The 576,716-nt window shown below is 41.9% G+C and overlaps 7 protein-coding genes, 1 long non-coding RNA gene and 2 pseudogenes across 24 annotated transcripts; 4 read left to right on the plus strand and 6 right to left on the minus strand.

Annotated features, from left to right (window-relative positions):
- The first annotated feature begins 10,271 nt into the window (after positions 1–10,271).
- C17H4orf45 (chromosome 17 C4orf45 homolog) lies at positions 10,272–143,745 on the plus strand. The gene is given in 5 exon segments (NM_001077088.2): positions 10,272–10,454; positions 61,269–61,501; positions 83,977–84,035; positions 127,274–127,463; positions 143,581–143,745. Coding segments are annotated over 5 exon segments (594 nt in total). The 5' UTR covers positions 10,272–10,390; the 3' UTR covers positions 143,629–143,745.
- Positions 136,125–262,914, minus strand: FNIP2 (folliculin interacting protein 2). Of its 10 annotated transcripts, XM_059876283.1 has the most exons (19): positions 262,682–262,758; positions 239,043–239,200; positions 201,460–201,586; positions 197,278–197,397; positions 195,022–195,122; positions 193,974–194,045; positions 191,338–191,438; positions 191,084–191,173; positions 189,090–189,161; positions 175,965–176,094; positions 169,556–169,757; positions 169,196–169,284; positions 166,397–166,543; positions 166,112–166,281; positions 160,348–161,545; positions 159,488–159,644; positions 145,492–145,692; positions 141,506–141,621; positions 136,125–139,826 (listed from the first exon to the last, which is right to left on the minus strand). In XM_059876283.1, the coding sequence occupies exons 3-19, from the start codon at positions 201,478–201,480 to the stop codon at positions 139,748–139,750; spliced, it is 3,066 nt and encodes a 1,021-aa protein (XP_059732266.1). In that variant the 5' UTR covers positions 201,481–201,586; positions 239,043–239,200; positions 262,682–262,758; the 3' UTR covers positions 136,125–139,747. The 10 variants fall into 10 exon arrangements, with proteins under 10 accessions (XP_059732266.1, XP_024833374.1, XP_005217686.2 ...); XM_024977606.2 differs by lacking the exon at positions 239,043–239,200 and having other exon boundaries at positions 262,682–262,914; XM_005217629.5 differs by lacking the exons at positions 239,043–239,200; positions 262,682–262,758 and adding an exon at positions 224,528–224,824.
- Positions 197,408–201,451, minus strand: LOC132342599 (uncharacterized). Its single transcript, XM_059876284.1, has one exon. The coding sequence runs from the start codon at positions 200,840–200,842 to the stop codon at positions 199,862–199,864; it is 981 nt and encodes a 326-aa protein (XP_059732267.1). The 5' UTR covers positions 200,843–201,451; the 3' UTR covers positions 197,408–199,861.
- A 475-nt stretch (positions 262,915–263,389) lies between the features above and the next one.
- On the plus strand, positions 263,390–268,756 carry LOC101904878 (uncharacterized). 2 transcript variants are annotated; one of them, XR_003030015.2, is made up of 4 exons: positions 263,390–263,640; positions 264,303–264,414; positions 264,986–266,072; positions 266,646–268,756. It is a non-coding gene; the product is annotated as an uncharacterized lncRNA (long non-coding RNA). The 2 variants fall into 2 exon arrangements; XR_812305.4 differs by having other exon boundaries at positions 264,986–268,756.
- A 24,469-nt stretch (positions 268,757–293,225) lies between these two features.
- LOC112442092 (mitochondrial carrier homolog 1-like) lies at positions 293,226–294,334 on the minus strand (annotated as a pseudogene).
- Positions 294,335–306,441: 12,107 nt separating this feature from the next.
- PPID (peptidylprolyl isomerase D) lies at positions 306,442–319,361 on the plus strand. The gene is given in 10 exon segments (NM_174153.3): positions 306,442–306,601; positions 308,482–308,622; positions 310,910–311,016; positions 312,962–313,150; positions 313,952–314,074; positions 314,573–314,679; positions 316,351–316,492; positions 318,041–318,127; positions 318,228–318,270; positions 318,981–319,361. Coding segments are annotated over 10 exon segments (1,113 nt in total). The 5' UTR covers positions 306,442–306,516; the 3' UTR covers positions 319,070–319,361.
- Positions 319,362–319,693: 332 nt separating this feature from the next.
- ETFDH (electron transfer flavoprotein dehydrogenase) lies at positions 319,694–364,067 on the minus strand. 2 transcript variants are annotated; one of them, XM_010813805.4, is made up of 13 exons: positions 363,555–363,908; positions 342,505–342,645; positions 341,523–341,752; positions 339,889–339,970; positions 339,332–339,450; positions 337,137–337,214; positions 330,299–330,445; positions 328,460–328,600; positions 327,149–327,292; positions 324,452–324,620; positions 322,083–322,265; positions 321,599–321,820; positions 319,694–320,063 (listed from the first exon to the last, which is right to left on the minus strand). In XM_010813805.4, exons 1-13 carry the CDS (start codon positions 363,556–363,558, stop codon positions 319,900–319,902), a joined length of 1,824 nt encoding a protein of 607 aa, XP_010812107.1. In that variant the 5' UTR covers positions 363,559–363,908; the 3' UTR covers positions 319,694–319,899.
- Positions 364,068–364,111: 44 nt separating this feature from the next.
- Positions 364,112–368,243, plus strand: C17H4orf46 (chromosome 17 C4orf46 homolog). 2 transcript variants are annotated; one of them, XM_059876174.1, is made up of 2 exons: positions 364,112–364,498; positions 366,015–368,243. In XM_059876174.1, the coding sequence occupies exons 1-2, from the start codon at positions 364,213–364,215 to the stop codon at positions 366,113–366,115; spliced, it is 387 nt and encodes a 128-aa protein (XP_059732157.1). In that variant the 5' UTR covers positions 364,112–364,212; the 3' UTR covers positions 366,116–368,243.
- A 6,496-nt stretch (positions 368,244–374,739) lies between these two features.
- RXFP1 (relaxin family peptide receptor 1) lies at positions 374,740–502,468 on the minus strand. 5 transcript variants are annotated; one of them, XM_002694415.6, is made up of 18 exons: positions 502,082–502,467; positions 467,563–467,700; positions 440,446–440,547; positions 436,219–436,324; positions 429,624–429,695; positions 426,703–426,774; positions 421,768–421,839; positions 421,608–421,679; positions 420,502–420,576; positions 406,396–406,467; positions 405,257–405,328; positions 397,217–397,288; positions 393,535–393,606; positions 392,424–392,495; positions 390,372–390,601; positions 388,330–388,740; positions 386,933–387,151; positions 374,740–375,525 (listed from the first exon to the last, which is right to left on the minus strand). In XM_002694415.6, exons 1-18 carry the CDS (start codon positions 502,128–502,130, stop codon positions 375,224–375,226), a joined length of 2,280 nt encoding a protein of 759 aa, XP_002694461.2. In that variant the 5' UTR covers positions 502,131–502,467; the 3' UTR covers positions 374,740–375,223. The 5 variants fall into 5 exon arrangements, with proteins under 5 accessions (XP_002694461.2, XP_010812111.2, XP_005217690.2 ...); XM_010813809.4 differs by lacking the exon at positions 397,217–397,288 and having other exon boundaries at positions 502,082–502,468; XM_005217633.5 differs by lacking the exon at positions 421,608–421,679.
- Positions 410,760–413,564, minus strand: LOC107133287 (ribosomal oxygenase 2-like; annotated as a pseudogene).
- Positions 502,469–576,716: the final 74,248 nt, after the last annotated feature.

The following is a 576,716-nucleotide window of genomic DNA, read 5'->3' on the forward strand; positions in this document are numbered from 1 at the left end:
GATCTTCCCGACCCAGGAATTGAACCGGCAACTCTTAGTTCTGCATTGGCAGGCAGGTTCTTTACCACTAGCGCCATCTGGGAAGCTCCATGTGCTATGAAAAAACCATAGCTTTGACTATATGGACTTTTGTTGGCAAAGTGATGTCTCTGCTTTTTAATACACTGTCTAGGTTTGTTATGGCTTTTCTTCCAAGGAGCAAGCATCTTTTAATTTCATGGTTGCAGTCACCACCCTCAGTGATTTTGGAGCCCAAGAAAATAAAGTCTGTTACTGTTTCCATTGTTTCCCCATCTATTTGCCATGAAGCCATGGGACCGGATGCCATGACCTTTGTTTTTTGAATGTCAAGTTTTAAGCCAGGTTTTTCACTCTCTTCTTTCATCTTCATCAAGAGGCTCTTTAGTTCTTCTTTGCTTTCTGCTATTAGGCTGGTGTCATCTGAATATCTGACATTATTGATATTTCTCCTGGCAATCTTGATTACAGCTTGTGCTTCATCCAGCCTGGCATTTCACTTGATGTACTCTGCATGTAAGTTAAATAAGCAGGGTGACATTATACAGCCTCAGTGTACTCCTTTCAGTTTAATAAAAAGATTAAGTGAAAGATTCTAAGAAAATATATAAGGAGAAAAGTTATTTTCCCATTTAAACCTAAATGGGGTTTGCTAAAAAAATGAAAATTTTCAAAGCAGTGTAGTTTTTTCTTAAGACTAGACCGAATATTTTTACTATAAACCAGTGTATAATCCATTTCAAAAGAAAGATAATAGCTATTTTATTATTTTAAAAAACTTTTATTGAACTGTAGTTGATTTATACAGTGTTTCAAGTTTAATATTGCAAAGTAATTCAGTTATAAATGTATAATAAATATTCTTTTTCATATTCTTTTTCATTATGGATTATTACAGGATATTAAATATCATTGTCTGTGCTATATAGTAGGTCCTTTTTGTTTATCTGTTTTATATGTAGTCATGTGTATTTGTTAACCCCAAATTCCCAAAGTATTCCTCCTCATTGCTTTCCCCTTTGGTAAATGTAAGTTTGTTTTCTATGTCTGTGGGTCTGTTTTTGCTGTGTAAATAAGTTCCCTTTTATCAATTTTTTAGATTCCACATATAGGTAATATCATATGATATTTGTCTTTCCCTGACTTACTTCACTTAGTGCGAAAATCTCTAGGTTGATCCATGTTGCTGCATTATTTCATTCTTTTCAATGACTGAGTGATATGCTGTTTTTAGGTTTTTTTTGTAATTATAAGACCCTTTTTGCAGATCCATATATTTGAAGGCTCTATGTCATGATTTGCCAAATGATTGGCAAATGCCGAGGAGCTACATCTTCTCTTCCAGTATCAAAGGTCAGACATTGAAATCAATCCTGGGCTGTAGTGCTTAGTCTCAGGAAACTAGATGAAAATGAGACCCTGCACTTCAGACATTTATCCTAAGGAGGAATTTAAGAAGAACTCATAGAAGGCACACATATCATTCTAAATGACATTTAATTGCTTTTCTCCCCCTTAACTATAAATATTTATACTCCATGGCAAATATACATTTGCTCAGAAAGGTAAGACGGGTTGGTTCCTGGCTGTTCTCTGGGGGAAACTTCACTCTCTGCTATTCCTCTGTCATTATTCAATGTTTCCAAAGGAAGCTGGGAGAGTCTCAGGAAAATAGCTTGAAGTGTGTCTGACTGACTGGATGTGGGGTAGGAAAAAAGTTGCTGGGTGGAGGGAAGTGCTGATGGGAGAATTTCCCACAGGTAGATGTATCCAGGCAGGAGGAAGACTTCATCCAGACCAGAGATGAAGCGTGGTGCGATTCACCGGATCCAATGAAAGCCCGGGGTATTTCCAGATCACCAGTGCCTCCCCTGATCTACCCAGTCCGTAGTGTGCTCTTTGAATAATCAGAAGAGGAATTCCCTGATCGCCCAGCGGTTAGGACTCAGTGCTTTCACTGCTGAGGGCCTGGGTTCAATCCCTGGTCAAGGGACTAGGATTCCACCAGCATGACAAAAAAAAATCAGAAGAGCTTTCATCCCAGATTGTGTTGCCGATTGGGGTCCAAGAATGTCTGTTGGCAGCCTTCCAAGGGAGCATCTTGTAGAGGAAGGAATTTTCTCCTTCTTGCTGCGTCAGAACCTGCGTCTGAGTGGCGGTACAGCGAGTGCCTCAGGAGGCTAAGGTTGCTGGGGAGCAGAAATGAGCAGAACTTCACTTTGGGGGAGACCATTGTGGAGAGGCATACTTACCTACACAAAGATGAGTCTGCGCGATAGCCACAGTAAAACTTAAAGCCTCTAGGAACACAGAGGAGGAAGTATGGGCATTTGAGGATCTCAGGAAATTGGTGCTGGTGGAAGGGAAAGAGGAGACATTTGGAAGGGGATTGATTTTCTCAAAGACAAAGGTGGGGGGAGTTCCCAGGTGATCCAATGGCTAAGACTTCAGGCTCCCATTGCATGGGGCCTGGGTTCGATCCCTGATGGGGAAACTAGATCCCATATGCTACAACTAAAAGAATTCACATGCTGCAACTAAGACCCAATGCAGCCAAATATATATATATATATATTTTTTTTTTTCTTTCTTTCTTTTTTTAAAGGCAAAAGTGGAAGAGTATTAGCCAGGATCATTTAGGATGGAATGTTACTATCACAGGTTGAGAAGTTGTAATCACACGTAGAGAGAATTGTGTCTACTTATGGGAGATTTTCACTTGTATTCAAAGTTACCATATTCATAGTTTTGAGAAATGTTTGTGTTTTTTATTAGAAATTCTTATATTGTGCTCTTTAAAAATTATTTTATTGAAGTATAGTTGATTTACAATGTTGTGTTAATTTCTGCTGTACAGCAAAGTGATTCAGTGATACCTATATATACATTCTTTTCCTTATTCTTTTCCAGTATGGTTTCTATCACAGGAGACAAATATGTTTATTGAAGATCAAAATTAGTTTTCATTTATTTGACTCAGAAGTAATTAACCAGATTTGGGACTCCACATTCTCTGTTAGGTACGGTGAGACCAGACTTTGATAGCAAACTTTCTGGAATTCGCCAACCTCACTAATAAATCAGGGATAAACATTTTGTGTCATAGAATTGTTGTGAAGCCAATAGTATCTGGCACATTTAGAAGTGTCTAGTGATATTTGTTTATTGCTCACTAAAAAGCCTTCACCAGGAAATTCATCTAGTGACAGAAGGAAGACCACATGAACGTTAGAGCAGAACTCCAGGGGCTTTTGAAGTCCACTGCACCACGCGTGAGAAAACGAGATGACGGATTCTTGTACAAGACCGAGCAGGGAGAAGGGCACCCTGCACGCGGGGCCAGGAGGGTGAGTTTGTCCTAGTTCTGCTGCCAGCTCCCCTGAGCCTTGGGTTGGCACTCAGCTGACCCCTCCCATGATCAGATCGCTCCAGTGGAAGCCAAGGGGCTCTGTCTCAGGAGTAACCAAGGCCCCGTTTCACAATAACAATTCTCACATTTGTCAGACATCACCATATGGCTGCTAAAGCACTGGTTTAATTATTTATTGTTTCTTAATGTAGACGATAACAGTTAGGTGATAGCAATTCTAATGTTTTGTGGTTTTAATTTTGTTAAACAATGTTTTTATAGAAAAAGCATGTGTGCTAGAATCCCTAATTGTATTAACCACACCATGGGAAGTTGGGTTGATTGGAGGGGCAGGAAATAGAATTGCTGGTGCCAACTTACCCAAATTCTAACTGCAAGAAAAGGAGGAAGAATACAGACCCTTTCATGAACTGGCCAAAAAACCCAAATATAAAAAGAAAGGTTATAGTGGTCACACTTTATTGTTCTATTTACTTATTTTCCTTATTTATTTATTTTATTGAAGTATAGTTAATTTACAATGTTGTGTTAGTTTCAAGTAAACAGCAAAGTGATTCAGTTATGCATATATATATATATATTATTTTTCAGAATTTCTTCCATTATAGGTTATTACATGATACTAAGTAGAGTTCCCTGTGCTATATAGTAGGTCCTTTCTGCTTACCTATTTTATATATAATACTGTGTATATGTTAATCCTAAACTCTGAATTTTGGGCTTCCCTGGTGGCTTAATGGTAAAGAATCTGACAGCTAAAACAGGAGACACAGGTTGGATCCCTGGACTGGGAAGGTCCCCTGGAGAAGGAAATGGCAACCCCAGTATTTCTCCCTTCTAAGTACTAACCAGGCCCAACCCTGCTTAGCTTTCAAGATCAAATGAGATTGGGTGCGTTCAGCGTGGTATGGCTATAGACCCACTCCAGTATTTCCTGCCTGGGAAATCCCATGGACAGAGGAGCCTGATGAGCTACAGTCCATGGGGTCACAAAAGAGTCAGATACAACATAGCAACTGAACAACAACAACAAAACTCCTCATTTATCTCCCCCCGCAGCCCCTGCTATCCCCTTCGGTTTGTTTTCTTTGTCTATAATTCTATTTCTGCTTTGTAAATAAGTTCATTTGTATCATGTTTTAAGATTCCACATATAAGTGATATCATATGATATTTGTCTTTCTCTGTCTGATTTATTTCACCTCATATGATAATCTCAGTGTCCATGATGGTCACACTTTAAATGTATACTCATCACGTGTATTTCTAAGGGAAGACTGGGGAGAGACCAAAGTAAGGGGGAGCTGATGAGACTAATATTGCAGTGAATATTTACTGCACATATACTAGGCATTCGGTGCCAGAACAAGCATTTTATGTACATTACACCCTTTGCCCTACAGCGGGCACAATTATTCTCATTTTACAGAAAATCAGCTTGCCAATGACACATGGAAGATTGCTGGCATTTGAGGCCAGGTGTGTGACTCCTTTGTGTGAGTTTCCCAGATTGTTGCCTAAAAACGGGAATATAAGGAAAGGACCTAAAAATATTTGGCACTTAATGGTATAAAGAAAGATTCACTCGTGCAAGGGTGGCAAAGCTCCCCAGTTTGCAAAGTGTACTTAGTAATAGGGTATTTCGACATTACTATGTAATTTTAGCAAATTCTGACCTATATTCACCTGGAGGGAAGTTCCATTGCTGTATTATGCGAATTTCTAGTTTGTGTCACTTTCTGTCATTAAATGTACAGCCTGATGCCTTGCCAAATGCTGGACCAGGCGTTCTTGCAGGGCTCAGCACTGGCGTTCGCAGCTGTACCATGAAACAGTTTTCAACTCTCAAGTAGCTGTTATATTAGCAAAGTAAGACAATAGCCAACATTTCATTTGTGCCGAGCAGTAAACCCTGAGCGTCATCAGGGGAGGCTGCTGCTGATTAATAAACAATAGGGATTTTCTCTAATAGAAGTGCATCTGGTAGCTGTGGGAAACCGTCTTTAATCCCCTGTAATGAGTTTAGAGGCTGTCAGAACATTTGATGACAATGTGGGCTTCATTTCAGCTGCTCAGTTAGCCTGTCGTGTCCACACTGAGTTAACACCATTGCTCTACTTATTGGCCTTGGTTTTCTCTCTGTCTCTTGTTTTCTCTATTTTATTTTGTGGTCCTACTACTCACCGTCACTGAGGCTGGAGAGCCCAGGTCCTCCCGACTCCTTACAACCTTGACTCAGCACATTTCCCGAATGCATCCCTTCTCTGCCCACTCTGTCACTTCTGCCTTAGCCTCACCTGCACTTGCCTGGACCACTTCCAGCCCTGCCTCCTGCTCCCAAAAGCTCAGTCTCCACCCAGCCTAGCAACTTCTGTTTAAACCCAAGACTGAGCAGTCTCTGTCCATATGAACCTTCGGGGAACCCTGCTGCGTACAAACTCGAGTCTCCACTCTGGGCAGGCCTGCCAGAGCCCCTGCAGCCTCCTTACCCGTTACCCTCTGTGCCCTGCACAGTTCTGTGGGCTGTGTCTCCTCTCTGGGCCATTTGCTCAAACTGTCTTCTTTGTCCAGAACTCCCTCTCTGCCCACCCCATCCCCAAGCCTCCTTTCCTTGCTTGGATCCTCATCTTTGTTTGAGACAGTTCAGATGTGAGCCTCACCCTCTGTCCCAGGAATGGCAGGTGACGCTCCCCTTTATCCCTGTGTCTCTGGGAACAAACTAGGGATTCAATGTATCCTGTGACCAGTGTTCTTCTTCCCTGTGATTCTGTGAGTATCTGTCGGCATGTCTACTGTCCTTCTTTGGAATGTTAGATCATTCTTATACACGTAGAAAAAGCCCAATGCCTGATAGTAAAAATTACACAAGAGCTATGACCAGAAGGGTTTTAGAAAACCATGCAAATAGCTCCTAAACATAGGAAAAGATGTTCGGACTTGCTGATAAAATAGGAATGTCAATTACTATGTGACCATTTTTTATCTGTCATAAATCCAGAAGTTTGATAAAACACCCTGTGGGTAGTGTGTGGAAACAGGAATTCTTGAACATTGCTGGTTGGAAAACAAAATGTTTCAGCCCTTAAGAGGGGAGAAATTTGGCAATGCCAAGCTAACTTATATATGCTTTTACCCTCTGGTCTGGGAATCACACTTCCAGGAATCTACCCCAAAGGTGTACTGCTAAATATGTAACAAAATGTTTGCACAAACTCATACTTTATGATGGAGAAGGAAATGGCAACCCACTCCAGTATTCTTGTCTGGAAAATCCCATGGACAGAGGAGCCTGGTGGGCTACAGTTAATGGGGTTGCAAAGAATCAGACACAACTGAGCAACTGGGCACATACTTTATAACACATTTTATAAGAGCAAGAGATTGGAAATACCCCAGATAACCATTAATAGAGGTCTAGTTGAATAAAGGGAAGGTGGAAAAACATGTGTTTGGTTTGCTACTCTTTTTCTAAGAAAAGGGAGGATATGATTATAAATCTGTTTTTTCTTTTAGTTTTTATAAGTTTTCCTTTAAGGAAAAAAAGGTAACAAGATGTAGATGGCAAGCTAGACTTCTCTAGCTTGACTTCTCTAAATATCCTTTATTTTAGGGATTTTGTCTTGGAACCATGTAAATATTTCATTTAATTATTAAATTTTTTACTAATTGTTTTCTTTGTTTTTAAACTGAAGTAGATTTACAATATTGTGTTAGTTTCTGATGTACAGCAAAGTGACTCAATCACTAACAAAATACAACAAATGAACCAAAATAAGTATTGAGTTGGTGAAATAGTCTCCCAGAGAAAAACTAATTCTCTCCTCTGTTTTTCTTTCCCTCCAGCTTTTTGCCATCAGCATTGCTGACCTTAAGCCCACAACAGACTGTAAAGTTTGTAACAGTCTCTAAGGCAAAGTGGAAGCCTGAATTTCCAGGGTAGGTTAACCGGAGGTCATTGGACAAAAGTGTATTTTACTAAAGAATTACTTTTCCTCATTCAGGTTCCTCCTTCCCTTCTCTCTCACCATCACAAAAACCCAAAACCATGGTGAGAAACCTGAATGGGTGGGCTCCTGTCTTCCCCTGCTGCTGCTGCTGCTAAGTCACTTCAGTCATGTTCGACTCTGTGAGACCCCATAGACGGCAGCCCACCAGGCTCCCCCGTCCCTGGGATTCTCCAGGCAAGAACACTGGAGTGGGTTGCCATTTCCTTCTCCAATGCATGAAAGTGAAAAGTGAAAGTGAAGTCGCTCAGTCGCGTCTGACTCTTTGTGACCCCGTGGACTGCAGCCTACCAGGCTCCTCCATCCATGGGATTTTCCAGGCAAGAGTACTGGAGTGGGGTGCCATCGCCTTCTCCTAGGAGATTTCAAACTTGACTGTCTTGGAAAGTGGTAGCTCCAAGGACACAAATAGGGAATTTTCAGAGAAAAGCTTTCAGCTGGTGTTAGAGAGCCCTTGATTATAGTAACAAGAACTGGCTAACCTCAAGAAGAGTCGAAAAGCCTCTGTGACTGCAGCAATTAAGAGTGCCATGCTGAACAGATCAGACTAGTAGCAAAAAAGAGTGACGTGACTTGCCTGTGCTGAAGAAAAAGAATAGCTTCTGGTTAAAGCGTTGAGTGGTTAAAATGAGAAGTCCTCTGTATAACCCACTTGTGCATGTGCATCTGCTACTGAGACCAAGATGTTCCTGCTCACTGCACAACAGGCCAGTGAATCTAGAGTCAAGGTGCTGGAGCAGGGAATAGTGATTTTATTCAGGAAGCCAGTAGATGGAGAAGATGGTGGGCTCATGTCCCAAAGAACCATCTTGGCTGAGCTAGAATTCAGCTACTTTTATACTAAAGGAGAGAGGTTGTGACTGGTTGTTGCAAACTGGTTGGTGCTAGAATCCTTTGTTCTTGCAATTATCCAGGTAGGTCGGGCCACAATGTTCCTATAAACCTCCAACAAGACAAATGTTATTCTCTGTCCTGCAACTTTTAATCTATATAAATGGAAGAATGTTATACCTTTAAAGATCAGAACCTTGAGAATGGGCTATATTTTAGGCAAGAGGCAACATTCTTTCACAAAGGTCAGAGCCAGCAAGACAGTACAGGCAACAGAGCACAAGGGTTAGAGCTAAAGGAACAATCCAATATGGAGTCGGGTCTGTTCTTTTCTGTTACACATCTGTGTGGTCTGGTCATGCTCTGGTCATGCTCTTTGGAAGCTGGTGGTGGGCAAGATGGTTATTTGAGATCTATACCTGTGGACAGAAAGAAGCTGAAGCAGGATTGGGCAGAGGAAGAAGCTGAACTGTGGTAAGGGCTCAACAAAGCCTTGGCTCAACAGATGAAAAATGGTCCCATGACAGGTGGAAACATATGACTTTATCTCCTCACCTCACTGAGTCTTCTGACCATGCTGCCCAGGGAGGGCTTGACCTCTGACAGAGACCAGCTCCCCGCAACTACAGCAGCCCCTTTAAAACATTTATTTATGTTTTGTTTTCAGCTGTGCTGGGTCTTCACTGCTGTGCAGGCTTTTCTCTAGTTGTGGTGTGTGGGCTTCTCATTACACTGACTTCAATAGTTGTAGCACAGGGGCCCAGTAGTTGCAGCAGCTCCTGGGCTATAGAGCACTGGCTCAACAGCTGTGGCACGTGAGCTTAACCGCTGTGCAGCATGTGGGATCTTCCTAGATTAGGGATCGAACCCGTGTCTCCTACATTGGCAGGCAGATTCTTTACCACTTGAGCCACCAGGGAAGCCCTAAAGCATACACTTGATGAGAGACCTGGGGGCACATCCCTTTGCTAGCCTGCTAGCAACCCTGTCTATAGTTAACATAGAGTGTTCTTAGTGTAATTTCTCTCAACAAACAAAAGGCATTACATTTTAAGTAAAGAATACATGCTGTATATTTAAGATTGAATTCAAAATTTCCATTAGAGTTTATATTCCATGGATTATCAAATGGTCAATATTATATTTCCAGGAAGGCTGGAATTAGCTGTTAATTTATTCATCCCACAAACATTTCTTAAGTATCTATTGTATAGTAGTCTCTGGAAATTGAAATATGAATAAAGATGCTTTTTCCCCTGAACTGGGAGTTGGATTCTAGTAGGAAGCAGAGAAAATAGACAAATGAAACAAAGTGGAAGGAATTTAACAGGTAGGTATAAAAAAAGATGCCATAGAAGTTAAAGGGGCATGAAAGAGCCAGTGGTCAGCTGTGTCGGCAGACCTCCTCCTGGGAGAGGAGACGTGGGCTCCACCTCTCAGAGGACAAAAAATTTCCCAGAGGAATGTTACAGGAAGTACAAATGAATGGGTAAAGGCTCAGAAGAACGAAAGAGCATCTCACATGATGGGAACCACAAATAGACTATGTGACTGAGGCACAGATTATGTTTAAGGAAGTACTGAAATGTGGGGGAAATACATAAGCAATTATCATATTCATTCATACTATGTTTAAGGAAGTACTGAAATGGGGGGAAATACATAAGCAATTATCTTATTCATTTATTAATACAATTTTTATTTGTATTTTATCTAGCCAGGTTTCCTCAAAAGCTTTTAACCACGAGTTTGTGATTCTTTGGTTTGGTTTTGTGATAACACCCTTCTGCACAACATTTTTTGCGGCTATGTTGAAAGATGGTGATGATTGAGTCTGCCAGGTCATGGGTGCCGTAAGGCTGCTCTATTTCTAGTACCCTAACACGTCTATTCTTGACTTGATGTTGACAGATAAGGGAAAGAGATGATTGGGCACCATTCCTGGGGATGCTGCGGCTGTGTCTGTCTGTTCCTGGAGGCTGGAATACTGAACAGTGTTAGAAGGAACACTCTGCCTTCCTGTCATAATGAGTCCTTAGCAACCACCTAGTTCAGGTCACAGACAGGGAAAGGAGAGACAGCAGAGTCTTTGGCTCTTTCTGGTACAGATACATTGGTCTGAGGAAGTTGGGAAAGGAAATTCAGTAGCACAGCTACAACCTTGGCTATGGCGTGTGTGACATTTCGAGAACCAATATCAGCCACAGTGGGAAAGCGGATGGTGTTCACAGGTAAAGGGCTTTTCTGTATCTTTCACAAGGAGACTGAAGCTTCCTTAATTGCTCACCTATGTGATACTCAAATGACAATGGACTTGAGAATGAAAGAACCATGCACACTTATTCTACACGATTCTGCTGCTTTTATTATGCACTCGGCCTAGGCTGAGTTGCCTTGAGAAGATTTGTGATGTCCTGTTCTCACTAATTTAGGAATTTTTTTCATATCATACAGTTTATGTTTTTTGTAACTGGGGCTGCTTTGATGTTAATACAAATTATAGTAGTGATCATATTTTCATTATTACTGATTTAAGTTTCTTATATTTTTAGAAACTTGACATATTTGATTGATAAAAATTTGAGCAAGATGTAAGCTTAGTAAAATGTTGGCTGGCATTTTGTTCCTTCAACTTGCTTTAAATGATTTGGATGGTATGTCTGTGTGGAATTATGTATATGTATAATGGAATCACTTTGCTGTGTACCTCAAACTAATGAAACATTGTAAATAAACTATACTTCAGTTTTTTAAAGGTAGTTAAATAGAATATGACTAATTGTGATTTCTGCAAGAAATGTCACATTTTATCTTATTTCCTTTATGTTTTAAAATCACAAGCCTATTTTTAAGCATATCCCTTGCTTATCTGTAAATTCTCACTGCAATCATGAGAAGCTTGGCTCCCATTCTTTGCCACCCATTTATTTAACTGTTTAATTCCCACCAGGTCTCCCACATTGCAGGCAGATTCTTTACCTTCTAAGCCAGGAGGGAAGCCCAAATATGAGTATACAAGTATCAGAAATGCTAACCAGTACTTCAGGAGAAGAAACTTTGTCAGCTAGAGTACAATGCTTCCTTATCTTCCTTTTGCCTTTGGGCTTAGGGCTCTGCTCATTTCCAAAGTTGCTTAAGGTCAAAGTTACCAAAAGTCAGCTCCTTTCACCCACTGCCTCCAGTGAGACTGGTTTATATATTTGTAACACAGTTATTCTCCTGTCACTGTCTGAATTCTATTCTAAAATCCCCCAGACTCTTAAGTGATTTTTAAAATTTGTGTACACCAAGGTTTGCTCTCTGTGCTCTAAGTCTTCAGGTTTTGACCACTTCGTAAGGTCACATACCCACCATGACAGTACTTTTCAACCCTTTAAATGTCCCTGTGCTTCACCTACACATCCCCCCTCTTCCCTCATTGAGTTCCTGGCAACCACTGATCCTTTTTCTCTCTCTAAAGTTTTGCCTTTTCATGGATATCATAGAGCTGGAATCATACAGTGGGTAGCCTTTTCAGATTGGCTTCATTAACTTGTCAATGTGCATTGAAATTTCCTCCATGTCTTTTCATGGCTGGAGTGTTCACTTATTTTTATCGCTGAATAGCCTTCCATTGTAGGGTTGTATTACAATTTGTTTACCTAATCATCTTGGCAATTCTGAGAAAAAAAAAAAAAAACTTCTATGAGACTTTTGCATGGATATGTTTTCAGATCAATTTGGTACATACTCAGCAATGTGATTGCTGGATCATATGGTAAGACTCTGTTTAGCTTTGTAAGAAACTGCCAAGTTGAAATAAGTCAGAAAGAGAAAAACAAATATTGTATCTTAATGCATATGAGTGGAATCTAGAAAGATGGTACAGATGAGCTGTTTGCAGGGAAGGAATAGAGATGCACACATAGAGGACAGATGTGTAGACACAGGGCAGGAAGTGGAGAGTGAGACGAACTGGGAGAGAAGGGTTGACATATATACACTACCATGTGTAAAGAAAATAACTAGTGGGAAGCTGCCGTATAGCACAGGGAGCTTAGCTCTGTGCTCTGCAATGACCTAGATGGGTGGGGTGGGTGTGAGTGAGAGGGAGGGTTAAGAGGGAGGGGATATATGTATACATATACCTGAGTCTGTTGTTCCATGTCCAGTTCTAACTGTTGCTTCCTGACCCGCATACAAATTTCTCAAGAGGCTGGTTCCAAATAGGAAAAGGAGTTCGTCAAGGCTGTATATCGTCACCCTGTTTATTTAACTTATATGCAGAGTACATCATGAGAAACCCTGGACTGGAAGAAACACAAGCTGGAATCAAGATTGCTGGGAGAAATATCAATAACCTCAGATATGCAGATGACACCACCCTTATGGCAGAAAGTGAAGAGGAACTCAAAAGCCTCTTGATGAAAGTGAAAGTGGAGAGTGAAAAAGTTGGCTTAAAGCTCAACATTCAGAAAACAAAGATCATGGCATCTGGTCCCACCACTTCATGGGAAATAGATGGGGAAACAGTGGAAACAGTGTCAGACTTTATTTTTGGGGGCTCCAAAATCACTACAGATGGTGACTGCAGCCATGAAATTAAAAGACGCTTACTCCTTGGAAGGAAAGTTATAACCAACCTAGATAGCATATTCAAAAGCAGAGACATCAGTTTGCCAACAAAGGTTCGTCTAGTCAAGGCTATGGTTTTTCCAGTGGTCATGTATGGATGTGAGAGTTGGACTGTGAAGAAGGCTGAGCACCGAAGAACTGATGCTTTTGAACTGTGGTGTTGGAGAAGACTCTTGAGAGTCCCTTGGTCTGCAAGGAGATCCAACCAGTCCATTCTGAAGGAGATCAGCCCTGGGATTTCTTTGGAAGGAATGATGCTAAAGCTGAAACTCCAGTACTTTGGCCACCTCATGTGAAGAGTTGACTCATTGGAAAAGACTCTGATGCTGGGAGGGACTGGGGGCAGGAGGAGAAGGGGATGACAGAGGATGAGATGGCTGGATGGCATCACTGACTCGATGGACGTGAGTCTGGGTGAACTCTGGGAGTTGGTGATGGACAGGGAGGCCTGGCGTGCTGTGATTCATGGGGTTGCAAAGAGTCGGACACGACTGAGCGACTGATCTGATCTGATCTGATAGCTGAGTCACTTGGTGGTACAGCAGAAACCAACACAACATTGTAAAGCAACTATACTCCAACAACAACAAAAGATCAGAAAGGAAACTGCCAAAGCTGTACCGTTTTGCCATCTCGCTTGCAGTTCAGTGAGAGTCCTTGTTACTTTGCACCCATGTCAGCATTTGGTGGTCTTTCTGTTCTCACCTTTAGCCATTCTTACCAGATGTAGTTATGTCTCATTGCTGTTTGAGTTCATAATTCCGTAATGACCAATGATCATATACTTATTTGCCATCTGAATATTTTCTTTGATGTGATGTCAGTTCATAATGTTTGCCTATTATAAAATAATTGTTTATTTTCTTATTGTTGAGTTTTAACAGTTCTGCATGTATTTTAGAGACAAGTCTTTTATCAGATAAATGTTCTGCAAATATTTCCTCCTGGTTTGTGGCTTGTCTTTTCATTTTCTTAACATAGTCTTTGATAGAGCAGAGCACAAGTTTTAGTTTTAATAAACAACTTTAGTATTTAGTTTAATAAGCCACTTTAATATTTAACATTTATCAATTTTAATAATCGATTTTTCTTTCATTATGCTTTTGATATTGTATCTAAAAATCCATCACCAAATCCGGAGTCTCCTAGATTTTTGCCCTTGTTTTCTTCTAAAATTTTTTCCTATTTTGTGTTTTCGTTTGTCTATCATTCATTTCACGGTGATTTTCGTGTCTTTTAAACTTTTCATTTCCATCAGCCAATTGATTTCCTTTTCTCCTTAAACCATCCTGGGTTGGCTTTTCTGTCACTTGCAACCATGAAAGAGTTTTAATGATCCTTAAAATTTCTTATAATCTGTGTCAGTGTCTACTTGGTTTCGTGTGTTTACATAGCTCAAATTCTTATCACTTTTGATAGGCTTCAGATTTTACATTATGTTGATGCGTAATAATTCACTTCATGTTCTCCTATATTTTATATTTAAATTCCAAATTTCCTCTATTACAGTTAAAGCTGCATGAATACTTTTGGGTGTTTCTCCTTCTCTGTTATTTTCTCATGATATATTTACAGGGAGTGGAATTAGGTGGTGAAAGATACAAACTTATTGAGGCCAGAGACTTCCAAGGATTGTCTAAAAGACTGTGAACAATATATTTGTATTTAAAGTCTGCAAATAGTTTTAAAAATCACTGTTGTTTATTTTTTATAATAGGGAGTTATATATCAATCTTTTTGACTCTAACATTAAAAATTTTTTGTTATGAATATTTTAGAACATATCCCACTTACCTGTCACTCATGTTCAACAATTTATCAAAAACTTCCCACATTTGATCACATAGTTTTTTTCTTTTTCATTTGCTAAAATATTTTAAAGTGAATTTCAGATATTCAGATATTTTATTATATCCTACATATTTCACAAGCATGCATTCTAAGTTGCTCAGTCGTGTCTGACTCTTTGAGACCCCATGGACAGGCTTCTCTGTCTATGGGATTTTCCAGGCAAGAATACTGGAGTGAGTAGCCATTTCCTTCTCCAGGGGATCTTCCCGACCCAGGGATAGAACCTGAGTCTCCTATCTCTCCTGCATTGGCAGGGGGATTCTTTACCGCTAAGCCACATGGGAAGCCCCACGTATTTCACTGTGCATCAGCACCCTGCCCCCTACCAAATGAACATATTCTTACATAGCCACATTGTCATTATCACATCTAGCAAAATATAAAACTATCCTCTGACAACAGGTAATGACTAGTCCATGGTAATATTTCCCTCATTGCCTCTAAAATGCATTTTTACAGCTGATTGCAAAAATATGGATCCGAATTAGGTCCACACCTAATTGCATTTGGTTGTGTTCTCTCCTTTGATGTCCTATAAGCTGGTACAGGTGGAAGTAGTGACAGACTTTCTCTTCTTGGGCTTCAAAATCACTGTGGATGGTGACTGCAGCCATGAAATTAGAAGATGGTTGCTTTTTGGAAGAAAGGCTATGACAAACCTAGGTAGCATATTGAAAAGCAAAGACAGGTCCATATAGTCAAAGCTATGGTCTTTCCAGTAGTCTTGTATGGATGTGAGAGTTGAACCATAAATAAGGCTGAACGCTGAAGAATTGATATTTTCAAACTGTGATGCTGGATAAGAGTTTTGAGAGTCCCTTGGATAGCAAGCAGATCAAACCAGTCAATCCTAAGGGAAATCAACCCTGAACACTCACTCATTGGAAGGACTGATGCTGAAGCTGAAGCTCCGGTACTTTGGCCACCTAATTTGAAGAGCCCGTTCATTGGAAAAGACCCTGATGCTGGGAAAGATTGAAGGCAAAAGGAGAAGAGGGCAGCCAAGGATGAGATGGTTTGATGGCATCACCGATTCAATGGACATGAACTTGGGTGAACTCTGGGAGAAGGTGAAGGACAGAGAGGCCTGGGTGTGCTGCAATTCATGGGGTCGCAGAGTCAGACACGACTTGGCAACTGAACAACAGCAACAATAAGCTGGTACAGTCTTCTTTCTTTTCTTGTTACAGAGACTGGGTTGGTCATCCAGCAGAAATACCCAACATTCTGAATTTGCCTGGTGTCATGTCATTTAATGTGTTCCTCTGTCCTCTTGTGTTTTCCAAAATTGGAATCTGGCTCTTGAGGTCCAACTCTTTGGGCAAGATTGTTTCTTGAATACTGCTGTGGTCAACATATGGTATGCAGATCAGATGTTACAATTTCAGTTTCTCCTAGACCCATCACTTAGGACCTAAGTTGTTGGGACTTAGTTCTCTTCTTTCTGAATTTGGAACTGATCTCAATGAGAAGCTCATGTTCTTGTAAAGATATTGGTGTAAGTGGGTATGAACTCTGGTTAGGCAAATAAAAAGTTGATGTGCTGCATACTTTACATCAAATATTGTATAATTGCAATAAAAACATGGAAAATATTTTGTCACTATTAATAATGAAAAAGCAATCAAATATCATGAGAAATCATTTAAAAATTTATGCTGAATGCTGATATGTGAGGAAAAACTAAGTGGATTATCAGAGGATGAGAAAATAGCTGAGAAGTTTTGCAGAAATTTTGAGGATGATTTCAGAGCGCTTTTAAGAGTTTTATAGAGTTTTTACTAAAGCCTAGTTTAATTTTGGGGCTTCCCTAGTGGCTCAGATGGTAAAGAATCTGCCTGTAATGCAGGTGACCCAGGTTTGATCCCTGGGTCGCAAAGATCACATGAAGAAGGGAGTGAATTTCCTGAACAGAGGAGCACTGCGGGCTACATTCCATGGGGGTGGCAAAGAGTCAGACACAACTACACGACTAACACTTCCACTTTCAATTTAATTTTAAAATCAAATTTTCCCTTTTAGCTGTAACACTCTTCATTCTTATTAATAGCTATAATTGTTTTAATTTCAATCTCATCTCTAGTGAGACTCCATTATTCTGTGAGATGATTCATGTGTATTTACTTAGTGTACTGCCACTAACGAACTAATTTGCTGATTCATTACATTTTATTTTTCTGCCCAATTTTAATGTTTTTCCCTTTAAAAATATTTTTGATTCTAAATTTTTATCATATATATTTGAAATTGAATGTAACAAATAGAAATTGAATCCTTACTGAATACTGAAAAGTTGGCCATGAGCTTCGGAGGATACAAAAATGAACATGAATAAGATATTTTTTTGGTCTTTTAGATACGTATAATCTGTTGTTCTTGTTAGAACATCATGGGTTGTCCCATTTTCCTATTTAATCTAAATATTCACCACAGATGTCCTGGGATTGTAGTGTGACATAAAAAGGAGACAGAAACCCAATTCCAAAGGCCTTGAGGAATCAAATAGAAGAGGTGGGGATGGAGGACCATTACCTCATGGGATGCTTCACAAACTACTCCCTGTGCTTTTTTAAGTTTTGTTTCCTACTCCTTTCTTTTGACTGGCATAATTAGAGAATAAATTGTCTCCTATATGATGGATGGATCTTAGATTTTATTTATTCTACAACTAATAAAGGGATAAAGATTCTTGTGGGAAAAAGTGTCAGTAGGTCCAACTTTTGAAACTTTTTTAAAAAGGTGAAAGTGAAAGTGAAGTCGCTCAGTCATGTCCGACTCTTTGCGACCCCATGGACTGTACCAGGCTCCTCCCTCCATGGGATTCTCCAGGCAAGAATACTGGAGTGGGTTGCCATTAACATATCCTTGAGTAAATATATTCACCTAGTGTCCAGCTAGATAACATTTTACAAAGTGAACACACCAATGCACTTACTTTTTAGATTAAAAACATGAATATTTTTGCCATCCTAAAATGTTCCTTTATAGCATTTCTCAACCAATTCCCTCAAAGTCAAACATCGTTTTTATGTTTAGAATCCATATGTTTTTGATAAATGTGAGTTTAATTTGATGTGGGGTACTTTTCTTGTCTGTATATTTGAAACATTTTATTTGCCGGCTTATTCTTTCATGTAAGTTTTATTATCAATTTGCTAAGTTTTATTACACAGTGAAGAGATTTTATAGATGGTGTTATTTTGGCATTAAAATGGCCTTACTATGAAAACTAATATCATAAACAAAATTCTGAAGTGATTTTAAAGTATCTTAGAGCATGGTTATGTATTTTTACATCTGTTTGCAAACAAATGATACTATCTGTTTACCCAATTCCAGGTCCCGTGCTGCTTTTAAGTTATAAAATTACATTTTAAAAGGTACATTTTTTATTAAGATTTTTAAAATAAATTTCTACTTGGTCCAAATTGAGAGACTGATGGAATAATTCCTATGGAATATTAAATTAAAAAGGCCCCATAAAAGAGAATCTAATTTAACCTATCATTTTTCAGATGAGAACACTGAGGTTCAGAGAGCTGAGTGCCCTGCTCAAGGTCACATAGTCTTGATCAGAAGGATGACAGCCTAGGCCTGCTTCTTGTTTGTATGATGAATTATGTACGTTATACCCAGGCAGGTGTGTGCATGCTCAGTTGTGTCTGATTCTTTGCATGGAAAGAATCATGGACTGTAGCCCACCAGGCTCCTCCATTCGTGGAATTTCCCAGGCAAGAATACTGGCTTGGGTTGCCATTCCCTTCTCCAAGGGATTTTCCTGACCCAAGGGTCCAACCCATGTCTCTTGCATCTCCTGTACTGGCAGATGGATTCTTTACCACTGAGCCACCCGGGAAACCCAAGTTATATCCAGATTACTAAGTAAATATATTAATGTATTTATTCAGCCATCAGAGATCTACTAGAAAATCTGTACATGTAAACCAGGAATATTGCAGAATTCCACCATGGGACTTTTGTTAGAAATATATTAGAATTGGAAATACTCTCTAGGAAATGGCCAAAAAACATTATGATGAATGAAGCTATAAGTAGTGAAAGAAGTACATAACTGTATGTGATTTTGAAAAGCTCGCTCCATTAGCCTGGGTTTCAGACCCATTTATTCATCTCGCTTTTTGCCCTGTGAAACTGTCACACTCATAGTTATGTCTCAAATGCAGTTGTTTTAAAAATAGAAAATGACTTCATACAAAACTGCCAGTGGTTTCCTATTAGAAGAAAGAACCAAACAGTCCTCCTGGAAATTCAACTTAAGTCTCATCATTGTAATTCAGGAAGCAAACATGTCACCTTGTAAAAAACTAATTCATGATAAAGCTTACACATTTTAATGGGCCTGACACATTTTGTTGGCTAATCTGCATTTTATTCTGTAATTGTAGCATGTGATGTGCCTGAATCAAAATTTATCTACAAGTGACGGCAGTTTCAAATAAATCCTACCTTAAATAATTGGCCCGGTGAATCATCACCAATGTGACTTCCAGAAAAAAAAAATCAGTTGCTGGCATCACTCTGAAAAACATCTAAACCAAGCCCTTAGAAGAAGACTTCAAAGGACAAGCTTTGTCTCATACTCTAGTTTTCTGCTTTGTTTTTTAGACAATATACAACTTTATGGTATCAACTAAAGGAGAAGAGCTGATTTGCTTTTCTGGGCTTTGACTTAATTTTCCAAGGTTGATAATCTCTTCAGTCAGTTCAGTCGCTCAGTCGTGTCCGACTCTTTGCGACCCCATGAATCGCAGCACACCAGGCCTCCCTGTCCATCACCAACTCCCAGAGTTCACTCAGACCCACGTCCATCGAGTCAGTGATGCCATCCAGCCATCTCATCCTCTGTCGTCCCCTTTTCCTCCTGCCCTCAATCCCTCCCAGCATCAGAGCCTTTTCCAATGAGTCAACTCTTTGCATGAGGTGGCCAAAGTACTGGAGTTTCAACTTTAGCATCATTCCCTCCAAAGAAATCCCAGGGCTGATGGACTGGTTGGATCTTCTGGCAGTCCAGGGGACTCTCAAGAGTCTTCTCCAATACCACAGTTCAAAAGCATCAATTCTTCGATACTCTCTTAGGTTACATTAATATCACTACCTTAAATGATGGAGAAATGTGCTCAGGATTAAGTGAAAAATGTCTTGTGTTTTGGAGACAGGGTTTGAAAAAAGTAACCATTTTGTCAAAGGTTAGCAGATGGTTCACTGTGCCACCTGCTAGGAAATCAATGTGAGGAGCTCGATTCAAGAAGCAGAGCTATCAATGGAGCTGCCATGTCCTAGCTCCTTCTAACCTTTTTTCTTTCATTCTTTTTATTGGAGTACAATTGATTTTGAGTGGTGTGTTAGTTTCAGTTGTACAGCCAAGTGATTGAGTTACACATACATATACATCCCTTTTCAGATTCTTTTCTCATATGGGTTATTACAGAAAATTGAGTATAGTCCCTGAGCCATACAGTAGGTCATTATTGGTTATCTATTTTACATACGTTGCTGTTTAGTCACTAAGCTGTGTCTGACTCTTTTACAGCCCCATGGACTGTAGCCTGCCAGGCTCCTCTGTCCATGGGATTCCCCGGGAAAGAACACTGGAATAGGTTCCCATTTCCTTCTCCTGGGTATTTTCTCAACCCAGGGATCAAACCCATGTCTCCTGCGTTGGCAGGTGGATTCTTTACCACTGAGCCACCAGGGAAGCCTATTTTGTATATAGGCATGTATATATGTTAATCCTAAGCTCCTAATTTATCCCTTCCCCTGCTCCTCTCACCTTTGGTAACCGTGTTTGCTTTCCACATCGGTGAGTCTGTTTTGTAAATAACGTCATTTGTATAATTATTTTTAGATTTCACATATAAGTGATATCATATAATTTGCCTTTGACTTGCTTCACTTAGTACAGTAATCTCTGGATCCATCCATGTTGCTGCAAATGGCATTACTTCATTCTTCTTATGGCAGAGTAGTTGCTGCTGCTGCTAAGTCGCTTCAGTCGTGTCGGACTGTGTGACCCCATAGACATCAGCCCACCAGGCTCTCCTTCCCCTGCGATTCTCCAGGCAAGAACACTGGAGTGGGTTGCCATTTCCTTCTCCAATTCATGAAAGTGAAAAAGTGAAAGTGAAGTCGCTTAGTCGTGTCTGACTCTTCACTACCCCATGGACTGCAACCTACCAGGCTCCTCCATCTATGGGATTTTCCACGCAAGAGTGGGGTGCCATTGTCTTCTCCGGTGGCAGAGTAGTATTTCATTGTAAATATGTACCGCGTCTTCTTTGTCTATTCCTCTATTGATGAACATTTAGGATGTTTCCGTGTCTTGGCTATTGTCAATAGTGCTGCAATGAGCATTGGGGTGTAACTAATTTTTACATTTTTACATTTTTAGAGGTTCCATTTTTTCCAGACATATTCCCAGGAGTGGTACTGCTGGATCATGTGGTAGCTCTATTTTTAGGTTTTTAAGGAAACTCCATCCTGTTCTCCATAGTGGCTTTACCGATTTACATTCCCTCCAACAGTATAGGAGGGTGCCCTTCTCTCCACACCCTCGTCAGCTTTTATTGTTTGTAGCTATTTTGCTGATGGCCATAGATTTGATTTGCATTTCTCTAATAATTAGTGATGTTGAGCATCTATTCATATGCTTGTTGGCCATCTGTGTATCTTCTTTAGAGAAATGTCTTTTTAGGTTTTCTGTCCATTCTTTGATTGAGTTCTTATTTTATTTTTTGATGTAGAACTATGTGAACAGTTTGTATACTGTTGGTTGCATCATTTGCAAATTCCCTCTCACCATCCTTACATTGTCTTTTCTTCTTAACCCTTCTGCTCACGGTCTTCTCATCTGTAATTTGAGGCTAGTAGTAACTATTTCAGGTCAGGAAGTCCCCTGGAGAAGGGATAGGCTACCCACTCCAGTATTCTTGGGCTTCTCTGGTGGCTCAGACAGTAAAGAATCTGCCTGCAATGTGGGAAACCTGAGTTCTATCCCTGGGTTAGGAAGATCCCCTGGAGGAGGGCATGGCAACCCACTCCACTATTCTTGCCTAGAGAATTCTCATGGACAGAGGAGCCTGGTGGGCTACAGTCCATGGGGTCGCACAGAGTCCGACACAACTGAGCGACTAAACACAGCACAGTATCTATTTCATGAATATTCTATGATGACTTAATGAAATGAGAATGCCTGATATAATAAGAATTCAATAACTTTTTGGACTTAAAAAATATTGTATGTTATTTATCTTCTTCAGAAGATCTTGGAGAGGACTCAAAAATCATCTTACAATCCTATTTTTTATACTAAATCAGCCAAGTACACATTATTTCCTGAAGTCTTAAGCTATAATTGAATTTTTAATGAGCACAGAGAGAAAAAAAATCTAAGACTATCTAAGCCCACAGTTTTTAAACTTCAGTGTGCATGTGAATCACCTGGGAAGTCTTGTTAAAATGCAGATTCCAATTCCAGGCTTGAGAGCCTGCATTTTTACTAAGCTCTCAGAAGACACCCAAGCTGCTGGTCAAGAGACCACACCTTGAGCAGCGAGGACCTGAACTCTTCTGGCCCCTCTAGTCACTGTTGTGACCTTGGACTAGGTATTTATCTCTCTCTGCCTCATTTACATCATCTCTAAAACAGCAATATTAGTATCTACTTCATAGGGCTGCTAGGAGTTTTAATGCACACAGGAGTCAATGCCACAGGAGTCAATGCACACAGAGTACTTAGACCATTGTCCGTATAATCTATTATCACAGATTACTAGTGAGATAAACTAGTCAACTGCTGGCTAAAGGCCCAGAACAGGAAGTTATTTGTGATGCTAATACTTAGAGCTCACACACATATACATTTTTAAACTGCTAACTATTGGCTTTTTGTATCTTCCTATAAACCTGATCTAAATAATACCAAGGAAAGCAAGTTACATTACAACAGTGTTGTGGCAGAATGGCAGGTTTTTAAAAAAATTAATTAGTTAATTAATTTTACTGAAGCATTATTGATTTACAATGTTGCATAATGTAGAATAGCAGATTTTGGAATTCTTCCTTAAGCCGCATGAATTCCCGCGATCTTGGTTAGGAAAACGACCCGTCATTTTGTGGTCAGGAAGGATGGAAAGGTCGCCTTGGGGGCTCTGGGTGTAAAGTCTTTCTCTTTGTCTCCCTTGAGTCGTGCTTCCCTCCCCTTTATCCCCTCTCCTGCAGAAGCCTGCTGTGGCAGATGCTAGGGAATTGTGCTTCTCAGCAGGTGATAAGGGGTGATGTGCCTGCTATGTTACTAGCCCCAGTTGCTAGCAGGTATTTCAGAAAAGGTGGAACCTTTCACAGCTGCTACTAAAAGGCTGTTTTGACTACAGGTATCATGTTTTTTTAGTCACTCATTTATCTAACTTATTTATATTTGGTTGCACTGGGTCTTCATTGCTTTGCTCAGGCTTTCTCCGTGTGCGGCAAGCCGGGGCTACTCTTGTTGGCGGTGCTCGGGCTTCTCATTGCAGTGGCCCCTCTTGTGGAGTACAGGCTGTAGGTGCGTGGGCTTAGTTGCTCCAGGGCATGTGGAATCTTCCCGGACCAGGGATCAAATCCATATCCCCTCCATTGGCAGGCGGATTCTTATCCACTGTGCCACCAGGATAAGACACCTTACCCACAGGTGTCATCTTTAACAAAATTACACCCCAGGGAAGAGTCCCAGACAAGTAGAAGATTACCCACTCCTTTAAGAATAATGGTGCTTCTGGAGAAGGAAATGGCAAACCACTCCAGTATTCTTGCCCGGAGAATCCCCACAGACAGCAGAACCTGGCTGGCAAAGAGTCAGACACGACTGAGCGACTTCACTTTCACTTTAAGAATAGCAGCGGTCTGAAAGTGACCTCGAAACACTTACAGTGGTCAAATCATTTCTCTGAGGCAGCACTTTCTAAAATAAGGAAATAATTTCTGGAAGCTACAGAATTGCAGGCGAGGCAGTCATTTGAGAGGAGGAAGTTCTGTATCCGGGGTTGAACTGCAAAGACCTAGCAAGGAGCTCCAGCACCCCATTTCCAAGCCGGGGCTGAGCAGGACTGACTTTCCCTGATGAGGACTTAAGAGCCTGAGGAAAGCTTCTGGAGGAGGAAAGGCGAGCTCGGGTTTATTTCCAAGCCTCATTCTTATTGTTCAAGGGACCTGCCTGGGAATGGAGGTGGGGGGACCAGAGGCAGAGCCAGGAACCCCAAGTGGGTCAGATGAGTGCAGCACCTCCTAGGTTTACTAGACAACGATGAACACTCACCGGCACACAACTGGGGGAGGATGGGGGCCCCTGAGGAACAGGGAGACTTGGTGACCCTGGAAATGGGAGCCACATCCACTTTCCACGAGCAATACTGAGACCTCCCTGCCGGAGACTCTGAACTAACCAGTTCCAAAGTTAGGGCACTTATTCTTGTAATGTAATGTGCAGAAGAATTTGCGAATGTAGAAAGCCCCAAATTCTGGGTTAGTTTTTCTGGGGGTTGGAACCTGCACTCAAACAAGCACATGGAGAGACTGTGACACAGGGGGTCACGTGGCACTCTGTGGGACACACATAGCCCCTCAGGCAGCAGCAACTATTGCTTCTGCCCCTGGAAGGTCACAGTTCCTCCAAGGCTGGAGATCTAACTGGCCTCTAGTCAGAACGGAAGTCTCAGCTCAAAATCACTGGTTTTTGACTTTTTTAAATGAAAAAATTTGTTTTACCCCAATGTTTGTTGCAGTGACTCAAAGGTAAAGAATCTGCCTGCAATGCAGGAGATACGGTTTCCATCTCTGGGTGGGGAAGATCCCTTGGAGAAGGATAAGGCAACCCACTCCAGTATTCTTGCCTGAAGAAATGCCATAAACAGAGGAGCCTGGTGGGCTACAGGCCATGGGGTCATGAAAGAGTCAGACATGACTTATCAAGTAAAAACAGCAATGTTCACTGCAGCACTATGGAAGCAACCTAGATGTTCCGTGTCCATCAATAGAGGAATGAATGAAGGAGTTGTGGTACATATATACAGTGGAATATTAGTCATAAAAAAGAATGAATTTGAGTCAGTGGTAGTGAGGTAGATGAAACTAAAACCTGTTATACAGAGTGAAATAGGTCAGAAAGAGAAAAACAAATATTGTATATTAACGCACATATATATGGAATCTAGAAAAATAGTACTGATGAACCTATTTGTAGGGCAGGAATAAAGATGCAGACATGTGAACACAGGGGGAAAGAAACGGGGTGAATTGAGACAGTAGCATTGACATATATACACTGTCATGTGTAAAATAGCTAGCTAGTGGGAAGCCGCTGTATAGCACAGCGAGCTCAGTTTGGTGCTCTGTGATGACCTAGAAGGGTGGGACTGGGGGAGTGGGAGCAATAGTCAAGAGGGAGGGGATGTATGTATACATAGAGCTGATTCATGTTGCTGTGCAGCAGAAATCACCAGAACATTGTAAGACAATTATCCTCTAATTGTGAATTTAAAAAATTATCGTTGATTTGCAATGTTGTGTTAGTTTCAGGTGTACAGTAAAGTGAATCAGTTATACATATGCATGCATGCTAAGTTGCTTCAGTTTTGTCCAACTCTTTGAGACCGCATGGACTGTAGCCCACCAGACTCCTCTGTCCATGAGATTCTCCAGGCAAGAATACCAGAATGGGTTGTCATGTCCTCCTCCAGAGGATCTTCCCAACCCAGGGATCGAATCCGAGTCTCTTGTACTGGAAGGAGGATTCTTTACCACTAAGTCCTTGGGAAGCTCCAGTTATATGTATCTATGTATTTACTCTCACATGCATGTTTTTTAAATGTAAAGATTTGTAAGTGTAATTTAAAGGCTCAATTTTTTTAAAGATGGGAACATTTATATAGTTCAAATTAGTGTGTGTTATTTCATTCTGTAAATGATGATATAGAATGAAATATATTTTTCAGCCCAATGGATTCTGGCCATGATAACAGGATAATTAGAAATCTAAGTAGTCAAAACATGCAAACAAAGCTATCTGATGTTAAGATTAGTGAATAAATGCCAATGGCAATCAGGTCAGATAAATTCTTTTTTTATAGCAAGGAAACAATACCACCCACATCTCTTTCTTTTACAGATTTCCAGACTCTTTCAAACTTCAATTCACAAGCTAAGTAGCCACCTTCTTTTCACAATGTGGAAGCAGAACAAAGTAAACATGCTAGTCACGTGGGCTAAGTAAAGATGTTTAAAAGCACACGCCTTTGATTTGACAATCCTCGAAACTGACAGGGGGATTCCATGTGCAGCCACTTAGGACACGGGTCCCACCACTGGACCACACTCCCTCCGGGGACCTCCTACAGGGCGAGTGGGTGCCTGGATGCACATCGCTCACACACACGCTTTCACAGTGGAAATGACCCAAGGACTGTTAGATCCTCTTGTTTGCAGGGATTAAAAAATAAGATTTTCAGTTCCAGGTCACAGGGATTTTTTTTCCCTCAATTCCAATGTCTTAGACTTCCTTGAGGGGCTTCCCAGATGGTGCCAATGGTAAAGAATCATGCCAGTGCAGAAGACCTAAGAGATGCGGGTTTGATCCCTGAGTCTGGAAGATCCCCTGAAGGAGGGCCTGGCAACCCACTCCAGTATTCTTGTCTGTAGAATCCCAGTGACAGAGAAGCCTAGTAGGCTACCTCCATAGTCTCAGAGTCGGATGTGACTGAAGCGACTTAGCACGCATGCACAGACTTTCTTGAAATGACCCCCCCTTCCCCCGCCCAAGTTATAGCTTATCATTGACCTTGGAATATACGAAAAGACTGAATGAGAACTTGCAGTAAATCCCCAACCCTGTCATAGGGGAAGTATTGTGGAAAGACCATCTGATGGTATGGATTTCTGACATGAGGACTATAAAATAGGACGTTATTTACAGTATGCTATATATTGGTCAAGAATCCCATCAATCATTGTTAAATGAACAGTTCCCACTGCTCCCCAACTAGAGGGCTTGGAGGAAGCAGCTTGTCCACAATCAATGCAGGAGATTGAAATCCTCTGCCTCTGTGATTTAGGGTTTGAGCACCTTAATTTGGCTTTCTTCAACTTAAGTCACACACCCTTAGAGGATGGCTTTGGAAGATTTAGCCATGATTTTAAGCTGGACTATCTCTCAAAAATGATCTCCAGATTTAGGTGGGAATTTGTCTAGTCATTTTTGTCTGATGATATAACAAACAAAACCTATAGCTATAAACACTCACTTCATCACTGGGAATCACCTAAAAAAAAAAAAAAAAAGCAGGGTGTCTTAGCTAAAATGTTTGGGAATTGAAACAGACATTTGAGGCTGAGATTGTGCCCAAAGGCTGAGATTGTACAAAAAATTAGGACCATGTGTTTAAGTAGACAGTTCAGAGTTTGCAGAAAGTGGGATAGAGTAGGTGAAAGACAAATGGAAAGGAAAAGACCCCCACCCACCTGGCACAAAGGCAGAGGTCTAAGCTAGAGAATATCTATTTTCTCACATCTTGACCAGAGGCAATTGAGAAGATAAAAGTGATTTGAATATAAGGCGGCTCCAAACTTCTCCCATGATGGTTTTTCTTGCTGTCTGCTCATCCTAAGGCATCACAAACAGTGGGGCCTTCTATCAACTCCCACCTTCATCTAGTGACTGCTATATCGTACCCTCCCCATCTCCCTCATCTTCTTCTCTTCTGTAGTTACGAAGAGATAGAGGAAGAATGAAGAACAAAACAAAAGCTGCACAGAGATCATCACAAACCTCTGGCCCTGAGCTGCTGCCCCACCCTGGCCAGCCTCCTCAACCCCAACATTTACTTGTAGATGTGGATAGAATTCATTATCTGAATTTTGCACAAAGCAGGGTGGTGAATTGCTGGTGCTGTCAGGGCACCAAGCAAGAGTTCCTTCCTGTGTAGGCCATTACTGCCTTCCTCCCTGGCACTCAGGAAGATGAACAGGACCAGGCTCTGCCACAGAGTTCACTGGGTAGACGCACACCTCTGCTCTGAGGACATCTCGCTCAGTTCCAGACATGTGTGTTCACCGGCCTCTGCCTCTGTCTCATCTGGGGCTGCTGTTTCTCTTAACTAGAGACCACGTGTTTTCTATGTCCGTGGTCCTATTTCTGTTTTGTTAACAAGTTCAGCTGAATCTTTTTTTTTCAGATCCCACATATAAGTGGTATCATAAGATTTGTCTCTGTCTGACTTCATTTAGTATGAAAATCTCAGGTCCATGCAAATGATATTTCATTCCTTATGACTAATATTCCATTATATATATATATATATATATGTATGTATGTACATATAGGCTTCCTTGATAGCTCAATTGGTAAAGAATATGCCTGAGACCTCGGTTTGATTCCTGGGTCAGGAAGATCCACTGGAGAAGGGAAAGGCTACCCACTCCAGTATTCTGGTCTGGAAAATTCCATGGACTATATAGTCCATGGGGTCAAAAAGAGTGGGACACGACTGAGCAAATTTCACTTCATATATATGTATACCATATTTTCTTCATAGGGAACATGGGGAGAGGGATAAATTAGGAGGTTGGGATTAACATGTACACATGACTATATATAAATTGGATAACCAAGAAGGACCTACTATTTAGCACAGGGACCTATACTCAATAGTTTATAATCTATTAGGGAAAAGAACCTATAAAAGAATGTATGTATGTATCTGAATCACTATGTTGTACAACTGAAACTAACATGATACTGTAAATCAACTGTACTTCAATAAAAAAGTAATAATTTTTAAAAAAGTTATTTATGAAAATATAGGAAAAGAGAATTGTTAGACATGACACCAAAAGCACAACCCATGAGAGAAAACACTACTGTGTTGGACTTTGGAAATTTAAAAACTTTTGCACTGCAAAGATACCGTTGAGAGAAAAACATAAAATAAAATAGACCACTTGTACCAGATCATCTAATTAGTTCATCATAAATACAAGCAGAAGATCCTGAGTCTATCCTAAATTGTTTCCAGTAACCCAAGGTGGCCTCAAATTTTACAAAAGGGGCAAGAACATTCTGGGGTATCACGCTTGCTTGTTGTTCTTGTTCAATCACTCAGTTGTGTCCGACACTTTGTGACCCAATGGACTGCAGCACACCAGGCTTCCCTGTCCTTCACCATCTCCCAGAGCATGCTCAAACTCATGTTCATTGAGTTGGTGATACCATCCAACCATCTCGTCCTCTGTCATCCCCTTCTCCTCCCACCTTCAATCTTTCCCAGCATCAGTCTTTTCCAATGAGTTGGCTCTTTGCATCAGGTGGCAAAAACATTGGAGCTTCAGCTTCAGCATCAGTCCTTCCAATGAATATTCAAGATTGATTCCTTTTAGGATTGACTGGTTTGATCTCCTTGCTGTCCAAGGGACTCTCAAGAGTCTTCCCCAGCACTACAGTTCAAAAGCATCAATTCTTTGGTGCTCAGCTTATGGTCCAACTCTCACATCCATACATACCTACTAGAAAAACCAGAGACACTTCTTAGAGGCAAAAAGTAATAATGAGATCTTTTTTTACCATTTTGTATTTTGGGCTTTTTTTCCCCTTGCTCTCAATGATCAGTTGTCCATGTATTTGACCAGTCTCTATCAGCAATAGGAATGTCCTACCTAACATTAGGTTTGGGTGAGTAAGGTCTTCCTTAGTGGCTCAGATGGTAAAGAATCTGCCTGCAGTACAGGAGACCTGGGTTCAATCACTGGGTTGGGAAGATCCCCTGGAGAAGGAAATGGCAACCCACTCCAGTATTCTGGCTTGGAGAATTCCATGGACAGAGGAGCCTGGGGGCCTACAGTCCACGGGGTCACAAACAGTCACACATGACTGAGGGGCTAACACTTTCACACTTTCAAGTCGTAAAGTGCAAACAAGGACAGCATAATCCATTAGCTATTCTGAACTTGCCACAACCTAAACAAGCTGGGTTTGTGCCTTGTCACTTAGGGAAACTGGAACTACATTTTCCAGAACCTCCTTCTCCAAAGTTTTAATCAGGAAGCTGTTTGGTGTGAGATCAGAAGCTGGAAGAAAAGCCGTCGACAATATGTCTGGGCCACCAGGTGCTTCTGTGGCCACTGACCTTGGCTCACCTTCCATGTCTCCTTCATTCTCACTGACTCCTGGGCCAGGTGGTGTTTAGCCTCCAATCTGGGGTTCAGCTGATCTTTGTGGGTTCCAGTTTATTCTGCAACAGGAAAGCCCACTTTAAGTGGAGAGGTGCATCCCTAAAACGCACCTGGAGGCAGTAGCCAGCGTCCTGGATTTTCACAACTAACTCCTGTGCTCACCCCACGCTCGTTCCATCTCGCCTCCCTGTGTCTTACTGCCCCAAGACTCTATGTTCGCCATTTTCAAATCCACATTGACTTGACCACTTCCTCTGATCTACTGCTTGTCTTCCAGCATTTGAGTCACTTTTCTGACCATGCATGGTGTCTGTATTACAGGCAGAGTCTTTCCTGTGGAGCTGGGGGACCAGGACTCCTGGGACTCACCTTCTTTATGGTTCTGGCTTCAGAGGATAAGGAGACAGGACATGGCCTTAGCACCAAGGGCAGCCTAATGTAGAGCACGGTTTCAAAAACATTTCTGGAAGGAAGACGAGAAGGTACTGATGAACTGACAAGTCCTTGAGAAGTATACAGTCTGGCATTTTCCTTTATTACATTATTCCTGCACTAACTTACTCATTGGACCAATTGTTCTGCTATCTAGAGAGTCAATCTGCATGCCTTTGAAACCCCTAACTGGGGTCAATAATTATCTCAGTATAAAAGGACAAGGCAGAGGGAACACATCAGTTACTTCTCTGTGCTTGATTTTTTTAAAAAAAAGTACTTATTTGACTGCATTGGTCTTAGTTGCAGCGTGCAGGATCTTCATTGTGGCACACAGACTCTCTAGTTGTGGCGTGGGGACCCCAGAACATATGGGATCTGAGTTTCCTGACCAGGGTTTGAACCCATGTCCCCTATATTACAAGGCAGATTCTTAACCACTGGACCACCAGGGAAATCCTGTCTGTGCTCGCTTTGCCAGGAGTAGATGTATGTTTGTGGGAAGCATAGAAGTCCTCTGAGGTGTCACCTATCTCTTTCTTACCCAAAATGTCTCTACCTCTCCTTTCTCTATGGTTTCTGTGGTCACTAATCGAACATCGCTGAGACCAGCATCAGAAAGAGATTTCAGACAAAGAGTTTCTACCTGCTCCCTTCAGTCTACATTCTGCTCACCCAACACCTCAAACCTTTCCAGGGAGGTGGTTATGTCTGTTCATGCTCCTTTGGAGGGGAGAGATTTGCTTTTTAGTGGAAATGGAAAATTAAGGTACTGTATATGCATTGCGGGCAGCCACAGGAGGGAATCATACAAGTTCAAAGGCAATGCATTTATCCTTCTCTTTTTACCAGTCGCCCAGCTGCTGCTCACCCAGCATCTCCTTGTGGGGGTGGGGGGTAATTTCTCTTGTAAAAATGAGAAATTGAGACCCCAGCAGGATTCCCCACTCTAGCATTTTTAACTGACAAGCAAGCATGAAGTAGCTAGGTTGCAACTACAAGGGGTTACCAGAGAAAAGGTGGGAAAATGAGACAGAAAAGATGACAATCTAGAAAGTCTCCCTAACAAAAAAGGAAAAGGAAAAAAGAAGCAATAGCAGAATGAATCTCCTTCCCTCTCATGTTAACTAGAAAATTGGAAACTAGAAAAAGACCTGTCATTTTTAAATTATTGCATTTTCCCCAAAAGTAATTAATATGAAAAAGTATTCATAGTCATGCAAAGGCACTGTTATTTTGTAATTTGAATGCTGCAGTAGTTCAGTTCAGTTCAGTCGCTCAGTCGTGTCTGACTCTCTGCGACCCCATGAATCACAGCATGCCAGGCCTCCCTATCCATCACCATCTCCCAGAGGTCACCCAAACTCACGTCCATCTAGTCGGTGATGCCATCCAGCCATCTCATCCTCTGTTGTCCCCTTGTTCTCCTGCCCCCAATCCCTCCCAGCATCAGAGTCTTTTCCAATGAGTCAACTCTTCGCATGAGGTGGCCAAAGTATTGGAGTTTCAGCTTTAGCATCACTCCTTCCAAAGAACACCCGGGGCTGATCTCCTTTAGAATGGACTGGTTGGATCTCCTTGCAGTCCAAGGGACTCTCAAGAGTCTTCTCCAACACCACAGTTCAAAAGCATCAATTCTTGGGTGCTCAGCTTTCTTCACAATCCAACTCTCACATCCATACATGACCATTGGAAAAACCATAGCTGTAGTAAGTGGTTTAAATAGAGGGCAGCTAACTGGTCCACCTCATGCGAAGAGTTGACTCATTGGAAAAGACTCTGATGCTGGGAGGGATTGGGGGCAGGAGGAGAAGGGGACGACAGAGGATGAGACGACTGGATGGCATCACTGACTCAATGGACGTGAGTCTGAGTCAGCTCCGGGAGTTGGTGATGGACAGGGAGGCCTGGCGTGCTGCGATTCATGGGGTCGCAAAGAGTCGGAGATGACTGAGCGACTGGACTGAACTGAACTGAACTGGTCCCTGGTTATTGATTTGATTTCTCATCTGCTGTAAGGACTAGCCAGCATTGGCAGAGGGTGGAAAATTCCGAGGTGGTTCTCTATGAACCTATTCATGTCGTAGTGGTCTGGTTAATGGAGAAAGTTGGCAGTGATGCTGGGAATCTGTTTTTCATTCCATTTCTCCCACACAGGTCACAGGAACATTGAATGGATTCCCATCCCTACATTTCATCATGTATTTGATTGTACATTAATTTTTTAATATTTTGGCCATGCAGCACAGCATGTGGGATCTTAATTCCCCGACCAGGTATTGATCCTGTGCCCCCTGCATTGTAAGCGTGGAGTCTTAATCACACCGAGGAAGTCCCATACTTATATTTTAAAGTTACAAATTCTAATTTTTCAGACTTGTGTGTTGACTTCATCAACCTGTCCAAATTCTGCTCAAGACCCACATTTCCCCTGACAGAAGCTGCACTCCTTCTCAGGTGGGACTCAAACACAGCCGCATCTCAGATGGGGATTTAAACCCACAAACCCTGATTTAGGAGGGGATTTGAATCCACTTTCTTTTGATTGAAACCATTTGCCTAGTGTCAGGACTTTTGTCCTGATGAAAGCTCAGGTTCTTTGGCCTTGATGCACAAATAATTCATCTTGAGGCAAAGCAATAGGCAAAGAGTGAGTTTATTAGCACAGGATGCTTGTGAGAGATACAAGCAGGCAGGCAAAGGAGCGCAGCCCTGAGAACACAGAGGGCTACACTTTTATAATCAAGGAAAAAGTGGGAGTGGAGAGGACCACTTTCGTCCTCATTTTTTGGTAAACGTCAAGGCTTACATCATTAGTTTCTCCTTTGACCCTATACTGTCCAATGGGGATCTTCATGGCACTATTTAAATCATATGTATATTAGCAGAAGAGTGGTAACATATAATAAAACGTGGTAATTCATCTTAGGTTTCAGTATAATGTCCCCTTTCACTTAGTTTCTTTCCCCTTTGACCTGTATTCCTATCTTGGCTACATGCAGAAATGCTACTCTTCAAGGACAATTAACTCTAACTTCCTGTAACAAGATTCAGAACCCGAATCCATTGTCTTGTGTTTCAACTATCAGGCTTTGTGGCCTGATTGTTCCTGGTGCTTGGATGCACCTTCCTTCAGGGTAGAGTAGATTGTTGCTAGGTTACTGGGTTCTTTCCTTGAGTGGTCATTAGGTTAACAGTCTCCTTAAATTCCCTTAAAATTCCCTTTCTGTCTTTAATCTCCTAGTGGAAGGTCTACACTAATTATCCTGCTCTCTCCCTGTCATGACTACTTCTCACTGCTCCTGCCCATCTCTGAATTTTCCCCTCACTGCAGGGCAGCGTCACCCAGCTTCACGCTGTTTCCTCAGTGGCTACCACTCCTTGCTTAGATTATCAGCTCTCTGAGGGCTAGACCAAATCTTAGCCTTTTCCTTAGCCTCGTTGGACAACATAACACTGCACATGTAGTAAGTAGTCACTATAATTTTTAAACATTAATCAGTCTAATCACATAAAGTGCTAGGTTTTAATCTTTTGTCAACATCATAATATATATTATTCACATTTATATATAAATTACAATGCAAAACATTACAAAAAGCTGAATTTCTTTGTTCCAACTCTTTTCTTTCTAATAGATTATTTTTCTTCCCTCTATCTAGCAAAACTTGGAAATTTTGTACTACAGTATCTGCAAAGACTTTAAGACAGATACCCAGAAGCCATACCAGTATTTCTGGCTTTGACTTTATTAAAGGGACTAAGTAGTACTGAAATCTCATTTCTTTGTTGTTGTTTGTTTTTTATTTTAATTTATTTTTAATTGGATGATAATTGCTTTACATTATTGGTTTCTGCCATATATCAACTCATTTCTAAATGCCTTGCTACGCTTGAAAAAGATTCTTTCTAAATGGAAAATTTTCAGCTGTATTTTAAAAACTGCATTATTCCAATAAGAATATGATACTATTTCAAGATGTGCTGATCTGGAATCCATACTTGAGCTGGTTTGCATGAGACATTGGATTTCTCCCTTCCTTCAGTAAGGGAATTCTTCCTGTAACCTGCATTTCACACGTTTATTCATTCAGTTCACAAATACCTACTGTATCTCAGAAAACAGACATTCTCTGCATTTGTATATTGGTTGAGGAAGGGAAAGCGACCAAGGGCAAAACAAGTCTGGGACTTTCCAATTTTGCTAGAGTCAGCTCACATAAAAAAATATTGTTAAATTATTTACATTCTTGTAGAGCTTTGGAAGTCCCCAAAATGATTTTCCTATAATTCAGCAAATAGATAATTTTACTACTGTCCCTCTGATGCAGACACATAAGAAAAATTAAGTCGCAATTCATACTAAAAATTTAGTAGGTTCTGTGGCGAGGTTGACATAGCCATCCTCTACATTTGAAAGGACAATGTAGAAACCAGTGTAAACAAATAATTAGATCATTGGTTGTTGGACTGAAGGCACATCATGGCAACATAGTAAGTGTACTTGTTTCAGTGTGTTTCAGGACAAACAGACTCACCAAGAGTAAGTGCCATTTAGTGTCACATGCTAAAGCATGAATGTTTAAGAGTACTCTTCTCATTTTTTATTTAAAAAATGGTGGTAAAATGAACATACGTAAAATGGTACACTTAAAAATATTTAAAAACATGAAATGGTAAATACCTTAAAGTGTACAGTTCTGCAGCATTAAGTACATTTACATGGTTGTGCAATCATCACCCAGTTTCCCCCAGTCAGTCTCTCCCATCAGGAAGCTTCTATAAGCCTCTTATCCTTATCCATCAAAGGGCAGACAGAATGAAAACCACAATCATAGAAAACTAACCAGTCTAATCACATGGATCACAGCCTTGTCTAACTCAAAAAAACTATGAGCCATGTAGGGCTACCCAAGACAGCCGGGTCATGATGGAGAGTTCTGACAAAATGTGGTCCACTGGAGAAGGGAATGCAAACCATTTCAGTATTCTTGCCTTTGAGAAGCCCATGGACAGTATGAAAAAGCAATAAGACAGGACACTGAAAGATGAACTCCCCAGGTCAGTAGGTGCCCAATATGCTATTGGGGAAAAGTGGAGAAATAACTCCAGAAAGAAGGAAGAGATGGAGCCAAAGGGATAACAATTCCCGGTTGTAGATGTGACTGGTGATGGAAGCAAGGTCTGATGCTGTAAAGAGCAATATTGCATAGGAACCTGAAATGTTAGGTTCATGAATTAAGGTAAATTAGAAGTGGTCAAACAGGAGATGGCAAGAGTGAATGTCTACATTCTAGGAATCAGCAAACTAAAATGGACTGAAACAGGCGAATTTAACTCAGATGACCATTATATCTACTACCGTGGACAAGAATCCCTTAGAAGAAATGGAGTAGCCATCATAGTCAACAAAAGAGTCCAAAATGCAGTACTTGGGTGCAATCTCAAAAATGACAGAATGATCTCTGTTCGTTTCCAAGGCAAACCATTCAATACCACAGTAATCCAAGTCTATGCCCCAACCAGTAATGCTGAAGAAGCTGAAATTGAATGGTTCTATAAAGACCTACAAGACCCTCTAGAACTAACACCCAAAAAAGATATCCTTTTCATCATAGGGGAATGGAATGTAAAAGTAGGAAGTCAAGAGATACCTGGCGTAACACACAAATTTGGCCTTGCAGTACAAAATGAAGTAGGGCAAAGGCTAACAGAGTTTTCCAAAAGAATGTACTGGTCATAGTAACACCTTCTTCACCAACAATACAAGAGAAGACTCTACACATGGACATCACCAGATGGTTGATATCAAAATCAGACTGATTATATTCTTTGCAGCTAAAGATGGAGAGGCTCTATACAGTCAACAAAAACAAGACCAGGAGCTGACTGTGGCTCTGATCATGAACTCCTTATTGCCAAATTCAGACTTAAATTGAAGAAAGAAGGGAAAACCACTAGACCATTCAGGTATGACCTAAATCAAATCCCTTACGATTATACAGTGGAAGTGAGAAATAGAATCAAGGGATTAGATCTGATAGACAGAGTGCCTGATGAACTATGGACAGAGATTTGTGACATTGTATAGGAGGGCAGGGATCAAGACCATCCCCGAGAAAAAGAAATGCAAAAAAGCAAAATGGTTGTCTGAGGAAGCTTTACAAAAAGCTGAGAAAAGAAGAGAAGCTAAAGGCAGAGGAGAAAAGGAAAGATATACCCATTTGAATGCAGAGTTCCAAAAATAGCAAGGAGAGAGAAGAAAGCCTTCCTCAGTGATCACTGCAAAGAAATAGAGGAAAACAATAGAACGGGAAAGACTAGAGATCTCTTCAAGAAAATTAGAAATACCAAGGGAACATTGCATGCAAAGATGGACTCAATAAAGGCCAGAAATGGTATGGACCTAACAGAAGCAGAAGATATTAAGAAGAGGTGGCAAGAATACACAAAAGAACTGTACAAAAAAGATCTTCATGACCCAGAAAACCACGATGGTGTAATCACTCATCTAGAGCCAGACATTCTGAAATGTGAAGTCAAGTGGGCCTTAGGAAGCATCACCATGAACAAAGCTAGCAGAGGTGGTGGAATTCCAGTTGAGCTATTTCAAATCCTGAAAGATGATGCTGTGAAAGTGCTGCACTCAATATGCCAGCAAATTTGGAAAACTCAGCAGTGGCCCCAGGACTGGAAAATGTCAATTTTCATTCCAATCCCAAAGAAAGGCAATGCCAAAGAAAGTTAAAACTACTGCACAATTGCACGTCTGACATGCTAGCAAAGTAATGCTCGAAATTCTCCGAGCGAAGTTTCAACAGTACATGAACTGTGAACTTCCAGATGTTCAAGCTGGATTTAGAAAAGGCTGAGGAACCAGAGATCAAATTGCCAACATCCATTGGATCATCAAAAAAGCAAGAGAGTTCCAGAAAAACATCTACTCCTGCTTTATTGACTACTCCAAAGCCTTTGACTGTGTGGATCACAAGAAACTGTGGAGAATTCTTAAAGAGATGGGAATACTGACTACCTTATCTGCCTCCTGAGAACTCTATATGCAGGTCAAGAAGCAACAGTTAGAACTGGACATGGGAGGATGGACTGGTTCCAAATTGGGAAAAGAGTACGTCAAAGCTGTATATTCAGTTCAGTTCAGTTCAGTCGCTCAGTCGTGTCCAACTCTTTGTGACCCCATGAACTGCAGCACGCCAGGCCTCCCTGTCCATCACCAACTCCGGCGTCCACCCAAACCCATGTCCACTGTGTCAGTGATGCCATCCAACCATCTCGTCCTCTGTAGTCCCCTTCTCCTCCTGCCTTCAATCTTTCCCAGCATCAGGGTGTTTTCAAATGTGTCAGCTCTCTGCATCAGTTAGCCAAAGTATTGGAGTTTCAGCTTCAACATCAGTCCCTCTGATGAACACCCAGGACTGATCTCCTTTAGGATAGACTGGTTGGATGTCCTTGCAGTCCAAAGGACTCTCAAGAGTCTTCTCCAACACCACAGTTCAAAAGCATCAATTCTTCATTGCTCAGCTCTCTTTATAGTACAACTCTCACAACCAAACATGACTACTGGAAAAACCATATATTATCACCCTTCTTATTTAACTTCTATGCAGAGTACATCATGCAAAATGCTGGGCTGGATGAAGCACAATCTGGAATCAAGATTGCTGGGAGAAATATCAATAACTTCAGAAATGCAGATGACCCCACCCTTATGGTAGAAGCGAAGAGGAAGTAAAGAGCCTCTTGCTTAAAGCTCAACATTCAGAAAACGAAGATCATGGCATCTGGTCCCACCACTTCATCAGAAATAGATGGAGAAACAGTGGAAACAGTGTCAGACTTTATTTTTCTGGGCTCCAAAATCACTGCAGATGGTGACTGCAGCCATGAAATTAAAAGATGCTTACTCCTTGGAAGGAAAGTTATGACCAACCTAGATAGCATATTCAAAAGCAGAGATATTACTTTGCCAAAAAAGGTTCGTCTAGTCAAGGCTATGGTTTTTCCAGTGGTCATGTATGGATGTGAGAGTTGGACTGTGAAGAAGGCTGAGCGCCGAAATTGATGCTTTTGAACTGTGGTGTTGGAGAAGACTCTTGAGAGTCCCTTGGACTGCAAGGAGATCCAACCAGTCCATTCTGAAGGAGATCAGCCCTGGGATTTCTTTGGAAGGAATGATGCTAAAGCTGAAACTCCAGTACTTTGGCCACCTCATGCGAAGAGTTGACTCATTGGAAAAGACTGTGATGCTGGGAGGGATTGGGGGAAGGAGGAGAAGGGGAGGACAGAGGATGAGATGGCTGGATGGCATCACTGACTCGATGGACGTGAGTCTCAGTGAACTCCGAGAGCTGGTGATGGACAGGGAGGCCTGGCGTGCTGCAATTCATGGGGTCGCAAAGAGTAGGACATGACTGAGGGACTGATCTGATCTGATCTGATGAAAGTGAAAGAAGAGAGTGAAAAAGCTGGCTTAAAATTAAACATTCAAAAAACGAAGATCATGGAAGCTGGTCCCATCACTTCATGGCAAATAGAAGGGCAAATAGTGGAAACTGTGACAGACTTTATTTTCTTGGGCTCCAAAATCATTCCTGACGGCTTCTGTCAGAATTCCCCCCTTTAAAAAGGCCGAATAATAATCTATTGTGTGGGGTCATCATCCTCTGAACTGTTCCCCCCAAAATTCATGTATTGAATCCTCAAGTTCTAATGTGGACTTCTTTAGAGATAGGTTCTTCGTGAAGGTAACTAAGGTTAAATGAGGTAGTAAGGTGCGACCCCGATCCCAGAGAACTGGTGTCCTTATAAGAAGAGGGACACCAGAGCGCTGTCTCTGTGTGCAGAGGAACGATTGCAGGAAGACACAGAGAGAAGGGGACTTGCAGAACCAAGGAGGGAGGGCTCACCAGAGACTGACCCTGAACGCACCTTGACCTTGGACTTCCAGCCTCCAGAGCTGTGAGAAAATACATTCTGTTGTTTAAGCCACCTAGCCTGTGGTACTTTGTTATGGCAGCCCTGGAAGTCTAAAGGATACGTATATATCACATTTTGTCGAGCCAGCCAGCCATTGATGGACACTTAAGCTGCTTCACCTTTTGGCTGTTGTAAATAACGCTGCTCTGAACACGGGTGTACAAACACCTGTTATAGTGCCTGCTTTCACTTCCAGTATACACCCAGAAGTGGAAATGCTGGATCACATGGTCATTCTGTACTAAATTTTTTGAAGACTCATCACACTTACCTACAGCAACTTCACCATTTTACATTCCCACCAGCACTGCCCGGCGTTCCAGTTTCTCTATCTCTTATTTTAAAAACATATAAGTTTGATATTTTGGTTCCTGGGAAGAACGTGTAGTCCTACAGTAATAACTGTAGTCCTGGGACCCCCGACCCCTTGTTCAAATATGTCAGTTAATTTGCTTTCCTGAAAGCAGTAATGTACCAGTGCATAGTACTGCTTTTGAAGGTGGGGTTCAAAATAAACAGGAACTTTGGTGCCATTTTGCATCAGCATTGCTTCACCAAAAACTATTGTAAAATTCTGAGGTGCTTGATTAGCTTGGGTCACTCATGTTAAAAGTGAAAAAAAGTCACACACACACACACACACACACACACCTCTTACCCAGTAGTGGCCTCACCTGTGTCAACAGAAGCCTATTTTCTGCCTTTCTTCTCCAGGTGGCCCAAAGGTAGCAGATCATATGTTATCTGGGGCTTTCCTAGTGGTCCCGTGGTTAGGACTCTGCACTTTCACTGCAGGGGGTGCAGGTTCGATCCCTGGTTTGGGAACTAAGATCCTACATGCCTCCCTTTGTGCCCCGCCCCCATCTCGAAACCATTCCCTGAGCTGAATGCTGATATTTGTGATCCTGATATTATCTGCTTTCAGATTCACGTTTCACAGAGTCATGTAGCTCATACATAGAGTTCAGGAATATATTTCTTCGTATAACCTGTAAACTCTATTAATACTCTCTGCTAAGTAGGACAACTTTATGAAATCTGTCTTTATAATTATTTTCACTTTTCATAGATTTAAGGAGCCACTGGAGGAATAATTTTCACAAACATAAAAATAATTACCTCAAAAAATTGCTAAAAAGCAAAAATTTTTTATCATGGTTTCCCAGTGTAGTATTATTCATTAAATACTTCAATGAATCTGGGATCATGTTTAAAGCTTTTAATTATTCTCTACTGTTCTTAGACTGTCTCCTTCTGCACATATCAAAGAATGGGGATATATATTTCAAATAACTCTGCGAGATTCTAAATATTCCCTAGGAATTATTTACAGTGACTGCAGTATTTTTATTTCTCAGGCTACTTCAGCTGAAACACGCTGGAGTAAAAATGGCGAGTGAGCGTCAATATTTAACTGGCGCTTCACTTGGACATTTTATTCTAGTTTCAAGCTTTGATGTTTAATAATTGATTGAGGGAGGGGGCAGAGGTTAGCTCATTCTACTCAATGGTTTTCTGAGTGATTTGAACAGAGGAAAAGCACACTGTTTAGTTTGCAGAAGAAATCAACCTAGGAGAAAGAGAGTGAAAATTAGATGATAATTTAGGTTGTAAATGACAATATTTTCAAATTAGAACTGAAACCAACAAGATTATAATTTAACAGAAAGAAATATGAACCTTATACTTATGGCTAAAAATTTAGTAACGTAAGAAAAGATATATCATGGTGTGGTATATCATGATGTGGTTGGCTGATGCAGAGTTTGTAGCTGGCTATAAACTCAGGTTGAGCCCAGAGGTGAGCCTCCTTGCTGACAAAGCTGGTTAATCCAGGGTGTCTGTTCAACAGTCAAGGGGGCCACACGGTAGCAGCAGTTGTGAGGAACACCATGTTTCTCTAAAATTTTTATTTTAGATTGGGGTATCCCCCATTCACAATGCTGTGATACTTGCATGTGGACAGAAGGGGGACTCAGCCATACATATCCATGTATCCATTCTCCCCTCCCATCCAGGCTGCCACATAACGCCAAGCAGAGTTCCATGTGCTATACAGTAGCTCCTTGTTGGTTACCCATTTAAATATAGCTCTGTGCACACGACCATCCCAAACTCTCTATCTATCCCTTCCCCCATCCCTCCCAGCAACCATAAGTTTGCTCTAAGCCTGTGAATCTGTTTCTGTTCTGTAAGCTCATCTGTATGGTTTCTTTTTAGATTCCACATATGAGGGATGTCATATGGTATTTCTCCTTCTCTGTCGGACTTACTTGACTCCGTATGGCCATCTCTGGGTCCACACATGTTGCTGCAAATGGCACTGTTTCATTCTTTTTATTACTGAGTAATATCCCATTGTATATACGTGTCACATCTTCTTTATCCATTCCTCTGTTGATGAACATTTAGATTGCTTCCATGTCTTGACTGTTGTAAACAGTGTTGTGTGTTTGTGCTTAGTCTCTCAGTCATGTCCGACTCTTTGTGACCCCATGGACTGTAGCCAGGCTCCTCTGTCCATGGAGATTCTCCAGGCAAGAATACTGGAGTGGGTTGCTGTTCCCTTCTCCTGACCCAGGGATCGAACCCAGGTCTCCTGCATTGCAAACAGATTCTTTACTGTATGAGCTACAGGGAAGTTCCTATGAGCAGCATGTTTTAAGGCAGATGTTGATGATAGGATGGGGAGGCACCAGGACCACATCACACAAAGAAAACTGTAAGGAACTGGGGAGCCCAACTTGCAAAATAACTTAGTCTGAGCCTTTCTCCATGTCTGACAGGTGGTCCCCCAAGAGGGGGATTAGTAACTAAGATTCAGAATTCAGACCATATTACAGGAAGGCATATTTCAGTTCAACATAAGAAAGAATAATTTGACCTGTCCAAAAATGGAATGTGCTTCTGTGCTGGGAATATTTTGGCAGTTGGATGGACACCAGCCTTGGGGGGAGCCCTAAACTAAGGGTATGAGGTTAAACCTGCTGACCAATCCCAGACCCTAAACACTGGAAATGTGTATGTCTCTGCCAATACTGTGGGTGCAATAACTGGCTTTGGGACTGTATTAATGTGATGGCCAAAACCTACTGGCAACCCAAGTAGATTAATATATCACTAATGCAACAGGGCGTCTGTTTATTTTACATAGGAATGTTGCCCTGGTCTCTGAAGCAGAAGCCACAACCAGTAACTCTTCATGACCCGTTCTCAGAGGCTCTGAACAGCAGCTGAAATGTGGATTCTCCTGCATTGAAGGCAGATTCTTTACTGTCTGAGCCACCAGAGTAGCTATTTTGTTCTTCAGGGGATCTTCCCGACCCAGGCATTGAACCCAGGTCTCCTGCATTGCAGGCAGATTCTTTAACCAGGTCTTCCCAGGTGGCAATACTGGTAAAGCATGACCCTGCCAATGCAAGAGAGAGACATAAGAGACACGGGTTTGATCCCTGGGTCAGGAAGATCCCCTAGAGGAGGGCATGGCAACCCATTCCAGTATTCTTGTCTGGGAAATCCCATGGATAGGGGAGCCTTGATGGCTACAGTCCATGGGGTCTCAGACACGACTGAAGTGACTTAGCATACACACATGATGGCTCTAACTTCAAAACCTTCTGTCTTTAAGGTTCTTTTGTGTCTGTGTGATCCCAATGACTACAGATCCTGAGGATTTCTGCTTGTCACCACCTAGATTGGCTGTCCTGCTCGCTGCTTCATTTGAAGCCATCATGTGACCTAACATGAGTATTATGCAGAGTGAAAGCGTAGATGCTCTTGAGCTGTCAGCATGTATAACACATCCTGTCTGGAGTGTGATCTCATTTTAAAAGGGATCTGACTGTGAGCAATTAGCTGCAGAAACCTGGGGCGCAGGTTTCAGGGATGACTAACAAGTCACACAGTATTTGCAGGGACGGGGTGTGGTCACACAGCCAAGCCACCAGCTCTTCCCCTGCATAAACACGGTTGCTCACTGCAGTTTCGTTTTGGTCACCTGAATAGACCCTTCCAGACCACTTCTGTCTGACTCTTCAGCCAGTTATGTGCCCTGAAGACCTCGCCCTCTCTAATAAACAAACATTGCAACAATTTCCCCACTCATCATGAGCCACGTTTATAATGACCCACCAGCTTAAGTACCATAGAATTTCACAGGTTTCCAAATTCCACACCAACACCGTTCAATAGGAATCATACGCAGCCCACATATATAATTCAAAATGTCTTAGGAACCAGGTTTTTTTTTTTTTTTTTACTGGAGTGTAGTAGTTGATTTACGATGTTATGCTAGCTTCGGGTGTTCAGCAAAGTGACTCAGTTATACACACACAGTTATATATTCTTTCTCAGATTCTTTTCCCTTATAGGTTATTACAAGATATTATAGTTTCCCCTCGAAGCCACAGTCTAAAAGTTAACTCAGGTGAAATCACTTTAATAATGTATTTTATTAATCCAATATATCCATATGGTTATCATTTTAATATGAAATCAATATCAAAAGTTACAAATAGAAAATTTTACATTCTTTCTTTTGTACTAAGTCCTTGAAATCTGGGATGAGAATTTAACTCACAGCATCTCTCAGTTTGGACTGGACCCTTAACAAGTTCCCAAAACCACGAGCATGGTTACCATTTTGGAAAGTGCAGAGTCAAACTTGTTAAAGTTCAGATGCATATTTTCTTAGAACATCCAAAGATACAAGCATTCAGTTGATGTGTTTTAAACTAAGTTTCTGCAAAGAAGTATCAAAACACTTTTGGCCTGTGACTTCTCTGTGAGGTCAACTTTTATAATTAGGATGAAAAATAATTAATTATGGTGAAGAACATCTAGACACTTGCTGTGTATAAATAAAAGTGATTAAACTTATTACTGTGGTGATATACTACAAAAATAGAACAACTATACAGGCTACCAGAATTTCAACTATGATCAGGTAGGGTCTACCTAGACTAGGAATCTAGGAATTCATAGTGTGGCTCCTATATTATTTTTAATGTTTAGTGAAGAAAACATAACACATATAGAGTAGGCTCATAGCTCCCTGTCCTTCTTCACAAAGGACTGAAAGATTCACTTCAATTCAGTTGCTCAGTCGTGTCCGACTCTTTGCGACCCCATGGACAGCAGCACACCAGGCCTCCCTGTCCATCACCAACTCCCGGAGTTTACTCAAACTCATGTCCATTGAGTTGGTGATGCCATCCAACCATCTCATCCTCTGTCGTCCCCTTTTCCTCCTGCCCTCAATCCCCCCCAGCATCAGGGTCTTTTCAAATGAGTCAGCTCTTCGCATGAGGTGGCCAAAGTATTAGAGTTTCAGCTTCAACATCAGTCCTTCCAATGAACACCCAGGACTGATCTCCTTTAGGATGGACTGGTTGGATCTCCTTGCAGTCCAAGGGACTCTCAAGAGTCTTCTCCAACACCACAGTTCAAAAGCATCAATTCTTCAGCACTCAGCTTTCTTTACAGTCCAACTCTTACATCCATGTATGACTACTGGAAAAACCATAGCCTTGACTAGACGGACCTTTGTTGACAAAGTAATGTCTCTGCTTTTTAATATGCTGTCTAGATTGGTCATAACTTTCTTTCCAAGGAGTAAGCCTCTTTTAATTTCATGGCTACAGTCACCGTCTGCAGTGATTTTGGAGCAAGATGATAGCTTTTAAACAGGGTCCAATTTGAATCTCATTCCCCTTTAGAGAGGAATATTTTTCTGTTCACCTTGACAGTGGGAGGAAGATTTTAAGGTCTTCTTTGTGGAAGAAGAGTATTTCTTTTTAGAGAAAGGTTAAATCTGATGTTCATCTGTTTGGCACCATGATACTTCCTGTGTAATATCATTAAACACTTCTCACTATAACAGTTCAGGGCATTGCATTCAGTTATCTCAGGCCTAATCTTGTTTATTAGCATTAATAGAGAAGATACAGGGATGGCAAAAAGTGATGGAAATAGCAGAAATAGTTAGAATGAAGATAATATGGTAATAGCTGCTGCCAGGCATGTGCTATGTGCCAGGTTCATGTATAGACACAGCTTACCTACACACCATAGCTCCCAATTCTTACGACAACTGCATGAGGTTGTCAGATGTGGTTTCATTTTTCAGATAAGAAACAACCTGAGAAGCAGTCTTTGAGAAGGTTACAAACTTAGTCTGCAATAGAATTCAGATAAAGTATGGTCCGTTTTCTCTGCTGCACACCAGAAACCACCCAATAAAACAAAATAAATGAAAAAGTAAATGGTTTGCTGTAAACCAATTGCAAGCCTCAAGACATATTGAATGAAAGGGCAGAGTGTAAATTATATGATATAAACTTGGTGGGGAGAAATAAAGCATTTCATCACTTCCCTGTACAACAAAGAAGAGGGAACAGTTGAAGGGGCAGTGACAACAATGGTGTCCCGAGACAATCATAAATACAGTCCACGGAAAATGAAATTTCAGAGAAGCAGGGAAAACTGAAGAATAGGAAGGACTGAATGTGTAGGTGATAGGTATGATTAAGAGACCAAAGCAGAGGGAAAAAAGTAATTCAGGTGACCATTATATCAGTGGCTTTCAAACTTTCCTGACTACAGCCCGGAGTAAAAAATATATTTTACACAGGGACCCAGTTAACTAATGCTCTGTGTGTGTGTGTGTGTATACAGGTGCAAAGGGAGTTCACTGGACAAAGGATAGTCTTATTTATTTTTTTTTATTTCAAATATGTTTTTAAAATTTTTGTCTTATATTGAATAATAGTTGATTTACAATGTGTTAGCTTCAAGTGTACAACAAAGTGATTCAGTTATACATATATACATGTATCTATTCTATTTCAAATTCTTTCCCCATTGAAGTTATTACAAAATATTGAATATAGTTCCCTGTGCTATACAGTAGGTCCTTGCTGGCTATCTGTTTTATATATAGTAGTATGTACACGTAAATCTCAAACTCTCAGTTTATCCCTCCCCTCTCTTTTCCCTTTGGTAGTCATGAATTTGTTTTTTATGTCTGGGAGACTATTTCTGTTCTATAAATAAGTTCATTTGTATCATTTTTTAGATTCTGCATCTAAGTGATATCATATGATGTTTGTCTTTGTCTGACTTGAGAAGGGACAGTCTTTTAAACAAGTGTTGCTACAACAATTGAATAGCCACACACACAAAAGTTGAACTTCAATGCATGTCTCTCATCATATACATTTTTTTTTTGACCATGCAACTTGTGGGATCCTAGTTCCCTGACCAGGGATCAAACCTGGGCCCCCCTTCAGTGGAAGTGCAGAGTTCTAATTGCTGGACTGCCAAAGAATTCCTGACATGTACAAAAAATGACTTGAAATGGATCATAAATCTAAATGAAAAACCCCAAACTATAAAACCTCTAAAGAAAACATAAGAGAAAACCTTTGTGACCTTGGGTTAGGTAAATAACTTTTTAGACTCAACATCTTAAAGATGATCCATAAGAGTTAATTTATAAATTGGTCTTTATCAAAGTTATAACTTCTATTCTCCATAAGACACTGTTAGGAGGATAAAAATAGAATGACAGACTAGAAGAAAATATTTACAAAATACATATTAATAAAGGACTTGTGTCCAGAAATAACTCTCAAAACTCTCCATAAGGAAACAACACACACACACACAAAAGGGCAAAAGACTTGGACCCTTTATCAGAGAAGACCTACAGATGGCAAATCAGCACAAAATGCTCAATATTATTAGTTGTTAGAGAAGCCAGACCAAAATTGCAATGAGATAGCATCACCCACTTATTCGAAGGGCAAAAAATTAGGACAGACTCTACCGTGTTTTGGTGTGGATGCTGAGAACACTGCAGTGTTCAATAGAAAACTGCTGGTGAGACTATAAAATAGATGACCACTTTGGGGATCAATTTGACAGTGTTTTAGGTTAATACACCTACCGTATGACCCAACCATTCCACTCTCAGGTTTTACCGAAGAGAAATGAAAGCCTATGTCCACAGAACGGTCTGTACACAGATGCTCACAGCAGCTTTATTTATAACAGCCCCAAACTGAAAACAACCCCACAGTCCATCACCAGGAAAATGAATACACTAAGTGTTGCATAGTCATAGAAGATACTGTTTATCGATAAAAAGGGATAACCTATTGGTATGTGAGTGATCTCAAAATAATTATGCTTAGTGTCAGTAGCCAGACAAAAGAGAGTGCAGCTATATGATGCCATTTAGGTAAACTTGTAGAAAATGCAATTAATTTATAGTAACTGAATGCAGATATGTGGTTGCCTTGGTATGGGAAAGGGTAGGGAGTGAGAAAAAGAGAGGATTTATAAAGTGGCATGAGGAAATTTGGAGGTGATGGGATATGATTTTTATTTTTATTGTGATGATGGTTCATGGGTAGGGTTGCCAGATTTACCAAGTGAAAATACAAGGCACCCAACTAAATTTGAATTTTAGATAAAGAATATTTTTTAGTATAATTATGTATCATACAATGTCTGGAATATAGTTATGCAAAAAATTACTTATTGTTTATCTGAGATTCAAATTTAACTGGATGTTCTGTATTTATCTGACCCCCAGTTCATGTATGTACACATTTGTGGAGGGTGGAATGGAAGGAGGAGAGGGAGGGGAGGGAGGGAAGGGATATATGTATACATACAGCTGAATCACTTCATTGTATAGCAGAAGCTAACACAACATTGTAAAGCAATTATCCTCCAATTATAAAATAAATTTTAAAACCTTAGGATGCAGTTTATTGTATGTCAGTTACACTTCAATAAAGTTGCTAAAAACAAGAAACTGGATTAACCAAGGAGGATGTGATGACTTTCCCAGGTCCTCCCAGCATCGGCAGCCACACCAGGACCAAAGTCCTAATGCCATTTTCCCTAGTTCAAAGGCTCTTCTTGCTCTTCCAAGCTGATTCAAGAAGAAATGTTTGCTCACAAGGAGGGAAAAATAGACCCCCAAAGAATGGACATTCAGAAATGGACTGACCAGAAACTTTAAATTAGTTTATAATGTATAATCTCTGCTCTCATGTGTGAAGTCTAATATTTCACCTGTTTGCAAACCCATTTATTTGTTTTTACTTAAAACAATCGTTTTATCACGTTCACAGATTACACATTCTTTGGGTCAGAAATTGGGAAAGAGCACAGCAGGGTGGCTGGTCTCTGCGTGATATCTAGGGTCTCACCTAGGAGGATTCAGTCTATGGGCAAGAATCCTCTTGAGGCATCATCATTCACAGGTCAATGGCTGACGTTCATTGTCTACTTAGACCTCTTCTGGGGCCGTCAGACCGAGGCTGCCCCTGGTCTCCCTGTGTGGCCTGGACTTCCTCACAACATGGCAGCCTTGAACTTCTTAAATGGGGACCAGGGCTCCAGAGGTGAGTGTCTCAAGAGGCAAGAAGTGGTAGATGCCAGTTCTAAGGGCTGGACTCAGAGATGAGAGCAGGATCACTTTTGCCATATGCTACAAACTCATTTTAAAAGCAAAATGCCTCAGTATTGTGAATTTGTTCTTGAAATAAACAAGGACTTGTTTCATTTCAATCCCCTTGACTAGTACCTAGGAACATAAGCAGTCCCCTGCCTGGCTGAGGAGAGAAGTGTAAAGGTGTAATAAAAGGATACAGGGAGCCTGGTAGTCCAGTGGTTAAGACTCCATGCTAGCATTGCAGGGGGGATGGGTTTGATCCCTGGTTGGGCGGGGCCAAAAAAGGATTTTTAAAAAAACATATCAAATGGGTAAACAACAAGTTCCTACTGTATAGCACAGGGAACTGTATTCAATATCCTGGGATAAAAGAAAATGGAAAAGAATATGAAAAAGAATGTACATATATATAAATGAGTCACTCTGCTGTACAGCAGAAATTAACACATTGTAAATCAACTCTGATAAAAAATGAATTTAAAAAGATACAAAAATGTAGAGAGTACCAATCTGTTGATTACTGCTTACCTGCTTTCTATAATCAAACATTTCTCAATAATCCCAATAGGGGGCTCACAAGTTTTTCTTGCAACCTACTTTTGGTCATTTTAAAGCCATTCTTATTCATTTATTTGGCCATGCAATATGGGCCATGTGGGATCTTAGTTTCCCAACGAGGGATCGAATCCATGCCCCCTGCAGTGGAGGCACTGGAAGTACTGAGTTTTAATCACTGGATTGCCAGGCCAGTCCCTTAAAGTTATCTTTACGCATTTATTATATAATTCACAAGGTGGAGAAATATCACTTTCTAGTCTAAATTGCCCTGGTCTAAACTGGAGTCACTTATGGCCATCTAGAAATAAACAACCCTTTCCTGGTGTCCTGTTTATCTGGGGGATAGAGAAAGAATGGCCATATTTCATTGAGGCTAAAAAGTGTTAATTTCATAAATTGCATTCTAATTCCTCTGTAATTTTGGAGTACTTTGCTATCAATGCCTACATTTAAAGTGGTAAGTTTCTTTTCTTTTCTCTTTTGGAAGCAAACCTGGTATTAAGTCAATGGTATGTTTTACAACCCGTAGCAGCTGTTTCTACCCAGCCCTGTGTTAGTTAAGCTCTTCTCTCTGGATTAGGCAGTAATTACCATCATTACTCAGAGCATGAACAGAGAGCAATGTGTATCTGCTCAGCTCTTCCAGGGGTGGGTAAACCAGTGCCATTCTTACTCATGTTATTATTTCCAGTCTATCTATATCGTTTATCATCCCACCTACTTTTCTGTTTTTATCTGCACTGGCAGGTTAACTACATTTATATCTCCTGACTGGTCACTTATGCAATTCTTAATAATATCAACAATCAGAGTCAGAAATGAGATGGGGCCAAATTAACACCAGGAAAGTAGAATAAAGCAATGCTCTCTTCTGGGACCTTTTGTACAAATAAAAAGTAACCTCTTTTGGGCTTTGTGGCTAAGACTCTGAGCTCCCAGTGAAGGGGGCGGCCTGGGTTCAATCCCTGGTCAGGGAACTAGATCCTACATGCTGTAATTAAAGATCCAGAATGCTGCAAGGAAGATTGAAGATCCCGCATGCTGCAACTAAGACCCAACTCAGCCAAATAAATAAATATTTTATTTTTTTGAAAATTAACCTTTTTGATGTAAAAGTCATTTCAATAAAATGTTTATTTTTGCAGCAATGTAACCAACTATTTGATTCTAGCAAATAGAGAAGCTTTCTGGTTTACCATGCATGGAGAAAGTGTCAGATAAAAGACATATATGACAAAAGTGTCAGATAAAAGACACATAAAGACCCCTCCAGATCAGGGGTCTTCAACTGTGCCCTGTGGACCAAATCTGGTTCAACCCCTGGTTTAACTACAGCTGAAAATGGTTTGACTTCCTAAGTGGTTGAAAAAATTCAAAGAAGAATACTTTGTAACGTGAAATTATGTAACATTGCAAGTTTAGTGTTCATAAGTCAAGTTTCATTGGAATACAGACACACTTTCATCTACATACTGTCTATGGTTTGTGCTGCAAAGTCAGGGCTGAGATGCTGTGACAGACATGGCAAGGCCCCAGAGCCTGAACCATTTCCTTTCCAGCCTCTCCTAGGACAGTTTGCCCACCTCTGCTCTAGCTTGGAAGGTCTGAGAGGAACACCGCCCTCTCTCCCTTGCACTGTGTGAAAATGAGTTCATCTGGGGCCCCTGGCTTGCCTATTCTTTTCTATTTCATGTAAAGTCATCTCTTCAAGCATGAGAGCATAAACACTAAATGAATTATAATTCATGTGATCAAGAACCAGATATTAAAGTAGCCACTTCAAATAATGCTATGTGTTATAAAAGTAGATTTAAGGACTTCCCTCGTGGTCCAGTGGTTAAGAGTCCACCTGCCAATGCAGGGGACACGGGTTCTGTCTCTGGCCTGGGAAGTTGCCACATGCCTAGGGGCAGCTAAGCCCATACTCCAAACTGCTGGACCTGTGCTCTAGAGCCTGAGAACCACAGCTGGAGAAGCCACCACAGTGAGAAGCCTGCTCACCGCACCTGGAGAGTAGCCCCTACTTGCAGCAACTAGAGAAAGCCCACTTGCAGCAAATAAATAAAATTGTAAAAAGTGGATTGCAAAGCAATAAAAAAAAATTTTGCATTGGGTGTGTATTTTCCTTTTTTTCCTGTGACAAGTTTCCCAAAGCTCCGTAGCAGACAGGTCAGAGGGCTCACACACTCTTCCTTTCCAGGGAGCCGCCGTCTTGTTTAGTCGCATACTTTGGCCTCATATGACTCGGAGTAAAACCCTGATTCATCCATGCCAGTCACTGAAATCCAGTCCTCTTGCGAGGGCTTGGTTTTAGGAAGAGATAAATGACTCAATTCCCACCAATAAAATGAGAGAATAATTCACCTGAGTTTTCAAGGAAGAGCTTCTCCACTGATGAAACACCCCCCCCCCCCACCTTGGGTAATATGGTACCTGCATATGATACCTGCAGCTGTGACAGCTTCCCTGGAGCCTCAAGGGGAGCTTGCCTAAAGGCAGCCTGGTTCCCTGGGGATTGCAGAGCACAGATCTAGGTAAAGCCTGTTCTTCTGAAAACAGTCCTGGGCTACAGCATTAAGCAAGTCTGGATTCTTTAAACCTCAGAAGATCTTACTATATGACACAATAATTTCCCTTATTATTTAATTCATTTGCAATGAATTTCCTGTTACTTGCAGTGCAGTTTTCCGGTGGGTCTTTAAAATTAGTTCTAAATACGTATGTCTTGTTAATATCTTTTCTCATGGGAACATCTTGAGCCTGTCTTCATGAATGGCAAAGAGTTCCTTATCATAAATCGACCATTTTGTGCACATTTATACAAGAAAATTCCAAGTCAAAACCAAACAAAATGAAACCTATTTATTGTCTACTTAGATTTTCTCTTCACACAAGATAAACGTGGAGAATCATCTGGTTGCAGTTTTGTCAAGATGAGTGTGTCTGTTTTATTTTCTTTAAGTGAAAGCCCCGAGATGTTTACAGAAGTTTTGCTCTTACCTTCTTTCTGTGCTCACCAGGAAAAACACAGAATTATATACTTTTAGATTACATCAGCAAGTTCATGATAAAGTAGCTATTCTTTAACAAACATTACCAAGCTTTTGCTTAGTGCACCGCACCGCCTAGAATGCTGTGGAAGTTTCAAAGCAAATAGAAGACAGTTGGAGTCTCTAAGGGAACTAACTTGGGGCCACTTGATGAGCAGAGAGATAGGAAGTTCCTAAAACAGCTGAGAAGCCTGAGCTCACACATGAAACATGGATCAAGCTGTACTTTACAGTTTCAGGGAATAATAAAATCTGTCCTGAGAGCAGGCAATGCTTTCTGAATGAGAACGTGATCTCTTTAGACTGTATGCTATCCCAGTCCATTCAGGACTATTCTCCCATCTATTGATCACGCCCCTGGGGATACTGGGTCTCCTTCCCTTGTGTACATCTGATTATGATTCCTTCTTTACATATCTAGTTGTAGATGATCTTTTCTGCTTGTCTTCTGAATTTTTGCATCAACAGTTGGTCTTTAAATAGTTGTAAGTTTGGTGTGCCCATGGAAGGAGGTAAGCTCTGAGTCTTCCCCACTAAGCTCCCCCGTCCCTGGGATTCTCCAGGCAAGGACACTGGAGTGGGTTGCCATTTCCTTCTCCAGTGCATGAAAGTGAAAAGTAAAAGTGAAGTCGCTCAGTCGTGTCCGACTCTTAGCGACCCCATGGACTGCAGCCCACCAGGCTCCTCCATCCATGGGATTTTCCAGGCAAGAGTACTGGAGTGGGGTGCCATTGCCTTCTCCCATCTTCCAAATACATATTGACAAATTGAGTCTTTCAGTTCACTCAGTGTTTAGATCTATCGAATAATTGCATGAATTTGATTGAAATATGGTTTTAAAATGTTCTAGTCCATGAGTCCATCCTGTGCTAATAGTTGGAAATGGAGAATCCTGTGTACATTAGTAGTTACAACAATTAATCTCTATTATTGTCTCTTCTCCTTTCCCCATGTGCCTGTGTGTGACAGGTGTCCCTTAGAGTTTAGTATTTCGCATCTTGCCGTCTGACCTCTGTCTTGGTGTGATTCCCCCAAGTCCTGCTGTTCTTCATGGTGCATTTGCAATGGCCTGTTTATGCCTATATTGTCAACATATTTTCAAATATGTGTATTAAAACAGTTCCATGTTCCACTCAGTACCTTTTGACTTATTTCCTTGGTGTGTTTCATTTTGGTCACTGAGGTGGAGAATTAGCCTCATAAAGCCATATTATGGGATAAAGTGATATTCCTGTGAGCATCCACCCTTCTCTGTGCCTCCAGCTATTCAGAATAAGTGTTGGGAAAAGCAATTCTTTCTCTGACCTCACCCTAAACTGTTGTATCATGAAGTCCAGGGTCCAAGGGAGTTCTGAAAATTAGAGAATCCCTTGCTTTTCCCTCAGTATGACTTTATATACTTGCCATCCTATGCTGGAATTCTTTTTTTTTAATATGATTTATTTATTTTTGATTGTGGGCTGGGCCATCATTGCTTTGTGTGGGCTTTCTCTCGTTTCGGAGAGTGGGGGCTACTCTTTAGTTGCAGTGCACGGGTTTCTCACTGCGCTGGCTTCTCTTGTGGAGCACAAGCTCTGGGTTGTGCGAGCTTCAGTAGTTGTGCTGGGTGAGCTCAGTAGTTGCAGTTCCCGGGCTTGAGGGCACAGGCTCAGAAGTTGGGGTGCCCGGGCTTAGTTGCTTCGCGGCATGTGGGATCTTCCCAGACCAGGGATCAAACCTGTGTTTCTTGCATTAGCAGGCAGATTCTTTACCATTGAGCCACCAGGGAAGCCCTTTGATGGAATTCTTTAATTCCTTTATTCAATAAACAATTCTCTTCAGCATTCAACACATGTTTCTTGAAGACCTACATGTTCCAAGCACTGTGTTGGTCATTAAGACTTTTATAGAGATTACATGCATTTAATAAATAAATAAATATATGCATATAAAAATAAAATAAATAAATAATAAATAAATATTATATGCATGAGAAAGAGGACATTTGTCATTTGCCACTTGGTGGGTATTATGCTTAGTGAAATAAGTCAGAGAACGAAAAATGCTATATAATATCACTTATATGTAGAATCTAAAAAAGTACACACTTGAAGAGTAAAATTGTGGTTACCAGGGGCTGGGAATTGGTGCAATAAAACGGATATTGTTTAAAGAGAAAAACTCTAAAAAAAGAGGTACAAACTCAAAGAATAGCAAATAACCCTAGAGATCTAATGTACAGCATAGTGAATATGGACAACAATATGGTATTATCAAAATTGCTAACAGACTGGTTTTAATTAGTTTAGTCCAGCCACTAAAAGGAAATGATAGATGTGCTGATTATCACTACAGTGGTGATCATATTAGAATATATAAATGTATCAACTCAACATGTTGTACACCTTAAATGTATACAGGATTTATGTCAAATCTATTTCAATTAATAAGTTTTTAAGTATTTACAAAGATAAATAAAAACCTTTACCCTTTAGGAGCTTACAAATAGAGTAGATCCAATTAATACAGTATTAAAAAGATGAAATCAAAAGAAACTACTGTGAAGGCAGCATGCTGAGTGTCTAATTTGGACTTGGCAGGATTAGAGATGTTTTCCAGAAAAGGCAGCACTCACAGTAAGCCTTAAAAGATGAGTTCTGATCATGAGAAAAGGTGAAGGACAGTAAGACTCCAGTTTACGAAGACACTAGTCAGCCATCCTAAGAAATCTGGATGAAAAAAGATATAGGCCCCGGAGAAAACCATTTCATGTTTGTTAGGAGACATGAGAGCTGAGACTAGTTAGAAGGTTATAAGCCAGATGAGAGATGCTGAAGGATGGTTAATATCACCTGCCTCTCAGTGAGAAGAGAAGCTCCTTAAAGCAGGTCTTGGCTTTGTTCGCTGCTCTTTGCATAACCCTGGGAACAGTGCCTGGCATATAGTTCAATAATTATTTGTTGAATGAATGAATGCATAAGTCAGTGACAGAACAAGTGAATAAAGGAGTTACTTCATTAATTAACAGAAACACTGCAAGTGCAGGAGAGAAATCAGAAAGAAACACCTGCCTCAGGATGGAACTTTCTTTCTCTGCTGACACATGCCACAGCCAGGGCCTTTTCAGGTTGGCAGCAGGTGACACTTGGTGGAAAGCCATCAGATTTTCTGATCTGGGCTCTTTCCATCCTCCATGGCACCTGCTTCCTTCCTGTCCCTCATCTTCAGAGATTGATAGACTATGGCTTCTGGGTCAAATTTGTCCTGCCACCTGCGAGCAAAGAATGTTCTTTATTTTTTCAAATGGTTGGGGCGGGGTGGGGGGGCAATGGGGAAGCAAAAGAAGAATAACAGCTTGTAAGATGTGAAAATTACATGAACTTAAAATCGCAATGTCTATAAATAAAATTTTATTGGAACCCAGCCATGCCTGTTTGTTTACATGGTGTCCATGGAGTTGAGACAGAGGCTGTATGCCCCAAACACAAAGTGAAAAATATTTCCTCTCTGGCCCTTTGTGGGAAAAGTTTGTCAACCCCTGAACTAGAAGAGCTCTCAGGAAAGGCTTTGAAGTTTATTCACAATAAGAAATAAATTATTAGTGAAAGTTCCTAAAATATCCTTTAAAAATATAACAGGTAAGACAAAGCATCAAATTAAAATGAGAAACGAACAAACAAGAAAGAGGAAGAGACATAAATAGTCATGTTGATGTATATTATGTGTCAGATCATCAGATAAGCACTTCTTTCAATAAAATTATCTCCTCTCCCTCCAACAAGGCCGTCACACAGGCATCACTGTTCTTTTTTTTAATCATTTTTAAAAATTAAAATGAATTTTTAATGCTGTTACTTCATGTGTACAAGATAATGATTCATATATATATATATATATATATATATATATATTATTTTCAGGTTCTTTTCCATTATAGGTTATTGAAAGATATTGAACATAGTTCCCTGTGCTATACATTAGGTCTCTGTTGATTATCTATTTTATATATAGTGGTGTCTATATGTCAATCCCAAACTCAATTTATCCCTCCTCTCCCTTTTTTCCTTTGGTAACCATGTTTTTTTTTTCTTCTGTGTCTGTGAGTCTATTTCTGTTTTGTAAATAAATTCATTTGTATCATTTTTAAATTGGATGACAACTATAAGTAATATCATATGATATTTGTCTTTGCTTTCTTCAGTTAGTATGATAATTTTAAACTGGATGACAACTAAAGGTAATATCATATGATATTTGTCTTTGTCTACTTTCTTCAGTTAGTATGATAATCTCTTGGTTTATTCATGTTGTTGCAAATGGCAGTTTCATTCCTTTTAATGGCTGAGTAGTATTCCATTGTATATTTGTACCACATCTTTTTTTCCATTCATCTGTCAATGGACATCTAGTTTTCCTTGTCCTGGCTATTGTAAACACTGGAGTGTGTGTATTTTTTCTCATTTTATAGATGAGTCTAAATTCAGAGGCTGAATAACATTCCCTGAGTCACAAAGCCAGCATAAGACAAAGTCAGGATTTGACCCTACAGTAGTTTAGCTTGTAAACTACATCCTCAACTGTAACTTTAGAATTTCAGACACTAACGAGCAGGTCATGTTGGGCATGTACAGGGGAGAAAGGATCTACCCTCTGCCCTTGAGATCATAGTTTCTCCAGGGCAGGAAGATGAAGAAATAAGAACCCAAGAAGTTGGCCCAGGTGTGAAAGGAAGTACATTTCCCTCCCACATCATGATGTGAGCCTCTGGGCAGAGGATCAATGCTGGGCAGCTCTGTTCAAACATTACAGCTGCAGGTCATCCACTGGAGCTGGTCTTCAGGTGTGAACGAGACCTCCAAAACAGATGGGCACATGACGATTTTATTAATCCAGGAGCTGACAACTTCATGATTGGCAAATGAGGGGTGGAGTTTTGGGGAGAGAATGAATGATCCAAAAAAACTTCCCATAGGATGATAAAAAAATAGGAACTCCCTAAGGGGTATAGCAACAGTAGTAGAACAGACATCTTAGTTGTTAAAAGAAAAATAAAGAGACTGTGGATTGGACAGGAATTGGGAGTTTGGCTTTTAGGCAGGGAAGTGGATCCAGCAGAGAGTCTTGGCTCTGGAGGATGAGGGTCAGAATAATGAGCCACACAAAGCCAGCCACCTATGGAGCTGCCCATCAGGGTAACCCCATGTCTGCATTGCTGGCTGGGCAGTCACGGTGGATCTTTTGATTATGTGAGCACTGGGCTGGCCCCAGGGGATGGCTGTGAATCTGGCCCATGGAGGATGGTGGTACCAGCTGGCTCTGCTGTGAAGGTGGCTGCCTGTGTCAGCTCCACAGCCTGGGAGAATTGTCCCAGAAGTTCCTGTACCACGCACACTGTATCACGCTATTTCCAAAGCACACAGGAGATGGGTGGGGGTGGGGTGGTGGGGGTCAGGAAAGTCCAATGGCTCGATTGAAAAGCCAAAGAGAAGCTTGATTCTCTGGGGAGCCCCTCTCCCCACGCTTGACTTGCAAAGCACATGCACTTTCCACGATTCTGTCTAAAATGAAGTGTTTAGACTCAGCTGTCAAGAAAGTGTTCTTTTAAAAAATGTATTGCGGTCCACTGAGTGAGGAGGAGTAACTACAGATAGACATCTGCTCTCACATTGGCAGTGGCGTGAGGGGACGACAAAATTTCAGCAGCAACTGAAACATTACAAAGAGGATCATTATTTCCCCAGCGCTGCTGGTACCTGCAGGACGTGTACAGGTGACCCAGTGGAAAATAAGATACACATTTAAATCAGTTTGGTAAAAGCTGGGTTACATAATTGCAAACAGGTTCATTTAGTGCAGAACTTTCTCAGAACTTTTAAAATGCTTTTTGGAGGCTGGGAATTTCTCAAAGGCAAATGGACATTGTCCCAAATGTACCTGATGGTGGAGCACCCCCGCCCCCACCCAGGCATTGTCATATCACTCATGGGAGCAGCATTAGGGGAACATTTGGGAAAACACCGGTCTACCCTAGTGGCTCAGATGATAAAGAATCCGCCTACAATGCAGGAGACCCGGGTTAGATCTCTGGGTCCAGAAGATCCCCTGGAGAAGGAAATGGCAACCCATTCCAGTGTTCTTGCCTGGGAAATCCCAGGGACAAAGGAGCCTGGTAGGCTACAGGCCATGAGGTTGCAAGTGGTCAGACACTCAGTTCAATTCAGCATAGTTCAGTCGCTCAGTCGTGTCCGACTCTTTGAGACCCTATGAATTGCAGCACGCCAGGCCTCCCTGTCTATCACCAACTCCCGGAGTTCACTCAGACTCACATCCATCGAGTCGGTGATGCCATCCAGCCATCTCATCCTCTGTCGTCCCCTTTTCCTCCTGCCCCCAATCCCTCCCAGCATCAGAGTCTTTTCCAATGAGTCAACTCTTCGCATGAGGTGGCCAAAGTACTGGAGTTTCAGCTTTAGCATCATTCCTTCCGGAGAAATCCCAGGGCCGATCTCCTTTAGAATGGATTGACTGGATCTCCTTGCAGTCCAAGGGACTCTCAAGAGTCTTCTCCAACACCACAGTTCAAAACTACTGAGTAACTAACACTTTCACTTTCATGCTTGGGAAAACACCAGCCTAAGCATACCCTGAAACTTCAGCAAGACTAAAACAGTCACAATTTCATCCTGTTTGGAGGAGATTGCAAATTGTGTTTATGGCAGGAGCTTTGTAAGTGAGCCCTCAGCACTGGTTAACTTGGGAGAGAAAACAGTTTTTAATGCTCGGTCACCCTATACAGAGTCCTTTTGCCTGAGTGAGAACATGCAGTCATAATGGATTCATCACAGGAAACGAGCCAGTCGACACACAGGCATCCCAGGGGGCACAGTGATTAGGAAGCTAGGGAATCATCTGCCCGGGTCTTGTGTCTGGAGAGCCATTTCTCATGTTTGCTTTTTTTAAATTTTTTAAATTAATTCAGTTCAGTTCAGTCGCTCAGTCGTGTCCGACTCTTTGCGACCCCATGGACTGCAGCAGGCCAGGCTTCCCTGTCCATCACCAACTCCCAGAGCCTACTCAAACTCATGTCCATTGCATCAGTGATGCCATCCACCCGTCTCATCCTCTGTCATCCCCTTCTCCTCCCACCTTCAATCTTTGCCAGCATCAAGGTATTTATTTTGATGTATTTTGACTGCACTGGGTCTTCATTGCTGAGCATGGGCTTTCTCTAGTTGAGGTGAGTGGGGACGCTCATTGCAGTGGTTTCTCTTGCTGCGGTTTACGGGCTCAGTAGTTGTGATGCACTGGCTTAGTTGTTCAATGTTATGTGGGATCTTCCTGGACCAGGGATCAAACCCACATCCCCTGCATTGGCAGGCAGATTCTTATGTGCCCCTAGGGAAGTCCCGCTTCTCTCATTTCAGTTTCCTTGGAAAGCTTGGAGGATTTTTCTAGGCACAGATTTGTTACCATACTGACCTCTCCATCAGAGCACTTAGTCAAACTCCCGACTACTTGTACTCTCTGAAAACCCTCAGCTCAATGACCCAAGACAAAACCAGAGGGGCCCTGGGGCCAGAAGGCACCAAGTGACACCATGACCATAGCAAAACCTGTGTCTCCAAAGTCTGGGCTTCCCTTGAGTAAGAGGAGTGATGCTCTTTTTTGTGTCTCCAATCTGCCCAGACAGTGCTTCAGCCACTTTGCTTCTGGGTCTTCTGAGACACTTCCTTGGCCATAGTTCATTGTCTGTTCTGATCAGACCCTTCCTGGCTTCACTTTACACATTTACATCATCAACTTTCAACACCAGTTGTATGTAAGTGATCTTTTTCCAGATCTCCTCTTACGTTTGCTTGTTTTGCCCACTTCCACAATTCATTGATTCCTTTTTGTTCATTGTCTTTCATTTAAAATACCAATATTTATTTAATGCCCCTGCCTTTGGGCCTCTTAATTTGACAATTTTCTCCATTTTCCTATGGCTTCTAATACATTTGGGGAATTTTCTAATCCTCATTTCAGGATTTTATCTCTCTAGATAAAACATTCTAATGTCTAAAGACCTACATCCTTAAAATGTGGTATACGTGAGAAGTTTTAGTGTATAGAATGTGTCAGCTATTCACAACAGCCAAGACATGGAAACAGACAGTGGAATATTACTCAGCCACAAAAAATGAAATAATTCCATTTGCAACATGGGTGGATCTAGAGATTATCATACTAAGTGAAGTAAAGTCAGAGAATGACAAATATTATATATAATGGCTTATATATGGAATAAAAAATGATACAAATGACATCATCTATGAGACAGAAACAAACTCGCAGACTTAGAGAACAGACCTATTGTTGCCAGGCTGGACTTGGAGCAGGGAAGCATGGATTGGGGGTTTGGGATTAGCAGACAAACTATTTTATGTATAGGATGGATAAACACCAAGGTCATGCTGTGTAGAAAAAAATAACACAATACTGTGAATCAACTATTTCAATAAAATAAAATAAAACATGTTTGTATTAAATTGGTTATAAAGAAAGCCGTGTAGTGGGGTGATTAATAGCCCAGTCTGTGAGATAGCCTGTCAAGGAGTGAAGGGCTTGTTAGCTATGACTCTGGACAAGTAACTAATCTTTCTGGGCCTCGTTTTCTCCAATTATAAACTGGGGAAAATAATACCCCATACTTCATTTGGTTATTATAAGGAGCAACTGAATTAACATATCTAAAAAGCTTATGGCAGCACCTAGAACATAGTGCACGCAATCATTACTGAATGCACAAAATCATTAGCTAGAATTATCTCCACCTTTTAGAATAACCAAAGCATCTCAGAATAAAGTGCGGAGGTTTTCAGGGTTTTTTTTCTTTCTGTTTTAAGGCCCAGCTTATGTAAAGGATCACCTCCCTCAAGTCGCTCAGCACACTGCCTACATAGGAGAAAAGCGTCCTGCATTAGAGAAAACTGGAGATCTCAGATATTTATGGAGGCCTGCCTCGAACAGAAGCTTGCCAGCTAAATATAAACCTGAGTATGTTGGTGAAATTGGCTGGGGAATACCAGAGTATGATTTTATCAACAAAACAAGGCTTCAGACTGGCTTTCACATCAAGGTATTGCTTTTAAATTTATGCTCCTCCTCAAACATTGTTTGCTTTTTTATTTCTCCCAATGAATAGTTTATTTTTTCCAGACTAATTTTACAACTAATTTATTATTACAATTAATTGAAGCAGATAACAATACAGTCAAAACCAAGTAAGCCGAAAAAGTTTTAAGTCCCTCACTGTGATTTCTAGCCTTGGGTATAATGTCATAAGGACTGTTACTAGTAAAATGCTCCATCATGTATTGAAAAATCTGTATGTCAGACTTTCAAAAAAAGACTTGCTTTCAAATAAACACCTGGAACCATCAAAAAACAAAAGCAAAAAAAACTCTAAGTGGCAGCTCTTTGGTATCCATAATATTAAATATGTCTCCAAGACTTCTTCACATTAAACTTTTTCACATCAAATGTATTGATCTACGAATCGGAAAAAAATCATTATATTTGTAGGGCTTCTGTTTCATCATCAGTACAGTAAATGATAACAGCTTTCACTTGCCCTCCCTACCATTTTCTGATTTAAATGCTTTCTGAGTTTGCTTCCATAAGAAACCTTGTGTCCTGGACTTGTCCTTGAGAAGCAATGAGATTGGAGTTTGTGCAGAAAAATGACTGTGTGGATAAAAGTACTTGGCTGCCATCACCCTCTTTAAGTCCCTTGAACACATGAGAGGAGGGGTGTGAAGAGAAGGAAGCCGGAGGGAATCCAAAAGCATTTGCACTTGGCTTTGGCATGCATCCAGATTCCCGTCTATTCGGTGACATTCACACACATTCCCCCGCTCTTGAGCGGCTCGGTGAGTGGGTGGTGGTAAAGCAGCAGTCTGTGCTGGACGTCATCCACAAACCTAGAAACCAGCCCCAGAGATTCAAAACCCGGATCGTGCCTCTAAGTCAGGCCATCTAGGGCGGGTAGCGGGAGGGCTCTGAAAAAGCCTGCCTTACCTCCCTTCAGTGATGTGGATGCAGGCATGAGCACAGCCAGTCTCCTCTGAAACAGAGAGCACAGGTTATTTTAGAAGCAAAATCTGAGGATTCAGACTTTTTTCCAGGCAGGTCTTTCCCTGGAAATTGAATATGTATCAATGATGCAGCAACAAATTGAATATGTATCAATTGCCTTAATTCCTGAGGTAGTTAGTGCCATCTTATGTGCATGCGTGCTCAGTCGTGTCCGACCCTACGACCCCATGAACTGTGGCCCTCCAGGCTTCTCTGTGCATAGAATTATCCAGGCAAGAATACTGGATTGGGTTGCCATTTCCTCTTCCAGGGGATCTTCCCAATCCAGGGATCAAACCTGCATCTCCTGCTTTGGCAGGCAGATTCTTTACCACTGAGCGACCTGGGAAGCCCACAGTGTTATACAGAATGGTTAACAAAGTTAAAGCCTTTTTCTGGACCAACCTTCCTCAGTACCTGAGAGCAGCTGGGAGACAGCGTGGGTTTGGGGTCAGACAGCGTGGGTTCCACTCCTGCCTGAGGTCAGGTTCAGCTCTGTGATCCTGGGCTCTGAGTTCACCTCCCTGGGTCTTTGAGCCTCCTCTGCTCCATGGTGGTGTTTAGGTGTCCACTTCCTGAGACCACTTGAATTCCTACCCCACCCTGCCACCTCCTAGCTGTGAGAGATCTTGGGCCAGTTCCTCAAGAGGGGTCAGACAGCGTGGGTTCCACTCCTGCCTGAGGTCAGGTTCAGCTCTGTGATCCTGGGCTCTGAGTTCACCTCCCTGGGTCTTTGAGCCTCCTCTGCTCCATGGTGGTGTTTAGGTGTCCACTTTGGGGTCAGACAGCGTGGGTTCCACTCCTGCCTGAGGTCAGGTTCAGCTCTGTGATCCTGGGCTCTGAGTTCACCTCCCTGGGTCTTTGAGCCTCCTCTGCTCCATGGTGGTGTTTAGGTGTCCACTTCCTGAGACCACTTGAATTCCTACCCCACCCTGCCACCTCCTAGCTGTGAGAGATCTTGGGCCAGTTCCTTAAGAGTGCTGTGTCTCTTCATTATGAACCTGAGCATTTGCCTTACTGGGCTGTCATGAAGAAATATCTGCCAACTGCTGGGCACAGTATCTGCCACACAGCAAGCTCTAGGTCTGGAATGCTTCTTAACTTCCCAACATAATGTTTTCCTACTTACATATTAAACCCCAAAAATGAAAACACTTTTAGCTTAAGTTAGGAATACAAGGGAATTTCCTAATCTGATATGGATTATCTATAAAAAAGGAGATTACAATAGAGATACTTGATAAAACAGTGAAAGCATTTCTCTTTAAGACCAAGAACAAGACATGGATGCCCCAAATCCTGATTTTTTCATTTAGCTTTGTCCTGGAGGTCTTAACCATGGCAGTAAGGAAAAAAAAAAAAAAAGTATAAAATGTGTAAAGATTGAAATAGAAGAAGTAAAACTATCATTATTTGCTAACATGTTTGTCTACCTAGAATACCTCAAAGTATACGCGAATTTGGTAGTCAGATTAGATTAGATCAGTCGCTCAGTCGTGTCCGACTCTTTGCGACCCCATGAATCGCAACACGCCAGGCCTCCCTGTCCATCACCAACTCCCGGAGTTCACTCAGATTCACGTCCATCGAGTCAGTGATGCCATCCAGCTATCTCATCCTCTGTCGTCCCCTTCTCCTCCTGCCCCCAATACCTCCCAGCATCAGAGTCTTTTCCAATGAGTCAACTCTTCGCATCATGTGGCCAAAGTACTGGAGTTTCAGCTTTAGCATCATTCCTTCCTAAGAAATCCCAGGGCTGATCTCCTCCAGAATGGACTGGTTGGATCTCCTTGCAGTCCAAGGGACTCTCAAGAGTCTTCTCCAACACCACAGTTCAAAAGCATCAATTCTTCGGTGCTCATCCTTCTTCACAGTCCAACTCTCACATCCATACACGACCACTGGAAAAACCATAGCCTTGACTAGATGGACCTTTGTTGGCAAAGTAATGTCTCTGCTTTTGAATATGCTATCTAGGTTGGTCATAACTTTCCTTCCAAGGAGTAAGCGTCTTTTAATTTCATGGCTGCAGTCACCATCTGTAGTGATTGGAGCCCAGTCACTACATCTGGAGCCCAGAAAAATAAAGTTTGACGCTGTTTCCACTGTTTCCCCATCTATTTCCCATGAAGTGGTGGGACCGGATGCCATGATCTTCGTTTTCTGAATGTTGAGCTTTAAGCCAAATTTTTCACTCTCCACTTTCACTTTCATCAAGAGGCTTTTTAGTTCCTCTTCACTTTCTGCCATAAGGGTGGTGTCATCTGCATATCTGAGGTTATTGATATTTCTCCCGGCAATCTTGATTCCAGCTTGTGTTTCTTCCAGTCCAGCATTTCTCATGATGTACTCTGCATATAAGTTAAATAAACAGGGTGACGATATACAGCCTTGACGAACTCCTTTTCCTATTTGGAACCAGTCTGTTGTTCCATGTCCAGTTCTAACTGTTGCTTCCTGACCTGCATACAAATTTCTCAAGAGGCAGGTCAGGTGGTCTGGTATTCCTATCTCTTTCAGAATTTTCCACAGTTTATTGTGATCCACACAGTCAAAGGCTTTGGCATAGTCAATAAAGCAGAAATAGATGTTTTTCTAGAACTCTCTTGCTTTTTCCGTGATCCAGCGGATGTTGGCAATTTGATCTCTGGTTCCTCTGCCTTTTCTAAAACCAGCTTGAACATCAGGAAGTTCACGGTTCACATATTGCTGAAGCCGGGCTTGGAGAATTTTGAGCATTACTTTACCAGCGTGTGTGATGAGTGCAATTGTGTGGTAGTTTGAGCATTCTTTGGCATTGCCTTTCTTTGGGATTGGAATGAAAACTGACCTTTTCCAGTCCTGTGGCCACTGCTGAGTTTTCCAAATTTGCTGGCATATTGAGTGCAGCACTTTTACAGCATCATCTTTCAGGATGTGGAATAGCTCAACTGGAATTTTATCACCTCCACTAGCTTTGTTCGTAGTGATGCTTTCTAAGGCCCACTTGACTTCATATTCCAGGATGTCTGCCTCTAGGTCAGTGATCACACCATCGTGATTATCTGGGTCGTGAAGATCTTTTTTGTACTGTTCTTCCGTGTATTCTTGCCATCTTTTCTTAATATCTTCTGCTTCTGTTAGGTCCATACCATTTCTGTCCTTTATCGAGCTCATCTTTGCATGAAATGTTCCTTTGGTATCTCTGATTTTCTTGAAGAGATCCCTAGTCTTTCCCATTCTGTTGTTTTCCTCTATTTCTTTGCATTGATCGCTGAAGAAGGCTTTCTTATCTCTTCTTGCTATTCTTTGGAACTCTGCATTCAGATGTTTATATCTTTCCTTTTCTCCTTTGCTTTTCGCTTCTCTTCTTTTCACAGCTATTTGTAAGGCCTCCCCAGACAGCCATTTTGCTTTTTTGCATTTCTTTTCTATGGGAATGGTCTTGATCCCTGTCTCCTGTACAGTGTCACGAACCTCATTCCATAGTTCATCAGGCACTCTATCTATCAAATCTAGGCCCTTAAATCTATTTCTCACTTCCACTGTAGGTCATACCTGAATGGTCTAGTGGTTTTCCCTACTTTCTTCAATTTAAGTCTGAATTTGGCAATAAGGAGTTCATGATCTGAGCCACAGTCAGCTCCTGGTCTTGTTTTTCCTGACTATATAGAGCTTCTCCATCTTTGGCTGCAAAGAATATAATCAATCTGATTTCGGTGTTGACCATCTGGTGATGTCCATGTATAGAGTCTTCTCTTGTGTTGTTGGAAGAGGGTATTTGTTATGACCAGTGCATTTTCTTGGCAAAACTCTATTAGTCTTTGCCCTGCTTCATTCCATATTCCAAGGCCAAATCTGCCTGTTACTCCAGGTGTTTCTTGACTTCCTACTTTTGCATTCCAGTCCCCTATAATGAAAAGGACATCTTTTTTGGGTGTTAGTTCTAAAAGGTCTTGTAGGTCTTCATAGAACCGTTCAACTTCAGCTTCTTCAGCGTTACTGGTTGGGGCATAGACTTGGATTACTGTGATATTGAATGGTTTGCCTTGGAAACGAACAGAGATCATTCTGTCGTTTTTGAGATTGCATCCAAGTACTGCATTTTGGACTCTTTTGTTGACCATGATGGCTACTCCATTTCTTCTGAGGGATTCCTGCCCGCAGTAGTATATAATGATTATCTGAGTTAAAGTCACCCATTCCAGTCCATTTCAGTTTGCTGATTCCTAGAACGTCGACATTCACTCTTGCCATCTCTTGTTTGACCACTTCCACATTGCCTTGATTCATGGACCTGACATTCCAGGTTCCTATGCAATATTGCTCTTTACAGCATCGGACCTTGCTTCTATCACCAGTCACATCCACAGCTGGGTATTGTTTTTGCTTTGGCTCCATCCCTTCATTCTTTCTGGAGTTATTTCTCCACTGATCTCCAGTAGCATATTGGGCACCTACTGACCTTGGGGAGTTGCTCTTTCAGTATCCTATCATTTTGCCTTTTCATACTGTTCATGGGGTTCTCAAGGCAAGAATACTGAAGTGGTTTGCCATTCCCTTCTCCAGTGGACCACATTCTGTCAAATCTCTCCACCATGACCCGCCCGTCTTGGGTTGCCCCATGGGCATGGCTTAGTTTCATTGAGTTAAACGATAAGGCTGTGGTCCTAGTGTGATTAGATTGACTAGTTTTCTGTGAGTATGGTTTCAGTGTGTCTGCCCTCTGATGCCCTCTTGCAACACCTACTGTCTTACTTGGGTTTCTCTTACCTTGGGCGTGGGGTATCTCTTCACGGCTGCTCCAGCAAAGCGCAGCCATTGCTCCTTACCTTGGACGAGGGGTATCTCCTCGCCGTCACCCTTCCTGACCTTCAACGTGGGATGGCTCCTCTAGGCCCTCCTGTGCCCCGAAGCCACGGCTCCTTGGACGTGGGGTTGGTCCTCCCGGCCACCGCCCCTGGCCTCGGGGGGTTGCTCCTCCCTGCCACCGCCCTTGGCCTCGGGCTTAGGGGCATGGGGTATCTCCTCCCGGCTGTCGCCCCTGACCTCGGACGTGGGGTAACTCCTCTCGTCGCCGCCCCTGACCTCGGACGCTGGGTATCTCCTCTCGGCCGCCCCCCCTGACCTCGGACACGGGGTAGCTCCTCTTGGCCGCCGCCCTTTGGGTATGGGGTCCTCCCGGCTTCTGCCCCTGACCTCGGATGTGGGGTAGCTCCTCTCGGCCATTCTTTGGCGCGCCCGTCGCAGCTGCCTGCGCTTTGGCGTGCCCGTCACAGCCGCCTGCGCACGGGACACAAAATCCAGGTGTAAAAATCAATTTTATTTTTCTGTACCAGAAACAAACAGAAAATGCAGCAAAACAGGATACTACTTACAATATCATCAGCAAATATAAAGTATGTAGGAATAGATCCTAAAAAAAGATGTTCTGGTACAACCTTGTAAATCAACTATACGTCAATAAAAAGAAAGGTGTTCTGTACATGGAGAAAAATGATAAAACTATTGAAACAGGATGTAAATAAGTGGAGAGATATATCGTGTTTGTGAACTGAAAGATTCAATATCATAAAGACTGAATCATAAAAATTCTATATCATAAATTTATCAGATTGATAAAAATAATTTCCATGTAATTACAATAAAAATCTCAACTTTTTTTCTGGAAAAAAAAAAAAAAGACTCTCAGGTATCATTCTTGTTCTGTTGTGAGTTATAAAGGACACAAGGAACACACTCAGCACAGTGCCCGGCAAGAGGTTAACACCCCGATGTCAGTAGTGAGGACTGTGGTTTTGTATTTAATGTCACCCAGTGCCAGTACTCTTGCCTGGAAAAATCCCATGGATGGAGGAGCCTGGTGGGCTGCAGTCCATGGGGTCGCTAAGAGTCAGGCACGCCTGAGTGACTTCACTTTCACTTTTCACTTTCATGCATTGGAGAAGGAAATGGCGACCCACTCCAGTGTTCTTGCCTGGAGAATCCCAGTGACAGAAGAGCCTAGTGGGTTGCTGTCTATGGGGTCGCACAAAGTTGGACATGACTGAAGTGACTTAGCAGCAGCAGCAGCAGTGCCAGTGACACAGAAAGAGGGCTCAGGTTCCTAAATTGCACCCTGTTCCACTCAGGCAATGAAGACGAAGATCAGAAGCTTGGTTCAATATCAAAAGTGATCGCTAGTGAGAAGAGAATGCACCAAGAGCAAGGCAGCTGATTTGAAGAGAGTCCAGAACTTGGGTGGCCTTGTGGTTTTTCTCAGGTGATGCCCAGCTTTTGTGCACAGCCCTCGAGTTGTCTCTGTCTTGAGTGCGTGGGGCTGTGAATCCAAGATCCACGTCAGGCACGACTTAGCCTTCCAGGAAGGGATTTATTCCGTTTCTTTGGATGGAATGTCACAGACGGTTCTAATTCTCAGCCCTACATGGTTGTGTGCTTCTCATAAAATGGTGGGACTGCGTGTAAACCAGACAGAGCTCTCCCCACCCAGGGCTCACGTGGAAGCTGGCCTTGTTTGGCACAGGCTGTGACAGCTTGTCCTGTGCCCCAGCATTTGACAGTAAATGTTTTCAAAGATGTATCTGTCTTAAGTTTGATTTTTTTTATTTATTTTTTTTGGGGCTGTACTCTGTGGCATGTGGGATCTATTTCCCTGATAAAGGATCGAACCCATAACCCCTGCATTGGAAGCATGGAGTCTTAACCACTGGACCACCAGGGTTAAAGGATTCCTTGGACTTAAAACTTTATCATGAGAACAAAAGGATGCACTGAGAATGACTGTACATACTGTACTCTTGCCTAGAGAATCCCATGGATGGAGGAGCCTGGTAGGCTGCAGTCCATGGGGTCGTGAAGAGTAGGACATGACTGAGCAACTTCACTTTCGTGCATTGGAGAAGGAAATGGCAACCCACTCCAGTGTTCTTGCCTGGAGAATCCCAGGGATGGGGGAGCCTGGTGGGCTGCCGTCTATAGGGTCACACAGAGTCAGACACGACTGAAGCAACTTCACAGCAGCAACAGCACAGGTCAAGAACCACATATGATTTACCTACCAGTTAAGGCCTAGGATTTGTCACCAAGTTTATTCATTCCCCCTCAACCCCCTGCCCAACCCCACACCCAGGGCCTGGCTCCATTCCCCGCTTCCCCTACATCCAGGACAGCCCCAGATTCGGACTCCTTATCCTCGTAAGTCTCTAGGCAGCCTCTTCCGATCAATGAGAAGAAAGTGCCATTTGAGCTGATACACACACACTCATCCTCTATGCCTAGAAACGAGTTCCTGCTGCTGCTGCTGCTGCTGCTAAGTCACTTCAATCGTGTCTGACTCTGTGTGAGCCCATAGACGGCAGCCCACCAGGCTCCCCAGTCCCTGGGATTCTCCAGGTAGGAACACTGGAGTGGGTTGCCATTTTCTTCTCCAATGCATGAAAGTGAAAAGTGAAAAATGAAAGTGAAGTCACTCAGTTGTGTCCGACTCCTAGCAACCCCATGGACTGCAGACCACCAGGCCCCTCTGTCCATAGGATTTTCCAGGCAAGAGTACTGGAGTGGGTTGCCATTGCCTTCTCCGGAGAAATGAGTCCCTAATCACAAGGAAATATGAGTGCCTGTGCCGTGAATTCATGTCTCCTCACCTAAGAGCTGAACCATTCCTTCGCGCGATGTAACACAGGGCAGCGTCTCCATCCATGCCCTGTTTCCTCTCTGGCTGCGTGTCCTTGGTGGTCTTCGATCCCATCCCCAACCCTCTGCATCTGTAAGAGTCCCACTAAGGTGGCACTTTGTTTCTGATTGCAGAGACTCTTCAGCAGCTCCCACTGAAGTAGCTCAGAACCTGGATTTTAATCACAAACTTTCATCTAGTGGGTTTTTATAGCCTGAACAGCTGCTCTTCCTAATTCACTGCTCCAGGTTCCTGTAAGACCGGCTGCTAAGAAAGCTCGGGCACCTGCAGTAGACTTGGTGACATGCCTGGGGCAGCTGCCTCTTTGGAGGCACTGGAAAGGGGTTGTAGGTCATCTGGATTTAGGTAGAAAGATGACTTCCAGGTTGAGTGACACCTGAAATATTTCCCCACATTTTCAGAGGTCAGTAAAAATCACATCAGGTCTCTCTTCTGGGTCTTCATGTATTTAGCTATTTCCTACTCTGGTAGCGGGCCACAATCCAATGATACATGTGTAATAAACCAGTGAAGATCACTGCTTTTGTTATTTTCATAGATTTAAGAGCAGTACATTTTTGTTTTTTTAATGGATCTGGTCTCTGCCAAACTGTATGTGTTGTTTATACAACAATATATGGAGACCAGGACTTCCCTGGTAGTCCAGTGGTCAAGAATCTGCGTTCCAATTCCAGGAGATGCAGGTTCAATCCCTGGTTGGGGAACTAAGATTCCACCTGCCTTGGTGCAACTGAACACTTGCAGCACAACTAGAGAGAAGCCTATGCACCACAACAGAGATCCAGAGCAGCCAAAAATAAATAAACAAGTAAATACATAAATATTTTAAAAAATATATGGAGACTATTGAAATCTTTGGTTTCAAACTGAGGAGCTTCTTTAAGTGGTTCATAGGTGGGCATGTATCCCACCCACGGGCTTTCATTAATCCAGGTCTTGTCATGTCTGTTTTCTGCTCCTGCATCTGACCTCATGGCTAGATAATTTAAGACACTTGGCTTTCCCACAGAAACAATGTGATACTGGACTTGAGGACTGACTCTTCTTAGGTATAATCCCAATGACCATATTAAATCAATTAGTCATAACAGATATTACAGCCAATATATCATACAGTATCACACCTTGAATGATGTGTAGAAGGTAATAAAGAGAACCATGGGGATGCATCAGTAATATATGTATATGGGATACAGTGTGATATAATAAAGACAATTTTTTTGAGGCTTTGAAACTTCTGCCTCCTGTTTGACACAAGTTCCTGATTGAACTCAGAGGGCTTCTCTGAGTTTGATGGACATGGGAACAGACTTCTTGATAGCTGTTCAATAAATTGATCCAAGGTTGGTTTCTTTATGAAACGTTTTTCTCACCATGAATTTATTTAGAGATTCCATTCTAAAGAAGATCAGCCCTGGGTGTTCTTTGGAAGGATTGATGCTAAAGCAGAAACTCCAGTACTTTGGCCACCTGATGCGAAGAGTTGACTCATTGGAAAAGACTCTGATGCTGGGAGGGATTGGGGGCAGGAGGAGAAGGGGACGACAGAGGATGAGGTGGCCGGATGTCATCCACTGACTCGATGGACGTGAGTTTGAGTGAACTCTGGGAGATGGAGATGGACGGGATGCCTGGCATGCTGCAACTCATGGGGTTGCAAAGAGTCAGACAAGACTGAGTGACTGAACTGAACTGAACTGAACTGAAACACAAAAGAGCTGTAAACTGCGGAAAATTCTGAAAGAGATGGGAATACCAGACCACCTGACCTGCCTCTTGAGAAATTTGCATGCTGTCAGGAAGCAACAGTTAGAACTGGACATGGAACAACAGACTGGTTCCAAATAGGAAAAAGAGTACATCAAGGCTGTATACTGTCACCCTGCTTATTTAACTTCTATGCAGAGTACATCATGAGAAATGCTGGGCTGGAAGAATCACAAGCTGGAATCAAGATTGCTGGGAGAAATATCAATAACCTCAGATATGCAGATGACATCACCCTTATGGCAGAAAGTGAAGAAGAACTAAAAAGCCTCTTGATGAAAGTGAAGGAGGAGAGTGAAAAAGTTGGCTTAAAACTCAACATTCAGAAAACGAAGATCATGGCATCTGGTCCCATCACTTCATGGGAAATAGATGGGGAAAGAGTGGAAACAGTGTCGGACTTTATTTTTTGGGCTCCAAAATCACTGCAGATGGTGATTGCAGCCATGAAATTAAAATTACTCCTTGGAAGAAAAGTTATGACCAACCTAGATAGCATATTCAAAAGCAACAACATTACTTTGCCAACAAAGGTCCATCTAGTCAAGGCTATGGTTTTTCCAGTGGTCATGTATGGATGTGAGAGTTGGACTCTGAAGAAGGCTGAGCGCTGAAGAATTGATGCTTTTGAACTGTGCTGTTGGAGAAGACTCTTGAGAGTCCCTTGGACTGCAAGGAGATCCAACCAGTCCATTCTGAAGGAGATCAGCCCTGGGATTTCTTTGGAAGGAATGATGCTGAAGCTGAAACTCCAGTACTTTGGCCACCTCATGGGAAGAGTTGACTCATTGGAAAAGACTCTGATGCTGGGAGGGATTGTGGGCAGGAGGAGAAGGGGACGACAGAGGATGAGATGGCTGGATGGCATCACTGACTCGATGGATGTGAGTCTGAGTGAACTCCGGGAGTTGGTGATGGACAGGGAGGCCTGGTGTGCTGCCATTCATGGGGTCGCAAAGAGTCAGACACGATTGAGCAACTGAACTGAACTGAAGTGTTGTACCCACTGTGGAGAACAGTATGGAGTTTCCTCAAAAAACTGAAAACAAACTCAGCAACCCCACTCCTGTGCATACATCCAGGCAAAAACATAATTCAAATAGATCCATGCACCCCAGTGTTCATTGTGGGACTGCTTACAATAGCCAAGACATGGAAACAACGGAAATGTTCAACAGATGGATGGATAAAGAAGATGTGGTACATACATACAATAGATTATTACTCAGCCATAAGAAGGAACGAAGTAGTGCCACTTACAATAACATGGAAGGACCTAGAGATTGTCAGACTAAGTGAAGTAAGCCAGATGGAGAAAGAAATTTATCATATGATATCGATTCTCTAGTTGTACTGCATGGGTTTAGTTGCACTGAGCATGTGGGATCTTAGTTCCCCAATAAGGAACTGAACCTGCAATTGGAAGGTGGATTCTTAACCACTGGACTACCAGGGAAGTCCTGGTCTCCATATTTTTGTATAAACAGCACATATAATTTGGCTGACCAGATCCATTAAAAAAAAACCAAAAAACAGTGGAATCTAAAGTATGACAGGAATTGACTTATTTATGAAACAGAAACAGACTCATAGACATACAAAGCAAATTTATGGTCACTAAAGGGAGAGGGGATGGAGGGAGGGATAAATTAGGAGTCTGGGATTAATAGAGACACAAGAATGCTCAAACTACTGCACAATTGCACTCATCTCACACGCTAGTAAAGTAATGCTCAAAATTCTTCAAGCCAGGCTTCAGCAATATGTGAACCGTGAACGTCCAGATGTTCAAGCTGGTTTTAGAAAAGGCAGAGGAACCAGAGATCAAATTGCCAACATCCGCTGGATCATGGAAAAAGCAAGAGAGTTCCAGAGAAACATCTATTTCTGCTTTATTGACTATGCCAAAGCCTTTGACTGTGTGGATCACAACAAACTGTGGAAAATTCTGAAAGACATGGGAATACCAGACCACCTGACCTGCCTCTTGAGAAACCTATATGCAGGACAGGAAGCAACAGTTAGAATTGGACATGGAACAACAGACTGGTTCCAAATAGGAAAAGGAGTAGGTCAAGGCTGTATATTGTCACCCTGCTTATTTAACTTCTATGCAGAGTACATCATGAGAAACGCTGGACTGGAAGAAGCACAAGCTGGAATCAAGATTGCCGGGAGAAATATCAATAACCTCAGATATGCAGATGACATCACCCTTATGGCAGAAAGTGAAGAGGAACTAAAAAGCCTCTTGATGAAAGTGAAAGTGGAGACTGAAAAATTTGGCTTAAAGCTCAACATTCAGAAAACTAAGATCATGGCATCTGGTCCCATCACTTCATGGCAAATAGATGGGGAAACAGTGGAAACAGTGTCAAACTTTATTTTTGGGGGCTCCAAAATCACTACAGATGGTGACTGCAGCCATGAAATTAAAAGACGCTTACTCCTTGGAAGGAAAGTTATGACCAACCTAGATAGCATATTCAAAAGCAGAGACATTACTTTGTCAACAAAGGTTCGTCTAGTCAAGGCTATGGTTTTTCCAGTGGTCATGTATGGATGTGAGAGTTGGACAGTGAAGAAGGCTGAGCGCTGAAGAATTGATGCTTTTGAACTGTGGTGTTGGAGAAGACTCTTGAGAGTCCCTTGGACCACAAGGAGATCCACCAAGGACTGAGATCCTAAAGGAGATCAGTCCTGGGTGTTCTTTGGAAGGAATGATGCTAAAGCTTAAACTCCAGTACTTTGGCCACCTGATATGAAGAGTTGACTCATTGGAAAAGACTCTGATGCTGGGAGGGATTGAGGGCAGGAGCAGAAGGGGACAACAGAGGATGAGATAGCTGGATGGCATCACTGACTCGATGGACATGAGTTTGAGTGAACTCCGTGAGTTGGTGATGGACAGGGAGGCCTGGCGTGCTGCAATTCATGGGGTCGCAAAAAGTCAGACACGACTGAGTGACTGAAATGAACTGAACTACATATAAAATAGATGATCAACAATAACTTACTGTATAGCACAGGAAACTATATTCAATATTCTATCATAAGCCATAAGAATAAAGCCAAAAGAATATGAACATATATATATATATATATATATATATATATATATATATAAGTGAATCACTTTGCTTTGTAGCAGAAACTAACACAACATTGTAAATAAACTGTACTCCAGTAAAATAGATGAAAAAAAAACGAACTCCTCTTGACTATTTACTGTTTGAGGAAGGTACTATGATTCTTTTCCCTTACAGAGCAGGGAATGGAGGTATTGGCAGCTGAGGCCCCTTGCTGAAGCTGCACAGGGGATCAATGATGGAACCAGGATCCCAGCCTAGGCTGTGGGTTCAGGGACTTAGTGGGAGTCCAGCATGTGAGAGGGGAAATGGAGTCAGAACATGGGGCTGTAGCCACAGTGGGAGGCACCTAGCTGGGTGAGCACTTTTCCACGAGGCAGGGTCTGGCCAGGTCAGTCCCAGCTGTTTTGTCTCATAAGCACCTGCCCTTTCTTCCCAGGGCCTCAAGTGTCTACTGGCACCCCATTCTGCATCATTTGCACACAAGATGCTTCATTCATAATACCGAAATGAGTCATCAGTAGTAGATATAACCCACTTATTTGCTATAATAAGAAAGAGCTCATTAATAGTTATTTTCTGTGTTGTTTGTTCCTTTATTAAATCTTGAAAACTTTTTATTGGAGTATAGTAGATTTACAATAGTGTGTTAGTTTGAGGTGTACAGCAGTGATTCGGTTATACATACAGAAGTACATATATCTATTTTCCCAAATTCTTTTTCATTGTATGTTAATACAAAATATTGGGTATAGGTTCCTGTGCTGTACAGTAATTCCTTGTTGCATAATTGATATAAAATGATATTTGTCTTTCTGTGTCTGACTTCACTCAGTACGATAATCTCTAGGCCCATCCACGTTGCTCTAACTGGTATTGTTTGATCCTTTTGAACGGATGAGTAACATTCCATCACATATATATGTACCACAACTTCTTTATCCATTCCTCGGTTGATAGACATTTAGGTGGCCTCCATGTCTTGACTGTTGCAAATAGTGTTGCAATGAACACTGGAGTCCCTGCATCTTTTCAAATTGTGGTGCTCTCCAGATATATGCCCAGAAGTGGGACTGCAGGATAAAATGGTAACTCTATTTTTAATTGTATTATCTTCAAGTTTCTATGTAAAAAGTTCTATACAGTGTTTCAAAACATATCATTAAATATTATCTTTGGAAATTTGGAAAAAAAGAGAAGTGAGATTCCTCCCAAACTTCCCTCCAGCCACACCCTGTGCATTCTTCCAAATCCCACCCCCACACAACAGTGTCCTGGAAATTTTTCAAATTAACGAGAAATAGAGAAGTATTGTTGGTATGGAGTTGATCAGTATGTAGACTCACACAGACACACACATTTCAGAAGTTCTGGGTGTTTTTCACCACAAATTTCTCATTTATGTTTGGGTTCATTTAGGTGAATCACAGTCTCATTCAAATTCCTAAGATCTCACACTCATGTTGTTAGCAACACAGAAGACTTTTAAAAGATAACAAAGCTTCCTTTTTCAACCAAGTTATAAAAGCTAAATAGAAAATAGCTTTTCTAAAATTAGGTGTGCTGTGGAATGGCTGCTGTTTCTTTCCCAGATGGGTGTGTGTGTGTAGTTCTCACGAGTTATTTGAGTCCTAACAGTCTGTTGTTTAATATAAAAATAATTACATTAGCACCTTTCATCCTTAAGTGCTGTATAAAGTAGTGGCTTTCTTGATACCACAGGAAGCGGCTAGTTTGGGAAGGCCACATAGTGACCATCTGTGAGCAAGGAGAAACCTTGGCTACAAAGCCCAAATAGCCCTCCATTTTTGGGAAATAGTATATTGAATTGGCCAGAAAGTTCGCTTGGGTTTTCCACATGATATTATGGAAAAATCTAAACTAACTTTTTGGTTAGCCCCATATTAACATTAACTTCCTAATACACAGGTGTTAATATTTCCCTATTTCATAAAACTTGGCTTTCTATTGTTGCTATTGTTCGGTCGCTAAGTTGTGTCTGACTCTTTGCAACCCCATGGATTGTAGCCCACGAGGCTCCCCTGTCCGTGGGATTTCTCAGCAAGAATACTGGATTGGGTTGCCATGTCCTCCTCCCGGGGATCCTCCTGACCCAGGAATCGAACCTGTGTCTCCTGAATTGCAGGCAGATTCTTTGCCACTGAGCCACCAGGGAAGTCATGGCTTTCTATATTATTCCTCAAATAGATTGAAGGAATTACTTGTATCTGAACTCTCAGAAAATAAATTTTAAGTTCAATGCTTCCTTCCTGGAACAGACCATGAAAACAAAAAGCAAGATAGGTATCACTGACGTGCACTCTGTGCTGCGTCCAAAGTGGTTCTGTGGACAAGAGGTTGGTACCTGGGGCACCACCTCTCCATGTGTCACCAGGCTCCCTAGCCCCAGGTAACTGGCTTCCCAGTCAGTGTGGGCTTCCTCCTTCTGGCTGTGACTTTATGGATGATTTTTGGTGAATTGGAAAAAAACAGACATCCTGATCCTCACATCTTTTGTTAGGATGTGGAAATGTGAAAACAAAAGAAAGGATGGAAAGAAAGAGAAGGAGGGGGGAAGGAAGGAAATAAACTCAAAGCAATTTAGAGCCTAGTGAGTGATTTTATTTCTAATTAAGGAAGGCTAAAAATGCGCCATGGTGGTTACCAACTTCTGTAGGGCTTAACACACACATTGAGAATGTTTTTCAATGAAAATATAACCTTTTAAAAAATATATTGCACTTCTTAAAATTAGTATTAAGCATACTCCATAGGTTTTCAACAAATATTCTTTGATGATGCTAACAAGATACAAAGCTAAGAAAAATGTATAAATTAGAATGAGTTCTAGTAAACTTGACATTTAACTCCACAATCAGGCTTCTTTAAATATACTGTCAAGAATTCAGAAACCTGGGCTTGATCTAATATCCCAGGCACAGGTGGCTAAAATACCAGGACATATGTTTTCTGAATCTGGCATTTATCCTGGCTTTTTGAGATGTTTGGAAGAAATTCTAATATCATTATAAATTTAGGACTATAGTTTTCCCTATTATTCATATATAACACTTCTGAAGTATGCCAGCTGTGTTGACGAAAGTGCCTAGAATGCATAGCAATCTGGATCTAGCTATTCTCTTCCCAGGACTCAGGAAATCTTAATTGAGCAAATTGAAAACAACCCATTCAATAGAGAGGCCCCTGGTATGTGGTCCCACTGTCTCTGGACACAAAGAAAATGGCACTGAAAATAAGCGCTTGGGGCCCATATGGGCTCTTGCAGTTGGGGAGGAGTTCGTAGGAAGTTTCTCTGTGTTGTCATCATTGTTGAAGTTTTTAGTGTGACTATTGGTCTGCATAGTGCCAGCCACATCTCAAATGGCTGTGAGTAACTTGAGGTGTGAGATCTGTCTTACTTGACTTTCTATTGACAGCATCCACAGCCTTCTTCCTAGTACTTAGCACAGCCTAGCAGATCATGAAAAAATGATAGGAGATGGAGACTGAAATCTCGTTCTTTTTTCATGCAGAGTCTTTGATAACAAACCAAGTTGCAGAAGGAGGTGGGGGACGGGGGTTGTGGAATGAGCTTTTAAGTGTGCATGAACTTGAGAATTATTCTCCTTCTCGGTTATTCAGTAGTGATTCAAGGACTACTTAGCTTTTATTTATTTTTTCTTTTGCTGAAACTTGGTTATACTCTTATGTTCACAATGCCTGTGCTACCACCCCTAGTGCAATTCTGTACTGTAAAGCTAATTGGACAATTAACTTGGGAGGAACACACTTCCTAACCTTTGAATTAATAACAGTGCCAACACATTAGAAAACTCCGAGGGTGAGGGCAGTCACCAACCAGGCACTTAATTATATTTCAGGAACTGTGGCCTGGGCACAAGCAGAGACTTGGGAACCTCCTGTGTAGCTTTCCTGTAGCTTGAATATTTGAGTCCACTCATATTTCAGACTCTGGTAGGGCCCATCCGCCAACTATGGGTAAAAGACTGGTTGCAGAATGATTGGGTACTCATCACAAATCCTAACAATTCCCGACAGAATAAGTTCTAGTGTTGCTAGAAGTCCTCACGTATCTTGAATTATCGCCTGGATAAGGAAAACATTAATCTCCCTGGAGAAGTACAGAAAAAAAAAACAATAGAAATGTGCCTTCTCTCTAAGGATAAATAAGGCAGCATTTATAATGCTTTTCATGACAAATCTACATGTGTGGTCTTAATGAAAAACTGAATATGGAAAAAGAGCCAGTTGAAGAATTTTTTATTTTTCCCCTATTTACATGCTAATCTGCCCTCTATTCTTTATAATGTTTCAGTTTTCCCATTGATAAAATGAGCATTGCATTAGTTTTCTGTTGAGCATAATCTATTGCCACTAAATTAGAAACTGAAGCTCTGGTACTTTGGCCACCTGATGTGAAGAGCTGACTCATGCTGGGAAAGACTGAGGGCAGGGGAAGAAGAGGATAGTAGAGGATGATATGGTTGGATGGCATCACTGACTCAGTGGACATGAATTTGAGCAAACTCCAGGAGATAATGAAGGACAGGGAAGTCTGGGTGCTGCAGTAAACAAGAACATCTTAAAGCAACACCATTTATTTGCTCACAGAAGCAAATCATAGATTAGAAGTAGATTAGAAGTCAGGGAAGTCTAGGCTTGATTCTCTTCTCAGAACTCACTAGGCTGAGTTTCAAAGTGTCAGGTGTGACAAAGATCAAATCTGAGGTCTGGGGTCTCTTCCAAGTGCATGTCTTTGTGGCAGATCTCAGTTCCTTGTGGCTATAGGACTGAGGGCCTATTTCTCTGCAGCTGTCAGGCAGGGAACAGTCTCAACATCAAGAAGCTGCCCACATCCCTTTGTCGATGGTCCCTTCTATCTTTAAAGCCAGCAACAGACACCCTCCCTCATGTCCAAATCCCTCTCACATTTCAAATCCCTTTTACCCAGAGGAGCCCAGGTCCTTTAAAGAGCTTGAGTGATGAAGTTAGGGCCACCAAGGAGAAACTTCCTTTCTTAAAGTCAGTTGATTTGGAATCCTAACTACACCTGAAAAATCCCTTCACAGCAGTACCTAGGTTAGTATTTGGCTGAATATCTGGAAGAAGGTGTATATATAAGGACATCTTGGAAGTCTTTAGAATTCTGTCTTCCACGGGGAAAATAATGTTATATAATATTATTATAATCTTAGAGTATTGTCAAATGGATTAGTGAGATAAATGTGTAAAGCACTTAGCATAGTATCTAGTACAATAAGTCTAAAGAAGTGGGATCTAGTATTCTTAATGCCTCACTATACTATGTTTTCATAACTACATGAATTTTAAAATTATATTATGATAAACACTTAAGAAATGTAATGGAATATGTTTCTCATTAGTTGGATACTCTACAGAAAACACGTACTATGGTCAGAGTCAAGGAACACAGGAAACTTTATGTTTAGTCTGTTTGTTAAAATTTGATAAACTAATTCAAATTATTTAAAAACAGTGCAATAAAAAAAGGGGAGATGGGGATATAATTCATATTGGTACTCAGCTCAAGCCTCCATATCCTTTGGCATAAAATGAAGTATGGGCGTCTGCATTGTTGTTCACTTCTTGCTTTTTAGTAAAAAAAAAAAATGCACCACAGAATCCATGCCTTAAACACTGACATTTTTCAGGGAGATCTGTTTTGTTTCTACTCCTGCTCTGAATGTAAAATGAATGCTTCAAATGCTCTATCCACACAAAGGCTTGATGCCCCCTTTCTCCCTTCAATAGTTCCAGTTGAGAATAGGCAGCATTATGCAATTTGGTGACCGGGCACCAACAATGAGAATGCTTCTCCCTGGCTATGGGAAGAAAAGCAGCTAAGGGGTTAACAGTAATATTTTGCAAATGGAGGCAAGTGAAGAAAAAATTACATTAGCATAAGAAAAGGTAGGCTTAGGGGATTTTCCACTTCACTGTTTGGTATAAGAGCTCCATGTTACCAAGGAGGAGGATGGCAAGAGAAATCCTAATGTTTATGCTGTTCTTGAAATGCATGGCCATTGTACTCATTGGCTATATTAGGAAAAACATCCTGAGTTAAGCCTGGCAAGAAAGTAAGAGGATTCCTCAGTTAATATCGCTTCTAGAGGAGAGGTGGTTTGTGATTAAAAGTAAAAATATTAAGCAATGATTTTCATTATTAACTAGAATGGACCCCGATGTCTGTAATTAATTTCACTTAAATTTAATAGCTCATTTGAGAAATTGTGCCTAATTCACAGTATCTAAATGTAATTAGCAGATATTTCTTTTTCCTTAATACCTAGACTTATTTAAAGATTGCTTAATAGGGAATATCCAATTTCAAGTTATAATTATTTTTGCTAGTTGAAAGCATGCAAAATAACTGCAAAGATTCTTACTGATCTCCTTAGCATAGAACATGTACTACTCAGTTGTCACCTGTTTCTATGAAGGTGCTGAATTTGTTATTGAATCAGTCTTTGCTTCACTTTTATGAATAACTGATCAGTAAAAAAAAAAATTTTTTTTATTCTAAATTTCATTAGATTTAATAACAAAGTGAGCACAACTGTCCAAATAAATCATGATGAATCTCATTAATTAAGACAGAGAAAGGTCAGCTTATTTTAGGTAAATTTCTATGACATTATGTGCTGATAACTATAGGAAAAATGGGGTAGGGTTAGAGGCTAATGAATGCATTGTGTGTTCCTAAGGAAAATCTTTCCAGATTAAACCGGTGAAACTTTGGGTTATTAAAAATGAGAACAAAGATCAAAGATTATCCCAGTCCTGGGAAATTTGCCCATAAACTGATGATAAAATTATTTGTAAGTCAGTTGATAAGATTGATATTCAGGGAATAGGTGTCAGAAATCAGTTGAGACTCAGGAGTTTGGGGGAGAATGGATACATGTGTATTTATGGCTGAGTGCCTTTGCTATCCACCTGTAACTATCACAACATTATTAATTGGCTGTACCTCAATATAAAATAAAAAGTAAAAAAAAATCAGTTGAAAAAGATTTTACTATTACAGACAGATGGTTGTTATTTAGTCGCTAAGTAGTCATGTCTGACTCTTTGCAACCCCATGGACTGTAGCCTGCCAGGCTCCTCTGTCCATGGGATTTTCCAGGCAACAATACTGGGGTGGATTGCCATTTCCTTCTCCAGGGCATCTTTCCAACCTGGTATCAAACCCACGTCTCCTGCATTGACAAGAGGATTCTTTATCACTGAGCCACCAGCGAAGTCCTAAACACAGATTATCACTTTTCAAACTTTTGGAATAGTGGCTTAGCCTTTCATTTAAATCTTGTTTATTTTATCCCTTCTTTTGTTTATTATTTTACACATGGACATTAAAGATCTAGAAGTGATCAAGTTTTCAGATCTTCATCACTGAGAAATGACTTAAATAGATCTGCTTTCCCAACACAACCCTTGATCAGGAAAGGCATTATAAACCAAAGCTTGAGGAAAAGGGAAGAAAACAGGGGAGATAGAAAAGGGTACCAGGTGATTTATCTAAGGTTAACATTATGATATGATTTTGCTACATTTCCCCCTTTTTGTCTTTTTTATTGATGTATTTGAGGTTGATTTACAGTGTTGTGTTAGTTTCTGGTGTGCAGCAAAGTGGTTCAGACAGACAGATAGATGATAGATTCTCTTTCAGATTATCTTCCATTATAGGTTATTACAAGGTATTGAGTATAGGTCCCTGTGCTATACAGTAGGTCCTTGTCAGTTATCTATTTATATAAAGTAGTTTGTATCTGTTAATCCCAAGCTCCTAATTTTTTCCTCCACTCTTCCATTTCCTTTGGTAACCATGAGTTTTTTCCTATGTCTGTGAGTCTGTTCCTGTTTTGTAAATAAGTTCATTTGTATAATTTTTTTGGATTGCACATGTGATATCAAATGACATTTGTCTTTGATTTATTACACTCAATGTGATAATCTCTAAGTCCATTTATGTTGCTACAAATGGCAGTATTTCATTCTTTTTATGGCTGAGTAATAGCTCATTGTACATATGTCCCACATCTTTAACCATTCATCTGTTGATGAACTTTAAGATGCTCCATAACTTGTCTATTGTGAATTATGCTGTAATGAACATTGGCGTGCACATATCTTTTCAAATTATAATTTTCTTCAGATATCTGCCCAGGAGTCAGGTTGCTGGATCATATGGTAGTTGTATTTTTAGGTTTTTAAGGAACCTCCGTACTGTTTTCCATAGCAGCTGCACCACTTCACATTCCAAACAACACTATAGGAAGATACCTTTTTTCTACTTCTCCAGCATTTACTATTTGTAGACTTTTTGATGATGACAATTCTGACCAGTGTGAGGTGATACCTCATTGTAGTTTGGATTTGCATTTCTCTAATAATTAGTGCTGTTGAGCATCTTTCCACATGAGGGTAAGGTGATGTGAAAAAAGCTAAGCTGAGACAAAATGATGTCATGTTATAGTTGCTGGGGGGAAGGGATTGTTAGGGAATTGGGATGGCTATGTACACAGTGCAATATTTAAGATTGGTAACCAACAAGGACCCACTATGAAAAACAAAAAATAAATGGTAAGTCCTGGTTTTGAGTGCCTGCTCATGTAGATATAGAATCATGAGATGTTTAGAGATTGCAGATGACACTCTTCTGCAGACCCAACAGCTGTCCTTTTATAGAGAGGGTAGGGAAAGCACAGAGGGTCAGATTTATTTTACTTCTTGTATTTTTTCTTCTCAGTTCAAGAATCAAAAGACGATGTTTCCTCAACTGAATTTAGCGTTTCTTGTTTAATTGCTCCACCTGACCTCCTCTTTGACTAGGAACCCAGACTCTCAGACATGTTCATGCAGAGTGACCTTGGAATCAGGGGACATTGATTTTCTTCTTTTTTACAGTATGAAGAGTTCAGTCAAGCAGCTATTGACAAACTAAGCCACAGATACCAGAGCCCATGGTAAGTATATTTACATCAATTAATTAATCTTTCCTCCTGAATTAGTGACAGAGTTAATTTCTTTTTATTGGAGTAATTTGCTTTACAATGTTGTGTTAGTTTCTTCTGTACAGCAAAGTGAATCAGCTATATGTTTACCTATATCCCCTCTTTTTTGGATTTCCTTCCCATTTAGGTCACTACAGAGAATTGAGTTAGAGGTCCCTGTGCAATACAATAGGGACTCATTATCTTATTATATACCTCATTATCTATTTTATACCTGCATTGTTCTTCAATTACTCAGCTACATGTTTACCTATACCCCCTCTTTTTTGGATTTCCTTCCCATTTAGGTCACTACAGAGAATTGAGTAGAGGTCTCTGTGCAATATAATAGGGACTCATTATCTTATTATATTTCATTTTCTATTTTATACCTGCATTGTTCTTCAATTACTCAGTCGTGTCTGACTCTTTGCAACCCCATGGACTTCAGCACACCAGGCTTCCCTGACCTTCACCATCTCCTGGAGCTTGCTCAAACTCATGTCCATTGAATCGGTAATGCAATCCAACCATCTCATCCTCTGTCATCCCCTTCTTCTCCTGCCTTCAATCTTTCCCAGCAGCAGGGTCTTTTCTAATGAGTCAGCTCTTCACATCAGGTGGCCAAGTATTGAAGCTTGAGCTTCAGCATCTGTCCTTCCAATGAATATTCAGGATTGATTTCCTTTGTACCTACATGTATGTGTGCTAAGTCACTTCAGCACAGTGGTGTATATATGTCAGCTCCAATCTCCAAATTCTTTCCATTCACCCTTTCCCCCTTTGATGTTCATATGTTTGATCTTCAAGTCTGTGCCTCCATTTCTGCTTTGCAAATAAGATAATCTATACTACTTTTCTAGATTCCACATATATGCATTAATATACGATATTTGCTTTTCTCTTTCTGACTTACTTCACTCAATAACAGAGTTAATTTTTCTTAATTTTTTTATGTCCTATAGGTTTATTTGTACATTTGTGAATTTTTACTCCTAATAAGCACAGAAAATCTTCACTATCTACTCGGTCAGTTCAGTAGCTCAGTCGTGTTCGACTTTGTGACCCCGTGGACTGCAGCATGCCAGGCCTCCCTGTCCATCACCAACTCCCGGAGATTACTCAAACTCATGTCCATTGAGTCGGTGATGCCATCCAACCATCTCATCCTCTGTCGTCCCCTTCTTCTCCCGCCTTCACTCTTTCCCAGCATCAGGGTCTTTTCAAATGAGTCAGCTCTTTGCATCAGGTGGCCAAAGTATTTGGAGCTTCAGCTTCAAGGTCAGTCCTTCCAATGGATATTCAGGACTGATTTCCTTTAGGATTGATTGGTTGGATCTCATTGCAGTCCAAGGGTCTCTCAAGAGTCTTCTCCAACACCACAGTTAAAAAGCATCAATTCTTCAGCACTCAGCTTTCTTTATAGTCCAACTCTCACATCCACACGTAACTACTGGAAAAAACATAGCTTTGACTAGATGGACTTTTGTTGACAAAGTAATGTCTCTGCTTTTTAATATGCTGTCTGGGTTGGTCACAGCTTTTCTTCCAGGGAGCAAGTGTCTTTTAATTTCATGGCTGCAGTCACCATTTGTAGTGATTTTGGAGCCCCCCAAAATATAGTCTGTCATTGTTTCCACTGTTTCCCCATCTATTTGCCAGCTGCCATGATCTTAGCTTTCTGAATGTTGAGTTTTAAGCCAACTTTTCCACTCTCCTCTTTCACTTTCATCAAGAGGCTCTTTAGTTCTTTGCTTTCTGCCATAATGGTGTTGTTATCTGCATATTTGAGGTTATTGATATTTCTCCCAGCAATCTTGATTCCAGCTTGTGCTTTCTCCAGCCCAGCTTTTCTCATGATGTGCTCTGCATATAAGTTAAATAAGCAGGGTGACAATATACAGCCTTGACGTACTCCTTTCCCAATGTGGAACCAGTTTGTTGTTCCATGTCCAGTTCTGTTGCTTCCTGACCTGCATATAGGTTTCTCAAGAGGCAGGTGAGGTGGTCTGGTACTCCCATCTCTTTAAGAATTTTCCAGTTTGTTGTGATCCACACAGTCAAAGGCTTTGGCGTAGTCAATAAAGCAGAAATAGATGTTTTTCTGAAATTCTCTTGCTTTTTCGATGATCCAGTGGATGTTGGCAATTTGATCTCTGGTTCCTCTGCCTTTTTAAAATCCAGCTTGAACATCTGGAAGTTCACAGTGCATGTACTGTTGAAGCCTCACTCAGAGAATTTTGAGCATTACTTTGCTAGCATGTGAGATGAGTGCAATTGTGCGGTAGTTTGAACATTCTTTGGCATTGCCTTTTTTGGGGATTGGAATGAAAACTGACCTTTTCCAGTTCTGTGGCCACTGCTGAGTTTTCCAAATTTGCTGGCATATTGAGTGCAGCACTTTCACAGCATCATCTTTTAGGATTTGAAATAGCTCAATTGGAATTTCATCACCTCCAATAGCTTTGTTCATAGTGATGCTTCCTAAGCCCACTTGACTTCACATTCCAGGATGTCTGGCTCTAGGTGAATGATCACACCATTGTGATTATCTGGGTTGTGAAGATCTTTTTTGTATAGTTCTTCTGTGTATTCTTGCCACCTCTTCTTAATATTTTCTGCTTCTGTTAGGTCCATACCATTTCTGTCCTTTATTGAGCCCATCTTTGCGTGAAATGTTCCCTTTGTATCTCTAATTTTCTTGAAGACACCTCTAGTCTTTCCCAGTCTTTTGTTTTCCTCTATTTCTTTGCTCTGATCACCGAGGAAGGCTTTCTTATCTCTCCTTGCTATTCTTTGAAACTCTGCATTCAAATGGGTGTATCTTTCCCTTTTTCCTTTTCCTTTCACTTTCTTTTCACAGCTATTTGTAAGGCCTCCTCAGACAACCATTTTGCCTTTTTGCATTTCTTTTTCTTGGGGATGATCATGATCTTTGTCTCCTGTACAGTCACAAACCTCCGTCCATACTTCTTCAGGCACTCTGTCTATCAGATCTAATCCCTTGAATCTATTTCTCACTTCCATTGTTAATAGTAAGGGATTTCATTAAGGGGAGGAGTGGGGCAGTGCAAGTGAGATGAGAGCACAGTGCAGGAAAAGGGAACCAGCCTGTTAAGAACAGCAGCTGGATGTTGGAGGGTGGGGCCTTTAACTATATAAATGGTTGTTTTCAATGAAAGAACAAAAACATAACTTTTTTTGGTTAAAAGCCCCTCATTTCAGGCTGTTGGCCTAGAAACCATCATAATGCATCATGTTAGTTAATCAATGTAATCCTATTAAAGTCACACAATGGCTTGAACTGACACTCTCTTGAGTGACTTCACTTTCACTTTAAGGCAGTGGTAACCAAAATGAAACCTGTATGTTCAGTTACAGGCAAAGAGCAAAACCTAGGCTTGTCATCTATTGGAACATATAATTCAGATTTCTAAGGGAAAAGAGATCAGTCAGCATTGCTCTTACAGGAGTACAGATTCAATAATGTCTTTGTTTTCCTTAGATTTTTGGAGGTCAGGGTTTCTGCACTTTTGGGACACTAAGCACAACCTCTGCTTAAAAACCTCCTGGCCTCACTCTCAGGCTTGGCAGAGGCTCTGAAAGAGGATGACTCTACAAGGTCCAGGTGTGCCCACCTGATTACATTCTCTCAGCTGTGCCAAGAGCCATCTCCTTCCTGGGCAAGGTTTGTGTTTAGCCTCCCCAACCGTTCGCATGTTCTGTCATCAGTCAACTGCAGTCACTCAATAAATCCAGCATCTCTTGTATTCAAAGCACTGCTAGACTCTGCAGCCATGGTGCTGAACAAGCCTAAGAACTAAGAGAAGTCACTGGGGACTTCCCTGGTGATACAGTGGATAGGAATCCACCTGCCAATGCAGGGGACACAGGTTCAATCCCCATGGGATTGAAGATTCCACATGCTGTGAGCAACTAAGCACATGAACCTACTGAGGCCTTGTGCAGAAATTACTGAAGCCCATGTCCCTCGAGCCTATGCTCTGAATAAGCGAAGGTGCCACAGTGAGAAGCCCATGCATTGGCAACTAGAGAGTACCCCCGTTCACCTCAACTAGAGAAAGCCTGTGTGCAGCAACATAGACCTAGCTCAACCAAAAAAATAAAAATAAATGAATAAATACATTTTAAGAAAGAGAATTCATTGAAAGATTTAAAATAGGGAACAATGTGATCCAATTAAAAAAAAATCACTCTGGAATATTGAAGTGCTGCATGGAGAAAAAAATTGAAAAGTGACAAGACAGTTGAAGCAAGCTCAGCCAGGAAACAATTTCGTTTCAACAAGTCGCTCTTGAGTTTTCAGTGCGCTCTGTAAACAATCCAAAATCAGTCGTGATGATGAGAGTTGTGAGAAGGAAAGGATTTGAGCTCAGCTTTCAAAGGAACGTAGGCTTTAAATAAATGAGAAGAAGAGATGATGTTTGCTGTGACAATGGGGAGTAAGAATGTATTCAGAGATCGGACGAAAGAGATTTTAGCATTATCTTAATTTTACAGGAGAAGAAATTGAACTTCGGATGCTAAGTAAGGTACACAAACCCGGGTTACAGAGCTAATATCTAGGTCCTAGTTGACTGATTCCACAGATCTGGGTTGGGATCTGGGCTTGAATCTTTTCAGAAGGCTCTTCAAGCGATTCTGATGATCATTCAGGGCTGAGAATGACTTGTGAGGACTGAAAGAAGAAAGGGATGAGCCTGGGGGCATCCACACCAGGAAAAGGTGAGTGAGCATCATGGAAGAAGGAAAGAGCCTCAGAGGCAGGGACCTGAGGACAATGGGAGGCTGTAAAAGGCAGGGAAGAACTCAAGGAGGAGGGTTTATACAAGGAAATGGAAATCCAAGAAAACAATAACAGACAAATATTTGGAACTTATCAATGGTCTCAGAAAAAGCATTGGAGGAAGAGAAGAATGAGTTGAGGGCATATAAGCGGCATTGAAGAATTTTTGTCGGCTGACGTAATAGAGCCAAGAGACTGCTCTGATTCTGAGACCAGAAGTCCAGTCAAGGACAATGACAGGATTTCCTCCATTCTGGGGTATACTTTGAAAATCTAACTCCTTGAAATCAGGATGTGTTTTATGGTAGTTATTTATGGTAGATGGTAGTGACTCTCTTTCTGCCCCCAAGTTCATCTGTTATTGAATCAATGGTGTGCTATCCAATTTATTGCATCTAAAATTGTCATTGTTATTTGAATGAAGCTCCCCTAGCAGTTCTGACCTTGAGGGTAGGTAGGGGAGATCCAAGATTCTGAGCCTCATTTTCAAGTGTAAATACTAGAGACCTGGGTTCGATCCCTCAGTTGGGAAGATCCCCTGGAGAAGGGAAAAGCTACCCACTCCAGTATTCTGGCATGGAGAATTCCAAGGACTGTATAGTCCATAGGGTCACAAGGAATCGGACACTACTGAGTGACTTTAACTACTACTACTAAAGACAGGTAAAAACATACTTCAGCAAACTTGAGATGAAGGTCTGCCATGTGACAAGTTCTCAAAATTTAAAAAGTAATAAGCAGGGTCCTTGCCCAAGTCACTCACAGACTTTCAGGACAGATAGATATAAAAAGATTTCAATACAACATCCACTGATGGAGAATGACCACAATAACGGGGTGTGGGTTGACTTTATTCTTTTCCCTTCTGAATTAAAGGAAACATTCTTTTGTTTTAAATACATAAGTTTCTCTAGACATGAGGTCTGATGATTAACTCATTTTTATGTGGTCTCTTCTCACAGCTGGGTGCTTTCCAATATAAACGAACAGTATGTCTAATTTCAATAAGAAGAATAAAAAGCACAGATAGGAAGTGGGAGAACAGTTTGCAGTCAAATTAAGAGTCAGTTTATAAGAGAATGCACTGCAAATAGTGAATCAGTGGGAATTTCTGTTTTGAGAAGTGAAATCTGTTAAAGTTACACGTTACTGAAAATTGTAGAGCATAGCAGCATCCTGCTTTCTTTCCCTTACCTATAACATAGAGTTTGACATATCAGTTCAGTTCAGTTCAGTTCAGTCTCTGACTCTTTGCGGCCCCATGAATTGCAGCACACCAGGCCTCCCTGTCCATCATCAACTCCTGGAGTTCACTCAGACTCACATCCATAGAGTCGGTGATGCTATCCAGTCATCTCATCCTCTGTCGTCCCCTTCTCCTCCTGCCCCCAATCCCTCCCAGCATCAGAGTCTTTTCCAATGAGTCAACTCTTCGCATGAGGTGGCCAAAGTACTGGAGTTTCAGCTTTAGCATCATTCCTTCCAAAGAAATCCCAGGGCTGATCTCCTTCAGAATGGACTGGTTGGATCTCCTTGCAGTCCAAGGGACTCTCAAGAGTCTTCATATATAATAAGAGTTTGACATATAGGGGCACTCAATACTTGGTGAATCAGATATAAAAGACAAAATCCCTATTCTTAGTGTACTCAGAATGGCACAGATTGGTACAGCTCAAGCCAGAAAAACTGGAGGACTTTGGTCATGAGGACTTCCTGAGTGAGATGAAATTTAAGCTGGGTTTAGAAGGAGAACATTAGGAAAATCTCTGGTTGCCTCCCTGGGTAAACTTGTTATCCATGCACATGAAAGGCTTGCTGAGATTATGAAATCAACAGACTCGTTCACAGGCAAACTTCCTTCCAGAAAGGCACTGCCAACATGACTATGCCCTAATGTCACTATGAAGTTGCCTCTTTGCCATTTATTTGCCAATGTATCATTTGTCTTAGGACTAATGTCTTAAGGACTGGTTCACAGTCCTGTGGATAGCCACTGTCAGTAGATGGCAGGGTTGCGGGTGTGGGTGTCAAGGATGCTGCAGATTCTAAAGTGAGGGTGACCAGACTAGGTGTCAGTCAAGAAGAGAGGAGCAACATGACTTTTAAAAAGTCAAAATTAACTACAACATCCCCTAACTTTTCATTTATTTGAGGGTCACAGCTCTTTTCAGTGTGTTGGCTCTCCTGTGTCTGCCTTCTTATAATCAAAGGATTTGTTTGTCAGTTCCCATTCTCAGGAGGTGCACAACATGGCAAGTGGAAAGAGTGCTGAAATGAAAATCAAGAAAGGCTGGTTTTACCAGGCTTTTTCCTGGTGAAGGAATTTATCCTTCTCCAGGAAAAAAATGAAGGAGGTTTAGCTAGAAAGGAGTACAAAAGTGTTTGCAATGATGCAAAGTCAGAAATAGCTTGCTAAGTCACTACAGTCTTGTCAGACTCTGTGCGACCCCCTAGACAGCAGCCCACCAGGCTTCCCCATCCCTGGGATTCTCCAGGCAAGAACACTGGAGTGGGTTGCCATTTCCTTCTCCAATGTATGAAAGTGAAAAGTGAAAGTGAAGTCACTCAGTCGTGTCCGACTCTGTGCAACCCCATGGACTGCCGCCTACCAGGCTCCTCCGTCCGTGGGATTTTCCAGGCAAGAGTACTGGAGTGGGGTGCCGTTGCCTTCTCTGAGAAATAGCCTAATATCCCCCAGATAAGGGATTGTGAGAAGTGGTGAAGTGGAATCTATAGTGATTAAGAGACGTAGTATATATATACAATGGAATATTACTCAGCCATAAAAAAATGAAACAATCCCATTGCAGCAACATGGATGGACCTAGAGAGTGTCATACTGAGTGAAATAAGCCATAGAAGGACAAAGAGCATATGACACCACTTATATGTGGAATCTAGAAAAATGATACAAATGAACTGATAAACAAGGCAGAAATAGACTCACAGACATAGAAAATAAACTTATGATTACCAAAGTGGGTAAGGGGAATAAATTAGGAGTTTGGGATTAATGCACACATGCTACTATATATAAAATGGATAAACAACAAGAACCTTCTCTATAGCATAGGGAATTTCACTGAATATTTTGTAGCAACTTATAAGGGAAATTAATATAAGAAGAATATATATACTCATATATATACACACACACACACACACACACACACACATGTGTTTTTATGTATGTATATATATATTGGAGAAGGCAATGGCACCCCACTCCAGTACTCTTGCTTGGAAAATCCCATGGACAGAGGAGTCTGGTGGGCTGCAGTCCATCCGGTCGCTAAGAGTTGGACACGACTGAGCAACTTCACTTTTACTTTTCACTCTCATGCTTTAGAGAAGAAAATGGCAACCCACTCCAGTGTTCTTGCCTGGAGAATCCCAGGGACAGAAAAGCCTGGTAGGCTGCCATCTCTGGGGTCGCACAGAGTCAGACACGACTGAAGCGACTTAGCAGCAGCAGTATATATATATATATATATATATATATATATATATACATACATAAAACTGTGCTGTACTGCTGAAACTAACATGATACTGTAAATCAACTACACCTCAATAATAAATAAATAAAATATTTTTAAAAACAAATAAATATTGTTCATAGAGGGGAAAGGGGAGATTCTGAAGACACTTTCCACATTCAAGTCCCCATTTTAACATCTGGAAGCTGTGACTCCTGTGACAAGTTATTTAAACTCTTTATCCCTCAGATTTCCAATCTGTAAAATGATTATAACAGAGTCTACTCTTCTGGAGTAGATATTTTATACAGATGTGTTGTTACACATACAGCACTTTGAACAGCACTTGGTATATATAGTAAATGCTCAGTAAACAGTGTGACCATATGTTTTATTACCTAAAATAGGACATTTTTGAAAGTAAAACAGGAAGCTAATGGAATTAGGTCACCTGGACAACAGACTAACCTGTAGGTATCCTGAGCAAATCAGTCCACTCTGTTAATAAACATTCCCAAATTAGTTAAATAAATGAAATGCATTGAAATAAATAAATTTAAATAAATCTGTTAAAATTCTTATTACACTGTTAGGAAAAACAATCAGTATAGAGATTCAGTATGGGAGAGAAATTTCACACTGTAGAGTTAATCTTACAAAAGTGGAACAGAAATTCAAAGAGACAGAAAAGAAGAAAAGAAAAAATAAGAAAGAAAGAAAGAAATTAAAAATAAATTAGTCTAGTGTTTAATAGACCTCAGAAGGGATCAGAGATAACAGAAGAAAGAAAATCAATAATGTAAGAAAATTTCTCAGAAGGGAATAACATGAATTTCCAGATTGAAAAGCTCTATCAAAGAAAAATGACAACAACTGTATTAAGACATGTCACTGTGAAACTTCACTTCTGGGATGAAGACAATTGCCAAGCCTTCCAGAGGGAGACTGGGACATGTACAAAGGATCCAGAATCAATAAGGCATCACACTTCTTGCCAGGGATCCTAGGCTCTGAAAGACACTGGTCAATGACTGCTCTGTCTACTAGAAAGTGACTGTCAACCTGGAATTCTATACCCTGCTCAACTATCAAGTGGGGAGGTAGAAAAGAGACATTTTTATGCATGTATGTATTCCTCAAATGCATTGTTTCCTGAGAAGCAACTGGAGAATATCATTTAGCAAGATAATAAGGGAAAGTCCAGGAAAAAGAAAGGAATATGATCAAAGAAACAAGAGACCCAACAAAGGTGGTAGGCAAAGAGGATGCTCAAAATGGTAAAAGAGAAGACCAGGAAAGTGGACATGCAGGAGCCCAGAGGAGGAGCAGGGCAAGTGGGGGCCCCCCCAGGGGGCACTTACTTTATACAAATATTGAGTGAAGTCCTGAAGAAGCAAATGAGCTGAAAGTGGCTGATTTTGGAGAAGACAATGCTTGGACAGGGAGCAGAGAGAGATGGGAGTATTGTTAATTATAAACATTTTAGTACTACTTATTTATTACTGGTTTTTCCTGTGGTCATGTATGGATGTAAGAGTTGGACTGTGAAGAAGGCTGAGCGCCGAAGAATTGATGCTTTTGAACTGTGGTATTGGAGAAGACTCTTGAGAGTCCCTTGGACTGCAAGGAGATCCAACCAGTCCATTCTGAAGGAGATCAGCCCTGGGATTTCTTTAGAAGGAATGATGCTAAAGCTGAAACTCCAGTACTTTGGCCACCTCATGCGAAGAGTTGACTCATTGGAAAAGACTCTGATGCTGGGAGGGATTGGGGGCAGGAGGAGAAGGGGACGACAGAGGATGAGATGGCTGGATGGCATCACCGACTCTATGGATGTGAGTCTGAGTGAACTCCGGGAGTTCGTGATGGACAGGGAGGCCTGGCATGCTGCGATTCATGGGGTCACAAAGAGTCGGACATGACTGAGTGACTGAACTGAACTGAATAACTGATTACAATATTATGTAAGTTGAAGGTGTACAATGTAGTGATTTTTAAAAATAATTAATTAGGCTGTGTTCATTCTTAGTTGCAGTATGCAGGATCTTTCATTGCAGCTCAAAGACTTTTCTAATTGTAACTTGCAGGCTCTAGGGCATGCAGGTTCAGTAGTTGTGACGGGGGGTCTTAGTTGCCCTGAAGCATGTGGGATCTTAGTTCCCCAACCAGGGATCAAACCTGCATCTGCTGAATTGAAAGGTAGATTCTTAACCAGTGGACAACCAGGGAAGTCCCACAATACTGTGATTCACTTTAGTACAATTTATCTGTATTATGTATATGTACCTAAATGATCACATTCAAATGGAAAAAAATTAGGTTCACATTATGTGCAGTGTACAAGCATATTATTTGATAAAAATGAAAATTAATTATAAAATGAGAGAAATAGAAACTCAGTTGAGTTTTAGTAGCTAGGGTTCCTAAGTTGAAAAAATTTCTAAAAGTAAGACTTTCAGTACTAAAGAAATATGCACTGACCTGAATAAACAGGGCTTTCTGTTTATTCAGAAAGGTAGAAGGTGTGCCTGTATTTGGCATGAATTAAGGGGTGTGTAGAAAATTGCCTGTTTTCTTTCATAATGAAATACTGCCAAAGCCAGTTGTTAAACTAGCACAGACTTAATGACAGCCACTATTTAAAAATATATTGGTACATAAATACTTGCTTTTCTCTTGGAGTTGTTTTCCTCAAAACATCCGTAAATCTTGACAACTTTCCATTTTTAAGGCTGTTGGTGACTGGCACTTTGGAGGGATTCCCGTGAGCATTAAGAAGCAAAGTGCTGCAATTTAAAAAATTTTTGTTTTATTGAAGTATAATTAACTTACAATGTTGTGTTAATTTCTACTGTACAGCAAAGTGACTCAGTTATATACAAATATATATAATATTTATATATTCTTCTCCATTCTGGTTTATCACAAAATATTGAATATTGCTCCCTGTGCTATACAATAGGCCTTGTTGTTTATCTATCCTTTTAAAAATTACATTTATTTGGCCCTGCCAGGTCTTAGTTCCAGCACCCAGGATCCTTGATCTTGATTGCAGCATGTGGAATATTCAGTTGCAGCATGCAAACTCTGAGTTGTGGCTTGTGGGACCTAGTACCCTGGTGCTGCTGCTGCTGCTGCTAAGTCGCTTCAGTCGTGTCCGACTCTGTGCGACTCCATAGACGGCAGCCCATCAGGCTCCTCTGTCTCTGGGATTCTCCAAGCAAGAATACTAGAGTGGGTTGCCATTTCCTTCTCCAATGCATGAAAATGAAAAGTGAAAGTGAAGTTGCTCAGTCATGTCTGACTCTTAGCGACCCCATGGACTGCAGCCTACCAAGCTCCTCCATCCATGGGATTTTCCAGGCAAGAGTACTGGAGTGGGTTGCCATTGCCTTCTCCCCTAGTACCCTGACCAGGGGTCAAACCCAGGCCCTCTGCACTGGAAGCTGGAGTCTTAGCCCCTGGACCGCCAGAGAAGTCCCCTATCCATTCCTTATATAATAGTTTGTATCTGCTAATCCAAATCTAACCCTTCCCCACCCGTTTTCCCACAAGTCTGTTCTCTATGTCTGTGAGTCTGTTTCTGTTTTGTAAGTACGTTCATCTGTATTATATATTCAATTCTATGTATAAATAATATCATATGGTATTTGTCATTCTCTGTCTGGCTTACTTCACTTAGTATGATCATCTCTAGGTTTATCCATGTTGCTGCAGGTGGCATTATTTCATTCTTTTTAATAGCTAAGTAATATTTCATTGTATTCTTTTGAGATTACCTGCACTCATTCTTATTTTTGTTACCTAAAAAATGCCTATGTACTTCTTCCTCTGGACCCGCCCACCCCCAGCCTCCTCCCCTGAGATTTCTCTCCAGCAAGTTGGTGCAGGGGGAGGCCTGTCAGGAAGCTCCAGTGCAGTAGAAACAGCTCAGAGCTCCCATGCTGGTCACCGTTGTGGGGCCACACAGATGGTAGAGGCCCATTTATTCATTCAGTAAATATCCAGCTGCTGACCTCATGCCAGGCACTGGAGGTTCAGGAGTGAACAAGGTAGACATCATTCCTGCCTTCCTTATATTCTATCAGGAAAGACAGGACAGACACAGCCTAATGTAAGGCCAATCATTTCATTGTAGGACCTGTTGTAAGGGAGAAGAACAGGCTGCATATAAATGTTTCTTGTTGGATGAGAGGTTATTATTCATCCTGGGATGGAGCACTTAGAGCAGAAGAATATGATACAGCTGTGTTGGAAGAAGAGACAGTGCTGTTATTCTTAAGAAGAAAACTTGCTGGGCAATCACTATGTCCAGGTGGAGAAAATTCAGTTCGTGTCAGAAGAGGACCCTTCACTGCAAATTACTCTCTGTGGAACTTCTGAAAGACACTGAAGTCCAAAGTGTGTGCAGAAGAGGCACTTCTGAGTTGCTGGCCTGTTTTCTTCCCTTTCTCAGCATTACATACATCAGAACAGTGGCTCTTAGGGCTTGTTTCAGGAGACCAGTGTCACTGAAAGAGCGGCTGCTGATACTAAAGTAATAACTTATGGTGTTGAAATCCAAGCATGGCCTGCAATCCAGTGCAGATGTTAGGCAAAGACAAAGAAAGTTGATGTGCTGAAAAGAATACAGAAAAAAAAGGGGCAAGGTTTGTTAGTGTTTTAATTGTTTCATTTTTCTATGATCGATTCAAGATGTTTTTTAACTTTTTATTCTATATGGGGATATAGCCAATTAACAGTGTTGTGACATTTTAGGTGAACAACAAAGGTACTCAGTCATACATATACATGTATCCATTCTCCGCCCAGTTCCTCTCCTATCACGGCTGCCACATAACATTGAGCAGAGTTCCACATGCTGTATAGTAGGTCCTTGTTGGTTATCCATTTAAAATATAGCAGAGTGTATATGTCCATCTCGAACTCCCTAACTATCCCTTCCCTCATCCCTCCCCCTGGCAAATATGCTCCAACTGTGGTCATTTCAAACATTCTGTTATTACTGTGTTCATGGAGAGAAAGGAACTTCAGTCCTTGTCCTCTTTGAAGAAAGAATTTGACAAAGAGCCCAAGACTGCAAAGTAGGTCCAGCATTTATTAGAAGTACAGTACATGTGGGAGAGCACAGGGGTGAATTCTCAGAGTGAGGAGCACTATATAGGGGTAGCTTAGGTTGTTAACTCATTGTTAACAACCAGGGGGTTTTTGCAGAAACTAATGCCTGTGGCTGGCGATTTTTCCTTTTCACTAACACTTTATGGGTTACTACATTCAATAGTTACACCTGACACACCTGTAAAGTCTTCTAACTTTCATGAAATGTTGCCTTCAACCCACGCTGTGTAGAAGCAAAGGTGCCTCCTCTAGCGGCGTGTGTTTAATGTTCACTTTCAGTATCACAATCAATCACCAAAGTCTTTTGTCTTTTTGTTTGCCTAATATTCACATCGTATGAATCAGAACTATATTCTGAAGAACTATCACTTCTGAGACATTGTGTTGCTCGGACAATCAGAGAAAGTACCTGCATAAAATTCACTGAAAAAATTCTTCACTCAAAATTTCACCATGCATTATTTTTAAAAACTTGACATTTATAATATACACAAAGCTGGAACAAAAACCTATCCGCAAAATGTGAATGATAACAACAATCACGTGCATGCATGTGTGCTCAGTCATGTCCGACTCTTTGAGACCCCATGGACTGTAGACCACCAGGCTCCTCTGTCCATGGGAGTTTTCAGGCAAGAATACTGCAGTGGGTTGCCATTTCCTCCTCCAGGGAATCTTCCTGACCCAGGAATTGAACCCATGTCTCTTGTGTCTCCTGTGTTGGCAGATGAATTCTTACTGGTGTTGTATAATGAAACACCATATATACACGTATATAAGTTGTATAATGAAACTTTGATCAATTTTAAACCCTAATGACTTCACATGCTGCTGTTAACTGTATCACTATCTAAAAAATGTATTGATACATCTCAGGTAAATAATGTGTGATTATGGGGTTAGTCTTCTGGGGTTTCCTCCCCTACAATCATGTCACCTGTAATTCCTTATCTGGGCTTCTGCCAGTCGCCATTTTGAATCTTTTGCTGCAGTATCCAAGTGAAACCCACAGGGGTCAAAACCACAATGCTCTTTTAGCAGCTGAGAAGTTGGGTAGATGGCTCACAGAAAGACTTCAGATCTCATTGTTCTACCAGCTTTTCCACCTTCCCCCAAAGCCCCCCAATAAAATGGTTTGATTCTCCACTCCCAAAAAAATTCACAATGCTAATGATATGGTTACTAGAGGACAACTTGAGGCCTCCTTTGCACATGTGTTAGGCTGGGAAATCCTTTCCATCCCCTCATTCCAAAAATGAGGGGGCTGTGGTAGGCAGCTTTGTCTTTCATCCAATCAGGAGGTGTCATTCCCATTGGTAGTTTATCTCAAAGAATCGGAATGAAACCTACGGATTAACCAGAGGCCCCTCTACCTCTTACTTCATTAAGCAGTATCTGTAGAAGTGATTTGTGACTGCCGAGTTATCTCAGTCGTGTCCTACTCTTTGTGACCCTATTGACTGTAGCCCGCCAGGCTTCTCTGTCCATGGGATTCTCCAAGAGAGAATACTGGACTGTGTTGCCATGCCCTCCTTCAGGGGATCTTCCCGACCCACGGATGGAACCCGAGTCTCTTTTGTCTCCTGCATTGACAGTCAGATTCTTTACCACTAGTGCCACTTGGGAAGCCCTAGAAGTGATTTACAAAAGACCAGTACTATCACTTAGGGGACTTCCCTGGTGGTCCAGTGGCTAAGACTCCATGCTCCCAATGCAGGGCCCCAGGTTGGATCCCTGGTCAGGGATCTAGATTCCACATGCCACAACTAAAGAGTTTGCATGCTGCAACTAAAAATCCATCATGTGGCAATGAAGATCCTGCATGTTTCAACTAAGATCCAGTGCAGCCAAATAAATAAGTTAATTTAAAACATGTCATTAATATCATTTCCGTCTACATGACCAGATGAATAAATACCCAGTCCATTTTACATGCACCATTTACCATCCTCTGTGCTTTTCACTATCTTTCACTTGTTCTTTGAAACCTGCTCATAATTTTCAGGTTTTCTGATGCTTACAGAGTTGGGCAAAATTCCTCCATCTTGTGAACATAGATGCTCTCAGACCTCAGTTTCAAGGGCAAAAGGGGAAATGGTAACATTGAACTCATAGGGTTGTCTTGAGGATGGTGTGTGAGTGTATAAGGAACCAGCATGCATCTGATACACAGGAGAATGGCTTCCTTCCCCGTTTTGTGAAAGTATCAAGATAACTGTAGGATGAGGCACTTTCTTAAATATTTCTATTCATTTTTACCGCTATCACATCCAAGTAGATTAGTTTCAATCTTACTCTTTTCCATAAAATTTTGTCTAAGGGCACTGAACTCTTTGGAGATACATTATTTGCTTTCTGCTTTAAAAAACACAAAGTTACTAAAAGTTTTTCCTTTAAAACATTTTTTGCCTTCTATCTTCCCGATAGTAGTCAAATCACTTTAAACAATATGAGTTTGGAAAGACATCAGCTTTTGGTGGTTTTGAATTTATCATCTGGTGCATCATTTCTCATCAGTGTTATCAAGTTCCATGATTGAAGTGTTTCCCCAAACATTCAGTGATAGGGCAGAAAGGTGTACTGCTCAGAGGGGATATTTGAAGACTAGGAAATAAAAATCCAAGGGTCCCTGTAGCTAAGATGTTTTGAAGTTAATAGTCAGAAGGAAAGGTTTTGTTCAGCATTCTATTTGCATTTTTCTTGAAATTCACTTTATCCCAAATTAAATGGTCCCATTGATATTTGAAGAAGAAGAAATACCATTTTCTGACCACTTTGGTTGATAGCCTTTAATTGGACCACATGTTTACTGAATCAGTAAATCAATAAATCATTTTGGAGCACTGTCCTTTCTGTCAAGCAGCTTCTAGTGTAGAGGGGAAAATAGACACATCACTAATTTTAACACACAGCCAGATACATGATACAGCCATGCTGGGTATTGTGCGTTTAACAGGAGTGAGGAGAAGAGGTGGATGGGGCAGGGGGAGATGTTCTGCAGAGGAGTCTGAAAAGGTGAGATTAGATAATATAGGATGAGCAGGGATGCAAGGAAGCAGTGTTTCATCAAGAAGAGCAGGCATCAGTACAAACGCCTGGCTTCAGCTGGTGCAGTGAGTGTTGCAGAGCTGCCAGATCTCAACATCCAGGGACACGTGAGACCAGAGGAGTTAGGAGTCAGATCAGGACCAGTTCACTCTTGCATCTGACCTTTAGAGCATCCCCAAAAAGGGATTTACATTTTACCCATCCATCCTTTTACACAATGCCCAGAGTGACTAAGTAAGGTTTACGTTTCGAGTAGTGGGTGGGCATAGGGGGAATCAGCGGAGACAGGGGGACAGCCAGGCATCTATGAGAGAAGGATGGTGATCTAGGGGAACAAGAGGGCAAGACGGACAAGGGAAACAGGTTCCAGGATTATCACAGAGTGTAGATTTGGCAGGACTTAGGTATCGGATGTGGGGGATAAAGATAATGATGGAAGCAGTGGCAGTTTTCAATTTCCCGTTTGTGTGAATAATTGGATGGTTAGTGGACTTACTGAGACCACTGCTATATTTAGCTTCCAAAATGCTATCATGAGATGGAACTTCACACGTCCAGATGAACTACCTTGGAGCATACGACCACACATTTGGCAAAAAACCGTTCTTTTCTAGCCTCTGCAGCAAAATAGAAAGATGGCAGAGTTTAAACAGAATAGAGCCGTTGTTTTCTGTCTAGCAGCCTAAAGGCTAACTCATTAAAATTCAAAGAAGAATTACATGGTGGGCGGCGGAACAAATGTTTTCTTCCCTGAGCAGAACTAAGGGACAGTTTCTCTGAGAATCTAAGTCGCTCTTTGCAGCTGTTTGGTAAGACATGATTCAGGCGTCACCTCCTCCTCGAAACCCGCCACGACATAAACCAGCCCTTTCTCTGGCTTAGACACATATGGTGACAAGAAAAACAGGAAAGCGGTGCTGGTGTCACACTTGGCTTGACTTTGAAAACACGTGCATCTCTTACCTTCAAGGTGCGTGCATGCGTGCTAAGTACTTCAGTCACTTTAGTCATGTCACTTTGCGACCCCATGGACCTGCCAGACTCTTCTGTCCATGGGATTCTCCAGGCAAGAAAACTGGAGTGGATTGCCATTTCCTACTTCATGACCCAGGGATCAAACCCACGTCTCTTGGGTCTCTTGCATTGGCAGGTGGGTCCTTTACCACTGGCACCACCTGGAAATCCCCTATCTACAAGGTATATACCTTATTATCTTCAGTTCAGTCCAGTTCAGTCGCTCAGTCGTGTCTGACTCTTTTCGACCCCGTGAATTGCAGCTCGCCAGGCCTCCCTGTCCATCACTAACTCCCGGAGTTAAATCAGACTCACGTCCATCGAGTCAGTGATGCCATCTAGCCATCTCATCCTCTGTCGTCCCCTTCTCCTCCTGCCCCCAATCCCTCCCAGCATCAGAGTCTTTTCTAATGAGTCAACTCTTCACATGAGGTGGCCAAAGTATTGGAGTTTCAGCTTCAGCATCATTCCTTCCAAAGAACACCCAGGACTGATCTCCTTCAGAATGGACTGGTTGGATCTCCTTGCAGTCCAAGGGACTCTCAAGAGTCTTCTCCAACACCACAGTTCAAAAGCATCAATTCTTTGGCGCTCAGCCTTCTTCACAGTCCAACTTTCACATCCATACATGACCACAGGAAAAACCATAGCCTTGACTAGATAGACCTTTGTTGGCAAAGTAATGTCTCTGCTTTTTAATATGTTCAGTTAATTAATATATAAAATGGAAAAAAAAAACTAAATATGTATCCAGTTGATAGTTTAACCCATAAAGAAGAAATACTCCCAGGGGTTCTTTTATTTTAATTTTTAATTTTACTTTATTTATTTTTGGCTGTACTGGATCTTTGTCACTGTGCGTGGGCTTTCTCTAGTTGTGGCAAGCAGGGGCTGCTCTCTAGTTTCCGTGCAAGGGCTTCTCACTGACGTGAATTCTCCTGTCTCAGAGCAAGGGCTCTAGGTGTACAGGCTTCAGCAGTTGCAGCACTTGGGCTCAGTAGCTGGAATGCATGGCCTTAGCTGTTCCACTGCATGTGGAATCTTCCCAGACCAGGGATCAAACCCTGCCCACGTTGGCAGGCAGATTCTTAATCACTGGACCACCAAGGAAGTCCTTCCTGGGGATTTTAAAACATGGTTATTTGAGTAGAAATCTAAGAACAAAATGAACTGCAAAAAGCTTGGCGGGAGTGTTAGCTGTGTGACCCTGGCTTTGTTGTGGATGTGTCGTGGGTAAAAGTGAGTGGGCAATAAAGCGGGGTTCTCAGTCAGTTGTTCCTGGTATGGTTGAGACCAGGATTCATGGAGTGGGAAAGAGGAAATGAGGATATTAAGATAAAACAAACCCTGAATTTGACTGGAAGGTGTATTTGTACACGTATGTATGATTGTGTGTGTTTGTACATGTATTCTTTCATAATTGCACTCACTATGAAGGCCTGAACGTGGGAACCAGCCGGTAGTAGTGAGCTCCCCTGGTGCTCAGTTTCTACTATTCAAACCCTAAGTGGTAGAAACCACCAAAAGGAACGGGAACTTCTTGGATCTGGAGAAGGAAATGGAAAACATGAGCCTGGTACCTCATGCTGCACCAGACAAGGAAGTGCTCCAGGCCTCCTGCAGTCCTGTCTACGAACTTAGGGCCAAGCGCTGAGCCAGGCTGGGACCTGGGACCCTGTGCTGCAGGGCTGGCGCCTGGACACACCTCTCCTCAAGGTACAATACACAGAGGAACTGTATGGGACTAAAATAACAGTGTGCATGTGCATTTGTGGCAAATTCTGGACCCAAAGATACAAAGACAAAGGGATCCAACTGCCATTTCTGAGGAGCCAGGAGCAAAAACTGGGTTTCTGGAGCAAAAGCAGGGTACTGTGCATGCCCCTTGCACATAATGCCACTTAAGGGGTGGGTAAACCACTTAAGCCACACTTCCACCTCGTCCCCTGGACAGACCCCTACTCTCACGCCACATAAGGAAAGAGCTTGATACCCCACCCCCCACCCACACACTGTGAGCCAGCAAGGGAACCTGTTACTTGTTCTCGCTCCCTGCTGCTGCACTAAAAGCCTCAATAAAGCCTTGCCTGAATTTCTCTAATCAATTTCTATTGATTGGGGAAGGCCAAGATCCCTGGTCTGTATTAGCTTGAAGAGCCTCCCTTGGCCAAAAATACAACAGTTTGAGGGAAAGGTAATAACCACAGTGGATTACTATCCATTACACTATCATACACACAGATGTGAACATCCATGAGTTCAACGTGTCACTGAGAAAACCACAACAAACTGATCACACTGGAGGATTTCAGTGAAGCAACCTATTATTTTGAAAATGAGTAAATAGAATCAAATATTAATTCTGCCTTTACAATAAAATTGCAAACCAAAGAGAAGATGAAGCAACTTTAAAAAACACAAAGGAATCTAGCTAATATATAAAGAAGGAACTCCAGAATTAGGATATATCACCACTTTGCAAACTCAAATTAGTGAATCTAGGCATTGATCATCAGTGGCTGCCAAAGCCACAAAAAGATAAACAACCTGATTTTATGTACCTCTTGAAGGAAGGATATCACATGGAAAGTTGTTATGGGTTGAATTGCTCACCCCTAAAATTCCCATGTTGGAGTCCTAACCCCCAGTACCTCAGAATGTGACTGTATTTGAAGAGAGAGATGTCAAAGAGGTAATTAAATTAAAATGAAGTCATTAGGTTAGCCCCTGATCCAGTCTGACTGGTGTCTCTGTAAGAAGGAGATTTGAACACAGACACACGCAGAGGAAAGATTATGGGAAGATACAGGGAGAAGACGGCCATCTACATACCAAGAAGAGCAGTCTTGGGAGAAACCAGCCCTGCTGACCCCTGGTCTTGGACATCCAGCCTTACGATGGTGAACAGCATATTTCTGCTGTTCAGCCACCCATCCGCAGCATGGGGTGATGGCAGCTCTAACAAATCAATGCATTGGTCTTGCCCCTCAAACCCAGCCTTAGATCAAGCCTCTAAATCCAACCAACAATGGATGGGAAATAAGATGACAGCAGAAAATGTTAAATGACCATATAAAGATGTCAGGTGTAGGAAATTTCATAGGACAAATGGAAACATTTTTATAGAAACAAAATGTGTTTCTTCAACCAATAGTGAGGAGAAGGACAAGGAGGAGGAGGTAGAGGAGAAAAGGGATGAAAGAGAACCTATGAATTAAAGAAAATATACAGGACTTCAGCAACTGCAGGTGTGAAACTTATTTGGATTCTGTTTCTATAACAAACAGGCTGTTAAAACATTATAACATTGAGGAGACAACCAGAATTTTCAATGCTGAACATTTGGTGAAATTACTAAGACCTTAGGAGAAATAATGGCATTGTGATTATGTCAAGAAAAAGTTTTTACGTCTTTCAGAGTTGCTGTCTTGGTGGCGGGGTGAAGTAATAGGAAGAATTGAGGTTTAATAAAATTAGCTATAAATTGATGAGTGTTTGAAGGTGGTGATGGGTACTTGGGAATCTTTAAACTATTTTGTCTAATTGTGTGTATCCTTAAGTTCCAAAGTAACTAAAGTGAAATTGTATCTAATTTATCTTTAGTTAATGAAGGTCAGGCTTCACCATCTGGATGTATAAACTTGTCCAAAACAAATTGAATCAATACTGTTATAGCCTCCCAACCAGCCTTCCCCAGGAAGGCTGCCAAGCAGCCGAAGTACATGTTGCTGCCTTTTCTTCCCCTTGTGGTTTTCTGATCCTGACACAAACAAGCATCACCCGGGAAGTACCAGCTTGGAGAGATGCCTTGCGCTGCTGAAACAGGCAGGACTTCCTGGGTGTCCTACAGAAAATCGCCCATATCTGCAGCAACATCAGGGATTCTGTCCAGCATTCCTCACAGGTGATCCTAGAACGGTCTAACACACTGCTTTGCTGAAAGGTTTTGGACAGCTGCCTCTGAGGCTGTGGGCACGAGTGATAGTCACTTTATATAAATTATTTAAAATACTGAACAAAAATGAATAAACACCTCTGTGTAGTCCCCGTCATGGACAAACTCTTGGCAACAAGAACGTTGTGGAGTGTGTTGTTCGGCACAGGAAGACAACATGCTTGATTTTTATTGCGTGGCCCGTGTTCCTGGAAACCCAGCTGGCACCCACACGGGCAGCCAGCCACGTGCTGGTGACATCACTGTGGCAAAGACAGTATTTTTCACATTCTGGAGCTTGGAGAAGACAATCTGGCAAAATAATGAAAAAGCGTTTGTCCACTTAGGGTCATGAGAGACCTCTCTTGTTCCAATTAGTTCTTTACTCCAGCCAAGTGGTAGAATATTTAATAAGCCTTTGGGGTAAAGTACTTGTGTTTCCTATGGAATAAAAGCAGTAAGTCAAACCAAAATAACCAGAATTTGAGGTTGGAAGCATATGGTGGTGTATAATTTTACAGAACTGCATAAGCCTTACATGCTCTCTTTCCTGAAGAGGGCCCAAAAGAGTGGATTTTTTTTTTTTTTCCTACCTAAAAGAAAACAAATATTCTTATATTTAGTTATCTCGTTCTGTCTTTTAAAAATAGCATTCAAGCAATGTTCCTATGTCTGAAATTGTTACACTGGCAATCTGGGGACACGCCTCTTGTGTTCTCCCCAACACTTCTTTGGGAACTAATTTCATTTTCATCCTTGAGACAGTATGTTTCATGCTAATGTGAATTTCACAGTCTTGTTTATAAATGTAAATAATCCTAGCTACTTTGCAAAATAATTTGTGCCCGTAGATATACAGACCTCCTTTCAATAAACTTGGTTTCGACTTGTTTCTTTTTTACCTTTTTCTTTTACATTGGAATATAGTTAGTTAATGATGTTGTGCTGGTTTCGGGTGTATGCCAAAGTGATTGAGTTATGAATGCACGCTAAGTCACTTCACTCATGTCAGACTCTTGGTGACCCTGTGGACTGTAGCCCCTCAACCCTCCTCTGTACATGAAATCCTCCAGGGAAGAATACTGAAGTGGGTTTCCATGCCCTCCTCCAGGGGATCTTCTCAACCCAGGGATCAAACCCACATCTCTCATGTCTCCTGTATTGGCAGGCAGTTTCTTTACCACCAACACCACCTCGGAAGGCCTCAGTTATGCATATACATACATCTGTTCTTTTTAAAATTCTTTTCCCATTTAGGTTGTTATGTAATATCAAACAGCATTCCCTGTGCTATACAGTAGGTGGATTATTAATGATGTAAAATTGATTGTAGTCATTTTTTCTATTTTGCTAAGGAGAGAACTACTAAGCAAGAACAAAACCAATGCTTTATTCAGCACTTTTTACAATAGTTAGTACATGGAAGCAACCTAGATGTCCATCAACAGATGGATGGATACAGACATTGTGATACAAATATACAGTGCAATATTACTGAACTATTAAAAAAAAACTGATTCGAGTCAGTCCTAATGAGGTGGATGAACCTAGAGCCTATTACACAAAGTAAAGTAAGTCAGAAAGAGAAACACAAACATTGCGTATTAATTCACGTGTATGGCATCTGGAAAGATGGTACTAATGAACCCATTTGCAGGGCAGAATGGAGATCCAGATGCAAGAGAGCAGCCTTGTGGAGGCAGTGGGGGAAGGAGAGGGTGGGGCCAATTGAGAGAATAGCATGGAAACATGTACACTACTGCATGTAAAATAGGTAGCAAGTGGGAATCTTCTGTGAGACACAGGGCACTCAACCCTGTGTGCTCTGTGACAACCTAAAGGGGTGGGGTGGGGTGGGACGGGGTGAGAGATGGGAAGGGGGGGATTTGGGAGGGAGGGGACATGTGTATACCTGTGGCTTATTCATGTTGATGTATGGCAGAGGCCAAGATGATGCTGTAAAGCAATTATCCTCCAATTAAAACATAATAATCAAAAAAAGAATAAAGGATTCAAACAGGCTAAAAATATATCTTCTGCATTTCATCATGCATGAATATTAACACTAGACATTTATTGTAATCAAATAACCTCTTAGTAGCCATTGACAGGTACAGTGGTAAATTAGCAACTGTGTGTTCCTGCACTGATGTTTGGCCCTGTGATGTGCATCCACCTTGCATAGACTGTTAGCCTCTGTGTGGGACACTGCTGTACACATACTAGTGTCTGTTCAAGAGGCTTGGGCTCAGACTCTTGTCTCAAGACAGGACCAATCGTGCAGGTGGCATTTGCATCTGGAAGGCTGTCTGTCCCCTCACATCGTCCTGATCACTCAGTTACATTTAACCTTGGACTTTTAATGTAAACTGATTAAATTGCTACTCATCGGTAGAAGCTTGATTTTCCCAGCATCTTGAAGGCAGAACATTAAATGAGTAAACTTGGCACATGTCTTCTAGACAAGTCTTTTTAAGCAGCTCTGGGTATGAATTACTAAGAATTTGCTTTTTAAATAAGTCTCTCTTTCCACCCAACAAGAATCTCCTGGGCAACAACCAACCTAGGATAAATTCCATTTGCATTAAAAATTTTCTCTATTAAGAATTGCTAAGTATAGCCATGCACTCTCTTTGTTTGTCCAAATATGAAACATCAAGATAATTTCATGTTTTTCAATCATCTCCATGACAGCTGTTGATCCAGTTCAAGTAAGTGTTACCCCAGAGGATTAAGACGGCTTTTTCTGAAAGCAAGCCACAACATCTTCATGTATGATTCTCTAGGGCCTCACATACGATTCTCTAGGACTTCATGTGTGATTCTATTGGACTTCATGTATGATTCCATAGGGCAGAGAGACAAGGAAGGTCAGGGGGTAAAAAATAAGTTCTGACAGCTAACTGACAACACAGCTAACACTGAGCTGCAGCCCCCAATCTCCCAAGGTCTGCCTCTGTGGTATCACCCCTTCAAGATAAGTTCTCTTGGCAAGATTCAGGGGACTTCTGCTCTATATGACCTCTCCCAACTGTAGGCTCTGCAAGACGTTGTTGTCTGTCTCCAAAGTCATACGATATATGTGGCCCCCTTGGTTGGGAGCAACACTCCATCAATGCAGAAGGCCAGTTTAGAAGAGAAAAACACAATTTTAAACATCTTTAAAGCCCTAATTGTAATTCCTTGGCAGATTCTGACTTTGTGCTGTGCTATGCTTAGTTGCTCAGTTGTGTCTGACTCGTTGCGACCCCATGGACTGTAGCCCACCAGACTCCTCTGTCCATGGGATTCTCCAGGCAAGGATACTGGAGTGAGTTGCCATTCGCTTCTCCAGAGGATCTTCCCCACCCAGGGATCAAACCTGGATCTTCCACATTGCAGGCAGATTCTTTACCATCTGAGCCATCAGGGCCATTTGAGATCTTTAAAACACTGGGGTCTTGTTTTCCTGCAAATGTCCTATAGAAGGGCTGTTCTCCAAGAAAGAAGAGATCCTGCTGAATGCTTTCAAAATGTTTCTCAAAAATTTCCATGTGCCACCAATGGCTTTTGAGTACTTCCAGAAATGGAAAGGTGCAGAAATCAATGATCCTGCAAGAAAGCACACAATTAAGCAAACTAGCTTGCTGGGAGAACAGGTAGTCATGTTTTTAAGCCACTGTACATATACAGTCCAGGCCTCTACATGGGCTAAAAATGCACAGAGCTACATCACTTTACGATGCTACAAGGAGATGTTAAGCCCAACAGGGAAGTTTCCACATCTTTCTCTATTAAAATTCAAGTGAATAACTGTCTCCCGGGTATATATGAGGCAACCAGACTGACTCACCAGGACTTAAACAGCCATTTATTTCCTTAACTTTGGAATGGAAAAGATCATCATTTTACCACTTATTAGAACTATTTTTATTCAACCAGAGGGAACACAGAAGATGTCCAAACAGTAGAAAAAGCTGTGCTCCTGGACAAGACTGATGCCCAGTGGTCAGTCTCCAGAAGAACCAGCTGCTTTGATCAATTTAAGTCAACATATTAATTCAAGCTGGTTATTTGGCAAACAGACTGAGAGTTCATTGAATTGTTGGATCATGAATCAAAGTGACTGCCTGGGAGTCTCCTGTGGGCTCAGCTCAGACAAAAGGGCGGGAACCCAGGAGCCTAAGCAGAGCACCGCCCTCACAGGGCCCCTCTTCAGCCACCCAGAGTGTTTATTCTGGCACAAGTGTCAACATGAAAGTTCAGTTTGTCCCATTGGTTCTAGACAGTTATATAAGCAAGTCTTAGGCAGTCAATTTTTAACCCAGTGCTGGAATCTGTTTTATCTTATTGACCCATTTCTCTGCTTTCCAGCCTGCTAGGAAAATTTTGATCATTCCTTATATAACCAACAGTTTTTAAGAAGAATGTAGACATCTTTTATTATTAAAAAACTTACATACTCACAGTTTTTTAAAGTCATAATAACACAAGAGCCTGTGAACTTGAATCCCACCCTCCATCCCATGCAGTCACAGGCTTCCTGGCTGGAGGTGGTGATAGAACATCTTTTGGTACCTTGATCAGCTCAGTTCAGTTCAGTCGCTCAGTCATGTCTGACTCTCTGCAACCCCCATGGACTGTAACATGCCAGGCTTCCCTGCCCATCACCAACTGCCAGAGCTTGCTCAAACTCATGTCCATTGAGTCAGTGATGCCATCCAACCATCTTATCCTCTGTCGTCCCCTTCTCCTTCTGCCATCAATCTTCCCAGGATCAGGGTCTTTTCAAATGAGTCAGCTCTTCACATCAGGTGCCCAAAGTATTGGAGCTTCAGCTTCAATATCAGTCCTTCCAATGAACACCCAGGACTGATTTCCTTTAGGATGGACTGGTTGGATTTCCTTGCAGTCCAAGGAACTCTCGAGAGTCTTCTCCAACACCACAGTTTAAAAGCATCAATTCTCCGATGCTCAGCTTTCTTTATAGTCCAACTCTCACATCCATACATGACTACCGGAAAAACCATAACTTTGATTAGAAAGACCTTTGTTGGCAAAGTAATGTCTCTGCTTTTTAATATGCTGTCTAGGTGGGTCATAGCTTTTCTTCCAAGGAGCAATTGTCTTTTAATTTCATGGCTGCAGCCACCATCTACAGCAATTTTGGAGCCCAAGAAAATAAGTCTGCCACAGATTCCATTGTTTCCTCATCTAACTGTCATCAAGTGGTGGGACCAGAGGCCATGATCTTCGTACTTTGAATGTTGAGTTTAAAGCCAGGTTTTTCACTCTCCTCTTACACTTTCATCAAGAGGCTCTTTAGGTCTTCTTCACTTTCTGTCTTTAGAGTGGTGTCATCTGCATATCTGAGGTTACTGATATTTCTCCCAGCAATCTGGATTTCAGCTTGTGCTTCATCCAGTCCAGAATTTTGCATTATGTACTCTGCATAGAAGTTAAATAAGCAGGGTGACAGTATACAGCCTTGACGAACTCCTTTCTCAATTTGGAACCAGTCCTTTGTTCCATGTCTGGTTCTAACTGTTACTTCTTGACTTGCGTACAGATTTCTCAAGAGGCAGGTCAGGTGGTCTGGTATTCCCATCTCTTTGATAATTTTCCACAGTTTGTGGTGGTACATACACTCAAATGCTTTCAGTTCAGTTCAGTTGCTCAATCGTGTCCGACTCTTGGTGACGCCATGAACTGCAGCACGTCAGGCCTCCCTGTCCATCACAAACTCCCGGAGTTCACCCAAACCCATGTCCATCGAGTCGGTGATGCCATCCAACCATCTCATCCTCTGTCGTCCCCTTCTCTCCCGCCCTCAATCTTTCCCATCATCAGGGTCTTTTCAAATGAGTCAGCTTTTCGCATCAGGTGCCCAAAGTACTGGAGTTTCAGCTTCAACATCAGTCCTTCCAATGAACACCCAGGACTGATCTCCTTTAGGATGGACTGGTTGGATCTCCTTGCAGTCCAAGGGACTCTCAAGAGTCTTCTCCAACACCACAGTTCAAAAGCATCAATTCTTTGGTGCTCAGCTTTCTTTATAGTCCAACTCTCATATCCATACATGACTACTGGAAAAACCATAGCCTTGACTAGATGGACCTTTGTTGGCAAAGTAACATCTCTGCTTTTTAATATACTTTCTAGGTTGGTCATAACTTTCCTTCCAAGGAGTAAGCGTCTTTTAATTTCATGGCTGCAATCACCATCTGCAGCAATTTTAGAGCCCCCCAAAATAAAGTCTGTCACTGTTTTCGCTGTTTCCCCATCTATTTGCCATGAAGTGATGGGACTGGGTGCCATCATCTTAGTTTTCTGAATGTTGAGCTTTAAGCTAACTTTTTCACTCTCCTCTTTCACTTTTACCAAGAGGCTCTTTCTGTCTTCTTCACTTTCTGCCATAAGGATGGTATCATCTGCATATCTGATGTTATTGATATTTCTCCCAGCAATCTTGATTCCAGCTTGTGCTTCTTCCAGCCCAGCGTTTCTCATGATGTACTCTGCATAGAAGTTAAATAAGCAGGGTGACAATATACAGCCTTGACCTACTCCTTTTCCTATTTGGAACCAGTCTGTTGTTCCATGTCCAGTTCTAACTGTTGCTTCCTGACCTGCATACAGGTTTCTCAAGAGGCAGGTCAGGTGGTCTGGTATTCCCATCTCTTTCAGAATTTTCCACAGTTGTAGTGATCCACACAGTTAAACAGGCTTTGGCATAATCAATAAAGCAGAAATAGATGTTTTTCTGGAACTCTCTTGCTTTTTCGATGATCCAATGGATGTTTGCTATTTGATCTCTGGTTCCTCTGCCTTTTTTAAATCCAGCTTGAACATCTGGAAGTTCGCAGCTCATGTACTATTGAAGCCTCGCTTGGAGAGTTTTGAGTATTATTTTACTAGCGTGTGAGGTGGGTACAATTGTGCAGTAGTTTGAGCATTCTTTGGCATTGCTGTTCTTTGGGATTGGAATGAAAACTGACCTTTTCCATTCCTGTGGCCACTGCTGAGTTTTCCAAATTTGCTGCATATTTCCAAATTTCCATATTTCCAAAGTTTTCCAAATTTGCATATTGAGTGCAGCATTTTCACAGCATCATCTTTTAGGATTTGAAATAGTTCAACTGGAATTCCATCACCTCCACTGGCTTTGTTCGTAGTGATACTTCCTAAGGCCCACTTGACTTCACATTCCAGGATGTCTGGCTCTAGGTCAGTGATCACACCATCATGATTATCTGGGTCGTGAAGATCTTTTTTGTACAGTTCTTCTGTGTATTCTTGCCACCTCTTCTTAATATTTTCTGCTTCTGTTAGGTCCATACCATTTCTGTCCTTTATTGAGCCCATCTTTGCATGAAATGTTCCCTTGGTATCTCTAATTTTCTTGAAGAGATCTCTGAAAGTGAAGTAGCTCAGTCATGTCCGACTCTTTGTGACCCCATGGACTGTAGCCTGCCAGGCTCCTCCCTCCATGGGATTCTCCAGGCCAGAGTACTGGAGTGGGTTGCCATTTCCTTTCTCCAGGGGATCTCCCCGACCCAGGGATTGAACCCATGTTTCCCGAATTGCAGGCAGACGCTTTAACCTCTGAGCCACCAGGAATGACCTAGTCTTTCCCATTTTATTGTTTTCCTTTATTTCTTTGCACTGATCACTTAGGAAGATTTTTTTTTAAATGTCTCCTTGCTATTCTTTTGAACTCTGAATTCCAATGGATCTATCTTTCCTTTTCTCCTTTGCCTTTTGCTTCTCTTCTTTTGTCAACTATCTGGAAGGCCTCCTCAGACAACCATTTGGCCTTTTTAACCTTGATAGCAGCAAGCAAACTGGACTGGAAACAGATTCTATGCCAGAAACTCTGCTAGATGCTGAAGACACAAAAAGTGGGACAGGGTTCCTTCCCTTCAGGAAGTCAAATAGGCATGAACAGTGTTGAAGGTCAGATAGCAAATCAGGAATGCTCCATAGGAGAGGTAGCACAGCTGCTTGGTTTTTTAAGGCTGGGTGGGGAATCAACAGGCTTCCCCGATGACTCAGCAATAAAGAATCCGATTGCAATGGCGGAGTCCCAGGAGATGCAGATTCAATCCCTGGGTTGGATGATCCCCTGGAAGAGGGAATGGAATCTTGCTGTGGTAAGCCCATGGACTTAGAAGTTTGGCGGGCTACAGTCCATGGGGCCTCAAAGAGTCGAACATAACTGAAACGACTTAGCATACACACGTGGGTAATCAACAGGAGAGCATGGAGGTGGAGCCAGGGAAGGAGTTCTAGCCAGAAGGAATTACATAAACAAAGGCTGGGAGGGGCGAATCTTCCTGGTGTGCCCAGGGATGAGAGCTTGTCTCATGTGGCTAGAGCATGGGACATTGGTTTGGGGTGAGGTGAGAGGTGAGTTGCAGTACAGGGACCATTGGTGCAGTATTTTGAATTCCAGATGAAAGATTTTGTGCTTAATTCTGTAGATGACAATGTGTTGTTTTAAATGTTTAAGTAAGGAAGTGATATAATTAGGCCTCTGTGTTAGAAAGAATACAGATATGTAATAGCTGTAGAAAACTGTTTGCTGAGTGGGTGGAGCAGAGGAGAGAGCCCAAAGGAAGGAAGACAGGTTAAGTAAACTTGGAATAATCACAATGATGGGAGCCTGAGTGAGATATGAGGATGGTGAGACAGTTTAGAGAAAGACTCTGTGAGGCTTGGCAACCAAGTAAATGTGGGTGGATGGGGGCGATGTGAAAGTCCTAGGCAATTCTGATGCACCTTATTTGGGTGGCTGTGGGTATGATTATGTCACTGACTGAAAAAGGGAATGCAGGAAGGAGAGGGTATTTGGGGGAAGAGAGACAACAGAGAGATGCGAAGATGAGAAGCAGCATCCTATAACAATAATATAAAAGGACAACATTTTATTGAATTTACTATTGATTTTTTGTAAGTATTAACTCACTTCATCCTTGTAAAGAGTAGATATTATAATGTTATATCCATTTTACAGATGAGGTAATTCTCTAAGTTTAGAATCAGAAAACTCTGAGCTCAAATCCCAGCTGTACTGTTTTTTAACTGTTTGATCTTGAATAAATACTTAGTCTAACCTCACATGTAAAAGGCAAGAAATGATATTTATCACTGTAGTATAACAAAGATGAGAGAGAGGTAATACATTTCAAATAACTAGTAAAGTACCTGGAACCTCATATGTCTCAATACATGGATAAATTATCATTTTTATAATGAGATTCCTGGTACCATGTTCAGTGAGAAGTTGGGAATTTGTACTTAGATTTTTAGAGCTGAAGGTAAATAATGTACACGTCAGTATATTGATGTTGGTTGGCTGCTGCTGCTGCTGCGTCGCTTCAGTCGTGTCGGACTCTGTACGACCCCATAGACGGCAGCCCAACAGGCTCCTCTGTCCCTGGGATTCTCCAGGCAAGAATACTGGAGTGGGTTGCCATTTCCTTCTCTAGTGCATGAAAGTGAAAAGTGAAAGTGAAGTCGCTCAGTCGTATCCGACTCTGCAGCCTACCAGGCTCCTCCATCCATGGGATTTTCCAGGCAAGAGTACTGGAGTGGGGTGCCATTGCCTTCTCCGATGTTGGTTGGCTCATCTGATATAAAGGCTATTTCCTAGTTTGGAGTTTGGTGGTCATGTACTGGGAAGATGAGAACCAGAATGGAATCCTCGTGAATACCAGTGATAAAGGAGCAAAAAGAATGAAAGACTTTTCCAGAAGAAAGGGAGATGAAGTAATATGAGAAGTAAGAGGAGAGGCATAAAGAGAAGAGCTTTGAAAGCCCAGTAGGAAGTCAGGAGGACAGTGTCACAAATGCTTCTGGGAAGATAGCAGAATCACAGGAGGCTGCTGTCAACTAGGGTCAGAACCATCATGAAGAAATAGCAGAAACACAAAACAGACTGCAGTGTTTGGAGTGGGGGCAAATGAAGAAGTGGAAACAGAAGGCACAGACAATTTTTCCTGAAATAGTGAGCCTCCATTTCATTTTAAAATAATTCAGTTTGGAAAGCACTTCAGGAATGGTGCAGTAAGGACCTCCAAAAATATATTTCCTCCATGAAAGAAAAGTGGTGGCAAAAAATCATCAAAATCGCCTTTTTAAAAACTTTGGAAATGAATAAACGAATAGCTCATGGAACATATATTTAAGAAAAATGGTTAAATCTTAAAAAGAAACATGATTGTTGTGGCATTTTAAGTTTTAATTGATTGCTCTATTACCATTCTCTCTTTCCAGCTTCAAGGTATCCTTGATAAAAACCAGTAGCCTCACAACCCTGTGAAAACTATCAGACAACCAGTCATTGGAGGGGAAACAAAAGTTTGGAGCTCCTTGAAGAGTTTCTTACTCAGAGAAATGTTATATAAAATCTTTTTTTTTTTTTTTTGAAACTGGCTGGTTCAAATCCCAACTCCAGCTCTTTATTTTTTTAATTTTTATACGATTTTTAAAGGTTGCTTTCCACTTACAGTTATTACAAAATATTGGCTGTATTCCTTATATTGTACGGTGTATCCTTGAGCCTATCTTACATCCCACTCCCTTGCCTCTATATTGTCCCCCGCCACTGGTAACCACTCATTTTTCCTACATATCTGTAAATCTGCTTCTTTTGTGATACTCACATTTGTCATATTTTTTAGATTCCGCATATACCTGATATCAGACAGTATCTGTCTTTCTGTCTGACTTATTTCACTTAATATAAGGCCCTCCAAGGCCATCCATGTTGGTGCAAATGGCAAAACTTTGTTCTTTTTTAATAGATGCGTAATATTTCATCGTGTATATATGTACATATATACATATACACCACTTCTTTATCCAATCATCTGTCAGTGTACACTTAGATTGCTTCTGTATCTTAGCAGTTGTAAACAATACTGCAATGAACATTGAGGTGTGTGTATGTTTTTTAATTGGTATTTTTTTTTTCAGATATATACCCAGAAATATATGATAGTTTTATTTTTAGTTTTTTGAGAAATCTCCATACTGTTTTCCACAGTAGCTTCACTAGTTTAAATTCCTACCAACAGTGTACCAGCTTCCCTTTTCTCCATGTCCTCTCCAGTATTTGTTATTTCTGTTCGTTTTAATGATGGCCATTCTGACAGATATGAGGTGATATCTCACTGTGGTTTTGATTTGCATATTCCTGAGGATTAGCAACACTGAGCGTCTTTTCATGTGCCTTTTGGCCATCAGTATTTCTTCAGGTCTTCTGCCCACTTTTAAATCTGGTTCTCTGGTTTTTTGACAGTGCTGAGTTCTATGAGCTATTTATATGTGTTGGCTATTAATCTCTTATTGGTCATATCACTTGCAAATATTTTCTCCCATTCAGCAGATTGTCTTTTTGTTTTGTTTTATGATCTGTCTTGAAATTCCCTGAAAATACTCCATTCTCAGGACTTGTCATTATTTGGCCTGACTCTGTGTGAACAGCTCTATCTCACAGGCACTCACAGGCACTCATCCAAGGCAATAATCATTTAATGTCACAGCTGCCTGAGGCAGGGAGGAGGGCAACACCAATTGGGGCAAATAAGAAGCTGATCAAAAATCTTTAAGGGAGAAACTGGGAAATGAGATGTCGCTAGGGGATTTCAAAAATCTGTGACATATTCCTAGAAATCTAGAAGGCAATGCACACGCCCAGGAAAGACACCAGTATGTCCTAATTTCTCACCTTTGGCTGACTTTGAAGCTCCATGAGGCAGGAAATGAAGACTAGGGCAGAGTTGTAAACTGCCTTCTATGGCAGTGAAGATGTGCCCACACACATATAAAGGCCAGAAAACACACTGATTTGAGGCACTGAAGGAAATTTCTTTCTAATCTTTCACTGACCGCTAAGCTAACCAAGCAGAAAATTCAGGAGGCACACGTGACACCTCTAAAAAGTAGTCTAGGAAAGTCACTAAACAACAGCAATGTCACCACCACTACCGCCAAAAGACAAACAAACAGAACAAACGAAAAACCAAGCAGCAACAGCAAGCCCTGGAGAAAGGGAGGAAATCTCATTTCCAGAATTAGCACACTGTACCATTTCAAATGACAAATTTTCAACAAATAATGAGACAAGCAAGGAACAGGAAACTATGGCTAAAACTCAGGGAGGGAAGCAGTCAGTAGAAACTGTGTTCAAGGAAGCACAGATATAAGTGTAATTAAGTCAACTATTACAAATATGTTCAAAATACTAAGGGAAAGTGTTTCAGTAGGTGGGTTAGGTATGGCAGAGGATAGAATAGAACGTGGGTGTGACTGAGGTTAACATGCAGGTGAGTGCTAACCAGGGAAGAGACCAGTGCATGACTCAAGGTCACTAAGAACAGACAGGGCTTTCCAGGGGGTGCTAGTGGTAAAGAACTTCCTTGTCAATGCAGGAGACATAGAGAGGCAGGTTTGATTCCTGGGTTGGGAAGATTTGGGAAGATCCCCTGGAGGAGGAAATGGCAACCCACTCTAGTATTCTTGCCTAGAGAATCCCACGGACGGAGGAGTCTGGCAGGCTATGGTCCATAGGTTCCCAAAGAGTCAGACAAGACTGAAGTGACTTAGCACAGCTAACAAGAGCAGACAACAGCATCCAGGCTCAAATGGTACCTTGTTTACCTCAAGAGGAGACAGTACACAAATATTCATCTCCTTGCATTATAACAGACCTCTATAGCTGGTGGGTCCACTCAGCAGCTGCCATGGCCAGTGTGCTGCTTTTACCTCACTTTGAGCTATAGACGAAGGACACCAACTCTTACTCCCTAGAGTTTGAAATACACAAAGTTGGGGATATACCTGACACATGCATAGCCAAGCAATTCTGAGAAAGTTTCACATGCTCAAGATTAAGGCAACAGGTAGTACTGACTGTGCTCTGAACTCTTTGCATCCAGTATGACTTGTGAGCTTGCCAGCATGTCCTGTACTGAGCACAAGGAATTTGTTGGGAATGCAAAGGAAGTGTTGGACTGAACTTGGACCCTACCCTCACAGAAACCATGTTCAAAAATTTAAAGGAAATCATGAGAACAAGGTCTTGCCAATGAGAGAATATCAATAAAGAGATAGAAACTGTACATATAAAAAATAGAAATTCTGGAATTGAAAAGTACAATAACTAAAATTTTAAAATTCCTTATGGGAGCTTAATAGCAGATCTGAGCTGTCAGAAAAGAATTGATAAGCTTGAATATAGGTCATCTGGGTTTCTATGATCTGAGAGAAATAAAGAAAAAAAGAATTTAAACAAATGAACAAGGAAGAGAGTTCTGAGACTGTATCAACATAGCATAATGAGAATCCCAGAAGGATAGGAGAAAGAAAGGAAGGGGCAGAAAGAGTATTTGAAGAAATTCATGGCCAGAAGCTTCCCAGATTTGATAAAAAAACAATAATTAACATATTTAAGAAGCTCAACAAACTTCAAGTAATATAAACACAAAGACCAGGCAAAGACAAAGAGAATCTTGAAAGTAGCAGGAGAAAAACGAGCCATTGTATACGCAGATCTTCGAGATTAACAGTTAAATTCTCAGCATAAATAATGGAGCCAGAAGGCAGTGGAATGATATATTCAATGTGCTGAAGGAAAAAAAAAACTTTGCCAAAAATTCTATACTCAGAAAAACTATCCTTCAAACACGAAGGAGAAACTAAGGCACTCCTGACAAACAAAAACTGAGAGATTTTTGTTACTAGCAGATCTGCCCTACACCAAATGCTAGAGAGAGTCTTTCAGATTGAAATGAAAGGACAATAAACAGCACCTGAAATCCATAAAAGAATGAACAAGCAATGGTAACGATTAACTACATAGGTAAGTTTAAAAGCGTTAGTGCATTTTGCCTTTTAATTTTTTTCTATATGATTTAAAAGACAACTGCATAGAACAATAATTATACAATTTTGTTGATGGGCTTATAATTTAGAAAGATGCAAATTTTAGGATAATAGTACAAACAAGGAAGAAGAGCACGGAGCTATGTTGAAACAAAGTTCTTGTATATGACTGAAATTAGGTTGGAATTAATTGAAACTTATTTTAAATTAAGATATTAATTAAATCCCCATGCCAACCACTAAAAAATACTCCTCAGAAACATACAATAAAGGCATAACAAGGGAATTAAAATAGCATTCTAGAAAATAAGCATTCACCTCAAAAGAAGGCAGTAATGGAGAAATAGATAAACGAAAACAACATTAGGCATATAGAAAACAAATAACAAAATAACATAGAAATCCTACTTTATCAGTAATTACAGTGAGTGTAAATGGGCTAACCACTCCAATCAAAAGGTAGAGATTGGCAAACAAATGATCCAAACATATACTATATATCCAAGTATAAAAAGAAGCACTTTAGATGCAAAAATGCATCTAAATCAAAAGTTAAAAAAATGGAAAAAAGGTGCATCATGCAAATAGTAAACAAAGAGAGTTGGAATTGCTATTCTAATATTAGACAAAGTAGACTTTAAGACAAAAATTGTTACAAGAGACAAAGAAGGACATTTTATAATGATGAAAGGGTCTTAATGTCTTCCATGACATAAAAACTATAAACAAATATGCATCTACAAGAGAGCCAAAAAAAGAAAAAAAAGAGGAAAAACTGACAGAAAAAAAGGGAAAAGTAGGCAATTCAACAATAATAGCTGGAGAATTCAGTATATCATTATCTATAATGAATAGAACACTAGACAAAAGATCAACAAGGAATTAGAAGATTTGAAAAACACTAGACTTAACAGAAATCTATAGAATATGCCATCTCATGACAACAGAAAACACATTGTTTTCAAGAGCACATAAATTTTCTCTAGGATATAACATGCTGCACCATAAAATGAGCCTCAGTAATTCAAGAGGAGTGAAATCATACAAAATATGCCTTTTGACAATAATGGAACTAAATTTTAAATCAATAAAAAGGGAAATTTAAGAAATTCAGTTGTATGTAGACATTAAACACAAACTTAACCTGCAAGTCAGAAAAAAATCACAAAGGAGTTTGAAAATGCTTTGAGATGAAAACAAATGCACAATATTTGAAAACTTATGGGATACAGATAGAGCGGTGCTCAGGGGGAAACTTACAGTTGTAAATAACCATATTTAAAGAAGAAAAATCTAAAGAATCAAATTTTAAATTTCAAAACTCTAGAAAATGAAATGTAAACTAAACTTAAAGCAAGTAGATTCTGAAAAAATAATAATATACAGGGCAGAAATAAATGAAATTGAAAATAGAAAAATAATAGATAAAAATCAATAAAACAAAAATTGGTTCTCTGAACATATAACATAGTTGGCAAATATTTAGTGAGACTAAAAATACAAGATTCAAACTATAAATGAAGTAAATCAGACAGAGAAGAATAAGTACTATATGAGTAGAAACAGACTCACGGATAAAGAAAGTAAACTTATGGATACCAAAGAGAAAGGGCAGGAGGAAGGGTAAATTAGAAGTATGGATTAACAGATACACATCACCACATATAAAATAGATAAGCAACAAGGATTTACTGTGTAGCACAGGGCACTGTGTCCAATGTCTTGTAATAACTATAATGAGAAAGAATCTGTACAACCAAAGCTAACACAATATTGTAAACCAACCATAGTTAAATTTTAAAAAAGGAAATACAAGATTCAAATTGCCAAAATCAGAGACATTACTGCTGATCTTACAGAAATAAAAAGGATTACTATAAATAATGGTAAGCTAACAAATTAGGTAAGTGAGATAAAATGGACAAATCCTAGAAACACACAAATTACTAAAACTGAAGAGCAAATAGAAAATCTGAATAATTATATAACAAGTAAAGAGATTGAATTATAATAAAAAAACTTTTCTGCAAGAAAGAGACTAAGTCTACATAGCTACACTGGTGAATTCTAGAAAACATTTATAGAAGAATTAATATCAATCTTTCAAAAATTCTTCCAAATAGAAGAGGAGGAATGTTTCCTTATTTACTCATTACCCTGACAGTAAATGAGGCAAACTAGAGACCAGACTCTGTTATGAATATAAATGCAAAAATCCTTAACAGAATACCAGCAAACAAAATTATATCCAGCAACATATAAAAAGGTTTATACATTATGACTAACTGGCATTTGTCCCAGGAATGCAAGATTGGCTCAACATATGAAAATCAGTGTAATATACTATATCTATAGAACGAGGGGTAAAAACTACATGATCATCTCAATGGAAGCAGAAAGGCATTTGACTAAAAAGCCAACACTATTTCATGATGAAAACACTCAACAAATTAAGAACAGAAGTAAACAGTCTTAATTTGACAAAGGTCATCTACAAAAACCTCACCACTAACATTTTTAATAGTGAAAGGCTACATGCTTTTTCTTTATGATGAGGAAGAAGACTAAGATATCTGCTCACATTGTGTCTATTCAACATTATAGGAGAGATTCTAGCCAGGGCACTTAGGTAAGGAAAAGGAATTAAAAACACCTAGATTAGAAGTGATTATGTAGATTACATAATCTCATATATGGACAATTCTAAGGAATCTGCATAAAATCTATTCAGTGTTAGTCATTCAGTTGTGTCCAACTTTTTGTGACCACGTGGACTGTAGCCACTAGGTTCCCTGTCCATGGAATTCCCCAGGTAAGAATACTGGAGTGGGTTGCCATTTCCTTCTCCAGGGGATTTTACTGTCACAGGGATCAAACCCAGGTCTCCTGCATTGCAGGCAGATTATCTACTGTCTGAGCCTCCAGGGAAGCCCTAAAATCTGTTAGAACTAAAAAACGAGTTCAGTAAAATTACAGGATAAAATGTCAATATACAAAAATCAATTGTATTTTTATATACTAGCAATGAATAATCTAGAATGAAATTAAGAACAATTGCATTCACAATAGCATCAAAATAATAAAATACTTAGGAATAATTTTTTTACAGTTATTTTATTGTTTATTTTTCTTTCAATTATATTTACTTTTATTTTATTTTTTGGGGGGGTGCAACAGACATTTATTTATTATTTTAATATTGGAAGTATGCACTTATCTTACAACTAGAAGTTTACACATTTTGACTGCCTTCATCCAGTTTCTCTTTCCCCTGTGCCCTGAATCTGGTAATCATAAATATGAACTCTTTTTACCTTTGAATTTGGTGAGTTTTGTTTTTTACTTTTTTGAGATTCCACAAACAAGTGAGATCATACAGTATTTGTCTCTGTCTGACTTACATCACTTAGTATACTGCCCTTAAGCTTCATCCATCTTGTCACAAGTGGTAGGATTTCCTTGTTTTTTTTTCTTTTAAATGACTGAGTAATATGTATTATTATGAATATTCATTGGAAGGACTGATGCTGAAGCTGAAACTCCAATACTTTGGCCACCTGATATGAAGAACGGACTCGTTGGAAAAGATCCTGATGCTGGGAAAGACTGAAGGCGGGAGGAGAATGAGATGGTTGGACGGCATCACCGACTCAATGGACATGAGTTTGAGTAGTCTCCAGTGGTTAGTGATGGACAGGGAGGCCTGGTGTGCTGTAGTCCATGGGATCGCAAAGAGTTGGACGTGACTGAGCGACTGAACTGAACTGAATATGCGTAATATATGTGTATACCACAACGTCTTTATCCATTTATCCGTTGACAGACATTTGGGTTGTTTCCTTGGCTATTATAAATAATGCTGCTGTAAACATTGGGGTGCAAGCATCTTTTCAATTTAGTGTTTTTGTTCCCTTTAGATATACTCCCAGAAGTGGAATTGGCAGAGCTTATGGCAGGTCTGTTTTTAATTATTTTGAGGATCCTCTATACTTGTTTCCATAGTGGCTACACCAATTCACATTCCTGCCAACACTGTTCAAGAGTTCCCTTTGCTCTGCATCCTCACCAGCATTCGTTATTTCTTGTCTTTTTGATGATCGCCATTTTGATAGGTGTGAGGTGATATCTTACTGTAGTTTTAATTTGCATTTCCTTAATGATTAGTGATGTTGAACATCTTCTCAAGTGTGTGTTGACCATTCATGTATCTCTAAAGGAGAAAATGGGAAAATGTCTATTCAGATCCTTTGCCCATTTAAAAATTGGCGAATTTTTTTATTTTGCTATTGAGTTTTTTATGTATTTTGGATATTAGCCCTTTATCAGATATCTGGTTTGCAAATATTTTTCCCCATTACATAAGTTGTGTTTTCACTTCATTGATGGTTTCTTTTGCAGTACAAAAGATCTTAATTTGATGTAGTCCTACTTGTTTATTTTTTATTTTGTTGCTTATGCTAATTTCCTCTAATTTTGATGATTATATTGAAGTTATATAGAATGTCTTTGTTTGCAGGAATTACACATGTAAGTATTGAGTTGGCCAGAAAGCTTTTTTGCAATTTTTCATAACATCTCATGACCATAAACTGAAGGAACTTTTTGGCCAACCAATAGTTGGGAATAATGGGTATTATGTCAATAATGTACTTTCAAATTATTTAGGAAAGGAAGCCTTTGTAGTGTGTCTCCATCCTTCTATAAGCTTGAATTTATTTAAAAAGAAAAAGACCTGAGCCTTAGGGATCTACTTAACATAATCAATAGAATGTTACACTAAGAATTTTGCATTATTTGGGGATAGTTGTGTGTGTCTGTGTGTGTGTGTGTGTGTCTGTGTGTGTGTGTGTGAGTGTTTGCTGCCATTGTGCATTTGTAACTAACACCAAATCATTACTGATGGCCTGACATTCATACTTCAAACCTTTCTGGAGCCAAAACTTCTGCTCTTTCTCAGCTCTTGACTTTCGTGGCTCATTTGTAAGTTCCATTATAGTGTGTGTAAATTTCCATAGTTGATGTGGCAATGGTATGTATAAGATCTCTAGAGTCTTTGACTTACAATTAATTTTTAATTTTCTATTGTTCCTGGTAATGTGAGATTCAGGGCCATAGGACGGTCTGAATTTAAAACAGATTATAAAATATTTTAGCACTTGAATGAAGACTAAGGATATGCAAGGATTTTTCTTTTCTAAGCTCTTCTGTGTCATTCCTTCTGTAACATATTATTTTTAGGGAAATGTGGCACATTTGCATGAAATGGGTTTCCTAGGAATCATGAATCAAGCTAGTGGAAACAGTAAACAGAGCTTGTTCCATACATTCTAACCAGCAGCTCTCTTTCCCTTTACGCTTTCCTGAAATTGTCCCTAGCAACTACTTTGTAGTCGTGAATAAGAAAACTCAGACACAGGAGGGCGCAGGACCCATGCCTGCACACCTGCCCTGGTGGGAGGGAAGCAGCTACAGAAGGGTCAGGCCTTAAAGTAACTCAGCTCTGATCCCCTCCCTGCTCATCCATCACACATCCCCTGAGCCAGCCATATTTCAGGAGGGTAATGGGCCTGGGAGGCAGTGATGAAGGAGGCACTTCTGGGTTCTTTAAGGAGCCCCGAAATGGGAGGAGGAGAACCTGCTGCCCTAGCAATTTATTAATAAGTATATTCTACCAGCTTCCATCAGATAAGTCAAATACAATGTGCTACCAAAGGAGGAAAACAGTTAAAAAAAAAAAAACAAAAAACTAAGATCATGGCATCTGGTCCCAGTGCTTCACAGCAAATAGATGGGGCAAAAGTGGAAACAGTGACAGATTTTACTTTTTTGGGCTACAAAATCACTGCAGATGGTGACTGAAGCCGCAAAATTAAAAGACACTTGCTCCTTGAAAGAAAAGCTATGACAAACGTAGACAGCATATTAAAAATCAGAGACATTACTTTGCCAACAAAGTTCTGTCAAAGTTTTTCCAGTAGTCATGTATAGATGTGAGAGTTGGACCATAAAAAAGGCTGAGGGCCAAAGAACTGATGCTTTTGAAGTGTGGTGCTGGAGAAGACTCCTGAGAGTCGCTTGGTCAGCAAGAAGATCAAACCAGTCAATCCTAAAGGAAATTCACCCTGAATATTTATTGGAAGGACTGATGCTGAAGCTGAAGCTCCAACACTTTGGCCACCCGATGCAAGGAGCTGACTCATTAGAAAAGACCCTGATCCTGGGAAATATTGAAGGCGTGAGGAGAAGGGGATGACAGAGGACGAGATGGTTGAATGGCATCATTGACTCAATGAAAATGAGTTTAGTCTGAACAAGCTCTGGGAGTTGGTGATGGACAGGGAGGCCTGGCATGCTACAGTCCATGGGGTCACAAACTGTCCGACATAACTTAGTGACTGAACAACAACAAGTGGTGAAGGAAGTCTTCAGAGAAGAGGTGTTGTCAAGGAGTAGCTGCCATTTGTCTCTGAAGGAGAGGGTGGTCACAGGGAGAACGAAAAGTGGGGGACAAGGCCAGAGGTCTGGAGGTGGGTCCTCACCTGGGCTGGTGAAGGTGGGGGCGTCTGGGAGCACAGGGGTCTCAGAGCGGAGAAAACGGCCAATGGGAGGGGCCTGGGGGCCCCGAGGGCAGAGCATTAAAAGAAGAAACAGACAGTGACCGCTTTCCTTTGCGTGCTGGACTCAGAGAGTGGACCTCCGTCCTACTAGTAATGGGGTGTCTGGGGGCAGGCTTGCAAGAGGGTGACAGGGTCTCTATGGTTGTGGAGAGGAAGGAGGGGTCTGGTGGGCCCGAACTGCCCACTCCCCCTCCACTCAGCTTCGCTCAGTGCTGCCTCTCCTCCTGTCCCCAGCTCCCACAAGTTCTAGAACCCACCTGTCTTTAGTTGTCTTCAAGTTACTTCCCCAGTGTTGGACTTGCAAGGAGTGAGGGTCGCACAGATCTGCCCCGACCCTTGACCCAAGGAACTGAGGAAGCCGGAAGACTCAGGGTCTAGGAAAGGAGATTTGTAGTGGCCAAGAGGCCCTGGGCGCCTGGTGGGAGGGGTTTGGGGGTAAGAAGTCCCAACTTTCTTCCAAATGAGAGTGTTAGTTGCTCAGTCATGTCGGACTCTTTGCAACCCCATAGACTTTAGCCCTCCAGGGTCCTCTATCCATGGAATTCTCCAGGCAAGAGCATTGGAGTGGGTTGACATTTCCTTCTCCAGGGCATCTTCCCAATGAGGGATTGAATCTAGGTCTCCTGCATTGGCAGCCTGGTCCTTTACCATTTGAGCTCCAGTCATGGTTTTATTGCCTGGCACATGGTGGGTAATGAAGACACCAGCCAAAGAAACTCCAAATGGGCCGTCCTTCTCCGACAGAGCAAGGCAGCCCTGCCGATAGGTCCTTATCCTATGATCCTCTTGTCTTTGCCCCTAGACGTGGCCCTTTACTGGAAAGCAGTCCTCAGATAATATTCTAGTTTAGGGGCATTGGATCAGGAAAGGAGAATGAAGCCAGGATCTTTGTTGTGGCACATTGTCCAAAGCCAGAGTCTGCCATCACCAAGCTGGCATTTCCCTGAGTTCCCAAGGTCTCAGACCCGGCTTGCATGTCCAGCAGGAGAACTCAAGGCCTGGGTTCACCCCCAGCTTCCCAGCATCTGGCCTGTTCGGCTTGGGAGGATGCCAGGAGCAGTCGTGATACCCAGGCAAAGTGATCAACAACCTTCCTAGATAAGTGTCCACCGGGGAAGGTAGTTCCCTGGGGGAGTGGAGGGGCAGAGTCTTGAAACTTCTCAGGATGCCATCTCAGAGTTTGAGGGCCTTAGCTTTTCAAGCTCTGTGGCTAGAAATCACCACCATCACAACAGAAGCAGATGAGTCTCAAGCATCTGAAAACTGGTAGCCTTATTTCTAACATCCTTCCAGTGTGAGGACCAACCAATCTGTTCCTGTTTCAGGCAACCCAATCCTTCTATTATGGATGCGGAAGGAAGCTCCAGTCGTGGTTTTATTGCCTGGCACATGGGGGATTATGAAGACACCAGCCAAAGAAACTCCAAACGGGCCGTCCTCCTCCGACAGAGCAAGGCAGCCCTGCCGATAGGGTCCAGACCACCGAAGCTGCCGAAGCTACCGAAAAAGGAGGAGGTATGGATCATTATGGAGAGGGAAATGGCAACCCACTCCGCTACTCTTGCCTGGAGAATTCCATGGATAGAGGAGCCTGGTGGGCTGTAGTCCACAGGATCGCAAAGAGTTGGACACAACTGTGAGACTAACTTTCACTTTTCACTTTCACGGATCATTAGCTTTTCTGAGTCATCCTGGAAAAGCCTGAGCTGTTTTAACATATGACTTAGAGAGTGCAGTTTATAGTAATGGGCTTCCCTGGTGGCTCAAATGGTAATCTGCCTGCCAGTGCAGGAGACCTGGGTTCAATTTCTGGCTTGAGAAGATCCTCTGGAGAAGGGAATGGCCTCCCACTCCAGTATTCTTCCCTGGAGAATCCCATGGACAGAGGAGCCTGGCTGGCTACAGTCCATGGGGTTGCAAAGAGTCAGACATGACTGAGTGACTAACACTTTCACTTTCTTTTTTATTTTTCATTTAGTAGTAATACTACAAATAATCGATTTTATCACTCTTTTCAACCTATCAAAATGTTTTGTAATTCATATTGGATTTCCACAGTGATGTCTATATAGGTGAGTATTATTCCAATTTTACACAGGAGGTGTGTGGCTTAGTCCTTAGAACCATTTATATATTGTATAGTTTAACCTAGAGAGCATAGCCATATACTTGGTTTCCAAAACCTGAGAAAACTCTCAGTTTGTGAAATGGGGTAAAATCTATAACCAATCCTTAAAACCCCACAGACTGATCAACAGAGTAAGGATATCCCAGTTCAAATTCAAGGTTTTCTCCCCATTACTGTCTGAATGTTGAACAAGTTGCATGATTTCCCAAAGCGGGTTTTTTCATTCCTAAAATGGGGATGTTTTTATCTGTCCTGAATATTTTGTAGAGTTACCATGAGAGTCAAGTGGAGAGTGTGTAAGCATATATTCAAATGAACAACTGTTTCCTGAGGTCCTTCTGCATAATCCACAGCAAATCCTCTCTGTAGTCATCCAGCATTTCAATATTGAGTGTGACAAGAAGCTTCCCTGGTATACAACGAGCACAGTAGCTCAGATACTCTGCGACTCCTGTTCTCTACTAGGAGAGAGGCTCCTTGCCACTGCCCTAGAATATTGCTTTCCCTCTGGCGCCAGAGATCAGTTCATCAGGAGTTGTCTGTGTGACAATTAATTATATATCCATCTGAAACGCTCTGTGAGGAACCGAGGGAAGTCCTCAGTAGGTCCTGACCCAGGGATGCTCTGAATTGAAGAAGGGAGCATTTGGCTGCTGACATTCCTATGTGGTCTCATTTTTGAGCTGGGTCCAAGTGAGATTTATTGCAATGTGTGTGAAGAAGGCTTTAATTCATTATTTTCTACCAGTGAATCAATTTTGTGTAGAACTAGCATGATCATGGAATGATCCCAAATGCATCCTACTAAATCCCACTGAGATGCTTTTATGCATTAAAAAAAAATCTGTTGAAAGACTGACTTTGGAATGATTTCAAACTTACAGAAGAGGTGCAAGAACAGTACAAAGTGAACTGATACACTCCTCACCCAGAATCATTGGTTGGTAATTTTATTTGTTCCAATGCTTTCTTTCTACACACACATACTTTTGTTTTCACTGAACCATTTGAAGGTAAGTTGCAGACATGGTTTTGCTTTACCTCTGAAGATTTCAGGGTGCGTTTCCTAAGAATGAGGGGGTTCTCGCATGTAACCATGGTACAATGATAAGGTATAGCAAATTTAGCACTGATACAGTGTTACCTAATCTGCAGTTCATAAGCAAATTTTATTAGTTGACCCAACGCTGCTCTTTGTCATGTTCCCTGACGCAATGTTTGATTCAGGATTAGCTCTTATGTTTAGTTCTCAAGCCTCACAGTCTCCTTAAGTTAGGGACAGCTCCTCAGCCTTGGTCTTTCATGACACTGATGTTCTTGAAGGATTCAGGCCAGTTCTGTGGAATTCCTCTTAATTCAGGTATACCTGGTATATTCTTGGGTGATGTTTCAGGCAGGAATCCCGAGGTGAGCGTTCATGTCATCTGCAGGGTATCACATCACAGAGTACTTGACTCATCCTTGGTGATGGAAACTGATCACTTGGTTAAACCTCTTCCCTTCCAGAGATAAACAAAATATTACATCATTCAAAATAGTCTTTTTTATCAGCCATGCTTTTTTGTAAATTCCAGAGATACCTTAGAAACTTTTTCCCCAAGGCCTTTTTTTGGATGATCCCCCAGGGTTCTTGAGGGTGATACTTCGGTAAGTACTCAAGCCCTCTCCCCACTTGACATAAATTCTCTTCAGGGAAAATAAGTTGGAGCAAATTATAAATTCAAGCTTACAAAGTAAGCCTCACACCAGCCACCTGTGCGTGGCTCCTATTGCCATACTCACCTGAGACGCAGCCCATTTGCCATCCATATGTTGTGAGAACCAGGACTATGCACTGGGAGCAGCCTTGGAAAAACAAAACTTTGTCAATAGTACCGGGAGACTCGGAGGACATTTTAAACACAAAGACCTATACACAATATCACAATGCTTTCTTATCAAGATAGATAGCTGAAAATGGGGACATTTTATATTCATGTTCTAAAGTTTGGATTTATGCCTATAAACGCAAGTACAGAGATTAATTTCTAAATGTTTCTAAAAGTGCAATTTATGATATTTAACAATATGTACCATTCTTGTATATAATACCCAAAATGCTGTACAAATACTTTTGGAAATCAGTTCCACAAAATTCTGAACTATCTCTTCCATGCTATGCTGTGCTAAGTTGCTTCAGTTACTGGAGCAACCAGCTGGTTGCTGCCCGCAAAGTCGGGGGTGGGAATCGGTGATCAGTGGTGAGGCCAGAGCGGGGGTGGCAGGTGCTGAGGGGCTTGGATTTTCCTGTACCAACTTTCTTTTTTAAATTAATTTTTATTGGAGTATTGTTGCTTTACAATGTTGTTAGTTTCTGCTGTACAGCAAAGTGAATCAGTCATAGGTATACCTATACCCCCTCTTTTTTGGATGCCCTTCCCATTTAGGTCACCACAGAGCACTGAGTAGAGTTCCCTGAGCTATAGCGTAGGTTCTCGTTAGCTATCTATTTTATACATAGTATCAGTAAGTCAATCCCAATCACCCAATTTATCCTACTCCCTCTTTCCCTCTGGGTATCTGTAAGTTTGTTCTCTACGTCTGTATCTCTATTTCTGCTTTGTAAATAAGTTCATCCGTGCCATTTTCCTAGATTCCACATATAAGCAATATTACATATTTGTTTTTCTCTTCCTGACGTATCTACTCTGTATAACAATCTCTAGGTCCAGCCACATCTCTGCAAATGGCACTGTTTCATTCATTTTTATGGCTGAGTAAAATTCCATTTTATATATGTACCACGTCTTCTTTATCCATTCCTCTATTGAGGGACATTTAGGTTGCTCTCATATCCTGGCTATTGTAAATAGTGCTGCTATAAACATTGGGGTGCATGTATCTTTTTAAATTGTGTTTTTTTCTGGATATATGCCCAGGAGCGGGATTGCTGGATCATACAGTAATTCTATTTTTAGTATTTTAAGGTACCTCCATTCTATTCTCGATAGTGGTTGCACTGATTTAATTTCCCACCAACAGTTTAGGAGGGTTCCTTTTTCTCCACATCCCCTCCAGCATTTATTGTTTATAGAATTTTTTTGATGATGGTCATTCTGATCAGTGTGAGGGGATACCTCCTTGTAGTTTTGATTTGCATTTCTCTAAAAACAGAAGGGACAGGGTTACGCTTTCATTTTGGGGTGGTTATTTAGATGTCAGCCTGGAAGAGGTCTGCTGAGAGGGAGGTGCATTTGGAGGGCATTTTGGTAACCCAGTAGAGAAATCAGGAGGGATTAAAAGAAGGCAAAGGGAAAGGAGAAAAGGCGATGCATTGGGACCCAAAGAAAATAAGTTCAGCAGCTCTGGTTACCGACTGGACGTGGGGAAAGATCTCAGTGAACTATGAGAGAAGGCAGTGGAGGCCAACCGACCCCAGACGTTGTGAGATGAAGGGTGGAGGCAGGGGGCAGTAAGGAGAGAGTAGGAAGCAAAGATGTGAATGCCAAGGAAGCCTCTCTAGAAAATGCTCAGTTATCAAGGAAGGAGAAATTGAGGATGAAGAAGGCAGACAGGGGGCCTAGGAGAAGGCTCAGTAGACTGAGAACTTGTGGGTCAGGATCGGGCTGATGACTGATGGCTGGAGGTTGCAAGAACACAGTGGGCAAGGCTCAGTGTGGGGATTAATCCCCACTCTCACACCACAAATGGGGTGATACCTCCTCCCCTGCCATCTCAGAGGCTGCCCTAACTTGGGCTCTGCCTGTTCTCCAGCACCCACTTTGCAGCACATATTGAGTCTATGTGAATTGCCTCTCAACCCTCCAGGGGAAACTGTGAAGTCTGTACTGTTCACTATGTTAAAGATCTTTGACTCAAAGCATCCTATAACCCGGTGTGAGGATATTCTGATTCCCAGCTGCACTGTTGGGTCCTCATGTATGTCATTGGGCCAATATCTTAAGTAGCTGTATTAGGGGTTCTCCAGAGAAAAAGAACCAATAGGATGGATGGATAAAGGGACAAATGGATGGATGGATAAAGAGAGAGACAGACAGATAGCTTTCTTTTAAGGAATTGGCTCACATGGTTGTGAAGGCTGGCAAATCCCATATCTACATGTAAGCCAGGAGGCAGGAGACTCAGGCGATTGTGTGAAGGTTGCTGGAAGGCAGAATTCCCTCTTCCTCCGGGGATCTCGGTCTGTTTTCTCTGAAGTCCTCCCACTGGCCAGATGAGCCTCCCCTCACGTTTTGGAGGATTACCCGCTTTACTCAAAGCCGATTCATCTCAGTGTTGCTCTCATGAAATGCCTTCACAGTAACATCACACTGGTGTGACACCGGATATCTGGGTTGTTGTTGTTATTGTTCAGTTGCCGAGTCGTGTCCAACTCTTTGCGACCCCATGGACTGCAGCACGCCAGGCCTCCCTGTCCCTCAGTATCTCCCAGAGTTTACCCAAGTTCATGTTCATTGGATCAGTGACGCTGTCCAGCCATTTCATCCTCTGAAGCCTTCCTCTCCTCCAGCCCTCAATTTTTCCCAGAATCAGGGACTTTTCCAATGAGTCGTCTGTTCACATCAGATGACCAAAATACTGGAGCTTCAATTTCAGCATCAGTCCTTTCAGTGAATATTCAGGGCTGATCTCCCTTAAGATTGACTGGTGTGATATCCTTGTTGTCCAAGGACTTTCAGGAGTCTTCTCCAGCACCACACTTCGAAGGCATCAGTTCTTAGGCACTTGGCCTTCTTTATGGTCCAACTCTCACAACCTCACATAACCACTGGGAAGACCATAGCCCTGACTATATGGACCTTTGTTGGCAGATTAGTATCTCTGCTTTTCAACACACTATCTAAATTTGTCATCGCTTTCCTGTCAAGAAGCAATCATTTTCTGATTTCACGGCTGCAGTCACCATCCGCAGTGATTTTAGAGCCCCAAAGAAGAAATCTATCACTACTTCCACCTTTTCCCCTTCTATTTGCCATGAAGTAATGGGGCCAGATGCCATGATCTTAGTCTTTTTTAATGTTTAGTCTTAAGCTGGCTCTTTCACTCTCCTTTACTTTCATCAAGAGGCTCTTTAGTTCCTCTTTGCTTTCTGCCATTAAAGTGGTATCATCTGTGTATCTGAGGTTGTTGATGTTTCTCCTGCCTATCTTGATTGTGGCTTGTAACTCACCGAACCCGGCATTTCTCATGGTGTGCTCAGCATATAGGTTAAACAAACAGGGTGACAGCAAACAGCCCTGTCATACTCCTTTCTCGATCTTGAGCCAATCAGTTGTTCCCTACAGGGTTCTTAACTGTTGCTTCTTGACCCGCATATAGGTTTCTCAGGAGACAGGTAAGATGGTCTGGCAATTCCCATCTCTCTAAAAGCTTTTTGCAGTTTGTCATGATCCATACAGTCAAAGGCTTTAGTCGATGAAACAGAGATGCTTTTTCTGAAATTCCCTTGCTTTCTCTATAATCCAGTGAATGTTGGCAATTTGATCTCTAGTTCCTTCTCCTTTTCTAAACCCAGCTTGTACATCTGGAAATTTTTGGTTTGCATAAAGCTGAAGCTTAAAACTCAACATTCAGAAAATGAAGATCATGGCATTCCAGTCCCATCACTTAATGGCAAATAGATGGGGAAACAATAGAAACAGTGAGACTTTATTTTGAGGGGTTTCAAAATCACTGCAGATGGTGACTGCAGCCATGAAATTAAAAGACACTTGCTCCTTGGAAGAAAAGTTATGACCAACCTAGACAGCATATTAAAAAGCAGAGACATTACTTTGCCAACAAAGGTCCATCTAGTCAAGGCTATGGTTTTTCCAGTAGTTATGTATGGATGTGAGAGTTGGACTAAAGGGAAAGCTGAGCACCAAAGAATCAATGCTTTTAAACTGTGGTGTTGGAGAAGACTCTTGAGAGACCCTTGGACTGCAAGGAGATCCAACCAGTCCATCCTAAAGGAAATCAGTTCTTGAATATTCATTGGAAGGACTGATGCTGAAGCTGAAACTCCAATCCTTTGGCCACCTGATGCAAAGTGGGAGGAGAAGGGGACAACAGAGGGTGAGATGGTTGGATGGCATCACCAATGCGATGGACATGAGTTTGAGTAGGCTCCAGGAGTTGGTCATGGACAGGGAAGCCTGGTGTGCTGCAGTCCATGGGGTCACAGAGTTGGACATGACTGAGCGACTGAACTGACAAGTAGGCAAGATTTTAAGCATGACCTTGGTTGCACGGCAGATGAGTGCAATTGTCTGATGGTGAGGACATTCTTTAGTACTACCCTTCTTGGGAGTTGGGATGAGGATTGACCTTTTCCAGTGGCCACTCCTGGGTCTTCCAGATTTATGACGTAACGCATGCAAAACTCAGATATGTGGGTACTGTGACCTAATCAAGGGGACATACAAGATTAACAATCACAGTACCCACCTCATCCAGGTGTGAGGATTCAACGAGGTGATATATATCACATATCCGATAGAACCAAGAAGGAGTGTGTTGTATATGTGTGTGTGTAAGTGCTTCATCAATGGCATGATTTTAAAGGCAACAAGAAAAACACTTAAAATTTTCATTTAATCCAAAAAGGAGTTAGCAGTACCAAATATTACCTCCTTCCTGTAGTCTTAAAAAAGTTGGATTAAAACTCAATATTCAAAAAAATAAGATTGTGACATCTCGTCCCATCACTTCATGGCAAATAGATGGGGAAACAATGGAAACTGTGACAGACTTTATTGTTTTTGGGCTCCAAAATCACTGCAGATGGTGACTGCAGCCATGATATTAAAAGCTGAGCACCAAAGAATTGATGCTTTTGAACTATGGTGTTGGAGAAGACTCTTGAGAGTCCCTTGGACTGCAAGATCAAACCAGTTAATCCTAAAGGAAATCAGTCCTGAATATTCATTGGAAGACTGATGCTGAAGCTGAAGCTCCAATACTTTGGTCACCTGATGCAAAGAACTGACTCATTTGAAAAGACCCTGATGCTGAGAAAGATTGAAGATATGAGAAGGGGACAACAGAGGATGAGATGGTTGGTTGGCATCACCATCTCGATGGACATGAGTTTGAGTAAATTCTGAGAATTGGTGATGGACAGGGAAGCCTGGTGTGCTGCAGTTAGTCTATGGGGTCGCAAAGAATCAGACATGACTGAGGACTGAACTGTAGTCTTAAAATGACATGATTCAATGTGGTCTTATATTGCTACAAAAGTTACACTTAACAGCATGCTCTTGAGGCTGTATGCATCAGTGATAGATTTCATAGTAAATATTTTGTAATGCCCTTTATTTTCCTAAAATAAAATGCATAATTTTCATCAACAGAATAACTTACACCTGTAATTTATGACAAACCACTATAATGTCCTAGTGGCACTATTTTACAACTTATATTAATATATATTTTAATACATAAATACTGGGGCACTAGTGGTTTAGAAAATATAATCAACAAAGCAGACACTTGCTTCCGAATGGAATCTCCGTGAAGGCAGCAGCTCTAAGCAGAGACGATCAGAAGATTGTGTTGATGACAAACTCCATGATTAACACAGCTACTGGTAATATGGTTTTCCAAATATATGTCAGTTCTTATTAACATCCTAAACTTTACAAAGTAAAATCTTGCCTCAGTTTATACAACAGTGGCATTCCTGGAAAATTAGGTATATATTAAGATCACGAGAGAAGTATGTTGTGCATTTATGTAAAGCAGAATTAAATTCTCAGCTTCAATCATTATAAACAGGTTTTCACCCATATGAATGGCAGCAGGATATTTAAGTCACACAGGAGGTGGGATAGCTCCTTATTCTGTTGTGTCCAGCACGTGACGAGATTTTCTCTATCCCTGGGAGATTTGCTCTGCTCCCTCCCACTCTGTGCCCGGAGCCCTCTCCCATCACATGCTCACCAAACACCCCTGCTGAGAGTCACTAACATTTAGAGTGGGCTTGTTTCAGCATGAATTACTGGAAATGAGATGTCTAAGTCTGAATAACAGACAAATCACAGGCAGTACCAAGAAAATGTTCAAGATAAATTCAAAAGGTTTATTGCACCAGATGCCACAGAAAAATGGATCAAAGTAATATGTGAACAAGTTTTAAGAAAAAAGACTTCCATACATTGATACTGATATCTATTTAACTGATCAAAAACAAAGTCCTATCAATTTGTTGTAATGGAACTTCAATGATAACAAATCAACCCTGGAATTTTCTCCTTTTAAAACACCACTTAAATTTAAGCATATTGCAGTCTTGCTTCCAAGATTTATGGTTCACCAAATATGGACTTTTAAAAATTAACATTCAGAGGGGGCTGCTTGATTTAGGCAAATATTATATTATTAAAGGTTCCTGCCCCCAAAGCACAATAGGAAACAAATGGTTCACATTTACCAAGAAGCTCAAGACTTTTTCAATTTATTGGTGAAAGTATGCATGAACAAAATACTTTCAAAAGCACATGTAAGTGGAAAAATTCAGATATTTAAAAGAACTGTAGGGTCACTTTATATTCTTTATTTTTATGTACAACCAACTCCAGTGAGGAACCTAAAAAGCTACAGACTGAATTTTATAAAATCTCAGGACCTAATTAGAAGAGCCAAAACAAGAGTTTAGTATCATTTAGCAGGTGGGGATTTTCCTCCCTCGAAAAAAGTTAACTTTGAAAAATATGATAAGTTTAAAAAGTTGCAATGTGTAAACGGCAGTTTCATGGGATGTGAAAAGTTTATCGTTACTTTCATTAAAAAACAGCACACTTCAGAAAAATGGATTGGAGCCTGTACAAAAAGCTATTTAACACTGATAAAAATAAAATACTTTGGAATTATGCACAAGTATGGAAGCTACATTTTAAGTTTTCATTGTCATGTTTAAACGTACACAAGTATCTTTACATTCGTATCACTCATCAATCTACGAAAAATTAAGCCTCGACATGCTGGAGGAAGGCCCGCACGGCAACGCTGGCGCACACCCGCTCCGTCTGCCTCCCATTCGCCTGGACAAGCAAGATGCTACAAGAGGTACACTCAACAGGTAAGACGTCAAAGTTGAAGAAACCCTAAAGGTGGAATCCTGTCAACTGAGGTAGTTTTCTCTATTTGTACATTTTTTTTTAAAATTTTGCTTTCTTCTTGAGGTGGGCCTGGGCGAGGGCGGGTCCCTTCCTTACCTCTGTGGCTGAGACAGAACCCGGCCCCGGGGTGGTGTCTGGCGTGTCTCCACCCAGTTCCATGAGATTCTTTTTCCACTTTTGGGAAGAGGTTGAGTTTATGAGAGAACAGGTGGATGTTCTTGAGAGGAGGAGGGTTTACAGAAGAGCAGCAACATTCCTGGTCTGTGGTGCAGGCGGCAGCCGTGAGGGGCGGGCTGCCTGATGTCCTGAGGGGTCTCCCTCGTCACCTCCTTCTAGGGGAGGGGGGCATGCAGAGGCCAAGCTAGTTTTCTTGGCTCCCAGGGGCTGGGCCACATCTTTTCTGCATGAAGCTTAGAATTGACCATTTAAAGCTCAGCTTCCCTGGGCTGGGTCTAATGCTCCACAGGCCGCTACCTGCACTGATTTTGCATCTAGTTATTGTCTGTAAACCCTGGAGGGTGGCAGGGGAGGGAAAGTGTCCAGAACAGGCCCGTGAGAAGGGGGTCAGAGACTGGGGGATGCTCAAAGCTGGTGCAGTGGGGACGCTGTGACCTCGCTCAGCACGTGCATCACACATAAGGGACTCAGATGGGGAGAGGGCGGCCATGGGCCAGGCCCGCGACAACCACCATGGTGTCATGGAACCAGGGACTCTAAATATACCCGTCTCATCTCAGACGTCAGGCAAAAGGAAAACAGAAAACATAGATAAAATGGACATCACTTTTATGAGAGAAAGACATAAAATACAAATTAAAGATTTTTAGTCTCAAGATCCTCTGCGCTTCACATCCTTAAAAAAAGAGAGAGGAGGGGTACTTCCCCGATGGTCCAGTGGTTGGGACTCTGAGCTTTCACTGCCAAGGGCCCAGATTCAATCTCTAGTTGGGAAACTAAGATCCTACAAGCCGAGTAGAGCAGCCAAGAGAAAAACAGCAACAACAACAACACGTGATTTATTAAAAAGAGAGGGGAAGGCCGAGGCTGTGACCTAGCCCTAAGAACCAGTCCTAAGAAAGAACACACCTGTTTTTTTCCATTGGTCCGGCTGTTCTGCTCTTTCCAACAAGCAACTCACATTTGTCAAAGAATACAGACAGAGACGTATGTAACTTGGGGTTTGGGATTAGGATTTTATCGCATAGCAAATCTGAAGACAGAGGATTCTAACTCCTGAAAGGGAAGTCGCTTCATATTCTTAGGTGCAAAAGGTACACGGAAAGGACTGGGTCAAGTTTTGAAGGAGAAGGAGATCAGAGCCTGGTTATAGTGAAAGTCCTCAAGGTCTGCGGGTCGCGACAGGTGTGCTGTTGACAGGGTTACCCCTGCTTTTTACACCACCAATTTACTAGTCTTTTCCTTTACCCTGGATGTCAGGACATCACCTGCCTTACAATCAGTCAACTAAAATTCGTATCAACAGAAAACTCAGCGTTTTTAAAAAGCAAACTACGCTCATACATAAGCAATGCTGCCTTGCGGCAGGTTTTATACTACAGGGCAGTCAATTTCTGGGAAGGTGTTTTGAAAAGGATGTAGGGTTTGGAAGGCACAGAGATGATAGAGTGAAAACTGAGCTCCTAGATGGACTGTTTAGAAATGGTCAAACTGATTCATAAGTCATCCTGAACTGTTGCAAATTTCACTTCCCACCTGGACAGCTGTGCCTTTTAAAGTATAAATAGTCATCTGTATTAACTGTTACAGGAAGAAGGTGGCTTCAGCTGGAGGGATTTAGCCACAGAAATGCTCTCGAGCTTACAGAAGTAACTTTGGTAAACGGCCCCTTTGACAAGGCTGCTGAGAGCTCTGAAGCCTCAGGATGAAGCGAGTGGGGTCGGACTGTGCCCTCCGCTGCTGTGCACTGTATGTGGATGGGACGAGGATGCTACATTGATTCTCGGGTTTATTGCACCAACAGTCCATCCCTAACCTACCCGTGGCTGCATCTCAAACAAGGGAAACTGGGGGAAGGCTGGAAGCAGTGGGTCCCTGGAGCTCTGCTCCCCACAGCCAGTCCCCTCGTGCTCTCTGCCAGAGGGTGACACCAAAGCCACTGGCGCGGAGGCGGTACCCGCGGGCCCCACTACACCGCGTCCCTGGTGTCCAAGTCCCCGTGCTGACTGCCTTCTCAGGACAGTGGGATCGCTTCCTCCAGCTTGGGGAGCTCACGCCTGCACTCTGAGATGTTCTAGCAGCGATGATGCCTGTGTCGCTCAGGCCTGCTCTCAGGTCCCTGGTCACCGCTGTGCCCTCAGCGCCCACGCTGACCGGAGGGTGATGGAGGCCTGACTGCTCATGACAACATAGACACCTGGTATCAGTAAACTTACGGCTTCCAGCCAGCACCCCGGGAAGCGATGCCCCCAACACAGCACAGCGCGGGGAGGACCGCGTCCGTCCACCCTGCTGGCGCCTCGTGGTCGCAGGGAGCTGCCTTCCTTCCTCCTTGGGCTGAGAATCCGATTTTCTTCAAGGAGGAGCATTAAGCTAATGTCCTGAGCATTAGCTTACAAGAGTATCTGGGCGACGTAAGGAGAGTGAGTGCTCGCAATGGCCGTCAGCAGAGGCAGGTCGTTAGACTCGATCCTGAACGTGGAGAGAGGGGAGGTAGTTACATTAAGGTGGCAGGATTTATAGGAGCGTCCCACTGCCAGATCCCAGACCTGCCCGGTGGGCAACCAGAACAGAGTGAAAGAGGCAGGGAGATGGTGAGCCTGTTCCTGAGACCCGCCCTGCTGGGGTCCCGGAGCCTTTGATGGTGCAGTGGCAGCTATGTACATGGGACCAGGGCCTGTATCCCTGCAGGGCCTCTGCACAACACCTCCTCCAGTCAGCACTCCAGGACTATACCCCGAGTCTGCACCAGCTTCAAGTAAGTCTCTGGAAACCCAAGATGGTGACAGTGTTTTCAAAACCCCTGGGCTTTCTTCAATGGCTCACACAACCGAGACCCCTACCCAGCACGCACTCAACACTCAGACACCGAAGCCACCTCCTAAGAATGGAGGTAGAGTCAGTGAGGGTGGGGAGCACAGGCAGGGGGCTGCTGGGTGTCCTGGGAAAGCTAGGATGGTCTCAGTCCTTGAAACACGTTCTAACGTCCCTTGTTTCCAAAATCTAAAAACTAAAAATAGAACTTAAGGTGGCAGCTGGTATGAGCTTGTGGCATCTTCCCTGCCTTCTGCAGTGACATTCAGGGTGACAGCAAGTTCCCAGCACTGCAGTGCTGCTGGCCTGAGAGCAGGAGGGCAGTGAGGAAGGGCTGGAAGGGGCCCAATAAGGCACTGTGGGGCCTGAAGCAAGAAGGCAAATCCACCTTCAGGGTGGATCCTTCAGGGGTGGGTGCTGATGGTGGGCATCCATCAGTCAGGGGCCAGGCAAGCGCCCTAGAAATAAGAGCTGCACATACCACATCAGAAACCAGATGAGGCAGGACTACTGTGAGGCTGGTGAAGAGATCTAAGCAAAAACTGCAAAAATAAATGCCTCAGAAGGGGAGAATATTTTTAAAGTGAAGAACATAAAAAAAAAAAGAAAAGTATGGCAGGAAATGCTGAGAGTGGAATAATACAGTAAGTCATATCCTGGGTCTGATATGAGAAGTCCAGCAAGAAAGCAAAGGCCTGAGCCTTGAAATAATACAACTTTGACTGGCAGGCCTAATAGAGAATTTTGGGACTGATGTTTTATACACGGTATTTTCTTGCCCCAAACTGGGGGGGATTGTCATCACAGGAAAACAGGGGACAAGGCCCTATTGAGACGATGTCGTTTTGTTACTTCTCTGTGGAAAAATTGAGCAGAGAGTAAAACTCAAGTCAGAATTTCTTCCCCCCAGAGAAATTAGGGCAAACAGTCTCTGGAAGATGATGCAGGACACGGATGACATGCACACCTCCTCTTCTGATGGGCTCACAGGAAAAGGGAGGAGAGTCCGGCCACCTGGGACACGCAGGTGGGCCCCAAGTCCAGGAGGGCTGCCTTCCTCACCTCCCCCAGAAACGGCAAGAAGCGCACAGCTGCTGTCCGACAGCCCGTGACTCCCACATCCTAGTGAAATGCCTCGACATGGGCATCTGGAGGATTACGTGCTCCACTTTCAAGGATAAAATAACTCCGGGGGGAAGGCTGACCCTGGACCTCCAGCTGAAAGGTTGGAGAGTCTGTTTCTAGGTGTGAAACTCTGGTGTCCCCGGGGAGCGGCAGGGGCTGGACGGGTCAGTGGGTACAGCCCGGGGGCAACGGTGGTTCTCCATAGCACTCACCCCAGCACGACGCTTAGTTCTTTCACGTGCACACGCGTGTGTCCACGAAGATACTCGGACAGCATTTTGCTCTTCAGGTACATCTCCTGCAGTCTGTCCTCCAGGTGCATGACGCACTGCAAAGCCAACCACACTCACGGTGAGCTGGGGACTCAGATCTCTGCCAGTGATTCAAGAGCTGGAATTCCCTCCATCCTTTCAAGTACACAACTGTGATCTCACCTCTGTAAAATATACTTAAGGGGTTGCAAGCCAGTGCAAACCCTACCATTCGGAGGAATAAGTTTTGTCATCAACAGGGACTTACCGTATACTACAGAGAACTCTACCCAGTACTCTGTAATAACCTATATGGGCAAAGAGTCTGCCTGATATCGCAGGAGACACAAGAGACTCAGCTTTGGTCCCTGGGTCAGGAAGATCTCCTGGAGTGGGAAATGGCACTCCACTTCAGTATTCCAGTTTTCCACTTGCCTGGAAAATTGCATGGACAGAGGAGCCTGGCAGAGTATAGTCCATGGGGCCTCAAAGAGTTGGGCATGACTTAGCACATGTATATGTATAACTGAATGACTTTGCTGCACACCTCAAACTAACACTACATTATAAATCAACTATATTCTAATATAAATTAAAAAATATTAAAGAACAGGTTTTTGTAAAACAAGTCAGTTTACTTTTTCCAATGACTGTTAGGAGCTTCATATATATCTTCTAGTCTTTTTAAAAAAGCTTTTGTTTTACATAGTTGAAATCATTCTATAAGTACAATTATTCTCTGCTTTCAAAAAACTTTCTAATAATCCCTTCCCCATGTTATTAAAAATTCTTTACCAATGCCTTTTTATAAAAAGCATCTCTGTTGTTGTTTTCTATACCTCAGATTATTTTGTTACAATTCATTCCCAGAAGAATGACTGGAACAAGGTTATTCTGAACTTTTCTTGTCTCTCAAGAGTGTACTTTAACTAGGTCTCTAATAACAATAGAGACAGGCAATTATTTTCAGGACATCTCTACCCTTGGAACTGTGTCCAACTTCGTGTTTTAGAGAACAGCAACCATCTGTGCTTTGCACCAGAGGCAAATGCTTCTGCGTTTGGCAGGCAGTCATCAGGCACCTCAGTAAGTCACCTGATGGCTCTGGCAAGGGTCCATCTGACGTGATTCTCTTCTAGACCATTTACGCCTGCTGTCTTCAAGGTAAAAAGATTAACAGATGCACTTGACAATGTTGATCTTGACCATCTGGGCTGATCAGTGATGTAGACAAAGTATGCATTCGAGATGCAATCTTTTCCATCGGCTTAAAACCTTAAGTGCATTGTGTTGTGTGGATGAAACACAACTGGTAAGTGAGTAAGAGTAATAATGAAAGCAAGGAGGAGTTCACCAGCTCTCATGGAAATGTTCCCCCAAGGAAGTGGGGTTCACTGGGGGGAGGCTCTCCTGCTCAGTTTCAGTTCCCTATGGAGTAAATACAAAGTTTTAATAAGAGCATTATAAAATATTAAAAGGAACATCTACAGTATGTTGAATCCTTTATGGTTTAAAATAGTGAATTTACAGCATTTTCATAGTCCCCAGGAAAACTATGTATTGCAGTATGGAAATAAAGAGAATGTTGGTTCATGTGAAATGTCCATGAAACTTGAAATCCAAGCATTTAGAATTTTTTTTTTTTTTACAAAGCTTGATTATGAAATTGAACTATTTGGGGATCTGCTCCTTCCTTTCTGAGATGGATTTCTTCAATTTTAACTTCTGAAATTTTAAATAGCTACTTTCTCTTTCCATATTCAAAGCACCAACAGAAAATTAATTGTATATTTCATTCAAGTGAATTTTAAGGAGAATTTTAAACTGCAGATGAAATTTTCTTTGATCTTGATTTTGTGGTTAAATGTAACATGTCTAAATTAAGTAAAAAAGAACTGTGGTAATTTACTGCTGGGATAACTTAAGATGTCAACTGTAGTGAGAGATATGGATTACAGAATAAAATATAAAAGTAAATATAAAATATAAAATAGTAAAAAAACTGTATAATCAAATACATCTCTCTCTTCTTACAGAAAAGCAAGTTTCGGCCTCTACATCAACATGATGCACGTTGCTACTAGAAGGAAAAGCTGCCTGCAAGTGCAGAACAAGGGTCATGCTGTAAGAAGCCACAGGTGCCTCCTGGGTCACCACTGGGACAGGGGTCCTGCCATTTAAAGCCCAAATAAAGGTTTCAGTGAATAGGTGGTGTCCTTCTTCACAGCCGTGAGCACTGTTTCACATAAGTAGTTATTCTTAACAATTATACCAACAGAAGCTGTCTTATGAGTGTGTATAACATCCAGTGTTACTCCAAGTGCTTTAGGTGAACTGTGCTCGGCTGCTTCAGTCATGTCCAACTCTTTGCAACCCCAAGCACTGTAACCCGCCAGGCTCCTCTGTACATGGGATTCTCCAGGCAAGAATACTGGAGTAGGTTGCCATGCCCTCCTCCATGGGATCTTCCTGACACAGGTATTGAACCTGGGTCTCCTGCATTGCAGGCAGTTCCTTTGCCGCTGACCCAGCGGGGAAGTCCCAGAGAATTAGCCCCAGTAATTCACTTAGCCCCAGCTAAGTCAATTAGCTTACTTAATTCCCATAACAGACAGGACAGTTTCTGCTGTTCCCCAGCTTTGACAAGGTACATGGTTAGGAAGCAGAGGAGCCTGGTCTGAATCCAGGCCACTGAAAGCCCACTGACTGTCCACTACTGTCCACTGGCTGCAAGGAGCCTCATCTCACCCTGGGCTTGGCCAGGTACAAAGCACACCTCAGCGAGGCTCTCACGTGCTTGCTGCAAAGGTACCAGTTCACAAAGGAAAAAGCTGAGGTGCCCAAGGAACCAAATAGGCAAAGCCAGATGTGATCCCCGTGATGTCCCTGTGATGCCACACTGCCACCTCAATGTTTCAAAGCCCCCCTCCAAGGACACAGGATTCCTGGCTTTCCAAGGGGTATGGTGCATCTGTAGGTCTGGTCACAAGAACTCAGGGGAATAACCCTTCCTGAGCAATCAGGCAGCTGACCGTAATCCAGCCACCTACTTGCTTGTTACTAGCTCTGCATCTTTTGTGGAGGCCGGAGGCTGGCAAGGAGATGGAGGCTGGCAGGGAGATGCTAGCTGTTTGGTGCGGGGCTGAGTGCAGACAGGGGAGGGAGGGGGAGCTGAGAATGCAGGTGAGCTCATCTCAGGTGCGACCCTCCCAGCTCCTGGAGTTCTTCCCCTCCTGGTACACGTCTTCCTGCTCTGGAAACCTGGCTCCCTCCCTCCTTAAGTGTGGTTTCTCTTCATCTCTCTACATATGTGTGCGTACACACACACACACACACACACACACACACACGAATTTGTTGTGCATATTATTCCAGAGACTCAGGGAGAACTGTTGATCATTTTCTAGGAGTTCAGGGGGTCTGTCTGCTGTCTGTATTTAATATAATGTTATCAAAGTGATTGCAAAATCCCATTCAAAAAGGAACAACTGATACCTCTACAGCTATGGTGAGTCAACATTTTAAGTATTGACACATACAATATCCTACTTTATCCATAACAACTCTGGGAGGATTGTCCCTGAGCAGATGGAACGACAGTCCCTTCGGAAAGTCGGCTGATTTGGCACCAAACTGATGACGGAAAATCCAATAAGTTTCCCCAAGGAGGGTATTTTAAATTTCCCTGTGTGCTTGACCACTGCCTTCACATTATACCTACTTCTTCATGTAACTTGTTCAAAGAGATGATGTCTCTGTTTCCAGAAGGACTATTGTTACTGAATCCAGCCCATGTGCTGGTTTTGTATCACATGCTCTGTTTCCACTGATGCTAACATCCAATTATACTAAAATCAATACACAGGAACTTGTGACTTTATAACCACAATACCATGGGAAGTGTTTTTATAGTTCATTTCTCTAATGACTGGAGAACACAAACTTACAAAGTCGGCAGGGAGGTGAAGCCTGTAGAGCTGCAGGATGGACTGCAGTAAGCTGGACACCTGACTTGACACCAGGACCTCCTGGCCGAGTTTCATGCCATCCACCGCCTTCCTCTGACTCGTGGCCACCTGGACGCTCCACTTGTCTGTGTCTGCAATGATGCATACGGCCTCGGCGATGGGCTCGTCCAGCACGGGATGCTGCAGGGCAGACACAGGGGGTCAACTCCTCGCCATGCTTCCAGGTGTCTAAAATAGATGGCGGGTGGGAAGCTGCTGTACAGCACAGGGAGCTATAGAGCTCTGTGATGATCTACAGTGGCAGTAGGGAGGCTCAAGAGGGAGGGGGATACATGTATGCCAATGATTGATTCGGCATTGTTGTATGGCAAAAACCAACACAGCATTGTACATCAATTTTTTTCCAATTGAAAAATAAAAAGAAAGTGATGGTGGGAGCCCCAGGAGCCCAGGGCTCCACAGGGACTCAAGAGTGCTGTCACAATGCCATTTAAACATTAACTTGATAAAACTGCAGTCCAACATTATTTTATTCCTATACTCAGAAGGGACCCATAAACATCATCAAGTGCTCACAGGTAAACAAAAAGGCCTGCAATCTTGCTCCAAACCAGGACATGAAAGTCCACTTCCTTCTGGAAGGCTGCACTCTCCTTTATTTTGTGTGTGGTTTGTGGGATCCTAGTTCCCTGAACTGGGATCAAACCTGTGCCCTTGCTGTGGAAGCGTAGAGTCTTAACCACTGGACTGCCAGGGAAGCCTCTGCTCACTCCCTTTACAATGGAGACTGTCAGAATACGGTGCAGGAGTCTACTGTCATTTTTCCCATCACGAGGTTTGGAAGGGTGACTTAATATTCCCCGAAAAGTATAGCTTTATTCAAGAAGTGATATTTACGCAGGAACCATGTGCTACATACATAAATCACCTCCAACAGCCACCTAGACAGACGGGACCAGGGAGCTGTGTTATTGAGACTAGGCCAAAAGGTACAAGTGTGGCCACTGATGAACGTACTTAAGACTTAACACTAGGGCTTCCCTGATGGTCCAGTGGTTAATAATCTGCCTTCCAATGCAGCGGACGCTGGATCGATCCCTAGTCTGGGAAGATCCTGTATGCCATGGGGCAACTGAGTCAGGTGCCACAACTATTAACTCCCCCACCCTGGAGACTGTGCCCACAACATGAGAAGCCACCGCAGTGAGATGCTCGCCTGCCACGGTTAGAGAGCAGCCCCACTCACTGCAAGCAGAGGAAGCCCACACACGTGGAGGACCCAGCACAGCCAAAATAAACAGATAAACAAATAAATGAAAGTTTTTTTTTAAAAAAAGACAGCACTATTATTGGGGAGGCTATTGATGGAAACTCAAGATGTTTGCTGCCATACTCTACATTTAACAGGTGATCTGGTTCCTTCGTTTTGAGGCTTTTTTGATTCAATCTCTGTATTCTTTCTTACAGATCGGGAAGAAGTGACTGATGGGCTGAATGAGAACTTTGTTGGGAGCAACATTTATTCCTGTCCCATATCCAGGAGGGCAACCTTCATGGTTTACAATATTTCCCCATTGAAAAGAACAGCAAATCAGGCAAAATCTAGTGGCCCACATTTATTCAAGTGTATGTTTAAATAATCTTAAACATGAAGAACAAAGAATGTGACAGAACAGATCCTTGAATTAATGGAGCCCAGTTTCCCAAGGACGGCTCTCATTTCTTAGACTTTTTAACCGAAGAGTTGAAATGCCCACACACACATAATGACCACAAATTCCCACTCTCACCCACAGGGTCTTGTGACGCCTCACTCCTACCCTTGTACACACTCTCCAGAACAGAAAGTACAGACATGGCTGCCACAAGTTCCTTCTACAAGTTCCGGCAAGTTCTTGCTCAATCCCTGTGTCACGATCCACAGCAAGAGGACAATGACTTGGTCCTTATGATCAAAGCAAATGAAAATTTGGAAATTTAAAAGATTTGCATTTGGAGTTCAAGTTCCTTCAATGCTTTGCCTTTATCAGAAATTCACAGTGTGCTGGGTATTTCCCAGAAAAGATCTGTATGAATCTATAGACGAAGACCTTTCCTTCACGGGACTTCCATTATGAAAGTGTATGTGCTGTGTGTGTATATGAGGTATATGTACTTAGTCACTCAGTTGTGTGTGACTCTTTTGTGACCCCATGGACTCTAGCCTGCCAGGCTCCTCTGTCCATGGGATTCTCCAGGCAAGAACACTGGAGTGGGTTGCCATTTCCTACTCTAGGGGATCTTCCTGACTCAAGGATCAAACCCATGTCTCCTGCATCTCCTGCACTGGCAGGCAGATTCTTTACCACTGTGCCACCTGGGAAGCCCCTTAAAAAAAAAAAAAAAAAAATATATATATATATATATATATATATATAAAATCATTAAAGTCCATATGCCCATGTACACACAGTGAGAGGAAGGCATGCCAATCTCCTCTCCCTGGATTTCAGTCACCTTCCTCTATCAAGGTGCGGGAACAGGATCCAAGCCAGGTCACTCAAGGGCTCCTTCTCCGAGACCTCCCTGTGAGTAGGGGGCCAGGAGGCTGGGACAGTTGGTATAAAAGTCTAGCTTTAGTTGGATGAACTATTTGTAGTGGATAATTTGGGCCCTAGTTTCCAACTCACTCAGTTTCCTAAGTAGCTTCCCACCCCTCGTGGCAGGGAAGGGAGCAGTGTATTGATCCAAGGAAAGCAGACAGACTGCAGATTACGCGGTACCACGCACACCACCGACAACCGCACAGAGCTCCACCTCCAGAAGTGAGCCACCGGCAGGAGGGCGGCGAGGCTCACTGGGGACGTGATGGATAGAAGGCTGTCTGGGTACCAGTGACCCCAGGAGGCTGCAGACCTGGGGGTGGAAACAGCAGAGGAGCAACAGAGGAGACGGCACAATTACGTGAGAGAAAATGTGAGCACGAGCCGTTTCTAAATCACCACTGGAAACCTGGGGACAGACTAAAGAGAGCTGCGTCCGAAGGTTGGGACAATGCACAGGGAGCCCAGAGCCCACTCCCTGAAGGAGGGGCTGACTCCTCTCTCCTGGACTCTCAGCCCCAAGTGCAGGACCAGCTCCTTGAGAAAGGACAGACTTCAGACAGACCAGGTCGAGCCCAGCAGTCACAGGGAAGGCAAGCACCCGTGATCCCATGCACAGCACTGAGTGTCACGTGTGTGGGATCCAGGGAAGAAGAACCACGGAATGCTGTCAGGACAGCACCTTAAAGAAAGAAGTGTACAGGGAACGATATTCAATAACCTGTGACAAACCAGAATGGAAAAGAACATGAGAAAGAATACACATATGTATGACTGAGTCACTTTATTATACAGCAGAAATGAACACAGCACTGTAAATCAACTGTACTTCAATAAAATTTTAAAAAAGAATTATACATTCTCAGACTACTACATATTTAACATGTAATTTCCTAAATGGGCTTCCCTGCTGGCTCAGATGGTAAAGAATCTACCTGCAATGCAGGAGATCCAGGTTCAATCCCTAATTCAGGAAGATCCCCGGGTCAGGAAGTTCTCCTGGAGAGGTGAACGGCTACCCACTCCAGCATTCTTGCCTGGAAAATGCCACGGACAGTAGAGTCTGGTGAGCCACAGTCCATGGGGGTCACAAAAAGTCAGGTGTCACCGAGCAATTAACACTTTGACTTTCCCTAAATACATCCACAGGTCACCATAACTGTCTCCATCTAACTATGCCATTTAGTAGTTATTCATTTATTGAAGACCAAATACTTTTTTTTAAAGGAAGATGGAAATAGAAGGAAATGTAAATATTCAAGAAAAAGAATACTGGAGAGAGAGAAAAAAATGTCATCTGCAACCATTTCAAGTTATCATCTAAGGACCACCAGGGCAACTGACAGCCCAGTCCTGATCTGGTCCAAACTTCTCTAAGGTCAGAGCATTGAAGCACATGTTCTGATGATTCTGGAGATTTCTGACATGTATCTTTCCAAAGGAAACACAGCCCACTAAAGAGTAACGTTTATGGGCAGTAATGGGCAGTGTAAATGTTTTACGGTTTGGTTTATTAGTTGGTCACTAAGCTTGTAGAATTTAAAGAACTCTGAGATCCAGAAGACCCGCCTGGATAATCACAGGAACTCTCACCCACACACGCCTCTGCCCTGCCTGGTATTCAACAGAAAACTCCTCTTCGCAATGGCTCTACTTATGGCATATGTAGAACCACCATAAACGAAGGGAAAACTGAATTACATGACACTTCTTTATTACTTTTACTTATGAGCCGTAACTTATTAAATATAGAAGTAACTAATAGTAAAATCTGTCAGGCAGGTTTCTTTAGTTTTATCAGGCCCGCATACAACCCAAGGTACACATAAATACACTTACCAGTAACGAATGCACGGAGCATGCTTTTGAGAAATTAAGCACTTTGACAAACGTTGTAAACCATTAGACTGAATGGTTCAAACACCTCCCATGAGCCTGACCTCTCGAACTCCCTCCCTCAGGTCCGGATATTTCATCAAGGAGCCGAGACTCTGAAGCCAGGCAGGGTTGGGCCTGACTGTCACTTCATTACTTACTGGCTGTGGGGCCTTAGCGACCCCATTCTCTGGGGCTTCCATCTCTACATCTGCAGAGTGTGTTGCTGTTCAGTCACTAAGTTGTGTCTGACTCTTTGCTACCACATGGATTGTAGCCCAGAAGGCTCCTCTGTCCATGGGATTTCCCAGGAAGAATACTGGAGCAGGTTGCCGTTTCCTTCTCCAGGGGATCTTCATGACCCAGGAATCAAACTTGTATCTCTTGCATTAGCAGGAGGATTATTTACGGATGAACCACCATGCAGTGTGTGACGGTACTTAATTCAGGGTTTCTGTGACAAAATGTGCATGAGACTCGTAGTGTAGTGCCCCCAATCATCAGGTGCATCCCCTTGCTTCCCTACATCCTACATCACCCTCTCATGTAACCACATCTCCAAACCCTCTCTGACTCAGAAACCTACCCTAGCATGGGCCCCTCCCCCAATGCTTATGGGTCAAACTGTCTCTGCATCCCTGCAGCTTCCCTCCGGCTCACCTCCACCTGCACACATTCCCCTCCAGGCTTTCTCAGGAGAACCTCCTTCTCCAGGCAGAGAGGAAGCCCGTCTCTCACTCAGGCTGGGGCGCTCCCTTCTAAACATTCCAGTTCTTCAGGGGCCTGGCCTGGCCCCATCTCCCCTCTGCCCCACAATGAGACTCCCCACGTCCACTGTCTGGCATGGAATCACACTGTCCTAACTCTCTCTTGATTGCACATCTGTTTGTCTACTCAGTGATTCCGTAAATAACTCAAGGAGAGAAATTACATTTTCTTCCGTAGTCTCAGAAATGAACATAACAAAATGCAAGGCATGAGCTAAATACCTAATACATGCTGGCTCTGTTGAACACTTCTCTATTCAGATTTCTTTATTTCTAGATTGGATCCAGTTCTTATTAAGTCATCCACACAACTATTAACATATTTCTTTTCCATGTACAGCTATTTATACCACTAACATTTTATGTAGTGACCTCTTTATTAAAATTTTTTTTTTGAAAAATAGTTGATTTACAGTGCTGTGTTAGTTTCAAATGTAAAGTGATTCAGTTATACATATATACGAAAACATATCTTTTTTTTTTTTTTTTAACATATTCTCCCATTACAGATTATTGCAAGATATTGACTCTGGTTCCCTGTGTTATACAGTATAGCTCCTTGTTCCGTATCTATTTTATCTATATGCAGTAGTGTGTATATTTTAATCCTCAACTCCTAATCTATCCCTTCCCCCTCTGCCCTTTGGTAACCACAAGTTTATTTTCTATGTCTGTGAGTCTGTTTCTGTTTTGTAAATAAGTTCATTTGTATCATTTTTTGTATTTCACATATAATCAATACCACATATTTGTCTTTTTCTGTCTGACTTGCTTCATTTAGTATGATAATCCCTGGGTCCATCCATGCTACTGCAAATGACATTATTTTATTCTTTCATGGCAGAGTAGTATTCCATTGCCTATTTATGCACCACATCTTCTTTATCTATCAATGGACATTGAGGTTGCTTCCGTGTCTTGGCTATTGTGAAAGTGCTGCAATGAACATTAAGGTACATGTATCCTTTTGGACCATGTTTTTCTCTGGACATATGCCCAAGAATGGGATTATGGGGTCATATGGTAGTTCTATTTTTAGTTTTTTAAGGAGCCTCCATACTGTTCTCCACAGTGGCTGTATCAGTCTACATTCCCACCTACAGTGTAAGAGGTTCCCTTTTCTCCACACCATCTTCAGCATTTATTGTTTATACATTTTTGAAGATGGCCATTCTAACTGGTGTAAGGTGACACATCATTGTAGTTTTGACTTTCATTTCTCTAATAATTAGTGATGCTAAGCATCCATAGTTCTTCAGGCCCTCTCTACCAGATCTAATCCCTTGAATTTATTTATCACCTTCACTGTAAAATCATAAAGGATTTGATTTAGGTCATATCTGAATGACCTAGTGGTTTTCCCTACTTTCTCCAATTTAAGCATGAATTATACAATAAGGAGCTCATGATCTGAGCCACAGTCAGCTCCAGGTCTTGTTTTTGCTGACTGTACACAGCTTCACCATCTTCAGCTGTAAAGAATATAATCAATCTGATTTCAGTTTTGACCATCTGGTAATGTCCATGTGTACAATCATCTCTTGGATTGCTGGAAAAGGGTGTTTGCTATGACCAGTGTGTTCTCTTGACAAGACTCTGTCAGTCTTTGTCCTTACAACATTTCAATAGGCCTTGGGTTAGTCACAGAGAAAAAGCAGATAATCAATGCTCTGAGGCTCACATTCTCAGCATCTGCTCTTGGTTAAATGTCGTCAGATCCTGTTTTTATTCTCCTATCTCTCTAGGGGCCAAGGCCCACCTACATAACCACAACCCCTCACATCTTTGGCACTGAGGATTTAAGTAAGTCCACCCACTTCTGGATGGCTGAGGGCACATAGAAGGATGCAGATACATGTGGCTGCCTGACCAGTTTTTTTCTCTTTTTAAGCCTTCAGTCTGGGGCCTCCCTGGTAGCTAGGACTTTGCCTTCCAATCCAGGGGCGGGGAGGGGGTGCCCATGGTGGGGTCGTGGGGGTTCAATCTTAGTTGGGGAGCTAAGATACCACATGCCTTGCAGGCAAAAAATGAAAACATAAATCAAAAGTAACACTGTAACAAATTCAATAAATACCTTAAAAATGGCCCATACCCCCCCAAAAACAACAATCCACCTTTAGTCTCACATTCATGCAGAGAACAGAATCCTATCACCACTCACCATTCTCAAACACCTCTTCCAGTCTATAATATCATCTGGAATACCGAAAGCTAAATGCTCGGCACCCAGGCTTTCCCGCCGGCAGTTTACAGTGACAGACAGAAGCTCCTATGGCAGTCAAGCTGGCTCTGCCTGCAGTTAGTCTGCAGCCCCTGGGGGAGGTCCTTGTGCCCTGCCTGGAGCCCCCATTCCAGCTCTGCTTATCCTCACTGCAGATGTCACCTCCTCCAGGAAGCCATCCATGCCTTCTTTGCCTCCCATCCTGACAGTGGCCTCTATTTTCACTGTTTATGTCTTTAGTCACATGCTGGATTTCGGTTTCCTGAAGGACAGAGCCATCCTCTCTGGCCAGTGACAAGCTTCCTTTTTCTTTGATGACCTGAAGCTCAGCATGGATGTGTTCCTGTCAGTGGGCTCATCTAATCTGAAAGATAGCAGCCATTCTTCCTTCAAATACTGTTTCTCTGTCCTGCCTCCTGTATACACCATAAAACCGTCTCGCTCAAGCCACCACGTCTCTTACTGGCTCTTTTCACATTTTTTTCATGTCCTTTTGTCTCAGAGTTACAGTCACAGGGGCAGGTCTGTATCTCGTCACTGTTTCACAAACTCTAATCCCTTCTGGCTGCATTTAATCTGTTCTGCTCATTAGACTACCCCCCTGAGTTTTAATTTCCATGACTGCATTTTTCCATTTTAGCAGCTCCCTTTAGTTCTTTTACGAATCTAAATAGCTGGGTATCATATCAGACCATCTTTTTAAGGGTTTCAATTCCTTCCTTTTATCACTATCACCATTTTAAACGTAGTTACTCAGCAGCTACTCTGGGCTGTGGGAGGAGGGCTAACGCCCCTGCCCATTCAGCTTAAGCCCCCTCGTCCTGACCGCAAGACCATCATGTTGCTGTTGTTCTGTTTTATGTGCTGTATGTGTCTCTTGGAAACAGGCGCCATGTCGTCTCTAAAGGCTTCTAGAGTTGTGATAAAGTAGAGAAGCAGAGAGAATCAACCATTCTGGACCTTGGGCACTGCTGAGGGGTCCTGGGAGGCAGGGGCTCGGGGAAGCCTCAGCCTTGAGCATACAGGGCACAGCTTCAGGGATGCCTTAAACTTTAGGCCAGTCACTTGCTGAGGAAGCAAACAGTTTAAAGTCGAGGAGAGATGCTCGAGGTCAAAAGGGATCATCAGAACAAAGTTATGGGAGGATGTGCATGATGCTAAGACAAAATGTAAGAAGGCTGGTAGCTTTTTCTGCAGAGAATGGCTTAGATGTCCAGATACTTTGCACAGTCCAAATACTTTGATGAAAAAACTGGGGAAAACATCAAAATTAGCCACGTGTCTAATATTTACAAAATGCAAGAGAAATGATGCCTTTGAGAGCTTTTTATTCTCTTTTAGGTAAAGAAAAAGAACACAAAGGGCTTCAGGCATCACATCTAAGCACAGCAGTCTTCGTCTTTATATCTTAAATGCTGCTGCTAAGTCATTTCAGTCATGTCCGACTCTGTGTGACCCCGTAGACAGCAGCCTGCCAGACTCTGCCGTCCCTGGGATTCTCCAGGCAAGAACACTGGAGTGGGTTGCCATTTCCTTCTCCAATGCATGAGAGTAAAAAGTGAAAATGAAGTCGCTCAGTCGTGTCTGACTCTTCGCGACCCCATGGACTGCAGCCCACCAGGCTCCTCCGTCCATGGGACTTTCCAAGCAAGAGTACTGGAGTGGGGTGCCATTGCCTTCTCCGAAATGCAGAGTCTATCTCTTTTCTCTGCTTTAGGAGGGTCACAGTCTAGAGCACAGGGTCCCCTGAAGGAACACACTCTTCTCTAACCAGTGCAGGGGACCACACTGTGTTGCTTGTCCCTGGACTGGGTGCTGGACTGGCAGGACTGAAGCCCCCTTCCTGCTTGGGCACTGCAAGCCTGGCAGGAGAAGACGCTGCAGGCTGAAGCACGTGGCATGTGCAAAGGGACTGGAATGGTTTCAGAGAAGGGGCAACGTCAGGATGAGGTCTGCAAATGGCACAGAAATTGGTTCCATGGTGCCTGAAACAGAGGGAACACAGCAATCGGCCAGGAGGTGGGAGAGAGGAGGGGAGTTAAAGGCTGGTTGACAGTGTGACCACGTGTGTGCGTGTGTGAAGGACATACGAGGGGCGATCCCAGCCAAGGAGACTAGAATTCACTCTCTAAAGAAATGGGTCCCTATGAGGGCAGAAGAGTGACCAATCAAATCCCTATTTGAGAAGGAGCCCTCCATGGCTATGTATAAAGTGGCTGCATCCAGATAATGGCTGCAGGTGGAGGGGCGCTGAGGAGGGGAGGGGGTCACCAAGATTTCAGACTGGAGTTGGCGATACCCAGATACCAGTAGTTTTTTCAAGTATTTTTAAAAATCACCATGTGCAGTAAGAAATACGTTTGAACGTCATAACCCAGTGTGCATACTTATACATGTGCATTTATACAGACACGTGTGTACATGTACACACACACACACACACCCCTCAACAGTGAGTTGGCGCTGAAGGTCCATGGCCCCACCATGCTCACCACCCTACCCAGGAAAGGAGGCAACCAGAGCTGTTCTGTCTCAAACAGCGGATGTGTTCTGCATGGCTGTTTTCTCTACAACACCATTGACTGAAGGTGGCTGCTGATCCGGGCCACCTCAGTGTTGTATTTGTTACTAAGGCAATGCTTTATCGGTCCCTGTGACTCATGGCTCTTTCTTAACCTCCTTGGCTGATGGTGTGGCATGGGCTCCGTTAGGTATTCAAGGCTCACAGCACAGCCAAGCCATTAGCAAAGCTCCTTATCTGCACTACTGATTTCTGGAGTCAACCTGTTGCTACTCTTAAAGAGGTTGCCATATCCAACTTTTCCTCGTTTTAGAGAGTGTTCTGAAGATGCCTGAAGCCCTAGCGTAGAGTTTTTCTTAAAAGAAACAACATGTGATGCTAATTTTGGTCTCGATGACCTGACCCTGCAGAGCTTTAAGTGGCTTGGCCTGCTCCTTGGACCGTCATGGCAGAGGGAACTCAGCAGCCGTTAACACTGAATGAATGGGTACTGCTTCTGTTCAAGAGCCAGAGCGTGAGCATCCTGGAAAACTAATTTACAAAGCATGTTCATGGTGTCATTTTAACAGCTACTGTTTAATGGGTGTTCAGTAATGTGCGGGGCACTGTGCTCAACAACAGACACGCATCATCTCATGGTCTTCAATCAGACCTACAAGTGCTATCATTTTCTAGAACATGAAAAAGATGCTTGGAAGATGAGAGAAACCTGCCCAAGGCCACACAGCTACAAGGAGTAAGCCATGAGTCAAACGCAGGTACGGCTGCCTTTAGAAGCTGCATTCTTAACTGCTGGGTTACATTTTTTCTATTCCTCTAAATATGTTTCTCTGAGGCCTAGCAAAGCCAACAGATTTACCTGATGACCATCGAACAAGCAGTAACACCACAGCGTAGGGTCAAGTCAGCCTCCTCCACCACCTCCATTCCCTGCAACTTCATAGCTGTCCCGGCCCAGTACCCAGAACCCATGGGTCAGCAGTCCCCACAGGTGGACAAGACACAGGTGAAAAGAAGGAGAGAGAAAAAGCTCCTTGAGAGACATGGGTGCAGAGTGAAGCTGGCTCTCCCACTTCACCCTTCAAAGTCAAAAGGAAAACAGAAGAAAGAATTCACGTTTAGATGCGGCAGGAAAAACATGAAACTAAGTATGACCTCAGCCTAACTCAAGGCAGCTGTATAATCTACGCATTAGGAGGCAGAGAAACAGTTCAAACGCTGGAACAGAGGTAGGAGGTGGATTAAATAAGAACACATGTTAAAATGTTTAAAGGCCATTAGAATCTTACCATGTGGAAGCCGGTAACAAAAATGGACATGAATGAAATAAAGTTAACACTTCTTTCTTTCGTAAGAGTCTAGGATAAGGAAATGCACAAAAAGAAATTCTTAGTACTGGGAGCTCCAGACGCAGTACCTCAGTGAGAGAAGAAACTCCACAACCCAGTCCATTGAGGTTACAGAAGTGCGTATTTACATAAGACAGATTTCAAAATCCTGTCACGCGCAGGCCTCAAAAACGGATCAATAATGTAAATCAACTTCTCTTAAAAAGTTAAAAATCCTTCTCTGTAAACAACTATGAATCTCAAAGCTGGATGAAGTGTGGCATGAATACTAGGAATTATTAAAATTCAAAAACCAGGTTCTTGAAAGTAAATTATGAGAGAGCAATTTATCCCGAGCTCTTCCTCCTCAACAAGCCAGTATTTCAGTCCTAACTTGGCTCCTGTTCTTGGATCTTTGCTTTTTTCTCTGGCAACACACTCAAGAATTTAAATAATTACTAGGCTTTGTGGAGCAGTCATTCAATATAATGTTCCGCCTCCTAAACCTCCTAATTTATTTTCCAACAAATATTTGTCAATGGCAGTTGAAAGTAGCCTGTTTTTATTTAAACACTGCCATGGAGCAGGATCCCAGTCTGAGAAGTTTAAATGGAACACTTACTTCAAAAGCAAAATTCATTACGATGAATGTCCCAAGTGAAATTAGAACTCCACTAATGCTGATTGGATACATTCTTCTGAAGATATTTTTATGACCCTTGCAATTCCCTATTAACACCCACGCGGGCTGCATGGGAGATGTTCCCACCACTCGACACAATGTAGGTTATTAGACTTAATAACTTTCCATCTCTCACACTGACTGCATAGTCTGCAGAGAGGAGAACAGCTGCAGTGTGAAAATACTACCTTTGAAAAGAAGAGAAAACGGGACGTGACAGGTCTTTAAGAGCACAAGCAGAGGAAACATGGTTTTGTTTCTTTAAATGTAAGAATTATAGCCCTAGATGGTCACCATGGAAACCCAATACACAAAACATCTGAATGTGTCAGCCTATGGAAAATGTACAAAATGTCATGAATGGTTCTGCAGATAATAAGTTGAGGGAGGACAATCAGTCTGTAGATGAGTCCTCACAGTGGTGGTCAGCAGGTCTGGGGCATTCAGATGATAACTTGCTGGAGGATGGGTGGGTGAGAATGGCCCTGTGGGTTTACATGTGATCTCCTGGCACACCTGTCAGAGCAGAACCCAGGCTCCATGGAAGAAGGGTCCAGTGAGCAGCACCAGTGTTCTTACAGATCAAACCGACACGGGCGAATGAAAAACCCCTCAGTGCTGCATACATGATTATAAACACATGGTGCTGCAAAAGGAGGGCCTTACGCTCCTGGTGGCCACTAAAGTACGGCCAGTGGCTCAGATGACCTAGAAAGAGCGCTGCCCAAGGAGGGCATCTCCTTTCTCCGAGGTCACTGACATGCGGGCTTCTGAGACGACAGGCAAGGACAATGCTCCTGAGGACTATGCAGACAGAGAACGACAGAACTGCCTCCTTCCAGGGCTGGCCTGGAGCAGGTGGTGGCCAAGCACAAAGCAGGGTGGGTCAGGAACCTGGTGCCAGTCCTTGCACGGGGCGGGCCCCCAGCCTCAGGTCCCTCCCCAAACCTCCTCCTTCCCTGTTCAGGGGGGTGAGTGCAGCTGCTTCACCATCAAACTTTTCTTCCCATTTTACACAAATACCTCCAGCCTGCTTGGCCTGTGCCTGATGGAAGTCTGGTCTTCACAGAGGAGAGGCTCAAGGCCAAAGACTGCATGCACTGCCTTCTGTTCTACCTCTTGAAAAGTACTTGCTGGGCGAAGAGAAAGTAACCAGCTAAATTCCAATTTTCCTGATGCAAAGAGGACTCTTCCTACTGCCCAAGATAAAATATGCTTCCAATACAAAACAGCTATTTTTTTGCACGTCTGCCCAATAGCGGCTCAGTTAAAAACAGGTCTGTCAGACTGACATGGTTTCCGCCACTGCTTAGTTCCTGTCACGCTGCAGATAGTGGAGAAGCGCTAAGAGGCAGCCACGAGGCAATTTTCCATAAGATGTGTTAATCTTTATACAGTCATCCTCAAACAGCCATCAAAGTGAACTTAATGACAAATCAGTTAAAATAGATTACTTTTAGGAACTTGTAAGGATCAGCCAAAAAGCAAAACGCATGTGACATCTCTTTGGTTCTTCCTGGGATGCATATAATTGTCACCATCTGTGCTGACTGTTCTGTCTGCCCGGCCTGCCCCACCTGCCTCCAGATTCACCCTGTGCCCTTCCCTGTCCTGTGCAGAGGTGAGCTCTGCAGACCGCAGGCCTGGATCTGCATCAGCTATGACCTCCTCACTCTGAGGCTTCTAGCTGGGCTTAGCCCAAAGGAGGCCCTGTAGGAGCTCAGCGGCTGGAGGAGTGAGAGGTCGGGGGTTCCCCCACCCCATCGTGCTCCGACAACCAGGCAGACCCTCTTCTTTTCCCCACTGCTGTGTCCTGTGGTGCTCACAGCCTCCAGCTCCGCACGTCCCCAGATGCCTCAGCAGCCTCACTGGTTCCCGTAACCCTGGCAGCATCTGTAGCAACAATCCCATGACTATACCTGTGACTGCCCACGTCGCCTGGCTGCCCCTCCTTCACCCCCTGGTCAGCAGCCTGAAACTCCCAGCTGGGATCACTCACCTGGACCGTGTGAACCAGGTCGGCTGCTAGGCACTGCTTCAGCTTCTCGTCGCTGCTGGTCCCGTGAAGCACCAAGTCTGGCATGTACGTGGGGCAGTACCCTGCCAGGAGGGAGCGGCCGAAGTTTCTCACATTGGGGTTGCTGATGCTCTGAGACCTAAAACAAGACCAGCCATCAGCACACACAATGCACACATGCTCCCTTTTTGCACTGCAGTGGGAACAAAGCCCCAGGGACCCAGGTGAGAGAAACAGATCCAGGGACGGCCACATAAGGAGTCCTCTGGGAAGCAGGTCACTGGCGCGGGAAGGGAAGGGAGCTAAAGGGAAAAGGAAATTTCCTAAAGAGGAAGAGCAGGAAAAATCAGATATTCTGGTGGCTGGTTGTGAGTCTGTTCTTGTGCCTCACAGACCTCATCCTCCAGGCACTGGGTCGGGAGAGAAGAAAAACTCCATGTGTGTGTGTGGGGTGCGGGGCGCGGGGGGGAGGGGGGCGGTGTCATTGGCAAAGTCTGGATCCAGGAACTCACACACCTGCATAGGGGGTGCCAGGACAGAGAAGGGACAAACCTCTAGTTACTGCTTTACAGACCAGGTCATCTGCTGATGCTGCCTTAGGAAGAGGTGCTGTTTCCCGACCACCTGAAGCTGTCCTATCAGACAGGCAGGGGAAAAGCTGCTTGGGGGTGTAACCCACCACCACATCCACCCTCTGCCCTCCAAGGCTGGGTGTCCATGGCCACAGATCTTCCTTGAGGATGGCGAGAGATGACATGCCTTGCTCCCCACCACCACCGCATCCCTCAGTGGCCGGAGAGGCAGCATCTGACCCGGTTCACTCTACCTTCCGCCGGCCTTACCTGGGCAGCGGCAGCTCCACCTCCAGTGACCCTTCGCTCTGGTCATGGTCCGCATCAGGATCACTTCCAGGACCCAGGTCCGGCGAGGCTGCTGCACATGTGTCGTCATCACTGTCTCCGAGGGCACTGTCTGAGCTCTCGTTCCGGGGGAGGCCACCTTCCACCCTGAAGCCGGCATCGCCACTGGGCACAGGAGTGGTGCACCCGCTCGTCACGAGCGCGTCTGCGTCCTTGCCCCTTTGACCCCCCGGCCTTGCTGGTGCACCTGCAGGGCTGGCAGGTGCGCATGGGGTGGCAGGTGCGCCCAGAGCCCCAGCAACCTCCACGGCAGCCTCGGTCCTGACATCTCTGCCCACCCCAGATACCCCAGGGGACCGGGAGCACATCAGAGTGCACTGGTCCTGGCCCTCCTGGGCTGGGTCAGCAGCCGCCCCAGGCCCGGCCAGGGGTCCCTGTGCCGGCTCTGGCTCCGCACACCTGCAGGCCTGTAGCCGCTCCTCCATTGCTTTGGTGCGACTTTCAAAGTCCGACTCCGGAGACACGGAGCTCCCAATGTGGAAGGTGACCTTTTCCCAGGGCGGCCTGTCCCGGAGACGTCCATCAGGGCATGGCCTGGCTGCCGACCGGTCTGGCAGCCTTTTGGGCATCTCCCCTCCTGGCTCCGCCCCGATGGCTGGAGGGCTCATCTTCAGCCCGGCGCCTACACCTGCACCGCTGGGGAGCCTCGCAGAGCCGCCTCGAGGGGGCTCCTTACTCTCCTCTTCCCCGCATGATACGCCCTGAGGTCTCCACGCGCCGTGGGCTGTCAGGCTCTTCTCCAGAGCCCCGCCTCCTTCTCCATCAAGTTGGGGACACAGGTCTCTGGGGTCAGCATCTACCGGGACCCCAGCCAACCCCTCGGCTGTGGTCACGGGCAGGGTGGGCGGCAGGAGGGCAGGCTCACTCCTCACCGTGACCACCACGTACTCAGACTCCTCCACCTCCCCCCTCTCCAGGGCGGTGGTGATGCTGCTCCCGTGCAGTATCTGCTCGCCTTGCGCGGGGCCCCCACTCCACATCAGCTGGTTCTCCTGCAACTCTGAGCACCGCACGAAGTAGGTCAGCACGTACAGTATGCGCTGCACCAAATCCTTCTGCTTCCCCAGCACCACCGTGCGCGTCAGCCGCACTGGAGAGCCGATAGCTCCGTAAAGGTCGCCTAGAGGCCAAGTGGACACAAAGACACAGTCACCTGGGTGAGCGCTTCAAGGCTGTGTCAGCCTGAACAGGAGAAACACGGATGCCGTGTTCCCAGACCAGACTCACTGCACACACCCGAGGCACACACACAGGAGTCATTAACTCCTAGAATGACCATCTTTTCGTTTCCCTCTAGGGTGGAAAGTCTGCCTGGGAAGGCCGGTCAGGAGCAGCCCTGCTCTGGGTGCTCATGGGCAGTGTGGTGTATGCTGGGTGCAGTGCAGGGATATGCTGGGTACAGCACCAGTGTGTACACTGGGTTCAGTGCAGGTGTGTGCAAGGCGCAGCATGGGAGTGTGCTGGGTGCAGTGCCGGCGTATGTTGGGTGCAGCATGGGTGTGTACTGTGGGTGTAGCACCAGCGTGTACACTGGGTCCAGGGCTGCGTGCAGTGCCATGCACACAGCCCCCGTTTGCGGGCTGGGTCTCACCATGCAGGTCAGTGGGCCAGCTGGCTCCCTTCTCCCCAGGGACGGCTAAAGCCAGAGCCCTTATTTGTGACCAAACCAAATCATTTATTTTGGAAACTAGAATGATGAGATCTTTTCTAGAAGAATCCGAGGACAATAAGCCTTGGGGTTACATCCAAATTCTGGGATCTCTGAGCAGAAGTGCAGTGAATCAATTCAAAATACTTAATGAAATGGTTTGCTCAATACACAGGAGCATCAAGTGGAATCAATTTGATTAACAAGAAAAAAAATCACTTGGGCATGAATAATGAATCTGATTTTTTACTCTTGGGTCATATGCAAATTCTACTGGAGAAAAACGTGCCATAAGTTATATCCTGACATGCTGATTAAAAACTGGCTAAAGGTAGAAGAAAGGCAAACCTTTGAGAACCAGCAGCACAGGCTTCTCATCACAGGTATCTGTCCAGTGCCTGACTATTAAAATTACTGCATTTCATAAAATCTGAGTACTACCCTTGGTAAGGTGTATCTCTGGTACTTTGATAATAATATTGACAATTACAACAAAAAGCCAACACTTCCTGACTGCAGGCACAGTGCTGAGTGTTTCACGTAGATTTATCTCCCTTACATCTCTGCAGGAGCAACCCTGAATCAGAAACCACTTTGGGAATAATCAGAATGCTGGTATAAATCAAAATGTGGAACGACCCTAAGTAAAGGAGAGGAGACACATGGTGACAGCTACAGGTAAGAACTCAGGAATCTGGACTCCATCTAGAGGGCGAGGGGGGAGACAATTCTTGTGAAGTTGCTCAGTCGTGTCCGACTCTTTGCGACCCCATGGACTGTAGCCTACCAGGCTCCTCTGTCCGTGGGATTTTCCAGGCAAGAGTACTGGAGTGGGGTGCCATAAGGTTAAGACTGAGCAGAAAGTGATAGGACCCATCAGAGGTGGGTCCTCTCTTCTTGAGAGGATTCCCAGAATTAGACTCCGAGAACAGGTAACGGGCAAGGCAGAAGTGTAGCCACACGATCCCCTCTATAAAAGGACTAAGTTACAAACTAGTAGAACTTTACCTCGGAAGCTTTGCACCTGACTGAGAAACCATGCAAGAATTGAAAATAACTTAGAACTGTAGCTGCTCTCCGGACAAGCACTTTTGTTTGAGAAAACTTTCTTGATTAAGAGCATGTTACTGCTACTTCCTGTGATCACGTCTGCTGTGGCTGGGGAGTGTCACGGCCGTGTCAGGGATTCACACGACACTACTGTTAACTCGGCCCCAGTATTCATCAAGAAGATGAGCGGGAACACGGGCGGAGCTAGGTGGCAGTAGGGCCCGTCCCGGCAAACTCTCAAACGGGCCTTGAAATCATTCAAGACAGACCTTCTCTTTGACTGAGGAACTGTGATTACAAGTGCATTAGCACCAGGCATATTCCTGGGCATTTATATGTTCCTGTTTGCTGTGACTTGGTGAATGTTTAATAATAAAAATAATAATAACAATCATTGGAAATAAGTGTCTCCCTGTCAAAATATTACAGTCCTCAGTGTTCTGTAATACTGGAAACCCAACCATCACTTAACCCTTGGCTTCATAAAGCTCTCCCCTGTGACTGTACCCCAGGCTGCACCCCGTCCTCAGTGTGTCCACAGCAGGCCCTGCTGGATTGTTGGGATGCTGGGGGGTACTTCTGAGAACATATGCTCTCCTTTGAAAGAGGATTTTGGGCCCAGAGGAAGGGACTCTGCCTAGTTATACCAAACACATGGAACTGATATCAATTAGTTAAACTTCACATGGCAAGCACAGCTAAGTAGAAATATACTTTTCTAGTTAAATGTATACCGCTCAATTCATGTTCCTTTAAAATAGGTGACTGGGCACCAAGAAACACCATGTTTTCTAAACATCTGGCCCCCTTCTGTCACTGCTGAATAAGTTTTTCTTCAAGCCTGTTGTCCACAACCAGAACGGCAGTGCCTGGCCCTCCCTGGGAAGAACCCAACGACCCAGGAGTTGGGCTCCCGGCTCCTTCCTCTGTGCTGATGGGCTGTAGCAAACCCCTTCAGGACACCCGTAAATCCTTCAGTTAACTCATCTGCACCTAGGATCCCCCTAATGTGGGAAACACACCCTCCTTCCTCCTCACACACTTCGTGACCCAGGGCACAGAGAAAGACAGCTTTATTATCTGTAATATAGTGAGGATGCAGCAACAGATTGAGAATGAGACTCTAATTAATTAGTATGTGCAGAAAGCACCTGAAATAGAGTGTGGCTCACAGTGACAGCTTTCATTTCATTACTATTAGAATATGCTCTTTCCCAAGCCTGCTGTGCCTGTCCCCTGTCTGCAATTCTTTTCTGGAAAATGCTGCTCTTCTAACTGTGCACCGAAGAACTGACGCTTTTGAGCTGTGGTGCTAGAGAAGACTTGAGAGTCCTTTAGACTGCAAAGAGATCAAAGCAGTCCATCCTAAAGGAAATCAACCCTGACTATTCATTGGAAGGACTGATGCTGAAGCTGAAGCTCCAATACTTTGGCCACCTGATGCAAAGAGCCAGCTCACTAGAAAAGACTCTGATGCTGAGAAAGATTGAGGGCAAGAGAAGGGGATGACAGAGGATGAGATGGTTGGATGGCATCACCGATTCAACTGACGTGAATCAGCAAACTCCAGGAGATAGTGAAGGACAGGGGAAGTCTGGTGTGCAGTCCATGGGGTCACAAAGAGTCAGACATGACTTAGTGACTGAACAACAAGTGTGTCTTCCTTGAAAACCCCCTCTACTCACTCCTCTATCTCCTGGGGCCCCTGCTATGTTAACAGCTGCAGCAGCAGAATGGACAATAAGGCCACTTACAGATAAGCAGTGGAGTTCCCACAGCAGCCGTGAGTCATAACATCCCATAGCACAGACGGAGAAGTAGAGGCACGGAGGTTAGGCTGCTTGCCCAGGAGGCAGGGTTTTAGTCCAGCCGTCTGGCCCTGGCCCTCACCCTCCACACTGCACACTCTCTCTCTCTGGGCTGGCTTCTGCCCACCCCACCAAAGGAGTGCTCAGGACATTCTCAATATAACCTGCCTCCTCCACAGGCAGCAGGAGTCCCAAGAGTGAGCTGCCTGGCATCCCAGCCCTGGGTCCAGCCGACGGACGGGGTCGTGGGACAGAGCAGGTATGCAACCCTGACTGGTCACTGCAGGCTCTGCTGGTGAGAGGCTCTGGCACCCACCTCTCCCACCCTGAGCCCTGGTCTCACAAGCCCATGCTCCGCCAGCCACCACGTGGCATGCCAGGTCCCTGTGCCAGGCCTGAGCGCGAAGCTCAGAGAAGTAGCCCAGGGGGCGGTGGACAGAAAGACAAGGTCTCTGCCCTCAGCTCAAACTTAAAAGGTAATGGAATCACAGCGTGTGCTTACTTTCTTTTTTCTGACTTTCCTCCTATCCAGTCCACCCTCTCTAGGGCAGTGGGCCTCAACCAGGGGGTGTCCTGCCCACTATGGGACACTCAGCAATGTCTGGTGACATTTTTCACCATCACAACTTTGGAAGAGGAGTTTTCACTGGCAGCTGGTGAACAGAGGCCAGTGATGCTGCTAAACATCCGACCAGGGATTTCTCTGGTGGTCCAGTGGCTAAAACTCTGTGCTCCCAATGCAGGGGGCCTGGGTTCCATCTCTGGTTAGGGAACTAGATTCCACACACTACAACTAAGACCTGGCACAGCCAAATAAATATTACCAAAAAAAAAAAAAAAAGTCTGACCAGGCACGGACAGCCCCTCTCCCCACAACCAACAAAAAATTTTCTGGTCCAAGTGTCAGTGGTGCCAACATTAAGGAAGCCCACCAGAGGAGGAGCCGTGGCTGCCATGTGGGAGGACCCAGAGGGCCTGCATGGCTTTGAAGACCAGAATGAGGCTCTGGTGGGGTGAGGGTCCTGCTTTACAGGAAGAATCTGTGGGCCAGTCTCCTGTTCCCTGCCAGCCCAGTGACACCTGGGAATCACTGGGTAGGATGGCTAATATCAACCGAAAACGTTGCTGTTTCTTCAGTTCCACCCCACGCGGCCTCTGAATGGTCACATCAGGTACTGACCGAGCTGTGCCCAGAGAGGATTGTATGGGTGTGTCTTGGCCAGCATGTTGACCAGCTGAGAGGTGCGTTTCTCGGAGAAGGCTTTGATGGGTGGGTGATCAACGGGCATGACAGTGGGTACCCAGGCCAGGTGGTAGGTTAGGACTGCAGTCAGCAGGGCAGCAAAAAACCTTGGAGAAACGGGAGAAAACATAACCAAGTGAGTCAACGCAGGAAGAGGCAGTCACCCACAGCACGTACACGGGCGAGGAACTGCCGTGCAAGGCCCCAGTGGGCCGTCCTTACTGGTTCTTGTTGATCTGCTCTATCAGGAGTGTAAACTCCTTGAGGAAGCGCTGGCACAGCTGGGTCCTCTCCAGGGTGCTGGACATCATGGCCAGCCATACGGGCTCGGCGATCCTGGGCACGGAGTACAGGCTCCAGATCGTCCCTCTACAGAAAAGAAGGGGAGCAGGGAACTGTCACAGGTCGTCCCTCTACAGAAGAGAAGGGGAGCAGGGAACTGTTACAGGTGTCGTGGTGGATGACCTTTGCATAAAGGAACCCAGAAGAAAACAGTCATCTGGATCTATGGAGCCCCTAAGGCATTCAAAGCAGAATATAACACAGGGGTCAGGTGCAGGGCAGGAATAGAGACACAGACAAAGAGAACTGACTTGTGGACACAGTGTGGGAAGGAGATTGGGGGTGAACTGGGAAAGTAGCACTGTCATATATACATTACCGTCTGTAAAACAGACAGCTAGTGGGAAGCTGCTGTATAGCACAGGGAGCTCAGCTCGGGGCTCTGCGATGACCTAGAGGGGTGGGATTGGGGTGCGGGAGGGGAGCTCAAGAAGGAGGGGACATATACGCATACTAATGGCTGAATCACGCTGTTGTACAGCTGAAACTAACACAACTTTGTAAGGCAATTATACTCCAATAATAAAATGTTTTAAACAGAAAACTACAAATAAAGTAATATGAAACAGGGGTTGGTAAACAAGGACACAATGTACAGGTCAAATCTGACCTTTATTATAAATAAGGCTTTATTGGCACACGGCCATGTGCATCATTTCCCTATTATCTTTCGGTACATTTGCACAACGGAAGAGCTGAGCAGCTGCAGCAGAGACCCCTTTTCAGGAAACGTATACTGAACACTGATGTAAGATATCCTTTAAGATGCCTTGTGTCAGAATCTAGGGCAATTTTTACAGGAAAAAAATATAAGGAAGAAAAATCAAATATGTTAGACTGAAAATGTGACCAGAGGCAACTCAACTGTCCCAATTTCTCGTCAGCACCTTCCTTCTCTGAACCAAAGCACTTTATTCACTTCACATGAAAAAGCTACATAAATGTCTCTTCTTCACTATATTATTTACTAGATTGTTACACGGACTAACAGAATCAAATTCTTAGGACAGTATGCTGTTAGGAAACTGATTAGTCTAGTCATATCGTTTTACAGATTAAGAAACCGAGGTGTAGCGGGGCTAGGTTCCTCGCAGCAGACATACACTCCAATGAGGACGCCTGGTGCCGTGGGCTCTGCTCCAGCCCATGTGGCTCACAGGGGTCTTTCCAGGGAGCACACTGACTTAGCCTAGGCTTCCATTCCCCACTGAGAAACTGGCTTTAAGAAGCACTGCAACAGCCCTGCTCAGCCTGTTGACCATGAATCCCACGTGCCCCCCAGAGCAGACCACCTTTCTGCCTCTGAGGTTAGGACACATCCCCTCTCCCTGGTGAATATACACGAGGCATATTCTGACCTCAGTTTGGGGTCATGTGCATCAAGGAGCTGGGACACACAGGATCCTGCCTTGGCACAAAGCAGAGCATCTCTGAGCAGGCAGGAGGGACAAGTTACAGCCACATGGACCTGGGGTTCACTTACTGAAACCAAGGCCTCCAAGCACTAACACACCATACTGTCATCGTTTCTGAGCAGCGGTTTGCTAAAGTAAGAACAAGACCCATACATCCACAGTGAGGCCTCTGATCCTGCACTTTAAGATCTGGACCTCTCGTTAAACAAGTGTGCAGACGCTCTAGCACAAGCCAGCCTGGAGTCTGCCACAGCAGCCCCAGGGCGCCTACACTGCAGGAGGTTCACTAGTCACCACACTGCCACCGAAATACACAGCTGCACATATTCCTTAAACATCTGACTTAGTCTGAGCAACCCCAGATAATGAGTCATGTGTTACTGGAGTACTTTACACATAACTCAGGGCTCAGCAAAGACTGGATGGAGACTTTGCTTCAAGCAGCATCTGAGTTCACCAGCCTTTACCTTAATCATCACAAAAACCTTCTAATGTTCTAAGAATTGTAAACATTTTTGTTATGCAGCTAGAGAGGAACAGTTAGATTCATTCATTAGCTCGTGACTGTTTCAGAGGGGACTTCCACTCCCCGCCCAAGAAGCGGGCTCTAAGGAGTGCTGCAACAACCCTGCTCAGCCTGGTGATCGTGAATCCCACCTGCCCTCAGAGCAGACCACCTTTCTGCCTGACACAAGGGGCAGGACCTCTAGAAAACTGGTCTCCAGGATACAAAGGTCATCAATCAGGAACTCAGAGTAAAGATACACTAGGGTGACCATGTGATTTATGTCCCGAGGAGGACCCTCACAGGGAGGACACCAGGTGTGCACAGGACGGTCCTGACAAACTGGAGTGTGATGTCCCTGACACACACTCTCCCCACCTGCGCTCTGGAAGAACACCTGGGCTTCAAGTTTCTGCATCTGTAAAATGGGCCAAGAGTGCTTACTCTGAGGGTTTTTGTGAGATGACACAAGACATATGAACATCAATTTTCTCCATTCATTCTGGTAGAGACAATCAGATCAAAGACTGTCCTTCAGGCAGTCATGAGGATAACTTGGTGCTGGTGACTTAAACTTTTTGCTCCTTTGGGCCTTAGCTTCCAAGGAAGGGGCGGCTAAAATAACCAATAACTGCCAGCCCCCTAGTTGGAATTTGCCCCCAACTCTGAATTCCGAGTCATGGTCTCCACGTATGTGGAGGTTCAAGGTTGCTGCTCCACAATGTCCCTTGCTGGGTTTGCCAAATGTTGTCAACTTACCTGAACTCCCCCAGAGCTTCCATTAGACGGCTGACATAGAACTGGACACGGAGACTCGACTCTGCTATCTTCCTGCAGGAAATCATGGCCTTCGGTGGAGAGAAAAGAAGCCACTTTATGCTGAGATGACACTCCTTCACAATCATCTACCAGGCTTTATTCATGAGACAAGGTTACAGCCCACATGGGAGGCAGTAATTCCCTTTCCCAAAGCAGTGAGCACCTGCTGACTGGCATCAGTGTGCCTATGGATCTGTCTACCACTGCTGCCGCCAATCCACGTGCCCCGGGAAAGCGATCCAGTAGAGAGAGCCCGCCGCCCTTACAGCCCTGTGGGGCCACGTACTGTACTTTCAGTACCTTTTCAATGGCACTCTTCAGCCTGTTCATGTGAGATTCAAACAGGGGGAAATGAGAAAAAAAGAAGTCCTGGAAATTCCTCTGTGCCTCTTCCTTCTCGCACAGTGAAAAGATGATGCTTATGGCAATCTTCTTCCTCCGGACTATGGCCGGGTTGGAACTGCAGGTTTCTTCGGCCAAGCTGAACGTCTCATCCATTGACCTGGAAGGAGAAGGGGTTTGAGGGGTCGCCCTGCCGTCAGTGGACCACAGTGAAAATGAGCCATGAAGCCAGGGTGACACCCTGACAGCCTACCAGGGCATGTGGTCCTCACTCAGAGCACATCCCCTGCTAAGCCGTCCTCCTCCATAAGATTCTATTGTGAAAATGAAAACCTCTACTTGATACTCAGTGTTATCCTAACATGAAAAGAAACTTCAGTGAGAACTGAAAGTAATTTTAAGTGCCCTCTTATTAGACACTTAGTCCTTTTCCCTTGAACTGTGTTACATCAGACTGGTGGTATTTTGGAAGGGGTGTGAAACATCTGTTGGCTCAAAACACAGGCTCTCAGTTTTAGCTAATAGATGCCAGTAGATAAGACTCTCTGAAAGGGAAGGTCTGCTGCAGTCCACTGTGTGACCAGGACATCGCGTTTGGACATTTACTAGCAGCCAAGGCTTGCCTTCCCAAGGTTACTAAAACTATTAGATGAAGTTACTCCTCTAAATGCTGAGACTAAGCCACGTGACCTTGAACATTCTCCGGGAAACCCTCCAAGAAGAAAGAGCCCCCTCTTTTCTACTATAGTCAGCACCTGGACCAACTTAACGTTCTGTGCAAAGACTCTGCTTCTAGGATGAGAGAAGCACGAAGCCAACAAACTGAATACATATTCAATTTGTTGTAAGTGATGAACCTCACAAATACAGCCAATCCAGGTCTCTCCTTTATTCTGAAAAACCAGCATATGACCATGTAGCTGCTAACAGCAAGAGTGAAAGATTTTTAAAATTATTTTGTTTTTTTTTTTTCTATTAAAAAAAAAACACCAAAGCAAAGGATGTGCATTCATGCTGAGTTGCTTCAGTTATGTACAACTCTTTGCGAAGCTATGGACTGTAGCCCACCAGGCTCCTCTGTCCATGGGATTCTCCAGGTGAGAATACTGCAGTGGGTAGCCATGCGCTGCTCCAGGGGATCTTCCTGCTCCAGGGGATCTTCCTGACCCAGGGATAGAACCCACATCTATGTCTCCTGCACTGGCAGGCGGGTTCTTTACCACTAGCGCCACCTTTAGGAAGTCCCGAAGCAAGTGACATCACACTGCAAATGAAAGAGCCTAGCATGGCACAAGGTAGGTTTTGCAGTAAATCTTTCTCATTGACCCTAGTGTTCAGCTTCGTCTGTTGCTAAGCACAGGAGGACGCTGCCTCCTTCACGTCCCTTACTACAAACTACACCCCGATGGCCACATCTGCTGGCAGAACTCAAGGCAGGCAGCCTCATTCCCGGTCTTTAACTTGTTATTTAGTGCTCTACTCACAGGAGATTTCGAACATACCCACATTTTAAAAACATACACACATCAGAAGTTTTATGGTCAAGAAAGCTATCTCTTTTAAAATGAGATAAAAAAGGAAAGGAGACAGGCATCGTGTTCAGACCTCAGAGGACCATGTCACTGATGTGGCTGATATATCAGTAAAAGACTTCACTCACAGACACGCCAGGGGAAGGACACGGTCTCCCAGTGCTCTTGTAAATGTTAGGCATTGAAATAAACCAGCAACTGCTTTCTCTGAGAAACCCCTAGATCCTAATTATTTGCTTGGCAGAAAGAAACTGTTGAGGCGCTCTTACGATTTTACTTAATTTCATACAATGCTCCCTCTTTTTTCCCACAGTACCTGTCCAATAACTTTGATTCTCTGCACCAGTTTATTTGTATTCTGTAGAGGAAATTCTGAGCTTATGTTACACCAGTCCTTTCTTGCAACCCTTTCTTCTTTGTCATCTCCTACTTCCCTCCTTTTTGCAAAAGTAAGAATGCCTACATCAGTCTGCATGTCTTGGTCAATGTGGTCTCTAATAATCAAATTGCAGTGACCATCGAGCTCTCTTCAGATGTCTGAGTCAGCTCTAGTTCCACCCTGAAAACAGTAACCAACTCCAGTCAGCACAGCAGACGGTGCCACCTGCTGAATTTCTGAGAATCACCCGCAGCTCTAACAGCGTGTTGGCTCTCACTTGCTCCCCTGAACTCTAAAGCAGCTGAGTTTCCTTCAGTCTGTAGTAGTCTTGGATTGGCCATGCAAACGGGAATAAATCAGGCCATGTGGTATTTACAAATATACTTTTTTTAAGCTTGGGATCATTTTTTTTTAATTGGAGGAAAATTGCTTTACAATGTTGTGTTGGTTTCTGCCATACGACAACTCGAATCAGTCATAATGATATACATATCCCCTCCCTCTTGAGACTCCCTCCCTCTTTATCCCAGCCCTGTAGGTAAGCACAGAGCGCAAGGCTAAGCTCCCTGCGTCACATTACACAGCAGCTCTCCACTAGCTATTTCACACGTGCTGCTTTCCCAGCTTGTCCTACCCGCTCCTTCCCCTACTACACTCACAAGTCTGTTCTCTGCCTCTGCATCTCCATTTCTTCCCTATAAACAGGTTCATCAGTACTATTTTTCTAGATTCCATATGTACGCATTAATATATGATATTTATGATATTTGTTTTTCTCTTTCTGACTTGCTTCACTCTGTATAACAGGCTCTTGGTTCATCCACCTCACTACAACTAACTCACATTCCTTTCTTTTTATGGCTGAGTATTACTGTAAATATGCTTTTAAGATCAACCTACATGACAGCATGCTTCAAAGTGTTTTTCAACATTTAACTATGCACACAAATACTTTACCATAGCTTTACCGTCAGGGCACTAGGTGAGATACACAGTCCATTTTGCAAACATGGAAACTGAGGCAGAGTAACTGACTTGCTTCAGAACAGAAAGGTTTTCAGTGACCACGCTGCAATTAGAGCCCAGGGCTTCTGTCTGCTGGCCCTGGCTCACTGCTTGGACACTGGGAATGCCCAGGGCTCTGGCCCCACGTCTGATCCATCTGCTGGGGTCACCCAGCTGAAGCACTGAGGGGAGGGGTGGGGAGCAATCACACAGCTGACAGGCCTTCAAGTCAAGGGAAGGCCAAGCTACACACTGAATTTTTCTTATTAAAGAAACCAAATAGAACTTTGTTGACACTTATGAACAGCATTTACATACGTTATGAATACTTCAAGAACCTAAATGAAGCCAAAACTCTACTATTTAAGTACATCTCAGTGACCCGTAGCTGATCTCAGGACTGCTTAGTCTAATTGCTTACGTCATCTGAACTTACACTGAATCTGTGGATTACACTGGAATATATGAAATCACCATTTCTATAGGTCAAAGAACATCTCATCAGCAACTCTGGTTACTCGTTTTATAATTCAAGTCAGCAGCCTTTCTGGCACATTACAGCTGCTTCTTCAGGGTTTCAACAGCCCCACTAAGCAGGGAAATCTCTGCAGCCTCTCTCCCACACCCCTCTGGCAGCACCTCTGCATCAGCTGGTAAACTGCCCCCGACTCCGCCTGCCCTGTCTCCAGGCACCAAAGCTCCCCGGGTGGGATGGCAGGGCCCCGAGGTGTGGGTGTCCACGAGCAACCAACACTATGGACTGTGAAGATCCTCCCTGGCCACCCTGAACTCTCTCTGGAATGAAGTCTTTGCTGTGACTTTTCCCTCAGAGCAGAAGCAATCACATCTCTGGCATCCACTGTTCTCTGGTCCAGAGTCAGAGACTAATCCCCACTCCCACAAGGGTGCTGCCACAACGGAGATGGGCGACACCCCTGTAACTGAAGGATCTTCACAGGCAGTGATAGGTGCTGAGTCCCTGCAGCCCTTCCATCCTGGGTGTCAGACAGGACAAGCCCAGGGCCAGCCCAGGCTGTGCCCCCTCGCAGGGCTGCTCTCAGAAGAAGCTTGAGGTAATATTCAGTGGGTACGATCTTGATCCCTAACTGGGTCACCTTTAACTTGTGCTCTCTAAGTGAAGTCTGATGGGGTGATGATGCATGCACACGGGCACGCACACAGATGCCAGGCAGCTGAGCACACGGGGAACTTGGACGCTGGGCAGTCAGCCTGGGGGCAGGCACATACCCACACGCCAGAACCCAGGTGCCACGAGGCCCCAGGTGGCAAGGCTGGGACCTGGGCCAGCAGATCCCAGGTGGTGGCAGCAGAGGTCACGGCTGTGGGAGACGGAAAGGGCTTGGGCGAGACATAGTGGAGGCAGCTTGTCTGTCTATCATCAGAGCCCGCCCTTGTGGGGTCTACAAAAATACTCAGCTCTTTGTCTTGAGCCCCAGCGCAGTAAATTATCACAAAGAAGAGCCTACAGTGGACAATGCAGTAAAGTATTAATACATCAGGGAGTTACTAGAGTTCTTCAAAGAGTTTTTAATCTCTCATTTTGAAAACTGCAGCAACACTGCCAAGCAAATACAAGCACAGAAATAGAAATCAAGTGTAGAGCTTGTTTCACTGGATAGAAAATACCCATTACTTTCTAGATGAAGCTTTAGATGATGAAATTATTAATAAGGAAGCCTATTTGAAAATTAATTTTCCATATAATTGACAACATAGTATAGAATGCATAAACAGGCATTCTGAATTACATGCAATGCACAAAGACACTTCTAATTTCTTGTAAGATCTCCATAAGTTGCAGGAATTGGCAGAGGAAACATTAAAATAATCTTGTATAAATTTACATTTAAAACTGAATTCAGACATACAAAATGGATATGTGTGAAGAATAACATCTTTAGCAAAACTTCTCCATAAGAATAATCTTATCTAGACATACTAAAATTTATATTTTTAAAGTTTATTAAAAGTTTATCTCAATGTTGTTATGATCTATACAATTCCAGTAACTGTTACAATAAACAAAATGAGCTTTCCCAAAATAAAAAAATTATCAAAAATTATCTGCCATCTTGGCATTTGAAAGGAGCAGCTAACACCGCTTTCAATTATGCCAACTGACATACAAATTCTGATGACCTAAACAAATGAATCTGCAGAAAAGTGAGCCAGAAAAATCTTATGAGTCAAGATATCATATGAAGTATTACTACTGATTATATAAAATGACTGCATCCAAACTTTTTTTTGCAATTTATAAGTTTATGTTAATAGTCATGGATCACTATTATTCCTATTATATTTTGAAAGTAAAATATTTTTAATATATTTATTTATTTGGCTGTGCTGAGACTTAGTTGCAGCATGTAGGATCTAGTTCCCTGACCAGGGATTGAACCCAGGTCCCTTGCATTGGGAGTGAGCAATCTTAACTGCTGAACCATCAGGAAAGTCCTGAAAGTAAAATACTTTTAATGGAAAAGCCTTACACTCATTTTATAGGTTGTTCTCAAAATGCCTGGAGCATAATTTTTTAAAAAGAAACATTAACACGTGATGTTAATTTTGGGAGAAGAGGGTGCCGGCAGCCTGACGCCCTCTACATGTCTCAGCCCCCCATCTCTGGTTCTTTCAGGACCACTTCCATGAAGGTTCCCCAAGCCCCAGGACCTCCAGAATGCTGCCTCTCTCTCCCAAGCTCCAAACACTTTACCCTCTCTAAGCATTTATCTTCTTTATACCATTATTTACCTGTGCGATTTCACGAACTTCTGAAATGCAGTTGTGCAGCTGACTCTTCACTCCCTCACAAACCCTATATATGCTACTCACAACTCAACTTACTAAGTCAACCGACTGTCGTCTGGATTTTATAGGGACAACCATCTTCATTCCCTTTTAAGTTGTGGGTTTTATGAAGAAGAGATTGGAAGCTATTGATGTAACATCATCATAAGTCAAAAATGTACATTTTGCAATGTAACTAAACTTTAGATCTGAAACCAACTGAAATAAAGGCAAAGGATATCTTGGTACCATCTCTATTCATAATCAAACTCATGACTGTTTAACAATTTAAGTTTTACCCCCCAAAAAAAAAGTGTATGTTACCATTCTTGGGTTCATATATTTTCAAAGACCATACTATGTCACCATAAGCCAAGATTTATTCCAGCCTTCTCACTTACACAAGCTACTCCTGGAGGGGAGCCAGTACAAACAGAGAATGTACTCACTTTAAATCAACACAGATCTACCCAGATATTCCCAGTGTCTTTCCTGGACCCTCAACTTGTAAACTTCCAGGCTGAGCCGAAGCTGAGTGGAAAGCTTCCACACCTTCCCAGGGATGGCAGGTGAACGCGGTGTCTGCGGGCACCCCCTAGCTGCCCACCTGGGTGCCCCTTGCAGCAAGGGGGACCCAGCTTACCTCCTGGGGATGATGCCATTTTCCAAGCTTGTGGTCTGGCTCCGAAGCCAGCGGCGCTGGTAGCTGCTGGACGAGGAAGTGGAGGAGCTTGGAGACGGGAACGGTGTGATCAGAAGGCTGCTCAGGGAGGCTGCAAGAAGAAGACTGGAAAGTGAGAGTTGAACTCAAGGAGCCTGCATGAACCTACACAAAAAGCACAAGCCCAGGATCCTAACTGTTGTGGTTCTACAGGCCACACCCAGCAGGGGGAGACCTCCCTAGGACTTCTGTACTGTGAGAAAATATCCCATAAAAGGGGAAACAAGTCAAAAGGAACAGGGGCCACAGACAGAGCCTTGCATCCATGACCAGACCTCACTTACAAATGCAAACAATTATTACTCATCCACTCAGAGTGCACACTGAAGATTTCTGATACAGTGTTCCACAGAACTATTGCTATTGCTGCCGGGTAACCAATGCCCTAAACAGCGTTGACTCACACACATTAACCTCTTTTGACTGCTTCTTCACTCTATTTAGAGGTGAAATCCAGGCAGAAAGGTAGTTCCTCCACACAGCATTGCCTCTCCTGCACCCCCAGCCCTAAATGCATAGCATTTGCCCCCAGGCCCGGCCCACTGCCACTCCCTTGCTGTGAAAGAGGAATATGTGCATGTGGGGTTGGAATGCTGGAGGAGGCAGACTTTTTCTCCTTTTACCTCCCCAAGTTACTGGGTCAGGTAGAGAAGGGGATGGAATGTGACAGGCAGCCAGTCGACGTTTTCAGACACAGGTACTGACTTCACTAAGCGCAGTATACTATGCTCGTGGACACCACTGGAAGGCAGCTTCTCCACGTGAGCAATCATGTTTTTATTTCTACTTTCACAGGCAGATGGAAATACGCTGAGTCCCCAGCGTGAGTTCTGAAATCCTGCAAGGGTTGCCTGGCTGCCCGGCAAGCATCTGCAATGTGCCAAGCGCTGTGCAGCGCGTGGTGGCCCTGCATGGAGCTGACGGCTGCAAGACCAGAGAACCCCCAGCCACAAGGGTGCGAAGCTAACAATCTAGGCTTCCTTGTCCACAGCAGAGGTGCTGTAAGCATCCATGAGACGCTCTTCTTCTGATCCAGTCCGCATGCACAGGGAAGGTAGAGCTTATTCATCTGTGGATCCCTTGTATCCAGGATGTGCCTGGGACACAACGGACAATTAACACAGGTTTGCTGAACGTATGGCACCTCTGCACTGAAGTGCTGCCAGGTGAGGCTGGCCTGGTTTCAGCCTTGAGGCTGGACTTACACCTCCAAATTCAAATCCCCATTTCAAGTATCAGTGAGTAGGTAATTCTGTTGAGAATTTTGAAGGGAGATAGAGTTCTTCCTCAAAGTAAGAGAATACTACTTAATGAAAAAAATCCTAATTAGACATGTCTGCTCCACTCCCAAGTTCTTAAAATCCCCTATAAGATCCAGAAGATCCTCGTTCCCTATTTCCAAATCTCAGGGTGCCTGGTCTTATGCTGAGCACATCATCTTCTTGGCAGGTGGAGGACACCATTGAGATGCAGCACTCGCATTATAAATACTTGTCCCTACCCTGTCACAAAAGCAGGATGGGATGAGCTAAGGACACTGTCTTCTGGAAGTCATGCTCATGCTGTGTGCTCAGTTGTGTTGACTCTCTGTGACCCCATGGACTGTAGCCCATCAGGCTCCTCTGTCCACGGGATTCTCCAGGCAAGAACACTGGAGTGGGTTGCTATGCCCTCCTCCATGGATGTTCCTGACCCAAGAATCAAACCCAAGTCTCCTGCGTCTCCTGCATTAGCAGGCAGGTTCTTTACGACTGTACCACCTGGGAAACCCTCTGGAAGTCCTACAGCTGCAAGATTCTTCTGCTCAGTAGAGGAGGAGTAAGACCCAGGCCCTCCTTCAAATCCCAGCTCTGTGGCTCACTGTCTGGGACACGTGGGTGGTTCACTTAACCTGTCAGCTTTCTCATCCATAAAACAGGAGCAGTAAAGGAGCACACCTCAGTATGTTTCGTGAGAGCTGCAACCTGCTAGTGGGTTATAAATTATTTAGCAGATCAAAACCGGTATTTTAAAAGAGAAGTATGAATGGAAATAGAGGGCAGTGTTAACACTAATTTATGACACTTTTGTTTGTCATATATAAAGATGCTTGTTACTGGATCATGATGTGAAATGCATTAGTGTGGGTGGCAGACAAAAGAAAGCTTTAAAAACCACTGACCTATTTCACACAGTTCCTGTGAGGATTAAACAAATCAATACATGTAAAACACTCAGCCAGTGCCCATACAGTAAATGTTACCTACTCACTCTCTGACAATTCTTAGAAAAGGTGGGCCAGGTAAGACATTTCAGAGTACTACTAAAAGGTCATTACTTCTGAATAGTTAATTGTGAAACGAACTGAGAACTTGTAATAGAGACATGAAAAAGAAAAGCAAAAAATTAAAATAAAAAAACCAAGGAGGATGTTCCCTTTATCCGTACTATAGAATGCGGAATAATAATTGTGATAAAAACATAAGCTAAAGGCTGGCTGAGCGTTCTCCAACATTTCCTGAAAAATATTCTGGGGGCTTCCCTGGTGGCCCAGTGGCTAAGACTCTGTGTTCCCAATGCAGAGGGCCCAGATTCAATCCCTGGTCAGGGAACTAGATTCTACAGGCCACAACTAAGAGTTCACATGCTGCAACTCATGATTCCATGTGCCACAACTTAAAAAAAAAAAATCTCGAGTGCCACAATTACCAACACAGCCAAATAAATAAAATAAGTATTTTAAAAATGCATTCTGATATCACATAGGAGGACTTTTATGCAAAAGTACTGTAGTGTATGTAGTCAATCATGCGTGCATGCTGCATTGTTTCAGTCATATCCGACTCTGTGCGACCCCATGGACTGCAGCCCACCAGGCTCCTCTGTCCATGGGATTCTCCAGGCAAGAATACTGGAGTGAGTTGCCATGCCCTCCTCCAGGGGATCTTTCCAACCCAGGGATCAAACCTGCATCTCCTGGGTCTCCTGCATCGGCAGGCGGAGTCTTTACCACTAATGCCACCTGGGAAGCCCGTAGTCAATCATACGTTTTAGCAAATGATACAGCGACAACTCTCAGACACAAGAACAGGCCTCATTTTACCTTGTAGCCTATTGCCATTTTCATGAGAAAAGGATGGATTCAATCCCCATTTAGTACGTGTGGCTATGGGCTGGGCCATGGTCTACAAGGGAGTGCAGCCTGGATGCTGCTGAGGCGCTTGTCCCCATCCCCAGGGCAGAGTGGGCTTCCCCGGCTAGTTCACTCACTTCACTGTGGGCCTGGCATCTCCAGGACACCAAAGAGCTTCTGCACAGGAGTTCCATAGGATATGTCCCAGCCCACACCATGCTTCCTGTCAGCTCCACAAGTTGGTGCCTCGGTTGTAAAACGTGCGACTTTCAGTTAAATTATTCACAGCCTCAGCTTCAGCTTTAAAAGTGCTATGTCTGACACTTCTTAGTATTTTTAGTATCGCTCTTCTTTTTAGAATACTTTTATAATTAGCACAAATGCTAATGCACACAGACTGCAAAGATTTTTGGAGTTTTGCACATGAATAAGAAAACAATTTATGCTTGCATCCCCACCCCCCTGACAGAGGAGGGCTCTTAAATAAGTGTCTATGTATTCCTACAGAAATTAGCGATAAGAAAAAAGAATACATCTATAGGCTTAAAAATGTCAACTGCTGGCTCTTCTTGACCTGTTTTGTTCAAGATAAGGATTCAGCTTTATCTGGAAATACGTCTGCTATTTGGAGAGCTTACTGTATTGATGATCTGACAAAATCTGGATTCAAAGTGACAACACCCTGAAACTCTTAATTCCATTTGCTCAACTTTGACTGAGCACCTACTAAGTTCCTGGCACTACCTGGGCCTGAGGCAGAAAGTTACAGCACAGAAAGTTCTTAACAAGCTCTGTCCTTAACAAGCCTGCATGCATGGAGTAAATAAACAAGATGATAACAGAGAGTGCTAAGTTCACATGATTTTCTTTACGAAACCAGGACAAAGGTTTATTCTCCAGTCAGTGGTCCAAGAACACCCTTGTGAAAATGGTACATCTCAACTAAACCTAAAACCCAGCAAGAGCCAGTCATGGAAAGGGCGTTATCAGATGTTCCCCAGGAAAATGACTAGATCATCTGAGTGTGTCTCTTTTAAAAATCTGTATGTACTCCTCCTCGTATATATGGGGAGCATGTTCCCCCCACCATTCAAGGATCCACTGAACATCTCCTATATGTCAGGCAGGATTCAGGCTACTGGGGATGGAGCAGTCAGCGTGACTCAGTAGCTGGGTCTCTGCCCTAGGGGAGCTTACTCTTCATGGGAAAAGCAGCAGCAAGCAAAAATCCCCAAGGAATTACAAAACACAACCAGAATGTGGTGAGTCCACAGGGGCAAACTCAACATTGGAAAAGGAAATGCAAACTCAAACACTCAGAAGCTGCTACGATTCCTCCAATGGGAAGAACTGTGAGTTTGGCTGGTTGATGCTGCTGCAAAATGGAGTCATGTGCTCTCCAACCTGACAGCACACCTGGGACAGTGCAGAGGCAGGACTGCAGCAAACATCTGGGTCTAGAGTGCAGGTTTGGACTTGCCAGATAGCCCTCACTGGCAGGAGACACCTGGGCGGAGGAACCCGCAGAAGCCCCAAGTCCTCCATCTCTTGCACAGCTTGGACAGAACAGATGAGGTGTCTTTGTTTATGGACACACTCGTGCCAAAACTCAGTTCAGTTCAGTTGCTCAGTCGTGTCCAACTCTTTGCGACCCCATGAACCGTAGCACGCCAGGCCTCCCTGTCTATCACCAACTCCCGGAGTCCACCCAAACCCATGTCCATTGAGTCGGTGATGCCATCCAACCATCTCATCCTCTGTCATCCCCTTCTCCTCCTGCCCTCAATCTTTCCCCACATCAGGGACTTTTCCAATGAGTCAGCTCTTCGCATCAGGTGGCCAAAGTGTTGGAGTTTCAGCTTCAGCATCAGTCCTTCCAATAAATATTCAGGGCTACTTTCCTTTTAGATTGACTGCTTTGGTCTTCTTGCAGTCCAAGGGAGTCTTGGACTTTTCTCCAAAACCACAGTTCAAAAGCATCAATTCTTGGGCGCTCAGCTTTCTTTATGGTCCAACTCTCACATCCATACATGACCACTGGAAAAACCATAGCTTTGAGTAGACGGCAAAGTAATGTCTCTGCTTTTTAATATGCTGTCTAGGTTAGTCATAACTTTCCTTCCAAGGAGTAAGCGTCTTTTAATTTCATGCCTGCAATCACCATCTGCAGTGATTTTGGAGACTGGAAAAATAAAGTCAGCCACTGTTTCCACTGTTTCCCCATCTATTTGCCATGAAGTGATGGGACCGGATGCCATGATCTTCGTTTTCTGAATGTTGAGTTTTAAGCCTTTTTCATTCTCCTCTTTCACTTTCATCAAGAGGCTCTTTAGTTCTTCTTTACTTTCTGCTATAAGGGTGGGGTCATCTGCATATCTGAGGTTATTGATATTTCTCCCGGCAATCTTGAATTCAGCTTGTGCTTCTTCCAGTCCAGCGTTTCTCATGATGTACTCTGCATAGAAGTTAAATAAGCAGGGTGACAATATACAGCCTTGACGTACTCCTTTTCCTATTTGGAACCAGTCTGTTGTTCCATGTCCAGTTCTAACTGTTGCTTCCTGACCTGCATACAGATTTCTCAAGAGGCAGGTCAGGTGGTCTGGTATTCCCATCTCTTTCAGAATTTTCCACAGTTTATTGTGATCCACACAGTCAAAGGCTTTGGCATAGTCAATAAAGCAGAAATAGATGTTTTTCTGGAACTCTCCTGCTTTTTCAATGGTCCAGTGGATGCTGGCAATTTGATCTCTTGTTTCTCTGCCTTTTCTAAAACCAGCTTGAACATCTGGAAGTTCACGGTTCACATATTGCTGAAGCCTGGCTTGGAGAATTTTGAGCACTACTTTACTAGCGTGTGAGATGAGTGCAAGTGTGCGATAGTTTGAGCATTCTTTGGCATTGCCTTTCTTTGGGATCGCAATGAAAACTGACCTTTTCCAGTCCTACAACAGGCTAATGTGACCAGACCTCTATTTTCTCTTCAAGCTCAGCTTGCAGACTCTCCCCTCACTGCGTCCAGCCTCCCTCTGTTCCCAGTACATAGCAGTCTTTATGCTGCCCACACACAAACTTGCAAAGCCTGTTCCCAACCCTGGGCTCTGCCCCAGCAGCCCCCAAAGTCTAACATGTTCTCTGCTCTGGTCTTCACCAAGCAAGTTAGCAAGGTGCTTGAGTCAACTGAGACTTCAGCTTCCAGTAGAGGCATTCCTTGAGCAAGCACTCTGGTGGTGACTGAAGCCTGCCTACATTTTATTGTCTTTCTCTGTGTCTTCTCTATTGAATATAAACTACATGTCTACTTGATTACTGATCTCTCCTCACATCCAACAAAAACGTCTGGTGCATAAGATTCTCAAGAAAAGTTGCTTCATGATGTCTGTCTCAATCAACAAGCACAGCAGACCCAAAACATTAGAAAAAAAATTTCTAGAGAGTTCAAAACCTGAATTTGTTAAAAAGCTTCCTATGGTCAAAACTGTATAGAGAGCATAAGGATTTTCTCCCCACCTCTTCATTTTAAGTCTTTTTTATGTTTGACAGGGAAGCCTAGTGGCTCAGATGGTAAAGAATCTGCCTGCAACGTAGCAGATGCAGGTTCGATTCCTGGGTCAGGCAGATCCCCTGGAGAAAGGAATGGCAATCCACTCCAGTATTTTTGCCTGGAGAAACCCATGGACAGAGGAGCCTGGTAGGCTATAGCCCATGGGGTCAAAAAGAGTCAGACACGACTTAGTGACTAACACTTTCACTTTGATGGTGGAAGTGATGATGGTGGTGGTGGTAATGGTGATGGTGGTGGAGGTGATGGTGGTGATGATGGCAGCGGTGGTGGTGGTGATGGTGGCAGCGGCGGTGGTGGTGATGATGGTGGTGGTGGCGGTGATGATGGTGGTGATGTTGGAGGTGGTGATGGTGGTGACGGTGATGGTAGCAGTGTGGCTCTGAGCCTGAACCCTTTCTCTCAGTTTGATACAGAGGGTACTACAACTAAAACAGTACACGACAACAGCTTTTGTTGACTGTAACACTAACAGTACTTCTCTTAAGAGTTTCTGCTTATTAAACACTTGAAAAATATAAAGTTCTTTAAAGTTCAGCAGTTGTGTTTCTAATCACAGAAGAGTTGAAGTACTTAAAAGGTCAATTATTGTCTGATAGGAAGACGTCTTTTTTAATAAACCAAACAAGTTAATTGGCAAATCAAATTCTGATTAAAACACATTTAGCTCCCAAACCATAGAATTACTTTAAGACTACATACAGTCCTCAAAAGCACCACAGATAACTTTTCAGTTTTAATAAAATTTCTTTAAAACCCCCTGAATGAAAAGACAATGTTCTTCTCATCAAGATTTCAAAACATACCAATTTTTAAAAACAGACTTCAGGGGACTTCCCTAGTGGTCCAGAGGTTCACTGCAGGGAACATGGATGCCATCCCTGGTCAGGGATCTAAATTCCCACACGCCATACAGTGTGGCCGAAAAAAGAAAGAAAAAGAAAAGAAAAACAGACTGCATTTTTAGAGCAGTTTCAGGTTCACCACAAAACGGGAGTGGCAGGTGCAGAGTATGCACAGGTGCTCACATGCACAGCCTTCCCCAAGAGCAGCATCCCCACCAGAGGGCATGTCTGCTGTGACTGACCACCCAGAGTCCAGAGCTTCACGGGGGTTCACTCCTGGGTACATATCCCACGCTGTCTGGACAGATCATGACACGCGCCCACCACTACAGCACCACACAGCATAGGTTCACTGTCCTCCCCCCATCTACCCCCACCTAAGCCCTGACAACCACCATCTCTTTCCTGTCTCCATCGCTTTGTCATTTCCACGATGTCACACGGTGATTCTTACAATAGCACACCATCACATCAGCCTTTCGTGACTGCCTTCTTTCACTTAGTCATGAGCTTTTAAGTTTGCTGCTGTCCTTTCTTGGCTTCATAGCTAATTTCTCTTTAGCATGAAAAATATTCGACCAAAAATACCTTACATTTTAATCCCTCATCTAGGATATAAATTCTAGCCTAGCCCTGGTGACCTACTCACTCTCTACATTTATACGCCAAGTTATGTAACTTACCCATGTCTTTGTAGCCATAGTCTGAACTCTAAGAACGAATCTACAAAGGATTTGTAGAGGTTGGTCCTTTGTTCTTCCACACAAATAAAAGTGATTTTGCCCAACTTCACAAGGGATTTTAATTGAAATTACACTGACTTTACATATTTATTTGTGGAACTCGATCTCTCTCTCCAGATAATATATATGCATTCCTCTAACAACGATTTTAAAATTTCTCCTTGACAGTAGCACATATCTTTTCTCAGAAATATTCTTAGATCTCTTGTAGTTTTGCCTGCAGTGTGCATTACTTGTTGATTCTAATTTTTCTTAAACAGGTATAGATGAATACAAGTCTAGAAAGGAAAGAGGTAATGTGAAAGAACTGACAGATTTGTGAAGAGAAACATCTATTCTGGGAGCACACCAAGGGTCTGGCCTGAAATATGAGAAGCACAAAGAACTGAGGAAGCTGAGCTCCGCCCCAGCTGCAGAATAGACAGTCGAGCCCGAATCAGCGCTATCCTTCCAAGCCCTCCTCTTAAGCTCAACTGTGCCTAGATGGCCCAACTGTGGAAACCAGCAGAATGAGTGAGTTCTTTAACAACAGGGGACCCTCCCGGAGGTGAAACCCAGATGGCGCTTTGCGCTCCCAGGGCACACTGCGCACAACGAGTGTGTGGTTCGTGTGCAGACCCGCTCCTCCTGTGACATCGGCCTGCAGGGGGTGCACAGACTCCTGGTGACCTTCCGCCGGGGAACTGTACCTAGTCCTCTCAGACCCCTCATTCCAGATCAGGTTCCTCTCTATAGAGGATGATTTAAAAAGAAAAAAAAAAAAAAGAGGCCTCTTTTCTTCAGGTGTGGTGTGTGATGTTCAGAGTTTGGGGCAGCCTATAGAAAGCCAGTTCATCATGAGGATGAGCCAGTGTCAGCTGTGATCTCGGAGCTTCTGCTGCCTGTGCAGCTGCAGATATTCCCCACGTTCCCAAGGTGTTGGCCTTGGGAACCTTAGACATGAGTGGACATCAAGGTCAGAGAAGCTGCACACAAGCACTGCACTCTAGTGTAAAAAGGCGTTTCCCAAGGAGGGCAGGTTAAGCTCTCAGACGTCGGTGTGTGTGGACTGCAATGAATCCGTCACCTAAATGCAGGGCAGGCAGGGAAGCTGGGTGTCTCGCTGTCTGCGGATAAGCCAGGTGGGGAGGGTGGGATGGTCCCCATGCTCATGGATAATGGGTAACAGAGAAACCAGCACCGACTCACACGTTTAACTGAACACAGGCACAGGTACCACAGACAGCAGTATGTACAGAGCCACGGATATACACGGAACACAAAGCAACATAGATCAAAGATCCTGAGTGCCGCAACTAACTGCCGGCACAGCCAAAAAAAAATTTTTTTTTAAATGACATTTAAAAAGAAAAAAAAGACATTTTACCTCTGTTTTATTTCTTCCTAAAACCCAGAACCCCAGGCTAGTCACGTGAGAAACATCAAACAAATTCTAACAACTGGCATTCTATGCAATACCTGACTGCTAGTTCTTGAAACCATCAAGGTCACCAAAACAAAGTCTGAGAAACTCCCAGAGGAGAGTGGAGCCAAGCGGACACGACAACTGTTAATAAACACGCCATCTTATTAACCAAGATGTTACTAACAGGGAGGCTTGTGCAAGGTACACAGATGCTCCCTACTATCATCTCAACTGCTCTGCAAATCTACAACTGTTCTAAAAAATAAAAATCTATTAAAAAATATTTTCCCCATCTCTCAACCAGTAAGACAGGAAGTTACAAATTATAGGAAAAAGAGAATAAACAATGTCATTAATTTTTTACGTCTTCTCTTGCTGATTCAAGTCAAACTCTGGGAGTCCCTGCTCTGCTTCAGGATGAGCACTTGGTCCCACACAGCATGGGTGGTGAGGAGCAGAGGCCTGGGGAGCACAAGAGGCCTCAGTGGAGGGAGACCTGCCCCGGGAGCACCCAATGACTTTGAAGCGGCTCCCAGGAGGAAGGGAAGCAGAAGGCCCATCGGGGCCCCATGCAGCCCCACGTCTGCCATCCCTGCAACAGGACGCTGGGAGCCTCAAAGGAGAGGTGCCTCGTTCACGAGCTGAGCCACCAGGGAAGTCAGAGTTCACATTTGCACCAGATTCACATCTGCCTCCTCCTCCCGAGAAAACACCCAGATGCGGCTGCTATGGACCTTTCACTTCAATGCACACTCAGCCTCTCAACGTTCCTGCTTCTCGGAGGCCAAAAAAGACTCATCTAAGGCGTGATTTAGAGTCAGAGAACTACCAAACCTATGGGGATTCTGATGTGCACAACGTGAACCTTCATACCAAACACACGATAAACCGAGAAGCTACCCAGGAACACCCAAACTTCCGCCTAAGGTGCCAACTTTCTGTTGGCACCAGCTCCCCCCAGTCTCTCTAGTCTTTTCTGGAACAAGAAGGAGCAGAAACAGACACATAAGAGAAAGTTACAGTGGGAACCTTGTGATCTCAGGGCTCAGAGTGGGAACCTTGTGATCTCAGGGCTCAGAGTGGGACTCGGTCAAATACTAGTCATCTTTGGATAAAGAGTGTTCACTACACAAAGGTGTGCATGCAAACGTGTTAAGTCACTTCAGTTGTGTCCGACTCTTTGCAACACTATGGACTGCCCACGCTTCTCTGTCCATGGGGTTCTCCAGGCAAGAATACTAGAGCGGGTTGCCATGCCCTCCTCCAGGGAATCTTCCTGATCCAGGGATCGAACCCGTGTCGCTGACATCTCCTGCACTGGCAGGTGGGTTCTTTACCACTAGTGCCACCTGGGTGTTCACCACATAAAGACAAACACACCAAATTCTATGAGCTGCTAAGGCAGCAACTGGTTTGGAGCATGGCCTTGCTTCTACTGTGGTTCCTGCTTCTTTATTCCTGGAGACTTGACCAAGACAGAGCCAGCCCCAGCCAAGCCTGACTGGAGAGGCTCCAGGGGCTGGGCTCTGGGACACTAAGACCATCACACCGCACACTCTCAGCCTCCAGTGGCTGATGGATGGGTGTGACTCAAAGGCCCTCCTGCAGCGTGGATGCTGACCACACCCCGTACAGATGGAGATCATCCCAAGCACCACGGAACACAAAGTCAGATGATCCTCTTACCACGCCATAAGCGGCATATCCCAGGTTTTACATTTGTGTAAAAACTGCTACAAATGAAAACAACACAGGTCCAACTAATGGCACTTACACCTCTGACCAAGTTTACCTAAGACGGGATCAGGAAACCCAAAGTCAATCAACTCACTGAAACCAATCATACACAGAATGTTGTGTACTTTTCATCACGTGACATATATTAACCAAACAGGTGGACTCTGTCACAAACTCCATTTCACTTAACAACTTGGGAGCAGAGCTATATGCCGAGCAGGGTGAAGGGCTAGGTACCACATGGAAGGGACTGGAGGGAAACAGAAATGACTTAAGGCAGCAAGCCCAGCCCAGGCTCAGCACAATGAGGTGAGGGCCAACCGGCTGCAGTAGGTGCCCCAAGCCTGCAGCAGGCACAGCCCACACACCCCCGAACCCTCCAATTCCACATCATTCGCTCACCACCCTTCTTTCACTGCAATGAATCTATCTCTGATCTGAACCACAAATCAAAGTCAAAAGCAGAATCAGGTATAAGAGCAGAAACCAAGAGATCTTAAAAGCAGTCTTGAGAAAGTTTAAGGCTTTGAGACAGGCTGCGACCCAGGACCCTTTGCTGTAGTGTGTGGGCCTGGACAAATGTCTCAGCAGATACCAAGAAACTAGAAGGGACTAAAAATAACTGCATGCATGTGCAGCTGGGGCAAGTTAAAGACACAAAAAAACCAAAGACTCTAACTACAACTTCTGAAGATCCAGGAACAAAAGCAGAGTGTTGGGAGTAAAAGCAGGGTACTGTGCATGCCCTCTGCACACACCACCACCTAGGGGTGGGCCGACCACCTACGCCACCCCTCCAGCCTGATCCCTGGACGCACTCCTACGCGCACCCCGTGTAAGGAACCAGCTCAGCTCACTCCCCTCTCCTCTCCGGGGGCAAGCTGCTGCTGCTGCTGCTGCTGCTAAGTTGCTTCAGTCGTGTCGGACTCTGTGCGACCCCATAGACGGCAGCTCACCAGGCTCCCCTGTCCCTGGGATTCTCCAGGCAAGAACACTGGAGTGGGTTGCCATTTCCTTCTCCAATGCAAGAAAGTGAAAAGTGAAAGTGAAGTCACTCAGTTATGTCTGACTCCTAGCAACCCCATGGACTGCAGCCTACCAGGCTCCTCTGTCCATGGGATTTTCCTGGCAAAAGTACTGAAGTGGGGTGCCATTGCCTTCTCCGCCGGGAGCAAGCTAGGGCACCTGTTACTTGTTCTCGCTACCCCTGCTGCAGTGGGGGCCCAATAAAGCCTTGTTTGAATTCTGTGTCTGGTCTCTTGTCAATTTCTACTGATTAAGGAGGCCAAACACTCTGGTCAGTAACAGCCTGACATCATAAGAAAAGGCACAGAAGATAAAATCTAGAGCAGTATGTCTCCAGGACAGAAGGAGTGAATGGGTCAGCAGGCAGCCCTGCCACGCTCATGGTCAGAGTGACACCCACGGACACTGTCCCTCCCCTGATCTGACCCTCAGCACTCAGCAAGCAAGGACCACTGGCTCAAGGAGGCATCTCTCTTTTTAGAGGGACACTTCTCAGTGCGCGTTCACTGCCAGGGCTCATCCTGGTGCACATCATGCCTGGACACTACCCCTGAAGGCCCAGAGCTCAGAGTGCTCACCCCAAGGGCGATGCCAAACAAGAGGAGACATGCACGTACCTGACCGGGCGATGCCGCTGTCCCTGTCTTCGTTCTGTCCTCTGCTCGGCATATCAACCGGGGTGCTGTGTGCTGTGGGAGGCAAGGAAACCTGGTCAGTGGACTGTTCAAATCAACTGCACTCATTTTTATGATGGCTAGTGAGGACCAGCGTAAGTGTACATAGAGAGGAACGAGAAAGCAGAATTCAGTGCAGCAAAGACAGAGATGGGGGAGGAAGAGGAGAGGGGTGAGGAAGAGATGGGGGAGGGGACAGTAGGGGGGAGGGGGGCGGTAGAAGAAAGGGTGAGGAAGGGGTGGGATGAGGAAGAGGGGGGGAAGAGCAGAGAGGAGGTGGGGGGCGGGGGGAGCAGGAGAAAAGAAGGGGAGGTGGAGGGAAGGAGAGGGGGCAGAAAAGAGAGGGGAGGAGAGTGGGGGGGAGAAAAGAGGGGAGAGGAGCAGGGCAGGTGGGGGAGGCAGGATCAGGTGCCTGTCCTACGGCAGCACAGACACTTATCCCATACTCACCTCTAACTGAATCATAAACTACGTGGGCACTTGATACAATGAACTGCATCCTGCAGTGGATACTTTGAGGCATTTTCCTCATTAGTAGATTTTAAATAGTATTTAAGTATTTTCAATATATTAGAATGTACTTCAAAATATTAAGAAATTTCAAAATGCTTTATAATCAGTTTTAGTAACAACTATAGGCCACCTAGAGAACTACGTGAAAACCATTTCATAAATTTGAAAAATGTTTCTGTTTTATAACCCATTCTCTTGGTAGATAGAAAACACGTATTTATTTTCAACAATTTTTTCTCCACCTCTTTTCCATATATACCGAGATTCAGAATTATTGTAGACTTGCTTAGAAAACACTCTATTTTATACATAGTATCAGCAGTAAAATAGATAACTAATGAGAACCTATGTATACACAAGGAACTCTACTCAGTGCTCTGTGGTGACCTAAATGGGAAGGGAATCCAGAAAAGAGGTGATACATGTATACGTCAAGCTGTTTCACTTCGCTGTACAGTAGAAACTAGCACTACACTGTAAGACAACAAAACTCCAAAAAAAACTAACAAAAAAAGAAAACACTCTATCAAGGATTACAGACTTCTAGGAAAGCTTCAGATCAGTCTTAACTATTTCCTTATTGAGCTAGAAGGTAGCTGACATGTGGCTACAGTTAGCTTTATAGTGCACAAGGTTGCCCTGCCTGAGTGTTATATTTGCCAGCTATTTTGTGAAGCATGTTTATTTTTGCAATTTTAAGGAGAGTGTATAAACAAACATGTTATCCTCATTTTGAAGTAGGTAGGAGAGTGTCTGTCAGTTAACTAGGGGGCCTAGCATATTTTAGGCTACAAAGAAAAATGGAATGAAGCATACCATTTGCCATAAACACAACCTTTCAAGTTAGCAGTGAAGACTTCCACACTTGTTAATCATGCCAGCCTACACAGATAGCAGACAGCCTCAGCTAGAAGACCAGGCTCTGCTCAGAGTGTACCTCCCAGAGAGATGCAGACAATTACACCTGTAAAGAAGCTGGAAAATGCACTTGAGCTCTCTCTCTTGCCACAGAGACAGAGAGAAAATGAGTGAGGTTGGTCTTCCATGCTGTTGTTAGAGTGACTTTTGAAAAGACTGTGCAGCTAAGGATGCAGGTGAAAAATGGACTGAAGATGCCACAGTAAAGAGAGACAGTTCACAGCAGCAGAAGAGGCTGAAGAAGATCAGAAGATATTATCCTCTTAGAAATACGAAGGGCTCATTTTGGATCAAAATCAGCTTACGCTGGGGTATTACAGAGACTTTACAATAGGGGTTCACGGGTGGAAGTTTCAGAACATGGGGAACTTGGCAGCATTTGGAACTAATTATCTCAAGAGCCCCTTGGATTTCTAGAGAGGTGCCAAACAGGATTTGTTTCCAAGAACCTGCCCAGGATTTATTAGTGTGTGCGGGTCACACCGTGCGCAGCATTCCACACAAACCTGCAAAGAAAGAGGCGCTGCGGCTGAGCCGGAGAGGTCCTCCCTCGGCCGCCCCTGGGGGCAGCTTGCCGCCGCATCCCTGCAGCGCACCTGCGGCGGAGACGACACGGGGGCGGACAAGGCACACACAGAATAAACACAGATTAAAGATACTGCCAGAACAAAACAACACCGCAAACTCAAAGAAAGCAAAACGCACACCCGCAGCGGGGGGGCGCCCAGAAAGCAAGACCCAACTACGCGGCGGAGTTTACCTAGGTTACTTCCGGTCCGACAGGGACCCAGGTTATTCTGATTTGTGTTCAGTTTCCCCAGGTTAGGATCTTGGTTGATGTATTCGAAGCTGTCTTGCAAGCTAAGTCCAGAAGGGGATGGAAGGGAGAGAAACATCAAGAGATGAATACAGCTGTTTGCTAACAGACTCTCAGGTACAAGACAATCCACCAGTTGGTCAGATTTTTCTTTATAAATTAATAAAGTCTCGCATCTACTGGAGGGAATTAATCTTCAGGGGAATTTGTTGGAAGACAAGAAAGGTTCTGGGAGGTAGTTAAACCTTTAAAACTAAATGACACATTCCAAACATTTACAATCCAAATATACAATTTCACATTATATAAGGGGGAATAAGAAACTCTAAAATCTTGTTTTGGTGACTAAGACCAAGGCTAATGCTACTTATTTCAAGGGTAATTTTACATAAACCTTCAAAATGAAATTCATTTTAACTCTTAGTTAACATCCATGAGAAATTTGGCAACCTTTTTCAGGAGGACCATATAACGGAAATTATGATTTTTATAGGAGTCTGATTGCACAACTTCTAAAAAGTTAGAATTACTCATAAATAAACATGTGAGAGGGCTTCCCTGGTGGCTCAGATGGTAAAGAATCTGTCTGCAATGAAGAAAACCCAGGTTCTATCCCTGGGTTGGGAAGATACCCTGGAGAAGGGAATGGCAACCCACTCCAGTATTCCTGCCTGGAGAATTCTATGGACAGATGAGCCTAATGGGCTACAGTCTTTGGGATCACAAAGACTCAGATATGACTGAGTGACTAACACAACAACATACGTGTGAGAGAAGCAGATTTTAATAATTTATTGTATTTACTAAGAAGTGAAATAAAAAAGATTTTGAGGATAATATAGCATAATGAGGCAAAAATCATTTTTACTTAAATCTAAGCTCAATATTTTATTGAGGGAGTTAGTATAATAAATGCTCAGGTAGTAGCAAAGATCTGAAAAAGAATATCTCACCAAAAAAGAAACATTAATTCCTATGCTTGCTCCTACTGCTGCTAAGTCACTTCAGTCGTGCGACTGAAGTGCGACTCTGTGCGACCCCACAGACGGCAGCCCACCAGGTTCCCCTGTCCCTGGGATTCTCCAGGCAAGAACACTGGACTGGATTGCCATTTCCTTCTCCAATGCATGAAAGTGAAAAGTGAAAGTGAAGTCGCTCAGTCATGTCCGACTCTTAGTGACCTCATGGACTGCAGCCTACTAGGCTCCTCTGTCCATGGGATTTTCCGGGCAAGAGTACTGGAGTGAGGTGCCATTGCCTTCTCTGATTCCTACGCTTAAGTCCTGACAATCCAGTCTTAAAATACTCAAAAATATAAATTCTTTACTGGGCTGAAAAGTAAGCAGACTTACTCAAAGGCACCCAAATTTGCAGAGAAACATACTTTTAATTTCCAAAGACCGTAAAAAAAAATACAGCCTTTATCTGACCCTGAAGAATACCCCTTTAATTTATAACAAACATTTCTTTCAAACTTACCCAAGTATAACAAATGTTTTGTTATTTCATTCAAAAATAGAATTATATAAGATATTTCTGCTTGGAAAATTCAAAATACATGAACAAATGTGCCAAGGTAAGAGTTAAGTTAGACACTGAAATATTCTTAGTCTACATAGAAGAGCAAAATTAAGAGTTGGCGGAGGAACTCAGGAGCAAAAATCAAAACACTGCCTGACCTGAGCCCCCACCAACTGCAGAGGTGGCACAGATGGCTGAGACAGTGAGCACAGACAACCTCTCCTGCCGTTCAGGGGCCTCTCAGCCTGGCAAACTCACCCTGTGCCTCATTTCTTTAACAGACAAGGCTTTAAGATTTTTTTTAACGTGGGCCATTTTTAAAGTCTTTATTGAATTTGTTACAACACTGCTTTTGTACAACGTTTTTGGTTTTTTGGCTATGAGGCATGCGGGGTCCCAGCTCGCTGCTGACCAGGGATTGAACCTGCACGCCCTGCATTGGAAGGCAAAATCTTAACTACTGGACCACCAGGGAAAAGTCCTGATAAGACTTTAAGATAAAATAATACTGGGGATAAAATAACACTGGCCACTCATTACTGCAGTCCCTCCTTTTTTCCCCTTCACATTTCATTTTACAGGAAATGAAAACTTGGTGTCTGGCAGTAGGAACAGAGCGTAACAGGTAGAGACCCCAAATATATGTACAGACAGATCTGTCTTCATGGCCAACTGTTAAGGTCCAGGGCCTTTTCACACTCACTGTGTACTGGACAACGGCCACCTTGAAAACCCTGTGTTAATGGGGACTCGTCCTGCTTCACATCTCAAAAAGGGTCACAAGGAGTGACTCGATCCAGGAACAGCCACTTGGAACAATGGGGGGTGGAGGGGGGGACAGCCCAGAAACAGCCACTTGGAACAGTGGGGGGTGGGGGACACCCCAGAAACAGCCATTTGGAACAATGGGGGGTGGGGGGCACACCCCAGAAACAGCGACTTGCAACAGCAGGAGTGGGGGCATACCGCAGAAACAGCCACTTAGAACAGTGGAGGGTGGGGGCACACCCCAAAACAGCCACTTGGAACACTGGGGTGGGGGGACACCCCACACTTACTTGTTTGTACTCCCACAGAAACTGCCCATCCTGGCAGAGAAGACTTTACTAACCATCAGCTGTGGAGGAGAACTGGAGGAAAAGACAAAAGAACAGAGCAGGAAGAGATGCTTTTTTGTTTGCTTGCTTTTATTTCTACTTTTTCTGAAGCTCTTATTCATTTCTATATTTTATTTGACAAAGAATGAGACATGTATTTTTCAAATCACTGTATCAGTGGGGTGCCTAGATTTTTTTTTTTCTAATTTTATCATTTTAAAATCCCAAGGATGTTAAAACCCTAGAAGAGAGACATGGAGACATTTCTGGGGGCCACTTTCCTTGGGAGCAAGTATTTCAGATGAACAAACTTCGCTTAGCAGGAATCTTTCAAAGTAGAAGTTTGTTTTCTCTCAGGTTACATTTTTCATCTGTCACATGGCACAGGATGAACAGACAGAAGGTTAGACATGCAGAATGGGGAAAGGCTTTCTTTCATAAATCATATAGCTTGTGCCTCAAGCAAGCTAAATTCTGTTCTGACATGCAGACAATGGACATATTCTTTAATGGAGTCGCATTTTGTTTTTTGCAGAAGTTTTTATTCTAGACACCATTCCCTGGAAACAGAAATAAACTTGCCATTCATTCAATGATTTTTTAAAAAATAAGAAAAAAATATGTACCTCAGTAAAAGGAAAAAGTCATGACTAAAATTTTAATCTGAAAATGGAAAATTTATGAGATTTTGAAAAACTTAAAATATTTGAATAATTCTGATAGAAAGTGTTGCTGCTACTAACCTAGCAGATAGAAGACTTTGGTATGCATTTTTCACTTACAGTACTTAGTTAAAGCTTAGGATTTTGTTCTGCTAAGCTGATTCAAGGTAAGAGTTATGTAGGAAAAGTCTATTTTAACTGTTAAAGATGCATAAAAAATATCAAGTGCTAACAACATCAGATAACAGTCTATTGTTTAACTATGTAAGTTTTTTTTAAGCACGTTTGAATTAGGAGTCAGCATCCCCATGCTATGTTTCACACGTGGTGGCGGTGCCAGAACTCACCGTATGTAGTGAATCTTCAGGGTAGAGCCTTGGTAGCTCATGGCGACCGAGCCGAACATCATCTCCCCGAGCATGTTGACATCAGAGGCGGGCCGCGTGTACTATCAGACATGAAAGGAACCACCACAGCGTCATGCACAGTGTGACCGAGAATAACGCTCAGCTTGTTGGTAATTAGACCTGTTTCTCAAAGCAGCATCTGATAGCTTTACAACCTTAGTGACTGTAAAAATGGTGACTGCCTACTTTTTTCCCCCAAATAATCATTAATGTTCATGATTTCTTCTTTACACATGATATCCTCACACAGGACCCAAGCATTTTACTGAAGCTCATTTTTAATCTTTTTTATGAGAAGCAAAGGTTTTCCTCATCTCCATTTACAAAGGCTAAGAAGAAAGACTAGGTGATGGAAGAGACAGGGTGACTGCTCTCTTGGTACTAAGAATATATTCTGGGAAGAAACAGTCCAGGATTATCCAACCAAAATTAACACTGCTGAACAAAACGCCCCTTGGGGCAGGTGAGGTCCAAAAGATGATAAGACAGTCTGATCCCCCTAAAGTTTTACAAAAATATTTTTAAAATATCTGAACCCTTACCTCTGACCAGTCTTTTGCATCCCTTTTGCCAGCACAGAGGGCTGCCTCTCCCCACAACTATTCACACCACTCTAATGATGGCCTCGTCTTCTGTGAAATCCAGTGGCCACTTCCCAGTTTGCTTTATTAAATGTCTCACAGTATCTGATGTGCTAATTGCTCTTCTTCTTAAATCTCTGCTTTCCCGACTCATCCCCTGGACAGAACTGTTGCTTAGAGAGCCCTCCTATCGCTGCCCACGTCCACAACCACTGCTGTGATTCTGGTTCTTCCCGACACGTGGGAAGCCCCACACCTTCATCTCTGGACCCTGACTTGCCTGGGGCTCTGGAAGCCAGCAGCCAAATGCCTTCACTCACATGGCACAAAATCTGTATATTGTGAAATATGATGGTATGTGAGTGGGTGCATTTGAATAGAGGATGCTTAGCTCCGACTGTAAATGCTGGTGACACACGATAAGGAAGATGGATGAGTGTCAACCAAACCAGAAGCACCCACGTGGCCTGACCAAAACCAAACCACCACCTCCCGTGACTCAGGCCACCAGCCAGATCTTGGCTGCTTTGCTTTCTACTCAAGCAAAAACGTGGCATCACCCTTAACGCTCCCTTCTTTTAACTCAAAATCCACACACATACACATATATATTCACACACAGAAAGACACATACATACACCTACTTACACGTATTTGCAGAGAAGGAAAGAGAAACAGCAATCAATCCATCTAATTTAATAGGCTCCCTTCTTAATACATGCAGACAGAACTGACAGGCTTTCACGCTCTTCATTAATAACTTCGACCCACCACCATTTCTTAATCTGCTTTCTCTTGAAGCTCAAGGTCCACGTGCGAATTGTGATTCTCAACTCACTGCTAATTCACTCTGCGCCGTTGTAACCACACTGCTCTGAGACCTGGGATTCTGTCAAATATGGGTGGACACGACCATCCTGGCCGTGAAGAGAACAACGTTCTATACGCCTGTGGTTGCTGGTACCTTCCCTGGGTTTGCTGTTCTAGCAACATGGTAGAAAAACTCACATGACTAGAAAAATAAAAATAAAAACTGATATATCCTCCACAAGTAGTACCCTTCTGCAAGTCATATTTATGAAACAACTTCCCTTATGCCTGGTTGGCCAATATTCTGCAATAACCCTTATCCTCTGCTCACACACACACACACAGACAACATAAAAATGCTACCAGTCCTCTATTCTTCACACTCAACTTAGGTCTTGCCTTTCCATCTGCTCCTATAAGAAGCTTTCTTCCTTCTACTGGCAAGAGCTATTTTCTCAGGATGTCTGCCCGCATCCTGAGACTCCTCAGAACTCTTGACAAAACTGGAAAATACATGCATTAGCCAGTTCTGACAACCGAGCAAGCAAAACAGGAGGGATCGCCTCCTTTGTAATATTTCTTCTTCGTTTGGTCTGTGTTACACTGGATCCCCACCGCTCCACTTTTCTCTAGTTTTTATGGAGAGATAAAAGCCAAAGCACTGACCTAAAATACCTGAGACACATTTTTGGATCTTCAGTCTCCTACTGCAGGAGCGGGCGCCTCCAGCACCATGATCCCCGTGGGGAAATGACAGTAAGTGACTTCAGCCCTAGGGCTATTGCGTTCACAGGGGCGGCTTTACCTGGTACTTGGGAAGCTGCTCCTTGGCGTGTGGCAAAGATCCCCCTGAAGGGCCATGAGCAGCAGGGCCGCCTCCTGAGCAGCTTTTGGCTGGCACTTTCGCAGGGAGGTCCTCCGTTCTCTGAGTGAAGAGGGAGAGGCAGGGTGAACACACCAGCACCAAGTGTACCAGGCTCCCCACACACGCTCGCTGGGGAGCCCTTCCTTAAACCACTCTGCAACCAAAGAGTAGCCCCTACTTGACGCAACTAGAGAAAAGCCTGCATAGCATCGAAAACCCAGCACAGCCAAAAATATAATAAATAAAATTATTTTTAAAAATCCATTCTTTGTTTTATTATTATCATTTTTTTTTTGGAGGTATGGTGCAGCTTCAGGGATCTGAGTTCCCCAACCAAAGACTGAATCCGGGCCCTGGCCATGAAAGTGCTGAGTCTTAACCACTGGACCACCAGGGGGTTTCCCAAGAATATTCTCTTTAAATAACGCAGCTGTTATTGAAGTTTCAATTTATACTTGAAAATCATCGATGAGACCTGACCTCTGTTTTGATTATTAGAGGATTTTGGAGTACTTTGTAGAGTCATAGATTAGAATACCGATGAGCATACAGCCCTTGATTCAAATTTAAATTTTCACCAGGCAAAAGGAATTAGGAAGGCAGAAGGATTCATTTGGAAAGTCCAGGCATGTGCTTTCATGACACACCCTTCTGCACTGCTTCAGAGAAAGTCACGAGGTCGGGCTTGTGAAAGATGAAGACAGAGCACTGAACAGAGGCCCCTATGATCACCCAACATGTGACACAACATGGCCTCCAGAGGTCAGGGCTCGCGGGGCACGAGCTACACACATTTCCTACATGGAGTCCAGGGCTGCTTTCTGTGACAGTGACACAGAGGAATAAAGATACACCTGTCCTAATGTTTCCCATCCTCCTGTGCCAAGACACACTCCCCGCCAGCAGACGCAGCCTGTCCCCTCTGTGATGCGCGGTTTCTATCCTCAGTCTTATTTGCTTTTTGTGTGCAGCTTTGCTTGGACAACCATGAATGCAACTGCAGCTTATCTAATCTGCAATGTGACAGTCACACTGGTGGTCGAATGCAAATGCCTGCAGTCATGTGCCTGCTGCCAACTGCTGACGCTTGGTGCCTGTCGGTGGGGAGGGGGAGGGGGGGGAGAGGCTGAAGATGGGGAGGGACGGAAGGGGAACAGGAAGCATGTGTCCCCAGTGGTCATGGGCAGGGATGGAGGCCCAGGATGTGGAGTCATCCCTGAGCAAATGCACACCCTCAGTGGTCTCTTCGGGTCTGCCCGCTGCTTCATGCTGCTGAAGCCAGGAACATGGCCCTGCAGCGACACATGACCCACACCTGTCCCACACCACCAGGCCCTCTGGCCAAGCCATCCGCGGGTGGTGACAGCACCCAGTCTAGTGAGCAGAGCCCAGACTGCACTTGTTCGGTAGGCTCAGACAGTTTCCAAGCCTACCCGGGCCCAGCTGCCTCTGTAATTATTAATAAACGAGCACTTTCCGGGACACTTCTATTGTACACCCCAGGGTCATCACTGCCCCTACAGACATGATTCTGGTTCCTTTTTCCAACCAGTGAGAATTTTTTCCCTCTACCTGTTACCACCATCAAGAGCCCAGGTGACAGAATGTGGATGTGCAAATATACCATCTGTGCAATACCTTCAGGGAAATAGGAAATTATGTGGGAAATCAGGGGGAAACCGCCTGCTGTTCACCAAACAAAGGGCCAAATACCAGCTCACCTGAACTTAGGTACGAATCTACCATGAAAGCCTCAGGGAATATCTGAGAGACTTCTCATCCCCCAGTCCCCCGCTTACCTAACAAGCCTGACAACTACTGTAATGATTAGCTACCTGGCCGACTTCCACGTGAGAGCACCATGGGATCTGCCCAGCTAAACTGCCTTTAACTAAACACTTCCTTCCTGTAGAAATGACCTTATGAGAAGCAGGAAGAGATCTCAGCCCTGAAGAGACGTGGACTGTGACATAAACTATGCAGTTACTTAGCTGCACATTCTCTAAAGTGCCAGGATTCAGTCAATACAGGTGGCAGGTTACTGAACATGAACAGAAGGAACAGAAAAGGGTTTAGTTTGTAGACACCTGAGTAACTGCTGAAAGGCGACCAGTCAGAAGCACACTGGACAGCCATCCTGAAGCCTCACAGGGAGGACCAGACTCTGCTCCCACCAGACACATTGCTCTACCTTTCCCATTCTGGTTCCAAGGGATCAAGGGCCACTCTGTCCTCATTTTTACCACCCCCAGAGGCCCCACGCCTCATCCCCCCACAGCACCACCTCCACCATTACCACCAACCTCACCATCAGCATTACCAGCACCATCTCCCCCAGGACCACCATCTACATCCTCATCACCCTCACCACTACCACCACCATCTCCACGACCAACCCCACCATCATATTACCACCACCATCCCCGCCAGGACAACCATCTCCAGCATCACCATCTCCACCATCTCCACCAGTACCACCACCACTACCATCATGATCACCATCTCCACCACCATCACTCCATCATTACCACATCTTCACCATCACCACCACCAGCACCACTACCACCACCATCACCTCCAGTACCACCACCATCATGATCACCACCACCATCACCATCTCCACCACTATCACCTCCAGCACCACCACCACCACCATCACTATCATCATCACCTCCACCATCACCACCACCAGCACAATGACCATCACCTCCAGCACCACCACCACCACCATTTCCACCATCACCACCACCAGCACAATGACCATCACCTCCAGCACCACCACCACCATCATCACCATTTCCACCAGCACCACCACCATCACGATCACCACCACCAGCACCACTACCACCACCATCACCTTCAGCACCACCACCACCACCATCACCTCCAGCACCACCACCACCACCATCACTATCATCATCATTTCCACCATCACCACCACCAGCACAATGACCATCACCTCCAGCACCACCACCACCACCATCACCATCTCCACCATCACCACCACCAGCACAATGACCATCACCTCCAGCACCACCACCACCATCATCACCATTTCCACCAGCACCACCACCATCACGATCACCACCACCAGCACCACTACCACCACCATCACCTTCAGCGCCACCACCACCACCATCACCATCTCCACCACCATCACCTCCAGCACCACCACCACCACCATCACTATCATCATCATCTCCACCATCACCACCACCAGCACAATGACCATCACCTCCAGCACCACCACCACCATCACCATCTCCACCATCACCACCACCAGCACAATGACCATCACCTCCAGCACCACCACCACCATCATCACCATTTCCACCAGCACCACCACCATCACAATCACCACCACCAGCACCACTACCACCACCAGCACCTTCAGCTCCACCACCATCATGATCACCACCACCATCACCTCCAGCACCACCACCATCATCATCACTATCATCATCACCTCCACCATCACCACCACCAGCACCATCTCCACCACCATCACTCCATCATTATCACATCACCACCATCACCATCTCCACCATCATCATCTCTATCATCATTACCATCTCCACCATCACCACCACCATCACCATCATCACCTCCATCACCACTCTGCCCTCCACTAAAAAAAGAAAATAAGTAAACTTCCTGGGTCAAGCAGGCTTGAGACATAGGCCCTTTTGCTAGTACCCTGAAACCCTGTGGTGAGGAAAGCTCTCCACTTCTGTTTACCCCAGTGCTATGTAACACCTCTCACTATCTATGGTAAATACCAGACCTTCTCTTCAGGCAAATGCTTCATGAATTTTAGAGTTCTTAGTTTTCTCATTATACAGCACATATTTGACATCAAAAACCTATTGGATTGTGACTCACTAGCAAATTCACTTCTGGTAACATCTATAGTAGCTGCTGAGCATCTGCATGATGACTGGCTAACAGTCTTACCTGTGTGTATGAATAAGTACTCAACTGGGGTGGTCAAGGAACCTCTGCCCCTGTTTCCTCTGAATCACCAATGAAGCTGTATGACAGCCCAGACAGCAGATGCTGCACTGACCAGAGAGATGGTTAAAGCACAGATGTAAAAGAGGAAAGCAAAACCACATTTCCTACCTGAGCTGCCATCTCCTCCATTTTGTGAACAGCTTTAGAATCAAACAAGACTTGTCTGCCTCTCCTTTCACAGTCCTGGTAAACGATCAGGCGAATCTCATTCAGGTCCAGCTCTGAACATGACCAACTGTGGATTAACAAGAGAGAAAGGAGTAATGTTAGCAGCAACACTCAGGCTGGTCACAGGAAGACGAGTCTCCCAGCCGGCACACATGCGCATATGGAAGACACCAGCATGTGAGATCGCGCAGACGGGGGCACACAGCCCTGGCTGCAGACTCTGACAGCCAGTGCCCGTGATCAAGGCTGGGAGCGCTGCTGAGATAATAGATCATTGGAGAGAAAAATTCTCCTTCCAAAGCAACTCTGGGAACTTCCCTGGTGGTGCAGTGGATAAGAATCTGCCTGCCAGTGCAGGAGACACAGGTTCAATCTCTAGTCCGGGGAGATTCCACATGCCTTAAGAGCAACTAAGCCCGTGCACCACAACTACTGAGCCTACTGAGCCTCAGTGCTGCAACTCCTGAAGCCCGAACGCCCTAGAGTCCATGCACTGGAACAAGAAGCCACTGCAACAAGAGACCTGTGCACCGCAACCAGATCCAGCACGATCAAAAATAAATAAATAAATAAATTTTTAAAAAGCAAACTCTGCTCAAAGACGGCAGGCAGGAGTGGCACAGGTGTGTGGAGACAGCTGACCCGGATGCCTGGGTTCCGGGGGGCAGCACGGCCGAGGCTGGAGGGCCTGGAGTGTCCCCACCTCTGCACCATCGGACGGGAATCTGGAAGCAGTCAGGAGAGCCCTCGCTCCTCCTCTCCTAGCCACCCAGTCTCAGGCCAGTCGGAGAGGAAAAACATCGCCTGGAACTTATTCTTTTCTTCTACTATGGCTGGTTCTAACATGGAAGTTTGGAAAACCAAGTGCATCGCTGCACAGAAGCTGAATTGCTGACAATGACAATCAGCCATAAAGGGAGCGTGTTTTTTCCTAAGCAAACCAAAAGCCACCGAGACAAAACGGCTCCAAACACAGGTTCATTCTTCAGCCACAAGTGAAATCAGAACTCGAAGACTAAGAAAGGGCTGCACTGCTTTGGGCTCTTCAGTTACAAGTCTGTTAATCCATTTGTTCAACACAGATCTGGGCAACTGTGGTCACTGTGCTCCAAGCTAGAGGTTGAGCATCTGGTTAACTAAGCAGGCTTGATCGCTGCCCTCAGGGTGGATATGGTTCAGTGAGGAATACTGGGCGAGTTGTCATCTATAAATGTGTAACTACAGATTGTCCAAGTGCAAGAAAGAAAAGGATGTGATAAGACTCATATTTTCAGGTTTAAGCAGTGGGGGAGGGCAGGGAAGTCCCTAGGATTTAAGGAAGACAGAGCTGGAGAGGCAGGTGGGAGACAGCAGGCCAGCTCATCTCTGAGGACAGCGAGTGGCCAAGGCCAACAGGTCCATAAACTCAGTCTACACTTTCGAGAGGTTGGTCCACGACTAGAGGGGAAGCCGGGCTAGGCCAGAGTAAAACTAAAGGAAGGAAGGCCAAGTAGAATTTATTCTAAGAGTTCAGGGCCTTCAAATGAAGGCTAGTGTGATGGCAACTGAGGCAGGGGGAAGGGGGGACAGATGCTGGCGGGAGGTACATCCAGAGGCAGAACCGACACGGTTCCGTGTGGACGGAGGCCAGCGGGGTGCCAGCTGCTGACAGCACTGACGTAAGAGGGCGGGGCACAGATGGAGAATTAGAGCACTGATGGACAGACAGAGTACACTGTAAAACTAAGAGATGGGATGGCAGAGCCAAGTCAGACACACATGGTTTCAGATTCAAACTCTCTGAGATCCCATTTCTCCATCAGCATGAGAGTATTAACACCAAGCTCACAAAGTTGAAACAGGGATTACGTGAAAGTGTTTCACACAGAGGCCGACACAGCTAAGTGCTCCAGAACAGCGGTAATTTCCTGAAGAACTGTTGATGTCACAACGTTTTAAGGACATCACTACAGTGTCTAGTCCCCAACCACAAACTGCACATCACTGGTCCTTTTCTTTTCAGGCCCTGGTAATAATGAACACGTGCTTTTCAGGGAGCAGATTTGTTGTCATAAATTGTAGCCCCCAAAGCATCAAGTTCTGGTTGCACCTTCTCAACAACCCAAGCTCTACGCAGCCAGGCCCAGCATTGATCCTTCTAGTTTTCATACAACATGGCGAGTTTGTTTCAGAGATCTTTTATCTCCCACTTTCAATCCAGGCCTGGCTGGTCAGACACATTCCCTGACCCCCACCTGGGCTGCGCAGCTGGGACCTGTTTTTTGCCATCACGAGCTGAGAGCCGACCTGAGGACAGGGACACAGGAGGAAGAAGAGGGGAGTCATCAGCCAGCCATTCCTGGGGAGCACAGCTCCTGGAGCCAGTTCTCTGTCACCCCAGCTCAACAACTCCCAATGCCTGTAACTCAAACCACAACATTTTACACAAAATCATTGTTAAAAACATCCTCTGCAATTACTAAAAATACAGCACACAGGCTGAAGTCATTAAAAGTGAAAACTGACAAAGATCTAATTATCTTGTATTTTCTTGTTCGATCCATTTTGCCCCAAGAACGATATTTTGCCAAGACAGCATTATCATTTACAGAGCAACTTGTAAATTATCATTACAGAGCAACTTGTTCAGCCCTTATTTTTGAGAGGTAACACTGACTCAAATATCAATCAAACTGAGGACAGCCCCTCTGGAAGAACTAAAATTTCATAAAGACCCTTGTGGCTCAGCTGGTAAAGAATCCACGTGCAATGCAGGAGACCAGGGTTTGATCCTTGGGTTGGGAAGATCCCCTGGAGAAGGCAAAGGCTACCCACTCCAGTATTCTGGGCTGGAGAATTCCATGGACTGTATAGTCATAAAGAGTTGGACAAGACTGAGCAACTTTCACTTTCACTATCAGTTCAGTTCAGTTGCTCAGTCGTGTCCGACTCCTTGCGACCCCATGAATCGCAGCACGCCAGGCCTCCCTGTCCATCACCATCTCCCAGAGTTCACTCAAACTCATGACCATTGAGTTGGTGATGCCATCCACCCATCTCATCCTCTGTCCTCCCCTTTTCCTCCTGCCCCCAATCCCTCCCAGCATAAGAGTCTTTTCCAATGAGTCAACTCTTCGCATCAGGTGGCCAAAGTACTGAGTTTCAGCTTTAGCATCATTCCTTCCAAAGAAATCCCAGGGCTGATCTCCTTTAGAATGGACTGGTTGGATCTTCTTGCAGTCCAAGGGACTCTCAAGAGTCTTCTCCAACACCACAGTTCAAAAGCATCAATTCTTCGGCGCTCGTCTTTCTTCACAGTCCAACTCTCGCATCCATACATGACCACTGGAAAAACCACAGCCTTACTATGGTTTTGACTAAGCAATGTCTCTGCTTTTGAATATGCTATCTAGGTTGGTCATAACTTTTCTTCCAAGGAGTAGATCAGATCAGATCAGATCAGTCGCTCAGTCGTGTCCGACTCTTTGCGACCCCATGAATCGCAGCATGCCAGGCCTCCCTGTCCATCACCAACTCCCGGAGTTCACTGAGACTAACGTCCATTGAGTCGGTGATGCCATCCAGCCATCTCATCCTCTGTTGTCCCCTTTTCCTCCTGCCCCCAATCCCTCCCAGCATCAGAGTCTTTTCCAATGAGTCAACTCTTCCCATGAGGTGGCCAAAGTATTGGAGTTTCAGCTTTAGCATCAGTCCTTCCAAAGAACACCCAGGGCTGATCTCCTTTAGAATGGACTGGTTGGATCTCCTTGCAGTCCAAGGGACTCTCAAGAGTCTTCTCCAACACCACAGTTCAAAAGCATCAATTCTTCGGCGCTCAGCCTTCTTCACAGTCCAACTCTCACATCCATGCATGACCACAGGAAAAACCATAGCCTTGACTAGATGGACCTTTGTTGGCAAAGTAATGTCTCTGCTTTTGAATATGCTATCTAGGTTGGTCATAATTTTCCTTCCAAGGAATAAGCGTCTTTTATTTTCATGGCTGCAGTCACCATCTGCAGTGATTTTGGAGCCCAGAAAAATAAAGTCTGACACTGTTTACACTGTTTCCCCATCTATTTCCCATGAAGTGGTGGGACCGGATGCCATGATCTTCGTTTTCTGAATGTTGAGCTTTAAGCCAACTTTTTCACTCTCCACTTTCACTTTCATCAAGAGGCTTTTGAGTTCCTCTTCACTTTCTGCCATAAGGGTGGTGTCATCTGCATATCTGAGGTTATTGATATTTCTCCCGGCAATCTTGATTCCAGCTTGTGCTTCTTCCAGTCCAGCGTTTCTCATGATGTACTCTGCATACAAGTTAAAGGAAAGATCTAAAACTACCTGAGAAAACCACTTTTCAGGAACTGGAGAGGGGCCCCAACCGGCACATCAGTGTTTCCAGGAGTCAAGCCAGCAGGGACCAGGGTTGGAGGTGTCTGGTTTGGTGCAGCAATTTGTCCCCTGGGATCCACAGCTTGGACGCCTGATTCCTCCCTTGCACGTTTACAGGGACAAGGCTGGAGGTGGGCTCAGTATGTCCAATGGAACCTCAGTCTATGAGAGAAGGACACTTCGGAAATGCTCTTCCTCTGACTCTCACACGAAGAAACAAAGATCACCAAAGAAAAGTTCACAGGCAGAGTTGACAGAGCCGTCTTGTGAGCTCAGAATGTGGATGTTTTAAGACTCAGGTATATGGGGACTTCCCTGGGGGTGCACGAATCTGCCTGCCAATGCAGGAGACACTGATTTGATCCATGGTCTGGGAAGATCCCACATGCCTTGGAGCAATCAAGCCCATGTACCATGACTATTAAGCCTGTGATCTAGAGCCCAGGAGTCACAACTACTGAGCACGCGTGCCTAGAGCCTGTGCTCTGCAACAAGACAAGCGACTCCATTGAGAAGCCCATGAAACACAATGAAGAGTAGCCCCCCCTTGTTGCAACTAGTGAAAGCTCAAACAGCAACAAGACCCAGGACAGCCAAAAATAAATAAGTGAAATTATTTTTTAAAAAAAGAGTCAGGTATGATAGGGAACTTTAAATGGTTCAAAAAAAGGGAAAAAGAAACTACACAAAACCAACAAAGCCCACCATGACGATAACAAAGGCTGGCAAACTCTGTCCATCCGCCCAGGAGCTCTGAGCACTGGGTGCTGGCTTGACCAGGTGCTATGAGAGACATCAGGAAGAGAAATCAACAAGATCAGTGCCCACCTCAAAACACAATCTGAAGAGGGAAGGTCAACGTACAAACCAATCAGCAAATGCTGCTTTCACAGGAATATAGACAAACATCCCTAGAAGGAAGGAGAGGTTGAGTTCGCCTAGTAGGGGTGAGAAGTGGGTCCAAGTCACAGATGACATGATACCTGGGACATGGGTTACCCTTCCGGAAAGACCGAGCTCCCACCTAGTTTGGTCACTTTCACTGGAGGTGACTTTGGGAAAGCACTGACTCCAGAGCTAAGCCCTTCCAAAATGCAACCCTCACCCGCCTCACAAAGCTGTTGGGAAGACAGAGAATAAAGACGAAAGTACTTGCAAAACTGTAACCGAGAATCAAAAGTGCGTTCAGATACCCAGTCCTTTAGCTGAGATCCTTGGGGCCAGATGTTTCAGAATTCAGACTTTTTTTTTTTAATTTTCAAAAGACATTTATACCACAGATTATATAACAACTTCTCCAGGGTCTGAGTTGTAATCAAACCCCAACGCGAAACAAATTAATATTTCACCAGTCCAAGTGATGACTATTCAAGTGGATTATCGAGAAACAATAGTCTTATATATAGTTCAGGTGGGTTCCAAAGGTTTTCTTCAGAGATCTCAGGATTCAGGGACTGTAGGATAAAAGGCTGTTGTCCAGTGTGATGTTGCCATGCCTGAGGATAGGTCAGTAGTCCCCCCCAACACCCTGGATATGAGTGGTTCCAGCAAGCTGGCAGCTGGGGAGGCTGTTGGTGGCTGGGAGTATGGTTCCCGCCAAGACAGCACTATGAATGACTACGCCGGTCACAAGCTCAAACCACAGTCTTCACCGACTAGGTTCCCACAGCAATGACGGAACATCATGAGTCATCATACAGCCTATTTGGGACCTACAAACAGGGAACTATGAGACACAAGAGGAAAGAGAACCCTGTCCCTCCTTCCTGAGCTCAGGGTCATGTCAGATAGAACTCTGAAGCAGGTGGAGTCTGTGTGGTGCCTGTGGTGCCGCCACCCACAGCCCCCAGCCTGGGCCACCCTGCGTGGCCCCCGGGCAGGATGGAGCATCTGACCCCCGGCAACCTCCTCAGCTCCAGCCTGGCACCCCGTCTTCATAAGTGATGAGCTGCAGCCAGAATGACCTCCAGGCCCTCCGACTCTGACACAAACCGTCTACCAGGTGTGTGGTGTACAAAGTATAACAGGTGTCCTCAGCCAGAGAGGACAAGAGAAAACAAAAGCCACCTTCGTGGACTGACCTTCATGACTGCATGACCCTGGCCTTCCTGGATGGGCTCTGCACTGTGATGCAGAAGCAGGCTTCTCAGCACAAACACATCTCTAACTGACAGAATGGTCCAAAAATGTTGGCCAAATATGAAGGTGAAAAGTGCAAGTTCTCTCAAGGCTACAGAGACACCAAGTGGGCAGGAGTCACCGAGGGGCCCTGCTCCAGCCAGCATGCCGCCCGGCTGGCTTCCCAGATTCTGTTATTATTAACAGGGTCTTCTTTTCCTACTCTTTAAAAACTCACAGAATCTCTAACCATGCCTCATATTTTCCAAAAGGGTTCTTTTAATTCTTAAAAGAGAACTAATTCTTTTTTTGTATCTAGAAGCTACAAATTATCTGTATTTTTTTTTTTTTTTGAAAAGAAGCTTTGCGATCCATCCCCAAGCATGCATTAATTCAGTATTTCCTGAGCTAATTCTTTCACGCTCTTGACAGCATAACCCAAATCATCAACACGCATCTCTGTGTTCCAGGAGGGCTGAGATGTAACTTTCAGCTCTGCTCAGAGCTACCTTGCATCAATATGATTGCATATCTTTTTCTGAACGTAAGGTTTCCCATCCTCCCCTCCACCCAGGGAAACTCTCAACTCATAACAGATAGGTGAATGAATTTCAAACAGTCAAGACACAGCCTCATGTATGAGGTATTCTACATCCATTTAACTTGCACACAGATAAGGAAATAATTCTTTTTCCCTAGAGGCTTCTCAAGGTAAATTTTCCTAGATTTTCAGAGGTTGAAAGTATAACTCTCCATAAGATCTTTTGTTTACAAAATGGGAAAGTCAAAATAAACAGAAACTGTCCCTCCTTTGGGGTATAAAATATTATACCTATTAAGAGATGGGTATAGGTGAGTAGGTGGGGGAGCAGTCAACAGAGTAGTGCTGAGGACTGGGCTGTGGGGCAGAGGCCAAAATAAGGGAAAAGAGGGAGTGGGAAAGAGAGCGAGAGACATGGCGGGAGGGGTGCTAACACACAGACTCACATACTCTTTGACCTAGATATTCCACTTGTAGGAATTAATCCTACAGATCAACTCGCATTGGTCCAAAATGGTTATGTACAAAAAGCGACGCACAGCAACACCATTCAGAGCAGCAAAGGACCAGAACAAAGCGTCCGCGTGGGATGGCACGTCCCTACAATGCGGGCTACACGGACACGACCCCGAACGGGGATGCTCCTCAGGCAGTGACACGGTATGCATTAGGACGTCCCTTTAACTGGAAAAAAGAAGTATAGAGTACTGTGTATATAAAAGGGACAAAACTCTGAATTTCACTGTATTCCCATAGAGTCTGTCTACAAGATCTGTAACTGTGAGACTGGTGGTATCTGGAGTAGGACGCTGGTGGTTGAAAGAGAGGAGCAAGCGGGTCCCTCCCCACAGAACAGAGTGAGAGTCCCCCGTGCGAACACCACCCCGTGCACCAGTGTCAGGGCCACAGAGCAAGGGGTCTGCAGACCCTGGGCCGGCAGCCTGGCGCTCGCCCTCGCCCTCCGCCTCCTGCCCACGCAGCCCACCTCCCTCTGCGCTCTCAGCATCCCCACCTGCAGAATGGGGGTGGCAGTGGTCCCCACCTCATGAGCACTGTTTTGAGGATTATCTCTGCTTATCACAGAGCCAGGCAGGCTATGACTGTGTGCAGGTAGGTGCTAAGACTTCGTACTTTTTCAATATTTCACCACGACTGCACTCTTTCTTGAAAAAATAATGAAACAGGAATACAACAGGAACACTGTTTCTTTTAAAACCCATCAAAGAGTCTAGTATTGCCTTAAGACAAATAACCTTAATGACAGCTTGCTCTATAAAACTTCTGGTAGCTGAAGCCCGAGGCAGTGGGTGGACTTCCAAGGGAAACCATCTTACTGAATTATAAGCAGTCTGATTCAGTTTCAAATATGTAGTCCGGCCTCGTGTGTGTTCAGTTGCTCAGTCATTCTCTCTTTTGTGACCCCATGGACTGAAGCCCACCAGGCACCTCTGTCCTTGGAATTTTCCAGCCAGGAATACTGGAGTGGGTAGCCATGCCCTCCTCCAAGGGATCCTCCAGACCCAGGGATCAAATCTGTGTCTCCTGCATTGCAGGCAGATTCTTTACCACTGAGCCACTAGGGAAGCTCATAGTCTGGCCTTAGACAACGTTATTTACTGAGCTCCCTTCTCAGCATCCACAGACCGCACTTTCCTGCCCCTTTTCACCCCTGCCTCCCCTGAGGACAGGACAAAGTTTCCAAGAAAGCAACGCCCCCTCTCATTTATTAAACCCATTTACAGGTTTCAGTTTTCGATTACTGTTTGGACTGTGTCCAATTGATTTCCACCGTATTACAAACTGTCCTTTTTTACTGCATAATCTCAGAGCCTAGAGATGCTGGTTCCAGAAGGCCTGAGGCCTGGGTACAGACAGGGAGGCTGGTGATGAGGGTTGCACAGCACATGAGAAATACCTGCCTAACCTCCTTCCAGAAGGTACCTGAGCTGGCCTTCACAGGTGTCCTTCACAGGTGTCTTGTGTTCTGTTTAACATAGAAGTTGCTGGTGCTGCTGCTGCTAAGTCGCTTCAGTCGTATCCGACTCTGTGCGACCCCAGAGATGGCAGCCCACCAGGTGCCCGCATCCCCAGGATTCTCCAGGCAAGAACACTGGAGTGGGTTGCCATTTTCTTCTCCAATGCATGAAAGTGAAAAGTGAAAGTGAAGTCCCTCAGTCATGTCCGACTCTTAGCGACTCCATGGACTACAGCCTACCAGGCTCCTCCACCCATGGGATTTTCCATGCAAGAGTACTGGAGTGGGTTGCCATTTCCTTCTCCAATGCATGAAAGTGAAAAGTGAAAGTGAAGTCCCTCAGTCGTGTCTGACTCCTAGCAACCCCATGGACTGCAGCCCACCAGGCTCCTCCGCCCATGGGATTTGCCAGGCAAGAGTACTGGAGTGGGGTGCCACTGCCTTCTCCGTACATAGAAGTTAGGAGACTTGAATAAGGATGGAACCCAAACCAGTGTCTCCTGACCCCAAATTGTGCTCCTCCAACACTGCTGGGTCATCAGCTCCACATCACGAGCAAACGACTTGGGGTCATGTGCTCTGCACCCTAAAACCTCCCTCTGTATTTCCATCTGAGGGTAAAAATGCACTATGTCTGAAAAATAAAAAATGCTGATGACACAGTGTTAGGGCTGAAAAACAACACAGGGTTATGTATACAGTGTGACCTTGATTATGTAGAAAAATGTGATCAAGCATTTTTTAAAAGGTTCACAAAATCCAGCTCATATCAGCAGCTCATATCACAAAGGATTCATCTCCCTAACATATAAAGACTAGTCAGAGATCAATGAAGATTTGCAAACCAATGGAAAGGTGGGCAACAAATGCAGATAGTTTATAGAAAAACAAAACTAATATGGTCTTTAAACATAGGAAAAGATACTAATTCTCACTCTTGGAAAGAAAAAAGCAAATCCAAAGGTAAGATACCCCACACAAGAGAAATGCAGGCAGAGGTGCAAATTGGTGCGACCACAGATGGAGGGTAACTAATCACAGCTCTTAGGGTCCCCAGTGTTTATAACCTTGGACGCCCGACCCCACTTCTGGAACTAAACAGACACAAACGTGTGATTGCAGTGTGTTTGATAAAAGCAGAAGACTGGAAACAAGTGGACAGGACATGGATGGGGCAAATTAAACCCCTCACTCTCCCTCCATCCCACGGAACACCAGCAGCTGCTGCAGACGGTGGGTGTGAGGCCTGGATCCTGGGACAGGCAGGCCACCCTCTGCGGGGGAAGGAAGGATACATACTGGCTTACTTCCACACAAAAGAAATGTAAAAAGATACAGTTTACGCAAATTGAATTTTTAAAATGGAGGAAGAGGAGGGATAGTTCTGAGCTCTGAAGGCAAAACTCAGTTCTCCCAGGGAAGGAGCGAGGTTGGCTCATCAGAAGTGGGATTTTGCTCCATTGGTTCTGAAAGGGAGTTCCTGACCTTAGGGTCTACTCCCGGCTGTGGACAGGTGTGGGATGAAGCAGACAATTGAGACCAGGAGCTGCCCCTACACTTCCTAAGCTTGGTTTTTAATTATATGGCCAAGATAGTTGATGAGCTGGCCTGGAAATGGCCGGGTGGGGAAGACAAGCCTTGCAAAAGATAGCACCAGAGTGCTGTCCTAGAGAGAGACTGGCAGTTGGTACCCGAGGCCAGAACATGCAAGAATGACACAGAAAGGCCCTGAGTGAGGAAGGGCTCGTGATTCATGCCTGTTGCCACGAGTCCTCTGTGACCCCATGACAGCATGGGGAATCCTGAGCCATATGGCCAAGGGGGCTGGAGAAAGGGCCCCTCCTACTTCTCACGCACCTGCCTGCTCCAGGTGGACACCCAGGCCCTTTGCCTACTGCTCCTGGCATCTAAACCACCCTTTCTTCATTAAAAAACAGTCCATATAAAAACTAGTCCAGCAATCTTTAGAACAGCTCTAGTCATGAGAGCCAAAACCAATCCATCACTGAACAAACTCCAGCTTGAAAGTGAAAGTGTTGGTTGCTCAGCTGTGTTCAACTCTGTGTGACCCCATGGACTGTAGCCTGCTAGGTTCCTCTGTCCATGGAACTCTCCACACAAAAATACTGGAGTGGGTTGCCATGCCCTCCTCCAGGGGATCTTCTCGATTCAGGGATCAAATCAGGGTCTCCTGCATTGCAGGCAGATTCTTGACCGCCTGAGTCACCAGGGAAGTCCATGATCAATAAAATATGATCCAGCACTAAAAAGGGATGAAGTGCCATTACATGCCAGAATGCAGGTGAATTTTGAAAATATGATGGTAAATGAAAGAAGAAAACCACAAAGCATCATATGCTGTATGATGCGTTTACAGGAAATGTCCAGAAATAGGCAGATCTATAGAGACAGTAAATTCATCGCTGATTGGAACCATTTGTAGGAAGACTAAAGGATGATAGCTAACTTTGGTGGGTGGTTTCTTTTAAGGTTAATGAAAATGTTCTGAAGTTGATGTGGTGAGACCTTTACAACTCTGTGGACACAGCAAAATTCAATGAAGTACAGAAAGACTTCAGATGGGTGGGTTGTATGGTACATAAATTATACCTCGATAATATGACTGGAGACATATTAATATGTCTTTTTATTTTCCTGAAAATTACTGACTGGAGACGTATCAATATGTTTTTAGAGAATGATACAATTATAATCACCGTGTGAAAGATGTTAGAGCTTAAAAGTGATCAAGTGTTCATAATGCAACTAATGTTTGTTGCTCTTATTCGTATTTTGTTCTGTTAGGTTTTTGTTCCAACCTTGTGTATACTGTACACACAAGCTTTATTGTGTAAAGTTTTCAAAAATGACACATCACAAAATTTTAAGTGAAGAAGAATTTTTCAGTGAATTTTATGCAGGTACTTTCTCTGACTGTCTGAGTGACATATAACTAGTGTGTCAGGAGATGACAGCTCTTCAGAATATAGTTTTGGTTCAGATGATGTGAATATTAGACTAACAAAATGACAGCAAACCTTAGTGATTGATTCTGATACTGAAGGTGAACATGAAGCTCATGATGCTAGAGAAGACTTTACAGGTGTGTCAGTAAAGACTTTACAGTGTGTAACTACTGAATTTAATAACTCGCCAAGTGGTAGTGAAATAACAGAATTAATTTTTGGCTGTCCAAAATAAAAATCTTTGGCCACAGGTATTAGTTTCTGCAAAAATCCCCTGGTCAGTAATGAATTAAAAGAAAATGAGATTCTGTTTCCCCCTCCCCACCTCCAAGAATGGGGGGCAGTGGGATGCCATGCACTGCTGGTGAGAGAGGAGACGGGACACCTGCTCTGGAGAACACTGAATAAAACAAGAGTCATAAGTCCTAAAACCTAAACTCCACTCTTCTGTAGGCACTCACCCTACGAAATTAATGCTGATGTGCAGACAGGGACATGGTGACACATTCACTACAGCATTGATTATAATAGTAAAATTTGTAAAAAAAAAAAAATGAAATGCTCATGAATAGGCTAAGAGATACATAAACTGTAGCTTATTCAGAGAATGGAATGCTATACTGAATTCAGAATTAACAAAGTAGAGCTACATGGATTGATACAAATGAATCTCAAAAACATCCAGTTGTATAAAAAAATAAGCTCTGAAATAATATGTACAGTATGATATCCATTTTATAATGTTAAATACATGTAACCCAGTATTATTTATGGATACATCATAGCCAGTAATGGGCTTCCCTGGTAGCTCAGAGGTTAAAGCATCTGCCTGCAATGCAGGAGAGCTGGGTTCGATCCCTGGGTTGGGAAGATCCCCTGGATGAAGGAAATGGCAACCCACTCCAGTATTCTTGCCTGGAAAATCCCATGGACAGAGGAGCCTGGTGGGCTATACTCCACAGGGTAGCAAAGAGTCGGACACGACTGAGTGACTTCACTTTCTTTCACATAGCTAGTAATAGGCTTATGAGTGGCGCTAGTGGTAAAGAATCTGCCTGCCAATGCAGGAGACAAGAGACGCTGGTTTGATCCCCTGGTTGAGAAGATTCCCAGGAGGAGGAAATGGCAACCCACTCCCATATTCTTGCCTGGAAAATTCCATGGACAAAGGAGTCTGGCGGGCTACAGTCCATGGGATCACAGAGTCGGACATGACTGAACGACTGAGCACCATAGCCTGTAAACCACAGATATGCAGAAGAATAAGAACCATCACGTTCAGATGGCAGTTACCTCTGGAAGGAAGAGAGGGAGACGGAGCCGCAGGAAGGAGGATACAGGAAACATCACCTGCTGCCCTAATGGTCTGGTTCTTTAAAAAAAAAATTATACATGTGAAACAAAAGTGGCAAAATGTTAAGACTTAAGAAAACTGGGCCACGGTTACACATACGGTTAATACAGCACAGTCTGTACTTTCTGTATGATTGAAATGTTTCATAACAAAATGAAAGTGGAAAAGGGTTTTTTTAATGAGGAAAAAAGAATTTGTAAAAAACTAATAACATTGATTACTTGAATGAGATGGAAAAGAAAAAAAGAGATGGGGAGCAATAAGTTTCAGATAGATATTTTTCTTTTGAACCAAGTGAATATACAATCTCTGAAGATACATGGATAAAATGCTTTTCAAAAAGTTAAGGAAGGGACTTCCCCGGCAGTCCAGTGGGCTAAGACTCTGTGCTCCTAACGCAGGGGCGCCCGGCTTCAAGCCCTGGTCAGAGAACTAGATCCCAGTACCGCAACTAAGAGTTTGTAGGCCACAACTGAAGATTACATGTGCCGCTCCTAGGACCCGAGCAGCCAAATAAACGAATGTTTAAATAAACAGGCAAGGAATGAATGGTGAAAACAGCAACAACAACAAAAAAAGTGAAGGAAAAAACTCTTATTCATATCACTAAGAAGCGATTTAACCTATGCAAGATGTTAGGACTGGGGGTCTCCTTATCTCTGCCTTAAGTTTCCAAGTAGAGGACAATTCTGACGAGAGGACACTTCTGGCTGCTTTGTCTGTCCACTGCTCCTCTCAGGGGAGAGGAATCAGCTCTGATGGACAATTTTCCTTCCCTCTTTGGCATCCACCCTCCTCAGAGCACGTGTTGACCTGGCCGTCAGCTCCTGGCATCAGGTATACAGGGACTGTCCTGCGGGCCGAGGCCCGGGGTGTCCCAGGTTACGGGGGACCAGGTGGGCGGGAGGCTCGGGCTCTGAGGTCAACAGTCCACGGCCTCTGTTGCCACGCACGACACTGTTTCCCACTTACTAACCAATTTCTATCTCTCAATTTTCAAATTCTGTTGGGGAAGGAAAATGGGTCTCCTCCAAATTTCCTACAAGGAACATCTCCAAGGAAAATTCTCTCACAAGGAAACTGTCAGAAATTTGAACAAAGATAGATTGTTCTCTGCATTGTAACAGTCAAAATCTAATAAATATTAATATCCACTATAGGACACATCCAAAGTGTTTGAGGTTGTCCATTCAAGATACTTAAAAAAGTCATTAAAAACATTTTAATGACATGGTGAAAGTATCATCATATAACACTGAGTGAAAGAACAGATTATACATACATATAATACACATATATGGTTCAGTTAATATAATGCAGCTTATATCCACCTACCAAAAAGGACTGCAAGAAAACAAATAAAATTATTAATAGTAGTAAAAATCTGTATGACAGCACTCTTGGTAAGTTGGGTTTTCATTTTTATATTTGCTTGCATTTCCTAAATGCTTTGTAATAAATTGTATTATTTTGATAATCAAAACAAATTTAAGAAAAATATTAGAAGTTTAGTAACAATATAAAAGAAAAAATGGAGGCATAAAGAAAAGGAGAAAGCAGCTAGCCTGACATGAATGCAGTCATGCTCTGTTAAATTTTAATATTTCATACACTGGCAATTAAGTGGAATTTAAAAATAGAAAACACAGTATCATTTATATCAGCCCCAAAAAGAAATTCTTAGATATAAATCTAACACAATACCTATAAGATCTACAGGATGAAAACTACAAAACTCTTTAAAAAAAGAAATCAAAGAAGGGACTTCCCTGGCAGTTCAGTGGTTAAGATTCCATGCTTCCACTGCAAGGGGCACAGATTTAGTCCTTAGTCAGGGAACTAAGATCCCACCTGACTTGTGGTACATAAAAGAGGGAAGGAAGGAGGGAGGGATGGAGGGAGGGAGGGAAGAAGGAAGAAATTAACAAAGAAGCCAAGAAATCAAGAAAGAAATCAAAGGAGAACTAAATAGACAGAGTTATGCATAGACAGAGAGGGTTTATTCTTCTAAATAAATAGAAGACTCAGGATGTCAGTTCTTCCCAAGCTGATCTATAGATTCAATGAAATTTCAATCAAAATCCCAACAAGTTGTTTTCTAGATATCAACAAACTGATTCTGAAGTTTACACGGAGGGGCAGAGGACCCAGAACAGCCAACATGACGTTGAAGGAGAAGACAAATGTCAGAGGAATGACACTACCTGACTTGAAGTCTTACTACAGTCACAGTACACAGGACAGTGTGGTCTGGGTGAAAGAGCAAATAGATCAATAAAGAAGAGTAGAGGACACAGACTCAAGAGTCGCACATACTCAACTGACCTTTGACAAAGTAACAAAGACAACACCACGGAGACCAGGCGGTCTTTCCACAAATGGAAACAAACAAGTGGACATCTATATGCCAAAGAAAGAATCTCAACACAGCCCTTTAATCCTTTGCAAAATTTTAACTCAAAATAGATCACAGACTCAAAATGCAAAATTATAAAAATCCTAGAAGAAAACACAGGAGAAAGTCTAGATGATCCTAAGCACGGTGATGACTGCACAAAGGCACAAGCCATGAAAGGAATGGGTGATAAGCTGGACCTCATTAAGTTTAAAAGCTCTGGCCCGTGAGAGACAACAAGAGAAGACGGCAAGCCTCAGACTGCGAGAAAGTATTTGCAAAAGACAATAGGGAAAAGGACTAGGATCCATAATATACCGCAAACTCATAAAACTCAAAATAAGAACGCAAACAACCCAATTTAAAAATTGGCAAAAGACCGGAATAGACAGAGAACAAAAGACATAAGCATATGAAAAATATGCTCCACATCGTATGCCATCAGAAAAATACACACTGAAATAACGAGACAGCACCACACACCTATCAGAGTGGCTGAGAGCCAGAACACTGAGAGACAGCAAGCGCTAAGAGGAGTGGAGCAACAGAACTGTCACTCACTGCTGGTGGGAATGCAAAATGGTACAGTCAGTCCAGAAGCTGGTGGTTTCTTATAACAAAACAAACTCTTACCTTACAACCCAGGAAGCACACGCCTTGATATTTACCCAAAGGAATAAAACAGCCCCACACAAAAACCGGCACGTGGTTGTTTACAGCGGCTTTAGTTGTCCCACTGTCAAAACGTGGAAGCAACCAACACATCCTTCAGTAGGTGGGTGGATATATAAACTGTGTCCATCCAGACAGTGGAACATTATTCAGCACTAAAAAGAAATGAGCTATCAAGCCACGAAAAGACATGGAAGAAACAGAAATGCAAATTATGTGAAAGAAGCCAATCTGAAAAAGCGATGTACTGTTATGATTCCAACCAAAGGACACTCTAGAAAAGGCGAGACTATAGAGACAGTGAAAAGCTCAGTGGCTGCCAGAGCTGGGGGCGGATGATGGGTGACAGGAATAGGCAGAGCTCAGAGGACTTTCAGGGCAGTGAGACTGCTCTGTATGAAACTATATTGATGGGTTGTTGTAGTTGTTGTTTAGTCAGTAAATTGTGTCTGACTCTGCAACCCCATGGACTATGGCCCACCAGGTTCCTCTGTCCCAGGCAAGAATGGTGGAGTGGGTAGCCATTTCCTTCTCCAGGGGATCTTCCCGACCCTGGGATCAAACTCACATCTCCTGTGTTGGCGGGCGGATTCTTTACCACTGAGCCACCAGGGAAACATATGGATGGGTACATGTCTTTATACATTTGTCCAAACCCACAGAACGAACATCGCCAAGAGTGAACCTCAAATGTAAAGCACAGTTTGGGGTGAGGATGATATATCAATTGCAGGCTCCTCAGCTGTAACACACATACAACCCTGGTGTCAGATGCTGACAGCAGGGGAGGTAAATGTGGGGCAGGGAGGAGACAGGGGCTCTTGTCCTTCAGGCTTAATTTTTCAATGAACCTAAAACTGCTCTGAAACACAGTCTATCTTAAAAAAAAAAATCAACGTTCAAGGGGACTTCGAAATGTAGGAACTTTGAGTAATAAGGACTGGTTTTAAACTTTGCTATAGGATTATTCTCTGAGAATCTCCTGTGACGATGAGAACCAAGGACACGTTATTTGAGTGTTGGAAGCAGCCACTGAAGGTCTCTGTCCCTGCTCAGCAGAAGTGCAGGCCACCTCCCCTGGGGCCTGTCCGTGCTCAGCAGAACCGCCCAGTCCTCCACCAGCTGTCGTAAAAGCAGTTGACACTGAGGCAGTAGTCACTGCCTGGAGAGAACAATGGTTAGATACAAAGAAGAGAGGCTCCAATAGCAGGAGTGTTTGTTATCAAGCAAAAGCCAGTGGGTAAGACTCTGGGGGACGGGCAGCCCCTGCCTCCCGCCCACACCATGCGCACAGCTGCAGCCTGGACCTCCCGCACACCTGCACCCATTCATCGCCCCACGGAGGACCGCACGCCATCTGCATCCCTCGGGCACAGGGTTTAGGGCACACACCACGCGTGTTCCTGCCTTGGGATCTCTGTACTCACTCCTCCCACTGCTGAGAACACACTTCCTCAAATACCCACACAGCTTGCTCTCCAGATAGAAAAAACGACCGCTGAGATCATTCTGACTCCCGTGGTTGCCAAGGGATGTCCTCACATCTGTCATCTCTGGGTCCCACTGGTCCCTGACAGACAATCAGGATGCTGGAGCTGGAGGGGACCCAGACACACCATCCAGTGGCTGCAAACCATCACTAGAACCACCCCAGAAAATCTGTGTTCGTTTTTAGTAAACAAAGCTTCCCTAGCTCCACTTCCAGGGCTTTGGTCCAGTGGCTCTGAAGTGATGCTCAGGAACCTGCATTTTTAAAAACATATCTTTGGGGAGTCAACTCACCTGACCTACCACTTTAATTTCTTTTAGAAGAGAAAATAGAAATATGGAGAGAGGAGGCGACGATCCCGAAGACACAGTGGGTTTCAGGGGAGATGAGCCCTGAGATTGTGAGATCAAGGCAGAGAAGATCCCACCTCACAGGCGCTCGCCTTAAATCGGTGCCATAGTCTATGTTCTCATGTCAGGGGTGAGATTAAGGAAAAAAAAAAAAATCACTAAGTGGGGAAACCAGCTTAGCTCTACCAAGGTTTTGGTTTTTTTATTTTTTTCTCTTGTTTACCTTTGGGGGGGGGTGAGAAATGAAAGTGAAAAAATATGTTATACATAGTGAGGAAAAAAAAAAAAAAAGCATTCTAATTCACATCTGTTCTGTAAAGACCTGAGAGTAGTGGGCTGTTTTTGTTTTGTTTTTTAAAAAAAAGCCTTTCTAAACTAAGAAAGATGAGAGATTAAGAGGAGGAGCAAACCCTGCAAGATGTAAAAGTCTGGCTGATGGATGAACACCTGATATGCAACATCCCATACACTTGGGATCCCGTAAAAGTGAGGGAGAGCTGCGGGGAATCCCGCCGGCTGGGTGCCCTTGGTGAGTGTTTGTTGGGAGTCTAATTACAGTATCCAGCGGGTCACGGGTTATGGCTCTCGCGGACTCCCGCCAGGGCTTGCTTCCCCTTGTTCAGAGGTTATTCAGCTTCTGCTACTGTAATAATGAAAGAATGAGGCTGAGCCACGGTGTGACTCACAAAGGAGTCACAGGAGACCCAGGAGTCATGGCCACTTCATCCTCCCCAGTCCACCTGGCTGAGCAGAGCTTGCAAGAGGCAGTGGGGACGTGGTGGTTGGGGGGCGTGCCTTTCATCGGCCACCCAGCACCTGGCCTGGGGGCCCCAGAGCCAAAGTGATTTGCCTTCTGCCTGGAGCACTCTCAACACACTCCTCTACAGTGACTAACAACAGGGCTTTACCCTGCTTGTCCTCAAAATTAGACCCAGATCAAGTGTAAGTCAGTCAGCTGGCAGCGTGGATGCAACAGGCCCGTTCCGAGGCTGTCCTGACTCACCCCCGAGAGATGGGGATTAGAGAAAAGATGAACGTTCTCTGAACCTAGGGCAACACGCCTCTGCCCAACACCACGTTACCACTGCATTCCTTCCACCGTTCACTCATCCTCAGATTACATTCCCAAATCCCAACCATTAACTGGTGGAAATAAACTCTCTTAACGAGTCAAAGAGAACTGCTCGTGGCATATGAAGTCAGCTCAAAGGGCAGGGAAGCAGGGAGCTTGCGGTGGTGACGCCCAGCGTATCGGGAAGAGGCACCCCGGGTCCACAGCCTCTCTGTGGGGCTGGTCACCAGCACAGGGCCGTCAGCTGACCCGGGTGGGGTTGTGCCTGCACCGGCACTCAACCTGTCCAGCAGCTCATTTCCCAAGCAGGAAGTTTTGCACAGTGTTTCTCAGTGAAGAGCGTGACACAAACACTCCCTGCCTCAGCCCACTTTGCCTTATACTCCCCTTTAGAAGCCTTTTACTAAAACCTTCAAGAACTCTAACTACTCTAAATATAGACCGTTGTATGGTTGTGGTTAGCTCATCTCCATGAAGCATGCACTGGGGAAGAAACACCCTGGTTTATGTACTTGTTTTCTCCATAAGCATCTTCCACAAGCAAGCGAAGGCTCCATCTTTCTTAATAAAATAGGTTCATCTGAGACATATCAGAGATCTATAGTCACTCCTTCTCTCCCTCCCTCCTGGTGGTTCTAAAGCAGCCACAGTGGATCTCCTCTAAACACAAATGCCAAGATGTGAAACTTCAAGCACTGTTGACTCTGAAGGGCTGTTTCAGTTCCTCTCCACGTGTGGGGCATGTTTTTGTGTTTTTTTTTAAACTTTTAATCTTGAATTGTATAGCCGACTAACAATTTTGTGATAGTTTTGTGGACCAGCAAGGGACTCAGCCATATATAAACATGTATCCATTCTCCCCGGAACTCCCCTTCCATCCAGCCTGCCACATAACATTGAGGAGAGTTCCCTGTGCTATACGGTAGGTCCTTGTTGGTTATCCATTTGGAGGCACACTTTTTAAGGCAAGGCTGTATCAAATTTTCTCATGCCATCAGAAAAACAGCAATTTATAAGATTTAAAAGAAAAGCTAGGCAAGTGCTCCCAGATTCTGCATATAAACTCTTGCTTGGAAAATCCCATGGACGGAGGAGCCTGGTAGGCTGCAGTCCATGGAGTCTCGAAGAGTCGGACACTACTGAGCGACTTCACTTTCATGTTTCACTTTCACGCACTGGAGAAGGAAACGGCAACCCACTCATGTTCTTGCCTGAAGAATCCCAGGGACGGGGGAGCCTGGTGGGCTGCTGTCTATGGGGTCGCACAGAGTTGGACACGACTGAAGCGACTTAGCAGCAGCAGCAGCAGCAGCAGCATGGATGAATTTAATTTGCTGGGAAAATTTGAAAAGTCAAGTTATTAGCATCCTTAAGAGAGCAGATTGGAAGCAATTGCAGTTGAAGCCCCACATCGCAGGTCACAGTTCCTAGATTTGAACTGAGTTTCAGCAAGGAATGTTTTATTGGCAAACCACTTAAGATGCCTCATCAAACTCTACAGGTTTGTGCTGACTCTGGAATTTTGTGAAATATATTGAAAACCAATTTCTGACATTCTAGAAGTTAAAGAGAGTGGAAGCAAAGGTCTAGGTGGGACGACTTCTATCCTAAAACCTCTCATTCCACAAGAACCACAATGGGGAGACTCAGTGCTTCTTTCTGCCTGCATTGTGCCAGGTTCACATGGTGCCCCTGTCAGGTACCTGGAACCTTTCCACCGCATTTATGGAATCTGTCTCTTCACCTTTGACTAAGTGGAAAATCATGAGCAATGAAAAAGAAAGAAAGAAAACTACTTATTAGTGTGCTCAGCTAAGACAACCACTTGAAACTGTTGATCTAAGATACCCAAGAGCAAAGCGGACACTGGGAGTCACACCTGGCTGGCTGCCACCTGACCTGGTCACACAGGTACCTCGTGAGCACTTGGAGCCAGATCCTTGGGGCACAAGCTCCCATCAATAATTCACTCCACCCCAAGACCAGCCCAACTTCTAGAGAAATTCAGGGGAAAAAAAAGCACCATCCTGCAAACAACGGCCACCTTTTCAAGACTATAAAAAGGGGAAGAGAAAGTGGAAACGGGGCCAAGACAATTGGTGTGACCAGAGATGAATTCCAACTAAATGACACACATCATCCATCATCACTGTACAGAAGCTAAAACCATCTCGGCACCTAAGAAGTAAATCTAAAGGAAGTTAAAATAAGGAAAGGAGACAATGCACGTGAAAAGGTTTCGTTAAGTTTAAAGTGTCATTTTAAAAAGTAATGATTAAAATCCTACTGAAAAAGAGCAAATTCACCGAGAGTGAGAAGCAGAAGCTCATACGGAAAACTCAAGAAGTTCAGCAAGAATTGGTGATGCCCTGAGTGTCATCTTCTCCTGTGGGTGCCACCCCCGGTGCTCCACATACCTATTCACGGAATCGAGAATTGTCTGAATAACAAAAATAGGAATTCAGAACGTCCCGAAGCTATCCTGTAGAATCTTAGAGGAGGAGAGAATTTCAAAAGCAATCCAAACCAGCTACACATCTGAACAGTTGAGAATGAGATGCACAAGAAGCAGGGGACCAGCCAGGGTTAACACAGCCTCTGGGCAGCAGAGCTGGGATCAGGATGGGATTTGGATCCACACCCAAGTGTAGATCCACCATGCTCTGCTGTGACTCAGCCATCCTTTCCACATAGGAAACACCACAATGGTGTAACAGTGAGATTCTCATCTGAACAGTCACATCTCTATACTGAGTGGACAGCACGGGGTTTCCAACTATGGACACTTGTCCTGCAGTGAACTCTGTACCGTTTTATTGTTTCCATTGAAGAAATACCATGATTTTTACATGACAGAAATCATATCCTGATTTATTAGTCAACAACCAAGAACTATATTTATGGGGTAAACAGTTGATGAGCCATGTTAATGTTGAGAAAAATTCTACAAGGAAAAAAGTAACAACACTTAAGTGGATTTAGAAACTTACTTTTACACTAATCATAAGAATCGGAGCTTACTTTTTTCTGGCCTTACTGAATATTTTGGAATGAAATGGAATTTCCAAAGTATTTTTCTGTTTCACTGATATGCACTAAAATTCCTTAATGTTTCAACTAAGAGTTATCACTAATAAAATTAGTGAATTCTCCCAAAATGAATGAAACAGTTAAGTAGCAATTAAACAGCAAGTATAATACACATTTCTTTGATGGGCTGCATTACTGGTTCATCCTAACATCTTCCTTCCCATGGAAAGGATTTTCCATAAGGGGAAGCCTGGACTCTCCCTCACCACCTCACCTCCAGCCAGAAACGCCCAGCCCTCTGTCCACCAGCCAGACTGAGAAGTGAGGCATCCAGGCCCTGTCTGTCAACGTGCTGGTCCTTTGGGGCTGTGCCTTTTCCCAGTGAGCCCTGAGATTGCACTGTTCAAGCTTTCCCCCGGTACAGGCGGCACCCACTGCTTCCTGGTGGCTCCAACAGGAGCAAAGGGAGATTCAGGAGCACATGGGCAGCAGGACCCAAACGGCTGCTAGAAAACACCCATCCTATACCTTTTCTGTAAAGGACAGGGCTTGTCTGCACACCCAGCAACCACCTGTGCCTGTCTGCAAACCCAAGTTTCAGATCACCATGATTTACCTCCCCGGTGCCCAATGAGAATTTCTCTGAGACTCTGAGACAGAACAGTTTCAAACCTGTTGCTGAGTTCCGGGGCATCAGGGCTCCTGCCGACTCTGGCATGCTTCCGAGTCCTTGTGCAGAAAAGCGTCCTGTGCAGCCGCCCATCACTCACACCCTGGGCTGCGTCCCGCCAGCCCCTCGGCTGGGCTGTGGTCCTGGCCGAGCAACCGCACATCTCCTGGCGGGTCAGCCCTCTTCCAGGTGGTTCTGACTGTCCTCATGAACTTGGAAGGTCCTATGGCTGGAGGGGTTTCCGCAGTGATCGGCTGTCCCTATGATACCCGCACTCCCTGTACAGAGGAGGTAGGTGACACAAGCTTCTTGGTAGCAACCCTCTAATTTCCTCTTTCAGAAGTTTAAAAAAAAAAAAAAAAAAGGAACATTCACTTGTTACGTAAACGAAGCCCCTCAATTTAGGAAGTCAGATGCATGCCTTACTCTGTAAAGCAGGCTCTCAGCAAAGCCATTAGAATTAGAATCCAACAAGTCCAAGCTCCACTTCCTACTTTTGTTGCTGGGTTTGTGTTCTGGTTACAAAAGACAAGACTCTCAACAGGCTGAGTGGCTTGGACTGACTCACTCCGTAGTGGCCCGGCAAGAGATTATGAAGTAGCCAATTAATTGATCACAAGGTCTCCGCACACGGCTCACATGGCTGTGGGTGAAACCCGGTGACTCGCCTGCAGCTGCAAGGTTGTCCTGACATTGGCCACCACCCTCTTAATGGCTCTCCTGTGAGCAAGTGTCAGCTGACAGGTCTCACTCTGCAACCTTGAAAATCCTGCCCAGAGCAAGTGAGAGACGGCGGCGCTCAGCAAACCCACTGCAGGGCTTGACGCACAGAGGCAGAAGTGGGGTGAGGGAAGGGATACATCCTGGCTTTAATACCAATGTCGAATTTAATTTATTTATGAAATGAAAATAGTAATGACCGTGAAGCCATAAACACCCAAAGCTCTTGCACTGGATTCTTAATTCCTAAGTACATCCAAACTGAAAGAGCCCTGAACCAGCAGAATCCAAGAACAAAGGCAGTTCAGTTTCTACTTATGACATGAATGTACTTCATTTGTAAAATGAGAATACTATGGTTTTATATATCAACATGATATAGTTATGATATATGTTAACATACCACATACTTCAACATTTCATGATACATATTTTATATTTTCAGGTTATATTTTATGTGCTATATTTTACATGATATATACACTTTACTTATATTTTGTGCATTTTATGACATATATTGATATAGCACATTTCTATGATTTTTATGAAACATTTTTATATTTTTGTTATATTTTATGATACATACTTATATAAAATATGAGTATGCATAAAATGCATTGATAAATGACACATTTACATATTTCACATTTTTTATGTCTTATGATATATGTTATTTTATGTGATACACATTTATATTTTATATGATATACATTGATCTATCATACATATCAATATTTTCCCACAGTACTGTGAATTTGTGGATGAGATTTTTCTTTAGAAGAAATAAAAAGCATCGGTCACTAAAACTGGACTGTCCCAATTCATTTTCCTCTTGTCATCCTGAAATCAGGGTGAAGAAAATACTAAAAGTTCTAAAATCTGATGAAAGCTTGGCTGGGTCTTTAGTTTGATGAAATATTATTCATACTTCATGGCGAGACAAGAAAAACTTAAAAATGCTCCTCTGCCTGTGTTGGCCTCCCCGTTCACCTTCAGTACACGGTGAGTCTGCACCGATCAGATCTCCTCAGGAGATGACATTCCTTCCTAATGCCGTGAGGGGTCTGGATGACCCTCAACTAACTCTGCATGTGTGGATCTGGGTTGTGCAAACTATCAACACATCATCTGACATTCAACCATCTGTCTCAAAAACACATCTAACTGTGCCCTGACCACTGACAGGATGATGATGCTAGAGCTTTCTAAAAGGCCATATCCCAGGTTATAATCCTCAGGTTGGCTCGAATAAAATTTTCCATTTCTTTCTTAGATTAACTATTGATTAATTTTTCATCGACAGGCTTCAGAGGGCTTTAAGTGTCTCGACATACGGCAGCCACGTGTATTCCACTCTGCGATGTGACAAGGTCTAACACTGCACGGCAGAGGCCTCAGTTAACTTGACTTTACTGTGTATGTGACTTTAAAGTTCCTTTGCAGCAAACCCACAGAGATGTTCACACCCTCCTCTGAGAGAGAGAGAGACTGTAATAAATCTACGGTGGCGACCACCTCCGCTGTGACACAGGCACAAACGCCAAGAAAGGGCCAGGTTAGGAGACAGTGAATCCACTTCTCCAGGAAGGCACACACATTCTGAGCTCAAGGCTTAAGTTCATGGCCGCAGTGAGATCAGGGGTTCTTTGTCACTTTTTATTCTTCACAAGAGGACCAGAGAGCACCCATGTAGCATCAACCTGTCCCAGCAAGCAGAGGCGGAAGGAAGCCCCTTTTACCACCGCACCCACCTGAGACGTGGGCAAGGCCCTAGGTCAATGCCTTCAACTCACCTGGGGCTTGGCTCACCTTGTCTAGAATCACAACGGAAATGAAAGCATCATCCTACGTTGATGGGGTGGAGCCTTGAAAAAGCCCAAGTAACTAGATTTTATAAAATATGTATAGCAAACACTGCAGGGAATACAACCCACTTTTTATGTACTAAAAACACACATTTCACTTTTAAAACTTCAGTGTCTCAAAGATATTTATCTAGGCCCTGAGGAAAGGACACAAACCCTTTGTAACTATGTATTCTGTATATACACCTTCCCAGCAGATAGCTGCAAAGCTGCTCAATCATTCCAACATTTTACATTTTCCCAAGGCTTCAAACACTATTAAAACAATGCATATGTATCCGCGATCCAAAGGATGATGAGAACATTTTTAAACGACAAGAATACTAAGAGAAGAAAATGACAACATGGCTATGAAGGATGAAACAAGGAGGAACTGCATTGGGAGAGAATTCCCTCCAACCGAAACTCTAACCTCTCACTCAGCCTGTAACTAACATGCAAGGATGAGGGAAAGGAGCAACCAAGACGGGCCCTTGTAGTGTTTCTATCAAGACTTGAGCTGTGTCTTCAATAGTCAGTGCTTCTCCCTAAATTTGGTCAGCACAGCTTTTAGCCTCCACTTCCCTGGAAGGGTGGTGCTCACACTTCATAGGCTTACAAACACCCAGGGCTGGGCCAACCATCCCCCCACCTCCACCCCATTTCTGATTCAGCAGTTCCAATTCTGCACTAAAAACTGGGAATGTGATTCTCACAAGTTCCCAGGATGCAGCCACTCCTGGCCTGGGAACCACCCACTGGAGAACCACTTCCCCAACGAGAATCCCAGCCTCCTCATAAAGATGTTCTGAGCCTGAATTCTGCATGATTTTCTAAAAACACCCTTTTAACACTAACACACAACTTCTTTCCAATACAGAAGTGTACACATCTCACGATCCTAACCAGAAATTTTGAAGATAAAAAACTGGGTCTGGACGTTCACTTTGTGCAGATCTTACATATGACCTTTTCATTGTCTTAATATCACTGAATATTTACATTAGAACTAGGACATGAGGGACTCCCCCTACTGGTCCAGTGGCTAAGACTCCACGCTCCCAGTAGTGAGTTGTCTCAACTGATTGTTCACTTCACTTAGAACTAGGACATGAGGGACTTCCCCTGCTGGTCCAGTGGCTAAGATTCCGCACTCCCAGTGCAGGGGGCCCAGGTTCAATCCCTGGTCAGGGAACTGGATGCCCACATGCTACAACTAAGAGTTTACTTGCTGCAACCAAAGGCAGAAAAGTTCCCATGTGCCACAACTAAGACCCAGCGCAGCCAAATGAATACGTAAATAAATATTGCCCAAACCACCCCCCAAAAAAACACCTAGGACATGAATCTGCTACAAGCCATCGGCCTCTTTCAGTGTGGTGCAGAGGGTACTTCTGCTCAACTCCAAACACCCTCTTTCTCCTTCTCTCTCGTCTACTACAGCACAAGGTCTTTTAGAAGTTTTAACATCTTGTGTTCACTACAATCAATATGACTCATGGTATTTTAACATTTTATGTTTTCTCTCTGTTCCCCCCTAAATAACCCTAATTCCACAGTTTAAAACCAGATCGTATGTAATAAAGCAGGGATATTCATCAAAACCACCACCACTGTACTTAAAAGGAATGCCTGTCTATGGCTCTCAAGTTCCTTACATTTACACGAGAGCTTTAACATTTTTTCAGTAAATGGAAAAACAAGTAATAATGATATCATCACACCCATTCTTCAAGCCATGCGAGCAGTGGATGGAGTGGGTGAAAGAGGCAGCATCCTGTTCCCCACCTCAGCCCCACCTCCCTTGACCTCTGTCTTCTCTTTCCTGAAATGGGAGCATCCTCTTCTATGGGCTCCCCCACAGCCACTTGTTAACACACTGGCTGAGCGCCAAAGAACTGACGCTTTTGACCTGTGGTGCTAGGGAAGACCCTTGAGAGACCCTTGGACAGCAAGGATATCAAACCAGTCAATCCCACAAGAAATCAACTCTGAACATTTATTGGAAGGACTGATGATGAAGCTGAAGCTCTAACACTTTGGCCACTTGATGCGAAGAGCTGACTCATTGGAAAAGACCCTGATGCTGGGAAAGATTGAGGGCAGGAGGAAAAAGGGGTGACAGAGAATGAGATGGTTGGATGGCATCACTGACCAATGGACATGAGTTTGAGCAAACTCTGGGAGATGGTGAAGGACAGGGAAGCCTGGTGTAAGGCAGTCCACGGGGTCGTAAAGAGGCAGAAATAACTCAGTGACTGAACACTAGCACCACACTGGATAAGACATCCTGCTCATCAACTGTAAGTACTACACAAGAGACCACTTATCATGGGCTCTTCTAGCAGTCAAGCTCTCCATCTGCCCACGTGGTCCAGCTATGCTCACACGCTGGGAGAAGGATCTGAGGTCACCAGCTGGCTCCCGCAGCCCTCTTGAAGCTCCACCCACTGGAAGGAAATGGGGAGTGGAGTGGTGGCGTGAACTCACGGATGTGTGTGAAGAAGGGAGGCCCCTGGTGCAAGTCTGTAAGATGTACCCACTTCCACCCTCACAGCCCAGGACTGAGCCACCCAGGAAAAGAGCAGAAGAGCCATGTGGACCATGCGAGGCAGGTACCTGGTACTCCAGACCCCCACTGAAGCCCTTCTGCCCAGGGCCAGGACCTCCCTCCTGTCCTCCCAGGACAACGTGCCAGGGCCACCTCTGACCCATAGGACGTGGCGGCTGAGGACGGATCAACCCCTATCCCTGACTCAGAGTTGGGAGAACGAAGGTCAGGAAGTTTCCAGGTGGGTATTCATGCATTTCTGCATCCCTAAACAGCATGCGCGTCAGGTAACAAAATACAGTGATCACTGTGTGTGACGAAAAACCACCTCAAACCACAGCTGAGAGATGGGTTCGGAGAGAGAAAAAGTGAAGGTCTACTGCAGCTCCCGCAGAAATCCAGTCTCATGACTCTTGTTTAGTGAATCTCCCTCTGCCTTGTCATGCTACCCTGATGTAAAGAAAGTAAGAATCAACAGAGAGGAGGGGGTGGGGTTCCGGATCCACAGCACAGATCCCCCCTCCCATGGGGTAACTCCTTCCCTCCCTGATGTCTTTCCCACACCCAGGAATGACCACGAGCAAGCCTTCCTATCAGGGCTTCTCGAAGGGTGGTCCCCAGCAGGAGACATCAAAAAAGTTACAGAATGCTGGTAAACTCTGTTTCTGATCCAGGCACTGCTAATGTGAACACACAGCAGGCAGACCATGTACACTTTTCTGTCTGTACATTCTCACTCAACATGGAGTTGTTTAAAAAGGCCTCCAACAGGTTCATGAAAAGATGCTCCATATTGCTAATTATTGAGAAATGGAAATAAAAATTATAATGAGGTATCACCTCACATTGGTCAGAATGACCATCATAAAAGTCTACAAATAACAAATGCTGGAGAGGGTGTGGAGAAAAAGGAAACCTCCTACACTGTTAGTGGGAATGAAAAATTGCTGCAGCCACTATGGAGCACAGTACGGAGGATCCTGAAAAAACTAAAGATAGAACCACCACACGATCCACCAATCCCACTCTCGGACATACATCTAGAGATCACTCTAATTTGAAGAGATGCATGCACCCCAATATATATAACAGCACTATTCACAATAGCTGAGATATGGAAGCAACCTAAATGTCCATCAACAGATGAATGGATGAAGAAGATATGGTACATATATACAATGGAATACTACTCAACCGTTAAAAAATGAGATAATGTCAACTGCAGCAACATGGATGGACCTAGAGATTATCAGACTAAACGAAGTGAGTCAGAGAATGACAAATATCATGTGAAATCGTGTATGCGCAAAATCTAAAATACGACAGAAATGAACTTATCTGTGAAACAGAGATGGACTAACAAACACAGAAAACACACTTACGGTTACCACAGGGGAGAAGGGATGGGGGAGGGACAGATTAAGAGTCTGGGGTTAACAGAAGCACACTATGATATATAAAACAGATAAACAACAAGAACCTTTCATACAGCACAGAGAGCTATAGTCAATATTTTGCAATAATCTATAAAGGAAAAGAATCTGAAGATGAATATATATATATGTATGTATAACTGAATCACTTCACTGTACACCTGAAACGTTCACAACACAGTAAATCACCTATACTTCATTAAATAAAAAAAAATTAATTAAAGAATCAAATTTGAAAAAAAGAAGGTGCCTGCTAGGCTAGAGGACATGGACTCAGGTAAGGGAGTGAGGCAGTGCGCTTTCGGGAAATAGGCTCTGAAGACAGATGCAGGATGGAGACCATGTCCCTCAGCACTCAGCCGTTTGAGGGACAGCGTCAGCCCACAGCCCCACCCTAACACCACAGAAGCCCACCTGACAAGCTTGTGCTGAGGAAGGCCGGCAGAGCACAGACAGACGCTGGGGCGGGGTGACTTGCTGGCTGATCAGTCTCACGCCGCCACGTGCCAAGCACAGCTCTAGCAGCATTCTGTCAGTCATGGAGCGGGCAGCACTGATCTCTCTAGCAGACAGGAAGAGCGGAGTACAGACGGACCGAGGGACCAGGCTCGCCGTGGGGAGTGCGTCCGGGCCGGGCCGGAACTTGAGGCATCCCTGCCAGTGACAGGTGAGCCACACCACTCACTCCACCCGAGGACCGACCAGGGACGAGCAGGAGGTGCGGCAGCTGGATGTCACTGGCTCATCAGTCAAGTCCAAGTCTCTCCTCCAGGATCAACCGGAGGCTACCAACAGATACAGGTTCTCACTAACTCTGTCCTCGGTGGGGCTGGGGTTTGTTCCGTGCACCATGGTGGCCAGGTCTCTCGTGGGTCCCCTTGCCTGCCATGAACTGCCCTGCTCTCCCGACTATGCCCAGCTGAGGCTCTGATTCCTACACAGAGGGACTTTTTCATCCAAAGTAAGGTGAAACAGACAGTAAAATCAACCCATACAACTCCTTTGATTTAAAATGAGGAAGCACCTGTGGGAGAACGGAGCTTTCAGATTCAGATAAAGTTACTTGAGAGTTCATGGTGATGTGTGGCCCTGATCATGATCCAGGTTACTACCCATCCCATTTCCAGGGACTCTGAGGCACTGAAAAGGCTCTCAGGACTTTCCTGGTGGTTTAGTGGATAAGAATCTGCCTGCCAGTGCAGGGAACATGGGTTCGATCCCTGATCCAGGAAGATCCCACATGCCACAGAGCAGCTAAGCCCATGCTCTAGAGCCTGTGCTCCGCAACAACAGAAGCCACTGCAATGAGAAGCCCAAACACCGCCACGAAGAGTAGTCCCCACTCACAGTAACTAGAGAAAGCCCACACACAGCAGTGAGGTCCCAGCACAGCCAAAAATCAGCCAATCAATAAAAGGCTCTCAGCAACTGAAAGAATGAACGCATGTCTCATGTCTTCATGAAATCTGTGAAACACAGAAAACTTCTTATGCTATAATGCTAAATAAAGATAATAGGATACAATACCAAATGGTATATGCTCTTTGATAAGTACTGTGCTTTTCAAAAACCAAAAGTAGAAAAAAAGAACAGGAAGGAAACATCAGAATGTCTTTGCATAGCGGGACTTAACACACTTTTCCTTTTAAAATTCTCTATTTTCTACTTTTCGACAATCAGATCAGATCAGTCACTCAGTCATGTCCGACTCTTTGCAACCCCACGAGTCGCAGCACGCCAGGCCTCCCTGTCCATCACCAACTCCCGGAGTTCACCCAGACTCACGTCCATCGAGTCAGTGATGACATCCAGCCATCTCATCCTCTGTCGTCCCCTTCTCCTCTTGCCCCCATTCCCTCCCAGCATCAGAGTCTTTTCCAATGAGTCAACTCTCCCCATGAGGTGGCCAAAGTACTGCAGTTTCAGCTTTAACATCATTCCTTCCAAAGAAATCCCAGGGCTGATCTCCTTCAGAATGGACTGGCTGGATCTCCTTGCAGTCCAAGGGACTCTCAAGAGTCTTCTCCAACACCACAGTTCAAAAGCATCAATTCTTCGGCGCTCAGCCTTCTTCACAGTCGAACTCTCACATCCATACATGACCACAGGAAAAACCACAGCCTTGACTAGACAGATCTTTGTTGGCAAAGTAATGTCTCTGCTTTTGAATATGCTATCTAGGTTGGTCATAACTTTCCTTCCAAGGAGTAAGCGTCTTTTAATTTCATGGCTGCAGTCACCATCTGTAGTGATTTTGGAGCTCAGAAAAATAAAGTCTGATACTGTTTCCCCATCTATTTCCCATGAAGTGATGGGACCGGATGCCATGATCTTCATTTTCTGAATGTTGAGCTTTAAGCCAACTTTTTCACTCTCCACTTTCACTTTCATCAAGAGGCTTTTGAGCTCCTCTTCACTTTCTGCCATAAGGGTGGTGTCATCTGCATATCTGAGGTTATCGATATTTCTCCCGGCAATCTTGATTCCAGTTTGTGTTTCTTCCAGTCCAGCGTTTCTCATGATATACTCTGCATAGAAGTTATATAAACAGGGTGACAATATACAGCCTTGACGAACTCCTTTTCCTATTTGGAACCAGTCTGTTGTTCCATGTCCAGTTCTAACTGTTGCTTCCTGACCTGCATACAAATTTCTCAAGAGGCAGATCAGGTGGTCTGGTATTCCCATCTCAATAGCTATGCATTATTTACAAACCATGGGTAAAGAGACTTGTTTTTAATTTCTTGCTGCCAAACCAGTGATGACCACTTGACTTCTTTGTTCTATAACAATTCTGCAGGCATTATGGTAAGGAAATTGTCAAGAGTCCAAACAATTTCAGACGGCTGGAAGGAAAAGCAAAGTACGCACCCTGTGTGTTTTTTAACATAGACTGCTATGTTCCTCACAAAGTTTTTCCTTCAGTGATTGCTATCATTAATATCTACACAAACCAGCAAAAGTAGAGAGCTGCAGCTACAGACTCTGTTAAAACATCTTAACTAAAATCAAGATCCCTCAATTTCCCTTTATTTGGAGATGCAGCTTAGTACCCAGCAGCAACACAACACACCTAACAATGAGAATTTTTTTTTTAACAAAATCATCGACATTTTATTTGAGTTAGACTCAAATTGATAGTTTCATTTGTTTCACAATACTGATAGTTTAGTTTTTTTTCACAATATTAAGATGTCCCCAGGAACTAGATATATTTTTCTGCTAAACATTTTTTGGAATTATTCTAAAGCATTTTCTATTTCTGTTCCAAGTGCTGTTAGATTTCATTGTCCTCTCGTGTTCTTACCTTATGAAAGTGACTCAATGGACATGAGTCTGGGTGAACTCCGGGAGTTGGTGATGGATAGGGAGGCCTGGCATGCTGCGATTCATGGGGTTGCAAAGAGTCGGACACGACAGAGCGACTGAACTGAATTGAACTGAACTGAACAATCTTTCAGTTCATTCTCATAAACAGACTAGGATTGGTATTTCCAATTGGCTATATCTTCTGGAATATAATTATATTATATAGAACACCTCCTGCAAATAGTTCAACGTTTTCCTGCCTTGTTTCCAATGTTCCTTGCTCATTTCAATTTCTTTTTAATTGGAGGATAATTCCTTTACAATGTTGTGGTTTCTGCTGTACAACAACGTGAATCAGCCACAAGTATACATACAAGTATACTCCCCTCACCCCTTGCCACCCCAAGATGATGACACGTTTTTAAAAAGAAGTGTTATTCAAAGGGCATGTACCTAACCAAGTACAAGATGCTGACAACATAAAGTAAGGAAAAGAGAGACGAGACCCCAGGAGACCCCTAAGGTAGTAAGTGAAAAGTCTTCTCTCAGGAGGAGGGTTACAGCAAGGCTGGGGCTCTAACTGCTTCATTACCAGGAGAAGTGGTGGCCAGGCCACACTCACTAATGCCAGGTCGGAAGGCTCTCCGGGATGGCTCTCCACCTGCAAGGAGGAGTACTGCTTGTCTTTTCATCCCTGAGAAATGATTTCTTTCTTTCTGGAATCAGCTAGATAATCAGTAATTTAGTTAAAAACTTTTTTTAAGATCCAATATCAGACCTCAATCTACAATCCTTTTTCCCTATGACTTCCCAACACCCACCACATGCTATTCCTTTGCAAACTTCCAGAAGCTGGAAACATATTAGCGAAGATTACACAACTTGTAAAGTTTAACTCTGATTTCGGGTCAGGCTGTCACTGGTGTGTGGGCCTGAACAAACTGCCGGCAGCCCAGGGTTGGGAAAGAGGTAAAGGCCTGAGCCCAGGCGTTGGCCATTGGCTCAGAATCGTTCCCCCCAAAGCATGTGACTGGGCATATGGGCAGCTGCAGGAATTCCTGTCCAGCACGGCGGCTCACTCTACCTGTCTGACTGAAACCAGCTCTGCAGGACAAAGTTTTCAGGGCTCCCTCCCATCTCCCTGTCAAAACTGGTACAATTCTTACCCAAACTGTGTAACTCATGAGACACAAGTCTCAAAAAATACCTAGGAAAGGACTTGCATCTATGTTCCTCTCCCTTCCATTTGAACATAATGCTGAACTTTTCTGTTGACGCTTTGAAGCAGATGCTGGGTTGCTCAGAGTATAAGCCCTGTGTCTGCCAGGACTGTTGCAACAGCTTTCTTACCGGCATCCCTCTCATTCTTGGCCGGTTACATATCCATTCAGTGCAAAATAAAGGTCATGAGAGTTATTCAAGGAAACCTACTAGAGGTTAGACTAAGAGTTACCTGAGTGACTATGGGCCCCCAAAGCAGGGGACTCACATTCGATCCCTGGTCAGGGAACTAGATCCCACATGCCACAACTAAGAGTTCTCACACCACAACCAAAAACCCCACATGCCACAGGAAGGTTAAAGATCCCAGGTGCTGCCAGTAAGACCCAGCGCAGTCAAATACAGAAATATATTTTTAAAAAAGAGTTAACTTAGTAACAGAAGGTGCTTCTTGCCTATTCTTTGGTTTGGTTGGCCGGAGACAAAACAGTGATACCGTAACAGCTAAAACGAAACGCTTCTCACGTAATTGGATTGCTGGCAAGTTACATGCACAAGCCTCCTCAAGTGCTCTGAGAGTTCTACCAGCTGCCGACTAAGAGGGCTGCTTGGCAGTTGACAGAAGTCAATTATGAGGAGAGAGCTGGAGAAAGGCTGTCAGCTCTGACTCAGCAGCCTCTTGTTTCTCTGAGTCAGCTCCTCATGACGAGCTGGGGACCAGGATCCAGGAGGCATGGCAGCCGGACGATCTCATGAGGTAAGATCTGCAGGGCAGACGGCTGTGTTCAGCTGTGGCCTCATCACTCTGGGCCACATGACTCTGTGAGCTTGTCTCCTTAAGGTAAGGTAAGTCACTTTAGTCGTGTCCGACTCTGTGCGACCCCACAGACGGCAGCCCACCAGGCTCCCCCGTCCCTGGGATTCTCCAGACAAGAACACTAGAGTGGGTTGCCATTTCTTTCTCCAATGCATGAAAGTGAAAAGTGAAAGTGAAGTCGCTCAGCCGTGTCCGGCTCTTTGCGACCCCATGGACTGCAGCCCACTAGGCTCCTCTGCCCATGGGATTTTCCAGGCAAGAGTACTGGAGTGGGGTGCCACTGCCTCCTCTGGAGCTTGTCTCCTTAGCTGGAAATAATGGTGATGCTGACACTCACTCTACTCTGAGGAAGGTGGCTAAGGATGCTCACTGCAAGCCTGCGAAAGCCCCCTGAAAAGCCACACCGTTCAGATGGATGTGGGTGTCCTACTTTCTACATGCCTGCCCAAGAGCACTCACTGTCCTGTCTGGGCAGCTAAGTTCACGGATGACTGGATTGTATTATTCAACATGAAGCAAAGATGAATAACTGTGGCCACAATGACATCTGGTAAATCATAGTTTTATCCAAGAAAGTCAGTCTCCTTCCCAAACAGGGCCAATTCTCTGGAAGCTGCAGACGATTAAGCCTTCCAAAGCAACTCACTGTAGAACCCCTTGGGAACCATAAACTCTAGAACAAATTAGTGTAACAGCTAGAAAATGAAATCTATGATTAATTAGCTTTGATGGGAACATAAGCCATTCTTTCTTCCATGGATCAAGTCCTTTTCCACCTCCTAGGTCCCTCCAACTACACAGACCGCCCCTCCTAACAGATTCAAATCCAGCAAAAGCTTTTAGGCCCAAACCAAGGACCATCTATCCTGTAAATGCTCCCCATAAGAACCCTTTTCCTAAGGATACTTCAACAACCACACAGGAAGACAGGATGGACTCAGTGACAGTGCCCCTGAAAGAGGCTATGTGTTTCCAGCAGCTCAGAATTTCACCCACAACCTTGCTGCAACCAACCCTCAGCTGCACCATGAACCACAGCCCCCGCATCTCACACAGGTATCAGTCACGGTGCAGGACAAGAGGCTCCAGCAGTGCACAGTCCCCATCAGGAACACAGAGGCAAGTGGTGCTTACACGAGTAACCTTGGATCTGCATTTTGTGATAAACAGTCTTCAGGTTGTAATGCTTTAGCTGTTAGAGTCAGGTATTATCCTCTCCTCCTCCCATGCATCAGGACATTAACGTTGGCTACGAACTTCCAACTTGAGAACGTGAACAGCAACACTTTGGTTTCTTTTGCATTTTACTTGCACACCCAGCAAGGAGAAGGCAGCTGGTAAGTGCTTCTGAAGTCGGGAATAACCTCTTTTCTGTCGGATTCACTGAGGCTACCTCACACACCGCTGTTCATACAGGTTCTGAAAACAGTCACTTTCTCAGGGACAAGAAAACCTCATTATGACTCAAAGCAGCACAGAGTCAGGTGTTCCTGTGAAAAATAAATCACACATTTACGGGACTTCCCCGGTGGTCCGGTGGTTAAGAATCTGCCTTCCAGTGCAGGAGACACGGGTTGCATCCCTGGTCGGGGAACTAAGATCCCACATGCCGAGGAGCACCTAAGGCTGCGAGCCCCAACAACAGAGACACCCATGTGCTGCAATAAGGATTCTGCAAGCTACAGCTAAGACCCAAAGCAGACAAATGATAAATAAATAAGTGGGTAAATAATTTTCAAAAGTAAAAAATAAAGCCTTTAAAGAATAATTACACATTTAAAAATCTGACTAAACTTAAGTAGTCCAAAACACGAGACAACACTAACCTTTATGTCAGTTCTTAAAGATTACGTCAGTTACGGTGCATCTAGTACAACTGTCGTGAATCTTGACTGTGACACAGAATCACGCGAGGATTTCCACAAAGGAAGAGCACATTTCTTAGGGAGAAGTTTTCCCTACCAGAGAGATTTTTTTGTACTCACGACTGTACTCCTTTTGTTTCCAACAGCTACACTCTTCCACGGAAGAGTGTACAACTTCCACGGAATTAACAAACACAAAGTGAAGTGAAGTCACTCAGTCGTGTCCAATTCCACGGACGGTAGCCCACCAGGCTCCTCCATCCGTGGAATTTTCTAGGCAACAGTAGTGGAGTGGGTTGCCATTTCCTTCTCCAGAGGATCTTCCCGTCCCAGGGATCAAACCAGGGCCTTGCACTGCGGTCAGACGCTTCATCATCTGAGTAAACAAACACAAGTGGAGCCACGAATCTGGTCTTTAGAAGTAGGACCACTGAACAGTGCTTTCAAATTATGTCTGAGAAGTTCAAAGGGAACAATGAAACACTGTCCTGTAGAAATTTACGGGAAGCTGGGCTTCCCCGGTGGCTCAGATGGTAAAGCGTCTGCCTGCGATGCGGGAGACCCAGGTTCGCTCCTTGTGTCAGGAAGATGCCCTGGAGGAGGAAATGACAACCCACTCAAGTATTCTTGCCTGGAAAATCCCATGGACGGAGGAGCCCGGTAGGATACAGCCCATGGGGTCGCAAAGAGTCGGACACGACTGAGTGACTTCACTTTCACTTTTCACACATGTAATTTAAAATTTTCTAAGACTCACGTTTCAAAAAAGCACAAAAGAACAGATGAACTGAATTCAATAATCCACCCTGTCCTTGGACTCCACGGTGGATTTTACACTCGGCACGTCTCCGTTCAGGCTGGCCCCGTGATCGGTGGTATGCATGTGTCTGACCAGCCACTCCTCCAGCTCCAACCCTGAGAAAAGGCAGGAAACCTAGTCTGAGACACGGGGCATTTGGAAGGCCAGGCTCATGCGGGAACCTCTCAGACCATCAGAGGAAGCCATTCATCCCCACCCCTTGCAAGAGAACCGAGAGCAGCTGGTACTTCTGTATGAACCACAGTGTGCCCGCCCCCAGCTTCCACCCAGACGGTCACAGGACGAGGGAACTGGGAACTGCAGGGCCATGGGTGCTGGGCGAGCGTGAAGGAAACTGGTAGTGTGAGCTCAGCCTGCTCTGCAGAAGATGGGGCACCCTGTGACCCGGTCCACATTCACTCACCACCCTCCTCCTCTCCCCTCCCTGAATCTAACCCATAAACCTGGCTGATTTTGGCTCCCCATCCTGTGCAGGTGCAAAGGGGGCGGGGCTTGTAAACCAGAACACCACACCTATTTGGGGAGAACCAGTCACTCATCAGACACTGGCAGCAGTCTCTGCACACCGGTGTCTACACCCAGACTTTCCAGTTTCCCCATCTCGTCTCAGAGCACACGGAATCTCAGGGAATGAGCACACAGTCACACGCCTGGGCACTGTTCTCACCACCCCTGCCCAGCTGGGGCTCTGCCTCCTCTGGCAGCCTTGTGTCTACCCTGCAGTTTCCCAGGAGCCTGTGCCTGTAGCCCTGTCCTTACAGCCACCCCGTCCCCCAGGCCTGCCCTTGGACGATGGAATCTTCCAGGGTCTCCCTATACAAGCCCAATCTGGGCTTTACTCTTTTATCCCTCAAGCCCTGCAAAGCCATGGCTCTGACCCCACCTCATCAGTCCAACTCATTCTAGAATCTGAGGCCCATTTTCTACCTCTCAGTGTGGGAGATTGGTCATTCATGGTGCCTGAGCTCTATACAGGCTCCATGAAGACGGAATCAGTTAATGATTGCTAAGTCACTTCAGTCGTGTCCGACTCTGTGCAACCCCATAGACAGCAGCCCACCAGGCTCTCCTGTCCCTGGGGTTCTCCAGGCAAGAACACTGGAGTGGGTTGCCATTTCCTTCTCCAGTGCATGAAAGTGAAAAGTGAAAGTGAAGTCGCTCAGTTGTGTTTGACCCTCAGCAACCCCGTGGACTGCAGCCTACCAGGCTCCTCCGTCCATTTGGGATTTTCCAGGCAAAAGTACTGGAGTGGGGTGCCATTGCCTTCTCAGTTAATGATGAACGGCTGCTTTTAGGAGAAATACACGGTTATGTGCCTGCATTACCTCTGGCCGCAAGATTTTCATCAACTGATTAGTACCGAACCTTACTTTATTGTGTTTCTGCTATTTAATATATACTGTTGCTTCATTAACACTGAACCCACAGCCGACAGCACCAGAGCTCACGCCTGCACGCAGCTCACCTAACACAGAGTTTCTCCATCAGGTACATCACAGCCGTCCTGCCTGAGGACTTGAGACAGCACTCAGGCACAATGCACATGGGCCATTTCGAACAGCAACATCACCAATGAAAAGCACAAAACTGCAAAGGAAAAAACCCCACCTGGACTCTCGACTACACACTTCATGTGTCTGCAGTACAAGAGCACACAGGAAAGGCAAGCACTGCTTCATCTGCCCTCAGCTGGTAGCGCGCACACTGGGAGGCTGCAGGATTCTGTCAACCTGCCTGTGTCCGGGGACGACCAGAAAAACATCCTGAGCCCTGACCTGAAGGCTATGAACAAGTTTTGGTGAGCAGGCGAGCCTGTACACACGGAATCCAAGAGCGATGAGGAGCAACTGTCCTGGTACCCAATGTGGTTTCCATGGCCACCCCCTCTGCTCCCCACAAGTTCCAGAGGCAGCTCGTGTCTCAGTCCTCCTGTGTCCCCGGGACTAGCTGGGTGTGGGGCGAATGCTTGTTAACCAGAGCCTGGCCCACACTCACCTGTGCCTCCTCTACTGGAAGGAAAAGACTGGAAGGCCCTGCTGTCTGGGTCTCAGTGTCTTCTGTCACCTGCTCAGGCCCCATCAGAACCCCCCATCCACCGACACACAGCTTTCATTACATGCAGCGCTTCTACGTAAGGCACCCAGAGAGAAGGGAGGTGACAGACATTTGCAGCCCTCACTCCACACAGTGTGGGGTGGGGGCGTGTGGCACACAGAATGTGAAGATCACTACCGAGGTCATGTGTCAAGTGGGGCTAGGAGGCCTGGTGCCCCGTGAACCCATGGGAGGCAGTGACCTTCCAAAAGCATTTCCTGCATCTGAATCATCACGGGCTACAACTAGCAAAATTCCTCGTATCAAAAACACACAAACGTAAGAACTCCTTACAGGTTCTCAGTGCGAAAGAAACATCTGAAGCTTGGGATATCTGGGGATCCTAAAAAGTAAAACAAGGTTAGCGAGGGGACTGGAAGCAATGCAGCCTGAGGGGCTGGGGAGAAACCACAAAGTCCTCCAGAAAACACCAAGTCCCAGGCCACTATCGTGGCCCACCTAATGCTCACCCCCACCCCATCCAGCCCCAAGTCAGGTCTGCAGGGAACTATCCATAGTGAACGCATTCAGATCATGAGAACTCGGCTTTTACTTTTAGACAATCATCCGCAGATAAGATGGAAGGACAAGAAAAATTTTTAAATTAGGAGCTCAAGCATCAAAATGTAAATATATATATTCAGTATCTAACTCTCCAAATGGAAAGAGAAAAAACCTAAAAAAGTGCTAAGAAGAAAAAAAACCACTTGAAAAATGAAGGAACCTACCAATGTTAGAGACCTTGGGTCATGTAAGAGTTGTTTACTGGGTGCTTCTGTGAGGCCCCCAGCCTCTGCTCTCTGGCACACTGTGAATTCCTGTTACACCTGTTACAACAGAACCTGGAGAATAAACCTCCATGGACTGAACAGCTCGAGGGCAGGATGTACCTCATTCACTTCTGTGCTCTAACCGTTCACTGTACCTGAAATACGGAAGACGAGGAGCAGATGTGAAGCTTGCTCCTGAGTTAACTTTTAGAGTTCGGAACACACACAGAGGCATCATCATACAGGGTGGTCAGGGCACCTGGCCATCCTACAAAACCCAGGTCACTCTAGGATATACCCATTATTCTGATAAACACATGAACTAGCTGTTTTTCATAACAGAAGAGCATCTTTAACATCTTAACTATGTGAAAATGACTTCTGAGTGGTAAGAGCCTGCTGTTTCTTTCTCTCTCTCTCTCTTTCTCACACACACACACACACACACACACACACACACACACACACACACAGGCTCTCGTGATTGCTACACATCCCACCTTGCTTCCTTTGGAAAGAACCAGGCCCCCATATGAACAAACTGTAAGCAGTGCACACGCACCAGATGCCTCCACAGGACAGTGGAGTGCATGGCCCACCGCTACAGCTGATTATTACCGCCAGTCCACCAGGGCAGAGCAGGTGGAGGAAGGCTGGAACCTGTCCTCCAAGTGACTGCACTGGGGCCCTGTCCGGAGTCAGTCTTTGCTGTTCACCACTGAGCCCTGAAGATCCAACATACCTTACAGCAATTAATCATGGGCCAGACCTCCAACCGCCTTGAACAAAGGAATCATGGCAGCCCAGCGAGCCCCCGCCTGCCCCTAAGAAAGGCCCTCTGTGCACCAAGAACACCAGTGGGGCTGCCACGGTGAACTATCACCACCCCTGGAGCTGAAAACGCTTCTCTCCCGTTACTTCCATCCAGAAACTCTTCTCCTTTTTGCATAAGCTTTCCCTTTGCATTGCTTGCATTGCTGACTAAAGTCAAGTGGCTTCTGGGCTATACGAGCACCTGACAACTGACAGAAGCTGAAAGTGAGAAACCCTGCAAGTTGGACAGGGCAGCTATGACCCCATAAGGGACACCCAGCCCTGATGCTTCTCTCAGACCCCACTGTAACCTTGGCTTCGAGGACACAGCCCCTCTCCCGGAGGCCTATCCGTGTGCACCGCCTCTTCCTCAGAGAGCAGGGGCCCAAAACGGCAAAGTCCCAACCCCAGAAGCTCACAAAGAATCCCATGCCCAACCAGGAGCTGGTCTTTTCTATCATTTCTCTCCTCATCCAAAGCTACCAATAAATGCTAAGACGATCTTCACAAAAGGGAAAGAAAGCTGAGGTCAAAGGCATTAAACAGACAGGGCTGTTGCTTATTTACTGATTTCCTGAGGGCCTACGAATGTACAAATGCGCTGGGCACTGTCCTCCCCGCCCCCCACCGCCCAATAAAGGGCATGGACCATCCATGGGTGCAGCATGTCCCCTTGACTCTGCGGGGTCACGGCAGAATCTGGCACAGGAAACCACACCCCAATGGGATGGGGTGCTGAGCACGGTGATGGGCACGACGTGGCGGAGCTGTGCTGTCCCCTGGGGTGGTGGTCAGAGCACTTACCAGGGACCAGGCATGGCTCTCACCCTGCAAGGGCAGCCCCATCTGAGCCTCATGGCTGCGCCACGAAGTGGTCGTGCTGGTCCCACCAGGCCAGCAAGGAAACAGCAGCCCAGCACAGCAAGGCTCAGGAAAGCACCAAGACCACACAGATGTGTGGCGGCGACAGCGTCGGTGCTGCAGAGCCGAGGTCAGGCTGCGGAGCCCACGGCCGCTTCTGCCCTGCACTGAGCAAGAGCCCGCGGCTGAGAGGTGGAGGCAAGAGGCCAGGTCCGCCCAAGGAGAGCTTTACAAAGAGAACGCTCGAAAGTGCTGGAGGAACCGAGACAGGTTCACTCTGACTGGGGTAAGAAGGGTGGGGGCAGGGGGACAGCGAGGAGAAGCAGGACCAGCCCAGCCACACCCAGAAATCTAGGCCTGAATCTGAAGAGTCATATGTTAATGGCTTGGAGCACCTCAATACCAGAAAAGAGCACATGTTCAAGGATACACAAAAGAATACCTGTCCAAGATAACTAAAAAACATAAAATGCATTTTAGTTACAAATTCATAACAATTTTTAACAAGTACAAAGCAAGGGAACTGCTACAAACAAATGCTGGAGAGGGTATGGAGAGAGGGGAACCCTCCTACACTGCTGGTGGGAATGTAAAGTGGTGCAGCCACTGTGGAGGACAGTATGTAGTTTCCTTAAAAAAAAAAAAAAAAAACAGATCTACCGTCTATCCCCACTTCTAATCCTACTCCTGGGCATATATCCAGAGAAAATAAAAATTCAGAAAGATACATGCACCACAATGTTCACAGCAGCACTATTTACAACAGCCAAGACATGGAAACAACCTAATGCCTGTCAGCAGAGGACTGGATAAAGAAGACACGGTACACATCCACAATGGAATATTGCGCAGCCATAGAAAGAACGAAATAATGCCGTTTGTGACATGGGTGGCCCTAGAGATGATCAAACTAAGTGAAGTCAGAGAAAGACAAACATCACATGATACCGCTTACACTTGGAAGTTAAAGAAATGATACAAATGAACTTATTTACAGAACAGAAACAGACTCACAGACATAGAAAACAATCTTATGGTTACCAGAGGGGAAGTGGGGGAAGGACAAATTAGGAGTTTGGAATGAATACATACACACTACTATACATAAAATAGTTAATCAACAAGGACCTACTATATAACACAGAGAACTCCACTCAATACTCTATAAAAACCTGTAAGGAAAAAGAATCTGGGATAGAATAGATACACACATATATATATAACTGAATTACTTTGCTGTACACCTGAAACTAACACAATATTGTATATTAACTACACTCCACTATAAAATAAAAATTAAAAAAAAAAAAATAAGGGACCTGGCCAAACTTGTAGGGATAAAAACTGGCCGTAGCACGAATCAGGAGCCCAGAGATCAGTGTCCCCAACCTAACTCACCCTGCACAGGCACCTACCTCCTAGTCCAGGGGACCCATGTCCTGTTCTGTGAAATTTATGTGACCACTTTGGAAAATAAAATCCACGTAAATGTGAACTATTACAATTAAGTCCATCATCAATGATCCTTTCTCTGAAACACTGGTCTTCAACAGTCAACAGCACATTTAACCAATACTCACCTCTCTCTCAGCATGATTTTTAGAAAAGAAATCCACGAGGGAAACCGGTTTATGTCTCGATGTGATTCCTAACTGCAGTATCCTAACCCTCCAGCGAGGCTTGTTACTATTCTGAAACCATCACCACTACATTTCCTGGGCTAAACATGTCTTTCTTAGTCTTTGCCAAGGAGGAGAGGATTCCATTAACAGGACCTCATGGCGGGACTTTCTCAACATCATCGAAGCACAAGCTACTCTAATCCCCAACAGGCTCCCGCCTCTAGGCATCTGGACCCACAGGTGCCTCTGCCTCAGGTGCATAGATCAAATCACAGATGGGGATAAAAGTGACCTTAGGGCCTTGAGAAGCAGCACTCAGAAAATAATCTTTCCCCCTCGGGCCTCCTGTCCCCATATCCCACTAAGAAATCACCTCATCTGAGTTAATTAATGTGGCAAATTAAGGATATAGCATTAGGAGGAGGAAACCACAGAAAGTCAAAAGGAGAAGTGAAGCCCTGAAGATCAAAACTGCAACTCCTCTGATGCTGGGTAACTTGTTACTAGGAGACGGGGCAATACTCTCATGGAATAAAGGCTGCAGAGAATGACTATTGGAGCTTCCTCCCAAACTAAGCTATGTGCTTTGGGAAATTAAAGCCACATTACCATATTTAAAATAAATAACCAGAGGGAATTTGCTGTGTGTCTCAGAAAGCTCAAATCTGGTGCTCTGGGACAACCAAGAGGGGTGGGATGGGTGGGAGGTGGGAGCAAGCTTCAAGAGGGAGGGGACATATGTATACCTGTGGCTGATTAATGTTGATGGATGGCAGAAGCCAACACAATATTACAAAGCAATTATCCTTCAATTATAAATTTAAAAATTATTTTAAAAAACTTAAAAAAACATTGTCAACTCTCAACACCATATGAAAGCAGCCACAATTTATGGGTGAAATGCATAACTCTCAAGTCCTAGTCAGCCCACTTCTCTCAAAACTGACATCCACAAAATTCAAATGAGAGGAACAGACATCTGAGAGCCCTCTGAAGTTGTAAGTATATGTCATTCATGCACAAGTAAACTTAGGTGGCTTCTTTTTTAAAACTATGACATGAGAAAGCAAAACAAGCATTCATTTATTCATCCGAGTCTGAATCACCATTAACATTTTCACCCTATGAACTGCAGGTATCTGGTCATTCGTTTTTAACGAGGATAAAACAGTGTGAAGCCAATAGAATATTTATCTTGGACAGAGATCTGGATTAGGACCAGAAAACAGAAGTAGGGATAAGCAAACATTTCTCTGGAAGGAGAAGTGTAAACAGTGTGGTCTTTTCAGTGATGGGTGGAGAGTGAACCCAACCTCTTCATGGCTGATCTAGAGAGACAGCCAGGGACAGGGCCACGTGTTGACAGCACTAGACATTTTCTTGTTGAAAATGTCCAACTAGAGGGAACACACACTAAGCTCTTTCAGGTTCTCTGAACATCAGATAAGTACAGGAGTTTCAGTTTGAGTAAAGGTCTGGTCAGTTTAGAGAATGATGGCGTTCAAGCTATTCTGATGACAAACCCAAGCTCTCAAAAAAAAGTACCTTGTTAAGAGAATACATCATACATTTCTTGGTGATGAACCTTAGAAATCTAAGCTGGAACTAGTATAGAAAAAGATAAAATGGTCTACAGAAAAGTCTCTAAGGTTGAATAAAAATTAAATAACCCTGTAACTGGAAAGAAAGAAGAGAAGGGGGTAAACATAGACACAGACAGGATAAACGCGCGTACTGGTTAAATTCTGCAGGGGAAGCCTGGGGAGATGTCCTTAAAAGCTTTAGAGAGGCAAGTTTATGCACAGAAAGGAACTTCCATAGAATGGCTCATAAATTTATATTCCTCTAAGTAGTAATACTAGCTAAAAAAAAGCCAGGCTTGACTAAGTATATTTAAACATTGACTGAGCTACAATCAGCGTCCTCAGCTCTGTGCTGTGTGCTACAGGGACATATGATGTTCCCTGCACGCAAGGTATAATCTGGTCGTGTCTGGTTAATTAGAAAACCAGCTGGTAGAATGTTGTCAGTGGCATAAAGACCAAACAAAGAAACAGTAAGTGCAGGGGCTGGGGGGAGGGGTGTGCCCACTTGGGGCTCAGCAAAACTGTCAAGGTAGCATTTGAACTGGGTGGGGAAAAGCAAACAGAATTTGGACAAAAGTAATTTTGAGGGAGGGACTAGAAAGAGAAAAGTCTTAGGACGTAGCATGGTGACTACAGTTCATGCTGTATTGCATATTTGAAAGTTGCTAAGACAATAGGTCTAATATGTTCTCGTGATAGGAAAAAAACATTTTTGTGACTACATGAGCTGACACGTTAACTACATTTATTGCGACTGCCTCACAATATTCATGAATAGCAAATCACGATGTACACCTGAAACTAATAAAATGTTATATACGAATTATACCTTAATTTTTTGGCCATGAGGCATGTGGGATCTTAGTTCCCTGACCAGGGATCGAACCCACACCTCTTGCACTGGAAGCATGGAGCCTTAACTACAGGACTACAAGGGAAGTTCCTCAATGTTTTTAATTACAAAAAAAGAAAGAAGAAAAGTCTTAAGAGAGAGATGTAGATTTCCCAGGCCCCTTTGGCAAATACTAGCCTAAAATATCCCCTCAATCACTGTCTCCTGAGCATTATGACTGGGGTATTCAGCTGCACCTCAAGTTCATGTGCAAAAACAAACATACACATTGCTTTTTTCAAGTCATTTCTCCACTTGCATTAATTATGCTACCATTTGCCCGGGTTACTTAGGCTCAAACCCTACACGTAATGTTATATGTTACTCCTTTTTAAGAATTACTTACTCTTTTTGTTGACAATTCCCTGTCCCTTTCACATCATTTCCCTATTTCTCTGAAACATGCCTCAAGCACATTCCTCCATGCATACCAGTCAGGTCCCCCTGGAAACTACGTGCAGAGAACGCAGTGCAAGACAGATAAGCCCATAATTACTTGCAAACTTTGATGCCTGATCTCAGCCTTAAATCCTGGGAAGCTGGACTGCGCCAGGCTCGGAACCACACAAGAGCTGGTGGAGAAAACCAGCTGTGTGGATCTCAGGGCCTAAACCAACGTAGGTCAGTGACCTCTTCCTCTGACCCCAAAAGGCCACATGGGAATTAATCTGATGGTGAGGAAAGACCCTTACTGAGAATGTCAGCCAGCAAAAAAAAAAAAGAAAAAAAAACTATGAAGCCTGCTTGTCCCAGTGTTCAGGGCAGAGGTGGTCAAGGCCCCACAGCTCAGATATTTCTAGGATGAGAAGAAAAGGTGAATCTTCTGAGCAGAGGGGTGATAACTGACAGTTTAACAATATTTTGGATTTGTTCAGATGGGGAGGAGCAATCCTGTTATTTTATCCTCAAGGATAACTGTGCCCACCCCCAACAGTACCTCTGAGTCCTGGAGCCCAAGGGCTCTCCACACAAAGGTTTCTAAAACATGGGGAGAGAGCGGAGGTCTAACACAGGACGGACAGCAAGACTTCCCTCCAGGATGCTACCTACCATAGTCTGCTGATTGGGCCATAACAATCCTTATAATCCAGTGCTCATTTCGAACCTTGCTGTTAAAACAGCTACCAAACACGCTAGCGGTCAAGGCAAGCTTCGGCCAACTCACGTGGCTACCGCTGTTTTAAACACAATATTGACTTTTATGGTCCAGGCTGTAAAACTGCATCCTCGCTGCAGCAATCGGAGCAGCAGGCGGTCATCAGCTGGGAGAACAAAGTCCAGCACCACCTGGGTGGGAACGAGGTGGCTTGGAAGAAGGAAGACAGGATGCTGAACAGGCTATGAACTGCGGGTGGGCTGCATCTCCAGGCACCAGGTAGCCTGTAACAGTGTCAGCTGGAGGAGGCAGAGGGCGTGGGTTTTTGAAACTAAGATCCTCACCACCTTCACCACCACTGAAATTAGGGTCAGTACTTAGCGCTTCAGTTAGGTGAGATTATAGACAACTGGAAGCTTTCCCTTCGTCTAGTTTCCGAGACAAATGCCTCTCTCTTTCCCCTTGTCCATCCCTTTTCTGTTTGTAAAAATCTAACTCGTGTTCAAATGCAATCTCCTCTCCTTGGCACAGGTCTGAAATTTTAGGAAACTGTTCAGCTCTTCACAAAACTTGGAAAACCACTTAGGGGAAAAAAAGGAACTCCTGGGCTATGAAAAGAGATAACTGGGAGTGGGAGGGGGGAGGAGAAGGCAGAGCACAGAGGATTTTAAGACCATGAAAATACCCTGTATGATGTTACAAGGATGGAAACGTGTCATTACACATTTGTCCAAACTCACAGAGCATACAATACCAAGAATGAACCTGAAAGTTAACTAAGGACTTTGTGATGACGGTGTGTGGAGGTAGGTTGGCCCTTGGTAAAAAAAAAAAAAAAAAAAAAAAAGCACCATTCGAGTAAAGGGGAAAACTCTGGACCTTCCTCTCAGTTTTACTGTAAACCTAAAACTACTCTTAAAAAGTCTTTACTTTAAAAGGGGGACGGTGTGGCTCCCTGACTGTCTTGTGGTTAAGAATCCACTTGCCAGTACAAAGGACATGTGTGTGATCCTTGGTCCACCAAGATCCCACATACTGTGGGGCAACTAAGCCCACGCACCCTGAAGCCCGTCTCCTCCTCAACAAAGCAGCCACCACGGTGAGAAGTCCACACACCAAAATAGAGCAGTCCCGGTCACTGGTCACTGCAACTACAGAAAGCCATAAGAAGCAATGAAGACCCAAGCACAGCCAAAAATAAACAAATAAATCTTAAAAACCATAAAAAAAAAAAAAACTGTGTAACAGATTCTTAAGAGTTTAAAAAAAGAGAGAGTGAACTCCCTACACGTATGGATTCTGCCACGAGCTGGGAGGGGAACCATAAAGGGGAACTGTGACATTACCAGCTTGTATCCATTTGGTTCTTCCGTTCAGAGATGAGAAGCCTGGAGTTGGGGATGCGGGGGAGACTAAGGAATATCACACAAAGTAAAACTGCACTGATCTGCATGCGGCACCAAAATTTAAGCGAAAGTATTTGTGCTGTGTTGCTTCACCCACTGCTGTTCACACCTGCAGTGGCTCCCCAGTGCTTTCGGGGAAGGAACACCACCTCCTGATGAAGACAAGCCACCTGTCACTTCCTCACAGTCTGGACATCACCCAGAGTCGGGATTAACACAAGGAAGAAGCTGGAGGAGCTGGAAGCAGAGGCAGGCAACACTGGACTCTGAGAGTGACAAGACCTGCTGTGAATGGGAGGCCTGACAGGTGCTAAGTGTTGTGCAGCAGGTGTAACTGACGTGCGCTCTCTAGTCCTCAGGACCTTGCGAGAAAAGCCATCTTACATTCATTTTACTGAAGAAAAAACTAAGACAGGTGTGCCCTACGATATAAGTGGGGGGAGCTGGCTTTGAACTCAAGAAAACAAATCCACAACGGATTCCCTACTCTTTCTATTAACCCTCCAAGTACAGATTGAGGACCTCCACTTATTCTTTGGGGCCACCGAAATTTAAAACTGAACATGTATATAATGCTTGCAAGGCCTTGCACGTTCTGGCCAGTGGATCCTGCCTCCCGGAAGCACTCTAACTTCAAAGAATCTGATCCATTCGCTAACCCAGGAACACTGCCGAGGTGACGCACCTCCAGCCTCTCCAGCCCTGAGTCCTACCCCTCAGGTCTTAACTCCTGGGTGAAGCCGCCTCTAAGCAGCCAGACTAAAGAGCCCTCAGTCCTACCTGCCATCTGAACAGGACAGTACACTTGGTCCTGCTCTACTCACTGCTTTGTACCACCAGTTAGCTCTTAAACTTGGTATCTATCATTGCACAGTTAAACGGGAAGCTCCCTAGAAATATTAGACCTCACCCTTCCTTATAAACCTCTTAGGAACTTCAAATATTAACCTGTAAAGAAGGAATACAGACCATGTACTGAATTGGGTTTTAAATTCCCAGGGCCACTAGTTAACCAGACATTGATCTCCAGCAAGCCTCAGTTTTTATCTGTAGATTATTACAATTTTATATTTACAAATTAGCTAATAAAATACCCACTGTCAAAGGGTAACTGCAAGAGGATGAAAGACCAGGCAGCCCGGCGCCTAGCGCACAGGAAATGGTCCCTCCTCCACAGACACTGGGGGCTCCTCGAACACTCCAGAGAAGCAGCTACTTACAGGCGTCTTAAAAGACTGCAGACACACCACTTACACAGATAGTCCATAGTTAATGAGGTTTAGAATACGAAAACATATTTTTAAAACCACAAATGGCTATTTGCATTATAAAAGAATTTTTCTTAATTTTTATTTATTGCCCATGCTATAATAGTAAAGGAATTTTTTAAAAAGAATATTTACCTACAAGGTCATTACCCCATCACATCAACTCTTGTATTTTTCTGTTTTTCTTCTAGTCCTTGATCATACATTTATGTATTTTATTAGTATATTCATATTGTAGGAACCAACTGATTCTGAGATTTTTATTTACCATATCTAATATTTGATTATGTTATTAATTGTAACATTTTATATGTATATTTATATAAGTATATCATTATTTATGTATATTATGTAGCATGTGTTATAATCAACATGATATATATTTAGTATTTTATGTATTTGTTGATATACTAAATATGCATTAATATATTTTATATATTGTATTAAAATACTTAATTTAATTATATTAATAAAGTCCCCATAATCATTTAATCATAATATCCTATGAAGCTAACATCACAATTTAGCTACTTTCCAGCTGTTAGACAAGTATAATTCTTTTTAGATTTTTATCATTCTAAGAATCATGCTTAAAGAACATCTCCAGGTACGGAAGTTTTTTTTGGTTTTTCTTTTTAACACCTTCACGCAGAGAACATTTTTCTTTTAAATCATTCGAGCCCCAAAATACAAGCTAGACAGGGGGTCAATAACTCCCCTGTAAAAGGTACAGTCCACCCACGGGCACGGTTTCTTCAGGGCACTTTCAATCACCTCCACCAGCCAGCCGCTATAGTGTTACACACAGTTACACGGCTAGGCGCGTAGGCAGGTGCAGCATCTCTAGAGAGTGATCTGGCAGAAATTCCACCCTGGATCCTAACCCTAGAAAGATACTTGAGCTTCTGCATAAACATCTTCTGACCAGGATGTTCACCATCTCTAATAAAAAAAAAAAAAGACTGAAAACAATCTAAACATTCATCAATAGAGGGCTGTGTACTTGACTGCACACTAAAGGTACCCAAGTAGGATGTTCATAAAGACAGACCATAGACAACCAGGGTTAATGAAACTGGAATCTCGGAGAATGCTCTGGGCGTTTAAATCTTTCTGGGGTCCTGTGATGTCCAGCCAGACTGGAGAACCACTGGGTTAAATAAAGTCTTCTACATGCATTCAGTCAGCGGAAACTAGGCAGGTATCAGCAACATGCTGGACGGTGTGTATACCAACTACCATTTCTGGGAATGAAAGGTGATGTTTTTTCTTGTGTCTGCACAGCATATTTCCAGAAGGATAAACTAAAAGAAACTGGTATAATAAGGGTAGCCTGGACTTCCCTGTGGCTCAGTGGTAAAGAATCCACCTGCCAGTGTAGGAGACACGGGTGCGATTCCTGGTCTGGGAAGATTCCGCATGCCAAGGACCAACTAAGCCCGTGTGCCACAGCTACTGAGCCTGTGCAACTGGAGCCCAGGAATCTGCACACACTGAGCCCACATGCTGCAACTACTGAATCCAGAGCACCCTGGAGCCCGTGCTCTGCAACAAGAAAAGTCACACAATGAGAAGCCCACGCACTACAATGAAGAGCAGCCCCTGCTTGCTACAACTAGAGAAAACCCATGCAGCAACAAACACCCAGCACAGCCAAAAATAAAAAGAAATAAAAGTATAGAAAATAATAAGGGTAGCCTTTGGAAAGAGAGATTAGGGGTGTGAAGTGAGAAACTTGTATTTCAATGTATACCATTTTATACTGTTTGATTTTTAATCAGGTGCATTTAAAAGTTAACCTTGAACACAATCGTAATTTAATCTGTGAGCTGTTTCTCAGGAGCTCGTGGCACTAAGTGGCACGCAGTGTTCCAGGTCAGGGCTGACCTGTTCCAGGTCAGGGTGTTCCTAGGGTCTCCACGGGGCCCTGCACACACGGAAGGGACCAGGCAGCTTTCCTGGCCCTCTGCGGGATCATGCGGCCCTGGCAACCAGTGCACCAGCCTAAAGCAAACAGCACTGCCTGCTAAGCCAGGGAAATGTTTGCTCGTGGCTTCCCTCCCCACTCACCGAGGCCATTGCCAATGACACATCAGTTTGGGCCATCTCTTCCTAAAGGGCATGCCAGGTTTATAAACCCATTTTAAATGAGTTTTTCAGCTGGAAACATCATGCATGGAATGCAAAGAAGATGCCATCTTTTTTTCTAAAGCACTTACTTCCTGCAGCCTGCAAACACCATCTCTGAGGATTTAGAATACCAACACTGTTTTTAGAATTAAGTTCCCCAGTGGCTCAGTGGTAAAGAATCCACCTGCAATGCAGAAGACGCAGGAGACTCAGGTTCCATCCCTGGGTTGGGGAGACCCCTTGGAGGAAGGGATGGCAACCCACTCCAGTATTTTTCTCTGGAGAATCCCAGGGACAGAGGGTCCTGGTGGGCTATAGTCCACAGGTTCACAAAGAGTCAGACATGACTGAAGTGACTGAGCACACGTGCTGTATCTTCTGTTCAAACAGCCACTTAGCTAATTTCATTCTATAATGTATTTCAGTTTTACCAAGCCACACAAAAATTCAATAATGCTAAATAGCATAGGATAGTTTTATAGCAAACAGTTTGCTAGTAATTTCAGAGGTTTACAGATATTATTAAATACTTTTCCTATAGGCTGCTTTCAACAGCTATGAAATTTCATAACTAAGTCTCAGATGTATTACTTAAGTGTCATTTTGATCATTTTATTTATTTATTTTTAGTTTTGGCTGCACTGGGTCTTCACTGCTACACAGACTTTCTCTAGTTGTGGTGAGCGGGGGCTACACTCTAGCTGCAGTGTGGGATTCTCACTGTCAAGGCTTCTCTTGTGGAGCATGGGCTCCAGGGTGCACAGGCTTCGGCAGTTGTGGTACATGGGCTCAGCAGCGGTCCCTGGGCTCTAGAGAGCAGGCTCAATAGTTCTGGTGCATAGGCTTAGTTGCTCCGTGGCACGTGGGATCTTCCCAGATCCAGGATCAAATCCATGTCTCTTGCATTGGCAGGCAGATTCTTTACCGCTGAGCCACTAGGGAAGTCCCTTAAGTGTATTTTTTATGTTTCTTTGTTTTTTAAGGAGTGGGCATGTCCCTTTAGAGTATCTACCTCATTATTTTTATATCAGAAAAAGAATTCATTCATATTAATGGAAAGAAGGAAACCACATTGTCTATAACAAGATTCCTTTGACAAATGACAAAATGCATATCAGAAACATCAAGAAAAAAACAACATAGTCTATCAAGAGATCAGGTTCTGGAATACCAGAGAATCTTTAAGGATCGTCTGCTTGCAAAAGTCTCATTCATTCATTCCTCTAACAAGCACTTAAGTACAACTTCCTGCCAGGCCCTGTACTAAGCACTAGAGCTGGGACAGGAGGGCTAGAAGAATTCCCATATCTAACCACTACATGGATGTTTTCTTGTTTCATTCAATTACTCAAATGTATGCTTAAATTGGCTAAACGATATTTTTGTTACTATTTCTCAATCCTGTTTTAGAAGAGAACTTGAGTAAATGAGGATAGTCAAATAAGAGCTAGATGAAATCAAACACACTAATGTCTTTCCATTACTCCAAAGGTTTCAACCATATGACAGAACAAAACACTCAGTTTTCTGGGTACACCCAGGGAAAGATGGTTGGCAATCTGAGGTAAGTGTAAGGTGTTAAAGGCAGAACTGATTAGACTGGTGATTTTGCTGCTTCTTCCTAACACATCCTAAATCAACACCTGTTTCATCTCTGAGGAATATGCAGGTTAACATCTAACTTGTCTCCAACTTGTGAAGAAACACAGTTGCCATGACAACTGAACAAAAAGTTTAGTGAGCAAAATTCACCAATGAAATGCAAAAATCCAAATTCCATCTAACTGACATACGTGTACTTGTAAGCAAATGCTAGTTTTCTGTTTGTTAAACCATCAAAATAAATGAAAATATGTTCTGTGAAAAGTTCCATGGATACAACATTTAAACACACACATTTTTGTCACAGTAGGTCACAATTAAATAAAACGAAACAGTGATTGTTTGACAAGTAAATCTCAGCAGTGTAGCATTTAGCATTACAGGGTTTCAAGTGCACTTTCTTCAAGGAAAACCAGATACTTCTAAAGTTAGTATATTTCTTGGGTTGTGCTAAATTGTCAAGTAAATTCATGTATATATTCCATTTCTACTGATATCCATTACTGATATCCCCAATTTCCCAGATCTAATGCCTAATGATCTGAGGTTGAACTGATGTAACAATAATAGAAATAAAGTGCCCAATAAATGTAATGTGCTTGAATCATCCCCAAACCATCCCATACTCCCCTGGTCCATGGAAGAACTGTCTTCTATGAATCCCATCCCTGGGGTCAAAAAGGTTGGGGATGGCTGGATTACACAATGTAACCTAGGGTATATTCAAATAAATGGACTATCAATTTCTCTAGAAAAATCCTTCTATCATCAACACACAGTTTACTTAGGCTGTCCACATGTGACGGATGTGTGGTTACATTATTAATATCCAACATACAATTATCCTCACTAGAAACTCAGCTGAGGTTCCCACCAGATATGCAGGTTTCCCCTCAACCCCCATCAGCTCTGGGGGATGAATTTCTACTGCCCCAGTGACCACTCTGCAGGAACTGGTGGTCATTTTCAAGTAGATATCCATAAATAATCAGACACTAGTGGTCACTGATTTAAAGGTGTATTTTCTCAAAAACAGAAATGCTCTTATATGATGATGAAAATGTCTTAAGTGTGGTGATAAAATCATCTTCATAAAGCAGGCACCTATCTCTTCATAACACAACACTGGGTGCAAATTCCAGAGCACGATCTACATATGAAGCAAGATTCAGGGACAAATAACTAGAAAAATATTCCAAACGTATCTATGAATGAAAAGCACATAGTTAGAGAGAAACATGATAGCGGGGGATCCAGACTCACACTAATACTGAAATCTCATGTAACAGAAAGCACCTGCCATCTAACACATACCCAAAACATCAGAGTATTAATGGTTGCATTTATTGCACTTAATATATTGTGTTATTTCGGCACAAACATAGAGTGCAGTAAGAAATAGCATGATGTGTGAGATGGCACATTGTCCTTCCCAGGAGTCCATCACAGAGGCGGCTGGACATTTCCGGCTGAACACAGAGGGACAGCAGCCCACCCCCTTGCACCCCCATCCTGCCCCCACCCCATACGCTGCAAAAGAGTGTCTGTGTGGCCTGAGCGGTGAGTCATGGATGTTCCACTTGCAGACAGGGTGGGGTTGAGGGAAGTCACCATTACATGCCCAGTTAGCTGGAAAAGTCCATCCTGTTTTTCCTCTTTTACATAATAATCATTTCTCACAAACCTGAGATAAGAAGAACACTTGGTAAGTAGGAACACACCAGATATTTTAGTATTTTTATCCACAAAGGGAAAGACTGACTTTTACAGCCAAGGACGTGATCTCATGGTGCAGGCCTGATCGTTCATGCCAGCAAGGGACTCGGACAATCAGGATAAAACATGTGTTCTTTTGTGCCCACACCAAGAAAAACAGTGTCTGGGGAAATCGCACAGCACCAGCTCTCAAATCAGATTCACCCACCAGGAGTTCACACCAACAGCCAGATCATTTCAGGAGCACAAGGACAATCTTTTACGACTTCCTTTGCCAAGGAAAAACAACTGCAGGGGCTTCCTTAGGCTGATCTGATGGGCAGACCATGGGAAATACATTCCAAATCCACGGTGGCAGAAATCAGCCCCTCTTTACCTCCACCCTCTGTGCTTTAAAAGACCGCGTGACCAGCCCATCTCTTGAGACCACCTGCTAAGTCAAATGACAACATGTAACACAACCATTTCACATTCAGAACTTAAAACTGTAATACGTCTCTCAGCTTTAAAAACATCCAATCCCAGCCCCTTAAACTTACTCAAGCTTCCCCCAAATCTAAAAAGTTGTGTTACCTTTTTCCAAACACACTTCAAATAAATCTTAGTTAGATCTCTCTTAATCCAGGTGATCACCTGGGGACCTGGCTGCAGCTCCTGAGCCTGGTGGACACCATGCTGGCTGAGGTTGGGGGAGGCAGGAAACTTGCCCCACTAGTAAAAACTGTGCACACAAATATCGCCTTCAATTATCAAGTTCACCAATTAAACTGGCCTCCTAAGGATCATCAAGAACTTAGGTGTTAAGTTTATTAAAATTCACAGCATATTACTCTTAATAACAGGAACTACCAGTTATTGTAGCAAAGAAGAGAAAATCTATAAAGACTATTTATACAAATTGGGTTTCTCAGCAAATCTTACACTTAATCCCTACCTCACAATGGTAAATACCCCAGAGCGTACTTAACATTTAAAATAACTTAAATCACAAAAGTAACACAAATTCATTAGGGCAAAACCCAAAATACCAACCAAATGTAAAACAGAGAAGAATCAAATAAAAATTTCACCCACTGCTTGACCGCTGCTGTTAAAATCCTGGTAGCAGGGCTGCTCACCCTCTTCCCACGTGCGTGGTCCCACACCTACCTTCAATATCATTCACAAGTTTATATTGTTTTTACTTTTTCTAGAGAACACCTTTGCATGTGCACATACACACACATGTACACATATAAATACACATGTACATGTATATGTACACAGAGTCAAAAAATAAAGATTTGGCAGTTGCAGAGTGCCATCCGCCATCCAGTTGTATCACTTCACCTAACAAATTTTTCCTTTCCACTTAAATAAGATTTTATTCTTGATAGGAAAAACTTGCAAATAATTCTGAAAAACATACCACACTCCTAAAGCCAATCTGACTGCCCAGCCACCTTCATCCAAATCTGATGAGGGTCTTAGCACTCCTCTGAAAATTCAATCTGTTTCATGACCAACACCATCGAGGTGAAAAAGAGAAGTAATAACAAGTTGCTTCAGCTCTGTCTCAAGTATCCCAACTAAGTAAAGGAGAAATCAGCCTCTGAAAAACAGCTCAGTTTTTGAAAAGCCTCAATATGAGTGATACTAAATTCCATGAGTTAAGAGGCCCTTGGTAATACTTAAAATCATTCTGTACTGCATTTTACTCTTTTCACAAGATTTTCAAATATATTACTTTCAAATATATTACCTCCCTATCGCAACCTTATTACACGGGAAGGATCCAATCACCTTACTTACAAATGACAAAAACTGAGGCCCAGAGAAACGGAGAGACACGCGGGTCTGTGCACACACATGGTGGCACAAAGAGGGATGAAACTGATGGCCTCCTTGACTGGTCCTCCAGGTGATTTGAATGGAACCCACCTTATGAGCTAGACTCTGACCCCAAATTCTTAACACCCTCCAGGGCCCAGCTCAGGACCAGGAGATGCGGTGGGGTGGGTGTACTGACGAATCGCATGATTTGTGTGTCACGTGTCTTATTAAAAAGATCATTAAAAATGTGGTGTGGTGGAGCTAGCTGTGTTTTTTCCAGAATATTCCTCCCTTACCCCAGGAAAATCTAGTTAGATGCTAGCGTCCTGGGAGCTGGTGGGCGGGCGGGGGGAAGCCCTCCTGCTAGAGGGAAGAGTAACTCCTGGCCTGGCCCTCAGTCACAGCGAGGATGAGAACAGTGTGTCCTCAGTGAGGTACTTAACACAAGAGTGTGCTCCTTATCAGCGTCTGAATTATCTTCCTGTTACAGTTTCCAATGTGTTCTCTGCTGCTGATGCATGTCGGTGTAGGATCTGCTGTCCTTAGATGTCCTACCCTGGTATGTACAGGTGGAGCTCAAAGTCACACACCCACGAGCTAAGCATCAGACCCTCTCAGATAACGATAAGTGGATTAAATTATACTAACCCTGGAGCAGGTGACTTAAATGTGGAAGACGTGGATTAGCACGAACTAGGCAATGTGACTTCAAATATTCAGGACTGGAGGGGTGTGGGGGTGGGGTCTCTCCCCAACACTTAAACAGTCAGTGGCCAAGCGGCTGAGATGCTCTCTGACCCCTCACGTCCCAGGTGACACACCGACTTCCTTCATCTACCTGGTCCCAAATAAGACACTGGATAACCCATGATCTTTTCCACCTCCATCTTACACACACATCTGAGGCGGAAACTGGTCCGCTAATTTACCAGAGACATTTAAAAATAAGATAAAATTTCAAACTTGAAGAAGACATGAAAGAAGTTGGTGGACACATCTTGGCTTTCAAAAGTTCCTAAAATGAACATGCTGACCTGAGATGCAAGGCAACCAGGAACCCAATTCTATTTCTTATTTGAGCTGCCAGACACATAACCTCATTCTGTTCTAATTTATCCTTCTGGAAAAAATTCAAAAGCGTGTGTGTGTGTGTGTGTGTGTGTGTGTGTGTGAATTAGTTAAAAGTGAAAGCAAAAAGAATTATTCTTTCAAATATCAAGACCATAATGCAACTTTATAACTTTAAATGGAGCTTATACTTCACAAAAACCATAATCATAATTCCTTCTCTCAAACTTATAAATTCAATCTCTTCTGATTCTTTTCCTGTTTTCCTAGCAAGCTCTTTCCTCAAAGCTATGAAATGGGCTTCCTGTCAAGATCCTCAAAGAAATACACGTAAGAAGGAATCTCAAATGTGACGATTCTTTGCCCAGGAAGTACAAAGATCTGAAAAAGACCTGCAAGGTAAGCTACTTACCCTGGTCCTCAAAGTTCCTCTCTAATAAGTTCCAGAGAACCGGAGGGACATAAAGACGGCTGGGAGGTCAGGGACATGGTGAGGCCCAGGGTTAACAGAGCACTATCCAGGGCAAGACCGCAGAGGAGTAGGGAAAAGTTTAAAATAACTAGCGGAAGTCCATCACTGCAAGAAGATATAGAAAACCTCTAAAACAAAAATATGTATATATATAAACTGGATCTTATTTTTACTTAGGTTTTTCCCCAAATACATAGCAATCTATGTTACAAAACTGCCCCCAAAGCCTACCTGAATCTTCCTTTCCTTCTCAAGATCTACAAGTTACCTCCTGTTATTAAATGCACTGAAAAACACTAAATTCACATTAGGCGTGCTAGAGTTTTAAGGTAAGGTTTACACCTTAACTTCTGGAAATCTATACAACCACAGAGCCCCCAAGGGCAGCTCATCACCCCTCTGAGGTACCCGTTCCCCTGAAAGCACAAGCCATGTCCTATTTGGCTAAATCTTATACAGGGCAGGACTGGGACATTTTCCAGGAGGCTTTCCCAGGATGGCTTCACAGCATCTGAGAGTTAAGTCAGGTGACAAAGCAGGAGGAAAGACTCTCCCTGGCGCCCCGGGTCAATGTGACGTGTCATGGTTGATTTGTCCTCATCTTCCTGAGTCTTTACTTCATCTTTTCCAAGGTGAGCCCACAGCAGACACACTGCTGAAGGGTCCTGGGATCACCAATTCTCTCCAACACATTTACCTCCAAAACTTGCAGAAAATCCTAAAGCAGTCAACAAAGACAAAACCCATAACCAGTCCTTGGCCCAATTTTGTGTTCTTCACTAGACACTGACAGGAAGTCAGAACACTACACTGAAAATGTTCCCACCAAGTTAGAATCAGTTTCCCTAATATGGCCAGGGCCTAAATATAGCCACAGTATTTTTTTGGTTCAAAATACACTCCATTGCAGTTGTGGATGGAGGGAAACACTGGTGGGCAAGTGAGTAGAGAGCATGGCAAACCATGGCCAGGCATTTGGGGCTCTCACACCCTAGACAACGGCTGCTCAAGCAAAGATAGCTGTAACTCATGCCCTGTTGCCTCCAGGCTTTGTCCCCCCACCCCCCACCAAGTCTGGGTTACTGGAGGAAGAGAAGAAATTACACACCCTGAGCCTGAAGTAATTCTACCGTTCCCAGAAGCAACAGAGCATCACTAGGACCCACAGCAGTGAAAGGCGCAGAATGCCCTACTCGAATTTTAACGATTCAGTTCACCTGCAGAACACGGGAGAATTTAACGAAGGTGTGTCAAGTCTTCACAATTTACTTTCCAAACAACAGCACACACCCACACACACACCACAGACACTAAATACTGGTAATATTCACATAACTGCAACCAGGAGCTTTGTATGCTTTCAGTGAGTGGAATTTAAGAAAAACAAAATCTAGAGCATAAAACTTAGTCCAAAATGTATTCAAAGTTTCACTTAAAACTTTTAAAAGGCTTATTACACTAAGTCTAGACCTAGTGCACAGAGAGGAAGACTTTAAACTCTTTTTGCAAGACATTTTAGCCGAAAAGTGTCAGGATTGGAAGTAGATGCTCACTAAAATACTTGCTAGAAAACAACAGTTAAGGGGAAAGAAATGAACTTCTCAACGTAAGCGTGCTGAAAGGCAATATAAAAAGGCCTCTTTTAAAAGAGCCCTTGAAAGCAGACGAACCTAGAGATTTCAGACTGGACTGTCTGGTCACACAGCTCGAGTGAAATGCAAGTTCAGACACCAGACAAGCTGCTCGGTTCTCTGCGACTTTACGTCTGCCCGGCTGTAAAATGGGAATTAAGGTCTTAGCCGCCGCACAAGGTTGTCGGAGAAACGAACCAGAGAAATCAACCTAAGGCACCCAAGATGCCAGCGCGCCCCCCGGGCGAGTGGCGCGTCTCCGGGGGCGCGTGTTGGTAGGGCAGGTCCGAGCACACACACGCCCCAGCTTTGTTAGCCCCCCTCCCTCGGCCACTTCCTAGAGCATCTCGGGCCCCTCACACACCACGCCGGGCCCCCACGACGGGGATACGACACGCTCCCATCCACGCGTCCGAGAACCGGTCCCCTGCTCAGGGAGAAGGAGGGTGCCGCGCTCGTGCCGCCGCGCGCTTCCAAGTTCAGAGCAGAGTCACGGACACAATAGGGCCGAAGCGGCGCCCCGGTCCCCACCGCGGCCCCCAGACCACCGGGCGGCACCGTGGGAGTCCCGGCAACCGCGAGCGGGAAGGGGGCCCGTGACCGCGCGGACCAGGGCCTGCGGTGCCGGAGGCGAGGGCTTCGTGGCCGGCGGCAGCGGCCTGGGAGACCCCGTCCCCTTTTCCTTTCCCCCATCCCCTTCCCCTCCGCCCCCTGCCCGCCTGTCTCCGGCCCCTCACCTGAAGGCTGGCCCCTCCCGGGGCGCCCGGCCCGGGGCAGTCGCCGCCGCGGAGCCGCCGCCGCCCTTCCTGTTGAAGAGCCTCTGCAGCAGGGTCGGGGCCATGGCGCTGCGGCTCCGCTGCGGCTGCGGCTCCGCGGCCTTGGCCCGGCTCAGCGCGCGGCCGGGGGCGGCGGCGGGGCCATCGCGGCGCGGGGAGCTGTGCTCGGCGCCGGGACCGCCGGCCGGTCATATGACGGGGCTGGCCCGCCGCCGCCGCGCGCTGACAGTTCTCCCTGCGGGAGGAGCCGCCGCCGGCGCGGGAGGAGCGCGGGAGGAGCGCAGCCGCCGCGCGGCAGCCATTGGCCCCGGGACCCCGCCCGGCCCCGGAACCGGGGGGCGGGGGCCGGGGACCGGGGGAGGGGCGCGGGAGGCGGGGGTCTCGGGGGAGGGTGGGGGCGCGGCGCTTAAAGGGGCCGGGGCGGCGCGGGGCCGGGGGGGATGTGGGAGGCGGGAGCCTCCACGGGGTGGGGCACGACGCTTAAAGGGGACCCAGCGGGGGAGGAGCGCAGCGCTTAAGTGGGAGAGGGGGACAGTCGGGTGGCGGCTCAGGTGGGCCGGGAAGGTCGAGGCAGGGGCGCAGGGGGCGGGGCCGGGGGCGGGGCCCGGAGTGGAGGCGGGTTGGTGGTAGTGGCGCGCTGGGGGGGCGGGGCCGCGGGGGGGGGGGGGGACAGCGTCCCGTGGGGGTGGGGCGGGGGCGCGCGGCTCTGCGGGATGCCGGGGTTCCCGAGGCTGCAGGGGTCAGTTGGAAGCGTCTGGAGAGCTGCAGGGCGGGTCTTTGTTGTTTGGAGACAAAGCCCCTGAACTTGGGTCCTGCCTGTGCAGGTGCGCGGGCTCGTTCACCGGAGGCGTTCTCTGGGGGTTGAGTGGACTCTCACCACACCCAGGGTACTGATACATCTGCCGTATGGGCTTGCTTTTGTGAGTTTTCTTTTTAATTTATTTAAAAAATTTGGTCGTATAATTTGCTGTTTGGCGTCTTCGGCCACCATTTCCATAGTTACATAAAAAGTTGCACGTGAAATCAAAAAGCACGTGGAGTTCACTACATGGATTTAGGAATTTACGCTATTTTATAACAAGGGACTGCACTCCTGATATTTAACAGACCACATCCTAGTCTGATACCAACGGCAAACGATGTTTGATGTGGGGAAGGGGAGAACTTAACCATGATACCTGAGTTCACTTACCTTTCGGCCCCACCTGATCTCCGTGAGCACTCCAGCCTGGGGCTGTGAAGGACCTTAGCCTTATAACGCTGGCTCCACAGCTTTAAAAAAAAAAAAAAAAGCTGAGATCCGACTCTGCCTCCTACGTGTCCTTCGTGAGCAGCAGACTCTGAGTGCTTCACCTCAGACTTGTTTGAGGGAGGACCACTGGAGACTCAAAAAGACAAATGTATTTCCATGAATAGAAATAGTTCAAAATATCTCTTGTGGGTCCATTTTAGTTTGCATTATCAATTTTTATTGCATAGGTTTCTAGCCTTGGTGAGATACTAGCTGTGAGTGAAGACGTGATGAAATTTCACAAAGGTAAGGAAAAGGTGGTAGAAATCGAAACTTGTTTTTTTCCTTCAGATTTTACCATTAACATGGTGGATTCAGTATTCTTGCTGGTTCATCCTTCCCCACCATGGAGTGTGCACAGACCCCTGATTTGCAGCTCTGCTGTTCTGTTTATTGAAAGCAGGTACGCCACAGGACTGCCAGTATTGGTCAGTATCTGGTATTCCAGGTATTGGTCTCATCTGTTACAACTTTATTTTAAAGACAAGGTCTGGGTAATACATAGCCTGCAAAACACCACCCTCCCTTACCATGTCCTTGGTCAGAAAAAGTCTTTTATTCTTTTCTTTAATTTTTATTCTTTTAGTTTTTGACTGCGCTGGGTCTTGGTTGCTGCACAAAGGCTTTCTCTAGTTGCAACAAGCAGGGGCTACTCTTTGCTGCGGTGCTCAAGCCTCTCATTGTGGTGGTTTCTCTTGTTGCAAAGTATGGGCTCTGGGCTCTCTTGCTTCAGTAGTTGCTGCTTGAGGGCTCAAGGGCGCAGGCTCAGAAGTAGTTGTGGTGCAGGGACATAGGTACTCTGCAGGATGTGAGATCTTCCCAGACCAGGGAAAACTGTATCCCCTGCATTGGCTGTGTGTGCTCAGTAGCATCTGACTCTTTGCCAGCCCATAAACTGTAGCCCACCAGGCTCCTCTGTCCATGAGATTTTTCCCAGCAAGAATACTCAAACGGGTTGCCATTTCTTCCTCCAGGTGACCTTCCCCACCCAGGGATCGAACTTGAGTCTCCTGCATTGGCAGGTGGATTCTTTACCACTGAGCGACCTGGTAAGTGTGGCTTCTTATCCACTGGACCACCAGGGAAGTCAGGTCTTTTATTCTTGAAAGTAAAATCTGGACACTCTGTGGTGTGCATAGCAGCTTTTGTAACAGCATACCGTAGAGGAATTTGGCATGACCTTTGTTCCTCACTTCCTAGGGCTGTTTCTGTCCCAGCCCCATCCTAGGGTGCAGGAACACTCACCAGAGGCAATTAAAAACTCAGCCTGCCCCACCATTATCTTCAGTTTTGGACCTGATTGGGCACCTCTAAAAGAAAAAGTGTGCGTTTAAAGCTATTAAGAACGTTCTCAGGGGAGAAAAAAAGGAACTGAAATGGTGCCCTTTTTTCACTTTGCTTCCTCTCAACACCACATTGTTCCTCATCCTAGTTCTGGCCACACCTCTCTTGCCTTGGATTTTAAAGTGTTATAAAAGTCCTAACGAACTGAGTTTTGGGAGGCAACTCTGGACAGCTGTAGCACCTCACTTTCATTATTTCTCCTCTTGGCCATCTCGGGCCTTTTTTGAAGTCCCGTGTGCCCCCTGTCATCTGTGGGTCACTGCCTCTTCCTGAGGCTTGACATCACCCCAGGCTCCAGCACTGGTCCTTCTATTCATCTCACCCACCCCACCCTACTCCGTTTTGGAAAATACATCCACTGGCTCATCCTGTAGGCATCAAGAGGAGGAGGAAATCAAACAATATCCTGAACGTTTGGAGATACACAACAGCACTAAGGTGGACAAGGCTGTCTAACTTGTCCTGGTCCATCCTGAGACCTGGTGCGCATTCCCTGGCATCAGTGTGAGTTCTGTAAATTGCTTCAGGTGTGTTGCTTCTACGATCAGACTGTCGTTGTCCCTTAGCCTACCCGATACCTGTTACCCATTCTTCCCAATAGAAGCCCAGTCTTGTTCAGGTGTCTGTTCCTCTCCCGGCCCAGGGTGCCTCAGGGCAAGCCAACTGTGCCCAAACTGAGTCTGAATGATCTACGGGTAATCCCATTGCTTTTGCAAGGTGAGCTAATGGGGAATGGGAGGCTATTCTAGGCAAGGAGGCAAGAGGGAAAGGAGCTGGCAGAGGAGACATTCTGGAAGTCTCCTCACTCTTTGTAGATAGCTATAAGGAGAGGGGTGGGGTTTTTTCTTCTTTGTAATGCTATAGCTGTTCTGCAGCCTGAGCATGAAACCAGCCAGAGCAGAGAGGTGTGGCCCTCGATAACATTTCTGAGGCACAATCCTTGTACCTCATTCGATGAGATAATAGTCCCAACCTTCCCCCTCATTTGATGAGATAATGGTTCTTGTATCTGAAGCCAAAAGCAGCATATAAGAGAGGGTCCTGTTTTCTGTCCTGGATTGCTTGTCATTTGAGACCAAAAAACCCTACCTGCTTAACCCTCAGTGTACCAGATAAAACAGTCATCACCAATGGACCTGTTCTGTTGTTTTCATATTTTTGTCATAATTTTTTCAAATTATTAACAGGAGGTAAGAATAAAGGAATGGTAAAAATAATTTTGAACTAAATTTGACTGTAAGTTTAAAGATAAAAAAGTCAACTTTTTATTCCACATTTTCCTAAATTTAGAGGAATATTACCCAAATGGACCCAGTCCCTTGAATACAGCTATTGACAGAACAGAGGATTATGGATTTTTGCACCTCCAGCTCCATTCGTGGATCTTGTGAGATAGCAGGCATCAGGCATGTGGTTTTTTGAACAAATTAAATAAAAATGTTGATGTGATAGTTTTACTTCTTGGTTTAAAAAATTGCCCATAAGATGCTTCCTTCTTCCAAACTTTAAAAAGATAGCTTCTCTTCAGGTAACACTTACCTGCTTATTAATGACTCTAAGGTGTGTAACTTTGATCCAGCACTCAATAAAAGCCTCTTAAATTAATGCACTTATTTCAGATTCTGTGGACTTTATTTCACCTCTATAGGTGAGGTCTTGGGAGAAATATAGAAACCCTCTCCCATAACGCTCATTCACACTCATACACAGTGCATAAAATTTAGAGAACGGAGGAAAGTACAAAGATGAATATAGTTATGTTTTCATCTGGCAACCTGGGTAGATAGAAATAGCTACACATAATATATTTGTTACCTTCCTTCCTTTTTCTTTCTTTTTTTTTTTCCCCCTCTTTTGTTCATTTGTTTGTTTCAGAGGGATTTTTATTTGTGGATCTGATGAGCACCTAAGTCAGTAATTCAACAAACAGTATAGTTTGTTGTTCTTAAATCATTAATTCTATAGGAATTTATCTGGTTCATGTATTTAGCCAATAGTCATCCAGCTTTCCAATACCACCCATGCTTTAGCCGTGTTTGTTGCACAAGAATTACTTTAGAATTCTGCTTAAACTTGTGATTTGCCCATAAATGTTTTGCCCTGCTCCCCAGTTTTTCAAAGCCCACTAAAATGACAAAGGTGAGCCAAGGTGTTGGTCTGCAAGGAACAAGAACAAAGGGAGGGGGAGATTTCCACAAACATTTGGCAAGGACAAGTGTTTGAAGGTGGAAAGTGGATGAAGGAGGAGTAACCAACTGATCAGAGGAGGAGTTCAAACCCAAGAATGAAGATGCCTGTCAGTCCCCCCAGAGACTCTGAAGCCTCTGCTGTTGGGAGGTGAAGGTCCCTGAAGGATGGGTGAGGGTTTCCACATGAACTAGTTAGACTCCAGGTCCTTTCTGTCCTTAGCCTGCACAGCCAGGCCCTGTCCATCCATCCGTAGACCAAAGAGGGGCATCAGGTGAGTGCCTCGCTCAAAGAAAGAGATGGTGTCAGAGAAAAGCTCTCCAGACGTTTGCAATGGTGGGAGCCCAGTGGAAGGCCAGTGTTCTACTAGAGCATCTGCTCATGGATTTCACAAATCAGTACTCCACACCAACAATCTTTCATAAAATGTTTAGAGTTTCACTCTTCAGTATGAACAGAAGTCCAAACAGAATCACAAACCATGTGATGAACACCTGCAACATGGTAAGGAAAATACAGAAGCAAAAAAGCATTATGGGGTGAACAGAGACAATGCAAGGAGATGGAGACTTCAAAGCTGTAATTGATGGGACTTCCCTGGTGGCACAGTGGACAAGAATCTGCCAGACAATGCAGGGGACATGAGTTTGATCCCTGATCTGGGAAGATCCCACATGCCTCGAAGTAACAAAGCCCATGTGCCACTGCTACTGAGCCCTGCCCACCCTAGAGCCTGTACTCTACAACAAGAGAAACCACCAAATGAGATGCCCAAGCATTGCAACAAAGAGTAGCCCCTACTCCTCAAAACTAGAGAAAGCCCTCAGAAAGCAGCAAAGACCCAATGCAACCAAATCTTAATTAATTTTAAAAAAAGCTGTAATTGATGAATAGCATGTGAGGGACAAAGGAAGATATGCCTGTAACACAAAAATGACAAGTGATGAATAAAAGAACACTCAACAAGAAGGTGCTCTCAAAAATTAAATATATGATGATGTAAACAAAACACTCAGTAAAAGGAACTGAGGGATAAAGTTGGAAAAAATGATAAATTGAAAAGACAAGACGAGAATGTTACAGAATTCATCCAGGAACTTACTAATAGGACCTTTAGAAAAGAGATCAGAGAAAACAGAGGGGAGTAAATTACCCAAGAAATAATAAAATTTCCCATAACTGAAGGGTAAGTAAGTGTTAGTCGCTCAGTCATGCCCGACCCTTTGCGACCCCATGGACTGCAGCCCACCAGGCTCTTTTGTCCATGAGATTTTCTAGGCAAGGATACTGGAGTGGGTTGCCATTTCCTTCTCCAGGGGATCTTCCCAACCCGGGGATCGAACTCAGGTCTCCTGCACTGCAGGCAAATTCTTTACCGACTGAGCTACAAGGGAAGCCCTAACTGAAGGGTAGGCATCCCTATAGGGATATGGGCCCACCTAGAACAATACATTTTTCTTGAATCCTGCTTCATGGCATAGCATCATAAGTTTCAGAACATCTTGGGTAAGGAGAAAAATTGTAAAAACTTTCAGAGAGAAAAGCTAGTCCTGAAAAAATGGAGCAGGATTCAGAACCGCATCAGAGTCATTCCTGGCCGCTCTTGATGGTGACAGACAACAAAGCCCCACCTTAAACTTTCAGAGGGAAGACTGTTTTCATCCTAGGACCCTTGACCAAACTAAACCATAAACTCAGTATTTGTGTAGAATACACACATTTTTAGATACACAAGCTCTTAAACATGGCACCTCCATTCTTTCTCAGGCAGATGAAAGAGGTATGTAGCAAAATAGGGAGTTAAAACAAGAAAAGGAAAGATAAGGCAAGATAGTACTAGGAAGAAAGGCAGTAAGGTGGCAGGAAGGAGCGACCCAGGGCTTCTATGGAAAACAGCCAGGCCAGGGACAGGAAGGAGAAGGGAAGAGGTAGCTATGAAAAACAGAACATAAATATTCCAGCATAGGAATATATTCTTTTAAAAAATTACTTATTTATGTAAATGTTTATTTATTTGACTGTGCACAGTCTTCATTGGCTTCTCTTATTGCAGAACAGGCTTTAGGGCACCCAGACTTCAGTGGTTACAGCACACGGGCTCAGTAGTTATGGCCCTCAGGCTTAGTTGCCATGTGGTACATGGAATCTTCCTGGACCAGGGATCAAACTCGTGTCCCCTGCATTTGGTAGGCAGATTCTTAACCACTGGACCACCAGGGAAGTCCAGGAATATATTCTTTATAAGTATGTGCACAGATGCTGGAGCACTGGGGAAAAATGAACAATAGGTAGCTGGAAAACCAAACAAGTGATAAAATGAGGCAGTTATTAACTTTAGGAAAAAAGTATGCTTGGGCAGGAAAAGAAAAAGTGTGGTTGCAATACATTACTTGGCTGTTGGTCACTGAGTGAGTATTTGTGTAGTCCCACCAATGTAACGTCAGCTATTGATTTAGCAGAAATTATGTGTGACTGTGTTGGGGGAGGGAAGAAAAAAAGAGTTGGGGAAAAAGGGGGAGAGTCAATTTATTCACAATAGCAGGAGGTCAAGAGACAAAGTCTTAAATTGGAAAATCAAGAAATAGTGACAGAACATATAATTTTTTTAAGTTATGCAGGAAGATATCAGTGAAACTAGCTAGAAAAGCTGAAGGCGGCAGCCTATACGGCTGGACCTGGGTGAGGGGAAGGGTGGAGTAGGAGGCTGCTGGGTTTTATTATAAGCCTTTTAATACTGTTTGACTTTTTAAATGATACATATGAATGTGTTTGTGTGTGTGTTTTCCTTTGATCAAAAAAATAAAGTTTATTTTTAAACAGTCTCACTTGTGGACATTGTTAATGTCCTATTTCTGGGCCTGATTCTGTGAGATTCCAATCTAGTGAGAGTGGGACTCAGGAAATGACCTTTAAATAGAATCTCAAGAAATTTGGATGTAGAGGTTCGTGGACAATACTTTGAGAAACATCACTCAGATCCCCTGAAATGCTACACAGTTTTGCAAGAATATGCATTTCTTTGGGGGAGAGTCCCTACTTTTCCCATTCTCCTTGATGCCCCCAAACCCAAAAGAGTTTAAGCATTTCTGTTCTCTGTCTGCCTTCCTTCCAAAAATAATTGAGGTTCTATTCATTATTTAAGGTCAAAAGCACAGCTAAGGGACTTCCCTAGTGGCGCAGTTGTTAAGATTCTGTCCAATCCAGGAGACGCAGTTTCGATCCTTCATCAGGAAATTAAAATTCCACATGCAGTGGGGCAGCTAAACCCACATACCACAACTACCGAGCCGTCCAGCCATGACAAAAATATCCCACGTGGTACAACGAAGATACCATGTGCCCCAATTAAGACCCAATAGCAGCCAAATAAAAAGTCATTTGAAAAAAAGCACAACTAATTATTGTTGTAGTGAGTAAAACACTTTGTAAAACTCATTAATGGTATAGACTGGAAAGCACTGGCTGAATTTTCAGTCCCTCACAGGTTACCAAGGAGAACCCAGTGCTTTACTATTGCAGTACATTGAATATAAATCGAGTGGCTTGATACACCTGTAACTAACACAAAATATACTAAACCAACTATACTTCAATTAACAACAACAACAACAACAAAACCCAGAAAACTAGTGGCTTCAAAAAGTTAACATGGATCCATTGGCACCTACCAATGGTATTGACCAAGCACATAGTTAAACTTTATTCAGTTGAAAAAGTGTGTCTATGTTGTCATTCAGTGCCACATAAATAGTACTGGAGTCCAACTAGAAAATTGAATGCAGGTGATTTGACGACTTTGTACTTTTATTCAATATTTTAGTAAGTTGACATAAGCCAGCCTTCCTTAAATTTATTTCACCTTTCAATCTTTTAAAAATGGATTTTGTCTTTATAAAACGTTAGAGGAGTTCATGAGTTGTGATTTGGATTTAGTTCAGTTCAGTTCAGTCGCTCAGTCGTATCCGACTCGGTGACGCCATGAACCACAGCACGCCAGGCCTCCCTGTCCATTGCCAGCTCCCGGAGTTTACCCAAACGCATGTCCATCGAGTCGGTGATGCCATCCAACCATCTCATCCTCTGTCGTCCCCTTCTGCCCTCAATCTTTCCCAGCATCAGGGTCTTTTCAAATGAGTCAGCTCTTTGCATCAGGTGGCCGAAGTATTGGAGTTTGAGCTTCAACATCAGTCCTTCCAATGAACACTCAGGACTGATCTCCTAATGTGGTCCACTGGAGAAGGAAATGGCAAACCACTTCAGTATTCTTGCCTTGAGAACCCCATGAACAGTATGAAAAGGCAAAAAGATAGGACACTGAAAGATGAACTCCCCAGGTCAGTAGGTATCCAATATCCCACTGGAGATCAGTGGAGAAATAACTCCAAAAAGAATGAAGGGATGGAGTCAAAGCAGGAAAAAAAAAAAAAAAAACTAGCTGTGGATGTGACTGGTGATGGAAGCAAGGTCTGATGCTGTAAAGAGCAATATTGCATAGGAACATGGAATATTAGGTCCATGAATCAAGGCAAATTGGAAGTGGTCAAACAGGAGATGGCAAGAGTGAACGTCCACATTTTAGGAATCAGCAAACTAAAATGGACAGGAATGGGTGAATTTAACTCAGGTGACCGTTATATCTATTACTGTGGGCAAATCTCCTAGAAGAAATGGAGTAGCCATCGTAGTCAACAAGAGTCCAAATGCAGTACTTGGATGCAATCTCAAAAATGACAGAATGATCTCTGTTCATTTCCAAGGCAAACCATTCAATATCACGGTGATCCAAGTCTATGCCCCAACCAGTAACGCTGAAGAAGCTGAAGTTGAACGGTTCTATGAAGACCTACAAGACCTTTTAGAACTAACACCCAAAAAAGATGTCCTTTTCATTATAGGGGACTGGAATGCAAAAAAAAAAAAAAGGAAGATTTGGATTCAACTAGGCAGTAAAATATGATTTCAGATTAATTTCTGGAAGGAATTAAATTTTGATTTGTATATTTTCTTTAAATGTATTATACATTAAGCAGTTAGAGAAGTTACTTGTTTATTTTAGTAGCTATGAAGAGTATTAAAGGCACTACCCTGGTGGTCCAGTGGCTAAGACTGTACTCCCAATGCAGGGGGCCCAGTTTTGATCCCTGGTCAAGGAATTAGATCCCACATGCCGCAGTTAAAGATCCTGCATGTCATCCTGAGCCAGGGATTGAACCCAAGTCTCCTGAATTGCAGGCAGATTTCTTACTGTCTGAGCCACCAGGGACGCGCAATACCTGGTACAACCAAATAGATAAATAGAGTGAATATCTTTAAAAAGTATAAAGCATTTAAAAAAGATGCATCACATAGACCAACACAAACCAATAGCCAAGTTACTATTAATATTTGTTGAATAAATAATAACATATAGCATGGCTATTATTAGTTATTTAAGCAGATTGTACACCAGTTCACATATCAAATATTTCCTATTAAAAGATTAGTCATCTCTGATACTCTTAGCTGTGGCACACTATTTCTTAAAAATAATAGCAAGTCCATCCATAACACTTATTGTGTCCCAGACCTTGTCCTGTTACTAGCTCATTTATCCTTGGCAATATCCCTGTGAGGGAAGTCATGTTATTACTCCCATTTTACAGATGAGAAAACTGATACAGCTGAGTAGCTGAGCACAGCTAATGTACAACCACGCAATGACTGGAAACCACCAGTCTGGCACTAGAATTTTATCTTTTTAACTACTATGCTATAGTCTCACAATAGAAACTATTGTAGAAAAAAAGCCACAGAATCAATTACATCAGTATACAAAAAATTAAAATGAAATCTATGTCCCCAAAATACGATACCTTTTCTTTAACAGCCAAAGATCTTGTATCATTCTTTGATATCCTTGAATTAATATTTCTATTTCACTTCTCCCACATAATTTTATCTTAATGTAAAAACATTTATCCTTGAAAACATTTGTTTATTCAATTACTATACTCTGTAACAAAATATGTGTATAAATTTAAATTAATTATCTGGGCTAATACAAAATTTATCAATATGACATAGATTTGTGTCTTAAAGATAAAAAATAAAATTCTGCTATAAATGTATTTCTCAATGATGGAGAAAGATAAGATTCAGTTTATTCAATTTTATGGATAAAAATTACTTATTGTGTGGATGAGACAGATTCAATATTAAACTTACTTTTCATTCATTTTTATAGATGTAAACACTGAGAAACCCTATTGACATAAATAAGTAGGTGAGAATGGAAGGATTTTTGTTACAGCATTATAATTTTTTCCAAGTCATATTTTTAAAAATCATTGTGTTCTAAACATTAAAAATTGGACTGGTGTCCACATGTGAAAAATTCACTATGAGAAGTTAGCGTTAACTCCCAAGTGTTTTTAATAGTCTTTCTATTCTCTTCTACGCTTTTTTTTCCTTTCCAGTCAATCATGATACTCTCATTATTATACTGGATTGGCCATAAAGTTCATTCAGTTAGTGAATACAAGGTTCAGTGAAGTTCTTCATGAAAATAAGAAACATGTCTTTTACTTCTACTTAAAACAGAATGAACTTTTTGGCCAACTCAATAGATTTTGAGGGTATTTTGATTTTTTGTCAGGGGTAAGTCCCTCACTCTCATTTTCCTAAAAAAACTTTTTTGGCTCCTATTTACTTTTCCCAAATCAAGGTTTCATGATCAACTTGTCAATTTTGTAAAAATCTGGGTTGGGATGCTTATTGCAGTACACTGAGTTTTAGATGAATTGGGGCATATTTGATATTGTTCCAGTACTGAGTCCTCCCATCCAGGAACCCAGCACACCTGTCTGTCTCTGCAAGGCTTGTTTCATGTCCCACAGTGAAGTTTTACAAGTTTTGTTTCATGGGTTTCACATGAGTTTCTTTCTGAATTTGACATATATTTTGACCACTTTCTTTCTCCCCTCTTCCACACTTCCTTCCTCCTTCTCTCCCTCCCTTCTTCCTTCCTTCCTTTCTTTTTTTTCCTCTTGCCATCCAAAATAGATTGTAAACCCTTGTCAAACTGGAAATAGACTTCCTTTATAACCTCCTAAGTGCCTAGGACGAAGCTATGCTGGAACCGTTGCTAAGGAAAGAAAACTTGCTGAATAAATAAATGAATGAAAGACCTGATTCATAAACTAGAAACACAACAGGAAGAATCAGGGGTAGATTCCTGGAAAAGATTCAAAGGAATTATAGTTCCTTAAAACTAGATGATAAAGTGTGGCTTAATTATACTGCATGGCAGGTTTTACAAGCTGTTTGATATATTTTTTTTAACCAAAGAGAAGACAAAACGACCTGGATATTAAACAGATTCTCCCAGTATGGATTCACTCAGAGAGCCAGAGGAGATAAATCTATGCTTCTCATTTCCTAAGGCTCTGAGAAAAATGCTAAAAGTCTTTCCACTTGTGAGGATTCCTGAAACACTGTTTTCACTGAACATCGAGGATCTTTTAAAATTTTCTTTTAAAAAGGATGTGTGGAGAGTTCCCTGGCGGTCCAGTGGTGAGGTGAGGATTTAGCACTTTCACTGCTGTGGCTCAGGGTTCAGTCCCTGGTCAGAGAACCCACAAGCCATGCTGTGAAGCCAAAATTTAAAAAAAAAAAATTTTTTTTTTTAATAATGAAAAGGATGTCTACTGCCTAAATGTCAAAAACTTAGTTGGTCTCTTAAATAAGGAACATGTTAAACACAAAGACTAACCAGTGGTGGAGTGGTGAAGGAATCTGAGTGGAGGCCCTGGGTCCATCTGTCTGTCCCACCATCCCCTCAGGCTCAGTCTGCTGCCTGGAGGAACTTCTCACGCGGAGGCCGGTCCTCCTTTCCCTACCTTCCACCATAGTGGACACAGTCAGGGTCGGGGAGGCTGGTGGGCGTCGCCGTGGACTAGGAACCAGCCCGAGCCTCTGCACACTGTGTGTATGTGTGTGTGACAGACCCCTGGTTAGAGAAGAAGGAGACTTCCAGGCAGCAGGAGTCCATTTCGGGAGTGTGTGGAGACCTGATGATCTTGGTGAGTCCGTGTCCTTTAGGCTTCAATCACAAAGGGAGGCTGGGGAGATGCCACCAAATCCTCAGTGACTGTGACCCAGGAATCGAAGGAAAGCCCCGCCCTTCCTCAAGAGAGCCATCCACCCTCTGCAGGGTGCTCAGGGCCCCCCTCTCCCATTTTGGGGGCAGTGGCAGGAGCTAGGAGACGGCCCCGGAATTCTTGGAAAGACCTCACTCTCCCTACCCCAGGCGCCCCACGTTGCTATCCTGAAACCATCAGGATTCATCCCATGATCCCTTCCTCCCTGTGTATTTACGTCAACGCCACAGGAAGACAGTGGACCTGCAGGTTACCAGGGGTCTCACGGACTCTGATCCCTAGCAGCTCTGAGCCAGGTTCCTTTCCCTGCACCCAGCCCAGTGCTCACTGTGCACCCCTTCCCCTGCACAACCCAGCCTGCCCCTCCGCTGCCTGCTGCACCCAAACCCGAGCCTCCCGAGGGGACTGTGGCTTCCCGAGCCCTCTCCCCTGGGCCCTTATCTCTATCCTGCCCGCTGTGCTCTTCGGTCTGCAGGTGGAGTTGGGGTCTCCTTGCCCCTCGAGGCCACTTTCAAAGTGCTCCCCTCCCCCCACCCGGCTTTGAATCTGACGTCGTTAGATTTGCCTCACTGTCCTTTGCCCTCGTTTCACAGAGATTTTAGCAGCTGCGCCCAGTCGTCTCCAAGAGCAGTCCTGTCATAACTGAAGTCATGTTAATGTCCATTTGGCTCAGCCTGCAGCTCCCTAGCCCTCGGCTCCTTGACCTCCTTTGTTCTGGGATTTTGCCTTTATCAAAGGTTGACCTCACCTGTAACAGTAAGTCCTTCATATTCCCAATGGCCAGCCTCCTCTGGTACCACCCCTGCCACCTCTGGTTCCCTAACACCTGTCATTGCACTGAGGACCACAGCCCCTTGATCCACCTAGCCTCATCCCCTCAGAGCCTGTTACACCTTCTAGCTTAGATGCACCCTTGGTCAGTTAGTATATCGCTCCCCTGCACTATGTTGTAATTATCCACCTGCTGTATCCATCCTCTTTCTTCCAAAATGATAGAATTGTAGATAAGCATGTAGTTGGCCATCAGATCAGATCGGATCAGATCAGTTGCTCAGTTGTGTCCGACTCTTTGCAACCCCATGAATCACAGCACGCCATACACACTGCATTTCCTGGGCTTCCTTGAATTAAATGTGGCCACGGGACTAACATTTTACCAATGCAGTGTGACTTCCCAGGTGGCCCAGTGGTAAAGAATTCTCCTGCCAATGCAGGAGAGGGTGGTTCTTTCCCCTGGATCCAGAAGATCCCCTGGAGAAGGAAATGGCTACCCATTCCAGTATTCTTGCCTGAAGAATCCCATGAACAGAGGAGCCTGGCGGGTCCATGGGGTCACAGAGAGTCGGATATGACTTAGTGACTATACGAGAACATCAAAGTGAGCCTAAGTGATGTGCGGCTCCTGCAGGCTAGGCCCTTAAAGCAAGGGCAGTGCTTCTTCCCTGTGCTTTCTTCCCCCTCCATATAACAGGTAAAGATGTACCTGCTCCTCAGTCTTCAGGATTCAGATGGGAATAAAGCCCTGTCATGAAAGACAGACGAGAGAAAGCCCTTCCCTCCACGCCTAAAGGATCATCTAAAGCTGAGGCCCAGTGACCTGGAATGGTCACTTGTGCCTGTTGCCTGAAATAGAAATAAAATCTGCTTTAAGTCGCAGAATTAATGTTGGGTGGCTTTGTTGCAGCAGCCTAGCTTGGCTCTGAAGAATACAACTCTCAATGCCCTGGGCTCTCCCTTGCATTTCAATACTCACCTGGCATGAGTACAAGCCTGGACATCCTACCTCTTGCTCCCCTGAGCTCACTCATGGAATCTAGCCAGAGAAAAGGGAAGTCCCCCAGCCTCACTCATTTTTAAAAAAAATTTTAATTGGAGGCTTATTATTTTACAATATTGTGGTGGTTTTTGCCATACATTCACATGAATCAGCCATGGGTGTACATACATGTGTTCCACATCCTGACCCTCCCTCCCACCTCCCTCTGCATCCCATCCCTCAGGGTCACCCCAATGCACCAGCCCTGAGCACCCTGCCTCATGCATCGAACCTGGACTGGCGATCTATTTCACATATGATAATATACATGTTTCAGTGCTATTCTCTCAAATCATCCCACCCTCGCCTTCTCCCACAGAGTCCAAAAGTCTGTTTTTTATCTGTGTCTCTTTTGCTGTCTCACATATAGGGTCGTCGTTACCATCTTTTTAAATTCCGTATATGTGTGTTAATATACTGTATTTGTGTTTTTCTTTCTGACTTACTTCACTTTGTATAATAGGCTCCAGTTTCATCCACCTCATTAGAACTGATGTGTTCTTTTTAATAGCTGAGTAATATTCCATTGTGTATATGTACCACAGCTTTCTTATCCATTCATCTGCTGATGGACATCTAGGTTGCTTCCATGTCCTGGCTATTATAAACAGTGCTGTGATGAACATTGGGGTACACTTGTCTCTTTCAATTCTGATTTCCTCAGTGTGTATGTCCAGCAGTGGGATTGCTGGGTCGTATGGCAGTTCTATTTCGTATTTTAAGGAATCTCCACACTGTTCTCCATAGTGGCTGTACTAGTTTGCATTCCCACCAACAGTATAAGAGGGTTCCCTTTCCTCCACACCCTCTCCAGCATTTATTGTTTGTAGAGTTTTTGATAGCAGCCATTCTGACCAGCGTGAGATGTTACCTTATTGTGGTTTTGATTTGCATTTCTCTGATAATGAGTGATGTTGAGCATCTTTTCATATGTTTGTTAGCCCTTTGTATGTCTTCTTTGGAGAAATGTCTGTTTAGTTCTTTGGCCCATTTTTTGATTGGGTCACTTGTTTTTCTGGAATTGAGCTGCAGGAATTGCTTGTATATTTTTGAGATTAATTCTTTGTTAGTTGCTTCATTTGCTATTATTTTCTCCAATTATGAAGGCTGTCTTTTCACCTTGCTAATAGTTTCCTTCGTTGTGCAAAAGCTTTTAAGTTTAATTAGGTCCCATTTGTTTATTTTTGCTTTTATTTCCATTACTCTGGGAGGTGGGTCATAGAGAATCCTGCTATGATTTATGTCAGAGAGTGTTTTGCCTATGTTTTCCTCTAGGAGTTATATAGTTTCTGGTCTTACATTTAGATCTTTAATCCATTGCCTCACTTTTGACTGATGACATTGCATTCTATTTCACTGAGGGAGCTGAAGGCTCTGGAAGGAAATTTCAAGAAGTGCCTACCTCCTGACTCTCTGGCCTCTTACATCTGCGCCGCACCCCCTGCCCCCCACCCGCCCCGTGTCACTTTGCCTCCTCTTACTGAGGGTCATCTGCCCATTTTTCCACTTTTGCACTAGACCTCATCCCTCCTTGTCTATTCAGAGACTTTGCCCCAGCCATCCTGCCTTCTCTCTTGCATCATCAGATTTTCTCTCTTTACTTCACCTTCCCCAGAGCATACAAGTATTTTTTCATTTCTCCCACCTTGGAAAAATCTAAAAATCCTTTCAAGTGTCTTTCCCTTCTGGCTATCATTTTCTCTCTCTGCTCCTGTTTATCTATATTTCTTGAATTTAGCTTCTGTCTTCTTAAATTATTTTGAAAAATATCAGCATACACAAAAGTAGAGAGATAGTATAATGAACCCCCATATATCATTACCAAGTTTCAGTGATTGTAAACATTTTGTCCATCTTATTTCATGCACCCTCCTTGCCTAAATCTGGAAAATCTTAAACCAAAATCCAAGACACCATATCATTCACCTGTAAATACTCCAGAATACATCTCTAATAGATAATGACTGTTAAAAATGCCAGTCACAACACCAAGATTGTAAAATAAATCTAAAAACATAATCAGAGTTTGAATTTCCTAGATTGTCTAAAAAATATTTTTAAATAATAGATTGACTCAACTTAGTCTCTAAACACATTGTATTTAGAGGCAGTTTTTCATCTCTCACAGTTTTTCCCCCTCCCCCTCTTTCATGCCATTTCTAAATTTTTTTGTTTTGTTTTACAAAGGTCATTTTTCCTGTGGAAGTCCTCACGTTCTGGATTTGATTGCCTACATCCTAATGACTTTGTCCAGTCTGTTCCTTTCTCACCTATATTTCTTATAAGTTGGTAGTAATAAGCACTTTTTAAATAATTTTTAAAAGTCAAAGTTGATTTACAGTGTTGTGTTAGTTTCAGATATACACCAAAGGGATTCAGTTATACATATAATATAAATATTCAGTTCAGTTCAGTCGCTCAGTAGTGTCCGACTCTTTGGGACCCCATGAATCACAGCACACCAGGCCTCCCTATCCATCACCATCTCCCAGAGTTCGCTCAGACTCACGTCCATCAAGTCGGTGATGCCATCCAGCCATCTCATCCTCTGTCATCCCCTTCTCCTCCTGCCCCCAATCTCTCCCAGCATCAGAATCTTTTCCAATGAGTCAACTCTTTGCATGAGGTGGCCAAAGTACTGGACTTTCAGCTTTAGCATCATTCCTTCCAAAGAACACCCAGGGCTGAGCTCCTTTAGAATGGACTGGTTGGATCTCCTTGCAGTCCAAGGGACTCTCAAGAGTCTTCTCCAACACCACAGTTGAAAAGCATCAATTCTTCGGTGCTCAGCCTTCTTCACAGTCCAACTCTCACATCCATACATGACCACAGGAAAAACCATAGCCTTGACTAGACGGACCTTTGTTGGCAAAGTAATGTCTCTGCTTTTAAATATGCTATCTAGGTTGGTCATAACTTTCCTTCCAAGGAGTAAGCGTCTTTTAATTTCATGGCTACAGTCACCATCGGCAGTGATTTTGGAGCCCCCAAAAATAAAGTCTGACACTGTTAGACTTTTTTATGACTATATTATGTCATATAATAAAAATAAATATTCTTTTTTGAATTCTTTTCCATTGTAGGTCTTTACAAGGTATTGAATGTAGTTCCCTTTGCTATACAGTAGGTTATTGTTGGTTACCTATTTTATGTATGATACTACATACCTCTCAATCCTAAACTCCTAATTTTTCTCTCCCCCCTTCCCCCTTTGATAACTGTAAGCTTGTTTTCTATGTTTGTGAGTCTATTTCTGTTTTGTCAATAAGTTCATTTATAACACTATTTTAAATACTACTTGTAAGTGATATCATATATTAATATTTGTCTTTCTCTGTCTGAGTTACTTCACTTAGTAATCTCTAGGTCCATCCATGCTGCTCAAATGGCATTATTTCCTTTTTTTTTTTTTTTGGATGAGTGGTAGTAACATCTTGAGGCTTGATTCTCTGCTTTCTGGAATCCATCACAGTCTCATGTTTACTATATTGCCATCCCAAACTGTGTGTGGTCAGGTTCCTTAATGACCCGTGTCACTACGACGTATGGAGTGGCCCACGCTCAGGCTCCTCTTCCTGCTCCACCCCCTTGGTGACCTCCTTTGTCTGGCTCACCGGCCTTGGCACTGGGTTCCACTCTTCCCTACTCGTTGCTCCTTCCCAGTCTGTTCTGTGGCTCCTCTGACCACTCCTACATCCACTTGCTAGAGGATTCTTTTTCATTTTTCTTCTTTGTGTGCACTAACTTGGTGCTCTCATCCAGTTCTCAGGCTTCAGCCATTTTATACGTGCTGATTTCCTAATTGTGTAGCTTTGGCCAGATCTCTCCAAACCCCAGATTCATGTAGCCAGCTGTTGAGCTGGTATTTCCATTTCTGTGTTTAACGAGCACCTCAGCATAATCCTGTCCGTGATTTGACATCTGAGCTCCTTCCTGACCTGTTCCTCTGTTAGATGCCTTCCTTGCAATTGATAGCAATGCCTTTCTTTCCAGTTTTTCAGTTCAAAAATCTTAGAGTCATTCTAGATTTTTCTGTCGACTAGTCTAGGTGACTCTACTTTCAAAATATACCTACATTCTGGATATATCCCACACCTCTCCTGTTTTTGTTGTCTCTTACCTCACACCATTGTTCCTAACTGCTCCATCCCACTCCCTTGTTCTTAGCATGGCAGCTTGAGTGAGTTATCAAAAGTGTAGGTCACCCCTCACTCCAGTCAGAATGGCCATGATTAAAAATAACAGAAATAACATTGTCAAAGATGTGGGGAAAAAGAACCCACCTTCACTGTTGGTTGAAATGTAAATTGGTGCAGGCACTTTAGAGAACAATATGGAAGATCCTTTAAAAAAAAAACAAAACTAAAAACAGCTAGAGTATGATTCTGTAATCCCACTCCTGGGCATATATCCAAAGGAAATGAAGAACACTAGTTTGAAAAGATACCTGCACCCTAATGTTCATAACAGCACTGTTTACAATAATCAAGATATAGAAGCAACCTAAATGTAAATCAGGAGAAGGCAATGGCACCCCACTCCAGTACTCTTGCCTGGAAAATCCCATGGATGGAGGAGCCTGGTGGGCTGCAGTCCATGGGGTCGCTAAGAGTCGGACACGACTGAGTGATTTCACTTTCACTTTTCACTTTCATGCACTGGAGAAGGAAATGGCAACCCACTCCAGTGTTCTTGCCTGGAGAATCCCAGGGACAGAGGAGCCTGGTGGGCTGCCATCTATGGGATCACATAGAGTCGGACATGACTGAAGCGACTTAGCAGCAGCAGCAGCAAATGTAAATCAACAGATGAATGGATGAAGGAGATGTAGTACATGTACCCAGTGGAATATTCAGTTCAGTTCAGTTGCTCAGTCATGTCCGACTCTTTGCAACCCCATGAATCGCAGCACGCCAGGCCTCCCTGTCCATCACCAACTCCTGGAGTTCACTCAGACTCACGTCCATCGAGTCAGTGATGCCATCCAGCCATCTCATCCTCTGTCATCCCCTTCTCCTCCTGCCCCCAATCCCTCCCAGCATCAGAGTCTTTTCCAATGAGTCAACTCTTCACATGAGGTGGCCAAAGTACTGGACTTTCAGCTTTAGCGTCATTCCTTCCAAAGAAATCCCAGGGCTGATCTCCTTCAGAATGGACTGGCTGGATCTCCTTGCAGTCCAAGGGACTCTCAACTATGGTGTTGGACTTCTCCAACACCATAGTTCAAAAGCATCAATTCTTCGGCACTCAGCCTTCTTCACAGTCCAACTCTCACATCCATACATGACCACAGGAAAAACCATAGCCTTGACTAGACGGACCTTTGTTGGCAAAGTAATGTCTCTGCTTTTGAATATGCTATCTAGGTTGGTCATAACTTTCCTTCCAAAAAAAGAATGAAATAATGCCATTTACAGCAACATGAACGGACTTATCAGAGAAGGCAATGGCACCCCACTCCAGTACTCTTGCCTGGAAAATCCCATGGATGGAGGAGCCTGGTGGGCTGCAGTCCATGGGGTCGCTAAGAGTCGGACACGACTGAGTGACTTCACTTTCCCTTTTCACTTTCATGCATTGGAGAAGGAAATGGCAATGACGGGGAAGCCTGGTGGGCTGCCGTCTCTGGGGTCACACAGAGTCGGACATGACTGAAGCGACTTAGCAGCAGCAGCAGAATGGACTTATATATGCTGAATCTTAGAAAATGATACAAATGAACTTATTTACAAAACAGAGACATATAAAACAATCTTATGGTTACCAAAGGGGAAAGTGAGAGAAGGATAAATTGGGAATTTGGGATTAACATATACACACAACTATATATAAAATAGATAAACAACAAGGACCTAGTGTATAGTACAGAGAAATATACTCAATATCTTGTAATAAGCTAAAATGGTAAGGAATCTGAAAAAGATATGTGTATATATATATATATATACATATAATATATGATATAGTGATAGCTTATGGTGAACCATGTTGAATTTGTGATCTCTGAAGAAGACTTAGCTTTGGGACTGTGGACCAGTCTGAATCACTCAAGAGCTTTTGTGTAGCAGAATTTTATTAAAGTGAAAAAGGGACAGAGAAAACTTCTGACATAGACATCAGAAGTGGGGTGCAGAGTGCCCCCTACTCACTAGTCTTATCAAGGCCTTATATACTTTTACCAGACCCATTCTCACAACATGCATGTTAAATTAACAAGATTAGAACTAACAATAGAAAGGTCTTACCAGGCTCATTCCCACAGCATATATCTTAAGATAACAAGATTAGTCAGAAGGTTCTTGTTAAGGAGAAACATGTCCTCAAGCAAGATACACTGTTATAATGACCAAGACAAAGCAATGTAGAAAAGAAAGTTTGTCCTTTTCTCTTCCTTGAGAACTCCAGACCCCTTCCTTTCTCCTCCTCCACCTCCACATCCCCCTCCCCCGCCTCCTCCTCCTCTTCCTCGGGGACCCCGGACTTCTTATCAACCTACCTAAGAATTGACTCTCAATATCATATATGACATATAATATATATCTGAGTAACTTTGCTTTACACCAGAAATTAACACAACATTGTAAATCAACTTCAGCTAAAAAAATGTAGGCTTCATCCGGTCACCTCTCTGCTCAGAATATCTGAGTGATTTCCCCATTTCTTTGCAGGCAAAGTTGAAGTCCTTAAAATGACCTGTGAGATCCTCTGTGTCCTGCTTCTCCAAAACTCCTCTGCCACGTACCCCATGCTCTCCCCAGCTTGCTTTCTGGCCACACTGGCCCTCCTGGTGGTGTTCCACCACTTGCCTGCCTCCCTCTCCCCACCCTCCTCTCCCGCCCTCCTCCACCTCCTTAGCAGTTGGTACTCTGCCTCAGATGGTCTTTCCACTGCATCAGTATAGCTCATTCCCTCACTTCTTTAGGCATTGCTTTTTCATGGAGTCCTTTCCTGACTGCTCTCTGCAGAACTACACTCCCTTAGAAGTAGAACTGATGAGTGAAAGAAAATAAGCATTTGAGTTCTGATAAATACTAGAGTATGACCAAATTACTTTCACTAATAATGCATAAGCATACAAGTTTCCCATAGAGCCTGGCCAATGGAGGCTATTAAGAGCTTTTGAATCTTTTAACAATCACAGTGTTGTTTAATTTGTGTTTCTTTTCTCATATGAGAATTTGAATATCAGTATAAGAGCCATTTGAATTTCCGTTTCTGAGAACTATATGTTCATATTCCTCATCCACTTTTCTAAAAGTATTGGTCTTATTGATGTGTAGAAACTCTTTGTACCTTACAGAAATGAGTACTTGGTTTGTGATAATAGCTAGAATTCTCAACTACAAATTGGCACTTTTTAACGAGGGTTATATCATGTGCTGCTGCAGCTCTTGACCTTCAGCACTCCCTGAAAGGAGTTCAGTATGGAGATCAGAAAGGAGGCACTCTCTGTGCTAGGAAAAACTGGCAGAAAAGGCCTTCAGAGAGTTAAATATTTTCAGGAGAAGATTTTATGAGCCCGATGGTTGCATTTCGTATCTAGAAAAGTGCTAAAATCATTAACAGAGACATCTGCTTCTTGTGACTAGCAGTAACCCTCTGCCAAAACGCGTGCGTGATTGTGTACCCTTTTCTACCAGAGTCATATATAACACTGACCTCTCCCCCTACCTCTTTGGATCAGTTTCTCAGGGCTATCTTACATGCTTTCTCCCAGGCTATCGTCCTCATTTTGCCCCAAATAAAACTTACCTTGCAACTCTCACGTTGTGTATTTCTTTTCAGTCGACAAAATAAAATAACTCCAGTTTATCATCTGCTTTTTACTTTATTTATGGTGGGTTTTTCTATACAGAATTTTTAAAATTGAAAGTTTATTTCATTAATATTTTCTTTTATGGGTTCTGAGTATTGTGTCATAAAAGCCCTCTCCCATTTGAGGTAACTTTTCTTTTTCTTTACATGTAAATCTTTTATACATCTGGAATTCATTTGGGTACAAGATGTAAGATATATGTCTGACTTTGTTGTTTTTCTAGATGGACCCCCCATCTGCCTCCACACCATTTAGTAAGTGCTCCTTGGTTTCTTTGTTGACATGAAATGCCACCCAGAAGATTCTAGGGCAGACTTTGGTGCTTCTGAGCTGAGGCTGAGGTAACAGTGTTTCCTCTTTGCGAAACCTCTCTGGTCAGGCAGAGACCTCAAACTCACACTGCTGAGAACTGCAAACAAGTCAGACCTGTCACACGCTGTGAGCCCACACCCAGAATGGGCACGTGTGACGTCTCCAAATTGCAGCCTGAAACGCTGTGAGCACATGATTTTCATCTAGTTGGTTTCTCCACTCCATGCACAGTCTCACTAATAATGTCAAAAGTTGGCAGGGAGTAGTCACGTGGTTCCGGTTGTTCGTTTTGCAGACTTACACCATCAACCTGTGAGGAAGACCTATACTTAAACCTGCCAAGTACTCTGAGCTATGGAGAAGAAAGGTATTGTGGAATCCTTGTGTTACCTTTTAGATTCCAAGCATGTTATTGTGACATCAACATTTTAGGCTTAATGAAGTTTTATTTCAATTTTTATAAATTCATTCCTCTGTGTTCAACTAGCTATGAAACGAGGCCACTGAGTGTGGATTCTGAGGGCTGAAGTTTTTGAGGATGGGATGGAATTTTTCATGTTTGCTGATGGCATATGAGACCGTTGAAGCCAGTTTACCTGGCATCTATCCACAAGGGTGCTTTTTAAACCAGGACAAATAAATAAATAAATAAATAAATAAATAAATAAATAAACCAGGACAATACAACTATTGTTCAGTGATAATTATATTGATAATGCTGACACTAAGATACTATGATATTTTGCTCTACCTTTTGAACTAAGTTCTGAATCATCAAAAATAATTATGAAAAGTATAATTTAAGTTTCAAGGTTATTTATTGGTTTGTGATCCTTAAGGGTTAGGAGTTTTGTTTAAGACACAGACAAGAGTGAGTTTAATCCTGATTCTTCCACATTTTATCTGAGTAACTTTGAGCAAGTAACCCAACTTCTGTAAGCCTTAATTTCCTCATATATAAAATGGTGTTAGTAATAGTACTTATTGTTATAGGGATTAATAAGAAAATCCATTTAAAGCACAAATAAGGTACTTCTTTCCTATCTGATTGGCAAATATCAAGAAGATTAATAACATCTTTGGTGGTGAAAGTCTGGTGGAGACATACTCTCATACATTGCTTGGGGGAGTGTAAATGTATCCAAACACCACATAAAACAATTTGGCGATATCTAACAATATTTATCAAATACATATACATAACTCTGACAAGCATTCCTCTAGCTGGAATTTATTAAATAGATTGATATATTGTAAATTAGCAAACTGATAACTGTATATAAATATTTAATGCAGCACTGTTATAATAAGAATAGAGTGGAAAAAAACTAAATTTCCATCTATTAAAGGTTTGTTCTGATGGATGTATGCAATCAAATATCATGCTGTAATAAAGAACAAGGAAATATTTATGTCACCAAATGGGATATTTGCAGGACATACTGCTAATCAGAAGAAACAAGATGTAGAACAGTATGTGAAAACAGGATGGAAATAAAGACACACACACACACATTTGTTTGTATAATCACAAAAAAGCTCAAGAAAAACACTTGAGAAAAGAATAGCATTGATTTCCTCTAAAGCTGCAATTTCCTGGTGGAAATTTTTAAAGAATTTCTTGAGTGTCCAGATAACTTTTCAGTATATATCTTTTCTGTCTTTTGATTGTACTCTTTGAATGTGTAACTTATTTTTTTTTAATTTGTTTTAATTGGAAGATAATTGCTTTACAATATTGTGTTGGTTTCTGCCATATATCAACAGGAATCAGTCATAGGTATACATATGTCCCCTCCCTCTTGAACCGGCCTCCCACCCCTCTAGGTTGTCACAGAGTACCAGGTGTGAGCTCACTGCATCACACAGGAAATTCCCACTGGCTATCTATTTTACATATGGAGATGTACATGTTTCCATGCTACTCTCTCCACTAATCCCACCCTCTCCTTCCCCCAAGGTGCCCACAAGTCTGTTCTCTGTCTGCCTCTCCATTGCTGCCCTGCAAACAGGTTCATCAGTATCATCTTTGTAGATTCCATATATATGCCTTAATATATAATATTTGTCTTTCTCTTTCTGACTTACTTCACTCTGTTTAATGTGCAGCTTACTTTTTAAAAAGTAAACAAAGTATACAGAACACTTGTGACACATCAGCATGCAACAAATATTAGTGCTTATTTAAAATTTCAACTTAATGGCAATTGATTATCTTCCACTAAAATAAAGCAACATGGATGGACTTACAGATTGTCATATTGAGTGAAGTGAATCAGAAGGAAAAATACCACGTGACATTCCTTATATGTAGACTCTAAAAAGACATGACACAAATGAACTTATTTACAAAACAGAAACAGACTCACAGACTTGGAGAATGACCTTTTGGTTGGCGGGGGGAAGGATGGGAGGAAGGGATAGTTCGGGAGTTAGGGATGGACATGACACACTGCTATATTTAAAGTGGATAACCAACATGGACCTACTGTAGAGCACAGAGAACTCTGCTCAGAGTGGCAGCCTGGATGAAAGGGGAGTTTGAGGAAACTGATTGAGACTACTGAGTTTGAAAGAATTGATACATGTATATGCATGGCTGAGTCCTTTTGCTGTTCACTTGAACTATCACAGCACTGTTAATTGGCTATACTACAAGACAAAATAAACAGTTAAAGCTTTTTTAATTAAAAAAAAAAATTTCAATTTAATGTTAATTAACTATCTTCCACTAAAATAAAGATGCCCAAATAATTTTAAAATCAGCTGTTTAAAATTTTAAATACTACAAATTTCATAGTATACAAATAATTTTAAACAATAAAATGTGCCTTACTATAAATTATGAAGGTGTTTCTTTTAGCTCATAAAGTCCCACAATCTGAGTTCATTATCATTTACATTTTTCATAAAGTTGTTAAAATATCTGTTTTTTCCCCCTTAAATCATCATCAATATATTTATTTGAGGGAGAAAGGGTCAAATCTTATTAGGAGCTTATATATATATATTTATTTATTTAGGCTGTGCTGGGTCTTCGTTGCTGAGCCTGGGCTTTCTCTAGTTGTGCTGAGCCGTGGCTACTCCTCATTGAAGTGCACGGGCTTCTCACTGTGGAGGCTTCTCTTTCTGCACAGAGCACAGGCTCTAGTCACATGGACTTCAGTAGTTGTGGCACACAGGCTTACAGCATGCGGGATCTTCCCTGACTGGGAATTGAACCTATGTTTCCTGCACTGGCAGGCAGATCACTCTCCACTGTACCACCAGGGAAGTCCCAGGACTTTTACATTGGGTAGGACTAAGTTTGTGGCAGCTGGAGATCACTTAGTGCACCACTGTCCAACACAGTAATGGTAAGTACTCTTGATTGAGGAAAAAAGTTCATAAAAGGTATGACTTCATGATTATGGCAGTTTACAAATCGATTGGTGCATGAAAATTAGAATAACCAGTTTAATTTTCCTCTTGTAGATTGTTCTTTTAAATAGTGCCCCAGTATTACTCAAAGTGAAATAACTAAAGAAAAATTGAACATTACACCTATTTTGTTTTGCTGTGCTAACACAAGAGATGGACATTTTTGAGATCAGTGCCTTCCTTTGCCAGGATTCCCTTTCTTTAACAGTGTTTAGGTCAGTTCTTGTGGTAGGTCTTTAAAAAATATTTTCAAAAGTTTAATAATTTTGATGATTTTTCAAATTAAAAAGTACTGAATTTTTTATGACATTAATAGATACAGAATTTTTCAGAATCTCATGTTTCTTTACCATAAGAACTTCTTTGAAGTTCAAAAGTTTCTCCCCAATTTTAGAAATTTTAGCTCAAAAGTTGAGAGATTCATGATACCAAATAAAGTCTTGATTGGAAATCTATCTGTAACAGACTTTTCTAATTTTTGTTTTTCTCATTAACTTTTCTTTTAATTATAAATAATTTAAGCAACTTAGTGGTTCTCATAATGTATCTTTAAAATATCTGAATAATAAATTTAGTTTCATTACTTTGAGTACTTATGATAAAGCCACCTGGCAGTAGTTGAAGAAGTGATCCCAATACTGGCACACTATTTTATTTAGGCTAGAACTGTTTGGAATTATTCGGAGAAGGCAATGGCATCCCACTCCAGTACTCTTGCCCAGAAAATCCCATGGACCGAGGAGCCTGGCGGGCTGCAGTCCATGTGGTCACTAAGAGTCGGACACGACTGAGTGACTTCACTTTCACTTTTCACGCATTGGAGAAAGAAATGGCAATCCACTCCATTGTTCTTGCCTGGAGAATCCCAGGGACGGGGAGCCTGGTGGGCTGCCGTCTATGGGGTTGCACAGAGTTGGACACGACTGAAGCAACTTAGCAGCAGCAGAGTCACTGATCTGCCTAACACTTGGGTATTCAAAACTGCATAGGTAACCACATCCTGCGTGAAAGGCGTCACCATTAAACAGACAAGCATTTGACCAGGAGGCCATGTTCTGAGCAGTCACATGATTTCTATTCAGAAGGTGCCGCCACTGTTAAGAAAAATAACCTGAGCTTCCAGCAAAGACATGGACAGGCTGGTGGCCTTGTGAAAGGGGATCACATTCTATTTACAAAGCAAGAGAGCAAAGGTCCTAGCTGGCCAGCAGGATCAGAGCCGGGGCTGATCCCAGAGATGTGAATGGGGGAGGTGGCACCTGACCTCACAACCCTTTGCTCATCCAACGTGGGCCTCCACAAGCCATTCTCTGGTCCCTTGCACAAGAGAGACTCAGGAAATCTGCAAAGTAGGGAATTCTGCCTCAATTCCCCAGCCCTACCCCAACTTCCCGGGTCTAAGAGTCATCAATCCACTGGTCGCAGCTTCAGCCCCACCCAACCCTGCTTCCAGAGAGATATAAGGGGAATATGGAAACCAGAGTCCAGCTGGTCTGGAGCATTTCTAGGTGCTGCTCCATTGATCTGACAGGTGCCTGGAAATGATCAGGCCTCACCACAGTGGCCAGGCTCAGACAGCATGGTTTTTTGGGTGATTGATGTTTGGGTGATTTGTGAACTGAACTGAACTATGTTTGTTTTTATTGTTATTCAGTCACTCAGTTGTGTCTAACTCTTTGCAACCCTATGAACAGCAGCACGCAGGGTTCCCTGTCCTCCACTACCTTCTGGAGTTTGCTCAAACTCATGTCCATTGAGTCGGTGATGCCGTCTAACCATCTCTTCCTCTGTTGTCCCCTTCTCCTTCTGCCATCAATTTTTCCCAGCATCAGGGTCTTTTCCAGTGAGTTGGTTCTTCAACTGAGGTGGCCAAAGTATTGGAGCTTCAGCTTCAGCATCAGTCTTTCCAATGAACATTCAGGGTTAATTTCCTTTAGGATTGACTGGCTTGATCTCCTTGCAGTCCAAGGGACTCTCAAGAGTCTTCTCCAACACCGTGGTTCAAAAGCATCAATTCTTTGGCATTCAGCCTTCTTTATGGTCCAACTCTCACATCCATATGTGACTACTGGAAAAAACCATAGTTTTGACTATACAGACCTTTGTTGGCAAAGTGATGTCTCTACTTTTTAATATACTTTCTAAGTTTCTCATAGTTTTTCTTCCAAGGAGCAAGCGTCTTTTAATTTCATGACTGCAGTTACCATCAGCAGTGATTTTAGAGCCGAAGAAAATAAAGTCTATCACTAATTCTATTTTTTCCCCATTTATCCACCACAAAGTGATGGGACTGGGTGCCATGATCTTAGTTTTTTGAATATTGAGTTTTAAGCCAGCTTTTTCACTCTCCTTTCATCTTCATCAAGACACTCTTTAGTTCCCTTTCTGGCTCTGCTATAAGGGTGGTGTCATCTGCATATCTGAGGTTGTTGATGTTTCTCCTGGCAGTCTTGATTCCAGCTTGTAATTCATCCAGCCCAGCATTTCACATGATGTGCATTCTTCAAGTAAGTTATAAGCAGGGTGGCAATTACAACCTTGATGTACTCTGTTCACAATTCTGAACCAGTCCACTGTTCCATGTCTGATTCTAACTGTTGCTTCTTGACCTGCAGACGCGTTTCTCAGAATGTAGGCAAGGTGGTCTGGTGTTCCTATCTTTTTAAGAATTGTCCACAGTTTGTTGTGATCCACACAGTCAAAGGCTTTAGCACAGTCAATGAAGCAGAAGTTTTTCTGGAATTCTCTTGCTTTTTCTATGATCCAATGGATGTGGGCAATTTGACCTCTGGTTCCTCTGCCTTTTCTAAATCCAGCTTGAACATCTGGAAGTTCACGGTTCAATAATTTTGAAGACTAGCTTGAAAGATTTTGAGCATTACTTGCTGGCATGTGAAATGGGTGCAACTCTGTGGTAGTTTGAGCATTCTTTGGCATTGTCTTTCTTTGGGATTGGAAAGAAAACTGACCTTTTCCAATCCTGTTGCCACTGCTGAGTTTTCTAAATTTGCTGACATATTGAATGCAGCACTTTAATAGCATTATCATTTAGGATTTAAAATAGCTCAGCTGAAACAGCTGGAATTCCATCACCTCTACTAACTTTGTTCTTAGTGATGCTTCCTAAGGCCCACTTGACTTCACACTCACACTGCAGGACATTTGTCTCTAGGTGAGTGATCACACCATTGTGGTTATCTGTGTCATTAGTACCTTTTTTGTATAGGTCTTCTGTATATTCTTGCCATCTCTTCTTAATATCTTCTGTTTCTGTTAGGTCTGTACCATTTCTGTCCTTTATTATGCCCATCTTTGCATGAAATGTACCCTTAGTATATCTCATTTTCTTGAAGAGAGCTCTAGTCTTTCCCATTCTAGTGTTTTTTTCTCTATTACTTTGAATTGTTCGCTTAAGAAGGCTTTCTTATCTCTCCTTGCTATTCTTTGGAACTCTGCATTCAGATGGATATATCTTTCCTTTTCTCCTTTGCTTTTTGGTCCTCTTCTTTTCTCAGCTATTTGTAAGGCCTCCTCAGACAACCATTATGTCTTTTTGCATTTCTTTTTCTTGGAAATGGTTTTATCACCACCTCCTGTACAATGTTACGAACCTCCATGCATAGTTCTTCAGGCACTCTGTGTATCAGATCTAGTCCCTTGAATCTATTTGTCACCTCCACTGTATAATCATAAGGGATTTGATTTAGGTCATACCTGGAAGGCCTAGTGGTTTTCCCTACTCTTTTCAATATAAGTCTGAATTTTACAATAAGGAGTTCATGATCTGAACTACAGTCAGCTCCTGGTCTTGCTTTTGTGATTATAGAACTTCTCTATCTTCGGCTGCGAAGAATATAAGCCATCTGATTTTGGTATTGACCATCTGGTGATGTTCATGTGCAAAGTTGTTTCTTGTGTTGTTGGAAAAGGGTGCTTGCTATCACCAGTGCATTGTCTTGGCAAAATTCTGTCAGGGTTTGCCTGCTTCATTTTGTATTCCAAGGCCAAACGTGCTTGTTACTCCAGGTATCTCTTCACTTTCTGCTTTTGTATTCTAGTCTCCTATGATGAAAAGGACATCTGTTTTTGGTGTTAGTTCTAGAAGGTCTTGTAGGTAAGTCTTCATACAAGCATTCAACTTCAGCTTCTCCATCATTAGTGGTTGGGGCATAGACTTGGGTTACTCTGGTATTAAATGGTTTGCATTGGAAATGAACAGAGATCCTTCTGTTGTTTTCACATGATTCATTTTACTTCAGGACAAAGCACGATCCTGATGCCACCCAGCAGAAAAGCAGACTGGAGCCTCAGACGTGCTGGCCTTGCACACTCAGGTCCACCCAGCAGTGGGTCCAAGATTGGAACACTGGGGAGTGAGCAGGGAATCTGGCATGCAACCCACAGTCATTCACGGCCATGAGATCGCTGAGCAGCAGGAAGGGGTAGGTCAACATGCTGACTGAGACCCCAATCACAAATTTAGGGTGGCTCCGGATGGCCAGGGTCTGGCTGAACTGGGAACCTGGATTGTGGTCTCATTGCCCAGCCCTCCTGGGGTGTCCCTCATGCAGTCACCCGCCATGTAGGCATTGATGAAGTGCCCAGCAGGTCCACAGGAAAACTGCATCTCCCAGGAGTTGAGGGGCTAAGCCCATAGAGAATCCCAGCAGCCCCTCTTCTATGAAAATCTTCCCTGTGGGGCTCAACTCTGGGCTGTCCTTGGCCCTCCGTCCACAGAACCAACTCTGCAGCTGATGGAGATGATAGGCAGAGGGGCGGGCCAGCATGCGGGACGCAACCTGCATTGGCGTCTCTAGGGGTCTCCTTCACCACTTCTGTTCAGAGAAGTCCTTGTGTCATCTGTGCTGGCAACCATCTCCATCTCAGCCAGAGGAAAAGCAGTCCTCATACCACCCAGGTCATGGTGGGGAGGGCGACAGACATCAGCCAGGGGCTCAGGCCTGGGAAGAGCCTAGCTTCCCATCTGCTTGCACAGGGTCCACAGTGTAGATGAGGAAGCTTGGTGGGCAGAGGACCTTCCTCCCCAGCATGCTGGTCCCAGTGGTGGGACCGCTCATGACCTATCTGGATAAGAGACTTCACGCAGAGCAGCAGGTTCCTGAGCACTGCCTCACCCAGCACTGGGAAAAGAGCCTCAGTGGCCCAGGTGTTTTCCCTGGAGCCCAGCCTTGTGGATGCACCACAGGCCTGGGGTATGTGCTGGGGTGCCAGTGGCAGATGGGGAGCCTGGGCCTGCATCCGTGCTGATACTCTGCCTCAGCTCTTGCTTGGGTTCCCCACCCCCCATAACTATCTGGTAACTGAGCACAGAAGAATTGATGCTTTTGAACTGTGGTGATTGAGCAGACTCTAGAGAGTTCCTTGGACTGCAAGGAGATCAAACCAGTCAATCCTAAATGAAATCAACTCTGAATATTCACTGGAAGGACTGATGCTGATGCTGAAGCTCCAATACTTTGGCCACCTGATGTGAAGAGCTGACTCATTAGAAAAGACCCTGATGCTGGGAAAGATTGAAGGCAGGAGGAGAAGGGGGCAACAGAGAATGGCATCATTGACTCAGTGGACATAAATTCAAGCAAACTCCAGAAGATGGTGAAGGACAGAGAAGTCTGGCCTGCTGCAGTTCATGGGGTCACAAAGAGTCAGACATGACTTAGTGACTAAACAAAAACAAAAGTTTTAAAAATCTACTAAATGTCCACTGACAGAGGAATAGATACAGAAGATGTGGTACATATACACAATGGAATATTACTCAGCCATAAAAAGAATGAAATAATGCTAGGCAGAGAAAGACACATACTACATGATATCATGTATACATGGATTCTTTAAAAATGGTACCAATGAACTACTTACAAAATAGAAATAGAATCACAGACAAAGAAAACAAATTTATTATTACCAAGGTGGACAGTGGGGGAGGGATAAATTGGAAGATTTGGATTGACATATACATAATACTATACACCAAAGAATTGATGCTTTTGAACTGTGGTGTTGGAGAAGACTCTTGAGAGTCCCTTGGACTGCAAGGAGATCCAACCAGCCCATTCTGAAGGAGATCAGCCCTGGGATTTCCTTGGAAGGAATGATGCTAAAGCTGAAACTCCAGTACTTTGGCCACCTCATGCGAAGAGTTGACTCATTGGAAAAGACTGAGATGCTGGGAGGGATTGGGGGCAGGAGGAGAAGGGGACGACAGAGGATGAGATGGCTGGATGGCATCACTGACTCGATGGATGTGAGTCTGGTGAACTCCGGGAGTTGGTGATGGACAGGGAGGCCTGGCGTTCTGCGATTCATGGGGTCGCAAAGAGTCGGACACGACTGAGCGACTGATCTGATCTGATCTGATCTGATACATAAAATAGATAAGAACCTGCCGTGTAGCACAGGGAACTGTACTCAGTACCCTTTAATGGCCTATACTGGAAAAGAATATAGAAGAGTGGATACATGTATATGTATAACTCAATCATTTTGCTGTATAGCAGAAACTAATACAACATTGTAAATCAACTATTTGTTGTTCATTGTTCAGTTGCTCAGTCATGTCTGACTGTTAGTGACCCCACGGACTGCAGCACGCCAGGCTTCCCTGTCCATCACCAACTCCCAGAGCTTTCTCAAACTCATGTCCATTGAGTCGGTGATGCCATCCAATCATCTCATTTTCTGTTGTCCCCTTCTCCTCCAGCCTTCAATCTTTCCTAGTATCAGTGTCTTTTCCAAAGAGTCGGCTCCTCGCATCAGGTGGCCAAAGTATTTGAGCTTCAGCTTCAGCATCAGTCCCTCCAATGAGTATTCGGGATTGATTTCCTTTAGGATTGACAGGTATTGATCTCCTTGCAGTGCTAGGGACTCTCAACAGTCTTCTCCAACACTACAGTTCAAAAGCATGAATTCTTTGGGGCTCAGCCTTCTTTGTGGTCCAACTCTCATAACCATACATGACTACTGGAAAAACCATAGCTTTGACTATATGGACTGTTGTTGGCAAAGTATTGTCTCTGCTTTGTAATACACTGTTTAGGTTTGTCATAGCTTTTCTTCCAAGAAGCAAGTGTCTTTTACTTTCATGGCTGCAGTCACCATCTATAGTGATTTTGGAGCTCAAGAAAGTAAAGTCTGTCACTGTTTCCATTTTTTCCCCATTTATTTGCTATGAAGTGATGGGACCAGATGCCATGATCTTAGCTTTCTGAATGTTGAGTTTTAAGCCAGCTTTTTCATTCTCCTCTTTCATCTTCATTAAGAGGCTGTTTGGTTCCTCTTTGCTTTGTGCCGAAAGACTGGTGTCATCTGTATATCTGAGGTTATAAGTCCTTTTGGAGGAGGTCCCTGTTAGCTCCACTGTAGAGCCACTGAGCTGACGATCCACAAACTGGAGAACAATTATAAGAAAGAGGTTCTTGCCCTGTTGGAAAAGTTCTAGGGCCCACAATGGATTTCCCAACCTGGGAATTCGCCAAAGAGACTGAGAACCCCCAGGGAATTTGACTTTGAAGGCTGGTGGGATTTGATTTCAGAACTTCCACATGCCTGGGACTCTTGGAGGGCACAACAAAACCTTGTGTGCACCAGGACACAGAAGAAAGGAGCAGTGGCCCCATAGGAGACTGAGCCAGACTTGCCTGGGAGTGCTGGGAGTCTCCAGCAAAGGTGTGGGCGACAGTGGCCTGCCACGGGGTCAGGGGCACTGACTACAACAGTCCTGGGAGCTGCAGTGTGCTGGCATAAGTCCTTTTGAAGGAAGTTGCCATTACTGCCATTGCCTCTATCATAGTTTGGCCTTAGGCCAAACTGCAGGGAGGGAACACAGGCCCACCCATTAGCAGAAAATTGGATTAAAGATTTACTGAGCCCACCAGAGCAAGACCCAGTTTTCCCCACAGCCAGTCCCTCCCATCAGGAAGCTTTCATAAGCCGCTTATCCTCATCCATCAGAGGACAGACAGAATGAAATCAACTATACTCCAATAAAAATTAATTATTAAAAAAAAATCTCCTTAGGCAAAGAGCATGACTAGAAGGAAAAGTTTTCTACATACAAATGAAAATTTCTCATGAGTTAGTCTTTGAACAATTAAGAGTTTTGGTATTATTTAAACTTCTCTCAAACATTATTAGATTTTGGAAAAGGAATGAAAATACGGTGTGTACTCTAGAATTATGTATTTATATATAGCCAAGTTTTGCTTATAGTTGTGAGTTTTGAGCAAATCTGGGTGAAATTGTGAGTTCATGGGGAATTCTTTTTCTGTTTGACTTTGATGTATTTAGACCATCATTCTGCACTAGTTTTTTCCTCAATGAACTGAGCATCGAGGTCCTACTCTTATCAGATGGCTTGCTATTAACCTTCCACCATGTTTTCCCCCATGCTTTGGGAATAACAGCTTCTCTTCTTTCTCTGGCTTTTAATTTCTTAAATGGAAATCATTTTTAGGCCATGCCATATGTATAGTATTAACAGGTGTCCCCAGACTCTAGTCTCTTAGCCTGGTGAAGTATTTTCTGGAATTTAAGAAGACTTAGATCAAATCGCACCTCCTCTATAAAATTGTTAGAGCACTCCAAAGTCTAATATTCCAATTTTTTCCCACAGTGTCTTGAGTATAATACATATTATTATGTATATGCATTATTATACATAAATTGCACATATATTATCATGATTTGTCTCTTTTAGAAAACAGTGAACTCCTTAAAAACAGCAACTCTGTTGTTCTTATAACGATATGTTAGCCCAGCAGGTTTTAGGTACTCAGTAATGTTGGCTGAATAACAACAGTTTTTTTTCCCAGTAGATGTTGTACTGCTAATGGAAATACTTCAGCAAATATTATCACTCTATTATATCTGAGTATCTTATTAGCTATAAAAGTAAACCAAAAGAATAGAGTCCTCATCCAACATGTATCAAGATTCTGAGTACAGAGGAATTCTATTTTCCTAGATCTAGTTGCAATCTAGCTGTGTACTAAATAATTATGATCTAAATTCTCCATTTGAAGCTTAAAAGCTTTTTTATTTTTTTAATGACCTGAATACACGGCCTCTTTTCAACAGTGTGATCCAATAGTCACTTTTAAGGGATTATTCAAGAAGCGACTGAATCTGTTGGCTCATTTTTTTTTTTTTTCTCAAAAGCAACAATGATAAAACTGTCATCACTAATGACAAAAACAAAATTGTTATTATTGGCAGATATTCCCAAACATCCAGATAGAGGAAGAACAATGCCCTTGGGGACCTTGGAGGCATGTTTCATGGCCTGACAGCTCGACATCATGGTCTTGGGGTGCTTCTTTAATGTCTTGTACTCCGTTTCCTCCTCTGTGAAAAGGAATCCAAACACCAGCCTCACAGTTTTATATTAACAATAAAAGCTGACCTTTTTTGGATGATGCTCTGTTGTATGAATTTCTGGAGCAATCATCAGAGTTCTAGGATTTAAATAGATCCACCGTTGTGATCTGAAAAAAAATCAAAACCCTCTCTGAAAACTTTCTTCTTAGCAAGGTGAGATATTCCGTTCTGTGGGCGAAAATACAAAGTCAGCTCTTTGCTTTTGGTGTGCAGTCCAGGGCACTTGAATGACTCTTCTCTCAACTTCATAGAAATCCTTCCTTTCCCATTGTTGCTTCCCAAATCTTGATGATGAAGCCACAGCACAGCACCAAAGCCTAGCTGAAACCACAAAACAATCAACAGGAATTGTATAAAGAATATGATAACCATTAAACCCTAGTTTCACTAAACATAATCAAATTCAAAGTCCTTCAAATTTGAATTCTAGGAACCTATTCCCTTCAATAGATAGTACTATTCTGACCACCTGTAAAAATGACATAACAGTATGTTCATTTGTTTATTTGTTTTTGAGGGTCAAAATAAGAGAAAGAATTCGGAAGTAGTTCATTCTGTGTTTTTGGTATTGTCAGGAATGCCTTTAGTCAAATACGGATGAGAGAGCTGGACCATAAAGAAGACTGAGCGCCAAAGAATTAATGTTTTTGAATTGTGGTCCTGGAGAAGACTCTTGAGAGTCCCGTGGACTGTAAGGAGATCAAGCCAGTCAACGTCCTTAAGGAAATCAAACCTGAATATTCATTGGAAGGACTGATGCTGAAGCTGAAGCTCCAATACTTTGGCCATCTGATGTGAAGAGCCAACTCATTTGAAAAGACCCTGATGCTGGGAAAGATTGAAAGCAGGAGGAGATGGGGACTACAGAGGATGAGATGGTTGGATGGCATCACTGACTCAATGGACATGAGTTTGAGCAAACTCAGGGAGATGGTGAAGGACAGGGAAGCCTGGTGTGCTGCAGTCCATGGAGTTGCAAAGAGTTGGATATGACTGAACGACTGAATGGCAAGAGCACATTCTATAGATAGAGAATAACTTACAAAATGTATAGGAGCCTAAACTGCTTTATAATATCAGGTCAAAACTGAGTTATGCAAGAATAAACCAAGTCCAGCACTAACGTCATGAGGAGCTCAAGGCCCTTTACGTATCTTGGTGTTTCTTACACAATATTTAAAACTTGTAGGTTTAAAGATAGTGTTAGGTTTTATCTTTCTAGTATTGGGTTGGTCAAAATGTTTGTTCGTTTTTTTCTGAAGATGGCTCTAGTAGTGCTTAGTTGTCTTTAACTTCATTGAAAACAATTTTGTTAAACTGTATTGTCATCGCTCTCATATTAGCATGCATTAAAAAAAAACTTATCAAAATTGGTGAATTTTTGTGTACCCATTTTAAGACTGAAGATGGAAGAAAAAAGCAACATTTTGGCATAAAAGCATAAAAGCTTTATTATTTCAAGAAAGCTAAAAATATAACTGAAACACAAAAAAAGATTTGTGTAGTGAATGGAGAAGGTGCTGTGACTGGTCAAACATGTCAAAAGTGGTTTTTGAAGTTTCATGCTAGAGATTTCTCTCTAGATAACATTTCATGGTCAGGTAAGCCAGTTGAAGTTGACAGCAATCAAATCATTAATTGAGAACAATCAATATTATACCATGCGGGAGACAGCTGACATACTCATAGTATCCAAATCAAGAGCTGAAAATCATTTGCACAAACTTGGTTATATTATTAATAATTGCTTTGATATTTGGTTTCCACACAAGTGAAAAAAAGCCTTCTTGACTGTATTTCTGCATGCGATTCTCTACTGAAAGGTAATGAAAATGTTCCGCTTTTAAAATATACTGTGATGGGTGATGAAAAGTGGATAATGCACATAATGTTGTGAAATAGCGTATTTCCTGCCGTATCTGTAAATAAGGATGTCATAGCCATCAGCTATCCTCGGCCTTCCAAAGGTAAATTTCTGGGCCTGGCGTGCCCCCAGGAAGAACAATGCCTGCTATGTGGCAGCCAGTGAACCACCTCAAGCTGCCACTCCTTCCTACACCAAACGAGAAACTAAAGATGTAAAAAATCAAATCACAAGATACTGATCCAGATAACTAAGATACACATAAAAGAAATGATTTCAGTAAGCCCAGACTTGTACATCTTCCCATACATAAAAAACCCACTAAATTCCTTAACTTGAAATATCTGGTTTTCTTAATTAATAGTAATCTTTTGAGGTTCAGACTTCCTGCCTCTTGTTACAAAGTTCTGTATAACCTGATTCACCCTACCCCTGCGTCCTCAGAACAGTTCTCTCAGGGTCACTTGTAATGCTGTCTGTTGGGGTTAAAGTCCTAAAATTGCCGCCAAATAAAACATAACTCACAACATTTAGGTCTTGACTATTTCTTACCTTGGCAATGTGGAACATGGATTCCCTGGTGGTCCAGTGATCCAACTACTGAGCCCATGCACTGCAGTCACTGAAGCCTTCACACCTAGAACCTGTGCTCTGCAACAAGCGAAACCAGCCACTGTGATGAGAAACTCACACACCACAATGAAGAGTAGCCACCACTTGCCACAACTAGAGAAAGTTTTTGTGCAGCAACAAAGACCCAGCACAGCCAAAACTAATAAAATACATTTAAAAAATAATGTGGAACAGAAGAGATTATGGGTTAAGCAAAATGAAACACCACCAACCACACCAAAGGCCAGTATTCATCTAAAGAAGGTGATATTGTATATATGGTGGGATTGAAAGGGAGTCCTCTATTATGAACTCCTCCTGGAAGACCAAAGGATTAATTCCAACAAGTACTACCCTCAGACCAACTGAAGGCACCTCATGAAAAGTATCCAGAAGTAGTCAACAGAAAACACATAATCTTCCATCAGGATAACTCAAGGCCACATATTTCTTTGATGACCAGGCAAAAACTGTTACAGCTTGGCTACGAATTCATCCCCTGTATTCACTGAGCCTTTGAATTCCCATATTTCGGTCTTTACAAAATTCTCTTAATGGAAAATTTTTCAATTCCCTGGAATACTGTAAAAGGCACCTGGTATTAATAGTCACTCTGTCGTGTCTGATTCTTTGTGACCTCGTGGACCGTAGCCAGCCAGGCTCCTCTGTCCATGGGATTTTCTCAGCAGCAGTAGTGGAGTGGGTTGCCATTCCCTTCTCCAGGGGATCTTCCTAACCCAGGGATTGAATGTGGGTCTCCCACATTGCAGGCAGATTCTTTACTGTCTAAGCCACAGAGCCCTGGCTTGCTATTAATAGTTCTTTGCCCAATAAGAGAGAAAGTTTGGGGAAGATAGAATTATGAAGTTGAGTGCAAAGTGACAAAAGGTAGTGGGACCAAACAGTGAATATATTGTTCAATAAAGTTTTTGGTGAAAATGAAAAATGTGTCTTTTCTTTTTACTTAAAAAAACCAAAGGAACTTTTTGACCAACCCGATACATAGTGAATTGGCTTTGTTGTTAAACTGGGCAACTTCTGTGACCTCACTGGCACTTATTTGTCTGATAATAGGATGTTAATATCCCCTATGACACAGTTAAGTTGAAGACTGAATAACATTCATTATGTAAAGCACTTAGCACAGAGCCTGGCACATGGCAGTGAACAGTAGGTGCTAGTTATTATTTTTGTGATAATTATAAAATCCATGTCGAGGAAGTCCTTTTAGATAAATGCAAACTGGATTTCAACAACGGTTTTTTGGGTTCACATCAGTGTATCATTGGTTCTGCTCTATCAGAGAACTACACATTTTGCAACTGAAAAGTTAAAATTAATCTTATTTCTCCTCAGAAAAGGAATAGACATAGACCTCTTACTTGGTGTTATTGTCAACTGATCATCAATACCGTTTTTGTCGTGTCACCTCCAGCACGTAGAAGAAGAATGTCACACTGGGAGTCCTCAGGCCCGGAGTCCCAGGCACCATTTCTGTCTGTGGGATGATTTCTGCTCGTGGCAGACTCTGCTGTCCCCTGGTGGCCTCTGCTGTCTTCCATTGGTTCAATGTTCCAGTTCAGAAAACCAAGTTATTCTTATAGAGTCGTACATACAGTAGGCAGAGCCTGTGAATTGCCTTTCCATTCTTGAGGTGGAATCAGCCATTTCTCTATGTGGTTCAGAGCAGGGGCCCTAAGTCAGTACTCTCTCCCTCCATTACTACCTCATGAACACCAGCCCTCCCCTCCAGGAGCAGAATTGTGTTGTCTCCTTAAGGAGTTACATGTTGACCAGTTCCAATTTTGCTGTCAGTTCAGTTCAGTTCAGTTCAGTCGCTCAGTCGTGTCCGACTCTTTGCGACCCCATGAATTGCAGCACACCAGGCTTCCCTGTCCTTCACCAACTCCCGAAGTTCACTCAAACTCACGTCCATCGAGTTGGTGATGCCATCCAGCCATCTCATCCTCTGTCATCCCCTTTTCCTTCTGCCCCCAATTCCTCCCAGCATCAGAGTCTTTTCCAATGAGTCAACTCTTTGCATGAGGTGCCCAAAGTATTAGAGTTTCAGCTTTAGCATCATTCCTTCCAAAGAACACCCAGGGCTGATCTCCTTTAGAATGGACAGGTTGGATCTCCTTGCAGTCCAAGGGACTCTCAAGAGTCTTCTCCAACACCACAGTTCAAAAGCATCAATTCTTTGGTGCTCAGCTTTCTTCACAGTCCAACTCTCACATCCATACATGACCACTGGAAAAACCATAGCCGTGACTAGACGGACCTTTGTAGGCAATGTAATGTCTCTGCTTTTCAATATGCTATGTAGGTTGGTCATAACTTTTCTTCCAAGAAGTAAGCGTCTTTTAATTTCATGGCTGCAATCAGAGCCTGACTTTAAACATCTAAGATCCTGAAGCTTTCTCCCTAAACCCTGGTGTCCTTCCTGATTTCTTGCCTTTGACAACATGCTTGGGTATTACTCCAAGGTTGTCTGTGTCCTTGTCACAGCCTATAACCATGCAAATGTATAAACACAAATTTATTTTTTCATAACTCACCTTTAAGTTCAATTTTGAATTGTCTATTCCAAAGGGTTGGTGGTACCATAATCTTTGCCAATTTCTGGTATCCCACCTTTCCCTACCACCAGGGTTGGATCTAAATTTGAGAATGTCTAGTGTGGCGGCAAGTGTTTAGGTTGGGACTTCTGGTTCCCAATGCCATCTGTCTACATGGGCATACAGTGAGAAACTCAGCATCCTAACCCAGTCATTGGTTCTCCCAGCCTCTACAGGGCTCAGAGTTCCTTTCTGGATGGCATAGTCGATGGAATGGACATCAACTTGGGTAAACTCCGGGAGATGGTGAGGGACAGGGAGGCTGGGTGTGCTGCAGTCCATGGGGTCGTGAAGAGCTGGACACGACTGGGAAACTGAACAACAGCAAGTTCCAGGGCACACTGACAAATACAGGGATGTTGTTTTGCTCACTCTCCAGGTTAAGGACCACTTACACCGGTCCACTTCTACCTTTCCTCTTTCTCCCCACTTTCTACCATCCACAACCTCCTCTTTCTCCAGCACAAGAGGGGAGTTTGTTTGTTTCAGTTTTTTTCTGTGAATGGAAAGCCATGCTCTTACAGAACATGTTTTATCCACATCTCTTGCTCCGCCAGTTTTTTTTTTTTGTTCCTGTAAGCCAAGCCTTTTGCAGTATGAAAGCCAGTATGAAAGCCTTTTATTCCCTCCTCTGTTTTCTTTCTCTGCATCTTTCCCTTAAAGCAATAAATAAGCACAGGATACCTAGCTGCTTGTTTGGGGTGGAGTCATGCACAAAAACATTGAAAGAAGATAATACTGGTTAGGGGAGGCAATCTGTTAATATTATCTTACCACACTAGGAACAGACAGAAACAGTAACAGGGCTCTTAGGAATAATATCCCTCCCTCTCTTCGAACGAAACTGTGTCCTTAGCCTTAAGAAATAGCGCATAGTCAACTGAGTCCTTTTGCTGTCCACCTGAAACTATCACAACATTGCTAATCAGCTATACTTCAACATAAAAAGAAAGTTATAAAAAATTATATATATATATATATATATATATATATATAGAGAGAGAGAGAGAGAGAGAGAGAGAGGGAAATAATTCATAGTCTTGGTGCTGTTCCTTCCTACACATTGGGCAAGACTTCAGAACTCAGAGTCCTGTCTTAAGCAGACTGACAATGAGACAGGTTGTCTTCTAGGATAAGGATTTATCAGTTCTGGAGAGATTTTCAAAGGTAGATTCTGTTAATCCAGTTGGTTCTAGGAATATGGCAGTTTATATAAAGTTGTGACTTTACTGTGAAAAATCTAGACAGAGTGAGAGTAACATTTGGATTCGTCTTTTACACCCAGAAACCTGTATCAGAGAAAGAATCACGTTGCATTTTCTGACAATGCAGAGGCATCCTCAAAGCAATTTGCTTCTTTCATTTAAGTATTATTCAAAATTGATATTAGTAACTTTTAATATTAGTAATTAACTGTAATATAGTATTTAGTAATATCAACGTTGATATTAGTAATTATAATAAAGTATTAGCTATTTATGGTTAATCATTGCTTACACTTGAGTACTTACTATGTGTCTGAAACTAAAACACCTAAATAACTTATTTACTCCTCATAAAAACATTAGAAAATACATAGTCTTAACTTACAGGTAAGGAAACTAAGACACAGAGAGGCTAAGTAACTTTTCGAAAATCACAAACTGCTATTAGAGATTCAACCCCAAGTAGAAGTGCTTAGCTATGCTGCCTAGTTAATGGTAATGATAATCAACCGTAATAACAGAAGTGCATAAAAGACTACTTTTGGAATAAGCTAAAAGCTGAGTTTAAGCTCGTAGATCAGAATAAAAATTTTTACTTAATCATTTGATATTTGTGAGAAAAAGTCTAAGCTACCAATTTGTAGTTCTGAAATGAGGTTGGGTTAAGGAATAATTTATTTTGACTCTATCAAGCGGCTTAGAGGTTATGTGCTAAGTAATTTCTTCTGGACATTCAGGGAACCACAACGGATAAACACCATGAAACTGAAGGCCACCAATGCATAAAAGAGTAACATTTTACATTAACTTTAATGTGCTGGAATTTGAAAGGATCAGTACGAGGAGCTGATACAGGAACTCTTCTCGCATTGTACATAAAGGCATATGAAAATGAAATTTCTTTACATTTTCCTATAAACATTCTCAGGGCTTGACACTGTGAGAAGTGTTGAGGTTAGAAAAAAGAACACCAAATTCTTGTCTTCGTGTTTAACGGGAGAAGACAGATGAATAGGTCAATAAACAATTAGAATATTATCAAGTGGTAAGGACCATAGCACCACTCTTCTCCAGAATTAAGCTTTATCAAGAAGTAAGTGTGCGGTCATGCAGCGAAATCAGAAGCTTGAATACAGTTCCCCAGGGAAAGCGGGCGATCTATAAGGCAGCTGAACCAGGAATCTTCGGCCTGGCCTCCTGCCACTGCTCACACAGCCAAGTAAGAGAATCGATTTAACAACACGGCCGCCACCGCACAGGGATCAGCGACTCGTCGCCGCTAGCTGCGCCGCCAGGCGGGTGCTGAGGGCCACAGTCTCCACCCTCTGACGACCCCCGACGTGAGCATTTCCAGTCCTATTTCCCAGACAAACGGATTTTCTGACAGCCGGCCCCTCGCCTGAGAGCGGAGCCCCGAGGTGGAACGGGGTGACAACCTGACAACGCTCTCCCAAAACACGAGCGACAGGAATAAAAACAACTGGGCCTGCAACTTCAGTGAACCAGAAAACAGGAAAAATCTGGCTCAGAAAGCGCAGAGGCGGCCGCGCGGGCTCAAGCGCCAGCGGACTCCAAGCGCAGCGAAGCCGGAAGTCGGGCCGCGCCGCAGGAAGTTGAGAGGCGGCGCCGGAAAGTCGGCCGTGTCCTCCGTACCCTCGCCGGAAGCAGCTCACCAGCGCCGCCGTTCTTCGCGGACCTTGTGACTTTAGGGTTCGAGCTGCACGGTGACCACGCCGGTGTTACGAGGCGGTCATACACGCGTCCTAGGGCCACAATGTCGCATCCATCCCCCCAGGCTAAGCCTTCCAACCCCAGTAACCCTCGAGTTTTCTTCGACGTGGACATCGGAGGGGAGCGAGGTGAGGAGGCGAGGCGCCCTGGGTCGGGGGTCCCTGAGGCTGGAGCGCTGCTCTGGCAGGGTGATGCTCTGAGGTGGGGGCCGGCTGCCCACACTGGGACCTGGACTGGTCCAAGCCTCCGGGCTGGGTTGCGCCCGCGACCTTGTACCGGGGCCGTGGGGCGTGGAGAAGTTTCTGGAAATTTCTGTTCGAGGAATGCTGGAAGCCTTTGGATTTATCCGTCCCGACTTGGCCGCACCTGCCCGCCACCTAGCACCGTGAAGTTAGCACAAAACGAGATGATTTTATGTTTGTAGGGCGAAAACCTGTTTTGAAAACCCCAGGTTAAGCGTCTGGTGGGCTCCCTTCACCTTGTGTCTTTTGCCACGTGATGTATGTCAGCAGTTGCCATGTTATCTGTAAATTAAAGCGACTTTTGCGTGGTTTTCTTTTTCATTTTTACTACTGATTCTTCTTTACTACTGATCCATTCAGATTGGTGGACATTTTCTCCGTTTTGGCATGGGGAGAATGAGATCTGTGTGGCGGTGTGGTTGCCTAGGCTACAGTAGCAGCTTGGAGGCGCCTCAGGTCTTGTGAATTCTCACGTTGCTTTGCAGCTTAATTGCTGCTGTTCTGGAACACGTTACAACTGCTTTAAAGGAAAACACTGAGGCCTTAAGCCTGGGACAGAGTATCTCAGCTCTGTTCAAAGAGATGAGGAAGGAGTCAAGGTATACGGGAGTTTTTGCAACAAAGACCAGGTGGTCGGAATATCGAAAAAGGATTACTGTTTATTAAAGGAAGCCAGGTATCTCTAGTTAAGGAATTTAGGGCTTTTCTCTGTATGGGAAGATGTAAGAATCTGGGCTCCCTGAAATCATTCATTTGATGTGCATCTCAGCTGTCTGGAGCCAGTATCCTGTGTTTTCTCATCCTTAGTCTCCTCAGGGTATACTGTTCAGGGTGGCTGCAGCAACTGACTGGTAGGTGGCCTTGGAAGTGGGCAGCCCGTTTGTCTCCATACTGAGTTCCCTCAGGGCTCTTCAGCAGCCTCAGGTCAGCATAATGTGATGGCTTGATGGCTGCAACAGTCTTTGTTTACTGAGAAGGCAGGCAAATACACACAGAGAGACTTAGGTGTGCATTCATTTTGTTCTGAAATTTAGTGCTAGGTTTATTGCCTGCATTAGGAATTGCCTAGAATGGCAACTTTTTCAGGTTTTGCTGCAGAGGCAGCACTAGGCAGGTTCCACAGAGCACAGAGACTACAGCTAGACCTAAAACTTGGCCAACCTGACCACTCAGAGAATATTTCATTTTCTTCTATTGGTCATTTGGTGATTTAAAATTATGCACACATGTCAGAGAAAATCAGTCAAATGATGGTGTCCTTTGTTGTTGTTGAGTCACTAAGTCTTGTCTGACTCTGTGACCCCATGAACTGCAGCATGCCAGGTTTCCCTGTCCTTCACTATCTTCCGGAGTTTGCTCAAACTCATGTCCATTGAGTCAGTGAACCCTGAATATTCAGTGGAAGGACTGATGCTGAAGATCCAATACTTTGGCCACCTGGTGCAAAGAGCCGACTCATTGGAAAATACCCTGATGCTGGGAAAGATTGAGGGCAGGCGGAGAAGGGGGCGACAGAGGATGATGGTGTCCTTATATGCTGCTAATCTTCTGGCTACTGTTTATGATCTTTTGTAAGATGTAGTAAAGTAGTTATTTTAAAGTCATCTGGATACATGATACTCAATTTAGGTAGACTGAATTAGAATATTAGAAAAATGACCAAAAAAGAAAAACTTGGTATTTTTCAGTCACCGTAATTTTACCAGTTCTGTCATGTGCTTATTTAGTTGTTTTGCATACTGACACAGTTTTATTTTTTCTTTCAGTTGGTCGAATTGTCTTAGAATTGTTTGCAGATATTGTACCCAAAACTGCAGAAAATTTTCGTGCATTGTGTACAGGAGAAAAAGGCATTGGACCCACCACTGGGAAACCTCTTCATTTCAAAGGATGTCCTTTCCATAGAAGTATGTATACATTTTGTGAATCTGATTCTTCTTAGAGGTCATTGAATCCTGTTACTTAGGGAGTTAGGGAAGAAAATACTAAGGAGAGGGTGAGAGTTAAAAATTACTATTAGTTTCAAAAGGATGCTTTAACATCTGAGACTGTAGGTCAGTTTCATTGATGTTGGGCTGTGAAAGGTGGAAGTAATTATGGCAGGGTTCTAAAGGTTTATTTATTGAGAAATGGGTTACCCTTGCTTCACCAGGATGTGGCCATGATAAACAAATAGAGCTTGGGTAGCTTGACTGCCTGGTGACAAAAAGTTATGCCTACTTCTTGAGCAGGATTGCTTGGGAAGACTGCCGCTGACTTAAAGATTCCATATTTTGGATCCCTGGTGTGACATGTGATGACAAGGTGACCTTTCACTGTGTTGTCATACTTCTGTTTAGTGATGATTTGCTGGTACTCCCCATGGAGTAGCTCCATATTTGATGAACTGCATCTTCTCACCATTTTGTCCTCAGCATCTAGTATCATTACTGAGTAGGCACTCAATATTTATTTAATGAATAAACAGATAAGTTAATTTGTAGTTATATAAGTATTTAAAGAAACTTGATTAAGAAAAAATTAACATTGATTTTAGATTACTTAAACTGTTGATTTACTTTCGTGCTTAATAAAATACCAAAATACAAGCATGTGTGTTTGTGCTTAGTCAGATCCAACTCTGCGACTCCATGGACTGTGGCCCACTAGGCTCCCCTGTCCATGGAATATTCCAAGCAAGAATACTGGAGTGGGTTGCCATTTCCTTCTCCAGGGGATCTTTGCAACCCAGGAATTGAACCTGCATCTCCTGTGTCTCCTTCTTGGCAGGTGGATTCTTTACCACTAGCGCCACTTGGGAAGTCCCAAATATAAGCACAAATTTGGGAGATATTGTAGGTTTGGTTCCAGACTACTGCAATAAAGTAAATGTTGTAATAGAGCAAATCACAAAGTTCTGGTTTCCCAGTGCCTATAAAAGTTATGTGTGCAGGATACTATAGTCTATTAAAGTGCACAGTAGCATTGTATCTGGAGAAAAATACATATCTTAATCTAATACTTTATTGCTAAAAAAGTGCCAGAACAGTTATAGTAGTAACATCAAAAATCACTGGTCACAGATCACTGTAGCAAATAATAATGAAAAAGTTTGAAATATTGTGAGAATTACCAAAATGTGACACAGAGACATGAAGTGAGCACGTGCTGTTGGAAAAATGATAGATTCGCTGATGCAGAATTGCTACAAACCTTCAAGTTAAAAAACCACAGTATCTGCAAAGTGCAGTAAATCAAGGAGTTGCCTGTATTCTAATAAAGTGTCTGTGGACAAGAGTTAACGTTGCAGACCTGAGACTGCTGTCCATAAAGTCTACTTGCAAGGGTGGAATTGCCTGAAGTCAGAGCACTTAACCATTCTCTGAATTGTAAGGTGGCTTACTCTGCTGAGACTGTACAGTTTGATTTATGCTGAACAGTTGCTTTCCTTTTGAGGATGTGGTGCAGTTTTGGTATCTGCTAGGCATAGAGTGCCTTCATGATCAGCCCCTGTAGAAACCTTGGGTGCTGAGTTTCTCATGGGCTTTCCTGGGGAGCAGCATTGTACACGTGTTGCTGCGTTTTCTTGGCTGGGGGAAGAAGGCACCCTGTGACCTTTCACATAAGGAAACACATGGATTCTTCCAGGCTCTGCCTTATCTTTTTCCTTTATTGTCCAGCTGTGTTTCCTGACCACATGAGTGTCATACAAGCAGATACAGAGTTCTGGGGAATCTGAATGTGGTGGCAGTGTTAAGTAATAACATTTGCAGAAGTAATTCCAATACAGTGTAACAGGCCTCTTGGGAATAATTGGTTTATTTAGTAGGCATTTTTGAGTAACCATTATGTGCCCAGCCATGCACATGGTTACCACGGAAGAAAAACGATGTTGCTGTTCTTAATTGTTTGCTAGAAGAGACAGATCGTTACGCTCCATATTATAAAAGAAAGGTAGAATCAAGGTACTATGGGAGAAAAGTTAGTAGATCCAGTCTTGAGGTTTGACAGTGTTGTAGGGGAGGTGCCATATGAACTAATTCTCTGAGTGTTAGTGGGGATTTGGATTGGGAAAAGCCTTTTTAAGAGCCTGGAGTCGGGTGTATAGGTGGGGAGAGCAGGAGAGAAGTTGTCTTGATCGCCACACATTCATTAGTTAACATTGCTGTAGTCATCTGTATTGTAGTTTCTAATGTTGATTTTCCTTTTTTTTAGTTATTAAGAAATTTATGATTCAGGGTGGAGACTTCTCAAATCAGAATGGGACAGGTGGAGAAAGCATTTATGGTGAAAAATTTGAAGATGAAAATTTCCATTATAAGGTAAAGTAGACAAAAATGTGTGTTGCTAACAATAAAGGTTGTCCTGTGTCTGGGATTCTTGTCAAATTAGGATAAATGCCTCAGATGTGCTTAGATTGCCTTTATTTGTGAAAGGTATCATATTTATAAATACACATCTTTAATATGAAAAAACTCTTCCAGCAATGATTTTATTGGCAAAAATACAACAGCTATTTCAGTGTGATTCAGGTTTGTACACTGCAAGTAAAGCCAATGAGTTTTCATGGGTGGCCAGCATATGGCAAAATTGTTTCCAGGAAAAATGTTCCCATTAGAGGGATGGTAAGTTGTGCATCTTTATGCCTAAATTTGAAGAGCAGCAAAACCATGGCTAGTGTCCGGGGTGTCAGGGCATTTGCAGACTAGCAGATCTCGTTAATGTCCAGGCTCCTAAGGGACCTTCGTGACGCCTGTGCCTGCTTAACTTCAGTGACCCTGGGGTCACGGTCGGGGTGTGGTATCATTCAGTCATGACAATGGACATGTAAGAGCAAAAGTAAACATGGGTTTTTGGAAATGGGGAACAGGAGCAAGGTGATTAGGATCATTTGAGAATAAACGTCATCAATGTTTTAAGCAGTTTATTTCTTGTAGCTAATATAGTCACTGGCACCAAAGAGTTTATAAAAAGGAAAGACCTTCATGATAAGGAATAAAATCTTGCCAAAAAGGCAAGATTAAGACACATAGGGCAACTGGAGAATAATGTAGAAGTGCTAAGTTGACCAATACCTGTGTATACTACAGGAGAAAGGTCTGACTCCTGTGGTCTGGATTACTAGGGAAGACATCAAGGGGGAATGGTGCATGAACTAGGGAGACTGGACCTCGCCAGGTGGCTGAGATTTGGTTAGAAGGAACTAAAATTCAGATACTTTTGAGGGAGGGATATGAGTGAAGAAGGAAGAAGGCATGAGGAGGCTGAGGAAATAAAGTTAATAATATTTAATATTGTGGGGAAAGCACCAGACTTTTGGAAGGGAGAAAGAAAGTACCACAAGGATGAAAACTCAGATTATGTGATGGAAAAGTTGATCAAAAGAAAGCAGGTAGACTTCCCTGGTGGTGCAGTGAATAAGAATCTGCCTGCCAGTGCAGGAGACACAGGTTTGATCCCCGACGTGGAAGATCCCACATGCCGCAGAGTGAATAAACGCATACGCCCAACCATTGAGCCCGTGTGCTGCACCTGGTGAGGCCTGTGCACCCAGCGCTGTGCTCTGCAGTGAGAAGCACCACCGTGAGGTGCCTGAGCACCTCAACAGAAGAGCCCACTCGCCACAAGAGAAAACCTGCACAAAAGTGACAAAGACCCAGTGCAACCAAAACAAAAATAAAATTTTAGAAAAAGAGGGGCTATTTCATGGACACGTGATTCTTCCGCACACTTGGTGGTCTTGAGAGCTGGATTAGATTTGGGTTTAGGGGTAAAAGGCATTTCAGGTAGGAGAGCTAACATGAGTGTTACACGGGTGGAGAGTAGGAAAGGACCTAACTTTGCTGACGTGGGAAGAGAGAATCATAATGTAGGCCCACAAGTGGGAACACTGTTGAGTGCCTTTCAGAAAAAAAATGCTTCAGTCATAAGAAAGGGTGAAGCAGAATTACTAGACTTCCCTCCTATGGCATCTTCATCTTAATGATGAAGTCCAAGCATGTTCCCAGTATGATCAATTTAGGAGTACCACCCCTGCCCCCACTCTTGTTTCATCTTAATTTAGTTTCATAAGCTCTCCTTAAAGTTTAAAAAGTGGTTAAGTACTCTGTTTTGTGAATTAAAGTCACACTTGATAATGAAGTAAAATCACTCTACATTATGTGCTCTAAGTGGTATTCCAGTGGTGCCCGCCCCCCTTTCTGTGAATGGTTGGTAGAGTAGAGCGGGAACTCGCATCTTGGTTTTCTTTATGGTTTATTCCCGCAGCATGACAAGGAGGGATTGCTGAGCATGGCCAACGCCGGCAGCAACACCAACGGCTCCCAGTTCTTCATCACCACCGTTCCGACTCCGCATTTGGATGGGAAGCACGTAGTGTTTGGCCAAGTGATTAAAGGAATGGGTGTGGCAAAGATTCTGGAAAATGTGGAGGTGAAAGGTGAAAAACCTGCCAAAGTGAGTAGCAAGATGGTAATATTATCTTAGCTGCTGGATTAGAGAAGCGTGAATAAAAGGGTGATTGTTAAAAAATGTCCAGAAGGCTCTTGTTCTAGAAGCCTGTACCTGCCACTTTTTCTTTGAAGCTGTTTTCTATTGTGGGAAAGATGAGGGCAGTTTAAAAAGAGACTTTATTATTTTAACTTCAGTCTTGCTGATCTTGATAACTGAAGTCTCCTACGCCTGTAGAACTTGCGTCGGTGTGTGTACGGGTGCAGAGTACAGAGCGAGCGGGAACCCAGGAGTCCTCTGGCCTCCTCTGCCATGTAACTTGTGGTCTAGGCTTGCTCCTGTGATTTCACTTTCCTCGGCCTGATTGCTCATCCCATAGAAATCACTTAAGGGTTTGGACTAGATCCTGTCACTGCAAAGATCCTTGTGTTCCACATGTCTGTGGATCAACACAGCCATCACAGGCACCTGCATCCACAGGGTTGGGAGTGGAAACTGGAGAGTCAGACCTGCGGGAGGTGTGCTGTCACTCAGTGTGCGAAGGAAAGAGTCAGTTGAAAGCATGTGCAACACCTAAGGGAATGGTGACACCGTCCACTCACTCTTTGTGCACTGAGTTACTGGCTGCGGTGAGTGCTTCCGTAGCACGGGGCGTGGCTGTGCCCCTACCAGTGTGCTGCGCCTGCCAGGAAGCGACGTGGACAGTCGTGCACATGGCTTGCGGCTGTAGAGCTTTTAAACCCAGACCTTTGAAAAATCATCACTAATGTAGGAGTGCGCTTCTACAATTGAGGGTTATTTTTACAGTTGTGCGTTATTGCAGAATGTGGAGAACTGAAAGAAGGGGATGATTGGGGAATATTCCCAAAGGATGGATCTGGTGACAGTCACCCAGATTTCCCCGAGGACGCAGATGTGGATTTAAAAGATGTGAGTAGCTTAAGATTTGGGGCTTTCCTGGTGGCTCAGATGGTAAAGAATCTGCCTGCAATGCAGCAGACTGGGGTTGGATACCTGGGTTGGGAAGATGCCCTGGAGAAGGGCATGGCAACCCACTCCAGTATTCTTGCCTAGACAATCCCACGGACAGAGGAGCTCGGTTGGCTACAGTCTACTCAAAGAGTCAGACATGACTGAGCAGCTAAAAACACTTTCAGATTGGCCAAACTGCTAAAAAAAAATTTAGTACTAAAATTTTTAAATTTTACTTATTTATCGGCTATGCTGTGTGGCACGTGGCATCCTCGCTTCCCGACCAGGAGTGGAACCATGCCCCCTGCAGTGGAAGCACAGAGTCCTGACCACCACCAGGGAATTCCCAGTGCTAAAATTTTGAGCCTTTTGTCAGTCTGTCTTAAAGATAGAACTTGGGACTAAACTGCATTACATACTCAAACCCCACATATTTGTATTCTTTCTTTTTTACAGGTAGATAAAATTTTATTAATATCAGAAGACTTAAAAAACATTGGAAATACGTTTTTCAAATCCCAGAACTGGGAGATGGCCATTAAAAAATACACAAAAGTTTTAAGGTAATAAAACGTTTTTAATAAATTGCATTTAAGAACTTACAAATTGAATTACAAAGTGAAATTCAAGAGTTGCTTTTTGTATTTTTGGCCTACTACTTGCAGAGTAACCAGGTATATTGAAATTTTAGTTGCCTACAGATTCTTAATTGAAAAATTTCAGAATATGGAAAAATTAAGAATAGTACATGAACACTCATGTACCTTTATCTGCATTCACCAATTTTTAACTTCTGCCACGTGTATTTTTGCAGAATCATTTTGAAAGGAAGTTGTGGATACCATGACACTTTACCCCTTAATATTTTAGCAAGTATCAGTATTTCCCCCCAAATGAGGACATTTTCTACTTAGCCTAATGCATCAAAACATCTTCCAAATATAGATACACTGTTATCTACTATGTAATCCATATGCAAATATGCCCAGTTGTCTCAAAATTTTTTTTAACTCCAGTATCCATTGTATCATTTGTTTGTATGTCTCTAAGGCTTCTCTAATCTTTAATGTCCACGTTTTTTAAGTCATTTCCATTTTGTGGAGTCTACGCCAGTTGTCTTAGGGAATATCACCTGTATGTGTTTATTGCTTTCTCCAGATTAGTTTGAGGTTAAATATTTTAGCAAGAGGATAGTTGATGTGTCTATACCCTATGCATCATGTCCTGAAGGCACATGGCAGTTCGGCTTACCTTGAGTTCTGGCACTTGGTTAAAGTGGTGTTAGTCATACGTCTCTATTACAAAAGTGCCTTTACCTTTTAAATAAATAAGACGTCCTCTGTGAAGTGGTGCTGTGAGATTGTATGACTAAGTTTCTAGGAATTCATCCAGTGGTCTCAGCATCACTGAAGACCTTTGCCTGAATCAGTTACTGCATTGAGGCTTGCAGAACTGTGATTTTCTGATTTTACCAGTCATTCTGCAGTTACTAGCTATCATTCTGTTTGAAAGGACTCCTTACCCTTTTTAGTATCACTATAGATCTGTGGGTTATTTTTCTTTCAGTTCAGCCTATTATACTGTTCCCATCATTCTTTCTGATGCTGTAAGGTTTCGGATTTGCCCAGTGGAAGCCCCTTGGCTGCACCCATCTGACGTGTTCCTCTTAGTCTGTGAGCACTTGCCCGCTTTCTGCCACAAGATGGTCCAGGCTCATCTTATATTTAACCTCATGTCCAGATCTGAATTTCTCTCAGGAGCCCAGATTCTTTTCATTGAGGGAGACTAGGGACTAGACTGTCGGACCAGGTACATGTATTGTTTCAGGGCCCCTTTCACGGGAACTACAGTAAAAGATGAGTCAGCGTTACCGCTGCAGGTTTCCTCATCTTTCCCAGTCCTCTCCTGCTATGACAACCTTAGTTCCAAACCTAATTATATTGGAAAGTGGCTGATAAAAACCTTAATTTTACAAATAGAAAAGTGTTAATAGTATATATAATCTTTAGGTTTGGGGATTGTTTTTAAGTTGGTGTTTTTGAACATTTTGGGGAAAAAAGTTGGAACAAAAAAATCTTCTAAAGGAAAGCATTTAATAAAAAGATGGTGGTCATTAAGAATATTAATATTAGCATCGGTGAACTTTTATATCAAAACTGACGAGTTATGAGTGAGTCACAGGCAGAGTGTCTTAATGGGGTGTTGCTTGCTGCTTGTACGGGGGTGTTCTCTAGGTATGTGGAAGGTTCCAGGGCTGCTGCTGAGGACGCAGATGGAGCAAAGCTGCAGCCTGTCGCTTTGAGCTGCGTGCTGAATATTGGCGCCTGCAAACTGAAGATGTCTGATTGGCAGGGCGCAGTCGATAGCTGTTTGGAGGTGAGTCTGTTGATGTTCTTACATCTGAATATTTGGATCTCAGTTCTTCCTCTCAAACCATTCATTTAGCTTATAACACGAGATCACTTAACTTCCATGAAGATACTTTCTCAGCTCATTTATTGACTATTGAGCACCTATTATGTGCCGGACATTGGAAGATAAACCCAGGAATGGCTAAGAATGTGGCTGTGGAGTTAGTCAGCAGACATGGCTTTTCTCTTAGACCACTGTCACTTTTTTATTTTGAGGAGGTTCTTAATTTTAGAGTCTTAATTTCTTTGTGTTAAGTGGAAATACTGCTTTCCTCCTGGGATTGTTATAAAGACTGTGTTATGTGTGTAAAGCATTTTAAGCGCAATGTTGGGCACAGATTAAGCAGCTGATAGGCGCTTAGGTGTTTTGGTTGAAAGACCCTCCCGTCAAGGAATTTACTTGGTGGGAGAGGGAGTCAGTTTCAGTTTAGAGTTGTCAGGACTCTTCTGGGGGGATGAGTGCTGTTGGAACACACAGGAAGGCTGCCTGCCTTCACGGGGATGTCAGCAGTGCTGATGGAGAGCTGGGAAGTGGCCCCACTCCCCCTTAGGCACAGCAGTTAGGACAGTGTGTGTGATCAAGTTTTTCAAACGAGAACATACATTTCAGAAAGACCACCTCCAGTCATTTTTATGTATATTGCCCATTAATTGGTGTACACAGGTCAGCTATGCCCGAGCAAGTAGAAATGAAATGAGGTCCCAATTTATGGGGTAGGTGGAATAAGATGTAAGAGTATATTTAGAAGGGAGTAGGCAGCAGAAGACAAGGTGGTTCTTCACTCTGGATTGCTTTTTTGACCTTTGTGAGGCAAGTAATATACCCTTTTCAGTAAAATCTGAGTGCTGACCTTTAAAAGATGTTAAATAAATATATTATTTTTAAAACGTTTGTTTCAGAGGAGAAGCCTATTAAGTTACTCATGTTCCTGCAAAAAACCTAGATGTCAGCTTAAATGAGTATATACAAATTTTTATTCAGAATATTTTTTCCTATCAGCTAGGGCCCAAACAGAAGATTTGGGCCCTAGTAATTTCTGTAGAGAAAGTTTACTGTAAAATAGATATAAGGGGGAATTGGAGTAATGGAGGTTGGCTAGTAAAGAGAACCCTGAGGAATATGGCCACAGCAGGTATATATGTATTTATATGTGCATCTGTATGTATAACATAGGAGTGCCCACTCCCTCTGGGCTGGGCTGAGATCCAGAGTCCTTGCGGAGGGGATGGCCTTGCCTCACTGGATGGCAGGGAGGTTGGGTGCTTGAGGAGCCCGCAGGCAGGAGCCTGGAAGGGACAGAGGTTTCTTGCCCATGTCCCCTTAGCGCCCTCTGCTGACCAAACAACATGTCAGCAGGCAGAGGAGGCTCTCCAGGGTCTAGCGTTGTTGTCACAAAGCAGTGAAGAATTGATTTGGAGCTGACAGGCAGTAAATTGAAATCTAAGATACATATTTAGTATTTAATGTTTGGATAAAAAAAAAACAAAAACTGATTTTATAATTTTTTTGTAGGCCCTTGAAATAGACCCATCAAATACCAAAGCACTGTACCGTAGAGCCCAGGGATGGCAAGGATTAAAAGAATATGATCAAGCATTGGTAAAACTTTGTTCTAAATTTTAATTAAAAAAAAAAAAAAGCAAACCACTTTCATGAATCATAATCTATTATTTCTTTTTTTTTCTCTCCCAATTAAAAGGCTGATCTTAAGAAAGCTCAGGAAATAGCACCAGAAGATAAAGGTAAGTTGGCAGTTTTTGGAGTGAAAGTTCACTTTGTCTTTTAAGAATTTATGTTTGTGAGCCATTGTACCCTTTGCCATTAAAGAGTTTTATTTGTTAAGCAGATAGTACAGAACGCCTGTTATGGGGCCAGGCTCCAATCACACTGCAATGAACGAGTCAGGGCCCTGCCTTCAGCTTAGTCTAGTCTCTGTCCACAACACCCATTTGCACGTATCTGGACTATTTGCTTTACTGTCCGGTAATGCTAGATGAAGGAGCAGCATTAGAAAGTCGTATTTATGGCAGATTTAATTAATGTTTGGGACCATTCCTTAAGCTGAATGTGGACATATCCCAAATAGCTACTGGATATGTTGTAGGAAAGTTTTGGAAAGCTGTGACAAAAATAAGCTTCTTTCCCAATAAACCAATTACAAATAGTGATCATCAGTCTAGATATTGAAATATATCTTGAGTCTTTTGCTAAAAGGAAACAGGGGAGGCACTTTGGAGCCGCCTCTAACGGAAGGGAGAAGGCACATCTGTGTGTAATTGTTAGTTCTCTTGGTGGACAGTCTTCTAAATTATGCTCTGTTAATAGGGCTCAGTTACTCTTCAGGAGAAGAGTTTTATCTTTTTTTTTTTAAACCATACTAAAGCATCAGTTTGGTCAACGTAATTTTTTGGATGTTTTGAGAAATAACTTACATTCCATATTTATTTTGCAGCGATCCAGGCAGAATTGCTGAAAGTCAAGCAAAAGATAAAGGCACAGAAAGATAAAGAGAAGGCAGCTTATGCAAAAATGTTTGCCTGATGAGGAATTCAGTTTTGCTTAAGTGTGTGTTTATTGTATGAGCGAGGAGCAGTTTAATGGTTTGTCTGTTCTGTGATCCCTCCTGTGCTCCCTCTGATACTTCGGTTCCCTGTGTTTACAGTCCAGGAATATGGATAGGGACTTCCTGTTTAACACACCAGTGTTACAAACTACAATGGCGTCGATTCCCTCTTCAGTGACTCTCTGCGTTATTCAAAGGATAATGGTGTTTCCAGCTTGTTTTTAAACTCCTAAAGACACATCGTGTTTGAATAAACAGACAAAAGCTTGAGTCTGTGTATTGTTTTTCTCAGTTCTTTGATGCGCCTCTCTGCAGTACAGGCTCTGAGCTGGCAGGCATCTCTAAAGGGTCAGACGTTACTGTCTCAGCTACTCAGTTCTGCACTTGGAGCTCAGAAGCAGCCACTGACAGCATGTAAGCCAGGAGGCGTTGCTGGCTCCATAACACTGTTTGTAAGAGTGGTGGGCTGGATGCCAGCCTCTGGTCTACAACGTAATACACACTTTATGTGAAGTGTTGAACTTGACAAGTCAAACGTACATTACAGGCTAATGGTGTATCTTGCTTTTGGTGCTGAATCTTGGAAGAATTGGAGATGTAAATAGATGCTTCAGCACTTAACAAAGTTTTATTTAAGAGAAATATTCATAATCTTTATGGGACAATTGTAGTATAAAATGATTTCACTGGTAATTATTGTTTGAATACTGATCACTAATATATAGTAAGATATTTTGATACCTGTGAACTTCCAAATACTGGAAGTTAGTTTGCCATTTGTTTTAGAGACCCTGAAGCCAGCTGCAGTTTACATTCCGTTGTATGCAGGGCCTCCCCCGCCTTCAGGTACCACCCAGTTAATGTTCTGACTTGGATCCTTAATATCACATGTTTTACAGTGCACACAGTTCTGAGCATTTATCTGTAGCCGAAATCCATCACCTTGTTCCACAGGGACAAATTCATAAACTCCTGTGAGGAAAAATAGACAACATGGTGCAGTAGCTGACTTCAAAGTAGAAGCCGAGGTCCTGGAGGAACTAGCCACAGAAACCCACAAGGTTTGCTGATAGAACATTTACCCACAGAGAATATTATAAAGATCTGGGTATGTGCATTTGCTATTGTTTTAAATCAGATACGATAAAAGCAGAAGGTGTGGTAGCATGTGGTTGAGTTGGTGTAACTACCGAGGGAAATCTTCATTGAGCAGTTTCTGAATGTGATGTTATACATAGGCCTGCACAGGAGACACCACAAGACAAAAGTAAGAGTGCATCCTGGGGGCTGTGTTTTCAGTGTATGTGGCAGTTACAGTGTTGCTATCTGAGCCTTCAGTCAGTCACAGTAGTAACATCAGAGATCACTGATCTCAATATCAAATATAATGAGGAAGTGTGGAGTTTTGCACGAATTTCATGTGCCATGTGAAATGAGCAAATGCTGGGAAAATGGCACCAGTCAGCTTGTTCAATGCACGATTGCACAGATGTTCAATTTTAAAAAGCGCAACATCCGCCAAGTGCAGTAACATGAGATCTGTTCATATGTATGTGGCTACGGCTGCCAAGATCAGCTCTTACCCTCAGTTTACAAGCCACTGAGATTACAGGGTTAGGAGCGAAAGTCAGAGACGGTCACAGCCCTCCCCTTGTCCAGAGTACACTGGTTTTCACACACCTGAGTACTGTCTGTCTCACCACCACTGGAGGCCAGTTCCTACTATAATTCTAGTTGAAAGCTTAGCACTAAAAGATAACAGTATCCACGATGGATTTAAAGTCTGGAAGCATTTGCCTCGGCTGCATGTGGCCAAAATCTAGTATTTTAGGATATCTACATACATACCATATGTGTATATGTGCGTGTGTATGTCAGCATAGAAGCCAGTCAATCCTAAAGGAAATCAGCCCTGAACATGCACTGGAAGGACCGATGCTAAAGCTGAAGCTCCAATACTTTGGCTACCTGATGTGAAGAGCTGACTCACTGGAAAAAACCTTGATGCTGGCAAAAGGAGAAGAGGGTGGCAGAGATGGTTAGACAGCATCACTGACTGGATGGACATGCATTTAAGCAAACTGGGAGATAGTGAAGGACAGAAGCCTGGTGTGCTGCAGTCAATGGGGTAACAGACACGAGTTAGCAACTTAAACACATGATGGGTATACACACATATGGACGGGAGCAGCTCTGACAAAAATGGTTTTTAAGTCGCATGAATATGGAGAGAGATGTTTGGTGCTTTTTCCCACAACTCTCACCTTGGGCTGAGGGTAAACAATTTTTCTGAGAAATGCCATCTAAATTAGGCTTAAGAAATCCCTACTCTAAACTGCTAATGAGAGTAAGAACCGGAAGAATAATGGTTTTCGAAAGGAATCTAGATGTAGGAGTCGTTTACAATTTCTAAGCAATAGGAGGAGAAATTTCTTAAAATAATGGAAGCCTGTTTTTGATGTGTTAAAGCAGATACTCGGAGCACATGTGGAAATGAACGTACTAACCTGCAGGGCAGAATCGCTGCTCAGGCCCGTCATATATGGACAGGTTTCTGTTGACAGGCACGCTGTCGTCTTTCAAGGTCAGATGTGCTGGCTGGTCGTGTTCATGGTTGGTACCACTCAGAGCCACGGATGACAGAAGGTCAAAACTGATCTGCCCGTCTGGTTTTGGGTACTCAATGGGTGTGCAGTCCTTGGCTGGCTTGAGCTTATCTGAGTCAGACCCTTCCAAAGTTTTGAGGAAGATTTTTAGTAAAAACAGAACTAATTTTAAAGTACTTCCTTAGACACTTAATACCTTGTAAATATAATACTGAAGAAGCAAGATTTTAGCTCTCTTAAAACAATACCCTGTTCTCTTAACAACACTGAATTAATTTCTCTCATATGGCAAGTTTAGAACAGTAAAGAAAATTCTTCTTCCGACTGACTGGATCCCGTTCCTGAGTTAATGACTAACGCTTATGCTCACAGGGGCCAGAATTACCTTTATGTTTCAGAGTCCAGGGCTCCATCCCCCTGAATATCCAGTAGAAGATTCCAGTGTAAATCATCCCTCCGTACACACCCAGGATGCTGTGGCAGGACGGTCGGATGTTCCTGACAGCATAGAGCTCTTTCCACACCCACGACTTCTTCAAATTGTCCTCGTACTCAGTTACATCAAGCCCTTTTTATTAAAAAAAAAAAAAAAAAAATAGTGTTAAATTGCCTCAAGGAGTCTTACTGTCAAGGTACTTGGCTACCAAAATAAGTGATGCATCTTACGTAATTACAAAAAGCAGGTGGTCGTGTAAGACTACACTTGAGGAATCTTTTGTACATAAATGTTGACATCATCCAAAAAGAACCCATTTGATGTGGTGTTAACAGGCAAGGCAGTAAGGCCAAACTGGTAGCATGGGAAATAAGTTTTAAAATTCAGTGAACCTGAAAAGGAAGCTAAGAGAGCTTATGCTACTTATGAAAGTGAGAAATCTCAGAACTGATCAGCGAAGCCCTCCTACCTGCTATGGGTTGCACTGTACCCACCCCGAAAAGCCTTTTGATGTTGTAATCCTGAGGTGTCTCAGACTGGGTCACACTGGGTTGTCTCAGATGGAGTCAGAATAGAGTCACTGCTTGTGTGATGAGTTAAAACGAGGTTATATTGGAGTGGACTGGGCCCTCAGTCCAATGATTGGTGTTTTAACAAGATGACACACACAGAGAAGACTTCAGAGGAAGCCAGGGCAGAGGCTGGAGTTGCCGTGCCAGGAGCCAAGAATGCCAGGGGCTCCCGGAAGCTGGAAACCAACCTGGAGAGGGAGTGGTCCTGCCAACACCTTCACTTCGAGTTGCTGGTGTGGGGAACTGAGAATAATCAAGCCGCGCAGTCTGTGGTGCTTTGTTGTGATAGCCCTAGGAAATGACTGCCTGCTGCTGCTACTGCTGCTGCTAAGTCGCCTCAGTTGTGTCTGACTCTGTGCGACCCCATAAACGGCAGCCCACCAGGCTCCCCTGTCCCTGGGATTTTCCAGGCAAGAACCCTGGAGTGGGTTGCCATTTCCTTCTCCAATGCATAAAAGTGAAAGTGAAGTCACTCAGTCGTGTCCGACTCTTCACAACCCCATGGACTGTAGACTACCAGGCTCCTCCATCCATGGGACTTTCCAGGCAAGAGTACTGGAGTGGGGTGCCATTTCCTTCTCCAATGACTGCCTGACAATACCTAAAGCTCAGGGCTTGCATTTAACCTCTAGCTGGATGTCTTAGTTCTGGTTACCTCTTGTGAGATCCACAGTGAGCAGCTCCACTGCTCCACCTGGTCTCGGTGACCTGCTCACTCCACCCTTCCGGTATGCAACGCTGTGTGCAGTGAGAGCATCCTTGGGACACACCCTTGGTGAGGATTCTGTCCCCTGCAGTTTCTCCCCCGCCCCCCTGCCCAGGCCTCCACGCCTCCAGGACACCTGAAGGTACAACCTCCTGGGCAAGCATCAAGTTACTAGACTCTGGACTATGGCGTAAATCAAGTATTGAGTTGCTACTGTTGTTTGCGGTTCACAGGGAATGAAGCCCCTGCTCTTGATTTTCCATCCAGGAGGCAGGAGATAAAGTTGATCAATTCGGCTGAAAGGTGGAAAATACCATACGGAAAGAGGGGCTGGGGCTGGGAGTGCTGTGTGTGTACATATGTGTGTATACATATGTGTGTGTACACAGTGTATGGATCAACATGGAGCCACTAGAGAGATCTGAGCAAAGGTGCAGGGAACTCAGGGGTGCCTGGCGCTCCCAGGACCTGGGAAGCAGCAACAGGACCAGAAAGGACAGTGAAAGGAGGTGAAGGCCAGAGGGGTGGGGCAGGTCCTGCTGTTCTTGGGGAAGAGATGAGACTGCCTGAGAAGAGGCTGTCCTCGGATGAACGGTCTCCTGAGGGGTCCTTGGGCCAGGCCTGTGGAGCCTGCAGCCATGACTCCTCTGCCTGCCCAGGAACAAACACTTGGGGGTGCTGGCGAGGGTCTCCCTGGGCGTGTGTGTGATGTGACGTGGGGCCCTCATGCTGATCGTGTTCCTGGGGCCAGGACACCACAGGCACTGCTCCACTTTCCACGTTCATAAACTAGAAGGTGGCCGTACAAACCTCGCTCACTGTGAGTGGGCCATAGGTTTCTTTGCCCAGCACGCATCTTAGTGCTTTGTGTAAAGGGACAGACACAGTAAGCATCTTCCAGTATCCAGTGAAATAGACATAAAGACAAGATTCTTAATTGTATTTACTGTCCTCCTCCATGTGCACACTGAGTGTATGTTTAAATAGCTTCTTTTTAAATGTCTCTGTGAAGAACCTGAGAATACATAGGAAGTTCTTACCTATCGTCTTTGATTGGAGATTTTCATTAGTTAGTTGATTAAAAATAGATTCTGCTGCCAAAATACCACTTTTCATTGCTGTGTGAGTGCCTTTGATCTTGGGAACATTCATGAAACCAGGGCTACAACCAATAAGTAAACCCCCAGGGAAGGTGAGCTTTGGTATACACTGAGGAAAGAAAGAAAGTGCATTTGTTAGCTCAGATTCAACAAACACTCTAAAACTAAATACTCCATACTATAGCCTCTTTTAAAGCTGTAGAGAAAAACTGAAAAAAAAAAATTACATGAAAATGAATACTGTTAAAGGAAAAATCGGAGCAAAAGCAGTTTCCCCTTCCCTGAAAATGAGGATCAGAACTGTCAATCTTTTTCTATTAAGGATTCTCCCATCTCCCTCCCCATGACTGACCCACATGAGACGTATGTAAGACAGAGCTTCAGCACTTAAATAAAATGTTGTTTATACATATCCATGTCATAATTAAAAGTATTCTCTAAACCTGAAAGACTATTACGTAAATTGTGATTTGCTTTTATAGCCATTCTGGGTAACACAGGATTTACCAAGAATGTTATCTTAACTCTACGTGCCCTTTTGTCTTACCTTGATGTTCAGGGATGGAAACCTAGATTGTAATCATGGCATCACCACTATTAGCTACCACCCTAAATAATATATTTTACTTAACCTAAGAGTAAACTGAATTTCCGAAATAAATCTTAAGACGACTGTGTGGACCTCAGTATACATTTCTGATGAAAAACAATGTAATCAAAGGTGGTGATGTTTTGGTTTAGTCCCGTAATGTAGCAGCTAAGTTGTAGATAGTTAGCACAGGGAAAATGTACTGTAATCTAATCTACAGAGTAAAAATGAAAAAACAGACAGTGGCTCTTTCCTCGTCATGTATTATTTCCTTCTCTGGAACCTTCCTAAAGAACGCCATGAGTCTGCTGAGAAAGCGGTGGGTGGTGACAGTCTGCCAGATGAAGCTGACAGGGACCCCGAGGACACCAGCTGCCACACCGACGGCATGCCGCCCCAGCTACTGGCAGTTACTCAAGTCTAACCTTGAGGGAGAGGCGGTAACAAGCCAAGGGAGTGCTGGCAAAAGAAGGGCTGGGCCAGGGCCTTTCACAGTACGTGTGGGGGTCACTGTATGACGGGGGTTCTCAGACCAACTCAGTATCAGAACCACAGAGACAAAAGAGCACAAAATCAGGATCACAGAGCAGACAACACAAAGAATGCCAGGGGCTGAAAACAGAGATGACGGTCAGGAACCTGGATTATGACAATGCTTTTCTCAAATAAGGCTGTGGCCTTGCTATTCCTAAATTTGATTCAAGAACCAGAAGACTGAAGTTTAATAAAAGGACATGGATTGCTAGTGTAAATTCTCCCAATGGGCGCTTAAGTCTTATGGCCCAAGGGAAATGCGTGTTTTCCAGTTCTGGGAGGACCCCAACCTGTGTGGGAGGAGTTACTGGCAGCTGAGCATCTTGTTAAGGAGCTAGGGGCCCAGGAAAACTCGTACTGAGAAATGTATCCTGGGACAACTGTTGAATAGGGCTAAATAATTAGAAAGCTTTGGTACAGACTGAGGAAAGAGAAATAAAAAGTCATGTAATACTTGTTATACTCAAAATAATACTTGTAATACTCAAAATAAAATCCAATGTTCTAAATTTTTGCGTCTTAAGGGTCTTCAAAAACTTAATGGGAGTTTCCGAATCTCTGACTAATTAAATCAGAAAACTTAGGTAAGAAGTGTGCGTGTGTGCAGGGCAGGGGCGGATCATCTCTTCCTGCCCATCTAAAGATCGTCTGGGACGCTGAAGTGAACAGGCAGATGATGTAAATACGAATCTGTATGTACTGCTGAGTATACAGAAGCCTTTGTACTAGAAATGAAAGAGCAGCATTAGGGTGGCAGTAGCTATTGTGGACATTATTCAAAAGAGTTTAATGGGCTTGAACACAGGGAATTTAACAAAAATTACTGCGAATGAGTAACTACTCTAGAAATAAAAACCTCATGAGAGGTAATCCTGTAGCAATGGAACTTAGGGACTGTTATTTTAGAACTCTAGCAATTCCATTCATAATTTGGTTGTGATTTTACTTGACTTTATGCATGTATTTAGAACTTCACTTAAGGTTAAGTTAACTTTTCTCAATTTTCTATGCTCTATTTGTTACTTTTACAATAGATTAAAAAAGATACCCAATTTCTGAAGTAGTTCTAATTTTGAACATGTACTACAATAGGACAAATAAGGGTAAAAACTTAACAGAGGTCATTTAAGGGCATGGATATTACTAGGTAGTTGAGAAGAATTAATTACCTTTGCTGAAAACTACTATTGTCCTTGACTTTGCTGGCAGCTAGCTAAGGAATAAAGGAGAAGATCTTGTTTAAATTTTCTGGTTAAAAACAAACCAACAAACAAAAAAAGGCCCATGAATTTTTCTCTAGGAACAAGTATATCCTTAAGACCAAATCCATGGTATAATTTATTTAACTCTGGTGCGGTAGGTACAGTTTTATAAATACTAGACTGCTTTGCTTGGTTACTTAAATTTTCTCCCTATGAGATAACCTTCTATTGTTTACCTAGAGTTGTGACCTCATGTTTCAACGTTGCATTCACCAATACAGAAATAAGGAATAAAAAAGAAGGCAGAGTTACCTGAAGGCCACCTTCATTGAGTGCTCTGGCTCCATAGGCAATCCTTTTCCCACCTTCCAATGTTGGCTGGATGCTGGGGTGGTGTTTCCACCTTTGAAACTCTCTAAATGGACTGAGGTACGGGTTTTGATAGTCCAGACCAACCTTAAAATGTTTATATTTAAATAAGACATTGCTATTTCAAATTATATCAAGATGAAGTATGGGCAATTATTTATCAGAAAACATATACATTAAAATTCTTATTCTCAAAGGACTTAGAGAAATATATGCAATGATCCAAATTTAATTAAATAATTGGAATAAAATCTCTTTGGAAAAGAAGGGCAAACAATACATGTCATGTTTTTATAACTTGCAAAACTTAAAATACTTAGAACATACTAATAAATCACTGTACTCTCTAAGTCAAAATTAAAATTAAAAAATATTTGTAGGTAGGTGTCATGCATTATGTGTTGACAAAAGGAGTTGTAATAATTTATTATTCATTTATCAACACCAACTCTAGAAATCAACTAATAAGCTCTATATAGTACACTGAGGCAAAAATTAAGAAGCTGAATATAATCATATTTATAAAGAGGGCAAGAAATATGAGGTTATATTTTACATGGTATTATGAAATGCTGAAATTAGTAACCAAGTCTTTTTTGCTCTGAGAAGATTAAATCACTATAAAAAATAAACAAAAGGAATGCACTGAAGACACCAATAGTGCACAAAGTTAATGTATCATATACAAGTCTAATCAACACTGAACTATAAAGCTGCAACCAACGGCAAGGTGCAATTACTCATATTGTTTTTCCATTCCCTGTAATGGTCAAGATATAATTTATTGCAAAGATGTAAGTGACCAAGAGGGAGAAAAGGTTCCTGTTAAAAAGTTACAGGTTCAAACCTGGTGTGGACTGCATTTCCAGAGATGGCGTGCCTCAGTGGACACGGGCTTCAGGTAGGACAGGTTTGGGCGGGAGTCCTGCCTTTGTCACTTAATTGGGTGTGTTTGGGAAGGTTGTTTTGCCTATGGGAACTTCAGTTTTCCCATAAGTAAAATAAGGATGGACAGACTTCATGGGAACCTTATGGAACAGCATTCCCAGGGAAGCACCCAGCACAGGGTCTGGCGTGTAGCAGAAGTAGACTGATGTTGACAATGGCCATAAGCATTTCATGCATGGATAAAAGCAGAAAGGAAGCTTTAAGTGATTAGCCTTTCACATTCTCCAGATTTGACACCCTGGTTTTGTAACACTGAGGAGCACTGACTCTCACAGTGGAACTTCCCATCATGGGCATATGACTCACCACAAAGCCAAGTGCTACTAGGGGCTCCCCTTCATTTAGGTGGTAGAGGAACGAGCCCCCATAGGTGTGTCTGTCCAGGGGCCAGCCGACGGTGTGATCCACTCTCCCAGGTTTCCACTTCTTCTCATCAATAACCCATAACTTAAAAAAAAAAAAAGGTCCTAGTATATAATTTAGATATTTTATGTCACCACATGTACAAAAGCTGCTAAGTTTTATGTTTTATTTTTGAAGTTATAAGTGGAAAACTGTAATGAGAGAAACACATAAAAGGCATTTCAAACATCCCAGCAAACTGCAGGGATGAATGGAAGTAAATAAACGAGTTAGGAAATTCAGGAATGCTTAAGACATTAACCAGGTTCTCAAATGGGAAAGGTGTTCATGTTTGTAGGAAACGCCATAGAGGGGATGAGGTGCTGGTAGCCACCTAACACCTGGATCCAGGCGGGGGCCATGCAGGAGTGCTTGCCTCATAAAGTGCACTGAGCCCTGCATGTCAGAGCTGCTACTTCACAGGACAGATGTTATTTTTCAGTAGAAAAAAGTTTATTTCCTCCTGCATTGCCTTCCCCCCAACTGAAGCAAATCGATCATCCTACTTTCAGAAGGGTAAGGTCTAAACTTTATACAACAATTTTCATGTGAAATACTATCTAAAAATCAGATTTTATGTGACATCACATAGTGTTAAGTGCAATCTGCCAAGTGAAGGTTGCTCAGTCATGTCCGACTGTTTGTGACACCATGGACTATACAGTCCATGGAATTCTCCAGGCCAGAATACTGGAGAGGGTAGCCTTTCCCTTCTCCAGGGGATCTTTCCAACCCAGGGATCGAACCCAGGTCTCCCACATTGCAGGCAGATTCTTTACCAGCTGAGCCACAAGAGAAGCCCAAGAATACTGGAGTGGGTAGCCTATTCCTTCTCCAGCGGATCTTCCTGACCCAGGAATCGAACCAGGGTCTCCTACATTGCAGGCGGATTCTTTACCAACTGAGCTATGAGGGAAGCAATCCGCCAAAACAAGCCCTTATTCACAATATAATAACTCTAGTTATGTACAGAATTTGAACCTTTCTGAATTTTACCCCCCAAAATATTTTTAACAAAAGAATTATAATGAAACTCTTATGTTAATAAACCTAAAGTTTGGGAAATCAGACTAGAGATTGGATAAACTGAGAAAATATCCATTTAACCTAATAAAAATGTATGCTGCAGATTAAATATATTGAGCGGGTATTTCATAAACTAAGTTATTTTTACATTATAATTTTGTATAAGAATTCTTATAGGATGTGGTCATCTTACAAAGAGCATAGGGATAACAGGTCAAATCCTATTAGGGAAATGGAATTACAATGAAAAAAAAATTAATGTCACAAATATTTTCAAATTCAAGACTTATTTCAATCAACATTTGACAAAACAAGTAGGACATGCAGACACAATTTATATAATAGTGAAATTTGATTAGTTATATTCTCTAGCCCCTTGAAAGAAAGTGAAGTCGCTCAGTCGTGTCTGACTCTTTGTGACCCCATGGACTGTAGCCTACCAGGCTCCTCCATCCATGGGATTTTTCCAGGCAAGAGTACTAGAGTGGGCTGCCATTTCCTTCTCCAGGGGATCTTCCCAACCCAAGGACTGAACCTGGGTCTCCTGCATTGCAGACAGATGCTTTACTGTCTGAGCCACCGGGAAAGCCTCTTGAAAAATATCCCAAATATCTTCAGTCATTATGAACATTTCCAATTAATGATAATTACATGACAATACAAATGAGTATAAACTTCATCTTGCCACATTAAAATTACACCAGCAAATGCAGGTACCTCCTTCAGCCCGATTCCATAGGTCTGAGGCTCGCAGTTGGCCCTCAAGTCGAACTTCCTATACAGCTGCTTGGCCAGGTGTCCGTGGCAGCCCTCTGCAAAAATTGTGACTTTAGCATGTAGTTCCAGTCCCCGCTCGAAAGTTGTCTAAGAAATAAGAACACGTTAAATTGCAACATTTGACAGTTTTTAAAATGTTCACATTCTGGTTGGTTTTGAATTGAACTATGATTTAGAAATAGAAGAGAAGGTACAAATATATAATTTTAGAAGTAAAACTAATTACTGTTTTAAGTGGAATTTAAATTTATAAGGCAGTCAATCAATATCTTGTGTCTTTATTATATTTACTTTTTCACTTCAAAAGTACTTGATTGAATGGTTAAGTTTGTAAGAATTAAAACAAACAAACAAACAAATAGAGCATGCTCCCTCTCCCCATTACCTACAAATGAATGTACAGTGAGAAGTGAGGGGGAGGGGCAAAATGGATGAAGGGGGTCAACTGTGCGGTGACAGCTGGTAACCAGGCTTGGGGTGGTTGTCACTCTCCAGTGTATACAGAAGTTGAATTATAACACTGGATACCTGAAACTTCTATCATTAAAAAACATTTTTTACCTCACACCAGTCAGCAGGGCCAGCATCAAAAAGTCTGCAAATAACAAATGCTGGAGAGGGTGTGGGGAAAAGGACACTCTCCTACACTGTGGATGGGAATGTAAACTGGTGCAGGCACTATGGAGAACAGTATGGAGATTCCTTAAGAAACTGAAAACAGAGCGACCATATGATCCAGCAGTCCCACACCTGTGCATGTATCTGGAGAAAACTCTTAATTCAAAAATCTGGAAGCACTCCTATAGTCATTGCAGCACTATTTACATTAGCCAAGACATGGAAGCAACTTAAATGTCCATCAACAGATGAAAGGATAAAGAAGATGAGGTGCATATACACAAAGAAATATTACTCAGCCATAAAAAAGAATGAAATAATGCCATTTGAAGCAACACGGATGGACCCAGAGATGATCATCTAAGTTCAGTAAGTCAGACAGAGAAAACCAACTATCACATGGTACCACCCATAGGTGGAATCTAATTTTTAAAAAAGGATACATATGAACTTATTTACACAACAGAAATAGATTCACAGACTTTGAAGACAAACCTATGATTACCAAAGGAGAAATGTGTGGGGAGGAGGGGAGGAATCAATCAGGAACTTCCATTCCTGGGAGTGTGAACACCTTTCACATTTGCTGGTAACTCTGTGCTTGTCTCGTGCATCATCCACACGCACGTGATCCCTATAAATGACTCTGCTTAGTGCCTCTGAATTTGTTTTTGTCCTCCTCTTACTACACTTCATCATCCATAAACCATGTTAAGAACCTAGCATGCGGAGTGTTACCCAAATATATACACACACCTATATACTGAGATCTTACATATACAACCAAACTTTTCTGGTTCCTGATGTCACAAAAATAGGATCATATAATCCAACCTTTTGTGCATCGTATTTTCTCACCATAGCACTTCATGGAAATCTCGCAAGTCACCGTGTGGCTCAAATCTTTCCATGCGGGAACACCACAGGTTGGTGCTTCGGTACCAGGTAACAGACATTCACTGTTTCCAGTTCATTTGTGATGAACAGCGTGTTATAAAACATACACCCTGTGTACGTGCCCTTACAACATTGGTGCTTCTGTTCCTGAGTGTTAGGTTTCCAGGAGTGGCACTGCTCCTCCTGGACACACCTACTTTAATTTTGCTAGCTGTCCCCAGAATGTCTTCCCCAGAGTCTGAACAAGTCACATTCCTGCCCGCAGTATGTAAGAAGACACTGTCCCTATCTCCAGCTTGTGACAGTATGCGTGTGTGTGCGCTCAGTTGTGTTTGACTCTTTGCGACCCCATGGACTGTGGCTCACCAGGGCTTCTCCAGGCAAGAACACTGGAGTGAGTTGCCATTTCCCTTTCCAGGGGATCTTCCCAACGCAGAGATCGAACCTGAACCTCCTGTATTGGCAGGCGGATTCTTTACCACTGAGCCACCTGGCAAGCCCATACCTTTTCTTCTTACGTTTTTGCTAAATGTAGTACTAACGCACTGCTATGCTAATTTGCATTTTCCTGATTACTCTCTTCAGCATCCTTTTCTTTTTGATTCAAGAACTATTAACTGAATGCATCTGGTATACCAGGTTCTATGCTAGGCACTGGGGAAGAGAGGACAGAAAAGCACCATTCCTTCCCTGGGGTGAGGCACAGGGGCAGGACTAAATATCAATAACTACGTGGGTGTACAAGGACCAAGTGTGACTGGATGTATGGAGGAGAGCATGGTGGTGGCAGGGGTTCTGGGGAAGAGCCGCGTGACTGGGGGAGCAGGAAGGGTCTCTGTGAGGACCTGGCCTGGGAGCTGCGGACCCGGGACAAGAGACGCCTAAGGACGTGCCTTCTGGTCAGTGCTCACCTGGATCTGCTCTTCTGTCCATTGTTATATTTTAAGATTCTGCCTGTTTTTTTAACATGTTCTCCTTTTTTCTTGTCAATGCAGAAGTGCTCTTTGATATCACTGGCACTCAAACTATTTTCTCCAATCTACTGCTTATCTGCAGACTTTGTGGTATTTTTGGTATACAAAAATACCAAAAAAGTGCTTAATTTTTAAGTCATTAAAAAAGGCCTGTCTCTTATAGGTTTCTAATTTCTGTTATAGGATGGCTTACCTTATACCTAGGTTGTAATTATAACCTAGATTTCTTTCTAACTTTTTTTTATTGTTTTAAGAAGTCATCAGAATTTTTATAAAATGAAGGTCCAACCCTATCTGCTTCCAGATAGACATGCAGTTTATCTAGCTTAACTTACGCCACAACAATTCAATCTCAGTGAACTAAAGTACTCCTCAGTATATTTCCGCTTCCTCTGAGAGGCAACACAGCCCTGCGTGTGCAAGGGGCAGTCCTGGAGCCATACGCCTCTATTCCAATCCCAGCCCCACTGCCGAACAGGGGTCTGACCCTGGGCAAGTCACTTAACCTCTGAAATGTGAAAACATCCACATCAGAATTCTGACAGGGGGCTTCCCTAGTGGCTCAGCGGTAAAGAATCCACATGTCAATGCAGGAGATGCGGGTTTGACTCCTGGTCCTTGAGGATCTCACATGCTGCAAACAACTAAGCCCATGTGCCCCAACTACCGAGCTTCTGCTTTAGACCCTGGGAGCTACAACTACTGCAGCCTGCGTGCCTTAGAGCCATGCTCCACAACGAGAGAAGCCACTGCAATGAGAGAAGCCCATGTACTGCCATCAAGAGGAGCACCCACTTGCTACAACTGGAGCAACATCCTCACGTAGCAACAAAGACCCAGAGCAGCTAAAAACACACAAACAAATAAAAATAAAAAAAAAAGAATTCTGACAGTAAGAAGCCTGACAGATCTAAGGTTAGAGCTACTGAATGAGCAGCTGGACAATAATTCTGGGACTTGGGGGAGAGGTGTTTAAAGTTATGTCACTAAATGAGGCCACTACGGAGAAAATATAGGCAGAGGATCCCACAGTGAAGCCTAGAGCCCAGATACTTAGAGGATGGGCAGGGTGGGGGTAGCAGAGGATGAGCAGGCAAAGGCAGAAGGGGGCCCATGAAACACCAGGAAGACCAGGAGAAGGTGGGGTGAAAAGCAGGAAGTGTTTCCAGAAGAAAGTTATTCAGCTGTGCCAGCGTGCCCACCGGGAGGCCGGGTGACAGGACAGAGAACTGGGTCTGCTAGACGAGGTGTCTGTGAGCCATAAGAAGGGCAGGGGGAAGCCCAGCCACGCCGGAATAAATGAGCTGAACAGCAGAGGACACAGAGCCCACCCTCAGTTCTTCCCCTTCCACACGGCCATATGAAGACAGACTGAAAAACTGAGACTCTGTAGCTCAAGTTACTGAGATTCCACTGTCCTCGTCTATGCTGTTACCTCTATACATACACAATATATAAAATATAAAAATGTTTTTACAACTACAAAGCACAGAACACAAAAATATACATTTGGACAAATATCACAAGAACACGCACAAAAAGAAAGTATCAGAATGGGAGAATTCGTGTGCTTCAGTGTCATAATATTAAAAGTAAAATTTTTTAAAGACTAAATGGCAATTTATAATTACCTGACCATAATATAGAAAAGAATAGCCATAACACAGGAAAGAATATAGGAAAACAATATTCTGTTATTATTATTAAGTCCCCTTAAAACTAAGTTCCCCTTCTTACACTGTTAGTAGGAATGTAAGCTGGTGCAGCCACTATGGAGAAGAGAATCGAGGCTCCTTTACAAACTAAAAATAGAACGACCATATGATTGAATAACCCCATTCCTAGGCATATACCCAGAGAAAACCATAATTTGAAAAAAACACATGAACTTCAGTGTTTACTGCAGCACTATTTACAATAACCAGGAGATGGAAGCAACCTAAAACGTTCATCAAGAAACAGATAAAGACCATGTGGTATGTATACATGATGGAATACTACTCAGCCATAAAAAGGAATGGAACTGTGCCATTTGCAGAGACATGGGTGGACCTAGAGACTGTCACACAGAGTGAAGTGAGTCAGAGACAGAAAAAAAATTGTATATTAATGCACGTATGTGAAATCTAGAAAAATGGTACAGATGATCTTATCAATATTTGCAGAGCATTAACAGAGAGACAGATGAAGTGAACAAACATACGGCTACCAAGGAGGTAAGGGGAGGTGAAATAAACTGGGCGATCGGGACCGACACATATACACTACTGATACTATGTGTAATACAGATAACTAACGGGAACCTCCTGTGTAGCTCAGGGAAGTCTACTCAGTGCTCTGTGGTGACCTAAACGGGAAGGAAATCCAAAAGACAGGGGATATATGTAAACATATAGGTGATTCACTATGTTGCACAGCAGAAGCTAACATCTTAAAGCAACTGGACTCCAATAAAAATTAAAAAGGAAAAAGACAACAGCAGTCATTTCTCTACCAAACGATGTCTTGGACAAGGCTTACTCTCTTTTCAATAAGTCAATAAAAAATACTATGTACTACTTAACAAGAAGTTGAAAATGTAAAAAAATACACAGAAAACTGAGTTCCCTAAAGCAAGTTTCTCTCAATCCAGAATTTTATTCCCTTTCTGTCGCCTCTGACCTCACCCTGTGCTCTCTGAACACCAATCAACCAGAGTCAGGTGACTACAGGGGCTATTATGAAAATACCTTTAATGTACTACAACTGCTGTTACAGATCCATCATTAACGTACAAACTCAGGCTGTTTCTCCAGTGCGAGATGAGCCCACAAACCCTGGAGGCAAGGAGTACCTAGCCAGAAAGTCATAAACCAGAGACATCCTGACTTCCCAGTCAGAGGAAGTGGTTAATCCCAGCTGCTTCTTTTTTCTCTTGGCCACCCTGTGTGGCTTGCGGGCTCTTAGTTCCCCGACTAGCAAATGAACCTGGGCCCTCAGCAGTGAGACTGCCAAGTCTTAACCACTGGACCCCCAGTGAATTCCCAATCCTAACTTCTTCGGCTTTAAGATACCCTCAGCTCAAAGACCAAGCTGGCGTGGATATGAGGGGCTTCTTTCCCCATGCTGCTCGGCATCCTGGAATAAACCCTTACTTTGTCATAAACTCCCGTTCTCAGAGTTTTGGCTTTCTGTGATGCAGGTACATTCCACACTTTGAGAAGCAGGATGAGATGACAGGTGTCTGCAAACCTGGCTATGCATCAGAATCCCTGGGGCCAGTTACAAGACAGCTCCTTGGCCCTGCCATAGGACAGGCTGAGTCCCACGACCTCACGAGATTCTGTACGGCCAGGTAAGCCACCAGGAGGAACAGTGAGGCGCTAAGACTTGAGGACATGGGCACATGCTGCTCTCTAAGCATGAAGGAGTGAGAAGCAGGAAGACCTGCTCGGGGAAATGCTAGACTAGAGGCGCAGTTCTGTTGTATAATGGGAGAAAAGGACTGATTAGGAGGTGACCCATCTTTCCTGAGGCCCTGGCATTACCTGGCTCTGTGCCAGCTTTGGCGTAACCCTCCATGATCTCAGCCTTCAAGGAGCCTCTATTCTAGTTGAGAAATTAAGACAATAAACAAGCATGAATAGACAAATTTGTTTATCAAGATGTTAATCTGTGTTTTGTTCTTGTTATAGGAAAGGAAGGTTATTTTTTCCTTGTCCTTTCCAAAGGACCTAACAGAGCTGAAATCCATGTAACAGCTCTTCTTTTACAAATTCAAAAATAATGAGCTGTGAAAACTGGAAGGCCATTCAGGCATATTCTGAAAGCTAGAAAGGCAATCAGTCTTGTATTTACCAAAAGATGTCAAAGATTCAATCCACATTACTGACAGCAGTGATGCAAACAACTCTTGTCCACAGAAGTGGCGGACTGTGGAGGGGAGCTGAGCAGCTGGCCCACGTGTACATGTTTTTTGATTTCCCTGAACTGGCTATAACATCTTTCCAAATCCCTCATGAATAAATGAATGAAATAATATCTGTGACCTGTGTTTGTTTTATATTTATATGAATCATGTTTTCACCTTTTAAGAAAATTGTTCTTAAACATGTTATATCCACTTATCTAAATTATATTTAATTCAAAGATGTTTATTTTTTAACAATGAGATAAAATTCCACATTAATAACTAAACACTAACATGCACTTAATTAATGTGCAGTCTGTAGCAAGACCAGATCATTGAGTGTGAGTTAATTTTATATTTTACTGTCAGTCTGCAGAGCATAAACTGTCCACAGGCTCACCTTTGGTGCACCGTCCTTCTGTATCCCTACGTCATTTGTGGCAATTCCTTTCACACTGCCATCTTCATGAAAAAGGACCTAAAACAAAAACACTTTTCATTATCACCTGGAGACTCGTAACTGTCTTGCAAAGAAACAACAAACGGCTTTTGATTTTTAGAAGGTGAACTTATTCTCTAGATTATAGAGACACAGGCTTAAGAATGTTCAAGTAAAAATAAGAGATGTGCTTTTAAGATACTCCCTTCAAGATCAAACAGAACTCAACTCAAACAGCTTGAAATGGAGGAAATGTCCCAACCTGACGAGGAAGAATGGGAGATCTACTGAGAGGACACCAAGGAGCCAGGAAGATGCAGTGTTTCAGAGGTCAAGGGCATATGTACACAGCCTGGACTCAGGGCCTGTGGCACACTGGACTGTCAGTTGGGGTCGCTGAGGACAGTGTCAGGAAAGCCTTTTCCCCAGTGAGCCCAGACCCCAAAACCAAACACTTGAATAAGACAAAACAGAGTGGGGCTGAAGACAGCCCGGGGTGATTAAAGCTTATTTCTGGACCACGAAGAAAGAGGGAAAACTGATCAAAAGTGTGATTGTGAAGATGAGAAGGAACAATTCTCCTACTCGGTTTCTGTTTCTTCCAGAGGAAGATGCTCTTTGGACAGGAAAGAACTGGAACCTCATGCCAGAAAGCATGCGAGTGAAAAGGTGAGATGAGAACCAGCAGCAATGCACATTGCACCTTGGAAGGGCTGTGGCCTGGACCTGTAGACGGCCTTGGCAAACAGGAAACTGCGGAGCAGAGGAGAGCTGCTGGTGACTCTGAGAGTGAGTGTGTGTGTGTGTGTGAACCATGGATGCCACAAACCACCTACTTGTGGCTTGGACACTGACTCCCATTAAGAACAGTTTATTCGGGAGAAATGCAAACCCAAATCCACGTGTATGAACTGGGAACATAGAAACCAGTAGCAGGACGTGCAGTGCCGAGGCCCATGTGTTTCATTTGGCTTACATCTACTGTAATGGGAAAAACAAAGATGGTTTTAATTTCACTGGTGACAAAAAGGACAACTCCCTCTCCTATCCAGATTCTTTCAGCATTTCCTTTAGAAAACTTGACTGTAAATTCTTTCTGTCTCTCATAGATATATGGGAATCATATAAAAAGCTAAGTAAGATTTCTGGTCAGCATCTTAGTGTTTCTTGGGTCCTCAGAGACACATCTGACATGTGACCACGGAGGATGGTGTCCAGTCTCCCTGTCTCTGGGGGACAGTCTGGGCTACGTGCCTGCCTCCACATCGTCACTTGCTGCCAGTCAAAAAGATATAGGATGCTTTATTTTTTCCTCTGGAGAAAGACGATTAACATGTATGTAATGGACGGTATCTGTCTGGTTGAGTAAAAGGTTAAGAGTTCCCTCTGTCTTGGCAATCACCCTAGCAGATGGCCTGTAATTGCACTGCAGTCTTGGTTTAATGCTCATTCAGTAATAAAACTGTTTCATTTTTGTTTATAATTTGTAGAGGTGAGTTTTTTCTGGTTTGGCTGGAGATTTTATTTTTAATAATTTCCCCAACAAGTAGTGAGACTCTACATAGTGAGATGTAGTTACCAGAGTTATTTTGAAGGGATTATTGGAAGCGCAGTTTCTAGAATGAACATGGTAACCCGCCTTGCTGTAATCAGGCTTGAAGTCGTTGATTCACTCTGGGGGCCACATAAAAGGGAATGCATTCAGAGGAGGGCAATGAGAGTACTACAGCAACTCAAAATATGTAACATGGTGGTTGTCAGAATTGAGAATATTTAACCTGGAAAAAAAAATCACCAGTGACGGTGGGGCAGGAGAGCGGGCATAAAAATTGGAAAGCTGTCCTTGGGGGAGGGCACAGATTTGTTCTATACACTGTAAGAAAATAAAGAAACATCTACTCAATTTACAGACGAGAGCATTACCAACAATCCGTACATTGGAGGCTTTTTTCATCCTAGGTTGACCAGTCACCTGATATGGAGCAATACCAGGACTTCAAGTACTCTTTGGATTGATCCTGCTAAGATTTCTTCTGATTTTATAACTCTAATATCCTATGGCTTTTTGAAAATATTTATCTATTTACATTCTTGGTTTAGTTTCAAAGGAAACAGCGATCACTTCCCATCAGCATTAGGAAGAGAGAGGCACAAACCTCGGCAGCTGCGTAGCCAGGGTACACCTCCACACCCAGGGCTTCCGCCTGCTCCCCCATCCAGCTCACCAGATGGCCCAGGCGCACAATGTAATTGCCATGATTGTTCATCGGGAGACCTACAGACAGAGGCTGGATTCAGAAGTCTGACTTTTTAGTGGTAAGTCGCAAAAACCTAAGTACTAAATTTAGAAATTCTAAGGTCTAATTTCTGCATTATATACACGCATCATCTTCTGGCCATAATTTCAATTTATTTCCTAATAATTTTTGTCTAGAGTTCAAACTGTTACATTGAAAACAACGTTACAGAACTAAATCAGAAACTCCTGGGTGCTTTACAAGACTATCCCAATGCTCCTAGACTGAAAGACAAAAAAGCACTGGGCTCTGGTCCTGCCTTCTTTTCCACAAGCTAGCTGTGTAATTTTGGGCAAGTCCTTCAGGTCTCTGGGCCTTTGCTTTCTCATCTGTAAAAGGAAAGGATTTAACCAGATGAAATGTAGTTCCTTCCAGCTGTGGAATTCTGTAAGTCCACAATATTTATCATTCTTTACCTGGAAGAATTGGCACAGGAATTCTGTATTTCTCTGTTAAAATTCCAAATCTATCTTCTGTTACAGGAGTGTTGAGAGGGGCCTGGAAACAAAAGGAGGAGAGAAAAGGGTGTTTTGAGTTCATATCTGTAAGGGGAAACACAAAATAGTAAAATAATAAGTCAAAAAGGAAAGAGAACTGTCTTCTTCACTTTTCTTCCATCACTTCCTTTGGAAAACCTGACACTGTAAACCCTTTGTCTCTTTGAGGTGCATGGGAATCTTTTAAAAAACTAAACAAGCCAGTTTTCATCTCAGGACTATCTTTTCCTGGGGGACCTGGAGCCACCTTTGAGTGAACCTCAAGGAGGCTGGCCTCCTGTCTCCCTGCCTCTGTGGAGGTCAGGCTAGACACTGGCTCCAGTGCTCAATGGACACGGAAGACAGGCTTTATTTTTCTTTGGATAAAGACAATTAACAGGTATGGAATGGATTGGATCTGCCTGGCTACACGAGGCTTTGATGTGAAAAATTTTTTCTATTAATTTTAGAACTGCTATTTTGTCAATACTAATTAAATGATGCTTATTTCTGAAATACACTGAAGAGAGAAATTAGGCATAATTACAGCATGTCAAGTTTCAAGGAGCTTGCTACTTTAGAAGGAAGAGCATGGTCACTTGTGCAAAGCCCCAGGTCAGCACACCCAGCCTCGGCACTGACCTCCCAGCCTTGGCGCTGACCTCATTCCATCTCAGCCTCTCTGCCAGTCCTGGTGAGGTGTCCTCCTGAATTCCCCACCTGGGAGGCGACAGTGCCTCAAACAGTGCTTTTGCTTATGACTCCCGTGCCCCAACCACGTTCTGTCTGTCAAAACCTCTCCTTTTCTGCTGCTCTTTGGAGCTCCTTTCTGTTTGCTAGATGGGGTGCTGCTCAGAATCACTGAATGAAGCCAATTTGACCTTTAGATTTACTCAGGTGAATTGTGTTTGTTAACAGTTTTCACAACTGTTTATATAGAATATTTAGTATTCACAGATACTAAATATTCTAACCTTGAATACCTTGAACAGAAATAATATAGCTCATCTCACAGAAGAAAAAACTGAGATATGCAGAGTATAAGATTTTAACCGAGGTCATACAAACGAGCACAGTAAGACTAGCACTGGCTTCTCTGTATAGCTCGCCTGTGACGTGTCTGCTTAGGTTATAAGTCTTACTCATGTATTTCTTTAGAAAATTAGATTAAATTATCCTCTTTATGTATTAAAGAGGCTTTATGTATTAAAAATAGGATAGTTATAGAAAATTTTATTAAGAACAATGATATAAACACCTATGGAGTAAGTTAGGAAATACCCTCAAAATCAAAAAGCTGTATTTTATTCAAAAACCTTCTCAAGATAATGTCTTCTCATAAATCCAGTACACAAACACAACATGTAGAAAGCAATATGTGAAATGAGTTAATTTAAAAATTATTGACTATATTTGATGTTAGTCAATTTTTTTGGCCCTTTTAAAATTAAAAACCTATCTCCAGTTACCCTCTAAGAGCTAGAACCAGGTGAAAAGGGTTCTCCACATTCCTTTCATCTGGACATAGAAATACAATCAAGATGAGAGTCGGTATAAATAACAACTTTTCATACTCCCTTCTCCTTCCAGTCTGGGAACAGCTCTTGTAAAGCTCGTGGATCCAGGCACGCGCCTGAGAGGGTGTGAGCGCCTATCTGAGCAGCTTTCTCCACCAGACACACACGGATGTCCTTCTCATGCTGGGCGGCCAGCTGCTTGAGCCGTGCGGCCGCGGAGAGCCCCGCGGGACCGGCACCCACAATCACCACGTCCGCCTCCTCTGCAAACCGCTCCATGTTCACTCCTGGGAGTGAAGAGGATTTAAACATGCATGACAATTCTGGGATGACTATGACCTGATAAAATCACAAGGTTGGGTTATGAGTACTCACTATCCTTTATAGCATTATTATTTTTTTAAATAAACTTTTTGTTTTGTATTGGGGTATAGCTGATTAACAATGCTGTGATAGTTTCAGGTGAATAGCAAAGGGGCTCAGCCATACACATACACGTATCCATTCTTCCCAGAACTCCCCTCCCATACAGGCTGCCACAAGGCATTGAGCAGAGTTCTCTGAGCTATACAGTAGGTTCTTGTTGGTCATCCATTTTAAATATAGCAGTGTGTACGTGTCCATCCCAAACTCCCTAACTATCTGTCCCCCCATTCTCCCCTCCCTGTCACAGCCCCCCAAACATAAGTTCATTCTTTAAGCCTGTGAGTTACAGCATTATTTATATAAATTGCCCCTCTGCTTCCTGCGAGAGCTATACTAAGTATATTATTGTTTCAGCAGAATGTTCTCTTGGGTTCTGTTTGAGGGCATTATCTTACTTCAGCTTCCATAAGTCAACTTTTATTACTGAGATCTATTAGTGTAAGTTTGCAAATATTTGCTTATCTAAATATTAACAGGTAACAGATTTGATAAAGTTATAAAATCTTAGGTGATTTTATGCTATCATGAAAAATATAATATCAATATTTACCTCCACAAAATGATTCAATGTTTCTAGAAAGATCTCAACAGTTTCACAAAAATGATGACTTACCTTCCCATCGCTTGTCCTGATCCCGGGGATAGACAGTATAGTGGGTAGTAATTCGAGGTACAACAGAAGTTGAAGACCATCGTGTAGCACACAGAGGTAGGTAATTTTTCTTAATTTTTATGGCATGAAAGCACTGGTATACTGCACAAAAATTAAGAACAGTATTATTTTTTCAAATAGTTTTTCTCAGGAGTAGTTTGAACAAAATTTTAAAGCAAACACACACACAAAATCTAGGACTGGGGATCTGATCTGTTTTCTCTTTGTTGTTGTTTAGTCACTAAGTCATGTCCAACTCTTTTGCGACCCCACAGACTGTAACCTGTCAGGCTCCTCTGTCCATGGGATTTCTCACGCAAGAATCCTGGACTTTTCTGTTAATTAGCCCTAAAACCTTAAAGAATCACTCAACTGTTATAGGTTTGTTTCCTTATTCAAAAAAGTAAAGGGCTACCAGGTGATCACTAAGGTACCATCTTTTTTTTTTTTTTTAAGTCTTGCCACACAGCTTATAAGGTCTTAGCTCCCTGACCAGGGATTGAACCCAGGGCCACGGCAGTGAAAGTGCTGAGTCTTCACCACTGGATTGCCAGGAAACCTTCCCCCCTACTAAGGTAACTGTGTGAGTCCACGTGATGCCCTCTCTTTGGAAACCTGTTTATCTTCTGGCCACATCAACACTGCAGACATTCAGTCAATGAACAGTTAAAGCTACACTGCCGAGCCCTTAGCTGGGAGAGAACTGAAGCGGACTGTCATCTTTCCAAGGTAGACAATCCAGTCGGCTTTTCCTCATAAAGCAATGTTCACAAACTAGAACATTTTAAAAGCTTTTTAATAAGCTAATCTATTCAATTTACCTTATGTCAAGCTTCACCTATAAATAGGATGACCGTATAATTTACCACCTAAAGCAGATACTTGGAGAGCACTATAGTGAAAGTGAAAGTCACTCAGTCATGTCCGACTCTTTGTGACCCCATGCACTGTACAGTCCACGGAATTCTCCAGGCCAGAATACTGGAGTGGGTAGCCTTTCCCTTCTCCAGGGGATCTTCCCAACCCAGAATCGAAGCCAGGTCTCCTGCACTGTGGGCAGATTCTTTACCAGCTGAGGCACCAGGGAAGCCTTTCGTGGTCAGCACCAAGGGAGGTATTAATGGTTACACTGGGACCACGTGGGCAAACTGCACTTCAGGGTCGGCTTCATTTTAAATTAAGGAGACCCACCTTCCAACTGAGTTAATGTATATATATTCTTTGAGTTAGCAAATCAGAATTTTATGGAAATAAACACAAGTGTGCCAAGATTTATCTGCAAGAACGTTCATTAAACTTCCATTGTCCTTAAACCTGCACCTCTCTCTCCTCCATGCCTTACCTGAAGCCGAGCACAGCAGGCCTCACAGAGAGAGAGAACTAGTGAGGTGGGAACTGTCAAGTCATCTGTTGTGTTGGACCCTTGTTCATTCACTCAGATTACAGTAAAGACAGGTCTTTTCTCTTCACGTAGATGAATCCTTCCACCTGGGTGATGACGCTTTTCCTTCCCATCTTCTTAGAGATATTCCTACTTTAAATATTAATACCCTCCTTTACTCCTGGATCTTCAATTTCTTACCCCCTTCTCTAGTACTTCTCTCCACAGTGATCCCTTAATAATAACAAAAATAAAAAGACAGAATCCTTCCTTGGGAATAGCCCTGAATGCTATCAAAACTTACATATGGAGCTATGGGAGTCTGTCATGGGAGAAGGAATAAAATCATCAAAGGAACAGAATAAAGAGTTCATAGAAAGGTAGAATACATATAAGGATTTGGTATACGATAAAGATGCTTTTTCAAATCAGGAAGAAGAGATAGTTCTTCATTAAATGGTCAGATACTGGCAGAAAGTTAGCTCTTTCTTAATATCAAAATGAATTTCATTTGATCAATGATTTTAATAGAAAAAAGTGAAAGTATAAAGGATTACAGTGATAAATCTACAAATTATTTGAGTCTCTGCTTTTGAGTGTGGGCTGAACTTCAGGATCAGCTTCCAGTGAGTAGAGTGTGGCAAGGAAAAATACTAACTTTACAGTGGAGAGCCATGACAGACACTCTGACCAAGTGACCAAGTTTACCATAACTACAGTAAGATACATTAGTATCACATGATGTGATGTGTTGAGAAAAGCTCCTCACCTCTGTGGCACACCTCCCCCAAGTCTACAGCCTTGATCTAATTGTGAGAAATCACCAAACTCAGATCAAGGGACATCCAACAAAATGCCTGCCCAGTGCACACTGAAGGTGTCAAGGTCATGAGACGCAAGAAAAGAGAGAGGAAGCACCATACTCAAGTAGACGGGACAGGAGAGGGTGTGACAACTAGAGCAAGGTGGGGACCAGGCCTGGGTCCTGAACAGAAAAAGAATCTGGATAAAGGCCACAGTTTAGTTAATACTGTTGTGTCAGTGTTAATTTCTTTACATTTGATGATTATTTTATGGATACGAAGTTAAGCTGGATGAAGGATATAATATCGAGAATTCCTCATGCTATCAGAAAAGATTGTGAAAGAGTGTAAACGCTTGTGACCTTGGATCAGGCAATAGTTTCTTAGCTATGGCACCAAAGCACAAGCAACAAAAGAGAAAACAGATAAACTGTACTTCACCGAAATTAAAATCTTTTGTTTTCAAAAGATACCATCAAGAAAGAGAAAAGATAACTCATGGGAGGGGAGAAAATATGTGCAAATCATATCTCTGATAAGGGGCTTGTATCTAACATATACAAAGAACTCATTTCTAGTAATAAAAAGACAAATAACATGATTAAAAACACACAAAGAACCTGAATAGATGCTTCTCCAAAGGAGATAAACAAATACCCAATATGCACATGAAAAGATGCTCAATATCTTTAACCATCAGAGAAATACAAATCAAAACCACAATAAGATACCACTTGATATCCACTGGATGGTTATAATCAATAAGATAGACAACAACAAGTGTGGGTGAGGATGTGGAGAAACTGGAACCCTCCCCTACACTGCTGGTGAGAATGTAAATGGTGCAGCCACTCTGGAAAACAGTCCGTCATTTCCTCAGAATGTTAAGCATAGTTTCCACGTAATTCACTCTTAAGCATAAACTCAAGATCAAAGAAAACATGTCCATACAAAAACTTCTGCATGAATGTTCATAGGTACATTATTCACAGCAGCTCCAAAGTGGAAATGACCAAATGTTCATTAGCGAATGGACAAATAACAAGTGATACTGACATACTATTCAGCAATAGGAAGAAGTGAACATGCACAGGCCTTGCAAACATTAAGTTCAAGTGACCAGAAGCCAGCCACAAAAAGACCACATTAGGGACTTCCCTGGTGGTCCACTGGCTAAGACTCCGTGCTCCCCTTGCAGGGGGTCCAGATTCAATTCCTGGTCAGGGAATTAGATCCCACAATGCTGCAACTAAGAGTTCACATTCCACAGTGAAAGCGTTCACAGGCCGCAGCTAAGGATCCTGCACGCCACCACGAAGACTCAGGGCACTCAAATAAAGCTGTATTTTTACAAGACCACATATTACATGATTCTATGTATACAGAATATCCAGGATAGACTAATTGATAGAAATAGAAAATAAATTAGTTACCTAGGGCTGGAGAGTTGGGATTGATTTCTAACGGGTATGAGATTTCTTCCTGGGATGATGAAAATGTTCTATCACTGTGTGATGGTTGCAGAACTTTGTGGACATACTAAAAACCACTGAATGGTATACTTCAGATGATGTAATGATATGGTATATAAGTTACATCTCAATAAAACTGTTATTATGGGAAAGACATTATGGGATTATGGGAAAAACACTTATAATTTTTAGGAAGAAACTTGGATTTGGAAAAGTTTTTCTAACTATAGTTAAAAAAAAATCTCAAAAAACAAAATCATTTAACTAAAATTTTAAACATCTATATGAACAAAAATGACATAAATAGTGTCTTATTTGTATTCTCCAGTAGATAGCATACTCCTATTTATTTTGTGTGTGCTAAATCTCAGTGCTAGCCTATATATAGGTATAAAAATTTGTTGATTGAGTATCAGTCCTTTTTATATTCCTTTGTATTGGAGTACTTACTTACGACTGACTCATGCTATTATGAAACAGGTTAGTCCTGTTTTATTGTAATTCTCTGTGAAAAGGCAGGCTAGAGTCATAAATAAGAAGCATTAAAAGGCCAACAAGAGGGAAAGAAAAGCTAAGCCATAGGCTGGGAGGAAATATCTGCAGAAAACATAGCCAATAAAGGGCTGACATACAATATACACGAAAAACTCATTTATCGATAATTCAACAAGAAAGTAAACAGCTCAATTTAAAAACAGGCAAAAAGATCTGGACAGACACCTGGCCAAAACAGTTGTTCAGAAGGAAAATAAGTATAGGAAAAGATGCTAAACACCCCGTTTCATTAGGGAATTGCAAATTAAAACAACTGCAAACTAAAACACCTATTAGAGTGGCCAAAACCCAGAACATGGAGAGCACCACTGAGGAGGTGGAGCAGCAGAACTCATTCATTACTTCTGGGAACGCAAAACCATATAGACACTGCGGAAGACCGTTTGGCAGTTTCTTACAAAGCTAAAAATACTACCCCCCCTCCCCGCTCCTTTAAACTCTTTTATTAAGTAAATACTTTATGATCCAATGTAAGTATTAAAATAACACAATGCTGAATAAAAGGGAAAGTGAAAATGCCCCTTCTCAAAATGTTTCAAGAATAAATGAATGCAGGACTTCCCTGGTGGTCCAGGGGGTTAAGAATCTGCCTTGCAATACAGGGATGTGGGTTCGATTCCTGGTTTGGGAACTAAGATCCCACATGCCGCAGAACAACTAAGCCCATGCCACACCTCCTGAGCCCATGTGCCACAACTACTGGAGTCCATACAAAACAACTAGAGGGCCTGCATGCCACAACTGAGCCCATGTGCCACAACTAGAGAGTCCATGCACCACAACCAAGATCTTGCCTGCAGTAACTAAGACCCTGCTGCTGCTGCTAAGTCCCTTCAGTCGTGTCTGACTGTGCGACCCCACAGACGGCAGCCCACCAGGTTTCCCTGTCCCTGGGATTCTCCAGGCAAGAATACTGGAGTGGGTTGCCATTTCCTTCTCCAATGCATGAAAGTGAAAAGTGAAAGTGAAGTCGCTCAGTTGTGTCCGACTCTTCGCGACCCCATGGACTGCATCCTACCAGGCTCCTCCGCCCATGGGATTTTCCAGGCAAGAGTACTGGAGTGGGGTGCCATTGCCTTCTCTGAACTAAGACCCTACATAGCCAAATACAAAAATCTGAAAAAAAAGAAAAAATGAGGCCATGCTGCAGCCCCCCTCCTAGCCCTTCCTCCACCTCTGCCTCCTCTAGACGACTCAGGCCCTCTGTCCCTGAGAGGAAGCCATATTCGGTCTCCTTCGAGGGTCCGAGGTGCAGCCATGGCAGACAGTGGGGACACCCATGTGATGGGCAGTGGCAGTGCAGGCCAGGCCTCCACGGGAGCCACGATGGGCGCTGTCGGGAGCGGTGGCCCCATCAGCCCGGCCTCAGTGCCTCTGCGGGACCTCGCACTCATCACGCTCATCTTGGAGCAGTTCAAGAACCAGGACCTGTTTGACAGCTTCTGCCAGGACTGCCTGGCCCAGATGGACATCAAGCCAGCTTACCAAAACCAGAGGCAGAAAGTGGATAATTTTGTTGTCAACACATCTGGATAAGCAGGAATGGAATCCTTCTATGAACAAAAACCAGCTGTAAAATGGTCTGAGGCAGAGTGTGGTTCAGTCAGGGATGTTGGAAGCTGGAGTGGACAGAATTCTTTCTGAGGTGGTGGATCCCAAACTAACCCATATCTTCTGGCCACAAACAGAATGAGCAATTCATGAATTCCTGGCGGCCCAGAAAAAAGAAGTTGTTCCAGCGCTGCCCGCCGCCCCCCACCAATCCCCCTGAGCCTGGAAGCCAAGACCCTCCAGCTTCACTCCAGAAGGCTTCTCTAGAACATGCCTGACACATTTTGGAAGCTCCTTTGAATTAATGGTGAAGAACTGGATTGAATTACTTCATTCAACTTCAGAATGAAGACAAGCCAAGGTCCTCACTGACTTCAGAGTTCAATGCTGACTGTGGGGTGTTCAGACAGGAGAGGGAGCAAGCAGGGCTGTAGGAAAGTGACTGTGTGGGCCCCGCATGGTGCTGCCATCTGGCCAGCCTGTCCTAGGGGATGACACCCAGCAGACACTACAGCTATATTAAGAAACACCACATCATCTTGGGGGTTGTCCTGAAAGTAACCTTCTTACTTAAGAGACTGTGTAAGCAAAAGCTACCATGAATTAACACAGTGAGTCTCAAAGATGCAGTTTAAAAGAATGACAGTAAAGGTTGGCCAGGAGTAGGTATTTGACAATGCTTATTTGATACTGTTTCTCAAAGTTGCAAATCAGAGTGTACAAGCTATTAGCACCAGATAGCTCTAAGATTGTTGCCACCCTCTACATAACTCTTGTAGCTTCTGCTTCCTTTCCACTGCAAAAGGGGTCAAAACATGGGACCCTCCAATGGATGAGGAAATGTAGAGTTGGATGTAGGGAAAAACATTTGCAGACTCTCTGTCCAGGGCTTCTTCCTATCCTGCAAGGCCTAGGAAGTCTTGGGTGTGTTTATTCTCCTGTTTGTGTTTTTTAGAGGGTGAATAAGTGGCTTAAGTTTTATATTAAATCATTTGATACTCTGAAAAAAAATAAATATAAGATAAATTATATATTCTTTAGAAGAGCATATAGGATCTCTTACTATCTGAACCCAGTTTATCTTTTGAAACTATTTCCCAGCATTAATCTATTAAACACATTCCCAAATATTGCATTTTTTTCACATCACTGGGCCCTTTGCTTCGTATTTTGCTGTTTTTCTTAAAAATTATTATTATGGTCAAATATACATAAAATAGGATTTATTATCTTAACCGTTCTTAAGTGGACAACTTGTTATTTTCTTTGTCTGGAATATTAAAAAAAAAAAAATTTTTTTTTTTTTGGCTGGGCAGCAAGGCATTCGGGATCCTAGATCCCAGACCAGAGATGGAACCTGTGCCCCCTGCAGTGGAAACGCAGAGCTTTAACCACTGAACTGTCAGGAAATCCCCTCTTTGCCGGGAATTTTCCCTCAGTTTTCTATACTGGTTAAACTTCCTTTGGAAATTTTGAAAACTTTTCTTGATAGTTCTAACCCCCTCCTTGCTCTTGTAACACATCGTACAGGATTGTCTTATCTGTCTCCTCTCAGCTCGTGGGTTCCTCAAAGGCAGAGAGGGTCTGATTTATCCTGAAAACCTAGTGCCCGTTGCAGGGGCTGAGCAAAGAAAGTGCTCCATCAACTCTTCCTACACTCCTCTGCATCTCTGATACTTGCTTCTGAAGCTAAACATGCTCTTAACATAGGATCCAGCAATTCCTATTGCATCTGGCATTCACCAAAATGAGTTGAAAATTAACATCCATACAAAAATCCACAAACAAGATGAACAAACTCTAGAGATCTACTGTACAACACTGTACCTATAGTCAATAACATACATTTAAAATTTTGTCCAAAGTGTGTATGTCATGTTGTGTTCTTATCACAATAAAATATACAGAATTTAAAAGATTCACCTGAATGTATACAACATAACTATCGAAACTATCATAACTATCGAAACTTGGGAGATGTCCTTTAATAGGTGAGTGGATAAACAGACTGTACCCATACAATGGAATGTTAATCAGTGCTAAAAAGAAATGAAGACACTGGAGGAAACGAAAATGCATACTGAAAATGCTACACCCTTTATGATTCCAACTCTATGAATTCTGGAAAAAGGACAGTAAAAGATCAGGTCAGGTGTTCAGAAAGAGGGAGGAAGGGATCAATATGTGGAAAAAGGGGATCTGTGGGGCAGCAAGGCTATTCTGTATGATAATGTTATTAATGGAGGATATGTGTTATTACACATTTGTCAAAACCCACAGAATGTAGGACACAGAGTGAACCTGATATAAATTCTGAACTTTAATGTATCAATACTGGCTCCCCAAGTGTGACCCATGTACCACACCAATGCAAGATGTTAGCAGGGAATGGGAGAAAGTTAGAAGGAAATGCTGTGTACTTTCTGCTTGATTTTTTGTTTTTAATCTAAAGCTGCTAAAAGAAATAACATTTATTAACTGAAGAAACAAAAAAGACAACACAGAATGAGGCAGCGGCTAAGAGAGTTCCAGAAAAACATCCATTTCTGCTTTACTGACTATGCCAAAGCCTTTGACTGTGTGGATCACAATAAACTGTGGGAAATTCTGAAAGAGATGGGAATACCAGACCACCTGACCTGCCTCTTGAGAAATCTGTATGCAGGTCAGGAAGCAACAGTTAGAACTGGACCTGGAACAACAGATTTGTTCCAAATAGGAAAAGGAGTACGTCAAGGCTGTATATTGTTACCCTGCTTATCTAACTTCTATGCAGAGTACATCATGAGAAACGCTGGGCTGTAAGAAGCACAAGCTGGAATCAAGATTGCCGGGAGAAATATCAATAACCTCAGATATGCAGATGATACCACCTTTATGGCAGAAAGTGAAGAGGAACTAAAAAGTCTCTTGATGAAAGTGAAAGAGGAGAGTGAAAAGTTGGCTTAAAGCTCAACATTCAGAGAACGAAGATCATGGCATCTGGTCCCATCACTTCATGGGAAATAGATGGGGAAACAGTGGAAACAGTGTCAGACTTTATTTTGGGGGGCTCCAAAATCACTGCAGATGGTGACTGCAGCCATGAAATTAAAAGACGCTTACTCCTTGGAAGGAAAGTTATGACCAACCTAGATAGCATATTCAAAAGCTATTACTTTGCCAACAAAGGTCCGTCTAGTCAAGGCTATGGTTTTTCCTGTGGTCATGTATGGATGTGAGAGTTGGACTGTGAAGAAGGCTGAGCACCGAAGAATTGATGCTTTTCAACTGTGGTGTTGGAGAAGACTCTTGAGAGTCCTTGGACTGCAAGGAGATCCAACCAGTCCATTCTGAAGGAGATCAGCCCTGGGATTTCTTTGGAAGGAATGATGCTAAAGCTGAAACTCCAGTACTTTGGCCACCTCATGTGAAGAGTTGACTCATTGGAAGAGACTCTGATGCTGGGAGGGATTGGGGGCAGGAGGAGAAGGGGACGACAGAGGATGAGATGGCTGGATGGCATCACTGACTCGATGGACCTGAGTCTGGGTGAACTCCGGGAGTTGGTGATGGACAGGGAGGCCTGGCGTGCTGCGATTCAGGGGGTCACAAAGAGTCCGACACAACTGAGCGACTGAACTGAACTGAAGTGAACAGACTCTGGAGTTTGTCTAGACTGTGTTTGAATTCAGCAAGTTATGAACTCTCCCCACTTCATCAGCTCTGAAGTTTATTGTCAACCTTTGCCTAGAAAATACTATTGCGCAGGACCCAGTACGTCTCACACAAAGCAAGTGACTAATACACATCTGTTAACCTGACAGGTACCCTCCTAATTACAAGTGACTAATACACATTTGTTAACCCGATAGGTACCTTCCTAATTACAATTTTAAATGTCATCCAGCAATTTGCAAATCTCTGCTTTATTTTCCTAAAACTAATTCCTGGATTATAATGATAATGATGAGGCCTTTCTCAGTTTTTGTCTCTTATAGTGAAGCATCTGTCTGCACGTGAATGAGTTTCTAAACATGGAACAAAAACAGTAAATCTCAACAAAGGTTTTTGCATATTGGATTTGGAGTATATAATAAAATTTATATTTTCATGGGCATATAGAACAGTTATGAATTTTCAATTTTATTACCACATGGTACTCTTTATAACTTTATGAGACCTGTGGCACAGCCTCAATCCTCATTTACAACAGAGAGAGAGAAATTCAGATGACCCCAGTCAACCCAGTCTCTATCCTTCCAACACCAGTCAAACTCTGAGGCTACAACTGGATTTGACCTTGTCTCTGAAGTTATAGGACCTGAAACTAGCTGTTTCCTTCCTCCTTCCCTTCTTCCTCTCGCTTTCCTTCTTTTCTGATTAAAAGGAGATGTTGGCCTGGCAAAGGCTAATTATTTATATTCTTAAGACCTCAACTGCATAACTGATTTATTTTTATGCTTCATGCTTTCCAATAAAATGAATTTTTAAAAAACTAAAACCTAGCATCAGACAATCAATTAGATTATGATGAACGCAGGAGGGGAAGGGGTTTGAAGCACTGAACCCTAAAGCCTCTTAAACACTAGAAATCTGTTTTCTGAGAGTCACTCTTTTATTAAAAAAAAAGTCAAGATATTAATTTTCTCTACTTGCAAACAGCATACTAAAAACTGTAATATTGGGAATAACTTTTTAAAATCTACGTATCCCTTCACCTTTACTAAATCTTAAAAAAAAAAAAAAAAGGCAAATAAAGATATTATAGGAGAGCTCAGTTCCAGAATTCAAATAGAGTATTATCATCATTTAAAAGAATACTTATTTATTATAAAAATACATTTTTTTGATGCATTGTAATTGAGCATACAGAAGTTATCATTTGCTTTTGAAATCTGATGGTTTGGTCCCAGACAAAATTGTAATTCCATTGCTTATATAGCTAATAATTTTCTTAAAAATATCTGGAACTGGGTAGTTTATTTTCCTTCAGGGGGTTAAAGAAAGTCACAACCTTTACTCCTTTTTTGAATACAAATCTGACACTTAACTTTAGAGATTTAAACACTTAGACACCTTGGCTAAATTTTGGTAGAGAAGTGAGGTCAAAAAGTTCAGAGAACTCATAATATCACGATACAAAATCACACTGATGGGAATTCTGTGTCCATTTCTTTGATGTCTGTAGTCCTAACACCAGGCCATGAAAACAGCAATGATTTAGCTGCTGCTGCTACTGCTAAGTCGCTTCAGTAGTGTCTGACTCTCTGTGACCCCATAGATGGCAGCCCACCAGGCTCCTCTGTCCATGGGATTCTCCAGGCAAGAATACTGGAGTGGGTTGCCATTTCCTTCTCCAATGCATGCATGCACGCTAAGTCACTTCAGTCGTGTCCGACTCCGTGCAACCCCATGGACAGCAGCCCACCAGGCTCCTCTGATCACAGGATTCTCTAGGCAAGAATACTGGAGTGGGTTGCCCTTTCCATCTCCAGCAATGATTTAGAGACCCAATGAAAATAGAAACAGTAATTCTGGTGGGATCTGGATAGCACCTGACCCAAGAATGATTTCAATTAAATTAAGAGGAGGGCAGATTGCATCTGATTACTCTGAAATTTTGAAAAACATAAAGCATATTGTGGACAAAAAATGTCACCTGCTAATCTCAGTAAACAAAAGATGTTGTGGCCATCAAGCGATCAGCCATAGCAGCTGCCTCCAACAGTACAACCCTGAGGGGATTCAGAATGGAGAAAAGCAAGGTGCTGGCCCTAGATAGTAAAGATGCTTGTCAAAGGAATAACTGCAATGAGCCCAGACTCTCGCATCTTCCCATACAGAGAAAAGTGCTAAATTCATTAATTTGAGATGTCTAGTTTTCTCTAATTAGTAACCTTTTGATGTTCCAGCTACCTGTTTTTTCTGTTTTCACTCCCCCAGCCCTAAACTCCTGTATATCCTGGCTATTCCCCTAACTCTCTGAAACAGTCCTTCAGAGCTATCTCAGAGGCTGTCTCCTGGGTTTAAGTCCTCAGCATTTCTGTTGATCATATCAGGCTTCCCTCGTGGTTCAGTGGTAAAGAATCTGACTGCAAATGCAGGAGACGTGGGTTCAATTCCTGAGTCAGGAAGATACCCTGGAGAAGGAAATGGCAACCCACTCAAGTATTCTTGCCTGGGAAACCCCATGGACAGAGGAGCCTGGTGGGCCACAGCCCATGGGGTTGCAAAGAGTCAGACATGACTTAGCAACTGAGCATGCACTCATGTCTGTTGAATAAAACATAACTCTCAACTTTTAGGTTTTGCCCTTCACCCCACAGCCCTCACTAGTTGACCCGATTAGTTGGTGACCACAAAAGGACCTAGAGCTGACTTCTCTCCTTCACCTGAACTCTACGAGGAATGAGAGCCTTGGTGCCAGTAGTGGCCTCTTCTGCTCACCCACCTCCTTGGAGAGTCAAGATGAATCCAGGTGACTCTTTCCTGGTTCTAGGAGCTCCAGATTATTGGTTGATGATTCTGAGTTTTATCTGGAGAAGTATAATAGGTACCTAGCTCCCCAGTTGACAGATGTTGAGTTGAAAGCTCCCTGGCTGAAAGACACTGAGTGGACTGGGTGATTAAGTGAGAGGCTGGCCTAATATCTTTGCCTCCAATTAACATTCCAGCTAGGTTTATCTACATACAAAACTTATACTTCCAAGTATTTACTTAATTGGGAATTATAGGAAATCACGCCTTGAAAATGACTAAGATGGGGTTGTTTCATTGTGTACAGAGTTAAGTCAGAGAAAGCCAGCTTGATAAAACATCTTTTCAGAATTCCCTTAAAGAAATAAAAGTCCTCTAGGAGGAACTTGCATTTCTCTTTCTGTGTCTTTGCCTACTTGCCTAAATGCCTACTTGATCTTTGGTGTTGTATGGGGGTGTATGTGTGTGTGTCCTGAAAGTTGGTCTCTGCCTTCCAGAAGGTACACATATGTTGTACATCTGTCAGCCAATAGAACAGACTGAGATTCTGCACAGTCTGTTGTCCACTGGGCCAACTCTCAGGGACTTTGCAATCTTAATCTTTATTGTGTCAGCCTTCATTTTCTTAGACTATTTTGGAGAGTAAAGCTTCTGGATCTTGTTTAGGTGGCATTCTTCACACTCTTGTGGGGAAGCCTCTTGCATCTTATATGTTTGAGTCACTTTTAACATATAGCTCATTAAGGGCCAGATGATGATCTTTTAATTGGAAAAACTTTTAAATTGGTAAATTTTTAGAAAGCTCTCATAACAAGCACTGTTTTATTGATATCCATGAAAAAAGCAAATTAGAGGGTGGGAAAACACATATAATGATTAACCTAAGAACTCCTTTAAAACAAACAAAGAACAAAAGTTTGGGAAGACTTATTTTTGGTCTCTGCTTCCCCCTCAATGGGTCTTATAGATGCTAATAAAAGCATTAGAATAATTAATGCTAAGATGAAAGTTAAAAAAAAAAAAACTGAAGGGGAAGTCTACAGACTTCTTCCCAAAAAGGTGAAAATTTTTAAGGTACTTGTTCCCCAAAATAAAGAAATCTAGAGATGGTTATTGATAAATGGGATAAATAAGACAGATGTTAATGGGATTAAAGCAAAAGGATTTTATACAACACTAAGAAAAGATGGATGAGCCAAAGGGACACCCTGTTGGTTCCCAATATTAATGAGCCCCAAACAAGTCTGCTCTATTTATCCAGTTTAAAAAATATATACCCTTAAAAGGCTGGGGAAAAAATATACTTAGCTACACAGAAGAACTGTACAAAAAAGATCTTCACAACCCAGATAATCACGATGGTATGATCACTCACCTAGAGCCAGACATCCTGGAATGCGAAGTCAAGTGGGCCTTAGAAAGAATCACTACAAACAAAGCTAGTGGAGGTGATAGAATTCCAACTGAGTTATTTCAAATCCTGAAACATGATGCTGTGAAAGTGCTGCACTCAATATGCCAGCAAATTGGGAAAACACAGCAGTGGCCACAGGACTGGAAAAGGTCAGTTTTCATTCCAATCCCAAAGAAAGGCAATGCCAAAGAATGCTTAAACTACCGCACAATTGCACTCATCTCACACGCTAGTAAAGTAATGCTCAAAATTCTTCAAGCCAGGCTTCAGCAATACGTGAACCGTGAACTTCCAGATGTTCAAGCTGGTTTTAGAAAAGGCAGAGGAACCAGAGATCAAATTGCCAACATCCACTGGATCATGGAAAAAGCAAAAGAGTTCCAGAAAAACATCTACTTCTGCTTTATTGACTATGCCAAAGCCTTTGACTGTGTGGATCACAAGAAACTGTGGAAAATTCTGAAAGAGATGGGAATACCAGAACACCTGACCTGCCTCTTGAGAAATCTGTATACAGGTCAGGAAGCAACAGTTAGAACTGGACATGGAACAACAGACTGGTTCCAAATAGGAAAAGGAGTACGTCAAGGCTGTATATTGTCACCCTGCTTATTTAACTTATATGCAGAGTACATCATGAGAAACACTGGGCTAGAAGAAGCACAAGCTGGAATCAAGATTGCCGGGAAAAATATCAATAACCTCAGATATGCTGATGACACCACCCTTATGGCAGAAAGTGAAGAGGAACTAAAAAGCCTCTTGATGAAAGTGAAGGAGGAGAGTATGAAGTTGGCTTAAAGCTCAACATTCAGAAAACGAAGATCATGGCATCTGGTCCCATCACTTCATGGGAAATAGATGGAGAAACAGTGTCAGACTTTATTTTTTGGGGCTCCAAAATCACTGCAGATGGTGACTGCAGCCATGAAATTAAAAGATGCTTCCTCCTTGGAAGGAAAGTTATGACCAACCTAGATAGCATATTCAAAAGCAGACACATTACTTTGCCAACTAAGGTCCGTCTAGTCAAGGCTATGGTTTTTCCTGTTGTCATGCATGGATGTGAGAGTTGGACTGTGAAGAAGGCCGAGAGCCGAAGAATTGATGCTTTTGAACTGTGGTGTTGGAGAAGACTCTTGAGGGTCCCTTGGACTGCAAGGAGATCCAACCAGTCCATTCTAAAGGAGCTCAGTCCTGGGTGTTCTTTGGAAGGAATGATGCTAAAGTTGAAACTCCATTACTTTGGCCACCTCATGCGAAGAGTTGACTCACTGGAAAAGACTGTGATGCTGGGAGGGATTGGGGGCAGGAGGAGAAGGGGACGACAGAGGATTAGATGGCTGGATGGCATCATCGACTCGATGGACGTGAGTCTGGGTGAACTCCGGGAGTTGGTGATGGACAGGGAGGCCTGGTGTGCTGCGTTCATGGGGTCACAAAGAGTCGGACACGACTGAGCAACTCCTGCCCCCAATCCCTCCCAGCATCAGAGTCTTTTCCAGTGAGTCAACTCTTCCCATGAGGTGGCCAAAGTACTGGAGTTTCAGCTTTAGCATCATTCCTTCCAAAGAAATCCCAGGGTTGATCTCCTTCAGAACGGAATGGTTGGATCTCCTTGCAGTCCAAGGGACTCTCAAGAGTCTTCTCCAACACCACAGTTCAAAAGCATCAATTCTTCGGTGCTCAGCCTTCTTCACAGTCCAACTCTCACATCCATACATGACCACAGGAAAAACCACAGCCTTGACTAGATGGACCTTTGTTGGCAAAGTAATGTCTCTGCTTTTGAATATGCTATCTAGGTTGGTCATAACTTTCCTTCCAAGGAGTAAGCATCTTTTAATTTCATGGCTGCAGTCACCATCTGCAGTGATTTTGGAGCCCCCAAAAATAAAGTCTGACACTGTTTCCACTGTTTCCCTATCTACTTCCCATGAAGTGATGGGACCGGATGCCATGATCTTCGTTTTCTGAATGTTGAGCTTTAAGTCAACGTCTTCACTCTCGTCTTTCACTTTCATCAAGAGGCTTTTTAGTTCCTCTTCACTTTCTGCCATAAGGGTGGTGTCATCAGCATATCTGAGGTTATTGATATTTCTCCCGGCAATCTTGATTCCAGCTTGTGTTTCTTCCAGTTCAGCATTTCTCATGATGTACTCTGCATATAAGTTAAATAAGCAGGGTGACAATATACAGCCTTGACGTACTCCTTTTCCTATTTGGAACCAGTCTGTTGTTCCATGTCCAGTTCTAACTGTTGCTTCCTGACCTGCATACAGGTTTCTCAAGAGGCAGATATGGTGGTCTGGTATTCCCATCTCTTTCAGAATTTTCCACAGTTTCTTGTGATCCACACAGTCAAAGGCTTTGGCATAGTCAATAAAGCAGAAGTAGATGTTTTTCTGGAACTCTTTTGCTTTTTCCATGATCCAGCAGATGTTGGTAATTTGATCTCTGGTTCCTCTGCCTTTTCTAAAACCAGCTTGAACATCTGGAAGTTCATGGTTCACATATTGCTGAAGCCTGGCTTGAAGAATTTTGAGCATTACTTTACTAGCATGTGAGATGAGTGCAATTGTGTGGTAGTTTGCCAATTAGCTGGGGCAACATTTAGACCAGTTACAAGACTGACAAGAGGGCTTGTGTCCCTTGGCTCAATCCCTCACTAGGGATCTGAGAACCTTTTATACAAAATAGTCAAAATGGTTGGAGAATAAAAGAAAGGAAAGCTTCTATGATTCCTTTTAAGACCAAAGCCTATTGACTGGTTTCTAACTGTCAGCCAAAAGTTGACAGAATTGAGATGAAAGTTTATAAAAATTGGTACGGTTTAAATAGGCTTTATATAAGATGTTTTACATCTCTTTTGCTGAATTATATTGTGGGATAGACATGTTTCACTGGGCTTCCTCTTCTTGGTATTCTAAGACAGGGTATATGAATCTGGCCCTCAGGAAATATTATTTAAACATGTGAAAGGAAACCAATAGGGTTACCTGAGCCAAGACAATATAAAGTAAAAACTGGGAACTAATATTCAGAGGCTAAAAAAATAATAATAGACATTTTGCTCTGGATCTTACCTATGTACTCAGAAAGAGGGGCTTTGTCAATGCATTATACAAGTTTTTGAAGGCATGACAAATTAAATCCTAAAGTTCTAAAACCCAGGACTCTTTTTTGATTTTCAGTTTAGCTGGAAATCTCTGATACAAAAGCAAATCATAGTAAGTATAGATGGACAAATCAATCTTTTAATATCAGGAGCTACTATATCTTGCAAGTCTCTACAGATCAGAAATGTAAATACAGCTCCCAAAAAACTGAGACTGAGCCTAATTAGCTCAATCAAATAAAACCTGAACTGGAGGGGGGAAACTGGGAAAAAGACCTTTTAAAACTCAAACTGTTGGAAAGGTTCCCTCACCCAAAATCTAATTCTTAGCTTCCTTAAGCGTTTATCAAGGACAAATATAAATCTGAAGACCTTTCCACAAATAGTGAAGTATTAATCAGACCAAACAAATTTATCTTATTCCAACTGTTACTTATAAACTTGTGAGTTTATATGGCAATACCTGATTCATAACTAAGTTTTTAGAGTGAATCTATGCGATCTCTAGTTTTGTCTGTTTATGTGTCTGGGTGTACATCACATATGAGATATCTCTGACTCTGGAAAATATGAACAAAATTAAACTTATAAAAGAGGTCTGTGGCGGATTCATTTCGATATTTGGCAAAACTAATATAATTATGTAAAGTTTAAAAATAAAATAAAATTAAAAAAAATAAATTAAAAAAAAAAAAAAAAGAAAAGTGATATTAAAGGTGCCAAAGATGACTTGTGGCACTAATAACAAAAAAAAAAAAAAAAGAGGTCTATTTAATTGACTTAAAGTAAGTGTTTACAAACTAAATATTTCTAAATATAAAAGCAACTTGTTGGAGGGAATTTGGGGTTCACATGGTCTAGAAAATATTCAATATTAAATTAACATCTGATATTAAAGTTATATTAAGCTCATTGGTTTAGTCAATACAGACATGTCTTACTTTTATTGTACCTAAGTTTACTGAAGGTCAGTAAGTTCATGTCATTTCTGTTATAGAGTTTGTCAATGTGAAAAAAAAATTAATTTGATATGACTTTAAGTTAATCAATAAAGGTAAATGAGATAAAAGTTTTCTGGTGAACTCTTTAGGAATTCTTTTGTTTTGGGTATGTTTATCTTAAAATAGTTTCTTCAGATTTTTGGTAATTTGAATTTTGATAAGTTAAATGATGGTAATTCCTTGAATATCCAGGTCATTTCAAATAAGATAAAATACTGGAACATTAATTGCTAAACAGGTCTGAATTGACCTACTTTTGTTTCCTCACAAGAGGGAAACCAAAGATCTTTGGCTTTATTGGACATATCTTATATCACATAGAATAAAGAAATTATGTTATGAGAAGATATATGTTTCTAGAAGTTATAGAATATCCCAAATGGGAAATGCTGGTTTCACAAACAGTTCATAATCACTTGTTCCTTTTAGGTTTCTGCTAAAGATTAAGGTTTTTAAGGGTTAACATTATAACATGTAATCAAAGCCACTAAAACTATCAAGGGAAGTAGTTCAGTGTATAAGCAAAGTAGGATATATGTTTTCGGCAAAAGAAGATTGAAGAATAGAAATGAACCTGTTGGAACTGTAAGGGTGATTTTGTCCTAGAGCCAGTTATTTCTGGATTAAAAAACTTAAGGAACAAACTAATAAGAATAGAGAAAGTTGTGGAAGGTCTATAGAAAAAGAGCCCTGAAAAAGGAGTTTTGAAAATGGTCAGGCTAGGATTAGATTAAATTTAATAATGTAAATGGATTTTGTAATTAAAAGTAGGCTGGAGTAGGACTGGTCTTGGTTCCTCTCTCTGTTAAGAGAACAAAATTTTCCCTGCTTTTGATAACAGATTGAGTTTCTGTGCCTCTAAATGATCTGTTTTTGCTTTTGAAATATTTTGTCACTTTGGTTAAGTGAATAAGTGTTGTTTCACAATGACCTATGATCCTACTTGACCAGTGTTTTGAAACCTTTTTGATATATTTGACAAACGTCCCAAATAGCAAATTCTAACTAAAGTCCTTTTGACCTTCAACTAACTCTGGGATACTTCAAAGGAACCCTGATATCGCAGAGAGATATTAAACTAATTAGGTTTATTTATGTTAATGTACATGGGAAACATTGCCACATAAGCGGTGGTGAAGCCATCTAAGGTTAGATGTCATTAATACAGATATTCTAAAGTAAATAAAGAACTCCCACAAATCTGGTATGCCCTGTTATCAATATAATGCTATTAATCATAATTCTAGTTATTATCTTAAAATGCTGTCACAGAAATATCCAAGTTTCTTGTCAACTGCATTGTAATCAGATCTTTAACCATGTCATTTTAAGTATTTTGTCATTTATAGACAATCATTGCTTCACTCTGATACTTTTGTAAAATGAAGATCTTCAAGATTTATAAAAATGACTTTTTGGCAAATACAAATTCCTGATAATTTTCAGATCATATCACTGAACTGAAAAACCTTTCCTCTTACACTTACCTACAACAAGTTGATAAAGTATACCTTTGTAAATGAAGATGAAACATTATCTTTCTCTCTATGTGATCCCTCCAAAATTTGGCTTGTTCAGCTGGTTCTCCTCTGGATTGGATGGCTTATTTCAACCAGACCACAACTAGTTATACTGATCATTGTTTTAATTTGCTCTCTTGTTGGATTCAAATTACTTATGACTCGTCCCTCTCTCTGCTGCACTATGACCTTATTAATGTTATTAGCTGAATTACTTATATCCTTTCTATTTCATTAGATTTCCTTTGGCATCATCCAATGTTTAACCAGGCCTCCAACAAAATTAATGTCTTAAGACAATTTACATATAGATTAACTCTACACAGAATAATTGTAACAGTGCAATTCAGATATGGGAATAAACGACAAGGAAAAACATCTCCTGGATCATAATAAACTAGTGAGACAGGCACTCCAGAGAATTTTAGATTATCAACAGGGCCTGATCCAAAAATAACACATTGGGTGGCCTATCAACAGAATCTTCGCCTGATCTAGGAATGAACCTTCCTAGCACCAAGGGACAAAAACTGGTCATGAAATTACTCCCAAACGTTGGTCAAATTTATGACTTAGAGGAGGCACTGTGGACAAAGAATATCACCTGCTGTATCAGTAGTTCTCAGCTACTGCAGCCGTCCCTGACTATGTACTCTGAAGGGATTCAGGATGGAGAAAAGCAGGACACTGGGCCTAGATAGTGGAGATGCATATCAAAGGAATGATTTCAATGAGCCCAAACTTTTAAATCTTCCCATACACAGAAAAGCTCTAAATTCATTAACTTGAGATATATATTTTTTAATTAGCAGTAATCTTTTGATGTTCCAATTACCTATTTTGTGTGTTTCACTTGTTTGTTTTTGCAAAAACTCCTATATATCCTGACTTCTATCTTACCTCTTCAGATCTGTCCCTCATTATTAAATTTAATTCAGAAAAGCTCTAAATTCATTAACTTGAGATATATATTTTTTAATTAGCAGTAATCTTTTGATGTTCCAACTACCTATTTTGTGTGTTTCACTTGTTTGTTTTTGCAAAAACTCCTATATATCCTGGCTTCTACCTTACCTCTTCAGAGCTGTCCCTCTTAAGAGGCTGTCTCCTGGGCTAAGTGCTCCCTGTGCCTGCTGAGTAAAACATAATCCTCAACCTTTTAGGGTGTGCATTTTTTTTCAGTCAACAGTATTTACACATTAGGTGTCGTAAAACATGCACCAGTAACAGAAACTTTAAATTCCAATTATTTAATACATGGTAGACAAATTTGACAAAATTCTACTTTTGTGAAATTTACGTAATAATATCCGTGAATTTGCAATATGTACACTTGTTTATTCTAGAGCCAAAATTTAATTTAAATAAACTACGGAAAACATTAAGTCAGTTTTGAGAGATATCTTGGAGTAAATTTTTTTAAACTGTTTTTAAGTAAAACGAACAAAAACCGTCCAACGACATCATTCTACCTTTTTTTAAGGTGAAAGGGGAGGTAATGAGGTATTACCAAGTCATCATGATGGTTCTAGGGGCAACCATAACACGATACGCCGTAGAGTAAATTTTAGACAACACAGAAAAATTCCCGGCTCCAGAGATAACCTGATGACTTGGGTACCATATAAAAGTCAGTGTGACAGAACAGAGTTCAAATTCTTAAGAAAGGAGTAGGACGGCTGCAAGACCCAAGTCAGGAGAGGACCAAGGAGAAAACCTGTGTAATAGCTAATTTACCCATTTTCCAACAAGGCTGTTCCAAGTCTAGGACAGCATCTGGGCTTTGGGAAGAGGGTCGGCACCAGGGTTCGGGGAAGATTCCGCTCGGGAGCCGCGTTGACAAGTTTCCTCCGCCCGTGACCTCTGCCCTAGTTGTCAACTTTTTCAATAGGGACAAGCCCGGGGAGGAAACCAGGATCCACCTGGCGCTGATCGCGCGCCCTTGCCCGAGTTCTTCCCTAGCGAGGCGAGCCCGGACTGGCCCGCGACCTTGCCCTGTCAACCCGCGCCCGCCGACCCCGCTCACCCGGGCAGGCCAATCTGGCCAGCAGCACCTGCATGTTCACAGCAGACAGGACGCTGGCCGACGCCGGGGGAGGAGGTTGGGCTTGACGTATGGGCGCGGGACCTCTAAGCCACTGGGGGCGCCATCGCCCGCCGAGACGCAAGCAGTCACCACCTGTCTGCTCCGCGGAACGCTCCAGCTTCACCACGCTCCCGCCTGTCTTGTTGTGCGCGGGCGCCACGAGTGACGCGACGCGACGCGATGCGACGCGACGCCCGCAGCGCTTCCGGGTCACGGACCGAAGGGGCAAGGGAAGGGACTCAAAGTCCCAGCGCCGCCCGCGGCGGCAGGCTGAGCGGCGTCTCACCCGGCATGCGCTGAGGCGCCCGAATGGTTGGGGAGGGGTGGGGGGACCACAAATCCCAGGGTGAATTGCGCGCAGAGTCCCAAGACGGTGAGGCGGAGCGGCGCGCACGGCACCTTGGGAGCTGTGGTCTTCTGCTCCGGAGTCTGGGAGCCCGTTGGGAGGTTTTCCCCTGGAGCGGAGAGCAGCCTCAGGCGAACTCATTGGCATCTGATTGGCTGTCCCGAGAAAGAGACACGGCTTCGCGGTCCCCGGCGGAGAGCCGAGAGGAGGCGGGCCCGCTGGGCTTTGGGCGCGAGCAGTTGAAAGACGGTTGGTATTGGTTCGGCCTCCCAAGTCCGGTCCAGTCGGCCAGCCCCGCTCCATGGCGAACCCTGAAGGGCTGCAGGTTTCCCCGCCGCCGCCGCCGCCCCCTTCTTCTCCTTCGTCTTCAGACACGTCTTCAGCATCTTCCCCCAGCGCCCCGGGGGTTTTGGGCTGGCCGGTTCCGAGCAGGAGCAGCGGCCGACTGGTGGACCCGCTGGAAGAGGTGGAGCTGCAGATCGGAGACGTGAGTGCGGCCGGCGGGTCCGGGCCGTGTCCCGCACGTATTCAAGAGCCGCGTTGGGAGTCCAGGGCATCCCTCTCCCGCCGCGCCCGCGCCGGGTCTTTGTGCCTGGAGGTCTGGTTCCGCTCTCGCGCTGTAACCCGAAACGGCGCAGTTTACAAACCCACCGCCCTGCCTAGTCTGCGGGGCTGAGGGCCAGACAGGGATTCCTCTGCTGGGACTTGATCCGTCTCCCTCCCCCTCGCCTTGTTTAGCTGGCCGCCTGCCCAGAGCCTGCTGGCTAGGCGATTATCCTTCTGAGCGGACCCAGTTAGGATGGGTTAGTCCCCGCCCCGTGGTCCAGATTGCTTCCCCTAACAGTACAAAGACCCGTCCTTCTGATGGCCGGGATTCCTGGTCTGAACTGCTCGTGTTGAGTCTCCAGTTTGTAGACGCGCGCGGACACTCACAGCCACCCAGCCACCCATCATACACACAGTCGGGTTTCTCGATTTAAGGTCAAGTGAATGAAGTCTGTAGGGTGTCGTCTTAACCGGGAGATCCTCCTGTGCAGATTGCAAACCGCGGGGTGAACTCCGTTATTCTCTCATTCCTCAGCAAGTATTTGTTGTTTTAAAAAGATGGCTGAAATGCTGACACAGCTTCATCTTTGCTGAACCAGGCTGTTCCAAGTGAGCGTGTAGAATGCAGTGCTGATGTGTTTGTTACCCAGGAACAGTGTTATTTTATACGGTGGGTGAAGAAGGCATTTGATCAAGAAATGAGTTTTCCACCAAGAGTGCCGTGTTTTCTGCATGGGTGTTGTTTTTATTGGTGTTAATTGTGAGCTCAGAATGTCTGTTCTTTGGTTCATACGATTTCATGGTCTGCAGTGTTAAACAGATAAAAATAGCGGAGCAAGTCGCTTCCTCCCATCAGTAAGAGCTGTATCATAAGTCCTTCAAATACTTCTGGTACTTGGTGTCAACGGGCACAAGTCGTCTTGTTGAGCTAAATGAGACTCTAGTGTATTATCACCCGAAAAAGATGCTGACTGGTCATGTCTCATACATAATGTATATCTTTCTAGTAGACATATGTCCTCAAAGCTTATTTAATGTAGAAATTTTTTTTAGGTTCCACTAAAGAGCTGGCGTGTCTTAGTTTGAAGATTTTTAACTTTTTAAAGAAAAGAACTTGGGCATTGGATTCTAAGCTATTTTCAGCCAGGTTCATAAAATAGGGAGAGAATTTAAAAAATAAACTTACATTATTTGATTTTTTTTTTTTTTTAACTTTCAGGCAGCATTTTCATTAACCAAACTTCTGGAAGCCACATCTGCAGTATCAGCTCAAGTGGAAGAGCTTGCTTTCAAATGTACAGAAAATGCACGTTTCCTTAAAACATGGCGGGACCTCTTGAAAGAAGGCTATGATTCCTTGAAGCCTGACAACTGATTTGACTGTAATAATGCATACCTCCTCATCTATGGTGTTTGCACATGTACCATGGAGACTGGATAATCACACGGTTCTGGATACTGAAGATGAAATTTTTCTTGTTTTTTTTCATTTTGTGTAAACAGAATGCTGATGTTATTTTTGAGGCTGATTCATATTTGTTTATCTTTAAACACTTTCTGTTCTCTGAACTTTCAAAGAATCTTTTATGAAAGTTATCAGTAGATAATAATGCCACAGTGTTACCAGTAGCAAACTAGGTGGGCCATTATGCTCTTCTATTTGCAAGAAGATGCCAAGAATAGCAGAATTTGAAATTGAGCTTTATTTATGGCCCAAAGAAGGTAAACTTTCATGTTACCAATGTTAGATTTAGCTCCACTGGGCTAAGTTCCCTAGAACCAATGATTGTGTCTTACTTACATATTTCCATCAACCTAAAACACTGTTACACAACAGTCACTAGATGTTTGTTAAATAAGAGTTGACAGCATAATTAAAAGCTGCTTTTTCTTCTTAATTTTAGCATAACGATGTTAATTGTTTCTTGAAAAAGTATTTGAGTCAGAACCTCACTGACTTGAAGGAAAATGTTATCTTTTTTTTTTAAACAGGAATTTGAACTTTGATAACAACTTTTAAAAATATATGATAAATATTTTTCGCCCCTCTGTGATGCTTTTCAAAAAAACTTTTACTGAAGCCTATCTTGAAAAAAATACATATTTTTTCCCCCTCTATTTCTGAGGTTAACTGCTTTTATGGATATTTCTTATATTCACTGTTTTGTATGTTTAATTGTTCTCCTTAAAGTGCCTTATCAAAATTATGGCTTTGAATTACTACTTTTGGAGCTTGGCAGGTAATAATTTTAAATTCTGAATGTAATAATTCTAAACAAGTACTTTTAAAAAAATGCATCAAATTTAAATGATGTAATTATTTTCATATTATTTGATCTTCATGACAATGCTCTGTTTTACGTCTCATATCATATGTTGTGCACACGTGCTCTCTCTCTTTTGGTGAGTTTGTGTCATATGTATCGATGATTAAGCCAACTAATTCTCTGTTGTGTGACTTCTGGACATATCTGATGCAGCATCTTAATTCTTGTAGCTGTGGAGGTATGCACAGAACTACACTTCCAAGCCCCACAATGGGCCTGTGAAAGGGGACACATGGATGGGCAAAGGATAGTTTTATTTAACATATTAAGTCACAGTTCTTGATTAATTTTTTATGTTAAAGATAACACTTGTGGTGTGTTGCTATACCAAAGAGATGCTTATTTTGATGTTAGAAAAATATTTTTTATGTGTCATGAAAATTGCAATTTGTAAAATCTATAAAAATAAGCTTGTTCAAAGCAAATGTTATTTTCATTTCTTCAGGTTCATTATTTTAAAACTTTGTTGAAATATTTCAAACTTAAGAGGAAAGGTGAATCACTTAAAGAACACCCGTATATTTCCATCATGCAGATTTAATAAATGTTAGCATTTGGTTATGTTTTCTTTAGATCTATGAACATATTAATATGTAAGTGTTAGATGCATTTGAAACTTATTTTATTACCTTTTGATTCCATCCCTTTCTCCCCAGAGATAACCTCTGTCCTAGAGGGATTAAATATTCTAGTTTGTGTTTTTATGTTTTTAATACACATATGTGTTATCAAAACACTACAAAGTACTATCTTGAAACTAATAATATTGACTGTATGTCAAATAAAAAAAAATACTATTTTGTGTGTGTAGTAACCAGCCTCCAGAGGGCCCCAGTGGTCTTCTTCTGATATTCCTTTCTTATAGATAGTCCCCCACACTGAATAGCGCTGCCTCCTGTAAGTACAGGACACTGAGGAAATGCGGTATGATTTCGCAGGCAATACCTTTTGCCCGTTTTTCTGTTATGTTTTGTCTTTTCCGTATGGATTTACAGCTATTACATATTTTCGATACTACATAATGCTCTGTTATGTATGTTTCAACTGTCTTGAAGTCTATGGTGTATCCTTGTATTTGATTATAGAGTCTTCTTAAATAAACATTTTTAATTTTAATGTAATCTCACCAGTCTTTCATAATAGTGTTTTCTGAGTCTTGTCTAGCAGATGTTATAGAGATACTCTCCTGTACATCTTTCCAAAAGTTTAAAAAAAGTTTTTAGTGTTTTTAGTGTTTAGATGTTTAGTCCACCTGAATTTCTTTTGGCTTGTGGTTTAGTTCTTGGGTTTTGTTTTATTTATTTTTGTATGTGTATAGCTGTTCCTCCAAATACCATGTTTCAGATGCTATATGTCATTCAGTTACCATACAAATGACTTGGTCTGAGTTCTGCATTCATTCTTTTGATCTGTTTGCTTCATCTCGTGCCAAGATTCTCTGTAACTCCCCCTGGTTTAGCTGTATCATAAATGTGATCTGTACTACTTTGGTCTTCGTGTGTGTGAGTTCCTCTCCCTGCCTGCCCCACCCCCCAACATATGTTTTTCTAAGGTAGAAAAATCATGTTAATTGATTTTTAATTTTATTTAATTGCCATTTGCTTGGGTTAACCCCCAATTTTAGGCAGTGAGCCTTCTGAGGACACTTAATTCCTCTTGCAAAACTCATAGCTGCCATTGTTTGGAGTCCACAGGCCCAGAGCTCAGCTCTGCTCAGTTTCTGTTGCCATGTGTAGTCCACAGAGAAGCTCATCTTATTTTCAAGAGTGACTTAAAAAAAATCATCCCTTTTTATATTTCTTTTTGCTCCGCTTCATGGGAGAGATGGGGAAGGAGGTCAAAACGTAAACATTTTGTCTTACTTAAAGACAAAAAATTTTAAAACTTAGTAGTTCATTGCCAGATCTACATAAACCTCAGAGGACAACTTAATGTTCTGGACTGATGTAGACTTTTAAGAGCCTCAAGAGGATGATGTCAGTAAAATGGAATTTTTAATATTAAAATAGTGTGTTTAGTTTCAAAAATTCTGAGCATGAAATACATGCCAAACAATGTTAGGTTTATAAACATTATTTCATGTAACCATATTAGCTCTTTGAGGAAAGTGATATTATTCCTATCTATAGAAAACAGGCTGAAGTGAAATAATTTGCCTGAGGGTCTCCAACACCAAAACCAATATGCTTGTCTATACTATGCCTTGCTACCTATCTCTTGGTTAACCTTATTAATATTCAAGGCTGTGATTTTACTTAGTTTCCCCATATGTGATAGTTTATGTGTCAACTTGACTGGATCACAGGGTACCCATATGTTTTGTCAAACATTAAGGGTATTTGTGTGAAGGTGTTTTTGGATGAGATTAACAATTCAGTTAGTAGACTGAATAAAACAGATTGCCCTCCATAATGTGGGTGGGCCTCATGCAATCAGTAGAACCATGGACCTTCCTGCCTGATGACCTTTGAACTGGGCCATTGGCTTTTCCTGGTTCTACAGTAGCTTCTGGCTTTTGGACTTGAACTGGGATATTGGCTTTGCAGGTTTTTGGACTTGCCAGTCTCCATAATCTCATGAGCCAATTCTTTGTAATAAATCTCTTTGCATATGTAAATATATATATTTTTGTTGAAAGTACGACATTCTTCATGTAAAAAATGTATTATTTCATGTAAGAATGGAGAAGGCAATGGCAACCCACTCTAGTATTCTTGCCTAGAGAATTCCATGGATGGAGGAGCCTGGTGGGCTGCTGTCTGTGAGGTCGCATAGAGTTGGACACAACTGAAGCAACTTAGCAGCAGCAGCATATAAGAACAGAAAGGACTCAGACCTGGCTTCAGTAATGATGACATACAGGCTTAGTTGCCCCACAACCTGTGGGGTCTTCCCATTTCAGTTCAGTTCAGTTGCTCAGTTGTGTCCGACTCTGTGACCCTATGAATCACAGCACGCCAGGCCTCCCTGTCCAACACCAACTCCTGGAGTTCACTCAGACTCACGTCCATCGAATCAGTGATGCCGTCCAGCCATCTCATCCTCTGTCGTCCCCTTCTCCTTCTGCCCCCAATCCCTCTCAACATCAGAGTCTTTTCCAATGAGTCAACTCTTCACATGAGGGGCCAAAGTACTGGAGTTTCAGCTTTAGCATCATTCCTTCCAATGAACACCCAGGGCTGATCTCCTTCAGAATGGACTGGTTGGATCTCCTTGCAGTCCAAGGGACTCTCAAAAGAGTCTTCTCCAACACCACAGTTCAAAAGCATCAATTCTTTGGCACTCAGCTTTCTTCACAGTCCAACTCTCACATCCATACATGACCATTGGAAAAACCATAGCCTTGACTAGACAGACCTTTGTTGGCTAAGTAATATCTCTGCTTTTGAATACGCTATCTAGGTTTGTCATAACTTTCCTTCCAAGGAGTAAGAGTCTTTTAATTTCATGGCTGCAGTCACCATCTGCAGTGACTTTGGAGCCCCAAAAAATAAAGTCTGACACTGCTTCCACTGTTTCCCCATCTACTTCCCATGAAATGATGGGACCAGATGCCATGATCTTAGTTTTCTGAATGTTGAGCTTTAAGCCAACCTTTTCACTCTCCTCTTTCACTTTCATTAAGAGGCTCTTTAGCTCCTCTTCACTCTCTGCCATAAGCAGGGATCAAATCCATGTCCCCTGCATTGGCAGGTGGATTCTTAACCACTGGACCACCAGGGAAGCCCTTAGAACTTGTTTTCGCCCAAGAAGTTACCCTGTACTTTTCAGGTATCATCTCTCCAACCCCTCTACCCTGGTAACCTCTGATCTACTTTCTGTCTGAATTTGCTTATTCTAGGTATTTCATGTAAGTGGAATCATATAGTTATTTCAACTTTATGTGTCTGGCTTATTTCACATTCATTATGTTCTAGCATATGTCAGAATTCATTCCTTTTTGTGGTTGAATAATATTCCATTGTGTGTGTACACCACATTTTGTTATCTGTTCATCAGTTGTTGGGCACTTGGGTTGCTTCTATCTTTTTGCAACTATGAATAATGCTATGATGAGTATTTTCAAACAAGTATCTGAATCCTGTTTTCTTTTGGGTTTATACCCAAGAGTGAAATTGCTGTATCACATGAGAATTCTATGATAAACTTTTATAGAACAACCAAATGGTTTTCTACAGTGACTGCATCATTTTATATTCCCACCAGCAATGTAGGGGCTTCCCAGGTGGCTCAGTCAGTCAGTTCAATCACTCAGTCGTCTCTAACTCTTTGCGACCCCATGAATCGCAGCACGCCAGGCCTCCCTGTCCATCACCAACTCCCAGAGTTCACCCAGACTCACGTCCATCGAGTCAGTGATGCCGTCCAGCCATCTCATCCTCTGTCGTCCCCTTCTCCTCCTGCCCCCAATCCCTCCCAGCATCAGAGTCTTTTCCAGTGAGTCAACTCTTTGCATGAGGTGGCCAGAGTACTGGAGTTTCAGCTTTAGCATCATTCCTTCCAAAGAACACCCAGGGCTGGTCTTCAGATTGGACTGGTTGGATCTCCTTGCAGTCCAAGGGACTCTCAAGAGTCTTCTCCAACACCACAGTTCAAAAGCATCAATTCTTCGGTGCTCAGCCTTCTTCACAGTCCAACTCTCACATCCATACATGACCACAGGAAAAACCACAGCCTTGACTAGACGAACCTTTGTTGGCAAAGTCATGTCTCTGCTTTTGAATATGCTGTCTAGGTTGGTCATAACTTTCCTTCCAAGGAGGAAGCGTCTTTTAATTTCATGGCTGCAATCACCATCTGCAGTGATTTTGGAGCCCCCAAAAATAAAATCTGACACTGTTTCCCCTGTTTCCCCATCTATTTCCCATGAAGTGATGGGACCGGATGCCATGATCTTCGTTTTCTGAATGTTGAGCTTTAAGCCAACTTTTTCGCTCTCCACTTTCACTTTCATCAAGAGGCTTTTTAGTTCCTCTTCACTTTCTGCCATAAGGGTGTGTCATCTGCATATCTGAGGTTATTGATATTTCTCCCGGCAATCTTGATTCCAGCTTGTGTTTCTTCCAGTCCAACGTTTCTCATGATGTACTCTGCATATAAGTTAAATAGCAGGGTGACAATATACAGCCTTGACGTACTCCTTTTCCTATTTGGAACCAGTCTGTTGTTCCATGTCCAGTTCTAACTGTTGCTTCCTGACCTGTATACAGATTTCTCAAGAGGCAGGTCAGGTGGTCTGGTATTCCCATCTCTTTCAGAATTTTCCACAGTTTCTTGTGATCCACACAGTCAAAGGCTTTGGCATAGTCAATAAAGCAGAAATAGATATTTTTCTGGAACTCTCTTGCTTTTTCCATGATCCAGCGGATGTTGGCAATTGGATCTCTGGTTCCTCTGTCTTTTCTAAACGCAGCTTGAACATCAGGAAATTCACGGTTTCACATATTGCTGAAGCCAGGCTTGGAGAATTTTGAGCATTACTTTACTAGCGTGTGAGATGAGTGCAATTGTGCGGTAGTTTGAGCATTCTTTGGCATTGCCTTTCTTTGAGATTGGAATGAAAACGGACCTTTTCCAGTCCTGTGGCCACTGCTGTTTTCCAAATTTGCTGGCATATTGAGTGCAGCACTTTCACAGCATCATCTTTCAGGATTTGAAATAGCTCAACTGGAATTCCATCATCTCCACTAGCTTTGTTCATAGTGATTCTTTCTAAGGCCCACTTGACTTCACATTCCAGGATGTCTGGCTCTAGGTCAGTGATCATACCATCGTGATTATCTGGGTCGTGAAGATCTTTTTTGTATAGTTCTTCTGTGTATTCTTGCCATCTCTTCTTAATATCTTCTGCTTCTGTTAGGTCCATATCATTTCTGTCCTTTATTGTGCCCATCTCTGCATGAAATGTTCCCTTGGTATCTCTAATTTTCCTGAAGAGATCTCTAGTCTTTCCCATTCTGTTGTTTTCCTCTATTTCTTTGCATTGATCACTGAGGAAGGCTTTCTTATCTCTTCTTGCTATTCTTTGGAACTCTGCATTCAGCTGCTTATATCTCTCCTTTTCTCCTTTGCTTTTCGCTTCTCTTCTTTTCACAGCTATTTGCAAGCCCTCCCCAGACAGCCACCAGGTGGCTCAGTGGGTACAAAATCTGCCTGCAATTCAAGAGACTCAGGAAATGCAGGTTCGACCCCTGGGTCAGGAAGATCCCCTGGAGGAGGGCATGGCGACCCACTCTAGTAGTGTTGCCTGGAGAATTCCATGGACAGAGGAGCCTGGCAGGCTATAGTTCATAGGGTCACAAAGAGTCGGACATGACTGAGCATGCATGCACAAACAAAACCAGCAATGTAGAAAGGTTTCAGTCACCATATCCTTGCCAGTGCTTGTTATTTTCCATTTTTTAAAAAAAAATTGTAACCCCCTAGTAGGCCTAGTCAGAGAAGGCAGTGGCACCCCACTCCAGTACTCTTGCTTGGAAAATCCCATGGACGGCGGAGCCTGGTAGGCTGCAGTCCATGGGGTTGCTAAGGGTCGGACATGACTGAGCGACTTCACTTTCACTTTTCACTTTCATACATTGGAGAAGGAAATGGCAACCCACTCCAGTGTTCTTGCCTGGAGAATCCCAGGGACAGGATAGCCTGGTGGGCTGCCGTCTATGGGGTCACACAGAGTCAGACACGACTGAAGCAACTTAGCAGTAGCAGTAGGCCCAGTGTTATCTTATAGTGGTTTTGATTTGTATTTTCCTAATGGTTAGTGATACTGGACATGCTTATTGGCCATTTGTATATCTCCTTTGAAGAAATATCTGTTTAAGTCCTTTGACCATTTGAAAAATTGAGTAGCTTGTCTTTTGTTGAGTTGTAAGAGTTCTTTATATATTTTGGACATTACACCCTTCTCAGACATATGATTTGTAACAATGTCCTTTCATTCTGGAAGGTTGTCTTTTCATTGTGTTTGTTTATGTTCTTTGATGCATAAAAGTTTTTGATTCAGGTGAAGTCCAGTTTATCCATTTTTTCCTTTTCTTACTCATGCTTTTCATGTTATATCTAAAAATCCACTGTCAAATCCAAGGTTTTGAAGATTTCCCATATATTTTCTTCTAAGTGATGTATGTTATGTTTATATCATTGATCTGTTTTGAGTAAATTTTTATATATAGTATAAAGTAGGGGTCCAAATTCATTCTTTTGCATGGTAACATCCAGTTGTACTGGAATCTATTGATAAGACTGTTCTTTCCCCATTTGATTATCTTAGCATATCTGTTAACATCAACTGACTGTAAATACGAGGGTTTTATTTCTGTACTCTCAGTTCTATTCCACTTATCTCATTCTAGCTTTTCTGATTCATTCCTTTGCAATACTTTTATCACCTTTTTACAATCTCATATAATGGTGCTCATTTAAAGCAAAAAGACAACTGGGCAGGAAATTGACAGAAAGGTGCTGTTTTGAGTTACTATAAGAGCATCTTTTTTTTTCCATAAGAATAAATGTGTATTGCCTCTCAAGTGTATGAAGACTTGAAGAGAGGTCAAATGAGTTCTTAAAACAAAATATCTGTGTTTTGCAAATAATGAGACATTTTCTCTGATGTTAATATATTGATTATTAGAAAACACTAAACTTTTATTTAAAAGTGTCCATGATCCTTATGTTTCAAGACAGGCAAAGCTGTACCTTACACTAAAAGTTGCAGGTGGTCTTTGTATTAATATATTCTTGTAGTTATACAATTTAACATTGCAAGATTTTTTTACTATCTGCTCCCAGGAATTTACCACAGTGCCATGCACATAGTGGGTACTCTGTAAATGCATGCTAATAGAACAAATGAATCTCTCTGAAATATATTTCTCTTAATTTCCTATCCAAAATATGTACTAATACATACATATTATCAATATAATTTATTTCCCTTTACACGGGCATCAGTCATTTTGTTTTCTCCCAAATAACCTCATGTCCTTCTAAGCAAATTGATTTTAGCCATTATTATAAATTATTTTGTGGCATTTAGTTTATACTCATAAATCCATCATGAAACATCTCACAGTATTCTCTGTTTAGAATTGGTATCCACCAATTATGAATAGGAGTTGAGTTTAGTTGATTGAGAAATAAGTGATAATTCAGAGGAATCTGCGAAAAGAACTGGCTCCATTAACTCAGAAGGCATCTCCTGCATGGGCCACATTTCTACCCAGATGAATGACGGAGCATATGTCTTCTGACTTCCTTTGCTGTCTATAGATCTTCTCTGTCTGTAGTTATACCAAAACTGATGGATCATTTCTTTGAATGGTCTTGTGGTAAGAGTATAGAGAATCGGGTTCAAAGCACTGTTGATAGGCAGAATAAAAATCACTACCCAAGAGGTTATGGTACCTAGAAGAGAAAAATGAAATTCGTTGAGTTTCTGTGGATGTTTACAAGGTATGTAAATGTCTTTTCCTTAGTTCTCCCCCAGCTGTCTTTTTAGTCTTAATTTTTCACCCCTGATGTCACATAATCAAATACCAAGTCTACATGTAGTTCCAGGATGTTTTTCCAGGGTGCTAGTATTTGAGGGGGTGCTGACATTTCACCCTGTATATTGTCACCCTGCTTATTTAACTTATATGCAGAGTATATCATGTAAATTCTGGGCTGGATAAAGCACAAGCTGAAATCAAGATTGCCAGGAAAAATTCAATAACCTCAGATATGCAGATGATACCACCCTTATGTGGTGGCAGAAAGTGAAGAACTAAAGAGCCTCTTGATGAAGGTGAAAGAGGAGAGTGAAAAAGTTAGCTTAAAGCCCAACATTCAGAAAACTAAGAGCATGGCATCTGGTCCTGTCACTTCGTGGCAAATAGATGGGGAAACAGTGGAAACAGTGGCTGACTTTATTTTTTGGGGCTCCAAAATCACTGCAGATGGTGATTGCAGCCATGAAATTAAAAGATGCTTACTCCTTGGAAGGAAAGTTATGACCAACCTAGACAGCATATTAAAAAGTGGAGACATTACTTAGCCAACAAAGGTCCGTCTAGTCAAAGCTATGGTTTTTCCAGTAGTCATGAATGGATGTGAGAGTTGGACTATAAAGAAAGCTGAGTGCCAAAGAATTGATGCTTTTGAACTGTGGTATTGGAGAAGACTCTTGAGAGTCCCTTGGACTTCAAGGAGATCCAACCAGTCCATCCTAATGGAAATCAGTCCTGAATATTCATTGGAAGGACTGATGCTGAAGCTGAAACTCCAATAATTTGGCCACCTGATATGAAGAACTGACTCACTGGAAAAGACCCTAACACTGGGAAAGATTGAAAGCAGGAGGAGAAGGGGACGACAGAGGTTGAGATGGTTGGATGGCATCACTGACTCAATGGACATGAGTTTGAGTAGTGGGAGTTGGTGATGGACAGGAAAGCCTGGTGTGCTGCCGTCCATGGGGTTGCAAAGAGTCGGACACAACTGAGCGACTGAACTGAACTGACATTTCAAGGAACAGTTTTCTGCCTAAGTAACCTCCTGAATATATCAACAAAAGAATTCTAGTAGCTAGAAATGTGTTTTTGTTTTTTTTTTTTTAACCAGGTGATTACATATTACTCTGATATGATTCAATTTTAGGAAAAACAATATTGTTTAGTATTTAAATCATACCTTTGCAAGTGCTTTAATTATTAGGTAGTGCATGTATTTCTTAGAATATATAGACTTATCCTTAATATATTTCTGGTATTTATTTGGTTTGAAAAACTGGTATGCATTTTTAGGCTTTTGACTAGCTATTTATTTCAATAAAAACATCTTTGGCTAAACTTATCTTAAAATTACTGTAGTATATATGCAACTACCAAATCTTCAGATTTTCTTGATGATTTAATTTATGCTATGTTTCCTCTTGTACTTGTAAAATGTAAGGCACTATCACCACTAACCATGGGAAAAAGCAAAATTAAAGTTTTATGTTTATAAATTTTTAAAGTATGAATGCATATTGCAATATGCATAGTTAACAGGATTTTATACATTTTTATTGTGGAAATTATACATAACATAAAAATTTCCATTTTAACCATTTTTAAGTGTACAGTTCAGTGGCATTGACTACATTCAGATTGTTGTGAACCATCACCACCATCCATTTCCAAAGCTTTCTTGTCTTTCCACACTGAAACTCTGTGCCTTTATACAATAACCCCCCATACCTTCCTCCCCCTAATCCCTGACAACAGCATTCACAAAATTTCTGTCTTTGTGAATTTGATTACACTAGTTGCCTCATATAAGTGGAATCATACAGTATTTGTCCTTTTGTGACTGGCTTGTTTCAATAGCATAATGTCTTCAGAATCTATCCATATTGTAGCATATATCAGAAATTCCTCCCTTTAAAGGCTGAATAATAATCCACTGTGTGTATATAATATATTTGGTTTAAGCATTGACCAGTGATGGACACTTGGGTTGTTTCATTTCCACATTTTGGCTTCTGTGAATAATGCTGCCTTGCACTTGGGTGTGTGAATGCATGGTTCCCTAATTTCAGTTCTTTTGGGTATATATTCAGAAGTAGAATTTCTGGGTCCCATGGGAATTCTATGTTTAATTTTTTGAGGAACCACCATAGTGTTTTCTATAGCAGCTGTGCCATTTTACTTTCCTACAAGTACAAGAGTTCTAATTTCTCTACATCCTCACCAGTACTTGTTATTTTCTGTTTTTGAGAACAACCATCCTAATGAGTGTGGTGCACCTTATTTTGAAATATCAAGAGTGCCTTATCATCTCTCACACTTTGGGGTAATGTTCCTTAAATTGCTATGTATTCCAGGAATAAAAATTTCTTATGTTCTGGGAAAAATGAAGCAATTACTTGATAATCATATTGACCTGTGTTCCTCTCTGGTCATCTCGGCATGGAATTATTAAAATTTCAACACACTGAGTGTAATTTATTTGAGCAATTAATACACTGCTGCTGCTGCCGCTAAGTCACTTCAGTCGTGTCCGACTCTGTGTGACCCCATAGACGGCAGCCCACCAGGCTCCCCCGTCCCTGGGATTCTCCAGGCAAGAACACTGGAGTGGGTTGCCATTTCCTTCTCCAATGCATGAAAGTGAAAAGTGAAAGTGAAGTCATTCAGTCGTGCCCGACCCTCAGCGACCCCATGGACTGCAGACTTCAGGCTCCTCCATCCATGGGATTTTCCAGGCAAGAGTACTGTAGTGGGGTGCCATTGCCTTTCTGAATTAATACACTAGAGGATATCAGTGGTAGATTGGGTGGTAACAGAAGAACTTGGAAGACAGAATTGTGTAAATCACCCAATTAGAATAGCAAGAAGAAAAAATAATTTTAAGAAATAAGGATAGTTTAGAGGACTTCTGAGACAAGTATACAAATATTTGCATTATTAGGGGTCCCAGAAGGTGAAAAGAGACAGGAAGGGGGAAAATGTATTTGATTAAACAATGGCTGAAAATTTCCTCCACCTGAAGAAGGAATCAGATATCCAGATCCAGGAAGCACATAAAGTCCCAAACAAAATGAACTCAAAGAGATACACACTAAGGCATACAATAATTAAAATGGCAGGAGTTAAAGATACAGAGCGAATTTTAAAGGCAACAAGAAAAGACAAAGAGCTGCCTACAAGTTGATTTTTCAGAAGAAATTTGCAGGCCAGAAACGAGTGGCATGATGTATTTAAAGTGCTGAAAGAAAAATACCTATAACCTGGCAATGTTATCATTCAGAATTGAAAGAGCACCAAAGAGTTTCCCAAGAAGAAAAAAATTTAAAAATTCATCACTAGTAAGCCAGCCTTACAAGAACTGTCAAAGGGACTTTTCCAAGTGAAAAAAAGAAGGCCATAATAAAAAAATAATATATATGAGGAAAAAAATCTTATGGATAAAGGTAAATATATAGTAAAGGCAGTGGATCAACTATTTAAAAGAACTAATATGAAGATTAAAAGACAAAAGTTGTAAAATAAACATCAAATATAACTTAAACAGTTAATGCTGTAAAATAGACATCAAAATGAAACTTCACAGGGAAATAATAAAATGTAGAATAAAAAGTATATATATGTGTGTGTGTGTGTGTGTGTGTGTGTGCGTGTGTGTGTGTGTATGTATATATATATATATATTGGAAACTACAAACCATAAACGAACAACAGATACACACAAAAATACAAAGGGAAAGGAATCCAAACATAACACTAAAGAAAATCAAGGATAGATGCTAAAAGACAAAAAGGAAAACTATAAAAACAACCAGAAAACAAGCAGCAAAATGGCAATAAGTACATAACTGTGAATGATCACTTTAAATGTAAATGGACTAAATGCGCCAGAAGAAAGACATAGGGTGACTGAATGGGTTAAAAACTAAGCACCATCTGTATGCTATCTACAAGAGAGTCACTTCAGAATAAAGAGTCACACATACTGAAAATGAAGAGATGGAAAAGGATATTCCATGTAGATGAAAAGAAACCTGGGTTAGCAATATACATATCAGACAACACAGACTTTAAAGGGAAGTCTGAAGCCAAAGACAAAGAAGGGCACTTATATAATGAAAAGGGGTAAACCCAAGAAGAGGATATATAACATTTGTAAACACATATGTACCTAACACAGAAGCACCTAAATATATAAAGCAAATATTATCAGACATAAAGGGAGAAATTGACAGTATTACAAGATAGTAAGGGACATTAATACCCCACTCACATCAATGGCTATATCATCCAGACAGAAAATCAATAAGGAAACAGTGGCTTTAAGTAACACATTATATCAGATGGACTTAATAAATATCTACAGAATATTCCATTAAAAACAGAAGATTAATAATCTCAAATGTGCAAATAACCTTTTCTAGGATAAATCACATGCTAGGCCACAAAACAAGTCTTCATAAATTTAATAAGACTGAAATCATATCAAGCATCTTTTCCAACCACAATAGTATAAAACTAGAAACCAGTTACAGGAAGAAACTGGAAAAACACAGATGAGTAGATTAAACAACATGCTACTAAAAACCTAATGGGTCAACAAAGAAATCAAAGAGGAAATAAAAATATCTTAAGATGAACAAAAATAGAAACACAACCCTACAGAATCTATGGACTACAGCAAAAGCAGTTCTAAGAGGAAAGTTTATAGTGATTCATCACCACCTCAAGAAATAAAAAATTCCAAATAGACAACCTAACTTTCTAACTAAAGGAACTAGAAAAAGAACAAACATGGGCCTAAGTTAGTAGAAAGAAGGACGTAATAAAGGTCAGAGAAGAAAGAAATGAAATAGAGACTAAAAACAATAGAAAAGAACAGTGAAATTAAGAGTTTGTTTTTGAAAAAAATATTGATAGATCTTTAGCCAGACTCATCAAGAAAAAAGAGAGGAATCAAAATGGATAAAATTAGAAATGACAAAGTAGTTACAATTGGTATCATATAAGTACAATCATCAGAGAAGACTACAAACAGTTATATGCCAACAAATTGGGCCATCTACAAGAAATGGATACATTCCTAGAAACATAAAATCTTATAAGAGTGAATCAGGAAAAATATGGGAAAAGGTATTCCATGCAAATGGAGATCAAAAGAAAGCCAGAGTAGTAGTATTTATATCAGACAAATGGCTTTAAAATGGAGAGTGTTACAAGCGACAAAGACTCTTACTACCTAATAATGAAGGGATCAAATCAAGAAGAACAGAACAATTAAATTTCCTGCATTAGCAGACAGTTTCTTTACCACTGATCTACCTGGGAAGCCCAGCAATACAAGCTTACCTCAGGAAATAAGAAAAATCTCAAATAAACAACCTATACATATGGGATATATGGAAAAAAGAACAAACGAAATTCAAAATTAGTAGAAGGAAATGAATCATAAGAATGAATCATAAAAAACAGAGCAGAAATAAATGAAATAGAGACTCAATATACAATAGAGAAGATCAATGAAACTAAAAGCTGGTTCTTGGAAAAGAGAAACACAATTGATAATGCTTTAACCAGACTCATAAAAAAACAAGGAAGAGGATCAAAATCAATAAAATCAGAAATAAAAAAGAAGTTACAACTGACATCATAGAAATACAAAGATCATAAAACAACTACGAAAAACAATATGCCAATAAAACAGACAACCTAAAAGAAATGGACAAATACTTAGAAAGGTACAATCTCTCAAGACTGAACTAGGAAGGAATAGAAAATCTGAACAGACCAATTACAAGTACTGAAATTGAATCTGTGATTAAAAACCCCCAACAAAAGTCCAGGACCAGATGTATATTTTTATATACCAATTATGAACTATCAGAACATGAAATCAAGAAAACCATCCCACTTACACTCAAATCAAAAAGAATAAAATACCTAGGAATAATCTAACAATGAAGTGAAAGACCTGTATTCTGAAAACTGTAAGACACTGATGAAAAAAATTGAAGATAATACAAATACATGGAAAGATATACCATATTCATGGATTGGAAGAATTAATATTGTCAAAACGTCCATACTACTCAGTGCAATCTATAGATTCAATGCAATTCCTATCCAAATACCCATGATATTTTTCACAGAACTAGAACAAAAAATACTAAAATTTGTATGGAACCACAAAAGATCCCAAATAGCTAAAGCAATCTTGAGAAAGAGGAACAGAAGTGGACGTGTCATACTTCATGACTTCCAACTATACTACAAAGCTACCATAATCAAAACAGCACGAGGACTTTCCTGGTACTACAGTGATTAAGAATCTACCTGCTGGGACTCCTGGTGGTCCATTGGTTAAGATTCTGAGCTCCCAATGCAGTGGGCCCAGGAATTAGATCCCACATGCTGCAACCAAGAGTTTGCATGCTGCACTAGGACTTGGCAAAGACAAATAAATAAAAAATAAAAGAATCTACCTACCAAGGCAGGGGACATTTTTTTCAATCCCTAGTCTGGGAACTAAGATCCCACATGCCACGGAACAGCTAAGCCCATGCACCACAATTACTAAGCCTGCATGCTGCAACCTACTGAAGCCTCCGTGCTCCACAATCACAGAAGCCACTTCAATGAGAAGAAGTCTATACACAGCAACTAGAGAGTAGTCCCTGTTCATTGCAACTAGAGAAAGCCCATGCACAACAATGAAGAGCCCGTGCATGAAAAGCCCATGCACTACAACAAGGACCCAGAAAAGCCAAAAATAAATACATAATTAAAAAAAAAAAAAACAGTATGGCACTAGCACAAAACAAAGACAGAGTCAATGGAACAGAATAGAGAGCCCCAAAATAAACCCACACATTTATGGTTAATTCATCAATTCTTTGGCACTCAGCTTTCTTCACAGTCCAACTTTCACATCCATACATGACCACTGGTAAAACCATAGCCTTGACTAGACGGAACCTTTGTTGGCAAAGTAATGTCTCTGATTTTGAATATGCTATCTAGTTTGGTCATAACTTTCCTTCCAAGGAGTAAGCGTCTTTTAATTTCATGGCCGCAATCACCATCTGCAGTGATTTTGGAGCCCCCAAAATAAAGTCTGACACTGTTTTCACTGTTTCCCCATCTATTTCCCATGAAGTGATGGGACCGGATGCCATGATATTCGTTTTCTGAATGTTGAGCTTTAAGCCAACTTTTTCACTCTCCACTTTCACTTTCATCAAGAGGCTTTTTAGTTCCTCTTCACTTTCTGCCATAAGGGTGGTGTCATCTGCTTATCTGAGGTTATTGGTATGTCTCCCGGCAATCCTGATTTCAGCTTGTGCTTCTTCCAGCCCAGCATTTCTCATGATGTACTCTGAACTGTGGTGTTGGAGAAGACTCTTGAGAGTCCCTTGGACTGCAAGGAGATCCAACCAGTCCATTCTAAAGGAGATCAGCCCTGGGAGTTCTTTGGAAGGAATGATGCTAAAGCTGAAATTCCAGTACTTTGGCCACCTCATGTGAAGAGTTGACTCATTGGAAAAGACTGATGCTGGGAGGGATTGGGGGCAGGAGGAGAAGGGGACGACAGAGGATGAGATGGCTGGATGGCACCACTGACTCAATGGACATGAGTTTGAGTGAACTCTGGGAGTTGGTGATGGACAGGGAGGCCTGGCGTGCTGTGATTCATGGGGTTGCAAAGAGTCGGACACAACTGAGCGACTGAACTGAACTGAACTAAATGTATGACAAAGGAGGCAGGAATATACAATGTGAAAAAGGCAGTCTCTACAATAAGTGATTGTTGGGAAAGGCGCACAGGTACACTGAAAAGAATAAAAATAGAACATCACATTATACCTTATACAAAAATAAATTAAAAATGGATTAAAACCTTCAACGTCAGACCTAAAGCTGTAAAACTAGAAGAAAACATATGCAGTAGACCCTCTGACATTAATGTTAGCAATATTTTTTGGTTTCTATTTCCTCAGCCTAGGGAAACAAAAATTAACAAATGAGACCTGATAAAACTAAAAAGCTTTTGTACAGCAGAAGAAGCCATTGACAAAATAAAAGGTAACTACTGAATGGGAGAAGATACTTGCAAAAGACGTGACTGACAAGCGGAAATATCCAAGATACATAAAGAACAAATACAACTCAGTATAAAAAAAATCTGTTTAAAAAATAGGAAGAAGACCTGAGTATTCATTTTTCCAAAGAAGACTTATGGATGGTCAACAGGCACAAGAAAAAATACTCAACAACCCTAATCATTAGAGAAATTCAAATCAAAACCACTGTGAGATATCACCTCATACCTGTCAGTGTGGCTATCACCAAAAAGACAAGAAATAACAAATGTTGGTGGGGATGTGGAGAAAAGGAAACCCTTGTACACTGTTGATAGGAATATAAATTGGTGTAGCCACAATGTAAAATAGTATGGAAGTTCCTCAAAAAATTAAAAATAGAACTTCTATACAATCCAGCAATTCCACTCCTTGGTATATATCCAAAGAGAGTGAAAACACTAATCCAAAATGATACATGTATCCCAATGTTCATTCCAATGCTGTTCTCAATAGACATGATATGGAAGCAACCTAAAAGGCCATTGACGGATGAATGAATAAAAAAGATGTGGTATATAAACACAATGGAATATTACTCAAGCTTAATAAAAAAAAGAATTAAATTGTGCCATTTATAACAACATGGATGGCCCTGGAGGGTATTAGGCATAGTGAAATAAGTCAGAGAAAAACAAATACTATATGTTTTCTCACTTCATTTAAGAAAAAAATTTATCAGATCAGATCAGTCGCTCAGTCGTGTCCGACTCTTTGCAACCCCATGAATCGCAGCACACCAGGCCTCCCTGTCCATCACCAACTCCCGGAGTTCACCCAGACTCACGACCATCGAGTCAGTGATGCCATCCAGCCATCTCATCCTCTGTCGTCCCCTTCTCCTCCTGCCGCCAATCCCTCCCAGCATCAGAGTCTTTTCCAATGAGTCAACTCTTCGCGTGAGGTGGCCAAAGTATTGGAGTTTCAGCTTTAGCATCATTCCTTCCAAAGAAATCCCAAGGCTGATCTCCTTCAGAATGGACTGGTTGGGTCTCCTTGCTGTCCAAGGGACTCTCAGGAGTCTTCTCCAACACCACAGTTCAAAAGCATCAATTCTTTGGCGCTCAGCTTTCTTCACAGTCCAACTCTCACATCCATACGTGACTACTGGAAAAACCGTAGCCTTGACTAGATGGACCTTTGTTGGCAAAGTAATGTCTCTGCTTTTGAATATGCTGTCTAGGTTGGTCATAACTTTCCTTCCAAGGAGTAAGCGTCTTTTAATTTCATGGCTGCAGTCACTGTCTGCAGTGATTTTGGAGCCCAGAAAAATAGTCTGACACTGTTTCCACTGTTTCCCCATCTATTTCCCATGAAGTGATGGGACCGGATGCCATGATCTTCGTTTTCTGAATGTTGAGTTTTAAGCCAACTTTTCACTCTCCTCTTCCACTTTCATCAAGAGGCTTTTGAGTTCCTCTTCACTTTCTGCCATAAGGGTGGTGTCATCTGCATATCTGAGGTTATTGATATTTCTCCTGGCAATCCTGATTCCAGCTTGTGCTTCTTCCAGTCCAGCATTTCTCATGATGTACTCTGCATATAAGTTAAATAAACAGGGTGACAATATACAGCCTTGACGTACTCCTTTTCCTATTTGGAACCAGTCTGTTGTTCCATGTCCAGTTCTAACTGTTGCTTCCTGATCTGTATACAGATTTCTCAAGAGGCAGGTCAAGTGGTCTGGTATTCCCATCTCTTTCAGAATTTTCCACAGTTTATTGTGATCCACACAGTCAAAGCCTTTGGCATGGTCAATAAAGCAGAAATAGAGGTTTTTCTGGAACTCTCTTGCTTTTTCCATGATCCAGCGGATGTTGGCAATTTGATCTCTGCTTCCTCTGCCTTTTCTAAATGCAGCTTGAACATCAGGAATTTCATGGTTCACATATTGCTGAATCCTGGCTTGGAGAATTTTGAGCATTACTTTCTTAGTGTGTAAGATGAGTGCAATTGTGGGGTAGTTTGAGCATTCTTTGGCATTGCCTTTCTTTGGGATTGGAATGAAAACTGACCTTTTCCAGCCCTGTGGCCACTGCTGAGTTTTCCAAATTTGCTGGCATATTGAGTGCAGCACTTTCACAGCATCATCTTTCAGGATTTGAAATAGCTCAACTGGAATTCCATCACCTCCACTAGCTTTGTTCGTAGTGATGCTTTCTAAGGCCCACTTGACTTCACATTCCAGGATGTCTGGCTCTAGGTCAGTGATCACACCATTGTGATTATCTGGGTTGTGAAAATCTTTTTTGTACAGTTTCTGTGTATTCTTGCCACCTCTTCTTAATGTCTTCTGCTTCTGTTAAGTCCATACCATTTCTGTCCTTTATCGAGCCCATCTTTGCATGAAATGTTCCCTTGGTATCTCTGATTTTCTTGAAGAGATCTCTAGTCTTTCCCATTCTGTTGTTTTCCTCTATTTCTTTGCATTGATTGCTGAGGAAGGCTTTCTTATCTCTTCTTGCTATTCTTTGAACTCTGCATTCAGATGCTTGTATCTTTCCTTTTCTCCTTTGCTTTTCGCTTCTCTTCTTTTCACAGCTATTTGTAAGGCCTCCCCAGACAGCCATTTTGCTTTTTTGCATTTCTTTTCCATGGGGATGGTCTTGATCCCTGTCTCCTGTACAATGTCACGAACCTCATTCCATAGTTCATCAGGCACTCTATCAGATCTAGTCCCTTAAATCTTTTTCTCACTTCCACTGTATAATCATAAGGGATTTGATTTAGGTCATACCTGAATGGTCTAGTGGTTTTCCCTACTTTCTTCAATTTAAGTCTGAATTTGGCAATAAGGAGTTCATGGTCTGAGCCACAGTCAGCTCCTGGTCTTGTTTTTGCTGACTGTATAGAGCTTCTCCATCTTTGGCTGCAAAGAATATAATCAGTCTGATTTTGGTGTTGACCATCATTGACCATTACAAGTTATTTACTAGTAAATTAAGAAAAAAACTTAATTTACAAGTAAATAACATTAGTCTAAAAATAAAAGGAAATGGCTTAGGAAAAAAAAGAACTAAGCAACTTCCTCCTAGTAAACATTTGATCAATGAACAGAGCTTTAACTACATGTAACTCTGACTTATGATTCTTGAAATGAGTTACTGTTAGGAATCTTAATACTCTGTCTAGAGGAACTCTTAGAAACAGATTTATTATTTCATTATAAGAAGAAAAAATTTGTACCTGGTATTTCTACCTGAAGCAATGAGAGAAATTTCAGTATAAAGATGGGTATCCAGCATAATGCATCAGTAAATACAATAAAGAAAAACCGTTTGGCAAGGATCATCTCTTTTTTAACTTGATTCCGTATTTCATTTGCTGTTATGGCACTTTGATGAATGCTGTAAAACATACTTCCGTAGGAAAAAACTATGATGATAAATGCTGCCAAGTTAATACCTATTAAGAACACATAGATTATTATTAATAAATATGAGCATTCTTTCCAAACAAACATACCCTTAGCTGTTATTATAAAGGAGAAGGCAAAGACCACAATGTGTTTTTGTTCTTTATAAGAATTACTGAAGTGCAAAAATCATGAATTAAAAATTTTAAATATTGTTGAAGTTATAAGGATAATGAAATGTTTAATTTTAAAATGACATATTACATCAACATGAATCTGCCACGGGTGTACACGTGTTGATGTATGGCAAAACCAATACAATATTGTAAAGTAATTAGCTTCTAATTAAAATAAATAAATTTAAATTTAAAAAATTAAAAAAGGCATTTATTAAAAAAAATAAAATGACATATTAAAATTAGATTTCAGTGATTATAGTGATTTAGTGAATATCCTGGGCTTATTGAATTAATCTTCTATTTTTTTTATAATTCAGTTACTTTAAATTATACTTTGAGAATATTTTTTCAAAAGGAAACACTTGTCTACTCCCAAGCCAAAGACCTGTGTTGCTACTTTGAATCTATTCATATTATAAAGGCAAAGAGTTGAAATATATTTTGCTTAGTATTATTAGGGTGAATGCATGAAATGCAAGTGTTTAATGTCTTGTCTTTTATTAAAGTGCATCATATGTGAATTAATATGATAAAGTGGTAATTTAGAAAAAAATTCCCTTTAGGGAGTTTTGATAAAATCCACCCCCAGTGTCCATTCTGGCTAGAAGATCTGAAATTAAAATGTAAATGTTAAAAGGCATAATGAGTTTCATATTGTGACTTATTTTAGCACTTAAATAAAGGGGCTTTTAAAAAATACTCATTTTAAGTCTTGAATCTGCTACAATATTTTTTTCTGTTTTTTTTTTTTTTTTTTTTGGCTGAAAGACATGTAGGATCTTAGTTCCCTGACCAGGGATTGATTTTATTTTTGCCATTCTTTTTTTTTTTTTTCACTTTTGGATGGCACACAACATGTGAGATCTTAGTTCCCTTGCCAGGGATCAAAACCCATATCTCCTGAACTGCAAAGCAGATTCTTAACCACTGGACCACCAGGGAAGTCCCTCTGGCCAGGGATTGAAACTGCATCCTTTATATTGGAAAGGGAAATCTTAACCACTGGACTGTCAAGTCCTTGAAAAGGCTTTTAATACAGAATTTCTTACCAAGAAAAATTGCCACTGAATAAATCTGGGCTCCAGTACTTTCTGCATCTTCTGAATGAAGAGGGAAACATACTCCATTGGTGCCATAGTAGTTTTTGAAAAAGTCCTTATTGCTCAGTGGAATGAAAGCCACGATAACCCCAATAATCCAAATAAGAATCAAAACTGTAATGGTTCTGCATTTTCCAGGTCTTAAACATCTAAAAGGATACACAATGCAGATATATTTTTCCAGTGTCAGAAATGTTAAAAGTAATACAGATACTTCTGTGGACAGAATGGCCAGGGACCCCAGAAGCTGACAATGAATGCTCTCCATCCACAGCTGCGCATGTTTATTGTATTCTCCTCGAAACTTCAGGTCAAAGGCTCCGATCACAAATAGATAGATTCCCATCAAGCAGTCGGCACCTGCAGGAATCAGTAAATTTAACAAATGTAGAGAAATAAATAGGTGAAACGGAATTATCATTAAACAGTAATATTTTTAACATTAGCCCCAAATAGACAAGTGTCTCTATCTTGGGGGGAGGTAAGATGTATTCTAAGAATTCATTTATGCGTGAGGACCATTTCATCAACTCTCTATGATAACAATGCTTACAGCACCCTCTGCAGCTAAATATGTAATCATGTCTCTGCTTTTATCTAACACACAGGTCTATAAGAGCAGGAGTCTTGTCTGCTTTGTTTTCCTTCCTAGTCCCATCACCTAGAAATGCTGAATAAATGAGTAAAATGCAACTATGTTCTGCATTCAATTATGAACAAGATAGGGGTATTATAATTTGGTTCATTTCTTCCACTGAAATTCTCCCAGTTTAAGAAGTTAAGTCATTCAAAATCCCAGAGAAAGTATTTCAGAAGCTGCTATGATAGAGTAATGACTATGAATTTTGAGGTCTATAATTTAGAAGATATGAATAATTATGAAGTGCTCTGTAGTTAGTATAATTTTAAGGGGCTTAAATGTCTTATCCAGAGGTGGTCTAAGCAAAACTGTTCTGATTCTTTCTTCCCATGTTAACATCTTTCTCTGTCTCTTTTGAGACTCCTCCAAATCAGTTGTTCATGTGATACATTTCTTGGTGTATTTTCTTTTTTAAGTAAATATTGCATATCATAAAGAGAATTTTTTTTTAACTGTGCAAGCATTCTACACAATGATCCTAAAATCACATCACAGTGTAAATCACAAGGGTAGCCTTAATCTTTAAACACTTAGGTTATATTCTAGCCTTTACCAGGGAAATTGAGTGAACTCAAAGTTTTATAGCTAGCAATACAAAGTAGTTAACAATTTCTGAGTTCTGTTTCTTAGGCAGTTTGCAATGAAAAAACAGCTCAGCCTTAAACTTTGAATGAGTGTAGGGGTAAGACATAGCACAGCACTCATAAAAAGCAGGACACCATGTAGATGGATGTTTGCTTGAGGGAGTATGGGTGAACTATAGGCCACTTGACCCAGATTATAAACAACCAGAAGACTAGTTTCTTGCTTTTCTTTCTTTTTTTTTTTTATATTCTTCCTTTAACATACTACTTTGCAATCACGTTTCAGCAACTTAAAATTTTTTTTTTCCTGGTGGCTCAGCCGGGTTCAATTCCTGGGTCAGGAAGATCCCCTGGAGAAGGAAGTAGCAACCCACTCCAGTATTCTTGCCTGGAGAATCCTATGGACAGAGGAGACTGGCGGCTACAGTCCAAGAGGTCACAAAGAGTTGCCCACAAGTGACCGACTAACTCACAAAATATTATACCTTTAGAGAAGAAAGTGAATGAACAAATGCTTCCTTATCAGACAAAATTAACGAATGAGTGCTTCATTAATCTGTGTAAGGTGACTGAGTTTTCTTACTTTAAAAACTTTCTTACCACTTTATTTTCATGTAGCATTTCATTGAATGCTTAGAAAACATCCAAGCAAAGGGGAGAAAATTTTAACATCCTATGATTCTAGTACCCTGGTTACTTATTTTCTATTAGTAACACTTTTATACATTTCAAAACTTTTAATTCCTCTTCAGCCAGGAAATACTCACAGCAGAGAGAAATGATTGACATGGCATGCAGCTTGTTCTCAGACCTGATATAAGGTCGCATACAGATGACAAAGATGTTTCCAAAGCACGTAACTGCAGACACAACCCAGACGAACACTCTCTGAATAATGCTCGCCAAGAGATCCTCTAAAGATGAGAGTCCATCAGTGTTTGGTTTACAGATGCGAACATGCGGTGCATAGCCACAGTACTGAAATCTCTTAAAATAGCTGTTGTGCAAAGAGAAGGGAAAATAAGACTTTAAACTGAAGTGTCACTCTACCTTAATATCTATTTTCTCCATTTCCTCTGTAAAAAGAAAACATCTTAGTCTCAGAAGAATAAAAGTAAAACATTCAGGACACTAAAGTTTTATTAAGAAACTTAAGTTTAATTCGTATTAACTTGATTACTATAAATGAATGTGTGGGTGAGAGCAGTAAATGGGCATAATGAACAGACAAGCATTAGACATATTTTAGAATGTAAATCAATTGTTGTCATGTGATCTAGATAATCCACTGAAGGAAACTGTTACTGGGTTTTCAGTGCTTAGTGCATAAGTCCTCTGTTGCTACAATTGATTTTGCTTTTTTAAACCCAGGGGAAGAGAGTTAAAGGCTTTGTCCTCTGTGCTCCTATGGCTTTTCTATTATAGAAGTTGTATGATCTGTAACTACTTGCTAACACGTTTATTCTCACACTAGGTTTTGGTACATGATAAGGCGTTTGATAAATATTTGTTGAGTGAATTCTTTCATCAGTAGAGAGACCTCCCTTGTTAATAAAAGACACCACCTGACTAATCAGTAGTTACTACTGTGTACTACCGACACCCACACCATTTATTGAGATCTTCTAAGTATAACTTCTCAAATCAGGAATAACTTCTTGAATCAGCTCAATGAGGTTGGTGTTGCTATCACTATATGAGGAGATGAATCCTCAATGGAGGCAAATTATCTGCTAGGAAACTTTCTACTAAGTGCAGAAATTTAGTATTCAAATTAGATCCGTTTGCCCCTAAAGCCATGTACTCTGGCAAAAAGTATAAATGATCTTTATAGTATAAAGAGCTGTAGTAATACAAGATAAAAACTTGACAGTTACAGTCTATAGTCCTGTTGTTTAACTCTTACTGCCTGGATCCCAGGACCTGCTCAATTCAAGTCTAATCCTTGAGTTGTTTCTTGGGTTTTATGAGTTACACTAATTTCTTTCAATAAACTCTGCTTTGCTAAATTTAGTCAGAGTGCTTTATATTGTGCGTAACCAAGGAAACTTTTATAAATATGCTCTGAGGAATTATGGAAAAAAAAATCAGTGTCCTCTGTTAGATTTAAAATACAAGCGAGATTATAGAGTGGTTGTGGCTGCCATGACACTTTCTAAATTATTGAGAATTAATTGCCTTGGCATGGAGATCACTCTAATATTGTGTGTGTATGTGTGTGTATATTATATATATATATATACTGCTATATACTACATTCAACTAAAGAAAATGTTTCTAAAGCTTGTAATGATGGCATGATGAGACATGATGTTTGAATAAAAGATTTTTATCCATACACCCTCGCTCCACCATGCACTGACACTGTAGGCAGTTTTCACTGAGGAGACTTTCTCTCTTCCTTCCTCCATTTACATGAATTATTTATAATTGTTTGATGTCTTTTATGTGACGTCCTACTTTTTCATCTGGTTGCATTTATGCCATGTGCACCAGTTGCTAGCTCAGTGGACAAACTTGAATATCTGTGAATGTCACGAGAGATCATTAGAGCTTACAAGCCTGAGTGGGTTCCCTCCACACTCCTGTTGTCTGACACTCAAACAAATCTCATTTCATTTTCTCAGACCAAACCATGGACAACTAAAAATCACCTCACCCTATATCTATGCTTTAAAAGTTAGTTATTGTTTAGGCAAATTAGTCAGTAGAAAATGTTAATAAATTGGATGTACTGCATATGGGGGTATTGGCACAACACAGGTGGAAACCTAAAAGATTAAAAATCAAGGTGAAGAACAAGAAAAACATCTGCTTACATGTAAGAGAGATTCATGAGAGGTCTAAACATCCTTTGTTGGATATTTGAAATTTCAATTCCTTCTAGGCTGCTAAAATATCAAATTATCAAAAAACATATGTTATGCAGGGTATAATGAGCTTTTATGAAGGACAGTTTAATACACAATTATTTAACACTTACTCTGAACTAAAAATTCATACTTAGCTTTCCCTGGGCACTTTCCCAGTTCCTTACATTGCATGAAAGATTTTTAAAATTCTATAGTGATTTACAATTTTCCAAAGTTTCACACACATAATTTCATGTGATCCCATAATAACCCTATCTTCCCCCAATGCCTTTTTGACTCTGCTATTTATATACAATATAAATACTTATATTTATATTGATTCTATATCTTTCCTATTTTAATTTTTGGCTTCTAATAGATTGTGGCATGATGCTTTTTTTCATAGTAACTACTCAACATATATTTGTGAAATAAATGAATAAACATTGCCTTTTGATGATATTGCAATTGCAGAGAGGGACATTTTACATTCTTGAAATTTTTCTAATAATTTTTAAATAATTTTTTTCTAATACAATGACATTTTACTGAGGGAATACTTAAAAGAACTGAAGCACACTTTCTTAAGGCAATTCATAGAACTAACATAATTTAGGTTCTAACATACTTCAGGTTTAACACCACACATAATGTGTGTGTGTTTGTGCGTGTGTGTGGCAAGTAAAGATTTATATAATCTAGAACATTCTACTTTGGGATAACAATAGTTACAATAAACTCTTAGATACCCTCAGTGTTAATGAAGGAATAAATATGTATAGATGCCTTCAGAGGATCAAAACGAAGAATCCAATATAAGCTCCTGGTGATTATAGAAACATAGAAAGTGATTACTTATTATCTAATTTTTAGCTCATAAATATGAAAGATTAAACGAATAGCCATCTGTTTGTTTATAGCTTAGCAAGTACTCATATGGTTTCTGTAGTTTAACTAACATCCTGGGAATAAAGCTTCTGATTCAAGACTCTATTAATCTTATTTTATAGAAGTTATTAGCTATTAGTACATAAGTAAAAAATGTATCATAATACTATCTCCATAGGCATATACTTACAGAGACTTGAGTTTGATGAGATTATCAAATTGGTTGGCTTGAATTGTCTGGATTGGGTTGTAGGAAAGATTGCTGTTTAACAACAAAACAAAGAGCAGCAATTGGTCATTTCTAGAAAGGATTTGATTAAAGAGGAAGTATACCTGTTGACTGAGGGTTGCTTGTAAACATTAGCAAAAAAGTACATCAACGGCACTTGTACCATAGGGCTCATTAGACATCAAATGGATTAATGTAGATAGAACTCTTAGAACCATGCGTGGCTCTAAGTAAGTATCTTAGTGACAGAGAAAAGCTAAGACCACATGATCATGAAGGTGGGGTGGTCCAGGACGGTCCCACCAGGGAACCTGCAGACTTCCCAAAAGGAAGGCACACCACTTCAGATTTTGCCTATCATCAGGTATGATTTAAATAAAAGAAAAAGAATCTCATTTAGTCAAAATTTGAATGAATGAAACCATATTGAATTCTTTTTACAATAAATCATGTCAAATAGTGGCATATTGTGTTAGTAAGTTATGAGGCATGAAGTGAAAAGTAAATGGCTTTACAGCTAGGAACAAAGAGATGAAGATAGTGCTAGAAGTTCTATCCAGAGGGATGAGGCAAGAAATAAAATAAAAGGCATCCAAATTGAGAAGTGAGAAGTAAAATTATCTGTTTACAGATGACGTTTTATGTGCGAAAAGTGAAAGTGTTAGTTGCTCAGTGGTGTCAGACTCTTTGTGATCCCATGGATTGTAGCCCGCCAGGCTCCTCTGTCCATGGAATTCTCCAGGCAAGAATACCGGAGTGGGTAGCCACTTCCTTCTCCAGGGGATCTTTTCAATCCAGGAATAAAACCCAGGTCTTCTGCATTGCAGGCAGACTCTTTATCATCTGAGGCACCAGGGAAGCCCATTTTATGTGTATAAAACCTTAATGATTTCACACACACACAACTGTTGGAACTAATACACAAATTCAACTAAACTGCTAAATACAAAATGAATGCACAGTAATCAGACAATGATGAATAATCAAATGCATTTCTATACATCAACCCTGAGCAATCCAGAAAGAGAATTAAGAAAATAATGTAATTTACAACAGCATCAGAAGAATACTTAGGAATAAACTGAATAGAGACTTCCCTGGTAGTCCAGAGGTTGGGAATCTGTTTGCCAATGTAGACAACATGGATTTGATTCCTGACTCAGGATGATCCCACATGCTACAGAACAACTAAGCCCATGCACCACAACTCCTGAGCCACAAGAGAAGCTACCGAAATGAAAAGCCTCCATACTGCAATGAAGAGTAGCCTCCGCTTGCCATAATCAGAGAAAGCTCATGTGGCAGTGGAGACCCAGTGCAGCCAAAAAACCCCAATAAACTGAATAAAGGTGAAAGGCTTGCACTGTGAAAACAAAATATTGTTGAAAGAAATTAGACACTGATAAATGGAAAGACATTTTGTGTTTTGGGACTGGAAGATTTAAAATCATTAAGACGGCAATACTACCCAAAGCAATCTAAAGATTCAGTGTAATGTCTATCAAAATCCCAGTGACAGTTTTTCTGAATAAATAGAAAGATCCATCTTAAAATTTGTTTGGAATCTCAAGGGAACCTGAATAAGCCTTGAAAAAGAAGGACAAAGTTGGAGGTCTTACTTTCTGAATCAAAACTTACCACAAAGCTACAATAACCAGTAATAGTGTGGTGCTGGCATAAAGACAGTTTTATAGGATGATGGAATAGAATGGAGAGCCCAGGAACAAACTTTTGTATGTATGGTCAAATAATTTTTAACACATGCCAAGACCTTTCAATGGAGAAAGGACAAACTTCTCAACAAATGGTTCTGGGAAAGCCAGATAGATGTCCACATGCCAAAAAAAAAAAAAAAAAAAAAGAGCTTAGACCCTTAGCTTCCACAATGTACAAAATTAACTCAAAATGGATCTAGGTCCTAAATATAAAAGCTAAAACTATAAAACTCTTAGAAGAAATCATAAGAGAAAAACTTCATGACATTGGATTAGGCAGTGATTTCTTGTATATGTGATACCAAAAGCATAGGTAACAATAGAAAAAAATATAAGAATTGGACTACATCTAAATCTAAAACTTTTATGCATCAGAAAACACTATAAGCAGAGTGAAAAGACAACCTATAGAATAGGAGAATGTATTTGTAAATCATATATCTGAAATTATTTACTATCTAAAATATATATGATCTAACAACTTAACAGGGGTTCCCAGGTGGCCCTAGAGGTAAAGGACCCACCTGCCGATGAGGGAGACATAGAGATGCAGGTTTGAACTCTGGGTCAGGAAGATCCCTGGAGGGCATGGCAACCCACTCCAGTGTTCTTACCTAGAGAATCCCATGGACAGACAGGCCTGGTGCACTGCAGTCCTTAAGGTCACAAAGAGTAGGACACGACTGAAGTGACTCAGCATGCATACACAGCTTAATAATGAAAAACCAAACAACCCAATTTAAAAATGAGTAAAGGACCTGAATAGACATTTTCCAAAGATGTGCAAATGACCGATAAGCACATAAAAAGATGCCCAACATCATTAATCATTAGAGAAATGCAAATCAAAGCCACAATGAAATACCATGTCACATCCATTAGGTTGGCTATTATTTAAAAAATACAAAATTATAAGTGCTGTTGAAAATGTGGAGAAATTAGAATCTTTGTGCAGTTAGAATGTAAAATAGTGCAGCCACTATAGAAAAGAGTATGATGTTTCCTCAAAAAATTAAAAATAGAGTTACCATAGGATCCAGTAATACTATTTCTGGGGCTATATACGCCAAATAATTGAAAGCAAGTTCTTTAACAGATATTTACACACCCATGTTCATAGCAGCCCTATTCATAACAGCTAAAAGGTGGAAAAACCCAAGTGTCCATCAATGGAACAATGGATAAATGCAATGTGGTACTTACACACAATGGATCGCTAACGCGGGTGATAATGTTCAGAAATTCTGACACATGCTACAGCATGGATGAAACTTGAAGACATTGCTGCTGCTGCTGCTGCTAAGTCGCTTCAGTCATGTCCGACTCTGTGCGACCCCATAGATGGTAGCCCACCAGGCTCCCCCATCCCTGGGATTCTCCAGGCAAGAACACTGGAGTGGGTTGCCATTTCCTTCTCCAATGCATGAAAGTGAAAAGTGAAAGTGAAGTCGCTCAGTTGTGTCCAACTCTTCGAGACTCCATGGACTGCAGCCCACCAGGCTCCTCCATCCATGGGATTTTCCAGGCAAGAGTACTGAAGTGGGGTGCCATCGCCTTCTCCTTGAAGACATTAGGCTAAGTGAAATAAGCCAGTTGTAAAAGAACAAGGTATGTATGGTCCTACCTCTATGAGGTACCTAGAGATGCCAAATTCATAGAGACCAAACAGTGATGGAGGCTGGTTGGGGAGGGGTGTCGATGGGGAGTTAGTGTTTAATAGGTATGGAGCTTCAGTTTGGAAAGCAGGACAAGTTCCAGAAATGGATGGTGGTGATCGTTACACAACAGCATGGATGAACTTGATACCACTGAACTGTACACTTAAAAATGGTTGAAATGGTAAACACACATACTGATGTGTATTTTAATAGAAACTTTAGAAAATGAAACAAATTAAAAATAAAGATAAAAATTCATATCAATCTTACAGTTGTGAGAGCTCCTTCAGATCCTTAAAGATGTGTGGAGAAAGATTTTCAATCTTATTGCTTCCTAAATCCCTAGGGAAATAATTGCAAACATGTCATGTTATTTTCTTAAGACTTTATCCATAGTTTTGTGGTTTATTAGAAAACCATTATACAACTTTCAAACAATGTTATTAGTGAGCTATATTAATTGGTGGTGGTGGTTTAGTTGCTAAGTTGTGTCCAACTCTTGTGACGCCATGGGCTGTAGCCCACCAGGCTCCTCTGTCCATTGGATTTTCCAGGCAAGAGTGCTGAAGTGGGTTGCCATTTCCTTCTCCAGGGGATCTTCTAGACCCAGGGATGGAACCCAGGCCTCCTGCACTGCAGGCTGATTCTCTACTGACTGAGCCACCAGGAAATTAACAGAAGTCAAAACTTTAAAAAGGGAATGCAATGTAAAAGATAAAAATATTTCCTCATTTTATTCCTCATTCAGAGACAATGCTTGATGGTATTTGATCTGGTTCTAATAGATCCAGTTTTCTAATTTAATTAATATTGTGCTGTCTTCTTTTCTCTTTTTCCCCTCTGCCACCTCTCTCTTTCCCTCCCATCCATTCTTCTTTCCTTCCTTCTGTGCTAAAGTAGAAATATGGTTTGGAGACTTAATTTTTTCTATTGTTTCAGTTGATTATGTATATTGTCACCCTGCTTATTTAACTTATATGCAGAGTACATCATGAGAAATGCTGGGCTGAAAGAAGCACAAGCTGGAATCAAGATTGCCAGGAGAAATATCAATAACCTCAGATATGCAGATGACACCACCCTTATGGCAGAAAGTGAAGAGGAACTCAAAAGCCTCTTGATGAAAGTGAAAGAGGAGAGTGAAAAGGTTGGCTTAAAGCTCAACATTCAGAAGACGAAGATCATGGCATCCGGTCCCATCACTTCCTGGCAAATAGATGGGGAAACAGTGGAAACAGTGTCAGACTTTATTTTTCTGGGCTCCAAAATCACTGCAGATGGTGACTGCAGCCATGAAATTAAGAGACGCTTACTCCTTGGAAGGAAAGTTATGACCAACCTAGATAGCATATTCAAAAGCATATACATTACTTTGCCAACTAAGGTCCGTCTAGTCAAGGCTGTGGTTTTTCCAGTGGTCATGTATGGATGTGAGAGTTGGACTGTGAAGAAGGCTGAGCACCAAAGAATTGATGCTTTTGAACTGTGGTGTTGGAGAAGACTCTTGAGAGTCCCTTGGACCACAAGGAGATCCAACCAGTCCATTCTGAAGGATCAGCCCTGGGATTCCTTTGGAAGGAATGATGCTAAAGCTGCAACTCCAGTACTTTGGCCACCTCATGTGAAGAGTTGATCCACTGGAAAAGACTCTAATGCTGGGAGGTGTTGGGGGCAGGAGGAAAAGGGGATGACAGAGGATGAGATGGCTGGATGGCATCACTGACTCGATGGATGTGAGTCTGAGTGAACTCCGGGAGTTGGTAATGGACATGGAGGCCTGGCGTGCTGCAATCCATGGGGTCGCAAAGAGTTGGATATGACTGAGCGACTGATCTGATCTGATCTGATGGTTTTTAACTGGAAGTGGATTATTTCAGGTTCCAGTTTCTTCGATAGCTGATATAAACGAGGTCTTATTTACTCTTGGGGCAGGATACTTCATATATGTATAGAGGTTGGGCTGCCCACTGTGATGTGACTTTGTAGCTTAGCTGTGAGAAGATTTTGGACAGTACCAGCTCTTATGGTAGCTTTTACAGTAGCAACTCCCATAAGAAAGGCCTAGAATTCTTCTAAACAAGATAGGCTTGATTTCCCCAATGTCATCACGAGAAACTAAGAGAAAGTCTAACCACTTTCCCTATCTATCCTCAAAAGTATTAGTTGCCACAGGGAGAGGTAAGGATGTAGATCTAGATGCCATGATAAATTGGAGTGCTTATAAATCAAAAGTTAGATTATTGACTTTGAAAGGGCAGGGCAGTTTTAGATTGAGTTTTAAAACTAAAAACAAGTAAGTAATATAATCGAAATTATAAATGTCTTTGCTGTAAATGTTATATTTTCATATTGTAATATGGTTCTTGAGACTGTTTTTGTTATGTACGTATTTTTGGGTGAATTGTCTATGTGGATAGATTCTCTGATTTGATAACCAAAGGAATCTTTCAAAAATTTCATCCCCTTTTAAAAATTCTTCAATGGCTCATTGCTGCATAAGAGATAAAATCAAAATTGCTTAGTGTGATAGAAAAAAGTCTTTAAATATTTTGTACTTTCAGCTTAGTTTCCCATCAGGTTCTGCTCAGTTAAATTGACTTTCACCAGGACCTCAATGCACCTCAGTATTCTAACTTCAGGTTTTTGCATAGGTGCTTCCTTCTACCTGGAGAAAGCTTTACTTCTGGTCCTTCAGGTGAACACCTTCAAGATTCTGCTCAGAAAACAACAACAACAACAACAACAAGGAATTACTGTATAGCAGAGGGAACTATACTCAATATCTTGTAGTAACCTATAATGGGAAGAATCTGAAAAAGAATAGATATGCAAAACTGAATCATTTTGCTGTACACCTGAAACTAACACAACGTTGTAAATCAACTATACCTTTTTTGGGGGGCTGTGCTGGGTCTTCGTTGCTGCGCACAGGCTTTCCCTAGCTGTGGTGGTGGTGGGGGCACGTCTCTAGTTGAAGTGCTTGGGCTTCTCGTTGCGGTGGCTTCTCTCGTTGCAGAGCGTGAGCTCTCGGTGTGCCAGCTGTGGCTCCTGGGCTCTAGAGCACTGGCTCAGCAGTTGTGGACAGTGGATGTAGTTTCTCCTCGGCATGTGGGATCTTCCTGGACCAGGGATTGAACCTGTATCCCCTGCATTGGCAGGTGGATTCTTAACCACTGGACCACCTGGGAAGCCCAACTATACTTTTAAAAAAAGATTCTTTTCATATGTCACTCCTTCATGACTGGGAGAGTCAGGCATTCTCACGTACAGCACTTACAGCATCATATTAAAACTTTTCCTGTCCCTACCTTCTCTTCTGAAGGGTGTGAGCTCTTTCAGGGCAAGATCTGGGTTTCCCAGCATATAGCTTAGTTTTGGACTAGCTATTCTTTCCATCCCTACTGGCAGACTATTAATAGATTGAAGATCTGTTTCCATATTTAAGTAAAAGGGGCAGGATGATTCCAGTTCCTTGTATGGGAAGCCAAGTAAAATATCAATCATGCTAGTGAGGCAATGTGAAAAACAGATTTAGAAGACTCCACTAGAATGTTAAATCTCGAACTACTATGTTCAGCCATTTCTGGTGAGAGTGCTGGCTTTGGCTATTGAAGCAAATTCGGACAAATAATTCTTTCATCATCAATAATGTAATGGGGACCATTTGGCTTAGATCCTAAGTGACAAGAACAAAGACCATTTTCTCAGTTTAATTTTAGAAAAGTTGGTCTAAACTTAACTAGACTTGAGGTCCATTTCTGAATGGGTTCAGGAAACACATTGTCACCTTGAGTGGTTGCTTTAAAAGCACAAATTAGGGCTTCCCTGGTGTTTCCATGGTTAAGAACCCGCCTTGCAAGGCAGGGGACAGAAGTTCGATCCCTGGTCCAGGAAGATGCCTTGGAGCAGCTAAACTTGTGCACCACAACTCCTGAAGCCTGTGCTCTAGAGCCCAAGAGCCGCAACTACTGAGCCCACGTGCTGCAGCTACTGAAGCCCACATGCCAAGAGCCAGTGCTCCACAAGAGAAGCTGCAGTGATGAGAAGCCCGAATACCATAGCTAGAGAGCAGGTCCCACTTGCTACAACTTGAGAAAACCCATGGAGCAAAAAAGACCCACCAGGGTCAACAAATACATAAATCTTATTAAAAGAAAACTAAAAAAGCACAAGTAATAATAAATCAAGTATGTAGCAAAGTTTCCGCCACTATTTAAATTAAAAAAATTTTTTTTGGCTACACAGTGGGGCATATGGGATCTAAGTTCCTGACTGGGGATGGAACTCATACTCCCTGCAGTGGAGAAGGAAATGGCACCCCACTCCAGTACTCTTGCCTGGAAAATCCCATGGATGGAGGAGCCTGGTGGGCTGCAGTCCATGGGGTCACGAAGAGTCAGATATGACTGAGCGACTTCACTTTCACTTTTCACTTTCATGCATTGGAGAAGGAAACGGCAACCCACTCCAGTGTTCTTGCCTGGAGAATCCCAGGGACGGGGGAGCCTGGTGGGCTGCCGTCTATGGGGTCGCACAGAGTTGGACACGACTGAAGCGACTTAGCAGCAGCAGTAGCGGGGATGGAACTCATACCCCCTGCAATGGAGGCTCCGAGTCTTAACCACTGGACCATCAGAGAAGTCTCACCAGAACTGTTTAACCTCTACTCTGAGAAGTGAATCTGACTGTTGCTAATTTTGCCCTTATTAATTCTGTCAGTGGGATCAAGCAAGGAGGGGCACAGAATGTAGTCCAACCTTCTTTCAAAGGGAGAGTCACTCATTTTAGGTCTAGACCCATCCATTTAAGGGACCTCCCTGGTGACTCAGATGGTAAAGAACCTGCCTGCAATTCAGAAGACATGGGTTTGATCGCTTTGTCCAGAAGATTTCCTGGAGATGGGAATAGCAACCCACTCCAGGATTGAGCGACTTCACTTTCACTTTTCACTTTCATGCATTGGAGAAGGAAATGGCAACCCACTCCAGCGTTCTTGCCTGGAGAATCCCAGGGACAGAGGAGCCTGGTAGGCTGCCATCTATGGGGTCGCACAGAGTCAGACATGACTGAAGCGACTTAGCAGCAGCAGCAGCAGCAGCCAGGATTCTTGCCTGGAGAATTCCATGGATAAAGGAGCCTGATGGGCTGCAGTCCATGGGGTCACGAAGAGTCAGATATGACTGAGCGACTTCACTTTCACTTTTCACTTTCATGCATTGGAGAAGGAAACGGCAACCCACTCCAGTGTTCTTGCCTGGAGAATCCCAGGGAAGGGGGAGCCTGGTGGGCTGCCGTCTATGGGGTCGCACAGAGTTGGACATGACTGAAGCGACTTAGCAGCAGCAGCAGCAGCAGCCAGGATTCTTGCCTGGAGAATTCCATGGATAAAGGAGCCTGATGGGCTACAGTCCATGGGGTCACAAAGAGTCAGAAAAGACTGAGCAACTAACACTTTCACTTTCATTCATGTAAAACCATTACCTCTTAGAAAACATGCCATTTTCATCCTTGTAAATCTGATTTTTCAGGCATGGGATTTGACAGGATTTAGGTAGGACTAATTCTTGATGCCAAAGCCTTTGACTGTGTGGATCACAATAAACTGGAAAATTCTGAAAGAGATGGGAATACCAGACCACCTGATCTGCCTCTTGAGAAATTTGTATGCAGGTCAGGAAGCAACAGTTAGAACTGGACATGGAACAACAGACTGGTTCCAAATAGGAAAAGGAGTTCGTCAAGGCTGTATATTGTCACCCTGTTTATTTAACTTATATGCAGAGTACATCATGAGAAACGCTGGGCTGGAAGAAGCACAAGCTGGAATCAAGATTGCCGGGAGAAATATCAATAACCTCAGATATGCAGATGACACCACCCTTATGGCAGAAAGTGAAGAGGAACTCAAAAGCCTCTTGATGAAAGTGAAAGATGAGAGTGAAAAGGTTGGCTTAAAGCTCAACATTCAGAAAACGAAGATCATGGCATCTGGTCCCATCACTTCCTGGCAAATAGATGGGGAAACAGTGGAAACAGTGTCAGACTTTATTTTTCTGGGCTCCAAAATCACTGCAGATGGTGACTGCAGCCATGAAATTAAGAGACGCTTACTCCTTGGAAGGAAAGTTATGACCAACCTAGATAGCATATTCAAAAGCATATACATTACTTTGCCAACTAAGGTCCGTCTAGTCAAGGCTGTGGTTTTTCCAGTGGTCATGTATGGATGTGAGAGTTGGACTGTGAAGAAGGCTGAGTGCCAAAGAATTGATGCTTTTGAACTGTGGTGTTGGAGAAGACTCTTTGAGAGTCCTTTGAACTGCGAGGAGATCCAACCAGTCCATTCTGAAGGAGACCAGCCCTGGGATTCCTTTGGAAGGAATGATGCTAAAGCTGCAACTCCAGTACTTTGGCCATCTCATGTGAAGAGCTGACTCATTGGAAAAGATTCTGATGCTGGGAGGGATTGGGGGCAGGAGGAGAAGGGGACGACAGAGGATGAGATGGCTGGATGGATTCGACGGACATGAGTCTGGGTGAACTCCGGGAGTTGGTGATGGACAGGGAGGCCTGGCGTGCTGCGATTCATGGGGTCTCAAAGAGTTGGACACGACTGAGCAACTGAACTGAACTGAACTGAATTCTTGGTGTGGGGACCCTCTCTGCCCTTTTGTTGCTCTTTCTTTTACCTCTGGACCTGGATTAGCACTGACTGAGGACTAAGCTGTCCTGCCCCATGCTCACTACTGGTTTCAGAATCAACAAAGTGGTGTCCTTTTATCTCCTGGTCTCTGAATCCTAACTGTCTAGAAAACTTAAAGATAAATTTGCTGTCCTTCTCTGGCAATGGGTTAGAGCAGTGTAGGATGCATTTTACTTGTTAATTTCTCCTGACTTTATTCTTTCTTGCACCCACACCTTAGGGCCACTGTGCAAGTTAGAATTTGGAGAAATTGCCTTCTGGTATTCAAATTGGAGTTGCAAGCATGATAAAACAAGGAAAAGTATGGACCCCTTGACTAACTTGTATTTTAATGGCTAGATACTACTTTTTGAGTCACCTGCATGCACTGCTCCCCACTGCTGAGAATAAAATAATTTCCTATGTGCTGATGGTATAGTTCATTCGCCAGACACCAGGAGTCATAACAGCAGATGTTTGGTTCTGATACTTACTGAGATTTTTCTTGTGTGTTTTGTGAATGATTGGTACTGTCTACCAAAAAATGTTTCAAACCTAAGGTTATGGAAAAAATGTTGGGGTTTCAATGGCTTGTTTATTGAAGTTTTGGAGCAGAATGCTGGATTGTTTCCTGAGGGATGTTTTTGCCTGTGGCATGTGTGTTTCCTCCATTTGTCTTAGTATGCAGGTGAGAAGGAAATGGCAACCCACTCCAGTGTTCTTGTCTGGAGAATCCCAGGGACGGGGGAGCATAATGGGCTGCCGTCTATAGGGTCGCACAGAGTTGGACACGACTGAAGTGACTTAGCAGCAGCAAGATGTCCTGAGCAAAATTTTAGTTACATTCTTTAATTTTTTATGGAAAAGTTTTAATGAATCCAAGTTCTGCCCAGCTAATTGTCAAAACATGTAGTTCTGTTCACACTCCAGATTCTTTTCAGAAAACACAAAATCAAACTAGTGGCTAGTCCAGACTTTAACAAAACTCCAATTGAAGAAATGAAGCCATAAAAAATGAAATACAAACTGTCTGAAGAGCATGGGTTTCCTCCATTGTCTTACGTATATTTTATTTGGAGAATCAACTACTCTGTGGCTTGACTGCAAGGCTTTGATTCATCAGATACTTGCTTTACTGTCCTTTGGAACTGTGTCATTGATCTTAAAATGGGACGTTATAAATAGCTGTCTCAAGCTGCTCTCTTGACCTTTATTACAGATTTGGATGTTGTTATCCATGGCAGTATCTAATCTTACAGATCCAAGATTGTTCTTTGGTTTCAGAACCAGCAAAGTGATGCCTTTTTATCTCCTGATCTCTGAATCCTCACTTTCTAGAAAATTTAAAGATAAATTTGCTATCTGTCTCTAGAAGTGGATTAAAGTGATGTAGGATGTAATTTATTTGTTAATTTCCCCTGGCTTTATTCGCCTCCACAGCTGTTTCCCTTACTTCAGTTTCCTCACATATTTATTTTACAGATTCCTTTAACACATATTTGTTAAGCTTTCAGAATTCCTGAAATACCTGTGGCTCAGGGTATACAGAAGTAGTGCTATATGTGTAATCAAATTTACAAAATATATGTGTAATCAAATTTATAAAATATATGTGTAATCAAACTTACAATTCATCTAGTTTCTGGAGAGGTGCAAATGTATTTTCACTAAGGTGATTAATTTTGTTTTTCCTCATTACCCTGAAAGTAAAAAGAAAAAAGATGTTGTAGCTTCTGGAGGTAACTTACAGGTGAGTTATTGGAGAGGAGATTAACAACCTGCAAAAACAAAGATAATTATGTATAATGCATTTCCATATCAAGGTATGTTGAAATAGTATGACAAATTATCCAAGCTCATTTTAATCTTAAATTTCCCAAATCTTTTAGTGATGATAAAAGTAAAATAGTGTTGACATTTTCAAGTGTTTTAGGGAAGAGCTCCACAGCGATAAGAGTGAAAAATCTCGATCTCTGAGAATACAGTCTGAGTATCAGCACAACTCTCTTAGAGTCGCCTGTGCAGTCTTTGTGGCATGTCTGTCTAACAAAATATACCCCTGCCCCCAACACCACAATAGTACTCGTGCACATTGGGTAGTTGCTGTGATTTAAAGTGGAGGTGCTGGAATATGTCTACTCTAAGCTGGACCAACTCAGAAAATCTCTGATTTGCGATGCTGAATCAGACTGTAAGGCCTGACAGTTCATTTCTACACTGATCTGGTGTTATGAGCTAGCAACATGGATTTAAAATAAGACAGAGTGGCATAGGAGAAATTATATTCGATAACATTCTAAGGTTTATTCTGGTGGGTGTCATAGTCGTATCCTCACAGATATGAACATTCTGCAGCTTTTGAAAAAAATTATAATTAATCTTTCCCCACAACCTTTGCAGTAATAATTCTCATAGAGTAGGACTTGATCTTGGTATTTCTCAAACTGCCATCCAAGGACAGATTCTAGGTGGTTTATGAGAATTTTTTTCCACTAAATCGGGTATTACTTAAGTTTGAGAAAAGTAGGTCTCATGTACAAGTACCACTGTGATGATTCATGTACTGATATGTTGTGAATCTGTGGTTACGCCTGCTTTGAACTTCAGTAATTTTGCCAATGTGCTTCCATTTCAAAGAACTTCAAACTGAGAGGGAATATTTGTTATAATTACTATGCATGTGTATGCCAGAGCCTGTTCACATAAATGATTCATTTGGTTTGTAAAGAGATAAAACATTACTTCAAAAGGACAAAACATTACTTACAAAACAGTTAAATTACTGCAGGAAATAAAAGTCAAGTTTCTTAAATTATGGATATGGTTGCCTTCAAAATCCCTGAAATATAAAAATAAAAGTGACAAAGCTAAATTTTAATCACAGACAGAAATCAATTGGTTAAGAATTATTTAAGTTTTCTCATAAAATATCTTTTCCCCCACATACTGTTTATTTCATATAAATTCTCATATAATGTAAGTGTAGCCAGCTACCTAATAGCTAAAATGATATATTTATATAAAATGTTTCTTTTTTCTGTTAATAGTAAAAATGCTTTGAGTGGCATCTGTATCAGGTATTCATATGGATATATATGTTATCCCAACTAATGTGAAGAGAATGAAGAAAATCGCATGAAACACTTCCAACTACATGCATGTGTGCTAAGTCGCTTCAGGCATGTCTGACTCTTTGTCACCCTATGGACTGTATCTGCCAGGCTCCTCTGTTCATTGGATTCTCCAGGCAACAACACTGAAGTGGTTGTCATGCTCTCCTCCAGGGGATCTTCCCGACCCAGGGATTGAACCTTTGTCTCCTGAGGCTCCTGCATTGCAAGCGGATTCTTTACCACTGAGCCACCAGGGAAGCCCCACCAACTATATAAACAGATATCAAATGGTGATCCATATTAAACATCTGTCCAGAGATCCAGAGGTACCCATGACTACTCTAAGTGGTGTGCCTCCATTTGTTCAGAAGATCCTACTATTGTTGCAGAAGTTGCCACTGCCAAAATAAAGTTTAACCTCTACTTCCTCTGCCTAAACACTCCCCAGAAAAAATTCTCAATAGCCTTTTACCACTGAGAATGCCCTTTCTTGTTTTAGTGTATGGCCACATAGGCCAGTGCAGAGGGAGACCCACAGCTGCCCTTGGCTGTCCACTCCCAATCTGAGCTCCTGATTTGAGCTCCCTTGCTGTGTGATACTAGGTTACCAACAGGAATCTGGTCTGTACATCAAAACTTGTCAAATAGTTGATGTTTTATTATCTCTACTTCAGAGTTATCATGAAGGTATTCTTCTATTGTCTTTAATCTATCATAAGGCTTATGGTGGAATTTTGTGGAACAGAGTAAGCTGAGCTCAGGAATACACTTTCAGAAATAGATGCTGGCTCTTAAATCTATTTATTTTACCCCAACACTTTGCTGACTGATCACCATACTATGTAGAGCCATTCAGGAATAATTGGGACTAAAATACATGAGCTGAAGTGTGACACAGCTACTAAAATCATGAGCATTAATAGACGTGCCTTTATTCTGCTGGCGAGGCTGTATCTGGGATACAGTAAAAATGGATGCAGACAAATCAAAGTCTATCTGAAAAGTCTAGAAGGCCAGCATGTAAGGGTTCTAGAAATCAAGTTAATGGGATGAAAGCGTGTATTTATCACAGAGAAGAGCAAGTCAGAGAGATATATTTGAAGTCAGGCATAGGGTTTTTCTCTTTGGCATTGGATTGCAAAATCAGATTTACTGGTTGAAGGACACAAAACATTTCAAATTTAAGCTCACAGCCCATGGTGTACAGAGACTAAGCTTTTTATTACTGTAGTGATTTAGCAAGGGCATACACTGTAGCATACCATAAGAATTCTATAGACAGGATTTCTGTATTATATGGAATATTGTATTAAAATCTTAAATTTTGATCCTAGATTACCCTTTTAAAGACAAATTCTATTATTTTATTAAGTTGGAAATGAAACACATATATTGGGTCATTAGGTTTGGCCAAGCCCTTTGGCCTTCCATTACACAGGCTGTCAGTGACAAAAACTGTTCATTTCTTTTTCCTGTTTTTGTTGCTATTACTATGAATCTACCACCAAGGGGGTGACTCTCTCTTGAACCTCACAAACTATCTTTAGGAGAGTTGATGTTCTTTTCTTGTTAGCTACACTTGTAACTTTTTTTTTCTATTAAAGTAGCAAAAATATTTCATTTAATATTCATATTAATTTACTAATTTGTAAAAGTCAGTAAGAGGTATAAACTAGGGAATTTTGATCAAATTGTTACATTCAACGTTGAATTTATTTCAGTCTTTATTTGTGAATTTGCTTTGGCTTTCTTCCTAAAATTAGAGGTATTAGTTCTTGATACTCAGGGATCAGGTATACAAATCTGCTGCTTGTGCCAGGGCCCCAAGCTCTAAGTGACTTGAGGGGGTGTTTTGCTTACTTAATTCCTGGATCACTTTTCCAACTTAATGAGCCTATGAATCTAACCACTGTAATTTTTCCTTTATATATAGCAGGACTAGTTGAAAATGAAAATTTGGTTTTTGGACCTGAAGTACAATAACAGAAAACAAAAATAATCTTTCCTGCTCAGCTCCCTCTCTCATCCCCTAGTGGCGTAAACATGCAAATCTCCTCTACCTCTACTTCCTTCCTTGCCTTTTAAACACTTCTGGCTTTTCTTTCACAGAGAAAATCTAGGCAATGAAGGCAGGAAAAGCCTTTGTCTTTCCGCCCAACATCTGTAATTTACCCAAATGGGCACCTGGTCTCCTACACCCAGTGTGTGATGACCCTCCTCTTGTTTTAGGCTAATCCTATGTTTTCTGAGTTTGGTTTATGAATTTGCCAACTCCAGGAGATAGTGAAGGAAAGGGGAGCCTAGCCTGTTGCAGTCCATGGAGTCGCAAAGAGTTGGACACGACTGAGCAACTGAACATGTCTTAAAATATATGGTCAATTTTGGTGAATGTTTTTCAGCCTTTTTTCACTTTCAAGTTTATATCTATTAGGATTAAGTGCAGTTACACAGAACAGAGGGCTTCCCTGGTGGCTCAGTGGTAAAGAACCTGCCTGCCAATGGAGGAGACGCAGGTTAGATTCCCTGGGTTGGGAAGATCCCCTGGAGAAGGAAATGGCAAAACTTCCCAACCAGTATTCTTGCCTGGAAAATCCTATGGACAGAGAAGCCCATGAGGTTACAAAGAGTTGGATACAACTTAGTGACTGAACAAGTACTCTTGCAGGCATGCATGTAGAACAGAGAACCAACTATGATAGTATAACATCACAAGGATTAAAAAAAAAGTCTAGGGTTATGTAGTCCAAGGCTAGACTGGTAGTTTTACCAAGTTGTTAGAAACCTAAGATCTTTCATATCCAGTGTTCATATGCCCTTGTCTTCGTAGTCCAAGAAGATTCTAAAACTCAAGCCATCATATCCATCTTTTCCGGATAAGAAGAGAAAGGAAGGGTCTGTCTGTTTCTCTATAAGAGAATTTCCCAGAAGTTCCACCTGATACTTCTTCCTCCTCATTAGTGCCTAGTCATGTGACTTTGTCTGGAGCAGGGAAGTCTGGGAAAGTAATATTTCAGCTGGGTACACTGCCATCCCAAACAAATCAGTTCTGTTGTTGAGAAGGGACTTGGCAGTTTGATATGTGCTGATCAGAGTTAACTCATTAACAGTGTTATTTAGTTCTGCCTATTGTTTTTTGGTTTTACTTGATCTTTCACAGAATGAAACAGGCTGATTCTTATCTCTTACCAATTATATATTTTATTTTTCTTTTGTTTTGGTGGTTAGATGCATCTATTCGGTGCATATATACTCCTAATATAATATCTTATATTAGAAATTGCATTTTTTAAAATTATTTTAAAAATAGTTATTTCTTTGGCTGTGTAGATCTTAGTTGGGGCACGTGGGATCTTCATTGCATCATACTAGATATTTCCTTGTAGTACACAGACTGGCTGAGGTGTGCAGGCTTAGTTGTTCCACAGCACGTGGGATCTTAGTTCCCTGATCAGGGACCAAACCTGAGTCCCCTGAATTGAGATTCTTAACCACTGGACCATCAGCGAAGTCCCACACTACAGCATTTATATGTCCTTCTTGGTACTGCTTAATCCAAATTGGCCAGAATTCTACTATTTAGAAAAAAAAAAGTGTCTGTTTTTTTTTTTTTTGGTTTGCATTTACATGGCATACTTTGGAACAGTCTTTTATTTTTAATCTTTCTTAATCACTTAGTTACAGTTGCATTGACTTTGTAAATAATGTTAGGTTTTGCTTCGTGAGCCAATCTGAAAATACTTTTTCTTTTTAGTAGGTAATTTTAGGCCACTTATGTTCATTGACAAGGCTAATATATCTGACCTTCGCCTGCTATTTAAAAATATTATTTTATATATATATATTTAATTTAAATAATACAGTTATTGGAGCTGTGTGTTTTCTACCACACTGGATTAAATAAACTTGTTGAAGTATGGTTTTTGTCACCTTCTGGGACATTTAGTAATTTGCTATTCTTTCTTTTCTGTACCTATTAGTACATATGGCCAACTGATCACCTGTAAAAGGTACATCTCATCTTATTAGATACACAGGTAAGAAAAGTTACATTCATCATGTCCTTGGCTCAAAGCAGCAGGGGCTCCTTAGCACACAAATCTTGGCAGAATCAAGTCACTACTGTTTTATATATAATATTAATATTAAAAAGCAGTGAAAGGACCAGACTGCTTGGATTAAACATTCTGTGCAAGGATAATACTAGGTTTTGCTTCTGCTTTTCCTCATCTGTAGTAAGCTAACCTTGACAGAACTAGCTGAACTGTTCCAAATTTGCTTCAGTGCAACCATATGTGATAAAGGAAAGCGAAGTCCATGAGACTGTTTCCTCACTTCCCATCATGTGTGTCTCTCACCTATTTTTTCAGGAATGATAGAGTAAACCATCTTTTCTCCAGGTTCATCAGATGGATCTTGATCGGGTCCTACGGTGAGGACAATGTGGTCTCTAAATTGCAGTCTCACTGTGTTGTCCAGCCCTGGTAACTGTCCACCTGGTGTTGAAAAGCTCTGCCGAACTTCCCATATAGTAAGGAGAGAATCCATTCATGGCAACATCCTTTCTCATGTCTGCTGAAGGCAGTTCTTTGATGCCCTCTAGCTGGTCTGCAAGCATCCTCAGAAAGCCACCTTATCTTCTTGTTGCAACAGCTGTGGTTTCCATCTGCGGGAGCAGCCACCTGCGGATGCCAGCCCGGAGCTCAACGTCTGCCTTTGTGGTATCAAACACGAGCCCCAAAATGGTGTCCAAAAGGAAATCTCCCCACGAACTGCTCCGGAGGTGTGGATGGTCACGTGCGTGGAGTTGGCCAGCCCCTCCGGAGTGTCCGCCTGCTGGATGGTCCCTCTGCGAAAGCTCAGATCTGCCGGCTTCAGCGTGAACTCCTGTGCTAGCGCCCCACGTTTCATTCCGGCCGGCGAGGCGGCGGAGGGGTGGGTGGGGCGGCGGGTGGGGCGGCGGGCGAGTGGCGGGGGCGGAGAGCGGTACCATGAGTTAGTACAGGCGCCAGTGTTTCTTTCCCTCCAGCTGCAGGATGTAAACCTCGACATCATCATCGTACTGGGGCTGCAGGCCCGGATCTCCCGCGGGGGTTATGTACACATTGGGGCCAAAGTAGCACTCCAGCTTCTCCTAGAACTTCCAGAGTTCATCCGTAATTTTCCGAGGCTAGTGAAATGGAACTGTTGCACTTTTCTGATAAAAATCTTTTCTCAGCTGAAGAAAGTGCACTTTTCCCTCTTGATTTAAAACCTTCTTCCCATGGACACACCTGTAGATATTTTCGAATCCTCCATAGTACTCTGCAGATCTGAGAGCGTGAACAAGAAGTTCAAGGTCATCTCTCTGGATGAGAAGGGGCTTCTGCTCCCGGAATTCCTTGAAAAAAGTCTCGGACTTGATGGGCGAGATTAAACTTTCAAAGAGGCCACAGGGGCTGTCAGAGTTGAAAGGGGAAGGCCCACTGGCTGCCTCCACCTGCCTGCTTAGGAACAGGCCCCCTCTTCCTTCCCATCCCCAGCAAGCTTCTCTTTCTTTGGCCTCGCTGTCCTCCAGAGGAGGCAGTGAGGAAATGCAAACCAGACTCAAGCCTGTTGCCAGCGGCCTCCCTATATTGTTTTTATAGGCTAAAAAACCTTTGAACAAATGGCTTAAATTTCTTCTAATATTTAAAAAGCTTTGTATATTCTACTGGTTACCTTTATAACTTTATCCAATATACTCTATCTTCTTTTTCTTAGAGAGTAACACTAGTACTTAACAATTTCCTATTATTAGAAATGATTAAATTAGTATATATTGTCTTCCTGACTTTCTTTCCATCTGTCTCTCACCATAGGATTTCGATCAATTATATGCTATTTATTAATGTTCGTCTTAGGAATATCAAATATCCACATACTGGTAGATTTCTTAGTTTTAAATGACATCTTTTGACACCTAGCTATTTTTCTTAGTAGTTTTATGGTTTCACTTTATTCGTTTTGAAACTGCCTTCCCTTTTAAGTTATTGTGTCCTGTTCCTGAATTGAGCCCTTTATCATTATGTGATACCTCTCTTTATCCTTGGTTATAGTCTTTGTTCAAAAGGCTCCTTTTCTCCAATGTTAACACAGCCCCTCCAGCTTTTAAAAAAATCACTGCTGCATTTCTTATCTTCATTTAGCAGCATGTATTATAATATCTTTTTTCTCTGGTTGCCACAGCTCTTTTCCTTTATCTTTGGTTTTCAGCAGCTTGATTATCATTTATCAAGTTTTTCCCTTTTACTTCTGTTTGTTTTTTTCTCTGAGGTTCTTAGATTTTTTGGGTTCATTATGTTATTTTAGAAAATTCTTGGTCATTATCTCTTTAGATATTTCTTTAAAATTGAGCAGGACCCTGTGTCTCCTGACTTGCCTCTTGTTTCTAGAAGAGTTTTATCCTCTTTCTCGAATTCCAAGGAACAAAATGCAGAAATGAGAAATGAGAAAATGCAGAAACAAAGGAAAACAGTCAAGCAAGACTGTTAGCCATAAAACAAAGTCAAGGATGTTAATTTCCTCCTCAAGGGCTGTAGATAACACCATGAGCCATGTCCTTGAGTTGTTTTGCACCGCCACCAGGTGGAGGTGTCACCCCAACCAGGTGGAGGAAGTTAACTGCTGACCACAGGCATGTAGATGCTAGACTGACAGGAACCAGAAGGTTGATGATTGAGATTCTTGCTACCTCACCACCTTGCTACCTCACCATCAACCAATCAGAGAACTGAACCTCAGTTGACCATGCACCCTGCAATATTATCCCTCACCTTGCCTTTAAAAACCCTTCCTTGAAAGACATCAGGGAGTTTGGGTCTTTTGAGCTTGAACTGCTTGATACTTGTGATAAATGCTGTCCTTTCCTTGACCACCTCCGGTGTTAGTAAATTGACCTTGAGCATCGAAAAAGCAATAGAGTTCCAGAAAAACATCTATTTCTGCTTTATTGACTATGCCAAAGCCTTTGACTGTGTGGATCACAATAAACTGTGGAAAATTCTGAAAGAGATGGGAATACCAGAACACCTGACCTGCCTCTTGAGAAACCTGTATGCAGGTCAGGAAGCAACAGTTAGAACTGGACATGGAACAACAGACTGTTCCAAATAGGAAAAGGAGTACGTCAAGGCTGTATATTGTCACCCTGTTTATTTAACTTATATGCAGAGTACATCATGAGACACGCAGGGTTGGAAGAAGCACAAGCTGGAATCAAGATTGCCGGGAGAAATATCAATAACCTCAGATTTGCAGATGACACCACCCTTATGGCAGAAAGTGAAGAGGAACTAAAAAGCCTCTTGATTAAAGTGAAAGGGGAGAGTGAAATAATTGGCTTAAAACTCAACATTCAGAAAATGAAGATCATGGCATCTGGTCCCATCACTTCATGGGACATAGACGGGGAAACAGTGGAAACAGTGTCAGACTTTGTGTTGTGGGGCTCCCAAATCACTGCAGATGGTGACTGCAGCCATGAAATTAAAAGACACTTACTCCTTGGAAGGAAAGTTATGACCAACCTAGATAGCGTATTCAAAAGCAGAGACATTACTTAGCCAACAAAGGTCCGTCTAGTCAAGGCTATGGTTTTTCCTGTGGTCATGTATGGATGTGAGAGTTGGACTGTGAAGAAGGCTGAGCTCCGAAGAATCGATGCTTTTGAACTGTGGTGTTGGAGAAGACTCTTGAGAGTCCCTTGGACTGCAAGGAGATCCAACCAGTCCATTCTGAAGGAGATCAGCCCTGGGATTTCTTTGGAAGGACTGATGATAAAGCTGAAACTCCAATACTTTGGCCACCTCATGAGAAGAGTTGACTCATTGGAAAAGACTCTGATGCTGGGAGGGATTGGGGGCAGGAGGAGAAGGGGACGACAGAGGATGAGATGGCTGGATGGCATCACTGATTCAATGGATGTGAGTTTGAGTAAACTCCGGGCGTTGGTGATGGACAGGGAGGCCTGGCGTGCTGCGATTCATAGGGTCGCAGAGTCTGACACGACTGAGCGACTGAACTGAACTGAACTGATATGTCTGGAGAGAAGACCCAAGTTTTGTTTGATGACATCTTGTTTTTCCTCTCTTCTTTTACTGTGACCCTTTAATTCAGTTTTAGCCAATTTTATATTATCCTGCAACTTTTGGATTCTTGGCTCTGTATTTCATGTTTTTTTTTTTCTTTTTGATTCAAATGAAAGCTTTCTATTGATCTATCTTCAAGGTGATTGATTCTTTGCTCAGCTGTGTTCATCCTGCTGCTAAGCCTGTTGAAGTAATTCCTTGATTCTCTTTAAAGCTTCCATCTTTTTTGCAGACATTTTACACATGTGCATGTATGTTGCCTACTTTTTCCAATAAATCAGTTAACTGATTAATGGTAAGTTTTTTAAGAAAGATTTTTTGACATGGACCATTTTTAAAGTCTTTGTGGAATTTATCACAACACTGCTTCTGCTTTATGTTTTTTTTTTGTGTGTGTGTGTGTGCAATGAGGCATGTTGGATCTAAACTCCCCAACCAGGAATCAAATCTGTACCCCTCTATTGAAAGGGGAAGTTCCAACCACTGTACTGCTGGGGAGGTCCCAATCATAAGTATTTTAATTTCCTTGTTTGGTAGCTGTAACATCTGAGTTATCTCTAGGTCTGGTTCTGTTGATTGCTTTATAATGTGACAAGGATTATTCTTCTTGCTCTTTTTGAGGACTGGACTTTCTCAGCATTGCTGTTAATCATGACCCAGAAGCCCCAGCCCACTTTGTAACAGTACAGGATCCTGGGCTGGAGAGGCTTATCTGTCCATGTTGCTGGAGTAGAGAGCTTTGGCTTCTACCACCCTTTTGGGTTCCCAAGTGGCTCAGTGGTGAAGAACTTGCCTGCCAATGCAGAAGCTGCAAGAACTATGGGTTTGATCCCTGGTTTTGGAAGATCCCCTGGAGGAAGAAATGGCAACTCAGTCTAGTATTCTTGCCCGGGAAATTCCATGAAGAGAGGAGCCTGGCAGATTATAGTCCATGGGGTCGCAGAATTGGACATGACTGAGCACACACACACACACACTGGTATCATAAAGCTTTTGCTTCCTAAGAAGGAAGTGTCTCAGGAAGAAGGAGGGGTTTGTGCCTGTGGGCCACCAAAGAAGACTGTCTAGTTTCTTTAATCACCCTTAGCCTTGCTGTGAGTTGGTGGAGACCAGAGGAAAAGAGCCTATTAGGAGTAGCTGACTCCCCTGAATCTGGGGTTCACAGCTATTCCAGAGGGTTACACTATCCCACACTTAACCTTTACAGGTTTATTACAGTTTTAGCAGTTTTCTTTGTACCTGCTTTATGAAGTATCAACTCTTCACCTTGTGCTTCTGCTAAAGGCAAAATACTGTAGGTGTCCTATCTCTCCTGGTCATGCCTTAGAATTCAGTGTACTTGCTTGCCTTATGACTGTAGCTCTCTGACGGGCTTGAGAAAATTATGATTGTGTAGATTGTAAAGTTCTTTCTCATTGGTAGAGAGGGAGCAATATTGTCTTGGGGCTTTCTATACCTTCAGTACAGCATTGTTGGAATGGAATTGTAATATACACTATTTTCTTTATATATATATTTATAATATATAACAAGTATATATAATATATGTATATTTTATTTATACTTCATATTATGATCTTGAAATTGCACCATGTTGATGGAAGCAGGGCGGGTGTATTCATCTTTACTGTACCTGTGTTTGTACATCACATCTTAATTGCCTGTCCTTTCCATGGCTTCCAGGACCTTGCTCCATAATGCATCCTCACTGGTTTTTATATTTTCAAATTCTTTATTTTAGCTTCTTTTCTCTCTATATAAATTTGCTTAGTCTCATCCAAAAATGAAAGTTTACTTTACTCTCGGGATCATCATTTCAACTTTGGCTACTGCCCCAGCTGTTCGTATGCTTATTTACTACTTATTTTTCTTCCTTTTTGAATTTCACATATTTTATTGTGGTGTTTATAGGTTTTTTAAAATTGCTTTGAAAGAGCTATTGGGTTTGGCCAACCCCGGGTGACACATGGGTAAAGAAACCACTTGCCAATGCAGGGGATGCAGGAGACGCAGGTTCTATCCCTGGGTCAGGAAGATCCCCTGGAGTAGGTGATGGTAACCCACTCCAGTTGTCTTGCCTAGGAAATCTCATGGACAGAGGAGCCTTGTGAGCTACAGTCCATGAAGTTGCAAAGAGTTGGACATGACTGAGCTACTGAGTATGCACGCACATATTAAAGGTTTTAGTCTGCTGTCTGTCGTATATCTTACAGGTATATTCTCCTAGGCTGTCATGTCTCTTTTTATTTTATTTATATTTTTCTATGTTTGCTAGCACATCCAACAGATTTTCTAGTTTATACTTTGCTAAATGAAAGTTCATATGCAAGGTAAAGTCATTATAATTAATTTTAAAATGAATACTTATAAAGCAAAAATTATTACTAGCATTAAAATTGGGATAGTATTCACTATCAGGAATGCATGTGGAGTGAGTTGTTTGGATAGTTAAAATTTAAAGATTATAATTTTTATAAAGATTATAACTTTATAAAGAAAATTTAAAAGTCTACCTCCTTAGTGATAAATCCTAATTGTTTTATTTTTATCTGAAATGTAAATTTTCCTACCTTTTTAAAATCAAAGCAAAGTTTTATTATTGTATGAGTGTCCCACATTTGCTTCTGTTTTCAACCAATGCATGGACTTTTAATTGCTAATTTATTCATGTAAATATTGCTCAATTTTACTTAATTATTAAGTTAGGATTACTGAGTATGTTATAACAGTTAATGAATTCTTTTGAACCCAAATTTAATCACCACAAATGATATTGCATTTAATTTGCCCTTTCCTTTGTCATTAGTGAGGGCACTATACTGTCATACCCAGATGCCCTCTGGACTTAGTAAGTAACGATTTAGGAGATGTTTCTCTTTTCCTAGATGGTTCCAAACTAGTGTGTTTTGAATGACAGGATCTGCTTTTTACAGCATTTCTTGCTGCTGCTTTGTTATTAGGTTGATAGTTGTTACTTCTCACTAAAACCAACCTTACTAACTTCCCCTCCTACTTTCAAGCTGGCACTTCTAGTCTGCTGTGAGCTTAAAACTCCAACAACCAAACTTTTGGGAATCTCCTATAAAACAAAAGACAGAGGGAATTTTCATATGACACAGTGCATGCAATTTATGGATCAAATTTTGAAGAGATATTTTGGATTCACTTCTTCATTTTTTTACCTGTCTCTTAGCCACATTTACTGGATAATTGAATTTTGCATAGGTGGGCTGATGCTAAGTACCACCAACAAAGCTACGGTGTGAAAAATTCCATGGAACATATTCTGTGATGAGGCTTCAAAAATAAATTCTAAATATCATATTCTTGTTACACAGAATTTAGAGATGGAACTAAAGTCACTTAGTCTGTCTATACCAAATGAATGGGTGAATAGATTGACAAAGAAAAGAGGTGATGTTATACAATGTCACAACATCCCTTCTGTCTTCTTCCTGCCTCCAAAGTATTTTGGTTTTTTGGAGATATTTTATTTTAGTAAGAGTTTCCATCCAGTATCACAGTAATCCAAGTCTATGTCCCAACCACTAATGCCAATGAAGCTGAATGGTTCTGTGGAGACCTACAAGACCTTCTAGAACTAACACCAAAAAAAGATGTCCTTTTCCTCACAGGGGACTCGAATGCAAAAGTAGGAAGTCAAGAGATACCTAGAGTAACAGGCAAGCTTGGCCTTGAGGTAGAAAATGAAGCAGAACAAAGGCTAGGGAAAATTCGTAAAGAGATGGGAATACCAGACCACCTGACCTGTCTCCTGAGAAATCTGTATGTAGGTCAAGAAGCAACAGTTAGAACCAGACATGGAACAACAGGCTGTTTCCAAATTGAGAAAGGGATATGTCAAGGCTGTATATTGAATACTTGCTTATTTAACTTATATGCAGAGTACATCATATGAAATGCTGGACTGGATGAAGCACAAGCTGGAATCAGGATTTCTGGGAGAAATATCAATAATCTCAGATATGCAGATGACACCACCCTTATGGCAGAAAGTGAAGAGGAACTAAAGAGCGTCTTGATGAAGGTGAAAGAGGAGAGTGAAAAAGCTGGCTTAAGACTCAACATTCAGAAAATGAAGATCATGGCATCCATTCCCATCCCTTCATGGCAAATAGATGGGGAAACAATGGAAACAGTAACAGACTTTATTTTCTTGGGCTCCAAAATCACTGCAGATGGTGACTGCAGCCAAGCAATTAAAAGACACTTGCTCCTTGGAAGAAAAGCCATGACCAACCCAGACAGCATATTAAAAAGCAGAGACATTACTTTACCAACAACGGTCCATCTAGTCAAAGCTATGGTTTTTCCAGTAGTCATGTATGGATGTGAGAGTCGGACCATGAAGAAAGCTGACTGGGAAGAATTGATGCTTTTGAACTGTGATTTTGGAGAAGACTCTTGAGAGTCCCTTGGACAGTAAGGAGATGAAACCAGTCAATCCTACAGGAAATCAGTCCTAAATATTCATTGGAAGGACTAATGCTGAAGCTGAAACTCCAATCATTTGGGCACCTAATGCAAAGAACTGACTGATTAGAAAAGACCCAAATGCTGGGAAAGATTGAAGGTGTGAGGAGAAAGGGATGACAGAGAACAAAATGGTTGGATGGCACTCTGACTTGATGGACATGAGTTTGAGCAAGCTCTAGGAGATGGTGATGGACAGGAAGCCTGGCTTGCTGCAGTCCATGGGGTCACATAGAGTTGGATGTGACTGAGCTACCAAAGTGAACTAAGCTTAGAGGAGTTAGTTCAGATAATAGGAATGTTTAATAAAATCATGCTAAAATTTTCGAGGAATTGTGACACAATATTGACAAGTACCATTTGAGAAAAACCCGATATCCAAAATGAACTAGGCAAAAATAGAAAAGTTAGTTGTCTTCTGTAAGAAGAGATACAGGGAACCCTCCTATACTGTTGGTAGGAATGTAAATTGGTACAGCCACTATGGAGAGCAGCATGGAGTTTCCTTAACAAATTAAAAATAGAGCTACCATATAATAGAGCAACACCATTCCTGGGCATATATCTGCAGAAACTCTAATTTGAAAAGGTACATGCACCCCAATATTCACAGCAGCGCTATTTACAATAGCCAAGACATGGAAGCAACATAAATGTCCATCAACAGAGTAATGGATAAAGAATATGTGGTTACTCAGCCACAAAAAGAAAGAATAATGCCATTTGCAGCAACTTGGATGGACCTGGAGATTATCATACTAAGTGAAGTAAATCAGACAGAAATACAAATATCATATGATATCGCTTATGTGTGGAGTCTAAAGTATGATATAAATGAACTTATTTACAAAACAGAAATAGACTTACAGACATAGAAAACAAACTAATGGTCACCACAGAAGAAAGGGGGGAAGGAAGGGATAAATTAGTTGCTTGGCATTAACAGATGCACAGTACTATATATAAAATAGATAACCAACTAGGACCTACTGTATAGCACAGGGAACTATACTCAATATCTTGTAATAACCTATAATTCTTTTCCATTATACACATACATATATATAACTAAATTACTTTGCTGTACTCCTGAAACTAACAGAACATTTTAAATCAACTATATTTCAATAAAAATTAAAAAAGAAAAATACAGCAACTTACAGCCAGTGCAGTCTGGGCATGTGCTGACAAAGAGATTTGTCAGGCAAGCGGGTAAGGACATTATTCATCAGTACTCTGAAAAAGAGAATCAGAAAGGAGTCGCATTTTTCTGTTTCTTTTTTCAACCGAAGTCAAACATGGGTTTATCATTATTCTCATGAAGTAGAGAACATCTAATAAGTTAGGTACATTCTTATTCTAATTTTTTGGTAAGTCTTGTTATATTTAAGTGCTTGTTCGTAATAAAATTAGACAAGTGATATTTGTCATATGGAAGAAGCAGTGACACCAGCAGACTGAAGAAAACACCTGTACCCTTCAATTGTGGGTGGTGATTTCAAATGAACGTTATTTTTCTTTACCAAGATTAATATACTAAGTCCCTTACATATGAATGAGTTCCATTCCAAGAGCATGTTCTTTAAGTCCAATTTGTTCGTAAGTCCAACAAAGTTAGCCTAGGCGCCCAACAAACACAATCAGCTGTATAGTACTGTACTGTAATAGGTTTATGATACTTTTCAAATGAATAATACATAACAAACACAAAAGATAAAGAAAACATTTTTGATCTTATAGTGTAATATCTTGAAAAGTATAGTAGTGTGGTACTACAGCTGGCATACAGAGGCTGGCACTGAGTGAACAGGGAAGATGAGCTACTGACTGGAGGACGGAAAGAAGGTGGGAGATGGTAGAGCTGAAGGATCATCAGCAACAGGAAATGGAAGACAAGCTGCAATGTCACTCATGTCTGATGTTGATGGAACACATGTTCACATCTTTAAAAGTTCACAGCTTGAAGGTTTGCATGTAGGGGACTTACTGTAAAGCATAGTACTGGTGTGCCTAAGAATATTGGAATGAAACATGACTGTGAGGCTGTGTTCAGTTTCGATGGGCTGACATTCTAGAAGACAGAAGATCTTATAAAATTGTTACGACTACAGAATAGCCTCGTAGAATAGGACTAGGAAATGGTTTTTAGTTGGAAAGGTCTTTTTCGGGTTCTAATTCCAAATAAAACGCTATTAAACTCAAAGTGATCATTTTTATTCATGTGTTTTCCTTCAACTGAAATATTTGCTTAAATTTTTAGTACTTACAGGAGAATAAGAGAATTTAGTCCATAAAATGTTAGTGGGGAAATTCGATTGAGGTGATTATCTTCAATTATCCTGCCAGCCAGGAGAAAAAATGGATTCATTTTATATATTTTTCAACATAAAGACAAATACCATAATATGCCACAGAAATGAAACATACAGCCATTCTAGTCTGTGGAGATCTTCAAAAACACCCGGCTTCAAGAGGGTTATTCTGTTATGACTGAGATACCTGAAAAAAGAGAAATGACAGTAAATTGGTTATCTTCTTGATATCTTACAATGAGGAAAGGAAGAACAATAGTCATTCATCTTAAAGTTTCTTATATGCTGTTCTCATCAGGCCATTTTCCTGCCTTTGGAACTCTTAATGTTCTTTATCATTTACCTTTCCATATCCAGTTTTTAATTTCTCAATTATCAATCAACCATCAACCAGTCAGTCAGTCACTCTATCTATTCATCTATTCATCAGATTGTTTTGACAGTGTGCTGCTGCTGCTGAGTCACATCAGTTGTGTCCGACTCTGTGCGACCCCATAGACGGCAGCCCACCAGGCTCCCCCGTCCCTGGGATTCTCCAGGCAAGAACACTGGAGTGGGTTGCCATTTCCTTCTCAGTGCATGAAAGTGAAAAGTGAGAGTGAAGTCGCTCAGTCGTGTCCGACTCTTCGCGACTCCATGGACTGCAGCCTACCAGGCCCCTCCATCCATGGGATTTCCCAGGCAAGAGTACTGGAGTGGGGTGCCATTGTGCTAGGTCTCTAATCCCTTTCTTTGAGGAAGATGACATCTGAGCAGGTAAATAGTATAGCAGCGGAGGGAAAGAGCTAGAACATACAGTTACTCTGACTTTCCAGCAGAGAAGATGCTGAATGCTGTTTGGGGCTGTGGAGTTTGGAGGGGAGAGCAGACAGTGAGCCCTAATGGAAAGAGGCTCAACTGAGAAGAGATTTGGATGAGGGTGTGTCATCCATAAAGCAAAGCATGGGTGGGAGTGAGTCCCAGAGAGAGGAAATGACTTATGCAAAGGCAAGAGGTGTGAGGGTGACAAGTTGAAGGGTCACTGTGAAGAGGCTGAAAGGGGACACAGGAGAGGGGGGACACACGCCCTGGGGCAGGCAAGGACCTGCTCTGGAGAAAAGACACTGAGCACCTTATGGGGAGTCTGACCCCCTGTACTCTGAGGAGACTTGATTTCTCACTCTTCTGCAGAGTAGATGCTCTCTTCCTTCTGTTATACTGATTGCTTATGCGTTTTTCTTTTTCTTCCAAGAGCAAACACCAGCTTTTAATAACTTTCAAAATCACCTCGTGTATAAGTGGAATCAAGCTAGAATAGTCAATTCATAAAGTATACTGGTAGACGCCAAGGGCCAGGGGTGAGGGGTGGGGAGGGGAATGGGGAGGTAGTGTTTAATGGGGCCAGGGTCTCAGTTTAGGAAGGTGAAAAATTAGGGATATGGATGGTGGTGAGAATGCACAACAATGTGAATGTATTTAGTGCCACTGAACTGTATAATTAAATATGATTAAATTGTTTTATATTTTGTAACTTTAACCTCAATATAAAAAACATTTTAAAAAATCACCTCTCTTCTTTTATAGAGGCCTTAGAGTCTTTGTGTAGTTTCTTTTTCCCTGAAGAAAACTTTTGGACACACACACAGACACACATAACCCAACAGAATAAATAATGGGATAAATAAAGGGAAATAGTTGCAAAAATCTAATTCCATTTAACTAATCAATCTAATTTAATAAAATTAGTTTAATTCTATTTAACTTTGTCCTTTTGATTTGGGAAAGTGGAGGTGAAACTCTCAAAATACCTAAGGTTGCCAGTGGTAGCAAGAGTCCAGGACTGAAATGTATGCAAAATTCCTCTCCTTCTATTTTGGCTTAAAATGGCAGAGAAACTGTCTTACATGTTTATTTCTGTATCAATTTCTCTGGCTCAGCAATTCTGCTCTGAATTGCTGTCAGACAGTTTGGTTCCTAGCTCTGCCACTTAACAGTGTGACCTGAAGCAAGTGACTTCTGAAATCTCCAGTTTCCCCAGTTCTGAAGTGGAAATAACATCAGAACCTAATTCACGGGGTTGTTGAGCATTTGAGGCCAGGCGTGTCAGAAGCGCTTGGCACATATTATCATGACGATGTCTCTGTTCAACTTCCCACATCAATTTCTTGCCTCCTCTTTTCCCCACTGCCTGTGATTCCTATGCAAGTGTTCATTCAGTCCCATTTCTACTGATGCGTGGACCACACTGATTTCTCCACTCTGACAAATTGGGCAGTTGCGTGTGATGTGTTGTTAGTCGCTCAGCGGTCTCCAACTCTTTGTTACCCCCATGGACTGTAGCCCTCCAGGCTCCTCTGTCCTTGGAGTTCTCCAGGTAATGATACTGGAGTGGGTAGCCATTCCCTTCTCCAGGGTCTCTTACCAACCCAGACTTCCTGGTCTCCTTCACTGTAGGCAGATTCATCGTCTGAGCCACCAGGAAAACCCAATTCCACTTCTACTCATATGTGGACCACACTGATTTCTCTTCTTTTCTCCACTCTGACAGATCAGGGAGCTGATATCCTATGAAATCTCTCCTGCCAAGAATTTCCTTTTCTTTCTCCACCCCGCAGGTCTGACTTTTGCTTGGGGGTAGCATGGGATAAGACCCCCACACTCTAGCCACTTCTTCCCTTCCCTTGCAAGCCTGGAGCCCCAGTTAGGCTCGGGAAGATGGAAAGCATCTCAGAGGCTCCCTTAAGAGTCACTGGAAGTCCCCCAAGTAAAGGTATTTGATCCATCCCCACCCCCAAAGCCCTGTGCTGTCTGTTTCACCCAGTCCTCTTCAGTTTTCAGTCTTCATTCACTGCTCTGGACCTGAAATGATAACTGCTTTCAGACAACCATCATAGCAGCTGTGGTTTGAGCAGGTTTAGGTCCTAAGAAAGTAAATCCCTCACCATATCTCTAACTATGATATATATGTGGGCATTGTTTCCCCAACATAGACTGTAAGCTTCTGGAAAGCAAGGGGGTGCCTCTCCCCAGAGGAAGCACATGGTTCTCCCTGAAATACGAGAGAGTAATGTGCTGGAAGGCAGCAGGTCTGACTTCTCTTTCTCTGTACCGCCCTCTAGAATGTCTAGCTGAAGAACTTGCACACTCTGAGGGATAATGAATATCTATGGATGAGTGACGAGCAGAATCTGATGGTGATCCATGAAAACCCAGGACCGTGTGACATTTTTACATACAGACAATATTCTAGTGGCAGGAAAAAGCCAAGGAGCGGATGGAAGACACTTCTGCATTTACTCTCCAGTTTCTACTATCTTTCAAGAGCCCCCTGTATATTCATTGAACATTATACCAAGCAGATATGTTTAAAAGTTTTGAATAGATTTGTGAGAGATTGTAAAGAAAGGTAGTCAGAAATATGATAAGGATGAGTCCAATCCTGACTTCGGGTAATTTGCTATGACATGAAAGAGCAGGGGACAGAAGGGACGAGGACACGGCTACAGGGGTTACTGTTAAGACTTTGGGACTCCAGTGACTTTCTTCCACTTTGTTACTAAGTGATTGGGTGGCCTTTTTGACTCAACCCCAAACTCTGATACCACCAGTGAGCAATCTGACCAAAGTTTCTTGAGCTAAGGATTAAAAAATGGGATAGAATAGAAAGCAAGGGGCCAGGAATAGAAATACAAAAAACTTTTATTTATGTGATTTTGGGTCATAAATCCCTTCAATAACTCCTGGGAGTCAGCTGCTTGGTAGAATGCAATGAAATGGAACTCTGAGAATGACTATTTTAAAAAACTTTGCTCTTAACTACAATGAGATACCATTTCACAGCCATAAGGATGGCTGTCATTAAAAACTACACAGCACAAAACAACAACAAAATCCCAGAAAATAGCAAGAGTTGATGAGGATGTAGAAGAATTGGAACCTGTGCATTGCTGATGAGAATGTAAAATGGTGCAGATGCTGTGGAAAACAGTAAGGTGAATCCTCAGAAAATCAAATGTAGAATTGCCATATAATCCAGCAATTCCAGTTCTGGGCATTCACCCAAGAGAATGGAATCAAGGGCTCAAAGAAATATTTGTACATCAATGTTCATAGCAACATTATTTACAATGGCTGAAAGGTGGAAATGACCTCAGTGTCTGTCTATCTAAGTCAATAAATAAAAAATGTGATACACAGAGTGGAATATTATTCAGTCTTACTATAGTTACATTCAGGAATGAAATTGTGATATATATTACATGGATGAATCTTGAAGGCATAATGCTAAGACTAAGATGTTATGAAATAAGCCTGACACAAAAGGGAAAATATTACCTGTTTCTACTTCTGTGAGGTCCCTAGAGTAGTCAGATTCGTAGGGACAGAATGTTCAATGGTATTTGCAAGAGGCTGGAAGAGAGGCTTGGGGAGTTAGAGTTTAATGGATGTGGAGTCTTAGTTGGGAGGATGAAAAGTTCTGGAGATGGATAGTTGAATAGTGTGAATGTACTGAATACCACTGAACTATATCCTTAGAAATGACTCAAATGGCAACTGTGCTATATGTATTTTACCATAATATTTTTTTTAAACTTTGTTCTTTCAAACTTATCATGCTTTATATATTTGTACAAGGAGAATTAGTGAGAAAAGCACAACTTTGGGTTTTCTCCTTCATAAATTTTAGCCATGAGTAGGTTTTCTCAGGTTGATAAAGGTCATTCAGTCCTCATTCTCATCACTATGGCTAATGCATATTGTGTGCCTAATTCTTCTGATTTTTCTCATTCATTCCTCTCAACAACCCTGAGGTAGGTACTGTTGTAGTTTTCACTTTTACGGTAGAGGGAGTTGATGCTTAGAAAGGAAAATCAGTCCTCAAGTTCACACACCCAGTGAGTTGGTGCAGCATGTGTGACTCAAGGTCCCACGCCTTTGGCCCCAGTGTGGAGATGCCTGCTGTCTGCACATGCCCTGAACGCCATCATGGGTGGCAGGGCAATATGCAGTGGGATGGGTCGGGTCCACAGGCCACCACGGAATGGGAAGACTAATTGGCCCTGGTACTTACAGTTTAGTAAGACTGTACAGTCCTCGGAAAGCATAGACAGATACGGATCTAATCTTATTGTTTTGCAGGCACCTGTGAAAATGATTATTAAAGGGAAAACATGAGGAAAAGGAGTTTCAGTTTTGCAAGAATGAAAAGAATTTTGTAGATGGATGGTGGTGATGGTGGTGCAAAAATGCGGGCGTGTTTAATGCCTCTGAATGTACACTTAAAAATGGTGAAGATGGTACATTTTATGTCCTGTGTATTTTACCACAACATCTTGTAATTACCTATAATGGAAGAGAATGTAAAAAAAAGAATACCTATGTTTATATATATGTATAATTGAATCATTTTGCTGTACATCTGAAACTAACACAACATTGTACTATACTTCAATAATTTTTTTTTGAAAAAAATAAAAAAGAGGAAATGTCAAGAATTCTTTAAAATTAAAAAGATAAACAGGACAAAATAGTGAAGCTGGATATATGTAATTTTCTTTCTTGATTAAGTTCATAAATTACTGGGCTGGTTTTTATTTAGAGCTTCTAGTTATAAATTTAGACTTATGATGCCTAAAATTTAACATTTGAATTTTCAATGAGCGAAACTTCAGTTTTAGGGCCTAGCAAGGTACTTAAACTAATCAAAGAGGCCTAGAAGCCTTTTTAACATTCTGATATTTCCTGATGTAATTCTATAAACTTGATACTATTCAGCACAGCCCTGGTAGCACTACAAGGCTATGACATTACTAAGACCCCAAACCATATGCCATGTTCATCACAGATTGGCCAAGCAAGTCAACTTGGATTGTATTTATTTGACACCCAAGTTTTGCTCCAAAAAGTGTTTGAGAAAATGTATCAAATATACATACCACAGAAGAGAAAAACAGAAATACAAAAAGTCAGGTCTAGAAGACTATAAATGAGCTTGGAAGGCCAAGCAAGGATGCTGGCTGCAGAGTTCACTGAGGTCATGCTGAAGGTGGGGCCTGGAATTAACAGGAGGTCAGAGGAAACAGAACCTGGAGCACAAGCCCTTGCATCCCATGTACCCAGTTAAGCTCCACACATTCATAAGCACCGGCCCCAGGTTGTAGCAAGGAGGAAGTAAGGATTTTAAGCCTGACTTCTTTCCTTCTTCTGATGCGAGTCACCATTGTCCTGGTGTGAGTGCGTGCTAAGTCGCTTCAGTTGAGTCTGACTCCTTGCAACCCAATGGACTGTAGCTCACCAGGCTCCTCTGTCCACGGGATTCTCCAGGCAAGAATACTGGAGTGGGTTGCCATGTTCTAGTACAGGGGATCTTCCCGACCCAGGGATTGCACCTATGTCTCTCACGTCTCTTGCATTGACAGACTGGGTTCATTACCATTAGTGCTGCCTGGGAAGCCATATATTGCCTGGAGGTGGAATCAAAGGATATCTCTAGCCACCAATTACAACTTTTTTGGTAATTAGGCTATTTTGATCTATTACTTGGAACAAATTGGTTGTTCAAGAATTAAAGTTCATTGTATAACAATGCCAACATACTGAAATTAGAGTTGAAGTCAATGGCACCCCACTCCAGTACTCTTGCCTGGAAAATCCCATGGACGGACGAGCCTGGTAGGCTGCAGTCCATGGGGTCGCTAAGAGTCGGACACGACTGAGCGACTTCACTTTCACTTTTCACTTTCATGCATTGGAGGAGGAAATGGCAACCCCTCTCCAGTGTTCTTGCCTGGAGAATCCCAGGGACCGCGGGGCCTGGTGGGCTGCCGTCTGTGGGGTCGCACAGAGTCGGACACGACTGAAGCGACTCAGCAGCAGTAGCAGCCTGACTCCTTTTAAACCATGTGAACACAAGGTGGTGCTACAGATCGGGAAAATTCTTCCTACTCCAGAGATCAGGAAACAGGAAGAAAGTGTCCTCTTGAAATTTGTGTATCAGGCTTAAACTTGAAAACCTCTTCTCTCTTGATTGATTAATATCTAGAATATACTTCTGAAAAGTCTTTTATTGGAATTCAGTTTTCGGATGTGAAAACTTTTTCTTCAGATAATTTGAGCTTTGAGAATATTTCATCAAACAAAATGCATAAGTTTTCTTCTGATTCTGTTCTATTTCTATTATCTTAAAAAGTACAGATAGATGATATCTATGTACCAGGGTTCTATAGTGTAAACACAAACCCAAAACCAATGCAGATGTGAAAATGAAACCAGGAACTCTGACATGTTTTCTCCATAGTGTAATGCAGACACAGAATACTTAAACCTAGCAGTTTAAGCCTGTGACAATATAATTCAGCCACAAAACTGACCTAAATAACAGGCGACCATCACCGGGGCCATTACAGATTTTGAGAGTACGTTGGTAATCTTAGACTGATGGGAAGCCAACATGTCAGATAAAACTCAATGAGGTAGATGTGAACATGGAATTAATTCTACAAAACAACATGCTTGGAGGTTTCAAACCACAAGAACTTGCTATCTTGTGTAGAGATTGGACTTGCAAACATATGGAAGAAAAATTTCCCTATCTAAGCATGAGGGCAGGCCTGGTAAAGGGTACTAACATCTTTCTCTACGATTGACGTTGAGGTGCAGAGAGCAAAGCCTCTTGAGTGTCTTTACTTGGGGGAGGGGCAAGAGAATTGAGAGAATTCTCAATACACATTGAGAATTCAGAGTAAGAGAATTCACAGTACACATACTTTGGTTTCTTTAGGGATAGGTATCTGAGAGTTTGCTAGGGTGGCTTCTAGAAGCAGTCAGAAAAACAATGTTACTTGGTAGTCTCCAGCTAACAGTTAAATACTTCCCCAAAGAGGGGTTAGACTTAAGCAGAGGTGTAGTGTTGGTCTCTGCAGAAGTGCGAAGAAACAGATATGCCAAAAAACATTAGTCAATTTAATACTAAGAATTAAAATTTTTTCTTACAGAGTCTGAAGACCATGGTACCTTTTGAAGACATTAGGAGGAAGCTTTCTTATTAAGTTCCGCCTGAGTGACCTGAAATAAATGTAAATTTTGGATTTTAAAGTTCTTTTCTTTACTTTTAATAGCAGTATGAACAATTATAAACTCTATTTACTTTAAGACTAGCTTTCAGGAAATACTTTGATTCATAATGTCACTCTTGTATTCATACCATTTAAAATTTTTTAAAAGAGATTTTTGTTTGAGAGATATCTTAATTTTATTTTAATTAATTAGTGTTTTATTAAGATACAGCTGATTTACAGTATTATATTAGTTTCAGATATACAACATAGAAATACAAAATATTTATAGATTATACTGCATTTATAGTTATTGGAAAATATTGGTTACATTCCTGTGACATAGCTCATTTATTTTATTCACAGCAGTTTGTAGCTCTTAATCCCCATTTTACCTTGCCCCCTTCCCTCTCCCCACTGGTAACCACTAGCTTGGTTTCTATACATATGAGTCTTTTTGTTTTGTTATATTTGGTAATATGTTTTATTTTTTAGATTCCACATATAAGTGAAAACATAGAGTATTTGTCTTTTTCTGACTTATTTCACTAAGCATAATACCCTTGAGGTATTATCCACTTTGTTGCTAATGGTAAATTTCATTCTTTTTTATGGTGGAGAAGTATTCCATTATATATATGTACTATATCTTCTTTATCCATTCCTCCATCAATGGACACTTAGATTGCTTCCAAGTCCAAAATAGCATTTGTCAGCACCAGGGTCCGCTTGGTAGAATGAGCTCCCAGAATGGCTGCCCCCTTGTCTATGTCCCCAGAGTGAGCTCTCGTTGCCTCCTGCCTCTTCAGGAGGTTCTCCAAGATCAGCAGGTGAGACTAATCCAGGTTCCTTTCAAATTACTGCTTCTGCCCCAGGTCCCTGAGCAGGTAAGGTTTTGCATGCACCGCTTAAGAGTGGAGTCTCTATTTCCCACTGCCCTCTGGGACTCCTGAAAGTAAGCTCTGATGGCCTTCAAAGACCAGTGTTCTTGGACCTCGTCTTCTTGGTACAGGATTCCCATATTGAGGAGCCTGATGTGTGGTTTGGGCCCCTTGGTCCCTTTAGGAGAATCTCTACAATTGCAATTGTTCTCCCATTTTTGGGTCATCCCCTGGGGTTATGGGTCTTGATTATACGAAGTTTCTGCTCCTACTTCCCTTCTTGTTGTAGTTACTTCTTTCTGACGTTCGTTGTAGACCGTCTTTCCTGGTAGGTTCCAGTCTTTTTCACAGATGGTTCTGCAGATAGTGATGGTTTTGTGGTGCCCATGAGAGGAGGTGAGCTCAGGGTCTTACCATCCTTCGGTCTTGGGAATTGCTTCTCTTCATAGTACTAATTGAACTAGGAATGTTGATTTTGAATTATTTGAAATAGTTTTCTTAAATTTAAGTTACAACATTGTAATTCTGACAAAAACTTGAAACAATAAAACTGGTAAAATAATCTTCAGTTATGTTCTTTTCTATTTTTATTTAACAAACAGAAAGCATCTCAGTTTTTGAGTGACAATAAGGATAGTGTTTTCTTGTTTAAAGCATATTCAAGAACCTAATATTATAATCCTCAATATTTCAATTTTCACATTCCACTACCTTTGCTTCCTTTAAAAATTATTTATAAAGGAAACTGTCCATTGGTCCATATAGTTGAACCATCTTTATTCAAGAAGTAATCCCAATGCAATTTCTAATAAGTTGTATAAAAAAGATTTCCACTTGTATTACAGTTTATAAGCAGCTTGACACAGGCCAGGTTCACATAATTGTGGTTGTATTGAAAAGGACCTAACGTTTAATTCTTTAAGCAATATAATATGGTAGGAACAAAATAAAACAAGCAAAAAATCCCAACCATTGAAGCTGGCAGTCCCTGGCATGAAACATACATAATCTTTCCATGTCAGTTTCTTTAACTGTGAAAGAATGTATTTGGACTACATGACCTCTAATAATATGGTGCCACTGTTGTTACTGTCCTCGTCTATTATGACGGAGCAGGTGCTCATTAAGAAATGAGCAATACACCTCACTGATGGGAGTTTGATCTGCTGTGGGACAAACATTTGGAAACAATGGTCAACATAAAGAACTCAGTGAAGAGACAGCTTCATACAAAAGACATGACTAGTGTTACTTGTGTTGGTGTGGACCAGTATTGCCTGAACTTGATAATGAATCCTTCTTAAAAATAGCTTCTCAGACTCTTGAGAACACATTTTTGGAAACTAACTGGAGAAAAAACTATTCTAGAATATAGAAAACTATGTATTCTCAACACGAACGTTATTGGAAAATTAAGAAATTAATTTCTTAAGGAGTGAAAAAAACTTACTTTTTAATAGATAAAGAACTAGTATGTGTAAATATACACAGTATATCTGAAGTATTAAAACATCACAGATGAGGACAAAAATGTCTAAAATATCCTCAGAAAGGGAGGCAATAAGGAAAGAAAAAAAGTTAAGAAACACCATTCTAAACTATACAGACCCGTCATTTAGTGATTTTTTTTTTTTTAATGACTGAATGTCAAAGGTTGATTAACTAGTAACCTTCTCTAGAGATCACTCTTAGCTGCTGGGTTATCACCAAATGTTTTATTCCTTATATCAGCTAATTGAAAATCCCTTTTCTACTAAGAGTTCTCACTTGGCTTAGAGCTTCAATTCTGCTTTATATCCCTGTTTAAATGTTTGTGTTGTGTAAGGATTAACTGCTAAATGTTTGGGTTTGATTTAAAGTTATTGATGAAAGTTTAGTGTGCTTCCACAAGTGTGTTCATTCATTAATTTTCTCAACAAACCTGGGTTGAATGCCTTCCATTGTACTTTGCAAAAAAGGTAATATCCCTGTCCCGGATAAACTCATACTCTATTTGGATGACAAATAACATACTTTATTAAATAAAGATTCTTCTTTGGATAATAGCTCAGGACTATTTTTTATTGTAATGATTTATTTGTAAATTCAACTCAGAAACACAGTTTAGAGCTTATTGTACTTGTTATGGACTTGGAAGTTATATAGAAAAACCACATTGTAGGGCCCCCATGAAGCTTATGGCATTCTCCTTTTTCCGGTGGTGATTAGGACCCCCAACCACTATGGCATGAGGGAGAACATTTGATATACTTAAAGGAGATACAACTGAGATTCTACGAAAGAACTCAAGAGGAAGAGGCTAATAGCTCCTGAGTGAGAGGGTGACTCTAGAAGGAGGGGTGGCTCCTTTAAGGACTCCTGAATAATGTTTCTTAGGAAGTTAAGTTTTTTTATTAATAGTGCCTAGAACTTATAGACTACTTCTTTCTAATGATGCAGAATATTTCACAAGTAGCATTCTCTGTATTTTTATAATACCCTACTGACATAAAAAGAGGTAGGTGTTAATTCTCTCACTTTACAGGATGGACCAAAATACTTTTTAATATAGTAGAGCCTTGTATTTTAAAATTTAATATTAATGAAATGTTATAGACATGAATTCCTGAGCTTGACTCCTACATTTCCAAATGCCTGTTGGCAATTTCCATGGAGTGATCTTTAATCTATCATTGAAAAAACAACTAAATTGAAGTTCTAATCTTCCCCACTAACTGTCACCAAGTCTCCCCTATCACCCTGTTCCTCAGGACAGAAACCTTGGAGTCACCCTGAATCCTTTCTTCTCTCTTGCCTTCTGTACCCAATCATTCATGAAGATCAGATTGCATTCTAGATGCAGATGTAGAGCATGGATGTGTGAACATGCGAGTGGGGGGAAATTGGGATTGACAAATACACACTGCTGCTGCTAAGTCATTTCAGTCGTGTCCGACTCTGTGCGACCCCACCATGTATAAAATAAAGAACTAGTGGGAAGCTGCCGCGTAGCCCAGGAAACTTGACTTGGTGCTATGTGATGACTTGGAAGGCTAGGATGGGGCGTGGGAGGGAGGCTCCAGAGGGAGGGGATATATGTATACATATAACTGATTCACTTTGTTGTGTAGCAGAAACTAACACAAAACTATGGGCTTTCCAGGTGGTGCTAGTGGTAAAGAACCCGCCCACCAATGAAGGTTAGAGGTAAGACATGCCGGTTCTATCCCTGGGTCGAGAAGATACCCTGGAGAAGAGAATGGCAATCCACTCCAGTATTCTTGCCTGGAGAATGTCATGGACAGAGGAACCTGGCAGGCTACAGTTCATAGGGTTGCAGAGTCAGACATGACTGGAATGACTTAGCACACAGCACACAACATAACACTGTAAAGCAGTTATGCCTCAATTTAAAAAAAGATCTGATTCCAGCTTTTCTTCATATCAAGGGTTGAAAATTGGCAGCTCATAGGTCTGTATACATCTCTTTATAAATGTCTATATTTTTGGATGCGTGTGTATATGTATTTTGAGCCAGGATAGCCTTTTCTAAGTTGAATTAGAATGCCTTCAGGGGCACTTACACTCTCTTCTTAGTCACTGCTATATCTACTTCCATTCCTCCAGCCCTTTTCCTCTTTTTCCTTTTACAAAAATTAATTAAATTGTTGAAAAATATATTCAAATTCTATTTGTAGGAAAACAAAAGATGAGATTACCAACATGAGGGTATTCATTGATTTGGACTTGCTAGCATTTCTGTACAAGCAGTATTAGTGATGATTTTTTTCTTTAAAACTAGAAGAAACTCATCTTAAATTTTTATACCTAGGTGTTCTAGTCATAATTTAAATCGCAGAAACTCTCCACAGGACCTCAGACTTTTTTGGGGAGGGGATATCTTTTTTCTGGCAGGACTAATTACTATGAAAATAGCTATGATGAGTCTAGGATGAGATTGAATGCTGTTCTTAGTATATGGGAAAATGTCACCTCCTTTGGAAAACAGATCTTTGTGGCTGTCCAGTGTTCTCAGCTCATTGACAAATTGGGTAAGCTCCTCAGATTCTGTAAATTTGATTATACTATTGTGTACAGGAACTCTGAGCTGGAGTTCTTCTCTGTTCCTTGAATATGTCAGGCATATAAGTTGCAGTGTTATGTGGTTTGGGTTGAAAAGGGCAGGACTTGCCAACATTTATCACCTTAAGAATTGCTCCTATCTCATCCACATATATATATATATATACACATATATACAAAAGTCAGAGCCGTAAGGCACTAAAACACCTGTATGAAAACAAAAAACTCAGCAGAAATATTGGATTAAAATGTCTATCCTTTGCTAATTTCTTTTAACAATTCAGCCAAATGTGTGTGTTTGTGTTGCTGAAGTTTGTTGAATTCAAATTAAGATTGGATCAGTAAGTTGTTTCTTATGAGGATAATTTTCTTTTACATGGCTAAGTATGAGTTATTTAGGGAAAAAATGAACATTAAGTCTCTGGGTCAAGTGTGACTCAGAAGAGTTAGATTTTAAATGTGAAGTGATGGAATATTTTATCCAATTTATTTTGTTGTTGTTCAGTAGCCCAGTCGTGTTCGACTCTTTACAACTTCATGGACTGCAGAATGCCAGGCCTCCCTGTCCCTCACCATCTCCCAGAGTTTGCCCAAGTTCATGTTCATTACACTGGTGATACCATCCAGCCGTCTCATCATCTGATGCCCTCTTCTCTTTCTGCCTTCAGTCTTTCCCAGCGTCGGGACTTTTCCAACAAGTCGTCTTTTGCATCAGATGACCAAAATACTGGAGCTTCAGCTTCAGGCTCTGTCCTTCCAATGAATATTCAGGGTTGATCTCCCTTAAGATTGACTGGTTTGATCTCCTTGCTGTCCAAGGGACTTTCAGGAGTCTTCTCCAGCACTGCAGTTTTGAAGGCATCAAAAATTCTTTGGCGTTCTGCCTTCTTTATGGTTCAACTCCCACAGTCATACGTGACCACTGGGAAGACCATAGCCTTGATATATGGACCTTTGTCGGCAGAGTACTGTCTCTGCTTTTCAACACATTGTCTAGGTTTGTCATTGCTTTCCTGTCAAGACGCAATAGTCCTAGGATTTCATGGCTGCAGTCACCATCTGCAGTGATTTTGGAGCCCAGGAAGAGGAAATCCGTAGCTACTTGTACCTTTTCCCTTTCTATTTGCCATGAAGTAGTGGGGTTGGATGCCACTTTATTTTACTTGCTTTATATTTTTATTTATACATGAGCGTATTAAAATTTATTTCTAATAATTAAAAAATTGACTCTTTTAATGTGTCAATTCCAGTGTTAAGAAAGCTTTATATAGTAATTTGATCGTAGCTTTTTTCTTTAGTAGCACATATACTTGATGGCATCTTTTGCTTAGATACAACATAGTGATACTAAATACTTCGTAAGATTGTTATGAGAGACTGAATAAGTGAGTACAGAGAATAACTTAGAGTAGGATCTATCATTTAATAATACAAATAAATATCAGCAATCATTATAATTGACCAAGGAACAATGATATCTTCTTGAATGACAATGCATTATTACCAATGATGATTACACCTTAATTATGTTTTACAAGTTTTACAAGTGCTGTACTGGCTGTCAGAATGAAAACATTTTTTTCTACTTACATAAAAGTCACATTTGAAGAAACTGATGGAACAGCTCGTAAATTGATCTCATCACACTCAAGCTCTAAACCTTGGCAAATACATTGCATGGGTGGAGAACCGACCACTGAATAAAGAGGATGTAGTAAGGAGAAGGGATGATGAGGGACCAGGAACAGGAGGGGAATGAAAAGAAAGAAACAAAAATCTATGAGAAAATCATACACCAAAGTGTGTTGTGTCTTATGTAAGCAATTTGTGCAAAGCTTTAAATTAAGTTTCCAAAAGTTTGCTTTAAACATTAAAATGATATTAGGACCTTAAGATAGGGAAACATACACATTTAACAGCCCATGCATTAAAAAAAAGTAGCAGCTTGCTTTTCTCTATTTGTTGGAAAATGAAGTCATCTGCTCTTATTTTATCCTTGGAGAGTAGCTATGTCTAAAGGTGACACAACAGTGTGTGATGGGCTTTAATGTTCATTTTAAAGCTGCTATTAAGAATAAAGTGTTGCTTTTAATGGAATGCTAAGCTGTTTTTAACTAGCAAGAAAAAGAACTTGACTATGAACTATAGTGCTGGTAGATTTTCTTTTTAAATTCAGGAACTCTTCAAAGGACTTCTTTTTGTTTATATAGGACTGTAAGAATGGCTACTGCTTCACTTAAGGAAGTGAACATTTTTTATGCATAGCTCTTCTGTTCTCACTGATGGGAGTTGGAAAGAGAGGGAAAATGGGACGTATGCCGTCGGCTACCTTGTGGGCTCCCAATATTGCTAAGGTTTATTAGAGATTTGGGGTGGTGTGTTCATATAGCTAAATGGGAGTATTATTCAGTGTCGCAGACATTGTCTGATCCCTGACTTGATGAAGAATGGATGATGCCTCATCAAGAGCAATGTGGGATATTCTCTTTTACATTTACTTTGAAACCCTGCACTTAGAGCAGAGCTTATAGACTTGAATATTTACAGAAGCAGGCAAAGCGGGTACTGATTGCATCTTGGAGTCCCTGTGGGACAGCTTCTCCTAACTGTTGCCCTATTACCATAGGAGCATGTGTGGCCGAGTCAACCAACTTCCTCAAAGAAGCCAGAAAGACAATACTTTTTATATAATTACCTACTTAAAAACAGTAATACTTAAAAACATTTAAATCACTATAGGACAGACAAAACTTCTTGTGAAAACTTTCTGTTTGCAGACTTTTAGTCTAGACCTTTACAGGAAAGTTTCTAGAGAGTGGAAAAGCATCTTGATGGCAAAGAAGACATTCTGGTGGCAAAGATGGTGGATGATGGTGGGAAATTTTCACAGTGAGCTCCAGCCTTGGAAACAGCCAGGTATTCCTTTGCTCAGATATGTGGCCACTGGGTGTTTTTTGTCTCCTTCCAAACAACTCTGCAGATTCCCTACAGAATCCTGAGAGCTTACGATCATAATTTAGGTTTTGTGTGTTTTCTGTGTCAGCAGAGTCTGTGCCAAGAAGTTTTGAACAGTCTTACGGTTGTAAGTGACCATTTTGGCAATGGATCCCTAAAAATTAATTCTATCTAAATTCCTGTGCTAACGTGTGTATTGTTGGGAGGGGACAGGGAGCTTTTGGAGGGGAGATGAAGGGCCTCAGAAGTTGGTACAAAGGGTAAAAATAGAAGATGGAGAAGATAGCATTAATCTGGTATTTTTTTTTCTTTCTTTCTATTTTTATAGGCTGAGTTAAGATTGATAATTCATATGTGTTGATAAGGAAAGTGAAAAAATAGCACCTAAATATCCTGCCAGGAAAGAAGGATGAAGCAAATTATGTCACTTAAAAATTTATGGTATTTTGAAAGATTTATAATATGAATACCTGACTATGCTAAAGTGCTACCTCAAAATATGACAGGAATGGATTGCACTGAAAGTTTCAACTATGCTAAAATAAAAAGAAAGATGAGTAATGAACCAGCAAGTTAATGCTGGTGGCTTCTGAGTGGTGAAATTATGGCTAAGTAAATAATTTTTTCCAAATCTCTATACTTTCCATATTCCTCAAATTTAAACTTTATGAATATATTTGTTATGATGGATATGTTTTCCGTGATATTTTTCTTGAGAGGTGACTTTATAAATGTGAGTTCCTCACATTCATCCAGTCATAAAGTATTATAAGCCAGTTAAATTTCTCAGTTAAGTTTCCAATAAACACTTATAATAAAATTGAATAAAGTGATACAGTAGGAACCTTAATTTAAGTTTCACCCCCTAATTTTACACTATGTTTACATTTACTTTTTATACTAGTTTTAAGTTTGAAAAAAGATACTGAATTTTGAATTACCACCCCAACCCTATCTTTCTTCAAAATTCTAATTAAAAATTATATGTTTGCTCATTTCTAAGAACAGATAAAAAATTGCCTTTGTACTTTTTGAAGCATCACTCTTTATGTAACTGCATTTCTCTTATGTAAGAATACTTAGGGAACATTTCTCCCAGAGCTCATCATCTGGCAAAAAATTTATTTCTCTTGCTGACTTGATCTGTTTTTCCCATTTGTTTGTTTTTGCTTTACAGACCAAACTACGAAAGTTATGCAACGCATTGTTTTCGGTCTTTGACCTAATGACTACAAAATTAAGAACTAGGTAGTAACTCTTATATAATTTTCTTTCTCTACTTCTTATCCCATTTACCATGGAATTTTTGTCTCTTATGTCATGTTAATGGGTTAAGTCTGTTCATAGCCATATTTATTTTTATTGAAAATTGCCTAAATCCTTTTGGGAATAATGTAAAATAAAAAGAGAGTCAATTAAAATTTAAGAAATGAAAAGGATATAGAATGAATCAAAAGAGAAAAATAAAAATGATATTTTGAAACTGTATGGCTTAATCCATTAGTTTTATGCTTGATATTAGTAGTTAAATTATACCCGTTAACTTTTTCCTTTTCCAAAAGCTTTCAGCCTTTTCATGATCAAGTAATCTGGTCTCTCTCTATATATATTTCGGCCGCACCATGCAGCCTGCAAGATCTTAGTTTCCTAACCACAGATTAGTTCCCTAACCCTAATCGAACCTATGCTCCCTGAAGTGGAAGTGCAGTCTTAAACACTGAACACCAAGGGAGTTCCATGGTTTCCATATTTTGACAAGAAGACAACATGTGGTTGAGATAGATTGCTGAGTGACCTGTGAGATTAACAGGAGGGATTATATCCACTCAAAGTGGGGATTGTTAGCAGTTTTTATGAGTTTTATTTGAGCAGTAAAGGCAAAAAATATTAAAAAAAAAATTAAAAAGCTGCACTTTACAATTTGTGGTAGAACATAAAGTGGAAAATGTAGTAAAGGATTCTTTTCCCCAAACCCTTCCTTTTAACCAAGGTTTTGAAAGATATGATTGAAATTACAACTTTAAGGCACACATTTATATGTCAATAATTTATCAGAATAAACCCAATTTATTTAAAAAGAATTATGTACATTGATCTTCCTGATTTTAGAAATTATAGAGTTTATCCTCAATGTTATACCCTCCTACAATCCTTTCCATGGTTTTTGTTATGTGACTAAATGTAGAGTATAACAAATAAGGCTTTTTTGGTAGCTGTAAAGTATGACTTAGACCCCAGAAGCTTTTTCACTTACACATGTTAAAATCCTAACAGCTTCTCTGCTCTTGTTTCCATTTCTTTTTTTTTTTCCATTGGTTAAAACATTTAATTGGTTCTGCACACATGAGGTTAAATCCAATATAACTATAACATAAGTTCAGATCCAACATCAAACATGGGTACAGCCACATGAATAAGGGAAAGAGACTTCACTTTTCTTTACACAGCTTCCACAGCACAATGCAGCAACTCAAGGTGATTGCTTCTCTAATTTGCTATAGGGATACGCACATAGGTAAGTTTTTGTTCCCTCAAATATCCTGGTATGGAGTTGCTTTTATATGAGTTTACAGTGACTGTGAAAAGGGGACATGTAAAATAGAAACCCCAATGCACTGACATTAATTTTGTTTGCATCAATACCTAGCATGATTTAGTCCTGTTGCACTTATGATCCCTGAGTCATTTAAAAATCAAATTCTCAATTTCAGGTTGTATGTCTAATAGAAAATTATAATTTTGCAAATAGAAAGCTGAAATTAACTGTATAAAAGTATTAAAACCATTGTATCCAACTTTTAACAACATGGTATCTTACTATAAGCCCATAGACAAGGATGCTCAGCCCTTCTAACTACTTACAGCATTCAGATGTTTCTGCCACAATACTGGGATACAAGGAAGTCATTTTGTAGTTATTGCCATAATATCTGTCAAATTGTGTAGACCATCCGTTGATGTCTCCTAAAATAAAGATCAGAGAACATAAAGGTTCAAGAATAGAAATATTTTGGAGTGTTGGGGAAAACAGGTCTTCTCTTTAAGATAATTTAATGACCTTTTGGAAACAGAATCTAAAAAAGTAGATATATATGTATACGTATATATATACATGTATATATATATATGGATGGCATCCCCGACTTGATGATCATGGGTTTGGGTGGACTCCAGGAGTTGGTGATGGACAGGGAGGTCTGGCATGCTGTGGTTCACGGGGTCGAAAGAGTCTGACAAGACTGAGCGACTGAACTGAACTGATATATACACATATCCAGGGCTTCCCTGGTGACTCAGATGGTAAAGAATTTGCCTGTACACAACTAAATTGTTTTGCTGTGCAGCATAAACTAATGAGACATTGTAAATCAACTACACTCCAATAAAAATTAGTTTAAAATAAGAAATGAGTGATCGACAAACAGAGAAAGATCATCTGGGAGCTTGTCAACAAGGAGAATTTCTGGCCCCTCACCTAGAGATCCTGATTTCACAGGTCCCCTAATCTCTGGTTTCAATAGGCACTAGAGGTGATTCTTCACCAAGCAGTGTTTGAGCCACACATTTTTAATTTTATATTGGAGTAAAGTTGATTTACAATGTTGTGTTAGATTCACGTGTACAGCAAAGTGATTCACTTATACATATACATGTATCTATCCCTTTTCAAATTCTTTTCCCATTTAGGTTTTTACAGCATATTGAACAGTTTCATGTGCTATAAGTCCTTGTGTATTATCTCTTTTAAATATAACTGTAACAAACAGTACTTTAGATGTACTGAAACACAGCACACTGTTCTCAGCATCTTCATTTTAACTTCCCTCAGTCTCTTCAATCATGTTAGACTGATGTTGGAGATGGACGGCCATAGTTGTTAAATAGAAAAAGAAAAAATAACATGACCAGCATGACCTCATTCTTTTTTTTAAGGCACTGTGGTATCATGGATAGTGTTTAGTGATTATGCTCTGAATGCTTACATATTTTCTCATCTATATTTTCTGATTTTGATATGAAACTTGTCTCATTAAAAAAATGAAACCAAAATCAGTAAAAACAAAAAATCTTCATTTGGTGGGAGGGAAAAAATAATTTTTCCTCACGAAATTCCTCATGAACTTGCAGTTATTTTTGAACCTGAGACCATGAGGCCAGTCATGAGATGGAAAGGATGTGAGCTGGGGGGAAGGAGCAACTTCTCTGTACCATCTGCAGAGGGTACCAGCCCTATCCCATGGCAGGTTGGGGATGGGTTTAAAGGGGATCCTTCCCAAAGGTACCAAGCTTTTTTCAGGATGCTGTTGGGACTCTTTAAGGATGCATAAACAAGAGACCCGAGTTCAGTCCCTGGATGGGGAATATCCCCTGGAGAAAGGAATGGTTATCCACTCCAGTATTCTTGCCTGGAGAATTCCATGGACAGAGGAGCCTGGGGTTGCAAAGAGTCAGAGATGACTGAGGGACTAACACTAACTTTCAAACATATAGACAGGTGATAGAAGCGATAAAAGTTTATCTTATGTAAGTTAGGATTAAATTTAAGTCTGGCACCTATTTTATAAGTTATTTCTGCTGCGTATGTGTAACTCAAACCTGAGATTGAGTCCAGATAGTGCAACTTTGCCTGGATTTGGTGAACCTAACCTCATCCATGGTTTTCCTTCTAATCAGAAGACTTCCAAATTACCTTTCCAGCCTGCGCTTTATCTTGTGTAACATGGAGCCCGCTTACTACAAGCACCTTGAACACAACATTCACCAAATGGAACTCATTATCTTCCTCCATATAATCTTGCTATTTCTCCTAAATTTTCTGGATTGGTGAACGGTCTGCTCAAATCAGAAAATTTTTTGAATGTGCTCTTATCTGATTAAATATAATTTGTACAGTTTTCCTCCATCTCCAGGTTATTTTCTTATTTTCCATGGCTCATTAACTCTCTCATGAAGATTACATTTGGGAAAGGCAAGGTATTCTAATATAAGTGTTATGTATGCTTGTAAAACCAGGCTTCCTTTTAAAGTTTCACTAAACATAAATTGGAAAGAAGAGATGCTATTTAAAGATTGTATTTATAGCTGTTTCCATCCTTTAGTATTACTTATTAGTTTGAACACTTCTTTATTATGAAGGATTTCAAAATAAACATAAGTAGCAAGGCAGTATAATGATATCCCAATGATATTTTTATGATATCTCAATGATATCATTATGATATCTCAGAAGGAGATGATTGATGGACCTCAAGTTTACCATCTGCAGACATCAGCTTGAGACTCCAACTGAGTGCCAGTAATTGGATGGACAAAAGATACACCCAGAAACAGTAAATCCCAGCGTCTGAACAACCAGGAACCAGGTTGAAGTGCCTCGCTGACCCTTGACATTGTGAGTAGAGTAACAGGAGGAAGGGAAGGAAACTTGAAAGACTGAGTTTGTTCAGGTGAATAGAGACGGTAGCTTGTTGCAACTGTGAAGATTTAATGCATCCTTTTTTTTTTTGCTCTCTCACCATTCAGTTTAGAATGCTTTCTCATTCTTCAGAAGCTGGTAACTTAGTTCTATATTTTCCAGACCCTAGGAAGTTCAGTTCTTACGGATAGATTTCTACCAGTGGGGTGCACTCATGTGACACTGAAGTCTGTAGACTCCATCTGTGGGTACCTACTGCAGGTGGGACAGTTACCACGGTCCCAGCTTCCTGGGTAAAGAGCTGACAAGCCATCGTGGATGCTGCTTAATCTTGGGCTTGCAAGTATAGTAGTGTTTTCTCCACTTCTGCTTCTATGTTCTTTATAATGATTCTATAAATACATTCTTCTCTACGTGAAACCTCTTTTTTCTTAAGCCTCCCAAACTCCAGAGTGGTTTCTGTTTTCTCCTTCCAGAAGGGGTTGCAGATAACGATCTCAAGGATAATAACATTGGATTGGTTATCTGACCTGGATGGTTTTGAAGATAACAACAGTCCTATTACTATTAGAAAATTGTACTCTCATGGTCTGTGGCACACTGTGACAAAAAGTGTTGTTTAAATGATCACTTATGGCTTCCTGGACTATGTGCCCCTTTAAAAGATAAACTCTGGCAAAGCAGTTGCTATGGTAACTCATCAGAATGAAATGTCAAGTGTTGTGGAATGAAATGACTATGAGGATAGCCCTGGAGATATTAAAGAGAGAAAATAACAATCTCAGAAAATGACATCATTAGCTCAAGAAGGTTCAGAGAATCAAGGAGCTGCCATAACTACCCTAAATAACCTTTTATCTTTTGGGACCTTAGGACTCAGATAGGACTCAAATCTAATGGGTTGCTAAGGTTACAACATTAGCTGAATTCACATTTTGTCCTTTCTTTTATTTATTTTTGAATGCTCTGGGTCTTTGTTGCTGTGCACAGGCTTTTCTCTAGTTGTGTGTGAGCTTCTCATTGCAGCGGCTTCCCTCGTTGCAGAACACACACTATAGGGCATATGAGCTTCGGTAATTATGGCACATGGGCTCAGAAGTCGTGGTTCTATGGTTCTAGAGCAGAAGCTCAATATTTGATTCATGGGTTTAGCTTCTCTGTGGCATGTGGGACCTTCCCAGATCAGGGATCGAACTCATGTCTCCTGCATTGGCAGGCGGATTCTTTACCACTGAGCCACAAGGGAAGCCCTTGTCCTATATTTAAAGTGAACACTAGGACTCTGATTTGAAAAGAGAGGGACTCTGGGAATTGTAGTGAGACATTTGAGCATGTTCAATTGAATTTGCATCCCCCCAAATCCCCATCCCACTGAAGCTCCCTGGCCAGCATAAGCAGCTGCCTTCCCCTGTCCGATGAAGTTACTTGTTTGTTGGAGGCTTGCTAGTTCAGTTCAGTTCAGTCACTTAGTCATGTCCGACTGTTTGGACCCCATGGACTGCAGCATGCCAGGCCTCCCTGTATCACCAACTCCTGGAGCTTGCTCAAATTCCTGTCCATCGAGTTGGTGATGCCATCCAACCATTTCATTCCCTGTCACCCCTTTTTCCTCTTGCCCTCAATCTTTCCCTTCATCAGGGTCTTTTCCAATGAGTCAGTTCTTTGCATCAGGTGGCCAAAGTATTGGAGTTTCAGTCTCAGCATCAGTCCTTCCAATGAATATTCAGGACTGATTTCCTTTAGGATGGACTGGTTGGATCTCCTTGCAGTCCAAGGGACTCTCAAGAGTCTTCTCCAACACCACAGTTCAAAAGCCGCAATTCTTTGGCACCCAGCTTTCTTTTTGGTGCAACTCTCACATCCATACATGACTACTGGAAAAACCATAGCTTTGACTAGACGGACCTTTGTTGGCAAAGTAATGTCTCTGCTTTTTAATATTCTGTCTAGGTTGATCACAGCATTTCTTCCAAGGATCAAGTGTCTTTTAATTTCGTGGCTGCAATCACCATCTGCAGTGATTTTGGAACCCCACCCCAAATAAAGTCTCTCACTGTTTCCATTGTTTCCCCATATATTTGCCGTGAAGTGATGGGACCAGATGCCATGATTTTAGTTTTCTGAATGTTAAGTTTTAAGCAACTTTTTCACTCTTCTCTTTCACTTTCATCAAGAGACTCTTTAGTTTCTCTTCACTTTGTGCCATAGGGGTGGTGTCATCTGCATATCTGAGGTTATTGATATTTCTCCCAGGATCTTGATTCCAGCTTGTGCTTCATCTAGTCTGGCATTTCGCATGATGTATCCTGCATATAAGTTAAATAAGCAGGGTGACAATATACAGCCTTGACATACTCCTTTCCCGATTTGGAACCAGTCTCTTATTCCATGTCCAGTTCTAACTGTTGCTTCTTGACCTGCATATAGATCTCTCAGGAGGCAGGTCAGGTGGTCTGATATTCCCATCTCTTGAAGAATTTTCCACAATTTGTTGTGATCCACACAATCAAAGACTTTGGTGTAGTCAATAAAGCAGAAGTAGTTGTTTTTCTGGAACTGTCTTGCCTTTTCAATGATTAAACGGATGTTGGGAATTTGATCTCTGGTTCCCCTGCCTTTTCTAAATCCAGCTCAAACATCTGGAAGTTCTTGGTTGAAATATTGTTGAAGCCTGGCTTGGAGGATTTTGAGCATTGCTTTGGTAGCGTGTGAGATGAGTGCAATCGTGTGGTGGTTTGAACATTCTTTGGCATTGCCTTTACTTGAGAAAAATAACTTGGCCAGCTCTCCTCAGGCCCCTTTATGACCATGCTTCCTTGTCTTCCAACTTACAGCCCATCCCAGAAGACATGCAGCATTTGGAGCTAGGAAGAGAAGATTGACATCACAGAAGATCTTGCTCTTTGATAATGGCAGGAACCTAGGGAATTTGTGTGAGCACAGTTTCTGAGAGCACTGCACCAGGAGGAGGGACTCTAGGTGGGGCAAAGTGCGTTAATATGGGTTTCTGAATTCAGTCTGCTAGCTCAAGCTAGAGTTTGCAGATTGTTGATTGAAATCTGAATTCAATGTTGTCTTGGGCGAAATAAAGTTGAGCAACGGATGTGTGTGGATGACAAGTCACCGAAGGGATAGAGTATGAGGGACATGACCTTTGCATTGCAGGGCTGCAACAGATCCGTAGCGGATACTGTAGATTGACCCTTTCAACTTCCATTTGACAACAGCTTTCACTGGTGTGTTTTTGCAGAGCAAGGCCTGAAAAGCTTACAGCATTTTGCATCTCCATTACAGCCAGAATTTGGGATGCACTCACACATATTTTGGGCTTCCCTAGTAGCTCAGTTGGTAAAGAATCTGCCTTCAAGGTGGGAGACCTGGGTTCTATCCCTAGGTTGGGAAGATCCCCTGGAGAAGGGAAAGGCTACCCATTCCTGTATTCTGACCTGGAGAATTCCATGGACTGTATAGTCCATGGGGTTGCAAAGAGTCGGACACAACTAAGCGACTTTCACACATATTTTGGTTGGTAGAAGAGAGGTAGTGGTCATTTTCCTGCTCTTCTGTCTAAACAGAGATGTAGCGTTAAGAAGCAGTGGTAGCAGTGGCAGGGCATTGGGGATGTGACCAGGTGTGTCTCCATCTCTGGATAGGAGCATTGGTACTATGCTCCTGGATTCAGTGGCTATTTAGGGGCTTTCATAGGGGCTTTGCTGATGCCTACGTTTCCAGCCTGTGTGAGAATTTTGTAAGCATCTAATTTCTGTTTGAAATACCTTGAGTTTCTTGTATGAGAGCTTGATGGATATAGAGACTGGTTTAGTTATTGAATTAAAACATGGTTTAAGTAGCACTGGATATTTAACTATATGGGGGAACTCAGGTGGAATCTCATGAGTGAGAACAAAGCAGTGATTTTCTTTTTCTGAACCCAGGCACTTCAGTGTGGTTTGGTTCAGTGGGCTCCCTGCAGGAATGGTGGGGATAATTTCCAGCATTTTACTGCACTGCCCATATGGGTTCTGGGGGTGGGGTCAGGAGCCTTGCAGAATGCTCTGCTCTACTGGGCTCCAGAAACCATCTATTTCTTTCCTCGGTTGTCAGGTTTTGAAGTCTACGGCATTGGGTTGTTGCCCTTTCCTGAGCTAGCTGCATTTGATTTTTTTAGGCAAGTTTTTACTTTTAAAAACTGAGTTTGTGTCTTCAGATACAAGAAAGGATGATACTGTGAGAAATTTAAATTCTCTGATTTTTTAACAGAGAAGTTGAATATTAGCTCTTAACACTGAGAGAACTGGCATTTAGCAAGTACATACTATACTGTATTACTACTTTTATTATATTCTCATGGTATCTCTATTTGGTCATTATTGCTGGCTCCACTTACACATGGAAAAACTGATTCTGAGAAGTTTAAGTGATCTAAGAAAAAGAATTATTAAAACTAACTGAAGGATTAAAATAATAAAATTATTGTAATCATTTCTCAGCCCCAAATATGACTTAGTCAGCTTATATTCTTCTTACAGAAATTTCAGCTTTTATACAACATTGCTTTGAAATACGTAACTGTTGCTGTTACCTCTTGTTCTCTTGCCTGTTTCACTTCCATTCTACAGGCTCTTACATCAGCACTGTGTGGATTATACAAAAATTCATTTAAACGATAATCAGAAGCTGTTATTAAATAGCAGTTAAGTTCATCATTACTGTTAGCCATGGAATCAATGGAAGTACTGTGAATCGTTAAGGTATAACTGGGTTTCCCAGGCGGTGCTGGTGGTAAAGAACCTGCCTGCCAATGCAAGTTAGACATAAGAGATGTGAATTCGACCCCTGAGTCAGGAAGATCCCCTGGAGGAGGGCACAGCAACGCACTACAGTATTCTTGCCTGGAGAATCCCATGGACAGAGAAGCCTGGTGGGCTATTGTCCATGGGGTCTCACAGAGTTTCAACATAACTGAAGTGACTAAGCGTGCATGCAAGGTATAACTAAAAAAAGTTTTAAAGTAGATTAATTTGCATACTGTGGTGTTGGAGAAGACTCTTGGAGAAGACTCTTGAGAGTCCCTTGGACTGCAGGGAGATCCAACCAGTCCATCATAAAGGAGATCAGTCCTGGGTGTTCATTGGAAGGACTGATGCTGAAGCTGAAACTCCAACACTTTGGCCACCTGATGCAAAAAACCGAGTCATTGGAAAAGACCCTGATGAAGGGAAAGATTGAAGGCAGGAGGAAAAGGGGTTGACAGAGGATGAGATGGTTGGATGGCATCACCGACTCAATGGACATGAGTTTGGGTGAACTCTGGGAGTTGGTGATGGACAGGGAGGCCTGACGTGCTGCGGTTCATGGGGTTGCAAAGAGTCGGACATGACTGAGCGACTGAACTGACTGACTGAATTTTCATACTAATGTTATTGAATTTTATACATTTATAAATGTTACAAATAAAACACGTGGGTAAGAGAAGTCATTTGGCTCTGGATGTGTCAAGGCACTGATTATTCTATAGAAGAGTTTTTTTTTGTATCTATAGCTGGAGGGTGGAAGTCTGAATGACTCAACCTCGCAGGCTGCCAGGGCCTGTCTGGGGCAGGGGAGGTGCTACCCATGCTCACGTTCCTGTCCTGACCCATCCACCCGGACCTCAGCACACAGCGATGGGACTCAGGTGACGTGACAGCATGGCAGAGCCAGGCTTGCTTCCACCGGTGGCGTCTCACTGCCGCTATGACATTCATAAGCCGGGAAACTTGGATGACAGCCAGTAGATGTTGCTTTTCCTTTGCTCTGGTTCTTCAGCAGGTGCTATATTTAACTGAGATTTTACAACTGAACTGTTTCAATTTGCGGCACTTTTACCATTAATAGCTGGTGCAGTGCTTCACATCAGGGGCATTAGTAGCCTTTCCTAATGCTTTGTCCTTATCACTTCCTCGCCCTTCTGTTCTAGGGGTTCACCAAGAACAGAAGGGGGTTCACCAAGTCCAACAAATCTAAGTAATGTAGTTACTTATACTGCTTCTTTGCTCTGTCCCTTTCTAATCTTATCTTTTCTCTCCTTTTCTATTTTATTCTACCTCAACACACACACACACACACTCACACACACACACGAGAGAGAGAGAGAGAGAGAGAGAGCGTGCGAGAGCAAGAGTGCACAAAAAAGAGAGGGAAAAGAGAAAGAGAGGTGATGTGGAATTTGAGAATGCAGAGGAAACAGGACAAGACGGCTTATATAACATTCCCCCAAGTCAGAGCATATATTTTGTAGGGAGTTCTCTTTTTGAATAGTAACATCTTCAAACAAACAAGCTTTTTCATAATTAACATTTACCTTCCTTCCTGCCTTCCCAAAGCATTTTCTTCTTTCCACCCATTACTTCCTCTCCCCAGAAGGCAGGAATAGAAAACGTAGTCAAAATTGCAAGGTTGGAAAGTTAGCATTTTTAAGAAAACAGCTTTTGGCATATGTGTTTCTATATTTTAAATCCTATCTCCTGCATATTTTAAGGATGTATGAGACAGTGAGCAGAGTGGTTTTTCATGATTTAGTTATGATCCCACTGAAATTGATTCTCTGGTGTTTCTTGAAGCATCATGGAGTAAACTGCATGGTACTAAGAGGATGCTGTGTTAGGGTATATGGTTTCCTGTATGTGTGGGTAGTGAAATATGAACACTGTTGATCAGATATATATATATATATATATATATATATATTTGCTAAAAATAGTTTTTTAAAGCTAAAAACATGTAATGATGCTCTGAATAAAAATGAATGCCATAGACCAAGAAAAACATGGTCTTGCATGCTGCATTAATAAGTATTTATTAATTCAATGAATGAATGAATGAATGGGTCTCTGTCCTGAAAGACACTTCAGAGAAAACCCAGTTTCTCTTACATTATAGTAAAACTTGGGAACTGGGGCTCTTAAGAAAAACACACATTTCCAGGCTTCTTTCTCTATTGGAGATTCTGATTTATTTGGTCCGTAGGGGGTCTGGAGGTCTATATTTTCTATCAATGCGTTGGGGGTTCTTCCAGCAAGTTTTGGGAGAACTACATTATGGAATGTTCTCTGATTAGAGCACTTCTTACATTATAGTGGAGAAGGGTTAGATTTAGCAGTGGAAAAAGCCTGTCAATCAGAATGAGCAGGTTCCTTTCCTTAGTAAAGTTGCTGATTGTTAATAAGGTTAATGCAAGTGGTCTGTAATTTAAGGGCACACTACTCATATGTCTTGTTACACTTATTATAATCTGCTTCATACTGTGACTATTTATATATGCATTTTATCTCATGAGAATATGATAGGAATTAATCTTAGCCTATGTATTTTTATTGCCTCAGTGACTTCTAAGGTACTTTTAATATAGTTAAAATATGACTGTTACTAGCTCTCATAAATTACATAAAACAGTAAATTATTATTTCATCAGCATCAAATATTAGTTACAATTTAGTTTTATGGAAAAGTAGGTGAGACCCATCAACTTGAATTCTGGAGCACGCATCTCTCTCCTCCACGCTCTGATTGCCTGGTATCCTTGGTGTCAGGGGTGGGGTGGAGGGAGTGTCAAGAGATGAGGTCTGGAGGGAGGTGAGAAAGGTCTAAGTTTCTTGAAGGCACTGCATAATTTGCCACTGTGCTGTATTAGGTTGTCCTCAAACAGTTTTCCAGGATTCTCCTTGAGAAGAGAGTTTTGTGGCTTAATATGCTTGGGAATCCTGTACCCCCGCTTGGAATTAATAATTCAGGTTAATACGATGAAAGGAGAACTCAGGCTCAAAGAAATAACTTTAATTTTGTTAAACCCTTTTATGAAAGTAAAGTGAAAGTGCTAGTTGCTCAGTCATGTCTGACTCTTTGCAACCTCATGGACTGTAGCCTTCCAGGTTCCTCTGTCCATGGAATTTTCTGAGCAAAAACACTGGAGTCAGTTGCCATTCCCTTCTCCAGGGGATCTTCCCAACCCAGGGATCAAACCCAGGTCTTCTGCCTTGCAAGCAGATTCTTAACATCTGAGCCAGCAGGGAAGCCCAACCCTTTCATAGCACCATCTTTTAATAACTTTTGGGAAGTGTTTGCTTTTGCATTCGCACAAGACATGTCTAGTTGAGTGGTTTTCAGAGTGCAGATCCAGGATAAGTAGCTTCAGTGTCACTTGGGAACTTCAAAGAAAAGCAAATTCTTGAACCCTACGTGAGGGGTTTCAATTAGAAACTCTGTAGATGGGGCCCATGTTTCTGCATTTTAACAAGCCCTCTAGCTGATCTGATGTCTGCTCATGTTTGGAAATCACTGCTCTGGCTAATAAATCACTTTCAATAGGTTCTGAATTCGGTAATAAAATTGTCTGCATCAAGAAGTGAGTCATTTCAAACCTTTAACAAGTGTGTTATATACCCAAGATGCAGATTTCTGGGACCTGCTCCTATGTACTGGAGCAATGTCTCTGGGGGTGGAGCTCAGGACTCTGCATTTTTCACCAGCCTGTGGGACCACCCGTGTTGCAGCACGATTTCCAAACCATCCTGTAGGTTTGCAGGGGCCACTCCTGGGTTCCTTTCAAGTAGGGATTTTGAATATTCAAAAGTTGAGGGATCTGTGCCTCTGTCTTATGAAACTGAAGGCATAAATCCTATTGCCTACAATGTATTCTTATTGATGAATGGATGAAAGAAGTGTTATTTGGTCAGTGATGTCCAGCTCTTCACGACCCCATGTACCATAACCAGTCAGGCTCCTTTGTCCATGGGATTACCCAGGCAAGAATACTGGAGTGGGTAGCCATTCCCTTCTCCAGGGGATCTTCCCAACACAGGGATTGAACTTGGCTCTCCTGCATTGCAGGCATATTCTTTACCGTCTGAGCCAACCAGGAAAGCCAGAATAGATGAATAGCTGGTTAGTTAATTTAGTTTAGATTTATGCCAAGTGGAACATTCTTGATTTCATATACTTCCTCGATTCTCAGCACCCATTCTAGGGAACACAGTGGAGCATCTTTTTCTCAGAAAATAATGATCCCTAGAGTAGAGGTGTCCTGCGCCATTAGAATAGACCTTGGGGTATTTAGACCTGACCTTCACCTGGTCAGATAGACCAATTCATCAAACCAGTAGTGTGAGAGCTCCTTGAATTTGAATGACAATAGTTTACTGGAAGAAATGGGTATGCCTCTTTGTGGGTACCTTTATTTTTAAATTTATTTTAATTGGAGGATAATTGCTTTATAATATTGTGTTGGCTTCTGCCACACAACAACATGAATCAGTCACAAGAACACACATGTCCCCTCCCTTCTGAACCTCCCCTCCACCCCTCACCCCAACCTACCCCTCTAGGTTGTCACAGAGCACCGAGTTGAGCACTCTGTGCTCACAGAGCAGTTTCCCACTGGCTATCTATTTTACATATTGGGAGGATCCCCTGGAGAAGGGGAATGGTTACCCACTCCAGTATTCTTGCCCGGAGAAGTCCATGGACAGGGGAGCCTGGTGGGCTACAGTCCATGGGGTTGCAAAGAGTAGGACACGACTGAGCGACTAACACATATGCGCAATGTATACATGTCAATGCTACTCTCAATTCCTCCCACCCTGTCCTTCCTCCCCCCACACCAGATACATAAGTATGTTTTCTATGTATTTCTATTCCTGCCCTACAAATAGGTTCATCAGCACCATTTTTCTAGATCACATATGTATGCATTAATATATGATATTTGTTTTTCTCTCCCTGACTTACTTTGTACAACAAGCTCTAGGTTCATCCACCTCATTATAACTGACTCAAATGTGTTCCTTTTTATTGCTGAGTAATATTCCATTGCATACATGTACTACAACTTCTTTATCCATTCATCTGCCAATGAACATCTAGGTTGATTCCATGTTACGGCTATTGTAAATAGTGCTGCCATGAGCACTGAGGTACATGTGTCTTTTCAATAACGGTTTTCTCAGGGTATATGCCCAGTAGTGGGATTGCTGGGTCATATGGTAGTTTTATTCTTAGTTTTTTAAGGAATCTCCATACAGTCTTCCATAGTGGCTGTATCAATTTACATTCCCACCAACAATACAAGAGGGTTCCCTTTTCTCCACATCCTCTCTAGCATTTATTCTTTGTAGATTTTTTTGGTGATGGCCATTCTAGTGGGTGTGAGGTGATACCTCACTGTAGTTTTGATTTGCATTTCTCTGAAGGAATGATGCTAAAGCTGAAACTCCAGTACTTTGGCCACCTCATGCAAAGAGTTGACTCATTGGAAAAGACTCTGATGCTGGGAGGGATTGGGGGCAGGAAGAGAAAGGGACGACAGAGAATGAGATGGCTGGATGGCATCACCGACTTGATGGATGTGAATTTGAGTGAACTCTGGGAGTTGGTGATGGACAGGGAGGCCTGGCATGCTGCAATTCATGGGGTCTCAAAGAGTCAGACACGACTGAGCGACTGAACTGAACTGAATAATGAGTAATGTTGAGCATCTTTTCATGTGTTTATTTTCCATCTGCATGTCTTCTACAGAGAATGTCTGTTTAGGTCTTCCTCCCACTTTTTGATTGGGTTGTTTGTTTTTCTAATACTGAGATGCATGAGCTGCTTGTTGTTTTGAAGATTAATTCTTTGCCAGTTGTTTCATTTGCAATTATTTTCTCCCATTCAGAGGGTTGTCTTTTCATCTTGTTTATAGTTTCCTTTTTTATTTTTAAATTAATTTCTGTAAAGTATAGTTGATTTACAATGTTGTGTTAGTTTTAGATGTATAGCAGAGCGAATCAGTGTATATGTATACACATATCCACTCTTTTTGAAGGTTCTTATCCCATTACAGAGTATTAAGTATAGTATTGAGTATTGAGTATAGTTCCCTGTTATCTATTATATCAATAGGGTAACAGTTGCCAGTCCCAGTCTTTCAATTTACCCCCCACCCTTTTCCCCTTTGATAACTGTAAGCTTGTTTTCTACATCTGTGACTCTATTTCTGAGTACCTTTAGAGGCGACTCTTTGAAGAAACTGAGTGTGATATTATTGTGGGATATTTTAAAGGAAATCGAACCACTACAGAAACTGCCTTTTGTGTCCTATCTCAAAGGAAGCATTCTAAGCTGAGAGTCTTTGTGTAGTTAACTCAAACTTTGAAGAATTGTTGGATAAACATAGATAAACATATTTGAGGTTTTAAAAAGGTTCGTATTTATAGAAAAGCCAAGGGTTCAGCTACTTAGGTTTCTCTAATGCTGTTTTGAGAATAATAAACAGAAAAACAGCCATTTTTGAGCATACAATGAATGGTTATTTATCAGTTTGTGTATTTATGATGTGTGTCAGTTTTCCTCCTGTGTTGTTAGCCTTAAAAAAGACAAACCCACAACTCTGATGAAATAGTCTAAAATGAGAATGCTAAGTTCTACATCAAATGGATTGGCATTGCCATCATTCTGACAGCTCTGTAAAAAGCTGTATTGAAGAAAGGAAGGAATATTTAGCAACTTAGAATTTTAAATGAAGGCCCAATTAAAAATTAAAAGAATCCTTGAATACACTTCAAACATTCTTATAAGCCTATTAAAAGGTGTATATTATCACCATCATACCCATAAATAAATAGTTTATCTAATTCTTATAGATTAGTGCCAGCCAGTGACATGCAAATATTTGGGATGTTAGTTTCCTTTCCCTTGAATGCCTTGCACTCCGCCCTTTTCCTGTAACAAGAGGCTAGAATTTTCCACTTTTATTGCCTTGGAGAAGAAACGAAGCAGATGTCTGCAGGAAACAAAGGAATCAAATTTGTAGTATTTAATTGCCAAAGGCCCAGGTTTGAGCACTGACAATGATTGTGGAAAAACAAAAAGAAGAGCTAGGCTTTGCTCTTCCTGGATTGGACAAGAGATTTGGACCAGAAAGGGAGGGGAGAAGGGTCTGCCTGGGCTGCACCAGGGGAAACCAGAAACTCCTCAACTTCATTATATCTACAAGGACCCTCTTTCCATGTAAGATCACATTCTGAGGTTCTGAGTGGACATCAGTTTTTAGTGCAGGCTAACCTACTGCATCATGCAAAATGTATTAGAGAAAGCTTCCATTTTCCCTGTAGAGCAAAGAAATACAAATATGGAAACAGAGGAACCAAGTTTTTGTCTTTCTCCTGTAGACTAGGCTGCTATGCAGAGCAGGGCCGATGCTCTGAGTCTACAGAGGTGAGCATCTGAACTTGGGTCTTCATGGTAGAGTGATTCAACCTGTCTCTAAGGAGGATGAAGTTGGGTGAGTGTGGCTGTGATGAGGAGCCTTCTTTGTATTGCCATTTATTTACAATACAGAAGAACTGCTGGTAAATTCTAATCTGGAAATGCAGAGAGTTTCTTTAACATAAAAATCTGGGTATAATCAATAAAGTGCAAAGCATCTGTGAATCTGATGCTATTTTAATATTTTATTTTTACTGCAAAGTTAGGAAATTCAATTTGAAATGAACGAAAATAATTCCCTTCCCCTCTTTTTTTGACTATGTCTCATGGCATGTGGGAATCTTAGTTTCCTGACCAGGCATTGAACACATGCCCCCTGGGAGTGAAATCACTGGACCACCAGGGAAATTTCCCCAAATAATGCATGAATGAGAGTAATTTGTACATTTCCATGTTGGAGCTTATCAGAAAGGATCAAAGTTATAAAAATGATACAATCAATTTTGTCTAGGACTTCACTGGTTTGGAGTCCAGTCAAATGTAAACAATACCTGGGATAGAATAAAGAAGACGTGAACTTCATCATAACCATTTCGTAGATATAATATGGAGAAGGCAATGGCACCCCACTCCAGTACTCTTGCCTGGAAAATCCCATGGACAGAGGAGCCTGGTAGGCTGCAGTCCATGGGGTCGCTAAGAGTCGGACACGACTGAGCGACTTCCCTTTCACTTTTCACTTTCATGCATTGGAGGAGGAAATGGCAACCCACTCCAGTGTTCTTGCCTGGAGAATCCCATGGACAGAGGAGCCTGGTGGGCTGCCGTCTATGGGGTCGCACAGAGTCGAACACGACTAAAGCGACTTAGCAGCAGCAGCAGCAGCAGGCATAATATATAAATTCTGTATTGCCCAAATATTTTATAAAGAAAGGGATCTCTGTGAATTCAACTGAAAATTTTTGTCACTTTATATCAAAAACTTGATTAAAATTTGTTCATGCATTGGGTCCATGAAAAATGTTCAGTGATTTGATATCTTATGCTTGTTGTACTGAGATATTTTATTTGTTAATACTTTATATTCTTTTTTAATAGGTTTTCTAAGAGAACTGGGAACTTATTGCCAAATAAGGCTTTTTTTTTTTTTTTTTCAAATAAGGCTTTTTGTTTAAAATATCTGTGATAATACAAAAGTAATAGTCTTTCTAAATATAATCAGTTTAACTGGTGAAAGAAATCAAAGAAGACGCTAATAGATGGAGACATATACCATGCTCATGGACTGGAAGAATCAATATAGTGAAAATGAGTATACTACCCAAAGCAATTTATAGATTCAATGCAATCCCTATCAAGCTACCAACGGAATTCTTCACAGAGCTAGAACAAATAATTTCACAATTTGTATGGAAATACAAAAAACCTCGAATAGCCAAAGCTATCTTGAGAAAGAAGAATGGAACTGGATGAATCAACCTACCTGACTTCAGACTCTATTACAAAGCCACAGTTATCAAGATAGTATGGTACTGGCACAAAGACAGAAATATTGATCAATGGAACAAAATAGAAAGCCCAGAGATAAATCCACGCACATATGGACACCTTATCTTTGACAAAGGAGGCAAGAATATACAATGGATTAACGACAATCTCTTTAACAAGTGGTGCTGGGAAAACTGGTCAACCACTTGTAAAAGAATGAAACTAGAACACTTTCTAACACCTTACACAAAAATAAACTCAAAATGGATTAAAGATCTAAACGTAAGACCAGAAACTATAAAACTCCTAGAGGAGAACATAGGCAAAACACTCTCTGACATACATCACAGCAGGATCCTCTATGACCCACCTCCCAGAATATTGGAAATAAAAGCAAAAATAAACAAATGGGACCTAATTAAACTCAAAAGCTTCTGCACAACAAAGGAAACTATTAGCAAGGTGAAAAGGCAGCCTTCAGAATGGGAGAAAATAATAGCAAATGAAGCAACGGACAAACAACTAATCTCAAAAATATACAAGCAACTCCTACAGCTCAACTCCAGAAAAATAAATGACCCAATCAAAAAGTGGGCCAAAGAACTAAATAGACATTTCTCCAAAGAAGACATACAGATGGCTAACAAACACATGAAAAGATGCTCAACATCACTCATTATCAGAGAAATGCAAATCAAAACCACTATGAGATACCATTTCACGCCAGTCAGAATGGCTGTGATCCAAAAGTCTACAAGCAGTAAATGCTGGAGAGGGTGTGGAGGAAAGGGAACCCTCTTACACTGTTGGTGGGAATGCAAACTAGTACAGCCACTATGGAGAACAGTGTGGAGATTCCTTAAAAAACTGGAAATGGAACTGCCTTATGATCCAGCAATCCCACTGCTGGGCATACACACTGAGGAAACCCGAAGGGAAAGAGACACGTGTACCCCAATGTTCATCACAGCACTGTTTATAATAGCCAGGACATGGAAGCAACCTAGATGTCCATCAGCAGATGAATGGATAAGAAAGCAGTGGTACATATACACAATGGAGTATTACGCAGACATTAAAAACAATACATTTGAATCAGTTCTAATGAGATGGATAAAACTGGAACTTATTATACAGAGTGAAGTAAGCCAGAAAGAAAAACACCAATACAGTATACTAATACATATATATGGAATTTAGAAAGATGGAAACAATAACCCTGTGTACGAGACAGCAAAAGAGACACCGATGTATAGATCAGTCTTATGGACTCTGTGGGAGAGGGAGAGGGTGGGGAGATTTGGGAGAATAGCATTGAAACATGTATAATATCATGTATGAAATGAGTCACCAGTCCAGGTTCGATGCACGGTACTGGATGCTTGGGGCTGGTGCACTGGGACGACCCAGAGGGAGGGTAGGGGAGGGAGGAAGGAGGAGGGTTCAGGATGGGGAACGCGGGTATACCTGTGGCGGATTCATTTCGATATTTGGCAAAACTAATACAATATTGTAAAGTTTAAAAATAAAATAAAATTAAAAAAAATAAATATAATCAGTTTATATTGTAGTTCAATCCATGGGGAATTAGTTTATTTGATGCTGTTTCATTTTTTTAGTGACTTCTCTAAATTTTGTCACTAATTCTGTTTGACTTATTTCTCCACTTTAGTAATTATTATTGGTGTCAATGTTTAAATTATTTAAGGGAACATGGGAGAGGTTTTTGGAGCTACTTTTTAAAGGATGTATCTTTTAAAAGGTTTAGTTAAGAAAAATGTCCCCCCTTCCGCTAGAAAATTGTTTTTATTCTACAATATACTAAGCTGTAAATAATCACTCTAAAAGTGATTTTTATCTGTGGGTTTTCCTTTTATTTGTATCTAAGATATTACATGTTATGTGATTACAAATACATTTAATGCTGCTTATTCAAATACGCATGAGGTTTACATATTCTGAAAAAAACTAACTTTCTGACTTGATTTAATTAGCATTAGACTAAATTTAAATGTGAATGTCTTAAAAATGGACAGGCTAGGGAGTGTAAATTATCCAGATACTATAAAACAAAGAAAAAATACAGCTGGTGAAGGAAATTAATAAGAAGCAGGAAGAAACAACTACATTTCATAATTTTTATCACCTGGACTGTAAAGATGGTGTGAAATTCTGACATCCTCTTTGGGAAGTCCCAACCCACCCACGTGTAGACAGCAGAAGCACCCCAACTTGCCATCTTCGAGGTTTTGAGCATAGTTCGATTTTTTGGTTTTTCTAGATGACTGCCACTAGCAGAGCAGCAATTTGTCTTATAGAAATTAAAACAAATGGATAACGATTGTGATAATGGAGTTTCTTAGCAAGTAAGAATGCTTGCACGCCATACTGAAGTCTTGATTTTGGTTTAGTTTCTCTGCGGCTACTGTTTCCTGTGCATGCCTTATTTTCTGCTCCTTTGGGTTTAGGTCAGTGGTGCTCACAGTCTACCGTGCGCCTGAATGACCTGAAGATCGTAAAGAGCAATTGCAGAACCAGTGGCAGAATTTTCTGAGTCAATAGAGCTGAGATACAGACAGAGAATCTGCCTTTGTAACAGCTTCTTGGGTGCTGCTGATGACTTTGGTTCTGAACCACGTTTGGAGACCTTCTGGTTTAGGTAAATTTCATGAGTGTTATCTAATTTTGGCATACGAAGACCAGTAATAGTTTAACACAGTATTTGTTACAAAGACATGTCTTCATAAAGGTGGATCATGATTTTTCCCATGTTTACCAAACTGGACATGTGGATTTTTAAATGTTGACAATGATGAACAAGAAAGATTTTAAAAGAGCATACTCTTATTTTGTCTAATAAAAATTTAAGATATTAATTGCTTTTCAAATCTCACTTGTATTTTTAATAATAATAATTGATTAAACAAAATGCTGTTTATCTTCACATGCTAAGGTTTAAGGTATTTATATGTACATGTAGCTAGAAGTTATTTGATCTATGCTCTGAATATTTCTTTTTCATAAAAGTTAGTGATATACACCATTCCCTGCTCATGTCAGAGATCCCTAAGATGACATATTTTCAGACCCTTGGGGACAGATTGCTTATACTACCTTGTCTCAACTTGCTTCATACTTCCCTTCACAACTGCAAACCAGAACTTCCCTGGTGTGGTGGGTGGGTGGTGGTTTAGTCACTAAGTCGTGTCCAACTCTTACTACCCCCTAGGCTGTAGCCTGCTAGGCTTCTCTATCCATAGCATTTTCCAGGCAAGAATACTCGAGTAAGTTGCCATTTCCTTCTCCGGGGGATCTTCCCAACCCAGAGATCAAACTTGGGTCTTCTGCACTGCAGGCAGATTCTTTATCAACTGAGATACTAGGGAAGCATGTTTGGAGTCCAGTCAAATCTAAACAATTCCTGGGACAGAATTTCAAAGATGTGAATTTCCAGAGTAACTGCCAAGCACAGTAGTCAAAACTCTGGTGTGCCCAGGTTTACATGCTCATTACATGACGAGCGTTTCTACCCAGATAATTCACTTAATCCTCACAACAAATTTATGATTCCAGTTTCACAAGAAAGGAAGGGGACTGAGCCTAAAGAAAGGATTCACCCAAGTAACAGACAGAAAGAGGCACTTCCAAGTTCTGAGTCTTAGCCTTCTGATGCCTGGTTAAGGAATCTGCCTACAACTTTGCTTCTATTTTAAAAAGAAATCAAAGATGGTAAGGAAAAGTTGTTACTGTTGCAGTTATTTGAAACTATGCACACAACCTATTGATTTTATATGAACAAATTTGGAGTGCTAATTGGGAGAAACTGATTCCAATTCATAATGAAATTGTTTATTTTTAGGAGATTTCTGTTTTAGCCGACAGCAGAAATAAGGAAGCTTTTTACCTTTTAAAAACTCTATACCTTTTGTAAAGCTGATTAAGTTACAGAGACTTTTCTTATTGAAAAGGCACATGTACACAAATACACAACATTTTATAGTCTTCAGGGGATTTATAGATGGCTCAGATGGTAAAAAATCTGCCTACAGTGTGGGAGACCTGGGTTCTATCCCTGGGTCGGGAAGATCTCCTTGGAGAAGGAAATGGCAGTCCACTCCAGTATTCTTGCCTGGAGAGTTTCATGGACAGAGGAGCCTGGCAGGCTACAGTCCATGGGTTCGCAAAGAGTTGGACACAACTGAGCAACTAACACACACTGAAGATTTTCTTGATTCTCAAAGAATCCACTAACCTTAAGATACAAACCACCCTTCCGGTTTACTCAGCCCAAGGGTGGGGTAAGGGTGGTAAGCATCTTTTTATAGCTACTTGGAAATTAAAAACAAGTTCTTGGGTTCTTTCTTTGGAAATAAAGGTGTTAACATCTTTGAAATGAGCAGCTTATAGACTTAATGAAATGAGTTCAATAATAACGTCTAATTTATGAACACTGTGGTGTGTTTGGTTGGAAAGAGCAAAGAATGGAGGACAACAGAAGGGTGAAAGAGGGGAATTGAGAGAGTAAAAGAAGGAAGGGGGGCAGCTGGAGAGGAGAAATAGAAGGGGAAACATATGGGCCACAGACCTGCAGAGGGTGGAAAAATACTGGAGGGAGAGGATGGAAAAGAGAGGGGAAAGAAGGAACCATTACAAGGAATCCATCTGCAACCTGATTTTGCTTCCCATCGTGCTCAGTCAGTCATGTTGGACCCTTTGAGACCCTATGGACTGTAGCTGGCCAGGCTCCTCTGTCCATGGGATTTTCCAGGCAAGAATACTGGGATTGATTGCCATGTCCTCCATCAGAGGATCTTCCCAACTTAGGGACTGAACCCATGTCTTTTATGCCTCCTGCATTGGCAAGTTGAGTTCTTTACCACTAGGGCCATCTGGGAAGCCCGTGACAGTCTCTAGGTCTCATTAAGTGTTGTTTCCACAAGAGTCATGCCCATGCTTTTTATCAAAATTAAATTCTTCTACAGATGAAGAGATAGACCTTTCCTGATTTAGGTTTGACGTACACATTGCTGCTGATCTCAGTTGAGCCCAGCAGGGATTGCTGAGCCCAGCAGGGATGGCTGAGCCACAGAATCTGAGCTAAGACACTGGGCTCATGACATACCCACAGCTGACTGATGTGTCACGGAGAATTTATGGAAGGTTATTATCTGGACCATGAAGAAGGCAAAGCGACAGAGAATTGATGCTTTTGAACTGTGGTGTTGGAGAAGACTCTTGAGAGTCCCTTGGACAGCAAGGAGACCAGACCAGTCAATCTTAAAGGAAATCAATACTTTTGCCACCTGATGTCTCTTAGTCGTGTCTGACTCTTTGAGACCCCATGGACTGCAGCACACCCAGGCTTCCTTGTCCTTCACCATCTCCCAGAGCTTGCTCAAACTCATGTCTATTGAGTTGGTGATGCCATCCAACCATCTCATCCTCTGTCATCCCCTTCTTCTTCTGCTTTCAATATTTCCCAGCAACAGGTTCTTTTCCAATGAGTCAGTTCTTCATATCAGGTGGCCAAAGTATTGGAGCTTCAGCATCAGATGAACAGTATGAAAAGGCAAAAAGATGTGACAACGAAAGATGAACTCCCTAGGTCAGTATGTGGCCAATGTGCTACAGGAGAAGAGTGGAAAAATAACACCAGAAAGAATGAAGAGACAGAGCCAATGACAGAGACAGGTCAATGATGCTGTCCAAACATCTCATCCTCAGTCATCCCCTTCTCCTCCTGCCTTCAATCTTTTCCAGCATTAGGGTCTTTTTCAATGAGTCAATTCTTCGCGTCAGGTGGCCAAAGTATTGGAGTTTCAGCTTCAGCATCAGTCCTTCCAATGAATATTCAGGACTGATTTCCTTTAGGATGGACTGGTTGGATGGATCTCCTTGCAGTCCAAGGGACTCTCAAGGGTCTTCTCCCAGCAATCCTGATTCTAGCTTGAGCTTCATCCAGCCTGGCGCATCACATGATATACTCTGCATAGAAGTTAAATAAGCAGGGTGACAGTATACAGCCTTGACACACTCCTTTCTCAATTTTGAACCCATCTGTTATTCCATGTCCAGTTCTAACTGTTGCTTCTTGACCTGCATACAAGTTTCACAGAAGGCAGGTAAGGTGGTCTGGTATTCCCATCTCCTTAAGTATTTTCCACAGTTTGTTGTGATCCACACAGTCAAAGGCTTTAGTGTAGTCAATGAAGCAGATGTTTTTCTAGAATTATCTTGCTTTTTTTTATGATCCAACAGATGTTGGAAATTTGATCTCTGGTTCCTCTGCCTTTTTCAAATCCAGCTTGAACATCTGGAAGTTCACGGTTCATGTACTATTGAAGAATGGCTTGGAGAATTTTGAGCATTACTTTGCTAGTGTGTGAGATGAATGCAATTATGTGGTAGTTTGAACATTCTTTGGCATTGCCTTTCTTTGGGATTGGAATGAAAACTGACCTTTTCCAGTCCTGTGGCCACTGCTAAGTTTTCCAAATTTGCTGGCATATTGAGTGCAGCACTTTAACAGCATCATCTTTCAGGATTTGAAAACACTCAGCTGGAATTCCATCACCTCCACTAGCTTTGTTCATAGTGATGCTTACTAAGGCCCACTTGACTTTGCATTCCAGGATGTCTGGCTCTAGGTGAATGATTACACTATCACGGTCATTAAGGTTTTTTTTTTTGTTGTTGTTGTTCTGTGTATTCTTGCCACCTCTTCTTAATATCTCCTGCTTCTGTTAGGTCCAGACTGTTTCTGTCCTTTATTGTGCCCATTGTGCATGAAATATTCCTTTGGTATCCCTAATTTTCTTGAAGAGGTCTCTAGTCTTTCCCATTCAATTGATTTTCTCTATTTCTTTGCATTGATCACTTAGGAAGGCTTAAAAAAAAAAATCTCTCCTTGCTATTCTTTGGAAACCTGCATTCAGATGGTTATATCTTTCCTTTTCTCTTTTGCCTTTCACTTTTCTTTTTTTCTGAGCTATTTGTAAAGCCTCCTCAGACAACCAGTTTTCCTTTTTGCATTTCTTTTTCTTGGGGATGGTTTTGATCACTGCTTCCTGTACAATGTTATGAACCTCAGTCCATAGTTCTTTAGGCACTCTGTCCATTATATCTAATCCCTTAAATCCATTTGTCACTTCCACTGTATAATCATAAGGGATTTGACATGAACTTGGGCAAACTCCGGGAGACAGTGAGGGACAGAGAAGCCTGGCATGGTGCAGTCGATGGGCTGTAAAGGATTGGCCATGACTTGGGGACTGAACAGCAAGTTTAGTTTGTCAGGTGCTCAGTCTGGCAGGTGCTCTGCTCACCATCTTGGATACAGAATCACATTGAATTCTCTGAACAGCCCACAGACACAGATAGTCATATCATTCCCATTTTACAAAACGTTTCACCAGAATTTATGCCTAGGTCTCTGGAAGCCTGATCTTAAAACCTCCATGTGATACTGCTTCCGTCTGGATTCTGAGAAACTGCTAGAGTTTAAGGATTTGAATGAAGAATGTCACCTGCCATATCAGCAAACAAAGGATGTTGTGGCCACCAAGGCTTCAGTCCCTGCAGCCCTCACCTGACTTGTACGTTGAGGGGATTCAGGATGGAGAAAAGCAGGATACTGGCTCTGGATAGTTAAGGTGCATATCACAGGAATGATTTCAATGAGCCCAGGCTCCTGCATCTTCCCAAACACAAAAAAGTGCTGAATTCATTAATTTGAGATATCTGGTCTTTTTTAATTAGCAGTAGTCTTTTGATGTTCCAACTACCTGGTCTTTGTTGCAAAAACTCCTCTTTATCCCACCCTCTCCCTTACCTCTTCAGAGCAATTTTTCAGAGCTACTGAGAGGCTGTCTCCCAGGCTTAAGTCCTCTGTATGTCCACAAAATAAACCATAATTCTCAACTTTTAGGATGTGTGTGTGTGTGTGTGTGTGCTTGTTTTCTCTGTTGATAGCTCGATACTTTTAGATTGTTACTTTCATTACTTGGTCTTTTAAAACTTAACTCAAAGACAAAACTTCCAAAACCCTTTTCCCTGTGAAGCTGTTTGGGGCTGAATTTAGTGCTCCTTCTGCTTCCTGCCACCATTTCAATTGGGGGGCAGGGAATAACTCCTGTCACTCTGTCTGAAATTGCTAGCAGCTTGATGGTGAAGTGGTTGGCAATGGGCAGGACATATTTTTCTTAGTTTAAAAAATTACATAGTATTCAGTTATTTTTAACAAGGTGATATATATATATATATATATATATATATATATTTAAAGAAGAAAAACATTTGCACAGCCATCCCAAACAAAGGCAACTGCAGCCTAAGCTCAGATATAGACAGTGTGCTCACTTCTGAGTTACTGCCACCACCTAGAGACAGTTCTCCAGACCAAGAAGTTTAATTCCTTCAAGGCAATGCCTTAAAAAGTCTGTAATAGGGACTTTCCTGGTAGCTCAGTGGTGAAGAATTAGCCTGCTGGTACAGTAGATGTGGGTTCAATTCCTGGCCCAGGAAGATCCCCACATGCCGTGGAACAACTTATCCCATAGCTCACAACTACTGTGGAGAAGGCACTGGCGACCCACTCCAGTACTCTTGCCTGGAAAATCCCATGGGATGGAGGAGCCTGATAGGCTGCAGTTCTCGGGGTCGCTAAGAGTCAGACACAACTGAGCGACTTCACTTTCACTTTTCACTTTCATGCATTGGAGAAGGAAATGGCAACCCACTCCAGTGTTCTTGCTTGGAGAATCCCAGGGACAGGGGAGCCTGGTAGGTTGCTGTTTATGGGGTCGCACAGAGTCGGACACGACTGATGCAACTTAGCAGCAGCAGCAGAACTACTGAGTCTGTGCTCTAGGGCCCAGAAGCAGCAGCTACTCAGCCCACTTGCCCTAGAGCTCGTGCTCCCCAGCAAGAGAAGCCACCACAATGAGAAGCCCTCGAACCATGACTAGAGAGGAGCACCTGCTCTCTGCAACTAGAGAAAAGCTTCCACAGCAACAAAGACCCAGCACAGCCAAAAATAAATAAGTAAAATTAATATTAAAAGGTCTGTAATGCTTCAGGGAGTGATAACAGTGAGGTATCAGCTGTTTATGCAGCACAAAATTGTGCATGCATGTCTTGATCCTCTAAAAATAGTACCTTATTTTTCCATGAGTGAGAAATCTCATTATTTTACACTATTAACCAAGGCCCATTTCCTCTCTGCCCCCAGATCCAGCCAATTTAAGTTCTTTTTATAAATTTGTGTTTTTGAGACCTTTAGAAATTTGAACAAAAACCTAATTGAAAGCCAAATTTTAACTGTCTTAGAAGCCCTACTTTTGGCTTTTTAAGGCCATAAATAGGGTTGTTAGTTAAGAGAGAGGTAAGCTGGACTTACTTATTCTGTCTGTTTTAGGAGGCCTCATTTTCCCTTCATAATTGTACCAAGTAAACGATAACAAGCAACTGACAAACAGCATCTGCTGCATACCTGTGCTTTTCTGATTCAATCTGCTCAAATTCTCTTGTGTGTGTGTTTACAATCACTCAGTTGTGTCCAACTCTTTACAACCCCATGGACTGTAGCCAAGGCTACTCTTGTCCGTGGAGTTTTTCAAATTCTATTAGTGTGGGTACAATTCTCAACACAGGGAAATTGAGGCTAAGAGAGGTTAAGAAATGCCTTCAAGGTTAATAACTTGTTATTTTTGCACCAGTTTTCAATCACTCAACCTTGTCTTCAGAGCCCATCCTCACAATTACACTATTCTGTCTCTAAGACATTAACTGAGCAGATCTATGGCTTAAATTTAACCATGTGCCACAATCATTACTTTCTTGAAATATTGGCTGTGATACTAATACATAGAAGAGAATGCATTAAAAAAATATGTTGGAGTATAGTTGATTTACAATGTTGTGTTAGTTTCTGGTGTATGGCAAAGTGATTCAGTTACACACATATAAATTATTATACTGGATGAATATATATATATATATATAGTCTTTAATAGATTCCTTTACACTATAGCTTATTACAAGATAAAGAATATATTCCCTGTGCTACAGAGTAGGTCTGTGTTGTTTACTTATAAAAAGTGTGTATGTCTTAGTTTCTAATTCCTAATTGCTCTCTTCCTAATCTCCGTGAAAGTGAAAAGTGAAAGTGAAGTCGCTCAGTCCTGTCCGACTCGTTGCAACCCTGTGGACTGTAGCCCACCAGGCTCCTCCGTCCATGGGATTCTCCAGGCAAGAGTACTGGAGTGGGTTGCCATTTCCTTCTCCAGGGGATCTTCCCGACCCAGGGATCGAACCCGGGTCTCCCGCATTGCAGGCAGATGCTTTAACCTCTGAGCCACCAGGGAAGCCCCCTAATCTCCTTATGCATTCAGTAATCATAAATTTGTTTTCTATGTCTACCAGTCTGTTTCTGTTTGGTAAATAAGGTCATTTGGGTCATATTTTAGATTTCACATAAAAGTGATATCATATGGTATTAGTCTTTCTCTGTCTGGCTTGCCTCGTTTGGTACAGTCATTTCTAGGTCCAGGTGTGTTGCTGCAAATGGCATTCTTTCACTTTTTTATAGCTGAGTGGTATTCTGTTGTGTGTGTATTATATTATGTATATATAATACCACATGTTCTTTATAAGAATAAATATTTTAAACTAATAAAATAAATGTAAGATTTCCTTAAGTGACATGTATTTTTGATTCTCAACTTCATTTCTCTTTTCCCATTTCTATTTCAAGAGTCTCAGCTGCTGGTTACCAGCCCTTCTGCCCTTGGGTCCTGCCAGGACTTGACCCCGGCCCTTCTGCCTGCCCAGCTGTGACCCAGGAGACTGCTCACCACAGTTGTCCTCGTCCACGTGGTTTTCGCAGTCGTCCACGCCATTGCATTGCAGCTGCTGAGGTAAGCACTTGGTGGTGTTGCCGCAGGGGAAGTAGCCCAGGTCGCAGGGCGCGTTCTGCGCTCTGCCGGGAGCGACTGTGATGTGGAAGGGGAGAGAGGTTTACACAAGGCCCTGCACAGAGTGACTCCCCACAGTCTGCAAACCTACTTCTTGTCATCCTGGCAGGTCCCCCCTTCCTTATGCTGCCTCACCTTGAGCATTAGCCCGATGCCAGTGCTTTTCCAAGAACCTCCACACCTAAGCAAAGTTCTTTTCCACATCTTCAGAAAATGCCAGGATTCCCCGCTCCTTGCCTTTTCTCATGTTTCCCACCTGCAATGCCCTTGTCATTCCTCTTTTCTATGAAAGGTCTGCCCATACTTTATAGTTGAGCTCAATTCCCCTTTTCTCTTTCAAACATATTTCATCCAATCATTTTTAAAATAAGGACTTTCTTGCATTCTTACTGTTGACTGAAGATCATGGCTGGTTTGGCACTGGGGTGGAAGAGAACAGGCCAGGCAGTAGGAACTGCCGTAGCGGGTTCCTGAGGTAAGGCCCTGTGCCCTGTAGCATGTAGCATTAATAAAATGCTTCCTGCCCTTTTCATATGGGCTTCTTTTTCTTATAAATTTCATTTAAGCTTCCTCTATGTCTATTCATGATTTAACTCATTTCTTTTTTTGTGCTAAATAATATTCCATGGTCTGAATGAAACATATTGATAGATTCTATTGATTCACCTAACAGAAGGACATCTTGCAAGCTTTGGCAGTTTTTAATAAAGCTCCTATTCACATCTATCTGTAGGTTTTTGTGTGAAGGGACATAAATTAATTTTTCCATTTAAAACTCCAGATTTATATGAGCTCAAAGATTATTATAGAATCCAAGATAATTCTGTTGCTTATTATCCTTCTGAAGTTTGTACATCTTTGAGACTTTCTAGAATAATAGTCAATTATAAAGAAAAACACAGAAAGGATTGAACAGTCAATAAAGGACTTTCTTGCATTCTTACTGTTGACTGAGGATCGTGGCTGGTTTGTACTGGGGAGGAAGAGAACAGGCCAGGTTGTAGGAACTGCCAGAGCTTACTCATATGTGGGAGTGGGGCGGGTGGTGGTGGTGACACCTATTTAATGTTAAAAATCAAGTTGTTATTTTGATATTAAATTGTATGAACTATTTATATATTTTGGATATTAACTCTTTACTGGTCATATCATTTGCAAATATTTTCTATCATTCAGCAGGTTGTCTTTTCAATTTTTAAAAAAATTAAAAAAATTTTTGGCCATGCCGTATAGTGTGTGGGATTTTATTTCCCCAGTCAAGGATTGAAGCCATGCCCCCTGCAGGGGAAGTGTGGTGCCCTAACCACTGGACTTCTAGGGAAGTCCCTTTTTGTCATTTCATTTTGTTAATGGTTTCCCTTGCTGTGTAAAAGCTTTTAAGTTTCATTAGGTCCCATTTGTTTAGTTTTAGTTTTATTATCTTTGCCTGAGGTGACAGAGTAAAAAAAATATTGCTATGATTTATGTCAAAGAGTGTTTTGCTTATGTTTTCTTCTAGGAGTTTAATGGTTTCCTGTCTTACATATAAGCCTTTAATTCATTCTGAGTTAAAACAATTTGGTCCCGTTCTATTTTTTGAAATTATTAAGATAGGAATAAAAAATGACTTTTCCAAATATAAACTTATAATATTGGGTCTGCTTTGCCGTACATGTCTTACACTATCTATTCCTCAATCCTGATGGGCTCCTCTTCATTGAATCTCTGTGCAGATGATTCTATGCCGTTTGGATACAAATAAGGAAGATTCAGTCATTTCTGGATGTGGAGCTTAAATGGAGTTAACAAACACCTTTTCACATCTCTGTTTACATTCATCTCGGGTGTGTGTGAATTTGCAAAATGCACTCACCAAGCATCAAGGGAAGAGAAAGGCAGCAGAAAGACAATGAGTCATTTCATTTGAATCATTTTTTGCTTATTTTTAAATTTAGTCCTAAATTTGGTAGTATCTTTTGGTAGCTCTTTTCAGATAAGGAGCAAACAGATGAGACAGAAAAGTTTAAGAAAATGGAGTTCAGTGCATGTGTTGCCAAGTTTAATAACAGGGAAGGTATGTGGCTTAGGAGTAGATGAATTTCTAAATATAATTTTTGAAGACTTTCTGACTATAGTAAATGAAATGTTAAGTATATCTGGCTTCCCTGGTGGCTCAGATGGTGGAGAGTTTGCCTGCCAGTACAGGAGACCTAAGAGATGCTGGTTTGATCCCTGGGCCAGGAAGATCCCCTGGTGAAGGGCATGGTAACCCACTCCGGTATTCTTGCCAGGAGAATCCCATGGACAGAGGAGCCCATCAGGCTACATTCCATGGGGTCATAAAGAGTTGGACACAACTAACACTTTCACTTTAACTGGATATATTTATGCACTGAGAAGAAGAAGGTCGTTCAGTCATGTCTGTCTGACTCTTTGTGACCCATGGACTATACAGTTCATGGAATTCTCCAGGCCAGAATACTGGAGTGGGTAACCTTTCCCTTCTCCAGGGGATCTTCTCAACCCAGGGATCGAACCCAGGTCCATCATAGCAGGTGGATTCTTTACCAGCTGAGCCACGAGGGAAGCCCAAGAATACGGGAGTGGGTAGCCTATCCCTTCTCCAGGGGATCTTCTTGACTCAGAAAGTGAACCCGGGTCTCCTGCATTGCAGGCGGATTCTTTATCAACTGAGCTATGAGGGGTTATGCAGTGGAATCAGAATATTAATAATTTCAACAGAGACTGTGTAGTGATAGATTCAGAACTGAATGAAAAAGACCTAGCAGAGCACTCGTGATGCAGGGACCATCTGATGACGGTGACAGCACGGCAGTGATGAGGCGCTGGCTCTGTCAGCACAGTGTAAGTTAGTACTTAATATTGGCACAAAGGTATCTTGCTTTTCGAGATACCTGAATTTAGATTTTTGTGATTATAGCTTTTTAATTTAAATACTCTCATATCATACAAAAATCACTTATAATTTAAGAAATTCATAAATGATTTTTTAAAAAAGCACCCTAACTGAAAAATTACTCTAGTGCGTAAGAACTCAAATAAATATCACAGTCAAAATTTGAAGCAATTTGGAAAAAATGCATGATAATTTTAACTGCAACAGCAGAGACTTTTTTTTGATGAAGCACTTAAATGTGTTCCTTCTTTTGGAAATCCTATGAGATTGCGTGCGTGCTAAGTTGCTTCAATCGTGTCTGACTCTTTGCGACTGCATGGGCTGTAGCCTGCCCGGCCCCTCTGTCCATGGGATTCTCTAGGCAAGAATACTGTAGTGGGTTGCTGTGTTCTCCTCCAGGGGAGATCCTGAGCTAGGGATCAAACCTGTGTTTCTTATGTTTGCCTGTATTGGCAAATGGATTCTTTACCACTAGCGCCACCTGGGAAGCCCCCTATAAGATTAAGTAGATGGGAAAACTGACGGAGAGCACCATGAGCTGATTGCCAAGTGAAACACAGTGCTGAATGAAAATCAGTGACTTTCTTTTTCTCTGCCAAAGAGCAAATTACTGTCATTCTCCTATGACTAAAAATATGTATGTGCCTTGTCTGCATTTTGTGGGTCTGGGTAATGCACAAAGAAGGGACAGATGGTCTAGACTTTGTTCAGTGATCTTAACTTCTCTTTGACTTAATTGGGTCCTCACGTAATTCCCTGGTGGCTCAGAGGCAAAGAATCAGCCTGCAATGGAGGAGGCTCAGGTTCCATTCCTAGGTTGGAGAGATCCCCTGGAAGAGAAAATGGCAACCACTCTAGTATTCTTACCTGTAAAATCCCATGGACAGAAGAGCCTGGCAGGCTACAGTCCATGGGGTCTCAAAAAGAGTTGGACATGCCCTAGAAACTGAACGATAACAGCAATGTAATTCAAGGGCCAGAGTCAAAGAAGAAGTGAAGTGAAGCATGTTAGTAATGTGGTTTTGAGGAAACTGTCCTTGTTTCCATATCAGCTCAGTTCAGTCTCTCAATTGTTTCCAACTCTTTGTGACCCCCATGGACTGTAGCATGCCAGGCTTCTATGTCCATCACCAACTCCCAGAGACTACTCAAACTCATGTCCATCATGTTGGTGATGCCATCCAACCATCTCATCCTCTGTTGTCTCTTTCTCCTCCTGCCTTCAATCTTTCCCAGTATCAGGGTGTTTTCCAATGAGTTGGTTCTTTGCATCAGGTGACCAAAGTATTGGAGTTTCAGCTTCAGCATCAGTCCTTCCAATGAATGTTCAGCACTAATTTCCTTTAGGATTGACTGGTTGGATCTCCTTGCAGTCCAAGGGACTCTCAAGAGTCTTCTTCAACACCACAATTCAAAAGCATCGATTCTTCAGCGCTGAGGTTTCTTTATAGTCCAACTCTCACATCCATACATGACTACTAGAAAAACCATAGTTTTGATTAGATGGATTTTTGTTGGCAAAGTAATGTCTCTGCTTTTTAATATGCTGTCTAGGTTGGTCATAGCTTTTCTCCCAAGGGGCAAGCATCTTTTAATTTCATGGCTGCAATCACCATCTGCTGTGATTTTGGAGCCCAGAAAAATAAAATCTGCCACTGTTTCCATTGTTTCCCCATATATTTGCCATGAAGTGATGGCACCAGATGCCATGGTCTTAGTTTTCTGAATGTTGAGTTTTAAGCCAACTTTTTCACTTTCCTCTTTCACTTTCATCAAGAGGCTCTTTAGTTCTTCTTCACTTCTGCCATAAGGGTGGTGTCATCTGCATATCTGAGGTTATTGATATTTCTCCCAGGATCTTGATTCCAGCTTGTGGTTCATCCAGCCTGGCATTTCACATGATGTATCCTGCATATGAGTTAAATAAGCAGGGTGACAATATACAGCCTTGACATACTCCTTTCCCAATTTGGAACCAGTCTGTTGTTCCATGTCCAGTTTTAACTGTTGCTTCTTGACCTGCATACAGATTTCTCAAGAGGCAGGTCAGGTGGTCTGGTATTTCCATCTCTTTCAGAATTTTCCACAGTTTGTTGTGATCCACACAGTCAAAGGCTTTGGTATAGTCAATAAAGCAGAGATAGATATTTTTCTGGAACTCTTTTGCTTTTTCCACGATCCAGCGGATGTTGGCAATTTGATCTCTGGTTCCTCTGCCTTTTCTAAAACCAGCTTGAATATCTGGAAGTTCATGGTTCATGTACTGTTGAAACTTGGCTTGGAGAATTTTGAGCATTACTTTGCTAGCATGTGAGATGAGTGCAATTGAACATTCTTTGGCATTGCCTTTCTTTGGGATTGGAATGAAAACTGACCTTTAACGGTCTTGTGGCCACTGCTGAGTTTTCCAGATTTGCTGGCATATTGAGTGCAGCACTTTCACAGCATCATCTTTAAGGATTTGAAAACACTCAGCTGGAATTCCATCACCTCCACTAGCTTTGCTTGTAGTGATTCTTCCTAAGGCCCACTTGACTTCACATTCCAGGATGTCTGGTTCTAGGTGAGTGACCACACCATCATAGTTATCTGGGTTATGAAGATCTTTTTTGTACAGTTCTTCTGTGTATTCTCACCACCTCTTCTTAATATCTTCTGCTTCTGTTAGGTCCATACCATTTCTGTCCTTTATTATGCTCATCTTTGCATGAAATATTCCCTTGGTATCTCTAATTTTCTTGAAGAGATCTCTAGTCTTTCCCATTCTATTGTTTTCCTCTATTTCTTTGCATTGATTGTTGAGGAAGCCTTTCTTATCTCTCCTTGCTTTTCTTTGGAACTCTGCTTTCAAATGTTTCCATATACTAAAGTGGTTATGATGGGGCTGGCTATCATTTGGAGGGGAGCGACATGATCTGACTTGGGTCATGTTTAAATCTTGAATCCCTCTATCAGAACTAAAATCTTAAAGGTTTCAATAAATATGTGTTGGAAACTAAGTTCCTTCTGAGTTATCTTTAGTAGAATAAAAGTCAGCTTTTACTTTTTGACAGACCTCGACAGAAATGCACAAGCACTTATGGATGTGTCTAGGGGAACTCATTTTTTATGGAAAACAGTAACTCAGTGAAATTATAGCCCTTATTCTGTAACACCATTAAATGTTAATATAGAAAAATGTTAGCTTTGTTGCTCTCGAATCAGTGCAGTCACTGCATTAAAGGCCGTTCTGCAAACTTAAATTCAGAATAAAGGAGGTGAATATAATTGGTATGTTTAATCGTTTATAGGATTTCTGAATAGCCATGACTTGGCAAACACTAAGATAAGAGTTTTATTGGATTCTGTGTCTGACTACCAACATTTGAAATCCCTTTTATACTCTATGGAAAAATATGCAATATTCCTATTTTGGGGGTAACTACCCACAACATCAAAAGTGTAGGAGTTTGTTAAAATACTTTGTTAGGAAGTAAAACTTAAAACAAGACAAGGAAAACCCATTAGAAACTTTCCATATATTTAACCCATTTATTTTATAATTTCTATCTTAAATACCCAGGTCTCCTGCATTGTGGGCGAATTCTTTACCACCTGAGCCATGAGGGAAGCCCAAATGCTGACTATCAATAACTATTTCAGATATCCAACAACAAAACAAATAAAAATACCAGTAGTAATAGAGGATTCTTAAGTAAAAATGTTATGTAATTACAGAACTATATGTTATATAGCTATGTGTTATATAAGTGAATCAGTGTGCTGTACACTGGAAACATTATAAATTAACTATATTCCAGTAAAAATTTTCTTCTTCTTAAAAAAATCTGAAGCTGTTTACAGATAATTCAAATGTATGAAAATCTGGCTTATTGGCTATAGATGAAAAAACACTGATTTGTAACCAGCCTGTTTTCTTTAGGCTTTTTGAAAAGAGGTAGGACCAAGCCAGTGGCTCTCAATCAGGGACGATTTTGTAGCCTGGGGACAGTTGGCAGAGTCTGGAGATTTATTTTATATTATTACTACTTGGCAGGAGGTGCTACTAGCATCTAATAAGTAAAGTCCAGTGATGCTGTTAAACATCTCACAATGCACAGGACATGTCACTCAAAGATTTGTCTTCCTAAAATGTCGATAGTGCCCAGATTGAGAAACCCAGAAGTAGGTGTTGCTGAAGCCCCAGTGGGGAAAGCATTCCTTTTCAGCAGTCTAGAACACATGGGCTCACTTGCAGGCAGGCAGTTTGTTACTTTTGTGACTTGTTTATCTCCTAGTGGAGATTTTCTAGCTGCTTTCATGAGATCTTAGAAGTGGGGGGACATTACCAAACAGAGGCACCACTGCAGCTGTTGTGTCTCTTGGAAGGTTGTTATCACTGTTGTTTTGGCAAGTAACGCAGGGAAGAGGCTGCGTTTATTCTGTGCCCTGATGCCAGGGATGACATTCAAGTCAGTTATAAGGAGTCATCTCTTAGCTATTGGAATCATTAAACAGTGGATGGGGTTACTGAGACAACCTCTGGAGGTTTTGAAAAATTGGATAGCTAATTTAAGAGTATTCTGCCAAATTAAGGGAATTGGGAGCAAAATATTTTCAGGCTGCTTGAATTCATTCTCTCAGTCTGTGAATAACATAAACAGATGTTTAAAAGAAATTATTATTTAAAGGAATATTTTAGACTTCAAATTTGAGATTTTGCTGCTGCTGCTGCTAAGTCGCTTCAGTCGTGTCTAACTCTGTGCGGCCCCATAGATGGAAGCCCACCAGGCTCCGCCATCCCTGGGATTCTCCAGGCAAGAACATTGGAGTGGGTTGCCATTTCCTTCTCCAATGCATGAAAGTGAAAAGTGAAAGGGAAGTCGATCAGTCGTGTCTGACTCTTCACGACCCCATGGACTGCAGCCTACCAGACTCCTCTGTCCATTGGATTTTCCAGGCAAGAGTACTGGAGTGGGGTGCCATTGCCTTCTCCGTTGAGATTTTGAGATATACACAAAAAAAACTTGAAAAATTCAATTGCTTATACCTCAATAAAGCTGAAACAGTAAAAACAAAAAAACAAACAAAAAAAACAAGTAAAACAAAAACAACATCACCAATGTCCTTGAAGAGGAAATGTTAAAATTTTACATAACCTCCTGCTCGTTCTGCCTCTGTAACTTTGCTTCTTACAAAGTCTGGATCATGTAGGTCACATAGTCTCAGAAAGTGGGGACTCACAATACTAGGAACTGGAGCTTATCTCACTCACCCTTGTCCTGCTCTTTGCAATTGCCCAGCCCCTGCAAACCTGCTTAATCATGCCTGTCCGTGTAAAGATCAGGCATCCCCCTCCCTGTCTTGACTGCTGTTCCCGGGCACATGAAACCCCTTAGTTTAAATCAGCCTATTAGCAGCTAGTGTTGCCCTACTATAGTAGGCTGACCTACTATATAGTTGACCTACTCTAGTAGGTCTATGGAGAAGGCAATGGCAACCCACTTCAGTACTCTTGCCTGGAAAATCCCATGGGTGGAGGAGCCTGGTAGGCTGCAGTCCATGGGGTCACTAGGAGTTGGACACAACTGAGCGACTTCACTTTCACTTTTCACTTTCATGCATTGGAGAAGGAAATGGCAACCCACTCTAGTGTTCTTGCCTGGAGAATCCCAGGGACGGGGGAGCCTGGTGGGCTGCCGTCTATGGGGTTGCACAGAGTCGGACACGACTGAATCGACTTAGCAGCAGCAGCAGCAGCAGTAGGTCTATAAAAAGTCTGTAACCCCTTTGTTTGGGACTCAGAGCTTAGAGTGTTAACTCCTCTGGGCCCACCAGCATAATAAAACTGAGTTTTCCAACTTTCTGAGTGTGGTGCTTGGTTTCTTGATTACTGGTTTCTGCAACATCCTGACTAAATCCTGGTACTCAATGTCTCTTCGTGATCTTGTCTTAGTCCAGTTTCTTCTTATAACTCATTTGGGGCCAGATGAACTAGACACTCAATTTCTCAAGAATTATGCCTCTCTTATTGACTGTCCTCACTGCAGTCTGACTGCAGAACTTATAGAGCACTGACTCAAGAGCGGAACTGTCTGTGGTCCCCAAATGTGCCAGGCACACTACTCTTCCTTCTAATAAAATGGGAGGGGCCTTGATGCCATGTGGCAGCGGATCTCTGTTCTACGCACTCTCCCATCTCCTAGACGATGATTTCATTCCTTCTTTCCTTGAGCCTACATTGCACTCTCTGCCTCCTTTGCACCCTCTTCACACTGGTCCAAAGTCAGCATCCCACCCCCGCACCCCCCACCCCCCAATTTCCATCCTTCTTTCCTGCTTCAGATGGATCGATGATTCTCCCTTCTCTCTCTACCACGTCCATTTTCACCTCTTTCCTGAAACATGCTGTGTCCCCCTTCTTAAAAACAAGACTAAAGAAAACACATTTCATTCCCCACACCAGGTGCATCTTTATTTTGTATCTCCCCCTTTTAGCAAAACTTGTCAGAAAAGTCTATACTGGTGTGTCTGATTCTATTTTGGGTTTAGCTTTACTTCTAAGGGCTTTCCTGGTGACTCAGAGGGTAAAGAATCTGCCCGCAATGCAGGAGACCCAGGTTTGATCCCTGGGTCAGGAAGATACCCTGGGGAAGGGAATGCCAACCCGCTCTAGTATTCTGGCCTGGAGAATTCTATGGACAGAGGAACCTGGCAGGCTACAGTCCATGGATACCAAAGAGTTGGACACAACTGAGCAACTAACACTTTCACTTTTTCACTTTTACTTCTAAAGGTTTGGAGATCTGTTGAAACCAAATGAATTTGGGTTATCATGTTTGTAATGGGGAAGAACAACTCTGATTCCATATTGAAATGGCTTCTTTTACTTTAAACTTGGTATGGCTTTTGCTACACTTAATCACTAAAGGAATGTTGCCTACAGCTTAAAGTATATATAATGCCCCATCTCTGGGAACCTTGAATGTTAAGAGTTAAGCTTGAGGGTTAAGCTATAATACCTTTGTTAAACTCACAGAAAATATCCTGACCAGATCCTCCAGTGAATGGCTGCGGGAAAGAAGAAATTAACATATCCTTTCTGGAGTCTGGTTAGAACCAGAATATATTTGCAACAACTTACTACCTTTTTACCTTTATCTCCTCCCCTCATGCTTTTTGTTCTACAAAAGAAACCTGGGAAAGGTAACTCTTTGGGGCACTGGTCCACCATCTTTTTGGTCTGGGGGCTTTCTGAATAAAGGCACTATTCCTTGTCCCAACAACCCATCTCTCGATTTACTGGCCTGTCATGCGGAAGCAGTCTGAGCTTGGGCTTGCTAAGACACTGACGCATTAGGGCCCTTGAGGGCATTCGTGTCCTATAACTTTGACCACAGACTCCTGTGCTTTTGGAGTTGTTTCAGCTTCTTGTGTTTTTTCCTGCACGGTTCTTTACCAGCTGTCACTTCAACTATCGTTAATGTGTCTGCTCTGTGGTCTCGGTGCACTCATTACCATTTCTAATTTATTACTTAAATCTGCTGTGGCTAAAACTGCAGATACTTGGACATGACATGTAGACCTCTGTGTAAAGTGTGAGCCAGTGAGCTATGAAAAAGGAGAAGACTTCTTTCTTTTTTAATGCCTGGGTTTTCAAGAATTAAAGTTTTGGAGATTGTAGGATGAGTGATCTTTAGTTGGGTGAGATGCTGTTGTAAGCATTGTTCAAGGCTTATGGTTCTGCCATAATAAACATCCAGTGAGCATTTGCCAAGTGAGCGCACATACTTCCCAACACACAGAATAGCTGGGAGTCCTAAATCTTGTATTTTTACATTTCTAGTCGATGTGTCAAACTAGGACACGATTCTTTGTCTACTGTTCAACCATCCCATTTGATTCCTGCTCAGTGGCTGACAGCAGTTTATTGATGACACTGCAGCAAAAAGACAGATTTGAAGTCAAGGGCAATTAAACATCTTCCTAATGACCTTTCTACCCAGCAGCTCCTTTCCACTCCCGTTGTCTCAGCTGTGATTCCAATCTAGATTATCTCACATCTGCCTGGTACACTTTAAAAAAAAACATTTTATTTTGTATTGGGGTATAACCAATTAACAATGTTGTGATAGTTTCAGGTGAACGGTAAAGGCATTCAACCATATATTTATGTGTATCTGTTCTCCTCCAAACTCGCCTCATCCAGGTTGCTACATAACATTGAGCAGAGTTCCATGTGCTATACAAGTTGGTCCTTGTTGGTTATCTGTTTTAAATATAGCAATGTGTACATGTCCATTCCAAACTCCCTATGCTTTCCCCCCATCCTTCCCCCTGGCACCCATAAGTTCATTCTCTAAGTCTGTGAGTCTCTTTCTGCTTTGTAAGTAAGTTCATCTGGTTGATACACTTTTAATGGCTTCCTTTGCATTACAATTTAGCCTTAGAGTCAAAGCAACTACAACCACAATCTACTTTCTTAAACCTAAGAGTCCAGTGCATTGACCGTCTCACTCTAATCAGAAGACTTTTCTTTCATGTTTTTGAGCATTGACTAAATTTTAGGGACTAGCAATGAGAGCTTTACATATTTTATTTCATTCTCATAACAATGCCATTGAATCATTATTAATATTATCATGATTTTACCATAGAAGGTAAGGCACAGAGCAGTAAGTTGCTCAGGGATCACACAACTAGGACATGGCAGAACTGAGGTTCAGGCTCAGGACTGTTTGATTTCAGAACGTGTGCTTTTAACCACTGCTCCCATATATTGACAAGCCTAGGAGCTCCTGAAAACCACCCATATTTCTGTTTCTTGACTTGTGACAGTTTTTCTGCATACCTTATTTTCACCCAAGTTTTACCCTTCATAATCAAGGTCAATTACAACTTCAAACTGATCCCCTCTCTGAGCATTTCTATTCTGGGTGATCTGTCCCTCTTTTGAAACCTTTCAGTGCAAGGATGAGATGCTGGCTGCTTCATCAGGGTACTTTACATTTATGTTGCCTTGGGTGTTGCAAGATATTTCCCCACAAGGTCAAAGACAAGCATGATGTGTCTAAATAGACATAGTCCCACTGCTTCTTGACAGACATATTGGAGATGGCAGCCCTGCAAATTTGGACTCAGGGTTCAGAGGAGCAATAATTTCCAAGGAAGGCAATGGTTTATCACCCTGGCTTCTCCTTCCTTCATATTTAGAGAGTAAATTAAAAAAGCAAAAAGGAAAAAACGTGGTTCTCTCATTAATTTTCCTTTTTGAAGAAGTTTCCAGAAATAAACAACTGAATTGATGAAGCCTCATGGAGAACTTTATATTTAAATATCTCAGGTATGTGCAAGAGGGGCCAAACAGCAGAGTGGAAAATAGGAACCCTGAGTTCTAAGAGGCAGATGACAATACTGAAAGCCAGCAGGGTTTTGTTTTACTCTTGGGTGTGCCTCTCAGTTGATGGGCAAATTTTAGCAAGGTTCTTCATCTTCCTGGACTCCAGCTTTCCTCACCTGTTAAAGGTGGAAACAGTACCAGTTGTTGTAATATTATTTGACTCAAGGAGGAAGGTGAGGTGTTAATAAACATGCATGAAAGTTCATTTTTCAAGGGGCCGTAGATAGGAGAGAAGAGAAAAGAAGGAAAACTGACAAGAAAACTAGAATGAGATTGAGCAGGAGGGAATAAGTGAATCTACAGTGTTGGGAGGAGTCAGGGAATCGGTTGGTTGCTGACTGGCTGTCCATTTCCCTTTTCCTCTAATACCGGAATCCGCATTGTTTTTGTGTTGATGGTGCATTCAGTGCCGAAAAAAGACACGTCTGTCTAAATAGTAAAGCTACTTTCATTTCCTAGGTTCTCTGCTGCCTGGGCATTTAGGCATGACTGTGAGACCAAATCCTGACCTATACAATCTGAGAATCAGAATTCTTCTAATGGGATTTCTGGGAAAACTATTGTGGAAAGATGGACCTACATGCCACTTGGACTTGGTGTCTGGAGCTTCAGTGGCCATCTTTCCATGAATTAGGAGATAAACCTTTAATATGATAATCAACACAGAGGATGGTGAAGTGGGAAATACAGGAAAAACCCAGGACCCTAATGGCATGGCTGGAGAGCTGATCTGGTGCCATAAGCATTGACTACTGCACTGTTAATGTGAGAAAAATTAATTCTTCTTTGTTTAAGACACAGTTGCTTGGTCCTTCTCTTTGTCGCACAGAGAGGGCACTTCTCACTGATAGAGAAGGATGGATGAAAACAGCAATGGAGACCCTTTACCTGGTGGAGAATGTCAGAACTCTGAGGGTAAAGGAACCTGGGAACGATCACCAACTGGCCTTGGGTAAGGCTTCAGAGATGACTCTGAAAGTTAGGATAGATAAATGCAAGTCTTTAAGCATTATCTGAGGACATTTACAAGAATGCTGCTAAGTCACTTCAGTCATGTCCGACTCTGTGATAGAGATGGGTAAAAACTGAAAGTCTTGAGAGTCACAATTTTAAAGAAAAAGAAACAAAAATGGGACACAGTACTTTACAAAGAGATCCACTGTCAACACAGCAGCAACCTTTCCTCTGGTGCATTTCTATGACAGCTTCCATAACAGTCTTGTGTTTACATCAGACAAACCAAAATTTGAGGAATACTCTGTATGGTTCAACTGGCCCTCATTCTAAACTTACGTCATTGTCTTCAGATTAAAGGAGGCTACAGAGCTATGGCTGCTGAGTGCAAGGGTGTGATTAGGAAAAGAAATAATTTTTTTCTATAAAGGATGTAATTAGGATAATTGATAAAATATTAAAATAGATGTTATATTAGATAGCCTTATTTTATCAGTGTTAACTTTCTTGAATTTAGTAATCATAAGAACGTAGTTTTTAGGAGAGCCAGAATGAAGTGTTTGGGGAGAGGAGTCCTGGTGTCTGCAATTTGCTCTCAAATCATTCCTCAAGAAAACGTATGTGTGTGTGTGAGTTTGTTGAGAGAGAAAAGGCAAATGTGGGAAAATGTTAATGGGTAAGCCCGGGGGAAAGGTATATGGGTACACACTGTACTACTTTTATCATAATTTTGTGGATTTGAAATTTTTTAAAGTACAATAAAAATTTTTGGTACATATTTTAATTTTTTAAACTTATTGTAGCTGAAACAGTTTGTAAAGTTTCTATGGCAATGAAAGTACAGAGTCTGAACCACTGGAACACCAGGGAATTCCCTAGAATTTTTATTATGTGAAGAACATTTAACTCACTCCTAGATGCCTGGTATTTGGATATATACCAACAGTTTTTGAGTAAATATGAAATTACCTGGACATCATATGTGTGTGTGTGTGTATAACGCATGTCTGCTTTAAGCTTTCTCAAATTATGGGAGTGAGACAAAGAATTTTAAATGCCAGAAGCATTATTTGTTTATAAGATATATCATTCCATATCATCTGTGTGTTAATGAATTGGAATCTGATATTTTTCCATCTTTAACCCAAAGGACAATTTCAAAGGCATTTTTCAGGCTATGAGAGTTGGACAAGATTTTGTTGGCTATGATATAAATGTCTCCTGATGCATAGTGGGGATATTACCATTTGGGGAGGATATATGATGAGCAAGATTCTAAATGCCATTACGGGGCAGCTCAGGGCAGGGACACTTAGCCAATCAACATCTGCAGCCTGCAGATTAAGTGACCACTGCTTCCTTTTTAGAATTCCCATGTGGCTGTTCTTTTGTGAATGACATCTACCACAGGCTTAATTGTAATGCTTTTCAATACAGCTAAGTATCAATTCAGCAAAAGTCAAACAGGCTCATTTAAATTGGAAAGCAGTGTTTTCCTGATCTTGCCTTTTCTTGAAGTTACTGCAACCACAGGCCACGGCATTTCCTGAGGCTTGGTTCCTACACCGTGCCTACAAGCCCAGTGTAGTTTGTGCATGGCTGCCATGGGGTAGGAGTTCCCATTGTGCCCTGTGGACTCTAAGTATATTTTGTTACTTCTCAGTTTCCTCTTCCAGAAAGCAGGGAATAGTGAAACTCCTTCCCAGGGTTTTTGGTGTGATTAGATGAAGCTAATGGATGAGAAAGAAGTCACATATACTAAATGTGAATTTCCCTTCTTTAGCCCATTGGTCTTAATTTCCAGGTAATTTCTATTGTAACTAACAATTGTTCTAAAAATACATTTAATAGAATTTATACTGTACAACCCATGAACTTGTAAGTAGCATAGGATGAATACTGACTGAGATGATAAGAGCCACATGTGGTCCACTTGGATACTAAGAGTCTCTCTGCTGCTGCTGCTGCTAAGTCGCTTCAGTCGTGTCCGACTCTGTGCGACCCCATAGACGGCAGCCCACCAGGCTCCCCTGTCTTTGGGATTCTCCAGGCAAGAACACTGGAGTGGGTTGCCATTTCCTTCTCCAATGCATGAAAGTGAAAAGTGAAAGTGAAGTCGCTCAGTCGTGTCCGACTCTAGCAACCCCATGGACTGCAGTCCACCAGGCTCTTCCGTCCATGGGATTTTCCAGGCAAAAGTACTGGAGTGGGGTGCCATTGCCTTCTCCAAAGAGTCTCTCTAATACCAAGTAAACGTTGCTTATGCCTCTCTTCTTCTCTTATAAATGTGTATCAGGAACGAGTTAATATACCCCTTTAATCTTTTGTAGAGCTCTCCCATTCTCAAACCCACCATGATTGAGTTCGAATGGACATTGGCACCTGTGGGTACTTCGTTTTTTGTACTGACTGCCTGTCTTCCTATTTCTGTCCACCCTGCCATCTCAAATTAAGAGTGAAGCATATGATGTGAAGTGGCTGCTAATTCAGGTCGCCAGGTTAAGCAGTGAGGAAAGATTCATTTTCTTTTCTCTGGTCATACTTGGAGATTGCTGTTGTCACCTGGGCTGACTCTGAGTGGCTGCCTGCTGAGCTGCCCACCTGCACCCAGCTCACTAGACCAGTGTATAGGTTGGAAGCCCAAAGACACAAAGATCAATGGAATAGTATACAGAGCCCAGAAATGAATCCACACTTATATAGTTAATTAGTCTACAACAAAGGAAACAAGACTATATAATAGGGAAAAGATAGCCTCTTCAATAAGTGGTTCTGGGGAAAGTGGAAGCTCCATGCCAAAGAATCAAACTGCAGAACTCTGCCACACCACACACAAAAATAAACTGAAAATGAATTATAGACTTAAAGGTAAGACATGAAACCATAAGACTTCTAGAAGAAACCATAAGCATTAAGTTCTTTGACATCGATCTTAATAATTTTTTTGGATGTGCTTCCTCAGGCGAGAGAAACAAAAGCAAAATAAACACATGGAACTATATTAAACTAAAAACTTTTGCACATTGAAGGAAACCATCAACAAAGCAAAAAGGCCAATTATGGAAAGGAAGAAGATATTTTTATATGAGATACCTGATAAGGGGTTATTCAAAATATACAAAGATCTCCTACAGCTCAACATCAAAAAAACAACCTGACTAAAATGGGTAAAGTACCTGAATAGACATTTTCCCAAAAAGATGACATACAGATGGCTGACAGACATAGGAAAAGGTGTCAAAAATCACTAATTAATAAGGAAATATAATTGAAAACCACAGATATTCACCTCACATCTGACAGAAGGGCAATCATTAAAAAGACAAACAATAGAAGTGTTGGTGAGGATGTGGAGAAAAGGGAACCCTCATGCACTGTTGGTGTGCCCTTCAACCTCTAACCCTAATGCCCTAACCCTAAGGAGAGCCCTAGCCCTAGCCCCTTGGAGAAGGCAATGGCACCCCACTCCAGTACTCTTGCCTGGAAAATCCCATGGACAGAGGAGCCTGGTAGGCTACAGTCCATGAGGTTGCTACGAGTTGGACACAACTGATCGACTTCACTTTTACTTTCAGCACTGGAGAAGGAAATGGCAACCCACTCCAGTGTTCTTGCCTGGAGAATCCCAGGCACGAGGGAGCCTGGTGGGCTGCCGTCTATGGGGTCGCACAGAGCCGGACACGACTGAAGCAACTTAGCAGCAGCAGCAGCAGCAGCCCTAGCCCCTGGCCCTGGCCCCTTTCAGTCTTAGGCTCCTCCCCTTCCGGTCTAAGCCCCTCCTCTTCTGGCCTAAGCCCCGCCCTCCAAAAGAGGACGTCCCGTCCCCGTCCATATAAATTGGTGTAGCCACTTTGGAAAATAGTATGGCGATTCTTCAAAAAAATTAAAAATAGAACTACCGTATGATCCACTCTTAGGTATTTATCTGAAGAAAATGAAAACATTAATTACAAAAGTGCACTCCTATGTTCATTGGAAGCAACCTCAGTGCCCATAAATAGAAGAATGGATAAAGAAGATGTTGTACATACATATGCTGCTGCTGCTGCTGCTGCTAAGTCGCTTCAGTCGTGTCCGACTCTGTGCGACCCCATAGACGGCAGCCCACAAGGCTCCCCTGTCCCTGGGGTTCTCAAGGCAAGAACGCTGGAGTGGGTTGCCATTTCCTTCTCCAGTGCATGAAAGTGAAAAGTGAAAGTGAAGTCGCTCAGTCGTGTCCGACTCTTCGCGACCCCATGGACTGCAGCCTACCAGGCTCCTCCATCCATGGGATTTTCCAGGCAAGAGTACTGGAGTGGGGTGCCATTGCCTTCTCTGTACATACATATAATAGAATACAATTTAACCCTAAAGAAGCATGAAAGCTTGCATTTGTGACAACATGGATGAACCTTGAGGGTATTAAGCTGAGTGAAGTAAATTGGACGGGGAAAGACATGCAGTATGATTTCATTTATATGTGGAATCTAAAAAATAAACAAAGGAACAAACATAACAAAACAGAAACAGAGTTATAGATACAGAGAACAACCAGGTGGTAAGGAAGGAAAGAAATAGAAGAGAGAGATTAAGAGCCACAAACTTCCAGTTGTAAAATAAATGAGTCACCAGTATAAAATGCACAGTGTGGAGAATAAAGTCAACAGTTATGTGACATCTTTGTATAGTGACATAACCTAACTAGACTTATTGTGGTGATAATTTTGTAATATACAGGAATATCAAAACACTATGTTTTGTACCAGAAACTAACACCGTGTTTTAGGTCAGTTATGCTTCAAACACAATCAAATGAACAAATGCATAAAAAAAAAAAAAGATCAGAATTGTGGTTATCAGAGGTGGAGAGTTGGGGGCGGGTGGGTATAGGAAGGGGGAATTGGATGAAGGCAGTGAAAAAGTGTACAAACCTCCAGTTTGAAAAATCCCCAAAGCCTCCTGGGTCTGATCCTAGTACAGTCAGCAGAAAGTCTGACTATATTGGTCTTTGTTTCTCAAAGGACTTGAGCCCTTTACAGACACCTAGCAACTCTGAGGTCTACATGTTGTCTGTGGAACCATCATACTAAGGAGTCTTAGCTGTTTTGTTGTTGTTGTTGTTAGGGCAAGGAGGGAAAGGGAGGAAATAGAAAATTAAAGAAGAAAGGGATAAAGAGAGAAATATTTTTAGATTAGGACTAGCTTTTCAGTAAAGCTGGTAGTAGCATAATACTGTTTTTACCATAGCTGTAATTTGTTATCAAATGATAGAGAAAATCCTAAAGAGAGTTTGGATTTAGAATCTAGAATATACATGTGTATTAACTGAATGAATAAAAACGTATTTTCCTAGGTTAGCTAGGTTTCTCTAAATGACAAGAGATTAAATTGACATGGGATTTACTTTTGGGGTGAAACAAGAAATAAAACTTTACACATTATGTATGCATGAAGTTCTTTCAGTCTACCACTGTAAACCCCATTTAGTAAACCAATATTGTAACTCCAGAATGAATATAATTTTCTATGTTATTTTTAAAGAGTTAATAGAGTTTCCAGATGCACATTTAATTCAGACCAGAAAGTAATTTATTCAATGAAAAGACATTACTTGGTCCAACTGAAGGTGAATCACTTGTCTTTTCATAAATGTATTGAAAACTATTTTTTTCAGTTTTCTGTGACCTGTGGTTAAAGCATTTCTTATCATGTTAGAAGCCATTAGCATGGTTTTTATATAATGTATTTGCAAAAAAGAGCCTATTTTCATTCATGTATCTCTTTTAGTTCAGTACTTGAGTTAATAATTATTAATACCTTCAAGAATGATATAATGTATTCTGACTTCAAAGGTGTTCTGGGCAAGCTATTTCTCTAGTTATGACCATGGTTCTGCAATTTTTAGGGAGATTAAAAATGTGCTGAGGGTTGAAAGTATCTTGATGCATTTCCAATGATGCACTTTAAATATTCAGCACCATTTTACCCTATCCTTACTGTGCACTTTCTAAAGGAATGACCAAGAAATAAAGTCATGAATGTATACCTATAAGTGCCTCAAACTTACCATGGAGAGTGTTATTGATTAAAATGTGAATGTGTTAAAATAGAGTAAAATTATGCTCTTATAGATTAGGTTTTGGACCTATTAACACAATATTTAAAATTATATATATGCTTTTCCTCCACTGTTGGGAGGTTGCAGCTGCTGAGTAAAGTCTAAAGTTTATTGACTGGACTGATTCTTAGTAACAGCCTTGATTTGCAAAGTTACTTATTGATTGAAGAAGACAGATTGTATCTCTAGCCGGTCAGTACTTTCTCTTTGATTTAAATGACCCTGTATTTGGACACTTTGTCCACCTACTTTCCATCATTGTATGCATCTTTGTTAATAATGTTTTCTGTTGTGTTTCTGTCTATTGCTTGTTTGCAAATTGGACCCAGAAGTTAACAGATGGGTTAGTAACAAGAGAGCACAGGAGAAATTGAAAGTGTCATCAATACAGACTAGGTACTAAGACTTCTTTGGGAAGGAGTAGAGATGGGAGTTGCATGTTTGTGGAGTGCAGTGTCAAACTGGCCAGTCCTGTTGCAGTCAGGGTACTAGACAAAACTGTTGTATTGCATTCCACATGTATTTTGTATATTTCATAGGTATATTTATTCAGCACTGGTCAGGGAGAAAATATACTGAAAAGGTACTCAGGTTCTAGGAAAGCAGCTGACTTGACTTGGTCGTAGCCTCTTCCTCTCTAGTGATGAAGAGCAACAGCCACACTCCTTTAGGGCTTCCTTTCAGCTCCTCACACTCTAGATTATTTTGGGTAAGTTGCCAGAGTTAATTCTTAAGGAAAGATAACTATTTCATTGTGTTCAAAACCTCCTTCCAATTGCTGATGCCTTAAGTCCAAAGTCATTTTTTAGTGCAGCTCACTGAGACTCACTCTGTATCCAAGGATCTCCTCCAACTTCATCTCCCAGCCTGTCCTCCTGCCTTCCTCTTGAGCCCCCACCTTCTCCTAGTTTCCCAGGCCTGGCCCCACCCACTCTCCACCTGTTCCTGCCCTGCCTTGACCTCTTCCCCCAGAAGCAGCAAGTGGGAGATCTGGATTGAGTTCACCTTGCATGGTCAGTTTGCTCGTCTGTCCTATAAAATGAGAGACAGTATACATAACGATGCACCATGATTTTGGTATTTGTATGGCAAGTGGAAAGAACTCAGATAAACATGAATTCACATACTGCCTTAAGCACTTAGGAGCCTGTGATCTTGGCAATTCCGCAAGTCTCTCTGAGACTGAGTTCCTCCTCTGGGGAGGGGAGGATCCATCGCCCTTCATGGTTCATAGGAAGATTTAATTAGACAACACTTCCAAGTGTTTATCATTTAACCATAACTTCAGTACTGTAACTGACTCTAATTACAACTTCAGCGATATAAATAATTCATGTTAATCATCAGAATACGGCAACTTTGGCCTAGCACATTTCATGTCTCTAAGCACACTATGAATCATATTAAAAATTTGGAAGTTTCCTCAGAATGAATTTAAAAAGTAGATTCCTGGGGACTCATTAGACATGTGTGCTTGTGATGGTGCAGCTTCTAGGTAGGATGGGATCGTCACACCAGACTCCTCTTTGTTCCTCTTATTTATCACAAACTCTGCTGTTTAGACATTCTGTCAGAAGGAATTTGTGGAAGACAGTTAATAGACCAACACAATGATTTGGGATTTGTCACTATTTGAGTAACACTTCTCTGTTTTGGTGGTCTTATCTATAGTATTGTGATTCATGTTGGTAGGTAAAAGACATTGAAAACAAAAATAACAGAAAAGGTAAGTGAAATAAGAATAGCTGATCTGGGCCACAGAATGGAATAGTGGGAGGAATAGTACCAGAAAGAGCGTAGAGTTTTGAGTCATGATATTTGAGTTAGACTCCGAATAGGGTGGGCACATTTTTGGGTGCTCAAAAAAAACTACCAAGCTTCCCAGGTGACTCAGTGGTAAAGAATCCGCCTGCCAATGGAAGAGACATGGAAAATCTGGAGGAGGAAATGGCAACCCACTCCACTATTCTTGCCTAGAAAATCCCATGGACAGAGAAGCTTGGAGAGGTCCACAGGGTCGCAAAGAGTCTACATGCCCGAGCATGCATGCACGCATGTAAAAAAATCTAACAAATGAAGATACCCCTCTGGTAAAGTGAATAACATTATCTACTACCATCATGAAAATTTTGCAAATCCTGATTTTTCTTTAATTAAAAAATTTTTATAATTGAAGTATAGCTGATTTACAGTGTTGTGTCAATGTCTGCTGTGCAGCAAAGTGATTCAGTTATACACATGCATACATATATTCTTTTATCTTTCGAAGTTTCTTAAAAGTGGGAGTAAACATGTGACTTCCCTACATCCGCTTAACAGTGGTGGAAATACAGCTAAATATTTCATATTATATATTTTGAACATTCTCAAAAGAGTTCTTATTTTACTAATACATGTCATTGTAATTATGACTTCAAACTATTGATGTTTTGTGTTTATAATTCTCACTTGTCAAATGCTCCATGCTTTTAGCATTTATCCAAATATGCTGTCTTTTTGGTTATTCCTTTTTTTCACCCTTCCCTGGCCATATGAGGCAGACAGACTGTGCTTGATTCTAGATGAGTGTCTTTAAATATGAGCCCATTCTGGGACTGTGCCATATATAAGGGCTTTATAAAAAATGACTTTATTAATATTATTATTTGGCCAGGCGCTATGTGGGATCTTCCTTGACCAGGGATGGAAGCTGTGCACCCTGCAGTGGGAGCATGGAGTCTTAACTACTTCCCAGGTGGCTCAGTGGTAAAGAATCCACCTGCCTGTGCAGGAGACATGGGTACGATCTCTTGGTTGGGAAGCTCCCCTGGAGGAGGAAATGGCTACCCAGTCCTGTATTTTTGCCTGAGAAATTCCAAGGACAAAGGAGCCTGGCAGGCTACAGCCCATGGGGTTGCAAAGTCAGAAGGGACTCAGTGACTGAATAACAACAACAACCAGGAAAGTCCATAATGGATTTATAAGGGTTACACTAACATCATTACCAGTCCATTCTGAAGGAGATCAGCGCTGGGTGTTCTTTGGAAGGAATGATGCTGAAGCTGAAACTCCAGTACTTTGGCACCTCATGTGAAGAGTTGAGTCATTAGAAAAGACTCTGATGCTGGGAGGGATTGGGGGCAGGAGGAGAAGGGGATGACAGAGGATGTGATGGCTGGATGGCATCACTGACTCGATGGACGTGAGTCTGGGTGAACTCAAGGAGTTGGTGATGGACAGGGAGGCCTGGCGTGCTGCGATTCATGGGGTTGCAAAGAGTCGGACTCGACTGAGCGACTGAACTGAACTGAACTGAACATCATCACCAACACATATCCACTGTATCCTGTCCCTCCTGCCTCTGCATCATGGCCAGCTAGGTGGTTTCACTGAGTTCTTTTATCTGAGGGCTTGGTCTCTGTCTGCAAACACTATTTAATTCAATACCACACGGCATCATTCTTTCTTTGACTCCTCCATAACTCCAGCCTTGTTAAATTCCATTTTTGATCAGTACCAGATTCATTCTCCATTTATCAATTCAGGCATTCACGATGACTATTCTACAGATAGATTGTTGACAGGATATAGTAATAATAACTTGTTTGGCCTTAACCTGTCTGTTATCATTTTAATTTAATAATTCTAGCTCATGTCTATGCATGTCTACAATATGTACATTATGTCTTAGATTCTGAACTCTTGGAGGGCAGGGAATACATCTATTAATATCTTTGTGTGGATAATGGACCATGAGATAAGAAGAAATCTGCTGCATAAACTAGCTTAGGAATCTTGAAAAAAGATGCCCAGGAGCCAGCAGCATTACAAAATGATTTGTACAGGCATTTTTTTTTTTTAAATTAAAATGAACTTGATGGACAAATGAGTTGCCATGTTATTCCAGGTCAACATTAGAGATGGATGCTCAGTTGCCCCCAAAAGTTATTGAAAAAACAAAAACTATCCTTCTTCCAGGAAGCATTAACTGTTGTGCTGTGAGCTTAGAAGTTCAGGGGCAAGGACTGCAATCAGAAAGGCAGAAGTAAAAATCTATATTTAGCCTAGCCAAACCAGCCACTTCTCCTGATGTTAACACAAAGAGGGGGTTAAGTGGAGGTTCAGAGAAACTTACAGCATGACCACTGATGTCTTCTTGTCTTAATTTGAAATGTGTGAGAAAGCAGAACATTTATAAACCACGAGGCAGTTTTGCAATTTCCAACAAATCGTCCACAATGCAGGAAATAAAAATGGCAAATCTTTTGGACCATCGAAAATGAGTCAAACATTTCCAGCCTGCTCTGGGAAAAACCTATTAAAAAATCAAAAGGCTGGAGTAAGCAGCAGAGAGTGAGAGAAAAGGATAAAAAGGAAAGGCGAGGATCAGAGGCTTTGCGAGTGAACGCAATGGGAGTGTGATTGGTGTTCTCAGGGCTCCATGCGCCTGAGAATTTGATCAGTTATTTCATTAATCAGTACTTGCAGTATGTGTGCTGGATAAAGGCTTCCAAAAAAGCCTCTCTCAGCTTCTCTGACTTCTCCCAGTAGATCCAGGCCCATGCATTTACAAATTTTGTTCACAGTTTGTCAATTCATGTCCATTTGTATATCTAGGTCTGTAACATTTCAATTTCAAATCTGTAAAGAAAGCTATCTCTGTTGAAATGACTACAACTACAGAAATTTGCAAGATCATAAGTTTCTTACACTGGGAGGATCAGGTATTGGAACCATCTTCCTAAATAATGCAGAATTAGCTTGGGTTTGATTCCTGGGTCAAGAAGACCCCCTGGAGAAGGGAACGGCAACCCACCCCAGTATTCTTGCCTGGAAAATTCCATGGATAGAGGAGCCTGACGGGCTACAGTCCACAGAGTCACAAAGAGTTGGACACGACTGAAAGACTAACACAACAACGAAAAGCCAAAAATCTCCAGGAATCTGGGTAACGGTGGAATGAGGTTGGAAGGATAAGGTATAATGTGCATAGAGTGTGTTTAATAGGCAGTTGTCCTCTGTGAAAGGACGAATTTGTGAGGAGAATCTTTGGGAGAAAAGGTGGGTAGAAATAAGGATTCCAGTTGCAAGGTTTGTGACCAAAATCTCTAGTGTAAATTTTGTCAGGAGGTGTGGTGAGTCTGAGGAATAGAGACAAAAGTTCACATAAAAAAAGAGAGAAGGAGGAACCGGTTGGTTAGGACTGGGAATTAGTATCTGGGCCACCCAGAGGCCAGAGTGGAGATGCTGCTGAGATTCCACTGGGAGGGATGAGAAGGAGGAGGAAGTGAGCACGGAGAACTTGTAGGAAGTGGGAAAGTGCCTGAGGAGACTTGCTTAATTTTCACTTTCTCTCTCGATGCCTGGAGCCAAACTACGAAGACAATCTCACCCTACATGATAAACAGAATGTTGGACTGGTCTGGGAGTCACGAGCTTACTACTTGTATGGGGTTTATTTGCTACTGAGCCATGAATTGTTGATATTAATACCTGCGGGGAGCATCACGCAACAGTGAAGGTGCATTGCAGGACTTCTGTAAGCGTCCTTTCATGCTCCATGAAGTTGGAAAACACGACTCCATCTCGGGAGATGGTGTGTGAGCTGTGGGGGCGGGGGGGAGGGGGCAGGAGGAAAGGAAGTTCAGGGGCCTGTGTCCTTAGGAACAGAGTCTCCACTGCGCCCCCTCCCTCTCCCCCTCCAGCATCAGCCTCAGAACAGATACAGAGACAGAAGACATGGTATTTTGGGGTAGGGAGAAGGAAGGGATTGTGAGAAGGATTAAACACATAAGCATTGGTGCCCAGGCTATTTGAGGATAATAGATTAAGTTCCCTGCAAACGAATCTTCAAGTTGTGAACTTTCAAAGATGCAAACATGTGTTCCATCAGTGTCAGGCATGAGTGACATTGCAGCTTGCCCTCCATCTCCTATTGCTGATGGTCCTTCAGTTCTACTATGCTGCTGCTGCTGCTGCTAAGTCGCTTCAGTCGTGTCTGACTCTGTGCCACCTCATAGACGGCAGCCCACCAGGCTTCCCTGTCCCTGGGATTCTCCAGGCAAGAACACTGGAGTGGGTTGCCATTTCCTTCTCCAATGCATGAAAGTGAAAAGTGAAAGTGAAGTCGCTCAGTCGTGTCCGACTCTTCACGAGCCCATCGACTGCAGCCTACCAGGCTCCTCCATCCATGGGATTTTCCAGGCAAGAGTACTGGAGTGGGGTGCCATCGCCTTCTCCCAGTTCTACTTTATCCCACCTCATCTCCCTCCTCCACTCAGTAACTCTTCTCGCCTGTTCACTCGATGCCAGCTCCTGCGTGCTAGCTGTTGTACTGTACTACTGTACACTTCAAGATACTGTACTGTAAGATTAAAAATGTTTTCTTTATTTTTTGTGTTTGTCTTTTATGTATTATTCGTGTGAAAAGTATCATAAACCTTTTACAGTTCAGTACTATATAGCCAATTGTGTTAGTTGGGTATCTAGGCTAACTTTGTGGGACTTGAACAAATTGGACTTAACGAACAGGCTCTTGGAAAGGAACTTGTTCATATGTGGGGGACTTACTGTATGGAGACTAGGAAATGTCTGTCTTGAAGTGAGAAGCACTGAGGTTCTGATCGCATACCAACCTCTCCTGGGACGTGGATGGTTTCCTCCTGCACTCCTGCAGAGCCATCAGTCTCACGTGGCCTGCAGCACAGGCAGGAGGCCTCCTGTGCTTCATGAGGATGCCCCGGCAGCCACATTCACTCATCTGCATGGCATGTGATGAAAACGATGCATCTTATAGCCGTCTGGAGAATAGCATGGGAGTGAGGGATGTGGAGAGCGGACACATCTACGGGCTCTGAATTTCCTCTGACAATTTGAAAAGCCATTTCCTTTGAAGTTGGACCTGACGACAAGCATGGACTTGGGAAGGCGTCCTTAGAACCCTTCTCTCCTCTGTCCAGTCTCTCCTTGGTGAAGAGAATGGTTTAAAATGTTTATCTGCGAGGCAGGTGTGTGGAAGTGTGACACACGATAATGCAAGATCAATGTATTTGCAAATCTTAATTTTTGAGGCTAGGATTTTGGTGGGTAATAAATGTAATTTAATAACTGTGGTTTAGCTTCTTTCTATTTAAAGGTGATGCTTTACCCTGCTGATTTTTCTTGCCCATCCTGTCCTACATATGAAATTGGAGGCATACTTTTAAAAGCGAGTAAAAGATAAGAAAGCGGAAATAAAAGAGAGCACAGCTATCTAGGCTCGGTTTCTTCTTACATGAAAATGAGGGCGTTGTACGATATGAGCTTTACATCTCCTTTGAACTCAAAAAGTCTAATTACGTGAAACAAATTAAAAAAGTACTTGAGAGATATGAGGAAACTGTTCAATCAAATTGCAATTCACTGGAGACTCAGACTGCTGGAGGCAGAAAAAGAGATTTCATGTAATGTTACTTTACATGAATGAGGTAAGAATCAGGAGAACAAACTGTCAGGAGAAAAATAGTCCAACGAAATGTTTTTATCAATGAAATAGCTCATGTAACTGTGTGGCCACCCAGGTCAAGCACACACTCAACTCTCTACCAAAAACAGAAAAATGATTTCAATCTCAACTGAAAAAAACAAGGAATAAATATGTATACATTGCTACTAAAAAATAAAGTCTCAGCTGCCTTTGACTTAGAGGGGTAGGAATTGGGGGTGGGAAGGAGCCTCCAAAGGAGGGAATATATTTATGTGTTGTGCTAAGTTGCTTTAGTCGTGTTTGACTCTTTGCGATTCCATGGACTGTAACCCACCAAGCTCTTCTGTCCATGAGGCTCTCCAGGCAAGAATGCTGGAGTGGGTTTCCATGCCCTCCTCCTGGGGATCTTCCCGATCTAGGGATCAAATCCGTGTTTCATGTCTCATGCATTGACAGTCAGGTTTTTTTTCACTAGTGCCAACTGGGAAGCCCAGATATACCTATGGCTGATTCACTTGGTTGTACAGCAGAAACTAATACAACATTGTAAAACAATTATACACTAATTTTAAAAAATAAAAGAAAATCTCAACTGCCTTCTAAAAAGGGTGAATCTTACGATTAGAGAATGCAACAGATTATCTGCTGTCCCATTTTGAGGCTAATCACTTGGGCACCTTGACTAAAGGAGAGATGTCTGTGTGTTCTTCATCATAGAATGAGAACTTGAGCTCTTGGGCCAACGTAGGTGGTGGGCAGAGGTCAGGGAGAGAGGATGGGGAGGGAGAAGTGGAGAGAGGAGCTGGCATAGTGACCAGAGGTCAGGGCTCCACATGGCCTGGAACAGCCAGTGGAGAAGCCAAGGGTCCCCTTCCCCCAAAATAATCCTTACTTTTTTTGAGAGCACTGAATATTAAAAAAACAACAACATATTCGTTATTAGAGAAGAATTAAGAAATAAGGGGTGTGTGTGTGTGGGGGGGGGTGCATGCTCAGTTGTGTCTGACTCTTTGCATGCATGCTCAGTCACTTCAGTTGTGCCCGATTCTGTGCGACCCCATGGACTGTACCCTGCAGGCTCCTCTGTCTATGGGATTCTCCAGGCAAGAATACTGGAGTGGGTTGCCATGCCCTCCTCCAGGGGCTCTTCCCAACCCACGGATGGAACCCACAACTCCTTTCTCTCCTGCATTGCAGGTGGATTCTTTTCCCACTGAGCCACCTGTGAAGCCCAAAAAAACATTGACTTCTTTGGTTCTAATTAATTCAGGTAATAATGAAACAATTATAAAATAAATTTATTTAGCAGAAAATCAAATCTCCAAATTATTATAAAATACAATGATTTTGTAGGAAAATGTCAATTTCTAACACAAATAACCAGAGATCCCAATTTATGCTGTTCTTTTAAAATTTCCATTCAACATTTATCTTGGCTGTGATAGAGAATAAAACCTAAATTTTAAATGCTCACAACTCATCCTCATTTTATTCCAAAGAAGGAAAGAGCTTTTGGTTTCAGTGATGCCGCCTTGTTGATCTGATCAGTATGATGGGTAGAGGTGCAGATTTGAAGATGATGAGAGGGTGTTGGGCCACAGTAGGTAAAACAGGGAATAAGCTGCTGTGGTTGTGCAGACAACGAAGGCAGAAAACATCCAGCGGGTGGGAGAGGTGGGCTAAGATGAGAATTACGTCACTATGCATCGGTTCTCCCTGTGTATAAATCTCTGTGACATGCGCTATCAGCAAAAGTGCTTTCGAAGCAAAATCCTGGAATCAATACAGGTTGAGTGTAGTGTTCTATTCATTCAAGTTATTTCCACACCTTTCCTCATCCATAAATTCTTGGTGCTTAATTGGAAGTGTCTGCAAAGCAGATGGTACTGGCCAACAGGAGGAGATGCACAAATACAGAGCATGGATTTTTCAGACTCCTGGGATGGGGATAACCCTGCTTTAGTGGAAACTTTGTTTTTGTTTGGATTTACCAGTTCTGTGACTATGGGCTGGTCCATATTTCTCTATTACTTAATCAGTAAAATAGAGAAATAGCTAATGCATCTGAAGACCATGGGCTAGGCCTTCCCTGGAGGTGCAGTGGTTAAGACTCCACCTTGCAATGCAGGGGACATGGGTTCAAACTCTAGTGCAGGAAGATTCCACATGCCATGGAGCAACTAAGCCCACAAGCCACAACTACTGAACCTGAGTGTTGCAACTACTGAAACCTCCATGCCTAGAGCCGGTGCTCTGCTACCAGAGAAGCCACCACAATGAGAAGCCTGCACACCACAGCAAAGAGTAGCCCCTGTTCGCTGCAACTAGAGAAAGCTTGCACAGCAAAGAAGACCCAGCACAGCCAATAAATAAATCAGTCTTAAAAGAAAACCCAGTGGGTTAGATCAGGGGATCTGTTCAGGTCTCTTTTGATTCTCAGATGTTGAGCTTTAACATGTTGAGCTTGAATCATGTTTTACTAGCATAGGATGTTCGAGGACACAAACTTGGATTGAAATCTCTTTTGCAACACTTACTAAGGAGTGATGTCAGGCTTGCAACTTAGTATTTCACATTTTCTGTTTCCTATTTGTAACGTGAGAAAATCTCTTAAGGTTGTTATAGGGATAAAGTCAGATCATGTTCATAAGCATTTAGCACAGTTTGTGGTCCATGGAAAGCTCTTAATAACTGGCAGTGTATATAACACCATGTATATAACCACCACATCCATAACCACAATCATATAGAACTTGACATTCAAATGGTATAAATGGGTACAGTTTGTTTGTTGGGAGATTTTTGATTACTGTTTCAATTTCCTTACAGTAAGTAAAGTCTATGGATGTGAGAGTTGGACTGTGAAGAAAGCTGAGCGCCAAAGAATTGATGCTTTTGAACTGTGGTGTTGGAGAAGACTCTTGAGAGTCCCTTGGACTGCAAGGAGATCCGACCAGTCCATCCTAAAGGAGATCAGTCCTGGGTGTTCATTGGAAGGACTGATGCTGAAGCTGAAACTCCAATACTTTGGCCACCTCATAAGAAGAGTTAACTCATTGGAAAAAACTCTGATGCTGGGAGGGTTTGGGGGCAGGAGGAGAAGGGGACGACAGAGGATGAGATGGCTGGATGGCATCATCGACTCGATGAACATGAGTTTGAGTAAACTCCGGGAGTTGGTAATGGACAGGGAGGCCTGACGTGCTGCAATTTGTGGAGTTGCAAAGAGTTGGACACAACTGAGCGACTGAACTGAACTGAACTGAATGCAGATCTTATTCACTGATGGATGAATGTATAAAGAAGATGGGATATAGGTCCATAATGGATACTGTTGTTGTTTAGATGCTAAGTGTGTCTAATTTTTTTGTGACCCCGTGTCTGTAGCCTGCCAAGCTTCTTTCTCCATGGGATTTCCCAGGCAAGAATACTGGAGAGGGTTGCCATTCCCTTCTCCAGGGGATCATCCAGACCTGGGGATCAAACCTGGATCTCCTGCATTGTCAGGTGGATTCTTTATTGTTGAGCCACCAGGGAAACCCCCATAGTGGACACTATTAATCCATAAAAAAGCAATGCAATCCTGCCATGGGAGACAGCATGGATGGATTTGGAGGGCATTATGCTAATCCTATAGGAAATAAGCCCTTTAATTACGATTTTTTGCCCTGGAACAGAGCATTTACTATGTGCTACGCATTCCAGTACTTTTGCCTGGCAAATCCCATGGACGGAGGAGCCTGGTAGGCTGCAGTCCATGTGGTCGCTAGGAGTTGGACACGACTGAGTGACTTCACTTTCATTTTTCACTTTCATGTATTGGAGAAGGAAATGGCAAACCACTCCAGTGTTCTTGCCTGGAGAATCCTAGGGACGGGGGAGCCTGGTGGGCTGCCGTCTCTGGGATTGCACAGAGTTGGACATGACTGAAGCTACTTAGCAGTACTTAGCAGCATGCTAAGTAAATAAGTCAGATGGAGAAAGTCAAATACCGTATGATTTCATTATATTGGGAATTGAAAAAAACAAAACAAACAAACGAAATAAGACAAAAACAAATTCATAGATACAGAGATTAGATTAATGGTTACCAGAAGGGAAGGGGGTGGCAGGGAGAGTGAAATGGAGTGAGTGAAGTGGCTCAGTGGTAACGGATGGGTCAATCTAGACTTGCAGTTGTGACCACTCTGTAGTGTATACAGATGTTGAATTATAATGCTATTCCACCTAAAAATTATATAATACAAATTCTTTTTTTTAAGGACAAAAATTAAGCCTAAATAGAACATACAACTCCAGCCATTTCAGTTTAACAAGTCCGCCCAATGTGTGGAATTAAGCTTGCGAAATGATTTAGCTCCCAGATGGAATCATTTGTTTCTTTTCATACAGATCATGGTGCTGCATTTGCACAGACTTGTTAATTTTCTTTCTGTTTGAGACATAAAGATGTGATTCCAAATTCCTAATTAAGAACAATATGAAATTGTTAGCAACCTTAAAAAAAAGTAAGGTGAACAGTTAGAGATTTCTGTAGCCTGCATTTGGAAAGATTTTTCTCCATCTTTTGGAGGTAGATAAATATGCCAGTATTCCCTTTTCTTGTGTGCTAATGGTCTGTTTTTCGTGTACCAACTATTAGTTCAGAAAACCTCCTGGCCCCTTCTTTGTGGTTAGAAGAGACAGTTGCTAGGAGATATGCCAGTGCCAGGACCCACAGCAAAGATCAGGTCATCTTGTACGTATTCACTTGAAATCTAAAAGTGAGGACCTTCCCAGCTGGGTCAGTCCTTGGCAAAATACTAAAGTGGATCAAGTTCATATTTGGGGCCTTTTATTTCCTATTTCCTTATTTATTCTCTGCCTATCCAAAGTGTTAAGCAAAATGATTGCTTTTTGCTTGATGATATTGTTTAAGTAACAGTAAAGCCCTGTGGATAAGGACTTTTTAGGATACAATTCTCCCAGAGGATCATTCCGTAACTTTTAATTTTAGACTCACAAAATGTTGCAGAATACTGCAAGAGGTCCCATAGATCCTTGACCTAGCTTTGCCTAATGGAATCATCTTATATAACCACAGTACATTATCAAAACTGAGAAATTAACATTGTAAGATACAGCTAACTAGACCATAGACAGAGGAAACTTTTTAAGAATAAAAATTTCTCAAGGATAAAAGGAAATCTTTTCTGAATCTTCATGTCACCTTCCCACCCCACCTCCTACTGTGCACACCTAGGTTTTTGCCCTTGTCTCAGAACTTGGTGATCCTAGATACCCTTTTCTTCTCCACTCCAACCTTTTAGAGGAGGGATCATGTGGTAGCCATCCTTTAGTCTTATTGTTTATTAAAGTAACTGGCATTCAATAAACATTTTTGAGTAAAAGGGTGACTAACAATTGCTTAGGTCTATAAGGGGCTTTCAGTTTTCAAAGTCCCCTTATTATACACATTATCTCTACCGAGAACATTCATGGTCTAGGAGAAAGAGTGTAGACAATGAAAGCATTCAAACTTTGGGATTTATTAGGTTGAGCCTTCTGACAAGGTAATGAATGTCCTTGGTCTTGCCTTGTTCACATGCTTAATTACATCTACCTGATCGAGTTGTTGTGAAGATCCAAGGAGGTAATGTATGCAATAAAGAATGAAACAGAGGGGCTCTGGGAGGTAGAGAGGGCATAAGACTTTATTGCCATTTCACTAAGGCTCAGAGGGTAAGTCCTTGTGGACAGTTATAAAGCTCATACAGGGTGCTTCTGTCAAGAACCTTAAGTCTTTCATGGCAGCACACTATCTTTCCCAGGCAACAGGAGATAATGTTAGTAAACAAACCACCAGCAACAACCATGGGGTTAGTTAAGGAGATTTAAGATGTTGTCCTTATGTGGTTGACTTCTTTTGCTATATGCCCAGGAAATCCTCTCTTTGGTAGGGCTTGGTGATGGGATAAGCCAACAGGTGAGTCATGGGTGTGGGTTGCTGGGTTGCGGGCCCCTGTCAAATGCCCTCCAGCCTGCCCACTGTGTGGAGGGCATGTATCCAGGAGTCCTACTTGCCCAATTCTGCTTCTGGAGGGCATGGAGGGAGGAGGACTTGGCATTCTTAAGTATTCACAGTGCATTATCAACATTATTTTAAAAATCCAAAGATAAATTTAAAAAGTTGGAGGGTTTTGACAATTATTGTCTTCATCACTATTACCTATTTTTTGCTCATGAAAATAATTTTCTATTGACAAAAGAACATAGAACTTTTCTTTTTTACTAAACATAGAACATTTTTACCACATGACTGGTAACACACTAGCCAAATTGCTTCTCAACTTGCCCTGAATTTCCTTGAATACCTCATACTAGAATGCCTATTTGGAAGTATTCCTTTGGCTTATTTAACCTGCTCATTTCATTGAAATGAGAGAGGAGATGGCAAAATATATTATGGATTTATGAGGCTGTTGCTTGCAAATATCCACAACACTTGGATTATACTAAAACCACCCAGTTTTTGGTGGTGGTGTGCAATTTGACTTTTCACTCTCTAGTTAAAAAATGGCAATGACAGCAGTAAGATCAGAGATGGAGAAAGCTAGGAACTATCATGTTTCTCCAGGATTTGGAATCATTTTCTTGGTTTCACACTATCTTCCATCTTTGACCGTCAAAGTGAGGTGTACTAAGAGGTCAGGAAGACTGGAGATAAAGGAAAAAAATCACTTGCGTGCAGAGTATGCCATCAGGATTGGGAAAGTTACAACTGAAATACACTTTGGGGCATTCCTCAGTACAGTGTCTTAGGGTCAATAAATTTCTGCAAACTTTTAAGAGACAGAGCAATGTAAACATGCTTGTGAATCCAGAAGGTATGAAAGGGACCTAGAAAGTTTTCTTTCTCAATTTGCTTTGACTTTTCTCATCATGTATTACTCAAGAAGGAAAACATTTTATTTCTGTTTACCTAATATAGTTTAAATAAAGTTTAATGCAGAATAGCTCTTTCTTTTCATTAAAAAATAGATTTGTTTTGAAAACAATGTATACAGAGAGGAAGCAAAAAAACTGTCATGATAACAAAAGTAAACTGTCCATCTGGGCTCCTCGTGTGTCTGCGGTTTTCACTGCTTTCTACTTTGCCTTGTTTTTCTTCTCGGGAATAGTGAGAAACCTTGCTAAATAAAAAAGGAGTTTTCTGAAAGCATCTCTCTGTGAGGAGGCAAACCTATGATACAAATCACAAAAGGCTAAGGTAAAAAAGCATTGCAAACACTCAGGAACCAGGAGCAAACAACAGAACATCCCAGGATGTGTCATTGGGCACATTCCTTGAACACAATCTCTTTAAGCACCGCTCCTCTTGAAATATACCATGACTTATGAAACAAATGTTAACGTCAACTATACCAATTGATTGTTATGAAGCATAGATTTACACAGAATGTCAGTATTTCAGCTTTTAATGTAAATACCAGAAATGTATTCCGAAGAATCCTTCTGAAGTGAGATGACAGTTTTACCAGAAAAAAGCATTTGTATCTAAAAAGCATACATGTCAGTAATCAACATTTGTCCTTTTGATTATTTCATAAAATCCTAAGGTAGACAAAATTAAATGCTGAGTATACTTACAATATTTTCCAAAAATCAAGATGTAGAGGAAGACAGGACGAGATGTCATTTCCTTCCCAGAGAAACTGATGAATGGAAGTGAATACAGTTTGGTCCTGGTTACCGAGTCGCTTCTGCTCACGGTGGTTGTATGCTATTTCTGTCTGCAATCTTAGCAGTTACACAGCAACCTCCCCACCCGCCTCTCCCTCTCTCTTCCCGGTCCTTCTTTTTTCTTTCTTCCTTTCCCTTTCACAATCTCTCCTCCCCACCCACCTTCTGTAAAAGTCTTAATATTTTTCTTCACACACACACAGATGAAGTTTCAGAGAACACGCAGGCTCTTCTTGTTGACTTTAAATATCGAGCCTCCATCCCTGGCAACAGTCTATAAATGAGGATGTGTACGGACACTGACAAATGTCTGAACTGATCAAAGTTACACAGAGAGACAGAAATCGAGCTTGGAGATGCACCAGGAGCCAAAACTGTTTTTTCCTGTGTGATTTGGGACTAGGAAAAGTACAGGACTATGCAGCACAAAATGCCTTTGGGGAAAGAACTATAAGGCAGGAGTTAAACTATAACTCAAGTAATCTTCTGTGAGCTGTCTGAGTTTAGGCATTTGAAGAATAGGATGTTGTTCACAGAACAATCTAAAGGGATGACACACAAATCTTACATTTTCTTGGACTCGTTAGTTTTACTATGGTGGAGACCATGCCGTGTCATTGGTGGTTGAGTAAAACCTTCCTGGGTTTGAGTCACAGTCAGCTTTTTGAGAGTTGTGGAACCACTGATTCTTGGCCGAGCCTTGCCTCCCTGGAGGAAGACATCTTTCTAGCCAGGACTGATGATAAAGCTGAAACTCCAGTACTTTGGCCACCTCATGAGAAGAGTTGACTCATTGGAAAAGACTCTGATGCTGGGAGGGATTGGGGGCAGGAGGAGAAGGGGACGACAGAGGATGAGATGGCTGGATGGCATCACCAACTTGATGGACGTGAGTTTGAGTGAACTCTGGGAGTTGGTGATGGACAGGGAGGCCTGGCGTGCTGCGATTCATGGGGTTGCAAAGAGTTGGACACGACTGAGCAACTGACCTGAACTGAACTATATCATTGACTCTGACATAAGAAGTCTAATTCTAAATGGTGGCTAAATGATCATATTAACACCATTTTTTTTTTCTAGTAGAGGTAATTAATACCATGAAAGGAGAAATGAGATATATGAATGCTCACAATTCCTTATTCATTTAGCAGTCATTCTTTTTGCAGCAACGTTTACTGTTAACTGGATTCGAGTGCTCATTTCATGATCAATAAGTGTTCCTTTAGTGTTTATTGTTTATAATAATACTTGATTTAAGTAGTTAATAATTTTAAAAATTACTTTGGAAATAGTGTTTCCTGGGAGGAGGCTGTGGGACATGTCAAGGGCAGACCCATCAGAAGCTTCTCAACAATAGTGCTGAGGAACTTGCTTTGGAAAGTGTCTGCATAAAGTGAGCTGTTAATACAGAGGTTTGCAAAGCAATCCTGATGTTATTTTGTCAGCTTTGAATGTTTTGCCTGAGCTTATGACACAGAAAGACACAATGGCCAGCAGCCAGGAAACACTCTTTCCTTAAAAAAAAAAAAAAAAAAATTTACTTGGATGCACTGGGTCATAGGTGTGGCATGTGGGATCTAGTTCCCTGACCAGAGGTTGAACCCAGGCCCCCAGCGTTGGAAGCTGGAAGTTTTAGCCATTGGACCACCAAGGAAGTCCCAATATTCTTTTTTTCCCTCAATATTCTTTAATAATATATACAGGGAGTATATTTCGGGGCTTCCCAGGTGGCGCTAGCAGTAAAGAACCTACCTGCCAATGCAGGAGACATGAGAGACATGAGTTCAATACCTGGATCAGGAAGATCCCCTGGAGGAGGGCATGACAACCCCCTCCAGTATTTTTGCCTGGAGAGTCCCATGGACAGAGGAGCCTGGTGGGCTACCATCCATAGGGCTGCAAAAAGTCAGATACAACTGAAGCGACTTAGCATATTTTTAATCTCAAATTCACTATAAAACTTCAAAATAATTTCTCCTTTCTCTAAGACTTTATAAATAGATTTTGCTAAAATAACTATTCAGAGGAACAATTTTAAACATTTGATTTTTCAGGAAATGAAAAATCTTTCTTATTTCTGGCAAAGACAGTAAATTTGGAATATTAGTTTTACATAAGCACATTGATGGAAAAAATGTGAGTGTATCAGAGTGCCCCTATCACACATTGCTGCAGGCACTATTTTTATTTAGGGTCAGAGGCTTCTTTACTGTGATGGGCTGTCTTTTACCTCGTAGTCTGTTAATCTGCATCCTTGGCCTCTACCCACTAGATGTTGATAGCACTCCCTGGATGTGACAATTAAAAATGTCCCCAGACATTGGCAAATGCCTCCTGGGGGCAATGTGCTTCTAGTTGAGAAGTGCATCGTAGCAAAAGATTTCCCTGAACCGTGTTCAAGTATTGATTTTAAATAGATAATTGAAAGAGAATTCTTCCTACCTAAATTTACTTATTTATCTTTTAAGATTATTTTTTATTTGGGCCATTTTTAAAGTGTTTATTGAATTTGTTACAACACTGTCTCTGTTTTATGTTTTGGTTTTTTGACCACGAGGGATGTCGGATTTTAGCTCCCCAACCAGGGATCAAACTTTCACCCCCTGCAGTGGATGATGAAGTCTTAACCACTGAATCACCAGGAAAGTCTCCCTGAATTTAAATCAAAGTATTTTCTCATTTTCTTGTTTGGCAATTTTTTTTTAAGATTTTATTAAAAAAATTTTTTTTCTTGGAGTATAGTTGATTTGCAGTATTGTGTTCTTGTTTTGCAGTACCTGAAAACTCAGTTTAGTTCAGTTCGGTCACTCAGTCATATCCGACTCTTTGCAACCCCATGAATCGCAGCACGCCAGGCCAACCTGTCTATCACCAACTCCCGGAGTTCACTCAAACTCAGGTCCATCGGGTCAGTGATGCCATCCAGCCATCTCATCCTCTGTCGTCCCCTTCTCCTCCTGCCCCTAATCCCTCCCAGCATCAGAGTCTTTTCCAATGAGTCAACTCTTCGCATGAGGTGGCCAAAGTACTGGAGTTTCAGCTTCAGCATCATTCCCTCCAAAGAAATCCCAGGGCCGATCTCCTTCAGAATGGACTGGTTGGATCTCCTTGCAGTCGAAGAGACTCTCAAGAGTCTTCTCCAACACCACAGTTCAAAAGTATCAATTCTTTGGGGCTCAGCTTTCTTCATAGTCCAACTCTCACGTCCATTCATGACCACTGGAAAAACCATAGCCTTGACGAGACAGACCTTTGTTGGCAAAGTAATGTCTCTGCTTTTCAATATGCTATCTAGGTTGGTCATAACTTTTCTTAGTTTTAAAAACAAACAGATGTTGGTGAGGGGAGGGATAAACCAGGAGCTTGGGATGAACACACATGACTATACACAAAATAGTTAGCCAACAAAGACCTATGGTACAGCACAGAAAAATACACTGAATATTCTGTAGTAATCTTTATGTGAAATGAATCTGAAAAAGAATGGATATATGTATAACTGAATCACTTTGCTATGCCCCTGAAACTAACATAACATTGTATCAACTATAATATGAGATAAAAATTAAATTAAGAAAATAGAGGACATATGAGACAAAACAAACAAAAAACCCAAACGGGTGTTGTACATGCTTGACTTTCCCTTTCGCCCAGGTTGTTTGATGATCACCTGCACCATTGGCCCCACGGGATCTGTGACATCACTGCCTCTGCTTGGCTGGGTGCATCTGGGGTTTCTACCCCACATCTGTGCTGACACAGGCTTGTAGAGGTCAATACCTCTTCTTCAAACCTTATTGTGGCTCTCTGAATAGTAACAAAATTTTCAGTTTGAAGATTACTTCTCAGAACAACCTGGTGAGCCAAACCAGACGAGCATTATTAACCTGTCTGTATTTTGTAGATTCAAGTTTCTAACCTGGTGGTTTTCCCATCCCACTACTACTGAAATAATACACAACAATGTTCTTCAGCATCATATTTTAAAATTAGATAATGATATTTAAGGGCTTTGGTACAGGCTTCTGAATCTATTTGACACCATCATTTTCAGCAGCAGAAACAGTCATTTTTATGAAATGTCTGTGTTTGAATGTAGACCTGGGAAAGTCCCAATGAAAGAGGTTGATAAAATCTTGTTCAGGGCTCCACAATGTAGAGACATTCAGAAAACAGTAAGCCAACTCATACATTAAAAATAGGTGAGATCCAAGAGCTAAATGCATGCTGTCATGTAGCTCATCCTATGGATCCATTTCTAATTGACAGCTGTCAGTCAAGCAACACCCTTGAGATACTCATCGCTAAGCCATGGCAAAAGACAATTTTAGCTGTCTTGATTTAGCATTAATTAAACAATTCTGGAGTTCAATGATTGCTGAGGAATGATATCAAGCAAAATGTGCACCTGGAACAGAGCAACAAATAGGTACAGGCATTTCAGAAGACATTTTGTACAAAATCTGAACAATTTCATCCCAGGTGGAAGTGATCTGAAGCTATTATGTATATCATTTTAGCAGAGAATCAAAGATTAAACAATAAACCAACTCTTGTATGGATTCATGTGTTGTCTTTGAAGCATATAATATGGAAATAACAGAATTAAGTGATCCTCTGCAGAACTGACAGTGTGAAGATGGGGTCAGAGTTAGAAAGCTCGACACCATCTATCTATCAATCCATCTATCTGTCTGTTATCTACCATGCATCTATCCAATTTATCTATCTAATCTATAATATAGCCTATCTATCTATCATTTATCACATATCTAGCTAATCTGCTGCTGCTGCTGCTGCTAAGGCTAGTCAGTCATGTCCGACTCTGTGTGACCTCATAGATGGCAGCCCACCAGGCTCCCCCGTCCCTGGGATTCTCCAGACAAGAACACTGAGTGGGTTGCCATTTCCTTCTCCAATGCATGAAAGTGAAAAGTGAAAGTGAAGTCCCTCAGTCGTGTCCGACTCTTTGCGACCCCATGGACTGTAGCCTACCAGGCTCCTCCATCCATGGGATTTGCCAGGCAAGAGTACTGGAGTGGGGTGCCATTGCCTTCTCCATCTAGCTAATCTATTATCTACTTAATTTATTGCCTATCTAATCTGTCCTCTATTGAGCTTCCCAGGTGGCTCAATGTTAAAGAACTCACCTGCCAATGCAGGAAATGGGGTTTGATCCTTGGGTTGGGAAGATCCCCTGGAGAAGGAAATGGCAACTCATCTCAGTACTCATGCCTGGGAAATCCTATTGGCAGAGGAGCCTGGTGGACTATAGTCCATGGGGTTGCAAAGAGTCTGACATGATTTAGGAGCTAAACAATAACAATCATCTATTATACATCTGTCTAATCTACATAGCTAATCAATCTATCATCTACCATGTGTCTATCTAATCTAATATATTGGTAATCTATTACTTATCATCTATCTAGTCTATCTAGTTTATTATCTAACTAACCTATTATCTATGTAAAACATCTATCTATCTATCATCTATCATTTATTAAGCTAATCTTTTAGCTACCTAATCTGCATGTGTGCATGCTCTGTCACAGACAACTCTTTGTGACCTTCATGGACTGTGGCCCACGAGGCTCCTCTGTCCATGGAATTTTCCAGGTAAGAATACTGAGTGGGTTGCCATTGCCTACTCCAGGGGATCTTCTGACTCAGGGATCAAAGCTGCATCTCTTGTGTCTCTTACATTGGTAGGCGGATTCCTTACCACTGTACCATCTGGAAAACCCCATCTAATCTGTGTATCTATCATTTTTATGCATTATGTATCTGTCTAATCTATATATCATCTATTACCAATCATGTATCTGTCTAATATATAATCTATTATCTAATCCATCTATTATCTTACACAGTAAATATCAATTGATGGCCTTTGTTAAGTACAATCTAGATCTAGAATTTAGTAATATTAACCTTGCCTTACTTACTTACTATTGTAAGTGAACACACTCAAGTTTCAGACTCTTCTACTCAAATTGAGTCTACCCAGTTCAAGACGGACTAGGTGGTTCAACTATGGAAGATTTTTTAGAGAAGAATATCTGCATAGTGAGTGTGGAGACAGAGAAGATCATGAACTGACAGGACAATAATAGAAACAATATTTCATGTCAAAAGCGAGTGAATGCAGGGATAAGCATGTGCAAACAGCAGCAATGGATGGGTTAAGTCAGAAAATAACAAGAAATGATAGCAGAGAGTCATGGGGTAATGTTTTGTTGGAGAGGGTCAGGCACTAGGTTTATTAATTTAGACCACAAAGTAGGATTTATATTACATGTTGATATTCATTTCTGAGCAATGAATTGATATAAATCAAAAGGCTGCTAACAAGGAAGACCAGTCTCATGACTATGGGCTTCAAAGATGAGCAAAAGCAGAGGTTGTAGTTGGGAAGATGAGGCTGTTTTGTCAGAGAGGTAAGTTAACTATGTGGTCTAATGTGACTACAAAGGCCCACAAACAAGTCACTGCCGGAGAGAACACCATTTTACTCATGGCTAATCATAAACGCACTTTGATTTTAATGAGACTTTTTTAAAGATTTTTTTTTTTGGATGTGGACCATTTTAAGTCTTTATTGATCTTGTTACAATATTGTTTTTATCTGAGCAGAGTTCACAACCTCTTCTTTGCCTTCATTTGATTGGGTATACCCAAGTGGTGGTGGTGGTGTTGGTGATTTAGTCGCTAAGTCATGTCCGACTGTTGACAGTCTGCCAGGCTCCTCTGTCCATGGGATTCTCTAGGCAAGAATACTGGAGTGGCTTGCCATTTCCTGCTCCAACCCCCAAGGGCTCCAAGTGAATTTAAGGTTCCTGCTTCATCACTAAAGAATTCAGAGATGAAGTGATAGTAAGAAGTGGATTTATTTAGAGAGAAACACACTCAACAGGCAGAGTGAGGGCCATCTCAGAAGGCAAGAGAGCTTCAAAATACAGCATGGTTAGGTTTGATGGGTTGAATAATTTCATAGATGAATGAGTGGGAGGGCTATTCCAGTTATTTTGGGGAAGGGCTGTGGATTTCCAGGAACTGGACCACTGCCCACTTTTTGGCCTTTTATGGTTGGCCTTGGAACTGTCATTGCACTGGTGGGTGTGTCATTCAGCTAATGTACTACAATGAGCATATACTGAGGCTCAAGCTCTACTGGAAGTCGAATCTTCTGGTGTCTTGGACCTAGTTGGTTCTAACCAGCTTTTGTCATGTCCTTTGGCTATGTCCATACCATTTCTGTCCTTTATCGAGCCCATCTTTGCATGAAATGTTCCCTTGGTATCTCTAATTTTCTTGAAGAGATCTCTAGTCTTTCCCATTCTGTTGTTTTCTTCTATTTCTTTGCATTGATCGCTGAGGAAGGCTTTCTTATCTCTTCTTGCTATTCTTTGGAACTCTGCATTCAGATGCTTATATCTTTCCTTTTCTCCTTTGCTTTCCGCTTCTCTTCTTTTCACAGCTATTTGTAAGGCCTCCCCAGACAGCCATTTTGCTTTTTTGCATTTCTTTTCCATGGGGATGGTCTTGATCCCTGTCTCCTGTACAATGTCACGAACCTCATTCCATAGTTTATCAGGCACTCTATCTATCAGATCTAGGCCCTTAAATCTAGTTCTCACTTCCACTGTATAATCCTAAGGGATTTGATTTAGGTCATACCTGAATGGTCTAGTGGTTTTCCCTACTTTCTTCAATTTAAGTCTGAATCTGGTAATAAGGAGTTCATGATCTGAGCCACAGTCAGCTCCTGGTCTTGTTTTTGTTGACTGTATAGAGCTTCTCCATCTTTGGCTGCAAAGAATATAATCAATCTGATTTTGGTGTTGACCATCTGGTGATGTCCATGTGTAGAGTCTTCTCTTGTGTTGTTGGAAGAGGGTGTTTGCTATGATCAGTGCATTTTCTTGGCAAAACTCTATTAGTCTTTGCCTTGCTTCATTCCGTATTCCAAGGCCAAATTTGCCTGTTACTCCAGGTGTTTCTTGACTTCCTACTTTTGCATTCCAGTCCCCTATAATGAAAAGGACATCTTTTTTGGGTGTTAGTTCTAAAAGGTCTTGTAGGTCTTCATAGAACCGTTCAACTTCAGCTTCTTCAGCGTTACTGGTTGGGGCATAGACTTGAATTACTATGATATTGAATGGTTTGCCTTGGAAACAAACAGAGATCATTCTGTCACTTTTGAAATTGCATCCAAGTACTGCATTATGAAATTAAAAGACGCTTACTCCTTGGAAATAAAGTTATGTCCAACCTAGACAGCATATTCAAAAGCAGAGACATTACTTTGCCAACAAAGGTTTGTCTAGTCAAGGCTATGGTTTTTCCTGTGGTCATGTATGCACGTGAGAGTTGGACTGTGAAGAAGGCTGAGTGCTGAAAAACTGATGCTTTTGAACTGTGGTGTTGGAGAAGACTCTTGAGAGTCCCTTGGACTGCAAGGAGATCCATCCAGTCCATTCTGAAGGAGATCAGCCCTGGGATTTCTTTGGAAGGAATGATGCTAAAGCTGAACCTCCAGTACTTTGGCCACCTCATGCGAAGAGTTGACTCATTGGAAAAGACTCTGATGCTGGGAGGGATTGGGGGCAGGAGGAGAAGGGGATGACAGAGGATGAGATGGCTGGATGGCATCACTGACTCAATGGACATGAGTCTGGGTGAACTCTGGGAGTTGGTGATGGACAGGGAGGCCTGGCGTGCTGCAATTCATGGGGTCGCAAAGAGTCGGACACGACTGAGCGACTGAACTGAACTGATGGCTATGTCATTCTTTTAAATGGTGAGATCTGCCCTTCTTTCCTCCTGTATCACAACAATGCTTTATAAACAGGAAGGTTGCTGTCTTTTTAAATTTTAAGCTCAGGTTAGTAGTCCTTGTCGGAGAAGGCAATGGCAACCCATCCAGTGTTCTTGCCTGGAGAATTCCTGGGAGAGCCTGGTGGGCTGCCGTCTATGGGGTCGCACAGAGTCGAACATGACTGAAGCGACTTAGCAGCAGCAGCAGCAGTAGTCCTTGTGGCAATACAACTCAACTTTTTCATGGACTTGATTGTGTACTTATTTGATTCCAATTAGTTTCACGTGTCAGCAGTCACCTCTATAGTTCTTTTCTCAGGAAGGTTTTGTGAACATAATTCCCTGATTTTCTGTGTTGGGTTTTTCTTGCCCCCACCCCTATCTCTTCATTTATCGATATATTGAGGGTAACTTGAGTCAGTTAACTTTGCTGATAGTCCCTTCTTTTGTCTTTTCCCTGATCCATTGGTCTAACTGAAAGGATTTTCTGAGCCACACTCTTAGTTGGTCCTTTACTCTTAAATATTTTAGGGCCTTCAAAGATTTTAACAATGTATGTCATGGCCATAACCTTAATTTATTCCTTACTACAAGGCTGATTTTGATTGACCTTTGTCACTTAGGGAATTGTTCAGTTTTATCTTTTACTGGTTGTGGTTGAGAAGCACACAGTCCTAATCCTTCAAATTATGAATTTCTGGACTCTATTTCTTTTCATTTATTTATTTTTGCAAATTGGCAAATTCTTTACTGAGCTCATTTGTTTTTTTATAAAATCTTGCAGAACATCGGCAATAGCAACCAATGCGTCCTACTGCATTTCTAGAATCTCTCATCCTTTTGTTGTCATTTAGTTGCTAAGTCATGTTTGACTTCTTGCAACCCCACAGACTGTAGCAAATCAGGCTCCTTTGTCCATGAGATTTCCTAGAAGAATACTGGAGTGGGTTGTCATTTCCTTCTCCAGGGCATCTTCATTAGGTATACTATCTAATTGCTGGGTTATCACTGGTGATGATATTAAGAAATGCTTTGCCACTACTTAGCCATGGATGACTATCCTCAGAGCTTCTGATAGCAGTTTCTTTTCTGTCTGCCCCCTAGCTTTTAAGCCAATATCACCCATTTTCTTTTTTGAAAAATTATTAATTTTGTTAAATCTTGATCTTTCATTACATGCATTGTTTTCCTTTAATGACTTTCTTCTGTTTTTTTAAAATTAAAAACTGTTTTCCCTTAATCATTTTTTAAACTGAAATATAGTTAATTTACATTGCTGCATTGTTTTCCTTTAATGCCTTTCTTCTGTTTCTTTTTTTCAAATTAAAAAATGTTTTTCTAATCCTTTTTTAAATTGAAGTATAGTTAATTTACATTGCTGTGTTAGTTTCAGGTTTAAATCACAGTAATTCAGTTTTATACACACACACACACACACACATATACATATATATATATTCTTTCTCAGATTCTTTCCCTTATCAGGTACTGCAAAATACTGAGTATAGTTCCCTGTGCTACACTGTAGGTCCTTATTGGCTTATCTATTTTATATATAGTAGTGTATATCTATTAATCCCAGTCTCCTATCTTATCTCTTCCCCCCTTCCCCTTTGGTAATGAGTTTTCCTTTTGTCGATATGATAGCATACCACATGTAGCTACCAATTTCTTATTTTAAATTAATTTTTATTGAACAATGTTGCCTTAGTTTCAGGTATATAGCAAAGTGAATCACTTATCATATACGGAGTTGGTGATGGACAGGGAGGCCTGGCGTGCTGCAATTCATGGGGTTGCAAAGAGTTGGACACGACTGAGTGACTGAACTGAACTGATTCTTTTTCAGATTCTTTCCCCATATAGTGCTATACAGCAGGTTTTTATTATTATCTATTTTATATGTAGTAGTCTATATATGTCAATTGCAATCTTTCAATTTACACTGATTTCTGAATCAGCCAGTACATGCACTGAAGTAAAAAGCCACCTGCAAAAATGTTTAATTTTCATATTGTGATCAGTCAGGGACCCAAACTGATAAGATTATTTCCTAAGACACATTTCTTTGGTCTTTGGTTGTGCTGGGGAGAAAGGAAGGTGGAAAACCACACTCAGTCCTAAGACACAGGAAACAAGTCAGATGTTTTTTAAACTGAATAAATTGCCAACTTTCCAGTCATGGATTGAAGGATTGCCATTGCTTTCCTCCACTAATTAACTAGTCATGCCCACATTTAGCATGTCTTACTTATTGACAAGGGGTTCCCTAATGGCTCAGACAGTAGAGAATCCACCTGCAATGTGGGAGACCTGGGTTTGATCCCTAGGTTGGAAAGATCTCCTGGAGGAGGGCATCGTAGCCCACTCCAGTATTGTTGCCTGGAGAATCCCCATGGACAGAGGAGCCTGGTGGGCTACTGTCCATGGGGTCACAAAGAGTCAGACACAACTGAGCAATTAAGTACACAAACACTTATGACCCAGCTCCCATTTTTATATTGTCAGGATTCATTGGGTTCAAGTGACATAAATCCAACTCAGCAGAGGTCATCAGTCTCTCTCTGTGCATCTGTCTCTGTTTCTTTCTGTTTCATTGTCTCTCTCACTCTATTTTCTTGTTTCTGCTTCTCTCTGCTTTGCTACTTTAGACAGATTTTTCTTCATGTGGTTGAAATAATGGATGCTGGTAACACCTGGTTGTTATCTTTTCATGTCCATTGTCCACAATCCCCAAAGCAAGGGCATATCTCCTAGTCTAGCAGAGAATTATTGGTCAGGTCTCTGACTTTGGGCTCCATGCTTAGCCCTGAGCTAACTTACTGAGCTAACTTCTAGGGGAAGGGACCTTAGAATTACCAGAGACTAGATTGTGTGTTTCCCTTGATGATTAGAAGGTAGTATAGGACACATTATCAAATGATGGAGAATGAGTAGTATTGATGGGCAGATGCCCAGCCTACTACAATCCAGAAGTTTCTATGCCAGTGAGTATAGACAGAAATAGTACCAAAGCTGATAATATCTTAGGAGGTGTTCAGAGTTAGTGAGTATTGGCAAGAAGGAACTAGGGCAAGGGAGGGGATGAGAACTGAGGAAAAGAAAGATGGCAAAGGAAAGAACACATGGTAAATATGGTAAATAAAAAATCAATAACCATTATGAGTTGAATGAGGATATTTTCAGGCTTTGTGAGTTGGTGCATGTGGATCTTGTGAAGAACATTAAAAGTAATTGTAATTATCAAAGTAGTCATAAATGCAAACATTATAAAGAAATATACAGTTAGGGAATTAAGTTTATGACTTTGCTATGTGCAGGCAGACCACTTTAGCCAAATTATTTTTCTTTTGGTGAGATAACACTCTTCAGGCTCTGCTGCTGAAATAAGAAGGTGTTGGAATAAGAAATCCTAGCTGTAAAAGCAAACATGTGTCTCCTTTTTCTTTTAGAATTACTACAGTTCAAATCTAAGTTCCCATGATTTCTAAATTGTGTCCTAGATAACTGACTATTGCTGATGTTAGCATGCCATGAACAGCTACAGGGAATTTCTCAACTATTGTATCTTCCACAGACTAGTCAAACACAACACACAATTGGATCTGGGTGTAAAAAATTTAATTAAGACATATTTTGGCATCTCTTCACTCCTACCATGTTTAGCATTTATTCACCTTTCAAAATGTGAAATTGGGTTTTTTCTATAATGTGTCAAATCTATAAACATATCAAATGGTCATATACTTAGACAGATCAAATATCTTACCAGATTTGCTTTAGGGGGATAAGAAATATTCTGGATAGAATATTGCTGGAACTAAGGGGAGATGATAAGTAGGTCCTAGAGAAATAGCAGTTTCTTCAATCATGGCACCAAGAGGTAAACCATGGAATAAAGCCAAATGGAATCATAAGGACTCAAGGTGAAAACACCAAGAGTCAAATAGGCACTTAACAAAAACTTGGCAGACTCTTGGGTACTAATGATCAATATAGAGACAAGAAGGCAGGTAGGAGGATAAGGCTCTTAAGTGAATCCTGAATGGGTCAACCTAACGTGCTAGGCCTCCGGTCTCTGAGAATGATGTTAGTCAGCTATGGGAAACCTTAGACAAGGCCTGGTACTTGGTACCCAGAGATTTCTTGAAGGGAGAAGCTGGGAATATAGTGTTCATTAAAGGGTCAGAAAGGGTAGGATTGGAGAGACAATGAATCCAGGTGTATTATTTCAAATTAGCCAATTGATGGCAAACTATGCTTACTTGCATATCCTCAATGGCCATTATTGGATTCACGTTTGTTCCCCCCAAATAAATAGTAACTATTCTCTAACTCCAGCAATTTATTCATCTTTGTTAACGTTGCCCAAATGCTTTGTAAGTTTCCACATCATAGTAGTAACTTATATCCCTTTGAAAGGCTGGGAGAATTGGTGTTCCCAGTGTGAGTTTCTGAGCAGGATTGTCATTAAGACCTTGCCTGATTATTTAATGATACCATAAAAAAAAAGCAACCTGAAGTCCTGAAAAGGAAACTTGTCTGAGGGCACCCTTGTCACCACTAAATTCTCTTTATCTACGTTAGTCAGTATGCATCTAGTTTCAGAGAACTGAACAGTGAAAGGCATTAACAAACATGTTGTTAAATCTTTAAAGTGCTTCAGATGAGCATAAAAACATTTAGGGCCTAAAGTCAATTAAAATTAAACTCTTAGGCACATGTGTTTAATAATTTTCAGTTTCTAATTATCTCGCTGTATCTCACTGTTCGCTGAACCCTGGGTAGGCAAGGTGTGAGCTAAGAGGATGGAAGAAAATGTGAGGAGTCATAAGAGCTGCAAACACATTTATTCTCTCCTGAATGGCACAGCAGCCGTAACAGCTGACACGCTGTATTCTCTCCTCTCATGGTTGACCCAGTGGACACAGCCCTAACGCAGCCTCACGGCCAGATTGCAGCCATAACGTGGCTCCAAGGGCTTCTTCAGGTGGCACTTATATATGCTTAGAGAACAAAAGTAGCCCATGGCCAAGTGAGTCTCCTTATGCGCATGAGCAGTGCTAAGAGCTCAGCTGTTATGCAATCATTATTTACAAAATGTGGGGCCAGAGAGCCTCACCATGCCGTTTTGGCTACTTTGCTCTTTCCCTGCACCAGTCTAATGAATGAATGAAAAATATTTCCTTTGGATGTTAATTTTACACCATAAGATTTAGGAAACTAATGCTAATAATTTATTACAAGAGCTAATCTTATTTATTCTCTAATATAGTGTATGTATTTATAATTCTACAGGAAATTGATATTTTTATTATATTATCACATAAATGGCAGTATAACAATAAATGGTACATACTGGATATTCTTAAAAATGTGGCTTTGCTTTTAACAAGTGCAAACAATTGGTAGCAAACCACACCCATGTAATCATGTGTGATTTTAGAAAATTTTAACTTTCATATATAGTCAGAGTTTGCTTTGCAATTTTTGGAAAATCTATAAATGTATAAGAAATCAATTTAATTTAGTTTCTTGATGTTAATACAATGTCTTTAGTTTTGTGTTATTCTGAGATGAAAGACATATGTTCTTTGGAAAACTATAAGCTAAAACAAATAGCTGTGCTTAAACTTACAAATATGAGGACAACAATAGGTATAGTATATAGCATTAGACATATTTTTGACAATTAAAAATGGATATTTACAATATCATTACTTATAAAAATTCTTTAAAAAACTATTTTGAGATCATGATAAGATAAATTTTAGTCAGAAGTATGAGTGTTTTTATTTCTTTAGTGGTAATTTATAGCTATTGTTTGCAATAACTTTTGTTTCTTTTTTTTTTTAGTTCACCTTTTTTTAAAAATTTTGTTTTATTTTTTAACTTTACAATATTGTATTGGTTTTGCCTTATATCAACATGAATCCGCCACAGGTATACACGTGTTCCCCATCCTGAACCCTCCTCCCTCCTCCCTCCCCACACCATCCCTCTGAGTCGTCCCAGTGCACCAGCCCCAAGCATCCAGTATCGTGCATCAAACCTGCACTGGCGACTCGTTTCATATATGATATTATACATGTTTCAATGCCATTCTCCCAAATCACCCCACCCTCTCCCTCTCCCACAGAGTCCAAAAGACTGTTCTATACATCAGTGTCTCTTTTGCTGTCTCGTATACAAGATTATTGTTACCATCTTTCTAAATTCCATATATATGCGTTAGTATACTGTATTGGTGTTTTTCTTTCTGGCTTACTTCACTCTGTATAATAGGCTCCAGTTTCATCCACCTTATTAGAACTGATTCAAATGTATTCTTTTTAATGGCTGAGTAATACTCCATTGTGTATATGTACCACTGCTTTCTTATCCATTCATCTGCTGATGGGCATCTAGGTTGCTTCCATGTCCTGGCTATTATAAACAGTGCTGCGATGAACATTGGGGTACATGTGTCTCTTTCCCTTCTGGTTTCCTCAGTGTGTATGCCCAGCAGTGGGATTGCTGGGTCGTATGGCAGTTCTATTTCCAGTTTTCTAAGGAATCTCCGCACTGTTCTCTATAGTGGCTGTACTAGTTTGCATTCCCACCAACAGTGTAGGAGGGTTCCCTTTTCTCCACACCCTCTCCAGCATTTATTGCTTGTAGACTTTTGGATTGCAGCCATTCTGACTGGCGTGAAATGGTACCTCATAGTGGTTTTGATTTGCATTTCTCTGATAATGAGTGATGTTGAGCATCTTTTCATGTGTTTGTTAGCCATCTGTATGTCTTCTTTGGAGAAATGTCTATTTAGTTCTTTGGCCCATTTTTTGATTGGGTCATTTATTTTTCTGGAGTTGAGCTGTAGGAGTTGCTTGTATATTTTTGAGATTAGTTGTTTGTCAGTTGCTTCATTTGCTATTATTTTCTCCCATTCTGAAGGCTGTCTTTTCACCTTGCTTATAGTTTCCTTTGTTGTGCAGAAGCCTTTAAGTTTAATTAGATCCCATTTGTTTATTTTTGCCAACTTTTGTTTCTTATTGGACCTCCATAGCAGTGATCCTCAGGCTGTGGGCTTGGAAACTGGTTAGAAATGCAAATGCACAGACTCCAGCCACATCAGCTGAAGCAGAGACTTAGCGGTACAGCCAGCGAGCTATGGTTCCACAAGCTTTCTGGATGATTCCATTACACACTCAAGTTGAAGAACCACTGGGCTTTCTTGTCTTATTTGAAACTTGAAAAGCTAATGGAGAATTTTTGTCATGCTCCTTCTTTGAGTGGGTAAACCCAGTTGCTAAAAATACCCATCAATGAAGAGTATTAGACAAAAACAATGGGGGTTCCTCTTCTCTTGGCTTTTCAAGTTGGCAGTTTGGAAAACAAACCACATCAAGAATGAAAGAGGATTGCAGGGGAAAAGTACATTTATTTAATTTTCAGAAAAATGAACTTTTAAAAGTAGTTAAAAATTGTCACAGAGATTTGTGCCAAATGCTAACTAGAAATTCTGGTGGTCTAGAAGATCAATGAGTGGCCTAAAATAAAACTCTTTTACCTTTTTAATTGTTTATTTTGGGGAAATATGTCTTAGGAATCCGTGAAGAAATTTGAAGAATGCTCAATGTTCTTTTCAATCAGCAGCATGGGAACCAATGGGAGAAAATACATGTGTACATAAGAGCTTGGTTTAGCATCACCTAGTGGGAACAAGAACAAGAACATTTGTATTTTAAATGATATTTGAGGCCCAGTGATGTTAGAAAGTTCTGCTATGAAGATGTATTGCCAAGCTCTATTGGTGGAACCCAGTCTGGGCCTGTTGTATCTTTAATTCTGAGTTAAACACCTGTTTTTAGATCACATTACCACTTTAAGTGAAATGAATCAAATGCCATTGTGCAGGTGTCTTGTAGAAGGACTTTAGTAGTTATAGGAGTAAGGAATTTTTCCAAATGTCATGTTGCATCCTGGTGACACATTTACCAAACATATTTACCTAAGCTAATTTCCTTTATTCAAATAATTCTTCAATAAAGAATTAATTCTTAAGACATCTCCAAGTTAATATGTGGTTTCTCCTGCTGAACTACTGAAAGTGATTTCTCTTGTATAAATTGGCTGTGATTACTAGCTGAATGCATATTCTTTGTTTAGAAGCAAATGATATAAGCAATCATTACTGCATGTCTAGTACATGAAAGAAATTTGTCCTTGTTGAGTTCTGACTTTAAATACCTACCTATGCTATCTAAAAGAGGTTTCAGAATTTTGCACTTGAAAGAATTTGTGTGACTTGAGATTTAAGTTGAAATTATCTAGTTTGAAAAGATAAGGTAGAGAAGAATACTGTAAGATATCACCTAGATGTAAAATCTAAAAATGCCAAGCTTGTAGAAACAGCGAGTAGAGTGGTGTTATCAGAGGCTGGGGTCTGAGGCTGGGGGAAGTTGGGAGATGATGTTGAAGGGTACCAGTTTGCAAACTAGAAGATGAGTTAAGTTTTAGAGATCAAATAATGCATGGCATAGTGATTAGAGTCAATAATACTATATTATGTATTTCAAAATTGCTGAGAGACTAGATCTTAAATGTTCTCACCACATAAAGAAAGAAGTGGTAATTATGTGACATGATAGAAATTACATAGCTGAAGCTTCAGTGGTCATCACATAACAATATATGATGTATTGAAACAACAAGTTGCATATCTTGAACTTACACAATGTTATATGTAAATTTTATCTCAATAAAAAATAAAAAGACTGAGGTGCTTTTTTTTTTTAGCTCAAGTAAGAAGTGGTTATGAGACTAATATAGAAGATATTATGTTCCTTTATTTTTCTAAATAAATTAAATCTAGTTCTAGGTGCATCCCACCTGGCTCTGTTCTTCCCTTCACAGGGATCCTGACCCTGGATGGCCAGGGTGGTCACCATGGTTACCATCACTTTTTTTTTTTTTTTTTTGCTATGTGACAGCTGATGTCAATAACTTTGCAGCCCTGCTGCTTGAGACACTGATGCAGCTTCCAGAGCCCAGCTCCTCTGTGAGGTCCAACACAGGGGACATTTGCTCTTGCTCTCAAAGCCAGGTGTGTAAGGCTTGGCCCAGCAGCTGTCTGCTTTCTGCATCAGAACTTGCCCTCACTCTTGAGATGCCCTGATGGTCTGTGCACAGACCCCAGCACTCACAGAGCCTGCCATCCTTTGAAGGTCCCATATTGCAGAAGCCAAACTCCTCACTTGAACCTTGAGCTGTGCCCCTCTTCTGGTGGAGAGTAGCTGGTTCAGACATTTACCCAGGGACCTTGTAACCTTAGCATTTCTTCAACTGGCCCAGGGATCCTTTACTAAAAGAAGTTTCCAAAAGACAAGGAAGTCATTTCTCTCCTGCTCTGCCGCGCTCCCCCCACTCCACACCACCGCCATCAAGTTGAGACTGAGAACAGAAAGCATGATCATTCTTTAGGAAAAGAGAGTTCAGTGAGACTCAGAGGGGGAGCAAAGAAGGCTTGTTACATCTGTGGCTGAGGACACAGCCTCAAGAGTCTCCTTGTCTTTTCCAATCAGACAAGCTTCAAAAGCAGACAATGGCTTCTAAGAAACATCCATGACCCAGGGCCCCAGCAAGTCAGTCCTTCTTGTTCCTTCCATGCACTAGCTGACCACATATCTTGAAAGTCACTACAGACAAAGAGAGTGAAACACAGGGCGACTCCTAGTTCCTGTTCTTTCCAGTCCTTCTTTATCATCCAGTCAAAGGTAGACAGTACTGGTAGAATGTGCTGGATCAAGGTGTGAAATAAAGACAGCTTAAAAAAAAAAAAAGTATTCATTTATTTTAATTGGAAGATAATTGCTTTACAATGCTGTGGTAGTTTTCTGCTGTACAATGAATGAAGTGTATGTATACATGTACTCCCTCCCTCCTGAGTCTCCCTTCCACCTTCTACCCCATCCCACCCCTCTGGGTTGTCACAGAGCACCAGGTTGAGCTCCCTGCATGATACAGCAAATTCCCACTGGCTATCTATTTTGCATATGGTAATGTATATGGTTCAATGCTACTCTCTCAATTTGTCCCACCCTCTCCTTCTGCTGTGTCCACAAGTCTTTTGTCTATGTCTGTGCCTCTATTACTGCCCTACAAATAGGTTCATCGGTACCATATTTCTAGATTCTGTATATATGCATTAGTATATGGTATTTGTTTTTCTCTTTCTGACTTTGCTTTGTATAACGGGCTCTAGGTTCATTTACTTCAGTTCAACAGACTCACACTTATTCCTTTTTATGACTGAGTAATATTTCATTGTATGTATATACCATATCTTCTTTATCCATTCATCTATTGATAAACATTTAGGTTGCTTCTATGTCTTGGCTATTTGAGTAGAGCTGCAATAAACATTGGGGTGTGAAGTCAAGTGGGCCTTAGAAATCATCACTACAAACAAAGCTAGTGGAGGTGATGGAATTCCAGTTGAGCTATTTCAAATCCTGAAAGTTGATGCTGTGAAAGTGCTGCACTCAATATGCCAGCAAATTTGGAAAACTCAGCAGTTCCCACAGGACTGGAAAAGGTCAGTTTTCATTCCAATTCCAAAGAAAGGTAATGCCAAAGAATGCTCAAACTACCGCACAATTGCACTCATCTCACACGCTAGTAAAGTAATGCTCAAAATTCTCCAAGCCAGGCTTCAGCAATACGTGAACCATGAATTTCCAGATGTTCAAGCTCGTTTTAGAAAAGGCAGAGGAACCAGAGATCAAATTGCCAACATCCGCTGGATCATCAAAAAAGCAAAAGTTCCAGAAAAGCATCTATTTCTGCTTTATTGACTATGCCAAAGCCTTTGACTGTGTGGATCACAACAAACTGTGGAAAATTCTGAAAGAGATAGGAATACCAGACCACCTGGTCTGCCTCTTGAGAAACCTATATGCAGGTCAGGAAGCAACAGTTAGAACTGGACATGGAACAACAGACTGGTTCCAAATAGGAAAAGGAGTTCATCAAGGCTGTATATTGTCACTCTGCTTATTTAACTTCTATGCAGAGTACATCATGAGAAACGCTGGGCTGGAAGAAGCACAAGCTGGAATCATGATTGTCGGGAGAAATATCAATAACCTCAGATATGCAGATGACACCACCCTTATGGCAGAAAGTGAGGAGGAACTCAAAAGCCTCTTGATGAAAGTGAAAGATGAGAGTGAAAAAGTTGGCTTAAAGCTCAACATTCAGAAAACGAAGATCATGGCATCCGGTCCCATCACTTCATGGGAAATAGATGGGGAAGCAGTGGAAACAGTGTCAGGCTTTATTTTTTGGGGCTCCAAAATCACTGCAGATGGTGACTGCAGCCGTGAAATTAAAAGACGCTTACTCCTTGGAAGGAAAGTTATGACCAACCTAGATAGCATATTCAAAAGCAGAGATATTACTTTGCCATCAAAGGTCCATCTAGTCAAGGCTATGGTTTTTCCTGTGGTCATGTATGGATGTGAGAGTTGGACTGTGAAGAAAGCTGAGTGCCGAAAAATTGATGCTTTTGAACTGTGGTGTTGGAGAAGACTCTTGAGAGTCCCTTGGACTGCAAGGAGATCCAACCAGTCCATTCTAAAGGAGATCAGTCCTGGGTGTTCATTGGAAGGAATGATGCTGAAGCTGAAACTCCAGTACTTTGGCCACCTCATGTGAAGAGTTAACTCATTGGAAAAGACTGATGCTGGGAGGGTTTGGGGGCAGGAGGAGAAGGGGATGACAGAGGATGAGATAGCTGAGTGGCATCACCATTCGATGGACATGAGTTTGAGTGAACTCCGGGTGTTGGTGATGGACAGGGAGGCCTGGTGTGCTGTGATTCATGGGGTCGCAAAGAGTCAGACACAACTGAGCGACTGAACTGACTGACTAAGAATAGGATGGTGTTTTGCAGTGTTTTGAAGATACGGTACCTGGCATTATATAGGTAGTGTCATAAATCGGAGAAGGCAATGGCACCCCACTCCAGTACTCTTGCCTGGAAAATTCCATGGATGGAGGAGCCTGGTAGGCTGCAGTCTGTGGGGTCACTAAGAGTCGGACACGACTGAGTGACTTCCCTTTCACTTTTCACTTTCATGCATTGGAGAAGGAAATGGCGGCCCACTCCAGTGTTCTTGCCTGGAGAATCCCAGGGACAGGGGAGCCTGGTGGGCTGCTTTCTCTGGGGTTGCACAGAGTCGGACATGACTGAAGTGACTTAGCAGCAGCAGCAGCAGTGTCATAAACACATTGGTCTGTGCAGTATTGAAAACAAGATTTGGATTGGAATGATTTACTTAGACTCATGATTTGGATTACTCTTATTTTAGCCTAATCACATTGAATTCAATTAGAGCTTGCAAGTTTTACTTTGATGAGAGGTGCTCTGTAGAGCATCATTTTCCCAAGTCTAATGGGTCTCAAAAAGATAAGAGTTGTCTATGTATGTGACAAGTTGTATGTTGACAAATCAGGTACACCCTTTTGGGGAGAAGTTGCAGAAGCCCTTCTGATTTGAGGCTTTTTGTCACTCATAGCATAATAACTGGGGGAAATCTAGGGTCCAGAAATGGCTAATCAATGATAGTTCTGTGGGCATAATCTGTTTCAAACCTTTCCAGGATCAAAGTGACTGTAACCCTGCATAAGGGCAAAGGTTTTGGAGACAGAAAAAATACAGATTTGAATCTTGGTTCTGCTACACACAAGTTGCATAACTGTGTGACCTCGAGAGAATCAGCTTGGTTTTTCTGAGCCTCAGTTAGACTATCTTGGTGGACTTTTACGAGAACTGAAAAAATTGTATGCAATGATTTATATATACTCTTTGATATATATATATGTATATTATATACACCACCTTGCTTGGTCCCAGAATATAATACATGCTTAATCCTGGAAAAAGTTATATTCCATTTATAGTTATTATAATATCTTGGCTATATTCCCTGTATTATATAATATATCCTTGTTGCTTATTTCATACATAACAGCTTGTACCTTTTAATCCCCTACCTCTACATTGCCCTCCCCACTGGTAACCACTAGTTTGTTCTCTAGATCTGAGTCTGCTGGTTTTTTTTTTTTTTTTTTAATATTCACTAGTGTGTTGTATTTTTTAGATTTCACAAATAAATGATATCAGACAGTATTTGTCTTTGTCTGACTTATTTCACTTAGCATAATGCTTTCCAAATCTGTCCATTATGCTGCAAATGGAAAAATATTATTCATTTTTATGACTGAATATATATAGATATAGATATAGATATAGATATAGACATATGCCACATCTTTATCCATTTGGTGCTAGTGGTAAAGAACCCACCTGCCAATGCAGGAGACATAAGAGACGTGGGTTTGATCCCTGGATTGTGAAGATCCCCTGGAGGAGGGCATGGCAACCCACTCCAGTATCCTTACTTGAAGAATCTCCATGGAGAGAAGAGCCTGGTTGTAGTCCATGGGATTGCAAAGAGTCAGGCATGACTGAAGTAGCTTAGCATGCACTGATGAACACTTAAGTTGTTTCCATATCTTGGCAATTGTAAATAATGCTGTTATGAACCTTGGGGTTTCTTTTGAATATTAACAAAACAAGGAGTGGAATTATTGGCTCATATGGTAACTACTTTTAGTTTTCTGAGAAGTCTCCATTGCTCAGATGTTCTCCATTTCTCCACAGTGCCTGCAGTAATTTACATTCCCGCCAACAGTGTAGGAGGATTCCCTTTTCTCCACATCCTTGCCAACATTTGTTACTTATGTGTGTGTGTGTGAGTGTGTGTGTGTGTTTTGACAGGTGTGAGTTGATACCTCATTGTGGTTTTGATTTGCATTTCTCTGATGCCTATTGGCCATCTGTATGTCTTCTTTGGAAAAATATCTATTCGTGTCTTCTGCCCATTTTTAACTTTTTTTTTTTTGGATGTTGAGCTGTATAAGCTATTTATGTATTTTGATATTAACCCCCTATTGATCGTACCATTTGTAATTGTTTTCTCCCATTCAGTCAGTTGTCTTTTTATTTCGTTGATGGTTTCCTTTGCTATACAAAAATTTTAAGTTAAATTAGGTATCATTTGTTGAGTTTCACTTTTATTTCCTTTGCTTTAGGAGACAGATCTTAGCTGCTACAAGTTATGTCAAAGAGTGTTCTGCCTGTTTTAAATAATTAATTAAATCACATATTTTAAATTCTTGTTGCATACTAGAGACAGTAAATCTTGACTTCTCATACTGGAATATGATTCTCTATCACTTTTTGTCTCTGTTTCACCAAATTTCTGGCATTTCACTTTAAATTGCTAAGGTTGATAAGATATTAATTTTATTTAGTAACCGTAATTAATTCATCTGCTTTTATTTAGTGACTGATTCTGAAACTGGAAAAACAGCAAATGCTGTTTACTTTGTTATCACTATGTGTGACTATGCCAAAACCTTTGACTGTGTGGATCACAAGAAACTGTGGAAAATTCTGAAAGAGATGGGAATACCAGACCACCTGACCTGCCTCTTGAGAAACCTATATGCAGGTCAGGAAGCAACAGTTAGAACTGGACATGGAACAACAGACTGGTTCCAAACAGGAAAAGGAGTTCATCAAGGCTGTATATTGTCACCCTGCTTATTTAACTTCTATGCAGAGTACATCATGAGAAACGCTGGACTGGAAGAAGCACAAGCTGGAATCAAGATTGCTGGGAGAAATATCAATAACCTCAGATATGCAGGTGACACCACCCTTATGGCAGAAAGTGAAGAGGAACTCAAAAGCCTCTTGATGAAAGTGAAAGATGAGAGTGAAAAGTTGGCTTAAAGCTCAACATTCAGAAGACGAAGATCATGGCATCCGGTCCCATCACTTCATGGGAAATAGATGGGGAAACAGTGGAAACAGTGTCAGGTTTTATTTTTTGGGGCTCCAAAATCACTGCAGATAGTGACTGCAGCCATGAAATTAAAAGACGCTTACTCCTTGGAAGGAATGTTACGACCAACCTAGATAGCATATTCAAAAGCAGAGGTATTACTTTGCCGACAAAGGTCCATCTAGTCAAGGTTATGGTTTTTCCAGTGGTCATGTATAGACGTGAGAGTTGGACTGTGAAGAAAGCTGAGCGCTAAAGAATTGATGCTTTTGAACTGTGGTGTTGGAGAAGACTCTTGAGAGTCCCTTGGACTGCAAGGAGATCCAACCAATCCATTCTGAAGGAGATCAGCCCTGGGACTTCTTTGGAAGGAATGATGCTGAAGCTGAAACTCCAGTACTTTGGCCACCTGATGTGAAGAGTTGACTCATTGGAAAAGACCCTGATGCTGGGAGGGTTTGGGGGCAGGAGGAGAAGGGGATGACAGAGGATGAGATGGCTGGATGGCATCACTGACTCGATGGACGGGAGTCTGAGTGAACTCTGGGAGTTGGTGATGGACATGGAGGCCTGGCGTGCTGCAATTCATGGGGTCGCAAAGAGTCAGACACGGCTGAGCGACTGAACTGAACTGAACTGCTTTTGCTCTGGCTCCCATTCTGCTTTGATTCTAGCTCTTTCTATAGGCAACTTTTGTTTTTTGCCTAAAGATTTTACTTAGGTTTCTAATTTGTTGCATTGACTGCTTTTATTACATTCACAAGTTCTTAATAACTTCTCAAGAATAATATCATTTGCAAATATTTTCCTGAGATCACTTCTTCCTGGAATTCTGTATTTTCTTATAAGGATTATAGTGAGTTTGTAACTATTTTATTCCTTTGCAAATAATTTTAAATGGTCTTAGTAAAGAAGAGTCGGAAATGACTGAGCAACTTCACTTTCACTTTTCACTTGCATGCATTGGAGAAAAAATGGCAACCCACTCCAGTGTTGTTGCCTAGAGAATCCCAGGGACGGTGGACCCTGGTGGGCTGCTGTCTATGTGGTCGCACAAAGTCGGACATGACTGAAGTGACTTAGCAGCAGTAGCAGCAGTAAAGAACAAACATCAATACTTGCAGTCGCTTCTCTGTTTTGACCTTTGTTACTCTGACATTTAATGAAGCAGCTGCTGCTGCTGCTGCCAAGTCGATTCAGTCGTGTCCGACTCTGTGCGACCCCAGAGACGGCAACCCACAAGGCTCCCCTGTCCCTGGGATTCTCCAGGCAAGAACACTGGAGTGGATTGCCATTTCCTTCTCCAATGCATGAAAGTGAAAAGTGAAAATGAAATTGCACAGTCGTGTCCAACTCTTTGCGACCCCATGGACTGCAGCCTACCAGGCTCCTCTGTCCATGGGATTTTCCAGGGAAGAGTACTGGATTGGGTTGCCATTGCCTTCTCCATTACTAAAGCAGGAAGATGTGTGATTCAACCTAATTCTAACCTAGCTTATTATTTTTTTAAAATTTTAGTCTTTTCAAACTTTGTATATAGGAAACAGAACTAATTTTCTATCCAACCCCTGGCCCAACTGGCTCCTCTTTAAAATGCAAATATTCTGAATGGCTTAAACCTTCATTGTCCAGGTGCTCCAGAGGCCTTGTTCACATCTTATTTTCAGTCTCAGGCAAATCTCTTCCTATCCTAGCTCAGTCACCATCCTTTTGCTGCTAAGTCCTGAGTCAGTTTCTGCAGCTGAGACCTCTCTTTGGAGCTCCTCTCCTGCCTAGTAGCTGAGGCCTGTGGCATCCCAACATCATCCTAATGTCACCCCAGCGCCATCCCTGTGTCAGAACATACAGAGCTGTTCACCATCTCTCCTCCTCCATCTGCTCCACCTCCTGTGGTCCTGGCCTCACCCAGAGAAAACATCACCTGTTTTCTCAAGTCAGGGATCTGAGGGTCACTCCTGACTCCTTTTGTGTTTTCACTCCTTGGGGTCTCCCCAACTGTTAGTTGCATCAATTCCATTCCACAATATTTCTCAAAATCATTCTACTTCTTAACCTTCACTGCCACCACTTGAGCTGGTGTCATAATCTGAAACATGTCAGCCTTCCCAACTGCTCTTTTTGACTCTCCTAGTTTCTACCTTTTCATACTGTTCATGAAATTCTCAAGGCGAGAATACTGAAGTGGTTTGCCATTCCCTTCTCCAGTGGACCACTGGAGAAAAAACGACTCCAGAGTTTTGTCAGAACTCTCCACCATGACCCATCTGCCTTGGGTAGCCTTACACAGCATGGCTCATAGTTCCATTGAGCTACACAAGGCTGTGGTCCATGTGATCAGTTTGGTTAGTTTTTTGTGATTGTGGTTTTCAGTCTGTCTGCCTTCTGGATGGATAAGGATAAGAGACTTATGGAAACTTCCTGATGGGAGAGACTGACTGAAACAAGACCAGGGGAAACTGGGTCTTGTTCTGATTGGCGGGGCCATTTTCAGTAAAACTTTTCTGCTGATGGACAGGACTGTTTTCCCTCCCTGTTGCTTGATCTGAGGCCAAAGTATGGTGGAGGTAATGAAGATAAAGGCTTCCCTGGTGGCTCAGAAGGTAAAGAGTCTGCTTGCAGTGCGGGAGACCCATGTTCAATGCCTGGGTTAGGAAGATCCCCTGGAGAAGGAAATGGCACCCCACTCCAGTATTCTTGCCTGGAGAATCCCATGGATGGAGGAGCCTGGAAGGCTACAGTCCATGGGGTCACAGAGTCCTACATGACTGAGTGACTTCATGTTACTTCACTTATGAAGGGCAAAGCTAAAGGCAAAGGAGACAAGGAAAGATATACCCATTTGAATGCAATGTTCCAAAGAATAGCAAGGAGAGATAAGAAAGCCTTCCTCAGCAATCAGTGCAAAGAAATAGAGGAAAACAATAGAATGGGAAAGACTAGAGATCTCTTCAAGAAAATTAGAGATACCAAGGGAACATTCATGCAAAAATGAGCACAGTAAAGGACAGAAATGGTATGGACCTAACAGAAGTGGAAGATATTAAGAGGTGGCAAGAATACACAGAAAAACTATACAAAAGATCTTCATGACCCAGATAACCATGAAGCTGTGATTACTTACCCAGAGCCAGACATCCTGGAATGTGAAGTCAAGTGGGCCTTAGAAAGCATCTCTACGAACAAAGCTAGTGGAGGTGATAGAATTCCAGTTGAGCTATTCCAAATCCTGAAAGATGATGCTGTGAAAGTGCTGCACTCAATATGCCAGCAAATTTGGAAAACTCAGCAGTTCCCACAGGACTGGAAAAGTTAGTTTTCCTTCCAATCCCAAAGAAAGGTAATGCCAAAGAATGTCAAATTACCAAACAATTGCACTCATCTCACATGCTAGCAAAGTAATGCTCAAAATTCTCCCAGCCAGGCTTCATATGTAAACTGTGAACTTCCAGATGTTCAAGCTAGATTTAGAAAAGGCAGAGGAACCAGAGATCAAATTGCCAACATCCACTGGATCATCAAAAAAGCAAGAGAGTTCCAGAAAAACATCTATTTCTGCTTTATTGACTATGCCAAAGCCTTTGACTGTGTGGATCACAAGAAACTGTGGAAAATTCTGAAAGAGATGGGAATACCATAGAACTTGATCTGCCTCCTGAGAAAACTGTTTGCAGGTCAAGAAGCAACAGTTAGAACTAGACATGGAACAACAGACTGGTTCCAAATAGGGAAAGAAGTATGTCAAGGCTGTATATTGTCACCCTGCTTATTTAACTTATATGCAGAGTACATCATGAGACATGCTGGGCTGGATGGAGCACAAGCTGGAATCAAGATTGCTGGGAGAAATATCAATAACTTCAGATATGCAGATGACACCACCCTTATGGCAGAAAGTGAAGAACTAAAGAGCCTCTTGATGAAAGTGAAAGAGGAGAGTGAAAAAGTTGGCTTAAAACTCAATATTCAGAAAACAAAGATCATGGCATCTTGTCCCATCACTTCATGGCAAATAGATGGGGAAACAATGGAAACAGTGGCACACTTTATTTTTCTGGGCTCCAAAATCACTGCAGATGGTGATTGCAGCCTTGAAATAAAAAGATGCTTACTCCTTGGAAGAAAAGCTATGACCAACCAAGACAGCATATTAAAAAGCAGAGACATTACTTTGCCATTAAAGGTCCATCTAGTCAAAGCTATGGTTTTTCCAGTAGCCATGTAGGGATGTGAGAGTTGGACTGTAAAGAAATCTGAGCGCTGAAGAATTGCTGCTTTTGAACTGTGGTGTTGGAGAAGACTCTTGAGAGTCCTTTGGACTACAAGGAGATCCAACCAGTCCATCCTAAAGGAAATCAGTCCTGAATATTCATTGGAAGGACTGATGCTGAAGCTGAAACTCCAGTACTTTGGCCACCTGATGTGAAGAACTGACTCATTGGAAAACACCCTGACGCTGGGAAAGATTGAAGGTGGGAGGAGAAGGGGACGACAGAGGATGAGATGGTTGGATGGCATTACCGATGCAATGGACATGAGTTTGAGCAAGCTCCGTGCATTGGTGATGGACAGGGAAGCTTGACGTGCTGCAGTCCTTGGGGTCACAAAGAGTGGGACATGACTGAGTGACTGAACTGAACTGAATTTCTACATGGGACATACTTCCCTCTCCATTTGTCCTTATTGTTTCTTTAAAAGTCTTCATTGAATTTATTACAATATTGCTTCTGCTTTATGTTTGTTTTTTTTTTTTTGCTAGGAGGCATGTGGAAATCTTAGCTCTCTGACCAGGAACTGAACCCACAACCTCTGCATTGGAAGGCATGGTCTTAACTACTGGGCCACCAGGGAAGTTCTGCTATTTATCTTTTACACACTTTTCCTTTTAGGAAGATAGGAGAGAGGCTTATATGAGGTTAGAAACCTTTGCTAGTATTTCCACATCACCTTTCTTATTTATGACAGTATCTCACTTTGCAGTACAAAATTTTCCTTCGTTAGCCTCTTCTGTTGAATAATTAAAATTGTGTTTTTCTTAATCAATATGATGTGTCTTGCCTGGCACATAGCAGAGACACAATACATATTTTTGAGTGTTGAACAAATGAATGAATGTTGTGTTTTCTGTTCCTTTGTAAGCTCTTTGATCAAAGATTAAAGCTCTTTTTAACATCTGAATAGTGAATTAAGTTAATCATGTACCAAGAGATAGCTCCCAACTAATACATTTCTCACTTGGTTATTAAACCACCATTATATTGGATTTCATTCATGGATAGGATTTTTTCTTTCATTCCTGCAAAAGCACGTCTCACTTTCCTGTTCTACTCCCTACTTGTCAGGCAGTGAATGCGTGTCACTTGCTCTTCTCTGGGGCCTCCCTCTTTCTTAACACTCTTTTGCAATAATTGAGTCACTTTTTTTTTTAATTTTGTAGAAGTATAGTTGATTTACAATATTGCATTAATTTCTTTGGTACAGCGAAGAGACTCAGTTATACATCTATCATATATGTTATGTTTCTTGTTTTTTTCCATGTGATTTTTCATAAGAAATTGAATATAGTTCCCTGTGCTTTATAGTAGGTCTTTGTTTATCCATCCTATGTATAATAGTTTGCTCCTGCTAATCTCAAACTCCCAATCCTTCCCTCCCCAACCCCTTTTGCCCCTTGTAATCACAACATTTAAAAAGTTTTATTAAAAGAAAATTTTTATTAGAAAGATAGTGAAGGGTTTTTATCTACAAAGGCAAAATATAACTGAATAGAGATAAAATGCCTGCAAATATACCTGACAAATTATATTTGAGTGATTATTTTAATGGAGCATATTCTAAATATCTACCATTTAAATTCTAAAATTAAAAACTGCCTCAGCCATGAATTTAATACATTGATGACAAATATGTGAAAACATGATACCCACAACACTTAATGGCACTTTACATAGGTTATAAAAGATATATCTTGGTGCACACTGAAGACCGCGCTTCAGGAAAACAACCACAGCTGTGTCAAATGATGCTAACCGGCCAGCTAAGAGGAGGACTAAACGGTGACCGCTGGCTCTGACTCTCAGCAAGTACATCAGCTTCCAGGCCCAGAAGAAGCAGCTTCTCCAGGAGAACTTTCTTTGCCAGATCTCAGTGGGAATTAGAAGTTTCCCTTTAGTGCTCCTCTGGCACATGGCACTGATCTATGTAAGAGCATTTAGTCATTCAACAAAAATGTATCTATTATTTATTACTTGCCAAGTGCTACTCTAGGCTGATAACAAAAAGTCAAAAATCCTTTCCCATGGAGCTTTCATTTTAATAGGGGCGTGCAGGGGAACATGCAGTGAACAACATTAAAAAGAAAATGTGTGTAGTATATTAGAAGGTACTAAGTGCTACAGAGGAAAATAACAGAAGGAAGGGGTTAGAGAGTGAAAGCAGCGGTCATTTAAAATAGCACGCTCAGCAAAGCCTCTCTGAGCAAAGAGCAAACCACAAGGACATCCCGGAAAAGAGTATTCCAGACAGAGGAAACAAACACAGAAGCTCTAAGGCAAGAACATGCCCGTTCTGCTCAAGGAATAGCACGGGAATCTGTGAGGCTGGTTCAGAACAAGGGAAAGGGAGAGTGTTAGGAGAGAAGCACAGAGAAGTGATGAGGCGAGGTGGCAGGTGGGCAATGGTCTTGTAGGTCATTGAAAAGACCTTAGCCTTTTCTCTGAATCAAATGGAGACCTTGGAGGGAGTTGAGAAGAATGACGTGAGATTACCCTGGTTTCTGCTTTGATAATAAACTGCAGAGGAGGGCACCAACAGAAGCAGAGAGCTAGTTAGTAGGCAACTGCAATAACAAAGGTGAGGCTGGGAAAACTTGTCCAAAGTAGAATGCCAAAGAAGGTCTTATCCAGCAAATACTATTGAAGAGGCAACCATTTCCTGCTTTCTGCAGGCTGAGAAGTAGAATCCTTGACCAATAGTACTATTCTGTTGTATTAATTGGGGCAGGCTAACTGCTGTATCAGATGAACTACAAAATTTCTGAGACTTAACAATATACATTTGTTTATAGCTCATATAAAGTCCCTCTCTTCCAAATGGTAATTTGAGAACTTAGGATCCTTCCACCTTGTGGCTTCACCAGTCAACAGAAGGCTTAAAAAAACAAAACAAAACAAAACAAAACTGCCTCAGCCATGAATTTAATACATTGATGACAAATATGTGAAAACATGATACCCACAACACTTAATGGCACTTTACATAGGTTATAAAAGATATATCTTGGTGCACACTGAAGACGAATTCATTAGGAGTGAGAAATGTGGACAAATCAACACAATATGTAAAGTCACTTTTTTCAGAATCACATATGTGGAAACTGAAGGGGGTAAGGACGTGTTACTCCAAAATGGCATAAGGATTATTTGGCATAAGGATTATTTTGAGCTGAAGGCAAATGAATATCTACAGATACAGGAAGAATTCTCTTCCTTCTCCTTTTCTGTCTAAAAGTTGAGCATAAATTCCCTTTGTGAAGGTGTCCTCTGCTGTTTCAGTAAGCGGTGAGTGATCCTTATAAACAATCTGCATAGCAATCTTACTAAAGAACCCTTATCTTCCTTTAGTACTCCTATATATTTCTTAGTCATTTTGCCTCAATCTGTTGCCTTTCAATGTCCAAATCTCCTTTCCTTTGCTAAAATGGTAGATAAACCCTTGAATCTAAGTGCCTCCTTGGGTTTCATGTATTTTTTTTGTGAACTCCTATGCACATAAGATGGAGAAGACAATGACACCCCACTCCAGTACTCTTGCCTGGAAAATCTCATGGGTGGAGGAGCCTACTGGGCTACAGTCCATGGGGTCGCTAAGAGTCGGACATGACTGAGTGACTTCACTTTCACTTTTCACTTTCATGCATTGGAGAAGGAAATGGTAACCCACTCCAGTGTTCTTGCCTGGAGAATCCCAGGGACAGGGGAGCCTGGTGGGCTGACGTCTATGGGGTCACACAGCGTCAGACACGACTGAAGTGACTTAGCAGTAGCAGCAGCATTCACATAAGACATTAATAAAATCTGTGTTTCTTTTCTCTTGTTAATCTGACTTTAATCAGTTGAATTTGTAGGCCACCAGAAAATGAATCTAAGAGGGTAGAGGACAGAACAAAATAATTTCAACACTGTCTGAGAGAAAGGAAAAGAATCACCATCTGAAATGTTTGGAAGCCTCTGCTTAGTGAGTCTTATTTCTGACTGTAGCTCCCAGTGTATCCAAAAGACCCTGATGCTGGGAAAGACTAAGGGCAGAAGGAGAAGGGGGTGACAGAGAGGAGAGGGTTGGATGGCATCACTGACTCAATGGACACAGGTTTGAGCAAACTCTGGGAGATAGTGAAAGACAGGGAAGCCTGGCATGCTGCTGTCCGTGGGGTCTCAAAAAGTTGGACATGACTTAGTGACTGAACAACAAATAGGGACCCCTGAATGGATCTTTCAGGATGGAAAATTCTTTGCTTCCTTATGAGCATAGAGTCAATGGAAAGGTAAAAATGCTAGAGAGAAGATGTAAGTGTGTTTTCAGGGCTCTGAATAGTTGGAGAAGTTTGGAATCTAGGGCAGGGGTGGGATTCACTTTCAGAAGGATGGAAGGACAAGGAATATGAGATGAATTATCGATAATAAAGACATGAAACTGATAACTGCTGATGGATCTTGTTTTTACAACAAAATAGAAGGCAAAGGCCTCTTGTTACATTGCTGGGAAGGAGGAGGTGTTGTATGAGGTTTTTGGTCCTCAGCATTTAGCCCTACAGTTGTCTATTATGGGTTAAATTGTCTGCCTCTAAATGTAGCCACATTCATATGTTGAGGTCCTAATTCTCAGGATGACAAAATGTGACTTTATTTGGAAATAAAGTCCCTGGAGATATAATTAGTGAAGATGATTTTATACTGGAATTGAATGGGTCCCTAACCCAACATGACTTATGAAACAGGGGAAATGTGGACACAGACACACACAGAAGCAGATGATATAAAGAGACCCAGGGAAACAGCAGTTGACTAAAAGCCAAGGAGACATGCCTGGGATAGATCCTTGCCTTGAATTCCTTAGAAGGAACCAACCCTGCTTGTACCTGTACTTTGGGCTTGTAGCCTCCAGAACTATGAGGAAATAAATCTCGTTTGTTTAAATAACTCAGTCTGCAGTACTTTATCCTGCAAACCTAGCAAGCAATTATACTGGCTAGATGTGAAAGTGAACGTGTTAATCTCTCAGTCATGTTTGACTCTTTGCAACCCCAGGGACTGTAGCCTGCCAGGCTCCTCTGTCCATGGGATTTTTCCAGGCAAGAATACTAGAGTGGGTTGCCATTTTCCTCCTCCAGGGGATTGTCCCCATCCAGGGATTGAACCCAGCTCTCCTGGGTCTCTCTGAATTGCAGGCAGAGTCTTCACCTGTTGAGGCATTGCTGCTGCTGCTAAGTCGCTTCAGTCGTGCCCGACTCTGTGCGACCCCACAGACGGCAGCCCACCAGGCTCCCCCATCCCTGGGATTCTCCAGGCAAGAACACTGGAGTGGGTTGCCATTTCCTTCTCCAATGCATGAAAGTGAAAAGTGAAAGTGAAGTCACTCAGTCGTGTCCGACTCTTCGAGACCCCATGGTCTGCAGCCTACCAGGCTCCTCCATCCATGGGATTTTCCAGGCAAGAGTACTGGAGTGGGGTGCCATTGCCTTCTCCAGTTGAGGCATTAGGGAAGCCCTACGTGGAAATTTCTCTAGCTCTCAGTCCTGACCGTCCAATATATTGATTGAGTGGATGAATGGATCAATAAATTGAGTGGGTGTGGAAGTGACACTCAGGACTGAGAATTAGGGAAATTTCAGTCAGTCATTAGGTTATGCCAGAGGGTCAAAAGTGTTCTTAGACTTCAGTTAATGATTTGGAGAAAATAGTGAATTTGAAATAAAATGAAGACAACTTGAAGGAAGGAGATAGATAAATAGTTCAGAGGTAATGAGATGGAACAAGATGAAGATAAATCCTTTTTCCTGTCCCATTGAATTAAAGAAGAATTGGAAAACATGAACCTTTAACAAAGTGAAGAGCTGGGGATGTGATAGGAAAGCACTCATTATTTTTGCTGTGTTAGATCTCATTTTCATTGATTTACCATTTAATTATTCAGGCAGGTCTCTTTCAAATACTGACATTCACAAAGCACTCCCTGTCAAGCCTGGAGCCCAAACGTGTAGGAACATACTAATTTTTCCTCCTTTGATAATTCTGGCACTCTTTTTGAATAAGTCCTTTGGATATTTTCCTGTTGCCTACCTTGATAGAATTCAAGTGTTTTTAGATGTCTCTCTTCTCATCTCTATAGGTGCTATGAACACAAAGTGACATACTGCAGGACCCAAGAGGAAGACACGAATGCTTTCCAGGTGGTAAATGTCAGAATTGAGCCTTTATGTTTCAAAGATGTGCTTTGTAGACAATATCTATAAAACTGAATAACAAGGGACAATGAGTGAATGATTTTGTTATTACAAATGGCAGAATATTAAGAAGTAAGTGAAAGTGAAAGTTGCTCAGTCATGTCTGACTCTGCGACCTCATGGACAGTTCAGTCCGTGGAATTCTCCAGGCCAGAATACTGGAGTGGGTTCTCTTTTCCTTCTCCAGGAGATCTTCCTAACTCAGGGGCTGAACCCAGGTCTCCCATATTGCAGGCAGATTCTTTACCAGCTGAGCCACACAAGTGGAGCCCAAGAATACTGGAGTGGGTAGCCTATCCCTTCTCCAGCAGATCTTTCTGACACAGGAATCGAATCAGGGTCTCCTGCATTGCAGGTGGATTATATTATTTATGGTTTATGTAATATATTGGCATTTGGTCTCCCTAGGAAAATATTTACAAGATGATGGACTCAGGGAAGCAGGGTACCATGGTCATAATGCTGCTGAAAGGATGCTTCATGTGATGTTATGATCCCAGGGGGTCCGTGGACCCTGCAGCTTGTGCTTGTGGAGCTGTGCAGAGTTCTCAGGCAAGATCCTGATGACCCAAGGTGCTGCTCTTAACTGGGTGGGAATTCTTCTTATTGGGAAAGGCTTCTTATTTCTCATTTCCATCCCTCCACCACAGTTGCTATCCTCCTAGGGTTACAGAGCTAACTTAAAAAAAAAAATTGTCTTGAAGTCACATAATTTATATGTATCCAGGGGCATCATACAGAAGATATATGTTCAGTTCAGTTCAGTTCAGTCGCTCAGTTGTGTCCGACTCTTTGCGACCCCATGAATCCCAGCATGCCAGGCCTCCCTGTCTATCACCAACTCCTGGAGTTCACCCAGACTCATGTCCATCGAGTCAGTGATGCCATCCAGCCATCTCATCCTCTGTCGTCCCCTTCTCCTCCTGCCCCCAATCCCTCCCAGCATCAGAGTCTTTTCCAATGAGTCAACTCTTTGCATGAGGTGCCCAAAGTACTGGAGTTTCAGCTTTAGCATCAGTCCTTCCAAAGAAATCCCAGGGCTGATCTCCTTCAGAATAGACTGGATGGATCCCCTTGCAGTCCAAGGGACTCTCAAGAGTCTTCTCCAACACCACAGTTCAAAAGCATCAATTCTTTGGCGCTCAGCCTTCTTCACAGTCCAACTGTCACATCCATACATGACCACAGGAAAAACCATAGCCTTGACTAGATGAACCTTTGTTGGCAAAGTAATGTCTCTGCTTTTGAATATGCTATCTAGGTTGGTCATAAATATATGCTAGTGAGTTATAATCATGGTGGACTCATTAGCTGGAAGATAAGTAATCTATGAGAAAAATTTAGTGTTAATATCCCATCATAGTTCAGATAGTTAACATAGTTTTTCCACTCTAAGTCATCTGGACCTAGTTCTTCTGTAGAACTGGGAGAGCTACCAAGAGACATCCTTTTATACAGGGTATAAGGGAAAATATGCTATACTGCCATGTGAGTAAGGGTTCTCCAGAGAAACAGAATCAATGGAGGGGGATGGGGGTAGAAGAGAGACAGAGACAGAATGATAAAGTGGAAATACAAACACACACACACACACACATAAAGAGTTTCATTCTAGGGCATTGACTCATGTGATTATGGAGGCTGAAAAGTCACTCAATTTGCCATCTGCATCTGGGGACCCAGGGTTACTGGTGATGTAGTTCAAAGACCCATGAGTCAGAGAATCAATGGTTTAGATTAAAAGCTGAGTTGCAAAGCCTGAAAACCAGGCATGCCAAGGGCTTGTTCCAACTGAGTCAGTCCCACAGAGAGGAAATCAACCTTCCTCTGCCTTTGTGTTCTCTTTAGGCCTTCAAAAGATTGAGAACACCTTCCCACATTGAGGAAGGCCATCTGTTCATCTGTTTTACTCAGCTCACCAATTCAAATGCTAATCTCCTCCTGAAACACCTCCACAGACACACCCAGAAATCACATTTTACCAGCTGCCTGGGCATCACTGGTCAAGCTGACACACAAAAGTAACCATCACAACTGCCCAACCCAAGAGTTAGGGATTGACATATACACTCTACTGTATTTAAATAGGTGAGCAACAAGGGCCTACTATATAGCGCAGGGAATTAAACTCAATACTCTGTAATAATCTAAATGGGAAACGAATCTGAAAAAGAATAAATTGTAAGTATATGTATATCTGACTCCTGGTGCTGTACACCCGAAACTAACACAACATTGTTAACCAATTATGCTCCAATATAAAATAAAATTTAAAGGTTGCTCTCTCCTTTTGAGATGGCCCACATTCTGTCTGTGGAGTGTGTTTCTCTCTAAATAAATCCACTTCTTAAAACAAAAGCAGAACAAAATCCTCAAAAATCTGTGATTACCCAGCCATGAAGCTGCCTGCTCTTTAGAACTTGACCTCAGTCCGATGTTGCTGTCCAACCAGTCACTATGCTATGGTATATAGTTAACTTTTTATAGTTTTCCATGGCCACATGTATACCTCTTGTCCTGGTGTGGAGTTACATCTGTTTTTCACTCTCTCTCCCTCTTTAATCAGTATAATACCACCTGCCTTAGCCTGTTCCATGACTTTAGCCTACTGTGTCTTAGACAGGGCCCTTTTGTTACTCCCAAGGGGTCCATCAAATTGTAAGACACACAGTTGGGTCCTTGGAGAACCGAAGGAATCTGTTACTCTCTCTCCCTCTTTAATCAGTATAATACCACCTGCCTTAGCCTGTTCCATGACTTTGGCCTACTGTGTCTTAGACACCCTTTTGTCACTCCCAAGGGGTCCATCAAATTGTAAGACACACAGTTGGGTCCTTGGAGAACTGAAGGAATCTGGTAAGAAACCAATGGAATGCTTCTGCATATCAAGTTATTCATGTTTATCACTCTAGCTGACATTTGTTGAGCATGTACTCTGTGACAAACACCAGAACCAAGGGTTTCCCATGTAATAGTAATTACAGGAAAGATATTACTATCCCCATTTTTAAGAAAAGGAAATTAAGACTTAGAGAATAAAGCAACTTGCTTAAAATCACATAGCCTCAGTGACATTTCAGTGGTTGGGATTTGAAACTAGTTCTGTCTAAATTTACAGTGTTATGCTTTTGACAAGGGAAGTATTCTATGTTATTATTATCAATACATTTGGGAAACGGTGGCCTCAGTGCCAGAAGAGAGCAAATATCTCAGTAGATCCCTCTGAAAGTGAAAGTTGTTGAGTCGTGTCCGCCTCTTTGTGACCCCATGGACCATAGTCCATGGAATTCTCCAGGCCAGAATACTGGAGTGGTAATTGTTCCCATCTCAAGGGGATCTTCCCAACCCAGGGATCGAACCCATGTCTCTTGCATTGCAGGCTGATTCTTTGCCAGCTGAGCCACCAGAGAAACCCAAGAATACTGGCGTGGGTAGCTTATCCCTTCTCCAGGGGATCTTCCTGACCCAGGAATCAAACTGGGGTCTCTGGCATTGCAGGCAGATTCTTTACCAGGTGAGCTATCAGGGAAATCTGAGGATGGTCAGATGCTACCTCTTAAAAACTTAATGTCCTTCCTCAGATTAGTTTTAGGCATTCATTTAACTCTATCTCATATTCTTAGGCAGATTTCCTGTAACTGTTTTCAGTTTTAGGTTGACTGTCCTTGTTCTATGTTTCCTTTGAAGGTTATGACACCAGTTTGACGTGGGGGAGTGCTTTGCTTTCATGTCTCTGCAACATAAGATTAAAGGGATGGCTGAGGTTTCCTTTTTCCTGTTGAAAATTCTTAAAGAGATGGGAATATCAGACCACCTGACCTGCCTCCTGAGAAATCTGTAAGCAGGTCAAGAAGCAACAGTTAGAACTGGACACGGAACAACAGACTGGCTCCAAATAGGGAAAGGAGTACATCAAGGCTGTATATTGTCACCTTGCTTATTTAACTTCTATGCAGAATAAATCATGCAAAATGCTGGGCTGGATGAAGCACAAGCTGGAATAAAGATTGCTGGGAGAAATATCAATAACCTCAGATATGCAGATGACACCACACTTATGGCAGAAAGCAAATAAGAACTAAAGACCCTTTTGATGAAAATGAAAGAGGAGAGTGGAAAAGTTGGCTTAAAACGCAACATTAAAAAAACAGATCATGGCATCTGGTCCCATTGCTTCATGGCAAATAGATGGGGAAACAATGGAAACAGTGACAAACTTTATTTTGGGGGGCTCCAAAATCACTGCAGATGGTGACTGCAACCTTGAAATTAAAAGACTCTTACTCTTTGGAAGAAAAGTTATGACCAATCTAGACAGCACATTAAAAAGCAGAGAAATTACTTTGTCAACAAAGGTCCATCTAGTCAAAGCTATGGTTTTTCCTGTGGTCATGTATGGCTGTGAGAGTTGGACCATAAAGAAAGCAGAGAGCCGAAGAATTGATGTTTTTGAACTCTGGTGTTAGAGAAAACTCTTGAGAGTCCCTTGGACTACAAGGAGATCCAACCAGTCCATCCTAAAGGAAATCAGCCCTGAATATTCACTGGAAGGATTGATACTGAAGCTGAAATTCCAATCCTTTGACCACCTGATGCAAAGAATTGACTCATTGGAAAAGACCCTGATGCTGGGAAAGATTGAAGGTGGGAGGAGAAGAGGATGACAGAGGATGAGATGGTTGGATGGCATCACCGACTCCATGGACATGAGTTTGAGTAAGCTCCAGGCATTGGTGATGGACAGGGAAGCCTAGCATGCTGCCATCCATGGGGTTGCAAAGAGCTCGACGTGACTTAGCAACTGAACTGAACTGAGGTTTCCTTAAGCAATTGCTGCATGACCTGCCCTGGCCTTCAGCCCCATAAAGGGTGTAAACTGGGGGGAACCTGGTTATTATTCCCAAGGTGACTTGAGAGTTTATATATTCATACATACTGGAAGAGCAAAGATAAAACATGATAAATCTTTGCTAACCTTAAGATCTCTTCCTTTTCTTTAGGAATTGCACAAGAATCATGTGTGAAACTAAGGAAGGTCACACTGAGTAGTGCACCAGTTAAAAGGCTTTGGTTTTATGTTCATTAAAAAATTGAATATGGGGGGAAAATTGGATTTTTATAAAAGTTTTTTTTCCAAAAAAATTCAAATAGCTGTATGAAAGCACTAGGTTAATTGTCCTCCTATTTCAATGAAATGATTCTCTGAAAAATGCATATCTCGTTTTGTTTACGAAGCTCTCTAGTATATTTTGTTTGGCTTTTTCTACCCGATCCACTCAGCAAGTTGACCATCAGCTTTCTCTGACACACTGTTTTCCTCTCTGGGTTTTATTTACTTGTTATTTTTAAAGTTGTCGATCAGTGAGTTTCCCATTTAATTATTTATAGAGGTATTTATGTTAGCATTTGAAGTAAAGGCCATTTATTGTCTTTTAAAGTATCATCGCTGCCTTACTTGGTGCTGTGCTGTGCTGTTACTTTAGTTCTGTCCGACTCTGCGACCCTATGGACTATAGTCCACCAAGCTCCTCTGTCCATGGGATTCTCCAGGCAAGAATACTGGAGTGGGTTGCTGTGCTCTCCTCCAGGGAGTCTTCTTGACCCAGGGATTGAACCCGTGTCTCTTATGTGGCCTGCATTGGCAAGTGGGTTCTTTACCATTAGTGTCCTACTTGGTAAATATGCACAATTCCCGGTTGTATATGTCAATAATATGTATTTCATACATGGCTATCAGTTCTGCATGACCGATTGCAGTCTGATATGGAGACTGGTCAGGACAAAACGAAACAGTACCAGAGAGTTTGGGGATGAGACACAGAGAGGAAAGCATGAGGTTACAAATTGGAGAAAGAAAAAGGAGTTACATTGAATCTGAGAAAAGCAAGTACTATAAATTCAAAGGATCACACTGATACCAGAGTTAAGCGATGGTGACATCAAAGGTGTCATAGGAAGCTCTACTGCGGACCTGGAGGAGAAACTTGGAGGTGGTAATGTAATTAGAACAAGAGGCCAGGAAATAGGATTTAACAAAACAGGAATACAGAAACCAGAAAGTCTCAGAGTCCAATAACATTTGATGCGTCCACACAGATGTCTTCAGTTCAGTTCAGTAGCTCAGTCGTGTCCAACTCTTTGCAACCCCATGAATCGTAGCACACCAGGCCTCCCTGTCCATCACCAACTCCCAGAGTTCACTCAGACTCACGTCCATTGAGTCAGTGATGCCATCCAGCCATCTCATCCTCTGTCGTCCCCTTCTCCTCGTGCCCCCAATCCCTCCCAGCATCAGAGTCTTTTCCAATGAGTCAACTCTTCGCATGAGGTGGCCAAAGTACTGGAGTTCAGCTTTAGCATCAGTCCTTCCAAAGAAATCCCAGGGTTGATCTCCTTCAGAATGGACTGGTTGGATCTCCTTGCACTCCAAGGGACTCTCAAGAGTCTTCTCCAACACCACAGTTCAAAAGCATCAATTCTTCAGCACTCAGCCTTCTTCACAGTCCAACTTTCACATCCATACATGACCACAGGAAAAACCATAGCCTTGACTAGATGAACCTTTTTGGCAAAGTAATGTCTCTGCTTTTGAATATGCTATCTAGGTTGGTCATAACTTTCCTTCCATGGAGTAAGCGTCTTTTAATTTCATGGCTGCAGTCACCATCTGCAGTGATTGTGGAGCCCCCCAAAATAAAGTCTGACACTGTTTCCACTGTTTCCCCATCTATTCCCCATGAAGTGATGGGACTGGATGCCATGATCTTCGTTTTCTGAATGTTGAGCTTTAAGCCAACACAGATGTCTTACATGGATATAACTCCTCATTTCTGGAAATCAGTAGACTCTGTCTGAAAGCTGGATGGTATTGGGTTGGCCAAAAGTTCATTCAGGCTTTTCTGTAACAAACCCAATACTTCCCAGTCTAGAGAAAGGCATGGCATTGAGGATTTGGGAAAATAATTTAAATAAGGAGAAAGGTAAAGTAATGCTGGGTGTTTACTTCTTGACTGGCATATATTGAGGAATAATAATATAACATTGGTAACTGGTAAAGTTCACGTGGGAATTAATGGCATTAAATAAATATCAAATGCATTTTTGGTGTCAGATAATGGCTAAACTGTCTATGATCAGAGTTTCAATTATAAATATTTGCTCATCTTTTAAATAGTAATATTGGTCTTTGTTTTTTGATAATCTAAAATGTATCTCTGCAGTAGATAAAGAGGAAAGCATGAAATTACTACAGAATTTCCAGTCTGAGGCTAGTATTCTCATGAAAACAAGCAGTCCATTTTCCCTTTAGAACCCGTTCCTAATCAACACACATTGTCCTTGCTGTGTCAGAACTCTCCAATGTTGATGGCCAGGTGAGTTACCAGCCACTTGATGAGGTCAGCAATATGATTTGTGGGTGCAAAATAGGCAATTTTTGGAAAAGCCAGGTGCTGGTTTATGCAACTTGTCTGATGACAGACACAGCAGCTGGCCTAGAAAGGCAGACTTGGGAACACTACATGTGGATGTTTCCATAAACATGAATCGCTCTTGAAAAATATATTTGGCTTATTGGATGTGGATGTCTTCTTCCCCACCAGTGATGAATGTTTCCATTCACCAATGTCAGAAGACTAAATTTTACCATTAATCTTGGAAATCTCATAGAGCAGAGCTTTGAAAGAGGTATACGTGTTTACTTTTAAAAAAAGAGATTTTTGAAACTCTGGCAAGGGTCTTGAATGATAATTTGTATAAATTGGGATGCATTCATAGAAAAAGAGGCTATTGTGAAAACTACTGGGATTCTGAGATAATCCCAGTATTATGATACTAGATTAGTAAACTTACACTTCATTTCTCCCTCTCCCTCTGATTGAATTTACTGTGTTGACCTTATATGGGTCTTTTAATATCTTTGTACCTCAATTCTTCCTTGTGAACATGTAAATTAAGTGGACATAGTACAAATAAAAGTTTATGTCTCATTCTTGGAACTTTAGGTATTTCTTATAAACTAATGACACTGTCTATCTTCCAAATGAATTCATAAGCCAGTGACGTTTCATAAGAATCAGACATGAAAATGGCATGCCCTGTTTATTCCTTGTTTGAAATGGAAATAACAGATAAATGGAATTTACTGTTCATTGACATTTCCCTCATGTCAATGGAAAATTGACATGTTCCAATTTTCTTGAGCAAAATAGAATTACTCCTTTCAAATGACTTTTCAAGAATCATTTGAATTTTCTCATTGTGTTTCACTGTAAATAAATCATGTGTTTTTAAATAGGCCCTCCTAAATATTTTGGGCTTCCCTGGTTGCTCAGTTGATAAAGAATCTGCCTGCAATGCAGGAGATCACCTGCAATGCAGGAGGCCTGGGTTCAATCCCTGGGTCAGGAAGATCCCCTGGAGAAGGACATGGCAACATGCTCCAGTATTCTTGCTTGGGAAATCCAATGGACAGAGGAGCCTGGAAGGCTACAGTCTATGGGGTCGCAAGAGTTGGACACAACTTAGCGACTAACCACCACCACCTATATATTTTATAAACAAATTTTGTCTTTTAGATTGAGTTGGTGGTATTTTAGAGTAATGATTTGGCTCTGAGATCACTCTCTAAAATTTAAACTAAGAGTATAGTACTTTTCAAGAATCATCCTTGATAAAATTAATAATAAACTGTTTTATGGACTTTCCCTCAATTTGTCATTAAAATTTACTAACATATTTGGTACAATTTTAATAGTGTTAAAATTTTACTAACACGATTTACTAACTCAGCATCTCTTGTTAATATAAGGACAAGGAGATTGGAAGCTTCCTATTTATTATGTCTTATTTCTGTAGTTGCCATAGCCTGGAAGAGATGGTCTGTGAAACACAGAGGCTGGATGCAAAGTGACGTGAAGCAAATACCTCTAATAATGCAGTGGTCCAGACAGGTTACTAATGCTGAGATACTTATCAGAGTTTGCTGTCTGACTTATCTTCAAAGTTAGGCTGTAGTTTATGCTGGTCATGAACTTTATTAGTGCTTCTTTTGTATCTAAGCCTCACAAACTATTTCAGTGTGATTCTTCCAAATTGCAAGGTGTTTTAAATAAGAAAACTATGTGTAGCTTAAATTAGATAAAAAACAAGCTTATTCTTATTGGTGGTATGAATCTGATACTCTATTATTGAGTTGGGTTGTCTTTGAGTCTTAGTCATATGGCTCATGGTGAGAACTCACCTCAAGATCTCCAACTTACAAGGCTTAAAATCCATCCTATTGAGACAGCCTGAGACCTGGGACCCTTTGCTGCAGTGCTGCAGTGCTTGCATCTAGATATACCTCTCCTCGAGCAATAAAATATATTCATGAAAATGAATGAAATGAAAAAATTCTACGGGACCAAAAATGCATGCGTGTGCAGTTGGGGCAAATTCTGGACCCCAAAGATACAAAGAGATCAAACAATCCAACTGCCACTTTTGAAGAACCTGGAGCAAAAATTGGGTGTTGGAGAAAAAGCAGGGTGCTGTTCATGCCCCATGGAAAAAACACCTCTTAAGGGTTGGGCAGACCACTTAAGTCATCCCTCCAGCCTGACCCCTGGACATAGCCCTATCCTCAAGCCATATAAGGAATAAGTTGCCCCCTCCTGGGGAGTGAGTGAGCAAGGGAACTTGTTGGTTGTTCTTACCCTTCACCTGCTGCAGTAGAGGCCCCAATAAAGCCTTGCCTGAATTTCTTGTCTGGCCTCTGATCAATTTCTATTGATTCAGTTCAGTTCAGTTGCTCAGTCGTGTCTGACTCTTTGCAACCCCATGAATCGCAGCACGCCAGCCTCCGTGTCCACCATCTACTCCCGGAGTTCACTCAGACTCACGTCCATCAAGTCAGTGATGCCATCCAGCCATCTCATCCTCTGTCATCCCCTTCTCCTCCTGCCCCCAATCCCTCCCAGCATCACAGTCTTTTCCAATGAGCCAACTCTTTGCATGAGGTGGCCAAAGTACTGGAGTTTCAGCTTTAGCATCATTCCTTCCAAAGAAATCCCAGGGCTGATCTCCTTCAGAATGGACTGGTTGGATCTCCTTGCACTCCAAGGGACTCTCAAGAGTCTTCTCCAACACCACAGTTCAAAAGCATCAATTCTTCAGTACTCAGCCTTCTTCACAGTCCAACTCTCACATCCATACATGACCACAGGAAAAACCATAGCCTTGACTAGATGAACCTTTGTTGGCCAAGTAATGTCTCTGCTTTTGAATATGCTATCTAGGTTGGTCATAACTTTCCTTCCAAGGAGTAAACATCTTTTAATTTCATGGCTGCAATCACCATCTGCAGTGATTTTGGAGCCCCCCAAAATAAAGTCTGACACTGTTTCCACTGTTTCCCCATCTATTTCCCATGAAGTGATGGGACCGGATGCCATGATCTTCATTTTCTGAATGTTGAGCTTTAAGCCAACTTTTTCACTCTCCACTTTCACTTTCATCAAGAGGCTTTTTAGTTCCTCTTCACTTTCTGCCATAAGGGTGGTGTCATATGCATATCTGAGGTTATTGATATTTCTCCCAGCAATCTTGATTCTGGCTTGTGTTTCTTCCAGTCCAGCATTTCTCATGATGTACTCTGCATATAAGTTAAAGAAGCAGGGTGACAATATACAGCCTTGACAAACTCCTTTTCCTATTTGGAACCAGTCTCTTGTTCCATGTCCAGTTCTAACTGTTGCTTCCTGATCTGCATACAGATTTCTCAAGAGGCAGGTCAGGTGGTCTGGTATTCCCATCTCTTTCAGAATTTCCCACAGTTTGTTGTGATCCACACAGTCAAAAGCTTTGGCATAGTCAATAAAGCAGAGATAGATGTTTTTCTGGAACTCTCTTGCTTTTTCCATGATCCAGCGGATGTTGGCAATTTGATCTCTGGTTCCTCTGCCTTTTCTAAAACCAGCTTGAATATCTGGAAGTTCATGGTTCACATATTGCTGAAGCCTGGCTTGGAGAATTTTGAGCATTACTTTACTAGCGTGTGAGATGAGTGCAATTGTGAGGTAGTTTGAGCATTCTTTGGCATTGCCTTTCTTTGGGATCGGAATGAAAACTGACCTTTTCCAGTCCTGTGGCCACTGCTAAGTTTTCCAAATTTGCTGGCATATTGAGTGCAGCACTTTAACAGCATCATCTTTCAGGATTTGGAATAGCTCAACTGGAATTCCATCATCTCCACTAGCTTTGTTCGTAGTGATGCTTTCTAAGGCCCACTTGACTTCACATTCCAGGATGTCTGGCTCTAGGTCAGTGATCACACCATCGTGATTATCTGGGTTGTGAAGATCTTTTTTGTATAGGTCTTCTGTGTATTCTTGCCACCTTTTCTTGATATCTTCTGCTTCTGTTAGGTCCATACCATTTCTGTCCTGTATCGAGCCCATCTTTGCATGAAATGTTCCCTTGGTATCTCTAATTTTCTTGAAGAGATCTCTAGTCTTTCCCATTCTGTTGTTTTCCTCTATTTCTTTGCATTGATCACTGAGGAAGGCTTTCTTATCTCTTCTTGCTATTCTTTGTAACACCGCATTCAGATGCTTATATCTTCCCTTTTCTCCTTTGCTTTTCGCTTCTTTTCTTTTCACAGCTATTTGTAAGGCCTCCCCAGACAGCCATTTTGCTTTTTTGCATTTCTTTTCCATGAGGATGGTCTTGATCCCTTGATGGTCACGAACCTCATCCCATAGTTCATCAGGCACTCTCTCTATCAGATCTAGGCCCTTAAATCTATTTCTCACTTCCACTGTATAATCATAAGGGATTTGATTTAGGTCATACCTGAATGGTCTAGTGGTTTTCCCTACTATCTTCAATTTCAGTCTGAATTTGGTAATAAGGAGTTCATGATCTGAGCCACAGTCAGCTCCTGGTCTTGTTTTTTTGTTGACTGTATAGAGCTTCTCCATCTTTGGCTGCAAAGAATATAATCAATCTGATTTTGGTGTTGACCATCTGGTGATGTCCATGTGTAGAGTCTTCTCTTGTGTTGTTGGAAGAGGGTGTTTGCTATGATCAGTGCATTTTCTTGGCAAAATTCTATTAGTCTTTGCCCTGCTTCATTCCGTATTCCAAGGCCAAATTTGCCTGTTACTCCAGGTGTTTCTTGACTTCCTACTTTTGCATTCCAGTCCCCTATAATAAAAAAGACATCTTTTTTGGGTGTTAGTTCTAAAAGGTCTTGTAGGTCTTCATAGAACCGTTCAACTTCAGCTTCTTCAGCGTTACTGGTTGGGGCATAGACTTGGATTACTGTGATATTGAATGGTTTGCCTTGGAAACAAACAGAGATCATTCTGTCGTTTTTGAGATTGCATCCAAGTACTGCATTTCAGACTCTTTTGTTGACCATGATGGCTACTCCATTTCTTCTGAGGGATTCCTGCCCGCAGTAGTAGACATAATGGTCATCTGAGTTAAATTCACCCATTCCAGTCCATTTCAGTTCACTGATTCCTAGAATGTCGACATTCACTCTTGCCATCTCTTGTTTGACCACTTCCAGTTTGCCTTGATTCATGGACCTGACATTCCAGGTTCCTATGCAATATTGATCTTTACAGCATCGAACCTTGCTTCTATCACCAGTCACATCCACAGCTGGGTATTGTTTTTGCTTTGGCTCCATCCCTTCATTCTTTCTGGAGTTATTTCTCCACTGATCTCCAGTAGCATATTGGGCACCTACTGACTTGGGGAGTTCCTCTTTCAGTATCCTATCATTTTGCCTTTTTATACTGTTCATGGGGTTCTCAAGACAAGAATACTGAGGTGGTTTGCCATTCCCTTCTCCAGTGGACCACATTCTGTCAGATCTCTCCACCATGACTCGCCCATCTTGGGTTGCCCCATGGGCATGGCTTAGTTTCATTGAGTTAGACAAGGCTGTGGTCCTAGTGTGATTAGATTGACTAGTTTTCTGTGAGTATGGTTTCAGTGTGTCTGCCTTCTGATGCCCTCTTGCAACACCTACCGTCTTACTTGGGTTTCTCTTACCTTGGGTGTGGGGTAAATCTTCATGGCTGCTCCAGCAAAGCGCAGCCATTGCTCCTTACCTTGGACGAGGGGTATCTCCTCACCGCCACCCTCCCTGACCTTCAACGTGCGATAGCTCCTCTAGGCCTTCCTGCGGTCATGGGGTTGCTCCTCCCAGCCGCCTCCCCTGGCCTCGGAGGCGGGGTAGCTCCTCCCGGCCGCCTCCCCTGACCTCGGACGCGGACGTGGGGTAGCGCCTCTTGGCTGCCGCCCCTGACCTCGGACTTGGGTAACTCCTCTCAGCCGTTTCTGTGCCGTTGCAGCCTGGCACTCTTGGCTGCTGCCCCTGACCTCTGACGTGGGGTAGCTCCTCTCAGCCCTGCTTTAGTGCGCCAGTCGCAGCCGCCTGCGCTTTATTGATTGGGGAAGGCTAAAAACCCTTTATCCTAAAAGTTTTTCTTTGCCCTGAAACCACACTTTTATCACAAACAGGTGCCAGAGATGCTTTCTGCTTCCTGTGTTTTCTTTCCTTGACATGTTAATACTCTCCTCTGCTTCTCCTTTCTGAGTCCCTCTTGCTCCATCTCTGGGTCTCTCTGTTCATCGGTCTAGGTCTTTTTCTCAGTTTGTGATGGGCTGCAGGAATCAGCACCTCTCCTCTACCTGCTACCCATTCCGACCCATGTGTCTACCAGAAGTGAAGTGAAGTGAAGTCGCTCAGTCGTGTCCCACTCTTTGCAACTCTTTAGGACTGTAGCCTACTGGGCTTCATCCATGAGATTTTCCAGGCAAGAATACTAGAGTGGGTTGCCATTTCCTTCTCCAGAGGATCTTCCCAACACAGGGATTGAACCCGGCTCTCCCGCACTGCAGGCAGACAGACACTTTACCGTCTGAGCCACCAGGGAAGCCCCTGGTGTCTACCAGAGGGCTGGGTAATTGCTATTATACATTTGGAAAGAAATTCAGAGGGCAGTTTTTTATTTTGTAAAAAGATTTTTTGATGTGGGCCATTAAAAAAATCTTTTTTGAATTTGTTAAAATATTGCTCCTGTTCTGGTTTTTTGGCCACGAGGCATGTGGGATATGAACCTGAACCTCCTGCATTGGAGGGTAAAGTGTTAACCACTGGACTGCCTGGGAGGTCTCAATTTTTTACTTTTCTTTTACTGTTTTATGTTATATGAATTTTATTGTTTGGAGTTGAACATTTTGATTAGAGGGCTTCCCAGGTGGTGCTAGTGGAAAAGAACCTGCCTGCCAATGCAGGAAACATAAGAGATGCAGGTTCGATCCCTGGGTCAGGAAGAGTCCCTGGCAAAGGAAATGGCAACCGACTCCAGTATTCTTGCCTGGAGAATCTCATGGACTTAGGAGCGTGGGGGTCTACAGTCCATGGGGTCACGAAGAGTTGGACCTGACTGAAGTGACTGAGCGTGCAGCATGCATTTTGATGACAATGTATACAAATAAAGTAGGAAAGATATTTCAGTTTACATGATGGGAATGAACACATGAACTTTTTGTGACACTGGATATCTTCACACTACTGTAGTCTGCACTTAAATAGGACAGGAATATCACCATCATGTTTAATGCCTACATATTAAGTGCTCATCTGTAAGGTATGAGAACTTGTGTAACACAGGTCCCCACTCTCTAGGAATTTACAATCTGGTTGATTAAAAAAAGACAAAAAGCTTCATGACAGTTAGAGAATTTGTACATTTTAACTTGGAACTTCCCCACTTTCTTCAATGTTGCTCCTGAAAAACTATATATATATATATGTTTATGTATATGTATATGTAATGCACACAACTTGATGAGTTTGGAGACAAGTGTACACCTATGAAACCATCACCACAATTTATGCCATAAACATATTAATCACCTATCAATCACCTCCAAACTTCAATCCTATTTTTTTATTAATTAGTATTCTTTTGTGAAAAATTCTTGGGTACATAATCCTTGGGTTTCCATGGTTTCCTGAGACTGGATTTGTTCATTTCCATCCTAATGACCTGGGTTTGCTCTGTGTCTGCATTTGGTCACCATCAGCTTGGTTCACTTGGGTCGTCTTAAGGCATGTGTTCCTTCATTCACTGAGGTCACTTCATTGAGTGACCCCAGTCACTCTTTGTGCTCTGTTCCAGCCTCTGTATCTGTCTTGCAGTTTTGTTGCTTTCCATGATCTTGGTTCTGTTTGATAAGACTTTTCCTTTTGGTCTTGAATGTTCTTTCCTTGAAAGTCTCAGTCTGTCCTGGGTAATAACTGCCCACTAACTTGTTTGCACTCCAGTCCTGCGCATCCCTTCAGCTGTCACATTGCTCTCTCCACACACAATTTCCTGCACATGTATAATATGATCTTTCATCTATTGGCTTCTACCTTCATCTCCATCTGCTCTCCAAATGCACCATTTTTTCTGCCATCTTGCACTGTTTATTGTCATCCTAGCAAGTCCATATCCTGGCACTATTTGAGAGAGCCAGACATGGTGTGGGCATTCTCATCTGAGGCAAAAGGGAAAACCACACAAAGGCAAAACAAAGTAATGAACAAAATACATGAAAAGAATTCTTCAACAAAGAAATATGAAAAACCAAACATAGAGAAAACAGTAAGATACCTACATAGTCAAGTGATGCTACTGAGAATAAAACATCAATTTCAGTTATCAAATTGATTGCTGTTCAGTCACTAAGTCATGTCTGACTGTGACCCCATGAACTACAGTACACCAGGTTTCCCTGTCCTTCACTGTCTCCTGGAGCTTGCTAAAACTCATGTCCATTGAATCAGTGATCAACCATCCAACCAGTGAGTCAGCCATCCAACCATCTCATCCTCTGTTGTCCCTTTCTCTTGTCCTCAATCTTTCCCAGCATGAGGGTCTTTTCTAATGAGTGGGCTCTTCACATCAGGTGGTCAAAGTATTGGAGCTTCAGCTTCAGCAACAGTCCTTCCAGTGAATATTCAGGGTTGATTTTCTTTAGGATTGACTGGTTTGTATGCTCTACAAAACTTTAAAATGATAAATCCCAGTATCAGTGATCTGTGATAGTTTTAATGGTACCTGGGTGTTTGTCCAGCAGGTAGGGTAAGACATACAGACACAGAAATGACTGTCATGAAGGAAGAAGTTTCTGCTATGCTCATAACCCCCTGGACACAGGAGGCCTGGCTGCCATGCAGGGCACAGATGGAAGCACCAGGGCAAGATGAGCAGACAGAGAGGAGCTGTGGGGTAGAAGACTTTACTGTGGTTTTCCTGGGAAGGAACAGACAAGGTAAGCAAGCTAAGCAGTTTTGGAGTTGGACACTTTGAATAACTTTGGTGGGCTCAGGGCTGCTAGAGTGAACCCTAGTTGTCCAGTAACTGGTCTTGGGGTGATTAGGATAGGGAGATAGCATTCCCACACAGCAAGAGCCTGATAAAAGCAGGCAGAAGGGGATATGACTCAAATTGGTTTGTTTTCATATTAAAGACATGCTTCCAGGCAACCCTTTATTCTCTCTAGGAATTAGATAACCTAGAATTAATGACTCCTCCCCATCAGCAAGGTCCCAGATACTAGAACATCAAGAATACAGAAAGTAAGAAAATACAGTCAATGCAATGAATGTGGATGATCTTGTATACATACTGTAAACAATTATTTTCTCTCTTGAATCATCAACCTACTCTCTATCTATGGAGGAAAAAAAGAACTTAGAATTGCTAGAAGAGTCTTGCAAGAAAAGTTAGAGGACTTTCACCATCTGATTTCTACAATTACTGTAAAACTACAGTAATAGAGACAGAGAGGAACTGACATGAGGATATACAAAGAAATCAATGAAACAGAATGGACAGGCCATAAACAGACACCCAGACATCAATTGCTTTTTGAAAAGTTGCCAGCTCAATTTAACTCAATGGACACAGAAAGTCTTTTCAACAAATGGGGCTGAAATAACTGGTAAATATCTGGGGAAAAAGTAAACCTTGACACTCGTCTCACACTTCACACAATGCACTCAAAATTAACTTGAGTGAAGTATGAACCTAACTTAAAAACTAAAGTTATAGTTTCTAGAGGAAATAAAAACTTCTACCATGCAAATGAACACTTTCACAATATCTTCATGATCTCAGGGTAGGCAAAAATTTCTTAGAGAGGGCAATGAATCCAGTAACTATAATAGGACGAAAATGAAGAACTTTACTTCATTGAAATAAATATCTAAAGAACAGTAGCTCAATAACAGCCCAACACAAATGAGCAAAGCTCTTGAACAGACACCTCACTAAAGAGGTTACAGAATGAGTTACCAAGGAAATGCAGATTAAGTCCACAATGAATTCATGTGTTACTCCCACTGAAATGGTTGAAACTAAGAAGACTATGCTAAGTCACTTCAGTCGTGTCCGAATCTGTGTGACCCCATAGACGGCAGCCCATCAGGCTCCCCCGTCCCTGAGATTCTCCAGGCAAGAACACTGGAGTGGGTTGCCATTTCCTTCTCCAATGCAGGAAAGTGAAAAGTGAAAGTGAAGTCGCTCAGTCGTGTCCGACTCTTAGCGACCCCATGGACTGCAGCCTACCAGGCTCCTCCATCCATGGGATTTTCCAGGCAAGACTACTGGAGTGGGGTGCCATTGCCTTCTCCGAATAAGACTGGTAGCACCAAATAATAGTGATGAAGAACTCTCACTTTGGAGATATGTGACTGTTGGTTTGAAACCTTTGGAGTTTGCCAGATGAAATTCAAAGCTGGCCCCTGGACACAGAAGTCAGGGAGAGACTGAAGGAAAAGGCAGAACTCTCCAGATTGGTAGACAGTAAAGTAACTTTAACAAACAAGGAGACCTACATAAGATGTTGTCTTGGACTCTGTGAGATGAGTTGATCCCTGGAATCTTTTTTGTTTTTAATTAACTATTAATTTTTGGGCTTTCTCTAGTTTCAGGAGCGGGGGCTACTCTTTGTTGCAGTGCACGAGCTTCTCATCGTGGTGGCTTCTCTCACAGTGGAGCAATGGCTCTAGGGCGCATAGGCTTCAGTAGTTGTGACACATGGGCTTTGTGGTTGTGGCTCTTGGGCTCCAGAGCACAGGCTCAGTAGTTGCGGCAGGCAGGCTCCATAGTCATGGCACATGGGCTTTGTTGCTTCAAGGCATGTGGAATCTTCCTGGACCAGGGATAGAACCTGTGTCCCCTGCATTGGCAGGTGGATTCTTATCCACTGGACCACTAAGGAAGTCCCCCCTCAAAGTCTCAAAGTTTATATAGAGGCCTTAACAGGGTTCTTTCATGTATTCGGTCTGGCAATACATTACTCTCTCAAGGCTGCATCCTTGAAGTATCTCCTAGTATAGGAACAGTGGGCAGAACCTATGTTCCAAGGTTGGGAGGGGATGAGGGGTATTGGTCATGTCCTCTCAATGACCTCCTCCAACAGGTAGTTTTATATAAAATTAAACATGCTGCTGCTAAGTCACTTTAGTTGTGTCTGACTCTGTGCAACCCCATAGATGGCAGCCCACTAGGCTCCCCTGTCCCTGGGATTCTCCAGGCAAGAACACTGGAGTGGGTTGCCATTTCCTTCTCCCATGCATGAAAGTGAAAAGTGAAAATTGAAACTGAAGTCGCTCAGTCACATCCAACTCCTAGCAACCCCATGGACCGCAGCCTACCAGGCTCCTCTGTCCATGTGACTTTCCAGTCAAGAGTACTGGAATGGGTTGCCATTGCCTTCTCCATAGATTTTTTTAATGGCATTTTACAACCTGGTAATTCTACTTTTAAGTATTAATATTTACCCAAGATATTGAAAGCACATGTCCACAAATAGTTGCATAAGAATGTTCAAATCAGCATTATGCATAGTAGTCTAAAACTAGAAACAACCCAAATGTTCATCCACAGGAAGATAGATATACTTACACTGCAGTCTACTCACACGATGTATTATGAACCAGTAACAAAAAGAAACAATCTACTGATGTATGTAAAAGCATGAGCAAATCTCAAAAATCTTGTGTTCAGCAAGAGAAGCCAAACAAAAAGATTACACAGTGTCTGGAAGTGACACATGTCAATCCTGCCCCTAATCAATTGGTAAAAGCAAAGATGGCTCCATCTGTATCCAACAAGGCAGAGGATGTATAATTATTCTATGGGGGGAGAATTGCAAATTTGAGAAATAATTCAATTTAACACACTTAGATTATAATATGGGAACAACCTCCATAGTACAGAAATTCTTGCTTTGTGTTTTGATTGCTTTTTTTTTTTTTTTTGCCATGTTTTAATTTATCTTTTGACTGGGTTTTGGCAATGTAGACTGAAAATATAGTTGTTTTATTCTTGATCTTATACTTAAGTGGAATCAATACTCAATGCTGATCCTATTGCAGTGTGATGGTTGTTTAGTGTTTAGTCACTTAGTGACCCTATGGACAGAGGAGTCTGGCAGGCTACAGTCCATGGGATTCTCCAGGTAAGAATACTGGACTGGGTTGCCATTTCCTTCTCCAGGGGGTCTTCCCAACCCAGGAACTGAACCCGTGCCTCCTGCATTGTAGGCAGATTCTTTACCAACTGAGCTACAAGAGGTAACTTTTCTATTCATTACTTGTTTGGCTGAAGTTTATCTTCCAGTAGGTTTAAGCAAATTTTGTTCTCTGGGTTTTAAAATATTGAAAAGTATTTTTCAGTTGTCTTTATGCTTGAATGACAGTTTGGCTGTATGTGTATAAATTGGGTTGTCTGTATATTAATTCTTTGTTTGAGGGTTTTGTGAGTGTTATTCTATTGTCTTCTAACAGTAAATGTTTTTTTTAGAGAAGTCACAGTTAGCCAGAATTCTTACTATAGAAGTCACTAGATCATTTTGCTTAGACATATTTTTCTAATTTAGTTTTAGTACAATTGAAAATGCAGATGTTGGTAGTGCCTCAGTATTGTGAAGATTAAATGAGATACTACCTGCAAAATATAAATATAAATGGTGATTATTACTATCGTAATTTATTAACGTGGTTCTATTTTCTCGTGGAAATACTCCTTTCAATCGTTTGCTTCTTTTATTTCTGGAACATTTCCTTAAGTTATTTTTTCCCCTAAGTTCTCTGGTTTTCTTCTTTGGTAACACTATATATATGCAAATGTTGGATCTCCTTCACCTATTTTCCTAGACTACCATTTCCTTTCTAATGTTTAAAAATCCTTGCTCTTTTAATTTTACTTGGTTTTTGTATAACTGTTCTCTAGTTTCTTTTTTTAAAATTATTTACTTATTTGGGTGCCTCTAGTCTTAGCTGTACCATGTGGGATCTTTCATTGCAGCCCACAGATTCTCTGGTTGTGGCATATGGGCTCAGTATTTGCCCACGTGGGCTTAGTTGCTCTGCAGCAAGTGGGATTTTAGCTCTCCGACCAGGGATCAGACTTATGTTCCCTGCATTGCAAGGCTGATTCTTAATCATTGGACTACACAGGAAGTCCCTGTGCTCTATTTTCTTACTGTGTATTATTTTTTGTTGTGGTGCTTCCAATTCAATTCTCATTCCTGTGATGACTTTTTTTCCCCCTTGCACTTCTTTTTTGAGCTCATCTATCTTATTTTCCACCTTCAACTGTTTTGCCATGAGTGCTCTGAATTCTAGTATCTCTGATTTGTCTTTTCATTTTAAACAGGCATTTGCTTCCTTATGCTTTTCATATAAAGCACCTTGTATTTGGCTGCAGTTTTTATTTTCTCCATGCCATTGTTTCTTCTGTAACTAGTCTGCATACCATTTATTTTCCTTCTTGCTTTCCCCTTTAAAAAACAGATCTTGCTCTCCAACAAATACTAAAGGATATTCTCTAGACAGGAAACACAAAAATGGTGTATAAACTCAAACCCAAAACAATAAAGTAAATGGCAACGGGATCATAATTATTAGTAATTACCTTAAACGTAAATGGGTTGAATGCCCCAACCAAAAGACAAAGACTGGCTGAATGGATACAAAAACAAGACCCCTACATATGTTGTCTACAAGAGACCCACCTCAAAACAGGGGACACATACAGACTGAAAGTGAAGGGCTGGAAAAAGATTTTCCATGCAAATTGGGACCAAAAGAAAGCAGGAGTCACAATACTCGTATCAGATAAATTAGACTTTAAAACAAAGGCTGTGAAAAGAGACAAAGAAGGTCACTACATAATGATCAAAGGATCAATCCAAGAAGAAGATATAACAATTATAAATATATATCCACCCAACATGGGAGCACCGCAGTATGTAAGACAAATCCTAACAAGTATGAAAGGAGAAATTAACAATAACACAATAATAGTGGGAGACTTTAATACCCCACTCACACTTATGGATAGATCAACTAAACAGAAAATTAATAAGAAAAAGAAAAAAACATGTATCTATAAAGTTCACTAAAGCAAAGCACAGTAAAATGAGGTATGGTAATAAAAGGCATTAAATTTATCAAATAAAAAAAAAAATAAAGTGCTGAAAAATTAAAGCTGTCAAAAAAAAAAAAAAAAATAAGGGGCCATGGTAGATGAAATAGGTTTTTATGAGCCATGGAATCTAGTCCCATCTTTTTTGTGTGTGAAAACATGTTCCAACTTAGAAATGATCTTATAGGAAGATAATTCGGGATGCAGGAGGTTTAAAAGCCCACAAAATAGGTTCAAGGACAAGTGAACAAAGTAGATACCATGACATGGGGTATGTCTAGAGGTAGTGTTACTGATGACGTATCAATATAGCTGACTGAAGCTTAGGTTTCCCTTCATAATCCAAACCACTGAATATTAGATTGTTGAGTTTGTTTGCCTGTTCTTTTAACAAACTTCCGTCTTCTGCTTGCTAGACTCTGTAAAGTGACTTCTGTCAGAAATGAGCAAAGTAGTATGAATACGGTTCTTATTTCTGTGATTGTCAGACAAGTACTTTTGGCATTTATATATTTCATTCTGTAAGGCCATGTTCATTAGTAGGTTCCAGACTGTATTTATCATAATTCATAATTACCACCTGTAAAGACCATTTTTCTATAACATTGTAGGTAACTGACTTATTGAGTCAACTTAATTTTTCAATGCATGTTTTCTTGCTGAGGCATTGGAGATATCAGGAAAAAAAAAATAAATAAAATAGCACCACCTGCCCCCCCCAAAAAACAAAAAAACAAAAAAAACAGATCTTATACAGTTTCCTTTTTTCATTATTTTTTATTTTTGAAAGGTGAATTGTTCCTGAACTGTTCCAGAATTGCTCTTTTCAGGGGAGTTTGATAAAGAGAATTCTGTATCTGCCATGGGGCTAAATACATTTTTTTGCTTTTATTCCTTTCTAGTCAATTAAAAATAGCACTGTAGTCTGGTTTTAATCAACCTTATCTCCCACTCAGGTGGTTGCCCAAATCTAGCTTGTCTGGGTGTTTTCTAAATTACCTCCACTGTCTGAGATATTTTACACTTGATAGCAAATATAACCCAGAGAGACTCTATTAGCCCAAACATGTCATTTATCTTGTTTCAAGTATTAAATAGTTCCTAAAACCATGCCAGGGCATGCCACCCACTTTATCTCACAAATGCCCTACCCAGCGTTTGTGAGATTTTCAGCAGTGGTTGTTCTCTTTGCATTTTTCTGTACTTCCTGTCTGTCTCAATTTCTTGTCCACTTTTTTTTTTGTTGTTGTTTTATGATTTGGAGGATTAAATTTCTCTAGATTAATCAAAGGTGGATTTATATTTCTGTTTCTCACCTATTTATAGAAGGGGCAATGCTTCATTTATTTATTTATTTATTTTTTCCGTCTCTGCACGTGTGCTCAGTTGCGCTGTCTAGTGACTCTTGGCAACCAAGAGTTGCCTTAACAGACCTTAACAGACCTTAACAGACCCATCACAAGCACGGAAATTGAAACTGTAATCAAAAATCTTCCAGCAAACAAAAGCCCAGGTCCAGACGGCTTCACAGCTGAATTCTACCAAAAATTTGGAGAAGAGCTAACACCTATCCTGCTCAAACTCTTCCAGAAAATTGCAGAGGAAGGTAAACTTCCAAACTCATTCTATGAGGCCACCATCACCCTAATACCAAAACCTGACAAAGATCCCACAAAAAAAGAAAACTACAGGCCAATATCACTGATGAACATAGATGCAAAAATCCTAAACAAAATTCTAGCAATCAGAATCCAACAACACATTAAAAAGATCATACACCATGACCAAATGGGCTTTATCCCAGGGATGCAAAGATTCTTCAATATCCGCAAATCAATCAATGTAATACACCACATTAACAAATTGAAAAACAAAAACCATATGATTATCTCAATAGATGCAGAGAAGCCTTTGACAAAATTCAACACCCATTTATGATAAAAACTCTCCAGAAAGCAGGAATAGAAGGAACATACCTCAACATAATAAAAGCTATATATGACAAACCCACAGCAAACATTATCCTCAATGGTGAAAAATTGAAAGCATTTCCTCTAAAGTCAGGAACAAGACAAGGGTGCCCACTTTCACCATTACTATTCAACATAGTTTTGGAAGTTTTGGCCACAGCAATCAGAGCAGAAAAAGAAATAAAAGGAATCCAAATTGGAAAAGAAGAAGTAAAACTCTCACTATTTGCAGATGACATGATCCTCTACATAGAAAACCCTAAAGAATTACTAGAACTAATCAATGATTATAGTAAAGTTGCAGGATATAAAATCAACAGACAGAAATCCCTTGCATTCCTATACACTAATAATGCTTCATTTATTTATGATGAAATCTGAAGTTTCTCTGGGCTCATATTGCTAGATCCCAAGCTGGCAAGGTGCTTTACAGTGTTGTGTTAGTTTCTGCTGTGCAGCCAAAGTGAATCAGCTATGCCTACACATATATCCCCTTTTTAAGATTTCCTTCTCATTTAGGTCATCATAGAGTACTGAGTAGGGTTCCCTGTGCTATACGGTAGGTTCTCATTACTTATATATTTTATATGCACAGTAGCGTATACATGTCAATTCCAATATCCCAATTCATCCCACCCACCTTCCCCCACTTGGTGTCCATACATTTGGTCTCTTTGTGTGTCTCTATTTCTGCTTTGCAAATAGGTTTATCTGTACCATTTTCCTGGATTGCACATATATGCTTTAATATACCATAATCATTTTTTGCTTTCTGACTTACTTCTCTTTGTATGACAGTCACTAGGTCTATCCTTTGCTCCTCACCATGTGTGGGTGCATATATCCAATCAGTATCTATATGTGTCTTTATTTAGGAAATAAACTGAGAGGGAATGTTCTAAAATATTGGTTGTGATTTTCTGTATATGAAAGGAAACAATGAAGCCCAAACTCTTGTGGGTATACCAGAGTCTAAGAAACTTCTAACCATCCATCAGGTCACAGATACTGAAGGGGGAAAGAGGTAGCTATGAAAGTTGGAGTATGGAGCAGAAGTGCAGGGGCAGGCAAATCAGGAATGAGTTAGTGAGCAGCATGGGAGGGATATGAGGTTGAGCAGCTCTGTTATCTTTAAACCTGCATTTCTGAGCCCTATGGGAAAGTTCTGTGTGGGTGTTTTGGTGATTTAAAAAGCAATGTGTCAGAAGGCACAAGTATGTCATGCAGTGTGTCCACTTTTCCATGTCCATATACTCTGCCAGCCTGGAAAATTCTTACACATTCTGTAAGATACAGTTTAAGGATGATCAGTTGTCTCCAGCTTGTAGGCTCCTACCATCTCCCCACTCCACTAGGATTTCTTCTTGCCCCTGTTTTTGCTTCCCTTAGCTATTTAAGCTTATATCTATTACAGAACTTAAAATGTGTATTTAAATTATTACTTTTTTGTCTGTTTCCTCTTTCAGCTATGAATTCTTTGAAGGTGAGGATTCTATCTTATAATTTCCAGTTCCTAGTACCCAATTTGAGATACACTGAATTTCTAATAAAGTTCATGTATTTCACTGAGTCATGGTTTTTTAAAAAAACTTTTTATTGGAGGATAGTTGCTTTGCAATGTTGTGTTACTTTCTGCTGTACAACAGAGTGAATCAGTTCTACACACATATATATATCCCCCCTTTTTAGATTTCCTTCCCATTTAGATCACCACAGAACCCTGAGTTGAGTTCCCTGTGCTATACAGCAGATCCTTATTAGCTAACTACTTTATATATAGTAGTGTGTATATGTCAATCTCAATCTCCCAATTTATCCCTTACCCCTTTCCTGCTTGGTAACCATAAGTTTGTTCTCTACATCTCTTCATTTTTTTCAATTAACATTAAATGTCTGACATGATGGATGACTTAGCTTGATAATGGCTAATTCAAAAGTCCTCAGTGTATCAATTTAAAATTCATATTAAAATTTAAAATATTTGTCTACACTCATAGTTTCTTTAAGTACCTAGAAATATTTAATATAAATGTATCACAAATATTTTAGTTATAAAACATGATTCACTCATTGCAAGTCTTATTGACCATTCGGTGGAAAAATTCTAATTTTGAGGAAAGTTATAGAGAATAACTTCACAGTGTGTAAAACTTTCCTTGCTTGCCTTTCATGAATTTTTCAATTAATCTGTGGAATTTTAGTTCTACTAAACCTGAACCAAAATACATTCCCTCAGGCTGTTCTAGTTTGTGGCAACAAACCCACTGCAGAGTGACTCTAAGAGTTATTTTCCAATGTTTTGATCTGTGATCTGGATATGTCTGTATATTAGGAAAGACTATACGTGTGATTTACTCTACTATTTTAATAAATAAAATGTATTGTTTATTAAATACATTGCTATTGCCAGCACTGCGTCAATGCTTTACACAAATTACTGATCTTGATTCCTCATTTTATTGATAAGGGAAATAAAATTGGGGGAGGCTAAACAACTTTTCTTTACTGTCTGAGTCAAGTTTCTAGCCCCACCCAACCAGCAGGTGACTGAACAAGGTATCACCAAAGCTTGCACTCTTAACCACTGTGCTACTCCACCATCTTAAAGATAAATGAAAAATAGCTACTAAATCTGAGTTAAACAGATAAAAAATTGTTCTGCAATGCTTCTGGTTTTGCTTAAGCAGACTCAGAGTCAGGTCCGGAGGTTTCTTGGCAAATGATACAACTTCACAGGATTTTTCAATTACTGTGCAGAGCCATATGGAGCCAGCCTCAAACTCATCCGACTTGTGTGCTTGAAATTGCAGTCCCTTGTGAAATGGCTGAGGATGTTTTAAAAATTGGAAAAAGCTTCAGAAGTATGGCCTTCCACGACCTCTTCTGCCTCTGTCAGAAAGATGATGTGAGGCTGGGGAGAACAGGAAAAAGAACATCTCATAGTAACAAGGTTATGTGGCTGAAACAGTGTATGTGTGTGTGTGTGAACGTGTGTGTTCATGCGTGCATGCATTGAAAGTCTCTCATTCTAATTAAAAAACAAAACAAACAAAACATTCAAAGATGTTTAGTCAAAATCAAAAAGTAAGGCGTGAATTTGAAAGGGCATTTTTCTCTCTCTTGTTTTGTGGATGCTTGCTAAGTTGCTTCAGTCATATCTGGCTCTTTGCGACCTTATGGACTGTAGCCCACCAGGCTCCTTTGTCCAAGGGATTCTCCAGGCAAGCATACTGGAATGGGTTGCCATGCCCTCCTCCAGAGGATCTTCCTGACCCAGGGATAGAACCCAAGTCTCTTACATCTCCTGCATTGGCAGGTGGGATCTTTACCACTTCATGCCGCCTGGGAAACCCCTTTTGTTTTCTTTTGCATATGTGAGCTAAGTCACTTCAGCTGTGTCCGACTCTTTGCGACCTCATGAACTGTAGCCCACCAGGCTCCTCTGTCCATGGAATTCTCCAGGCAAGCATACTGGAATGGATTGCCATGCCCCTCTCCAGGGGATCTTCCCGATCCAGGGATCGAACCCTGTCTCAGGCATCTCCTGAATTGGCAGGTGGGTTCTTTACCACTAGCACCTCATAGAATAACAGTAAATAGAAAATATCAGAGTTAGAAGTGTTTGTGGATGAAGATATTGGTTCATGGATTTATATTTGTAGTAAAAATTAACACTATTTCTGTTGGTGAACACAAGGGAGAACAGACAGAACGGCCTGGGAGAGGGCTTCCCAACACCTTCCCTATGCAGTTCTTCTATCTGGCTGTTTCTGAGTTTTGTCCTTTTATAACAAACCAGTGATCGAGTAAGTAAAAAAAGTTAACGCTATTTCTAATGACCAAAGTGATATTTAAAACTTGGAAACAAAAATCTAAACACTCAAATCCTCCAAAGTTAATTTGAACACATGGATATGACTTTTCAGAATTTTATACACTACATCTGAAGTATAATTTTTTGATATGAGGCCAAAGGTAAGACAAATTTATTTTTTTTGAAAATACAGCATATATGTGCTTAAAAACAAAATGAACTAATATCTGGCCTATAATTGAATGACTCTATATGTACTTTTTCTCCTTCTTTTTACTCTAAATTTATGTTGTTTTTAAACAGAAAAGAGATGGAGAGAGAATGAAGGGGCTGGAGGAATTAGGACACTTGGCTATTTTAAGAATCTTTGACAAAGGAGGCAAGAATATACAATGGATTAAAGACAATCTCTTTAACAAGTGGTGCTGGGAAAACTGGTCAACCACTTGTAAAAGAATGAAACTAGAACACTTTCTAACACCATACACAAAAATAAACTCAAAATGGATTAAAGATCTAAATGTAAGACCAGAAACTATAAAACTCCTTAGAGGAGAACATAGGCAAAACACTCTCCAACATACATCACAGCAGGATCCTCTATGACCCACCTCCCAGAGTATTGGAAATAAAAGCAAAAATAAAAAAATGGGACCTAATTAAACTTAAAAGCTTCTGCACAACAAAGGAAACTATAAGCAAGGTGAAAAGACAGCCTTCAGAATGGGAGAAAATAATAGCAAATGAAGCAACTGATAAACTACTAATCTCAAAAATATACAAGCAACTCCGACAGCTCAATTCCAGAAAAATAAATGACCCAATCAAAAAATGGGCCAAAGAACTAAATAGACATTCCGCCAAAGAAGACATACAGATGGCTAACAAACACATGAAAAGATGCTCAACATCACTCATTATCAGAGAAATGCAAATCAAAACCACAATGAGGTACCATTTCATGCCAGTCAGAATGGCTGTGATCCAAAAGTCTACAAGCAATAAATGCTGGAGAGGGTGTGGAGAAAAGGGAACCCTCTTACACTGTTGGTGGGAATGCAAACTAGTACAGCCACTATGGAGAACAGTGTGGAGATTCCTTAAAAAACTGGAAATGGAACTGCCATACGACCCAGCAACCCCACTGCTGGGCATACACACTGAGGAAACCAGAAATAAAAGAGACACGTGTACCCCAATGTTCATCGCAGCACTGTTTGTAATAGCCAGGACATGGAGGCAACCTAGATGTCCATCAGCAGATGAATGGATAAGAAAGCTGTGGTACATATACATGATGGAGTATTACTCAGCCATTAAAAAGAATACATTTGAATCAGTTCTAATGAGGTGGATGAAACTGGAGCCTATTATACAGAGTGAAGTAAGCCAGAAAGAAAAACACCAATACAGTATACTAATGCATATATATGGAATTTAGAAAGATGGTAACAATAACCCTGTATACGAGACAGCAAAAGAGACACTGATGTATAGAACAGTCTTACGGACTCTGTGGGAGAGGGAGAGGGTGGGAAGATTTGGGAGAATAGCACTGAAACATGTATAATATCATATATGAAACGAGTCGCCAGTCCAGGTTCGATGCACGATACTGGATGCTTGGGGCTGGTGCACTGGGACGACCCAGAAGGATGGTACAGGGACGGAGGAGGGAGGAGGGTTCAAGATGGGGAACACGTGTATACCTGTGGCTGATTCATGCTGATATAAGGCAAAACCAATACAATATGGTAAAGTTAAAAAATAAAATTAAATTAAAAAAATCTTTTAAAACTTTACTTGTAGAGCAGTTTTAGACTCACAGCAAAATTAAGAGAGGAAGGTACAGAAATTTCTCATATACCCTTGACCCTCACATATGCACAGTCTCCACCATTATCAACATCCCTCGCCAGATGGGACGTTTGTTACAATGGAATCTACACTGACATATCGTTACCACACAGAATGCATAGTATACCATAGGGTTCATTCTTGGTGTTATACAATCTATCCATTCATCCTAAGTCACTTTGGTAGTGTTCGACTCTTTACCATCTATGGTTTGGGACAAATGTGCAATGACATGTATCAGATCAGATCAATCGCTCAGTCGTGTCTGACTTTTTGCGACCCCATGAATCGCAGCACGCCAGGCCTCTCTGTCCATCACCAACTCCCGGAGTTAACTCAGACTCACGTCCATCGAGTCAGTGATGCCATCCAGCCATCTCATCCTCTGTCGTCCCCTTCTCCTCTTGCCCCCAATCCCTCCCAGCATCAGAGTCTTTTCCAATGAGTCAACTCTTCGCATGAGGTGGCCAAAGTACTGGAGTTTCAGCTTTAGCATCATTCCTTCCAAAGAAATCCCAGGGCTGATCTCCTTTAGAATGGACTGGTTGGAGCTCCTTGCAGTCCAAGGAACTCTCAAGAGTCTTCTCCAACACCACAGTTCAAAAGCATCAATTCTTCAGCACTCAGCCTTCTTCACGGTCCAACTCTCACATCCATACATGACCACAGGAAAAACCATAGCCTTGACTAGATGAACCTTTGTTGGCAAAGTAATGTCTCTGTTTTTGAATATGCTATCTAGGTTGGTCATAACTTTCCTTCCAAGGAGTAAGCATCTTTCAATTTCGTGGCTGCAATCACCATCTGCAGTGATTTTGGAGCTCAGAAAAATAAAGTCTGACACTGTTTCCACTGTTTCCCCATCTATTTGCCTTGAAGTGATGGGCCCAGGTGCCATGATCTTCGTTTTCTGAATGTTGAGCTTTAAGCCAACTTTTTCACTCTCCACTTTCACTTTCATCAAGAGGCTTTTTAGTTCCTCTTCACTTTCTGCCAAAAGGGTGGTGTCATCTGCATATCTGAGGTTATTGATATTTCTCCCAGCAATCTTGATTCCAGCTTGTGTTTCTTCCAGTCCAGCGTTTCTCTTGATGTACTCTGCATATAAGTTAAAGAAGCAGGGTGACAATATACAGCCTTGATGTACTCCTTTTCCTATTTGGAACCAGTCTGTTGTTCCATGTCCAGTTCTAACTGTTGCTTCCTGACCTGCATACAAATTTCTCAAGAGGCAGATCAGGTGGTCTGGTATTCCCATCTCTTTCAGAATTTTCCACAGTTTATTGCGATCCACACAGTCAAAGGCTTTGGCATAGTCAATAAAGCAGAAATAGATGTTTTTCTGGAACTCTTTTGCTTTTCCATGATCCAGCAGATGTTGGCAATTTGATCTCTGGTTCCTCTGCCTTTTCTAAAACCAACTTGAACATCAGGAAGTTCACGGTTCACATATTGCTGAAGCCTGGCTTGGAGAATTTTAAGCACTACTTTACTAGCCTGTGAGATGAGTGCAATTGTGTAGTAGTTCGAGCATTCTTTGGCATTGCCTTTCTTTGGGATTGGAATGAAAATTGACCCTTTGCAGTCCTGTGGCCACTGCTGAGTTTTACAAATTTGCTGGCATATTGAGTACAGCACTTTCACAGCATCATCTTTCAGGATTTGGAATAGCTCAACTGGAATTCTATCACCTCCACTAGCTTTGTTCGTAGTGATGCTTTCTAATGCCCACTTGACTTCACATTCCAGGATGTCTGGCTCTAGGTCAGTGATCATACCATCGTGATTATCTGGGTCGTGAAAATCTTTTTTGTACAGTTCTTCTGTGTATTCTTGCCATCTCTTCTTATATCTTCTGCTTCTGTTAGGCCCATACCATTTCCGTCCTGTATCGAGCCCATCTTTGCATGAAATGTTTCCTTGGTATCTCTAATTTTCTTGAAGAGATCTCTAGTCTTTCCCATTCTGTGGTTTTCCTCTATTTCTTTGCATTGATTGCTGAGGAAGGCTTTCTTATTTCTTCTTGCTGTTCTTTGGAACACTGCATTCAGATGCTTATATATTTCCTTTTCTCCTTTGCTTTTCACTTCTTCCTCTTTTCACAGCTATTTGTAAGGCCTCCCCAGACAGCCATTTTGCTTTTTTGCATTTCTTTTCCATGGGGATGGTCTTGATCCCTGTCTCGTGTACAACGTCACGAACCTCATTCCATAGCTCATCAGGCACTCTATTTATCAGATCTAGGCCCTTAAATTTATTTCTCACTTCCACTGTATAATCATAAGGGATTTGATTTAGGTCATACCTGAATGGCCTAGTGGTTTTCCCTACTATCTTCAATTTCAGTCTGAATTTGGCAATAAGGAGTTCATGATCTGAGCCACAGTCAGCTCCTGGTCTTGTTTTTGCTGACTGTATAGAGCTTCTCCATCTTTGGCTGCAAAGAATATAATCAATCTGATTTCGGTGTTGACCATCTGGTGATGTCCATGTATAGAGTATAACCTATCATTATAATGTCATATAGAGTATTCCCATTGCCCTAAAAATCCTCTGTGAGGAATGGATAAAGAAGATGTGGGCATACACACTGAGGAAACCAGAAGGGAAAGAGACACGTGTACCCCAGTGTTCATCGCAGCACTGTTTATAATAGCCAAGACATGGAAGCAACCTAGATGTCCATCAGCAGATGAATGGATAAGAAAGCTGTGGTACATATACACAATGGAGTATTACTCAGCCATTAAAAAGAATACATTTGAATCAGTTCTAATGAGGTGGATGAAACTGGAGCCTATTATACAGAGTGAAGTAAGCCAGAAGGAAAAACACCAATACAGTATTCTAACGCATATATATGGAATTTAGAAAGATGGTAACAATAACCCTGTGTACGAGACAGCAAAAGAGACACTGATGTATAGAACAGTCTTATGGACTCTGTGGGAGAGGGAGAGGGTGGGAAGATTTGGGAGAATGACATTGTAACATGTAAAATATCATGTAAGAAACGAGTTGCCAGTCCAGCTTCGATGCACGATACTGGATGCTTGGGGCTAGTGCACTGGGACGACCCAGAGGGATGGTATGGGGAGGGAGGAGGGAGGAGGGTTCAGGATGGGGAACACATGTATACCTGTGGTGGATTCATTTTGATGTTTGGCAAAACTAATACAATTATGTAAAGTTTAAAAATAAAATAAAATTAAAAAAAAAAAAAAAAAAAGAAGATGTGGTACCTATATACAGTGGGATATTATTCAGCCATTAAAAAGAATGAAATACTGCCATTTGCAGCAACATGGATGGATCTAGAAAGTGTCGTACTGAGCGAAGTAAGTCACACAGAGAAGGAGAAATATTGTATGACATCCCTCATATGTGGAATCTAAAAATAAATGATACAAATGAGCTTATAAAAAAGAGAGACTCACAGACTTGGAGAATGGACTTATGGTTGACCGGGGGGAGAATGAGAGGAAGGAATAGCTAGGGAGTTTGGAATGGACATGTACACACTTCTATACTTAAAACAGATAATCAGCAAGACCTACTGTATAGCATGGAAGTCTGCTCAGTGTTATGTGATGGTCTGGATGGGAGGGAGTTAATGGCTGAATCCCTTCACTGTCTACCTGAAATTATCACAACATTGTTAATTGGTTATATTCCAATACAAAATAAAAAGTCCTCTGTGATTTAAAAAAAGTCCTCTGCGATTCTCCTATTTATCCCCAAATAAAAAGTCCTCTGTGATTCTCCTATTTACCACTCCTTCCCCAATCTCCACAACACTAATCTATTTACTGCCTCCACAGTTTTGTCTTTTTCCGAACATCATATAGTAGCACCAGGCTACTGGAGCAGATCTTACCTTCAGATCAACATGCCTGGGTATGCGGTGAGCTGCTTTGAGAAAGACAGGTAATTCCCCGCCTCCTGGAAGTCATTTCCATTGTTCAGAGGATGAATAGTAACTCCCACAGCTGACAGCAAAGTGAGCATTTGATATCAAAGAATGACAGTGCAAAGAATAGATGGTATAAAACCTACTGTAAGATTAGACCAGAATACATTTCTCTAAGTTTGTGGAATGAACTGGAGTGCCAACAAACAGGAGAATTATTAAGCTCTGCGTCACATCTGCTATCTTCATTGATTTTTGCTCTTGGATCTATAGTAATATGACTAGATTGTTTTCCCAAGCCAGGTACACCTGTTGGCCACAGTGAATGCTCTCTCTGAACTCGGAACGTACAGACTTGATCCAGGGGCAGTCTTCACCTAACTGTTATGAATAAGGCCCTTCAGGACTTGAATAGACATTTTCCCAAAGAAAGCTTATAAGTGAACAACAGGTACATGAAAAGGCACCGAATATCACTAATTATTAGGGAAATGCAAAACAAAACAACCATGAGATGTTTTTTCACACTGGTTGTTGTTGGTGGTTTGGTGGTGGTTTAGTTGCTAAGTCGTGTCTGACTCTTGCAACCCCTTGGACTATAGCCTGCCAGGTTCCTCTGTCCATAGGATTCTCCAGGCAAGAATACTGGAGTGGGTTGCTATTTCCTTCTCCAAGGGATCTTCCCGACCAAGGAACTGAACCCAGGTCTCCTGTATGGTAGGCAGATTCTTTACCAACTGAGCTACAAGGGAAGCCCTCACACTGGTTAGGAGGGCTATTAGCACAAAGACAAGGGATAAAAATGCTGATGAGGGTGTGAACACAGAGCCCTCTACACTACTGGTGGGAATGGAAATTGATGCAGCCACTGTGGAGAACAGCATTGAAGTTCCTCAGGAGGCTAAAAATAGAACTATCATACGATCCAGCTAATTTGACTTCTGGGCGTGTATCCAAAGGAAATTGAAGAGTTATGTGTACTCCTGTGTTTGTTGCAGCATTAGTCACAATAACTAAATTATGGAAACACCCTAAATGTCCCTTAATGGATGAATGGATCAAAGGAATGTGATATATATATATATATATATATATATATATATATATATATATATCAATGTGGTTGATATATATGTATATATATGAATATAATTCAGCCTTCAGAAGGAAGGTAATCATGTAATTTATAACAAAGTGGATAAGCCTGGAGGATATTATGTTAAATTAAATAAGCAAGACAGAGAAAGACAAATACTGCATGGAGTCGCATAAATATGCAGAATCTGAAAAAAGAGTCAAATCAAAGAAACAAAGAGCAGAAAAGTGGTTGCCAGGGGTTGGGAGGTGGAGGAAATAGGGAAGGATTGGTAAAAGGGTACAAGTTTTCAGTTATAAGGTGAGTCATGTCTGAGGAATTATGTAGAAACTGATGACTATAGTTGATAACACTGTATTGTACAATTAAAATTTGCTAAGTGAGTAAAGCATATTCCCACCAAAAAAGGGAAATAATGTGAAGTGATGTATGTATTAATTTTCCCCTCACAATGGATGAATATCAAATCCTAATGATGGACACTTTAAATACCTTATGGTTGTATTTGTCAATTATTCCTCAAGAAAGCTGAAAAAAAAAAAAAAAGGAATAGCCAATAGGAAAATTTGTTAAAAAAAAAAAAAAGTGAACCCCCCCCCCACCTTCAAGTCTCTCAGGAGTTACTGTAGTACCTGAGAATGGGAAATATTGTTTATCCCCTCATTATATGAAAAATTTGAATCATTCAATCAACCAGTAGCTACTTCCTGAGTTCCCCTTATGTGTGCTTTGGTACAGGGGAGGGTTTCACTCTTGACACCATTTATGAAATCTGATAAAGGCAGTTCAACAAAGTGATAGAGTTCAGGTTCAAATCATGTTTTCTGCACTACTGGTTGTCAACCTCAGGTGTTTCTCAATCTTTCTACACCTCAGTTTCCTCATTTGCAAAAAGGGGATGATACCCTTGTTCTGCTGTGACTGTGTTTGTATAACACAGACTTGGGGTATTAAACCCTAAGTCTGCATTGCAGTGATTGTTCACAGGCTTCTTCCTGACTTTGGTGCATGTGGCTCTGTGCACCTTCATCCTTTCTTATACCCAACTCAGGCCCTCAAACTACACATTTTTAGGAAGGTGCAGCAGCAGCAAAGCCCTGTTTTGTTTGTTTTAAATTAATTTTTATTGGAGTTTTACAATGTTGTGTTAGTTTCTGCTGTATAGCAAAGTGAATCAGAACTGAATCAGAAAAGTGAATCATATGTATAAATTACATACATCTTCTTTTTTTTGGAATTTTTTTCCATTTAGGTCATTACAGAGTATTTTCTCTCAGCCTGTGGCTTGTCTTGAAATTCTCTTGATACTGTTTTTTGCAAAGCAGAAGTTTAAAATTTTATTTTATATTTGAAGTTTATGTTTAATTAGAGGATATTTGCCTTACAACGTTGTGTTGGTGTCTGCCATACAATAATGTGAAGCATCTTTAATGATTCATATATTGCCTCCCTCCTGAACTTCCTTCCCACCCCACCTCCATCCCACCCCTTTAGATCATCACAGAACACTGAGCTGAGTTCCCTGTGCTATACAGACATTTCCCACTGTCTGTCTCTTTTATGTTTAGTAATGTATACATATCAATGCAGGTTTCCCTGATAGCTCAGTTGGTAAAGAGTCCACCTGCAGTGCAGGAGACCCTGGTTCAATTCCTGGGTCAGGAAGATCTGCAGGAGAAGGGATAAGCTACCCACTCCAGTATTCCCGGGCTTCCCTGGTGGCTCAGCTGGTAAAGAATCTGCCTGCAATGCAGGAGACCTGGGTTCAATCCCTGGGTTGGGATGGCCCCCTGGAGAAGGGAAAGGCTACCCATTCCAGTATTCTGGCCTGGAGAATTCCATGGACTGTATAGTCCATGGGGTCGCAAATAGTTGGACACAACTGAGCAACTTTAAAGAAAGAAAGAGAAAATACGTCAATGCTACTCTCTCAGTTCCACCCACCCTCTCTTTCCCCTACTGTGTCTACAGGTCCCTTCTCTACATCTGTGTCTCTATTCCTGCCCTGCAAATGGGTCCATCAGTACCATTTTCTAATTCCATATATATATGTATTAATACAATATTTGTTTTTTTCTTTCTGACTTACTTCACTCTGTATAACAGGCTCTAGTTTCATTCACTTCACTTAAGCTGACTCAAATTTGTTCCTTTTCATGGCTGAGTTATATTCCACTCTATATATGTAACACAACTTCTTTATCCATTCATCTATCAATGGACATCTAGGTTGCTTCTATGTCCTGGCTATTGTAAATTGTGCTGCAGTGAACATTGGGGTACATGTATCATTTTCAATTATGGTTGCTACAGGGTATATGTCCAATAGGGGGATTACTGGGTTATATGGAACAACAGACTGGTTCCAAATAGGAAAAGCAGTACGTCAAGGCTGTATATTGTCACCCTGTTTACTTAACTTATATGCAGAGTACATCATGAGAAACGCTGGGCTGGAAGAAGCACAAGCTGGAATCAAGATTGCCGGGAGAAATATCAATCACCTCAGATATGCAGATGACACCACCCTTATGGCAGAAAGTGAAGAGGAACTAAAAAGCCTCTTGATGAAAATGAAAGTGGAGAGTGAAAAAGTTGGCTTAAAGCTCAACATTCAGAAAACAAAGATCATGGCACCCGGTCCCATCACTTCATGGGAAATAGATGGGGAAACAGTGGAAACAGTGTCAGACTTTATTTTTTGGGGCTCCAAAATCATTGCAGATGGTGATTGCAGCCATGAAACTAAAAGACACTCCTTGGAAGGAAAGTTATGACCAACCTAGATAGCATATTCAAAAACAGAGACATTACTTTGCCAACAAAGGTCCGTCTAGTCAAGGCTATGGCTTTTCCTGTGGTCATGTATGAATGTGAGAGTTGGACTGTGAAGAAAGCTGAGCACTGAAGAATTGATACTTTTGAACTGTGGTGTTGGAGAAGACTCTTGAGAGTCCCTTGGACTGCAAGGAGATCCAACCAGTCCATTCTAAAGGAGATCAGCCCTGGGATTTCTTTGGAAGGAATGATGCTGAAGCTGAAACTCCAGTACTTTGGGCACCTCATGCGAAGAGTTGACTCATTGGAAAAGACTCTGATGCTGGGAGGGATTGGGGGCAGGAGGAGAAGGGGACGACAGAGGATGAGATGGCTGGATGGCATCACTGACTTGATGGATGTGAGTTTGAGTGAACTCTGGGAGTTGGTGATGGATAGGGAGGCCTGGCGTGCTGTGATTCATGGGGTCGCAAAGAGTCGGACATGACTGAGCGACTAAACTGACTGACTGACTGACTGATGGTAGTTTTAGTCCTAGTTTTCCTAAAGGAATCTCTATATGGGCTTCCCCGATATCTCAGAGGGTAAAGAAAGTGAAATGAAAGTGTTAGTCACTCAGTCATATCAGACTCTTTGCGACCCCAGGGACTGTGGACCACCAGTCTCCTCTGTCCATGGAATTCTTCAGCCATTCCTTTCTTTAGGGGATCTTCCCTACCCAGGAATCAAACCCGGGTCTCCTGAATTGCAGGCAGATTCTTTATTATCTGAGCCACCAGGGGAGCCCATTATGGAATGAATCCTCCTGCAATGTAGGGGACATGAGTTAGATCACTAGGTTGGGAAGGCACCCTGGAGGAGGAAAATGGCAACTCACTCCAGTATTCTTGCCTGAAAAATCTCATAAACAACGGAGTTTGGCAGGCTACAGTCCAAGGGGTCACAAAGAGTTGGACACGACTGACTACACTCACACACACATGCACCCCCCCCAACAGTGTAAGAGGATTCCCTTTTCTCCACATCCTCTCCAGCCACTATTTATTATTCATAAATTTTTTTGATAATGGCCATTCTGACTGGTGTGATGTGATACCTCATGGTAGTTTTGATTTGCATTTCTCTGATAATGAGAGATGTTGAATATCTTTTCATGTGTTTGTTGGACATTTGTATGTCTTCTTTGGAGAAGTATCTGTTTAGGTCTTCAGTCCATTTTTTGATTGGGTTGTTTGTTTTTCTGATATTTGGTTTCATGAGCTGTTGAATATTTTGGAGATTAATCCTTAGTCAGTTGTTTCATTTGGAATTATTTTCTCCCATTTGTAGGGTTGTCTTTTCATCTTGTTTATAGTTTCTTTTGCTGTGCAAAAGCCTTTAAGTTTAATTAGGTCTCTTTTGTTTATTTTTGTTTTTATTTTCATTACTATAGGAGGTGGGTCAAAGAGGATCTTATTTTGATTAAATTTTAATGAAAACCAGGTTATCAGTTATTTCATAGATTATGGCTTTGGTGTTGTATTGGGTAAACTAAGTCTTCTCCTATGTTTTGTTCTAGGACTTTTATAGTTCTGTATTTTATATTTAGGTCTATGATATATTTTGAGTTAGCATTCAACGTTCATGAAGGGTAAAATATTGTGTCTAGATTTCTTTGCATTTTGATGTTCATTTATTCCAGGACCATTTGTTGAAGAGAATATCTTTGCTGCATTTGTTCCTTTGTCAGAAGTCAGTCAACTGTACATGTGTGAGTCTATTTATTGCCTCTCCATTCTGTTCCATTTCTCTGTTGTCTGTTCTTTCACCAATACCAATTGGTTCTTCCACATTGACTTGATTACGTAGCTATACAGGAAGTCTTGAAGTTAGGTAGTGTCAGTGCTCTAATTTTGTTCTTCTCTAGTGTTATTTTGGCTATTCTGGGTCTTTTGCTTCTTCACGCAAACTTTAGAATCAATTTGTCTGTGTCCATAAAATAACTTGCTGGCATTTTGATTGAAATTGCATTATATGTATAGAATAAGTTGGGAAGAGCAGACATTTTAACAATATTACACCCTTCTATGTATGAACATGATATACATCTCCATAGATTTAGTTCTCTTTCTTCAGAAATGAAAACTGATTTCATTCCTCAGTTTTATAAATTTTGTCATATAGACCTTGAACATATTTTGTTAGATTTATAGTGACATGTTTCATCTTTGGGGTGCTAATTAAATGGTGTTATGTTTCTAATTTCAAATTCCACTTGTTCATTGTCAATATATAGGAAAATAATTGACTCTTGTATGTTAACCATGTATCTTACAACTTTGCTATAATAGCTTATTAATTGCAGGAATTATTTTGTTGATTTAGATATTCTAAAATGAACAAAGACATTTTGTATCTTCCTATTCAATCAGTATACCTTCTATTTACTTTTTTTGGTTTTACTGATTTTCTCTCTTGATTTTATGTTTTCAATTTTCATTGATTCTGCTCTAATTTTTGTTATTTCTTTTCTTCTATGTACTTTTTGGGCTTCCCAAGTGGTGCTAATAATAAAGAATCTGCCTGCCAATACGGGAGACACAAAGACATGAGTTCAATCTCTGGATTGGGAAGATCCCCTAGAGAGGGAAATGGCATCCCACTCCAGTATTCTTGCCTGGAAAGCTCCATGGACAGAGGAGCCTGGCAGGCTACAGTCCATGGGGTCACAAGGAGTTGGACATGACTGAGTGACTGAGCACTTCGTATTTAATTGCTCACTTTTTTCTAGTTTTCTAAGGTAGACACTCAGATGATTGATTTTAAATATTCTTCCTAATACATACATTAAGTGACACAAATATCTTTCATACATTACTTTTGCTACATCCCACAACTGTTGACAAGTTGTGCTTTCATTTTCACTTAGTTAAAAATATTTAAAAATTTGTCTTGAGATTTATTCTTTCAACCATGGGTTATAAAGAAGTGTGTTGTTAAATCTCCATGTATTTTGAAATTTCTCAGTTCTGTTTTTTCTATTGATTTCTAGATTAAAACCACTGTGGTTTGCGAGCAGACACTGTGTTCTTTTCAGCTTTGGCCATTTCCAGTAAGATGTCTGGTAGACATCTCTCCAGTCTATTGTTCAGTCTACTTACAAGCCCATCAAAGGCATTTTCCACTTCTGCTGCAGTCTTGTTGGTTTCTAGCATTTGTTTCTGGTTCTTAGAATTTCCATCTCTCATGTGTTCTCTACTTTTTCCATTAGAGCCTTTAACAGATAAATAACAGTTGCCTTAAATTCCCTGGGTTGATAACTACAACATTCCTGCCATATCTCACTCTGGTTCTGATACTTGCTCTGTCTTTTCAAACTGACTTTTTTTTTTTTTTTTTGCTTTTTAGTGTCTCTTGTAATTTTTTTCTTCT

This window comes from Bos taurus, chromosome 17, assembly GCF_002263795.3.
Source record: "Bos taurus isolate L1 Dominette 01449 registration number 42190680 breed Hereford chromosome 17, ARS-UCD2.0, whole genome shotgun sequence".
NCBI lineage: Eukaryota > Metazoa > Chordata > Mammalia > Artiodactyla > Bovidae > Bos > Bos taurus.

Excerpts from the sequence above, each read along its gene's own strand:
- LOC132342599 (XM_059876284.1), bottom strand. The coding sequence starts at position 200,842 with ATGGTGGTGGAGATGGTGCTGGTGGTGGTGATGGTGGAGGTGATGATG.
- FNIP2 (XM_005217629.5), bottom strand. The coding sequence starts at position 224,688 with ATGTGCGGTTGCTCGGCCAGGACCACAGCCCAGCCGAGGGGCTGGCGG. Across the intron at positions 194,046-195,021 it reads CTGAAGATTCACTACATACG|TTCTCCTCCACAGCTGATGG; the intron begins GTGAGTTCTGGC and ends CTTTTCCTCCAG. Across the intron at positions 191,174-191,337 it reads TCGGACCGGAAGTAACCTAG|GTGCGCTGCAGGGATGCGGC; the intron begins GTAAACTCCGCC and ends TCTCCGCCGCAG.
- ETFDH (XM_010813805.4), bottom strand. Across the intron at positions 330,446-337,136 it reads AGAAGGACGGTGCACCAAAG|ACAACTTTCGAGCGGGGACT; the intron begins GTGAGCCTGTGG and ends CTTATTTCTTAG. Across the intron at positions 327,293-328,459 it reads TAGTAGCACTTGGCTTTGTG|GTTGGTCTGGACTATCAAAA; the intron begins GTGAGTCATATG and ends AAACATTTTAAG.
- C17H4orf46 (XM_059876174.1), top strand. The coding sequence starts at position 364,213 with ATGGTTGGGGAGGGGTGGGGGGACCACAAATCCCAGGGTGAATTGCGC. Across the intron at positions 364,499-366,014 it reads GCGCGAGCAGTTGAAAGACG|GCAGCATTTTCATTAACCAA; the intron begins GTTGGTATTGGT and ends TTTAACTTTCAG.
- RXFP1 (XM_002694415.6), bottom strand. The coding sequence starts at position 502,130 with ATGACATCTCGTCCTGTCTTCCTCTACATCTTGATTTTTGGAAAATAT. Across the intron at positions 421,840-426,702 it reads CTGTACAGTCTTACTAAACT|GTATCTCAGTCATAACAGAA; the intron begins GTAAGTACCAGG and ends CTCTTTTTTCAG. Across the intron at positions 421,680-421,767 it reads CTCCACAGACTAGAATGGCT|GATAATTGAAGATAATCACC; the intron begins GTATGTTTCATT and ends CCTGGCTGGCAG.